This window comes from Astyanax mexicanus, chromosome 5 (genome assembly GCF_023375975.1).
Source record: "Astyanax mexicanus isolate ESR-SI-001 chromosome 5, AstMex3_surface, whole genome shotgun sequence".
Taxonomy (NCBI): Eukaryota; Metazoa; Chordata; class Actinopteri; order Characiformes; family Acestrorhamphidae; genus Astyanax; species Astyanax mexicanus.
The window spans coordinates 16,014,918-16,487,182 of NC_064412.1; the positions used below are offsets into that span (position 1 = coordinate 16,014,918).

A 472,265-nucleotide genomic window follows, 5' to 3' on the forward strand; every position below is an offset into this window, starting at 1 on the left:
TGAAATATACCACTTTAAATAATACTTTTTTCCTGATTACTTTCATTTACACACCATTTTACTTGACTTACTATCTTTATCTTTGACAGTGTTGTGTAAACTAAGATTTTTCAAATTGATGTTTCATTTCATGATGACTCTTAATATTAAACTCCTTAATCACGGCAACTTTTAGACTCTTTGGCCCGTTTTTCTGCGCTAGAAATGCGCACCCTCTCCGCTTTTAAACTCTTTGGCTTGTTTTTCTGCGCTAGAAATGCGCACTCTCTCCGCTTTTAGACTCTTTTGCCTCGTTTTTCTGCGCTAGAAATGCGCACCCTCTCCGCTTTTAGATTTTTTCCCCGTTTTTCTGCGCTAGAAATGCGCACCCTCTCCGCTTTTAAACTCTTTGGCTTGTTTTTCTGCGCTAGAAATGCACACTCTCTCCGCTTTTAGACTCTTTTGCCTCGTTTTTCTACGCTAGAAATGCGCACCCTCTCCGCTTTTAGATTTTTTCCCCGTTTTTCTGCGCTAGAAATGCGCCCCCTCTCCGCTTTTAGACTCTTTGCCCCGTTTTTCTGAGCTAGAAATGCGCACCCTCTCCGCTTTTAAACTCTTTGGCTCGATTTTCTGCGCTAGAAATGCACACCTTTTCCGCTTTTAGACTCTTTGGCCCATTTTGCTGCGCTGGAAATGCGCATCCTCTCAGCTTTTAGATTATTTGGCCCGTTTCTGACACCTAGCGTTCAAACTTTGAATCTCACATGATAAAAACCTGCTTAACAGCGGGCCAACTTTCTTTCTATTTCTAAAATAACTCGCAGGCCACTCCAAAAAAGGAAACGGGCCGCAAATGGCCTGCGGGCCGTAGTTTGGACACCCCTGCTCTAGTCCTTTATTAGAGGTCCCAGGATGCTGCCCATATGAAGCTGTTGGCTGGATGTTTTTGATTGGTGGTCTTTTCTCTGTACAGCAGTGACCCTGAGGTGTTTAAAAACTCCAGCAGCACGGCTGTGTCAAATCCACTCATGCCAGGACCTCGTCACTGTGTCACATGTCACTGCAGTGCTGAGAATCACCCACCACCCAAATAAAACCTGCTCTGTGGTGGTCCTATGGGGTCTTAACCATCGAAAAACAACTGATACACGTATGTTAAATGTATGTTTGACATTTAGGGGCTACATCTCTCAGTGTGGAATTAAACTAGAGAGAATTCTGCACCTTGCTCTCTGTGAAATGATTTGATTTGCTTAAATAACCTAATTAGGTTTTTAATATTCTCCTATTTTACAAATGACGGTTTAAATTGTTGCCTGGAATTTAGGGTTATGAGCTTAGTTTCATTAAAGGAAGGTTATTAAAACAGGCTATTAAAACAGTTCAACAATTAATTAAAGCAGAAAAACATTATTTTCTGTTAGATTAATGTTCTTTTGGACATTGTGTACTCAAAACAATATGACATTCATGTCCTGGGTAAAAAATTGAGCAATTAACACTGAATGATCTGTACCTTAGTCAGGTTTTGCTGAATTGAAGTACAAACTTTTACTAATTTACATTTTCATGGCATACCATAGTTAACACTGCTGCACTACATGTGCCAGACTGGGGTATAATTATTTGGATGAGTAAGCGCAGCACTTTATTATGTTCTGGGTCTAATTTTGTTTGTTGTTCAGTGTAGAACATCAACAAAAAACTTTTTTTTTTAAAGCTACTATATAGAACCTTCTGCAACACATTTTCCACTGCTGTGAAGAGCATGTTACCCAAACAGTGAACAAATAAAGCATCCAAAGACTTGTTAAATTCATTTAAGAATCCCTTTTAGTACAATAGTACAACTTTGAAATATGAATATCTTCATAAAGGGTTTATGAGTGGTTTATAAATGGTTATTAATTTGGCTATAAATAACTTGACTCTTCCTCTTCAAGTTTTGACTGCTTATTCTTGTTTTTAAGCTGTGATAAACCAATTCATAACATAAATAAACTCCTTTATAAGCCATGTATAAACCTATTGGGGTAGTCTTATTTTAAAGTGGTACCAGTATAAAAATACTAAATAGTTCTTGGACAAGACTCCTAATGTTACAGTTTCCAAAAATTATATCATAACCAACTCTGGGGAAAATGTGCCAATTACCATAAACCTTAATCAAGGAGCTTACCAAGAATTTACAAACAAGGTGCCAACAAAAGATTTAATAAGAGTCAGAGAGTCAGAGTCAGTTAGATCTAAAGAAAAAAAAACTTCATGAGTTTATCTGTTAAAATTGAAGCATGTTTCCTGTCAGCAGTGTTGAAGGATTGGTGATAGAACATATTCATAATTAACTTGCTGCACATATTAAATTCTTACTGTTTTCTAGTGTAAAATACAATACATATCCATCTCGCTGGATCCATAGACATCTTTTTTTTCACTTGAGTGTAATGCAGAATATCAGTACCTGTGCAGTGATCTGAGCACAGAAGTGTTCATTAGTGTTGTGGATAGAATTTTTATTGGAAATGCTGTGTTTGGAATGCAACAAGTCTTAAACACACTTTTGTGTTTTTACATTTTGGTATCCATGAAATAGAAATTAGATTGGGAAATGTTACAAAAGTCTTCTTTTTTTACATAGAAGAGACACTTTTGGCTCACTAAAGAACCAGGTTTGTAAAAGATCTTGAGGACTTTAACCTTAACCTTATGTAGAGATCCTACACAAGGTGTATATCCTAATTACAAAGATGGTTCAGAATAAACTAAATTAAAAAGGGTTATTTTCTCAAAGCACTTAGAACAATTTGTATCACCTTTGTTTGTATTGATTTATTTTTCCTTTGTTACATCTCTCTCTTTCTCTCTCTCTCTCTTTCTCTCACTCTGTCTCTCATAGTCATACACACACACACACACACGCACTCTCTCTCTCTAACACACACAGTGCCTGGCTCCTATGTAGATGCGTCTTTGTAGTGAATTCTCAGTCAGTGTCTGAGCTGTTGGATGGGTGAGGAGCCGTCACTCCTTCTTTGAGAGATATACAGACTGATGATCAATCGTCTTCATCAATGTGTATGGTCATATTTGCTCCGGTAAGAAAGAATTTGCATTACTTTTTTTTTTTTTTAATTTACCATGCTTTTATTTTTTTATTTTACAGGTAATTCAGTCATTTTTTATCAGTGAATATTGCAGAGGATATACTATTTTTAAAGCATGAAATCTCTATATAGATGTAGAACTGTGGGGCTGGATATTCATGTCTGAGAGAAGGTTCAATTATTTCATCAGGTTCAGTCACTGTGAGGGGTCCCAGCACCAGTCTCCTGTTTGTAGTCTCTCCTTTCTGAATAATTCATCTGCTCTTACTGACATGTGCAAGATCGATGCTAATCCGTAATCAGCTCTGTACACTGATCTTTGCACACGTTTATACACAACTGTAACTAATGTGTGTTTGTTCGTGCATGGATATGGATTTACTGTACACGCTTCTTTTCATTATTCAGTACATTTTATTTCTCATTTTGCTTTAATTGAATAATTGTCACACCTCACCACATCACAATATTATTATTAAAAGACAATTTATAAGAATTTTATTTTATTAATTTTTTATTTTGTTCAGGGGTTTGGTTGTTGTGGTTCATCACTACTTTAACAGATGAGTTTGAGTTAGATGTTATAAATGTTTTATGTGTATTCTATGAAGTGTGGAAAGGGGGAAAAGTTGTATGAAGAGGGGTAGATACAAAAAGGTGATGAGAGGAGATACATAAGAAATGATGGATAGATAAAGAGAAAGAGAGAGAGAGAGAGAGAAAGGGAAATACCTGTTTTCACCTGTTTCCAAAATAATCATCCAAATGCAGATTCTATATATAAAGATATCCTCAGTAAATGGTGTCTCTTCATTTCTTCTGTTTTGTTAAAATCAAATAAAACAAATTTGCAACCAGAGAATCATCTATCATCTATCTAATTTGGTACATCCACCCACTTCTCCCAGAACAACCTTGTCTCAGACTGCCTTCACTGAGTTTAAAACTCAGTCTAAAGAACCACAAGCAAAAACTAATTTTTCAATGCATACACAGTTTGTCTTGTAACTTCAATGTTCCAACAGTAAAAGTGCAGATCATGTTGTTTTAAGTGTGAACATATCTCAGCAACTCCATGTAATTAACAGAAAGTGTGCAATCCATTTCCTGCAGACAGTCTCTTACAAGCAACACTGTCAATCACTAGTTTAACCCCACTTTTTGTGATATAGCAGAATAACATTTTAAACATATAAACACTGGAGATGGAAAGACAGTTTAGTAAAAAATAAGATGGAAAATGGTTTCTTCTGTCATTAAAACAGATGGGGATAATAATCAGTGCTATACATCAACCAGCAGGGGTGCTAAACCTGTGGTTCCTTCACTTTTGTTGGAAAGATGTCCACAGCCATTGTTCTCAGAGTTAGAATTATGAACATTTTGAAAAGAAAAACACATAAGAAAACATTGTACAAAGACATTAAATACTATATTGCTGATGTTCTCCTCAGTCTCTCTCATGTTCTCTTATTTACTTTCTTCCATGACACCAGAGTGAAGTGAGCAAAGAGGGAATGGAAATTATATTTTAGGGTTCATTTTGTTAGAACAGAACAAGAGGGTAATAATGGAGAACCAGTCTGTTTATTATATTATTATATAAAATTAAATTTTGTCCACAATTTAGAGCACTATTATGGTGGCTGCTTCTGCATCTATCTGCTAGCTACTTCTCCAGATGCTAATAGTACAACATGTACTCAGAGTTCTGTGAGATTTGTTTGACAAAATTCCTTTTTCAGTCATTTCATAAGATCACTGACAGACTATGTTAATGAAAATGAAAATAAATAAAAAAGTGAAAAACGTTTTTTTCTGGCTCTACATAAAGGCTAATTAAAAAGCAGATAATTTTTTATGAAAATCTCATTTGGGTTAATTTGGGTCAGAGGGAGTCAGAGGTAATGGTCTCTGCTTTCTAATTAAAGCGGTTTTAGGGGAAAATTGTCAGGAGTACTATAAATAGGTCCTCTATGACTTAAAATGAAAACACATGTTAGTAATTGCATTAATGTGTTCTAGTACAGTGTCCTAGAGATTTGTAGTGCTATTAGAATTTGTAAAGAAGTGATGTCTCAGTGCTAAAGCTTTGTATATGATGTCTAGTTAAGAGTTTCTTTTAACATTGATATTCTGTGTTGGATAAGAAAGACAAAGTTTACATTGCATTTTTTTTTTAAACCACACGACTTAGGAAAGGACTAAAGTCACATATTGTAGTCTATGCATTCAGTAAATGGACAGAAGCTTTATATCTGTTGCTGAAAAGTTGATATTGATTATTCACTAGTCCTTCATCAGTGCTCACGGGACGCTGCCTACAAGACGCTGCTGATGGGCCATTTTCAGTCCAGCAGTGACATTGAGGTGTTTAAAAACTCTAGCAGCACTGCTGTGTCTGATCCACTCATACCAGTGCCAGACACCACCCAAATAATAGCTGTGCTGTGGGGGTCCTGTGGGGTCCTGACCCCTGAAGAACAGAGTATGTAGAGAAACAGAAGGACTACAGTCTTTAATTATAGAACTACAAAGTGTTCCTTTATGTTCAGTTCCAGCTAACAAAGAAAGCTGTAAGTTTAGAAGTTTATGTTCCAAAAAGGTTTTCCTGTAATGTTTAAGAAATAATGATCCAGGAATGTTCTGAAAATGTAAAACAATCTTTATTAAACATTTCTCACATAACATTTTCAGCTACATGAAGACAATCATTATGGAGATCTTAAAAATAACATTCACAAAAATAAAAATGAAAACTTTGACACAAGTCACATTGCAGCAATATTACCAGAGCATTTAGAAACGTTGAATAAAAATATTGTAAGAATGTATAGACAAATTAACAGATTAACATTAACATATTCTTCTTAACAAAAAATTTTGACAGGGGTTGAACTGAAAGATTGTGTATGTAGAAGACTTCTCATGAGTGTTTTTTTTTTTTTTTTTTTTGCTTTACTTTCGCAGCTTTTTGCTGTTTTTGCATTTGCATTATGTGGCGGATATTCTGGGCAGATAACGGTTAAAGTGGAATGTCTGGATAAAACCCAAAGCAACATCAGTATCAGATTCGCCTATCCGTTCAGGTGAGTGCGATCATTACTCTTTATGATATTGGATATCAGAGCTGAATAAATAAGGTTTCTGATAAATGAATCAGAAATTATTACACAACACTTCATTCTTACCGGATTAAGGCCTTGAGGGGACCGCTCTTGGCAAAGCAGAGGTTTGCAGTCAGTGGGGTCTTAGACAGATGTGGTGACAGATCTGTCATGCCTCAGAGGAAGTGTGCAAAGACTTCATCCACCCACTCTCACAGCCCTATATTGTAATATAAAGTGACAGTTGCAAGGGCTGATGACTAAATTTAGCACTAATGTCTAAATGGGGTGAAAGGAAACTACAGAAACAGTGTATTTGCATGTAATACGTATTTTCAATAGTGTAGTTAACTGTAAGCAAAGTAATGAGTTATTTAATATCTATTCCACAAGACATTATTCCATAACAATCATCCTATTATAGAGAGTGTTAAAAAAGAAGAAAGACAGCTTGTACTATACCACATGTAATTACCGCTGTATTGCCTCTGGCAAGACAGGCCTAGATTTGATTTGTGCAGACTTGTCTGTCTGTTAAAGGCGTGGAAGTGGATAAAACTCTACAGTGATCTGTGCACCTCAATCGATAAAATGATTCAGGTGTCAATAGAAAAGGTTTTTTTAATGTAATTCTCTACAAAGCAAATTAGGACACATTAGAGGAAGATCTATTATTGGAAGTTGATTATTTATTTAATCACATTTACCTACACCTTGAACTGTTGCTGAATAGTATTCCTGTATTGTGAATAAGAATAAGATCCTGGATGCAGTAGTCTATAAGATTTTTATTTTGCAATAGAACTGCACAGCAGTACATCACAGATATAAGTAAACCAAAAAAATTGGATGGCCATCCACTGCACACAAACACCTGCAGCTTGGAATTTTTCCATAGAAACATATTGCCAGTAGAATGGGATGCTTTGTATTAATCGCACAGGAGCATAAATTCATCATTTTCTAATTACAAGTGTTGGCTACAGAGATATAAAGCAATCCAGTATGTGATCCAGCACTAATCATCATCATTATCAAGTACATCAGTATCTGACATCACTGCCCAAATGTCCCAATATTTAGTGTATAACAGTGTTTATAATATAATAATTTGATGTATAAATAGTGTTTTAACAAGTCATTTTGTTTATATAGTTTGGACAAAGTATAGATGCCCTGTAAAAGCTAAAAATGTAATATAGATTCTGCTAATCTGATGCTGTGAGAAGCACTATTTGTAGAATATGATTTGTGAACATTTATCTAAAATTGTTCTACATTGTTTAGATGAAGTTTTTCACAGATTGGTAAACCTCTGCGTCTCTAAAATGCTCTTTTTTATTCCAATTCATGTGATTGAGGTTGTTCATGTGATTGTTATTTTTCCTTAGTTTTCCTTAGTCTGGCTGAAATCACTTTTTTTAAATGAGTTAATGTTTTCCATGTAATATTACAATGTCTCAATTTCTACATATGTTTTTAATTTACATTTTTATCACTTTTTACACAGAATCCCAACTTTTGTGAAATGGATTTAATAGAATGTAATACAATGTGCTGATGGTTCTCCTGTGCTGCTCCTCCAGACTCCAGCAGGTTCACTTTAATGCTCTTCTCTGTGAGAGGAAGAGGCATGAGACTGTTTTTCTCGAGGGAGATTACTCGTCTTCTGCGCAGTTCTTCGTTACTGTCTCTGTTCTCGCTTTTCTGTACTCCCTCCTGGCTACAGTAGTCTACATCTTCTACCAGAACAAGTACAGAGAAAAGAACAGAGGCCCTGTAGTGGTGAGTAAACGGAATCTTCAGTCATTACATTCAAATTCACCACAATTCAAACAAAGTAGCTAATAATAAATACATTCCAAGTGAAGTTGATTGCTTTTGGTATCACTTGAATAATAATAACAATAATTAATAAATATTAGTATTAATAAATAACCTCCACATTTTACATCTGGTGTGTTTTTTTACAGGATTGTTTGGTAACAGTGGTTTTCTCGGGTCTGTGGTTTGTGAGTTCAGTAGCCTGGGCTAAAACTCTCTCTGGATTGAAGAAAGCCACAGATGTTGGTCAAATGCAGCTTTTATTGTCTGCCTGCAGAGATCCAGAGAACCTGTGTGAGACCCTACAAGAACCTGCTTGGACCAATCTTAACATGTCGGTGGTAAGTTTCACTATGAGACTGAAAATGAATAGCCTACAAAGTTCCCAGAGTGTTGATTCTGGAAGAAAGCCTTTTAGTCAGAATTTTTTACAAAACCCCATCTGCTCTTACCGAAAAATATCTGGTATGCAAAAAGATGGTAGACCAGTAAAACCAGTAGAAAAGAATTTGCCAATGAAAACAGATTAAACTCTTATAAGTTAATTCTTAGTTAATTTAACTCAAAGATCCCATTGGAATGTATTAAATCACTACAAATGTAAAATAATTTTGGGTTTACAGTGTTCTGTTTTTTGTAGAACCAATCATTCAAGCCAAGTATCATTAGTGTTTACTAGAACTGATTGTCCTGACTGAACCATCCTTCCTTGCTTCCAGGCCTTTGGCTTCTTGAACTTCTCCCTGTGGGCTGGTAACATTTGGTTTGCCTACAAAGAGACAGGCTTACACAACTCCGGTCAGCGCCACCTCTCCAGAAGCCTCTCAGAGAAACGCAGCAGTAGTTTCAGGCAGTACAGTCAGTCCAGCTTCGATCAGTCTGGAACAGGCTTTGGACAGAGGCTCTACAGCCAGGCCAGTTTTGACCTGTCAAGTGGAAACTTGAGCCTGCCGCAGACCACTCTGGGACAGCCGATGCTGTACAGACAGATGGGGAGCCCCACCTCCAGAGGACCTCTGATATTTATCAATGAGAGTCAGTGAAAGAAGAGGACTCAGAGTTACAGCGTATAGAGCAAGATAAAGAAAGACAAGAGCCGAGGGGAAGACAAGGGAAATGACAAGGGGAAGAGATAGAAAGAGTGAGAAGATAAAGAGAAAGTAAATTAGGTTCTGAGAAATGTGGGTCCTGTGGGACACAAAAAGACAGAAGCTGCATAAACCGAGACCAGTGGCAGGATCTGAGGCCACATGAGTATTTTCGAGTAATCGTTCGTTATTGGCTGAAGTGGTTATTTTTTGGATGTTTAAGTAAGTTTGGATAACGCTTTCTGTAGCTCAGTCGTGTACTTTTTTTTATGAGTTTAATATGGTGATGAATTATGCTTCAGTGTACCAACTTTCAAATGAAAATCAAAAATATTTAGCCTATAAAAATGCAGTATGTGTTACAAAATGATTGTGGACACTTTAGTTTGCATCCATTGCTTACAAAAATGTGAAAGTGCACAAACACAGCTTATCTAGTCTTTGTAGAGAAGTATTAACAAAAGAATAGGACTCTCTAGGTCAGAAAATCAACCTATTTGCAGCATACCTAATGCCAGAAATGTGCTAAGGGGGGGGGGGGTATAATGCACTTCAGCACCCAGTTTTGGAGCAGTGAAAGTGTGTTCTCTGGAATAATAGTACTTTTGGGATGAGTTTAAAAGTTGGTGATGAGGAAGTGATCAACATCACGATCTCAATTCTTACAGCAGTGGAATCGAAGTAGAGACAGTAGAGACAGTTACTCCAACAAGAACTGTTGAAACTAATTTTTTAAATACCCTTGATTACAGAGGTAACAATAAATGAGCAGGACCCAACATTTCTGCCTGTATAGTTTATGATTATTTAAATATTTATATTGGTTATGTAACATGGCAGTACTTTATTTGCTTTACACAATGTGTTTGAAGTGTATGAGCCTAAAAAGGCCAGTGAATTTGACTTTATTATTGTAACACTTGCATCATGTGCATATTCATTGTGTGCATACCCTGTGTAAGACGTTAAAAGTGATTTTAAATGATGGACTTCCACAACTAAATGAGAAACATGAGAAACTGCACATAGACTACACTTCCTGTTTGATATAATAATTACAGTGCACATTTCTGAAAGCTGCAGTGATTAGATAGTAATTCTTGAGTGATTGGTGTAGTTTAGAGGGTAATAACACTACTTTTCTTATGGCAGACTAGACTTTGATTCCCTGGACAGACTTGTACAACACACTACACCAATAGGGCTACGTTCTCACAGCACGGAAAAGTGGCCCAAAATGTTTGTTTAGGCTGTCCACATTATATTATTAATGTGATCTACATCATACCTTTGTCTAAAAAAAGTGTGTGCTCCCAAACTGACAAGTTTGCGCAAAAGCGCAATGCTTCACGTGAAGTTTCAGTTTCATCTTTACCCGCATCACAGGAATTCCATTGGCTGACAGCAACAGGCACTTCTCTGGTTTGCATCCTTGGTTTCTTTAAAATATTTTCTTTACTTGCCACATCCTTCCATGGCCATGTTTAGTTTGAAAATGTTGTTTTCTTTGGAAATGTTGAAAACGTTTTCAAACACAGAGCAGTTTCAATATGTGTGGAGGTGCTATTCCACCGCTGAAAACCTCCCTCATTGCTGTTGTCCATTTCCCTTTTTCCTGCATTTTCAGTGAATATATTGTCATACATTTCACATGAATTCTGATCTGGCTCAGAATGGTTCACCTTAAGACCCCCTGCAGTGTATCAGATTTGAAAGCGATCCAAATCAAACTGAACTATAGGGTTTTGCTGTTCACACCACCACACAGATCTGCAACTCCTCTGTTTAAAATATAATTAAATAGATTAGATTTGAGCCACTTTAATCTGCTGTTTGAACATAACCAAAACCTACATTCTCCAAAATGTGTAACATGATTCAAAGGTCATATTATGTTTCTCTAGACAAGAATGTACAGCCTAATGTCATTCATAAAGTTTATATTAAATATTAAAATATTGTTTCACCAAAACCACAGAAGTTTAGAAGGTATCTGGAGATGTGAAATGTCTGATCAGAGGTCTGTGTTGTTTAGTCACAGTTTCCAGTGCAGTGCATGAAGTGTAGTGATGTAAAAAAAAAAAAGGCAGAGTAAACACAAGTGATGCAATGATGTTGTAACTAGTAGAGTTCGATACTCAACACTGTAAGCTGGCCTTGTTGTTTGAAAAGGGAATAAAACATTACGAATTCTGTCAATTCAGTGTCATTACTGTCAAGAACAAGACTCTGCATTAACGATTAATTTGAGTTTATAGCCTTTTTTTTTTTTACCTTAGGTCTTATTGAATGCTGGAATATTCACACAAATCTTGGACTAGAGTTAATGGTTAATTTATAATCTAGTCTAAAACATGCAGTTAGCTGAAAGCATGCATCTATCTGAGGCTGTACACATCATTAAACTACCCAAATAAAGATTTGAAAGGCACATTAGGAATATTCCCCTTATGCTTTTAACCCTTTAAATTCTGTTATAAATCAGCTGTTTGTAAGAGTACATTTGAGCCACCATATCCGAGGCATGTTAGGATAAAGAATCCACTAGAGATCACTGTGTGTCAGTAGTATTAGTTTTCAGCAGCTTATAGTTTCAGATGTTTTTTATTGATCGTATTGAGTGTAATGATTTTACTATGTTTTATCTCATACATAACATTTGATAGAGGTGTACATTTCAAAAACTTCAAAAAGAAAAAGAAACGCTAATTGTTGTATTATTGCCATAAATACATAAAAAAAACATAACCTTTTTTGATTTACCTTGATGAGGACTGTAAAGGGTTAAGAATGCCAACATGCTGCTAGGAGTAGTGTTCTTTAGCTGATAGAATTGACCCTAATCCTTGCAAAACCTGCGCTTCCTTTCTTAATATTACACTAAAATTCTATTTAAACTACTCTTAAGTTCTGAGCGAGGCATCAATTCATGATGGATGTTCTAACATGAACAATGTTCCAAAAACAGTGATGTTGCAAGACCTCCTAAATATTATATCCTAATTATAGGCCACATTCTTTTTTTTTCTATTTTCTGATGTTCCTCAACAGCAGTATTGCATTTGAGCATCTTAGGTTCTTCATTCCAGCTTCCCTTGTGAATAAGCCAGCCTCTTCACAGGCTCAAAACAAAGGGATGGAGAAGACACTCGTTTTCCTCATTAAGCCTCGTTAATGAAGGGGTATTAGGGTGCAATTAGGATCTTGAAGTCTGTCAGAGTTCTGGCTTGTCCTCACGCTTACAGGCTCTACTCTCCGCTCGCCGACCCACTGCAGTGAAGCTAACTGCCTGCAGGTGCCCAGCCTTCCAAATTGCAGCTTTAGGTGGCTCTGGGTCTGTAGCTCTTGCCTTTTAGCTTATAACAGGAAATGAAAGGTTACCACTTAAGAATTGACTACAGCTGTTAGTACAGCTCAATTACATATCATGAAGAGAGCAATGAGTGTGTGCATATATTTGTGTGTGAGAGAGAAAAAAACTGAGAGAGAGAGAGAGAGAGAGAGAAAGAAAGAGAGAAAGAAAAGAGGGCGAGAGAGGCGGTAGGTGGTGCCTGCAGGGCAATAATTGCAGTGTTCTTATATAATGAGTACTGTTCCACAGAGCTCATGTTGATTCAAGCAGCATTCTATTGATAGGCATTAGCCATATGGCTAAACAATAATACTAATCAAAGAATTGGATTAAAGTTTATGAAATGTTTTTTTTTTTCTTTATTTTCAGGTCGATTAACTGAGAAGAAAAAAAAAATCATTAAACACATGTTACACCCACTCTGTAAGAGAGAGACAGACTGCATTACTAATTCTGGCAGTCAACCCAAGCAAGGAAAATGTGCAGGCTCAAAAAAAAAATGATTTTGTTGCAGTTTTCAGGCTGCTTTTCAATTCAGCTGTATGGAGAATTGAGCATTACAGCTAATCCCAGACTCAGCTGAGCGGATGATAAGGCTCCATGGTGTTAGTTATTAGCTGCTACAAGTGTACGTGATGGGGGAGGGGGCTACTTTGACCCTCCCCTCGCCTCACTGTCAGTCCTTTTTCTTCTTCCTGTTCATCCATCTGTCCCTTCTGGCCATCTGACAGGCTCCTGGTTGGACCCTCATGAATCAAAACGCTATAAGCATTCAGTTTTACTACAGTTCGCATCCTATTCAGAGATTATCACTGCTGGCCATGGAATTTAGAACAGGCAATCACTGTGTACAATATTGTATTCTCGAAAAAACAACTGCATAATAAATACTTTTTATCATACTAAAAATTTTGTAAAAATTTGTAAAAAATTTTACAAAAATCCAAACAATCCTGGCCCTATGTGAAGTAATTGCCCGCCCCCATACACACACCCCCACCTATCTACATTTATTTGAAAAGCTTTGGAAAAATTCAATGTCTATAAATAAATCAATAAATCACTTAAAAGTACCTGTCTAACAACATGGAGTAGGATAAACAAAAAAAACACACCATGCCTCAATCTGAAGAAATTCAAGAACACATGAGAAAACAAAGCTATTGCTGTCCATCAGTCTATCAGTAAAAGGTTACAAAGTAATTTATAAGGCTTTGGCACAGCAAACCACAGCAAACCACAGTGAGAACTATTATTCGCAAATTAAGAAAACATGGAGAAGAAGTGAACCGTCCCAGGAGTGACAGGCCTACCAAAATTACCCCAAAAGGGTATGGACAACTCATCCATTAAATCAAATAAAAAGTATTATGCAGAAACTGTACAATGTTCATCCATACAACCTAATAAAAATTACTTACAAGCAAATAAGTTGGGTTTATTCAACTTACATTAATAGATTCAATGTATGTATTGCAATGAAGTGTATTTAAGATGAATCGAGGAAGCACTTTTTATAGTTTTATAGCTTGATATATGAAATATTCTCATCAGAATGTCAAACAGAAAAAAATCTTTACATCAATGCCAGTGCATTTACTGAGATTTTATAGTAGATGCAATGATATACAACTGGTAAGAGGTTACATGTTATAGAACATTACAAAACCAGGTAATATAATAAATATAACTCATTGCTTTTTAGAAAAAAAGTAATCAAGTAAAGTTACACAGTTACACAGTAGATTATATTTGTTCTAAAACAGTGTCCATTTCATTGGCTGATACAGACAAAAATCCCAAAGAAAAGACATGCTCCTTATCCTCCAGATTGTTACCGCATGAAGTATAATTCTAAATTGAAGTGATAAACAATTCGTATAGTATAAGAAACATTTATCTCTTTTATCAGTGTATTAATTCATTCTTATTGCATTCCCCAATATGCGCACAGGCACTGGCAAGTATTTCCATTCACAATTATGAGAATGAAGATCAAAGCATGTGATCTCACTCCAGTGCCCACTGTTCTGATAGAGAAAAAATCCCAAAATAGGACATGCTCCTCATCCTCCAACAAATCCTCTTAGCAGCCATTTCCTGTTTCTATACCAATACATGTTCGGATGTTGGCTTTATATTATAGTACAAAGAGGTGTAAAACTGCACAGTTTTTATTTTTTTTCTGTGGTCTTTAGTCTGCTAGAAATAAGTGATTAGTTTACAGTGTCTATATGCTGCCCTCTGTAGTCTGAAACTGTTCTGATGTTCAACCTTCACAGAAATGTTGGAAAAGACTTGCTGACTTCAGAATGAAGAGTTCTCTTGTCTAGCCATGCAGAGACATGCACAAATACCATGCCCCTGCCTCAGCTTTACAAAATGAATGCTCAAGATCACTGCAACCACTCAGGAATAACATATTGCTCTAAACATTCTTTAAAATGGAAAAAGACATGCACTGACAAGTGACTCTTTTTCAGCTCTTCACAAAACAAAGACCAGTCTATCCAGGTTTCTGCCATCTAATAAAAAAACACTGAATTTGCACGTACACTGATCAAGCATAACATTAATCCTTGCTTTATTTTATATTCCATCCCATAGTCTTTTTTAGCTCCTCTGAACATATAGGAGTACTTTGTAACTATATCATTACTACCTGTAGTCCTGTATATGTTCCTCTGCTTACTTTATTATTATCCTCCTTTCATTTCATTCTTCAATAGACAGGACCCCACAGGACAGACCACCAGCGAGCAGCTATTAATTGGGTGGTGGATCATTATTCTCAGCACTGCAGTGACATTGATTGGAATAGTGGTGGTGTGTAAGGTGTTATTTTGTGTTTTGCTGGTAAGAGTGGATCAGATACAGCAGTGCTGCTGGAGTTTTTAAACACTGTGTTCTTCACTCACTGTCCTCCACTTTATTAGACACTCATACCTACAGCTGCTCCACCCTGTAGGTAAATTCAGGTCTGAGATAAACCAGAAGCTCTGAAACTGTTGATGCACAAGTTGTGTTGGTCATCCTCTAGTCCTTCATGAGAGCTCACAGGACACCTACAGGGCAATGCCCACAGGACACTGCTGGCTGGATATTTCTGGTTGGTGGTCTATTCAGTCTCAGTCTAGCAGTAACACAGAGGTGTTTAAAAACGTGCTGAGAATGATCCACCACCCAAACAGTACCTTAAAGGACAAGATGGAAGGAGGTCAATAAAGTATGTAGAGAAACAGAAGTAAACAGTCTGTAATTAAAGGACTAAAATCTGTCCTATATCTTTAGTGGAGATTAAAAAAAATGGATAATTGGTAAAGAAACTAGGCGTAGGGTTATGCTTGATTGGTATAAATAAAACTTTTATTTGTCTACTCACATTGTTTTTTGTTTGTTTGCTTGTTTATATATTAAATATATACAACAAAAAGTAGCACCCTCAACAAAGCATGCTGTAGAAACAAACAACGTTTCACTTTATAGAAGAAATTAAGTTGCTTGGACAATCTCTAATTGAGCCCTTCTAACGAATAACTATCATATCATATGTATATCGACCATTTCTCCCTTTTGTATATATATCACAGTTACCACAGTTAGTACTGTCCCTGCAAGGTGTTTGGCTGAAAGGCGTTCTACAAGTGCCGGTAATGCACTGTAACCAAAGCTCTTTATGTAATACTCTGCCACATACAGGTAACCTAGCAATGATGCAGCGCTTACAAACCAAACAGAAACAGCGCAGCTACAAACAGAGCAGCAATGGGACTATTTTTATAGTTTTTAGTGTTTATAACAAAACAGATCATATTTTCTCATCCTCTTTAAATCAAAATCTTTTAATAAATGGCCATAATGAAGCTGTGGTATAATCGCTATAATACACTCAAGGTTTGGTAATTATTAATTATTGCTTAGTTGTCTTATATATCTTCATTGATAAAGATACTAAAATATTATTCGTATAGTACTATACTGTACTACTGTACAATAACAATAGCAAAGAGAAGAAAAGAAAGGTTGATATATGGTTATATCTTGCAATGGTTAAGAATTAGAACGGAATTTATTAAGCACATATATAATCAAGATATTTATTTGCTTGTGAATTGCCTGAGCATACAGTCACATTACAGACCTGAAATAGAGAAGATCCAGAGAAGGACATGAACCCAATATGCATGTCTACTGCCAAGAGAAGATGTCAGAGACAGAGAAGGGGAAGAGATAATGAGCTGCTTCCATGCTGGAGACACAGAAGATGCTTCTGTTTGGTTTATGATCACTGAGGTGAACTCATCACCAATAGGATTATTACCACAGAAAAGAATGACCATCATGCAGCTACGCAACTGACAACAAACAAAATGAAACCAAGAAATGGTCATTTTTAGATCTGTTAAAAATATGCTTGTTGTCAAAAAGAGCAATATCAAAGCAATATCATGGAAGAGAGTTTTTTGCATATAACAGATAATTTAAAGAACTTTTTCATAATGAAAACATATTATGTTACTTATGATGTTTTCCCCTAGAAGAATACATCTGCACCATGCAATTTAATAATTTTAACATTTAACTGTAAGTACACATTGATTTCTGGTAACTTATTTGTTTATTGAGTAACACATAGAGGATCAGGATGAAAAAAGCTGAGTTCTATGAGAAAATACAGGATTGGTCATGAACTAAGCAGTGAAATTGTGCTGTAATAAGAGGTGTTTCTCAATATCAATAACATGAGGAGTATACAGTATAAATATCATTATTGAACAGCATTTTTTGAAAAATATATTGTTTATAGTGTGTGTTACACTTTCTGAAATAAATACCAGTGCTTTCAAAGAAAAATACATTAAAAAAAAGCTTACACACTGTAAATAAATTTTAAACAGACTGGACAGAAACATAAATGTTTACCATTTTATTACTGGTGTGTTATTACCATGTCTTGCTATTACTTTATAACGTTATTACAATGTTATGACTACTGTGTTATTACCACAATGTTATTGTTATGTCATTACAAAATTATTACTGTTTTGAAATTACCACATTATTTCAATTGTGTTATTACCACATTATTACATAAGTATTAAATTGTGTTATGAACTTACTATTATGTTATAATCCCATTACAATGTTAGATTGTAAGTGTTGATCCTGGAAAAATAAGAACATGTAGTTCTGTCAGTAGGTCACAATAGGTCACAACTTGCAAGCAATGTAATTATTAATCATCAATATGTTCATTATTTTTTATACTTTACATTTACATTACAACTTATTTATGTAAATGCAGTCTTGTGTATCTGATTGTAAAGTCTTAAACACTTTTCAAATACAAGTTAAATGATGATCTTCCACACAGCAGTGGCACATCAGATGAATATAATCATTTTTATTAAGCTTAGAGGGCATAAAACTCAGCATAGAAAGCCTTTCAGACCATCTGAGAATAATACATCCAATTACATAGACTTATTTAATAATCTTATTTGGGCAAAGGATTGTAACCTAAAGATATGACGAAACACATTTGTTCGTCACTGTATGGCTTCTGGAAATATTCACATATAATTGTTATCAGTTTTTTTCATCATATAAGATGAAACTTCTCACGAAAAACTGATGTTTTTCACCACCATGGGGAACTTTTTAGAGGTTGATCATAGTTAATAATAAATACATAAATCTGTATAGAGCTCCAGTTTAAAAACGTTATGAGTTATGTAAGAGAAAATATTTCTTATGGTAATTTGTTTATTGCAGCAATTAGTCTTAACCAATGTGTTATTGGCAAAAACAGGCTCCCTGGAGAGCGTAATGGATGATTTAATTATCCAATTGGTTTTAACTTTATTGTGAGAGAATTAAATGCTTAGACTCCTCAGTTAAAACACTGCCAAAGCAGACCATCAGAAACGCCAGTGATGTTGTTTAAAGCTTCTTAACTGAAGTATGAAGACGATTAATCCAACAATTCTATATGGGTTAATGTTTTCCAAGAAATGGTAAAATAGTAAAAATTTAGCATCTGTTATCTGTTTTATGTTCTATTGTGAAACATTTAAATTGTGGGTCTATGAGAATTTTAAATTATTGCATTCTGCTTTTATTTGCATTCATTTACATGGTACATAGTGTCCCAGATAATAATTAAAAACAATTATCAATAATAAAGAGCTGTAGTTATGTTGTTTCTTGTAAAGCATCAACAAATAGTGTTTAAAGAAATGAAAAACAGAAGTGCCAGGTTTCTCTTGATAAATGTAATGCAGTATATTACCATTTTTTTAGTGGTTAATGTTTTTTTTTTTCTATTAGTTAACAGCTTCAGTGGAATATCTTACAATCTAATGGTTATATTGCAAAACAGCCAACATAACATTTTTAAACCACTTGAAGAGTTATATAGAGAGGATTTTCTGTAGCAAGCAGATTGAGTGTATAATAAGTGGCATGATAAGGTATGAACACTCTCAACACTTGCTTTTCCCTCCAAACCTTTGAAAAAGCTTTGGCTTCTTATTTGGCCTAAATAGAGACATGATTGTTTTGTCATAACTGTTGAAACTGTTGAACTGATGTTCCACCATAAGCCCCGCCCACCCCCTGCCTGTACATACACACACATATACAGTATTTCCACAGTATTTATGTTCTAATCTGTAGATGGATACATTTATTACCTATAATTTTAACATTCTAACGTATTTATTTCTGTAATGTTAAGTTAATTTTAACCTATCTATATTTTTAAAAGACAAGTAATGTTGTTATGCAAATACATCATTGTTAACATACAGTTTATAATAATAAAATAATAGGCAAGGTATAAATGTAAAAAAAAATGCAATTATCTATTGTCTCCACTTCTGATACAAACTTACAGTTTTATATACATTTTCTCTCCATCAAAAAAAAAAGTCCTGTAATATTTTGTAATTTTAAAGTTTTTTTTCCAATGAAGTTCTCCCATGATGTCCCTGAGTGCTTCAATGGACATGTTTAACTACAACTCCCATAATCCTCCACATCTGAAGCACTGTCACCACTCTGCCAATGTCAGTGCAGTAATCTGTCTCAGCTGGGACTCATTACTAATTATCTGTTTCTTCTGTGCCTAATCTGTTAATGCATATCACTAAGTATGATCCACCCTGTTAGTGTGTTGTAAGCAGTTCTTCTGTTTGTTTTTGTTTCTGATTATTGATCTCTGTTTGTCTTGGTTTAAGATTGATCTCTGTTTCAGCTTCTCTCCTGTCTGTCCCTGTTGTTTTTTTTTTGTTTTTTTTTAGGAAAAATAATTTACATGAAACCATTGGCATTACAACAACATTAAACAAACAAAAACGTCTGAAACATTTAAAGAAGGCATAGCATATCTTATTTGTGGCAGTTTATCCAATAACAAGGTTCCAATAACCAGGATAGGTAGCAAGGATGTTTTCAAAGAATTGTAGTGCATTTACAGCCGTCAATCTTTTTCCATTCTTGGAAATATTAGTCTTAGTTTGATAGAAGTGTTGAAACAGTCTGAAAACCTTTCATAATTTGTGAGTAATTACAAGATTATAGGAGCTGGCAATTATAGGATTTGTCCAGTAGATGGAACTGTTACTCTATAGCTGAGAATGTAAAGCACTATTATGTTTACTATGAGTAATGTATGCAAATATTTTAAATGAATAACTAATAATACTCCCACAGAAACATTAAACAATTTTATTCATGTAAAGTAACCATAAAGGCACCAATCTGGACCAAAGTGACAGTAGTTATGTGAGGCATATTATGCCCAAACTGGGAACTTCATCTATTACAAATGAGCCCATATATATATATGTGACAATCTCTTCTCTCAGAAATATCATCAGTGTAAAACATACTAATATATAACAAATGTAGACATGCAGCAATGAAACACACAATTCATGCAAGAACATACAATACAATCATACAGCATTTAAAACGGACTGCATTTGCACAGACCCTGATGAAGATTAAACATTGTAATATACCGAAAAATATATCCATATGGATCACTTATAAATATAAGTATTGGTATGAATATACCAGATATCAGCACTGGTATTATCTGTAATGATATGCAACATCTTAACTTCTCTGTTCACACAACTGATATATACCATATAATATACCATATTTCTGTAGCAGAGAATAGCTAATAAACATTGTAAGTAAACAGAACGTAAAGATGGTAAATTAAAGTAAGACTGTATAGCTGTAGATGAAGTAGACATGTGGCAATGAAGATAAGAATGACGACAAAGATGAAGATGATGATGAGAACGATGATCTTGTTTTTGTAAGGGGCTGCCGTGTAAGAGTGAGAATGCTGAAGAGAGAGAGTGTGTGTGTATGGGGGAATATTTATGTTGAACGGAGTGGCTCATACATCTACTGGAGTCTGTCTGTCCACAGTGCGTAAGGTCTGAAGATCCGTGAAAGTCTCAAATGTGTGAGAGGACAGTTCCTTTTTTGGAGATTTTGGACAAGGCAAGTCCTCAGCCGGGGAACACAGGGTTCTCATTCTCTGTTTCAGAAAAAATAAAAACAATTTACAGTTTAGTCAGTAAAGTGATCTTCATTACCACAGAGAAAAAAAAAATCTGGCACCATAGAACAAATACACACAGTTTTCACTTCACCACAAAAATGAAGCCATTCAGTGGAGGCATGTTTGGGGTCTCGTGTTTGTTTCTTTAATTAATGCTAGAGCTATTAGGCTACAATGTCAGAAACCACAAAAACGAGTTTATTTGAGCTTGTGTAAAATAACTCCATGGTTTCAGGCAAGTATGTGCTGATTTTGGCAGGCAATTTGTACTGTGCTAATTGATGGCTGTAAATCTCTACTGTATTTTAGTTATGTTAGCCTCGTAGCTCCAATGCTGACTAAAAAGGAAACTTCAGATAGAAAACGTTTAGACTAATAGACAGTATTTAGTAGAAAGTCTGAGCTCTCTTATCAGTGCTAAATCTCAAAACCTAATTACAGCATATATATTTTCTATACACTATATGCTATATAGACAAAGCATTAGGACACATCAAGTACTGTATCCTTTTGTTGGAGTAACTGGGCCCTATCTTACACCCTGCGCAAGGCGCATCGTGATGCACATTGCTATCTGACAACCTGCAAACAGTCTATTTTTATCAACACAGGTGCACCACTGACTAAATACAACCTAAACAGACTTCAACAGTCAGATGTTCATTGCTATCTAGGCAGTGAACTGTCACAGACGCGTCCTCAAAACGTGTATACCCCGATTAATATGCACACATAGACACTCAGCAGTGCACAAACCAATAGCATGTGCCTGTTGGCAGCTATGCAAACTTTTATATCATATAATCAATCAATAAACAGAATGAATAAGCATAAACAAGCAGATCAGTTTTCATTGGACACATCCAGGTTGCTGCGCCCCTGAAGTAGCAATCAGCCAAAATCAGAGTGCACCAGGCACTTAAAGGGAATGCCTCTTGAAGGGAAATGCTGATGGTTTTATGCATGTTATGCCCAAAACACACCCATGATTAATAAAGAGAATTAGTACATGCCTTTTGCACATTCAAGTTTCGCAAGCTGTACTTTTCTCGTTACTATAGCAAAGACACACTGATATTCCCTCAAATCAAGCTGCATGGTTTGCCATTAAAGGCTCGCCTTGAGATTACTACAATAGGGCCCACTGTCTCTACTGTCAAAAGAAGTATTTCAACTACATTTTGAGAATTGCTGTAAGAATTTTATCCAGCGACAAGATTGTTGGGGAGGTCAGGGTGTAGGATAATCACCACCCCACCTCATCCTCAACTCCCCAACAATATATATACCCCTCTAGCCTGGTTAACCTTAGCTAAATGTATTCTTTGAAGGGGTGTCCACAGTATAGTGCATGTGCCAATCAGCAAGCTGTAATTATTAATAAACACTACAAACACATAAACACACATAGTACTCAGTAATATCGTTATACATTTTGAAACACTGAAATAAAATGCATAGCTTGTTTAGCTATTTTCTGTATATTTCTATACATATAATATTTTGGTATAATTGTAAATCAATACCATACGTAACACTGCCAGCACTGTATTACTACTTCTGTTCTGTCCACTGTCAACGTTGGCTTTGGTTTCAGGTTCATTAGGCTAATTTACCTGCCGCATAGACCCGGGGGTTTTGCAGACTGCATACATCATCCACAAAGGAACCAGCAGGGTAGAAGAGAGGGTGAAGAAGCCTCCAATGGCATAGCCCCACCAAGGGTACTCATACGTGTTATTGAACTTCAGAGGAGTGTACTTAACCAAGGAGAAGACAAATGTCCCCTGAGATGCAGAAAAATAAAAATATAAATAGGATAGGATGATTAGAAAGATTTACATACAGTTTAGATAGACACGTTTTTCTGAAATAAACTATTGCAGAAGATCCCACCTGTCTTTTACAGAAGGTCACATGCTGCTGACAGGTGTCACCAACAGACTTAAGACTAACCGAGACGCTGAACATACTGAAAGCTTGGTTCTACATTCTCAAATATCATTCACTAAACAAAACGTGTACTTATAAATAACTTGTGCAACATTTACAGAACTTTTTATCATTTTTAGAAATATGGTTTCATACCAGATGAAGATTTTTCTAGATCTCTTACCTCTGAGAAATACCAATCTTTATATTAAAACTTTTTCTTAACGACACAAAAGCTATGCACTATGCAACTTCAAGTTTATTATGACAGTTCCGACACAAAGATTGCTAAGAAAAGCTATTTAAAGCAAATACTTGAAACGTTGCCACTGTGAAAGCATGTGGAAGATGCACGGTCTCCCATAAAATATAAACTGTACATAAAAAAAACTGTCTATAAATAGAAAACACTTGAAACTGAGAGTATTATCAGTAAATTCTGTCATCTTCTACTAGAGAAGTGTTTTGCCTGCATAAACTCACTGTGCAAATAATAGGGGTCACAAATTTCCAGCAGTACTTCATATGAGGCCAGGGCCGATAGCCAATCATGTCTTCAATGTTGTTATACAGACGGTCTGCACCTGAAATTACAAATACCAGTTAAAAGCATGAATGTGAATCGTGTTGGAGATTTTTGGTTTAGTAATGCTAAATCTACGTAATCTTGTAAACGCTATGGAACTAAACATATTTATCTAAACATATTTATATATGTATATATTTAAGCCAACATATCAAATACAATATAACAAATGTCTCTACCATAAACCCATCCAACGCAAATGGATTGAAGAATGGCAAAAGCCAGGAGAGTCATTCCACTGCAAGCATAATAGTCAAACAACTGGAAGACATACAGGCCACCCTTTAGAAAGAGAGAGAGAGAGAGAGAGAGAGAGAGAGAGAGAGAGAGAGAGAGAGAGAGAGAGAGAGAGAGAGAGAGTCTTTAAAAAACAAATTTCTTAATTTTAAACCATTATACTATTATTTTTATTTGGAACCATTTTAGACATCAAGACTCTAGATAGTAACTAAGTATTAGCACCAAGTACTGGCACCACTGAGCTGAATGTATTAAATGAAGGTTAGTCTGAATTTTCAAAATACATCTGATCTGGAGAACCTCTCACCTCTGTTACCATCAGCAAACCAGCAAGGAAGCTGACCAGGCAGATGATAAGAAGCAGGATTTTACGCCGGTATCCCATTTTAAAAAAGGAGGGATACATGTCGGAGATAGCTGTTACCAAAGCTTCATGATAGACAAACTGCAAAAAAAACAAAAAAAAAACTTAATATTTTTAAAACTCTTTAGTGCAAGGCTCTGAATTTCTTTTCAGCATGAGTATACCTTTAGTTTAGATAACATCTAGAATATGTGCTCCAGTTATATAACTAGCTCAAAGCTGAAAACAAGAATGGAGTGCCATCCTACCTCACTGTCCAATCCAAGGAAAATGATCATAATGAAGAAGAAAATTGCCCATAACTGAGGCACAGGCATTAAGGCCACTGCACGTGGGTAAGCAATGAATGCCAGTCCAGGACCTATGGTAACAAAGTAACTAATGAGTGTGAAGTTCTCTGTGGAAATTCTTGTAAAAAATAGAATTAGTCATAAAGACAGGTAAATGTATAACAATGCAAAATTCTTAATATGTTTTATTCAATGTGTGTTGCAACAGTGCAGACAAGTCTATTCAAGGTGCTATATTTTTGCAATTAAAAAAAACAGAATTATTAGATGAACATCTTTCACTAGCAAAAAGATATGCTCTGCTGATAAACTGTGTAAAGGTGGGTAGGAAAGTCTAAACTCTTACTCTTACAGACTTTAAAAACTCAATTAAAATCAATCAAATAGTAACTAAATTACTCCACAGCACATTGACCAGTGTTAAAGTGTTCTGTACTACTGCAGTGTTAAATGCAGTAGTAAAGAAGTGGACGGAATATTCTAATAAATGGTATCATATTCCTTTTGTAATCATACCTATACAACCAAATATATACATTTTTTAAAAACGCAGTACCTGGTACCTGGTAGGTTTTCCTAGGAGTTTTCTGGCCATACCACGACTTTCCTACAGCTTTTGCTGGTTATCTATGTAACATCAGCACTGCTAATGGTGCTGATACAAGAGCTACTGCGAACATGGAGAATGGCAACAGAATTGCAAACTTAGGGCCCTATTTTTGCAATCTACAGGTGTTAATTGTGCACTGCGCATTTAGGGCTCAAAGTTCAAGCTCAAAACAGTGCAGCGCTGTGTATATATTTTTTTATTATATAAGTAGAAGTTATTATTTTTCAAAGTAATTTAAAAAGAATTTAAAATATTTAAAAGAATGTCACAAATAAAAGAGAGCCATTTGCCCCTCTCTGTCTGATGCTTTACTGTCAGTACACTAATCATACCTGACTCTGCCACCATTGAAATGTCCATTCCCTGTTCATCTGCCATGAAGCCCAGCACAGAGAAGATGGCAAAGCCAGCCACAAAGCTGGTCATACTGTTTAACAGGCACAAGTACACGCAGTCTCTGTAAAACATTCAAGGATAATATGTAAACATGAGAAATATCACTAATCAAAAAATTGACAGGATAAGCAGATAATCAGATTTAAGCACCTGTAACAGTTGTTTTCATACTTATTGTAGCTTCCCAAAGCCGTCAAAACTCCCGTACAAACTCCATAAGAGTAAAATATTTGACTACCCGCATCCATCCACACCTGAAATGGAATGAATGAAATAAATAATGAAGAATTATGTAACACATAATGTTAATCACATTCACATTCATAGTAATGCTGATGAACAGATCTGAATTTCTTCTTTCAACAAATATTTTAGAAAGTCTTCTTTTTTCTCTGTACCTGAGGGTCACTAAGGCGTGAAGGATCCGGGTACAGATAGAATTTGATACCATTAATGGCTCCAGGCAGTGTGAGACCACGCACCAGCAGAACTGCCAGCATCAAATATGGGAAGGTAGCAGTGAAGTAGACCACCTACGATAAAAACAGGAAATGCCATGCATTTGAATAAAACATTAGCGCCCAAGTGGTTATAAGCAATATATAAAGCAATTAAAAACCCTTAATTTTAAACAAGGTATAGAGGTTAAATAACACAAGCTTTCACAAAGTGCTCACCCACCAGCCTTTAAAACATTATATTACTGCATTTTTTTCACACTATAAGGCATACCCTAAATTTTCCCAAAAATCTTAAGTGTGCCTTATAATCAGGTGCACCTTATGTATTATAAGGAGCAGTAAAGCCACTCCGCTGAAGTACAGCGTTATACAGGAGTTTCAGTTTATTTCTCCAGCACAGAGCCTGGAGCAGTATTAGCATTAGCCGCTAACCATGCTAAGCACTAGCTCTTTTGCCATTCAAAGGTGAGTATATTGGCCTGTAGCCTGCTGCTAACCCCTGCTAATGCTGGAGCAGCATTAGCTACTAAATGCAGCACTAGCTCTTTCACTGTTTAGAGGTGAGTATTATCATATTGTATTCTGCATGTTCAACGTGTTAAAACAAGCTATGTGGGACAAACCACTAACTAATACACTGTAAGCCCGGATCAGATGAATTTACTTAAAAAATTGGAGGAAACCGGTTCCCTTAAAAAGTTAAGTAATGGGTAATTAAAACTTAAGTTAGCATAATTTAGAACATCAAGTTTTTACAACTAAAGGAGAAGTTGAGTTTACTTTTTTAAGGCAGCCGGTTTGCTCAGATTTTTTGAGTAAAGTGGAATGAAAACTTGAGTTAGCATAAATTAAAACATCAGTATTACAACTAAAGTGGAAGTTGATTTCTTTCTAAGGTAGACCAGGGGGAATCACTACACACTGATTGTAATTGTGTCAGAAACTGTTGGACACGTCCAGTATGCCAATGGAAAATAATCTTCCAATGGCAACAGACTAAACTCAGTTATTATAAATAGGTTTAGCTCAAAGATCTCAGTTTGAATGAATATGAATATGAAGTTAAACTAACTCAAAATAGTTGAGCATTGTTTAGAAATATCCACTTTTATGTAAAACAGACTTAAATAATTTGAGTTCAAACAACGTATGGGTTTACAGTGTAACGCCCTGGCTTACCGGAATACTCCAGGTTCCTCAGTGTAGCACTGTTGGGCAGCTTATCTGCTAACTGTGGCTAGCCTTAGTGGAAGTCTGCAAATCTAAGCTCACTGTTTATAAACTCAGCCAGCGGTGAGACCTGCTGAATTACAAGGAAAACATGGCAACACCCCTGTTCCTTACTAGTGTCGCACAATGCGCCTTATAATCCAGTGCGCCTTATGTAAGAAAGATAGGCCAGAAAATAGATGTTTATTGCTTAAAATTGATGCTTATAATATGGTGTGCCTCATAGAGTGAAAAATACAGTAATCTTGATTTCAAATAATCCCTATTTTTTCAGAATGTGGTTCTATTAAATGTTTAAAAAGACATTGCTGGAAATCCACAGATAAGGTTAAAAATGCTGAAGCCCCTAAACATCTCAGATTTTATCAGTCAAACAGTGAACACAGCCTGCTGAGCATCATGATCTAATGCATTCACTTCTACCATACATTCTTACCTTGCCGGTAGACTTCACACCGTTCCACACACAGAAGTAGCAGATGATCCAGGCCAGCAGGAGACACAGAGCCAGATCCCACCTCACATTACCAATCTCTTCAATTCCTCCAGACAAACCCAAAATCCTTCTCCTGATAGCACAAAGAATATCTATTTCAACCTTTAATCAAGCTTAAATGAACTCAAACTCTATATAATTGTAAAATATTTTTATCCCACAAGAAACTCACCTTAAAATGACAAGAATCTAATTCCTAATTCCCTTATTTTACGAAGTATAGTACATGAATTATCTGTTTTTAGCTGGTAATTAGGAATATTTTCTGTAACTTAACATTTTTTTTTAGTCTAAAAAAACAGAGATGTAACTTTTTATATTTTGTTATTTTATAATAGTTTGACAGGCTGTTCCCATGATGCTTTGTTTGTTTGGGACTTGTATTTGAAAAGAAAAGTAGTTTTAAGTATCACTGCCATAATGAAACCTAAACTGAGACGAATTAACTAGATTTTAGGGGTGTGCCAGTGTGAGTAAACTTCTTTTATACAAGCTGTGTATAGAACAGCCTGTTCTTTCTGTTAAAGAGCTGAGTGTTCTTTATGTCTGTGCTATTATAACCTGCTGAGCTTTTTTTACTCAGTGTGAGTAAACTTCTTTTATACAAGCTATCTATAGAACAGCCTGTTCTTTCTGTTAAAAAGAACAAAGTGTTGTTTATGTCTGTGCTATTATAACCTGCTGAGCTTTTTTTTTATACTGAGAGCTACAGTAGCACGTGTACAAATAAGTTACTGCAGTTTATAGTTTGTAAGTAAACAGTGGAATGATATAACTGTACATTGATGTAAAAATAGTAATACGTTTTAAATTTAAATATGTTATTGATGTATTTGGAACACCTCTGACCTTTAATTTACACTTGGTCTTTTTAATCTAAAGAGATTTAGTATAAATAGTACAAATAATGTTCTTGTAACTTGTTGGGAATCTAGCTAAATTTATAGGTAATAAAGTGTGTTTCTTTTGTTTCTGTATACTCACTCCCAAAACTCCATAACTGGGGATGTCACCTTCTCTGGAATGTTTTCAGTAACATTGTTTTGACTAAACTCCACGCAGAACTCTATAACACAGAAAATAAAAAAACAACCTAATATGAAATCTCACAGTCTTTAATTTTTAAGATTGGAGCAATTAAAGAAAATCAGCCTTCAAACAATGAGAGAACTTACAGGTTTTGTGCACGCTAGCATCACTGAGCCACAAACAAATATGGTGCCAAGCCTATCATTCAAGCTTATTCAGCTGAACTTAACTCTATTTAAATGACAGAATGTGGTGTAACTCTAGACTGCTGTCAGTATCGTCACCTGTGTTCCAGCTATTCTTGCAGCTAGCCCATGGGAGTTCTGAGGTGAAGGAGGAGAACAGGTAGAGAAACGCCCAGGCCAGGATGATGATGTAATAGACTCCAGTGTACAGGACCACAACCTGACTACCATAACCCAGCCCTGAGAAAAGATATAAGAGCAGTGTTTTTATCCATTGATTCCTAATGTTCATAAAATGTAATTTGTTTAAGAATAAGTATGATATGTTTGCTTAACAGCCTAAATTATATTTTTAGCTCACAGATTATTTGAAGTAGGAACATTGAAGTAGAAAAACTATTTGAAGTAACTCATGAATTCATGAATTTAGATGCTCAATGAATAACATGTTTTGACATGTATTGCCATAGAGCAATTGAGCCATAAGTATACACATGGGATTTTATTTTTTTCAGGTAAAACAATTGGTGTGCACCAGATACTACATGATTAACCCTAGCTACTAAGTGAAGAGCACCAGATACTATGTGGTCCAGTGAACAGTGCCTGGTGCTATCCAAGTAGTAGCCGGTGCTCTCCACTTCAAATATGGCTAGAGTTCTTCACGTAGTATGGAGAAAAAATTGTAAAACATTAAATCTGGTGCTCACTACATAAAATCTGGTGCTCACTACATAGAATCTGGTGTTCGCTACATAGAATCTGGTGCTCACAACATAGAATCTGTTGCTTACTACTTACCAAATAGTATCTGGTGCATACCACCTAGTATCTAGTCCTCGCCACATAGAATCTTGTGGTCCCTACATAGTATCTAGTGCTCACCACAAAGTATCTGGTGCTCACTGCATAGAATCTGGTGCTCACCGCATAGAATCTGGTGCTCACCAGATAGAATCTGGTGCTCACCACATAGTATCTGGTGCTTACTGCAAAGAATCTGGTGCTCACTACTTAGTATCTAGTGCTCACCACATAGCATCTGGTGCTCACCACATAGCATCTGGTGCTCACCACATAGAATGTGGTGCTTACAACATAGAATCTGGTGCTCACCACATATAATCTGATGCTTGCTACATAGAATCTGGTGCTCACAACATAGAATCTGGTGCTCTCTACTTAGTATATAGTGCTCATCACATAGAATCTGGTGCTCACTGCTTAGAATATAGTGCTCATCACATAGAATCATGGTGCTCATAACCTACCGCACTTAATATCTAGTGCTTACTACTTAGTATCAGGTGCTCACCACTTAGTCTCTTCAGGGGCTCAGTACAGTTGTGTATTAGTTGACATATCACATGTTTAAATAAAAAAAGCATATTGTTTTTTTTTATTGTGGTGGTGCTATTGTTCCTCTTTACCTTCGAAAAGGGGGCATATCTTCCTCCAGCATGTGATCCCACCCTGGCTGGTATACTGGCCCAGGGATGTCTCCAAGAAGAAGAGCGGTATCCCACAGGAAAAGAGGAAGAGCACGTACGGCACAAAGAAAGCTCCTTTAAAGCAGAAAATTGCAATCAGTATGCAATGCCTCAAAGTGATTGAGAAATACCCTTGTGTGTGTCAACTAGCAGTGTTCAATCAGTAAAGGTTAATGCAATCTATGTGTTTATCCGCTATCCTTGTTATGTGCATGCATACACAGTTTACTAACCCCAAATGCAGTCAAATGTAGTCAATAATATTTAGGACATTCTTGGTGTCTGGAGTTTGTTTCTTTAGTTTTCTACTGGAGCTACAATCGACTGATGTAGCAAACAAGCAGCAGAATCTTGTACTTCACCATCCAGCCTTGAGCAAACTACATGTCTAAATCACCACATGCTTGCTTAAACCACATATAGTGGTTGAACAATCTAAGATAGGAATGTTTATGTGGTATTTTTTAATGGCCAAAATAGTGAGGCCAGAACTTTCTCTGTGTTTTGTATAGACAGACTGTTTAAGAAATAACATACTATCTATATTATCAGGGTAAATGACTAACTTATTAAAACAGCTGTGTTTTTACTGTGTTTTTGAGAATCGATACATTATTGCAAAACATAATATGGAGATCATTCGATATATTGATATTTCCTATACTGATTAACTAGGCAAAGAAATGTTTACCATGTCAATGGTTCTTTAAGTTATCATGTTTTTTAGATAATCACTACTTTTACTAAAAATCCTTAAAGAACCACATTTTAAATATATATGTATAGATGTATATTAACCTCAAAGCTTAAAAAAAGCATAGCCATACATCAGTCGTGACTGATTGACTACATCTGGGGTATCTAATACAGTACATTTGATTTTTCAGTGAATTCTTCCTCTAAGAATCATGCACCTCAGATAATTTGAGAAAGAGAGAAGCTTATGTAAACTTTAATACAGTCCTGCTCATGTGTTAAAGTCACTGAGGGCACTTGCATGTCTTACCACAAAACCAAGTATGCAGTTATACAACTTCACCCACCGCCTCATGCGGCCCCTGTCCTAGAGAAACAGTACCACATACAGTAGGCATGTTTAAGCTTTTCTCCAGGCATCAAGCTTTCCCTAATGCTGATCTGAGGCCTGAACTACAACTGAAAGAAGTCTGTGCCATTAATAAGTGCTAACCAATTCTATTCATGTTGATAGAAACATAAAAGAGAAGGCACAGGATGGATTTAGGCATGATAACTGACATTCTAAATATAATCTGCCACCTAACTGACTTTTAAAATGACTTTTACAGAACATAATAGAAATCAATTAACCTATAGGCATATTAATCACGTGTTAAGAGAGCATGCAAAACAGAAAACAAGGCGTAAGTGTTAACCCCTTATATTCTAAGGGCCTTTACGGGTCATTTTTAGAATACTGTGCCTTTTGGCCCTCAAAAAAGAAAATAATTTAAGACATTTTTATTACAGCTCAAGAAAACCTCTGAAATGAGAGAAATCAACAGGAAGATACATGGTCACAAGCCATCAAACAAAGCTAAACTGCTTAAATTGTTGCACCAGGTGTAACGTAAGGTCACCCAAAAGCAGTGTGAAAGACTGATGGAGGACATGCCAAGACTGAAACCTATATGGGTCATTCCACCAAATATTGATTTCCTGAGTATTACACACATGAGTATTGTTGTTTCTAAATTAATCTGAACTTGTTTTCTTTGCATTATTTAAGGTCTAAAAGCACTGCTTTTTTTTTTTTTTTTTTTGACTATTTAACTTTATTTTTGACCTAAAACTTAACCCGGCAGCACTGTGGACACAGTAAAAATAAAATAAAATAAATTCAAAATGTATAACATCTACAAAAAGGAATTGTAAGTGAAGTTTTACATTCCTGTATGTTTGCAATAAAGTGTTCATTCAGAGTAAATCCTGAGGAATGTATTGTTATACAGTGTAACTGTGCTGTGGACACAAAAGGCATTTTATTCTGATACTGACCCGTGTGTGAGGCCACACTTCATTTCTTCACTCGCATAACTGGATAAAAATATGATTATATTAATTTCATAGTAGTTGTCAAAATATGCATAGTAATTAATCTGTGTAATCTAATGTTCCAATAAGCAAATAGTTAAATAATCTGTGTTGATTTTTCTAGAAACAAAGTGAGGTAGTCCCTCACTTACCTCCTCCATTTTTGTAGCACAGATAGGGAAACCTCCACACATTTCCTAGGCCAATAATGTGTCCAGCAACAGCTAGGAAAAACTCCAGTTTACTGGCCCACTGCTCTCTCTGCTGCGGTTTGGGCTGGGGCTGTGCCACAGGGCCTGCACCATTCATCAGCTTTAACTGCACTCCTGGCTCGAAGCCACGCTCCATAATGCTGCTCCAAAGATAAAGAAAAAAAAGCACATTTGTAAACAGGCTACAACAAGTTCTCTTTACAGGAATGCCATTGTATATGAATGTACCCATGGGGGATCATGATTGTTCAGCCCACTATAAAACTAAAAAAATCTTAATGCAGCTCATGAGCTCCAGTATGCAGTTATTGCACATGTTATTACATATATTACACACATTTACACACAGTAAATAACAAAATGCATATGGTTCTGATAATTGAATATAATCAATCGACCAAGCATAACATTATGACCACTTTCTTGTTTATACACCTATTATTCATTTTTTTCAGCTCCTCTGAGCATAGAGGAACACTTTGTAGATGTATAATTAGAGACGGCAGTCCTGTAACTGTTTCTCTGCATACTTTACTATCCAAATTCTTCATTAATCAAAGCCAATGGGACCACATGAAAAAATAAGGTATTATTTGGGTGCTAATGTTTTGCTTGATCAGTATATAATATCATAAAATATAATATAATATAACATAATATCATTTAATCACACGGTAGTCACATGTTTTTATGTCGATGTGTTATGTAATCGTTGGCATGTGATGTAAAGTGAGGCCCATGAGTAAATCTGGTGTCCATGATAACAGTAAAATTAGGCTTGGAGTTGGACCCAAGCCAAGTGTAACGTTTAATTTTTTTTGTATATGTTATTTTCAACACACAAAGAACCTGTAATAAATGACTCATGTTCAGCTAAATTTCTCTAAATTAAGATGGACCTTCTATCTGACTATGGAAAATATATTTAAAGCAATTCTATATGATCAGGTTTATGAACTGCTCCTGTCAATAACAGAGTCTAAACTGACCCTGTGAGGCCCAGGAGGCCTGAGGCTTTTCTGCCAAAAAAATCAAGGCTTTGCAGCTTTAGGTTTGTGAAGTTCTGAAAGTGCACTTGTTTTTTCCATCAGCGCTTTGCACCGTTTTAGTGTAAAAAAAATAAAATAATTCAGAATAAAAATAGAATCTTGTTTTGCAGACTCAGACTGCATTCTGCAGTTTAGCTCAATATATTCTGGAGTTTAACTCAGAGCTACTGTTTCAAGAGGATACACCCACTAGAGTCCAGCCCACGTTTTGCGAGTGGAAAAGTACTGCCATATCAGCAGCAGCACCCTCTACCCCTTATCACAGCTGTTTTGAGCTGCTTTAGGAAGAGATGGACTGGGGTGACAGATGTAAACACTGTGTCAACACATGTGTGACATAAACTGAATTTCCATTACAGAATTGTTTTTTCAAAATGTTAAGATGTCACAAGACTAATGTCACAGATAAATATATACATGTAGTCATTAAACTAATTATGTATCAAACATGACAGACCTCCATTATGTGTTCAAGTCAAAACAATAGAAGTACATTAGAGATAATAAAGTAAATATGGCAGGTTGAACTGGAGGTAAGATAATAAAATAGCTAATAAAACTGATCTATATTCTCAGAGCATCCTGATCTCAGTCCCACACCTTTCTGCAGGCGGCCCCTTCATCTCAGCCTTCCGCTGCCTTCATCTCTTCCTCTGCCTCCGCCTTTGATAGTTAAATTATATCTTTCCTGACCAGAACCACCTGTTTTGTGTTTAACAAATTAACGGTTCCACAAAGAGAGGAAGCACCTGTGGTTCCCTCCTGCTCTGTTAGTGGCTTATTAAAAAATAATAATAATAATAAACTTAATCAAAAGTTTCCTCAGGCAGCCGAAGCAGGTCTGTTATAGTGGCACCACACCAAAGAACTTTTGCTCTTAAGAGTAATTATATAATCACTCTAAATAAACTACCTGCAGCGGAATCCACAGGTGCAGTATTTAAAAAAAAACATTAATCCTGCTGTCAAATCACCAGTGACACACTGTAAATGTCACTCATACTCATCTTCACAACAAAGTAATGGACTAAACTGCTGCTGATTGTCGATTTGATCTATTTCAGCTGCACTGAACAATGCAGAAAAGGTTGCAAAAAGTTCACAGAAGTTCTAAAGGCAAACTAGATAGATGAGGTCCAAACCACAGCACTGCTTCCTGTTATGACTGCTGCTTCTGCTGCGGTCCAGTACAAACAGAAATCGGAAAGGAAGAAAAAAAGAGAAAGAAGAAAGCAAAACCTTACCTGAGAGTGCAGATATCTGTCTTTTGTCTTTCCTGTATGGTGGCCCGTTTCTACATATGGCTGTGTCCATTAGAAGCAGCAGCTCAGAATGATAGGTTGACAAAACAGGAATGAGAAGAATTGAGGAGGAGTTTAGAGCCCTGGAGACAGAGAGAGAGAGCTGCATGCGAGCCACTGACTCTGACACTGAAACTGGGCTTGCTTTGTCTCCCACCATGCTGAAGATACTGAAAGATGAAAAGTCTACTGATCCTAGATCAGCACTTTGAGGTGCCTCCTAGAAGCAAACCTACACTGGGCTTGTGAGGGCAAGGTGCACACCCTTTCTGTCTCTGTCTATCTGGGTTTTTTTTTAGAGAGAGAGAGATATGCAGACGCGTCTTATCAGTGGTCCCACTGGCAACCAGCATGAGCTTCTGTTTCTGTTTCTCTCCCTCTCTTTCTCTTTCCCTGTCTTTCTCACTCTCAGCTTCTCTCTGCTTCACCAACAAACACCTAACTGCTCTCTTTTTCTCCTGCCCGCTAGAAACAGATCATTTGCCAACTTCCACATCAAACTCTGAGTCAGTTGTGAAAGACTGAAAGCAAGAAAATTACCTATCACAATCAACCATTTAACCCTGTAACATTCAAAGACCTGCTGGACGGTCTGACCAATCATTTCTCACTTCTGTGTAGTAATAACTAAGTCATTTAGATATGTTTGAATGTGGTAGCACCTTGAATAATAACTGTTCAGATATGGATGTCTGTGTATAATAAAGGGTTTAATCTTTCTTTTTCAGTGAATTTTTCACAACTAGCTTAATCTATTCAGTTTGTAGAAATCTGATATCACATGCACTGCCCAGGCCCCTCAGTTAAACCAGCAAAACCTGAAATGGAAGTGTTCTATTTACACGTCAGTCCACAGCGCAGTGGGTTCTGTGGCTATAGTGGCTTCAGCATGTGTTTAAAGATTTAAGTTTTAAGTGACCTGAAAGGAACTGAAGGATTAACAGAAAGAAAGAGAGAGAGCTATGTTCAATGAGCTGGAGTTCACAGTAATTTAAACCTCCTGACAGTGATAGCACTGTAGCACAAAAAAGTAAGTTGCGTCAAACTTTTTACCAAAGGTTTTAAACACCTCAGTGTTACTGCTGGACTTAATAGAGAATAGTTCACCAACAGGGTCCTGTGGGGAGTGTTCTGTGACCATAATCCCTTTTTAAGTACACTGGGTCTTCTGGTTCCTGCAGTTCCTGTCCTGCTTTGCCTTTTTATATGCAAAATAAGCCAAATGGTCTGCCCAACTTTGAGGAGTGGCACCCTGGTTTGGACCTTTTAATTATAATAATAATATTGTCATTAAGTGCAGCATAAGCCAGTTGTCTTTCGGTCTGTACTCTTATTCTTACAGTACTGAGGCTCCTAAAATACACCATGGTCAAATATGTCCCAACAGCAATACACTCTGACCTCTGACTCTTAGTCTTACTTCTTAACATGTGGACAATATTCAGTGTGTGTAGTTTTTCTTTATTTAAAGAAAAATATACTCTCAACAAGAAGTAAATATAAGTTTGGAGACCTAATTACTGTTTATTAGATAAACACTGAACACTTAGTAATCTTGCGGTATAAATCATTCAAGCTGAATTTTAAAACTTCCATAAATATATTTATAAAATGTATGTATCCAACCTTACCACAATTGCCACATTATTAACAATTAATTATCACATTATACTGCATTATTTAGTAAAGTCTATTGTTTTATATAAAACACTAACAACTAAATTCACATTATTTGTTTTGTCTGGTTTAGTTCTTCATGTAAAAAAACACTTATGTAAATAAATCAATATTAATCCTTTTATTAGTTATATTTCTATATATCACCAAAAACTTCCCTTACTGTCACAGGCCAGGACAAAAGCATACAGAACCTATTTTGCTAAATTAACGAGCTATTCAGTAAAATATGTTTTTGTTAATGATTTAGCAGCTTTTAACTGTTAAAAATTAATATCATATGTTAATGAAAGTAAAGTTTTACTGAAAGTAATGTTGACTTCTTTTATTTATATTACAATGTATGCATTGTTCTTCCAGTCTTTCAAGTTTACTGTTTCTGAGTTATCTCCCTCCTGGGATTCTGTTTTGGAATTTTACAGCTCCACCCAAAACTCCTCCCCTTCATTACTATTCACCTGTATTTTACAAGCCGTTTTGTGAACCTGATGCACTCTGCTCTAGTTCATCACTGGTGTAACCATTTCTCCTGTCCTATTTTAATCATAATAATCATTTTATATTGATCCTTTCATTTTTATACATATTTCTGTCTCTAATTCTATGGTATTTGTGATGTGCTAATTATTTTCTCCCTTTTTATTTATGTAAAGAACTTTGAATACTGTGTCATTTGGTGTCTTATAACTTTAAAAAAAACTTTTTTTTTTCATTTCACTATTTATCATAATTTTAAGACTTCAGACAAAACAGAAATCATATTTCATAGCGTAATTACTTTTTCTTCAGTCCTCTAAAAATTAAACATAATGAAGGTTGTGATGTCACTGATATTAAAGGTTGGTTATCCCAAGATCACATGGGGTACATAATTAAAATAAATAATTGAAATGTATTAATTATTGTTAAAAACTTTTTTTAATTACATGCTCTGTGATTAATTAATCGAAATCATCCCGTTTTGCTAAGAAAGTATTTAATCACAAAGAACCCAAAGATAACTACGTTTGACTTACATGCAGCTCTGAAGTCAGCTTTACATCACATGGATTAACCAGAAGACTGTTGGAATGATGTTCTGTTGAACATTTACTTTGTAAGGAAAATCATTATGTTTGGTGAAACCCAAACACTGCATTCCAACATAAGAGCTTCGTCCCCACTGTTGAGCTTGCGGTGCAATGCTGTGGTTTGGTCTCGTCTTTCTGGACTGGGTCTACAATGTCTTGCCAATACTGATGGATCTGTAAGTTTGGATTGTACCAGCAAATTCTACAAGAGAACGTCATGGTATTTTTGAACTTCATCTTAAATGTAGGTTGGTTCATTTGCAAGAAGACAATTTTAGCAAGTACACTGTAAAGTATAATTAGTTCACTTTAATTAAAAGCAGGCAAACATCTAGTTTACTTACACATACATTTAATTAACTTAAAAGTCTGTATCTAATAAATTACTTTAGATACACTTGTATCTACACATTTGTCTAGTCTACTCAAAATTATTACTTTAAGCAACCTATTAATTTAATATATATTTAATTGTGTGGGCATGTATGTAATAAGAGAGGTCAGGAAGGGTCAGACTTGTTCAAGTTGACAGAGAGGCAGTACAGTAAACTAGATAACCATTCTGGTTTATTATGGTGAGCAGAAAAGCATATCAGAATGCTTTCAAAGCAGAAGAGCAGTAGACCCCATCAGGTTTCATTTCTGTCAGCCAAGAACAGAAAGCTGATGCTGCAGTGGGTACAGGCCCCTCAAAACTGGACAGGTGAAATCTGGTAAAATGTAATCTAGTCTGATGATTTTTTGCAGAGGTTCACAGGCGATTAAAAAACCTATCGCCATTACACATACTCTAATGGATACTTGCAGCAGGATAATGAACCCGGTTACAAAACAAAGGTCTCCTGCTGGTTTCATAAACATGACAATGAATTCAGTCTTCTACAGTGACCTTCCCACTCACTGGATCTGATTCCAGAAAACATTTTTAGAATGTGGTAGAACAAGAGTTTTGCAGAATGAAACACATCTGAAAAAATCTGCACGAATTGTGTGACACAATCACGTCCACATGGACCAGAATATCAAATAAATGTTTCTGTTCCTGTGAAGGAACTACAGCAAAGAGAGAACACCCACCCAGTATCAGTATAGAGCTGTGCATAAGTGTATTTAACTTATAAAACTGATTGAGAAAATTTGCTCTGGATCCAACACAAGGCGATTCAGCTTATAAAACACATTTCGTACATTAATATAATGTGCCTGTTTTGTCCGTAGCGTAGTTGTTTGAATTAAATAAAAATAAAATGTATCAAGATTTACTCCAAATTAACATATTTTTACAAATATAGAAAAATATTCATCTTCACAGTAAAGTAACTTTTGTATATTTTACACAGATTTTTTGATGTTTGTGTGGGTTTAATGCTGCCTGGTTAAGGTGAACAAACATAACTGAAGTCCAAAGTAATGTACAGACATCACACACATATCATATCAAACAGCAGAACTTACTCAATACAAACAGCACAGTAACATCATTCTGATATCAAAAATCAACTCATTCATCTTGGATTATGTTAAGATGTAGAGGGACATCCAGTATTTATTTTATTTGGACTATTTTGATCTACTTTTGATCATAATTTTAATACTTACATCTCATTTTAAGCATTTTAAGCAGGGCTTTAATATTTTTTTACTACAGAGCACAAATTTCATGCTTTTAATGAAGGGTACTCTTTAAGACATATTTGAGTTGTATCTCAATTACCCCATTCAGTTGAGATTGACATAATGTTTCTGCAAAAGATATTTAATATTGATAATTTAGCTTGGCAAATTGGTTTAATTGAGGTCTTTCAGTTGCAGAGAAGTTCACACTGATTACAAATCTTTGCAGATATACAACAAATGTGTCCACAAACTTTCTAGAGTCAGCCTAGCTCTAGTTTTTATAGCCAACACAGGAATCTTGTGTTTTTTTTATGTCTTTGCACGTCTAAATAGAACTCTATTTCTATGTTGTAGATTTTCTTGATTTTAGTTTCTAGATATTTTTTATTTACATCCATTTTATATTGTAATGTTTAAGTAATGTTAATGTAAAATGCTAGCATGTTTACATCTAATATCTAAAAATGTATTTAAATTAATTAAGTTTTTATTGCAAGAAATCTTAAGGTTAATCTTAATCTTAAGGTTCTTAAGCACAGGGTTATGGCATACCTAACATTAATAACGTTTTGGGAAAACAAGACCTGTTCTGTTATATACTGGTGCTTTAGCTAGTGTTCCATTTGTAGGTTAATGTGAAAATGGGCAAGCATAGCAAAATAGGAAGATTGGCTTTTTTGGTTATTCGTTTATCTTTGTTACATGTTTACTTGTTTGTTTCCTTGTTTCTTTGTTATTTATTTAATAAATTATTTATTTAGTTCTCCCTTACCTGCACTTGTGTCCGCTCTCCTCGTCTCCCTGCCTGGGTCTCCGTGACAACAGGAGAGTACATTGCTAAGTACAGTGTTGTGTATTGTCATCGGATGATATCCTTTCATGCTAATATTTATTAGGAATACAATCATTTACAATTTAGATTATGAAATGTCGTCTTGCCCCTTTACACCAGTTAATAGTTATCCAAGAGGCATGGAACCAAGAACTGCACAGTTAATATTGTGAGCAGTTAGGTCAACGTACATCAGGTCAGGATGACATTAAATTAGTAAGGTAACAGATTTTACAGCACTGATCCTCAGGAGTGAGCGGCGCTGAACACCGGCCAGTATGCTTATGGCAAGGAGATGTGAGTTCAAGTGAGGCCTGACAGTGGATGCTAGATGTATAGGACATTCCATGTCTGAGTCTGAAGTTGTCATTTAACATTCTTTAATCTTCAGTGCTGCAAATGTTCAGGGAACATACTCAAGTGGTAACAAGCAATTTAAATCAATTTCAAATTACCAGTGGAGATCCTTATCCACCCTCCAACCCAGGGGTGTCCAATCTTTTTTTTGTTGGGGGCCAGAAGGAGAAATATATTTGAAGTCACGGGCCACAGACTCTATAATAAAACAAATAATGAAATATACCACTTTAAATAATACATTTTCCTGATTACATTCATTTACACACCATTTTACTTGACTTACTATGTTTATCTATCTTTGACAGTGTTGTGTAAACTAAGATTTTTTAAATTGATGTTCATTTCATGATCATTTCATGATATTTCATGAATATTATACTCCTTAATTATGGCAACTTTGATACTCTTTGGCCCGTTTTTCTGCGCTACAACTGCGCAGCCTCTCCGCTTTTAGACTCTTTGGCCCGTTTTTCTGCGCTAAAACTGCGCAGCCTCTCCACTTAGACTCTTTGGCCCGTTTTTCTGTGCTACAACTGCGCAGCCTCTCCGCTTTTAGACTCTTTGGCCCGTTTTTTTCTGTGCTACAACTGCGCAGCCTCTCAGCTTTTAGACTCTTTGGCCCGTTTTTTCTGTGCTAAAACTGCGCACCCTCTCTATTTCTAAAATACCTCCAAACTACGGCCATAGTTTGGACACCCCTGCTCCAACCCAACACCAAGAGGGTACATAAACAAAGGTGAAACAAAAGAGTGACCACAGACTATAATGGAAGATCCTTCGTGAACTTGCAAAGTCATCTTGTTAAATTTTTTAAGAGTTACACTGTGTTTTCTCATGATTCATAGACCCCTCAGGCTAAGATGAGGGAACAGGTTCACTCAAAGACTTACCATGGCGACTTCTCAATGTGGGATTAGACCTGCTTGCCAACATTCAAACAAAGAACAGAACTTTTTAATGTATGTTAAGTCTTTTTCCATTGAGGTCTACTCTCTAACTGTGACATATGGGTTTATGTAACAAAAAACAGGTGGGATTCATTTTCTCCAGATCCTGGCAATTAGCCATCAGAGAGAAAAAGCACACCCATGCAAGTCAACCCATGGCAGAGTGCTCAGTGGCTGTGCAGAACAGATGGTAGATGTTCTCACAGATATTTTCAACACTTCTTTAAGTGGTGACAATGGGATTCCACCATTGTTCCTATGTCACAGAAGTCCCCAGTGTCCTGCCTCTATGTCCATCACCCCATTGCAGTTACTCCCATCATCATGAACTGCTTTGAGAGGCTGTTCATGAGGCACAACTAAAACCAGCTAACCTCCTCAATAGTCCCACTGCAGTTTGCATATAATCCTAACTGATCAACCGAGGATGTCTCAAAGGATCTTCGCCACACCCCACCTGCCTCAGATTATAAAACTCATCTCATGTCAGAAGACCCTACAGCAGATTGTGAGGACAGCTGAGAAGAACGTCAGGGTCTCTAAGACCTTCATTACAGACATCTACACCACACACTGCATCCGCAAAGCCGCCCTCATTGTAGATGACCCCACCCTTGTCTGGCAAAAAACTGTAGCATCTATGTTTGCAACAGCTTCTTCCCCCAGGCAATCAGACTTCTAAATACACAGAGGCAGAACTGAACACACCCATCACAACACACATTAGTTAACTGCCCACCTCCCATTCCTCACACACATGCACATTCAACACAAGACTGAAACTGTCTCTATCTCTTCTAACATAAATATTTGCTATTAAACTCTGTACTTGTATGAAGGAATGACAATAAAACCCTATTAACTTTACTTACCTTGAAATTTGAACATTTAAGAATGTTTGGCACTAATTGTTGTTTTAGTTTATTTAATTTTATATTGTTATATACAGTAATATAAACCTTACAGTTGTGTGAAGTATTCAACCTACACACTAACTAAACGTAACTAAATGTGATCAACAGTCAACAATTAACAGTCAACAGACAGTATCATTTAATGAGTAGCTAATGTGTCTGGGAAATGTCTGGTGTGATTTAGAACAAGACTCACGCAAAACATTATTTATTAATAGTGATAGCCAACTGTATTATGTAATTTGTGTTATAAATAAAAAAGACAGAACCCCCTACATGCATAAACCTTTGATTCAAAACAGGAGCACAGCACCAACCAAAAATCAAAATGACCTGCTGCAGGGCAGCAATAGAACCAGCAGTAAAGATGTCTATGAGATGTTGTACATACATCCAGCATGGAGATTAGTAAGTATTACTGCTTATAAATTACTGCTATTACTGCTGTTACAATAATATTTTGATGGTGTGCAATTCATATTACTGTTTTGTTTTTCTGGACAAACCTGACTTTCCCCATTGCAAATGATTGAAATCCAAAATAATTTAAATATAATGCTGTGATTAATCTATAATCAACTTTTTGGATTATTTTGTCGATAAAAATACTTATATGAAACATAGGGCCCTATTGTAGAGATCTATAGGTGAGTCGTCAACCGTGCACTGCACAGCCGGATTTAGGACAGTGTCACTGTGTCTTCGGTATCATATTTACATTAAAAGTATACTTTGCGTCATGCACAAAAGACTAATGTACTAATTTTCTTAATTAATCATGGGTTTGTTTTGGGCACAAGGTGAAATTAACCAAATCAATGTGTCACTTGTTATTCGCTTTAAGAGCAAGGTGCGCTCTGACTTTGGTGGAATAGTATTTTAATGATGCGATGCTCCTGCGCGAGACAATTAACCTGCTCGTTCATGCTGTAATGGTGTGCGAGCAGCTTATTTACAGCAACAGCAGTGTTCTTTTTAGGGGTGGGAATCGATTACTATCTCACGATTCGATTCGATTCCGATTTTGGGGGCCACGATTCGATTCAAAATCGATTTTTGATTCAAAACGATTTGAATTATAAAAATTTCTGCTTCTGGCTTATGAATCTTATTGAAAAAAAAACCCTCCATAATATACACTGGTCCTGGAGCAAGTAATGTGTTACAAAAACAATAAAATGTGCAGGAATGTGGGTCCTCAGTGACAGAGGAATCACTGGGATATCACAATGACGTTAATGAACAATAAATAAATAATAAATAACACTGCTTTATTACCAGGCTACTAGCGGTGGTGTGTAGGTGACGCTGCTGGGCTGATGTGATGATAGCAGTGGAGCGCTAAAGTTCAGGAGCAGCTGCTGATTAACTAGTTAATTTAAGGTCGTTGTATTTCTTCAGAAAGGGGGCAGGAGGTGGAGAAATTAATTCATATTGTCCATTCCTTAATTCCTCTGTGATGAGGAGCTGAAATGAGCTCTGATTAGCTTATTGTTATTTTTCCGTTCCGCCTTAAATGCTGCAGCCCGCAGCCACCTGTAGCGTTATTTAAGGTGGAACTGGAAAGTTAGCTTGTTAGCTAGCTAACAGTTACTGAAACTAACTACTAGCGATCTTTTTTATGCTTGTTATGAAGCATTCTGCCATAAAACATTAAAACTACACGTTAATCTAAGGTAATATAGTGCTTGTTCTGCCATCTTACCGGTGATTCTCAAACACCTACTACGCTCTGTGTGGGTCTGGAAGACCTCGGTTTGAAGGGACAAGCGGGTTGCCAGGTCCAACAAAAATACCCAGCCCAAAATCAGTCCAAAACCCGCCCCTCAGAATCGATTTTGGGACATTTTAAATCGATTCTGAATCGTAGTAAATGAGAATCAAGATTCTTATGTGAATCGATTTTTTGGCACACCTCTAGTTCTTTTATTTTATGTCCTTATATTGTTTATAGAAATTTTGGGTCTGTGCACTGTGCATGTATGTTTGTACACTGAGTGCATGCCTCTGTGGCCAACATAGCAATGAATGTCTGACTTATAACTGTTGCCAGGGTTCAAATGGGTCAGTGGTGCACCTTTGTTTTCCATTGCCAAGATAGAAACACAACAGAAATTGACCTAAACACAGCTCATTTCCAGACACACATCGACGTAGATATATTCATAAGCTTTACCGTCATTTAAATGACGCAGTTGAAAGGTGTGAAAATAGACACCAAAATAGTTGATGGGGTGTAAAGTAGCATTGATTGTCCTCTCACACAGGGTGTAAAATTGGGCCCACATTGTGCTATTTATCACAATCATTTGTGTCAATAAATATTTATTTTGAAATCATTTTACTTAGTTTTAGTTGAGGCACAAAATATCATATTTTGTGTTGCTAGTTAAAACTGACCACTATGATATTTTTTTGTAAATCATGGATATAGAACCTAAATTACACTTGAAAACTTCAACATATTACATAATGAATTCTAAACTATTTAAGGATCCGCTCTAACAACTAGAATTTCCTTTTCACAAAAATATCTTTCAACCAAATGGTTGCCAAAGTTTGTCAGGTTGTTGCTAAGGTTTCAGGTGGCTGTAATATGTGTCAGGTTGTTTCTAAAGTAAGTTTTTTGTAGCCCATTTATTTTGGAGGGGAAAGAATTTGCAATGTCACCCATTCAATTCTAATTACTTTAATTCTTTACCATGAACCCCAAGTCTGTAGAAAGTTTAAATTAAAATGTTAAAATTTAAATAAAAAGCTCACAGCTTTACTAAAATGATTAAAGTTTATTTTGTGTGTTCTGATGTCCTGTGTGCACAAAGTCATGGAATTAACAAAATTTTATGTACAATTTTATATAGAATTTCTGCTATTTTTTTTTTTTTGTTATTTAGATAATAGATAACAGCCCTAATGGTTACTTTACTTTTGCCTATAGTGATAAAACAGTAGTCCTTGGTTGTTCGTGTTCTTGGTTCCTATAGAGTATTACAGTAGTAACTCAACTAGCTTTGACGTCAAAAGTGAACAGAGGAACAAAACGAGCCTTCAGAGCTGGGCGATCCCTAATTTACATAGTGATTTGCATTCTGTGATGTGGTGGAATATTTGTGGAGGGAGATGAACAATGGAACAGCTTGAGAAGGGGCTCGAACAAACGTTTATAAATGCAGTATTCTTCGTTGGAGTGTGAAATGAAAGTCTGTCTGAGTTAATCTCACCACAGAAAGGGTCAGGATAGAGAGAGAGAGAGAGAGAGAGAGAGAGAGAGAGAGAGAGAGAGAGAGAGAGAGAGAGAGAGAGAGAGAGAGAGAGAGAGAGAGAGAGAGAGAGAGAGAGAGAGATGCTGAATCAACTAGGGAAGATACATTATAACAGCCGATAAGAAATAAAATGTCTCTGTTTTTCAAAAGTGGAACAGTAGATGGCAGCAAGCCATCATTTACACTGCTCTGCTAATACACCCTGAGTGGCGCTGTTCATAAAAAAGTCAGGACATAGCCACAGTGAAATAAGTAAAACTGTGTATACAAGATGCTTTCTTGCTGTTTTGGGATGCTTGCTGCTTTTGGAAATAAAATTATTTCAGATTGTATGCTTCCTTATAAAATCCTATATAATTTATAGTCGTCTAATAACTTCTACCTGCTCCTGTAAAAAAGTGAAAATTATATATATTTTTAAATATTGCAATCTTTATTCTTAATGATAATGCATGCTTGTGGTAGCCTAATGTTCATTGTTGATTTATCAAGACATTGTCAGAACTAAAGTGCGAACACTATAACTCTAAAATATAGTTACTACAATATCTAACAAAAACATAACACAGTCTTCAACTGATAGAAAGGCCAGTTCAGTTTTATTGAAGATATTCCCACTTACAAAATCACATTTAAAGTATTCACAGGTTACACTTTAGGTAATTCCTTAACATCCCTACATGACTTTAATCCACTCTGCAGACCTGCAGATGTCATCATTCTTTTCTATACAATATTAACACATGGACTCAGGAAGCTAGCTGAGAAAAGTGGCCCCAGAAGGCCCCACTTCATGTCTGTGGAGGCCGCAGGATCATGTAAGGACACTGCTCACATTCTCTAACACATTGATTTAATTTCATTCTGTCATCCGTTTTTACTTCGAACAACTTTTATAAACACTTTTTTTGTTTTCTACAGTCACTTCCTCAGTAATGTGGTAACAGACTCACTTGTCAAACTGACGGTGACTTAACAAAATATTATCTTCGGGCCAGAATGCTAAATTTGCTGCTTTGAACATCTAGTTATATTACTATTATTTATTAGTTTCACACACACTATGTATCAGTTTGCAGATATGCGCAAATCTAAACAGCTCTTCCCATGTCTGGTACAATTCTGGGATCCATTATATATATATTTCTTATTTTAATCAATGTAATAAGGCTTCTTATCTGACAAATATTTTGTTTGAGATATCAACACCAGGCTAGTTTACATCTTTTTATTTAGCTGCACAGTTTCTGTATGTAGATGCATTTCACAGCAACTACATAACAATACAAAAGCAACCATCCAGCAACCACAAAAAATATGTAATAAAGGTAAATAATTATATAAAAAAATTGCCTCTAAAGATATAGACCCCTGAAAAAAAATCCAGCTGGTCAACCAGAAAAAACTCTATGTAGGTTAGCTAGCTAACTATTGGTTAAATAGCTTTTTTAACCAGCATACAGTATGTTTTCTCTGGATGATCAGCTGGATTTGTTTAGCAGGGATGATATTTTTTTGCATCATTGTATTTGTTTCATAATTTCTATCCCTCTCCTCAAGGAAGTCCAGTGTTATTTGTATATAATCTGTGTTATAATCTAACTTGAATCAAAACTCAAAGTGCAAAATAGTTTATGAAAGTAGCATATTGATAAGGCATAATGGGATATCACCTGATGTTACCCTCTTAACAGCAATGTGTTAAAAAAAATATTACTTACTTATTTCTGCTTATGAACAAACAAATGTCCCCTTCCTAAATAACGTGTCTGCAATATTCAGAAATCCTGTCAGATGTTTGCAGATAAAATTAATGAGGAGATTTTAATGACAATAATGTCATCCAAAAACATGGTGAAAAAACAAGCCAAAGTAAAAACAAAGTAATAGAGTCAACAATTCATAGAGGGGTCGCCAAAAACAACAGCAAGTGAAGATATCAAAACACTCAATCCAAAATAGCAAAGATCCAAAACTAAAGCTGAACAAATAAATAGAGTAAAAACAGTCAGGGAAGAAGTACCTGTTATGTTCTAAGAAAACAAGAGCAATACTTAGTAACACAGGCAAACAGTCCAGCATTAAAAAAGTCTCTGGTCAACAAGCAGACCTGGTCTCTAGGTTCATGTGTCCGACCACAAGGCAGTCAGCCAAAATTTTATATATATAAACATATATGTTTACATACATATATATACGTGTGTGTATGTGTGTGTGTGTCTGTGTCTATGTCATTTGCTTAGCAAAGCTAAAACCTGAAAGCTGAGACCTTGCTGCTGAAAAAGAGTAAAGTATCAAGAGCTCCTTCCTAAATGATGTGCAGTGGGTGATTTAAAACCTATCAAGAGCTGCAGTATCTACAGAGCAGAGATGGTAAAGAAGAACATCATGCTTATAGCATCATATGATGCCCTGAGGTCAAATAAGAGGTGATTAAAGCACTGCCATCTGCCACCCCTAAAATGCAGACTCAGTATTATGCTGTGTAGAAATCAGGGCCTGTTCTCTATTGTCCCTGTTTGTAGTCCTGTCACTAGTTTAATGTTTTCTCTCATGTCTGCCTGGGTTTTCTCATACACAGAGAGTGAATTGGCAATGCTCCGCAGTGAACTGGCACCAAATCCCCAGTAATTTTGGGTAGGCACATAATGACTCAGGAACAGGAAGACATATATTTATAAAGATTAATAAATGAATAATATGCAGAACGCAGTATGCAGAATATGTAAAATATGACAGCAAGTGCCTTAGGGAGCAATTGTTTGGCCTTGCCCTTTGGCCTTGACATCACTCATAATGTATCGTCGGTCAGCACAGGCTTCTATTAGCTTATGTATCATAGCTGGGTTGCAGTACTGTCCTCTGCTGTGCTGGCTAACGGATAATGCTACATCAGCAGCAGTTGAAAAGAGGCACGTGCTATCTTAATCCCCCAGTGTTTGGAGCATTACTAGTGATGGGGAAGGCCTAATGAGTGGGATGGGTAATTGGCCTTCCAAACTGGGGAGAAAGAAATGTGGCACTGCGAGCAAAGATTAGAGAGTTTAGTTAAAATTAGCTTACAGCTAAAAACTTGTGATTTAAGCTAGAAATGTAGGTTAATTTTAGGACTTTTCCTTTACAAATGGGCCAAATAACTAGTGAGTGTAAGCAAGTGTGTTGACGCTCCTGAAAAAAAAGCATTTAAGCTTAGTCCTGAACCCAATTATCATGCTGAAATATGCTCAGTGTAAAGTAGCAAGGCCACATTTCAGATTCAGATGCCAGAGGACTAGAAAGTAAAAATTCTAAAAGAGAACAGGAAACTTGAGGATCAAGCTCTACAGCTCATTTTAGCAACATTTGGCAGAATGTCAAAAAGTACATTCATTTTATTTGGCTACGAAAGCAACATTGATAGACTAAGCCTAAAACAATCCCAACACCTTTCACAAAACATTACTAACATGCCTTACTAAGAAAGACCCAACATGCCTTTCTAACAAAAACCCCTTGTGGTTTCAAGTCAAGGAATTCAGTTCCTGGTCTGAAGTTCATATTCTTCTGCATAACTTCCGAGTTTAGAGGTCTCACAAAGATTAGTGCATTTAGAAAGACACACATGAAGCCCCAGCTATACCTTAACAAGCATTCTCTCAGTGCAGCAGGTAGGCAGAAAGCAAAGGGGCCAAATAACAGTGTTTAGTCAGCCCCCATATCAGGCCAGTTAATCAGCATATCCCGTCACCCACTAACAGCAGCACCTGAAAAAACATACACAAGAGAAGAGGAGAGAAAGAAAAACACATAAAAAGGAAAAAAAAAACACACCAAACACTGCTATAGAGACAGCAGTTATTTCAAACTTTCAGTTAAGCTGTGCTCAAGAGTTACTGACTTGAATGTCTTGCCTCTAAATGTGTTTGAGAGCATCAGTTGTAAAGTTGTGAAAAGGTAGAATTGGTATACAGTGAATAGCCCTTTTCGAGTAATGTTCATATTCATGGAATGGCAAGAACTAATCAATTAAGTAAAGAAAAAAATACTTTAGGAAATCAAGTTCAGTCCATCTGAAACATCTCAAGAACTTTGAAAGTATCCTCAAGTGCAGTCGCAAAGACCTTTAAAATCTGTATTGGTGAAACTGGCTCTCATCAGAACCACACAGGATATGTTAACTAGTCTCAGAAACTGCAAGTTAACTGCACATCAGATAAGATTCCACCTAAATGCTTTGTATTAAACATTTAAGTTTAATACATGATACCTTCCTCCACTCTGGAAGCCTTCAGTATTAATTTACAATGTAGGACAATATATTTTTATTTAAAAAATAATGAAAATGTGTGTCTAAACACATATATTACACAAAACCACTGACCCAGCAGAGCAGAAAGGTACTTTTACATTAGTTTAATTTGTTTTACCTCAGCACATTTAGAAGCAAGTACTTTTGTTGTTGCTGTGTTTGTTGTTATAGTACAGTCCCAGAATACAGAAGTTGTTTATTATGCTCAGTACAGCTGCTGTGTGATAGTGGGCAGTAGTACAGATTATAAACTTATTAGTAGTGAGCAGTTTATACGTGTAAACTTAAGTCACGAGTTATGCAAGCTATCTAGCACGCCATGTACACAGCAGACGCGATATGACAAACGACTTCTTTGAACTGGGCCATCATGACAGACGATAGTTACCCCAATTCCCTACCCCACCCACCCCTTCCTCCCTCCTTCCCGTCAAGTTTCAGTATAAATAGGTATACACAGGGGGGTTTATGTAAGAGATTCACAGAAGACTTCTCCAGGTTGTTATCTGGTTTCAATAACAGATATAAGTCGAGATTTTCCTGAATGATTAAGTCATGAAGGCATGGAGCCATATGGAACAGTGCAGAAAGCAGCATCCAATCAAAGAGCCGAATGCAAATGAGTATGTAAATATAGGCACTCTAGTCCTGATGCCACATTCATTGGTGCCGTCGTTTCTAAAGACAGAGCGCATGTAGGCCACGCCCACACAGTGGCACTTGCCGTTGACTTGCATTGAGGACTTCTCACAGCTGTTTTTAAAGTGGCATTACCAATATATGAAAAGGCTGTTTCGTGGTGGGACGAAACAACAAGATTCATTTCCCTGATTTAAAGTTGTACTTGATTTTCAAAATGCAAAACGGAGGTAAAATGATTTTCATAGTTTGCTGAAAGCTGTTAACAGGCAAAAGGGCTTACAGCTGACATTTTAGGTCTGTCTGAGAATTTGTTGTTAAAAATACTCAACAAAGATTGTTATTGTAAGCATTGGATCTTACATGACAATAAGGGAAATTCACAAAAAAATAATTGAGAATGATAAAACATCAGAGATAATGGTGGTACTGATAATATGTATTAGTACTACTACACTTGAGCTTTTTTGTTCTAACGTCTAAGTTTGACATATGAAATCATAGTGTTAATAAGATGAAGCCAAATAAGCTGGCTTAGGTAGCAAAGAACATTGAATAAACATTGAATTATTTAAATGGGAAATCTCTATTCAAAATGCTGTTCAGTTTAGTCCCATCCACACTCCAGCAAGAAAATAGCAGATGCATGTAGCCTAGTATGAAGATGCAAATAAACATACATACATTAAAAGGTAACAAGGAATTTCTTATTTTTAACTAAGTATGTTATATCTTGTGAGACAAGCTGAAGAACAAAGTGTAGTTCCAGATTTATCTCCTGAATGCCCTCAGCCAGCATGTGCATGTGTTCAGTTCCGTCAGCAGCTCACCTGATTTACCAAATTTACCAATTTACCAAACCAGGTGTTGATATGATGAGAACCAGAAATAATTCTATTAAACTCAGATGAGTAGAGATATTTTGTAAAATAACTGTTTGTATTTATTGTAATACTAGTGTTTTATTAAACACTTACTGAAATTCCCACTGGTGCCTAAAACATTTGCAAAATACTGTATATATATATACATATACATATACATATACATATATATTTATATATATATACACTAACTTATGTAGGGCAGTATGTACCTATCACAAATTTTATGTTCACAACCCCCTTACCCTTAATACCAGCCCTTGCTGAGGGAGCGGAGGCGGGTCAGAGGAGGGCCCAGCTGCTCCCGTTAGGCTCCGCCTTCCAGTGTCTCTCAGACCCACCCACTCCCGCGCGCGCGCTCACACATTTACACCCTCATATAGCCACATATGTGCTGCTTTAAATGTGTTTACGGACTTGCCGGCAGCCCACAAGGAACAGAAAGAGGGCCGGTCCATGATCTTATAAAGACAGGAAGGAGCCAAACACCTCAGTTTGAATTCCCGCGGCAAACTCGCTCCAGAGCGGCTCTATAAACTTCTGCCTCCAGCAGGTATCCTCTTCACCCTACTGCTATTCTCTCTTTCTCTCTGCACTAGCAGAGTTTCCGCTGTATTAGGTCTAAAGGGAGTGAGGAGGGGGACGCTGTGGAAAGTATCCCGGCTAGCGTGTGTGTCTGTGGGGGTTTAGCTAGCTGTAGGAGAACATGTTTGGCTCTTGCCGGCTTTTGAGGAATACACGCGAGCCACTGTTTTGTAGTCGAGCTGTGTGTGCGCGTCTGAATGTAGGCCAAAGGGCACGGGGAAGGCGCAGTTGCTGCGTCTCTTCCTGTAGTTCCTGTAGTGTATCGCGACTCTCCCGGGCAGGTTTTTTGCTTATAACAGTTTTTAGCTAGCGATCAGGCTGATCCGCCACGTTCTCTTGCTCCGTTTGGCTGCGGAAACCTTCTCCTCCTCTTTATTAGACTTGAGTAGACTCGCGAGGCTGCACTTGATGTGCTGGACTGGTGATGCTCTGATCCCGGATAGCGCGAGCAGTGCACTGTGTCACAGTGATGAGACAGAAGGTCATGGTGTTCCTGTGTAGCTTTGGTTTGTTTGAACTTCTCCTTAAACCTCGCCATGCAACATGAGGAACGTTTGCAGAACTATGGTGAACTATAGTGTGGTGTGGGATTGGTGGAGTGCTTTTTGATTTAATCAGATCAGATGGCCTTCTTTAGAAGAGACAATTAAACTAAAACAATAGTTGATGATAGTAGACTTAAACTTATTTTATACAAAAGTTTACCTTACACAATTTTGCAGGTTATCTGTAGGTATGGGGGCAATGAAACCTAGGGCTTTTAATACCAATCACAGTAACAAAATGGCAAAAAAAACACAAAGAAATCATTCTCCCAGTCAGCATGGGGTATTTTTGTCAGGTTGACCAGTTGGTCTTGAGCTGTGTCCTACAGTTTTGTCCTAAATTCAGTCTGCTGTTAAATCAGTAAGTTATCTACTTTGGAATTTTGAAAACATTTGGAGGATGGCTTAAAGACATGCGAAGACAAATTAGGGCCTTGTTTTGCTAAACGTTTATTTTAAACATTTAAAATCATGGACATCATGGTCTTCTGCATGTCAGCTACACAGCAGATTTTCCAGTGTTTATTCAACACTGTTAGTGTAATATGACTCACAGCACACACACAGTGTTAACACTAGAAGGTTCACTATGTGTGTGAACAATATATATTTAGTTGATTAAATGAGTATTGTGTATATTTTGTTGTTAAGTAAATTGTTTACTCTTTAATCCCATATGTAGGTTAGAATGTCCTGCATCACATGAAGCTCTGTCACTTGACAAGTGGAGAGCTAGACAGTTACACCACTCTAGAGCTATGAAACATCTATATTTCAGTCTTCAAGAAAAGAACAGAAAGTTGCATATACTCAGAACTATTTTTATGTAGTTTAATTTCTCCACTAGAATGATCTTATGTTGTTTGACTGTTAGGTGGTCATAAGTGCAAATCCCAGCAAGAGCTCAGTGCTTCATTGTTAAAAGGCACGCAGTTTGGGGAAAGCCTTAAAAAATAAAGAGAATAAATTCAGACAGAAGGTTATGGAATAAATATCTTGCCCATTGTCTGAGCAGTTTTACCTGCTCCACGTTTGCGAGGGCTTTTTTAAGATGGATCAGTTCAATATGTATTGTTGACCAAACTGAGATGCAAAACTAAGAACTAGTGTGCATACTTGTAACTGGAGCATTCTTAAGTAATTCCAATTTATCACCAACTTGTTGGAGTCTCCATGATAAAAGTGTCCATGTTAGACGTATCACAGATAATGTTTGCAGTGACACAGTGATGATACTAAAGGTCATGGTGTTACCGTGTAGCTTTGTTTTGTTTAAAATTAACTCTTTAGTTCTACTTTCATTCAGAGCACCAAGATAAACTTCAGCAATTTGAGGGTGCTTATAAATCAGTTAAGCTGTAGTGTGGGAATACTAAAGAAATGACAAAAGCTTGTAGTCAAATAATGGGCTTCTATACGTGAGATTTTCAATGCATTCTGAAGCAGGTTTTGCATGTATAGAAGAATGTATAGACTGTAAAAAAATGTCAGACCAGTTTATGATAATAAAGTGACTGGTTACAGATAATCCGTAGACTTTGTAAGCTCAACTAATTTTTTAGTTGTGTGTCTCAATTTGATGAACAGTACATATTTATTATACTCTTATAGTTGGAGCATATGCAAGTGATTCCACATTCCTACTGTTAATGTCTCCCTGATACTTGTTTAGTATGAGACTTGACTGTTGCAGCATCAATAGTTGATGTATCACTACTTATCTCGGTCAGTTTGACCTAAGGGAGAAAATATTCCGTGGTAGTGATTGCTGGAAAAAATCAGACAAGCCTGGGCCAGGAATGTGGAATTTCACCAGGACAAACACTACTTATCATATGTTGTCATTTGCTTTCTATGGGGTAGATTTTAATGTAAAAACAATAACCCATTCTTTGCTGTAAGGGTTTTAAAGTAATATACATACACAGTAAAATTAGCAGTTCTGGATCAACTTTAACGTTAACACTACTTCGGAGCATATATGGTCCCACTCTACAAAGTGTAAAAATTACACTGATAGCAGTGTTAAATGTTTAATGATAATATGACACTGTGCAGTGTACCATTTACTCATGCTAGTGTTGTTCATTAGTGTTATAGCAACACCTAAAGAGTTCATTGTACACTGTTTGGAGTATATATGGTCCCACACTACAAAAAGTAAATATCACAGTATTAAAGTGTTAATTTAGTATTAATGACATTGAAAACATACCCTTTTTATTGTTCAGGTTCTTGGTATTTTTATTTAAAATGCATCACATTTAAACACATTCATAGATATGAATCAAGTTGCAGTAGGTTACAACAGGAGTAATTTCGAACGCAGCGCAAAACTTACCTATTGCGTAGTGTAAGGTGGACCAGAAAAAAACTTAAATGGTAGCTACAGAAGTTATCTAGCTAGCCTACATGCTGGGACTTCAGACGCCAGAATTTAATGACTGTGCCACTTAGCTAAATAGCTAGCGTTCACCTCAGCTAGCTAGCTATTTAACTTTAGGTTGTTTTTTGCGATAAGTTGCCTGTTTCATGTAAGCTAAGGCTAGCTAGCTAAGTTAGCTAACCTACCTTTTTCTGGCAAGAGGTTCCCCATTTAACCCAAGTCAAAGCTAGATAACGCTACGTTAGCTGTAGCTTGAGCGCACTTTTTCGCACTTTTTGTTTAACTTGTGGAAGTCTTCCACCTCATTGCTAGCTAACCAGCTAGTTTAGCTGTTTCTTTTAAGAAGTCCCTATTTCAGCTAGCTGAGCAAGTTTAGGTGTTTAAGAGAATGTTCGTTAACTCTTCTCCTTAGCTAGCTTCGCTAGCCAATTTATTGTGAGAAATTTCCTGTTTCACCTCAGCTTGTGTTAGGTAGGTTAGCTAGCTAGCTTACTAACTAACTAACTAACTAAAGGGCATTTTGAGACTTCGTTTTACTACATTAATAAATAATATTTAGAATTAAAAACACATTTTATACAAGGTAAAACAATACAAAATATATTTAATGTCACTACTTATCAAATTGGAGAGTTTAAAGGAAAAAGACACACCTGCTGCTATCGCTGAAAGAAGAATTTGTTTAAATTTGTTAATTCTGGCAAATAATTCCAACTTGACGTGAATTGTAACACTGAGAGTTGTTAGGATAACACCCAGGGAGTCAAAAAATGTTTACACTGTGATTTTAACACTATCGATTTTACTGTGTGCTGTAAAATATTATTAAACACAAGCATTGTGCTTTCCCGCTTTTGCTAGACAGTAATCAATAGTACACTACTCCCCTGTTATATTGGTTATTTATGGCCCCTGTGTTAATTTAGCTTATATCTGGATCAGAGGTTAAATTCAGCAGCACAGTGTGGAGTTTGGACATTCTGGATGTGGTTGCCAAGTAGTGTGTGCCACTGAGTGGATTTAAAAGAGTGATTACGGGAAATGTTCCGGTCTAGTGTCCATCATGTTTTCTTTAGAAACACAGTGTAAGTCAATAGGCTCGGGAATGTGTTAGTCTTGTATTTATGTACAAAGGTTCTTGGCTAGAATTCAATCTGCTCCCTTTGTCTGAACAGGTGCTCAAACAAACAGATATGCACTCACCTACCAGCCTACATTTACATACATGGAGTTAATGTAAATGTAACCTAGTTTACCACTGAAAAGTTAAACTTTCACTTTTAGCAACTATTTTGTTAAAAGTTAAGTCAGCAACTTAAATGCACTTTACATACTGTATATAACAAGAGTCCAGAGCTCAATCTTTCTCAGACTGGGACAATCAAAAGGCTTTTAATTTACTCTGTATTAGACCTTGTGTAGCTGTAGATATGCAGAAGCCTAAATCTATTTTACCTTCTTGCAGTGACATGGCGGTGCCTTATGATCCAGAGGTGCAGTTTAAACTGGCTTATATGGAGTCAGGAAAAGTGATTACTGAGCAGAAAACTCAGGAGAGGGGACAGTGGTCAAGTAAAGTGGAATTTATCTTGGCTGTGGCTGGACAGATTATTGGACTGGGAAATGTGTGGAGGTTTCCCTACCTGTGCTACAAGAATGGAGGAGGTAGGCTGACTGATAAAAAAAAAAAAAAATATATATATATATATATATATATATATATATATATATATATAATCACATGATTTTTAAGTGAATATTAAAGTTTTAACATTTCTGTGGGGATATTTGGAAACTATGCACATGTAAAACTGCATTGTTGATACAGCCCTTGATCTCTGTCAATTATGTGAATTAAGCTTGTACTGTTGCCAAATCTTAATCAAAACATTTTTGAGTTTATTTAACAACTGAAGCACTGTTCTGCTGTGTGCCACATGCCTAAATCACTGGAGCCGTAAATAAGACTAAAATGTTGACTTTGTCCTACAGGAGTGTTTTTCATTCCATATGTGGTCTTCTTGGTTGCCTGTGGCATTCCACTGTTCCTCTTGGAGATCTCACTCGGTCAGTACACCGCTCAGGGGAGCATCACCTGTTGGAGAAAAATTTGCCCATTGTTTGAAGGTGAGAATATAGCCTTTTAATAAGATGATTAAAAAAGGATTTTTAGCTTTGTAGCTTAAAAAGCAAGTACAAAATATGTTAATCTGCAATATTAGTATCTAAATTCTTCTAAGCACATTTGAGCATATTTGAACAATGTCAAACTTTGGGCCACTCATTTTAGTCAATTCATTCAAACAAATAATTCCATTCAGAAGTCCATCACTTGTCATAAGAAGCTCCTTAGATCAGTTTTTAAGTTGCTTTTAGAAAAATAAATAATTTGAACACAAATTATTTTCACTTAGTTTTAAACATTCTATTTCTGCTCTTCATTGCACATTAATGTTTTATTCTGTTCATTTTAGTACTTAAGTAATGTCTATACCACAGTGAATAAAATGATTCATGTTCAGTCTTGTATACAATAAAATTTGACTAAGAGAGTGGACCCAAGTTTGACATGACATCTGACATCAAAAGTTCAGAAACAGCACTGGTTATCTTCAAAGTGTTGCATTACCATTGTCTAAGCCTCATTTTATCTTATTTCTTTTTTAAATGTATTTATTTATTTATTTATTTATGTATTTTACAGGGTTGGGCTATGGGAGTCAGGTGGTCGTATTGTATTCCAGCATCTACTACATCATCATCCTGGCTTGGGCATTCTTTTATCTATTTTCCTCCTTTAGCTCTCAGTTGCCATGGGCTAGCTGCAGAAACACATGGAACACAGGTAATTTAAAGTGTTACAGGAGTGCTAACATTCTGTGGTCCTGTTTTCTCTACTTTACTATATTTTTAGGTGTGTTTTTGTTGTTTTTCTTAAATAAAAATACTTTTAAAAAAATCTCTTTTTACAGAAAACTGTTTTGAGTTTGACAGCATGGGCGGTTTTAACCTGAGCAAACCACAGAATGCAACGTCTCCTGTTACAGAGTTCTGGGAGTGAGTTATTTTTGTGATGTATGTACAGTAACATGATTGTATGATTAATGAATGAATGAATGAATGAATGCTGTGTTAATGTTTTTCAGGAGGAGGGTGCTAAATATCACAGATAGTTTGCATGAGCTGGGCAGTTTGAGGTGGGAGCTGGCTCTATGTTTGCTGCTGGCCTGGATCATTTGCTACTTCTGTGTATGGAAGGGAGTAAAGTCTACTGGCAAGGTTGGAATTTGTACAGTTTTGCTTAACCTTATATGTAATTATGATATTTAGCACTGGAACTGTTGTAGGATAGTTATTTATATTGAAGCTCAAAAGCGTGTACTGTTTACAGCCTTGGAGCTGTGTAAAAAGCGAATGTAAAAAAGCAGACTAATAATGGCTGATTTAAATATATTATTTTCTACAAATGTATTAAATGTATTTATTTAGCATAATAACCTTTTGCAAGCACATTTTGTTCATATGAAGCAATTTTACCGGATTTGACAAATAGAAATCACTGCTTTCTGTTTATGTCTATCAGGTTGTCTATTTTACTGCTACCTTTCCTTATGTGATGCTGGTGGTGCTGCTTGTGCGTGGAATCACGCTGCCTGGAGCCATTGATGGCATTGTATTCTACCTCTATCCAGATCCTTCACGCCTCTTAGACCCACAGGTACAAATCTTTCAGACTTCAAACTAAACTACAATAGAAATATAGAATATATTTGATTAATCTCAGGTTTTCTTTAACAGACAAGTAGAAATAGTTAAATAAATAGATCTCTACATTCAATGCATATTGTTTGAATATTTTAGATTTTATGAAAATATAAAGCTTCACATCATTTAAATGTTTTTTTTTTTTTTAATAACGTGCCTGTTTCAGTTATAGGTGGACCATAAAGTAGCTAATTAAAACAAGCGTCCCGTGTCTTTTATACATATAGTAGTTAATATTCTTATGTTTGTGTGTTTTGACATTTCAGCGGTAAGATCTGAATTTGGCACAGCAGCTTTTATAATTTTGCAACAGAACACAAAAACTATATAGCATTTTTGTTTTTTTGTTTTGTTTTTTTTTTAATGGAGATTTACTGTTGAAAGAAAAATATAGTATATGTGTGCTTAATCCCTATCTGGGGAAACTGACCCTTAAAGCTTTTACTTAATGTGACCACCCTGGTTAAAAATAGGTGAACACATAAATAAATGTGAAATTTTGGAGCATAAAATGATTCAGTTCACTGACACTGGTTCATGCCTTGGTGTAATAGAACCCAACATTGCAAAAGGAGAAATTAAATGTCTTGTCATTGCCTGCTATAAGCATGAATTCAGTTGTTGTTGTCACTGTTGCTGTGTGGAAACCTTTGTACAGATTTGAACGTGTTCCAGATTTGGGTTAACAATCACTTGCTATGGTTTCATTGGTTACCAATACAGAGTTACACAGAGTTTTCTGTAGTATTTCTCTGTCAGCCTGTCAGTGAGTTGTGAGAGCTCATTCATTCTCTCTTGCCATGTAGGTGTGGATGGATGCTGGAACACAGATCTTTTACTCCTACGCTATCTGCATTGGGTGCCTCACTGCTCTGGGAAGTTACAACAAGTACAACAACAACTGCTACAAGTGAGCAGAAAAAAGCAAAAACAGCACATAGTTTTCTGTGGTTTTTTTTTGTTTTCTTGAATGTTTTAATACCCTTAATACCTTCTTATTAAGTGGACTTGAGACCTTTTTCTAACAATGGAACGCATTGCAATTTCCTGCTTTTGGAATGTGTGTATGTGCCTTTGATGAATAATGCTTAGTCTGTTGGGTCTTAACTTTGCAGAGACTGTGTGTATCTGTGCCTGTTGAACAGCGGGACCAGCTTTGTGGCTGGCTTTGCCATTTTCTCTGTGCTGGGCTTTATGGCCTATGAACAGGGGACAGACATCTCATTGGTGGCAGAGTCAGGTGACTGGATATTTTGTTTTTTTTTCTTTAAGTAATCACCAACCCTCTTTCTGAATATGTATCATCCTACAGAGCATAATTCCAACCTGCACATACAGGTGCATTTAAAAAAAAAAGAATATCATTGAAAAGTTACTTTCATTAATTCAGTTCAAAATGTGAAAGGCATATATTATATAGATGTATTTTAAGCTTTTATTTCTTTTATTGTTGATATTTATGGCTTATAGCTAATAAAGTCAGTATCTCAGACAATTAGAATATTAGACCAATTAGTACTTGTGGCAGTGTGCTAAGGCCTGCTGGAAATTGAAATGCGCATCTCCATAAAAGTTGTCAGCAGAGAGAAGCATGAGGTGCTGTAACATTTTCCAGGAAAACACTGACCTGTTTTTGGACTTGATATAACACAGTGGAACAACACCAGCAGATGAAATGTCTCTCCAAACCATCACTGACCATCAGTAAGTTTTGCATTTCATTTGGAAATCAAGGGCCAAAGTTTGGAGAAAGGGTGTAGAGGCACATAGTCCAAGCTGCTTGATGTCTATTGTGAAGTTTTCACAATCAGTGATGGTTTGGAATTTCACATTTTGAACAGAATTACTGAAATAAGGTAACTTTTCAATGATATTCTAATTTTTTGAGATGCATCTGTATATCCAACATAGGGTTTTCTGGTATAATGGTAATATTGATGTTTTTTGTAAATTATGATGTGTTTAATGTACCGAATTCCTGTTCTGGGTCTATTTAGTACATGACTATTTCTTCATGTGCATTTAAGAAAGTCACTGGAAAACAGGTGGAAAAATGTACAGTCCCACCATAGTTATGAGCCTGGAAATGTGCTCAGTTCAAATGTTCAAAAAGTCACAAAAAATTGATGAACCAGTCTGCAAGATGTTCCATAAAAACAGTTAAACACTTGACTGTGTGCTATCAGATTTGAACTCTAGTTTATAAATTTGTGTGCTTCAGTTTAGTGTTGGCTCTTAGCCTGATAGCTAATGCTAGTTAGTTGACCTCCACACACAAACACACAAAAAACATTTACGTTATGCCTTTCAGTCACTACAGCACCAGTCGCTGGACCTCACTCTCTCAGTAATGTGTTTTTATTGTTAGTTATCATGTCGGTTAGTCGGTTAGCTGTCTGATAGCTAAACAAAGCTAACTTGGCGAGTGAGCTAGCTACAGAACAAACATACCACATAATAAAGCTTTCATTTCAGTTTTCTACAGTTAAATTCCATCCAGCAGCAGTCAATCAATTGTTTCTATCGAAAGTGAGCTTTTAGTCAGACAGACTTTCAGTGCATTCTGTGGTAAAAATATCATTTTAGCTTTTCTGTGTTAAACCTTTTTAATCATTAGACTGACTGTTTAATGTTTATTGTACGTTTCAATAAAACGTGCGAACAGTGTTCGCTTAATTTGTAAGTGTTCTTGCAAATTGAAACTGAATCGTTTTTTAGATGGAATGACTTTTGTAGCGTATAGAGATCCCCTCCCCATTACTCCCATAGACTATAGTAATGTTATGAGCTGGTATGACTGTATGAAAAATAGTAGATACATCCCAGCATATACTTAAACTAACAGGCCGTGACCCTTCCCTAATGTGGATGCATTTGATTTGGCCAATAAGTGACTTCTGATTAAGTTATGTTAAACAGAGTTGCAGGTTGTAGTTGGAACTCTACAGGCCCAGTGTTTGTTTTTGCTACTCAAAATCAATCATCACACACAGTCACTGAGCGTTTTAACAATACCCCTGCCATCTGTCTTTTCTGTATGTTTTTTCAGGTCCTGGGTTGGCCTTTATTGCATACCCTAGAGCTGTTGCAATGATGCCTGTACCCCAATTATGGGCTATTTGTTTCTTCGTTATGATTATTCTGCTGGGCTTGGACAGTGAGGTCAGTAAAAAAACATCTTGTAAAATGCATTCTTATTTAGGAATGTTTACTGATATTTTTTGCTCTAGGGCTCCCTCTACAGTTAATGCTTTGAGTCACCCGAGAAAGCATAAATATGACGCAGCCTTAACACAGTGCATTGAATTATTACAGTCAGTGTGGCATTAAATTGGTTTTAAATCTTTTCATTTTTTTTCCAGGTAAAAATGTTTTTTGAAAGAAAATCCAAGTAGTGCATTGAAAAAACATTTCCTTTTCTTTTCTAGTTTGTGGGTTTGGAGGCCCTGATGACAGCCATAACTGATCTGTACCCATCCTTCTTTCTCTCGGGTCATCGACGCAAGTTCTTCCTTCTCCTGATCTGCACTATAAGCTTTTTTATAGGCCTGATCATGGTGACTGAGGTGTTTATGCTTATTCTCTCTGCATTACATACTGTGGATTGAGATGTCATCTGGCACTTTTAATGCACCACAACAGTGGTTAGCAGTGTATAGAACACACAAAACATCATCTGCCAGTGTGCAGTGAGACATATTGTACTATCTACACAATATGGACAAGTATTGGGACACCTGCTCACTCACTGTTTTTTAAGATTTTTTTTTTGAGTTACTGTCTCTACTGTCCCAGAAAGACTTGATTAGGTTTTAGAGTATTGGTTTAGAGTACTGCATTAATTAGATTGCTTTTCCAACATAAGGACATAGTGTATGTGCTGTAATAATAAAAACATTTTCTAATTAAAAATACTAGTAGTGTAATACGGGGTTAGAATTAAAATAAAGGTCAGTGTTTCTGTAAAGTGTGTCACATACTCTGTAAACTCTAGACTAGATAGCTATTACACTGGCCGATTTATAAGTAACAGTAGGCAGTCCATGAATTAGCTTGTGTGTTTTTCTTTCACAAAAATTTCCTTTGACTGCTGGTTTTGTTCTGCAGGGTGGCCTGTACATTTTCCAGTTGTTTGATTACTATGCCTGCAGTGGAATGACTCTGCTACTGTTTGCCGTTTTACAGTCCATGTGTGTAGGGTGGGTATATGGTGAGTACACATTTTGATTAGTGTGCATGCTTGTACGTGTTTTGGGTGTATAGAAAGTACTGTAGATTAAGTTTGTAATGGGTGGGTTTATAGGGAGCATTATGTATTCAGTGAGTATACAATGGCTATATAATCAGTACTGTATGCATATCTACATTGCACAATGATTGCTGTCAATTTTCCATTTCTTATAGGTGCTGATCGTCTGTATGATAATATTGCAGACATGATTGGCTATAGGCCATTGTCCTTAGCAAAGTACTGTTGGAAGTACGTCACTCCTGTAGTGTGCACAGTAAGTATACCTGTATGAGAATACCTTTGACTTGGCCAGGACACTGGTTATATGACCAAAACTCTATATGTATTTCATGTATATATTTTGTTTTTTCAGGCTACATTTGTGTTCTCTCTGGTCAAATTCACTCCTCTGAAGTTTAACAACACAATTGAGTATCCATGGTGGGGCTATGCTATTGGTTGTTGGTTCACTCTCTCTTCGACCCTCCTGGTTCCTCTTTGGATGATCTATGCTCTCCTCAGATCTAAAGGCTCACTGAAACAGGTATGTCCTGTTCTTCACTGCATTCCAATACCTTTACTCAACCATTAAGCTGCCAGTATGACCCTGTGACTCTTTCCTCTGCCAGAAAATCTTTGATCTGTACATCATTTAAATGACGACGTCATAATCTTTTAGTTGTGTCATAACCTGTAACCTTTTATCTTCCTCAGAGATTACGAGTTCTGTGCACTCCAGCAAGCGACCTTCCTTCAACCTTGAAACAAGGGGAGACGCTGTGAAACTAACAGCTGTAGTGGCCTTATTGCTCTGTACATCAGCAAGGACATCTTTGAAGCACAAAGGACTATAGTTATGTCAATCACAGATACCCCTTAAAGCACATTTACACAGGCCTTTTGGCTTCCTCTCCACCGTCAATGCTGCGATGTTACACACTCTAGCACAGTCACCATATGTAACGGTTATAAGAGTGGTGCTCATCTAAGTGTTAAAAGACTCAAAATATTACCATAGAAGACCTCATTGTGAAATGACTGTTGCAAGCTGCTGGTTGCTGTATTTAAAGCAGCAAAGGATACTATACACTTTGAATGGTACGGTCCTATCCATACCTGTACTGTTTTACCAGGTGTACACTGTACACCGTCATGTTTGTTGCCAATCATAACTCTGTCAATAGGTTCAGGGAGCAAAGGGCGAGATCATTATAATGTGGAGCGAAGGCAAGGACTAATCCATGTCCACACAGCTGTCGTGGATGGTGAAGAGTGAACAAGGAGAACGTTTGTGTTGTCTTTTCTTGAAGAATGAGAAGAATGTGAGCTGTTGATTTATTGAGCGTTTTTAATTGCATTACTACAACACAGCCTGAGGCCAACATGAACTGTAACATTTTAACAATGTTATACTATCTTTAAATTCACTCAATCTGTAGAGTGTTCTTGCATTTAAGAGTTTATTTAAGAACAATACATTCTACTGAAACACACTGAGACCTTTTATCTGAAGGAAAGCCAAGGTCGTGCTGTTAGGGGGACATTGCGCTACTTCAGCAGCTCTCTGAGATTCTCAGCTGTTGAAATCAAGATATGTTATTGTAAGATCCTACAGTAAATAAATAACTAAACCTAAGAATAAACTAAGCAGTGGACCAGCGCTAATTTTGGATGGACCAGTTAACACTAGAACATGAACGATTATAAAACAGAAGCCAGTCCAACTACTGGTGGCAGGGAAGCAACTTGGACTTTCAGCTGACCTACTTGGCTTCCACTAGGCAGCTATTTGGTGACAGAAAAGCAGGTCATGTGCTGGCGACTGAAAGTTCCTTTTCCATGGTGTGTGGTTTGGTGAGTTCAACTCAACTGCACATGATCAGACTTCCCAAAAATTTTTGTTTTTTAACAATACAGCAGTTGTCCCAAATTAATATATTATAAAGTGATTCTCAGTTTAAATATAGCATTTGTGTAATTCCATCTAAAAGTAATGATATTTATATATATATCCTCATCCTAATCTCACTTAAGGTCCATCTAGGCCTGATTGCAGTGAACAACCCAGATGAGGCCCAGGTTTAACCCACCCTGCTTCCATTACTGACATTCACATGTGGAGTCAACATAGAACTCGTAAACAAAACCTTCTGGTTCCCAATTGGCCATACAGCCCCTACAGGTCCCACATGTTACAGGTCCCATGCATCTGGGATGCTAGGACGCAGATACTGTGCCATCTTTATGACCTGCACTCCATACATTACTGTATTTAAACAGAACGTAGCACTTACTTCTAGTGTCTTTATTCCTGCTTTTGTAGGCAATTATCTGAAAAATGTTAGCATGTGTAATTCAAAAGGAATATCTACTATGTATGTTAGAATTTAGCATTAATATGAACCATCTAATCTTATGTACTGATAGCACAATGTGTTAGGAATGTACTTGTACATTTTTAAAGAATGTTTCAGATCATTTGTCTCCTAAGAATTAATCTAGAAGAAAATTTTTGCTTTAACATTGGAGGCCTGACATTTTTAAGAAGATGTCTCAATGTGTCTTTTAATAAACTTGGCTTACAGTGTAAGCAGTGTGGACAATTTCTTAAAAGCTCATTTCTCTTCTCTTATTTTTTTTCCTTGAAAATAGTTTCAGTTCATTTTATCTAATTCTTCTGGTTCCATGACTTTGTTCAGATGCCCTGTGAAGAACCTATTTTCATCATTGTCATGAATGTTTGGGCACTTTGTTCAATTCTGTAACTTTTTTGTGTTCCTGTTAAAAAAGACTAGTCCTTAGAAATAGTAAGGTGACTCTATAATAAATGTATTAAATATTATTTTTAAAACAATTAAATATAATCTAATACATGTATTATACTTAAGAGAAACATGATCCTATGTCACATGGACATGTATGTAAGCACAGCACGTTTGTGGTGTGTATGGAGGTGAATCCAGGCTAGAAATAGGCTCGAAGTTCTTCAGAAGGAGATGTTCTGTTCTGTTAGAAGAATATCTTATTTTGTAGTTTTCGAATGGCAGTGTTCCATCTGCATATTGTTCAGACTGATTGTGAGATTCAGGACTATTACAGATAGATTTTTTATTAGAAGAATAAATGTGGTGCAAAATGTTTTTATCTGCAGACGATAAAAACAAACCAAACACTCAGGGTACCACAGCAATAACACTGTAAATGTTTATGTATTTTTACATAAAAAAAAAGCTTGGTACCTCATTTGCCCAAATGTTTACTTTCTGACTCCACTTAAAATATATTGATGCTCAGACCTTTGTAAAGGCTTTTCGCTCAGTTATCTTGGTTGCATGTTTTACAGTGTGTTTAGCAACACCTGAGCAACTAAGCTGAAAACATCATAGCAACTTTCTTTTGGGGAATGCGCTATTTTAGTTGTGGCTGTTGTTCATCAATGTGTGTGAAAACATTTTTGTAACATAGATCAGTTTTTCAAATGTCATTTTGAGCCTTTATAATGTAATAATATAAAACCAGTCAATTTTGACTGACAATACATAATATGTTATGTTGTGCTGTTACTTACAGTGAGGCCAATCCATTTATTTCTGCTGTAGATTGAAAACATCTGGGTTTGACATGAATGTAATAGATGAATACGAGACAAATAATTAACATTTCAGGTTTTTATTTCCAGTTCTTTATATCTAAATATTATACAGTTTTAAAGATAGCACCTTTTGTCTGAAACCCCATTTTTCCTGCGAGCAAAAGTATTGAAACAGACAAACTTAAAATAGAGTAAAGTGAATAAGACTTATATTTAGTTGCAAATTCTTGCAACAGCTGCATCAAGCCTGTGACCAACTGACATCACTAAACTTTTGCAGTAATCATTTGTGATGCTTTTCCAGACTTTTACTACAGCCTCTTTCAGTGGCTACTCCCTCCAGTCTTCCCATTAGAAGGTAAATTGCCAGCTCTATATGGTTTACGGAAGGTCTAAAGCCTTCCATCTCTGCTGAGTCCTATCTCTCATGTGGCACTATAAAAGGCATCACAGATGAGGTGGCATCACAGGCATCACAGATGACTCTTTCTATTTCTTTTTTTTTTTTTTTTTAAGTGATCTATTTTTGGTGCATTAAACAACCTAAACCCCCCTGTCATTGCATGTAAAAATAAAATAAAAAATAAAAATGTATTAAATACATTAACTATTATTTATATATAAATAAAAATATTAAATATAATAAAAAATATATAAAAGCAACTTAAGTATGTTACTGACTAATGCTCTCCAAATTTACTACATACTATGAGTTCTACTGGGAACATGCTCTTAGGAGCTTCTTTTGTATTTTTACAGTTAAATATACACTAGGGTAGCACAGTTTGACCGTGTAGCACAATTCGACAGAGCACCGTTTTCCTTCTTTAATGAATGTTTAATATTACAACATAAATCTATTGCCTACATATCAGTCAAACTTAGAATCAAATAGGCAGCAAGCTCGCTAACCAGATATATTAATGTTCAAGTTACACTTATAGCATAGCATACTCCAGAGTCGTGGCTATTAAAAAAGTATTAAGAGTTCGTTTAATTGACTATTCTCGTTTATTTTAGCCGAGTTTTCGTACACTGAGCAGTCAGCTCTATTAACTTTTATTTTGAAACATGTGATGAACGTGACGTCGTTTCCGGGACTCAGGGGTGAGATAGGTGAGGCAGGAGAGGTGGACTGACAAATGAGATCTGCGGCCTGAGGCTGTTGGGCATTTTTTTTTTGCCCATCTCCCATCCCCCATTTTTCTTTAAATTTACATTGTTCATTGTGCTGCCGCACATGTATCACATCATTAATGAAGATTAATAAGCCCGTCCTTAAAGAAGCCATGCACGCCCAAGCCCTGACCCTACCTCCACTTTGTTTCACAGTGATCTGATATGTTTGAGATCATGAGCAGATCCTTTGTTTCTCCAAACTTCAGCTTTTCAATCACACTGGTAAAGGTTCATATTTGTGTCATCAGTCCATAACATTTTCTGAGGCTTTGCTCTCAGCCTGGAATTCTTATTCTTCTTGCTAATAGTGTTTTTTATCTTCTGGTAAAGTCTCTGAACTTTTGTTCATGAAGTCTTCTGGGAACAGTAGATTATGATACCTTCATTGCTGCCCTCTGGTGGTTGTTGCTGATCTCACTAACAGTGGATTTAGGATCTTTCTTTATCCTCCTAGGACATAGCGTCCACATGTGTGGACATCACATCACATTTTGGGTCACCTAGACCACAACACTAAATTTTGCTCTACAAGGGCCTGGTGTCCTCTTATGAGGCCCTTATACTGTCACCTAGTGGTGGCAGAAGAGTTTAACGCATTACTGTTTTTTTTCCAGTAATTTAAATGAACAGTAAATACAGTAACTTTTTTTTTATGTTTTTTTATTTAGTTGAGCCATATTGCTCAAAGGTGCAATTTTGTTTCGTGCAAAAAAAAATGCTGCTGTGTTCAGGGACAAAATAAATATGTTGCACATCATTACTAAATGCGACTTCATTGTGTTCTATAGAAATATAAACCTAAAGTCCTCATATGTGGACATAATGTTTCTCAGAAACTACATAATGTAAGAAGGTAATAATTCGTTTTTTTTACACTAATCAGGTGCCAAATATCAAATAGAAATAAAAAATGCATGCCATGCAAGAATTCGGGTCTTAGGAGGTTAAAGCATTTACAATTTCTGTCATCAGCTGCTGTTATTAACTTTCTTCTTCAGGACATTCCAAACAGTTGTATTGTTGTGCTATGGCCAATATTTGTGCAATAACTGATTGATTTTTCATCTTCTCTCAGCTTCACAATTTTGTTCACCCACAGTGATAGTGAATGTTTTTTTATGTTGGTTATTTGGTTACTTCTTTAACTATAAAGATACAGTCTGCACAGACAAAACCAAAATCTGAAACTGAACATAGACATTCAGCAGATTTATTTTTTACTCATCTGGGCAACAAAACACACCTGACAGTCCCATGTTCCAGTACTTTTACTTGCAAGAAAAAATGGTGGGTTCAGATGAAAGGTGCTATCTTCTGAACTGTGTATCAGATCCAGATGTAAAAACCTAGGAAGAAAAGCTTAATAGATTTATAATCATCTTTTAGTGTTAAAACCCTCCCCCCCCCCCCTATAGCCAAAAACCCTCACAATTACTTTTAAGGGAATGTACATATATCATTGTTAAGTTTTTATATACAATTATTTGTGATTTATAGTGCAATATGTATAATCAAATGATTTATTATAAATAGTTATAAAATATTTATTATAATCAAAATAATATTAAAATATATGCTCTTATACTCAAAGAAAGAGTTGTATAAGCTGAGATCATTAAATTATACAGGAGATAAATAGCAAATAGAAATGCAAAATGTGTCATGTTCACAAGAACTGAAGATCTATACCAATATTAAGTGATAGTATATGAATTATTATAAATTTATGATCAGCTATAATGAAGTCCTTATTGACCAAGAACACAAAACAAGTTGAAATGAGCAGTTGATTTAAACATTTAAATGTGTGTATAATTTTTAAATAATAATGGTGATAAATTTGATTCAAGTTACTGATACCATTTCTCCTTGTCTCCTGCTGAAGGGCAGGACTGCAGGGCTGCAGAGATTAGTGTTTATTCTCCTCAGTCTAAATTTAACACACTAAAGCTTTAATAATCAGCTGATAATAGATTAAGGTGTTTTATGAGCTACAATGCTGAACTCTGCAGAGCTCTGGTGTTTGGCACTGTAATACCTCTGATGTATTGAAGCATTTTCTAATACATTCCACAGATTTACCTTAAAACTTTTTACACTTGTGGCTCTAGGAATACAGAAAAAGTTCACGACAGATCAGTACCAAAAAATCTTGGTAACTTTTCTTCAGGTTTATTCCTTATTTATTCCTGTGGAATATGGATGTGCTGCCCCCTGCTGACCAAATATCATATTTCCCTTTACATTAACAAACATATCAGCATCTTGAGGAATTTACCACGAGAATCTGATGGTGAATGCCCTTGTTGTGCGTAAATGGTTAAGATATGAGATGTGCAATCCATGTAAACATGCTTGGAAATGTACATGTATGCACTTATCACAAGACAAACGAAGAGGCTATTCAATTGTCTTATTTTTATGTAGTTTTATAATATATAGGCCTGCCTTTTAATGCATTATATTTGTAAACACACAGAGATTTGATAACAAACCAATGCAAAATAATGTCCGTCATTTTGATAATCTCAACTGTCTGAAATGGGAAGAGACTTGGGTATAAAGCACAATGCAAGTTTTTGGAAAGCAACTCAAGTTTGTTTCCTAAAATCTTCACACTGTAACAATCATTTGTTATATAGTAAACTGCAGTGTTCAAAGTGTTCTTTGGTGCAAAGATTTCAGGAAACGATCTGGGATGTTAGGATCTATTATAAACTAGCTCTCAAACTAGTACATTTTCAAATACGTGGTCAAATGACCTCCAGCACAAATGCTTCAAACAGTTCAGATAACAAAAAATATACATATATATATAAAATAAGTAACAGACACTGGATTGGAGTCAAGAACATATCCTGTTTAACAGGTTTAAAGTTAGATTGTTGTTCCTTTAAAATATGTTCCCAAGTCTAGGACACACCCAGTATCCCCTACAGAAGCATGCAAGAGTCTCTTTTTAAATAAATGAGTGTAGGCTTGTGTTTGTAAATGTGCGTATCGTTTTTCATGGACCTGGGTCTGCTTCAAGCTGCACCTCACGCAGGAGATTCCCAAGATGAAGATTTTGAGTACAGCCCAGCCCTTCTGACACTTTCTCCACCCATCGAGGAGTGCTCAAGCCAAAGCTGCAGCATGTCAGCTGTCGGCCATAGTTGCCAGTCTGTGTTCCCATAGGGAAGTTTGCACTTTGTGTTCAACAGTTTTTCAGACAAAAGGGGCAGTACAGTATTTCAGAGTCCAGCTACTCACTGTGGTCACTCGTCTAAGCATCATAACACGTTAAAACTCCCTAAGCCCCCTACACACACCATGCCACTGCAAACATACAAAAGAAACTCTCCCCACCACGTCTGTTGCAACACTAATATTGAAACCCTTCTGCGTCACTAGAGCGTATGTCCTACCACATTATTATTGTATACATACAATACAGTACTAGATTTAATTCTATTTCTGTGACATCATTGAAGTATGTTTGGTAAGTAATACTGTACATCAGATGAATGCCTTATGGGATTGAGGTGATGTGTGATGTGATGTAGGTTGGGAGTTGGATGCCAGTGGTCATGTGGATTGTGTGCATTTGGTTTTTATGTAGGAATGCCGTTTAGGCTTATAGCCTCTTCAGTGTCCATCGCTCTTATTCAGAATCGTTTTCCAATCGTCTCCTTTAGGTCCCGAGCACTCACGTTATGAGGTTAGCAGTGAAGGTGTGAGGGGTATGTGCTTCTCCACACCGCCCTTCACACAGGGTGCACTAGCTTCACCCGATTACAGGCACTGCCTGGTGGGCTGTGGGCCGTGAGCCTTTAGGGGCCATCCTGACTCCGCCGGGGCTTCTTCACAGCCTTATTGTTCTGATCTACTACTCCACTGTCTTTCTTCCTTTTCAATCGGCCAGCCTGCAGGTACATAACCAAAACAAAAAAATAATTTCAAAACCCTGCATACTCTGTTTTAGGTTATTACCTAAAAAGATTGCATAGAATAAAACACATTTTTTATTAGTTTATTTTTCTAATAATGTAAAAATGATTCATATAGCACTAACGTATCACGTGTTTACAATCCCGTCCCAACACATATTTTCACTTCTAAACATGTTCCTAGTCTATATTTATACTCTCCTTTAAAATAGTGTTAGTACAAAAATGTGTGATCACTATTTTAACATATTTTGCATAGCTATAGCATGGAATAGGGGGATATTTATTGATAAATATTATACTATTTGTAATGGGTTGGGGAGCAGTAGCTCTCCAGCCCAGAAGGTTGTAGGACCCAAGTGCAGAGCAGCAGGTCTCAAAGCAGGTAAACCCAAGAAGAAAAAAAATAGAAAAATTGTAATAATAAATAATAAGTATTATATATAAATATATATATATATATATATATATATATATATATATATATATATATATATATATATATATATTTATATTTATTATATATATATATATATTAACAGGATATATAATAATACTATATATATCTATATGTATATATCTATCTAACTATTTATATATATATATATAATTTTTATAATTCAACCCACCCTACGTGGGGATCGAACCCGGGCTGTCGCGGTCACGGCCCAATGCTCTAACCGCTGCACCAGCGAGCGGATTGGGACGCGGCCGCTTTAATCACCTTTAGAAGAGCCGCCGAAGGGGGCGGAGCAACAAAAACGGGCGGAGAATAAAAACGAGAGTAAAACAAAACAAACCCGAAAACGGGCGGACAAACACAAAATGGCGCCCAGCGCGAGTGAGGGGGAAACCGAGGATCGCCTGGGAAGCGAGGCTGCCCCTTATTTTCGGGGAGATAAAAGGAACAACTTCCCAACTAAAACAAAGGTAGGACAATTGGTGCTTGTGGGGGAACTGCGGTTCCACCGGGGGGGGGGAAGAAGGGGGAACCGCGAGGAGTCAAACAAAGAGGGCAGCCACGTCAGCGCGCTGCAGCTGCTACACACACACACACACACAGACTCGAGAGGAGAACGGTGGAGCTCACTGCTCTACACAACCCCACCAAACTCGAAAGAAAAAAGGGACAGAAGAAAATACTTTTGCGGGAGAGGCACGCCAGAGATGCTGATCAATGCTCTCTCCAAAGGGAAAGGCAGTAAACCGGCTGTTGCCGTAGATAGAGCAGGGAGGAAAAGAAAGAGCCGAGGCTCACTTGAGAAACCGGCATAGATTCGCTCTGATAGCATCAAAGATCCAGCGCCGAGTGGCTGGTTGGCGTTGCTTTTAAGGTGTTGATAGCAGGTGTTGGTAATTAGCCTAATTAACCCTCGGCGCTGGTCTGGCGCGCCCTCCGATGCCCTGGATGCCTCGGTTGGCCACCAGCCCTTACAGGACCCCCTCCCCGAGGGGCGGCACCTGACGGCCCCAAACCCGCCGCACGGTCCCGCCGAAAAGCCCTGATCAGTTCTGGGTCCAGGATGTGCCTAGCGGGCACCCAGGACCGCTCCTCCGGCCCGTACCCCTCCCAGTCTACCAGATACTGGAGACCCCCGCGTACCCTTCGGGAGTCCAGTAGCCGGCGGACGGTGTAGGCGGGGGCACCATCAATGGTACGGGGACCCGGAGGAGCAGCAGGACCCACAGAACAGAGGTAGGGCCTAAGGCGGGAGACGTGAAAGGTCGGGTGGATCCTTTTAAGGGCAGGTGGCAGGGCGAGTCGGTATGACACCGGGTTGATTCGGCGAAGGAACTTGAAAGGCCCCAGGTACCTAGGGGCCAGCTTGCACGGGGTACCCCGCAATGGAATATCCTTCGCCGACAGCCAGACCCGTTGGCCGATCCGATAAGAGGGGGCGGGTTGCTGTCTCCTGTCAGCATGCCGTTTTTGGGTCGCCCTGGCAGACAGGAGGGCAGCCCGGGCCCTCCTCCAGGCTCTGCGGCAACGGCGGACCATCTGGTCGGCTGAGGTGACTCCGGTGACCGTCTCCCGTCCGGGGAAAGCAGGCGGAGCATACCCAAACTGGCACTCAAAGGGTGACATCCCTAGAGATGAGTGCCAGAGGGTATTATGGGCATACTCCGCCCACTTTAGCTGTTCGGACCAGGTGGACGGAGCCGAAGAGGCCAGACAGCGGAGGGTACGTTCTAGGTCCTGGTTAACCCTCTCTGTCTGGCCGTTGGACTAGGGGTGGAACCCTGAGGACAAACTGGCTTCTGCCCCCAGCAACCGACAGAAAGCACCCCAGAACCGACTGGTGAAGTGTGCCCCACGGTCCGACACGTGTCAGAAGGCAGTCCGTGGACACGTACCACCTGGTCGAGCACCACTTCGGCTGTCCCCTGCGCGCTCGGGAGCTTGGGCAAGGCTACAAAGCTCCCAGCCTTGGAGAACCTGTCCACTATGACTAGTATCACGGTGTTGCCCCGAGACGGGGGTAGCCCCGTGATAAAATCTAGGGACAGGTGGGACCAGGGACGCAAGGGGACTGCCAGAGGGTGCAGCAGGCCCAAGGGTTTGGTTCTGGGGTCTTTGTTTTTTGCGCATATCGCGCAGGCGGTCACATGTTTGCGCACGTCCTGTTCCATGCGGGGCCACCAGAACTGACGCCGCAGGAGCTCGAAGGTCCGTGTGACCCCTGGATGCGCAGCTTGGGGTGACGAATGCCCCCAGGTAAGTACCCGTCCCCTGAGGGGAGCGGGTACGAAGAATCGCCTGGAAGAGGGAGGGGCTCCCACTGTCGAGAGAGGGCATCCGGTTTGACATTTTTTGACCCGGGACGATATGACAAGGTAAAGTCAAACCGGGTGAAGAACAGTCCCCATCTGGCCTGGCGTGGGTTCAGGCGCTTGGCCTGCTGAATGTACGCCAGATTTTTATGGTCTGTCCAGACCAGAAAGGGATGTTCTGCCCCCTCCAGCCAGTGCCTCCACTCCTCCAGGGCGAGCTTCACTGCCAGGAGCTCTCGGTCTCCCACATCATACCTCTGCTCCGCAGGGGTTAGCCGGTGGGAGAAGTAGGCGCATGGGTGCAGTTGGCCATCCGGTCCCGCCCCCTGGGACAAGACCGCACCCACGCCTACTTCCGATGCGTCCACCTCCACGACAAACGGGAGTCCGGGGTCAGGCAGCCGTAGAACCGGAGCCCTGGTCAGTAGATGCTTGATAGCATCGAACGCTTCCTGGGCTTCTGTGGACCAGCTGAACCGCCCTGACGTCTTCCTCGTCAGAGCGGTTAGCGGGGCGGACACAGTGCTGAAATTCCTGACGAACCTTCGGAAGAAGTTAGCGAAGCCCAGAAAGCGTTGGACTAGGCGCACAGATGTGGGCCGGGGCCAGTTCTCGACTGCCTTGACCTTGGTGGGGTCCATGCGCAGGGTGTTATGGGACACCACAAAGCCCAAAAACGAGATGGACTGCGCATGGAACTCGGACTTCTCCAGTTTGACGTAGAGGTGGTTCTCCAGGAGTAGTTGGAGAACCCGTCGGACATGGGTAACGTGTTCATCTGCCGAGCGACTGTATATAAGAATGTCGTCTAGGTAGATGAACACGTACCGGTCCAACGCCTCCCGGAGCACCTCGTTGATATACCCCTGGAAGACTGAGGGGGCGTTCATCAACCCAACCGGCATAACCAGGTATTCATAGTGCCCGGACGGGGTGATGAACGCTGTCTTCCATTCGTCACCCGCCTTTATCCTAACCAGGTTGTAGGCACTGCGCAGGTCCAGTTTGGTAAAAATGGTAGCCTGCTGCAGTGCCTCAAAGGCGGATGACATCAGGGGTAGGGGGTAATGGTTCTTTACCGTTATTTTGTTGAGACCCCGATAGTCTATGCAGGGCCTCAACCCGCCATCCTTCTTGCCCACAAAAAAGAACCCGGCACCAGCTGGGGAGGAAGAAGGTCGGATGAATCCCAGGGCGAGGGCCTCCTGAATGTACTCCTCCATTGCCCGGCGCTCAGGGCCAGAGAGAGAAAACAACCTTCCCCTGGGAGGACTAGTCCCAGGGAGAAGGTCAATGGCCATGTCACAGGGGCGGTGGGGGGGCAGGATTTGGGCCTTTTGCTTACTAAAGACCTCTCGGAGGTCCAGGTAGTCAGAGGGTACCCGGGAAAGGTCAGGACCCCCGGGATCAGGATCCACACCCTGAAAAGCCCTGGGAGGTTTGAGGCAGGACGATCGACAAGCGGGCCCCCATGTTACCACCGACCGAGACAGCCAGTCAACATGGGGGTTATGTCTCTGGAGCCAAGGGAATCCCAAAATCAGCTGCAAGTCAGGAGCACAGATGACGTACAGCGTGATCTGCTCAGAATGTAACCCGACTCGCAGCGTGACAGGGCGTGTTTGGTGGGTCACCTCCCCTGGCTCCAGGGAGCGCCCGTCGATTGCTGCTATTGGTAAAGGTGCCCTTAGGGGAACCAGCGGCAAGCCTCCTGGCCAAGGCTGCGTCTAGGAAGTTGCCTGCCGCTCCTGAGTCCAGAAAAGCTGGTATGCGAACCTCAGACTGCCCACACCCCAGTGTGGCATTCAGGAACACTCCCGTAGTGTGAGGGGACCCTGGCCGGTCCGTTAAGGGACCCTCCTCCCCTAACGGACGTTGGCGTTTAATGCCAGCTCGGGACAGGAGGCACGCTGGTGCCCTGGAACCCCGCAGTAGAGGCACCTCCCTTCACGCATGCGTGCCTCGCGCTCTTGACGGGGAAGGCGAGTGTGCCCCAACTGCATGGGCTGGACCCCGTGGTCAGTTGGGCCTTCAGTGGCCCCTGATGGCCCACTACCTGAGAAGTGGCCACGGGGCCCCTGGGGGATGGTACCTGAGCCCCGCACCCTGCGCCTCTCCCTCAAGCGGTTGTCCAGCCTCTGGGTGAGCTCAATGAGGTCATCAAGCGATGCTGGAGTGTCACGATGAGCAAGCTCATCCTTGAGTTCCTCATTGAGCCCATGGTGGAACGCGCTTGCCAGAGCGCTGGGGTTCCACCCGCTTTCAGCCGAGAGCGTGCGAAATTCTATGGGGTACTCTGACACCGACCTCCTACCCTGTCGTAGGTTCAGGAGGCGGGTCCCTGCCTCCTCTCCTCGGACTGGAAGGTCGAATGTCCGCGTGAGGGCTGCCGCAAACAGTTCAGCGGTAGCGCAGACGTCCGGTTGGTGTTGCCATACAGGGGTGGCCCATGCCAACGCCCTTCCAGAGAGGAGGGAGACAATGTACGCCACTTTGGCACGCTCTGACTGGAAGCGGGACGGCTGCAGCTCGAACGCGAGGGAGCACTGCAAAAGAAACCCCCTGCAGCCTCCTGGCTCCCCCTCATACCGCACTGGGGCTGGTAGTGGGGGCTCCACTCGAGGCCCCACAGAGGGTGCAGCAGCCAGGTGTTCCACCTCAGGCCCAGGCTGGGCTTGCTGTACAGGTAGGGGGGGATTAGGAGCGAGTACAGCAGTCAGGCCCTGCAGCTGGGCCAAGATCTGCTGCAGGACCTGCTCATGTCGCCCTATGACAGCCCCCTGGTTGCCCAGGGCAAGCTTTACCTGCTCGAGATCCGACTGCTCTGCTGGATCCATGTTTGGGCTGGATCTTTCTGTAACGGGTTGGGGAGCAGTAGCTCTCCAGCCCAGAAGGTTGTAGGACCCAAGTGCAGAGCAGCAGATCTCAAAGCAGGTAAACCCAAGAAGAAAAAAAATAGAAAAATTGTAATAATAAATAATAAGTATTATATATAAATATATATATATATATTTATATTTATTATATATATATATATTAACAGGATATATAATAATACTATATATATCTATATGTATATATCTATCTAACTATTTATATATATATATATAATTTTTATAATTCAACCCACCCTACGTGGGGATCGAACCCGGGCTGTCGCGGTCACGGCCCAATGCTCTAACCGCTGCACCAGCGAGCGGATTGGGACGCGGCCGCTTTAATCACCTTTAGAAGAGCCGCCGAAGGGGGCGGAGCAACAAAAACGGGCGGAGAATAAAAACGAGAGTAAAACAAAACAAACCCGAAAACGGGCGGACAAACACAAAATGGCGCCCAGCGCGAGTGAGGGGGAAACCGAGGATCGCCTGGGAAGCGAGGCTGCCCCTTATTTTCGGGGAGATAAAAGGAACAACTTCCCAACTAAAACAAAGGTAGGACAATTGGTGCTTGTGGGGGAACTGCGGTTCCACCGGGGGGGGGGGGGGGGAAGAAGGGGGAACCGCGAGGAGTCAAACAAAGAGGGCAGCCACGTCAGCGCGCTGCAGCTGCTACACACACACACACACAGACTCGAGAGGAGAACGGTGGAGCTCACTGCTCTACACAGCCCCACCAAACTCGAAAGAAAAAAGGGACAGAAGAAAATACTTTTGCGGGAGAGGCACGCCAGAGATGCTGATCAATGCTCTCTCCAAAGGGAAAGGCAGGAAACCGGCTGTTGCCGTAGATAGAGCAGGGAGGAAAAGAAAGAGCCGAGGCTCACTTGAGAAACCGGCATAGATTCGCTCTGATAGCATCAAAGATCCAGCGCCGAGTGGCTGGTTGGCTTTGCTTTTAAGGTGTTGATAGCAGGTGTTGGTAATTAGCCTAATTAACCCTCGGCGCTGGTCTGGCGCGCCCTCCGATGCCCTGGAGGATGCCTCGGTTGGCCACCAGCCCTTACACTATTATTATGATCTACTTGTATGTCAACACTTTTTCACCCCCATTCCTACTTTAAAACAGCTAAAGTTGTACAGGATTAATATATTTTAATACTTCCATACATTTATTAATTGAATTATGATGAAGACATATTAAGGCATGTTCTGTGGGAACGCAGGGGTTCTCAAACTAGTCCTCAAGTGTTTTTGCTTTATTCACCACAATCCTGTGCCTAATGTTCAGTATTCTAACAGTGTGGGCCAGGTGTACTGGGAACTGTGGTTAGAATAAAGCTGAGGTCTGTCAATGAAACCCTAAGAGGCACTTGTGGTAATGTAATACACAGATTGATAGAAGTACCTTGGCATCGTGTTCGGCGAACCTCTGGAACATGTTAGCATAAATTTTCTTATCCTGCTCGTGGTGTTCGCGTATTTTGCGCTGGCAGATGACAATTTGACTCCGGGCAGCACGGTTGGAAGGGTTGACCTGCAGAACCTGCCGAAAGTCCACCAGGGCCAGGCTGAACTCATTCCGCAGTAGCCGAGCCTCCCCCCGTCTGTACAGAGCCTTCTCGTTCTTGGAGTCCAGCTCCATCACCTAACATGAAGAATTAGACTATTAGAACATTATAGTTCAGTCTTCACTGTTCAGTTACACTGTTTGCCCTTTAAAAGATTCTACTTGAGTTCAGGCTTTATGTTTAATTTATACATTGCTTCACCTTAAGCGAGCAGAATAAAAACCTCCTTAGGAAAATCTTTATTTATTAGTAAATTGTGTTCCGAACCACAAACATAATCATTAATGCTTATGTTTTGACAACAAAATTGTCAAATGTCATGTGGCAATGTTTAATTTCTGAATTTTGCCTTTTAAAATTAGATATAGAATGTGAACACTGTTAAAGTCTCAACAAACTGCTATTGATTAAGGAATAATAGAAGCAAGACAGTAAAAACAGAGTCAGTTATATATGAAAGTCTTAGTAACAACCACAGCCATTTATTTAAAAAAGAAAAAAGGACATTTTCATGCAAATATGAAATGCAGAAATCATATAACTCAATAAAACCCAGAGAAAAAAAAGTAACGAAGTAGAATAAAAAAATATCTTTAGAATCTCCAGGATGCAGATCTTTTAATTTACATACCTGTTTAGGGATTTTGTGCAAGCAAGCAATAAAAATGCAATTAGTTAAATAGTTCTGATATTGACATGGACCAGAACCAAGCAGGTTTAACAAAAGGGCATTCTACTGACACGCCTCTGTTTTCTGTGACAGAAGCTTTAAAAACTGCCAGTGCTGCAAGACGGTCCTCAGTACTCATTCTGCTGGACCTCTCAGCTGCCTTTGACACAGTCAATCATGACTTTCTACTTTTAAACATGGGTATCTCCGACAATGCGCTATCATGGAAGACAGAGCTCTTCGATAAGCGCTTACTCTCCTACCACCTCTAACAAACTAACTAATTTTAACCTCATTTCCTGCTCCCCCTTTTTTCATCCTCTATCCCACTATTACCCTTTGGCCTCCTTTATGCCCTGTCAAAAAAAAGGTTTTTGCCTTGGACTTCTTTGTCCTCTATTGCTAAATGTATCATTAATCATTATTTATTTACATTTACATTTACATTTATGGTATTTAGCAGACGCCCTTATCCAGAGCGACTTACAACAGTGCTTCAAAGTTACTTAAGATATCCAAAGCTAGTTTGTAGACTAGGATCAAGAGATACATAGAGCTTAATCATGTTAAGAACCCTAGGAACCTTTTTTTTTTTTTTTTTTTTTTTTTTTTTTTTATTATTATTAGTTTAGGAACTCTTTGAAAAGATGTGTCTTCAGTCGACGTTTGAAGACCGTGAGTGACTCTGCTGTTCTGACATCCAATGGAAGTTCATTCCACCACCTTGGTGCCAGCACAGAGAAGAGTCTTATAAGTCACTTTGGATAAAAGCGTTTGCTTAATGCAATGTTATGTAATGCAATGTAATGTATTGTAATGTATTGATGTGTACATTTGCTGTTTATGGCCACTAGAGGGCGATGTGCACTTTTATTTCTGCCAGACTTATAACAACATTATCCAGTGTGATGTTTAAATGAGTAAGCTAGCTAGTTAGCAAGCATTAGCCATTATGGTGTTAAAAATGAAATGTTTAAAATGCGAATAACCTGAGAAAATAAAATTACAACTAGAAAAGACTTGGAACTGGAACTAGGTGAGAAACTGGAATGTAACGCATGTCACCAGAATACACCTTTTACCTACACCTTTAACCCTAAATTTCAGTAGCTAATTTATAATTACAATACTTAAAAAGGATTTAACTGATGTTTAACAGTAGAGTGTGATAGTAAGTGTGTAGAGTACTGTACCTTGTTGCAGTTCTCTACAGTTTGTGCGTATTCCTGTAAGCGCAGATAGCACAGAGCCAGGTTAAGATAGGCCACCAGCAGGAGGGCGTGGATGGCCTGTTGTTGCTCCTTTCCCAAACCACACTCCATCTCCAGCCAGGTTACGATCCGCTGGTACTGGATGACTGCATGGTAGTACCGTCCAGCCTGAGGAGATACACAGCACACACACAGCAGGTGAGCACACTCTACAGAAAGCCCTTATACACAATAACTAGCCCCCTGTCACAATAACTAGTTTTATTTGGACGGTATATTGTCTAAAAAATAATTGCAATAAACTATATAATAATAATAATAATAATAATAATAATAATATAAAATTGCACTATTTTAAAGAACACTTAACTTTTTAATTATAAAGAATTTACAGAAACTGGAATTTAAATATAAATATTTTTTAAATAAGTTGGCATACCGGCTCATTTACTGTGATGGAATCTACCTGATAAAAAACATAATGGGATAATGGGAATATTGAGATCGGTTAAAATAAATAAAGTCATGTCCACATATTGTATGATAAGATAAAGTGCCATTATCGAGACAGTACTATACCCAAGTATGAGATAGTAAATAGTTATTTTCTAAACTAAGTTACTCAGATTTTCTACCGTAATTCATACAATATTTACCTAATTAACCTATTTATTAAGAAAAGTAAAAAATAAAAAGTAGGGAGCAATAATTTATAGGAAAATAGGAAACAATATTTGCCTTAGATTTGAAAACTAACAATCACATCTTAAAGATGATTATTGTAAATATATAATTTTAGTATATTTTTGTATTTGAATTGCCTTTCAGTCAGTGATGATTAATTACAGATTTGTTTGTTTAATTTTATTATGATATCTTGTTGAAAGAGAAACTCTGTAACTGGCCACACCTGTGTAATGTTTTTAAATAGAATGGCAAAACCCCAATGTGAATAAATGTGAACAATTGCATTTGTTATTTTAGAGGTTGGATTTTTTTTAATGAAAATAAAAACTGAGAAATTACCACTTAGAGTGTTTTTTAGTTCCTCATAGATGCTAAACGTTAAAAAATTGATCCTGCTGTAACAATACTATCTTTTGACCTGAATCATTATTTTACAGATTTAAGCTACTATACAAAAGTCCCAGCTCTACTATAAAACATTTTATTATGAACCATTTTCAGCAAGCAAAAGAGGGAATTATTTGATCTCTGACCTTGAAATACTGGGTTCCTTTCTGTTTGACTTGAACCCCTTTCTCCAGTTTTTCAGTCAAGTCCATTTCCCAGAATTCTTTGGCCTGTGGAAAAAGTGTAAGTTATGTGTCTATTATTTGGTTAACTGTAAACACTAGAGGGAGTGTTTTATTTATTTCTGTTACAAATTCTATTATTTTACACACTGTTACAGCCTAGTGCTGTTGCTTTCTTTAAGCCCTAAAGTGTATTCTACATTTAAAGTAATCCAAAAAAAATCATAATGGTAATATAATAGAATTCTTAAAATTCTTAAAAAAAAAAAACTCGTATTACACACATATATATATATATAATGAGGAAATATTTCAATACATATTTCAATACACATACTTACAAAGAATATATTGCAAACTGGTGCTGTTATTTAAAAAAAAAAACCTTAAGACAAACAATGTATATTTAACGTAATCCAAAAATTAGATATTTGTCATAGATTATTATATCACTCTTAATTAAACTAAACCAAATATAAACCTAGACAATTGAGTTAAATATATAATTAAGTTTAAATAATTAAAGTTAATAATAATAATAATAATAATAATAATAATAATAATAATAATAATAATAATTACCTTATCAAAATCTTTGAGTGTCACTTCATACAGCAGTTCTGCATTTGGTCCAATGCCATATTCTGCCTTGCCTTCTTTTCCAAAGCCATATCTGTAAACAAGAGTATAAGAGTAACACAGTGACACATCAACCTGGTAAGCTTGCAAAGATTTTACTGTATGTTCTTATACAGTATAACCAGTTTTTTTTTTTAAGTTTATTTTAAATAAGTAAATGAATGAAAGAATACAGTACATGAATAAATTTATTAATAACAAATAAATCTTGTATTTACCTGGGTTTTAGATATAAGAGACAGCATTCCCCTTTCTGCATCTTCTCCATGGCACGATCCACCCCTAGTGGAATTCCCTTGTCTTCAGATTCACCCACAACAAAGGTTATGTCCCTCGACTGAAACAAGCGATCACCGCACCGTCCTTCCAAATGAACTTTAGTGTACAGGGAGGGGTAAAGGTAAGAGTGGTAAGAGTACAGTAATAATGTGTTTATTTTAGAAAATATAAAATTAGCTGCATTCAGTATTGCTACCTATTATAGAAATAGTAAACTATAATGTAGGAATGTAATGGAATGATGCTTATATCCACTATATATGCTATTGTGTATATGCTGATGTTTATAGACATGTATAAAATGTCAATCACCTCAATTACAGAAAACTAAAGGGCATCTAAGGAAACTATAGGGACATACCATGAACAGTGGCCCCTTCATTGGGATTGTTGTAGCCTTCACCTTTGACCTTTATTCTCCTCAAGATACCCCCATCCTCTGTGAGCTCTTCCCCTCTAAAGCTCAGCAGCTCTACCTGAGGTGGGAAAATGCCATATATTAACTGACCGCTATAAACATTGCATGATCCATGACCAACTAGCGTCAGAAGAACATTTACTTTTGGTTTATTGTACCTCAAACAGTAGAGTAGAGTTGGGAGGGACCTTTGGGGGGCTTCCAGCAGAGCCGTAAGCATAGTCAGGCTTACAAAGCAGCAGACACACCTCTCCTTTCTGCATAGAGCACACTCCAATATCCCACGCCCTGATCACCTGCCCTGTGGCAAACAGAAGGAACATCATGATCATCTAGTGCTACCTGGCATGTACCAGTTATGGTAATGACATCATAAAAGAGTAATAAATACATGCCTGGCTGCTGCTGTAAACTGTGAGTTTAAATCTTAGAAGTCTAAAGTTAGTATTGTCATATTGATTTAAAAAAATGAAAAGATAATATATAATTACATTTATTGATTGAATTTATAATGTTTATTACCAGGATGCACTTCTGGCTTTTTTTTGTGAAACATAATAAAACATATGAATAAACACAACACAAAAATAAGACCATGTAGAACAATAACCCATCCAGTCTAAATTATATTAAAACATTATATACAGAACAAATATATTATATATTACATTATTATTATATTTCAATTATAGATATATTAAAATATACACTATCAACAACCTTTGTTTAATGAGCCATTAATTATATTTAATTAACAAAAATAAATAATATATAAAATAAATATTTGATACACTTATATAGAAATCATTAGTGAAGTGGGAAAATTCTATGTTGAACTGTACTATAAACAGACAAGACAGACAAATAAATATTTTGTAGGACACTACAAATCCATGTGAAAGTTATTTAGTTATTATATATTATATTATACAAATAATAGTGTAATTGTAATTTGTTGGAATAGAACACCCACTCCCAGCCTTCCATATTATTTACAGATGTTCAAATTATGAACACATGTAGCAGAACACAGTTGATTATCTGTTTCAATTTTACATAATTACAAAAAAAAAACAAATATTTTTACTTTTTCTCATGTATACTTGTAATAAATGAAAAATGCTATTTCTCAAATTTGGTCATTTACATTGAAATATAATAAAAAAAAGTTTATTTAATTACTCTTCTGCTTGCTTACACCTCTCACCTATAAGCAATAGCTTTATGTTTCAGAGCAAATAAAGCATAATAAAAAATGGAATATATATAATAACTTAATAACAGAAAATATATATGAATACATGTGCCTCGATGGACCTAGGTGATTTAAGATTTATTGTTGTAAAAAAAAAAAACTAAGAATTTGAAGACATTGGAAAACAAACAAAAAAAATAATAATTTAAATGTAATTAACTTGTTAGTCATTTTATACCCATTCATCATGAGATGTGCTCACAATAAAGAGCTGACAAAAACAAATTAGGAAGGGATAAAAAGAAAAAGCCTCAGGATATGTATAGGTAATATAAGCTTGCTCTTAAACACAAATGGCCGTAATTCAGGGAGGAGCTGGCGGAACAGGTAGAGCATGGCATGTGCCAGCATCTTTAATACAAAATGTTCTGCCTACATAAACAAACAGCAGAAGAGGTCATTTATGTCAAAACAGTATTGTGTTACTATGTGACATACAATGACTAATTACGCTGATATAACAGGCATGAGGTAACGTGAGTTTATAACCCAGCCCTGTTGCTCAAGTGGTTCTTTGAGGACATTACATAATTGACTAAATGAATAAAAGAAAAAAGAGAAAAGGACGTCTCATTCTCTTTATAATCTATTATCTTTGCTGAATGAGTTCTTTATCTGCCACAAAAGAACAACCACTTCCTTTTTGGGCAGTTATTTATCAGAAAAAGAGTAGGCTGTGTTATTTAATGGAACACTGTGCTAACTATTTTTTTCTCATTAATAAACTATTTGAATGTAGATTAATATTTACTTTTTTGAGTTTCAGACTCAGTTCCTCATTCTTCAGCCTACACAACAAAATCCCCAGTGTTGCAGTAACACATTTCAGTCTACCTGTAGACCACTGAACTCTGAACTGGGAACTTTCTTTTGTATCTGTATGAGTCAGATGGAAAAAAAATCTCTAGTGTAATTCTTTTATAAAACTCTTTATTACGTAATGTCTTTATGCAGAAGTGGGTAGAACCTTGTTTTTATTTTTATTTATATTTACCCAGGTACTTGTGTACTTATAGCAGTTTAGGGTAGGAGGGAAATTACACTAGATTGTATTGTTATTGCAAGCGGAAAGTTTAGTTTAGTTTTACATTTCCATAAATAAATAAATAATACTAAATTGAAGTTGTATTAGCATATTGTAACATTTTGAATTGTCAAATTAAAAATCATTGTTAGGATTAATTAAGTTAAAATGTTGATTTTATTCAGCATTAATAATGTGTTGATTTATTCAATTACTTATCGCTATTTGGTATAGAAAAATAAAAATTGTTAGTGAAGTAAAACTTGTTTAAATATGTCTGACTGTAATTTAATATATGGAGGACAAAGAAATATTATTGTCATAAAAAATAATTATCATGTCCATCTGATACATTTAAATATTCTATAAGTAATTTAAGTAAGAACACCCACTATATATCCTTCTATATTATATGCAGATGTTCAGATTGAGAACACATGTAGTGAAACAAAGCTGTTTATGAAAAGTCTGTTTAAAACGTACAAAATTACATAACGGTACCAGGGAATTTTTTACTTCTTAGGTACATTTGTAGGGATAGTATCTGCTTTTGTGTGGGTGTGTGTGTGTGTGTGTGTGCAAAGTACTTTGTCTGAATACCCTTCTGTTCTTGCGTGCACATCTCATTTTAAACCAATAACCTTATATTTCAGACCAAAAGATCCCCAACATTTAAAAAAAGAGCATAATAAATGATGATTATTTATGTTTAAATTTTTCATTACAAAACAATTGTTCAAAATCTATGTGAAAAAAATAAACTTTGAGATTACTAAATGTTAAATAGGCAGGTAAGTTGGACTTAAAAATAAAAGACAAAAAAGTCCTAATACCTTTGCCCACATTGAAGACAAACGGCTCTTTTCGGTCGTAGCTGGAGTCAAACTTTTTTCCATTAAGCAGTTTACCAGTGTAATGGACGTACACCCTGTCCCCGATCATAGGCCTCTCCCCTTCTGTACCATGTCGTTTCACAATCTGTGGAGACGCAGTGAGAGCAAGGCCTCATCATCATTATCATACTGTCCACTTTAGTTATATTCCTATACAGATCATACAAATTAACAGAGAAATTTGAGCTCCTCTGGCCAAAGCTTGGAAAGATTTATATGAAGAGAATTTCCATCACTCGATCCACACTGTTTCTTTTAACAAAGCTTTTGTTTAGGGTGACGAAAACATTTTAAGACACAAATGTTTACAAATTTATTAGACTAACCCACATTTTACATGAAAATATTGTTGCTGTCATGCTTAAAATTGGTTATGTTAATTTATGTCAGATTTCACCTTATGATATAATGTGAATCTCTACATTTAATTACAATTTTATGATGATTTGGTCAATAGAAAATGGAGTAATGTATTTTTACATTAAATTATATTAAAAACAGAGTTTTTACTTCTCATTAAATTTTGGATAGCAATCATAAGCAAAATGTAGCACAGAGTCCTGCAAGACCAAACCACCAAATAGGTCTCAACACATGTTTCCATGTTTTATAACAGTAAGCTGACATGCTCAGTAAAAAAGAAAGATTCTTCTGTATTATGTAAATGTGACAAATGTGTGAATTCTAAAAGAAAGAATTTTCATCCCTTTTTTCCACACTTTTTTAAAACTTTTGTCTAACACCTAATATCTGGTATGTCCATTTTTGTCAGATTCTTTTATATAATGTGAATCAGGCAGTTGTTTCTCTAGATTGTATTACATTTTATGATGAATGGACAAATTGAAAAACTCGAAAAAATTACTTGAATGGAATTAAATCCTTTTTTTTCCCGCTGAATTCTATTCTATGTTCTGTATGACAGCAATCATAAGCAAAATGTTTCACAGTGTTCTGCAAGGCCAAATCACGTTTTATTTAAATCTGTTAACAGGTTACATTGCAGTAACAAAATAAAAGTGTCACAGAAAATATGAATTAAACCAATATCAGTACTTGATATAGCAATCAGATAAATGAGTAAACCACAAAGGTTATCAACAATAGTGCTGCTGATAATTCAGACTACACAGGGCCATGCTGTACAAAATCAATCAAATCATTCATGACATTGTAAAATGAGTCATCACTGATTCACAATGAAATATGATATAAATGAAGGACGTATGACAGATGTAGAAACAGAATGAGAACAGAATGTTACTGACCTTACACACTCCCCGGTCCTTGCCTGGAGTGATGTCTATACCCTGTGAGTTAAATAGAGCAGTAGGAGACTGGCTAGCTGACGGCTCCTCCTCAAGTGCAGCCATCTCAGCAGCTACACATGCCCTTGTTCCTCTAAAACAGAAACACACACACACACTTATTTTAGAAATGTGAGATGCAGCATTGCTACACAAATATTATATAAAATATTATGTGAGACAACATTTAATTAAAAATGTCTTTGTAATGTAGTGAAAAATGTGTTTAGTCCATTTATCTTAACAGTTCAGCCCAGCGGACGAGTTCAAGTCCTAATAAAACCAGCAAAAGTGTCTATTGGATTTCTACACAAATATCAAACTGCATATTTTTAACATGCCTTTCTACAACCGTAATGAAAAGTAAACAGCATAGAGATGTTTGTGTTTACATTATATGTTGTATATGCATGGCTTAGTGTTTCAGGACACACTGAATCTAAATATACACAAAAAAATCCTTTTCAAAATAGCATGAAAATGCAAAGAAGAATGATTAGATTTTATTAAGGATAATCAAAGAAATCTCTGCTGATGAAATTTAAAGCACTCATATACTGAACACACACACTGCATTTTTAGTGTTACACACACTCTGTATCTTAGTATTCAAAATCTTACTTGTACAGGTTAAATCTTAGTATAGGTTTCAGTGATTAAACTATATTTTCTTTTTAGTGATTAAACTAACTTTTGGAAATTGTACAAACTGGATATAGATTTTTCTTTTCTACACTGGATATTTTAGTGCTCGGACCTGTGTGAGCTGGGCTTTTTTGAGTTCCCTTTGTTGTGTTCGGAGATTTTTGTGCACAATTTACTGCTTTTAACTAAACATTTTAGTGTTTTTTTATGCTGTACATTTAGTGTACTGCTCTAAATTAAACAATTTAGTGTTCTACAAGGTCCGTTTTTATTTTCTAGGATGTGTATGTTATATATTGAAAGAAAAAAACTCTATTACAAAAATACATATAGTCTCTAAATGAGCGTAATCCCTGACTAGCCCCTCAATTTTTTAGTGTTTTATGCAGTACAATTTAGTGTTCTAGATTATACAAATTAGTGTCCTAGTCTGTACAATTTAATGTTTTATGCAGTACAATTTAGTGTTCTAGATTATACAAATTAGTGTTCAAGTCTGTACAATATAGTGTTCTAAATTATGCAATTTAGTGTTCTAGTCTGTACAATTTAGCGTTCTAGATTTTACAATTAAGAGTTCTTGAGTGTACAAATTAGTGTTCTAGTCTGTACAATTTAGTGTTTTATGCAGTACAATTTAGTGTTCTAGATTATACAAATTAGTGTTCAAGCCTGTACAATGTAGTGTTCTAGATTATACAATTTAGAGTTCTTGACTCTACAAATTAGTGTTCTAGTCTGTACAATTTAGTGTTCTAGATTATACAAATTAGTGTCCTAGTCTGTACAATTTAGTGTTTTATGCAGTACAATTTAGTGTTCTAGATTATACAAATTAGTGTTCAAGCCTGACTCTACAAATTAGTGTTCTAGTCTGTACAATTTAGTGTTCTAGATTATACAAATTAGTGTCCTAGTCTGTACAATTTAATGTTTTATACAGTACAATATAGTGTTCTAGATTATACAAATTAGTGTTCAAGCCTGACTCTACAAATTAGTGTTCTAGTCTGTACAATTTAGTGTTCTAGATTATACAAATTAGTGTCCTAGTCTGTACAATTTAATGTTTTATACAGTACAATATAGTGTTCTAGATTATACAAATTAGTGTTCAAGTCTGTACAATTTTGTGTTCTAGATTATACAATTTAGAGTTCTTGACTGTACAAATTAGTGTTCTAGTCTGTACAATTTAGAGTTCCTGATTATACAAATTAGGGTTATTAACTGTACAAATTAGTGTCCTAAGCAGTACAGTGTTCTAAGCTGTACAATTTAGTGTTCTAAGCGGTACAATTAGTGTTCTAGACTAAATAAATTGTGTTTTAAGCAGTACACTTAGTGTTCTAAGTGGTATAATTCAGTTTTCTAAGCTGTACAGTGTAAAACTGATTTCTACACTAAAATATCTTGAGCAGCGCAGAGGAACTCTAGTACAGACTCTAGTAGCAACACTGGCTTATATAATTATAACATGTTCTGGTGTAATGGTGAGCATTTGGTTAAAGGTAGCTTATTTTATTGCATGGCAAATTTTCTTGGGTTTCATGTCCTTGGTCATCTATAAATCACATCTATAAACAGATGCAGGAGAGAACGTAGTACACAGCGCTATCTTTAGCAGTTCAGCATGAGGTAATGTTTATTGTATTGTTCCTTCTTTGCATTTGCTAACACTACTATCCCGTTATTGATTTTTTTAAACTTTCAAAATTGTCTCTCTATCAGTACAGTACGTTAGGGACAGGTGCCACAGCATCCCATACTGGGAGTGGGGCATCCCCTCAATTTATGAGAGATTTTACAGCTTCCTGTTCGGCTTTGTGTTTATAACATCCTTAAAATAGAAGTAATGAACGCAACTGTGTAGACATCAGTACCTTCTGTACCTGCCACTCAGCAGCACACAACACAAAAAAAGCTACTAGCATCTTCTAGCTGTGATGTTCAAACAACCAAGCAGTGTTTAATCACTTAAGTTCTGGTTTCACAGTTCTTAAAATATCCACATGTGTACACACACACACACACACACACAAACACAAACACACAGGAGCGCACACACACGCATGCACACACAACAGAAGCCCAGCCACAACATCTTCACAATCTAATTTTCAACAACATTTCTCAGAATTCCCCAGACATACAATTATTTGTCTGTGTGTGTGTGTTTGAGAAAAGGAGACAGAGGGAGAGAGATTAAGAGTGAATGAGTGAGTGTCCCAGTGTGTTCGTCTGTGTTGTTTATCAACTGTTTATTACGGAGCAAGGCTCCTGGATGTGCGCTTATCCATAGGCACCTTGCAATCTGTCTGTGTGTGTGCGTATGTGTAACAGAGAAAGCGCGTGTGTGTTTTTCTGTCTCTGCAAGGGGAGGAGGCATGTGTGTGTGTGAGTGTACACTAAAGCTCATGAGTGTGTGCTGGGGAACACTATGTTCCCTCCATTCACAGTTCCTGGCACAATCTGATGGCGTATACCAAATTTCAGCTTCACACTGGAGCTCCAAGACCACTCTCTGTCATTTCACTTCCGACTGTTAAACCAAACAAGCTCATCAATCAGACCCATTTAAATCATCCTTTAAAAAAACGCACAAAATTATATGTGGAAACTTCACAGTTCACACCACCTTGCACCCTGGTCACTGGTCATCTTCTAGAAGATCATTACAATAGGTAGTTTCATTAAAAAGCGTTCTTAAAATAGCTCAGCATCAATTAGCAAAAATGTTCTCCACAGTGCCAAAAAAGGTTCTACAGCTTTAATGATAGCAGAATCAATCAGATGATACATAGAAGCATTTCTCATCAAAGACAATAATCATTTAAGTATTTGGATCAGATCTTTGAGCACATTTCACTGCCTTCCTAAACAACTCTAAAAAAACACTTATTTTATTTAAATCTCAACATAAAATGATTTTATCAGAGATTTCATCAATACATCTGTATAACCTTATCTCTTCATGCTCCGGTAAAACAAGATCTTATCTTCAGGCTGTGAGTTTTCTGAGTGGTAAAGCAACACAGAAACATTTCAACCTAGTAGGTTCGATCAGAAGAGAGAGGTTAACCTATTACACCACCAAACCATGAGACATCTCTGATCTCAGATTTCTATTTCCCAAGACTATCTTGTCGCTGTCCACTGAAAAACAATCTCTATCTCTAAAACAGCAACTTTACAGTTTATTAAATTTCAATGGAAGTCAATGCAAAAAGAGTTAATTTCATGCAACTTTGGATCATTAATATTGGTCTATTCATCAAGAAATTTTGACGCAGTGAAAAGATTAGTGTGTTTAAATGATGTAGTAAACTAAAAATCAACTAAATTAGAGATATTTGTTTTTTATTGGACAGTGATGATCACTGGTCACTGCCCTAAAATGATCTATCAACTCAAACAAAAGCCAGCAGCGTAATTGGTGCTGTAATTATGTCCATCCACGATGCTGTTTGGGGGCTAATTAGGTTGAACGGTTTAAATCCGCAGATTGAGTGAAGATGAGTGTCTCGTGAGTATTACGTCTAGGGACTGACCAGAGAGATGTAGGAACAAAAACACATCAGAGAAGAGAACATTCAGTCCAGTCCTGCAAGATACACACTATGACTCAAGGCTCTTGCTCAAAAGAACTTAATGTTTATCCGCACACACAGACGCACACGCATGCACACACACATAGAGGAAATAAAGCAAAAACATGTACCATGATATATGTGGAAACACCCCATTCATACATATGTTTAACTGATAACAATGACAGCAAAATACAATTCAAACCACATGGAAATGAAGATACACACTCATATGAAAGTACTGAGCTTTAACTCAGACGTGGCCACTGTGCTCTCTGGACGTGACGCATGATGATTTTGAATACAGCATTATATGTTAGCTTCTCAATTATGTACCTAAAATTTAAGCTGATAAATCTTCAATTAACACTCATCAATTAAAAAATCACATGGTCTTGCATAACCAGTGAGCATTGGTTTTTTTTTTTTTTTTTTTTTTTTTAAATAGCTTTTAGTGTGTGTGGTGGTGATTGATTAGCGAATATGCAAAGAAAAAATATCAGTCTTAGCATTGACTTCTGTCTTTTTATGTAGTATATAAATTTAAATATTTGCTCTGTGAATGGATTAGCAGTATTAACATTTAAGGAGCTGAATTCAGGTCTACAGTATCTGGTCCTGGGAAAAAATGATTAAATATTTGCAATATATTCTAATTAAATATATATAAATTAAGTAATATATGTATTATATAACAGAGTATATCATTAGAGGTTACATTTTCTCATATACATATACCTAATGGCTATTTTTTCAATATATATTCCTCACACCTAATAGCTTCTCTCACTGCTGTAAGCACAATTACCAATTACTTTCTGGAAATCTGTGTTAACCTACATGAGCAAGTCTTATACAGGTCATTGCATCTTTACATGATTCTTCATTAGATAATTGAATTAGACCTCAGCTCTCACTCGTGTGGTTCACTCTCAGCATACGCTCCTCGAACAAAGATGAAGACACATGGCTGTTGACTCATTTCGTCCTCAAACACATCATCTACACCAAGACACAACAGCTTAACAGCAAAACAGCTTAACCTCATACACACCGATACACACAAAATGACACATATGTTCTTCACACATGTGGATCTCTTCTCTCCATTCCACTCCATTTTCATACACATCACTCTTCTTTATATGCCTTCAAACAAAAGGCTCAATTTGTTACGTGTCAAACACAGCATTCCACTGATGTCACTTTACTCTCCGCTTTGTACAAAATGTTCCAAATGAACAGGTATGTCCTGCATGCAAAAAGTGGGGAAATTATCATACGCACACACTTGCATAAGTCTAAGAAAGAAATCCTTGAATGTTGGCCTTCATTGGGAAGACAGATAAGCCAAGGCTAAACAGTAACATTTCAGTCTTTGTTCATAGTAAAGTATCTGGCCTCTCGTATTTACAGAATCCTTCTAACATTACAGCTTATAATTAAATGCTTGGTCCAGACAGTAGGCAACACTTTAGTTTTAATGATGGGGACACTGGGTGAGAGAGTGTGTCTCCACATAAGCCTCTGTACAGAGAGAGAGAGACGGGTTTACTGAGTTGTTTTGAACTCTCTTTCTCTCTCTCCCTCTCATCAGTGTTTAAGAAGATGCCTCAGTCTCCCTCAGTCTCTCAAACTGTACATGTATGTGCAGCTTAAAGCAGGACATGTATGAGCTTCGTGCATGTTTTTAAATTATGTCATACATAAAAAATTATGTGCATAAGTTGGGTTTAAATTGTTCTTTGTTTTGAAAAGTTAGCAGATGACATAAATGACAATGCATTTTCAATAATATACATAACATGTTGGAATTTCTTGCAGTAAGTAGATAGATAAAAGATCATTTTAACTAAAAGACTGATATTTAGTACTGTGTATATATATATATATATATATATATATATATATATATATATATATATATATATATATATATATATATATATATATACATTTTGGCCTTAATATGTTTACATCTACAGATGGATATAGGTTATGTTTAAATAAAGAGAACAGTTAAGTGTACCAACTAGTAATATTTTGTTTTACTTTTTATTTTATAATGATGATATGATTTTTATTTAATGGTTCTAACGTTTTATCCATTACAGTTCAGTCCAGCTTGTGTGTTTACATGATCAGCTGATGGGATGGTGTGGTGGAAGCAGCTAAAGGATGATGAAATTAAGGAAAATACTCACAGTATTTCTCTTTTGTACCCGGGTCCTTTCATGTGTCTCTCCGTGTGTATCCGCATGTAACTTTGGCTGAGTCTTACCGGCGACGAGTGCAACATGTAGCGCGAGCGCTTTAACGGCGATGCGCGTGCTGCTGCTCTGACGCCGCCCTCCCGGCGCGAGAGTACTCAATGTTCCACCGGCACGTTTCGCCGTGGGTCTTTTTTTTTTTCACCTTAACCTCACCCGTATTCCGAGAAGCCACGCCCCCCGGCGCCTGGATTGGTCAGTATTTCACACGCTCGAGCGGTCCACTAACGGGCCAAATTACTGGCCGGTGTTTTTTTCACATTATTATTATTCCAGTCCACGTTCTTTTTTATGTATCTTTTTATTCTTTGCAACCATTGCATTCCTTTTTACTAAGTAAATTAAGTGCGATACTCCCTTTGTGCCCCATTCCAGACTCCTGCTCATGCTTTAATGGAACACAGTGTAATAAAGAAGACGGACTGCACACGCTGATCCCCTTTTTTGGCAGGATTAAGCTTTAAAATACATAAATAATCACGCATTTCTTCTAGAAGCTGTGTCTCAGTGTGTGTGTGCCTCTATTAGCATGGACTACTGACCAATCCCAGCAAATGTGGGCGTGGCCTGTCGGAATATGGGTGGGGTGTAAAACACAACAGCGCTCAGGAGAGCCACATGGAGTAGACTGGGGAAGGGGAGGGGCGACGAGACATGTGGGCGTGGCCGAAAATCCGAGAGGCAGGTCCTGTAAACTCTCCACCACCACAAAAGTAACACAGTGTTCCGGCTGTACTGTAGCTCGCTGTGATGAGAACACAGTGTCCTAGCTCAGACACCCTGACCCGTAACCCGTTACGCGCCGACTCCCGCAGGGAACAGCGTGTTCACGCAGCCTGCTGTGCGCTACGGACACACCGCGAGCATTGTGCTTAGTCCAGATAGCCAGATAAAGTTTAATTTCTAGCAGTAATAGTATTAGTAAAAGGCTTTTTTTATGTCTTTCAAAAACATATTTTTTATTATTTATTTATTGATAATTTTGTTTATTTGTTGTTGTTTTTCTTTCTTTAAACCTTACACCTTTCTCAGTCTGGCCTCTTTTTCGCTTTGTTAAATTAAATATATATGAGTGGCTGGGCAACATAAGAAGACTGTAAAAAGACTCACACCTGTGTTCCTCAGCGTAGTGCTCGTGTTCGCCTCAAAGAAAGGAAAAGCAGCAGAGTGTATAGTGCCAACAGGAATGGCCTGCAAGAAAATAATCAGATTTCTGTGAATAGGCCTATTGTGAAATTTTCACTGTAGATCAAAATAGGTTGGTACATGCCAACTAGACTAAACAAAAATACCATCTGCAAATCTCCACTAATTCTGTTGAGCAAGTACATTTATTTATTTTTCAGAGCTCAATAAGTAAACATATTTCATGTTATCAAAGCATAAAACTACTCTTCCTCCGCTATATAGCTATTGATTTGACTATAATAACTTAAATAACACACAGTTATACCTGTATTTGCAACATGTTTGTTCTCTCATAGTGCAGCAGGAGACATGACGTTTCCCCCTCCAGCTGATAACCCTCAAATCCAAAGCCTGTCTGCCTTAAGATCTTCTTAGTCATACTGTCCTGCAAGAGATCAAGACTCACTGTTATATTAATTGTGGTGAAAAAAAGTCTAAGCAATAATTACTAAGTTCGTGACAGTGATAAAAAATGAACCCAAATCCAATATATAATGAATGGTCTGGAATCAGCTTGTTTTTCTTCATACACTGAAAATAAAAAGGTATATTGTATGCCAATGTATCACTTTGACAGAGCCTCATGTTTTCGAGTGTCAGGTTGCCAGAAACTGTACACTTTGCTTCTGCAGGCACCGTATCATCACTGAGGATAACAGCATCAAATGCAGACTAGTCTTGATGCCTAAGCACGCAGTTGGCAGTTTAACAAGGCTTAGTGTGCAAAATGCTCATTAAGGATGACACAAGAACTAAACAAAGAACACTCAGAGCCATTCAAGGACACAGGTTCAGAACAGCACATTACCCTGCCAGGACTGTGCAAGTGAGGCCAAAGATCAGCATTTGCCCGACTCCTGCTGTGTGTGTTTTAAAAACAAATTAACCTGGTAACATTCAGAATGATTTTCTTCTCAATTGTCAATTTTATTAAACATGCTAATCAGATCCATGTTTGTTGCCAAGATTTTAACTGATTGATTGTTTACCATGAAAAACAGTGCTGTGTAAGAGAACATGGTGGTTATTGAGCAAGACTTACAGCCAGTTTCATAAAAGGAGTCAAACATTGTAATGAGGAACAGTGAGGTGTCTTCACTGTCAGGCAAAGTACACCACACCCAGTGTAAAACATGGCCTACACAGGTGCTATTCTTTGACTTGAACTTTTAAGTAAAGGTCACTGTCTTACATCATCTTTATTTACACAAAATGATCCTCTATAATTAATGTTTATTTTCTTTAATTTAATTATAATATGATTCTTTCTACAACAAATTGGAGAGGAACTGATTGTGGAAAGCTACTATTCTGTTATTATGTTAAATCATAGTGTAATATTATTTTTATGTTTATTTTTCTCTGACTTTGAAGTATTTAAAGGAATCTATGACAGCAGTTTAGTTTTCAGGATGTGACTCAATATTTAAAATTGACAGCAGGCTATACAGCAACTGCACCACCTACAAATACGACCATCTGTTTGGATGATGACATACTGTACATTTCAGTTGACTGCTGAGAATTCCAGTAGCACTAACTTATGAGACACCTAATTATAATGAGACACCTGACTGCATTCCAAACACATTTTCTAGGATCTAAAAGCCCATTTAACTCTTCACCTTTTCGTAGACAGTGTCTGAGAGTGTCCTAATAAAATAAAAATTGTATTTCTGCCCTTAATTACTGACACTTTGTAGTTCTACATGTAGTACATCATGCTACAAAAATAAGTAACAATATGTCATTACTTCATGATGTTAAAACAAATGTGAACAAAATAATACTTAACACATAAAAATACTTAAAACATAAATACTTTATATAAACAAATATAAAAAATAAGCATAAGCTTCCTGTAAAAGCATTGCTCTATTTTTTGTTATTAATCTCAGTACCTGCATGCATGTGGTTTACATGCATATCCATCTGTCTACAATACAGTGACTTCAGTTTTGCTGTGTATACAGACAGATAAGGATCATCTTTCATATATATATATATATATATATATATATATATATATATATATATATATATATATATATATATATATATATATATATATGTGTGTGTGTGTGTGTGTGTGTGTGTGTGTATTCCCTGTTTGCAAGTCTGGATGCTACCTGTATTTTCTTGTCATGAACTTGTACTAAGCAATTAAAGCCTAGTTAAATTTTTCTATAAAGCGTTTCACTTTTAAACTAATTTAATCACTTTACGTTGGGGTCAGAAGTACAGTAGATGAAAAATCCAAACTGAAATAAAAGGTTTTAAAGGTTGTAAAAGACAGAAAAAACAGCCTTGTGGCTTGTGTTTTTAAACATAAACGTGAATCAACTTTCCCAGAATAGCAATGATAAAAACGTAAAAAGCGGGGGAGGAACATGTGGTACATGTTGTACTCATGGTAGTTAATTTCCTCTATGCAAGAACACGACCTCAGAATCCCTCATGATACGTTTAAGAAATAAATAAAGTAAATGTCTGTGGGTTCTGTCGCTGTCACTGCTTTTCCACTGTTTTCTGTCACTTGAAATAATTTATTGCCAGAACCATTTCATAATAGCCCACAAACACACTTACACACACACCGAACAGAAAAAGGGGTCAGTTCACAAAAACAAAACTATATATATATATATATATATATATATATATATATATATATATATATATATATATATATATATATATATTTTTTTTTTTTTTTTTTTTTTTTTTTTTTTTTTAATAAAATATAAATATTAATATTAAATGTAATATTCATACTATATTTTAGATGATGAAAGCCTTGCTGAGCTACTGTCAGGTGTGCTCGGGAAGGGAATGGTTAAACCTGTATAGAACACGGGGTCCCCAAATCTGGAGCTGAGGATATGTGATTTTTTTTGTTCTGTTATCAGAGAGAAAAACAACCCAAACGGAACAGTTTCTATCTATCAGAACAGAACAGTCTAGCGGTGAAATGTTAAAATTAGTCCTGTTTTCGGGAGCAGGGTAAAATTGTGCAACGCTTGAATATGGGCTAGTCTGTACCCCCTGAATCCCCCTGAGTGTGAAAAGGATTCCATCACCAGCGCTAAACACCACAAGCTAGCTAAATCTGCCGGAGCGACAGTCCACCCGGGAACAAAATGTCCTTGTTACTCATAACGTGGAAGTAAGTCGGCTGGTCCATGGCGGAGCCGTCAGCCGGAGCGAGTAAGGCTTTAGAGCTTCGGAACAAAAGACATTTTTATTGCGGAGTTCAGGGTAGCCTGCCTCGCTTATCTGTTGTGTGGCTTAGCCTCCTGTTTACTCATCCAGCCATTGTGTTAGCCAATAGCCGCTCAGTGTAGCCGCCAGTAGGACCCAATGTCCTAGAATGTGTACATCCCACCAAAATACCCCACAGCAAGCCCACCAGTACTAAAACACAGAGGAGGCGGCGGGCTGGATCACATCACCCTGTGCGTTAAACAACACCCTTTTAAATTAGGTATGGTAATGCAATTGGAATAACGGCGAGTTTTATTTATTTTTTATCTGACGCCATTGTGTTGTAGCCCTGTATTTATTTCTTTTATTGTGTGTGTTTTTTAAATGCGTTAAACATTCATCGGTAGCTGACTGGTGACTATCAGTAGTACTCAACAGTAGTAGGTTATACATTACTCTTAGTGTGTGTGTGTGTGTGTGTTTTGTAGGTACATTTGTGTTTAATGGGCAGTGGGGTGAGTTCACACAAGGCTACCCAGTCATCAGGAAGTGAAACAGAACAGAATGTGCAGTACTAATCTGTTTGAAAAACACTCTCCGCGCCGCATGTGGTCACACACACATCCACATTACACAGCGGATAAAGAGAGATATGTTTTATTTCAGCGGCCAGGATGGCTGTCCGTGCCCTGCCGAAATATCCATTTAGAAAAGGGATCAGAGACGAGTGATATCTTGATTTTATCTAAGACTCAGAGGGAAAAAAGCAAGAGGCGGGGAAAAACTCATTCACCCTGATGATGGGATGCTCTCAGGGGACGTAATCTGATATAATAAAAGTAAATAATATTATTAATAATAATAATAATAATAATAATAATAATAATAATACATTATTATAGTAGGAGAGCTGAACATTCCACCATTCATTTGTACAGCGACTTTGTACAACGAGCAAACAAAATCAGAATGGCTGACAAACACATAAAAACATTCTATTAGTTACTCTATTATAGATCTTTCCATGAATGTTCTGTGATTTGCTGTTGAAAGCTTGTAAAATGTGATTTTAAAACTTTATTTTAAAGCAAATGGACAAAGTAAAAAACAGTCTAAATAACAATAACAATAGCAAAAGTAGGAGAGCTAAACATCACAGCCCTCCTAGAGACTACAGACAACAAATATACAGTGATTTTGTACAAAAACAAATGTAAATTGGATTGGTTCAAGGAACATAAAAATGTGATATTAGTTTCTCTATTTATATAGTCTTTTCATGATTTATCTATGATTTGGTGTTTGTAGTTCGTAAAATGTGACCTCTAAGAAAGTTTGACATTTTGATTAAATGTAAAATTGGACAAAATTCTGTGCACTGCTATGAAAGCTTTGGCCACAATATATACATATATTTTTAAATACATACTGTAGGAATACTGTTACATACAAAAGCTGAATACCGCCATATCATTAAAACCACCTGCCTAAGTTTTTGTAGATGCCCCTAATGCCACGAAAAAGCTGCAAAAGAGTCCACTGCCATTACGGAATATTGTGAATTTAAAAGATGTTAACAAAGATGGAATGTGTCAAAGAAACATTCACAAAAATGCCAGGACCCAGCAAAAACTTTTAGCAGAGCATCACATTGCTTCCACCACCTTACCTTCTACACCTTTCGTTTCTTGGTAAGTGTTGTACACACACACACTGCCAAGGATTTTACACATGGTGTGAAACAAAGCATGATTCAGTAGATCAGATCACTGTCTTCCTATTTAATGGTCCAATTCTCATGCACATGCCCATTGTAGGTGACTTTAAAGATGGACCAGGGTCATATGCACCAATTTGTGATGTCACCTTTCTACTTGTGACATGGTCAGATGTGGAATCAGACCAGGGGATAGCCTTCGCTCCTGGCACACATCAATAAACCTTGGTTCACCACTTGTCCTTTTATTTATTTATTTATTTACCAATTTTGTAAGGTTCCAACCACTGCATTTTGTGTCCAACCCACTAGATATCTAGCAATAATTTATTTGTTTATTACAGAACATTAACTGTAATAAACGATTGTTTAGTTGCTGATTAATGTATGTAGCCAATGAGATGATTAATGCTTTCCACTTCACCTATCAATATTGTGGCTGAATAGTATAGCATCATAGTGAAGAGGGGAGGCCTGGATCTCTCTCGCTCACTCACTAGCTACCATATGCCCAGTGGGACAAAAATAAAGCCCGACAACATAATGCTCTTTGTGAGAGTAGGTTACGAGGTATCTGCATTACATAGCTAGGTTAACATACTCAGCGCCGTTAAGTTATTTGCTTAATCCTGAACATTTGCCAACCTCTCCATCTCCCGCCCTCCTCTGGAAAGACTAACTAAACCTTATGTATGTATTAGATATGTATTAATTATTCCATTATAATTATAATATAAATTAACTAACATAACACACAAGTATATCAACCGGGATATATGAAATATGAATTTAAATTAAATAATGTTTTAGGCTTTTATCGCGCAATTTATAGAGACTTTTATTTTGACGTGTTTGTTCCTATCAGCTGACCCAACTATATGCAAATTAAGTGAGCTAGCTAGCATTCTAGCCAGCCTGTTCTAGAGGTGCGTGTTTAGCTGCGGTTTGCTGCACAACAGACCTGCGTCTAGAGGGAAAACCGAGTAGGTAACTATAACTTATAGATAGATATTAATCCATATATTTAGCTAACGCTAGCTAGTTGAACTAAGAAGTGCTGTGTGTAATTTTTAATGCACACAAATTAAAAAAATGTGAGGCATCGTTTTATCATGTTCGCCTAATTTAGCTAAGCTACCTCGTCATGCCTCCTTGTTGTTGCAAGCTAACTGTAGCTAACATTATATGAAGCTAGGCTATATAATATTCGATGGATTTAACCTAACTTGCATGTCTGGCTTTAACTTATAGATTTAAACAGTTTAAACTAAATGTCGTTAGCTTTCTACATTGAAGTGTTGATATAGAAGCTAGCTCGGTAAGCTTTTTAACGAATTACTACGCAGCCAGTCTAACCTAGGTTAGCTAGCGTTAGCTTGCTAGCTCGCGCAGCTAATTAGCGTAGCTAGTTTTCTGTATTTCTGAGAACCGTTAGTTCAGCTAACACCTCGGCCTTTACAAAAATATATCGTGTATTTACAACAAGGCTGATTTTTTTTATATGTATGTTTAGTTTTGTTTTGATGACTTACAGGTCCATCGAATGTTTTAGATTAGCCAGTTGTTCATCTTAGAACAGTTTTATTAGCGTTAGCTTGTAAGGTAGCGTTAGCTAACGCTTGCTAGCTAGTTTATCCGGTTAATGTGGTTCACTAATCTTAGTAGCTAGTTAGTTACTTAATATAGCTAAGCTAACTAACTAGTGTAGGATAGCTCTTTTTTTCGTCAGCGAACACTAAAACACTGTAATAATGGAACGCATCTAAATATCAATTAATTTGCTTTTTGGCTAATTTATCCATTGTTTTTCACCATATTACGTTTTTTTTAAACCGTGTCCCAGTTTAGCCTGGTTACGAAGTCGACTAGCATCTATAGCTTGATAATTAGCTAACCTAAAGCTAATTTCTTACGCCTGTGTGCCTTTTCTTTCTTTTTTTTCTTTCAGAATTGTATTTCTGTGAAGCTGAGATTCCTTAAGGCTACACATCGGAAATGGGAGGTTAGTATCATTGTTTGTATGTTTTTCTTACACAATAATGCTACCTAGCTTTTCAAAATTGCATTTCTAAAGTGGACTGTGTTTGAGAACGTTAATTTGAACTCAATGCCGTTTATTTTTCATTTTCTATGGCCTTAAACTGTTTAGGTTGAAACCACCAATGTATCAGAAACGTTAGCTACATCAGTGTGCCATAAACACTTATTTTTGTCTTCCTAGATCCTTCCCTAAGTCGAGACTGCCCAATAGACTGTAAGGTTTATGTGGGTAATCTAGGCAACAGTGGGGATAAGACTGAGCTGGAGAGGGCTTTTGGCTATTATGGCCCTTTGCGAAGTGTGTGGGTGGCTAGGAACCCTCCTGGTTTTGCGTTTGTGGAGTTCGAGGACCACAGAGATGCTGCAGATGCTGTCCGGGAGTTGGATGGAAGGTAAGATAGGCTGAGTGTTGTAAAAGGGGTGTGGGTTACAATGCACACAGTTGTAATCTTAGATTAAATTAACTGCATAATCTATTGAAATACGTATATAAAAAATGTTTTACAGCTGTTTTATACTAGTGATATTTAGAGTTTCTACAAGGCATCTCTTTTGTCCTCAGGACCCTTTGTGGATGTCGTGTGCGAGTTGAGATGTCTAGTGGAGAGAAACGGTCAAGGAATCGTGGACCGCCACCCTCTTGGGGTCGACGCCCGAGAGATGACTACAGGCGCCGGGGCCCACCCCCTAGACGCAGGTAGAACTGCTTTGGCTGGTGAAGCGAAACAAAAAAAAACAATCCATTGTGTTAGTATACTGAGCAATAGCTGTGTTAAGAGGTGAACTGATTGGAGCAGGCCTTGTAATCATGGTGATACATGTTGTGAATAGAATGATGGATGAGTGATCAGAAGCATTCAGCTTTTTAAACACATTGTTCAATCGTCTAACCCAGTTAAATTTTTCCTATACTGATTGTTAATTTTAGTTGATTGAATAGTGTTGTTAATCTAACCAATGCTTTATTCCCCTTACAACCAGTCATATTCTCGTTTGAAAATGAGTGTATGCAGTTCCTAACATGCATTAGACTTGATGTACATTTCCGTTCATAGCATTTTATTTTCTCATTGTTTGGGCTTTGTACCATATTTGTCTCTATTAATGAAGCTGACCCCCCTTTCAGAGACGTCATGCCTCTCCTCATCACTGAACTAGTCGAATTTCAACACCATGTGACCAGCGTACACCAATCAGCTCACATGACTCAAGCATGGCCACCGGCCCATTGTCTCCTGAGCATGCCTGTTTAAGGCTCCTCCAGTTCCTTCAGCGTTAACCTGATCAGCAAAACTACCCAAGCCACTTGTGCAACCAATCAACGTCTCTTATCCTTCCCTAATGTCTTCAAAACTACCTACCCTCAGCCATCCTCAGCTAACATCTTCAGCCATCTATAGCAGTCAGCAATGTTAACGTCTAGAAACCATCTCCCCGCAAATTCTGGCCTCCTGACCAACACTCAGCCTCTTTCCATCATATCTAGCTTGTTGAAAACCAAACAATAGTAAGTTAAATAATTTTTGCTCCCTGTATAACTATTTTCAGTTGGAATACAGTCCTCTCTTTTCAGATGTCAAATACTTAATTTTATAGTCTAGGGCTAAGAAAGGCAGTGACTGTTTGTCCCAAAGGTGTAGGAAATAGAAGGGAAAAGAGGAGCATGTCCTAATATAATTTAGGGATTTGTTTACCCTCAAAATTGGTAGACTGTAAAATTGGCCAGTGAAGTTGTTTTTATTTATTTATTTTAATTATAGAAATAATTAGTTTGACTTGTCTCCTGAAGCCCAATTAGCTCCTACACCCTTGGTTCATGCAGTAAATTTGCTCTAATACCCACCTGCAAAAATGCCTCAAAGGTCTTCTCACTCTTATTTATTTTCGACACCTTTACCCCCATTAGATCACCCAGGAGGAGGAGTTTTAGCCGCAGTCGCAGCAGGTGAGTGTCTGGGTATAAGTTTATTAGTTTAATCATTTTTCCTTTTTTTGTTACCACTGATTAAGCTTTCTGTCTCTTTATATAGGTCTTTTTCCAGAGAAAGGAGAAGGGACAGGTCTCTGTCTCGAGATAGAAATCACAAACCTTCAAGATCTTTCTCAAGATCACAAAGGTGAGTTTGAATTTATGTAGTATTTATGTAAATGTGTATAGTTGTAGGTTTGTGTACAATAAGCTGTTTGCTAATCCTTTTTATTTGTTTTTTGTTTTGTTCTCCCCTTGCAGTCGTTCCCGTTCTAACGACCGGAGGTAAGATGCCTCTGAAGTCTGACTTTTGGAAAAGTTGGTTGTGTCCTTCAGACAAAGGCCACTGATTATGGATGTCTGTTCTTTTTCTTCTTAAACAAGATTGGGCCTTTTTAGTATGTTATTTTTGGTTTTCCATCACATCGTACCCTTTTTTTTTTTTTTTTTTTTTTTTCCCCTTGTTGACTGATGGCAAATTTCAATGTCGTTTTTTTTCTTTCTTTCATCTTTTAAACAAAGTAAAGTTCTGTAGATGGCCATAACTCCTAAATTAGGTGTAAAACCTGGCTGAACTTTAGTCTCTTCTGTTTTTCCCTTCTTTTTAATAAAATGATGAAAATGTTTTGTGTGTAGTGTCTTTACCTTGAATGCTGATTGGAAGTTGTAATAGTGTTGTTACTTTTAATTTAATTGATTTATGATGTTTCAGACTCATGAAAATATCTAGTTATCCCTTAACATCCTCTTTGAGCAAGTGATCATTTAGCCACATACCGCCCACTATGTGCAAACTGAAATTAAGAAGTGGTTGAACAGCCAGCCAGTCATTGTGGTAGATGACTGATTTATGCATAAATTTTCTGTTCCGAGCTGTGTGCTGGGAAGGGTCTTTTTAGCCAACATACCCTTTTTGGTGCGATGTCTTCACAGTATGACGTATACCCCTCTAAAATGGGAAGTGTTCATCTTAACATGAAGGTGAACCATTAACAGTGTGAAAATTTTAGTAGCTTAATGTGAGCAGTAAATATAACCTTGTTTCAAATTATTTGAAATTGTATTTCGCATCTTAAAGCATCTGTTGACAAAAGGAAACTGGCCTGTGTTTCTCATGCATATGTGAGAAGGTGTGAAGTGCATAACGCAGCGTGTCAACTGCACAGGAAGTTGAACATGTGGGTAGAAGTAAAGGAGGAAGCTACAGAATTGCTACAGATGCAACACCAAAGGACCAAAGTTAGCCATCAGCAACTACGTTGTACACATTTCCAGGGGATATCCAGAGGTTTCTTGAGTAAAGTCATTGGGTAGGTTCCAGTGTTCTTATTTTAACTTGAGGTAAATGTTAAGTGTTTTATGTTAAATTTATTAGCACTCAGTATGTGCTGTATTTGGGTTTGTACGTTACTTTCTTTGACAAAATATTTCCTCAAATTTACTACTCTGTGTACATCAACACCAAGATGTGGAGTCTAAATCATTCCAAGTCACAGACTTCTTAATGCTTAAATGTGTTGACAGATGCATTTGACGTGTAATACAGACAGCTTTCGGTGATGTGTGGTTAGAACAGTCGAGAAGAAAATATAAAGCTTTTAAGGATTTGACTCAGTTGTTTATTCTTATATTGAAACACTAATAATTTAAACGTCTTTTTAAATAAAGTGCATTTACTGTAATTAGTTTACAGCAGCTTTACTTGCAACATTATCTGAAACTATGATACCACAGTATGTCTTATGTTTTGGGACGGGTAATTGTACAATGATTGTACTATATGTCATACTAAGGATGATGCATCTTTTAACAGTTATTAAAGAAGAAACATGGTAACTTTTCTTGAGAGAGAAATTAATTCATGTATGGGTCAATATCAGTATAATGCGCCGTTTGTGTCTGTTCTTCACATTTTATATAAACACTAAATACATTTTCCACTATTAACTCTTTATGAACACATAAGAAGTATACAATTTTTAAGGTTTAAAGATTGTTTTTATTAATTTAGACATTTCATTTATTAGTTTAGTTGTTTATTTATAAAACAAATTAAATACAAAAGCTATTTAATTGTGTTTAGGAATTCCATGTCAGCCAGAGATAACCCTGCCCCTTTAAAAACGTACCTAAAAAGTCAGTGACTTCACAACTGAATACACTTACTGCATGTCCAGCAATTAATAATGTTAATTTCACCTAATATTTCTCATGTTCTCAACATATCTGAGGAACATATTAATCTGTCCACCTTGTCGTTGTAAAATATCAATTAAATTTGAATGAAATCAAACTATCACCATGAACAATTCATAATGATTGCAATTATGCTATGTTATCATTGAATGCCACTTTTTACCAAAATTGCCATGCGGTTGTTTTCTAAATTGATTTAAAAAGTAAATCTGGAAATTATAATGTCTGTGTAGTTTGAAGTCTTGTAAACATGATAATTAAAAAATAATAAAAATCATAAGTCATTAAGACTGGGCCAAAAGGCACAGTATTCTGACAATGACCCACAAAACATGTGCAGTGGTTTGCACAAGTAACACAGTTTTATTGATTGTGTTTAAGAAATCTTTATAATTAAAATGGAGCCAAAAACAGAATGTTGCAGGGTTTAAGGCAGGGTACTCAATAATAAGTCATATTTTCATAACAACCAATGTTTTCTTCAAATCCCAGGCACACCTACAGTATGTTATAGAACAAAGTGTAAATAGCCATGTCAGGCAGAAAATCAAGGAAGAGCCAGAAGCTTGGTTCTTCTCGGCGAAATGTTAACAGAAGCAACAATAGAGATACTGAAGAGAAAGAAAGTGATGATGGCAATCCACAAACTGGCCATGAAGAACATAAAAGTGAGCAGCAAATAGACTCAAATACCATTACTGAAAACCCATCAGATGATGCTTCTTTACAGCATCAGCCTGATCAGGCAAAAACAAGTGGCATCAGCCAGCAGGCCTCCCCCTCAGAACTCCATATTCAGTCACAGGAAAGCAAGGATTTACTGACACAAGCTGAAGCAGTGAGTAAGAAAAGAAAGATGGGATCAACCCGCAAAAGCAGAGGATTTAAAGGTGGTGAAATACCTGAGGAGGAACCAGAGCAGAACTTAGGGGTATGTGAAGAGATTAAGGAAGAGCATGAAGAGACTAAAAAGCAGTCAGTTGAAGTGAGAAAAAGCAAAGAAGATAATGATCAACATGTTCTATCTGACTATTCATCCTGTCAGCCCACCAAACCTGAGAGTTTATCGCTACAGAGTGCGCTCACAGGCATCTCTTCTCATGAACATGAGCTACTTGAGGGGGCAACTTTTTGTGCAGAGTCAACAAGTCACTCCACTCACTTGAGTGTTGGTAAACCCACTGAAAGTACAGTTCCATCTCATGAAAATCATCTCACGTTATCACAAGTGCACCAGCAGGTGGAGACCTTACCCGACTTCACGGGCCTAAAGGGAAGAAAACAGGGCTCAGATGACAGTCCTCTGTGTGAAAACTCGGAAAAAACAGAGGGTCTATCAGAAAGTATTTCGAAAGTACTTCATCAGCATTGGACTGTGGATCCTGAGGAACAGGGAATACCTTTAATTTCTTCAAATGCTTATGATTTTTTAAAGGATAGTCAAGAGTCACAATATGCTCAGATTCACAGTGTTATTAACCAGTCAAGTATAAACATCATGCATCAAGAAATTCAAGAAGGAGAGCCCATGTTCTCATCTCTGAGCAGTACTGCTGAAACTAAAGAAGAGGTTCCATCAAAATCTTTTGGGAAAGAACATGAGCAAGAATATTCTAATTCTTCAGAGAAAACAGTTTATTCCACTAGAGATGGAAGTGAAGAAAAGTGGCAAAATGCTACCCAAACAAAAACAGAAAATGACATTTCTGACAACTGGCTAGAGAATAAAAAAGAGACTTTACCTGAAGATTTGGAGTGTATTAACGATGAGTTGCAAAGCTCAGAATACATGAAGGGAAATGAAGATCACAAGGATGAGCATTTGGTTGAAGACAGAAATGAATGTGCAGAAAAGGTTGAGGTCAAACACCCTGTACAACCAGCTGAACCAAATGAAAACAGTACATTGTCCACCATAGAAGAAAATCTAGAGGACCGACCATTTGACAAATCATTAGTAGTTGTGTGTGACTCCTCTAGCAGTGAAATGCAGCATGATTGTAGTGTAGATGCTGTAGATGAAAACACTGAGAAAACAGAAGAGAGTTTAAAGGGACATGACAGTGAGGAGGACAACAAGACTTCTAACATATGTCCTAAAGCTGAATTGTTAGATTTTGTCACCGAGGAGAAAATAACTTCTTCAGAAACAATGTGTGAGGAAGTGGCTGAGGAAATAAACATGATAAAGCAAGAATATAATTTAACACAAAACAGTTCTGAAGAAATATCACTTGAGCTGGAAATGCAAAGAAAGGAAGAAAGTGAGAGCAAGCAGGAGTCAAGGTTCTATGATGAGAAGTCTATTCTGTTATGTGACAAGGAGAGAGGTTGTGACCTTGCTGAAAACGAGAACCAACATTATTTTGAGGAAATAAGGCTATCAAAGAACAGAGATAATGTAGAAAATGTAGTGGAAAGTGATGAGACATTAAAGTTAACAATGACAAATGCAAATGTCCCAGAGAGCACAGATATACAGAGAACAGAGAAAATAACACTTTCAGCGTATGACAGACAAGAAGGTGTAAGTGAAGAGAGAGTGCATGCTGCAGAAGCACTAACCACAGATCATATAACTGGGCCAGCTGAAATCATATCGCTATCTTTATCTGAACAGCCACAAACAGAGGCTGCATGCAATGAGGAAGACATCAGATACAAATATAAAGAAGAAGAAGAGGGTGTGGTGCAGCTTGTTAGCACTTTGGCAAAAGAAGATGGTGCAGTTAAGGATTATTCAGGACAAACTGGTCAAAAAAAGTACAGAACTGTCTCTCCGACATACAGTGGAGAATGTGAAGAATACAACATCCCGCATCTGTCCGAGGAACAGTTTAAAGCAGTGGAGGTAACAACTGAACCTGTGACAAATTCTACCATTGACTTGACTGAGGATGAATGCAAGACATCCAGTTGTTTTACTCAGGAGAAATGGTTGGGCTCTTGCGATACTCTCACAGAAAGAAGAGAGCAAGGGTTGGAGGATGGAATCGAGAATGATGTGGCAATCAAGTGCAAAAATATTTCACAAGAAGATGATGAAACTCTAACCACTGTTTTCGTGTGTGCAGAAAATGAAGGTAAAGTACAGGATTGCAGTGCAAAACCAGAATGTGATGTTTTTGACAGCGAGGTTATGACCAATACACCTGTCATGATTTCAAATGTTCTTGTACATCAGACTGAATGTGTCATCCATAACGAAGAAACAAAAGCAAAAGTGCTGGTGGAAAAAGAAAAGCACAAAAAAACACCACTGGATGATGAGAAAAGCAATGATTCCACAGCCTCAAATGACCAGAAAATACCACAAATTCAGAATGATGCTGGCACATTTATTGATTCTTCTCAAGAAATGTCTATAGTAGTTGAGGAATATGATAAGGAAAATGCCAGCCAAGTTCACACTTCTCTAACAAGTGGCACAATGAAGGATATTCCTGAAACACAGGATAATGTAGACATTCCAGGGAATGCAGAAAACATTCAAGAAATGGCACATGACCAAACAGCCCAGTTGCCTTGGCATTATAATAGATCTGAAGACCATCTAGAAAAGTCAGAAAGCCAAAGCAGACAGGAGGATAATGTGATCTCTGAGACTCCAGAACTGAGCACATCTGGGAAAAGGAGAAAGATAGGCTCAACTCGATTTAGTCATAGAGGGCAGCTCCATGGAGGAGACAAGAAAAAGATAAATGAAAAAGAAGAAAATCAAGATGACAAACACCTAACTGAAGAGGGTATTCAACCAAAAGAAGAAACAAATACCTGTCCTAAAGAAGATTCCTCCACTGAAGATCTTACAGCAGTGTGTTCAGAACATGTACTTTCTGAGGTATCCTCTCTAACAGCTAAACTGAGTTTACATACTAACATACTACCATCACCAGTAACTGAACCTGGAGACTCAAAGACAGATGATGGAAATGATCATGAAAATGTAGAAATAAAAATCACAGAACTACATCCACAGAGTCAGAGTAAGAAAAAGAAGAGATTTGGATCAACCCGAAAACCTCAAGGAGGACACAGACCAGATCATGAAGAAGAGGAAAGACAATTGAAACATACAGAAACTGCAGAAGAAATTGAACATGATGTGGAGGAGAGATGTTCTCTAGAATCCTCTCATCATGAAGTTCCTACAGACCTGCTCACTGAATCAACAGATGAAACAGGAGAATATGGAAAAACTGATATGTCGAATGCCACATTAACAGATACTGATATTCAGCCTGTTGTCAATGAAGCAAGTAAAACAGAAGGACTAGTGAAAATAATAGAAGTACATGAAAAATCAGTACTGGAGGAAGAAATGGTTGATGACTTTGAATCAACTGATGAGCAGAAAATGCCCCATATCACAACAGACATGAAGAATAATACTTACACACCCCATGATGTTTCTCAGGAAATATCTGAGGTTGTTGAACAACTTCATGAGGAAAACAGTGAAAGTGGAAGCCCCGACCAAGTTCATGCTCCTCTAGCAAGTGGCCCAATGGAGGTTTTTCCTAAAACAATAGATAATGAAGGAGAGGGAAGACAAATGAAAGATACAGAAGCTGCAGAAGAAATTAAACATGATGTGGAGGTGAGATGTTCTCCAGAAATCTCTCATCGTGAAGTTTCTACAGACCTGCTCACTGAATCAACAGATGAAACAGGAGAATATGGAAAAACTGATATGTCACATGCCACATTTACAGATACTGATGTTCAGCCCTTTGTCAATGACGCAAGTAAAACAGAAGGACTAGTGGAAATGATAGAAGTACATGGAAAATCAGTACTAGAGGATGAGACGGTTGATGACTTTGAATCAACTGATGAGAAGAAAATGCCCCATATCACCACAGACATGCAGAATAATACTCACACACACCATGATGTTTCTCAGGAAATGTCTGAGGTAGTTGAAGAACTTGATGAGGACAATAATGAAAATGGAAGCCCCAGACAAGTTCATGCTCCTCTAACAAGTGACCCAAGGGAGATTATTCCCAAAACAATAGATAATGAAAGAGAGGAAAGAAAAAGGAGAGATACAGAAGATGCAGAAGAAATCGAACATGATGTGGAGGAGAAATGTTCCGACAAAACCCCTCTTCATAAAGTTACTACAGAACTGCTTACTGAATCACAGAGTGATGTGAGTGAGCTACCACTTAGTATGCTTGGTCCAGCTCTTGAAAAAGAAATTACTAAATCAACAGATGAAACAGGAGAGATTGAAGGGATAGATAGATCCTCTGATGCGTCAACAGATATTGATGTTCATGCTGTCGACCATGAAGTAAACAAAGCAGAAGGACTAGTGGAAGTGATAGGAGTACATGGAAAATTAGTAGAGGAGAATATGGAACCAAAAGAAGATCAAACCATCCGTTCTGCAGAAGATTCCACCACTGAACAACATTTAATTTCTGAATTATCTTCTAAAACAGCTGAACTGAGTTTACCTACTTACATACAGCCATCACCAGTAACTGAACTCTCAGACTCAAAGACAGATGATGGGAATGATCATGAAAATGTAGAAATGAAAATCACAGAACTCCATCCACAGAGTCAGAGTAAGAAAAAGAAGAGATTTGGATCAACCCGAAAACCTCAAGGAGGACACAGACCAGATAATGAAGGAGAGGAAAGACAATTGAAAGACACAGAAGCTGCAGAAGAAATTGAACACGATGTGGAGGAGAGATGTTCTGAAGAAACCACTCGTCAAGAAGTTACTACAGACCTGCTCACTGAATCACAGAGTGATGTGAGTGAGCTACCACTTAGTATGCTTGGTCCAGCCCTTGAAATAGAAATTGCTAAATCAACAGATGAAACAGGAGAGATTGAAGGGATAGATAGATCCTCTGATGCGTCAACAGATATTGATGTTCATGCTGTCGACCATGAAGTAAACAAAGCAGAAGGACTAGTGGAAGTGATAGGAGTACATGGAAAATTAGTAGAGGAGAATATGGAACCAAAAGAAGATCAAACCATCTGTTCTGCAGAAGATCCCACCACTGAACATGTACTTTCTGAATTATCTTCTGAAACAGCTGAACTGAGTTTAACTTCTAACACACAGCTGTCAATATTAACTGAACTCTCAGAGTCCAAGTCAGATGATGGGAATGATCTTGAAAATGTAGAAATGAAAATCACAGAACTCCATCCACAGAGTCAGAGTAAGAAAAAGAAGAGATTTGGATCAACCCGAAAACCTCAAGGAGGACACAGACCAGATAATGAAGGAGAGGAAAGACAATTGAAAGACACAGAAGCTGCAGAAGAAATTGAACACGATGTGGAGGAGATATGTTCTGCAGAAACCTCTCATCATGAAGTTCCTACAGACCTGCTCACTGAATCAACAGATGAAACAGAAGAATATAGAAGTAGTAATATGTTGAATGCCACAGTAACAGATACTGATGTTCAGCCTATTGTCTGTGAAGCAAGTAAAACAGAAGGACTAGTGGAAATGATAAATGTTCATGAAAAACCAGTACTGGAGGATGAGACGGTCGATGACTCAGATGAGCAGAAAATGCCCCATATCACCACAGACATGCAAAATGAAACTTCCACACTCCATGATGTTTCTCAGGAAATATCTGAGGTAGTTGAAGAACATAATGAGGACAACAATGAAAGTGGAAGCCCCAACCAAGTTCATTTTCCTCTGAAAAGTGGCCCAGTGGAGATTATTCATAAAACAATAGATAATAAAAGAGAGGAAAGAAAAAGGAGAGATACAGAAGCTGCAGATGAAATTGAACATGATGTGGAGGAGAGATGTTCTGAAGAAACCACTCGTCATGAAGTTCCTACAGACCTGCTCACTGAATCACAGAGTGATGTGAGTGGACTACCACTTAGTATGCTTGGTCCAGCTCTTGAAAAAGAAATTACTAAATCAACAGATGAAACAGGAGAGATTGAAGGGATAGATAGATCCTCTGATGCGTCAACAGATATTGATGTGCATGCTGTCGACCATGAAGTAAACAAAGCAGAAGGACTAGTGGAAGTGATAGGAGTACATGGAAAATTAGTAGAGGAGAGTATGGAACCAAAAGAAGATCAAACCATCCGTTCTGCAGAAGATCCCACCACTGAACAACATGTACTTTCTGAATTATCTTCTGAAACAGCTGAACTGAGTTTAACTTCTAACACACAGCTGTCAATATTAACTGAACTCTCAGAGTCCAAGTCAGATGATGGGAATGATCTTGAAAATGTAGAAATGAAAATCACAGAACTCCATCCACAGAGCCAGAGTAAGAAAAAGAAGAGATTTGGATCAACCCGAAAACCTCAAGGAGGACACAGACCAGATAATGAAGAAGAGGAAAGACAATTGAAACATACAGAAACTGCAGAAGAAATTGAACATGATGTGGAAGAGAGGTATTCTGAAGAAAACACTCATCATGAATTGATTACAGACCTGCCTGATATGTCGAATGCCACATTAACAGATACTGATGTTCAGCCTATTGTCTGTGAAGCAAGTAAAACAGAAGGACTAGTGGAAATAATAAATGTACATGAAAAAACAGTACTGGAGGGGGGTGAGACGGTTGATGGCTCAGATGAGCAGAAAATGCCCCATATAAATATAGACATGCAGAATGAAACTTCCACACCCCGTGATGTTTCTCAGGAAATATCTGAGGTAGTTGAAGAACTTGATGAGGACAACAATGAAAGTGGAAGCCCCAACCAAGTTCATTCTCCTCTAACAAGTGTCACAGTGGAGGTTATTCCTAAAACAATAGATAATGAAGAAGAGGAAAGAAAAAGGAGAGATACAGAAGCTGCAGAAGAAATTGAACATGATGTGGAGGAGAGATGTTCTGAAGAAACCACTCATCATGAAGTTACTACAGACCTGCTCACTGAATCACAGAGTGATGTGAGTGGACTACCACTTAGTATGCTTGGTCCAGCTCTTGAAATAGAAATTGCTAAATCAACAGATAATACAGGAGAGTGTGAAGGGATAGATAGATCCTCTGATGCGTCAACAGATATTGATGTTCATGCTGTCGGCCATGGAGTAAACAAAGCAGAAGGACTAGTGGAAGTGATAGGAGTACATGGAAAATTAGTAGAGGAGAGTATGGAACCAAAAGAAGATCAAACCATCTGTTCTGCAGAAGATTTCACCACTGAAGATCTTACAGCAGTGTGTTCAGAACAACATTTACTTTCTGAATTATCTTCTCAAACAGCTGAACTGAGTTTAACTACTAACACACAGCTGTCAACAGTAACCAAACTCTCAGAGTCCAAGCCAGATGATGGGAATGATCATGAAAATGTAGAAATAAAAATCACAGAACTTCATCCACAGAGCCAGAGTAAGAAAAAGAAGAGATTTGGATCAACCCGAAAACCTCAAGGAGGACACAGACCAGATCATGAAGAAGAGGAAAGAAAGTTGAAAGATGCAGAAGAAATTGAACATGATGTGGAGGAGATATGTTCTCCAGAATCCTCTCATCATGAAGTTCCTACAGACCTGCTCACTGAATCAACAGATGAAACAGGAGAAACTAATATGTCACATGCCACATTAACAGATACTGATGTTCAATCTGTTGTCTGTGAAGCAAGTAAAACAGAAGGACTAGTGGAAATTATAGAAGTACCTGAAAAAACAGTACTGGAGGAAGAAATTGTTGATGACTCTGAATCCACTGATGAGCAGAAAATGGCATTAATCACCACAAACATGCAGAATAATACTTACACACTCCATGATGTTTCTCAGGAAATATCTTTGGTGGTTGAAGAACTTGATGAGGAAAACAATGAAAATAGAAGCCCCAGCCAAGTTCATGCTCCTCTAACAAGTGTCACAATAGAGGTTAGAGATACAGAAGCTGCAGAAGAAATTGAACATGATGTGGAGGAGAGATGTTCTGAAGAAACCACTCATCGTGAAGTTACTACAGACCTTTTTACTGAATCACAAAGTGATGTGAGTGAGCTACCACTTAGTAAGCTTGGCCCAGCTCTTAAAAAACATGTACATGGAAAATTAGTAGAGGAGAGTATGGAACAAAAAGAAGATCAAACCATCTTTCCTGCAGAAGATCACACCACTGAACAACATGTACTTTCTGAATTATCTTCTCAAACAGCTGAACTGAGTTTAACTACTAACACACAGCTGTCAACAGTAACCGAACCCTCACAGTCCAAGCCAGATGATGGGAATGATCATGAAAATGTAGAAATAAAAATCACAGAACTTCATCCACAGAGCCAGAATAAGAAAAAGAAGAGATTTGGATCGACTCGGAAACCTCAAGGAGGACACAGACCAGATAACGAAGGAGAGGAAAAACAATTGAAAGATGCAGAAGCTGCAGAAGAAATTGAACATGATTTGGAGGAGATATGTTCTCCAGAAACCTTTCATCATGAAGTTCCTACAGACCTGCTCACTGAATCAACAGATGAAACAGGAGAACATGGAAAAACTGATATGTCACATGCTACATTAACAGATACTGATGTTCAGCCTATTGTCAATGAAGCAAGTAAAACAGAAGGACTAGTGGAAATTATAGAAGTACCTGAAAAAACAGTACTGGAGGAAGAAATTGTTGATGACTCTGAATCCACTGATGAGCAGAAAATGACATTAATCACCACAGACATGCAGAATAATACTTACACACACCATGATGTTTCTCAGGAAATATCTGAGGTGGTTGAAGAACTTGATGAGGAAAACAATAAAAATGGAAGCCCCAACCAAGTTCATGCTCCTCTAACAAGTGGCACAGTGGAGATTATTGCTGAAAAATGTGATACTATAGACATTCCAGTGAATACAGAAAATAGACGTGAAGCTATATCTGACCTAACAGGCCAGATCCCACAAGATCACAGTATATCTGAAGACAATCTAGAGAAGACAACACACAAAGAGTCAGAAAACACAACCACACTCATTCACATACAAGAATCGGTCCCCATTCAGGATAATGTGATCACAGAGACTCCAGAACTGAGCACATCTGGGAAAAGGAGAACACGAAGAAGTCATAGAGAGCAGCTTTATGGAGGTGACAAGGAAAAGATGAATGAAAAAGAAGAAAATCGAACTGACACACATAATGAAACATCCAAAACTGATGACAAACTCACTGAAGAGGAGACTATAGAACCAAAAGATCCACATGTTTGTCCTACAGAAGAACCCACCACTGAAAATGTTTCAGCAGTGTGTTCAGAACCTCATATACTTTCTGAGGTATCCTCTCTAACAGCTGATCTGAGTTTAACTACTAACATACAACCATCACCAGTAACCAAACCCTCAGACTCAAAGACAGATGATGGGAATGATTATGAAAATGTAGAAATGAAAATCACAGAACTCCATCCACAGAGTCAGAGTAAGAAAAAGAAGAGATTTGGATCAACCCGAAAACCTCAAGGAGGACACAGACCAGATAATGAAGAAGAGGAAAGAAAATTGAAACATACAGAAACTGCAGAAGAAATTGGACATGATGTGGAAGAGAGGTATTCTGAAGAAACCACTCATCATGAATTGATTACAGACCTGCCTGATATGTCGAATGCCACATTAACAGATACTGATGTTCAGCCTATTGTCTGTGAAGCAAGTAAAACAGAAGGACTAGTGGAAATGATAGAAGTACCTGAAAAAACAGTACTGGAGGAAGAAATTGTTGATGACTCTGAATCCACTGATGAGCAGAAAATGACATTAATCACCACAGACATGCAGAATAATACTTACACACTCCATGATGTTTCTCAGGACATATCTGTGGTGGTTGAAGGACTTGATGAGGACAACAATGAAAATGGCAGCCCCAACCAGTTTCATGATCTTCTAACAAGTGGCACAATGGAGTTTATTGCTGAAACACATGATAGCATAGACATTCCAGTGAATACAGAAAATAGACGTGAAGGTATATCTGACCTAACAGGCCAGATCCCACAGGATCACAGTATATCTGAAGACAATCTAGAGAAGACAACACACAAAGAGTCAGAAAACACAACCACACTCATTCACATACAGGTATCGGTCCCCATTCAGGATAATGTGATCACAGAGACTCCAGAACTGAGTACATCTGGGAAAAGGAGAAAGATAGGCTCAACACGAAGAAGTCATAGAGGGCAGCTCCATGGAGGAAACAAGAAAAAGATAACTGAAAAAGAAGAAAATGAAGCTGACACACATGATGAAATATCCAAAACTAGTGACAAACTCACTGAAGAGGAGACTATAGAACCAAAAGAGGATCAAAATGTTTGTCCTACAGATGAGCCCACCACTGAAAATGTTACAGCAGTGTGTTCAGAACAACATATACTTTCTGAGGTATCCTCTCTAACAGCTGATCTGAGTTTAACTACTAACAAACAACCATCACCAGTAACTGAACACTCAGACTCAAAGACAGATGATGGGAATGATCATGGAAATGTAGAAATGAAAATCACAGAACTCCATCCACAGAGTCAGAGTAAGAAAAAGAAGAGATTTGGATCAACCCGAAAACCTCAAGGAGGACAAAGACCAAATAATGAAGGAGAGGAAAGACAATTGAAACATACAGAAACTGCAGAAGAAATTAGACATGATGTGGAAGAGAGGTATTCTGAAGAAACCACTCATCATGAATTGATTACAGACCTGCCTGATATGTCGAATGCCACATTAACAGATACTGATGTTCAGCCTATTGTCTGTGAAGCAAGTAAAACAGAAGGACTAGTGGAAATAATACATGTACATGAAAAACCAGTACTGGAGGATGAGACGGTTGATGGCTCAGATGAGCAGAAAATTCCCCATATAAATATAGACATGCAGAATGAAACTTCCACACACCATGATGTTTCTCAGGAAATATCTGTGGTGGTTAAAGAACGTAATGAGGAAAACAATGAAAGTGGAAGTCCCAACCAAGTTCATGCCCCTCTAACAAGTGGCACAGTGGAGTTTATTCATAAAACAATAGATAATGAAGAAGAGGAAAGAAAAAGGAGAGATACAGAAGCTGCAGAAGAAATTGAACATGATGTGGAGGAGAGATGTTCTGAGGAAACGACTCATCATGAAATTACTACAGACCTGCTCACTGAATCACAGAGTGATATGAGTGAGCTACCACTTAGTATGCTTGGTCCAGCTCTTGAAAAAGAAATTGCTAAATCAACAGATGAAACAGGAGAGATTGAAGGGATAGATAGATCCTCTGATGCGTCAACAGATATTAATGTTCATGCTGTCGACCATGGAGTAAACAAAGCAGAAGGACTAGTGGAAGTGATAGGAGTACATGGAAAATTAGTAGAGGAGAGTATGGAACAAAAAGAAGATCAAACCATCCGTCCTTCAAAAGATTTCACCACTGAACAACATTTACTTTCTGAATTATCTTCTCAAACAGCTAAACTGAGTTTAACTACTAACACACAGCTGTCAACAGTAACCGAACCCTCACAGTCCAAGACAGATGATGGGAATGATTATGAAAATGTAGAAATAAAAATCACAGAACTCCATCCACAGAGTCAGAGTAAGAAAAAGAAGAGATTTGGATCAACCCGAAAACCTCAAGGAGGACACAGACCAGATCATGAAGAAGAGGAAAGAAAGTTGAAAGATGCAGAAGCTGCAGAAGAAATTGAACATGATTTGGAGGAGAGGTATTCTGAAGAAACCACTCATCATGAATTGATTACAGACCTGCCTACTGAGTTGACAGATGAAACAGGAGAAACTGATATGTCACATGCCACATTAACAGATACTGATGTTCAATCTGTTGTCTGCGAAGCAAGTAAAACAGAAGGACTAGTGGAAATTATAGAAGTACCTGAAAAAACAGTACTGGAGGAAGAAATTGTTGATGACTCTGAACCCACCGATGAGCAGAAAATGACATTAATCACCACAGACATGAAGAATAATACTTACACACTCCATGATGTTTCTCAGGAAATATCTGGGGTAGTTGAAGAACTTGATGAGGACAACAATGAAAGTGGAAGCCCCAGCCAAGTTCATGCTCCTCTAACAAGTGGCACAGTGGAGGTTATTCCTAAAACAATAGATAATGAAGGAGAGGAAAGACAATTGAGAGATACAGAAGCTGCAGAAGAAATTGAACATGATGTGGAGGAGAGATGTTCTGAAGAAACCACTCATCGTGAAGTTACTACAGACCTGCTTACTGAATCACAGAGTGATGTGAGTGAGCTACCACTTAGTGTGCTTGGTCCAGCTCTTGAAAAACATGTACATGGAAAATTAGTAGAGGAGAGTATGGAAAAAAAAGAAGATCAAACCATCTTTCCTGCAGAAGATCCCACCACTGAACAACATGTACTTTCTGAATTATCTTCTCAAACAGCTGATCTGAGTTTAACTACTAACATACAACCATCACCAGTAACCAAACCCTCAGACTCAAAGACAGATGATGGGAATGATCATGAAAATGTAGAAATGAAAATCACAGAACTCCATCCACAGAGTCAGAGTAAGAAAAAGAAGAGATTTGGATCAACCCGAAAACCTCAAGAAAGACACAGACCAGATAATGAAGGAGAGGAAAGACAAATGAAAGATAAAGAAGCTGCAGAAGAACTTGAACATGATGTGGAGGGGAGATGTTCTGATGAAACCCCTCTTCATGAAGTTACTACAGACCTGCTTACTGAATCCTGTAGTGATGGGAGTGGACTACCACTTAGTATGCTTAGTCCAGCTCTTGAAATAGAAATTGCTAAATCAACAGATAATACAGGACAGTGTGAAGGGATAGATAGATCCTCTGATGCGTCAACAGATATTGATGTTCATGCTGTCGGCCATGGAGTAAACAAAGCAGAAGGACTAGTGGAAGTGATAGGAGTACATGGAAAATTAGTAGAGGAGAGTATGGAACCAAAAGAAGATCAAACCATCTGTTCTGCAGAAGATTCCACCACTGAACAACATTTAATTTCTGAATTATCTTCTGAAACAGCTGAACTGAGTTTACCTACTAACATACAACCATCACCAGTAACTGAACTCTCAGACTCAAAGACAGATGATGGGGATAATCATGAAAATGTAGAAATGAAAACCACAGAACTACATCCACAGAGCCAAAATAAGAAAAAGAAGAGATTTGGATCAACCCGAAAACCTCAAGGAGGACACAGACCAGATCATGAAGGAGAGGAAAGAAAAAAGAAAGATACTGAAGCTGTAGAAGAAATTGAAAATGATGTGGAGGAGAGATTTTCTCCAGAAACCACACATCATGAAGTTCCTACAGACCTGCTCACTGAATCAACAGATGAAACAGGTGAACATGGTACAACTGATATGTCACATGCAACATTAACAGATACTGATGTTCAGCCCTTTGTCTGTGAAGCAAGTAAAACAGAAGGACTTGTGGAAATTATAGAAGTACCTGAAAAAACAGTACTGGAGGAAGAAAGTGTTGATGACTCTGAATCCACCGATGAGCAGAAAATGCCATTAATCACCACAGACATGCAGAATAATACTTACACACACCATGATGTTTCTCAGGAAATAGATGTGGTGGTTGAAGAACTTGATGAGGAAAACAATGAAAATAGAAGCCCCAGCCAAGTTCATGCTCCTCTAACAAGTGGCACAGTGGAGTTTATTGCTGAAAAAGATGATACTATAGACATTCCAGTGAATACAGAAAATAGACGTGAAGCTATATCTGACCTAACAGGCCAGATCCCACAAGATCACAGTATATCTGAAGACAATCTAGAGAAGACAACACACAAAGAGTCAGAAAACACAACCACACTCATTCACACACAGGAATCAGTCACCATTCAGGATAATGTGATCACAGAGACTCCAGAACTGAGCACATCTGGGAAAAGGAGAAAGATAGGCTCAACACGAAGAAGTCATAGAGGGCAGCTCCATGGAGGAAACAAGAAAAAGATAAATGAAAAAGAAGAAAATCAAGCTGACATACATGATGAAATATCCAAAACTGATGACAAACTCACTGAAGAGGAGACTATAGAACCAAAAGAGGATCAAAATGTTTGTCCTACAGGTGATCTCACCACTGAAGATGTTTCAGCAGTGTGTTCAGAACAACATATACTTTCTGAGGTATCCTCTCTAACAGCTGATCTGAGTTTAACTACTAACAAACAACCATCACCAGTAACCAAACCCTCAGACTCAAAGACAGATGATGGGAATGATCATGAAAATGTAGAAATGAAAATCACAGAACTCCATCCACAGAGCCAGAATAAGAAAAAGAAGAGATTTGGATCGACTCGAAAACCTCAAGGAGGACACAGACCAGATAATGAAGAAGAGGAAAGACAATTGAAACATACAGAAACTGCAGAAGAAATTGGACATGATGTGGAAGAGAGGTATTCTGAAGAAACCACTCATCATGAATTGATTACAGACCTGCCTGATATGTCGAATGCCACATTAACAGATACTGATATTCAGCCTATTGTCTGTGAAGCAAGTAAAACAGAAGGACTAGTGGAAATAATAAATGTACATGAAAAACCAGTACTGGAGTATGAGAAGGTTGATGGCTCAGACGAGCAGAAAATGCCCCATATAAATATAGACATGCAGAATGAAACTTCCACACTCCATGATGTTTCTCAGGAAATATCTGAGGTAGTTGAAGAACTTGATGAGTACAACAATGAAAGTGGAAGCCCCAACCAAGTTCATTCTCCTCTAACAAGTGGCCCAGTGGAGGTTATTCCCAAAACAATAGATAAAGAAGAAGAGGAAAGAAAAAGGAGAGATACAGAAGCTGCAGAAGAAATTGAACATGATGTGGAGGAGAGATGTTCTGATGAAACCACTCATCATGAAGTTACTACAGACCTGCTCACTGAATCACAGAGTGATGTGAGTGAGCTGCCACTTAGTATGCTTGGTCCAGCCCTTGAAAAAGAAATGGCTAAATCAACAGATGAAATAGGAGTACATGGAGAATTAGTAGAGGAGAGTATGGTACCAAAAGAAGATAAAACCATCTGTTCTGCAGAAGATCCCACCACTGAACAACATGTACTTTCTGAATTATCTTCTCAAACAGCTGAACTGAGTTTAACTACTAACACACAGCTGTCAACAGTAACCAAACCCTCAGAGTCCAAGCCAGATGATGGGAATGATCATGAAAATGTAGACATGAAAATCACAGAACTCCATCCACAGAGCCAGAGTAAGAAAAAGAAGAGATTTGGATCAACCCGAAAACCTCAAGGAGGACACAGACCAGATAATGAAGGAGAGGAAAGACAATTGAAAGATACAGAAGCTGTAGAAGAAATTGAACATGATGTGGAGGAGATATGTTCTTCAGAAACCTTTCATCATGAAGTTCCTACTGACCTGCTTATTGAATCAACAGATGAAACAGGAGAACATGGGACAACTGATATGTCACATGCTACATTAACAGATACTGATGTTCAGCCTATTGTCTGTGAAGCAAGTAAAACAGAAGGACTAGTGGAAATAATAAATGTACATGAAAAACCAGTACTGGAGTATGAGAAGGTTGATGGCTCAGACGAGCAGAAAATGCCCCATATAAATATAGACATGCAGAATGAAACTTCCACACTCCATGATGTTTCTCAGGAAATATCTGAGGTAGTTGAAGAACTTGATGAGTACAACAATGAAAGTGGAAGCCCCAACCAAGTTCATTCTCCTCTAACAAGTGGCCCAGTGGAGGTTATTCCCAAAACAATAGATAAAGAAGAAGAGGAAAGAAAAAGGAGAGATACAGAAGCTGCAGAAGAAATTGAACATGATGTGGAGGAGAGATGTTCTGATGAAACCACTCATCATGAAGTTACTACAGACCTGCTCACTGAATCACAGAGTGATGTGAGTGAGCTGCCACTTAGTATGCTTGGTCCAGCCCTTGAAAAAGAAATGGCTAAATCAACAGATGAAATAGGAGTACATGGAGAATTAGTAGAGGAGAGTATGGTACCAAAAGAAGATAAAACCATCTGTTCTGCAGAAGATCCCACCACTGAACAACATGTACTTTCTGAATTATCTTCTCAAACAGCTGAACTGAGTTTAACTACTAACACACAGCTGTCAACAGTAACCAAACCCTCAGAGTCCAAGCCAGATGATGGGAATGATCATGAAAATGTAGACATGAAAATCACAGAACTCCATCCACAGAGCCAGAGTAAGAAAAAGAAGAGATTTGGATCAACCCGAAAACCTCAAGGAGGACACAGACCAGATAATGAAGGAGAGGAAAGACAATTGAAAGATACAGAAGCTGTAGAAGAAATTGAACATGATGTGGAGGAGATATGTTCTTCAGAAACCTTTCATCATGAAGTTCCTACTGACCTGCTTATTGAATCAACAGATGAAACAGGAGAACATGGGACAACTGATATGTCACATGCTACATTAACAGATACTGATGTTCAGCCTATTGTCTGTGAAGCAAGTAAAACAGAAGGACTAGTGGAAATGATAGAAGTACACGAAAAATCAGTACTAGAGGATGAGACGGTTAATGACTTTGAATCCACTGATGAGCAGAAAATGCCCCATATCACCACAGACATGCAGAATAATACTTCCACACACCATGATGTTTCTCAGGACATATCTGAGGTAGTTGAAGAACTTTATGAGGACAACAATGAAAGTGGAAGTCCCAACCAAGTTCATGTTCCTCTAACAAGTGGCACAGTGGATGTTATTCCTAAAACAATAGATAATGAAAGAGAGGAAAGAAAAGGGAGAGATACAGAAGCTGCAGAAGAAATTGAACATGATGTGGAGGAGAGATGTTCTGATGAAACCACTCGTCATGAAGTTCCTACAGACCTACTCAATGAAACACAGAGTGATGTGAGTGGGCTACCACTTAGTATGCTTGGTCCAGCTCTTGAAAAAGAAATAGCTAAATCAACAGATAATACAGGACAGTGTGAAGGGATAGATAGATCCTCTGATGCGTCAACAGATATTGATGTTCATGCTGTCGACCATGGAGTAAACAAAGCAGAAGGACTAGTGGAAGTGATAGGAGTACATGGAAAATTAATAGAGGAGAGTATGGAACCAAAAGAAGATCAAACCATCTGTTCTGCAGAAGATTTCACCACTGAACAACATGTACTTTCTGAATTATCTTCTACAACAGCTGAACTGAGTTTAACTACTAACATACAACCATCACCAGTAACTGAACTCTCAGACTCAAAGACAGATGATGGGAATGATCATGAAAATGTAGAAATGAAAATCACAGAACTACATCCACAGAGTCAGAGTAAGAAAAAGAAGAGATTTGGATCAACCCGAAAACCTCAAGGAGGACACAGACCAGATCATGAAGAAGAGGAAAGACAATTGAAAGATGCAGAAGCTGCAGAAGAAATTGAACATGATGTGGAGAAGAGATGTTCTCCAGAAACCTCTCATCATGAAGTTCCTACAAACCTGCTCACTGAATCAACAGATGAAACAGGAGAACATGGGACAACTGATAAGTCGAATGCCACATTAACAGATACTGATGTTCAGCCTGTTGTCAATGAAGCAAGTAAAACAGAAGGACTAGTGGAAATGATAAGAATACATGAAAAATCATTACTGGAGGATGAGAAGTTTGATAACTTTGAATCCACTGATAAGCAAAAAATGCCCCATATCAGCACAGACATGCAGAATAATACTCACACACACCATGATGTTTCTCAGGAAATATCTGAGGTAGTTGATGAGGACAATCGTGAAAATGGAAGCCCCAACCAAGTTCATGCTCCTCTAACCAGTGGCACAGAGGAGTTTATTACTGAAACACATGATAGTGTAGACATTCCAGTGAATACAGAAAATAGACGTGAAGCTATATCTGACCTAACAGGCCAGATCCCACAGGATCACAGTACATCTGAAGACAATCTAGAGAAGACAACACACAAAGAGTCAGAAAACACAACCACACTCATTCACACACAGGAATCGGTCCCCATTCAGGATAATGTGATCACAGAGACTCCAGAACTGAGTACATCTGGGAAAAGGAGAACACGAAGAAGTCATAGAGAGCAGCTTTATGGAGGTGACAAGGAAAAGATAAATATAAGTGAAATCAATAAAGAAAAGAGGTATATAGAGAAAAATGATTTGTATCTTATAGAAAGATCTTGCATTTCAGGCACAAACGCAGCTGAGAAACTTACTGAAGAGGAGACTATGGAACCAGAAGAAGAAATCAGCAATTGTCCTACAGAAGATCCCACTACTAAAGATTTTACAGCATTGGGTTCAGAACAACATTTACTTTCTGAATTATCCTTTCAAACAGCTGATCTGAGTTTAACTACTAACATACAGCCATCACCAGTAACCGAAACTTCAGACTCCAAGACAGATGGGAATGATCATGAAAATGTAGAAATAAAAATCACAGAACTCCATCCACAGAGCCAGAATAAGAAAAAGAAGAGATTTGGATCAACCCGGAGACCTCAAGGAGGACACAGACCAGATAATGAAGGAGAGAAAAGAAAATGGAAAGATACAGAAGCTGCAGGAGAAATTGAACATGATGTGGAGGAGAGATGTTCTCCAGAAATCTCTCATCATGAAAGTACTGCAGACCTGCTGACTAAATCACAGAGTGATTTGAGTGGATCACTGAGTGTGATTAACCCTTCTCCGGAAAAAGAAATTGCTGATTCAACAAACAAAACAGGAGAATGTGAAAGGTTTCATATGCCATTTGTTGCATTGACAGATACTGTTGTTCACACTGTTGATCATGACGTAAGCAAAGAAGATAGACTGTTGGAAAATTCTGAAGGACATGGAAAACCAGTACTAGAGATTAAGAAGGTTGATGAGACTGAATCCTCAGAGGTTAATACTGAAACTCATGATAGAGTAGGTATTCCAGTGAATGCCGAAAATATTCATGCAATTACACCTGACCAAATAAAACAGTTTTTGCATCATGATATATCTGAAGTCCATCCAGAGGAGCCAACAGACAGAGAGCCAGAAAGCACCAGCTTAGGCATTCACATACAGGAAATAAAAACAACTGAGGGTAGTGCGATTGCTCACAATCCAGAACTGAGCACATCTGGGAAAAGAAGAAAGATTGGCTCAACTCGAAGGAGTCACAGAGAGCAGCTCCACGGAGGTGGCAGAAAAACAATTAACGAAAAAGAAGAAAATATTTGTGAAAAAGACAAAAATAGGAATTTCGAAGACACAAAAAATGTTAATGAAGAGCAGAGTATGGAAGCAAAAGAAGAAGAAAGCACCATTCATACAGAAGATCCCACCACTGATGATTTTCCAGCAGTGTGTTCAGAACATGTACTTTCTGAATCATCCTCTCAAACAGCTGAACTGAGTTTGTCTACTAACATACAACCATCCCCACTCACTGAACACCCAGATGATGGGAATGATCATGAAAATGTAGAATTGAAAATTACAGAACTCCATCCACAGAGCCAGAGTAAGAAAAAGAAGAGATTTGGATCAACCCGAAAACCTCAAGGAGGACACAGACCAGATAATGAAGAAGAGGAAAGAAAATGGAAAGATACAGAAGCTGCAGAAGAAACTGAAAATGATGTTGAGGAGAGATGTTCTAAAGAAACCACTCATTATGAGATTTCCACAGACCTGCTGATTGAATCACAGAGTGATATGAGTGAACCATCACTGAGTATGCTTGACCCACCTTTGGAAAAGGTAACTGCTGAATCATCAGATGAAACAGGAGAGTGTGGAGGGGTAGATCTGCCAGCAGAAAAACCTGTGCAAATTACAGACGTACATCACAAATTGGTACTAGAGGTTGAGAAGGTTGATGACTCAAAATCCTCAGAGATTAATGTTCAAATTCAAGATAGCATAGAACTAGAGAAGCCAACAAACATAATCCAAAGTCATACAAGCACAGACTCACTCATTCACACACAGGAATCAAACACCATTCAGGATAATGTGATCCCTGAGAGTTCAGAACTGAGCACATCTGGGAAAAAGAGAAAAATAGGATCAACTCGAAGAAGTCATAGAGAGCAGCTCCATGGACGAGACAAGAAAAAGATAAATGAAGAAGAAGAAAATCAAGGTGCAAAAGATGAAGAGGAGAGGTATGGTGAAGAGAGTGCTTTTAACCTTGCAGATAGATCTATCAAATCAGGCACACAAATAGTTATTGAAGAGGAAAGTATGCCAGCAAAAGAAGAAATTGGTGCCAGTCAAACAGAAGATCCCACCACTGAAAATGTGTGTTCAGAACAACATGTACTTTCTGAATTATCTTCTCAAACAGCTGAACTGATTTTAACTACTAACATACAACCATCACCAGTAAGTGAGTCCAAGACAGATGAAGATGGGAATGATCATGAAAATGTAAAAATGAAAATCACAGAACTCCATCCACAGAGCCAGAGTAAGAAAAAGAAAAGATTTGGATCAACCCGAAAACCTCAAGGAGGACACAGACCAGATAATGAAGAAGAGGAAAGACAATTGAAAGATACTGAAGCTGCAGAAGAAACTGAACATGGTGTGGAGGAGAGATGTTCTCAAGAAACCACTCATTATGACATTTCTACAGACCTAATGATTGAATCACAGAGTGATTTGAGTGGATTTTCACTGTGTATGATTGACCCATCTCTGGAAAAAGAAACACAACTACAAAATGCAGCTACTGATCTTCACTTACAAGATTTCAAAAACCTTCAATGTATTGTGATATCGGAGAAGGGCTCAAATCCTAAAGAGCAACACCTTAGAGATGACCAGAAGGAGGCCACTGAAGAGCTGAAAGAAGAAGGCACCACTAAGGAACTAGAGCTTGAAGAAAGTACAGCAGTTACTCAGGAAGCTAGTTTAGAGGCTGAGACACTGAGGAACTTAAATTGTACATCTAACGCAGAAACAGCTCATCCATCCATAGCTACAGAGCTCTCTGTACCTGCAGATTCAGTAAACCTTGTGATACCTGAAGCTGAAAAAATGGACAAGAAAAGAAGAAAGATGGGTTCAACTCGCAGGAGTTACAAGGGAGCAGATAGAAAGGAGGTTCTGGGAGAAACAGGGGGTAAGGACCCAAGAGCTGATGAAGATATGGAGGACACGCTGCTTCATGACACAGCTTCTGGATGGGGGATTACAGCAAACACAACAGGGCAAGATACTGAACCACAAATTCACCATATGTTTGATAAATCAGAAGGCTCACTTCTCAACGAGATTGAGTTTGAACTAAACATGAGTTGTCAACTGAGTCACACAGCTCCTGCTATCTTAGAGAGCTCAGTAAACAATACCCTGTCTCCATATAATTCATCAGAAAATTCACAACCAGCAGCTGAGCAGTGTAGGAGTAGTTCCGAACTTCAGCACTCTCAAAACTCTCAAATTCAAGCTGAAATCAGCTCCCCAGCGAGGAGAAGAAAAATGGGGTCGACTCGCAAGACACCCAGGAACAAGCAAACAGAAGACATGAAGGATGACAGCCTAGAGACTGAACATCAAGCAGAAAATCTGGACAAGATTGAACTGGAGAGAGAAAAGGCCAAGGACATGCTTACAGTAAAAATGACAGAAGATAAGAAAGAATCTGTTGAGCTCACTCCTAAAGTCCATGACAGCTCAGCATCTACAGAGCTACCTCCTCCAGGGAGTAAGAGGAAGTTTGGGTCCAGACGCACTGCGAAGGGCAGCAGAAATCTGGGTGGTTTACCACCTGATGAATTTGAGCCCAACCAGGAAAAAACAGAAGATGCCCAAGTCCTCTCTGATGAGTTGACAGTATGTACTTGACATTAACTTTCAGTTTTTAGTTTTATGTGTTCACATTTTCATCATAAATAACGCTGCTTACATTTTTACAGCTTGAGACATGATTTTGTTCTGTTGTACAGGTTTGTGATCCATACTTCACATCAGGACCACAGAGCACACCTGTCTGTCAACCAGTCGAAGACGATAACATGGAAGCCAGGTATAAATAAAATGTCTCTCTAATCATAATCTGAGAAACATAATTCATTATTTTGTCCATAGTCCAAAGAATGACTCTTGTACAGTGAAGGTATTGTAAAATAATCTAATGTGTATGGATTTCTACAATGTTACACATATCTTTTAAGTGTTTCTGAATTGATTTTTGAGCTTGACAGAATTGACATACATATAATAATTCAGACTGCCAGTTAGTAATAATAATGATACACTGTCATTCTTTCCTTCAGCAGCCTAGGAAAGGAACATGTTAACAACTCTGCTGTGAATGAAGCGGATGTATCTGCTGGCCTGGTCTCATTGGATGACCTCAGAAAGTCTGCACTCTATAATGGAAGCACTGGAAAAAGAGAAAAGATAGACTTTGAGAGATGGAGTGAGCAAAGTAAGAGAGAAATGGCCGTTTTTGGAGGGGGACAGCTGGGGCAGATGGGGATTCTTGAAAAGTATATTGGCAGTTTCCAACTGTCCAACTGCTGCTAGCTAGAACATGTTTGGTGTTCAATGTTTTCTTTTTTTTATATTTAAACAAAAAGAAAACATTGTTATGTTGGCGAGTTAATGCCACGCCATCTGTTTTGAGTATTTTTGAGAGTAATGTTAACTTAATTTGCTGATGTGAATTCTAAAAGTTTCTGACATTATAATCTGTATGCAATTTATTAGGGTGACCATATATATATATTCTTTTAAAAAGAGGACACTGGAAAAAAACATAGGCTTCTCTTGTGGTTAGGATGTTGTGGCTGAGGGCTTGTAAAACTGTGGCGGTGTGTGTGTGTGTCTGTGTGTGTCTGTGTGCTGTGTCAGATAACTAAGGAGTGTATATATTTCAGAAAATGTAAAAAAAAAATCAGTTGCTTGATTCCTTGATCTACATCACCTACATAGCTCCAGTACAAAGCTAAAGAAAGAAACCTAGGATATTAAACATTCTTTGTTCTAGTTGATCAGTTATGTTTAGTGAAAAATGAAAATGTGCAGAATTTGATTTCTTGCTGCACTGTTGCTTTAAGAGAACTACAGTGCACAAACCTGTAGTGAACTTAACACACTTGTGTAGTTCCAGATTTTGGAGTAGCTGTGTATAATGTGGTGATGGTAGGAAACAGCAGTGTGGGGAAGACATCGTTCATGAATCGCCTCCAGAGTGGACACTTCAGCCCTGATTACTGTTCAACTATTGGTAAGTCAGGTGTAGGCTTCTGAGTGGCACAACTGTCTAACTGTTGATCTTGTCATTGAGAAATTGCCAATCTTATCCCTGGCAATGACACAGCCATCTGTGATTCAGGTTTAATGATAGCCTAATTGGTCTTGCTCGTTTTTCGTGGGATGGGTTGGCCCTCCACCACATGTGTTTCTTGTATCTTCAAAGCTCTTACAATCGCCTACAAGGTGATGACAGAACAGCTCCTTCCTACCTGCACTGATCACTCCTGAAGGCTTACGCTACCTCCCGGCCGCTGCGCTCCTCCAATGAACGTCGCCTTGCTTTGCCAAACATTCACACAAAGCAATCCAGACTGTTCTCATACAGAGTTCCCCAATGGTGGAACAAACTACCTTCCACTACCAGATCAGGAGAATCTCTTGCTATCTTTAAGAAACTCCTGAAGACAGAGCTCTTCAAAGGGCACTTACTCTCTTAACACCTCAAACTACTTCTAACCTCATTTCCTTCCTCCCCTCCTTCACTCCTCTATCCCATTATTTCCCTTCGACCTCCTTTAAGCCCTGTATAAAAATGTTTAACCTTTAACTTCTATTACTTTTGTACTTGACTATTGGACAAAAGCGTCTACCATGTATCTGATGTTACAATTGTAAAAGCAGTTAGTTTTCTTCTGAGTTTTGTCCTGCACAGTGCGCTGTTAGTGGCAACTAAACAAATATATATGATTGGGTTGATTTAATGTATCAAGTGCTAGCAATCACTCTCTCAGTATTGGTTGTATTGTGCAACATGAGAAAAAGCTAAGTGTGTGAGAGAACTGGAAATAAAATAAGTATTTCAATAATTTATAAACTGTTGTCTAATTCTAAGAGCAATTATGTGTGTGTGCATGCCTGGATGTATCTAGGTGTTGATACCTGTGTTCAGAACATCACACTCGGAGGCAGGACTGTTAAACTGCATGTTTGGGACACAGCAGGCCAGGAGAGGTAACACATCAGCTGATAAACTCTTAAGTAAAAGATGCTTAGAGGGTTTTTTGAGCGGTGCTAAAATCATCATTATCTTCTTATTTTTCGTCTTTAGATATCACAGCATCACCAGACAGGTGTTCCACAAGGCCCAGGGGCTTCTGTTGATGTATGACATCACATCCTCTGAGAGTTTCTGTGCAGTACGCAACTGGGTCACCCAGATTAAGGTTGGTGTTATGAACTTCTCAATCAAGTCTTTTTATTATTGATATATTGTTTGTCTACATGGCACAATCATTTAAAGGAGAACTCTGGTGTAAAATGGTCTTTTTTGTAGTAAAACATGATAAAAAAGTACTTACCTTTGATAAATATAGCACGCCTCCATTCTCCCACAGCGCTCCGAGATCCAGAAATTTTAACAGTTTGTCCAAACATCCTTCAGACTGTGTGACATGGGGCAGAATTTGCATCAATAAATCTCTTTTTCACCCGTTATCCAGCTTAAAGTAGCTCCACACCTCCTTGCTAGAATCCGGAAAACCCTGATACGTAAAATGAGGCATTAATAACTTAAAAAGTGCACAAGAAGCTTATTAAAAAACATTGTTTATATCCTATAAGGAGAGCTTCAGCTCCAAGCGCCACCATTTCTGAACTGAAAATAACATAGACATATACATACATAGACTCTGCAAAGCGTAGCAGCCGGGCGCCAGGAGGCAGGCAATGCAGAGTCTATGTATATATATATATATATATATTTATGTTATTTTCAGTTGAGTAATGGCGGCGCTCAGAGCTGAAGCTCCCGTTATAGGATGTAAACAGTGGTTTTTAATAAGCTTCTTAACAACTTAATAACGAGGCATTAATAACTTTAGTAAGTTATTTTTTAAGTAATTAATGCCTTGTTTTAAATGTCAGGGCTCGCCAGATTCTAGCAAGGAGGTGTGGAGCTGTTTTGAGCTGGATAACAATGGAAAAAGCAATTTATGGGGGCAAATTATGCCCCGTGTCACCCAGTCTGAAGTATGTTTGGACAAACTGTTAAAAATTTCTGGATCTCGGAACACTGTGGGAGAACAGAGGTGTGCAATTCATTAAAGGTGAGTTGTTTTACAACACCAACATTCCATTTTAAATAATTTACCATGATGACCGCTATGTGCAACACCACTACTTATTTATTATTTATTTACTGTCAAATACCGCAACACATATGTACTGGGTATCAGTGAGCAGCTCAGTTTGTTTTTTATTGCTGGCACATGACTTTAAATATTTTAAGGTTAAAATAATGTAACAAACAACAATTTCATAACTATTATTAACATTTTGTTCTAGACATCGCCTCAGAACTAGTTATATGGACCAAAAAACATCCATTTACGTGTTTTAATGGTTAAATGGTTGGAACACAAGCCAAAAATACACTTTTAAAACAAGCTAGTTTTGTTGTATCTCCAGAACTAACCCAGCACTTCTACATTCTGGAAATAAGGTCAGATTAACAAACACAGACTAACACACTGTCCTGTAACGATGCTCCCCGGATGTTGAGTATATGTCAGTTAGGGACTTCATTAGTTAAAGTGAAGGATAAAGGAGAGCTGTAAGGAACTTTACATAGCTTTTGAAGGGTCTGTGACACATATGTCACAATGGGATCTTCTGGGTTAATTTTTCAGAGTCACATTTTCTAGTATCTCACCTTATCTGTGCTTTAAATCCATAATTTGTCTCTTAATTTTGTGTCAATTGAAGTTTATTGCTCAGTTTATCGTTCAACATTTAAACACTCCAGGTCATTTCCTTCCTGTTAGATCCATTAATCCAATGTAATCCTGCACAGGAATGCGCTCCTGATGATGTCATCATGATTTTACTTGGCAACAAGAATGACTGTGCAGAGAGAAAAGTCCAGCTTCAGGAAGGGGAGGATCTGTCGAGGGTACGGTGACATCGATACTCCCTGTCTCATGATTAACAGTGTGCAAACATGACGAGTGTTGATAAGCCTGGTTTCATAAACAACATTCAGTTTATCAGGCCTACACTAGATTACTGCTTAACTAGCTGGAACAATTAGGAAACTAATAATAAGCAGTCAGATTGTGAATTTTCCCTTGTGGGATTATCTTATCTAATGTATATGCCATCGTGTTATTTTCTCTACTGCAGGAGTATAAAATTCATTTTCTGGAGTGCAGTGCTGCAACTGGTGAGAATGTAGAAGAATCTATGAAGACTTTAGCCTGGTAAGTAATACTGTGCTTTCAAAAACGTATTATTTATAATCTTTTGAACATTTATATTTTTTTATGAGATTTCATTTAATCAGCTTAATGTGCCTTATTTTATTTTCCTGTCAGTTATGCATGAGTTGCATGACAGGGTCCACAATTTCAGAGCAAATTGGCATTTGATGAAACATTGTTGACCTAGAGTTGCAATTTTGATTTTCCAAAATTAATGACATACCTTGAAATTTTACCAGGGTAGGGTGAACAGCTTAAGCTTCACCTTTCCCTAGCTAAGTATGGAAATATTATGTAAAATTATTATTATTCATTGCTGGAAATGCAGCAAGTGTCTTGAAAGATCTTTGGATTTTTAAGTGGAATTTATCCACTTAAAATCATTTTTAAAAGCAGCACTGCAGAAATGGCAAAACAAACCAACTCCTCACACAAACTGTATAAAATGCAAACATGCAACACAGGTACTTTAAAGTGAAAGTTATGTCCCTCTATATTTGTAATAAGGTGTTCATTGAGATGTAATTTATGGTTATAAAATGTTTGTATGAAATAAAAAAAAATGCTGCAGACATCAACAACTTGTTCACTATGTGTTTATGTGTCTGTCTGTCTCTCTCTCATATTTAACAATTCTCTCATTGCCTCTAGCTTACTGGTGAAACAGAATGTGAGGAGAGAAGAAGATCAAACAATATTACAGCCAAAACCACCAAAGCAGAAGTCAGGTTGCTGTTAAAAAGCACACAAACAAGAAACTTTGTTCACACATTTATGAAACTTACAGTATATGCACAAAAACAAACAGTATATAAATAAAGCAAGCACAGTAGACTACTACTTCATTCTACAATGATTACAGTATATATTACTGTCTTTTTCAGCTTCTGTGTGTATTTAATTAATTTATCTCCACATGCTTTTTACATGCTTACACTTGATTTTAAATTAATAAACATTTTAATTAAAGTGATTCTGTTCAATACATTCTGTGCTGTAGCGCTTTTTTGTTCCTAAATTCAGTGCATTCACTAACAGTATAATAATATAGAATATTTCAAAACAGACAATAGATTAGATTACTAACTTACAAAGATGTAAATACTATTTTGTCAGCTATTTTATAAACAGTATTATTAATAATAGTGTTCTATATGCTCTTGTGACCCAATCATTCAGATCTGGATCTTTATTAAACTACATTCACATTTTGCAATGGAATTCATTCACCTCAGAAGCTTAATTCAGCCTTTAAACTCAATGTGAGGGTCAAAACCCAAGCCTGTTGTGACCTAGCTGAACTGTTGATGAATTAATAAAAAATAGGATTGATCCCAACATGTTTGTGATGTGCTAAAAAAGTACAGTACTGAACAGGCATGAAAACCAATTTCCAAAATCTTATGAGTTGTCTGTGTTTATTTTTTAACCTTTTCTTGTTTTGTTTTTTACTTTTTTACTCTTTGTTCTTTGTTCATTTGTATTTATTGTAATTTTGCTGTTTTTTTTTTCAATGAAATGTTTTTTTTTTAACAAATAAATGCTTACCTCGTTGTTGAATAGCTAAATGTCTCATTTTCTTCAATAACTAATAACATAAGACTTTCATACCGTACTTTACATCAGTGCACATCATCACACAATATGAGTCTGTGAGTTTGGACTCCAGACACAGAGGGCGATCAGAATAATGAGGCTGAGAAACAGACCAAAGACTATGAAGAAGACCTCAGCTGCCCACTGTTTGTTCTCTACCCCTGTTACCGCCAGAGGGCGTTCAGCAGGAATCAGATTGGTTAAATTCAGCATGTAGCCCAGAGTCCAGCCAATGTCAGTGTCAGACACCTGCAGAAGGAATGTTAACAGTCAGGCTGCATGAAGTGTAAAAGTATGAAATAGAAATAGTTGCTTTTTTTACAGTGTACAACTTAACTCACCCAGAGGTGGACAATAACTGGACACTTACTTTTACTCAGTTACATGTATTCATGTATTTTGTTTGAGTTTAAATATTTTAAATGACTATTTATTTCACTTAAGTATGCTAGTAAGGTGAGGCATATATGTTTTTGTTTTACTCAACTGCATTTTATCCAGTAACCTTCGTCACACCTCTGACATAAACTATCATGTTTTTGTCTCAGTTCGACTTTCAAAATTACTTTATGTAGTTAAAAGCAACTAAACTAAACACATACTTTATTTTAAGCATTTTTAAAGTAAAGTTGCAACATACATGTGTTCGCTACCACATTAAGCACATTTTATGGTACTGTAATTTTCAATCTATGCTTTGTATTCGATGAACACAACATCAGAAAATGAATAGGTTCTAATAAATATTCTGTGCTGACAGATACTGAGTGTGTTAGGATGCTTCTGGAGCTCTATAGACATTGAGAACTCGACCTGCTATTTTAGTGCACTCAAGGTTAAAGGACTGAAATTACGTGTTTTGCGCAAAAGTGTAACCTGTTTCATCAGGCAAGAAAACTCTTCAAATTGTTCCTTTAATTTGTTCCAATTCAAGTATTATAAGAAAGGTAATTTTTCCTGAAGCAACAATATTATTGTATATATATTAATACAATATTAAATTGTATTTTAAGGAGCGTCATCATGTTAGTATGTACACATGTCACAATGTACAAACACATACACATTATACAGATACAAGCACCTACAATGGGTCAAGCTGTGTGTGTGTGTGTGTGTGTGTTGTTTGTCCCTTACCTGTTTCACAAAGTAGATTTGATCCCATGTTGCATTGAATTTGTATCCTTGAACAAGGATTGTCATGATGTATTGGGCTGAAGCGCAGTAATCCCGGAGATACTTTTCCTTTACATTTGGGTATGTTGACAGAAGCTGAAAATAGATTTAAGAGATTCAGGACATTTAATATATATACAGTACCAGGCAAAAGTTTAAACACACCATAAATTATTATTATTTTTCATCATTTTAAAATGTTCTGCATTGTAGATTAATACTAAAGTCATCCAAACTATAAAGAAAAACATATTAAATGATTAAGTAAACAAAAAAAGTGTTAAACAAACCAGAACATGTTTTATATTTTACATTCCTCAAAGCAGCACCTCTTGTTAAGATGACAGATTTGCACATCTTAGCATTTTCTTAATCAAATTCTATGAGGTAGAGTCATCTGGAATGGCTTTCAGTTAACAGCTGTGCTGAACTTGTCAAAAATGAATTACTTGAATTTCGAGAGCATTAGTTGTAAACTTGTGAAGAGGTAGAGTTGGTATACAGTGAACAGCCCTATTTGAATAATGCTCTAATCCATATTATGGCAAGAACTACTCAACTAAGAAAAAAAACAATAATAATTCAGGAATTTTAAAGTATCCTCAAGTGCAGTTGCAAAGAAAATCAAAAACGGCATGATGAAACTGGCTCTCATCAGGACTACCCCAAAAAATAGATAGAAGAGTTACCAACCTCAGAAACCTCAAGTTAGCGGTGCCTAAATGACTTCAGTTTTAATTTACAATGTAGAAAATAAAACTTCTTGACTTACAGTGGTCCAATTTGTGTTGCAAAAATTGTCGATTGTGGAAAGAACCTGAGGCAGCGGAGTCCTCGGAGCAAGACCAAGGAAGTCAAAGGTGTAGAAGTATGCTGAGAAAGCCTGGCATGAACATGAAATCAACATTTTAATTTACAGCAGCAGATCCTGTAAGTCTTGTAAGATGTAAGTTTATGGAAAATCCATAAATCACATCACTGATCTTTAGGAGCCTAAGATCCAGTCACTGGTTCACTAGTTGTTTTTTGGTAGGTGATGTCAGCTGCATATCAGGAACACCCCATAAGAAATGCCTGATATTTTGGGGAGACACTGACCACAGTAGTCCAGCCCTCACAATCTGGTTCTTGTCAAAGTGTCTTTAATTCATATATTTTTACATTTTTCCTGATTAATAAACTGACTCTTCACTTGCTGCCTAATATATTCAACTCATTGACAAATGGTGCATTATATGAAGATAATCAGTGTTTTTCACTTCATCTGCTAGTGGTACTAATATAATGGCTGATCAATTCATATCAGCTATACAGTAAGTCTAGTGCAGTACTACTGCATATATTTATATGTTCTTTAATATAATATTAAAATCTTTAAAGCACTCACATAGAAGTCTCCATTGACAGGAGGCTGGTAGACCCCATTAAATCCACAGTCTGGGGAAAGTGCACAGTCACTCAGGTTCACCACATTCCTGAATGATGACAAACACAATGCAGAATCACCAGTTCCAACAAAAGTAACCTTTGCTGATGGATTAAACGGTACTGGCTTCTCCACACATGGAGAGTCATACAGGTTACCCAGAGTTATCGTCAGATTGTAACCGGTGTGATAACAGGGATGGTTGACAGTAGACAGGTTAGCCGTCTGAAAGAAACAAAAGTAACAAAAGGTTTTGCCAGACAACGACATTAACTGCTGCCTTTTAATTATTTTGGTTAGTCTTCACTTTGACTTTTCTAAAAAAAAAAAAAAACAACTCACTAATCAATTTTCCAAAGAGTATCAAGGACAGGTCGGTATAAACAGGACAGTACAGATACTGATAAACTTTATTAATTGTCACAACAGCTGTTGTTAAGAGGAGGCACGTTTTTATGATCAGATGAAAGTACATCAAAGTTTATGGAACAAAGTTTACATCAGGGCAAAGACGTCACAAGTGCAGGTCATCATATAATTACAGTCTGGCAGTCTAATTACAGTCTACAGTAGGTACTTACCTTCTGCAGATACGCCTGGAGCTTCCTCAGAGCCTGATCTTTGCCAAAGCACAGGTAACTGTGTGTGTACAGCTGGTACTTTTGGCCATAGAGCTGGAGATTAAAAGCTGATGTTGGGTCTTTAACTGCATCCTTAGGTGTGAAGGAAATCTGTGTGGACGAACCACCCAAATCCATAGCTCCCAGAATCCTCCCAGCTTTAGGGTGACTCCATTTGCCATCAAATGTGTACTGTTTGGGGAAAAGAAAAATAAATTTATTTGTTTTCACTAAAATATAATATAAATAATAGGTCTGATTTTATCTGCAGAAAATATCAGATATCTGTTTTTTGCTCATATAATGAACAACAATGTTACAGCACATATATTATTTTTAAAAAATCTGACCTTAATGAAGTCTTCCAAAAGATAGTTGATGGTGATCCAGCCATAAGCCCCTTCCTCTGTACCACTAATTATGGTGGCTCCACGAAAATCAAAGGGGTAACTCTGGATAAATTTGGACACTTCAGCAATTATTATGTTTGCCTGAGTTTGATTTTGTAAACTGTAGAAGAAAGTAGATTTACATGGTTAGAATGTGTAACTTTTGCTTTGGAGGAGTGTTGTGCTGGCTCGAGGGGATCAGATACAGCAGTGCTTTTGAGTTTTTAAACACCTCGATGTCACCGATGGACTGAGAACAGTGCACCAAGTGTATTCTCCAAGCAGTGTCCAAATTAATCTCCTGTGACAAAAAAACTTTGGACCCAGTACACCCCACTACACAGATCTTTGACTTCCAATTAAGAAGCTGCTCAGCACTCACGCCCACAGAGTACAGTGTTAAATAACACCCTCAGGGTGGGTTTGGACCAAAATTAAGCCTAGTTATAGAATTTATCTCCTTTTTATGGGAAATTACATATTTAAAATTTCCTTTCAGGGAAAGTGGAGCTATGTATTATAGCTTAGTTTTGGGAAGTTGCCCCGAATTCCACCCCAAATACTCTGAGTTCGCTCCCCCTCTTTTCTTCTTCTCTGCCCAGTCAAGGGCGTGGGTCAATACTAGCAAACTGACCCTAAAAGTAGTAATTTAACACTGGCAAATTTATTTAGTTGTCTGCTATTATCCACCTTCTGTTAGCAATTCAAAGCACAAGACGGCACCAGTCTTGAGTCTTAAGCCATGTGTCTGTTAGGGTTCTCTTACTTAAGCGGCAAATGGAATTCAAGTCACAAACACAGATTTACATTTATGGCATTTAGCTGACGCTTTGAGAGCAATACTGTAAATAAGGATGAATAAAAAAGCACTAAATCCAATTCACATTAGAGAAATACTTAAATTAAACATTAATTAGTTCCATTCCTATTAACATACAAACAAAACAAGTGATTTAAACTATGTGTATCAAATGAGTGAATTTCCTAAAGTTCAGTTACTTGCATTTGATGAAGGCTATCCTGGCCGGTTTTGCTCTTTAGCATGGTAAATCAGTACGCATATCCAGTGTCTACAGAATGAGTACAGTTTCAGATGTATCTGTCTTATTGCGATGAAACCTTTTTTTTTATGTCATGATTAATGGTCATATTAAATATACATAACAGTACATGATGACATAGCCTGCAGCTGACTCCTGGTGCTGACATGTGCTTTACCGCACTGGTTAAACAAGAAAGATCACAAGGGCTCAAACGCTTGCTCATTAAAAATGATCTTGTGTTAATTAAAGTTTAGTAGTGATGGGATTTTAGGACAAAAAAATTAGAACTAAATCAATTTTAAATAAAAGTACTTTTGTGACATCACACATCATGCTGGCCATATACTGTCCCACTAATAACCAGGTTCCAGGCCCTACAGAAGGTACGGGGATCAGAAAGCCACTGACCTCAGGAGCCGCATGCCTGCTGTGGCTCCCAGGTAAACAGGTGTTGTTTTCTGCTTCTTCTTTGGAACTGCAGCCAAAGCAACATCTAAACATTCTCTTAGGCTCTCCCCAGCACCAGCAGGATTTGTGACATAACTGGATATACCATCACCTAAAAATAAGAAAAATAAATGAATGAATACAGGATTCTTTCTATAAAACAACAATATGGGTTCCACTATCATTGTGAGTCAAAGAAAGAAAGTTTTTTAAGTGATATTTAGATTCCTTTTTGCTTAAATGATAGCTATCATTATACATGGGTTGCACAAAAACCCCGTATCTCCAAATTGGCATTTTTTAAAAAAGAAAAAAATAAACTTCACTTTGTGACATGAATAGAAATTGCCGAGCGAAATTATGTAAAAAAAAAACTGCAAGAATATATAGGAAAAAAGGCCTTTGTACATCCATTTTCCAATTTAAATATTTTTTTACATGTTATATACTGGGATTTATTTGTCCATACCACCTCAGGTAATCAGAACACTATTTTGCCAATATTTAACAATACACAAATAACAGTATATAATGTATACACCAATATACACAAAATACCCATTATGTAAAAACAGCATCCCAAAAAAACAGTTTCTGGTACTAGGCCCCACCTTTCACATCGCACATCAGGTTCTGAGAAACGACTCCAGTGTTGTTTTCCTTGTTCCCGGGCCACTGGTAGAGGAAGAGGGCGGTGTGTGTGGAACCGGCATCAAACACTATGCCATACTGAGGAAGTCAAACAAAGATAAGAAATCCACCAATTTTAAAAACAATGGCATTGTGGAAAGAATAATAAATTCATTCTGGACCTGAAGTTTTAGCCCAGGTTTAGAGCTTCACGTGCTGATCCATAAACAGATCTTGTAGAATACTTTAGGCATGTGTTTATAATAAAATAACCAAATATATCAAATTTACACAAAGCAATGTTGTTGTTAAAAACAATACAATAGGTCACTTCCAGTATATCCTGGTGTTTACTGAGCTTTTTCCTTTGCAGTTACAGTAACTTACAGTAATTTTAGGATTACAGTAAACCAAGAAATCTACATCAGCTCTCTAATTTACACATTCTTTCACTAATATAACTGTTCATTGGTATAATAAAAAGTGATTAGATGTGATTAGTATTCTTGCTTAATAAAACTGCAATAATATAAGTGAGCATAAAGGGGTGAGAAAAGAATAAGGTTTATGAGATTAAAGCACCTGTGTTGAGTACGGCACCTCCACTCTCTGATAATTAGCCAGAGAGAGAATCAGTGCGACGATGCTCATACATGCTACAGCTAGCAGCGCAACGCCCAGCAGCATGGGCTTCATTTGTAGCTTGGCCATTCCTATAATATCAAAACACAGAAGAATAAAGACAGAATTTATAGTAGGTATGAAAAACTACTAAAACTATAAAAAAGGCACTAATAGTTTTATTGTATGTTTTTTTTTTATTTTGTTCTATTTAAAATAGGCTAATATTTTGTATATTAATATCTTTTTTCTACTTTAAGGAAACAGTTGCAATTTTATTGCCCTTCTCTGCCCTTTTTACTGTTTTTATGCGGAACTGCTATACTGTATACAATAGAAATGAACACACAGCCCTCTGAGCATAAATATAAGTGTAGAAGACTAACTAAATATGTCTGGCATGAATTACAATATAATAAATATCTATGTATATTGTTTGCTGTCTTATTAAGATTTCAATTTGTAAGTTTAAAAGTGAAAAATCAAAGATACCAGAGAATACTATAAAACATTCAGCAATGTTTTTAAAAGAAAAATTAGCCTTTTTTCAGAACAATGGTTAGATTCATAATCTGAACATTTTTCATTCAGACAGATAGATGGTTATCAGACTGATACATACTTACTGATATCACACAGAAACTGATACATTATATTTATATTTAATGAATATCACATGAAGTGCTTTCAAAACTAAGAGTTAAAAATTAAAAAGCAATTTATGGGATCAGAAATAAACAATTGTTTTAGAATTTGCTGATTTACACCTGTATAAACCATTAAAACTATAAACTAGAAAAGACCAGATTTAAGTTAAGCGTTAGAAACTATAAATAAAAACATTCTAGCAATGTCCCAAAATTTTACAGATTGAACAAACCAAGAAGAAGTTCAGAAAATGTTCCACAAATCAAAACGTGTTAACTATAATGTCTGTACGCATAGAAATGTCAATTCTTTAACCCACTTTCACAGATGCTGACCTAGTTGAACAACCAATACTTTTTCTAGCTTTATATTTATTATAAGAAGCATCTCTTTACTGGGTGGATTAAATATTAACTTTAACATTTCCACAAATGTGGACTGCACTGTCAGTCAAACATTAACTCCCAGTTCCCACAGTCCTTTGCTTGTTTGTGCTGATAAGGAGTCAGAATGGCAGGACATGGATGGATCTGGGTACAAAACAAAGCCAGGCTTACCCTATGCGATCCTATGAGTGCCTGAGTGAGCTCCGTCCACTAACACACAGAGACACACACACGCTGAAGCCAAGCCACACAACACGCTTCACACACCTGCACCCTCCACACGTCCCCTGATAACTAAACTTCCACTCACTTTTTCCCTGACTGTCATTAGCCAATGTCTCTCTCTGTTATCACACCCCCTCCACACCCCTTCCCTCCCCACCCCAACACACACACACACACACACACACACTCACAGCCTGCTGGTTTTATATGAGTATAAATACTATCTGTAGTTTGTGTAGTACTCTGTAGCTTATTCATATCATTCTAACAAAACATGCAGAAAGTTTTGAACAATTAAATAAAAAAGTTGTGCTAAAAATGTGCTATTTTGAAGATTACAAGATACTGGTCACAAAATCATTAAACACAAGACGTGATTGTAAAAGGTCCATTGGGCCATTGGATAGTATGCACATGAAATTTGCCTTAAAGTTGAGAAAGTGGAGAGCTGTATCTCAGACATGGGAAAAATGTAAATTTTGGGACACACCATCAGTAACAAACCTATCCTACTTGTGTGTAGAGAGTACATCAGCTCTATCAATTAATGCTTTTCTCTTTATTGCTCCCTATTGTAACTATTACTTTTACGCTGATAAACATAAATATCTGTCAGTTCTGAAAGTTGAGCCCCTTGTTTTGTTTTTTTTTATAAAAGTTCAAATTACTTTCAGTAAGTCATTAATGAATGCCTGAAGGTCATCAAGACAATTTCCCACGTGAACCTTTGAAAAACAACAGAAACACAGCTCTTCACAGCTTCATTTTAAAACTTATGAATTCAATTTATTTTGATAACATTTAATTCAATTAAACAATTATATAGCACTTTTTACAACAAATATTGTCACAAAGCACCTTTACAGAGATATGGGTCCAAGCCATGGACCTGTATCAGTGACAAAGCTGAAGTTGCACTAAAGCATTCATGCAAAGGAACAAGTACAACGTTCTAGAATGATCATCTCAGTCCCCAGACCTAAATATTATTGAAAATCTGTGGTGTGATTTAAAGTAGGCTGTTCGTGCTCAGAAACCGTCAAACCTGACTGAAATAGAGATGTTGTACTGTAGCAATAAGAGGGCATCTTGGTACATGCGAAAGAGACAGAGAGAGAAAAGAGAAAGGAAGGAAAGAAAAAAATAATCTTTTTTTCAATAGTCACTTGTATTTTAGAAGAAAACAGCAGCCACTTCTATATTTAACTGTAACATTTAAGTTAAAAAAAAGATTGAATAATACATGTAAATTAACATTTATCTTGTCGGTTAATCAACAACAGTACATAAGTGCAGTTTATCAGAATAACACAATATTTTCTGTCAAGCTATGGGAATATCCAGCAACATCCCTTTACTTTAATTTAATTTCTAATTGTTTCCTAGGGTTAAAAAGTATATCATACATGTTTTGCCATTACGTGAAATAACTGGGGTTACATAATAAGCAGTAAAATATACTTGAGGAGAGCCATTAAATGTAACTGAACATTATGCAGCTTATGTACTTATAAAATAATTAAAGTAAAATCTACCACAAAAATAATCGACTTAATTGCCGTACATGTCCAATTTGCTATTTTGTATTATTATTAATCTAAATTGAGCAGCTGAAACACTGAAAAAGGCAACATTTACCTACTGTACTGTACCGTACAGTTACCTTTTCTACAGTGTGTTCAGTTTAGGTATTATTTACATAAAATATGGGGTGAGCTCTATCAAAGCCTTGAGTCAACTGTTTACTAGAATTCCTGTCAAGCTGGTGAATTAAAATGGCAGCTTCCATAATCTACTCAAACAATCTGCCCTTACTTTGTTTGAATAGAGTTTACCCCACATTTTGAGTACTGAAACTGAACACACTGAAATTATATAAAAAAAGTTCACTGTTATTTTTTATAATAACTTTCTGGTAGCAGGGGTTTCACACAGATTTTCTGATCAAGGTGGGAAATCTGTCCTCAGACCCAACAAACCACTGCATCTCAAGGACATAGTGGACAACTTCATGTAAAAAAAAATGAAACCACTTTGAAGGAAAATTACAAAACATAAAACATAATTTTTAACCTTTTTAAAATATTTTTGGGTTTTTATGATTGGACAGTAACAAAAAGAAAACTAGAGAAAACTTCACATGGCAGCCAAATTAAATTATTTTAGACATTTTAGAGGAAGTTTATCTATATATCATGAATTAATAATTCACTCACTCACAGACAAGAGGAACATTTTTTATTCTTTTACTGAACAGAGCTTGAGGACATGTTAGCAATATTTCTATAGTGATAGCTTTGGTTTAGAACACCTGTGCACGCCAATCTCATATGTCCATTCACCTCAGCATCCTGTTAAGATTCCACAAAAGCTTTCCTCCAGCCTGTGCACCTCCCACACAAAGAAAACTGTAATCTCTCCCCGTCATGCTCCATTATAAATTAACCTGAAAAAGAGGGGATAGTGCAAAACGTATCATAACTCAGATTAAATTTCCTTTATGAGTACCCATTAAACCCATCTAATTAGTGCTCTACCTCACGCAATTATGCCTCACACTGCAAAGCATCCAGACACAACACAAATTCTCAGAAGCCTAATCCTAACACCCTACCTATAAAAAACTAACACACAAACACGCTCACACTTATAAAACTAAGAAAGTATTTCATATTTTAAAACATTTAACTAAATGCAAAATGCAAAATTGAAAGCAAAAAAATAGTAACTTTTTATTTAGTACCAACATTTGTCTCAATTAATCCGGGAGCCAAGAATAAAAGTTGTCTATAAAGGGTGTCTATATTTGAATTTAACTCAAGTATAAAAATGTTCAATGGATAAAAAATATACATGTTCCTGAGTGTTGTGTATCTGGGTATGCCTTAAATACTATTAAAATATGATGTTTAAATCAAAATAACTGTTTTGTTTTTAAACAACATATCATAAAATACCTTCATACTGTGTGTTTGTTAAAAGACAGGTTCAGGGTGTGTTTTATGGTAATATACTGACACATCACTAACACACATTTCAGGAAACTGTTTCTCAAAGGAAATGAGAGAGTGAGAATAGGCACTTTGAAACAACTAGTTTAACACAAATTAATCTTATTATGAAATTTGCAGTTGACCTAATTAAAGGTTTTAGAAACTCCCATATCAGAACCCTTTAACTTTACTTCATCTTCTCTATATTTTACATAGCTACGTTTACTAATTTGACTATTACTACTACCACTAATAATAATAATAATAATAATAATAATAATAATAATAATAATAATAATAATAATAATAATAATAATAATATAATTATGTGAAAGTGATTAGTCTTCAAACAATAAACAACTCGGTTTCACTATTTTGTTCACTGTTTATTATTGCTGCATGTAATTTAGTGAAGACAGCAAGAGGGAGTAGATAGTAGTTGTAGATAGGACGTGTATTGTAAGATATTATACTTTTTAAAATGTAACTGTTTTTTTATTATTCAAAATCTATTTTTCCTGGTAGAAACTCTCATTTTAGACATTTTTAGCTTCCTCTCAACCTTTGAGCCCCCTTTCAACTTTATCTCCTATTTATCTCCTATTCTTCAGCTTCTTCACCTTCCTTACCTTTATCTCTAATGTACTATTGATTCGTTAGAATGTGCCTTTCTGACATTCGAATGTCCGGTTTTAGATCTTTATAATAGGATTTTATATACTGTATCTACAGTTAAAATTGATATTGTAGATTTCTTGAATGAATTTTTTTTTACTAGTAAAATTGTAATCATAATCATAATCAATAATAAAATAAATAAGAGAACATGTATGAAAAGCTGTTTTAACCTAAAATGACACATCAAAGTTAAAACAAGTTTAAAACAAGTTACCAGTCAGGAAGTAAAAACTCATATTTAAGATCTCAGTAATGCAGTTTTTAGTAATAGAAACTCTCAGAATTTTATATGAAACCTTTACTAATAATAATATCAGATATAGATTAATAAATCCATCATGTCGAATTACCACAACACATCCTTCATTTAAATCTGACTAAAACACACATTCTGCATTGTACTAATACAAGATGCATTTTATTCCATATTGAGATAAACTCACTGCTCTCTTTAACCACTCTGAAAAAAGATAAATGAAAGGTCAATGGAGAAAAGACTAATTATAGAAATATAAAGGGGAAAGGAGCAAAGACTGAAGAGTGCTGTAACATTTGAGAGTCTAATACAATCAGCTGAAGATAGTATTTATCCCGCAGTCCAGCTGTTTCTGGACTTTCTGCTGATTACTTTCACAGCAAATAGAGAAAAAAGAACTTGAAGAGAGTCACAGATTCCTTTTGGAACAGACAGGTGTATAGGTAGGCATGATAACCCCACACCTGACTATCAGTGTGTCTGTTGCTCTATCAGTGCAAAACTCTATCAGAGCAAAATTGGCCCTTAACAGCAGTGCCAACGTGATAAATGGCAGCATTGAGTGTATAGTATGGAGTTAAATCAGTGTCACCAGACCCTGAACCAAAAAATATAATTTTTGAAAATAAAGGGTGTGTAATCTGGTGTTCTTGAAAAAATTACCTTCAAATATTTAGATATTTAAAATTCAATTGAAATTTCAGTTTAGAACAGTTTACCAATCAAGCTAATGAAGTATAATCAACTGCATTACAATAATCCAAATACTAATCAATTAATGAAGTATAATCAAATGCATTATAAATAAAGGTGTGATACTATAGTATGACTTAACATAAAGCTTGCCCCACTTACCTAGAGGTGTTGACATTTTACGAGCAGAGTAGAGGAAGGCAGCTGAGACAGTAGCAACAAACTACTTCTCTGTTTTAACTGTTTTTAACTTGCAAAATCTGTCCGTTAGCGCCTGGCCGCTAAGACCAGCTGGTGGTTAGCCAAACTGTATGTGTAAGAGAAATGAATTGAGAGACAACTTATGATCAAGACCAGCCGGAACCAGTTTTTTGGGGAACTGTCCAGGGTACCTTCCCCTGTGACCTTAGGATGGGGTTTCTCTATAAATGATTGTGTCTGTGAAATAATCTTTGAATGTTTTCCCTGGAACTCCTTGTGAGTGAAGTCGTTCCCAGAGCTCTGTTTTAATAAATTGTTATTTTGCTGAAGATTAAGTATCCTGTCTCTCTATAACTTTAATCTCTTCTTCAGGCTTCAATCAAAAGAATCCAGGGGAATGCACTGAGGTGGCGCAGAGGGTAGTGCGATTTTCCCAACAATATATTTATATATCTAAATACCTGGATAGTCTGTTAGGTATCTGATATATGTTAGGTTTCCAAATAGCTGAGTAGTCTGGCTGGTATATCATGTAATTAAAATGAGTTTGTTACGACTATGTAAAGTTTAAATGTTTCAGGTAATTTGTCCATCTGAAAAAATGAAGTGTTTTTTTTTTTTTATCCTATGGGAAAATCACAGACCACAGTATCCAAACGCTTGAAAAAAAGGAAAAAATTACAAAAAGAAATATGAATATATTGTATTATATCTCTTGTAATTATGTACTTACCTTTTTTGTCCTAGGAGTGTAATTGTCAGGGCCAGACAGGAATGAGACTGGTGCAGATACAATAAAATAACTTTTATTAAAGTTATAGAGAAGACAGGGGTAGTCAACAGAAACAGGGTCAGTACCAAAAATGCACAGTGTAGAGAAACCATACCATAACCGGAGGACAGTCCAGAGTTCATACACGGGTAGGCAGTATCACAGGGTAGGCAAAAATCCAGAGTACAATAAACAGTCCAGGTCATACACGGTAATCCAACACAAGGGAGCAGGCAAAAATCAAAGTCGGTAGAAAACAAAAACAAGATCATACACGGAAAATAGCAAGGGCAAGAGAAACGCTTTGTATTGTAGGATTTACCAAACAGATACTCGGCGAGGTGTGAGCGTGAGCATGGTCCTTAAATACACTGAGTAATCAGTACTCGGGACTTCCTGGTGGCGTCATGTGACGTGTCATGTGATCGGGAGTGTGTGTTGTGTCATGGAGTGGTGCGTTCTGGGTATTGTAGTTGTTACTGTGAGAATCGCAGATAGAGCTGGATGTGGGAGACACAGACGTGCTTTCAGCACCAGACATGACAGTACCCTCCCCCTGAGGAACCGGAGCGGAGGCAGAACGGGGCCGACCCCGGCGACGACCACCCGGCGGACAGGGAGTACCGGCGGGAGGTGCAGGTGTCGGAGCGGAGGTGCCAGACAGACGGGGCTCACCAGAGCGAGAAACCCGACGAGTTGGAGCAGAGGAGGTCGGAGGACGCTTGGGACGTCCACGGGGCCTAGGAGCAGGCTTACCAGGAAAACGAGCATGAAACTCCACGAGCAAGGCAGGGTCCAGCACGTCTTTGGCAGCCACCCAACAACGCTCCTCCGGACCATACCCCTCCCAATCGATAAGGTATTGGAGCACACCCCCACGTCTGCGTGAATCCAGCACCTCCCGGACAGCATACGTGGACGACCCCTCCCCCTCCACAGCCGCGGGTGGAACATCAGCCGGTGCAGCGTCAGCGAGCGGACCCGGGACCATAGGCTTGAGGAGAGATACATGAAAAGAATTATTAATACGATACTGAGGGGGTAACTCCACCTTGTAAGTAACTTCATTAATACGTGACAAAATCTTAAGAGGACCAATAAACTTAGGCAGGAGTTTTCTACAACTACCCTCAAACCTAAAGTCCCGGGTAGAAAGCCACACCCGATCTCCTGGTTGGTAGTCTGGGCTGTCACCACGGTGCTTGTCAGCACGCTCCTTGTACACACGCAGTACCTCAGAGACTTTACGATGCGTGTCTTCCCACACCTGCTCACTGCGCTTCATCCATTCATCCACAGCCGGCACATCAGTGGACACCGCTGTCCAGGGAGCTAGAGGAGGCTGAAAACCCAGAACACACTGAAAGGGGGTGAGGCCAGAGGTAGTATTAACTAGGGAGTTTTGTGCAATTTCAGCCCAAACGAGGTATTGTGACCAATCAGTGGGATGTTTGAAGCAGTATGTGCGGAGGAATTTCCCGAGTTCCTGATTAACCCTCTCACATTGACCATTACATGTAGGGTGGAAACCAGAAGTGAGACTGACATGTACACCGAGATGTTCAAAAAATGCCTTCCACACACGAGAGGTAAATTGAGGACCACGGTCAGACAAAATATCTTCGGGGATACCAAAGTGTCTAAATACATGCATATAAATAGCTTGAGCAGTTTGGAAGGCAGTAGGCAGAGCTGGGAATGGAATAAATTTAACCCCTCTAGAGAAACGATCAACAACAGTGAGAACTGTAGTATAACCCTCAGATACAGGCAGATCAGTGACAAAATCAACAGCAATATGCGACCAAGGTCTCTCAGGTACAGGGAGAGGTAGTAGCTTACCGGCTGGAAGGGTTTTAGGCGTTTTACATTGCGCACAAACAGAGCAGGAGGTAACGAATGAGTGAACATCAGCACGCATAGAATTCCACCAGTAACGGGCAGAGAGTAATTGTAACGTGCGTGTGACACCAGGATGACCAGAGGTTAAAGCGGAATGAGCCCAGGTGATGAGCCTGTCTCGAAACTGGACGGGTACGAACGTTTTACCCTGAGGACAGTCCTCAGAATCGGGCTGATTAGCGTTACTTTGGCGAATCTGATCGTCTAACTCCCATTGAATGGCTGCGATCTGAACAGAGGGAGGAAGAATGCGTTCAGCCTCCTGGGGCTGGGATGCGCTGTCCACAGTGCTGTAAACCCTGGACAGCGCATCAGCTTTAGTGTTACGGTTTCCCGGACGGAACGAGATCGAGAAGTTAAATCGAGAGAAGAAAAGAGACCAACGTGCTTGTCTCGGATTAAGTCGTTTAGCCGTGCGGAGGTATTCCAAATTCTTGTGATCAGTATACACAGTAAACGGATGAACGGACCCCTCCAGCCAGTGACGCCATTCTTCTAGAGCTAATTTCACAGCAAGTAGTTCCCTATCCCCTATCCCATAGTTACGCTCCGCAGGGGAAAGCTTGCGTGAGAAGAAGGCTACAGGAAACAATTTGGGTGGCGACCCACTACGCTGAGAGAGAACCGCGCCAACACCCGATTCGGAAGCGTCCACTTCCACTACGAAGGGCAACTCGGGATTAGGGTGCCTAAGTACAGGGGCTGAAATGAACGCAGCTTTCAGCTCACAGAAAGCGCGATCCGCTTCGGTTGACCATTTCAGGATTTTAGCAGCCCCCTTAGTGAGGGCAGTAAGGGGCGCAGCAATGGAGCTAAAGTTACGGATGAACCGCCTATAAAAATTAGCGAAGCCAAGGAATCGCTGGAGTTCTTTAATGGTCTGGGGCACAGGCCAACTAGTAACGGCAGTTACTTTGTCATCGTCCATAAGGACACCGGAGGAACTGATAACGTAGCCGAGAAATGTGACCCTTTGAGTATGGAACTCACATTTCTCGGCTTTGGCAAACAGACTATGTTCTCTCAGGCGTTGGAGAACTTGACGGACATGCTGAATGTGTGTGGGGAGATCTGGTGAATAGATAAGGATATCGTCTATAAAAAGGACAACAGAGTGATTAATTAGGTCACGAAATATGTCGTTCATAAAGGACTGGAATATGGCTGGGGCGTTAGCAAGACCGTAACTCATGACCAGGTATTCATAGTGGCCGTTGGTGGTGGAAAACGCTGTTTTCCATTCGTCACCCTCCCTGATGCGAATGAGGTTATAAGCACTACGGAGATCGAGTTTGGTGAAGTACACGGCATTACGTAACTGTTCTAATGCTGCTGGGATTAACGGGAGCGGGTAAGCGAACTTTTTGGTAATGTCGTTTAAGCCTCTGTAATCTATGCAGGGTCTCAAACCCCCATCCTTCTTCTTCACGAAGAAGAAACCGGAACCAACAGGGGATTTGGATGGGCGGATGAAACCTTGCGCCAGAGCTTCACTAACATACTCTTCCATAGCCTTCTCCTCATCACGAGACAATGGGTACACACGAGCTTTGGGCAGTACAGAACCCTCTATTAAATCAATAGAGCAATCATAGGGGCGATGCGGAGGTAACTCGGTAGCTTTGGATTTACTAAACACATCAGAAAAATCATAGTACTCGGAGGGAATAGCAGGGGTATCTACAGAATTAGGGCTTTCAACAGAGGTAGATTGCAAAGAGAGTGAATTTAAAGATAAACAGTTCTCACGACAGAAAGGAGACCAGGCAGTGATGTCTCCCAGGCTCCATGAAATGACGGGGTCGTGTGTCTTTAGCCATGGCGCTCCCAAAACCAGTGGATGTTCCGTGCGTGGGAGCACATAGAGAGAGAGCTGTTCCACATGTAGAAAGCTGGCCTGAAGGGTGAGAGGAAGAGTCTGCTGGGTCACAGGTTTGGAGCGTACAGTCTTTCCATCAATGGCATGGATGGGGATAGGCCTAGGGAGATCCTTCGTGGGTATGGCGTACTCCTCCACCAGATCCAGGCTGATAAAGTTCCCCTCCGACCCAGAATCTACAAGCGCTGAGACACAAAACACATCCGTTGGAGTGGTGATAATAACAGGCAACACGAAACATTTTTCTTTAAGTTCAGAAACAGGGGTACATACCACGTTAGCGCGTGGAGTACACTCCACGCGCTGTCCCAGAGCAGACGCTTGAGCAGAATTGGGCCGGAGTTCACAGTTAGCCCTCAGATGACCTGGACCACCACAATAGAGGCACAGGTGAAGGCGAATGCGACGCTGCCTCTCAGTGACGGATAGTCTGGATCGTGTGATCTCCCTAGGTTCAGAGATGGATGCAGGTGCAAATTCCGGAACTGGATTCCCGGACTGGAGTAGTGCAGGGTGAACCACAGGCGTGTGGCTAACAGCTTTGGGTTTACGGGAAAGGAGCTGATCCAGACGGATAGACAGAGTGATCAGCTGATCCAGGGTGAGTGAATCGTCCTTGCATGCAAGTTCTCTTTGAATCTCGGGGTTAAGTCCGTGTCGAAACATGGAGATGAGAGCAGGATCGTTCCAACCGCTGCTAGCGGCTAACGTACGGAACTCCAGAGCAAAGGCTGCCACAGATAGTTTACCTTGCTTCAAGGTAATCAGAAGCTCTCCACTAGATTGCCCATAGCGTGTATGATCAAAAACGCTGCGAAAAATAGACAAAAAAGTGTCGTAGCTGGATTCAGAAATGTTCTCCCAAATAGCTGTAGCCCAGTCCAAAGCCTTGCCAGACAACCGAGAAATTATAAACCCGATTTTAGCTTTATCAGAAGCAGGAGGTGAGTTGCTAAAAAACACGGAGCACTGGAGCAGAAACCCATTACACTTCTCAGTGTTACCGTCATAGACTTCGGGTTTACACACAGCGAAAAAGGGAGTAGTGGTTTCGTTAGGGCTGGCTACAGGACTAACCACTGGGTTAGGGTTCTGGGTGGATAAACCCCGGAGATGACTTATAATCTCGGCTAGCTGCTGCTGTTGGTTAACCTGGTGGCGTGCTAGCTCGTCAACAGCTTGGGTCACACCAGCGAGCGTTTGCTGGTGCTGACCTAAAAGCCGACCCTGGTTAGCCAAACCAGACTTAATAGACTCTGTATCCGCAGTCTCTGTCATTATGGCCGAGTATCTTGTCAGGGCCAGACAGGAATGAGACTGGTGCAGATACAATAAAATAACTTTTATTAAAGTTATAGAGAAGACAGGGGTAGTCAACAGAAACAGGGTCAGTACCAAAAATGCACAGTGTAGAGAAACCATACCATAACCGGAGGACAGTCCAGAGTTCATACACGGGTAGGCAGTATCACAGGGTAGGCAAAAATCCAGAGTACAATAAACAGTCCAGGTCATACACGGTAATCCAACACAAGGGAGCAGGCAAAAATCAAAGTCGGTAGAAAACAAAAACAAGATCATACACGGAAAATAGCAAGGGCAAGAGAAACGCTTTGTATTGTAGGATTTACCAAACAGATACTCGGCGAGGTGTGAGCGTGAGCATGGTCCTTAAATACACTGAGTAATCAGTACTCGGGACTTCCTGGTGGCGTCATGTGACGTGTCATGTGATCGGGAGTGTGTGTTGTGTCATGGAGTGGTGCGTTCTGGGTATTGTAGTTGTTACTGTGAGAATCGCAGATAGAGCTGGATGTGGGAGACACAGACGTGCTTTCAGCACCAGACATGACAGTAATTTCTAATTAACCGGTTATGTAAATAGTTGATAGCATTATATGTTGTATTTTGTTCTGGTCAAGTTTACCCAGGGGTTTATTTATTCTGGAGAGAATAAAGGGGTATATAAGCGGGTAAATGGGACATATGGGGAGGCTCAGAGACTTGAGGCTGGATGAGGTTATGCTCTAATCTGTTGGCTGAGCTGATGAGGTTGAGGGACTTTGCTATGGACTGCATATGCCTTACTGTACAGTCTTAGCTAGTGGTAGCTTTAGCCACTTATTCCAGCCAACTCTGAGCAAAAGTGTAAATAAGTAAGTGTATTGTTTGCAGTGTTGTGCGTGAACGAGTTAAAAAGAACGCGTTCATTGAACACGCTCATTTTTTCATGAACCTTGAACTGACCCCAACACATTTTTTAATAAAGAACTTGAACATGAGTTAGTTCACATTATGTGTCATGAACGGCAGACATCCCTGTAAATGAACGTTGGCTAGAGAGCGCGGCGCGAGGGCGAAGAGAGAGAGTGAGAGAGAGAGAGAGAGAGAGAGAGAGAGAGAGAGAGAGAGAGCACGGAGCGCGAGAGAGAGAGCGAGAGAGAGAGAGAGAGAGAGAGAGAGAGAGAGAGCGGAGCACGAGGGCGAGAGAGAGAGTGAGAGAGAGAGAGCACGGAGCGCGAGAGAGAGAGAGAGAGAGAGACAGAGAGACAGAGAGAGAGACAGAGAGAGACCAATGACGGGAGTGAGAGAAAGCGCTGCAATTAAAAAAAATGGCTAGTGGAAGTGATGGCACAGAGACAGACACCGATTCTCCTTATGAACATTTTCCTCACCTGGTAAGAAACCCACAATTGCAGTGTCATGAGCAAATGTCTACAAGCAGTTTCAAAGAACATATAGTGATTTCTAGCTTGTAGTGTGAAAAAAAGTATTTATTTGAATATCTCACGAAAAAAGTAAAATGAACTGAACTGTGAACTAGTTCAGAATTAAAATTGTGAACTTTGAACGTGAACTGTTCACTTTGAGCATGAATGAACTGAACTTGAACTAGTTCAGAAAAGCTGTGAACTGGCACAACACTGATTGTTTGTTATTTTTGTATGGAAAAATAAAACAAAATCAGCTGAGATCTTACATCTGCTCTGGAACTCCCATCATTTCGCTCTACTGCCTGCTATTTAACAATGTTCCTCCAAACCACAAGACCCACACTGACACATTATTTTTTACTTTTGTTTCTCCATCATTTAAATGGGAATGCTACATAATCACTTTCACATTATCTAAGAAGTATAGTAATGATTTAACCTTGCATGCTTTGCAGAGCTTTTATGAGGAGTGCAGTGTATCCAGGTGGAACATGTGGAACTGTGCCACATCCTCTACAGAAAGACATTACATCATGTGTCGCTTTTGTTTGCAAGGTAAGCACTCATTATGTACATGTAATGGATCCAAAATATTACTGTGAATTTGTTCCCTGGGGTAGTTGATTTAAAAAATGTAAGATACATGAGAACGTATAGATATAAAACACAATTATATTTTTTGTTTAATTTATAGGAACAAGACACAATTGTTTTTTTTTTACTGTTGGACAGTGATCCAGTGAACGTGATCCAGTGATTTTTATGAATAAAACACCTTTTTATTTTTCATCACACGTATAAGCATATAGTAACTGTAAATACATAAACTTTCAGAGTTAAATTCACTATGTTCCTATACCAATATTAAACAATAGGTTCTTCAAATGTGGATTTTTGTTTCAGTTTTCAGAAGGCATGCTGAAAGGCGAGCATTTCCCTTTTTCAAACACAGAAGATGCAGTCAGAAAACTCAAAGGAAATTGCAGTGAAACTCCTGCAGGAATCCGGTAACTGTGAAGAAGTCACATGCTGTATATTTTAAACAGTTTATGTTTCTGTGCCACTATTTATAATATGGTTTAGGATTCAAATTTATTTGCCTCAATTATCAGAATATGTTATTATAAGCAATTAATGTGGAATCACAGCATATTTTAAGTATGTTATTTACATGTCACGTCTTTGCCCTGTTTCCCCTTTTGTGCTTCTGTTTCTCTGTGTTTATTTACCCTCTGCACGTGCCCTGTGTGTATCCTGTCTCCTCCTCTTTTGCTTACCTGTTCATTTGTAGCCCCCTAGTCTGTTTAGGTTGCGTCTGTGTCTCCCATGTTCTCTGTGTTTCCTGTTTTCTATTTTGGCTCCAGTTATGTTTCAGTTCTTTGTTTGTTTATTTTTGTAAATAAATATATTCGCATTTGCGTCCGCTCTTCTCATCTTCTCGTTGCTCCCTGCCTGAACCTGACAATTCATGCATCTTGTGCAAACGTTTAGGCACAATTGTGTTGCCAGTGATGCTCAAATGTTTGCGTTAAACAGTTCTTATTATTTGTGTTATTTATGATTTTATTGCTAACTTTCGCATAAAGATTTCAGGAGAATAGTTTTTGTGTTCTTAGTCTAAACATGTTAGGGCTGTACCCGGCTCAGGATTATGTCAGTTAAATTGGATTCGTCCATCGAGACCAACGACCATCGACTATTTGTCCCCAATACTACTTGATCATTCAGATTGCCAGCCACAGATGTGACAAGTGGTCCCATCATTCCTGTGTAGGAAACCCACCTGAAGAAGAGTTCCTTTGCCTATTATGTAAACATTAAATTGCATAAATATTGACCTCCTATAAAGTGACTGAGCTAATTCAGGTCCAGGTAGTTGGTCCCAGTAATAGACCACATTATTATTTTTATCTTTGTCGTTATCAATCACAGCACATACTGCCTTAACTTTAGAGAATGTAAGAATCACAGCAACCATTAAGAGTAAAAAAGAATGAGTATATTTAGGTCAATAAATATTTGTTTCCTTTTTGTATTTTAATTACTTTGTTTTAGAATGTAATACATTTTGCAAGCAATTAGTCTTTGGCTACTTGAGAGTTTTGATATGCTCTTAAATATGCTTTTTCTACTTGCTAATAAAGGTAAAACCTGTTGTCATGCAGTCGATCTTGATATTTGTGTTAAATCCCTTACAGCTGTGACATACAGGGGTAAAACTAGGTTTTCTTGACTCAAGATAACTATATTCTAAATGGAAAGAATTACTAGGAAATATTCATATGAACATGTGAAAGTATACAACCTGTAACACAAAAACATGCTTAATCTATATAGTGTAGGAGGTTTCTAGAAGTTAGTTCTAGAAGACAAAATCAGAAAAAAAAATCAGAAAATCACATTGTCTGATTTTTAAAGAATTTATTTGCAAATAATGGTGAAAAATAAGTATTTTGTCAATAACAAAAGTTCATCTCAATATTTTTATATACTTTGTTGGCAATGACAGAGGGCAAACGTTTTCTGTAAGTCTTTACCAGGTTGGCACACACCGTTGCTGGTATGTTGGCCCATTCCTTCATGTAGATCTCCTCTAGAGCAGTGATGTTTTGGGGCTGTCAGCGGGCAACACAGACTTTCAACTCCCTCCAAAGGTTTTCTATGGGGTTAAGATCTGGAGACTGGCTAGGCCATGTGGCAGTGTGCTTGGGATCATTGTCATGCTGAAAGACCCAGCCACGTTTCATCTTCAATGCCCTTGCTGATGGAAGGAGGTTTGCACTCAAAATCTCACAATACATGGTCCCATTCATTCTTTCATGTCCCTTTGCAGAGAAACAGCCCCAAAGCATGATGTTGCCACCCCCATGCTTCACAGTTGGTATGGTGTTCTTTGGATGCAACTCAGCATTCACTCTCCTCCAAACACGACTTGTGATTGTACCAAACAGTTCTACTTTGGTTTCATCTGACCATATGACATTCTCCCAATACTCTTCCGGAACATCCAATGCTCTCTAGCAAACTTCAGACGCAGCCGGATAAGTACTGGCTTAAGCAGGTGGACACGTCTGGCACTGCAAGATCTAAATCCTTGGCGGCATAGTGTGTTACTGACGGTGGCCTTTGTAACGTTGGTCCCAGCTTCCTGCAGTTCATTCACTAGGTCCCCCTGTGTGTTTTTTTTTCTCATTTTGTCTCTCATAGGTGAGGTCTACCTATGATGTCAGGGCGTCATACCAGCACTATTTGGTCCGGTTAAAACGAACTCTGGTCCGTTTGTAACTTTAGTGCGGTTCGATTGAGCAGGTGTGAAATCGGGTGCGGATCAAAAGAACCAGACCGAGACCAGCTAGAGGAGCTCTGGAGCGGTTCACTTGTGGTGAGAACGTGATCCGGTCTTGATCGGATCCAGCTATTAAATATAAGCCATTTATTTGAGCTAAACTGCTGATAAAGCAAGCACAGTTTAAACTGATATATTAGCCAGATGACGCTAATTACCACAGCTGTGAACAAACACTGTGTTCATGCACACGCCGTCTGCGCTGCATTCACTGCTCACAGCCGCGTGACTCTGTTTATTATGTATAAATCTGCGCTGCACATAGAAACACTGTGTTTGAAAGTGCAGCGTTTCAGCGTTCAGTGTTAAAGCACAGATATTTGCGCTGGAATACAAAATCTTCTTGCTGTATTTACTTTTCGTATATTTATATTTAACGTACTCCCGTGTCAGACAGCTCTGACCAATCAGAGGACACAGGCTGCTCGCGTGGTTTATTGATGCGCATTTTGGTGCGTTTACATTTATGCCTATGTGAAACCAGACCGAACAGAGCGAGAAAACGCTCCAAGTAAACAAACTCATTAACTGATTCGGACCAGAGAAACGAACTACAGGTGTGAAAACGCCCTCAATTACAGGGCTCTCTCATCTTTTTAAGTGGGAGAACTTGCACAATTGGTTACTGACTAAATACTTTTTTCCCCACTGTACATCGAGACTCCGCATCAACTGACGCCGTCTATTGGCGCTGGCTTGTCAGCGTGGCCGCCATATTGGAGGAGGCAACCCTGCGCCCCAGTGCTTTAATTACACTGAGGAAAGTGAATAATACACCTTTAAAATCACAAATCTATCAGTTTTAACCCGGTTTCACACAGTTTGGTTTGTTACAAACAGCAGAGATGTAGTAATGGTCAGGACGCTGTCTCACATTACAAATAATCAATTGAACTACACAGAGCAGACAAAAATAGTGGAGTTAACAACAGACAAAACAAAAGACTAAACTTCTGATATTTAACATTTTGATACATTATGTTTCTCTGTAACCCCACATACATAAATTACAAGTCGATTGTTCTCCTCTAATTATAAGGGGCCGGTCTAAACCAAAAATGCCACGGCCGATTTTTTGTCCCAGTCCAGCCCTGCATAAAACGACAAACACTGGTTGCCCTATTAGAGGAAAAACAGATTCAGTTTAATCTTAAGGGAAAACTACAATTAAGTATGGGTAACATCTGTTTTAAATATTCGATCAGCTTTTTGAAAAATACAAGATTAATTAACAGGATTTCAAATTATTATTATTATTATTATTATTATTATTATTATTATTATTATTATTATTATTATTATTATTATGAATCATCTTACTTATTTTTTGGGAGGAGGAGGGGGTGTTTTTTTTTGTAAACGCCTGACCCACACTCCAGTCCAGATGATGGCGGTAATGCTCCATACAAATTGGGTTCTAACTGCACAGACAAAGAAGAAAAAGAAAAAGAAGAAGAAGGAGAGAGCTCTCCCCTCCAATAGAGGGCAATAATGAACCTTACAGGATCTGAACTGAACAGCAGAAGAGGCTCCACGTTGTGTTAGTGGTGTAACGTTAGCTCTGGCCCTGGGAGCAGTCCGTTGTTTTTATAATATTAATAAATGCTCCTGCTGCTCTGTAGCAGTGTTTTCCCTGCCTAAATGTGTTGTATTATAAGAACAGTATAATCAGTTGAAAAAGGTAATCTAATGGCGACAAAAGCTGCACGACTCCTCAGTAAACTGGATGGTCTGTTTGCTGTTTACAAACCTCCTGGAGTTCACTGGAAACTGGTCCGAGACCAGGTCGAGACTAACCTGCTGACAGGTAAGTTAGCTATGATCAGTGTGTGCTCGGGTTATATTCTTCACCTAACCTTAACCGAGCATTTCAGCATTTTTTGTACTTAAGGTAAGAGTGGAAATACAGTCTGTGTTGGATGGTTAGTTGGTTAGTTCACAATCGAAACTCGAGATCATCCCAATGTATTAAAGGAGAATTTATTATCATTTCACATCACATGTGGTACATGAGGTGGAATGAAATTGTAATCTCACGGTCCAGTTTACACATAAAGAACAGTTTTAAAATAGATAAATAAAAAGATGTTGTGTAAGTAATGTGTCAGTGTTGTATTGAACATGTAACGTTAACTTAGTTGTTCTTGAAAGAGTAAATGCAGTGTGTTACTAGGTGGAGTTTTGTTTTGCACATGATGCATACCAAAAGGGTTTAGTATGGAGCTCCAGCACATCAGGAAACGCAGTTCCACAGTCAGACTTCTCCATAGTGCATTGTTGGGGGCTTTGTAACAGCCCTTCTGTCTTATATATCCCTGCTTTCACACTACAAGGCAACGAGTCGCTGGTATAGCCCCAGCGAGTCAAAGCTCAACGCTCGCGTGTATCTTGGTCCAGCTTCCGACAGTTCCTCTCACGTATCGCAGCGACAAATTGTGCCCTGCTTAGAAAAAGAATGGTCACCTGTCACGTTGTCGCTTTCCACATAGTTAGGCTTTGTGCAAGATGGTCTAAAGATTATCCAACCTTCATAAACACACAGTATCCAATAGTGTCTCCCATCTTCAGAAAGTTATTTGCCATGAGTTGCCAGTATGAGAGAATTGTCCTCAAGTACCCGAAACACCAAATTTAATAGCTCGATCCCCATTCACACCTGGAACCTTTTAAGGCACATGACACAATTTCGCACAATCTGGATATGTTCACTGCAAAGATGTCTAAAGTATTCAAGCTCATTACTCAGAAGTGTTTACAGTATCAAGTATCAAGCTTTTTACTTAAGTAAAAGTGTAAAAATACTGCTTTCAAAAGTGTAAAAGTAATATATATATATATATATATATATATATATATATATATATATATATATATATATATATATATATAAAAACCCATTTAGGACAAAAGTTTAGGCCGTGCCACAGGGTCCTATAGTGTAGCGGCCTCTAAGTAGAATTTACAGTTTTGGGTGTAGAACATGGATGATGCATTGTCCCAATCCCATTGTCCCCTCATTTAGACCATTTTTGACGCATTGTAATGATAGTTTAATACCATAATAATGCAATTGTTCCTTTTTAAAGAGTAATTACTTTTTAGTCATTTACAATAATCAAACATTGGAACTGGGATGTAAATAGTTGTGTTTAATCCTAAATATAAACCATTCAAAAATGTAATTATCCTAACATGCCTATCTGGACAATATGCATCAGCTTCACTGTTAATAATTTACCTCTGTGCCTGTTTGTCTATTTCTTTCTCCATACTTCTCCCTCTGTGTGAAGCTGTAAATGCGTTTCCACCTCCTGCACCGCAGTATCAGGTTCAGTTTCAGCTTTTGTCTAGTGGAGAGACCAGCACCTCCAGTGACCTCACATTGACTGCAACAAAGCTCCCGGTTCTGGCGGACCATCCTTTGGGTAAGAAGAAATAATTTCTGTAATATCTGTAATATAAATGAGTTATGGACATTTGTCTTCCTTATCCAGTGACAGGACCACAGTATCATAAGATCCGTGTTGGAGTTGGTCATCGTTTGGATGCATTTTCCTCTGGAGTCCTGGGTACTGTAGTTTCTTTACTGAAAAAATCCTGTTTGAAGAAAGTCATTCTTAATTCAAGACTAAGTTTTGCAATTGTGACATCTTTTTTTCTTCTTAGTTCTGGGTCTTGGGAAAGGAAACAATGCTCTGGATAGTCTGTACCGATCACATGTCACAAGAGTAAGGATTGAAATAAAGCAATCAGAGATATTCAATTATTTAGTAAAGTGTGTAAAGCAATCAGACATTTTCCTAAATAATTAATATCACTACATGTTTTTTTTTTCCCCCTCCCCCAGGACTATACACTTGAAGGGGAATTTGGAATGGCCACAAATGATTTCACTCACACTGGACGAGTTATTGAGAAAAGCACATACGGTATATTTCTTTGATGAAAGAGAGCTGTCAAGAACACAACTACTGTTAGTGTAATAATGCAGTGTTTTTGCTTGTAATTAAACATATATTTCCTGTTGTTTCCTGTTTTATAGGCCATGTTACACAGGAGAAGCTTGAGAGAGTGTTAGCCATGGTCCAGGGAGCCAATCAGAAAGCTTTAATCATGTGAGTCACTGCAGTCTTTACAGAGCCAAATGAAGGTGGGCTGCTGTTTGTGTAGTTCTTTACACTGAGTCTCAGGCTTTGCTTTGGCATGGTGTAGGTCAGTCCAGGTGTTTTTTCTCAAATATTTGTATTTACTCAGGTACTCCAGGGTGGACCTGCACTCTCAGGAGGCGTATGAGCTGGCAGTGAAGGGGATGCTGCGTCCACAAGATAAAAGCCCTCCTATTATAACTGGATTACGATGTCTTAGTTTTAAACCTCCTTACTTTAAACTGGGTAAGAGCACCACAAGCCATGCACAATTCTGAAAACTGGTGATGTCTGCTGGTTAACCCAGTGTGCATCCTCTCTGACCACAGCCTCTTCTTTGTTCTTCAGAGGTGCAGTGTGTGAATGAGACTCAGTGGTATCTGCGGAAAATGCTGCATGAGTTGGGTTTGGAACTGCGCACCACTGCAGTCTGCACCAAGGTGCGTCGCACAAGAGATGGTCCATTTAATATGGAGGACGCGCTACTCCACAACCGCTGGACTGCTGATGACATCATACCAGCTGTCAAATACTTTCGTCGCACTACTCGGAAAATCAGGAAGAATGACAGTTACAAACAAGCTGTCACCCAGCTAGATTCCACCACAGAGGCTCAGGACCAAAGCAGGACTAACTCATGTCATTTAGAGGCTCAAGAGAAGGATGGATCAAACAATATTTCTGCTGAAATGTCTGCTGACAGTAAGCAGTGGAGTTAAAGGATTAAAATGCAAGGCAAAAAAATATATAGATAAATATTTAGAATTTATCAAACAACTATTTATTGCTTTACCAATCTACAAGTGAACCTGAAATAATTTGTCACCATTTAGAATGTTGTAAAATTGAATATTATGCATATGTACCATGGACTGGATCATGGAATTTTAACAAATACTGTTGAGGTTACTGTAAGATGTTCTTTTGTGTGCATACTTTTTTTCTTCTTTTTTTCTTTTGTCATTTATGTCTTTATTGTGTGAAATGTAATACAATATATGATAACAGCTTTGCAACTGCGTTCAAGTGAAGTGATTGTTGTTGGTGAAAAACCTGCTGCTAACGGTCCTTGCGGTTAAAACCCTTTGTGGTGAGATTGACTTGAGGATAGATGGTACGGGGCAACTTTCCATTTTAGGTGACATGTTACTTTAACTCTACTACACTTTAAAGTCAAATATCTTACTATTTTCCACAACATTATCAAAGTCAATGTTGTTACTTTTGATTTATGTGTGCTTTTAAAACAGCACAAATCAAGAGCAAAATGTCCCAACTAAGGTTCTTTAGTATATTTGCATTATACTAAAAAGCATAAAATTTTTAATAGGCTAATAAGTATGATGCTGAAAGAGACAGCGTCTCAAATTGTTCAACTTTAACATTTTAATGTTAAATTATAGTGTTTTTGGGAAGGGGAGATAATGCACTATAGGACCATGTGACACGGCTTAAGACTTTGTACTTTTAAGTAGTTTTGAAACCAGTAAGTTGATACTTCAACTTCTACAGAGGTATTTTTAAACTAGTATTTATACATCTACCTGAGGAAAGAATGTAAATACTTTTGACACGTTTGTTGTGCAGTCTGTCCAAACCTTTTGTGCTTTTCCTCTTATGATGTCTTCACATAGCAGACTAGATATATTTATCACCATCACAATCCAAATCATACAATTATCATTCAGTAAAGCCAGAGAACTCCCTCTTTTCAGGTCAGTTGAGTACATTTTAAGTTAAATATTATACACTCTTTGCTAGTGGGGATTTAGAGAGGGTGTAATTTAACTGCCCTAATTTTACCACGGTTAGACCACCTTTAGCTTTAATTGCAGCAGAAATTCACTGCGGCATTGTTTCAGTAAGCTTCTGCAATATCACAAGATTCACCAAGATCTTGCAGCATTGATGTTGGTAGAGTCTGATCGCTGCACAAAACCTTTTCCAGCACATCTGGACTCTGTGGGGAACAATCCATGTGTAAAAATGATGATCTCATGCTCCCTGAACCACTCTTTCACAATTCCAGCCCCACGAATCCTGGTATTGTCATCTCGGAATATGCTCATGCCATCAGGGAAGAAAAAATCCATTGGTGGAATAACCTGTTCATTCAGTATATTCAGGTAGTCAACTGACCTCATTCTTTGAGCACATACTGTTGCTGAACCTAGACCTGACCAGCTGCAGCAACCCCAGATCTATGGAGTATGTATGTTTACATTTATTTATTTATATATGTCTGCATTTTTTATTTAGTTATTTATTTATTTCAACATTTCTGCATTTATTTGTTTATCTATTTATTTATTTATTTATTTATGTATATCTGCATTTGTGTGTTAAGTACGCAGAGAGTTCTATTGCCCGCGACACTCCTGGACCGCCAGGGACACAGAAATGTTGAAATAAACAAATGAACAAACAAACAAACAAAAATTAAATACGTAAATGAATGAATTTATGCAGAATCCAGGTGGCGACTTTTGGTTTTGTCCAGACAGGGTATTTATCAGTCTCCTCAGTTGAAAGGGTCTATAGATGCTGTGTTTTATGTTATCTCCACAGAGGGGCAGCATTTCAACACTCTGCTGGGGGCGGGGCTTAGCTCTGCTTTCTCCCTTGGACACATTCAGGTAGGACCCGGATACTCGAGGCTCCTGCACTGAGTATGTTTAATTTCATTTAACTGCTGGTAGTGTCAGCTACTCCCTTAATAGCCTACTTCCCCGCTGCTTCATGGGAAAGCATGTGTGTCTCTATCAGGGTCTGTGGTTCCGTGGTATTTCAGGGGTTAGCTAGGTTAGCTCGCTAGCAGCTAATGGTGCTGAGCTGTTTTTAGAGAGCTAGGCTAGGGGCAGCTGCTGTAGTCAAGGGGCAGCTTCACTATGCTTCTTGGTAGAGGTGGGTTACCCAGGTCCAGAAGATAAAAATCCATCCCAGGGTTTTGTACCAACTGCTTGGGCGGCTGTACTGCAACCCTGCAACCCTGGGATGGATTTTTACCTTCTGGACCTGGGTTACCCACCTCTACAAGTACTTGGTCACAAACCCTTTCATACAATGTAGCTGTGTCCAAATTCCAGTCCTGGAGTTTGTACTCCCTCTTTAGGGTCAAAGGTTTTATTTAGCTCTGTAGATTTGACCTCAAACAAAAGCAGGCTAGTGCAGAATCGACTAAACCATTATTTTTAGACATAAGTGTCACATAAGAATATAATTGAAAAATTACTTTATTTCAGCAAGGTATTTTAGTTCAAAACTTTTCTTTTCTTTTATTGTTGATGATTATGGCTTACAGCCTATAAAAAACTCAAAATCAGTCTCAGAAAATTAGAATATTATATAAAAACAAATTGGTGCTTCTGGCAGTGTGGGCAGTGTGCCAAGTCCTGCTGGAAAATGAAATCCGCATCTCCATAAAAGTTGTCAGCAGAGAAAAGCATAAAGTCTTTAAAATCTCATGGTAGACGCTGCTGTTGTTCCACTGTTATATCAAGTCAGTGCAGTGTTAAAAGAAATAAACGCTTAAAATAGATCACTCTGTATGTAATAAATCAATATAATATGAGATTTGCATTTTTAACTGAACTACTGTAAATAAATAAAGTATTTTTTAAATGATATATAAATGTTTTATTTTTTTATTTATGCACTAGTATATATAATTACAAAACAGTCAAATATGCTTTTGAATTATATTAAAAAAATGTTTTTAAAATTAAATGTTTTTTTATTACTAAGAATATTCAAATATTGAGAGAAATGTAAATAAATCAATTAAACATACATAAAACCAAACTACTGTTTAAAAATTAGACGTATAACATTATCAACACCTTCCTAAAATAATCGCCTTTTTTTTATCAAACAGTTGAACCACACAGAAACAATCTTAATGAAAATTCTGAATCTGCTGCTTCTTATGCATCTGCATGTTGAAATACTAAGATAAATATGTTCTATTTAGATATTAGATAATATATTTTAAACAATGACATGTTTGCTACAAGAGTGGACTGAAGTGTTTGGTGAGATTAAAGATGTAATGACATGTACAGTAAGCAACCAAACTCTTGTTTTGCAGGACCATGCGTGGGCCAGTGCGCTGGGTTTTATGGGATGTGAAGGATACTCTTCTGAAGGTCCGACGCTCTGTTGGGGAGCAGTACTGTACGGAAGCTGAGCGCGCTGGACTAAAGTTAAAATCCAAGCAGGTGGAGGCTGCATTCAGGGAAGCTTACCGTCAGTCGTCACTCCTCTATCCCAACTATGGTATTGCTCAGGGCATGAATGGTCAGGTATGGTGGACAGGAGTGGTGAAGAGCACCTTTGCACAGTGTGGTGTGCAGGACCCTGTCTTACTCGACACACTGGCCAAAAACCTTTATCAGAACTTCTGTGGGCCAGACAACTGGGAGGTAAGTGGCTTTTAGGAAATTTGCACAGGCAGTACTTTTAGATCACTTTCAGAAAACGAAACAGGGTAAAATCTCACAATATTGATCATTATTGCCCTGTAAAGACATGACAGTTAACATGATTTACATATGTATATATGTTTCAGTTTTCATTATTGATAAAATATAAATAAAGTCTTTATGTTGCTTAAATTGCACGTTCTGCAGTTAATATGAACTTGTTGGTTAATGCTCTGATAAAGTTTAATGCTTTTTGTGCTGTGTATAAGTTGCTCTCATTTATCAGTGAGGATTAAATCTTATATAAGCTTATAAAACTTATATAATAATATAAAGTATTGTCCGCCTTATTGTTTATAAACTCTGTTATGGTATGATTTTTCCAAATTATTATAATACAAACTTTAATTGCAGAAGGTGTAAAAAAAATACAGTTAATGAACCAGCACTACCAACATCAAAGAAGCTTATTTGAGTTTATGTTCCCAGGTCTTCCCAGACTCAAATTCCACCCTGAAATCCTGCACAGCACTGGGAATGAAGCTGGGTGTGGTGTCCAACTTTGACAGCCGCCTAGAGGGGGTCCTTCGTGGATGTGGCCTCCTCACTCACTTCTCCTTTCTCCTGACCTCAGAAGGTGCAGGCGTGTCCAAGCCAGATGTAAAGATTTTTACCCAAGCCCTGAAAAAGTGTGGAGTGCCAGCCAATAATGTAGCCCACGTTGGAGACCACTATGTAAACGACTACCTCACCTCTCGATCGCTTGGTATCCGTGGTTTTCTGCTTGACAGGCACGAACAGCATGAACATCAGAATGTTCCTGCAGAGCACAGACTAAAGAGCTTAGAGGAGCTACCAGCTCGTCTGCAACAGGAAGTGGATTAAAATTGACATCTCACGGGTGCAGAGTGGTCCAGCAGTCTAAAGTGCTGCTACTATGATCTGGAGATTGCTAGTTCAAATCCCGGTCATGTAGCTTGCCGTTTGCGGCCAAAGCCCGAAGAGAGCACAGTTGGCCTTGCTCTCTCTGGGTGGGTAGGTGGCGCTCTTTCCCCTCATCAAGGGTGATGTCCATCAGCACAAGGCGTCTGTATTGGAACCGAGTTGCTGCGTTTTCCTCCGAGCGCGCTGTGATGATACTCGGCAATAATGCATCAGATAATTGGCTTTAAACGTGTTGGAGGAGGCGTGTGCTATTCTTTACCCTCCTTGTTTTGAGGCATCACTAGTGATGTGGGATATACAGCTGGCTAGCAGGTGAATGGGTGGGACAATTGGCCACATAAATTGGGGAGAAAAATGGAAAACATTATAAAAAAGCATTGACTACTCACCTCTCTTGTATCACTGCTGAGATTCTTTCCTTACATTTTAGCAAAATATTTATTTTTCTTTAAACATCTTGGCATTTTTAAAGTGAAAGTTTACTTAATTAATTTCCACTAAGCAATTAAAATAATGAAAAAAAAAAACAATTAAAATGTTTTTAAGTAGTTTTATTCTTGCACAGAATTCAGCTTGTTTTGAACAGAGACTAAATTAATAACCTGACAAAAAAGGAAAAGGAATGACAACAAAAATCCTGGTACTGTGAATCATCATGGAAGATGGGCACTGGAAAGTTTCAATAAACCATTACATTAAATTAAATAAATCATTTGAATTTGATTGTCTTGTGCACCTTCACACTTTTCAAATGTGTTTAAAATCTAGCATAAATGGTTCCTTTGGTTTTAGAATTGATGATCAAATTTCAAGGTAAATCACTTGACCTAAATCGATAATATACTAAATAGAAAGTTGTATTGTGTTTATATTGCATTTTGTCTTTGTAGATTTTTTTGTAGTTCCCAATATATTTGATTTAACGTTAATTTATCCACCCAAATCTAGTGTATCAGTCAAGTTGTTTTTAAAATATTCACTAAATAAACAGCAACAAAAGTTATTAATATGACAAGCTGATGCTTAAATTTAGACTAGTAGCAGACTACACTAAAGGTGTTGTAGGTGGTTTTATGGGCACTACAATATAATAACAATTGCTGCATGATGCCATGTTTAGGATTAAGCATTAGCTAAAATTAACATTTAGTTTAACCAACCATTGAAGATAATCAATAAATGCAACAGAAACAGCACTGAACAGAACTTTTGACTTTAGGAATACCCACATCTGAAGCGTATATTGGGAAATCGGAGCTCATCACAGCATGAAGTCAGAGCAAGCTGGGCCTGTAGTGAGCTGATATGTGTATTTCAGTGCCACTAGGCTGCTGTGGTGTGAAGGCAGCAGGGCAGCCATACAGTGCGAGAAGAGAGGGATCATTAACCCTAATACCCCAATACGCTCATTCTTCCCCATCTGCTCCAGCGCTGATACCAGCAATGCCTGCTCTCGCTTCCGACAAATAGCTTATTGTTGTTCTGAGCCAAAGCAGAGGAAAACATCTGAACATCAATCCCATGAACCTTAAATCAACCTAGAGTTAACATAAAAGTCTAAGCTACATGATAGTTCAGCAAAAGGTCTGTCTCTTCTATGTAAGCTACAGCACTATTCCAGCCTGGGTGGAGTCCTGTGTGATGTTAATGGACTCTTCCCTCTTTGTGTCTGTATCCTCCTTCTCTAAGCCTGTTGTGCATCTTTAGGGAGCACTTGCAACAGAGCGCCTTAAATCAAAGCTGGCTTTAGAGGCTCAGCCAGCCGGCTCTGACAGGCTCCGCACCAATCCAATTGCAGACATAATGGGATTGGCAAACACATATCTGGACATGGGGGTAGCAGAATGAGGAAATGAGGAGGCGAGGACAGGGTACAAAAAGCAGAGTAGATGAATGGTGTATGGAAGAAAGTGTGATGAAGCAAATAAAACATAGCCTTAAATCAACACAGAACGTTAGAGAGATATATAAAGAGAGATATTTGTGGGTCAGTATCAATATAACATGCCTTTTGTGTCTGCTGCATATTTATTTCAATTTTATTCAAACACTAGCAATTTTTATAACCATTACAAACATTTAATGTTTAAAGAATTATTGTTTTAAGTTTTGAAGATGTTTTAATACATTAAAAAATGTATTTAGCTATTTTCATGTCAGGCTATTTTAAATAATTTTAAAAAGTTAGCAAAAAGGCAAGTATTTTAATAATGAATCATAAAGAAAAAAAAACTTAAATCAAGCACAGAAACAACCAAATATTACAGAGAAGAACCAAGAAGGCACGAGGTGCCCAGAAGTTGAGATATTCATCTAAAACAAAACAATTTTTTTTACCAAAGAATTAAAGCAAGAGACTGTGGAGGGACAATTGAAAACAATTTAACTGTTAAAAGCAAATATGTGTTTCGTAATCATGAGCTCTTCTTCAGTAAGTGGGTTCCATCCAGCATTTGGCCTTCATCTTTTATCAGTCTATTGAGCTGCTGATCGAGTCCAGACTATATTTTTTTATTGCTGGCAGAATTATCCTCTTTAGTCTTATTGCATTTGGAAAATTCTGTTCTGCAAAGCAAAAAGCTTTGAAACTAGATCCATCTTGGCTAGCCTTACTATCTAGTTTGCTAGAATCGTGAGATTGTTTGTAAATTGGTTTGGAAGTTGGTCCTAATTAGAAAAATAAATGTAGCTGATTTAATAAGATCCTTAAATATCTGATTTTTTGGGGTCCATGTTTAAGTTTATACTGGACCAGAAAAAAGAAATCTCAGGAACGTTTAACTTTTAATAAACATCAGTGTAAAGAGATTTAATTTTAAAGAATTTTGAAGCAATATAGTAATAACGTTGCTAAAACCAGTCCATCCAGGCCAAGAACCATTTATCTACCTTTATTTTAATAGTAAAAACCACCAAAGCAGAAGAAAAGCACCAGTAATAGAAAAACACACTCATTCAGATGCTGCCCTGCACGCACACTGTATTGTTTGAGGTCACTCAAGCCCTTGCTCTCTATTGCTTTAACCTCCAGGGACTGTTCCCTGCCCACAAAGGAGACAAGCAAACAAACCAACACATAAATAGGCATGTGCGTAAGTAACAGGACTTGAGCGTTACCCTCAGCAAAAAGAGCACTCTAGGTGCACGCTATTTGTTCAACAGTGCCTGAGGTTTCCCTCCTTTTTAGTTTTCACGTGGCCAGAGGGCCTGCTCTTGAAATATTCAGTAGATGATGGAAATAAATGGAATTTATAAAGAAAATGCAACTTGGGAAAAGATGTTGAGAAAATGCTGAAGAATATTTTCAGTTTTAGGAGGGCTGAAAGAACTGTGGGCTTGAACAAGGATGAATGGAGACATGCAAAACACAGAAACAACACAGAGATATTCAGCATTTTTATACTTTTTGAAAAAACAAAAACATTTATATACACACACATACATATTTAAAGTGGTCAGGAAGTCAGATGCATGATGCAGCTATCACTGAATAAGTATTTAAAGAGTGAATTTGCAAAGACAAAGGAATGTTTAAAAGTATAGGACCCATCTGTTTCTGCAAATTAACTCATGGATTCAACTGGATTTTCTACCTCTGATCACATAACCAGTGAAGATTACAACACAGTTTATCCAGTCACACTCAGAGAGATGCTGCTTCTTGTCTCTGGTATAGATTAAGACAGGTGTAATCATGGAATACTCATAAATTGCTTGGTACATACCATTAACTGTACACAAACATGCTTCATAATGACCAAATAGTGGACTGCACAACATAATGTGTTTCAGACGTTACATCAGAGCAGGTGGAGAAAGATCACCATCAATACATTAAACATTGAGACCATGAGTGTAACATTGTGGGTCACATTATGATCAGAACAACCTTCATTTAAGGAATGTGATGAGTTTTTTTGCACTAAAGATGTTCAAATAAGATGCATATTCTGATGCTTAAAATAAATGTGCATCCTGCACAAATATACTTTATAGAATATCACAGAAAATCATACACCTTACAAAACATGCATGCAAGAGGTAATGTAACACATAGCATAGTCAATATATATTTTGCTGTTTTGTTTTTTTTTGAAGTGTAACCCCTTTGCATTTGATAATTGGAGTAAGTATACGTTTATTTTGAAGCTGGGCACTGTCAGAATTATTTAAATAAATAAAGTAAATCTTGTTCATCACAATCTTTTGCTTAATTTCATCATGCACAATCACAAATCACATTCAAAGCAAATCCTGATTTAATATATATATATTAGCCAGAATATGTTTTATACTTCAGATTCTTCAAAGTAGCACCTTTTGCTTTGATGCCAACTTTGCCCTCTCTCGGCTGACTCTCTAATTCACCTTCATTAGGCAGAACCTGGAATGGTTCTCCAGCGGTCTTAAAGAAGTTCTACAGATCCTGAGCTCTTATTAACTGCTTCACTCTGCGCTTCAACTCACCCCAAACCACCCGGGTTGGGTTTTTATGTGAGGTGTTATGAAAGCCAAACAACCACGCCATGTCTTTAATATTAATCTATAATTTACATACATTAATCTATAGCAGTTCATTAAACAAATGTAAAACATTATTGAGAATTTTTGTCCAAACTTTTGACTGGTATTTTATATTTCTTTGAATTTGTTTTTATTTTATATATTTTTTTAGAGTGGAGTCTACTGTCTTAAGTACTTATTCCCAGCACACATTCACTCTCTTTTACATTATATGACAACATATTCAATCAATTTCCATCAAGCTTCTTGCAACGATTAAACATAATTTTTATATATAAAACACCAGCAGTACCTCAAAAGCCTCTGGATTCAGTAAACAGTGCAGATTAAATGGGACCCAATGTGCTTTTTCACCAGGCCTACTTTCTCCCTATCAACAGTGCTAATACAAGCTCAGACATTTAACATACCTTTACAAGAGAACAATGGCAAAGGCCTGAAGATAAATATAAGACAATGAACAATGTTAAACAAGGTTAAAAATTGTCTCTTAAATATAAAAAGCTTTTAAAGTTTTTAAAGTGTTTAAGAGATTTGAGATAAATAAATGGGCTGGGAACAGTATGGCATTCTATGTGTGTATTGTATATGTACAGGTGAATGTGAACCAGTGAATTCTTTTAAGACAGTGACAAATTTGCTATAAAATCTGCACTCTTAGATTTGAATTAATAGGTCCAATTCTCACAATAGTAGTAGTAAATGGAAGATCTAATCCTTTTTGAATCAATTGTGTGGCCTAATGCCCTCAGGTTAAGAGTGCAGTTTTGCAGCAGTGCCCAGTAAAATGTGTAAAAGTGCACATTGAGACCATACAAGTGGCGCACCCAACCATTTAAATGTTAACATGCAACCTGTACTGTGTGTACTGGGAGGGAATACTGTGGCTCAAATGTAACTGTGGGTTCTATATGTATAGTTGTTGACAAAAAAAAACCTTGTAACAATGCTCTCTATATGAAACTAAAAGCAAAGGTGATTTATTTGAAGTGTGTTTACCTTTGTGTAGACTTATGCCATAAAATGGAATGGAAAATATTAAGTGCAAAAAACCCTCTAGACATTTAGCATAAAATACAAACAGATATCAAGACTTGACTACATCTTCCGTCAAATGCCTGCCATTGACACTCAAATGTTAAATGGAACATATTACTTTACAACATATTAGAAGCATATCAGGTAAAAATAATTGGCAAAGAGTTATAGAGACATGTTGTAGTTTTTATATTATATAAATATGTGTATGTTGTATTTCTATGTTGGTTTAAATATTTTTTTACAATCTTTTGTCCTACATCTAGTCTGAGATTGCTGTCTAATTCTTAAACAGTGGTACCATGTGCCATGCTCCGAAATAAAACCCAGTTTAAAACTACAGATTTCCTGGTGAATGTGTCACACCCATAAACACTGTGTTGAAGTTTTTTTTTTTTTTTCAAGCTCTTATCCATGATTTAAAAGACAAAACTCAGCTATCAAAATGAACACCATTCTCAGGATCTTGGGAGAATGATCGAACATTAAATTATTGACAATTGTACAGGAATATTTTCATGAAAGCTTGGCTTGTAATCTCAATCTTACGTTTCACATCCATCTTAGTCTCCTTTGGGTGCTGGTTTATTTCTCAATTCCTTCTCCACCAGGGCCTTTTTCCCTCCACAAGAGCCTAACTCTGGGATTGTTTTCTCCACCTCCATCTGGACCATAAGATCAGTACAAAGCTGAGTTCAAGGTATCACGTTCTGTGTTCCAAATTTCATGAATCTTCCGTCATCCATCTTTTCAGTTTTACAATCCATTAAAAAGACGGCTGGAATGGTTCAGTCCCTTAGAGTATGAGTGTTTTGAATTTCACATCTGCTGGTTTGGTTTCCCATATGGATCTGTCTCCATTCCATGGCTGTGTGCTTCTGCAACTTCGAGATTTTAGCTGAAGTTTGAATCCAAGGGGGTTCTGGAACCTCAGGTAACAAAATGGAAAAAATGGCCACAACCACAGCACAACTGGGGGACCCATATCAAACCACTGCAGGAAAAAAACAGTAAAAATTCATCAGAAATCATGCAGTATTGCATTATATTGTCATAAATAAACACAGTGTGGGCGCTAGTACATCAGGGGCTTGAAAAAAAAAAAGATTCGGACCTCGCTAAAATCACTACGTAAATTGATTAACAAAATGGTACCTTGCACATACGGACCATTTTCTGATGAGATGACAGAGGTTGAGTGTAAAAACAAAAGAAAATAAAAGGAATTTATGTAAAAAGTGTCAAAAATAGAGAAACTGTTTTCCCCACATTCATCCCAATCAGAACAATCATTTGATTTTTAAAACATGTAAAACCCAAAGCAGACATATAAGAACATTACTATGGCAGCACATCAACAGTCCCTGCTCAACAGTCCTGTGACAAAGCTGAGAAAACATGTACAACCCTCCTGTTGACAAATCTGATTAAAAGTTTGTCATCGCCCATAAACAAGACGCACTGTGACTAGACTAGTGACGGTAACTGGCTGTTCTGTCTGACCAAAATTCCAACAATTCCATTTCTAATTACATAATTACAGCTGGAGTTCTTCATTTCCTCCACAGACAACACAACAGTCTACTAAACAATAAGACACACCAGCTCCAACTGACAACCTGCCCATAACATTTGACACATAAATAGAAGGTCATAGAAGGTTTTCATACTTAAGTGAACCCAAACATTAATCCCCTTTATCCATAAGACAGTTTTCAACAACTGAAACATTTAAGCAATTATCTGTAGGTTTTAATGTGCATACACCTAATGCATCCTGGGAGCTTTTAGTTAATATGTCAATATACTACAGCTCAGTTTTCAGTTTCACATCCAATATATACTCTATTTAAAAGGACATAAGCCATGCAAAAAGATAGTCCTGTCTGATTACTATTTTTATTGGATGATATACTAGTCACAAATGACTGTTATTTAATGCCATTTTATATAGAGTACTGCACTTTTAAGAATTTCTATTTCTATTATATTTCGCTATCTTTAAGAAACTCCTGAAGACAGAGCTCTTCAAAGAGCACTTACTCTCTTAACACCTCTAACACACTAACTACTTCTAACCTCATTTCCTTCTTCCCCTCTTTCACTCCTCTAGCCCATTATTTCCCTTCGACCTCCTTTAAGCCCTAACTAAAAATGTTTTATCTTAACTTCTATTACTTTTGTACTTGACTATTGTAAGTCGCTTTGGACAAAAGCGTCTGCCAAATGTAATGTAATGTAATGTAATGTAATGTAATGTAATGAGAATTAAAGACATTTAAACCCTAACATTAGAATATCATTTTTAAAAATGATCTTAAACCAAAAACAAAAAACCCTAAAAATATAACACAGCCTGTGTCCTAAAAATGATACAGAAATCAGGGAACATGTGGTTATAATTAGTTGTGTAAACTGGGTCACACTGTTAACACACAAACAAACAGTCAGATCTGCAATAGATACAGTATAATGAAACTGATCTGCAGTACCTGTCTCTGAGTGGCAGCAGGATGATCCTCCCTTTATGATGGTACTTGGTTTTTCCGACCAACAGGAAAGACCTTGTCTACACCCTCCTCTCCTCCACCAACAACTGCAGATAAATCATATTAATAGTCAGTCTGTTTAATACAACCAGTGTTCAGCCTCCAGGTCTAGACATTATTCATTTAGAAAATGCCTCTAAATTTAGAATACATCTATACACAAAAGGCATGTCAAATTCATAAGCACTTACTTCGCCTCACATGTGTACACAAACTGGTCACTTCACATGATTTACATGATGATTTTAATATGTAAATTTAATTATTTATTTTTTTTGTAAATATGTAAATTATGTAAAATAATTAAATTTGGCTGATAAAAGTGACTTTTAATAAGACTTTTTACCCTCATCATTTTAGATACAGATACCCTAAATATAATCTTTAATTAGTCCATGCATTAAGTACATTTCTAAGAAACAATAAATATTAAGCTAAAAGGGTATGGGGAATTTACAGAACTACAGATGCAGAAAATAACAAAAACTGGTAATTAATCCTTTTCCAAAATGTTCCCACTATTATGGCACGCTAATCGTAGATAACTGTCATGCATAAAAACCAGCATGAAAAATGCATTTGAAAGAGTAAGCTGTATCTAAGGTAGGCTATATTTCTCATCCGCGGCATCATAGAACACTTTTCTATGAAGCGAGAGAAAATATGTGCAGCAGACGTTCATAAACTAAATGAAAGTAAAAACTATAAGAACTATAAGAACTAAAAGAAAGTAAAAACTATAAAGTATAAACTATAATGTTAGCATACTGTCTTCTGTTAAGCATATTGTCTTTATAACTTACTTTAATAGTGTGCAAAGCAGCATGAGCAGGACACTGCCCACTACACACAGAACTAGCATGGTAGCCACTGTCTGTTGCCTGTGGTTGGTCGCCACCACCGCCAACAGGTCTGCATGTTCACATCGCATCCCCATAAATCCTGGGTGACACCTACACACGCAAAACCAAACATATATTTATTTATTATATTCATTAATTATATTAATTTATTTGTAATCTGGAGAATTTGCATGTGTAATTCTGACTCATGATGACTTATCTCTTTTAAATGTAGCGGTAAGATAGGACACACACACTTGCATAAACTATTCACATGATAGTGATACTGACAGAGCTTGGTTTAGATAGTACAATTGTGTTATACTTAGTCAACAGTAAGTTATTTAGTAAAAAAACAATACACACTTGTCTAAAGCTAGACAGGCTAAGTCAGGAATCTTTAGACTGGAATTTCTCCAAATGACCCAGCCATAGTCTGGCTGCGGCGTGGCAGGCCTATAGATTGGGTCACGCATAGGAATAGTATGTATGATTCACAGACTGGCTCAGAGGGGTTATTTGGTGTCAGACTGGAAGAACTGAAAGGTTGCATATTACCATAAATTTAATTTTTCATACCAGCAGGTCATACAGTGGAGGGATATGATTTCTATTAAAACAATTTAATCCAGAACACAAAAACTATGTGTATGGTAGTTCTCATTGGTTTGTTTATTTTTTTTTTGTTTCATCGCAAAATCTTATACACTACTAAAAAATTAATAACCTATAACTTTTCCATCTGTGTGCAATATAATATAGAGAAATAGGTAGAAATTGTTTGGTTTCAAATAGGATGACACTAAACACAGTAGTAAAGTAAATTATTTATCTTCAAAGCATTTAAAGTGGTTTTATATTTAAAAAATCTGTGCATGTATGTAAACATTAATGAAGCTAGCAGAATGTAGATTACAGTGAGCATTAGTACAATTATTGCTACATCAGTTGTCTAATGATTTTAAAGGATAACAGCAATGTTCACATTTTATAATCATGTATATACACCATATAATCTGAAGTCTAAAAGTAAGAGACCACAATAAAAATCTGATTTCTTCCCTATTTAAATAAACAACATTTTATTATTTTGGGGGGGGGGGGGGGGAATCTACATTATTTCTAGTGTAAGCTTCAAAACAAAGTTATGGAGCCTGTGCAAACTTCATACTGTCAATCATCCAAATACTAAAATCTGAAATGTATGTTAAACCTTCACAGATTCTGCCTTTCACATTGCATTCTCTGCTAGTTTACACATAATTATCTGTAGCCAAAACAAACTACCTTTATTATAATATATATATATTTTTTTACTAATGACCTCCCATTGTATATTCACTATAAAAGAATGTTTATTGTGCACTCACACACACGCAGGCGTCTCCTCCAGGATGAGGAAGCGGCATGTGCCGTGGAAGCAGAATTGGCTGTGGGAGTCAGGGCAGTCTGCAAAGTGCGAGTGGACTGCTGCTGCTATAAACTCTACAGAGGAGCACAGAAGAGTCACTCTGAAATCCATGTTCAAAACAACAACTCTAAAGATATTAGTTAATAAATAAAATGTTAACAGATAAAGCCATTGTTGCAATGTATTGTAGGCATATAGTTGCTGCAAAGAAATAGCAAAATCACCATGTCCAAATTTCATATTGACCTGAATTTACTGAAGCTTGAACTCTAAATATTTTTCTATCCCAGCAATTTAGTCATTCTTTCTTAAAGTCAGTGTTTGCGCCATAAATGCACATTTATTCTCTTCCGACGGTCTCATTCTCTTTCTTAAGCAGTCGAGGCAAGACAGGATAAAGTCGGACATTGTGGACTTAGCCAGGATTCTCCTTCTGAGGACAGAAGATTTTTTTGCCTTTTATTAAAGTTTCTGGATTGTGAGCTTTATCCTTTAAATGAAAAACTGCTTCATTCACATCAAGCCATATGCCTAGAGCGTGTTTACTGGAGTCTGTTTACGGGGGCTTTTGAATAGTTACACCAAATCAGGACACTCCAGGGGCTGAGCATAGTCTATACACTAATGTTCAGGTCTACATTGTCCTGAACTCAAAGCAGTGCAGACAATCAAAGCCTTATCACTACTTGAAGGTAGACAGCACACAGAAAACAATACAGAGATAAAGGAGATAAACTTCTACTCACTTCTGACAGCTTTAGTAGTACTTGCCACAGTGGTGGTGCTGATGGTGGTTGCTGTGGTGGTGCTGCTTGTTGGAGTTGGAGTTGTTGGAGTTGAGGTTGTTGAGGTTGAATTTTCCTGCACCTGCCCATATGTAAACAAGGAGCCTACAAAACAAAACATGCATTTCACGCATTTACCAGATCTACCAGAATGACAGAAACTGTGAAATTTTCCATCCATATATATTCTATTCTATAAAAAACTAAAATGTTAAAGCCACTTACCTACAGAGCCAACCGAATGAAAAACAATAAAACTACTAATAACCAATAAACCAACAACAAGAACACAACACAACAGCATCACAAGCCATAGACAACAGGTCCTAAACGGCATATGGCAAAGAATACTGAGTACTGCTCATGTGAACCAGGCCTAGAGAGGCTCAGTTACTTAATCCCAGTTCATAATCAGATTGTGGTAATTACACTGCCACAGAATAAGAACGGAAACCTGTGAACCTGGACTTTTCTTTAATCGGAGAGTTAAATCAGGGATGTCACAGGTAAAAATAGACTTACTGCCCACACTTACTAAAACTGAGATTTAGGGTTCCAATCTCTACTAGTTTTTCCAATCCCTTTAAAAAAATAGTGTCTATAACAGTGCTAACAGTGCATTTTAAGACAACAATGCTCAACAATACTCAGATACAATTCATGGATCATAAAAGTATAAATGCTAAAAAAAATCCAAAGACATGTCCTATCAGACTTTGGTTACCAGTTAAATGTGAAATGCCCTCTGCTGCTACTAGACACCATCATTATACCTACCCTGTACTGACTATTGACTAATGAACATCTAAATGTCAGACCAGAATTAATTGGGGCTACACACCCTCTCAAAAAATTGAGAGAATTGAAACTGAAGTTGACAATTTTTTTTAACCATCGCACTGTTGTTGAAGCTAACCTCATTCTAAATCTTTAGCTTTATATTGGATTACATATTCTGATATTCATTGGAATCTATCTTTAAATCTTCCCATACAGCACCACTCAAAGCAACAAAATGCCAAAGCATTCACCAAACTTACTTCTGGTGATTGTGGTCAAAATTGTGCTTTTGCACTATACATTCCTATCAATTCTATTAGTGTCCATCTTTGTAATTGTCTTCGGAACTGAATAAGAGATATCATTAGCATTGCATGTTCCCATCAAAACACCCAATGTTGTTGTTCCTCCACCATTGACTCTGTTACTCTATTGAAAACCAGACAACTGGAGCTTTAATCCCAGTTGTGGCTAAATTACTCTGTATGGGCACTGAAAAAGTTGCTTTCAGCAAACAGTTTATAAAAGCAAGAGGCAATTATTTTTCCACAATAACAATATGACAATACTTTGAGTTGTCTACTGTGTATTGTAATTTGTATCAAAGAATTAACTTTTATCCAACAGACAATACAAGACACTTGGGTCTGCTTTTTTTATCAGTTTAATCAGTTGTCAGTTTTTCTTTCTTTTTAAAAGACATGGTATCCTAGATCAAGCAGACTTCATTGTCTCCTTATCTCGCAATAGAACAAAATATCACCACAGGTCCTTGTATTCAATTTACATTATAACAGCTTAGTATTTTTATATACTATTTTTTTATATATACTAATTTAAGTGCTCAGTGGTTATGGTGCTGGATTATCAAAAACAAGATTGTGGGTTCCATACCCAGGACTACTAAGCTACCACTGTTGGGCTGCTGCAGCTTTGGGTGGCTCAGCAAGGTTGAGGATTCCATACCCGTGTGTGGGAAGGTAGCACTGGGCCCCTGAGCGAGGCTCTTAACCCTCAGAGCTGCCCAAACAGTGAGCTGGAGATATGTAATGTTCTGTGGACAGATGAATAAAAGGTGCAAAAAAGGTGGAACATAGGTCCTGTTGCATCGGTCATAAAACTATAACTGTATTCCACCATAAAACCTATAAGAACATACAAAGAGTCAAACATGGTTGTAGTGCGATGGTCTGGTGTTGCTTGGCTTCTGCAGAACCATGACAAATTGTCAAATTTGATGGAACCATGAATTCTGCTTTATGTAAAAATATTCTGAAAAATATCTTCTGACTGGTAGTTGACCTAAAGCTCAAGCATATTTGGGTTATGCAGCAGGACAATAATTGAAAGCACATGTGCAGTGCCACCTCTGAATGGCTTAAAAATAACAAAATTCCTGTTTTCGAATGGCCAAAAAGTAAAAAAAAACTGACTCGAATCCCTATGAGAGGGGCAAAACCAGTTAATAGGTTTTATTAGAGTTATTATTATTATTATTAGGGGCGATTACAATTGTCACTTTGATGATGTAGGTTGTCTTAAACAGACATTTCTACCATGTCCTAATTTGTTGTTTTTGTTATTATATTTCAATTAGTTTATGGACCTGAAACATTTAAATACTATAAATATGCAACAATAAAGAAAAGTGAAAAGCAGTAAATACTTTCACAAAGCTGTATTTATTTCACAGCTGCAGCCTTGTTTTATTAATGGCATTTAGATTTTTTTTCCAATCTGGGTTTAAAGCTGGGTTTATAACCCAGAATCTGCTTTGGTAATCGTGTTTTATTACTCACTGTTGACAGGGTAAATGTGCTGTCCTGATCTTGTTAGACCACAGTGCTGTCTTTGACTATTGATCACAGCATTCTTATTCATCACTTTGCGCACAAGGTCAGACTGTAGGGGGTAGTTTGATACTGGGTCATACCAGCTGAATCATAGTTCAGTTAACAAAGATACTAATGTTAATAAAACCAGGTAATGTTGAATAAGATCATTATAAATCAATTAATGCTGTCAACTGTTGAACATTTGTTGCTACAATTAGATATGGAGTTCCCCACTGTTCTGTACTGAGGTCTATCCACAGCATAGTGTATGTGCTTCTCTTGGGTAACATTATGAGTGTAAAATTATGTTTCATTGTTGCATGACAGTACCCAACTTTTCTTCCCTGAATCCCAACAACATGTGTGCATTGAAATGCTTCAGCAAGTGTCTGGAAGATATTACAAATTGGACAGCCAACAATTTTCTACAACTAAATGAAAAACACTTGTTCTTTCGAGATCCACATTTATCTTATTAAATCACCTTAGAACACTTTCACAATATTTAAAGCCCCACTTCTTGGTGTTCTTTTTGGTCCTGACCAGCAAATCAATTTGCTTTAAAACTCTTTGTAAATCAAACCATTTCTTTTCTTCAAAGATCTGGGAAAAATAATTCATGCTACTCAGGCTTCAGGACTACTGCAATTCACAGCATGTGGGACTTAATACATCACCACTAGATCATCTTCAATAAGTTCAGAATGCAGCTGCTAGACTGGTTAAGGGCACTGTAAACAAGTGACAATGCATGTATTAAGGTTAATTTTAATGTATTTTGGGTAACATTAAAACATTTAAAATATTATTCACAGAAAATACATGTTACACGTCATTCCGTGCATCATCCAATGGACATCACATTAAGTCCATTTTAATTAATAAAAAAATTAGAGGTGATAATACAATGCCAGCATAATTTCCTATCTTGATATAAAAAATTTTAAGGACTGTTGGTGGGTATAAATATATGGACCTCTGAAGCGATCTGTCCCTATTGCTTTCCTTTACCTGCACAGAAAACACTGGCAGAACATTTGAGTATGGATTGCACTGTGGGCAACCCCAATGAACCCCAGATTTCTTCTGATTGAACGCATTGCATTGACTGGGTTCAATTGCATAAATTAAACATCATGGCTCAACTTTACACTGTATTCCCTGTACTTGAAATGCTGGATCCATCATGCACTTTGCGGCCACATCTGATGAATCCATAGCATTCAGCTAAAAAACAATGTGGTACACTGATCTGCATAAATGACCTGAGCAGTGTAAATAAAGTGTTCACGTAAATTCAATAATTTCTCAAGCATATGTGCCAGCCACAAAACCTAAGCTGAAACGTGTTGGATTTTACATTGTATATTTATATTGCATTGGGTAGGGACCAATGACTGTAGTCTTGTTTATTCACCCACCCTTCGCTCTATCTTTTTTAAGCATAGAAAGTGACTCATACATTTGTTTTAATTATTTATCCTTCACTGTTCTTAACTTGAATTTGAAAGGATTTTTAATTTTTCACTTAAGTTAACATCTAATTTCAACTGACAAAATCAGGGAAATTTGGACAAAACCCATTGTATGTGTAAACGTTAAAATTTACACTTTACTGTTAATTAACATGCTGCCTTATGGGAGCTACAAGGGATTAAATAGAACAAACTAATTTACGCCTAAACGGTCTGTTCAAATGAAATAAAAAAAAATCCGGATTAGTATTATAATTTTTTGTGTTTTGTTTTGTATAATGTTGTATCATATGGTCCAAATCGTAAGGATCTTAACAATATATTTTTTATTAGTATTTTGCCCTTCCTTTCATTGAAAGGGTTGCGTCATCTCTATACTCTGAGACTTTGAACCTCTACAGACCTTCTCACCCTTGGCTGACAGTAGAATCAAAGTTCATAGCCTATATTTTACATTTTATATATAAAGATCAATTTTGTCTTATTGTTTAGATCTATTTTATTGGTTATCTTTTTTACTTTTTGATATGCTATACTGTTCAAAATGAGTCATTCTTACATATGTACAGCACTTCAGCAGAGGTTCTTTGTAAATGTGCTTTGTAAAAGTTAAAAATACTTAAGCATCTTTTTGGGGGCAAAGGTCATTTAAAAATTGCAATTCCACATTTTGATTTCTCTGATCACAGAACGATTTAACATTGTCTTAATCCATATAAAATAAGCTTTGGCCCAGAGATGATCACGTACAGGTTGTTTCTGGATGGTGACAACATATGATTTGCATGATGCACTTTTCTCATGCACTCTCACTTCAGTGTACTTTGTGCACAGACAATGATTTCTCCAAGTGTCCCTGAGCCCATGCAGTGATCCCATACACATGGATTTCTCCAGATTCTCTGAATTATGATTATGATATTATGAACTGTAGATGTTTTTATGTTTAGTTAAATTGGTCCACAGGTTTTAGACACAGACTGGTAAATATTTGCCCATCCTGACTTCTGAGAGTCTCTGCTTCTCCAAAATTCTCCTTTTTTAACATAGCCATGTGAGTTAGTTGCAAACTGCTCCAAACACAGCTGTTTTTTTATTAGTATCCCTTACTTCTTTTTTTGTTTTTTTCCTTTGTTGCCCCTCCTGACTTTTTGAGATGTGTTCCTGCCATTAAGTTCTAATTGAGTTAATGTTTTTTCATGAAATGGAAAAACATCTGTGTCCCATTTTCTGTAGTGAATAAAGTATGGGTCTTTGCATATGCATTTTTTTTTTAGATATTTCCATTTTACACCTCATATCAATTGTTTTATGTAAATATTTAATAAATATTGCCTTAGTAATGGTTGTGGTTGGTCTTTAAGCATCAAATATATAACTTTATCATGACACCATACTATATTGCCCGCCTTAACTTTTCAGGACACATTCATAAATAATTCTAGGGTTTAACACAACCATGCATCAGGTTTGACATAGTCATGCTGTTCTTGCATGTGAGAATGAAAACAGGTCAAGTTTCTCAGCCATCTGAAGGGAGGATAGTAGCGTATCCGACCCTGGATTATGACCCCATGACCACATTAGGTCATGATTCTGGCTGATACATACTTGGAATTCATGCATCATAGCATGTAACAATCTGACACACAAGTTATAAGAATGAGAATGCATTATCAGGAGAAGTCAATTTTACCTCACCCACAGAGCACGATCAGAAAAAGATCAGAATGTGGAGAAGCATACATTTAAATAAATTAAATTAAATGTTATAGAGACCAATGTTAAAAAAGAGCCAGTGGAGGCTTGGCATGTGAATGTCAGGAATAAGTTCTCTTTTCTGTATCTTTGATGTGGTGCTGGGGCAAGAAAACAGGGATAAATGGAGCCGTATGGGTTTAAAATCGAATACAATATAAAAGCAGTCAGTAAATGTTAAGAGCTTCTTGCTAGGTCTCCAGTGGTGTGCTCTTTTATGACCAACTGTTCATTTTCCTTGTTAGTGGTAAAAATGCTCTCAAGGCAAAATCTGAGGTCTTTTAGACAAATGTAGAATTGCTGCACTGCAGCTATGCTTGTTTAAAAAATATCATAATCACTAGATATAATTAGGTCTTGTCAGAAATATCAACAAGAGGTGTTTTGGGCAGGTTACCATCTGTGTGCAATTTATTTTCTAATCAGAACAAATATGGGTATTTTGTATGAAAACACTGAAGGGATGACAGTATTATAAACATCACAAATTAAGCTAATGGCTATAACACCCTGTCAAACAATATAATCCAGTGCAGTTTACTGAGTCAGTATGATACCATGAAGAATGCAACCGTCTTATGCTTTGAAATGTTCTGCATGGTAGATTATTACTAAAGTCATCCAAACTATGAAGAAAAACATGGAATTATTTAGTAAACAAAAACAAACCAGAAAGTAACTTATATTTTAGATTCTTTAAAGCAGGCACCACTTGCTTAGCATTATAATCACTAGGAATGCCTTTCAGAATTATTTTCAGTTTTTGGGAAAGGCACAGTTAACAGTTGTGCCTGGTTAATGAAATTTAATAACTTGAATTTCTTGCCCTCTTAACGTGTTTGAGACCATCAGTTGTGTTGTGAAGAGTTGGTATACAGTAAATAGCCCTATTTCAGTAATTGTCTAATCCATATTATGGAAAGAACTACTAAACTAATTAAAGAAAAAAATTAAGGTCAGTCAGCAAAAAAAAAAAAAAATCAAGAAAGTATCCTCGCGTGATGTCGCAAAGACCATCAGAAACGTTATGATGAAACTGGCACTCATCAGGACCACCCCAGGATAGGAAGACCATGTTTTCATCATATCATCAGCAATCATCCTCCTGCATTTCGACATTTCTCTTTAGTATATTGAGATCAGTTTACGATGATCACAATGGTGTATATACTGTAGGATTCTATGTCTGATGACTGCCAGTGTAAAACATTATGATATTGGCTAAATTACCATATTGTGATTATTTTACCTTTATACACAGACATGCCTCATGTCATGCCTTCGCTGAAACAGAATATCTGCATTTTGCCTGGCCTACACTACAGGATTTTATAACATTTTAAAAACATAAGAGACCCACAAAAAAAAAAGTCACCATTTTTTCTTTCTTTAATTGCTGGTAACCATCAACCCCTATACAACACAATGCGCCCTGAATAAAAAAAAAAGTAAATAGTCGGGATTAAGTTAACACAGTTTAAATCAAAACCAAATAGTTATACATCTCAGTTCTCATTGGCTGATATTCTTTGGTCATGAGGTGAAAGTTGTGTTTCCCACTAGAGAGTCAGCATCCATGCCACACAACAGTATACTGAGTGTTATATGTTTCTTATTTACGATTCACGATTGGGGCAATGCTAACTGCTCTGGGCGAAGATCAATGGAAACATGATTGGATTATAGACTCCATACATTACAGTATCTTTTGGGAAAATTGTACAAACCAGCCTAAAATCAGAAGACTTTTTGAGGCTCAAAAACGACCCGATTATCCTGTAGTGTGAGCCAGGCTTTACACAAAGTAGCTGATTTGTAGAAGAGCTGTCAACACTCTAGTCACATGTATTTTCTGGCCAGGACTGAGTCCAAACAACGTTTAAAATACCATTTGTTCTTTTTTTAATCGTTACTGGTGCATACTTACTAACCAGCAGCACCTCAGTAATTATATTGATTCAACAGTTCATTGAAGCGGCAAACAAATGTAAATGCAGATGGTTTCATAATAAAATCAAACATTTGGGTCACACTGGGATCTCAGTGATGGCATTCTACTAGATACAGGGAAAGAGGGGGATGAACCTACAAATTAGAAAAGTAGAAGGGTCTGCCTTTTTCTCTGATCTCTACTGTGCAGACTCTGGCTGCAAATTCAACAACATGGTGTATATTTCTGCCTTCATTTCTAAGTTTATACAATCACTGTATCACACAGACTATTCTAGCCAGACACCACCATCACAATCATTACCACTCTACAATGTATTTTTGGAAAACTGTGTCACTGGGGATCTAGGAATGTTAAATGCCTGCACAACCTATGCAGCCTGTTCCTAAATCATCTCCTGAGGTAACACTTCATTACCAAATGTTACTAAGTTTAATATTGCTGACCAAACAATAGATCATGCATCCCTTCATCTCCAAGGCTCCTTTAGTAAAGACATTTTTGTCCAACAGCATAACAATTCACATAGCCATTTAACAATTAAGCTTGCGCCTGATAACATGGTTCCTCTCTATGATGGAAATCATCAGGTGTGAATAAGAATCATTTTAAAAATGGTTCCAGTGGTCCACAAAAGGATTACACCATGATTACACCATGATCATGAAGTCAACATATTAAAAAGGTTTAAGTAACCTGTGTAGTTTAACCAGGCAAAAATTACACAATAGCATCCAGTCATAATACGTAATTTCCCCTTTATCTTTTGATGAGCCTTCTGATGACAAAAAATTTTCAACACTGCTGAAACAAGGGATAAGGGACAGCAGCAGAAGAATGGCTCTATATTTAAACTAAGCTCCTTTAACCTTATTAATGACAAAGAAGCAAGACTGTGCACCTGTGAAGTTTCCTAAAAAAAAAAAAAAAAAAAAAAAAAAAGCTAACAGCTCGTCCACTCTTACCAACACAGTAAGAAAAGGGTTTTCATCTGTACATCAACATTTAAGCTTGCTGCTAATATGCAAAAACAACTGAATTTTGAACTGATGTCGACAGAAAATGCCTGTTGAGAAGCTGTTATTTCAGGTTCAGAGAACCACATTTCACATACATTTAAACATACACATACATACATACAATCAGTTTCTGAATCAGTGTTTTCTGATTTTGCTATTTATAGTTATAGGTTTAAGTAAAATGAACATTGTTGTTTTATTCTGTAAACTACAGACAATATTTCTCCCAAATTCCAAATAAAAATATCATCATTTAGAGCATTTATTTGCAGAAAATTAGAAATGGCTGAAATAGCAAAAAAAAAAGATGCAAAGCTTTCAGACCTCAAATAATGCAAAGAAAACAAGTTCATATTCCTAAATTAATATTTGGTGGAATAACCCTGGTTTTTAATCACAGTTGTATGGATATTGGCATGTTCTCCTCCACCAGTCTTACACACTGCTTTTGGATAACTTTATGCCACTTCTGGTGCAAAAATTCAAGCATTTCAACTTGGTTTGATGGCTTGTGATCATAGATCTTCCTCTTGATAAATATTCCAGAAGTTTTCAATTTGGTAAAAATCAAAGAAACTAATCATTTTTAAGTGATCTTTTATTTTTTTCCAAAGCTGTGTATGTGTGTGTGTGTGAAAGAGAGTCAGAGTTAGAGAGAGACTTCTTATATAAACAGGAATTCAAAAAGAAATCACCGCAAATATTTTACATTGACAATCTCAAACCTGCCAAAATGCACTGAAAAAGCATGCACACAAAACACATCTATTTATTTTATCTATTTAACATTTGCCTAGAAGGTGTCGTGGAACTAAATTGTGGAATTTAGTTAGTATGAGATATTCACAGTATGATAACTTTTTTTAACAATATCACAGATTTACAAACTCTTTTTTATAAAAAAAAAACTGTTTATTGGCATTTATATCTAAAACTGGTATTATGCAAATGTATACTATTAAAAAAACACATTTTTATCACGGTTTACATGAAAAGAAATCGGTATACCGCTGCAATCCTAGGGGAAATGTTCAATAAACACGTTTTTTACTCAGTTTACTGATGCTACTGCTTAGCACAGTGGCTTGTGACGCTTTTTATAATTATGGTTTTAATAAAAAATATATATTTATTAAATTAAATTAAAAGCTGCACGCAGTTTGGACCAAAAAACACGGTTTGGACCAGCTGGTAGTTTTTAACTCACCAATCAGGAGGAATATCGTGTCCCAAAACGCTCGATACATCTTCACAAGGAGGCTTCAGTGGTGGCGTATCCGGTAAAAAAAAAAAAAGTGTAAATCCACTTTAATCAGTGTTTCTCCGTCTGCATGGGGGAAGAAAGCACGCGCGCTTTATGTTAGAAGTAAACAGAAGAAAAAGCTGAGATTGCGCTGCTGTTCACCACACAGCTTCCCATAACAGTGCAGCGGTCTAAAGCGTGCTTCTGGCCTGTTCACAAACAGCCATGCGTCCATTCAGGTCTATTAAAATTGACGTCAAGTTAAGAGTGAGTGTGCGCTCTCTCCTCGATCATTCACCGCGAGTCTAACACACTACACCCTACACACTACACACACACACTGCGTACGAGCTGAGCTCAGCAGCTAAATCACACAGATACTAGAGAGCTGTTACTGGAGCTCCACTCACAACTGTTACCCAATTACACTGAACTCCTTCACTGAGTGTGTATGTATGAGAGAGAGAGGATGAGAGAGATCTCTGCTCACTGGCCTGTCTCCAAATTCTCCAAAATAGACTGTTTTAAGTGCAATTAGCCCATCACAAGAATCTCATTAAGGTAATCTAATATTCCTCCAATTTTCAGTTTTCATACTTTTCATATTTCAACTTAAACCATGCATATGGCCCTTCATCAGAGAGTCCTCAACCCCTTAAATCCCTTTACACATGCAGGTTCACTCCTCACTCCTCAAAGGGGGAGAAACAATCTGAAATTAATGTATGTGCCGTGGTAAGTTGTATTATCCTGTACTAGTGATGTGTAAAAGTCAAACTAAGGATATGATACCAATATTAGCAGTTTAATTAACCACCAAATTTGATTCACAATACTGGTTTTACATTTCAACATTTTCATGATAATAGGAATATAATTTTACTAAACAAAACTGATTAATGTATCCAGCTGATAAATTTACTTATGAGAGTAAGTGGTATTTCACAAAGGACATTTCTTAGTTAGTCAGATAGCCTAGGCCCAAAGTTGAGGACAGTACACTAGACTATAGACAAAAGTTATCTGGCTAAGCTAAAAAATCCTGCTTTGTAAAGCTCCCTTACACTGTGCAGGAATGGGAGGTTTGTTGCATATCACATGACTGTACTGGAGTGGGTCTGATTGGCACTTGTTGTAGGCAAAGTAATGGACTGAACTATGGAGTTCATAATATCCTTAGAAATAGAATCCACAACCCATGTTTTCAGATCTTTGCTTTGTGATACTACGGTTTTTGGTTCATTGTTACATCCGTAATCTGTACCAAAACTTATAGAAATATTTAAAGTTCTTTGGTGTTTTTAAAATTCTGTGTGATTTTTACAGTGAAACAAATGGATATTAAATTATATTGAATATGTTAATTTACATAAACAGACTGATTAGTACAGAAAAAATAGCTCCATGTGATCTGTCTGCTGTGTCATGTGGCTGTATGTGTGAGTGAGAGTGACAAAACAGAATGTTGGAAGTAAAAGTTGTTTCTGTCCTACATGGATATTTGGATGCATATTAACTTGACTTTTCAACATCAAAAACACATTCAGTTTTATCTCATACACACCCTAATCCCCTATGCTGAGTGCTGAGCGACTCTGTGGTAAAATGTCTGTGGTTGTCTGTAATGTTTGTAAGACCTTTACGTCTAACAATCAGACATGTAAAATTGACAAAAATAGCTATTTTTACTGATGATTAAACATTTACCAGCCTTTCTATTTCAGAAAATATGCTACATAATTGATTACATGTACATGTTGTGTAAGTGACTGTTATTAAAACGGTTCTGCATTTGGTGACTCTTCCTGTCTGGAAGGCTCCAGGTAGCTTTAACTGAACTTGGCAGCTCCACTTCTGCGCTATTCGTGGTCTTGGCATTGTCTGTGTGTTACATGTAGCAAGCGGTTTACAACCCACCTCTGCAGGTTAGGACTGTCACTAAATCCACTCTCTCTATTTGTATTTGTATCTGATTAGTGCTAAAAATAACTTTATCTGTGTCTGTTGCATATTTTCCTAGTTTTTATTTATATTTATTTAGTTGGAATGTATGAAATGCTTATGTAACATTTAAATAATGAACCAGAGCACAAACACAGTAGTAATCACATGGGAAAAGTGAGGGCGTAGTCAGGGATAGGAGAAACCCTAGCTGCTTTTTAAAGTGTAGGGTTTATCGTAGGTGGGCTGCATTTCCCTTTTGCAGCCTAGACTATGGAAACAGCTACTCTGTAGACAGTGGACAAAGTCAGCAATATTTCACAAATGGTCAGACAAACTACAAGGGTATCAATACAATCAAATGTAATTAGAAACAGGTGAATATGATCAGTACTCAGGAAGAGGAAAACAGTGACTGATTTGACTGTGACACAAGGGGCATGTGGATTATGGGAAGATAGAACCTGCATCCGAAAAACAAGAAGTGCTGACCTTCTGCCCACACTGTCTCACTTAGTAGGCAGTGTGCTAATGAAGGTCCCTTTATTTAAATCAAAAGGAAAAACTAAGGTATAGTCAGCTCACGGCTAGATAACCATGTAGCTGTGTTGTCATTTTCTGAGATTATTTCCCATCATGCTTCTGGTGGAGGCTTCATAAAATACATATTACATATTAAGTTACAAGGCATGTGTCTATCACTACTGTGATTTATCAGAGACTCCAAACTTTTGTCCTCAACAACAGTTTATTTTTCTGCCATTGTTAGTTCTTGATATTTATTTAATAAAATACATTTTGTGTTCAACTCTACCTATAATCTTGTTTTCCCTAATTTTTTGCTACAACCAATTTACAGTTTCACTGCTATATATTTGCCTTATTTTTAGATAGAATTAATGCAATAAAGAACATAAATATTGCAAAATGTGTATTTATTAAACTTGTCTGTATCAAAAATAACACTGCGCAATGAGACAAAGTAGTGCAACATTAGTGCATTAAATAACTCTATAAATGACATTAAAGTGCTAGCTGTGTTTAAATACTGTACATATTAAAGTAAGAACCATATAAATACTATTAACTGCAAAACGTGTTCTTTTTCAAATCATCTGTAAACAGTCACCTAAATGATTCTTGCCTTGCGGCTTTCCGTAGCTCTCCTATTGGTTGTTGACATGTTCTGCGACAGTAAAATCGCTTGAAATTCGTTGGGTGTAAGGTCGACATTAGCATTTCTGAATCCACATACCAATTGGAATGATTGCCCATTCATGTTCATGTTTTAGCATTCCCCTAACAACGTCACACCAACTACCTTGGATGCCAAACCAACGCCTGAAGGTACTTTTAGTTTCAGTACTTAAAAATATTTGTAAGCAAATATTTATGTACTTTTACTCAAATAGAGTTTTTAAAGGGAGCACTTTTACTTTGTCTTTAAACCTGGTCAAATATCAGCCCTGAATAAACATACAGGATACAGAAGAGAATAAATATGATTTGATAATTGTGTATATATGTACAAGTTTAGATCTAACACAGTAAGTCACTTCTGCCATCTACTGGGTAAACAAAGAAGCTGCAGTTTGCAGGGAAAACTCTATCCTTTCTGTTTTTAACTTGGGTCAAAGACATTCGCTTTATTATTTATGCTGCATTTAAGGTGGAGCTGTGCTTCTCTGGTCCAGGAGCTGACAACTTTGAGGAATTTGTTAGAGAGATTTGGAGCCATGTAAGGCTGAGGCAAAAAAAATACAGCCTGTCAGTTTGCATTTGTATTTATTTACCAATATTAAATATTATGTATAGCTAACAAGGAGCCTGTAAACAGGGCTCAACAGTTCAGTACAAAAACTCTTCTTCTGCAAAGCCATACTTTTGTCATGGATACAGTATGTGGTTTAGCATCGTCTTGCTAAAATATGAAAGGGCTTTCTTGGAAGAGATTGTGTATGTAAAGGAGCATATGTTGTCCTTAAACCTCTATAAACTGTAGAGTAATTTACCACAGCATGACTTAGATACAGTAAAAATTGTATGTGAGAAATCCCAGCTCTTATAAATGACATAAAATACCTAAAAAATAATCTAAAAAATATAAAAAAGTCAAGTTTAGAATTTTAAATGTGTTAAAGTATTAAATGAAATTAAATAAATGAAGAGCTAACATTAGAAAAGAATAAAAGGGGTCTACACAATCAACGGGTCTACACAAAGTATCAACATATTCAGGAGAGAGAGAGGGAGAGAGAGAAAGAAAGAAAGCAACACAGACTTTATCCAAGAAATTATGCCTTTATACAAATGACATGTAAATCAATATTGTCCGATTCAATTGGATAGAACCTATCATTATCACTGCGTCAGCAGTATGAAGTTATCAGCTTGTTAGATGACATGATCAGCTCCAGCTTGTCTGGGCAACAGGGTCTTATCATAGTTTAGCTCTGTGTCCTTCATAAACACAGCAACCAGTCCCTGTGCACAAACAATGCTTAATTGCTTATTTACATTTTACACAGTGTCACAATTTGTTTGGAATTGAAGTTGTACATCTATTATATAATACTATTCTATTACTGTCTAAAGTGCCGAAAACTGGAGAAAATCCTCACCGCTTGCTGATCTGATGGGTTGATAAGTTACAGGCTGTAGCAAAGTAGGATTGTGTGAGTGCAGGTGCTGCCAGAGGTCAATGTTACTGTCTGTCCTTCTGAAGCTAAAAAACAAGAAAATAATAAAAATCATATGTGTGAAATGGAAATATATACAGACAAATTAAAATATATAGAGAGGTCGTAAGATTTTCCTGAATGTGTCCTTTTTTGGGATGTAAAAAATGTGTTCTAAAGTCACACGTCACTCTACTTCACACAGGTACTATGCATCTTACATACAGAAAAAAATAATTTGTTAGAAGAAAAGCTAACATGCTGGGCACAATGTGCCTTTCTGAACTGGAATTCTTTGTCAGTTTTCTCACTGTTAAATCAAGTATACATATATTTTGGTTCCGATATGAGCTATATATATAAGGACAGTTTTTTATCATTCAAATTTTTTTTAATTAATTAATATTTTACTTTGTGAAAATAAGAATGTAGTGTTTAATACTTTTTATTGTTTCATTTGATTGTGATGTTCTAAATTTGCTGGTGGTCACGTAAGGGCTTTATTTTAGATGAAAACTGACTCCAAAAAGAGAAGAATATGCTCCTGTGCAGATGGTTGCTAGGTAAGAAGTTCCATGGCAGTTCTGTGTGCTACTCAGTACTCCGGAATTTTGTTTTCAAGATGTTTTTTTTTCCACTACTGTTATGGTTGTTTTTGGAAGCTACTTATTTACTTACCCATTTTTGTTACACATAACAATGCAATTAATAAAAAATCATATAAACTAAAATAATTCTGGGTAAAAAATGTTGTTAAATGATAAATCTTATTCTGTAAAACTTATTCTAAGTTTTCTATTCTGAGATTTGATTACTACTTTTAAAACACAAGACATTGTGGATATTAAGTAACTGAACTTTTGATGTCTTACAGTTTTCTTAGTTTCTTTAGAACCTGTAGTCCACCAGGAGTCCACCAGGAGTTCACCTCTGCATGGGGCTCTGCAAGAACAAATCACAAGGCTGGGCCTGGAGACAGCCTCTGACGTCAGTAAAGTAGGTCTATTAGTGTCAAAACTAAGCTGGACTTCTAGGAACTATTGAAGGCCAGTGTGAAGACTACTTATAAATGTCATTTCTACCACTTGGAGATGGAGTTTATGATCAACAGCAAGGCTACTCATTACACTGTATCACAAACCTAACCCTGCATGCTCTCTCGCTCTCTCTCCACATCCCTCGCTCTCTCTTTTACCCACTCTCACTCTCACACACACACACATACACACACAGCCTTTCACAGAGTCAGGTTGCAGTCCTGGATCTGCCCTCAGCTTGTTCTTGTTCTTGGTTCTTTTTCTTGTTCCAGAAAGTCCTGGTCAGTTCAGCATGATCTCACAGGGGCAGGAAAGTGTCAGGAAAGAGAAGGTGAGTATTGTCAAATGTTGGATCTTTTCATTTAAAGTTTGATTAAATTGTAAGTGGAAAAAATATATATACACTAATATATGATATGCTTATATATATTAGTAAAAAAAAACATAATATATTATTTGCTACACTCACTTTGATCTTTTTTAGGTTTTAGCCTTTCTGAAAACAAGCCAGCTGCTTAATCTTAGGTGGCCTAACTCAAACATGTTTGGGGATTATTACATTGCAAAAGGTTTTAATACCCATCAATCTGTTAATAAGGCCATAGAAGGAGAGCTTTTCACGTGTTCTTACTTTGCAGGCCACACTGTAGGGCTATGGGCTGCACACAGACTTTACAGTGTGAACTAGCCACAGTGCATTTAAATGGAAAATTGTTTTATAATAATGAAGCCATTCCGACAGTAAGGATCAAACTATAAAATTAACAAATCACACTTGCTTTTTAATAGTACACTATATACCATTGAAACTGTTGCTGTAATGCTAAAATGCTAAAATCTCTTAAATTGCAACTTTACAGAAGAACAAAAAATTTTAAAGTATTTTTGTAACATTTTATTGGTATAGTCATGACATTTTGACAGTATAAAGAACAGTTAAGATTAAAACAATATAGAACATATGTAGAACAAGATTATGGTCTTTTTGTGATACTTTGTTTAACAGATAATATCACTCGTAATTGTGTGTGTGTGTGTGTGTGTGTGTGTGTGTGTGTGTGTGTATGCAGGGCCTTACTCTTACTCTGGCTTTAATGGTAGCCTCTGCTGCCGTTGGGGGGACAGTGCAATATGGCTATAACCTTGCCATTATGAATGCACCTACTGTTGTAAGTAAGAGACAGAAGGACCCATCTTTACAGTTATAATGCTGTGTTCATGTACTTTATAGGGACTAGAACGGTTGTGTTTGTTTGTATGTGTATGCACACTCATATAAGATTATATTTATATATATGTATATATTATAAGTGTATATTTATATGTATTATATGACTTTAATTTTATTTATTTTTTTCTGCAGTACATTCAGAACTTTATAAATGAGACGTTTCAGGAGCGTTGGGCAATACAGTTAGAGGTGTATGAGATCACACTTATATGGACCTTTATAGTCTCTATCTTCTCGCTGGGTGGCCTTACAGGGGCCTTGTTGGCTGGGCCCATGTCCATCCACTTTGGCAGGTAAAGCTTCTACCTGTGTTTCATTACAGTGTATTGCAGTGTATATTATGGCTTCACAATATAGACAAAATACCAGTATTGCAACTGCAGTTTGTATTGTTATATATGTAAAACATGGTGGTGGTGGATCAATATCAATAATGGTCTAACATGCATTATTGTGACAATAATGGTAAACAAACTATGTATTGCGCAGTCCTAATACACATTTTTGTATTTGTCAGTGTAGAGCATGCCTGTATTAATTTTGTTTTATTTGTCTCATTTAAATTGAAATCAACAAGTCAGTATTTAACTGTATATCTTATAATAACTTAAACATACTTATATTTCTAATAAATGCTTGTTGTTTCCTTTCTCTAAGGAAGAAGACTATGTTGCTTAATAACATATTTCTAATATCAAGTGCACTGCTGGCAGTGACAAGTCGAGAAGCTCGCTCTTTTGAGATGATTATTATTTCGAGATTCCTCGTTGGCATCAATGCAGGTACACAATACCTCAAAAGAAAACTGATTCTATAGTCCACCTGTAGTCATTTATCTCTTTTCCCCTGTTCATCTCAGGCAGGCAACTGTTGTTTGATTGCAGGTGTCAGTATGAATGTGCAGCCAATGTATTTTGGTGAAAGTGCACCAAAGCACCTACGAGGCGCTGTGTCGCTGTCCTCTGCTGTCTTTACCTCTTTTGGATTGGTTGTGGGACAAGTTGTTGGTCTCAGGTGGGTCCAATATACAGTATAAACAATTATAATATCATATAAGTGCCATACTGTGTTAAAGGAAATGGTTGAGCACGGAAATAAAGACGTATTGAAGTACTTTAATGCAGCATTCTTTAATATTTTTTCTTTTAAATTGAAAGCAGTAGTATTCTTGGGTGGGGAGGGAGCTTTATATTACAATAAATGGCATCAATGTGCTTCTGCTAACATTCTTGCAAAGCCATATACTGTATATTCATTCTAAAAGCAGGATATCTGGTTGGTCCCTATACCTTCTTCTGTTTATAATAGCCTTTGCTGTTACCTGAGCAACCATGGTGCTGCTAATGGTGCTAATACATAAGCTACTGCATACATGAAGATTTCAGGACAGCAGAACAGTTTTTATCTCTTCATTCGTTCATCATAAGCCAAAGAAACATAGAATTGTTAATAAAACAAATTGAACAATTGTGGAGCCATATTGTGCATGAAGAGAGAGAACTGATTCCTCCCACCAGATTTAATCATATGCTTGGTGAATTTACACATTCCCACAAAAACGTATGGACTATCACTTTAAATAAATACATAGTTATATAAATATGTTAGCAAGTGATGAATATTCAACACTGTGCTTTTAATGTTAATTAATTTGAATTAATCCTCAAAAGGCACAACGCAGAGACTTTCACAGAACTTAGCAATCAGTAATCAGAGACGGGGCTATGATGAATAATATTAGCAACTCAGGTTGCTAATATTATTTCTAAAGAAAATACTTATATTTAAATGACTGTTTTTGTTCACCTTTCTGTAGGGAACTGTTGGGTTGTGAGTCATGCTGGCCGTACCTGTTAGCCAGTAATGCTGTGCCTGGCTTTATCCAGCTTCTCACACTGCCATGGTTTCCAGAGAGCCCCCGGTACCTTCTCATCGACCGTGGAGACAAGAATGCCTGCCTAAAGGGTAAAAGGACTTTTAATCTTTTGATCAGTCATTCTAAGGTTCATTCTAAGGTCATGTCAAGCAGTGTAGAATTAAGGTCTGATACACCAAACATCTGAACAATGAAACTCTTTTCATACAACATGTAGATATTCCATATTTTATGAAGTATACACTCTTCAGACTTCTGAGGCTTGGGATGGGGTCCATATTGTGTACTACTTACTAATGCTAAATAGTTTTTGAGAATAAAGTCACAACACATACTCAGAGTCAGTCAGTTAGTATGTTAATATTTTGTGTGCTATTCTGACAAACCTGCACAATTAAGATTAGTATATAGAACAGTATATGCCACATAGTATTAGTGTGTAGTATGCAATTTGAATTCAGCCATTAAAAATGTTTAACCTATACTGTGTCTGTGCTGTGTGTTGGGCAGCCCTAAAGCAGCTGCGGGGCTGTGAGGTTGAGAGAGCTGAGCTGGATGAGATGCTGCAGGAGAAGGCGGAGGCTGAAGGCCTGAGAGCTCGGCAGCCCTGGGAGCTCTTCACCGACCGCAGCATTCGCTGGCAACTCATCTCCGTCGCAGTGCTGAGCAGTGCCATGCAGCTGTGTGGTAACGACTCGGTGTGTGAGCCCAGTTCTTGACTCTTATGGCAATTATGTTTTCATTTAGGATGCAGTTATGGCTGAAAACTAACTGTAACAGCTGAGGTTTGGTAAGATGACCACATATGAAACGCCTCTGTCTTTTACAAAAGCCAAAAGTATTCATACATACTTTCTTTAATTAGTGAATTTAGCTGTTTTAAGTTGCACAGTTTACTTGGATATACAGGGCAAGCTGTAAAGCTTGTAAAATCCCCATGAAAAGTTTTAGTAGAGAGCAGCTGAATGTACAGTAAGCCTTAACTTACTTTTTGTTTGGTAATCTCTTCGTATAGTGTAAATGTATTTGGCAAAATAACTCAGACTTTTGTCTGTCCTTGAATAACATGATATGTTGAAGGAGTAGTTTGAACTCATAGACTTGGGAAAAGGCTAAAGATCAAGCTTCACAGAATAACAGTTTTTTTCACAGTGTAAATGTTTCTCTGTTAGTTAAAAAAACTGAAACTGCAGGGAACATTTTATTGCACAAGAGAACTTCGCCCTTTACTCTGATGAGTAAAAAAGAAATTGTACTTTATTTTTTAGAAGACCAATGCACATTTTTCTACAGTTTGAGAAATAAATGTATAAGATAATTTTAAATATTAATAGGTTTATTTGTTTTCGTGTAATCTTCAGCAGCCCTGCTGGAGGCTGTGAAATTTGAGATCTGGCATTAAATTTTTAATAGGATACAAAAAGTTATCTAATACTTAACGCACTAGATTTGGATACATCTCAACAATCTCCAAAGTATGGTTTATGACTATAAAGAAACTGACCCAAACAAAGTGTTTTCATTGTGAAACTTAAACAATATATGGTACCTCTTTGCCAAATGTCTCTCCTGACCTGTTGTCCTGTTATCAAAGCAGGGATACTTAATTATCGATTTTAATGAACACAGCATTAGCAGTATGTGAGTAAGAGGTGTAATGAAAGAATAAATTGTAAAATCTCCTTTTTTAAGTGGTCTTTATCTTTTTCTGTCTTTACAGATTTACTTCTATGCATTCTATATATTTCAACAAGCTGGTTTATCTGCTGAGCACATCCAGTATGTGACTATTGGCACTGGCACATGTGAATTCACTGCCTGCATTCTGAGTGTAAGTGTTAAACAGGAGTTAATCAGCAGACATGTTATGTAACTGTCCTTTTAAAAGAAAGACAGGCGACTCCCGAAGAGCCCAGGATTTCTGGCATCTGTGATTTCATTAAACGTAAATGCTAGACTAGTTCATCAATGCTAGACAACTCTTGCAGTTTTCAAAGCCCTGATTACATTTTATGGGAGTTCTGGGTTACCACAGTTAAGAAGCAGTGATTTCGAGGAATATGATTATTTAGTACTAATTTCAGGTTGGAGTTTAGTAACAGGTTACAGATTTCATATGTGTGTGTGTGTGTGTGTGTGTGTGTTTTCAGAACCTACTTATAGAACGTCAAGGCAGAAAAGTGCTTTTGATGGGAGGCTACGCACTTATGACAGGCTGGGCTGTAGTCTTTACTGTGGCACTTTCATTTCAGGTAAACTTTATTTAACTATAAACAGGATCTAAATTTAGGATCTAAACACTGTATTTGCTGGTTTGCTGCTGGGACTTTATGAACACAGTATGTAATTTAGTGAACCTTGTTCATCTACAGCTTTACAATTAATCTCTTAAACTCAACTAAACCACCAGCAGTTTTAGAATATCTCTGCAGAATGTCTCAGTCAACTCATTGTTTCCATATAATGGTTAAATAATAACACATGTAACAAGTGTAACAAGTGTAATACTTCAAAAAATTGTTTAACAGAAAACAAAGTCCAGTCTACACCTAACCCCAGCCATTACCATTACCAACCTTACCATTATTCAACCCTAAAATCTAACCCTACACCCAACCCTAGCCTTAACCCTTAATCAATCCTAAAATCTAACCCTACAACTAACCCTAACCTTACCGATTAATCAACCCTAAAATCGAACCCTACACTTAACCCTAACCCTAACCATTAATCAACCCTAAAATCTAACCCTTACCCTAACCATTAATCAATCCTAAAATCTAACCCTAACCCTAAACATTAATCAACCCTAAAATCTAACCCTGCACCTAACCCTAACCTTAACCATTAATCAACCCTAAAATCTAACCCTAACCATTAATCAACCCTAAAATCTAACCCTACAACTAACCCTAACCTTGACCATTAATCAACCCTAAAATCTAACCCTACAACTAACCCTAACCTTGACCATTAATCAACCCTAAAATCTAACCCTACAACTAACCCTAACCTTGACCATTAATCAACCCTAAAATCTAACCCTAACCATTAATCAACCCTAAAATCTAACCCTACAACTAACCCTAACCTTGACCATTAATCAACCCTAAAATCTAACCCTATACCTAACCCTAACCTTACTGATTAATCAACTCTAAAATCTAACCCTAACCTTAAACCTAAATCACCCCTGAAATGTAACCTTACACCTAAACCTAACCATTAATCAACCCTAAAATCTAACCTTACACCTAACCCTAACCTTAAAGGTACATTCTGTAGAAGCGTGTGAAATAGTTACAGCAGTCAAATTTCAAAACACCACAGAGAGTAGTCTGCCCTGCCCACCTCTCCCCAGTACAAGCGAGAGAAGAGAGAAATACAGCAATTCTAAACTCTTCTAAAATTCGTATCTAGCATTATATTGACTGTATGTTACACGAGAGAGAGCTAAAGCTCTGCGATGTGCCCGAACGCAGGAGCTCCGCAATGTGCCCGACAGCGGGAGCTCCGCCATGTGCCGGACCGTGCGAGCAATGTGTACAACTGTATAAAAGTTTGCACACTCCAAGCATTTAAGCACTTACATAACATTAACCAATGTCTCTGACTGTATCTGCTGTAGATTTTTATAGGTATGGCTAGAAAGGTCAGGTAATACAAATTTAAAAGCTTTTTTAAAACTCTGCCTCCTTAAGCCTACCCCAGCAATCGGCTTTTTTGAACTCCTCTAAGTAGCTGTCTAGCTGGTCAAGTTAAGTGCTGGAAGACCATGCATTCCTAGAATTCTGCATTAAAAGCCCAGTTTTACTGCAAACGTCCTTCAGGAAGATTTAGTAGATTTGTTATATTACAGTGGTGGTTCACTGTTCTACTGTAATAAGATTCCCCAAAACAAAATATAAAGAGCCTAAGCTGGCTGTAAAAAATCTTACAAAAAGTTGACAGACTTAGATACTTGCCAAAATGGGGGGTTACTATGTCCTGACAATGCAGGGTGCTATTTTATACCTTTTGGAAATAAGGTCACTTTAAAATCACTTAGCAATCAAAGTTACAGAAATTTGCCCAAACACTCACGTACTGTAAATATACGCATATAAAATGTAACAAGTTGTATTCATTTAACCACTTCTGATCTGTGACTTTATAACTCCCTGAGGATTTTCAGTAACTAATGTAAAGCAATGCAAACTCTGAAATATAAAGTTATAAATGATGGATACAGGATAAATGATAGAATCCTAATTAATATCTGTGCTCCTTTTAAAGTTTGTTGAGTGTTTTTTTTAAATAGCTATGTGGTATATGTGAGAAAACTCATGTTAAATTTTATTTTAGAATTTAGTGCACTGGATGCCTTTCATGAGCATGGGCTGTGTGTTCACCTATATCCTCAGCTTTGGGATGGGGCCAGGTGAGTCAAACTGTGTTACTCCTGTACAACATTGCATTTTCTGTTATTGTATATTTTTCATGTAGTTTACTTTTAACATTTTTTGTGAGGTGTGACAGAGTTGTTTGACACAACTCAAATGTACTATTACTTTTTATTATTTTACTATTTTTATTAAATATCAGATTTTATGCATAGTATTTGGGAATGTGTAAGGGTAAAAAAAATATTGTGTTAGAAGTCTATATGTTTATGAATATGTATATGAATATGTTTCTTTTTATATATTTTTATTAATGTATTTAATTACAGGGAATTACTTTAAGAAAAAAAACTTTTGCACAACCATTTTCCAACCTGATAACGATAATGCATCTTTAAAACAATTGACTGCCCTTTATTTATAACACTCTTTGTAACCTGATTGTGAAAGTGTGGGGCTAAACCGCTGTATATGTTTGGTTTTGTGATACAACAAATATGGTGTGAAGCAAACTGCATTATTCACAAATTGACTAATAAATCAAAGTTGATATTTTTCCTATAAATACAATAAAATGACTTATAATTAATATATGTTAACATCAGGAAAGTAGTCTATGTTAAACACATTGATAAAAGCTATTCATTAATCAAGCCATCTGTACTGCAACTATGCTAGCTAATAGAGAGCCCATCATTCAGAAGTGACATGTTATGATACTGGGTTTAATTTTCTTCACAGCTGGAGTGACTGGAGTTCTCCCTACAGAGATTTTTAACCAGACAACCCGGCCTGCTGCCTACATGATTGCTGGTTCCTTAATGTGGCTCAATCTCTTCATTATTGGAATGATATTCCCTTTCCTTGTGGTGAGGACATATTCTATATTATAACTGATATCCTATATCATACAAATCCAAAAACAAAAATACAAATACTAATGCCAAATACAAAATGCCCACTGTCAAAGTGTATTAAAATGCCATTTTAAAGGTAATATTAATGTTCTTTGTTGAGAAATAGCTATTTCTGTCAGCTCTAATCTATTATCTTCTGTGTGTCACTAACAGAGTGGACTGGGCCAGTTCTGCTTTCTGCCGTTTGGCACTGTCTGCCTCATCACTACATTGTTTATTGGATTTGTTCTACCAGAGACTAAAGGAAAGACGCTGTCCATGATCTCAAATGAGTTCAACAAGCTTAATTTCCGTCAAAAGGAGACAACAGAAAACAAAAGAAAACAGGCTCACTACCAGCTGGGTGAAGTCTGTCATTCTACAGCCTTATAGATGTTCCACATATACATCTAAGAATTCTTGAATATTTATCAAAATGTTTGCACTTTTCTGCTGGAGAATGAGAGAGCATCAAACATGGTCACATACAGAGCTCAAAGGTAATCCTGGGAAAACTCTCATTATTTTAAATTTGATACTCTTGTGGAAGCTGTGCTCTACTGAACAATATTATACTGTATTATAAGTTAGCAGTCAATACTGTTAAGTCCAGCTAAACAACAGTAAACTTGAGAACTAACTTCTAAATTAAAAATAGCTTATAGAGAGTTAATCTGTTTTGGCAAATTAACTATACAGACACACACAGCCACACACATGCAGTGACACTAAACTTGGTGGTGGCATGTCAATGTGTGTTGTGCTGTGTAAGAATAATTGCACTTGTTTAAACAATGTATTGCAGTAGTGGCAAAAGCAGGACATACACAAAAACATTGCCTATTCTGAAAAAATGAAAAAAAAAAAAACAGCAGGTCTGGCTGACAGTCAGTTGAGCAACTTACACCATGCCTTAAAGGACTTCAAGCTGTAAAGCTGTTGTTCTTAAAAAAGAACAGAACTGAACACAAGCATACACGATATTAAATACTAACCTGAATAAAGACACTTTTTAATAAATAGTTTTAACTGTTTAAGTTATAAACCTGCTTGTTACGCTGATTATTCTAAATTTAACAGACACAACTAAATAAGTAATAGTTTTAGTGTGTGCAATAATAAACTAAACATTTACAGAGTGTACCTAGACTACTTTTAAAAACAGTAAACCTTCAATGTTGGCAACAGTAAGTGTTGGGTTTTGAGGGAATCTCTAAAGATGAGGTGTAAAATTATTTAAGATATACAAATGAATGTTTTTGCATCTGTTTGAAGGGAACACAAATGCTTAAAAGTGTTCTTAATGTGTGGTGTTCTGTTTTGAGGTATCTTGTTTTGTTTTTGGGTATGCTTTTCTACAAGCATTTATTTTCTATTACATTTTACAAGTGTTTATTTTCTACAGACATTTTTTTTTCCAAAGGATTTTGTTTCTAATACAATTCTAGTCTACTATTATGGAGTATTGTTTGACATGTTGCTTGTAACACTTTTGCATTAAAATGATGCAAACTGTAACTCCTGGCCTGGTGATCAAAATATATGAAGATTTATTTAAGTTCTCTAAAGTCTGCTTGTAGAAATGTTCAACGGGCTGTGAATAAATGTCATGGGGAAGGAAAAAGAACTAAATAGTAATATATAAATATTATTAATAGTAAATATAATAAAACAAACAACCAACTATGGCACTTACAGGATCCATGCAGTTAGTAGTCCGGTTGCAACAAGTGTGTGATGAGTGAAAACAATACTCCAAAATGATTCTAAATTTTTTTTTTTTTTTTCTCAAATACAATTTTATTTTATACTCATCTCTGTAGCAAATAAACAGAGACACAAAACAGTGTACAAAAACAAACATCAATAGAAAAGTATGCCTATATCCAAATGTCCAAAAATCAATGAAACTCTAGACATAAATTGCAAAGAAACTATTTCTTTGTCAGAGAACAAAGATAGAATCCCAAACATACATACAAATGTACATTTTGTTCTATGTGCATGTCTTTATACAAAAGTGTCACTTTCTCTGTGTACACTGTTCTTAAGACGGTCCTTATAATGACAGATTTTCGCAGTTCACAATCAGTACTGGGAAGGCACTTTGCAACATACGAATATACAAAAATGTAAGCAGAATTTGCGTGCACGCACAAAACGCATAAAAAAAACAGACATACACAGTGACTGAGGAAAGAAAAACACTTCCAGTGACACAATGTCCCACCCAAAATATGAGGCAACAAATAATTATAATAAACCATTAAGCATTGAATTGTCCCCAAGGCCCACTTTCATTCAGCAAATAAAATGAGGAAAGCACTCAATTCAGCCTGCTAGAACTGGAGTCAAGAGACGGTGACTGAACATGAATTAATGATGATCTCTACACTGTCAGATTAATTTTATTAATTTCAGAAACAATCTGCTCGAAAAAAAAGTCAAGCAGAATAGTCAAAGCAACTTAGAAAAATGCTGTCATGAAAAAAGTCTCTTCTCTGTACCTTATATAAAGGTATACTAACCAGAAGGTAAATGCAAAGCAAATTTGACTGTATACCTTCTCAGATTACATATCAACTGTCCAAACCTATGTAGAAACTAAAACCCATACAATGTAATATCTGAAATGAGACATTATTAATGTAATTCATTTTATTAATTACTTATCATTATTTCTTAAAACACCTGGTAGCAGACTGTGCTGCCAGGTATCATATGCCCACAGTAGCAGCATACTGTAGCAGTATACTATACTATACAGCAGGGGTCGGCAATTAAGTTTGGCCGGTGGCGGGAGGGCGCTCTTAAAATGACAAGCAGACATTCAAGGGGGCTGATGTGGGTGAAATCTGTGGACTGACCATTGGGGGCGCTATTAATGATATACCTGTTTGTTAAATAAAAAATAAAAAAAACGGATAAAAAAAAAAAATAACAGAATAAAGAAGCTAGCAGTTATCTAACAGCCCGTGGCTCTATCAAAAAATCTTTAATAAATTTTTCTGTTTTGGAAAATTAAGTTTCTAAATAAAGAGCATTTTTGAGACGGACAGTCCGATTTTTTTTTTCATTATAGTTCAACCTCACGGGCCAGATGTTTCTTGCTTGCGGGCCGCATCTGGCCCGCGGGCTGCCTATTGCCAACCTATGCTATACAGTATACTCCAGTACCTGGAGGATATATTAAATGTGTTGCCATCTGATCTGAAACTAAGGAATACTGACACAATTACTGAAACTCACACACAAAAACAGTTTTTTGATTATGATAACACACCCCAGCACCTGCACAAATAAAAAAAGAAAAAACAAATGTAGGGATTTACCGGTACCAACTTAATATAACTTAGGCTCTTTGCTCAAAGTCGAACACCCATTCCTCCAAGAAGGCCAAGGAAAGCTTATATACAAGGACCCCATTCACATAGATTAAACAAACGAACAATATTGGCCATAGATATATATATACACATTTTTTACGTGTGTGAACATTATACACATGTCATGATAGGAACTCTTAAGTTAAGCAGGAATGTATAGAAACATCATAGAAAAAAATCTGATATATTAAAAAAAAGCCCTCTGATTATATTACATTCTGAAGATAAAGAGACCAGGTGCACACACAAACACACAAAACAATCAAGCTGTCTCTCTCTCACTCACAAACACACCTCACATACACAAAAAAAAAAAAAAAAAAAAAAAAAAACACACATACATACAGAAGCTCTTTTGCGGGCCTCTTGTCAGACATACAGCTCAAAGAAATACCAGCACAGCACAAATCTAAATCTGAACAACTTTATATAAACCATTTCATAAAGAAGACTGGGACACTAATATCAATAAGTTAATAAAATATACTCTTCATTTCTTGCAATATCTTAGTCATACCTGAAATTGGTCCCTGCTGAATATTCAAAACTCACATGCACTGTCATGTAACCCAAAACAATCCTTCTGGCAAGTATCCATGATGCAAAATAAAATTAAAATAAAAGTAGCAATAGCAGGTGTGGATTAAATTTAAGTGATTAATGATGATTAAACTTAATGACTTTAGACAGGCAGGGTTATTGAGATTTTTTTAACCCAATAATCGTCTTAAGTCTAATGATCAGCCTCAGCAGCTGAAAGGTTGTCAAGCAAAAAAATCAAGAATTCAATTGTGTTAACATTAGTCTAACAGCCCAAACCACCAGTGGCTCGACTTAATCTCTGGAACAAACTATGACACAGGAAATGGAGAAGGTAGTTAGCTGAAATCGCGCCAACGAGAAAACAGAATGGAATACATATTGGCAAACATGTACGTTCAAACTGACAAAAACAAGTCGACGGTATGAAACACAAAAGACAAAGTAGTCTACGATGACACTGATGAAAAGTAGAAAAGCAGTAACTCAAACTTGTGGCAGTCCAGAAAGTACAAACATATCTCTTTCACAAGAGAGTCACTTGTCTCCTAAACCCATAACACTGCTCCCAACCTCAGAGTCCACTAGTGAAGAGGCGAAAGCTGATTGGACGATCTGAAACCCAAACGACTCCAGTAGCGACATGTTCTGTTGGGGCGAAAAGGGCGAGCCCAGATCCCCAAGGCTGGACCCCGTCCCACTGTGTTTCTTATGCACCCGCTGGTGGTGCTTGTTGAGGTAAGACTTTGTGCGGAAGGTCTGGCCACATTCGCCACAGGCAAACTTCTTTTCTGGGTCCGTTTTTTGCTTGGAGCTGCAGGGTGTCGCCGCTGGGCCATCAGCCTCCCCATTGAAGATCAGAGAAGTCACCTCTAGTTCCTCACCTTCTGCTTTATGCTCGTGCTTCAGCTCTGTCCCGTTCGAGAGTTCCCCAAACGCAGCGTCTGAACCATCAGAATCCTGATGGTGGCATTTCCCAGCATTCTCCTGCCCGTCTGAGGTAAACACAGAGTGGGGAGGGGAAGGGCGGGGCAGGATAAATGAGAGACAGAAGAATACAGGGAGAGACAAGAAGAACCTCACATTAGGCCAGATATACACATATTTCTTACAGAATAAATTAAACTTGTTTTTTTAAACCGTACAGTTACTGAAACAATGAGAATTGATGAAAGGCAGTGAGACAAGGAATGAGGCCCATTTGTAATTCAGCCAAGGAAGTAACAACAGAACTTTAAAAGAGAGATTTTAATGTATGTAACTAATATAAATATTGACCGAATATAAACCAAAGCAAATTGACTGCATTTCTACTGATCAATTTTTGAATATCAAGAACATGAAGAGATTAAGGAAGAAAAAAAATTGACTCCAACGACCACAGGCCTTTTAACTTGCCTTTGCTTAGAATTGACCATATGTCCTCTAGAAATACTGATGAGGATACTGCCCAGTCCTTTTGAATTTGTATGTATCATTCATTTACCATTATAGCATTTATCAGGAGGCTCTAAACAAGAAAAAAATAAAAGAAAAGGCTAGAGAGTAAAAATATCTTTACACTAAGAGCCTAAATGCAAGTCATGATTTTCTTATCAAATATTAATAAACTCAGGACAAAGAGTCTCAGTTTTTTTTTTTTACTTCTCTGTCTCGAGCAAACAATCTGTAAATAAATATCTACTGCCTACACAGTCTATAATATATTACCATATCTGTAGAAAATTAACAGTATAAACCAAAGGCCACTGAATACAATATGAACACAATGTTAGAGACAACAGTAAACTGAAGGATGTACAGCATGGACTTCCACAGATGCGAACTTTCGGTTTAAGGATTAACCTTGTGTTCTTTAACTCACTGGCATTTCAGAATGTACACAATGGGCTCTTAACAGGAAATCTTTCATGCCTTTATTACTTCAAAGCAATTATCATTTTAATACTACACCACTGACTGTAGAAAACATGTCCACCTGTGTGCCAAAGTCTAGGCAGCCGACCCTGGTATGCCAGCCTCCTTCAACCAGAACAAGCATTTCAGATGCAATGTAATGCTTTTACAGTTTTACAAGTTTTCGTACAGAATCAGAGTACTGGAGCTCAGTTGTTTGCTGCTGGGACTAACCATGGATATTACAGTTCAACTGAACCCTCAAGCTGCTGTAAAAGACCAAGTACGCACCAGTGACTTCTGGAAAAAAATAAACAAATAAATAAATAACTATTGTTAAAATGTTTTTAGGATCTGGTGCAGACCAGAAATTAATGAGAGCACTGGACATAACAGAGTTCACGTACTACAGAGTCCATCACATCTAACTACACTATTGGTCATTTTACACTTAAATCAGACGCACCGTATTCTGTACAGTTGTGTCTGTTAATGCAACTGCAGCAAAGCAGAACATGATCAATAACAAATCAGCTACTACATGTAATGCAGACGGTCTGTTTCAGCCTAGGTGGTCAATTATTTCTAAAGGTAACTTCTCCTTCGTACTGTATAGCAGAATAACATTTTAAAAACGTTCTGGGGAAAAAAAACTGTTGGAATGAGACAGCTATACATCAAGCTGCAACCAGTCAGCAGGGGTGCTAGACCGTGCTTTCCACAGTCTTTGTGCTACACAATACAGGACGAGATGCAAATACAAAAGATAACACTTCTGTATTTTAAACAAAATACTTGCTAAAAGAAACAAGGCAATGTGTGTGTATTTAATCGTCTTAAAGGTTTGCATCAAGCTATTAGAAACATGTTGGTATGTGTTTAACCTCCTTTGGCCTTTAGAACAGAATGAATTATAATAGGTGTGAATTTGAGGAGGGGCTAGAATCCTTTTGCATTGTTAGTGTACTAAGCGTAGGCATTATGTCACAAATATCGTCAAGGCAAGTGTATCATATGTTGTGCATCACTACTTTATAAAATGAGAAAGAACAAAGGTAATTCAAATTAAAAATCTGACATGAGAAAAAAATTTACAAAAACTTTAAAGATATAAAACATTTAGCAAAAGTAAAAAAATAAGTCAATTAAACTGCCAAAAGGGAAGCTTTTCAAGATTGGATTAAAACTGTGTTGGGCTCTTCTAACTGTAACTGGTAGTCTCTAATGGTCTGAGAAATACATTTAGCTTCTAACACTGCAGCGTATTAGATGAATACGCTAGTCTCACGCCACACGATTAAGCTAAACAACAAGTAAATTAGTGAAAAATAAAGACATAAAACTGTTTCTCGCTGTCTGGTTAGACATCGACAAGTCTTCAGCCTTGTTTATGTAAAGTTACGAAATTTTAGTACTTGCTTTAACATGACTGCTAATGCTACGATCACAGCACAGCTGTGATGAGGTATCCTATGATCTTGTGGTATCTCACTAGGGATGGATGGATACCATTTTTTTTCAACAGAGTACAATTATGTGTTTTTTTTTGTACTTGCCAATACAGATACCAATACCTACTTAGAATTAAGCAATCAGGAGCATTACATAATAGTGTAGTTGTTAGTATAATGAAGGGAAGGGATGAACTTGGTCAGGAACAATTTTTAGATACTCAATATCATTTAAATGTTGTTTGGTTGGTTCTCCAGTTTGTGCCAAGAAATCCTTCCCCATACCAGCCCACTGTCCTCACCAGTCTGTGCAGATAATATCATGCATTGCTAGGTTTTCAGCATCTTACCACAATAGAGTCTAATACAATAGGAATAAGAATTACTTGGATTCCCGTTCAACAATGCTTTACTAGTCTGTGCTGACTTTTTCTTGACTACTACATTATATATATATATATATATATATATATATATATAAAGAAAATTGCAATAAATAATAACACAATTGTAGTATATTGTAGACTCTAATGTTAGGATTGTTTTCAGCAGCGATGGCATCCTTCAGTTGGATACCTTCTGCAGTTGTTGGAAGGGATAACATAAAAAATCTGCCTGAATATCTTTAACACCTGTTTAAAGACCTCCAAATACATGAAATAAGACCACGCATTTTGCCCACTGCCACCTGTGCCATTGATTTCATTAAATTTGGAATGTTACCCAATAAATAGGCCACTTGTAATAGTTGTTTTAATGATCAGGAACACTGATACATCAGCTGGAGCAGCCTACATCCTCTCTTGTGTAAGCAGCAATTGTCTCGTCCCATGCCCACCCTCCAGCCGGCCCATACTGACCTGCCAGAGGCCCATGGAGCGGGAAGCCTGGTGCTCCAGCAGAGCGGCACTCCCAGAAATAGGGAGTCGTCCCTGGCTTGCCTAGGAGCAACTCAGGCTGCAAACCAAGGGCAGGCGGGCCTGGCTGGGGGAGAACCGGAGGCCCAGAAAGCCCCCGAAACGACCCTTCTGTCTCAGGAAAGGTAACCAGGAGCCGACGACTGGCGCAAAGGTCTACACCATCACCCCAAGAATGGAGAGAGGAGGCGAGGTGCAGAGACAGAAGGAGAGACAGAGATGCCAGGGGGGAGGATTCACAGTCAGTTTAGTCGGAATGATGATTAACTTCACATCATCTCGTGCTCATCAAAGCTTGAATTTCGGACCCATCAAGTACAATGCACACTCAGCCTGAGTAAGATCATCACAGGTGAATGAATCTTTTTCCTTCATTACTTGCCAAGCCTGCAGACATATTGTTGGAGTCCATCTTAAGATAATTGATGACTGTTTTACTGATGTAGAATACCATTTCTATCTTCAAATAAATCCCCTAAACTAGTCAAGATAATAATAAATATAACCACACCAACACATACTTCCCACATCAGAACTTTTACTTGTATTGTAAAATGAACTTGTTTAATTTTGGTGAAGGTGTGGGGTTTACGTACTAAACTGGCAACTCAAACTAAAATGTTCTAACAGTCTACTGAAGGACTACCTTTTCTTTTTCTTCTTACTATTATTGCTTATTTTAGTAGTCTTATCAGCACTAATGTTTAAACATACCAAACATCACAGTACAAAGAAAATTCTTCTGTCCCTAAAAAATGATCCCAACAACAACAACAATGTAAACACTTGGCCACATGGATCTCATAAACAACCATTTCAGTCCAAATTCTTCCTCTCCAAAATCCTCTCAGCATACCCCAACAACAGGCTGCTGGTTTCAATGGCAATAATTGTTCGAAAAAAGGTCCATTTAATCTCAAATAATGACAAAAGATGCAGAGCTACATTGGCACATGCATTAATGAAAGTTGCTAAGGAAACATTTGTTTAGCCAGCATGAGATGGAAATGACAGAAAGCAATAGACTAATGCCATGCTAACATGAACAGCAATATAAAAGGTCCGGCTTCCATTCTACACAAAACTGGTAGGGCTGCAACTATGATTAATTTTTTACACTATGGAAACAGCAACCAATGATATTTATTTCTGAATGGATGATACTGAAAGGTCAGACACAGGTATCTGAGTTATTGGACTAAGTTAGAGTTGAAATTGATAAGGCAGGAAGACTAAATGGGCTTCCAAACAGAACATTGCAGCCTTACTCGAATGTGCACTTTGACTTACACAGCACAAGCCAACTGCAGTGGTACATGTGGATACATGCAGTGTGGGCAGACAGGTCAGCCAGCTTTTATTTGTTATTCCAATATATTCCTCAAAATTCAAGTCTATAATGCAAGCTATTGCTTTTGTCCGATCAAAACCGACTTTATATGAATTTTGTGTGGAATCTTTCACTGAAATACAAAACAATGTGCACTAAATCAAAGCCAAACAGATCACTTTCCATATGCTAAAATGAGAACGAATATGAAGGGGGACAATCATTGGAATTTGTTAGCCTTAATTCTAACCACAAACTCTTCATATCTGATTCAATGATGTGATGTTATCTTAATCACAGCAATAGATATGACTCCTATTTTTATATCAATGTTTCAATAAAGCTACAAAAATAAAAGCTTAGCTTTAGCTGTATAGGCAAAATTTGCTGAACATGTGACCATTTTTTTACATAATAAAAAAAGAATAATGGAAATAAGCTGCAGTGACAACTTAACGCAAAAGTCTGAACCGTGCATGTATGAGTGTTTGTAAGTGTATACACAAGCAGATGCAGTATTTAGCAGCAGGGTGAAAGAGCAAGTGAGCGACAAGGACGCTGTGGGGAGAGGCTTGCTTGCCTTCCACTGCGCACTGGCGTCCAGAGCTGTAGGGAGTGCCGTTGTGTGTCTGCGGCCCATTGGCCCGCGGCTCTAGGAACTGATGAGCTGTGGAAGGAGGGAGCATGGAGGAGCCATGGTGCGTTTTTACATGTACCTTTAGGTAGGACGCAGTAGAAAAACCTGAGACCATTGTAGGAGCAAGAAGCAAAACAAAAGAAAGAAGAAAAAAATAGAACAAGCAGAGATTTGTTTTACATCCATATGTTTTACGTACGGTAATCCAAACATTAGTCTGAAAAAAGTCAGAACAGTGTGATTGCCTTCTGCTGGATAAATTAACTGTCAACCAATCTCACATCACATCGTCTTCTATATATAAACACATCTACTATGCATGTGAAATTATTAAAGATTAAGTTCACCTTTTTTCTGAAGAGAAAAAGGGAAACCTTGGGAAACGATGAATTGTTGTGGCTATAAGGATTTACCTTTATTGCATATGTTGCAGTAGTTGTGAGGTCCATCGCTGTGTTTCTTCAGGTGGTCTGTCATGTAGGCAGCCCGTAAGAACTTTCCACATACTTGGCATGGTATTTTATCCTCATGGCATGCCAGGTGTGATCGAAGACGATCCCTTGTTGCAAATGATGCATTGCAAATCTTTAAAATAGAATGAGAAAATGCATGATGTGAACCTTTTAAAAAACACATTTCTTTTTCAAACTCTTTAAGCATTGTTATATAATTCTTACCTGGCATTTATGAGGTCTTTCTGTTGTGTGTACCTGTTTTATATGTCCATTTAGGTGATCTGGCCTGCAGAGAACACAGTTTTTATTAATTTGTCATTATTTGCAACAAACACATATTAAACTGGATCTAGACCAATTGCCTGTTCCTACAAACATCTAACATTTTATCAGTCAGTGACATATGCTGCAAATAATGTATACTGATGTATGTATATAATGTATATAAAAGGTATTGAATGGTATAGTAAGGTGCATTAAATACAAAATTCGGTTGGCTGCCTAAAGGCAACACTACAGCATGGAGGGTTTTTTTTTTTTTTTTTATACAAAATAATTCCACGTATTCCTGTGTACTTTTAATGTCTTTAATATTAAATGTTCCATAGCCAAAATGAAACACACTGAATGAGAAGAGGTGTGTCCAAACTATGACTGGTACGTTAAACTGATATTGAATTGTTGGCCATGTCTTTTTTATAGTGTTATATTGTGTGTAGTTTTTCTTGTTCAACTATATTTCCCATAAATACCAAAAGGTTGGACTCTAAGTCTAAATGTGCTCATATGCAGTGTGTGTGTGTTTTAATACAACTTAATAAAACAAACCTTCTCCCCCTGCATGGGAACAACAGGTAGGTAACCTAGCAGTTTAACCTAAAATGTTTCACCTGACAGGACTAGACTCACCTGGAGAAGCCCTTCCCGCAGCTCTGACACACGTAGGGTTTTCCCACGGAGCCGTCGTGAGAGCGGACGTGGTAAGACATCCTGTCCTTACGCTTGAAGCGCAGGCCGCACACGGGGCAAGCGTACGGCTTCTCCCCGGAATGTGACAGCTTGTGCCGGTTGAGGTGGTACACGTCTCTGAAGACTTTCCCGCAGAGATCGCAGCCCACATGCCTGCGCGTCCGCTCCCGCTTGCGGTGGCCGTCGGCGGCGCTGTGTGGTGGTGGTGGTGGTGGTGGCGGCGGGGGCAGCCCGTTTTCGTGCGGCCCTGCTTGTGTGTGGATCACCTGCGGGGCGACCGCTGGGGCCAGGTCCGCGGGGGGGACCAGCAGCTCTCTTCCTGCTCCTCCTCCACCACCACCACCACTGATACCTCCGCCACCGAAAGCTCCGTGCTCCGCCTCGTGGCTCCGCAGTTGAGCCGCGTCTGTAAACATCTTCCCGCAGATGGAGCATGCTAACAGCCCTTCGCTTTCGTTAGCATCGCCGTGGTGAGTGTTATTATTGTTGCCATAGTCGGAGGAAGCAGCAGTCGGTTCTTTCTTCGGCCTCCCCCTGCCTCGTTTAGAGCCCGGAGAAGCCTCGCCGTTGACGGGGTTTCTTCCCGAGACGAGGTGTAACGGAGACACGGGTACGGGTGGCCTGCTAGCCGGCAGCATAGCCGCGAGGGAGCCGTCGCTAGCAGCTCCCGCATCTCCGACAACGTCGTCCCGGTCAACAACAACGCACCGCGGGGGCCCGGGATCAGCGAACACGGCGCCGTTAGCCACGTCCAATAAATGCGGCGGGTTTGACAGGTCGTGGTTGGCGGCGCGGGGAAAGCTGTGCTCCCCTCCGCCTCCTCCTCCTCCCCGCGAAGGAGGGACGAGAATCTGCACGTTGGACTGCTTGATCACCTCCTGGCATATCTCGATGACGGAGCGCATGAGCAGGAACTTGGCAGCCGTCATGAGCTCCGGAAAGCACTCGAGGCGCACCACGATCCGCGAGGTGTACGCGAAGTCCAGGATGTCGCGGAAAACTTTGGGGTTTATGGTGTGCATCTCCAGCTCCTTGCCCTCGCCGTCGTCGCCCTCCGCCGGACAGCTGAACACCGACTCGAAGTACTCGCTGCATGCCGCCAGCACGGCCTTGTGCGCGGGGAAGCTCTCCTCGCCGACGCGCAGGATCACGTCGCAGAACCTGCCTCCATCTTTTCTCTGGCTGTTAAGGTTGTGGAGCATCTCGGCGCTGTGCTTGCTCACCTGGTACGTGTAGGAGGAATTCCACGGCTGCTCGGTCCTCTCCATACCGCCCGCGTTCAGACAGCGAACACCTAATGCATAGGACAAAGCGCTGCGAGAAACCAGCCGGCGCCCAGGCTGAAGACAAACCCGACAAAAACAGCGTTTTTTCCTTTCTAACGGCGAGCACCCCTCTCCGCTTTAGCATCTAACATGTTAGCAAGGCGAAAAAATGGCAGCCCCCCAGCTTCCTGTGAACTTTACCCTTTATTTGGAGGGGGGGGGGGTGTCCGTCCTTGTTTTGTTTTCTCGCCCGCAGGGAAAAATGAATGAATTCGCTTCGTGTCAGTGCCGCGCACACCCGGCGCGCTTTGCCCGCGTTAGCGGCTCCTTCGCTCAATCGGAATAAAGCTTTATACTCTACGTTTTTTACACATTGTTCATCTTCCTGGTTTCTAAACCCCCCCCGCCCGCCGGGCCGTTATGAATTCACATCCTTGTTTTCCAGTGAGCCCCCTCCCCCTTTCACACCCCTCCCCCCTAAAGAAGAAGAAAAAAAAAAAATAGATGAGTACACCACCATTATCCGCTACAGTCACCGCGCGGCGTGGCAGCACTTTGTGCGCACTTTAAACCACGTCAGGTAGAGTTAGCGTTAGTTAAGCTGTTTGTGTTACGGTACAGACACTGTCTGGGAAAGGTGTGGGACAGATATGTGGCGTTCAGTTCAGCGAAGCTCTCAGGCTCTAAGCCCCAGACTCCGCCCCCCCCCCCCCCCCCCGTGATCTCGATGAGGGAGAAAAACAAACCGACCCCCCCTCCCTCCTCAGTGCTCCGGCTCTCAGACACCCAGCTAAAGCAGAACAAATCCTCTACACACCGTTCCACTTTCTACATGTGCTATAAATTGTCTGGTACGTCCAAGTTACACCAAACAGCTCGTCTGACCTGTTGGAGCAACAAAATAAACTGCATTCATCTTCATTTTATATATATATATATAAATATATATATATAAATATAAAACCTACACATCTATACTTGTTAATTAGTTCACAAACCGTAACGCTCACACAAAAGTGATCTTAAAATTAATCTGACAGTGGGCCTAATAAGTGTGGCTTCTGTACACACACTTGAAGTGCTGAAACTAGGGCTAAAGTCTATTTTTTTATATATATATTTGAGATGTATACAAAACAAAAATCCATCCTGTTTATGCTGGGAGGTTAATCGAATTACTGTTTAAAAAAAAAAAAAAAAAAAACACATACACTACAGTTAAGAGCAGTACTTTCCAAACAATGTATCAGATGAACTAACTGGAAAGGGCAAAAAACAAAATTCACATATTTTTGAGTGTGTAACTTATTAGTCAAGCCAGGATTTACCAGCAGTTCCAGCAATCAGATTTTCTGCAATTTTTTTTCTAAGAAAATAAACTCACTGTCTAGTTTTACAGGCATTTGTCTCAAGTGCACCTAGAAACATTTATTGGTATGCTTTTTCTATTACTATTAAAAAAAAAAAAAAAAACCCACTAGTTCCTGTCCAGCAGTCTTCATTTTAGGTTTTGACTGTGAATCCACATTGTTTACATGATGGTAAAAGGTCATAATGACCTAATATTCCATGCAAGTTTTTTAATTCTGATGAGTTGTCCTTCTTATAGCTTTAAGCTCAATGTCCATAACATACCACAGTAATGCAATTACACCCTTTCAGAGATCCATAAAATTAAATCAAGATTAGTTTTTTTGCCAGCCATAACCCAGGTTATTATAACTACATCTCAGAACAAAAAGCAAGACAAAAAACAAATTGTGAATATTATTTTTATTTTTTTTCCTTCTATTTGTGCTTCTTTAAATTAATAGCACATCTCAAATCGAACCCCTGCCACCCTAAAACAAACGTGACTCAGAGCAGTGCTTTTCTTTCAGTGACTATGAAGGAAGGGATGGAAGTAGGAAGGAGGGGGAAAGGGGAGGAAAAAAAAAAAAAAAAAAAAAAAAAAAAAAAAAAAAGGCACATACACTCTGCAGCACCACCCCCTTGGGCTCAGCTCTGGTGGTTTCAGCCACTCCTGTCCAACTTTTCAGGCTGGGCTAATGAATCAAGTGCGCAACGTTCAACTGCAGGCATCACAGTCCAACAAACCAATAATCGGCAGTGCAGCCTATTCCCACCCACTCCAAACTCGAGGATGGGAAATGCAGAACCCCACTTCAGTCAAAACCAGGGTCAGTCAAAAAAAAGGGGGAGTAACAAGAAGAAAGTGGAAAAAAAAAGAAAAGAAAAGATTCAGTGCCCCATTCTCTGCTTTTCAAGACTTCCCCGCAGCAAGACAAACGGAAAAAAAAAATTAAAGCTATGTACAGGGCAAGACGAAACAAAAAAAAAATCTATTCCCATAGTCTGTACAATTATGGCCTATACATTATTTACTTTTTACTGCAAATAAACTGAAAAGATTACAAAAAAAACAAATTATTTACTCTACATTACTTGAAAGGACAAGAGTGACAGGGAAAACGTCCAGAACTGGTATTATCCCTTTCTTCTAACTTGTAGGCCTTCTCACAACTTCCATTAACTGCAAGGCTTTACACAAGGCTCTGTCATCTGTACATTATAGTAGAAATTAAAGTTCACATTTTCCCAAACTAAACAGGACAGTGGGGAGGGGGAAGTCTTTCCTCTTGATGACTGGCTGCAGGATGAGGTCACTGGCGGAATTCCAGTTCGTCAACACTGATCACTTTAGCTGAAGGCATGGAAGGGAGAGGCTGCTGCAGTACATCAGATCCAAACCACTTAGCCAGGCCTAGAGGTGGGCTCCCTCCTCTCCGCTGGGAATGATTTGTCCGATGTGTACCGTGACTTTGCGTTTGGGGGGCACCAGGCGGCCCTGTGTGCAGACCTGCAGAGACAAACGCAAATTTTAATTACACTTATCTGTGCAATTCCTATCCACTCCAAGCGACATGCATGTGTGTAAAGTCTAGGAAAAAATAAACTGTTGCAAATTCCAAAATTTAAGCATTTACTTGGTCTCTGTTGTTGCATGACTAACTGCATGTGTGTCCCAGGAGCTCTTGGGGGGATAAGGGGATGCCCTGTAGTGCCCAATGGATACAGAGGTTGGCCTAATAGAGCTGGGGGCAGACCTTGTAACTGGGACAGGTCAACAGTCTGAGGGAACACTCCTGTCAAAGGAGAAATACATTATTTACTGTTAAATCACATTCACCACTATAAATGACCTTTTATGAACATTGTGTCCTAAAGATTGTGCATTTCTAAAAAAGCCTACACAAATCCATTTATATCCATTGTGACAATTACAAATAGAGGTAAAAAAATAAAATACCTGTTTGTAACAATGCCGGTCCCAATTGCTGAGGCTGTATGCCCTGAGCAAGCATCCTCTGTACCACACTGGGATGAAGTGGTGGTGGTGGGGGCCTCACTAGTGGAACATGAGACAAAAGGGGTACTGGGTAAATTGGTCTAGGAAAAGTGGAAGTGGCACCTGGGGACAGCATGGCAGGAGTGTGCTGCCCGGTAGTTGAGCTGGGCCTGGTTCGCTCTGCGTCCTTAGAGTGGCGATTCTGTGCAGACACTGGAGTAGAACAAGCCTTTACTCCACCTGTCTGATGTCCACTAGAGTCCACGCCTTCAAGGAAAGAGCTAGGGGAAGGAGTTTCTGCTTGAACACAAAAAAAAGTGCAAAAACAATTGTAACTACTTGTTAATTTAAAGAGGGAGGGACACAAACCTTTCAATTTAGCCAAATGTAGTTCTTACCCTCTTGTGAGTTAGCAGTGTCCTCTTTGCTCCCTGGTCTGCTTGTTGGCTCATCTTTACTCTTCTCCTTAGATTCATACATTTTTCTTATTACTGAGGTGGGAGTAAACGACGGGGACAGCTGCAGAAAGGACAACATAGCTCAGAACATCTCATCTTAAACTTGCATATATGAGCAGTTACTGCTCAAAAGCTAAGAATCTACTCCAGTGGACTCCACTACTATAGTTTTTCATGCAAGTATGGCTGATTTAAGTAATATACAAGTCTAGATTGTTGGTACTGTATACACTGGGCTTATTAACACAAACATTAAAATTTGTGGTGTCAACAGCTAAATTAATCATTAAAATAACATTGTGATAATCATAATTAAGCACTTTGCTTAAACTTATCCTTTTTAAGATTTACTGACATTGGGGAGAAAAAAAAAGGATAACTTTAGATTTAAATCAGTGGCGTCAAATGGATGCACATTAGTTATTAAAAAATGAATTGGATTAACAACAATATTCTATGATTAAGGGTGTTCACACCTGAAAATTCAGACCAGAGTTTGCACCAGGATTCATGCCTTATTACATTGTATATACACTGCTAAAAAAAAAAAAAAAAAAAAAAAAAAAAAAAAAAGATAAAACAAAAATGACCAATGTTAAGATACCATAGAGGTCTGGATTTGGAATCATACTCAATCAAATGACAGGCTGATCCAACATCAGTGGAAATTCCTCAAGAAATGTTAAAATGAGGCTCAGTAGTGTGTGTGGCTTCAACGTGCCTGTATTAATGCCCTACTACTTAGGCATCCCTACTACTACTACTTAGGCATCCCTACTACTACTACTACTACTACTTAGGCATCCCTACTACTACTACTACTACTACTACTACTACGACATCCCTACTACTACTACTACTACACAGTATGGTGCAGTATGGCATTGGTGGATGGAGCGAGACATGATGTCCCAGATGTGTGGATTGTATTAAGGTATGGGGAATGGGCACGCCAGTCCATAGCATTCATGCCTTCATCTTGCAGGAACTGCTGACACTTCAGCCATATGAGGTCTAGCATTGTCTTGCATCAGAAGGCACCAGCATATGGTCTGAGGATCTCATCCAGGTATTTAACAGCAGTCAGGGTACCTCTGGCGAGCACATGGAGATCTGTCCAGCCCTTCAAAGAAATGCCTCCCCACACCATTACTGACCCACTGCCAAACCGGTCATGCTGGAGGATGTTACAGGCAGCAGAACATTCTTCACGGCATCTCCAGACTCCATCACATCTGTCACACATGCTCAGTGTGAACCTGCTCTCATCCGTGAAGAGTACAGGATGGCAATGGCGAATCAGCCAATCTTAGTGTTCTATTAAATGCCAATCGTCCTGCACGGTGCTGGGCTGTAAGCACAAGCCCCACTTGTGGACGGCGGGCCCTTATACCACCCTTATGGAGTCTGTTTGACAGTTTGAGCAGAAACATTGATATTAGTGGCCTGCAGAAAGTCATTTTGCAAGGCTCTTGCACTGCTCCTCCTGTTCCTCCTTGCACAAAGGAGGGTGTAGTGATCCTGCTGCTTGGTTGTTGCCCTCCTACGGCCCCCCTCCAGGTTTCCTGGTGTACTGGCCCATCTCCTGTATCTGCTCCATGCTCTGGACACTGTGCTGACAGACACAGCAAACCTTCTTGCCCCAGCTCGCATTAAAGCAAGGTCAAATTTTTTGGGTCACCGCAACAAATGAGTGAGTATGTTAAAAAAAATAAAAAATTAAAAAAAAAAATAAATTATGAGGTATAGAAATGTAATTAAAATGTCTTAAAGTGCACAAATATTTTGGGCTAAACTGTGATTATAGTAAACTCACCATACTAGTGACTGCAGCAACAGGGGAATTCCTGCCTGGTGGGTTGGGGCCAGGGGATCGGTTTAGCCTTGGCTGTCTACAATTACAAAAACGTCACCCATAAACCAATCAAAAAGTTAGTCTTTGCGGCAAATGTCACATTAAGTTCTTTAGAAACCTTGAAAACACTGTACCTGTTCCGAAAGACTTTATCATGACTGTGTTTATTGTAGCCTTGTTGGTACTGATGGCGAGCATGTACTGCCAGATCTTGCTGGAACATTAAGCTGTCCAGTTCCGCCTGGTCCACTCCCAGAGACAGTGCTCTTAACTACAAAGACAGTTGCAGACTGTGAAAAAATGTTACAGAAAACAAAACAAAAAAAATGTATTTAAAAACACACTGCTAAAGAAAAAAGCTTTGCCTGGTGTGGAGTGGGTCCAGGACTTATGGATCGGTGCATTTCAGGAATGTGATCCGCAAGTATCTGCTGCGGACCAACATGGAATCCTGGGTGGAATATTTGCACATTAAAACACAGCTTGCGTCTTAAAAGCAACTGCCAATGTTGTATGCTGGTTAACAACAAAATGGTGAATTTATCTGCATTTATCAAACTATTTCATACACCACAAGCCAAGCTCTCAAACCTGTTCCCGGCTGCATGCAACCTGTGTAGAAGTCTTGAATGGGTGGTCTCTGTGAGAATATAGAGGGGGACGAGCCACGGTGGTGCATTAAACCAGGGGCAGGAATAGGTGGGGCATCAGTACTCGCCAACAGACCACTCAGTAGTGGAGAACCTGCCCGTGGAGCACCCTGAACACCCAACAACTCCTACAACACAAATACAAGTTGCCAGATCAGCAACATGTTGGCCAACGACAATGTTCATGATTTGAGCATTACAGACTTTAATTGGTGTCTTCATATGAAGGACTTTCAGAAAATTAAGTATTTTAGCTGGTGGAATCTTTTTAAACAATTCTTTCATATTTGTAACCCTATAAAAAGTTATTTCTGGTGGTTAAAAGTGCAGGGCAGTCTACTAAGAGGTGTTTAATAGTTTGAGGAGTATCACAAATACAAGAAAAACACAACAATGTTGTATCAATTCCAATACCATACTGCAACATTCCACTATCAAACATCAAACACATCAAAACTGCTCATAAAACTGGATAAACATATTCACCTGGAAAATGTTTTTCTGTTGCGGGACAGGTACCTGAGCCTCGGATAAGGAGCTCAGGATCACAGGATCAGATGCCTGCTGCAACTACACACAAGAGAGGAACCAAGGTAAACGCTTAATTAAGCATAAACACAGTGAAGCACCCGAAATTATCCAACTCCATCAATGTGACCTGAAAAGCCTGTAGACTTGTGCATAAAAAAAAGAGGAGGAGGGAGAAGAGGGGAGAAAAAAAACAAAAACAAAACACAAATGCACCACATCAACAAACTCAAACCATCCGTGCAGAGTGGAGAGAGCAATTTCATAATATTTACAAAATCAATATTACCCCCGAACCAGGATACAAAACACTGACAAGTTGCTGCAAAGGAGTTTTGGTTGAATGGACTAGCCTGTTTAATAATTTTTCACTTTTCAGGGCTTCTGTAAATAAAACCCTGTAGTAGAGACGCACTGATGTGGAATTTCTGGGCTGAAGCAGATACAAGATATTATGTATAGAGAGAATCTTATGAATGAGACTGAACCCTGGCCAGCATGCAGTAGTTAACATTGAGTTTAATTTGCAGAAGTTGTTTAATATACTGCCCAATCTGTTCAAGTAGCACAACATCTTTAAGAAATGGTGTCCGTAAACTGGCCTACATTTCTTGAGCCATTGAGAATTACATTTTTGGATATTAATGTGCATTTGCATCGCACCAAGTGTTTGACCATGACCCATAAGAAAACATGAAAGCATAAGTGGAACTGTATACCATTAAGTAGAACTATATGTACAAGTTTAGTTTTAAGACCCATTCTCTACTGCGCATGTTGGTGGAGGGGCTGGTCAGCACTAAATGGCCATTGCTGTAATGGGCTCTGAGTAAAGGGTGCAGGATGGTTTGGATTGGTGCAAATGCCTGCCACAGAGCACTTTTAATGGAAAAAATGCAGTCAAAATCATGGCAAGTAAAACTAAAATAGCTTTGTTTACACTTTAGTCTTTAGCCCAGACAGAGGTGGTGATGCCCACATTACATTATCAAACAAATAGGTTTTTCTCTTTAACAACTCTCCAGAACAAAGCACAAGCATTAGGCAAACACACAGCCCTTCAGCATAAAACATAACTCAGTCCATCTGAATGTAACTGCTACCAGTCAGATAAGCTAAACCCACACACAGTGAAATACAAATTTATGCCCATCATTAATCCAATACAAAACGCTAATTGCACAACACTCTTCCAACCTCTATCTATTCAGCCACAAAGGAAGCAACATTCTCACTGTCAAAACACACTTACCTGCCTCTCACACACACATCAGACAGCTTTACCTGACAAAGCAGCATGCTGACATGCATATGACGACGCAAGCCGGCACAAACGATAACATAAGCCTCCACACTTACGCTGCTGCTGCTGCTGCTGTTGGCCTTAGGATGGGTGGGCAGCGTTCCACTTGCCTTCATACTGCTGACCAGCTTATTAAAAGCAGACATATCAGGATCCCGAGGACGGGGTTTGACCCCAGAAACTCCCGTAAGAGCCTGTTCCAGATGCTCAGCCATGAACGGGGTGCTTCCCCCTTGACTCTGTGGCTGTCGGCTAGATCGCTGAGGGTGCTCAGAACGAACAGTAAGCCCTTTTAAACCAACCTCCACCTCCTCCAGAGATAACACCACTCCAGAATTAGCTACAACAGAACAATAAAATACATTAGAGTTTGGTTAATCAGTCCAGAAACAATAACATTTAAAATTGTTGGACAGGAAGAAACTTACTGCTCTCTTTCAGACGGGCCTTGTTGGCATTTAAGCTGGACAGGAGGGGTTTAAGGTCAACCTTGGCTTTATGGAGCAACTCCAAAATGTCCACTTTTTCTTTTCGCTCAGCTGAAGAGATAGGGGTAAAATAGGGTGTAGGACCTTGACTAGGAGAGCTGCTGCGTGGGTCTACACCTAATACACATACGGAAAAAAAAAATAAAGAAAGTAACATTTACAAAAAGAAACAATTTTCAAGTAGTAAGCATGCAGCACTGATGTGTGTCTGGAAGAGTGTTCAAATCACCAGCTAGTCTTTCCAGCTCTTCGTGTGGGGTGGAGCGCAAGCTGCTAGAACGGCTACCAGAAGGACTTTGATTACTGGAGAACCAACGGCTAAAACGACTGGCGGTCACTGGCCCCTCACCCAGAACATCTTCGATCATCTAAAAGAAAAAAAAATAGCAAGAAAAACATGGTTTAGCACTTTAGCATAAAGAAATAGTCAAGAAAGGGTGGGGGAGGTGGGGTGAAGAGGACACTTACATGATGATGCTTGCAGGCTGTTTAGAGCAATGAGGGTAAATGGAGAGTGGGCATTTGGCAAAAGGTAACTCAAAACAATCCAAAAAAATTAATAAATAATAATAATAAAAAACCAACTTCAACTTTTTATTGCAGTCCTCAGACAGCACAGATAAAGCCCCCCTACAGCTTAGTAGGCAGGGTGAATGTAAAGCCTGAACTCAAACTAAACATAACCTGGATCAGTTGATGGGCATAAATTTGTTTCACAACTTCACTCTCTACCAAACATTTTCAACTTTCAATGTAGTCACAAACAGTTCTGAACACAAATCACACCACACAATGTCAACATCAACAAAAGGCGAAAAACTGAATACATGCAATAGAACACAGAGCACCCCCCAGTGTCAAGTGGTCTGTGAATGAGAAAACCCCAAATGAGAGACCTTAGATGTGCTCAGCTTTGATTCAGTTAAAATCTGCCCAACACCCTTATGCATGCAGTGCACCCCATATCTTACCGAAGCCAGGCCAGGCATAGTCTTCTCAAGATTGAAGAACTCATTGAAGTCAAACTCTCCAGCAGTTTGTTCAGGCAGAACTCCAGAATGAGGAACTTCCTGATCAGCTCCCGTCTCTTGAACCAACTGTGGCTCCTCAGGAAGACCCCCATTACACTCAACTGCAAGACAGAGCAAGAGAAACAATAAAAAAAATGTATGCAAATTAAAGATACACTAAAGCCAGAAAATAAGTGGGATAACCAAATACTCTACATGCCTTCTTTTACAGACTCAGTCCTCTTTCTGGAGCGCTTAGGCCTCCGCTTGTCATCCTCTAGAATCTTATCATCAAACCCAATGAGTTCAATGGTTTCTGACTGGCTGGTTGGTCCACCAGAAAACCATTCAGGCTCCTCCTCAACATAAGAGTCATTTCTTCTCCTCTCACTAAACACTCTTTTGTCACCAAAGTCTCTCTAAAATAGAAAGAAATAGTTAAATCAAGTGATTAAATACATAATAAAAAGGTAGGGCAGTCACAAAAATAATTACTAAATTAATTTTTAGAATAAAATAGTAGAACAATGTACAGTGTATCCAGAAATATTCACAGCGCTTCACTTTTTCCACATTTTGTTACGTTACAGCCTTATTCCAATTTGTATTAAATTCATCTCTTTCCTCAAAATTCTACACAAAATACCCCATTATGATTACATGAAAAAAGTTTTGAGAGTTTTGTTTTTTTAATTTTAATAAGTTTTCACAGCCTTTGCTTAATACTTTGTAGATCCACCCTTTGCAGCAACTACTGCCTCAAGTCTTTTTGAATATGATGCCACAAGCTTGGCACAGCAGTTTTGCCCATTCTTCTTTGCAGTACCTCTGAAGCTCCATCAGGTTGGATGGGAGACGTCTGTGCATAGGCGTTGTCAGATCTCTTCAGAGATGTTCAATTGGATTCAAGTCTGGGCTCTGGCTGGGCCACTCCAGGACATTCAACAAGTGGTCCTGAAGCCACTCCATTGAGATCTTGGCTGTGTGCTTTGGATCGTTGTTCTGCTGAAAAATGAACCGTCCCCCAGTCTGAGGTCAAGAGCGCTCTGGAGCAGGTTTTCATCCAGGATGTCCCTGTACATTGCTGCATTCATCTTTCCCCCTATCCTGACTAGTCTGCCAGTTCCTGCTGCTGAAAAACATCCTTATAGCATGATGCTGCCACTACCATTCTTGACTGTAGGGATGGTATTGGCCTCGTGATGAGCAGTGCCTGAACATGATGCCTGACATTCACACCAAAGAGTTGAATCTTGGACTCTCAGACCATGAGAAACAATTCTCTGGTCTGATGAGACATTCAGGTGCCTTTTGGCAAATTCCAGACGGGCTGCCTTGTGCCTTTTACTAAGGAGCAGTGTTGGGCACGTTACTTTGAAAAAGTAATTAGTTATAGTTACTCGTTACTTTTCCAAAAAAGTAACTGAGTTACTAACGCAGTTACTCCACTATAAAAGTAATTAGTTACCAGTAAAAGTAACTATCGCGTTACTTTTTATTATTCGCCCGTCAAAAAAAGGAAATCAATTATGCATTTAATATTATTATTAGAAAAATAACAAACGAAAATAAACCCAAAATGTTGACAAAAATATAATCTAACGAATTTCAAAAAACAAAACGAAATTCTCCACAGAACCAAAGAAAATGAACTTGTAATACTGAAAAAAAAACGGAAAAAAATTAAAAACGCGTCTGGGGATGAAATTAAACAAACCAAGCCACACTCAAAGGAAATATGTATATATAAACAAAACAAAATATTGGACAAAAACAACAATTTAATGCCCGTTAAAATGGTATAACAGTTTCACCAAAAGGGAATAGAGCTTAGATCGGGCGCAAAAAATCCGACCCGACCCAGCCGGAGCCCGTGCACGTTCTGCCCAAGCCTGAACCATGAACTGTCATTATGAGCCGGACCCGATCCGCCCCATAAACTGTCTGTTTTTGGGCTGATTGAATGAGCGAAATATAATCAGAATTATGTTAATTAACACTAACATAAAAGCATAGAACTATTATTTAATTTAAATGTTTTTTAAGAACAGCTACACACAATGCTGAAAGTCAAACGCGGAGGCGTTCACGTGCGCCCAGAGCTACGTGATTACATTTTTCATTATTATTATAGTTTAATTTTATTTTGTTTTTATTTTTTCTGTTCAGTAAGTTTTTAGGGTGGGCTTGCTAGCGAGAGCGCTTTACACAAGAACTAAAGGACCACGAGGTGCCGCGCGCTCGGCACAACACCGCCCGCTGTACAACTCCGCTGTACAACAGCGCTTATAAATAAATTAAACACGAAAATGAGGGTATTCTATCTGTAATTTCAGTTCGTTTTAGTTAGTTTTATAAACACAAAATACAGTTCGAGATAGTTATGTTTTTTCCTTTTAATTACCTTTTTATTAGATTCAGTTAACACAAATGTTTTTTTCACTTTCAGTTTTCGCCATTTCGTTCGCTGTAGTGAACAATAATAATTGGTTACTTAGCAACATTGTGATTATCACATCAGAGCTTTATATAAAATAAAAAATAGGAGCCAATAGGAGCTTTCTCTAAAAGAGAAAGCAGCAGCACCACAAAAACCGGAGCAGCTAAAAAGAGTTTAACGTCCTTAATTCGGAACTTGGGCTGTCCAAGGCAATCACTGAATTAATTAGAGCACGCAAATTGTCACAATTGTGCCTCACTTCACCACGCCAAACCACAGGCACAGCGGCCAGAAGCTCAAGTTCACCGGACAGAGGAGGGGTTAACCAGGGCAAAGCGAAGTAAAAAAAAAGTGTGGCTAAAGTAACGTGCAGTAACGGGGTGTCGGAAATGGTAACGGCGTTATAGTTACAGTCAGAGTAATTAGTTAGATTACTCGTTACTGAAAAAAAGTAACGGCGTTAGTTTTAGCGCCGTTACTCCCAACACTGCTAAGGAGTGGCTTTCGCCTGGCCACTCTGCCATACAGGCCTGATTGGTAGATTGCTGCAGAGATGGTTGTCCTTCTGCAAGGTTCCCCTCTCTCCACAGAGGAATGCTGGAGCTCTGACAGAGTGACCATCGGGTTCTTGGTCACATCCCTGACCAAGGCCCTTCTCCCCCGATCACTCAATTTAGACGGCCGGCCAGCTCTAGGAAGGAGTCCTGGTGGTTCCAAACTTCTTCCATTTACGAATGATGGAGACCACTTTGCTCATTGGGACCTTCAAAGCAGCAGAAATGTTTCTGTATCCTTCCCCAGATTTGTGCCTCGAGACAATTTTGTCGCAGAGGTCTACAGACAATTCCTTTGACTTCATGCTTGGTGTTTGCGCTCTGACATGCAGTCAACTGTGTGACCTTATATAGACAGGTGTGTGCCTTTCCAAATCATGTCCAATCAACTGGATTTACCACAGGTGGACTCCATTTAAGCTGTAGAAACATCTCAAGGATGATCAGTGGAAACAATGCACCTGAGCTCAATTTTGAGCTTCATGGCGAAGGCTGTGAATACTTACGTAAATGTGATAAATTTTTCATAAATCTCAAGAAAACTTTTTTACATGGCCATAATGGGGTATTTTTGTAGATTTTTGAATTAAGAGATTAATATAAAACAATTTGGAATAAGGCTGCAACATAACAAAATGTGAAAAAAGTGAAGCGCTGTGAATACTTTCCAGATGCACTGTATAAGCAGCCACCCACAATCTTTGCACTAAAATTAGCCACTTGTTACTTTAAAACGCCTAGTCACTGAAAAAGCCTTAGTACTTGAAACTAAATTTAATACCCTAAATCTCTTGTCCTTAAAGTCTCGTTCCCTCTCTCGTTCCTTGTCCACCCGCGAGTCCCTCTCAAACCCACGTGTCGCCATAATGCGGCCACTTCCAATACGTCGTGTACCACCCAAACGGAGTGACTCGTTCTCCTTGTTCTCCAGAGGGCTGACAGGACGCCGGACCAAAGAGGTAGGTGCCACTTGGCAGCCACCTCCAAAACTACGGCGCTGTGGACTAAGAACCACCTCCAAATCATCCTCTTTTAAACGCTCCCTTGGGTCTAGAAGGAAAGATTCATATAAAACATAAGTTTAACATTAAAGTTTATCCTTAAAGAAATGTCATTAATATTCAGATTAGTAAGAGTGCAGCAGTCCCATAGTGGAAAAATTACCTGCAATTCTGCGTTTCAAAGACACCCTATCTTCAGCAAAGTCTCTCTTGTATCCATCTACTGGGGAGTTTCGCTCTGACGGGTACAGTGAAGCATGCCACTTTTCAGGATCCCACACACCATCGCTATAGAATTAAACAACAAATTAGTACTTTAGATTAGCCACTCATTTCAGAATAATCTGGAAACTAAGCATTGTATACACAGGAATCAAAGAAACACTAAATAAGTTGATTAATAGATTTTAATGTGTGAAAATATAACTAAATTCCTCACTGTACCAAGATCACATAAAAGATTACCTGTCATATTTCTCCGATAGACACTCTGGTCTTTCGTTAGAGATTGGTAACTCTTTGATTTCCAACAGCTCTTCCTGTTAAAAAAAATGATAAAATAAATCTTATTTAGGAATTAATAATAGTTTTATAATAATATTTAATAATAGTTTTAGTAATAGTAATAATTTTTCAAAAATAAATGTTACAATATTATTTATTATACAACATGTATTGCAATAATGTTCCAATAGCTGACCCCTAGTTACATAATAAATACCAGCATTTTAGACTATTAGACTCTTAAACTTGCATTACTTATGTAACAGAATACATGTTGCATGTATAACTGGACAAAACTAGGGCTGCACAATAAAAAAACTTGTGCATCTCTTTTTCAATAACAGCTCTATTTCTATCAGAGAGCATCATTTATTATGGTGAAAATTCCTAAATTCCTGGAAGACACATATTGCAACAGAAAAAAAAGTTATATTTTTCCCCCCACCAAATATTGTGCAGCCCTAGACACAACTGGAGATTAAGCAGCATACTATAATCCTGACCTTGGTGTATCGGTAGGCAGAGGTTACTACAGAATCCTTCACTGTGTGCCCAGTGATATTGCCATTTTCCTGATCCTCTATACAGGCATCTTTCTCCATGACTGAAGCAAGAAGCCAAACCAGAGTATAGCTTCTTTAGACAGTCCAAACACCTACTAAAAAACAATGGGCATTAGTCAGTTATGACAAAGAGGAGAGAAAGAAAATCTTAAACAAGATATAATTTAGAAACGGCAGCTACCACCAAATCTGATCACCATACGGGTACAGTTAGTATCTTCATTAAACAAAAGAGAACTGGAACAGTGACGTGTGAACAGCGGGTCTACGCGAAACTGAGGTAGCCAATAATGTTCCTAATAATGCGAATGTGGTTTTCTGAGTTTAAAGTATTGAGTACCAGTGTTAAATACTTTATTAGGGTCACAGATAAAAATGTTTCAGAATTACAATTAAGTTACTTTCCTGTGAAGGCCAGGCCAGAATAATGTAGTTAGCTAACTATAACACTTAATTAGCTGGCGTTAGCTAATCAATAGCTTGTGCGTAACTGTCAAATACTTATACAATATAACGTTATTGCGACTAAAATCTCTTCTGTATATGTATTCACGTTAAAAGGTTGCTACATAAAATATATAGCGTTAAATAAATCGACACAAGCACCTGTGTTTCACCGTCCAGAAATCAGCTAGTAGCTAGCCATCAACAATTAGCTAACATATATTAAAACGAGCAAATGTACCAGGTTAGTTAGCTTGGATTTGACACCAAACAGAAACAAAGAATATTTCACTAGTTTATTGACTTTTACTCGAGTTATTCAACTTACCTGTACTTAGAAAAATATACCCAGGCTTCTCCCTTCCTCCTCGGATGCTACAGTTAGCTAGCTAGCTAGCGTTAGCTAGCTAACTAGCTAGCTAACTAAGCTATCTATCTAACTTTTAAACGGGCTGTCGAGCTAGCTGGATTGTTTTAGGCAATTAGACGGGTTGTATCTTCAGTTAGCTGGTTAATATAAACGATAAGAGAAACATAAAATGTTTCTTTTACGATACCGGGCTATCTAGGTTTAGCGTTAGAAAACAGCGTTTAGCAGCCTAGCGCTGCGTTAGTAGCTACAGGAGCTCCCAGCCAAGTTGGCTAAACGCTCAACAAATGGACACCGTCAGTTAGCTAGCGTTCCAAGTATCCAAGTATCGACACAGTATTAAAGTATTAACCTGTCCTTCTAGCACATAACTGCCTGCATAGCTAACATTAGTTGAAACAGCTACAACCTAACTAGGCTAGCTAAGTTATCTTTCTCAATAGCTTTCCCGGTTTGGTATCTTTGCTCGGAAGCTTTCGAAAAAAAACAGCACAAAGCTAGTGGGCTAATCCAGCTAATATGCTAGCTAACTTCGCTAAATGATTTTCCACTCACTGCTCAACAAAAAACGACTTAAAGCGCTTAAAAAAACACAGACAGTCCGCGGCGGTTTCTCTCAGAATAATGAGTTAAAAGCCGCGGAACAGACTAACCGCGACTCCGATAAGCTCTGTGTAGTTTATAGCTGATAAACTCTCACACGCATACATACACACTCTGTGTGTGTCGGGGCTCCCGACGTTCAGCGGCGAATTTCTCCAGATCACTACAGGCTCTGATTGAAGCCCCAATCAAGGATTATATAGTGACCACTGCCGCCTTCGTTACAATAGAAAATACACACACATCTTGTTTTTGAATATTTTTTTATTAATTGAAGTCAATTAAACACTTTTATATATTAGATATAACTTTACCTCGCAATAATTGGTAAGTGCAGCCCCAGAGTGGGACATCTAATATTTGTCAGGCAATAGACTGGCCTCCTATTTTTAATCAGCGCTCCTCTTTTTGTAGAGTTCTTTATTTTTATTTCTGACAACAACAACAGTAATAATAATAATAATAATAATAATAATAATAATAATAATAATAATAATAATAATAATAATAATAATAACAACAATAACATTATTATGTTGCTATATTAATATTATTGTTTGTAGTAGTAGTATTATTATTAACATAATAATTAAAACAAAAAAAACTATGACGTCCATAAGTGACATATACTGAACATCCTGAGAGCATCACTACAGGACAGCGTGTGTTAATGTGTGATCATGTGACTTTATTTACAGACTGTAGAAGTGTTGGGTTAGTTCTGGAGATAAAACTCACTCCCTGTAAAAGTGTTAGTGTTTTTAGCTTCAGCAGCGTTGTTCCAACAATTTAACCTTTTAAAATATTGAATAAAATGTTTTATATTCCATATAATTATTTATGGCACGACATATACGACAAAATATTAAAATACAGGTAATTAAATTTTAGTTGTGCCATTTAGGTCACATATGGGTTTCAACCTTAAAATATTTATAGTCAAATGATCTCTTTTTATCATAGTAAAAAAAAAACCGAGTGGGCTGCTTAATTTACTTATCATTGTTTTATATTATATTTATAAAAAATAGAACTAAGGTTAATTTTATTGGAGTAATATAGATTTATAACGTATTGAAATAAGCTCAGCAGCGCTTTTACTTTGAAATCCACCAGCGGAAGTTGTTTCTACGCGGCAGTTACAGTTTGTTGTTGATGAGTAACTCAGAGGTGAGAATGGGTGTCTGTTAGTTCTGTATACAAAATAGTTATCAAATATATAAGTAAACTACACACAGTTATTTACATCCGATTTACGCTGTAATTTAAATGCGAAATCTTCACAAATCGCTCAGCTGCAGTTGTACAGTGGTTGTAGGACAAGGTAGGTTAGTTAACCTAGTTAAGGTAACAGTTAACTAGCTAGCTAACTAGTCAACTGCTGTAACCTATAGAACATGACTGTATATAACAAAGTTTATGATTTCTTGTTGTTAAAGCTGAAAGAATGTAATTCATGTCAAATGAGTGAATAAGGACACTTTAGGAGCGTTGAGTTTTGATATATTACTTAAATATGGTTATATTGTAATTAATATTGTTTAGGATCTTTGTGTTTTTCTTTTTAAAACCAGGGATTATGCACACAACAGGACAACAATCTGGGAAACCAGGTTCTTTTGGGAAGAAGCAGAGGCAGCACACTTCCATCAGAAAGATCACATACCGGGTGGGATACACATGGAATAGAGGTGGACGACTTAAAGAGCTCAGGATACGGTTAGACACCACTCATAAACCCCTACATGCAACCAAACTTGTGTTTTACAAGTACTAAATGCAAGTAAAAAACAGAAAAAAATATATGTTCACATTTATGTTATTGTAACACTATTCCATTTTCTTTTAATATACATTTTATAAAACACATGCATAATTATTTTGTAAACAAAAGTGTTAATAAAAAACAGAATAGTTTTTATACTTAAGATTTTTTAAGTACCACGTTCAGATTTGATTGCAGATTTGCACACTATAAGCATATAGTATGTATATTCTCAGTGTCTTCGTGAGGGAGAGTCACCTGGAATAGTTTTCTCAGTGTTTTGAAGAAGTTCTTGGAGGTGCTAAACAATAGTTGCTGCTTTTCCTTCACGCTGTGAAGCTCCAGCTCATCCAAAATCACCATCTCAGTTGATGAGGTTTTGATCATGGGATTGTGGAGGACAAACTCTATTATTTACTACTTAATTCTATTTGTGTTCCTTAATAGTGTCCATGTCTTTAATATTGATCTAAAACATTGAATGAGAATGTGTGCTTACATACCGATATAATTATTTGTATTTTTATAGATGAGTGATCGGCTATGGTAAACTAATAATTCTTTATGCTTTTTATTTAGACACCTTGCACGAAAGTTTCTTCGCCTCTGGATCCAGAAGACATTTGGAAGAGTCACTACATCACAAGCCAGGTTCAGTACTTTATGCTGCACTATTGTGAAAGCTGCACAACTGATTATATAATTATATTGTGACTAGGGCTGGCCCGAATAGCGTTTTTTGAGCTCCGGATATTCGGCACTGATTCAAAGCGAATATTCGAATATTCGTTTTTAAAAAAGAGGTAAAAAAAATAAAATAAAAAAAAAGCAAATCACGGCCCCTTTAATCCACTGAAAAATGTTCAATTTGCTCTGACCGACGAGACATATTCACCCCGGATTTTTGGTGTTTTTATCCCGGATTTTTGTGTTTTCACCCCATATTTTTTCTGTGTTTTTAGCCCAGATTTCTTTGTGTTTTCATCCCGGAATTTCTGCTGCCCCACACCGCGGCTTATCCGCTGCGTAAGCAGGCTAGGAGGCTGCTGCTGCACGGTTTCTCCGCTGCGCAAGCCAGCCCAGTAAATTGCTGTTTGTGTTTTCACACTTAGGCTATTTGCTTAAAAAAACAAACAAAAAAAACGTTTGTTCAGGAAGTATTTTATATTCTTAAACATTGTTAATTATATTAGAGGACAGTCATTGTAAACTGTACTTGGTCTATTTCGGTTAAAGGATTGTGCAGGGCATATTACTGATTTTGTATTTTTGCACTTGGGCTATAAGCTCAATATTAAATATTTCGTTTGTTTAGAAATTATTTTATATTTTTAAACCATGTTAAATTATATTAGAGTAGAGGAAAGTCATTGTTAATGACGTTATTGTACTTGGTCTATTTCGGTTTAAGGATTGTGCAGGGCATAGCCGTATTACTGATTTTGTATTTTTGCACTTTGGCTATAAGCTCAATATTAAATATTTCGTTTGCTTAGAAATTATTTTATATTTTTAAACCATTTTAAATTATATTAGATAAGAGGAAATTCGTTCAGACATCATTTTTGTAGGCCAGGCTTTTGTAACCGATTTAGCCTCTACTGTTGCCACATTACCCCTTACGTTTTATTATATAAATCAGTTTTGAAGAGCCTGCATTTTTTTTTATCATGTATAATAGAGGTCTGCGCGAGACTGATTTTTAAACCCACTCTTCCACGCTCCCGCGTTTCTGTCTCGTTACCGCTCCGCAAAAAAATAGCTTCTTTTAATCCCGCGCCCGCCCGCCACATACACATTTCTGCCGCTCCCGCCCCACGTTCCTAATATAAATTAAATAAACTACATTTAATGCTTCAAATTTACTTATATATTTATTAAAACAGCAGCGCTGAATAGTGCGGTCCCGTTCCTTACCCCAGTCCAAACACCATCGGTGTGTGCGTGTGTGTGTCGGTCCATCCTGCGCGTTGAGAGTTTTCTTTAGGTTTATTTTTTTTTTACTATTATTACAGTTTTCTTAACTATTTATTCATTTGCTCCCGCATCGTCTGGATTAAACTCCCGCTCCAGCCAATAACAGTTCAGTTCTGTCCCGCGCGCAAGATATTCTGACGGGACCCGCGAGAACAGAAGTGGTTAGAGTGAGGTGGAACTCTGGAAAGGAGAAAAAAAACGAATATCCGAATACCAAAATTAAAAACCGAATACCTACTCGACGAACGAATATCCGAATACCCGAATATTCGGGTCCAGCCCTAATTGTGACAGTATAATGTAACTCATTTTGCAAATAGTTTTAAAGTGACCTTTTCTCTTACAGATCTTACTATAGGAAGGTGATCTTGAAGAAGGTTCTCAGTGCTTGGAAAGATGAGTGGTGGTATGCCAGAAAAGAATGGACCTTAACTATTAGAGCAGACTGCCACTATAAGTGAGTATTACATAGAGGAATCCATTATCTACATGTGCATTTTAGCACTATTTGCTCATTAATTCATGTCTAAAATCCATGTTCTTATTTTCTGAGCATGCCTGTGCATAAGTCTTAAGGCATTTTTTTAAATTGCTAGAATCAAGTGTCTATTAAGTGAGGTTTGATTTGATTTGTTTAATCAGTTTGACGATGTAGTCACATAAATAAAAGTTGTAAATGAAAGTTATGTCAAATTACATGTGGGACTTTAGTAAGATAATCATGAATTAAAACTGACATCAGTATGTCTGCTAAATTTATTCTAATTTCACACAATTAAAAAAAAAAAAATCTATTTTTTTTTGCAGTTACGTCCAGTACAGTAAAGTATATCAAGCCTGGCGTGAATATGTATCAGACCAGAGTGAAGAGAAGAGGCGTCTCCAGATCGCCACCATCTTTAGTATGGAAAATATGTGCACATTTTATTAACTTGTTTTCAGCCTGCTAAACCATGACAAAGTTTATCATTATGCATTTTACTTTCATTTAAAAATGAAGTCAAAACTGAGTAACATTTAAGTAAAATGACTCTCTGAATATCTAACATGTACAGGGCAAAATTAAGAAAGTGTCCAGTTTATTTTGTAACATAGTTTTGTGCTGTGTTGCAGTGGAGCGGCGTAGGTTGCGTGCTGTGTGGGACGGGTGGGAGCTGTATGTAGAGATGCGTCGATTAAAGCGCAGGATGCATGAGACCGCCATAAAGCACCAAAGACTTGCTACAGTTAGGTGAGATTTACATCTGTATATATGCTTTATTTCTCAGTTCAACTCTTCCTTGTGTTCAGTTCTTCTGCCCTGGCTGTTCACATTGCCAATGACTGGTATTTGCATTCTAGTGTGGACTGACCTCTAATTTGAAAGGACACCCACATGCACATTTTCACATTAGAAGAATTACACAATATATGTCCAAATGTTTCTGGGCACCCTTTGTAATTAATGCATTCAGGTTGTTAAAGCAACCAGCACTGACACAGATGTGCAAATGCACACACACAGCTTTGCAAGTCCATGTAGGATTCAAGGAGATTTTATTGTCATTCGCATCTTATGTGGTACATGAGGTAGAGCCAATAGAATAGGACCCTTTAGAGCAGATTAACATGAACCTGTTTGCTGCTTGTCTAATGCCAGGCATAGACTGGAGGGATATAAAGCCTCTGAAATGATAGTACTCCTTCCAATATTTTTGGAATGAATTAGAGAGTTGGAGATTACGTGGGTTGGGGTGGCAATCATCCAACAACCTGAGCTTAGTAATGCTTGGTGCTGAATGCAATCAAATCCTCACTGCAGTGCCCCAAAATCAAGCAGAAAGCCTTCCCTGGACGGTAGATTCAGTTCAACCTTTTGAATGCTCTTGCTTTTGGAAGAAATAATAAATAACTGAGTGACCTCATGCTTTTGTCCTTATGATGTACATTGGCCTAAGTAACCCAAAACTCTTTATTTGTTTGTTTTGGGCTAGGCGGGTGTGGACGGTGTGGCAGGTTGCTGTACAGCAACGCTATGCACAATATCATCAAGAGGATCTAGCCATGCAGCACTGGGCTACCAATTTACAGAGCAGGGTAAGCATGTGTATGTAAGTGCACGTGTGTGAGAGAAAAAGAGTAACATTTTATACAAGTTATCTTGTCCTCTTAAAAATGGTACTAGGGATGCTTTCCTAAAAGCTTCTTAGCACAAAGATTATTTTTTAGTTTGTTCTGTGTCAAGATGTTCTTAATGTTAAGATGCTTTTGGAAAACTGGACCATGAACAGTATTAAAAGTGCTGTTTTTGCTTGTAACTATAGAACAAATGTTTTAAAATGCGCTCTAGAAGCATCTACAAAAGGTCTTTCACAAATGCAATTTACTTAAGAAATTACAGATGCATCCATTTTTTGTTGTTGTGATTTCACATGGAACCATTTCCATCTGAATAAGACCAATCCACGTAAGACCACAAGTGTAAAGACACACAATTACAATCACTCAAACCACTTTGGAAGGTTATGTGCACATTACATCTTTCCACAACACATTCAACAGCTGAAACTCCTCCAGTACAACTGAAACACCAGTAATACTTGATTTTCAAAAAGAAAATGTCATATTCCATCAAGCATCAATTTAATTTCAGTCTGACAAACCAGAGAGGCATTTGGCTAAGTGTAAATGCTCGGTGCTCAATTCTTATGAGAATACAATCTGAATACAATGTGACCATGTATCAATCAGGTCGGAGATACACAATTTATATAAAAATAGAAATGTAGCTTATGTGCAATATTTTTTCCAGAAATCAAAGAATTTCATGCATGTGTGTTTTGTTACAGTCATGGCAGCGGTGGAAGAGAAGATGCAGTGAGGCCTGTAGGCTAAGAGAAGAAGAGTCTAGAGCTCATCTTCATTACTCTCACAGACTCCAGAAATGTGTTTTACACAGCTGGATCACACACACTGAGCACAGACAAGCCAAAAATCAGACAAAAGGTAGCAGATATTTTCCCACATTCTCTTCGAATTATGAATGTACCATTTCCCCGTAGCTTCTCAAGTTCAACACATTTAGTGACAAATGTGTGATATGACAAATTGTCAACTTCATGGGTGGGTGGGGACCATGTGAATTCACAGTAAGGTCCACAATTGGCAGAAGTTTTTGCTATCACATATTGTTTCCATTTTCTCTCTTGCAGCTATATCTGGAAATTTGTGGTGTCGCTCTGTGATCAGGAGGCACTGGGTTGTGTGGCGCAGGGCTTTGATGTGCAGACAGGCTGAGCGAGACAGAGGACAGATTGCAGACAGTCTGGCACAGCGTATCACTCAGCGCTGGGCTTTTTCTTGCTGGAGAGACTGTATCCTTCAATATATTTTATATATTATATAGGGAGAAGCTGCTAACAACACAAGGATCCACTTCTGGCAGCCTTGAACAGAAATCTGAGGCTGCAGTGCGCTCAGACTTACAATGCTGAACTAAATTAAAGACTAGAAAGAAAGAAAAAAAAAAACATAGCCTGGTCTGATGAATCTTGAGTTGCAAGAGGCAACAGGCACACATATGTTAGGGTAAGAATTTAGCACCAAAAACATGAATCTATGGACTTTGCCTTGTGTAGACGGTCCAGGACCAGTGAGTTATTTGGCTTTCTCGGTCACGTGACATCGCATTCAGTAGCTGCTCCATTTCCATTCACTGTTGTGTTTACGTGGATCTCTGGGGAAACGCTTGCTCAAAGTGTAATTATGGTGTGTAGCAGTGGACAAATAGCTATTTTATAAAATGCGAGGAGACGAAACTCAGTCAGGACTGGAATAATATTACCGGTGAACCACGGAGTTTAGCAAAAAACAGTAGCTAATCCAACTTGACATTTTCTCAAATGACATCTGAGAAAAACACGTACATGGTTTTTCCGGACGGGAATAAAATCACAGAGGACCGCCATAAAAGCGAAAATTAACCCAGGGCCAACTGAGAAACTAATTACGTTCGGATAGGGCTTTTATGTCCACAGTTTACCCATCTTCTTAGGAATGATTCCAACATTTCTGGAATCTTTGCCAGAATTTTGATAGCAAAGGGAAAAGAAGAGGATGTACCCAGTATAACAGTAGTGCTCAGTGTGTGTAATGAAACTTATATAATCGTATTTAATAATGATTTTTTTTATGTGCTGTATATATTTTCAAACATCCTCAGTATGTTACACTTTCCTGATGAGCTTTATAGATATCCAGTTGTGCTCAGAGAAGGCTGACAAAAAACAGACTGCCCTACAACACCAGCAACTTCGACTGCAGGTACGTAATTAGATCTTTTGAGACCTGCAACATCTTGAAAGCATTTTTGTAGCTCAGAGGTCAGCTAAGGGCAGGTATGACTGAATATTTTCATTCTAGTCAACATGGACAGCTGATGCTACAGTTGGTCTCAGGTCGAAAATGTGTCTTTAGTTATATGTGGTGATCTTCAGCTGGAATTAAATAAAAATCTGCTTTTTGTGCCAGAAAGATTGGTGATTCAGCAATAAATTCTCAATTCAAACTTAAAATGGCCTTTTTCTTGTTTTCCAGCATGTGGGATTAAAAGGCTTGGCCTTGAATGTCACTCAGTGTAAAACTCATCGAATCAACAAGAACATTAGTGCCCAGCATCACCAGCACACAGTAAGATTTGTAGACATGTATGCATCACACATTAAAGCTACAGTAAAATATACAGTAAATGCTGTTATAACTGTACCCGTTTCTGGTATTTTCTGATATTTTTGTGTCCTTTGTAGATGATGAGGAAATATTGGAAGTTTTGGCAGGAGAGGTTGGAGATGATTGAAGAGAGGAGTTTTCAGCCACAGATGACCCAAGCACTGAACTATCACAGGTACATTAATAATTATAAATCTTATACATTAATTTCTCAAAATAACTTCTTCTAGATGGAATTATTGATAACATCCCAGGTGTTGGTGACGGTAATGTCTCAGAGAGTTTTAGACATTAAGTTAGGATTCTAACAGTACTGTTACCCTGGCGGAATCATCAACTGCAGGTTTCTAGGACAGGACTACACATTATTTTACATGAAAATATTCAATTTAATGTCAATTATAGTCCATGATTAGACTTACTCCAGGCTCTAAAATGTTTTTTTGATCACATAATGTATACTACTCTATATTGTCTTATCTCTATAATTTATTCATCTCTAGTCTAAATCATGCCAGGGGTGCCTAGTTATGGTTATGGCAATCCCTCACCCTGTAAACTAAATTATACTAAATCATCTGTATATAAGGAACAGTAAGAGTTGAATATTGGATCTTAAATATCAAGGATAGAAAGATATCCAGGACCAGGATTTAGCACTGCTGCGCTGTGGGAATGTTAAGACATTGCTGTTTATCTCTAGATTTTCAGTGTTGAAGATTTATCTTCAGAGATGGAGGCAACGCTGCAAAGAGCACAAACGCATGAAGGTACCTCATCTAATTGACATCTTCTGATTCCTGCTTTATCACAAGTGCACACACAAACACACGTCCTTAACTTTACTATCATTATTAATATCAGTATTTCATATGTCCAGATAATTTTATACATGATAAAATCCTAAAATGCTTCTTCTTTAGAGGTTACATTTTAAATGGCTAATTAATTTGACTTAATTTTTAGTAGCATTCAGTAGTATGGTTGCCATCTTCAAAAATGGTTCATTATTGCAGGTTTCATTGTGATAAGTTAATAAGTGTGTGTGTACATGTGCGTTTGTGTACAGGAGCTGCAGCTGCGAGCTGACTCTTGCTTTGCCAAGCGTGTTCTACCTCAGTCTATGGCCTCCTGGATTGAGTTTACAGAACAAAGAACAGATCACAGGAAGAGGTAAGAGAGAGCTGAACTGTTTCACCAGTGAGTCTCAACTATTACACTGCTGTATAATTTCTAGATCAGTGTATATACTGTGGATCAGCTCTACAAAAGAGCATGTCTGTGTTGAGACCACTACTCTATGCTGCCGTATTTTAATTTACATGCAATAGTTCAAAATAATCTGCTCATTAGCCACGTTGTTAACAAGTTTATGTGTATGTGTTTCTGTGTGTTGTATACACATTGTACTCTGATCTAGTTGTGTATGGTGTTGTTTTTTGTGTAGACATCAGGTGTACAGCTGGGCTTTTTATACCTGGTGGGGATGTTGTGTAGATCAGAGAGATCAGAGACTGGCAGAGAGGACGGTAATCAACACATGATCAATACACATAGAAACACCAATACATTATTTTCTCTCTCTGTCTCTCTCTATTCCTTTTAATCTTTCTCACTCTTTTTATAGTTTTTCATCTCTTTCGTCTTTCTCGCACTATTTCTCGCACATTTCTCTTTCACATTAACTCTCTCTTTCTATACCCTTTTTCTCACTCTTTACCCAGTTTTTTCTGTCTTTCTGTCTCTCCCTCTTTTTAAAGCCTATTTTTTTCCATCTCTCCTTTCTCTTTTGTCTATTTTTCTCTGTCACTCTTTTTCTTACTTTCAATCTGTTTGTCTTTCTCTTTCTTTCCCTCATTCTTTGTCTTTATCTTTCATCACACACATGCACATGTGTGCGCACACACACACATTAGATTAAAGGTCTATAATTCTCATCTAATATGTTTTCTCTCAGCTAGAATGTGATGTAATTCATACTAAAAAGAAATGACTAGACACATTGGGTTTTGTTGAACATACATCTGTTATCTTTATACATACATACAAAAACAAACACACACTCTCATACTGTCTCTCATTTTTCAGCTTTGTTTATGTGTTTCTCTCAGGCTGTGCTGCATGCTGAGCAAGTGTGTGTGTCCCATGCCTGGTCCAAGTGGCTGTGTAGGGTTTTACAGCAGAGAGAGGACAGGCTGAAACAAGCACAGGCTCAGACACTTCACACACACACTGTTTTGCGCAAGACTCTGCATCAGTGGAGACAAAATGTCAAAGCTATACAGAACAGGTACTGAAATCATGGTCATCACTATGGTTACTGTTGTAAGTCACAGGTGTGAATGGCTGAAATTGAGTGTGTGTGTGTGTGTGTGTGTTTGCTCTCAGTCAGAGGCAGTTTGTGCAGGCCAAGGTTTATCATGACCAGAGGTGTAAGCGAGGAGCTCTGAATTGCTGGCGTGAGGTAAGATTGAATTTAACTTGAACCGTCTAGAGGACCAGGGCTTGTAAGGTCATGAAAAACCTGGAAAAGTCATGGAGTTTGAAAATAGTTTCAAGGCCTGAATACATTTTGGAAAAATAAAAATACCCAGAAAGTTTTAGAAAAGTCATGGAAATATTAAAAATTTGTTTCTGTTTATTCTGTCACATCTCATCGCATTAGCTAGCTGTCTATGTGGGTCCTATTCAGACTGGAGTTTCAGCTTTAACTATAACCATAAATTCACACAGTGAGGGAAAAATGCTGATTCAATGCTGTCTGGCATCATTCAGACACATATATAATGCAAAAATGTTATTCAGCTAGTAAAACATGATATTTCAAAGTCTTTTCAATTAATTTTAGATGAGAGATAGGCCTACTATCACCAGTCTTGACATGTTTTTTTTGCCATGTATGTACTGATGTTTTAAAAAATCATATGGTCATTAAAATTTGCCACAAAAGCATGGAAAAGTCATGAACAAGTCATGAAAATTTATAAGTTGAAAAGTGTATGAACCCTGTAGGACTGTCTGTGCTTTATATAGTGCAGAGAACTGAGAATCTCACCTGCTTATACACATCTCCTTTCCAACCTCTGTCACCCTCTAGCTTCATCAATAAGCTCAATACTCACAGAGAGAAGCTAAATTTTACCCCCGTGTGTCTAAAAAAGCAATTTGGGGTTACTGTGAAAGAAGGAAAAACTAGCTAGGAAAAACAGTTAACACCGCACCTAGTGCTAAAGCCTACCAAGGCCGGCTGTTAGCATTGTGGCTTTAACCCAGCGTAGCCCGGCTGTTAGCATAACCCTTTACCTGCTATTGGAAGCTTTATTATGCACACTCAGAACAACCTACAGAAACAATACGCATATTATTACCCAGAGCAAGACTTGCTCATGAATCTAGCCCTTAGACTGTCAACAGCTATCAGTGAAAATCCAGCTCAGAAAAACAACTAAAATGCACTTGTTTTCAAATATTATTTCCTATAGCAGTTATTCAGTGAGTGTGTACTAGTCTGTGATCTATCATATTTATATTTAATTTCAAAATATTTTGATATCATGATATGTATACTGTTGCAACCATAGTCTCCACAGTGCATATTATCATATTTTTATCATATTATCAATTTTCCAATTGTTTACACTCCTATTTCTCACAGTTACTGAGAATCCTGCAGCTGATTACAGACAAACAGAATGTCTTGTATGAATGTAATGAATGTAATGTGATTTCAGTATGTAGCACACAGAAGACAGAGGACACAGCGATTGGCTCTGATTGATGAGCACTATGAAAGAAGATTGCTCAGAAACACCCTGCAGTCATGGAAGGTGAAATATTCATACACCTAGAATTAACAGAGAACCTCTAGTGCAGGTCACACATTTATTCTGCCTTTATGTTAGAAAATCGACTCTTAAGTATATTATAATATGTGTTTGTGTTTTTATGGTTGTATGCAAACAGCAACATTATGTACAGACCCAGCAGATCAACCAGTGTGTGAATATCCGCTACCAGCAACATCAGCAGGATCTGGCAAGGTATTCAGCTCAGACAGCACTAGGCCGGTCTTTTTTTTTTTTTTCTTGGAGGAATATTGTCCCAGAATTAATTATGATTTATTACAATAATATTAAAATTTTAAGATCATTTTATGCCACTGTTATAATAATAATATTATAATAGCATATCATATACAATGCGATTTATACTTTTTTAAAGGTCAGCAAACATTTGGTGGTTGAAAACAATTTCAGACATTGTTAGTGAAATATAATTTTTTAATAATACATTCTAAATGTATTAAAGAAAACCACCATTTAAAAAAAACAATGCAACATAACGGCTCACCAGTGTTAATGGGTTCTCCTTCCTAATAAAAACATAATGAGCAATATAAAGATCAGCACAAATAATTGTGGTCATGTCCATACATTTTTGGATAGATCAATAAAGTAATTATTGTGACAAGCCCAGAGAACCCATATTATTGACCTCATGTCTCAATGTCTATATATCTGTGCACTGTAGAAGGGTGCTATCTATATGGAGGAGAAATGTGCATCTGGCAGTAGATGAGAGAGAGAAAGAGAGGAGAGCGAACTGTCACTATCAACACTGCTTACTGTCAAAGGTATTCTTGTGTGTGTGTCCTTGGCATTGGATGTTTAAAGCAACGTATTCATCACTAAGTGTCACATGTTTGTTTTGCTAAATAAAACTGAACTGTTGGTTCATATTTAAAATGATAATTTAGTTTTCTACACAGGTGCTGTCAGCGTGGCATCAAAGGACAACACATATAATAGCTCATCATCACCAGCAGGAGGAAGCACTGAGAGAAGCTCAGCTTCACATGGACAAGGGTAATGTGATGCTCATGTTGCTGTGATGAGAGTTTACTTAATAGCAGAGAGAGACATTGCATTGCTCTTGTATTATTGACCAATTTAATCTTTTTACACAAATAACAATGCATAAAAAGCAAACTGAACAAGTATAATAAGTACAAATTCAAAACATCAATCAAATTTCAACATGATCTATGAAACTAGAATTTTTTTTTTTTAAGTATGTTCAAATTCGAGTCATTAAATCCATAAAAACATCTCACCTACGTATGAACACAGAGGTGAATCAATCAGAATGTAGAAATTACATTTCAACAAAATGTGTCTACTTGTTTCGTCTACTGGATGAGATATAACTGAATTTTAATTCACAAACTAATGTGAAATAGCTGGATTCTCTGGTAAAAATAATTATATGATATTTTAAGAAAGTTTTACGATACACAATAGTTATCACAATCTTTTAGCACACAGACAAAAGTGTCAACAAAGGCAGATTTTTAAAAGATGCTTTTCAAGTTGTCTTTTATGGATAGTATCCAGCGTTTGCTGCACATCTTGCAGTTAAACAGTAGTTTTTACACTCTCTGTAATAAAATGGTAAGTGTTTTTTAAGCACTGATGATATTCTTGATAAGCTTAAAACAAAATAAATAAAATATATTCTTGATATGTTAAGAAAATGTATCACAATACAGTCAAATATTGTTGTGTTGCCCAGCTCTAATGTAAAATGTCATATTGACCATCCTTTTTATTCTAACAATACCTACTGCTGCTAAAATTGAATGTACTTGGTTCTTTCTGGCTTAGTTTTGAAACTAGTGAAACCCCAAGTGTAAGAACTGTTGGTATGTGTTTTGTGTGGCAGTGCGCATGCTGGCAGTTCTGAGGAGGTGGAAACAGCGACAGGTTGTGGTGAGCGAAGAAAGGCTGTCCCTAGAGAAGGCCTGTAGACATCACAGTTCTGTCCTGCTGAGACAATGCCTCACAGCCTGGATCATCAGTAATTTCAAGCATAAGAGCTATCAGGTACCTATTACTGTTAACGGAATTCTAGTTCTAAGTAGATTCTTTCTGTGTTTGTTTGTTTCTTAATACATACACATGTATATCCATTAGGTTATGAAGAACAGGAGCAGAGAGCTGCACAGACTAAAAGTGTGCCGACATTTTTTTATCTGCTGGAAAGCACAGGTGATTTGGAGATTAGCACTGAACATTCCTATTTTATTTGCTTTGCTTGAACTGCAGTCAAGTCTAGCTCTTGTTTTGTGTGTGTGTGTGTTTTATATCTCACAGCTACAGAGCAGGAGAAGAGAAGCAGAGTTAACAGTGATGGCCCTTTGGCACTGGTCTCTGAACCTTCAGGCCAAGGTATTGTCTAAAGTGCAAGAAAACATACAGCATCTGTATAAAATCCAGTATATTTATTAGACTTACAGATGTAGTAGTGTTGGCTGTCATACTGTAAGCATACTGAAGAAGGCTGAAACATTTGAGTTTTATCTGTGTGTCTGGTAAATATATTGGATATTATACTGGTGCTGTAAAATGTATTGCCCTTTTGATTTGTTCTTTGCACTTTAGCATGTAAAAAGATTTTAGAAGGGGCAACCTGCTCTGTTACACTTTCTCACATGCCCATATCATGAAATATCTTGGAATTGTTTTATGAACTACAAAGTGTTTTGTGTAGATAATTATCAAGTTTAAAAAAAAAAAAACATAAGTTCATAAAGTCCATGATAAATTAAAAATAAGTTGTAAAACCACCCAATTCACAGTTTTTGTGATGGTATAGTCTTACCCACTCAGGTTGATGTTCTGAGTGTTCACAGGGCATCACATAGGGCAGTTATTAAGGTTTACACATATCTATCTTAAAGGCACAGTAAGCAAAAGGGCCTGATTAATTCAAAATGATAGACAGTGGCTGAAAAATTATCATGTAAAAATTATTTATGAATGTTTTTAAATTAAACCACACATCACAGTCCTAAGATATTAAAGGAAGAAACAATCAAATACAAAACACTGTTTAAACATGGGCCTTTCAATGTCCATATGATACATGTTACTTACAAAGAAGGTCCTGGGAGAGATATACAGTACTGTGGAAATGTGTTAGGCACCTAAGCACATAATTTAAAACCATTTTAATTACAGTGTACAGAAAGGTGTAAATTCTGCCTGGCATCTCTGCCTGCCGCACCTCCTCCAGTGCACTTGCGGTCAGCTGCAGGGTCGTCAGCTGGTGCCACCGTTCATAGATGTTTCGCCCCCAGACCAGTACACCTCGCGGTGGGGGGGCAGTGGCTCTTATGGGGACGTCTCCCTGCCACCCCCTGCAGCTGACCTCATTGGGGTGTTGAACCCCAATTTGAATCCTTTCTCCGTAGCCAGAGCCAATAGCTTGCTTTTTCCGCCTCTTCTGCCAACTCCTTGACTGCTTTTTTCAGCCTTGTCCCGGTCATCCCAGTGTCACGAAGCAGCTGCATTGTTGATTTCCCCACAAAGCCCCTAAACTAAAGACAGTGTACATTTGCTTGATTACATTATAATTTAGTCTAAATTATGAATTATAATATTAATTTCTTATTTTAAAGGAGGTAGTTTAGATACTGTGAGCTAGTTTAAAGCTTTGCAGATGTTTTAATAATAGTATTTGTATTTATTTAATATTATTGTTCTACTGAGCAAATAAAAACCTCCTTACTTGTAGCTTTGAATTATTGAAATAATTGTTGACAATTAAAACAAACAATAAAAAAGCTTAGACATAATGATAGAATAATTGACAACATTAACAGCATTTACTACCACTAACTAGTGCTGGACGATATGGCCAAAATTTATATCACGATATATTCCATAATTTCGGTCGATACGATATAATTTCGATATCGACATCTTTAAAGCCTCCTTTCACAAAAACTATATAATACTTTAGAAATAAAAAATGGTCAAAATAAACCAATGATCACTTTTAATCACTTATAGCAAAATAAAAACATGACATCTCTGTCAAACACAAGCCTATGACCTATATACAGTACAAGCCAAAGGTTTGGACACACCTTATTCAATGAGTCATGAAATGAAAGAGTCATTAAAATAAAGAAAACGCATTGAATAAGAAGGTATGTTCAAACGTTTGGCCTGTACTGTACATATTACCAATATAAATAACTTTACATTTACAACAAAGCTTCTTATTCTTCCGTAAACAAATTTAACAGATCAAAACAAAAGTGCTTCAACCAGGATAAGGAAAAAAAGCCTTTATATACATAAAAGGAACATGATATCACAGTCAAATAAGCAAACCTATAGGCTTTTATAACTATAAATAACTTAGATATAACATAAACTACAAAAGTGTTTCAGCCAGAATAAAGAAATTTAGGAAATTCTAAAAGGAGATTTTAGATGCTGACCGGAGCGCGGCCGAGTCTCAGCGCGAGAGATTTCAGCACGAGAGATTTTAAACGCGAGTTTCAGCGCGAGAGATTTTAGATGCTGACCGGAGCGCGGCCGAGTTTCAGCGCGAGAGATTTTAGATGCTGACCGGACCGCGGTCGAGCTTCAGCGCGAGAGATTTTCAGCGCGAGAGATTTTAGATGCTGACCGGAGCGCGGCCGAGCTTCAGCGCGAGAGATTTCAGCGCGAGTTTCAGCGCGAGAGCTTTTAGATGCTGACCGGAGCGCGGCCGAGTTTCAGCGCGAGAGATTTTCAGCGCAAGAGATTTTAGATGCTGACCGGAGCGCGGCCGAGTTTCAGCGCGAGAGATTTTCAGCGCGAGAGCTTTTAGATGCTGACCGGAGCGCGGCCGAGTTTCAGCGCGAGAGATTTTCAGCGCGAGAGATTTTAGATGCTGACCGGAGCGCGGCCGAGTTTCAGCGCGAGAGATTTTCAGCGCGAGAGCTTTTAGATGCTGACCGGAGCGCGGCCGAGTTTCAGCGCGAGAGATTTTCAGCGCAAGAGATTTTAGATGCTGACCGGAGCGCGGCCGAGTTTCAGCGCGAGAGATTTTCAGCGCGAGAGCTTTTAGATGCTGACCGGAGCGCGGCCGAGTTTCAGCGCGAGAGATTTTCAGCGCGAGAGATTTTAGATGCTGACCGGAGCGCGGCCGAGTTTCAGCGCGAGAGATTTTCAGCGCGAGAGATTTTAGGGGCCGAACGGAGCGCAGCTGAGCCGTGTTTCTGTAAATAATACATATCGATATGACACAAAAATGATATCACCGTTATTGAAACATTTCTTATCGCGATAAATACCGTTATCGAATTATTGTCCAGGCCTACCACTAACCAATGTATTAACATATTGTGTGTGTTTGTGTGTGAATGTAAACCCAGGTGCTGTGTGTGTGGAGACACTGGGTTGCAGAGCGCCAGAGGAAACAGAGACGTCTAGCTGTAGCAGCTCAGGTCTACAGAGATGAACTGATGCGAGAGGGTGTCACCCACATCCTCACATATACAGCACACATGAACGCTTTCTCCTCAAACATGGCCCTGCACAGTCATGAGCAGGTAGGCATATGTATTTTGTGTGTTGTGGCAGCCAACACTATAAAGCCTTTTTAAAATGGAATAAAGAATTTTTTGTTTTTATCCATAGAATTCTCGAAAGGTACAGGCAGTGGTGAGGAGGTGTGCCTTCCGCTGGAAGCAGCGAGCTTTATGTAAACCATCTGCCAGAGAGATGGCAAATAAAGAAGATAAACCTCTCAAAAAGAGTGTTTCCTTCTGCCTGCCTGAAGAACATTCTCAGGAAAACACCTGTGATCTCACATCCCCCCAAGACCACCGCCCAGTCCACTACCAAAGAGCTGAGCAGAGGGCTGGAGAGAGCATAATGAACAAATTGTGAGTTAGGAATAAGTGATTTCAGTTCTGTATTTATTATTTAGTATTTATTAAACTAGTCCATTCACTTAATTTGAGTTCATGACTGCATTTTACTGATTTTAAAGATTTTTTAATGAAATTTATTTACATTTTAAAATTGATTCAAATTTTTTTTACAGTAAATAAACACAATATTGCAGTTGTGTCTTAAAAAATAAAAAAATAGGTCATATTTTGCTGTGATGTGTATGGAGGTTAATGTTTTTTGCAGTGGTGATATGTATAGGATCCTATATGTAGTTTAGGACCTGTGACTTTCTAATTAAACCTACAGGCTGCAGGTTCGAGCTTCTAGGTTGCAACCACGAAGGGCTGATGATCTGTTACACTCTCCAGTTAAAGAAGTGATGCCGCTCCGCCGGCCTAGAAGGTACAGTCACCTAGCCAGTAAATCAGTAAATGGCTTTGCAAACTGGAGTTACTTTCATGTATATCATACTTCTATTAACAGTTTTATATTAAACATATATTAAAAATATTAGCCAGGTTTACAGTCAGGCTGTTGTAAATATGGGAAGTGTGGATCAAGTTGGCAGAATTTTTTTATGTAGACCAGTCATTGCTGGTCACGCAAAACCCTATATATCCAAAACTCAACTTTACATCTAAAGAATCAAACTTCTAATGGAATGAAGAAAATTGTGTTTTTTTCCAATAAAATTAGTGTCAAATTTTAAAGCATTTCTGTTGGCCCATTAATCAGTTTTGACACGTGTGCAGAACAACCGCAAGATTATATTTTTGCATGACAGTTACTATATGCTACTTTGTGAAAGCAAAGAGACTGAAGGCATTAGCAAAAATAGTGGTAATCATTAATACTTTTATTGTTCACTAATAAGACTAAATTATTTATTCTGCTAATGTGTTTCCATTGTAATCTCATTTAATTCAGAAAAATAAATAAATTAAGATTCAAGATTCAAAGATTCAAAGAGTTTATTGTCATGTGCACAGTAAGAAACAAGTTTCCTCGTACAATGAAATTCTTTCTTTGCCCCTCACCAAGTATGCCGCATCAAGATAAAAATAGAAAATATAAATATTAAATTGGTGTTAAATTTACATCCAGGATGGAAATATATACATGAAAACAGTACTGTGTTATGGATATTATTTCCAAGTAAGTACATGTTATCTACAGCAGTGGAATATGAAAAAGGTTCATTAGTGCAATTATAAAATTTTGCAGTAAAGTGAGCATGTGTCTGAGAAATGTCCTTGACATGTAAACATGTAGAGAGTAAGGTGCATGGTTATTTCTGAGGTAGGTTCAAGAGTCTGGTAGCAATGGGGAAGAAGGAGTTCTTTAGCCTGGTGGTTTTGCATTTCACACTTCTGTAACTAATAATAATAATAACCTTGTAATAATCATTTTTTGGTTATTTTATTTAAAAAATAATTTTCATTGAGCCTCATATAGCCATTTAGATTTGAATAACATTCCATGTAGAGTTCTTCACTGTTTTTTATTTTGTTTTTGTATTTTTCCTTGTTCCTTTTTTTAATTGAATCCAGCATTCCTTCAGCACCCTCTACCCAGCTACAGCCTCCTGTTTCACTTCCTTACATCCCACCTCAGCTTCCTGTCCTGACTGTTAAACCTCCAGTCCCAGACCTCAGGCCTCGTTCTGCAGGAAACACTACTATGCTGTCCAGCAATGAAAGACAGGGGGAACTGCTCCCTCCTTCTACATTTACTGCATCCAAAACACAGATCAGGGAGAACCCTGCACAGAATAAGGTTAACAATGTATATTACGTTTCAATATTAGGAGTGGAATTAGTGTGCTCATGTAAATAACAAATAATTTCACAGAGAAACTGTTATTTTCCATTGTTTGTCTTAGGTCTCTGTGTCACTCTATCTTTTGTAATTTCTTTTCCCATCTCAGATGGAGTCGACAAGTCCAAGGCACAAAGATCCCACACTCCTTACTCCACTCGATTTCATTCCCCATAAGTTACCTGGTCAAAGTAAAAAGAACACAAACACACACAGACATGCACACAAAGCAAACTTAAAGACTTAATGTGTAGTACATAAGGCTGGACTATAATGTAAAAATGTACATCACAATATTTTTTTACATTTCGGTTGATAATTAATTCCGATATCTTTATGAATGCTAATAAAAAATGGCAATACATACAACAGATGTCTAAGTCTGCAATGAATTTGCCAATTCATGCAATGCAACCTGTAGTGTCAATGACAAAAGCTGTAAGTAATGTGTATTAAAATACTTAAAATGTATTTAAAATTACTTACTGCTGCGATATATATACATATATATATATATATATATATATATATATATATATATATATACATACATATATATATATATATATATATATATATATATATATATATATATACTGTTGCAATACATAGATAATGGATTACTGTCCAGGTCTAGTAGTACCATGATTAATTTTGGACTAAATTTGGAAGTGTTTTCACTCACAATGTTTCTTGTTTCCGAATCATTCTGTAGGTATGTGTGAGAGACTTCTTGTGCATGATGATAAAGAGGATGATGAAGATGAAATGAGCGTGATTATTCAGAAAACCAGTGACCCAGCTGAAGCTCTGACCAAAGAACTACTTGATATCAGGCTGGACCTGCAGAGATACCAGCAAGACAGAAATCAGCTGCAGTAAGTGTGTCTGTCCAGCTAGTACATCTGGAAAACTCACTTTGTTCTAAATCCAACAGTTGGTGCCAAAACACTCGCAAATCAAAGATTAAAGTAAAAGAGTGTGTCTGTCTCTGTGCACAGGACATGGCGTAAGCTTCAAAAGGTCATGAGGAATTGGCTGCAGACAACAGGCAGTGAAGAAGAAACTGAGGAAAGGGAGAGCATCATAGAAGAATTAAATGAGGTATCTTAATGTATTTCTGTTTCTCACTCTTAAACCGTACTACAGAATCTCACTAGATACAAATATTCCAAGGAATTTATTTGCCATTTAATTTTTTTAACATTTAGAAGAATGTTTTGAAAAAAAATATTATTGTTACCAAACAAAGTGCTGTAGAGCATGCTGGCACTTTACAAATAGCATAATAATGAAAAAAAAAACATTGAAAATGAAACTAATAAATACCAACAAAGCAATAGAAGGCTATCTGTTTGTAATGCAATTAAGAAAAGGCAGTTAACAACATTTATGGATGTCAGGTTGAGGTACAACATTTAAAAAAATCTGAGAAAATTGCTCCTCAAGTTACCGTAAAGGAAATTTGCAACTCCCACTTAAATATATATTGTATAGAAATGTGTTCTGGAAATCAGGTCATCCTTTACCCACTGAATTGTACTCATCTCTCCCTTTCACCTCATAACTAAAAGTAATTATAAGACCGAGTTTAAAACACATTTCCATTATGGTAACTGTTAGTAGGGAGTTTTTTAATGTTTTCCTAAAAGAAATGTTTCTGTAAGTTCAGCACTTACACAAGCAAAATGAGTATAAATAAGACCCTTCTGGTTTAGGTTTAACACACATTCTTTTGAAAGCATAAATCTGTTCCTGTGAAAAAGCAACTGTCTGCCATATTCACCTACAACAGTGAAATACCAGAGTGCCCACCCTTTCACAACAGCTTCATTTTGCCTTTGCATCAGCTGTCAGCATTATACCTCTGATCAGTTCAAGTAATTGAGTTTGTTTCACCCTTCATGATTTTTTTTGTTTTTCTTTTTTTTATTTCTTTACAGCTGGAGAGCCGTATTTCTGCTCTGTCTGTGAAACTGACTGAACAAAAGCCCACCATGATTTGCCACGCTGCAAGGGTCAACAGCATAGAAAGCCAGTTGCTGGAATGAAACAGTAAAGCATAGAAATGATGCATGTTTGCTATGCAAATTTAGAAACAATCTTGAACCTGTATTTGACCTCATGATTATTAAAGCTGTATACCTTCTGATCTGCATTATGTTAAGAATATTCTAGGGGTTGTGTGTATATAGCCATTGAATCTCTCAGGAATATAAGTGGTGTTTTGTAGAATTCTATATTTTGTGTCCATTTTCCACTTTTTTGTTGTTGGTTCTTTATTTGTAATAAAAAAAGGATTGTTATAAATGATTTTAAAATATCCTTCTTTTCCTAACTACTAATTGCTGCTTGAGCTTGGCACCAAAAGATTCCATATTTTTATATTTGATTAAATGTTAGACATTAAATACAAATTCAGATCACTAATGCGTTGGCTTGTGGAACAACTGAAAAAGCTTGCACACAGTGTGAGATGTCTGGAAACGTCAGTGTGACAGAGTTCTGCTGTAATTCTTTCCATATGTGCTCAGGCCCAAAAACTTTCACTATGAAAACACACACTTATTGCCCAATAGTTCAGTGAGTGAGTCCAGACCAAGCACAAACAGCCAGGCTGATCTCGTTTTCATGAGTTAGCTTGCTGCAGACTCTTTTCCATCAGATCATGCCATGATGAAGGGAATAAGTGGACTTATTTTCATTCTCTACATCTCTGCTGTCAGTTGGGGTAAGTACACAGTAGTTACAGCAATGGAAACTGCAGGATTGTACTTTTTCTTTTTCTTCTTTTATTCTGTTAATTATTGTGAATACATACTAGTCTTGTTTGTTTTTTGGGGGCTCTGTAAAAGGGGAAATTGCAAATTTTTTTCTTTGAAAAATAATGCAGTGAACCTTGCTTATTTAATTTTGAAGTTTTTCCTTTAAAAAAAAAGGTGTTACATTAGTGTTTAGATTAGGTTAGAATCATAGACATGGATTATGTGTACCGGTAGTCTTGGATTAAACCTCACCTTCAATGCTATTATTTATTAAAGATGCTTAAATTGCTTTAATCTGGTTTTTGGAAAATCACATTTTCAAACCACGTAAGTTATTATTTAGTGGTGCCCAGACAGATTGTATAAGTATTCCTTTACCAGTAATATGAGATCCTGAGTATGTAATATATCTAATTCTGAAGCAGCTACAACTGAGTCTGAAGTATCTGTGCAATTATTAAGGGTCAGTTTTTTACTGACTATTACTTTGGGATGAGTTTGAGGGGTGTTTGTCCTTCAGAACATCATCAGTACATCTGACCTCATAGTGCTAATGTGTCTGAATCCAGCCAGTCTTTCTATAGAAGGCTGTTACTGAAGCAAAAAGAGGGCAACCTGCCTATTGATACACCTTGATTTGATTGCAGATTTTAGTTGAATGAGCAGGTGGCTAAAACTTTTAGACATATCAGGTAGATCAGATCTGGTAATGGTTGTTTCAACCATCCTAGACTAAACATAAAGCATGGACGTGTGAGGACCTAATGAAGGTGTTAAAGACATCAATTTAATTTGAACTCCTAATTCTCCAAAGTTTTTTGTCCAAAAGCATTTAAATAAAAAATATATATATACTTTTTGCAGTTTTACATTCATTTGGCTATTTTCTTACAATTTCTTATAAGTACATTAAATAGCCTATATGTATTTCTGTATCTTTGCAAAAATACTAACACTAAACCTAACCCTTACCAACAAAGCACAATACATTTACCTCAGTTGTGCTAATTTAATCATGAAATTTACTAGAATAGCACTTCAGCAGTGCTATTCTAGTAAATGGAAATGTAGCTTGTTACCCTTGATTTCAAAATGCAGCACCAAAAAAACAAATGCTAAAGCTAAGTAAACTCAGCTAATATTATTAACTAGCTCTGTACAGCTCACATCCTATAGGGTAGTAAACTGTTTCATAGCATGATAATGATGTTTAACACTTTATTTCATTTAATTTGTGTGAGTAGATTGTACAAATGAATGTAAACCTTCCGCTTGACAGCTCTAAGCTTTGGGTGCTGCCAGAGGAGGAGGATGAGGTGGAGTGTGGGCTTGCTTAGAACATCCTCCATTTCTCTGTTAGAAGAAACCGTAAAATAGGTACACAGAGACTGTACTTATCGGTCAAGTATTTTTGGTTGCCAAAATGCATCTCTCCTGCTATAGCACTGCTTAAATAATCCTGTGTAGCACCTTAGTTAGTGAGTGAGGTTTGTTAATCCAGTAAACAGTGTAATCTTTGCTACTATTTATTTGTTGCATATATGTGTGATTGTGTAACACAGGTAAGAAGATGCGCTGGTGTACAGTCTCAGAGCCAGAGCAGAGGAAGTGTGCAGACCTGGCTAAAGCACTAGTAGCTGCTTTACCTCCTATTGCAGTGACAGCTTTCGCACGGTTGTCCTGTGTGAAGGCCTACAGCACAGCCGACTGTATCAATAAAATACGGGTGGGTTATTAATTTTGTACAGCAGGATGCTATTCTATAATCATATTTTGTGGCAGAACGCCTCTGCTTATCTTTATAGTGTTTTGAGTATCTTTGAAACTTGTCCTGAGGTGGTCATGATGGTCTTAGTGATGTCTCAAGATTTTTCTCAAGATTGGACATTCTTGTCTTCTTGTTCTATCAGGCTAATAAAGCTGACCTGGTAACTCTGGATGCAGGAGAGGTTTACTCTGCAGTAAAGCAGTTTGGTCTCATGGCAGTGGCCAAAGAGATCTATATTGATGGTAAAGATATACATTCCTCATCTTGCGTGTCTGTCTTCTAAATGTGTACATACCCATACCAAACCTTTACTGATTTACACACAGATTTTTATTTTTTTTTACATTTGGTGGATGTGATCGCTGCTATACGGAAAAGTACAGGTTAAAAAATTAAGAGGTTACTTACATTTTCTAGCCTGCAATGTGGATGTTTTCTGAATGTGCTCAAAAAATAATGATCAGACCATAGTAATCAATGCGGAAATATAGGTTATTTCTATAGTTCACTTGTATATCCTGTATGATATACAAGAAGTTGTTAAGAAGTAGTATATATACGTTTTTTTTCCCTTGGGAAAAGTACCTTTTTTTAGCTACAGCTGTAGTTTAGGAAACTTATACACTGTGTTATATCTGTTTTATTGCTCTTTTATAATTGCATTGTTCATTATACTTTCATGTTGTTTTTTTTAGCTAGACAATTTCAAGATTTGTCCAGGGACAACGGATGAAAAATAGACTTTAGGCTAATTCTGGTGCATTACAGTAATGTTAAATAATGTACACTGTCCCTGTTAAATAAACTATTAAATAATAAAAAATAAAGTTATTGTAGTACCATATGCTTTGAGCTGCTTGATACTTTAATATTCACCTGATCTTTTACAGGTGGCTGTATCCTGGCCGTGGCGGTAGTGAGGAACTCTAGCTTATTAGATATCCGCTCTCTGAAAGGCATACGGAGCTGTCACAGTGGAGCTCGATGGACTGCAGGCTGGAGTCTGCCATTAGGTCATCTCCTCTCCCGCAACTACTTACCCTGGGCTGAGGAACAGCCTCTCAGTCAGGGTAATTATATGAGACTGTTATGTAGTAAAGATGGAAAGAAACATTTAAGGTCTTACATTATTCAGTTTTATATTCCAACAGAGCCCTTCCAATGAAAAACATACATCAAAAATGTCTCCCTTTTTTAAATTTCCTATTTTTTTCCTAAAAGGGAAAAGTTTGATATATTGGGCTTAAATGTTCATTGCAATTTATTTTTAAATAACAATTTTCCACCATTTTTATCCTATTTGAGTTCCTGAAGAATGTAGAAAAAGAATGCCGCCAATCTTTTTGAATGTCTGGATCTTTTGGAAAGCTGTAATCATATACTTTGCTTCCAGACAGCCAATACTAATGACCATTTAATCATTTTCCTTCTGCTCCATTAACTGCTACTCTATAATGGGTGGCCAAGTGGCTCTAGGCTGAAAGTTTAGCTTGTTTTTTAGCTTCTGAATATGTTTAATGAATATCTATTTGTATTTTTGGGTTTATATACTATGTGTAACTGTTTAACTGTATAAATGTTTGTGTCTTTTGCTAGCGGTTAGTGCCTTCTTCAATGCCAGCTGTGTGCCCGGAGCAGCTGCCATGGCACTCAGCCTGTGTTCCCAGTGCCAGGGTCAAAAATCATATAACCCCCAGAAAAACTTCCACTGTGAGACTTCTCATAGTGAACCGTTCTACAACAACCAAGGAGCATTTAGGTAAGGATGAAACATTATGTGATTATGTGATGTTGAGTAACTAAATCTTTCAGATCAGTGTAATCTGATCCTGCTTGTAGTTGTGTTAGCTCTATGTTTGTTTATTTTTCTTTCCTATATTGTAAAAGTTTTTTTTTTCTGGATATTAGCCTTTTCTGTATTTCGGCCCTGTTATAATGACAACTATTCATTTCACACAAAAAACCTTTCCATTTTGATTTTGAAACTGGTAACTGGTGTGCCAGTTTAAGTATCTTTTAAATGATTAATTCCCATTCGCTCATGTTCCCTCTGTTTTTTTTTTAGGTGCCTAAAAGCTGGAGTCGGAGATGTGGCTTTTGTGGATCACACCGTTCTGGACAGTATAGATGGTTAACAGAAACATGCTTATTTTTTTATTTATTTGTACCTGGTCTTTATGCTGCTTCATTCACCTAGTAGCTAATCATTGTTGTCACATTTCACTTACTATTTCTAAAGCAATTATTACTAATATAGCCTAACTAACATTAAACTTCTTAGTCATAGTTCACTGTTCACTGTTCACCTGCCTGACAGTACTAGTGTCCTTTTTGACTAACATGTCCTTTTGAATAGCCATTCTTCAATTGTTTTGCAATCTAACAGGAGATGATGGGTTCTATTTTTAAATGTTGGTCCATGCAGGTTAAAAAAATTCAAATGCACAGCTGTGAAGTATGTGGAGATGCTAATATTTGTTGTTAAATATTTGAATAACTGATCATTTCTTTAATAGACTTAATTAAATATTCCCAATTTTAACAGTTTCAGTGTTCTTCTGCTCATCCTTCCTTTCTGTCCAATTTCTCTTCCTATTTGTTCTAAAATCTTGGGGCCTTACAGACAGTGAGAAGGATGAGTACCGGTTATTGTGCACAGATGGGACTCGTGCTCCACTTAGCAATTTCAGGAAGTGCAATCTTGGGCGTGGCCCTGGTAGAGGCGTGGTGACGAGGCTGAATAACCGTAAGATCGCCCGCAAGTTCCTAACAGCTTCTCAGGTATCAGTGTGCATTATTTTATATTGCCTTTTATTCTTCTGATCTTTTTAATGCTTTCTAACATTAATTCTGTTATGTTTATTCTGTTTATTAGATGGCATTTGGTTGGAGGGGAAGAGAGCGTCAGCGTTTTCAGCTTTTTAATTCATCAGTTTATGGCACAAATGACCTGCTCTTCAGTGATGTGACTGACAAGCTGACTGTCCTGCAGGAAGACATGGACATCAGTCAAGTTCTGGGACTGGACTATGTGGCTTTGCTTAAGGGCCTTGGACATGAAGGTACTTCCTTTCTCAACCTGCTGAATCTCTGAATCTCATTTTTGTATGCTTTTTGTGGCCATGATATTTTTGCAACTTCCATCTAATTATCATCATAGAACTGTGTGTGTGCATTTGTGTGCTTAGGCAGTTCACTGGAGGACAGCGTGGTGAGGTGGTGCTGTATTAGTCATGCTGAACAGAAGAAGTGTGAGCAGTGGGCTCTCAGTATTAAATCAGATCCTCTGGTGTGTGTAAGGGCCTCATCTATGAGTGACTGCATTGAGAAGATCAAGGTCCAGTAAGGCAAAGCTAATTGTTGGCAATTGTAGCAAAACATTTAAACATTTCCTCAGCATTTCAGATAATTAAAGCAACAGAATAAAAGAAAGAGTGTATTAGTGTGAATAATATTGCCGGATATTTGCATAATACTGAAGGAATTGTCAATATTTGATAAATAAGAGTAAATTATTATCTCCTGTTGCAGCTCTCTTTATTATTGCTCTCTGTTCTGTCCTTTACAGAAATGCTCTGAGTAACATATTGAGACAAGTGTTTAATATTGTTATTAGTATGGGAGAAAGCACACAATCAGTTGACATGCTTCCTAATATAATTTCTCTTTTCTTACAGAGGGATGAAGTGGATGCTGTGTCCCTGGATGCTACACACACCTTTATCGCTGGAAAGTGTGGTCTTGTACCTGTAGTGACTGAGTATTATGGTAAATATAATCCCATGTACAGTGTGGATTGTTTGTTAATTTTGCAAAAAAATTTAAATATATAATATATTCTGTATATATTGTGTTAATTTTTGACCATTCCTGTTCAAAAGGGGAGAAATGTGAATTCACTCAAGGAGAAGAAGGTCATTTTGAGACTAAAGGTAAATGGAGACTAAAGGACCTATAAAGTTATTTATTGATGCCATACTTTTATTCTCTTCCATTTTGTAGAAATGAAGCCAAAATGTTGGCTATGGAGCCAGAATCACATCCTCATTGTCCGTGCAACATTCTGTCAAATTCTACCAATTCCTCTCAGAAAACAATTTTTACAACATTATTCTGTTCTATAGTAAGGGGGGGGGGGATTTAGGAGTTAAAAGATTTAGAGTCTTGGCTTGAAGAGACCCTCTGCAGTAACTACGCTTTTACTGTTGAAACATAAAATTTTTGGACAAACTACGTTTTTGTGGAAAAATATTTTTTCCTAGACTGAGACACACGTGGTCTTTAAGAAAGTGGAAAGCCTACCAAATGAGTAGGCAAGCCTGGTTCTGCCTCTGGTTTCTACTCTTTCTATTGTGACTGGTTGCAAATGTGATGTGTCAGACAGAATATTGGATGGAGACCCATCATTCCAGAGAATACTATTCCACTGCTCCCTCAGCTAAATGCAGGAGGCCTTTATAGCACCCTAGCTCACACCTGGCAATAGGCATGTTGTCAATATGTTAATGTTTGTCTGCTTAAGAAAGCCTTATTGTATGTGCAATACTTCTCTACTAGGACAAGACAAACTGTTTGTGTGCATCTGCACATGAATGTCAGCAATTAATGCATTCATTAGAAGGGGCATATAGTATATTTTAATCATATAAAGTGATGGTGACTTCTAAATAGAATGTGTTTTTTTTTTCACTCTGACTATAGATTTGCCATCAGTGTATGGTGTGGCGGTGGTCCGACGCTCTAGCAGAAGCGTGTATTTTGGTAATATGGGTGGCCGACGTTCCTGCCATGGACACATGTACAGTCCTGCTGGCTGGGTACTGCCCGCAAAATACACACTAAGCACAGAACATAACAACAGCGCCTCCTGTGAACCAGATAAAGGTATTACAGTTTCTTCTTAAAAGAAATGCATGCTGATCACCTGCTCAAGATTTAAAACACTTCAAATAATTAATTATCACTAAATGTAAGTAAACTGTTTATTTCATAAATTTCATATAAATATATCTATGGTGGTGAATCTGTGTTATTTAGTGTACTCTGAGGTGTTTTGGAAGGGCTGTTTGCCAGGAGGTCAAGGCAATCTGTGTAAAGTGTGCTTAGGTGGCACAGAAGAAGCAGCCACCAAACGCTGCTCTGACAACCACAATGAACGCTATTATGGAAACATTGGAGCACTGAGGTAAGAGAAACTGTTTGTGTTTATCAGACTTTTATGTGACTTTTCTGCAAATGTTACTTACATTACCATGCATATCTGATTGAGCGTACTTTTAGAATGCATTTCTTCACTCTGTTTAAGGTGCCTGGTTGGAGATCGAAGTGGGAAAAGCTATGGAGATGTTGCATTTATAGAACACCACAACTTGGAGAGTAACATCAAAAGTAAGTTGCACTTTATTGTTATTTATTACTAATTGACATTGTGTAAGTTTTTGGTAAAATGTGTAATTTCAACAAGCATGTTAAAAAGTACTTAACAGTTAATAGCTTTGTATGTCCTGTGGAGAATGCATTTTTATTATGAAAGGATACATGAGAGACAAAATAGTCACGTGACTTGCATTTTCATAATGTTTGACTGTCAGATCTGAACAGCAGTGGCTGGGCAGAGGGCTGGCTTTCCTGGGATTTTGAGCTGTTGTGTGGGGACGGAGGGCGTGCTGCACTGACAGAGTGGAAGAGCTGTAATCTGGGAGCCATCCCACCCAACACTGTGATGACAAGACCTGTACTGATTGCTCGCATCTACGACTTCCTCATGAAGTCACAGGTCTCAAACCTATGTCCTTATTACATCAAGAGTTTGATAGAACATGTATTATGCAGTTTATTTTGTAATCTGAACATTGATGGTTTCTTTGGATATTAAACACTATTAAAAGAGCACAATTTTATGAACTTTGTTTAGTCTTAAAATCATTACATTTATCTATTTTTGTTTCTACCGTTTTTGAAAAACTTAGTGACAAGTACATTAACCATTGACTTCTGTCCCACAGGAGGCCACTGCAGCACGTCCAGATTCTGAGTTCCATATGTTTAAGTCTCAGCAGTACGGTGAAAGTGATCTGATTTTTAAAGATGCTACACAATGTCTGGTCCACACCAGCCACAAGGACTACCGCACTATATTGGGAGAGGAGTTCTATTCACAGGCAGAAAGCATCTTTAACTGCACACATTCAGGTAAGGCGACAACCATACACTCACACTTTTCTAGATGGTAGCCATTGCTTGATGTCATAACTGAATAGTAATATCTGTTTACATATTGTATATAATTACATTGATTTATTGAACACTTTTTTGTTTTGTTTGTTTGAACTAATATCAGTATTATTTTTTTATTTAACAGACATTCTGAAGTTTTGCAACCAAGATGTATGCAGCATATTCTGAACAACCTGAAGACAGAATGTGGCAATATATTTTCATGTGTCTGCTGCATAATAAATTACTAATACACTTGTGGTATTATGTCTGAATGATCTAATGAGCCTTAAGCATGTTTTAATATCACAGCAATGAGCAATAGCTTGAGAAATGGATAGAAATGACAAATAAGCCAAAAACAATCGTTTTTAGCACTGATTTGTAGGATCGTCACCTCCCTGTACGCAGTAGGCGTCCACGACGGGTAAACCGCTTCAGAACTACATTTCCCAGAATGCACGAACAGTTTGTGAGGCGGAAATGACTTCAATGACGCGCAACAACAGTCCCAAACAATGTAGGCAGTGTAGTGAAGTGTGTGGACAATGTTTTCTGTATCGGTAAGTTTATATCTTCATTTCTCTGCTGTTACACTCATAAATATAACTTTAACACACCTAAACGACTTCAGTGGCAATACTCCTGCTGCACTTTACAAATGACATCTTTGAAATGTCAGGCTATGGAGGTTATTTAGTTATATGTCAAGCAGACAGGGCATCGTGAGTTATGAAAACAGTAACGTTAGGTTAACTAGGTTTGCTATCTTATCAGAATCAGTGTGCAGTGCTGTGTTCTTATTAAAGGTCATTTATCGAATCCCTTTCCCACCACCTAAAATAATAAAAAACAATTATGAAGTAAATTGCTATCTCATTTATTTGGAAATACTTAGCCATTATTGTAAGATGCTAAGTCATATTTTGAGGCTTTATCTGATTGTTTTAAAATATTATCTTATTATGTTGAGATTTTAAGTCATTATTTTAGGACGTTCTCATTATTTTGAGAGAGTAAGTAGTTAGTTTGAGATTCTATCTTATTATTTTGAGAGTCCAAGTCATTTTTAATGCTATCCCATTATTTTAAGATACTAAGTTTTTGAGATGCTGTTTCATTTTTTTTAAAATACTTAGTATCTCAAAATAATATATATTTCAGCCAGAGCTTTTCTTCCATGTGGAGGACTTTCTACATTTAAATTCCTATTTAGAGCCTTAAATGGTAAGGGCCAATGATTGTAGTACTATCTCTATGACTGCAACACCAGAACAAGAACGGGGAATACATACAGAAAGCCAAATTTAGCCATACTATTTGAATAACTGATGCAAGTCTACAGACTTTCTTTAGACTTTACTCTTATGTATTACCAAGTCTGTGTTGCTTTAGTCAGACAGTTGACTGGTTAACCCTGAAGTGCAGCTAACTACAATAGCCCTAAAATGTAACTCTAAAGGAGAACACTTCAAAAACCTCTCTTTTTCATATGACTACAACTGAGATAAGGGGAACACTATATAAAGGATCCCTTTAAAGTCTAATTTCCTGTGTCCTTCCAGGTGCTTCTGTCATGGCGAACTCTGCCTCCTTGTGTTACAATGAGCAGATCAGCCTCCTCAGCTCCTCGTTTTGTTCCAGCCAGCAGCTCAGTTAACAAAAGCACATTGGAGCAGCTCCAGACATTTGTATCGCAGGCCTCTCGCCTCTTTGTGATGACTGGAGCAGGACTGTCCACAGAGTCTGGAATCCCTGACTATCGGTCAGAGGGTGTGGGACTGTATGCAAGGACAGACCGCCGGCCCTTGCAGCACTCTGAGTTTGTGCACAGTGCCAAAGCCCGGCAGCGTTACTGGGCCCGGAACTATGTGGGGTGGCCACAGTTCTCGTCCCACCTGCCCAATTCAGCTCACTATGCTTTAAGGGACTGGGAGAGGAAGGGCAAAGTTCACTGGCTTGTCACTCAGAATGTTGATGCCTTGCATTCTAAGGCAGGACACCAGGGGCTGACTGAGCTGCACGGCTGTTCCCACAGGTAAGACGGAAAATATGACCATATAGAGATTTATGCTGTTCTTAATTTTGCCTTTTATTTGTTAATACACAAGCGTCCTTGTCTTGAAAGCAACTGAGGTATGCAAGCCTGAGTAATTTCGTCTTGACTTGTCTTATATCAGGGATTCCCTGTTCCAACCCTGACCATAAACCAATTTGTTCCACAACACACAGATACTAAAATATTGGATTGAGGAATATTCATGGTCAGGATTGAGCACACCTGCTTTACAAAGCACCTGTCAGTAGACCTGTTTTCTCTCATTTTAAATTTTTCTTGATTTTTGTGTACGTTTCAGGGTGGTGTGTCTGGGATGTGGTCAGCTAACGGCTCGTGAGGAGCTGCAGAATCGTTTTGCTGCTCTAAACCCAGGCTGGGAAGCGAGTGCAGGGGCAGTGGCACCAGATGGAGACGTGCTGCTGGAGGATGAGCAGGTGCTGCACTTCCGGGTGCCTGCATGCCAGGCCTGTGGAGGCATCCTCAAACCTCAAGTAACATTTTTTGGTGATACAGTGGCTCGTGCAACAGTGGAGTTTGTGCACAACAAGTTGGCTGAGTGTGACGCTCTGCTTGTGGCTGGATCCTCACTGCAGGTGAGCACTAAGAACAGTTACATATCAAGGGTTCAGTCTCTGGCCACAGAATAAGTAAGCTGTATTATGAATCTTTAGCAAATGGTTAAGTACATTATGATTATTCTTAATAATTTAATTTAACAGTATGAACAGTTTTACTTGTTTGACCAACATTACAACAAGCCACAACAAGCCAGAATGAATGACAAAAAGGTACATCATGGTGAAAATTCTAATTATTGATAATACAGTTTACCCCAGATTCATACAAGGAATCGAACATTGTTTATGCAAGACTTCTCTGCTGTTTTTTTTTAGGTGTATTCTGGGTATCGCTTCCTTTTAGCTGCCAAAGAGAGACAAATCCCAGTGGCCATCTTGAACATTGGCCCTACTAGGGCTGACCACCTTGCTCAGCTTAAAGTGAGTGCCCGCTGTGGAGAAGTGCTATCATCTCTTAATGCCAGCTAAGAAGAGGAGAGAGGGGATTTCTGCTCAGGCACCTGACTCTGGAATCTTGTTTCAATCACCCAGTACACTGTAAAAAATAATAAATAAAGGGGGTTGGAGGGTGTTTCAAGGCTCCTTTCATAAGGGCAGTGGTTCTATCTAGAATCATGACACCTCAAATAACAATTTAGAGGCTTAAACCTTTTAAAATGGTTATTTTTATCACCAAAAAGAGTGCAACAAATTGTTACATGATATATAGCTCCTTTTACTGTTTTGTCATTGCTGCTCCTGTACAAGAGTTGGATTCTACCTCAGAATGGAACAAACAGAAGACACGTAAAGCTGTTTAGGACTGTTTTCTGAATTTGGCTGATCTGTTAATGGTGAATGTGTCATTCTTTTATTTAATTAAAATTATTGAGTTATTATTAGTGAGCTAAATATGGAAATTTAAGTTTGCGGGTTGTGCAAATGTATGTTAGGGAATTACAGCTTAAAAGTCCTCATAGGATGTAAGAGTGTGACATTCAGCAAATTTACTTCCAGACTACATAACTTTTAAAGAGTAATGAGTGGAACTGTTTGTACTGTATTACCTGTCATTGATATTTTGCTGGAAATAAAACTTTAAATTCATATGCTGCATTATTAATGCTGATATGTATTGTACAGCAGAGGTCAGATGTTTTTATTTGTCCTGCTCATAAAATAAACATTTTAAATAATGAGAATTGTGTGACTATGTTGATTTTTCAAGTACATTTCTGCTGATAATGCTTATATTGTCTAGCTTCCATGGGCATTATCCCAAAATGCCCATCCCATTGTCACCAAAAACAATCTTCTCATCAGTAGAGTTCAATAAATGAAAGCCACGTTTTTTTTAGAACACCTAATAGGCCCATTTCCTGTATTTAACTTTTATTGCATTTTAATATTAACTTTTACCACCCGTTTTTTTTCTTCACATAGACTGGACACAAACTGTCCGTTTGTTACTGCACCTTTGTGACTGGTAAAAAAAATGTAAATAAAGTGGTTCTTTTAACATCAGAGAAAAAGTCATTTAAAACAAACTGTTTTTGCAGCTTGGTTTACATAAAATGTTTGCCAAGTCCTTTATTTTATACCAGCTTTCAGTTTTATATCACATGGCTCTGTAACAAGGCACTTAGAGAGCTACAGAGGGCAAAACAACAGTTTCCTGAGAAAAACTGAGCTCAGTCAGAACCTTCTGCTTACTAAATCTGTCACTTAAAAGCTCAGTCCATTGTTGTATATAAGCGTGAACTTCTGACCACAATATCTCAGGAACACTGAATGAGTAAAGACAACTGCAGTGCTTTTTATCACCAGCTTCCCAGCAAACCCAAACCTTGTAGACCACCAGGGGGGTCATTTTCAGACAGTTCTCAAAATTCTGGCTCTGATCAAACCAATAAGTAGCAGGATAGCCTAAAATGATCCCAAAAAGTGTGCACAAGTTCCACTGATCATACATCTGCTCTGGTAACATGCAGACGGAAGAATCTTTGTCAGCTTTATTCAGAAATAACTCTGAAATGGCTTTAATCATCTCCACAGATCTGCTCTCCATGTCACATATGGCAGGCTGCTCTTTCCAGGGACACACATCCACAGTGATTATTCTCCTTTCTGAGATCAGTTCAGCCAGGTGTGACTTCATCAGCTCAGAGTTCACAACCAGATTATTTCCATCAATAGAGACCACCTGCAGGATTGTGGTCAGCAGTCCAGCGTCCTGTAGTGAGTTCAGATACTGCAGGAGTTGCTCTGCAGAGGCAGCATTGCAGTCATATAGAAAAGCTGGTTTGAGACCCAGGTCCACTGCTAAAATCTGGACAGCCACATCAAGGCATGACAGTGAAGAAAGACGTTTCTTCTTATTCCCACAGCACAGAAACCTCTGGGCAGTAGAAATAAAAATGTCAGCAGAGTTTACCATCTTCACTCACTGTCCAGATCCAGTTATTGCACAAATGGCCTTCAGTTGAAGCTCAGTCATGGGTATCTGCTCCTGCCAGGAACTCGTTTAGCGGGAGATGAGGCTCCTGTAGAGAAACATTGGGCATATATATACTGTAAATTAGTATTTTATTAAAGATAGCGAAACAAACAGACTTATACACGGGAGAAGAACGAGCTGAATAAGTATTATTCTATAATCAATTTAATCCAAATGTTACGAAAATGACTAGCATCGTGGCTTCTTAACACTAAAACTCGCACGTTTCCTGTTTAAATGTTTAGGCACGTCACTGTAATAAAATGTCAAAATAAAAGTAACCAGGTAAGTCTGTTTCAGATATTCCCAGATTTAGTGCTTATTTACATTAAATAAACGATTTTTATTGATTGATAATGGATCCTTTATTTAACATAACCTAATAGGGTTTCGTTTCATGTTGAATTTTTAATTGCATTTAAAGCTTTTAAAAGATTGGGCTGAGCTTTTCTACACTTACAGTGCTTTTAGGTAGAAGATGCTTCCCACAAATAATAATATTTATATTAATAATTATTATTTGAATATCTCTTTCTACACTGCAACACCACAGTGCAGGCTCTAAGAAAAGAATACAACATTAAACATAAATATAAACCATACACGTAAAACCATATTGTTGAGCCAATGCTGAATCAACGTTGTTTCAGTGCATTGGGATGAAAAAAAGGTCTCTTGAAAGAAATGCGTTTTTTCCTGAACATTATAAAACTACATGTTATGCACAGTTGTCTGTAAATTATGTTTTACACATTGAGCCTGTGCATACGTCTTTGCATACGAAATGTGTACAGTACAAGATATGTCATGTTCATTTTAACTTCATTGGAAAAATGTAGATAATTATGATGCCATTTATTTTTTCAGAGACGTTAAACAGATAAAGATAATGTGTAAAATAATAAATTTATAATATATATATATGTGCTTTAAATATGTTATACACATGATTTTCAGTGTTGGGCTGTGTACTCTTATTATGAAATGATAAATCTGTCAGTCTTGGTGATCAGGAAGTGTTGTGAGTGAGTCGCTGCTGAGATAGCAGGGCATGTATTGATGTTGTATGATGCCAGATAATCAGAGTTATGTGTAATCTGTGAGCGGGATACTGACGGCGGGGGTCTCGCTGGTTTGACTGGTGGTTATCTGAGCAGTGTAAAGTTTACCATGGGCTCCGAGGAGGTTCTCAAGAGTGCTTCAGCTCTAGCCTCTTACAGCGTCCTGCTGCAGGTGAGTTACAGTCCTGAGGTATTGGAACATACCTGTAGATGATCTGGGAAAGGTGGTACTGGTGTTTTATCATTAATGTCTGTTTCAGGTGATGTTCCGCCTGCTGACCTTCTTCTTGAATGCTTTCACTCTACGCTTCGTGTCTAAGGAGTTGATCGGAGTGGTAAATGTCAGGTGTGTGAGGAGTGCATGAGTTCATGCTCTTTTTTTGGTTGTTTTTGATTGTTAGACTTACTGGTGTGTATTTTATAGGTTGATGCTGCTCTATACCACCCTGGTGTTTCTGTCCAGAGAAGCGTTCAGGAGGGCGTGTCTAAGCGGAGAAGGGGCGGGGCGAGACTGGAGACAAGTCATCAACCTGTTGTGGCTGACGTAGGTCTTTAGTGTACATAGCAGAATATCTAATAATATTCTAATATTGCATTAAAAAAATAATACTAAACACATAAAAATACTATAAAAAGTAAATCTGAAAATTACCACACTACTGGTCACTTGAAATAAGTCATAATATTTAAAATCTTAGTTTCACTTAGAACAAGATAAACTTAAGTTTACTTGTATATTATTTATTTTTTTATAAATAATTAAATGAAAATGTTTGTGTCATATTTTTGTATTTATGTTATAGGTGTGTAAGAAAATGTCAAAATGTCAATGTATCAATAATTTTTTACTGTATAAATTCTCAAAACACAGTACTGTTTTTTAGTCAATTAGTTTACATGTAAAAATTGGTGTCAGACAGTGTTTTTTTGTGTTGTGTTTAAGCCCTGATTGCTAGATAATATTGTTGTATTCTGTCATCAGAACCCATTGTTCTGATTGCATATACAGTAAAGTTTTTTTTTTTGATGAATTTTATGAATATGAATTTGACTGTGGCTGTGACTAAAATGGCTCCATTGTTTATTCCAACATGGCCTTAAAATAAAATGTTTTATCTTGAATATATACAGATCAATAATTATATAAACAAAAATATATATATTATTATGCAATCAGAAATATAGAGAAAGACATTACTTAAAGCTACAAAATAACACAGTCACTGCTCATGTTAGTTTCCATCAGGAGGGCTAGCTATGTCTTTGCCCGGTCAAGTATCTACAACATTAAATTTAGTACAAGGTTTACCTAAACCTTTGGGCAGGAATTTCTTAGCATTAGGTAGTTTTGCCCAAAGTTAGTCTCCCCTAGTTTAGATAGCTCAGAGCTTTTACTAACTTTAATTCAGATTATAGATATAGATTATATATAGATTTAATTCAGCCATTCAGTGTTTGTGTATCTAACGGTGCGGAATCACTCACTTAGTAAATTACTTAGTAAACTAAATAGTCTTTCCCTATAAATCATAATACTAATGAGGGAGTAGGGAGCCATTTCGGTCACAGCCATTGTATTATTATTTTTTTAATTCGAGTTTTCTTAAAATTTTATTTAAACAATTGCAAAATCTTGCCTTGCTTACAGTATCACAATATATTTTAATATATTGAATCATACCCTAGGTATTGAGATTTATTGATTATTTTTTTTGTATTTATGTGTTTAGGACCACAACAGGAAATTAGTATTGTAGCATTGTTTCATTTTTAAATGTTTGTATGAGCTTTGTAAATGTTTGATTTTTTTATGTTTTTGGCTCACAGGTTGCCCCTAGGCTGCCTATGGGGTGTGTTACTGGTGTGTGTGTGGTGGTGGCTCCTCCAGGCTCCAGATCCTCAGACTATTCCACATTATGTCCCTGCAGTGGGGATCTTCTGCCTGGCTGCTCTCACAGAGTTGCTGGCCGAGCCGCTCTGGGTCCTTGCACACGCACACATGCTCGTCCGCTTAAAGGCAAGTGTTTGATTTAAGTTGTATTAATTGTGTTAAAAGCTATACAGCCTGCATCTGTATAATAAAAGTAAAAATATATATATATTTCTTATCTTTTAAACAGGTGGTTGCTGAAAGTTTAGCCATGATTGCAAAGTGTGTTGTTACTGTGGTGATGGTGGTGTCTGCCCCACAGTGGGGTCTCTATATATTCTCTGCTGCCCAGGTAAGATTGACTATGTATGTAGTTTTATGTAGTGTGGTGTTTATGTGGTGTTTTTATTTCCATTATATTGCTGTATCTAAATCTTTGTAACCCTGTGTGTGTGTATATGTGAATAGTGTGTGTATGCAGGGTTTCTGCTTCTCTGTTATGTTGTTTACTTCCTACATTTCCTTGGCTCAGAAGAGGCAGAGAAGAAGGCCTTTCCCCTGCATAACATTTCACAGCTCCTACCTACCAAAGTTAATGGACAGGTGACCGTAGATTTAATTTGCTGTTTGTTATTCATAAGTTTCATATAGCCAAGCCAGGTTTTAGTACTGCAAAGAAAGCATTTTTCGCAGCAGAAGTTCTGCCTATGATGCAAATAAAGGACTACTGAAAGATAACTGAGTAAATTATAAAACAAAGTTGCCATATCTTTTATTTTAAAGCACAACCACACCCAAACCAGGCTAAAAACCACTGAACTGTACATGTCATTTTGTATTTCCTAATAATATACAATGAATTTTACTTCATAAGAAAAATGCTGCCAGCTGATGCATGATTGTGTGTTTTTGTGTTTGTAGCCTTTGATAAATTGGAAGCTTGCTACACTGACATGGAGTTTCTTCAAACAATCCTTCCTCAAACAGATACTAACAGAGGGTACTGTACATAACGTTGCATTATAATACCTATATATTTTGTGCATTCCCCAGATTTCTAAAGGTGCGTTGTTTAAATGTATCTATTCTACAGGTGAACGCTATGTAATGACCTTTCTGAATGTGCTCAACTTTGGAGACCAGGGTGAGTGCATTATCCTCATAATTAACATAGTAAAAAGCTTAATATGCTTAATATGACAAATTCCTGTAGATTCAACTGACTTTCTCCATGTCCCTTTTATCTCTTTAGGCGTGTATGATATAGTGAATAATCTTGGCTCGATGGTGGCTCGTTTTCTGTTTCTGCCCATTGAGGAGAGTTTCTATGTTTTCTTCGCTAAAGTGTTAGAGCGAGGGCAAAATGCACAACAGCAAAAACAGGTCAGTACAACCCGTCTCACTCATGCAGCAATACAATTATTAGGAGGCAAAAATGAGCATCTGTTTGGTCTACAGGAGGAGATTTCCATTGCTGCAGATGTGTTGGAATGTCTGCTAAAGCTGGTTCTCCTGGTTGGTCTGATTATCACTGCGTTTGGTTACTCCTATTCTCACCTGGCCCTCGATATGTATGGAGGAGAGCTTCTGAGCAGTGGGACAGGTAAGGTGTACGGTGTTGTGGAAAATATATGTGTCCCATCTGAATTCCTGAATTTGTGTAAACACTGAATAATATTGCATCTTAAACTATGCACTTTTGTTACCACTTTTAATTAGGGCTTCTTTATAAAGCGTTTATATATATTTTTATAAGGAAGTTTATTAATGTTATTAATTAGTTTGTAAACCATTAGTAAGCAGTTACAACGCATTAATAGGAAGTCCAACAGTTACCTGTCATGTACAAAATAGAGATTCCACATCTATTTATACTGTTAAACCTCAGATGTTACCAGATGCTTATCTTATTTTGTCTTTTCCATCAGTCATCATTAACATTTTTGTTAATAACTTTATTAATTTAGCTACAATAACACATTAAACAACTAAACTGACTTTCAATATTATTTTATTAGATGTTATTGTTACTTTTGTTCTTTATATTTATGTTGTAAGTACTCATTTATGTGTTTAAAGTATTTATAACTTAATCTATATAATAAACTCCTTTATAAACTATTTATACACCCTTTTATGAAGGAGGCTTATTTTAAAGTAGTACCGTACTTTTTAATGCATAAATGAGGTCCTGAGGGAGCACAGTCCACTTGTGTGAAAAAGTCATTCGCAGAGACTCTCAGAAGCAAAGAAGGGCAGAGAAAATCTTATCTTGAGAAAACTGAGAAAATGTGCCTTAATATAAAATTGTTAAGATTTTGGATATACCACTATTTTTTGCCCATCTTTATACCCAGTCATGTGCGTTAGTTGCAAATTGCTCCTAGTGCAACCCTTTAATATGATTAATATTACCTCTAGTAAACACCTCTACATGCTGCTGATGCACATTTTCTTTTCCTAAATACATAATATCAAATCTTAGTTTTAAATGTTATGTAAATGCCTGTGCTATGTCGCCTTATCGTATCATACCCTATATCCTAAATTCTTTCAAACATATTGAGATGTGAGTATTTGGTCATATTACCCAGTCCTATTGTGCATTATATAATGATAAGACGTGACATTAAGTTTTGTGTGTGTTTGTTTGTGTGTGTGTTTTTGTTTGTTTCAGGGCCTTCTCTTTTACGGTGCTACAGTTTTTACGTATTGCTTTTAGCCGTCAACGGTGTGACGGAGTGTTTTGTCTTTGCTGCCATGAGCAAAGAAGAAGTGGACAGGTATATGTGTATAAATTAATTCTGGTGTTGTCCTTGTAGGCATTTTCTGCACATATCTGCATCATTTTTGTATGTTTGCAGGTATAACCTGGTGATGCTGGCCCTCTCTGCATCCTTCCTGCTGCTTTCCTATTGGCTGACTTGGCTTTTTGGGGGCGTGGGCTTCATCCTGGCCAACTGCTGTAACATGGGTCTGCGAATCATGCATAGTATAATTTACATACACAGATTCTTCCAGCACAGTGACCACACCCCTTTGGCTGGACTCCGCCCACATCCTGCTCTGCTAATTACTCTTGTGATAAGCTCCGTCCTCACAGCCTTCTCAGAGGTAAATATTTGAATAGTAATTAGTTATGTGTGTGTGTGTGAGAATGTTCTGTGAGATCAGTGATTCTGATTTGGTTTTGTCCTGTGTGTCTTTCAGCGAATGTTCTGCTGTGATCACGGCTGGTTCCTGAGACTGGCTCACATCACCACTGGAGCGGTTTGTTTACTAGCTGTGGTCACTGTAGTGTTTCTTACAGAAACAAGACTTGTTCAGTTCATCAGAACTCAGCTACTTCCCAAGTACAGTAAAAAACACACGTGATGGTTCAAGGTTCAAGCATTGAGACTAAATTGAACTGTATGAGTTTGGTGTTCAGTATTGGACCAAATACAGCCTTAAAAATTAAGGTATATGTGAGTATGTGAATACTGTACTAGTAATCTATATATATTTTGAATGTTTGGATAAATTCCTTTTAAGTTTTTTTTTTTTATATTGCAATACCTCAAAATATATTGTACAATGCTTTACACTTAATGATTCTGGGTGAGCACCCACCACCACCCTGACCAGAAGAGTGGATGAGTAGGTGGATTTGTGGACAATTCAAAAGTTTATTGGCTTCTTTCAAAATTAACAAAAAGTCTCATTAAAGCTAATCAAATTATAAACACAAATAATGAAAAGTGTACTGTTACTGACTTTTTAGGGCATTTTTCAGTTTATGAAATGCAAATCTGTTTTCAAAAGTTTTTTTTCTTTTTTTCTTTTTTTAACAGTAAACAACAATTAAAATTCTAAAGGCGGGGAACTGGTCTTTTCCATTAGTTGCTGTTTTTAAACAATTGGATATTAACATTTTTATTATATATATTTTTTTAATATTTTTAAATTACACAAATTGTCACTCACAGTGTAATACACACAAAAGTTGTTGGAGTAACTGTCTCTACTGTCCAGGGAGAACTTTCTACTAGATTTTAGAGCATTGCTGTGAGGAGTGTTCATGAGTTCAGGATGTTCAATAGTTACCATCCCAGCTCATCCCATATGTATCGGACGGAACACCATCAATCCAGAGAACACAGTTCCACTGCTCTAGCCCACACCTGATGTTAGGAATGCCACTGTTTCAGAAACTTTTATTCTGTTACCAGTACTTCTCTAAAAGGAATAGACAATCTGTGTGTGCATTTGTGCATCTTCTGTGTCTCCCTGAGGCCTACAAATTATATTCAAATTTCTGGAATTCACTTTTTATAGCGATAGCGTGAGAGAGTGCACAAGAGAGACCCACATACAGTGCAGCACAAACAGAAAATATAAAACACATTTCACTCCAAACTATACTGCAGTCTATCCCTGCTGGATTGGGGGGAAAAGTGACTTTGCTGCTCGCTACGCTGGTAACAATAGTGACGTCTTTTATTACTCATGGTGGGTTAAATTACTGAAGAAAGCATGTTGAGGTGAGTTTAAACAAGGTTCACTTGTTCATTAATATTGTTAACTATCTGGCTAGGTGTTAAATCTACTGTCCTTTTATCCACTTTATTAAAATCCTGTCATATATTAGGTACAGATTTTTAATAAAAATATTTATTTTGTAAAGTGATGGACAGAGTGCTGTAGGGAACTTTCCACATCTTTTAAAGTGTCTGTCAATGTCACATTTCTCATTGGGTTACTTTGGGTTAAATTTCCCACTGAAATGAGCAATTCTTCAATGGCATCTTGATTTGTATGTGTGTACAGTTCACCATTTCCGTAGCATGAGACAATCAGCGAGTACAGGCTGCACACTGTCCTAAAAACAAGACAAATTAAAAACATGTGGGGCATTAAAAAACGCACACACACACACTCCTCTCTCTCTCTCTCTCTCTCTCTCTCTCTCTCTTTCACACACACACACACCCACCCACACACACAACTTCAGAAAGCAGTCCAGAAGCACTACCTCACATGCTCACATCAGATCACTCGAGTTTGTCATTGTTGGACTAAAGGAACCAGCTGGAACAAGGAGACTTCACCCTGTCATTATCACATCCATCACCGTGAGAATAGAGGGAAAAGAGAGAGGAAAGGAGGAGGAGTAAAAGAGTGACTCATGCCCTGGCAAACTAAATGATGGTCCCCTAAGGTTTGTGTATGTGTGGACCAGCCTTAGAAAGGAAGGGTGTGTGTGCATAAACAGCTCTACCAGAGGAAAAGAGAACTCCAACTACCAGCTGCAGTGAAAGTTTTGGAATAATCTGACACCCAGAGTATCGTGAACAGAGAGCATGTCAAAGGTATGTGAGAGCAACTCATAAATACCAAGAATCCTTCATCTGTGCAGGAGTGTAATCCTTTATTTTCTCCAGCCACAGGAGGAGGATGAGGAGGGGAGGATGAAGAGGCCAGAGGTGAAAGATGAAGACCTGATCCAGGCGAGGGATAAACTGGCTTTTGGGACAGAAGTGAAGAGTAAGACGATGGAGGTGATGGAGGAATGTGGTGAGTTCAGTGATGGTCTTGTGCTCTGCAGTATAGGTTTCATAAAAAGAGAGAGAGAGTGTGTGTGTGTGCATGGTCAGTGCTGGTAAGCCACTGGGGGCTCTTCTGTATTGTGTAAATTTAGAGCAGGACTGCTCGTCTGAAGGGATTTGAAATGTGTGTGCCTGTGGGAGCAGTTGGCCTTGCTGGTGTTTCCACTCCAAATAAAGTAGCACAGGCTCTCAGGTCTGGGACACACAGAAAAACACACTCTAGGAAGAGACAAATGTGTTTATGTAATGGCCACTAGACTAACAACTCACCTTCCTCAAGTAGACCAATTATTGTTGTGTAACTGCCTGTGCCAAAAAGTCAAGTGTGACATTACAGAAAGCTTTCATTTCAATCCCAGTTCCAAAAAAGTTGGGACAATGTATGCAATAGAATACAATGATTTACAGTTCTCATAGACTCTTTATTTATTCACAGTAGAAGGTAGAACACAGATCACATGACATTTTCCATTTAATGAAAAGCATGAACTCATTTAGAACTTGGTATTCTAGTAGATGCAGGGCCAGATCTACTGTTCCATAGTTAAAAGTCTGTAAACATTTGGTAAGTGAGGAGAGCAGTTGTTGGAGTTTCAGGAGAGGAAGTTTTCCCTGTTTGATGTACACTCTCAGAAAAGCATGAATCACACCATACCTAGAATGGTACAATCACTCGTCACTGTGCTTCTACCATTCCAGGGTACAGATGTGTACTTTTTCTTATTGGGACAAATGTGTACACTTACTCTAATTTAAGGATTATTTTTTACTTTTTCTACACAGGAGTCTCAGGTACAAATATATTTTTCAAAAACTTCGTTGTTTGGTTAATGGGTGTGTGCAGCAAGCCCACATTCACCATCAGTGTGTCCCAGAGCTACCGTCCCTAAGGTGTTTAGATAATATTTTAAATAGTAACATTATTTAAGTAGGCAAATTCTTGTCTGTGTTATATTTGTATTTGTCACTCAGTATGACTAACTGTGTAGATAATATTTTTCTACTAAGGTAAATGTACACAATTTAGCATACTGTATATTTTATAAGCATCTGTTTGTTAACTTGCGACTCTTCGAAAAGAAAAATGGCCTATAAATCATTAATGCGAGTAATTAACATAAAAGCAGTATTTATACGTACATTCATGTACTTTTTAAAGCTTTGGGGTACAGTTCTGTTCTTTATAGTACATCATTTCTATCCTCATGTACCTTTATTTCTGAAAGTGTAGCATTTTAGCTGCTCAACAGTCCTGGCTCTACTTTATTGGATATTTTATGATGTGGCAAAAAATAATTAATAGTTCATAAAATCTGAGTCTATGACATTTGCAAATCACTGTATTCTGTTTTTATTTATATTTTACACTGTGTCCCAACATTTAATTAATTATATTTAGTTTAGACTTTTTTTATTTACGATTATTTTTATTTTCGATTTTTGATGTATGTGCTTCTTTGGTCATGTGACCATGACCAGGCCTCCACACAGAAAGCACCTCTCCTTCCTCTTTGTTTGTTTTTTAATAAATCATTGTTTGTGTTGGACATCACATTTACTGCAGGGTATTAATTAACATAACACTGTAAATAATGAATACAAATGTGTGTATACTTTATAGCCAACAACTAGGGCTGAACTAGACCTATACTTCTTATATTAAACTGAAACAAAGAAAACAATAACACCACTTACAAGCATTGTTATAATAATTGATATAATGGTTAATTTTATATTATTACTTCCAGCCTGGGTGTAAATCTTATATAAAGTTTTATATATTTTTAGACCCCTTTATCATGTGTTTCATAAAGCAATTCCTGCTGGAAAAACACAGCATGACATCTTCAGACTGGTCAGGCTTAATAAGCATGTTGGTCAGCGTAGCTCTTGATAAGCATTGAGGGTATTGATACATTTGTTATTTGAGTTTGATAGTTTAGCTTGTTTACCACCATGATCAACCTGACCAAGCTGGTCAACCAGTATAACCTCACTGTAGGCCAACATGACCAGGAAGTTCCCACCAGTCGACCAGTATGACCCAGTGTACCAAATAAAATTTTAAAAGAAAAAAATCAGTGTAATGCTAAGTTGATCAATGTTCTGAATCTCTCTCTGATTGTCTGTTTTCTTCCATCAGAGCGAGCTGGAAAAGTTGCTCCATCTGTGTTCAGTAATGTTCGTTCTGGAGCAGAGACTGCCTTCAACAAACCCTGCAAGAAAAAGTAGAAGAAAAAAAACAGAACCTACAGGATTCACTTGCTGTATTCCGTGTGCTAAAATGGATTGAGAAAATGTTCAATAAACATGTATGAAAGTCAAGAACGAGTCACACAGGAAAGAGCCTAATGTTGATTATCATGATTGTCATTATCAGGCTTAAGCTAAAAAAATGTGGTTGTCGTAGAGTGACAATGATGTTTTATTGTCCATGTCTTGGCTTAAAGATACATGTTTAAAAATAATAATAATTTTCTTAATATTTAACCACAACAGGATGGACAGCTTAAGCTTTACCTTTATATTAAGACAATATTAGAAATATTAAATTAGTATTATTAGGTTTTTTGGTCCCTTGAAAATAAAACGGTACTAAGATTGTGGTGTCTCTGACATCAAAGGTTAATTTCTTAAAGGCATAGGGTTATCCACAGATGTCAGGCTGGGAATTCTAGGAGTTTAAATCAAGTTTATATAATATGATATTTTTGTGGTATCAGTAATTAAAATGTCTAAATTATTTTAAAAAATGTTTTTCAACTTAAGAAACTTATAATTACTGAACCCCTTAAAAGAATCACTTATCTTACCCCCACATAAAAATAACATTAGCAAATGTTCAAAAAGTACTTTAAAGTAAAGGTTACGATATTTCCTCTATATTAGTGATATTGACCTTACACACCATCGGGTTTTGTTAATTTTGTATTTATTAATTTATTCTAAGGGTGTGGATGTTATTTATATATTTGTATTTTGTATTAAACATGCCTTGATTGACCTCTATTTTTATACAAGAAAAATTAAAGTTCAAATCTTTTACAGATCTTGCCATGCATCTAACAAAATAAACCTCAATAATCACAACCACTATCAAGTGGCACAAATTATGTCATGTCTCCACTAATAGGATTTAATAAGAGATACTTTGTTTTCATCATTGACTGGTTTCCATAAAAGATGGTAAACCAAATCATTTCTGGTAAAAGTTTTAGTTTTTATCAAATCAGCTACTAATTTATACTAATTGTATAATTAGTAATACATTGTATGCTTCAACTTTCAATGACAGGGATATATGTTAAGAATAGGCTGAAGTTTACAGATGAAACACTTATAATTAGATAGAGGTAATACGTTTATTTAAATTCCATACACATTTTAAAATAAACAAAAATAAAGGGTATGTAAAAAATCTTTAGCAAAAAAGCCAAAAAAGAAACAATGGAAAAAGGAACAAACAGGTTTGTCAAAGAAAAACCCAGAGGGATTCAACAGTATTTTTCTAAGTACAGACCTATTAGCATATGCTCTGCACTGTGGCTTGAATGGCCCATTCAATTCTGAAAAGAAATTTAGGCCCAGTAGGACAAAAAATGGGAGAGTTATTTCATGAACTTGGTGTGCTGGTCCTGTAGTATCTTTGCCGAGGACTTGGCGTCATAGAAGAGCTCATTTATTTCCTCCACCTGCTCTCTCTCTACTCCTTCCTTCCCCTGAACTCTTGCCAGTAGATTGGCCGGAGTCAAGAGCTGAACTGCATACCTGTGAACACAAAAAGACACACACATATATCCAAATAATCAGTGATTTATGTGTGCTATGATCAGCTTTGAGTAGACACAGAATATACTAAACAATATAACCTACTTATAATGCTGTGTTCCATTAACCTCAGATGAAAGAGCTGAACCATATTCCAGTTAAGAATTCAAATCATTTAAAATATTCCAAAACATTTTCACTCAACAGTTTTCTAAAGACTTTGAAGTTTACAACAACTGGTTTAAAAGATATTTAGCAATGTTTTTGGCGAACCAAGTTAAAATATTTTTTGTGAAACCAGTTATTAACAATTCATTACCAGGAATTTTGTACATCCAAACACCATGAAAACATGTCCAATAAATAGAAGTGATGATAAACTGTTGGTGTGCAGTATAGCCATTTTGGACTGTGAACTTAAGGTTAGTGAGGCTCTCCCATCTTTATAACCTATAAGTGTGTTCCAGCTGAAATTTCAACAATGAGTTCAAATAAAATTAAAATGAAATGCAGACCCAACCTGCAATAGGGCTTTTTTATAGGATGACTATTATTTATTATACTGTATAGGATAAAAATGACATATGTGATTTTATGTAACTACCTGAGGGTTGTCTTGGTACCGATCTCTCCTAGGTGACTTAAAGCATCTTCACTAATGTTAATGCCTTCAGTCTGAGCTCTGATTTTAATGATCTGCAAAGAGAGACAGAATTTAGTATACACACAACAAAGTAAATATGTATCTTGTTTTCTTTTTCTGGTACACAATAACCAGTACCTGTTTCATTTCTTGTGGCGTATACAGCATGGTTCTGATAATCATGACTCGATCCAGCAAGTCCAGTGGGATTCCATGAGGAGAACTGATATCCTCTGTTCCCCTGAGAAAACGGCAACAATAAAAAGATAAAGAAGCCAATCGGAATACAACTCATGGTAAATTATCCATCTGAGTCAGCATTTGTTAAAGCAAATTAAAATAAACTCAAATTCTTAATGTAAAATGGGCTTGAACTTTAACTACTCAATCTAATAAATGCAGTGCAACTTAGTTTTATAGTAGTCACTTAACAATACTTAATTTGTTGATAACTGAATAATAAACATATATTTTAAAGGGAATTACGACTACATGCAGAACATTTTACTGATCCATATAGATATTAGACATTTTAGACATATCTTACCTAATAAGACAGTTTCCTCGGTTAGAAGCAAACACTACAATGGGTGCGATGGAACTTTCCAGAGCTCTGTGCAGGTAAGTGAAACACTCAATGTCAAGCATGTGGACCTCATCCACAAACAGAACACCAGGAACCAGCTCCGCCACACCTTGATCAATGTATCTGTTCACTACCTTATTGATCTCCCCTCGCAGCTTATCTAAATACACAAAAAGAGTTAATATTCAAACAGATTTAACATGCATGGAAGCAACTTAAAAGAAAACAATAAATAAAGTATGTCTTAATGACCAGTTCCTACCTGTGATCTCAGTCTTCTTGGGTTTCATTAGCTGACCCATCATAGAAAGGATGTCCTGGCCTCCCTGTTACAAACAGAAATGTGAGACACATGATATTTGCACTTTTAAATATGTAGTACAGTCAGAAAGTATATATAGCTCCAGATAAAATTATCAGTTTCTTTGATTTTGATATGTATAGGTACATGTTTGACTAAAATAAACGTTGTTTTTTTCTATATAATACTAACAACATTTCTTCCAAATAAAACATTGCCATTTGGAGCATTTATTTGCACAAATTTTAAATGGTCAAAATAACCAAAACAAAACAAAAAATATGCAGTACTTTCAGACCTCAAATAATGCAATAAAACTAGTTCATATTCATTCAGAAAGAACAATACTAATGTTTAAAGGGTTCAGAAATCAATATTCGGTGTAATGTGTGTACCTGAGGTCGGGCATTAGCGACATCCAGGTCATGAAGTGTAACATCTTGTATAATCTCTTTCTTCTTGTGCACATCTCCCTTGGGCAATGGCACGTATTCTTCTGCCTCCAAATCAAATTCTGTTGCAAATGTGTCACAACGGCCCTGCCTCTGTGGACCAAAAAAAAAAACACAATGACCACAGCTGTAATCATTCAGTAAGTATTATACATACAAATATACTTAACATTATGACTAGCATTAGCACCTGGCAATTTATGGTATATCAGTATTAATGAGTATCAGGTATATTGTCAAACAATGCTTAATGAACATCAGGAGACAAAAATTCAATCTGTATAGAATGAATATACATTAATTACATGCCTTTGTTTTTGACCACTTGCGTTTGTGAAACTGTTAATAGTTTTTCTTTCATGAATACCTTAATTTTGTATCAGTTATGAAAAAAATATGGTTTAATACAGTTATTTAGTTTTAATGAGACAGGTATTGGACATTTATAAACCAGCTTCTCACCTGAGTGTTATGCATTTTTTCATTTTGGGTAGTACAGTGCTTTTGGCAGCTTGAGAATAAGTCTCCTTTTATATGCTCATCTAAAACGAAGAGTACTTTAAAACAACTAAAATACTGGATATTGAAAAATATAAGAAAGCATCATATAATTTATTCAATCTTAAAATCTATAAAACAGAGATAGTAAAACAGATCAAAATAATAAATCTTTCCACAAATTCTGAGAAAACTTCTGAATGACTTCAGAACTCAGTACTAACCTTGTTTTGGTTAAAGCATTGCTGTTGAAAGCAAGTCCTACAAATATGATGCTAGAAACCTGAATGGAATGGCACCACAAGGTGGCTGTGCTTGTGTGTATAGGGACCTTGAAAGGTCTGTCAGCACTACGAAATACAGTCTTGTCTTTAATCCTTTGCCAGACTGCCTGCCCACCTGCACCGACTAAAAGATACATCAACACACCAAGAGTGTGCTGTGAGTGTGCAAAAAACACAACTAATAGCTTGTGTGTGTCCTTACCTTGACTGCACCACTGTTGGCTTCAATATAGATGACATCACCAACCTCCACCCTCTCCTTCTGTAGACTCTCATAGATACTAGGATCAAGCTATGGCACAGAGAAATAGAGCACATGGTATATACACAAATATTATCTCTCACATTACCACAAAGATGTGTTTTAGATTTAATTTTTACCTTCAGCTGTTTAGTTCCTTTTCCTGTTTTCAGGCCGATGATGACATGACTGATAGTCTTCCCATAGCCACCCATTGGATTTTCTGTCTCACATGGCGTTAATTCAGTCACCTCACCTTCATACACTTCTTTAGTCTCCTTAATTCGCAGACCTGCACAGACCACACACACAATGTAACAATGTAAAATATTGGTGTGGCAGTTGGATGTTCTGGAGCAAAGTGTGTTGGTAACACAGTAACCAATTTTTTTTTCTGCATATTGCCTACTGGTGTTCAGTAACTCTCTCTCAATATGAGTGAGCCAAAAGCAAAGGGCAAATGTCAAGGGCATGTTGACAGCAGTATAATGGACTCTCTATGGCCTCGTACAGCATGCCTCTCTCCCCCTTTAAGATTATTTACGCCATTTCCTCTCTTATGACAGGTTATATCAACAGACAGATATTGTTGTATCTGTAAGTGTTAGGAGCATTTTTTACACAAATAATATTACCATAACAATTTCCAAATCTCTTATTTGAATTTGCAGGTTGTATCAATATTCTTGAAAACTTAAATCCATTCAGTGACTGGGGTGGACAGAAATGTCAGGTATGAAAACTGTAGCCTACAAAATAAAAGCCCAATGGCTTTACATAAAACAACATTTATCACTCACTTTAGACTGCATTTTTAATGAGTTTAATCATATTTAGTGTTATTCACTTATTACCTATGTAGTACATTGTATTAAACAATTTACAAATAATACTGTATTCTCATATTTCCTATTAGTTCTACATCAAGTTTTCACTCAGAGCATTTCTTCTCCAGCATTCTGCATAACTTGTGAAAGTAGATGTATTATTATGGGGACTCACCAATAGCCCTTCTGAAGTTCTCCATCAATACTTCCGTCTTTTTGATTTCAGATGAATACACTTCACTGCCCACCATCGGACAGAATGGCACCTTATTTCCCAACTCCTGGGCCATGGCCAGGGCAAGAGCAGTCTGACGGGCATAAACAGGTGATTATACACACTACCACTAAACTACTACTCGTCAACCTTAGTTGCATCAACATTGGTCTTTATGCAAAGCCACTGGTTTGTATTGCCTACCTTTCCAGTTCCAGGTGGCCCTGCAAGTAAGACAGCTCGGCCAGCCATCTTTTTGGAACGAATCAGCTCCACAATGATGCCGCATGCCTGGAAAAAATAGGACCATTGGGAACATTTAGCTGCAGTTATTTAGTAAGCCTCTCAGAAGAAGAGGTTGTCAGCAGATATACTGCAATCTGCAGATATTTAAATATAAACTAGCAATTCACAAGTATTAACATAGCTAACTATAATCTGTCTCTCGTAGATATATAATAGGAAAGGTAATACCCTGATGTGCCATATTACCCACCCCTAATTACCACAATATTTCAGGGTATAATATTGTTTACAATATTAAAAAACGATATGACACTCCCCTAATTTTAGCTATTTAATTATTTAGTACATAAGGTATGTTAGCTAGGTTATCTAGGCTACAGTGAGCAAAACGCTGGGACAGTAGACCTGACTAAAGTTTTGTTTTGAGTACAATAGGAGCATATAAATACCAGTTTTGTCTTTAATTAAATTTCTGAAAACACCTAAAAAAATACCGACATTACTAAAAAAAATCATTCTGACTAAACGAATAAAATACCGATAAAGTTCCGATATTATCGTGCACCTTTAGTTACACTAGCTACAGACGCAGGTGTCACACACATTAGTTAGCACGCTAGCCTAATTCTCACACACACACACACACACACACACACACACACACACACACACACACACACACACACACACACTGTGCTCTAGTTCATTGCAAGTCGTCGGTTTTCCTAATCAAATGATATTTTAGTTAGTAAGCTACTTAGGTAGCTAGAAAGTAAGTCAGCTCACATATTCCCCATTAGTTGGTTAGGTTAGCTAGCTTAGCTCTCCTAGCCATGTTAATTAGTTACCTCTCTGGCGGCCTCCTGTCCAACCAGGCCGGACGCGGTCTGCTTAGCATTGCCGGCGTCGTCCAAGCCAAGGCCTTTCACGTGGCTGTGCGAGGCGATGCGCTGGGTCTTCGTCGTGCTCTTCACCTCCTCGATCTTCATGGCTCTTTTCTGTGATTATCAAAGCTCGAGTAGAAGCTCTCTCCGTGCCCAGCAGCGCTCTTCTGCTTCGCCGTTGAAATCGGCGCGACTGCAAACACGGGGGACCGCGTTTCCATGCGGGTAACCAAGGAGATTCGGGAAGTCACCGCCCCTGCTAACATGTCTAGCTTCTTTCTTTATCGCTATTGGTTAAGAGTCTTCCGATCTGCTCGCTCATTGGTCAACACCGATGTTCATCAGAAGCGTTGAAGAACTAACGTTGAAGAACGTTAGCTGGCCCTTTCCGTTGGTGGGCGAGTTTAAAGATCCGTCTAGAAACAGAAGCTAAGCTAACTATAACTGTGCGCTGCGTGCTTTAGCTAGCTAACGTAAGATGTTTCACTGCAGGTTAACTTAAGTTATATATAAATTTTGTTTAATTTTTTTATTATTATTTTATAAATGTTGGGGATTCTGCATTGTTTTTTGTCTTACAGCATATTTTAGTTTTAGCATCGTTTGAATTTATCTAAGTCCTCAGTCAAGATGTTTTTGCATAAAAGTGCAGTCTTGTGGATTTATACGTAGCTAAACAGAGCTATCTTGTTTTTGGTACTATTTTATTTTATTTACTTACTTGTATTATATTATAACTTTACTTGCAGTAGGTCAGCAGCAGCTCATATAGCTTAGCTAGTCAGCTAGCTAACACTATCCACTACCTACGTTTGGGTCCCATTCCCTGAGACATGTTCCGTAGGTGGAGGTAGTGTTTTTTAGGCGACGCAGGAAGTGTAGTTAGCGTATCTGTCAAACGATATGATATGGCGCACTGTCTGTATAGGAGGGAGTTGATTCGAGTTGGTTCAGTTTGAAATTACTCGTTTTTGACATCTGAGAGGTGCTTGAGTTAAACTGCATCCAGCTAACTTACAAGATCTGTGTTTTTCAGCAGCACAACTTTTTTTTGGTGTGAATTAAGCTGAAAGTGCACAGTCATCTTAGATCAAAGTCCACTGCTTCCCTATTGTGTCTCGTTCGGATCCTGTCTTTAATTCTTCCACACATGGCAGATCCGAGCGCTAACGCTGGGGACGGCCTCCTCCCCCAGATTCTGAACTTTAATGTGGGTGTCCTGGGCCATGTGGACAGCGGGAAGACGTCTCTAGCCAGGGCTCTGAGCAGCACCGCCTCCACCGCTGCCTTCGACAAGAACCCGCAGTCCAAAGAGAGAGGCATCACCCTGGATCTGGGCTTTAGCGCCTTCACCGTCCCTTTACCGTACCACCTTAGAGAGGCCTGCGGGGAGAGAGCGTACCACAGCCTGCAGTTCACACTGGTGGACTGTCCGGGGCATGCCTCACTCATACGGACCATAATTGGAGGTGAGATATAAACAGTAGGTTAGGAATTAGGTATTTATTAAAGACAGAAAAAGTTTGCATCAGTGGTTATATTTGACTGATATTCAAACCTATATTTTGACTCATTAAGGGGACACTAAACAGTTGTCATACAATATCTAGATTTTTTATTTAAACTGCATTTGTACCTTTTTGCAAGTAATCCTTATTTTTCTGAATTGCGATAGATGGCAAGCTATATACACCCACATGCTCGCTGATTCTACAACTGCAAACTTGAACTACAGATCATATCACAGAAAACAGGAAAGAAAGTTTCATTCAACTGTTCGTCCAGAGCCCACTCAAGTTCATGTAACCATGCAGTTCCAGGTAATATCAGGAGGTGGCAGAGTTACTTTTGATATATTGTAATTATAACATGATATATTAGTAGTTTGAGATTTTTATTTTATAGATCTGTATTCAAGTTTAGAGGGGTTGTCAGATAAGCTGGTTTCCCTGTATCCATATTCAACCTGTTTCAGGGGCCCTGTGGTTACAGAGGAGAAGGGAGGGGTGTTCAGGGGGAAGTAGAATATTCTGAGGTCTTGCTTACCTAAATGCATTTAGAGAAAGGTGGAATAGAGGGAGGTGGAAGTGAGAGGAGAAGGTTGAGACAATTTACGAGGATGTAGTGTGTTTCGGGGGGCACATGTGGTTGATTAAGGCGGAAGGCTGGTGTTTAAGGTTCCAGCTAAACTTCCTCACTCCCCCTGCGGGAAGACTCAGTAAAGAATGTGTGTCAGGAAGAAAAAGGAAAGACACACTCACTCTCTCTCTCGCGCTCTCTCTCGCTCTCTCTCTCTCTCTCTCTCGCTCTCTCTCTGCATATAAAGTACTTGATCTTGTCTTAAATATGTGCTTGTGTGTGTTTGTGTGTTTTTAGGTGCTCAGATTATTGATCTGATGCTGTTAGTGGTTGATGTGGTAAAGGGCATGCAGACACAGACTGCAGAGTGTCTCCTGATTGGTCAGCTCACCTGCTCCAGGATGATTGTCATTCTTAATAAAATTGACCTGTTGCCTAGTGACAAGAAACAGAGTGCCATCGATAAGATGACAAAGAGGATGCACAAAACTTTGGAGAACACAAGGTGAGCTACAGCAGACACACAGTCTCCCATATTGTCAGTTCAAACTTAGGGAAAACAATGTGTATAGTATCATAATGTCTTTTTATATTGTATCTTGTAATGGGAAACTCGAATGCCCTTCATAATATACACTTGAGTAAGCACACCTTACAAATAAAGGACACGGGAAAAGACTTTACATTCCATATTATTCCATATCATGCAGCAAATATGGTTAAGAGATACTGTGACAAAGAAAGAAGGAGCTTAGTTGATTACCTCAGAAAGATATACTAATATTTTAAGATGGTTAAATAAAAAACATTTAACAAAATTAACTAATTAACATAGCATGAGGTAAATTCAACAGTAGAGCAGCAGTGGTTACATTTTAGTAGTGATTATACTTTTTATTAATGCTACAAATGTATATGAAAAAAAGTTTGTATTTTGTTATTGAGCTCAGCCTTACATGCATTTTACCAAAGCTATGCCATGTGTCAGTAAACATATGCATAATGCTTCAGAAAACATTTGCCTTATTAAATCTGCATGCTTCTCAGATTTTTGAATAATGGCTTTTTTTTGTGTGTGGTTAGGTTTAAAGGTTGCCCTGTCATTGCTGTGGCAGCAAAGCCAGGGGGTCCGGATGCTCCAGACACGGAGGAAGGACAGGGAATTACTGAGCTTATAGAGGTTAGATTATTACATTTGGTTTGGTTTTGTTGATTTGCATTTTTGTTATACTTTTGAATTCAGTATGATTATGCAACCTATTATTTTAAATGCCTTGACTAACTTAAGTCTGGTGTATTGGGACCTGGGCTGATGTGAACCCCTTATTAATGGACTGTGTCACATTTTATACATTATGAGGTTTGTGTGTTTGTGTTTAGTTGCTAAAGACTCAGGCTTTCCTGCCTAAGAGAGATCCATCTGGTTCCCTGCTTATGGCTGTGGATCACTGTTTCTCCATCCGTGGACAGGGAACAGTCATTACAGGCACCATTCTACAGGGGGCGCTGCGCGTCAATGACACACTGGAGATACCTGCACTTAAGGTACACAAGCACATGCTGCACATTTATGTTATGAGGACACATGCATCAATGTTTATTATTTAGCCTGCAGGAAAGTCTCTCGAAAACGCTGTATGGGGGCTTATTTTTAATAAATTATTAATACAATACCCCTTCTGATAAATCTCTGCCAAATTGTATGATTTTTCTTATATCTTGTATGAAATGATTTTGAATACAGTGCTATTGACTAAGAAATATACCACATTATTCTACAATTGAGTTCAGCTGTCCAGACACACATTTTGAATTTTAAATGTACAATGTGTTTTGTTTTGTTATTGTTATTGCCTTATCTACTGTTCTTCATAGGTCACCCGGAAGGTGAAGTCAGTACAGATGTTTCGTAAGCCAGTTCCTAGTGCGATACAAGGAGACCGGGTTGGTGTGTGTGTGACACAGTTTGACCCAAAACTGCTGGAACGTGGTGTGGTGTGCACACCTGGCTCCCTGCGAACTCTTTATGCTGCCATAATTTCTGTGCATAAGATTGAATACTACCGTGGTGCACTTAGCAGCCGTTCAAAGTTCCACATCACCGTTGGACATGGAACAGTCATGGCACGTGTGTCATTCTTCAGTAGGGTGTCTCGCAGCATCCCGTCTGGAGCCTCAGATGGAAGTCCCTCAGAGCAGGGCATGGACTCTTTCTCCTTTGAGTGGGAGTTTCATCACCAGGAGGAGTTTTTGAGCAGTCCGGGAGAAACTGAGGGGAAGGAACCACAGCAGTGGGCGTTACTGGAGTTTGAGCAGCCAGTAACATGTCCACCACTTTCTTTGGTGATTGGCTCACGGCTGGACTCTGACATACACGCTAACACATGTAGGCTTGCATTTCATGGAAAGCTTTTGGAGGGCTTTGAGGACAAGAACTACACAGAGACTACATTACCGAAACTCAAAATAAGCAAAGACAAGCATAAAGAGGGAGCAGTGGAACGGGTAACAATCTTTTACCCAACACAGACACATACAAATGCTATGTAAAATCACATCTGAGTCGGTTAAACCAATAGTGGTCCTGAAGATTTACACACACATAATACTAGTAATTATGATTAATGGTATGGTATATAACTGTTTGTAAGCAGGTCAATTCCTACCTATAGTTCACATATAGTTCTCTTTAAGGATCATAAACTTTAGTTTATGTTTCTGTGATCAGGTGATGGACGACTACACTGTGATTGGCAGAAACCTGTTTAAAAAGGAGACCAACCTTCAGCTATTTGTGGGATTAAAGGTCACACTTTCATCAGGAGAAACGGGGATCATCGAAGGCAGCTTTGGTCAGAGTGGGAAAATCAAAATTAGAGTGCCAGGTATGCAATACACACAACAAATATCATAAACACAGACTGCAGATGTATCAATGTATCACACCTCTGTAGACAAATTGGAACATGAGAGATTGTTGCTTTTAAAATCATTGCTATCTTTTTAAAATTAAGGGTGTTATTTCCTGCAGTAATAACACTACTCTTCAATTAAGGCTTTACACTAGATGTTTTAAACTGCTGAAATTCTATGACCGTTTGATGTAATTTTATCTAAAAAAAACAAAAAACAAAAAAAAAAAACACAGCTCCACTGTTCCATAGTCGAGTGGGGAGGCTTTGGGTATGGTTGTTATATTCACATGTGTGGATGCTCCAGAGTGTGCCAATTTGTTGACTATATCTTTCAATTATTAGAAGGAGTGTGTGGATATCTTTGGATATGTAGGGACACTTTTCTGGACCGAGGTTAAGCATAGCCCTGGAATATACAGCATTTTGTAACTAGCTATTGTACCAGTTGTACTTTAATTTTTTAAAGATTGTTAATTTCCCATTATGCATATCTTGTAGGATGTTGGTTTTCACATGACCCCAAATAGCTTATGGTGCTTAGTTTCAAAGTCTGTTGACTGAGTAGTCTCTTTTTGCTTATCGTTAAAGAAATGCAGTTTTTGGGACTTTTGCTAATTAATATGTATCTTCCTGTTTTTCCCCCTCTCTCCACTTCTCCCACTAGAGGGATTAAAAGAAGAAACAAAGCAGCTACTTTCCTCTTCCTCCAAGAAAAAAGGAAAGGGTGGGACTAAAAATGAACCAGCAAAAGAGGAAGAAGCCAAGATCGACTCTCAGCCAATCGCCATCCATCTGAACTTTAAAAGATATGTCTATGACCCCCATAAAAAGATGGTGCAGTCCTGACTTACAGGACTAACTGTTACAGAATAAGAGAAGGAAGCTGATGTTTAAGTAAAGTCTTGTTGGTTGTCTGAGGTATTGAGTGCATGGATGTCAAAGGGTTGTAAGAAGCTCTCTGGGGGTTTGGTTGCTTGGTTTGTATTCTATTTTTTGGCACAATTTTCTCGTGATAAAATGCTCAACCCTGGAAATAAAGACATCTGCATGTGAATCAGTCCTTAAACATGTCTTTTTCCATTCTAGTCCAGTCCTGAATTTACTCATGCATTGGAAAGGAAAAAGAACACTTTTACACAGCCTAAGCTGTATATAAACATAATAAATATATTGTGGTAACCAATTAATGGCAACAACATAATATGTTAACACCACACTGCAATGGTCACTCAGGCAGTATCATGGTACAGAGTTATCAGTACACTTTTATGACAGAAGCATTACTGCAGAAACATGCATTAAGGTCCCACAGCAGCAATGCCCTTAAATTAACAAATAAACAAGACACTCCAAAACCACACCCTCATACATCAAAGGAAAGGCCTGCTTCAGTCCTAAACTTTCTGTGATAAAGACTGATTGTGGATTTTGAAATAAATGAAATTGCTACAATGACCATCACATTGTGTTGCACACATTAAGAGGAGTTTGCAGGAATGACACGCCAGAATAGCCTCTGAAACACTTTTATATGTTTTAAAAAGAAATTTCAACATTACAAAAAGGTAAATTCTTTTCCTTCCCAACTTTGTTTGGAATGTGTTGCAGGCAAGAAATGCAGAAACAGGTGAACCAAAACGTAAAGGGCCCTCAAAGTCTTTTTATCTTTTTCATTGAATTTTCTATACTGTACTACTTTGTTTTAGGGTTATAAAAGATTTTGCTGCTTAATAAGTACTGTTCTGGGCTGATAGAGGCCTTGTCTAGGGAAACAATTATGACTGGTGGTCAGTCAGACAGGGTATTGTATTTAGACTTACAAACAAAAAATCCTTGTTGGTTGGTGACTGCTCTTACCACTTTTTTTAGCTACATTACTTCTAACTCAAGTGCAAAGAAGATAGTTTTGCCTAATTACATTTCAGGTAACATTTTTCCAGCAAAACTTGCTTTACAGTCTTACTATACTGTACAAATTACAGCAGATTTAAAGAGATTAAATGTCTTTTTTTTTCTATTTCACTACTCAAAGTTGTGTCTGTGTGTTTGTTCGTACCATCAAAAGCATTCCGGTGTCATGGCAACTTGTTTGCTAGTGTTTAACTCTATTATGGAAAGAGTTTACATAAATCGCCTCTAGGATGAATCTCATGACCACTATGACATTTTCACGCTCACACTCTTTTCATTGTTCTTCATGCTGCCTGAATAGTTTGCATAGCTATTCTTGCTTTTGTATTCCAACTTGGACAACCTTCAGGCAAATTACTTTAAAAACACAGACATGTGCCTGTGGCAACTGTCTTCGAACTTCCCTGTTTGTCTATTACAGATTTGGGTAGAAACAAAGCACTTATTGACAAAGTGAGAACTGCCTACGGGGTATGTATAGGTGTATATATATGCAAACTTAAGAAACTCCCGCTGTGGCCCATAGCTTTGACTATCAAACTACATGTCAACTACATGTGAACAGTTCAGCTTTCGGCTGTTTCTATTACTGGATACATTCTGGAACATCAGAAACTGAAAAACACTTATTTTAAAAATTAGTCCCATGGCCAAGCCTATTTATCCAATGCCCTTCAGGAATGGTAACTGATCCTAATATTGGAACGGTGCATCCCTAATTTCCCCCACCTGCTCAAAATGTACTACTACTACTACTAATAAAAATAATAATAACAACAAAATATACAAATAGCACCTGTCCTAAGCTCAGTACATTCTCATGCTAATAACCAATGGTTTCTAAAGGATACGTTTCGTACATTTTGGAAGAGCAAAATATTTGTGCATGAGTGACTGGCTGTTTGAGTCTCATCTTGATCTTGTTTGAAAACAAAGTAGACATAATAAAATTAAGAAAAGGAAAGGCAAGTTTATTTGTATAGCACTTTTCATACATATATGCATTTCAAAGTGCTTTACATACAGACTGTACTACAATAACTGTGAATACCATACAGCTCCCACTGGACTCATATCTCTCTCTCTCTCTCTTTCTCTCTCTCTCACTCTGTGCCCATCAGATAGGGATCTCAGTCAGATTCTGTTCAGATGTTCTTTAGTGGTGCGTGTGTAAGTGTGTGTGTGTGCATCAGCTTTTGATACAACAGCTTGAGTCTGTTAACCTTTTTAATCGGGGTCCTTCATCAAAGGGGCTCTGCACAGAGTGCCTGTTTAAAATTCAGGAAGAGAGTAGAACAAACTTAGTTTGTGGCGATTTGGGGAAATTTTGCTGTGAGGGAATGAAAACAGAACATATCCCCTGAGAAGGAGGCTGCTGATTGGCTCCTTCCTTACCACTGACCCCTTGCTGACCCTTATTTAAGACTTGAGTTACTTGAGTAAAATAGGGTTCCAGTTTCTGTTTGGGTCATCTTTAACATTAGCACTATCAGCTTCATCAGAACTGTGTGTCAGGCTTCCCCATCACCCACCACAGATCAGCTGCCTATCTTCTAGTTTTTGCAACATGCCTTGGACTAGTTGCTTTCTCTCCACTATTGATTGCATCAAATTTTACATGAGCTCCAACTGCTTTCATTACTCGTGTTGCTATGCACATGGATATATTATACCTATGTAAATGCATAATGACTTAATACCCCACGGATCGTAGAAACGCCGGGAATGTAATCTGATGAAAACGTAGCTCATTTGGTAATAAAATACACAAACTGCATCCCGTAAATCCCCTTTTTGTATCTGGACATTTGAGTTTGAGTTTTGAGTATGACAGTATACTTGCTCTGCTATTGCTGTTGTATCAGCCATACAGTTTTTCTAATGATATTGCATAAGAAAGTCATCATACCATTTCTACAGCAAGTGTATTTGTTAGCTGAAGATTAGCTGAGGAGCTGAATCAGTTTTTACTCTGCAAGGGAAGATTTCAAAGCTCTCGAAAATGAAAAGCCTAGTTATTTTCTAGTTTTTGTTCATAGGCACATCCACAGCCTGATCACGTCAAAGATATTTACATTTGATCATTTTGCTGTGCGTAAGAGCTGTTTTCTGCAGGAGAGGGGCTGCATTGTCTGAAAGGTAGCTCCTTCTCACACACGTAAGTGGTTTTGAGGGAAGGTATAATCCCAGTTCAAAGGAAAAGATTCAGAAGATTATCTTAATTTATGGAGAAATATGATCTCTTCTTTGCCTGAGATTTCTTTAGATCTGTTGATTGCGTCTGGATCCTGTCTGTTTCTGTTGGCAGTTTCTGCACGTTCACACTTTTTGCTCACATTTCTGCTCCTAAATTTGTTTAAAACCACTGCAACTATATCTAGATATAATATTTAAATTCATATAAATGTCACATTTACAAATACTGTGCATAAAGGACAGCTTTATAAACCTACTTTTTAGGACATGAGATTGACCTTGAAAATAAATGTACATTACAGTCTGAAAATAGCTACATAAAATCTTTCACTGGAAAAACAAACAAACTGTTAATTACAGTTGTGGTGTGTGTAGCTGTGTATGTTTATGGAAGTTATTTGCCTATGTTACATGGGATGACCAATATGGAACAATGTGGGCAAAGAACTGCTTTCTGTCTGTTTTGGTTTAGGTTGCAGTATGAAAATGATACATACACAGAGACATTTTACAAAACCTAACCAATAGGAAATTTGAATAGTTCATCATGAAATTCCCGTCTCCCAATGCTGGGAAAAAGTCATCCATTTGCTCGTTTCAGACTGACAACTTGTCACTTTCAATAAATGAATCAGTTTCTTAATTACACAACAATGTCAATGAATCAATCTATGGATCAGCTTGCCAATTCTGTATGTCTCTGCCCCAGTCATTATTAAACACTCTGTAAACTGCTTGGGTTGCCGTGCACCTGACTTCTGTGTGGATGTCCTAAAAATGTGCCACCAAATGTTTGGGCACACCTAGTTTTTAAACAGTTTTTGCAGTCAATACAATTCCCAGATTAATAATTATAAGAGGAAAAACAATGTCACATGTACATATTGTGATGGTGCTAGCTTAGGAATATAGCCAAAGCCCACCTTTTTTTAGACTGATACAGGCAATATTTACTGAGCTACATGTATAACATATCATGCCACTCTCAGCATGAAGATTATTTATTGTTCTTGGGAACCTTTATCTTCCATCTGAATAGCACTTTAATCCAACACTTTCTGGCTCCATTTTTTATGATGAGTGTACAGCATATAACAGAGGTAAATGAATGTAGTGTTTGGAGTCTTATCCAAAATTTGCTTTGGTATAACAAAGTGTGAACTTGAGTGTAGTGATCTGAATTATTTATAGTAGCATTAATAATTATTACATTCATGCATTTTTTGTTAAAATACAATATTTTATTGCATTTTAAATTCTGTTTGTAAATTCTGAAATCTACAACACAACCGTAAAGGTTAAATAAAAAAATAAAACACAAATACAAAATGTGCAACATTTACTATGTTGACACATAACAAGTTAAAATGTTTATATAGCTTAAATCTGTTCGATGTAATTTATTAGTCAGTCCCACTAGCTTTATGTATTATATGTAATTGTAGTACAATACTGTGGAATATTTATTTTTCAACAGACTTCAGCTTTAAAAATACATAAGAATTAGTGTCAATTCATTCTTATAATAAGAATACAGAGTGTACTGTATTTACTCCATATAAAAGATAATTCTTTCTCTCTTGCCTAATGGTTTCTTTATGTTCCAAATAAACAGGCCGAAGTACAGCAATTTCAAAAAGAAATATCTCAGTCAGCTCTATATTTAAAGTACAACAAACTTTGTTCTTTACTGTTTTTTTTTTTTTTTTTGATTGGTGCAGCACATGGAGTCTGACTCTGAGATATATGTTTCTCATTGCACACACGTTTGCATGCATACACACATGCACACACATATCTCATCTACTGTTTCCTTCCTGTAAGCACAGGTTTTGTTGTCTTGGTAGATTTAATGGGCAATAAACACTCTTATTTCATAAAGCTTTAGCTTCACAAAACCACAGTCATATAACGCTTATTCACCAGAGAGTTCAGAGAGTCTTTGTTCCGGTCTATTCTCTCTATCCTCCTCCCTTTCTGACACATTCTCTCCATGTCATACTTTGTTCATTCACACCTAGTCTTTACATTTCCTTTGTCATGGTCTTTACATTCACTCAGCCATTTTTTCTTTGTTTTCTTTCCAGGTCAGTTAGTGTTCCCTAAAATGCTGCACACAATATACAGAGGTGTGGCAATCTGTGTAGGTCTATGTGTGTGTGTGTGTATATATGCATTATTGGAGTTCAGTTCACTGTTTGAAGACTGACAGCTGACAGGTCTCAAATGTGGAAAAAATGGTTATTGGATGCCTTGGGTTGCACTTCCAAGAATTTCTCACAGATATTGTCCTGTGGAGGACCTGTGTGGTGGTTCTGGTCCAGAGCAATTCTGGACATTGGTAAATATAGACTGTATTTTGTACAGTAAAGTAATAAATTGCATTTGAAAATGTAAGTGGCCTCTCTGATCAAAAAACAGGGGTGATCTTGAGTACATCTTGATAAATTTTATTCTAAAGTGATTTAAAGCCATTTATAAATGGAGAGGTATATGTAGAGAAGAGATCATTAATAGGTGGCTCACTGTTCAGATCTAGAATGCTGTTCCGTTCTTATTTTAAACAGGCATAATTGTTCTGGACTTATACAGGAAGAAATTAGAAAACAGCAGTTGGACAGCGAGTCAGAGGAAAGCTAATTCACATTGCCTGTTTTAAAAGAGCTTTAATCAAGAACCAAGAATTTAATGAAGAATGAAAAGCATCATACAGTATTAATCCAGTATGTCCCATAAAATTTGAGAATGTGGCAGTTAATAAAATCAGTAAGTTATTACAAACTGTATTTTAAGATACTAAACAATTCTGCTTATTTTTTCTTTATTTATCATTTATATTTCACTATTTATATTTTTAAACACCACTTGAGATAAAAAAAAATAAATGAGAAAATAACATTTATTTAGAGTATATGTTATTTAGAATTCATCCAATTCTATAGAACTGAATCCTTATGCAAGTTGGACACTATGATCTTCTTGACCCTCAAACTGGACACAATTTCTCAATCTAACAATATTTCACCATCATCATCATCATCATCATCATCACTATAAACAATCCTAATTTGGACAGTATAGAAATTGCTCTTTACTTTAGAAACTGTCTACATTATATTTTTATTATAAAAAGTGTATAGTGTATACTAAAGTTTCTCTTTAGAGTGCACCACTTGAGTGGCTTTATCTACATGTCAATTACTGAATCATGCAGCAATTTTCAAGAACAAATAATTTTTTTCTTTACATTAGGCACTTAACATGTTTATTAATCTTACTGTTCAACTCTGTACTGTAGCGCTATTATACTGTGGTGCAGAACAGCAGGGTCAGAGTGTAACACACACACACACACACACACATTCTTAACCTCGTCAATCTAATAACGTAGTGAGCTAAAAGCCTGCTGTATCCGTTAGTAATGAGACTAACAGCATTAGAGGGCTTTCTCTCTTATCTCTAAATGATAAACAGAGTGATCTATTCAATTATAGCTATTCAATTAGAGCCCATCTCTAAACAAACAATTATCAGACTGTGAGAGCCTGACACTTATAGATAGATAGAGCGGGAGAGAGAGGGAGAGAGGGAGAGAGAGAGAGAGAGAGAGAGAGAGAGAGAGAGAGAGAGAGAGAGAGAGAGAGAGGGAGAGAAAAAGATTTTGTCAATTTTGTCTATAGAAAATTATGTTTTAGTAATAGTGACCTAAAAAAAGACTATATTTTTAAATTGTTGTATGAATGTTAAAAGATTAATGTGATGTAAAGTCACATTGGGCAATTTCTGTTGTTCATACAGTTTAAAAAGCAGCTGATGTTTACAAAAGCTTTAAAAAACTAAAGAGTTTGATGTGATAGTGATTACATGTCTTTTATCAACTATTCACAATAATTTGGTTTAATGGCTGTGATTATTCATCTTCCTCCTGATTATATTCCAAAGGTTTTCCATTTGGTAAAATCAAGGAAACACATCATCATTAAGTGGTTTCTTATTTTTTTTTTCCAGAGCTGCATATGTATACACATACTGTCTCAGACTCTGGCTGCTGATGGTCGGCATCATAATCAAGAATTCAAACCAGAACTGCTGGAGTGCCCAGTGATTTCTGCAGAAGAACTGAAAGTGAAACTCCTGAAACAATGGAAGTTGTAATAAAGACACAGGGTTGACACTCTAAACACTAAAAGGTTGTTGAGGCCTCTTAATAATTTTTCTGCTAAGTGTTTTCTGCAGAGCCCAGAAGTGAACAAGTGTAATGTATGTGGAATCTGCTTTAAAAAGTGTGTATGTGCATAATGACCTGTATTAGTTAGATAACATCAGCACATTATTGTAATGGAGTAGAAAGTGAGAAATCAGATACACCCATAAGCAACTTCCCTTCTGCTCTCTCTCTCTCTTTTTCTTTTGCTTAGTCTCTCGCTTATTCTCTCTAATGCTGCCATGAGAGTCATTAACACACTTATACACACACACACACACCCTCAACTCACTGTTAGTTATACAATGCTACTCTTAAAATCTTATAATAAACTAACTAGGCCATATTTCACTCAAGTGATTATCATAGCATTAGTTTTCACCAAAGGGATACACACTCACACACACACACATGCGCGCACACACACACACAGTGGAATATAGTGGCTGTAGAGAGTTAATATAGGGAAAATGGTGCTTGCACTATTAACTCTACACAGGTCTTGCTCTAAAGCTGGGGCTCACTTGTTCAACCAGTGACAAAAAGTCACTATTCTTAATAATACTAAACCACATTTACAACAAACCAAAAAGACATCTGTTACATAATTCTCCTATAATGAATGTTATTTATTACATGTTAATAACTTATTATCTATAAAAAAAAACATCACATACACAGCTTGTCTAGTCCTGGTAGAAAAATACACCCAACAGAACAGAACTTTTTCGCATAAACATAAAACTCATGGCACCATGCTCAGTGCAAGGTATGGTCTAAATGGATATAAAGTCCAAAGGCATTTAACAATATTTTTGGGATCTCATTGTAATTTCTGGATGAGGTGGGGTGGTGATCATCCTGACCTCACTAATGCTCCTGCACTGAATGCAATCAAATCCTCACAGCAATGCTCCAAATTCCAAATTACACAGTTCAAACAGGATAATGCCTGACCGCTTAATATTGCCATATCAAGAGCTTGCCTTAAAGACACAGATCTGCATTGCTAGACGTGTCCTTGATTGAAAATGCGTAGGATGGTATTGGACAGTCTTTTAACGCTCCATCCATACTACACAATCCACAGGAACTTTTTGAGAATATACAAGCTTTATACACTATTTCTGCCTGTTTAGCTCAAACACTGCCCATAAATGTTGCCTAGTTATTGCTGAGTAAAATAACAACTGTAAGTAATTAACAGTTGTATACCGGTGTGTGCTCATATACCTCCCTGTTTTTTTCTGACCTTGTCTGATTTCCTCCCCCTCCTCACATTTTGCAAATATTTGTCTGTCAGCCAGCTTATCTTAAATCAGGGACTTGCCCCCTCCCCTGCTCCATTTTTCTTTCTTTCTGTGTTTCTGTGTCTGTGTTCTGTGTTAAATAAGTTCTACATTCATGTACTACAACCCAGAGTCAGAAAAAGGTGGGACAGCATGGAAAATGCAAATATAAAAATAATCCTGTATCTCTGTGTAGTGTTTTTAAGACGCACTGCAACTTTTTTTTTTTTTGTAGTTTCCTTGTTTTTTTCTGATTTGTGAGTAACATATTATGAGGTCAGGAAATAATACATTTCTGTTCGTATCCTGATTTTTTTATTTATCTGAATTTAATTTCTTGATTCTGGCAGTTTAATATAGATAATATTTAGTTCATCTAAATGAATATATTTTAGTCCCAAAACGAAGCAGTTTTTATATATATATAATTTTCATGTTTAAATATTACTTAATGAATGCATCTAAATGAGTAAAACTAAATCATGAATTAATGCAGTTTTTTATTATTTTATATAATGTGAATCTCACAACTGCTCTTTGCCTTTAAAATATCGTGATTAATGGACCAATAATAATGCCTTAGATTACTAATTTAATATGGTCTTTTCATTTTATCAGCTGAACAAAACATATCTGGACTGTAGGTGTGGATCTGGACTTACTGTAGGTGTGGGTCCTTATTTAATTTAATTTTACTTAAAGTTTTTTGAAGTTTAAAAGACAGTTTAGTTAATTACAGAGCAAATTCCATTATTTATATTGTGTCAGAAATGCAGGAAATGTGTAATTGTGTTTGAGTTAATGACAATAAATATAATCATTTTGTCCATCCCTAACCCCCAGCCAACCCCATATTCTACAGTATAGAACTGCTTTGACTTGGCAGTATTGTATAGAATTGTTTAGACCTTTAATAATCCATTAAAGATGACCAGTGTAAAATTTGAACAGAAATCAAATATGCACTTAACAGGTCTGCTAGTAAATATGTGTAAATGGTGACCTCCCTCCTGCCTCCGGCCTACTTTCCTCCCTCTACAATTTCCCTTAGGACAAAACCAGCTGAACAAGGGGAAGAAAAGAGTGGAGAAGGAGGAGAAGGAGGGTGGCAGAGAGAGATAGCATATCTGTCACCCTGTTCCAAAAAGACTTGCAACAGAATACACACATGAACACACACATTCTCTCTTTCTCCCACACACCACAAACACACACACACACAGACCTTCACCTCCTCACACCACACAAGCACTCCCTGGGGACGGGAACTGAGCGCTTACAGTTGCTGTTTGCTGGTTGAAAGAGGTGATTGTTTGGACACAGAGGTACGAATTAATTTACCAGCTGAACAGGAAGATAAAGGAAAGAAGAGAGAAAGCGAAAGAAAGGGAGAAGAAAGCAAGTGAATGTTCTCCGAGATGGGAGGGCTTGTGTGTCCCAGTTTTCAGTCAGGGCATGAGTAAACATACACCTGTCAGGCCAGACCTTACAAACACTGTACATTCCAACAATGCTGAACTCTTAAAAATAAAGTGCCTTCAAATTGTTCCTTGAGTAACCCTGCAGAAGACCCACCTTGGGTTTTGTAAATAATGTTTCTATAATGGAGATGTTTGAATGAGAAGAGCCTTTTTAAGGTCTCCATATTCTCACATTAGGTGTGATAGCTATATTTTTACCTAGTTGTAGAGGGCCATGCACAAATATGAATAAAAGTTCTCTATAGAGCTAGGATTCAAAAACAAATTTCAATATGCATCCATAAAAATATACTGAGTTTGGACCAGAGCAAAAATACTACTCTTAATTCATTTATGTAAAGGTGATTCAAAATGTGCCATTGTGTTACAGACAACTTAGGCCTTCATCAGGACACAAAATGGCATCTAAAAACAAGCCACATTCGACCCACATATGCACACTTAAACACATGTCTCCTATTGAACAGGAAGACAAGAAAGAGGAGAAAAAGAGATAAAAAGAAGGATTATAATCAGTATTCCTAATTAAACTTCAAGAGTATAAATCCAAATATCTCCCTCTAAAGTAATTGCCTATATATATTGACTCATCTAAAAGTATTTGGAATGGCATTAATGGTCATTGCTTGTAAAGAACAGAACAAAAATATTTTTGGGGTCCCTGAGGACTGGTTTAGGAACCAGTTCCCTAGAGATCTTTACTTTGAGCAACATTAGCAAAGAACAAGAATATAAGCTATATCCTTGTTTTTAGGCCAAAATCACACATCTCTGTTCTTCTTGTTTATTATGTTTTTATTTAATCTAAAAACTGTCAAAAAAACAACTGCCCTGTATGTGTGTTGTGTATAACGGGAGACTATCTATCTAAAGGATATACCCCTCTAGCCCACACCTGGCTCCAGAGATCTGTCTATACAGTGTAGCTACTGTTGTCATTCATGAGATGCTTTGAGTTCTGTTTTGCCAAAAACGTTATACTTGCCCCAACATCTTATTTACACATTCCTATACATTATACTTTAATTTCTGTATTTTCCATATAAGTGTTTTGAGTTGAACATGTCAGTGTAGGATGAATAGATTGTATTTGTTACACTTATGGGTCTTCTTGATGCTTGCAGGAACTACAATTCCCATTATGTACCTTTCCGAGTCACCTGAATACTACTTATTTTGTTCATCTATGTTTCCCAATTAGCCTCTGTATGAGTACCATTTGTTTCACTGCCTCATTGCAATATATTGACAACAGTTAATTGTTTACCTGTTTGTTTGGTTTTTCTATGTATGATTTCTGTTTTTTGTTTCTGTTTGTCTTACTCACTGATTCTGGCTGCCCTATTGATTGTCTACTGGTTAAAGATCTTGTTTCTGTCTTTTGGTTACTGCCTTAGTCTAGTCCATGTCTGCTTTGATTACTATCTGGTTGCTCCTGTGTTAGCTAAGCCCAGCTTTGTTGACCTGCAAGTCAAATCACAGTATTTTACATCGAGATATATATGAAAATCATAAATGTGAACAAAAATCAAATGTTTTGTCACTTCTGAATCTATATTTGAAATTAATATTATAAATAAACCCTTTGCAACCCTGAAAGTGCAGTAGAGAACAACTGAATAACATGTTAAGTGACAGTTAAAGTCGTGTCATTCATGTTAGTTTTAGAGGGATGAGGGATCTTTATAGCCTGTCAGACATTACACATTTCAGTAAAATTGCCTCATCAAAACTGGTAGAAGAAGAAGACTGTAAATAAATAAGCGATACAGAGAGGACTTTAGTCATTCTGACCCTGCAGCAGCACCTGTGACCCTCTCACTTAGCACCTGCTCTGCTGCACACCTGAGCAGAGAACTCACTCTCTCTTTCAGCTTTATCTTATCTCTCTATTTTCACTCATCTCTCAGGAGCCTGCTGCTCTATTCATTCCTCTAATCCACTCATCACACTGACAGCATCTCGGGCTCTGAGGCGTGTGCACAGTTCACAGCAACACGTGCTCTCTGTGTCAGACTGTGTGTGTGTGTATGTGTTTGTTTTTATAGCTCTAAAAAGGGTTACTCAATCACATAGCACAAGTCAAAGACCTGTTTTTGCTTACAGTACAATACATTATAATTTATTTTAACAGAATTACAAAATTGATGTTAGTAAGGACAGGTACAGAGGTTGAACATGAAACTGAAACATCTGGTTTTAGACCACAATAATTTATTGTCCCGACGGACAGTTCTGGTGGAAACAGGAGAGTTGAGGTGCACATTGAATTCTGCCGTGTTTTGAGCAGCTGTGGTTTTATGTTTTTTTGATACAATCCGGGATAGCACCCAAACATCCCTTTCAAACAGCTTCCTCTTGCGTCCACAGTTAATCCTGTTGGATGTGGTTCGTCCTTCTTGGTGGTATGCTGACATTACCCTGGATACTTTGGCTCTTGATACAACACAAAGACTTGCTGTCTTGGTCACAGATGCGCCAGCAAGACGTGCACCAACATTTTGTCCTCTTTTGAACTCTGGTATGTCACCCATAATGTGCATTTCAATTGAACCTTCACATTCTACTCTTACTAGTGCAATGTGCAATTAATGAAGATTGCCCATCAGGCTGCTCCAATTTAGCCATGAAACCTCCCACACTAAAATAACAGGTGTTTCAGTTTCATTGTCCAACCCCTGTAGTTGACCAGCCAGATCCTTAGTAACCTGGAATTCTTGTTAATCTGTCTGAGTCTACAGTCATAAGAGTGGAAGTTACTAATGGCAGAATTTTATCTGAGTGGAAAAGAAAATACAGCAACAGGGCAACTGTTTAGACACACAGCATTGATATTGGAGAGCCAGCAAAGCACATAAAATGAAATGTATGGTATAAATAAAACAATGTCCTAAATAAATAAGCTAATATTTAATACAGAATTATTAGACTGACTCCTGAGTCATTCCAAAACTTTTTCAATGTCCAAATGACCAGAATAGGTTTTGGCAGATAATAATAATAATAATAATAATAATAATAATAATAATAATAATAATAATAATAATAATAATAATAATAATAATAATAATGTACACAATAAAAACATAAATACACCTCCCTTTTAAACTGCACAGTAAATATTGTATTTGCATAGGTGGTCCTAAATAAAGCCAAATACCCAATAAATGAATGCATACCAAACCCTTGAATCCAATCAATTGTATTGCTGGAGTTTTCAGGATAAAGTGCAATTTATTTTACAGTCAGGCAATGATTATAAAAAAATTAAAGACTGCAAACATTTAGTTAACATTTAGTTAAATAGCTTCAATGTGTAGTTTCACAAAACATTCCAGTCCATAAGTCAAAAGAGCTTGGAATATGTGGATCTTCCTTAAATGGTTTATGTGTAAATGCATGTGTTCATTTGCACCAGTGTAGAACGTAGGTTCTAAGTATCAGCCCATGGCAGTAACTAAGCTAGTGTGGTGGGTGTGGCCAAAGGCTGAATGTAAATCTATGGATGGAGTCATGGTGAAGTGATGTGACATGTTGGTAATCTGGTTAAAGGTCAGTGGTTTGTCCTGAATGATGTTGGTGAGATGCTGAGAGTTCTCTACTCTCCTTCGTTTCGATTTGCTGGACATTTTCCTGTTTCTTGTCTGAATTCCTTCCTTCTTCATTGTAAGGGGACGGTTCATCTGAAAAATAATCACAAATCATCAGAATTGTATGCCAGTGTGTATTTGTTTGTATTTACTTAGGATTGACAATCAGTTCCAGTTCAACTACTGTGATGAGGCTTAGAACAACTCCGTTATCAGACAGTCATTTGAGGTTGAAAGTGACACCTACGTTGTGCAGTTTGTAGTAAAGGCCACAGGCATTGCAAACAGGCTCTCCATTGGCATTTCGTCTCCACAGTGTTGTGGTGCCTGTATGGCAGTTAGCACAGCAAGTACCTGCTCGTCTGGCAGCAGACTGTAAACAAACACACAGAGTCATATAAAATGTGTAAAATTTAACAGTTATGACTAATGGTTCATGAATCAAGAACTTTTTTTTAACACATTCCCTGTATGTTTTAGTGAAGTTATTAATTAGTGAACACTGTATGAAAGAGCTAAAAAATAAACAACATTTTACACTATATTTATTTGGCTCAACATGTTATATACAGTACTGTGGCAATAAGGTTATGATTGTAAATGCACTATTTAACAATAAAAAATCAAACATGAAATGGCAGTACAAATTTATATTTTTATCATTCAAGCAAGTAACATTCTTCATTTTCTACAGCTCAAAATATCAACAAAAAAAGAGTATTTTAACAATTTCTTTAGATTCTTGTTTATAGTATTTTTTTAATTTGTTTCTTCCATTTATTATATCTATGAGATCTTGTGCATGCTGTTTTAATGGTGTTTAAGTTGTGAGACTGTGAACCTTTTGCCTTTTGAGAATATTCCATTGTGGAGTTTGAGATGTTTAGGCTATCCTGTTGTATCCTTTGCTCATTGCAACTAAATAATTCTATTTTCAGTAACTTACTCCATATAAGGCAACAAAAGAAAAACACTTCTATTAATGAGTAAATAAAAACATTAAAACAAAATGAACATAAAAAAATGTATGGACAGTATGATAACCAAACAAAAAAGTGTTTAGTTGCCTCAGGGCAACACCTTTCCATAGAGGGTTAAGGTCTTTTGCAAGAGGGTTTTTAATTTACCTTTCTAGCAATCCTATAAACAGTTCTCTTCGGGAGTTTTCTTGGTCAAATTGATCTCCTCTGTTCCTGTTAACTGGCATTTCTTAGTTATTTTATGAAGTAAGGAAATAGCTTTCTGATCAGGTTTTGTTACGTTCTTATAGCCTTCTCCTGCTTTGTAGGATTTTTTTTTTCTCAGAGCGGTAGGTCGAAGGCCGGGGATGTCCACACCTGCTAATAAAACTATGAAATTTGCATCACCTACAATTTATACAAATCCCACATAGTAAATTTGCATGTTAATGTTTACACTGTTACTGTTAAATTAACTGTAATAATGTTACCATATAATACTCACTGTGTTGATTTAACACTAAACATGTTAATTTAGCACTGTCAAATTTTTCTGTGTAGATTAATAAGAGTTTGTAAAGGAACTTCTTGAGTTTCTCTGAGTGATAAATTGCCTGAGTGAACCCTTCTGTCTACCCCTTTCCTCCAAACTCTTACATTTCCCTTCTAAGCTGTTTTAGTCTAATTCCTCTAAAGAACAGCCATACTACTCTCTCCCACTGATATTTACCCCACTCCTTTTCCGACAGGCCCCGCCCCTGCGCTCCCTGGGATTGGCTAATGAGATCCGCCACCTGCTTTAGGATTGGCTGGTTGTTCAGGATCACCTGCACTCTCTCCATCTGAATATGAGCTATCAGCCAATCCTAGCAAAGGGAGTCTGATTACTGGTGGAGGAAAAAACTCGTGAATCCTGCTTCGCTATCGGTACCGAGCAGACATCCGGGCTCAGGAAACAAGTGGGCCGGCCCGCGTGCGCCTGCGGGAGAACCGCAAATAAACGAGCTCGAGAGAATGAGAGAGAGAGAGGGAGAGAGAGAGAGCACAGCCCTGCAGGATGAACACTAAGAGTCGAAAACACCTGAGAAGTAAGAATAAGTGGAGCGGGATTGAAAAGGTCTGCTTCCTGTGATTTCATATATGTTGTTATGGAGAGGATTTAGTTTTTGTTTTTAATCTAAGCTAGAGCCTACTCAAAAATACAGTGTTGGTTTTTCTTATATTTAATGTTTTTAGTGAGAAATGTCATAGGTACACTGTAAAATCTAACTGCCATTGAAATAATTAAGTAAACATAACTTCAATCCTACAGAAATATTATAAAAAAAACTTCTTTGCATAATTAAAGGGGAATTTATTCAATTCACTTATAGTGACTGAACTGAACTGAAGTGAGTGAACTTCCCACTGGCTCCTAGTACCTTCTGTTTGAATACTACGTGTGTTTTTTACTTGTCATCAGTGTGTAGCCATTTTCCCCAGACTTGTTATATATTGTGTAGATATGTATGGTTACAGCATTGAAGGCAGTAAGAGCACATTAACATTTTCTCAGCTGCTAAAAATGGCTAAATGCTTCACTGGCCACTATTGCTATATTCCAATATCAATTCCTTTTACTTGACAGATTTCAGTCTCATGTCAGTAAACTTTGCTATACTCTAATTACATTTCTGGCCACGACTATGGACAAGTTTTAATACCTGGACCTTAAATCCTGTGAATTCTGTCCTTGCTGGAAGATAAGGGAACATTTAATTAATTGATTGGTCACTTTTTATCACACCAATTAAGAATTACAAAGTACAGGACTGAATGGTCCAGATATAAAGGCTGCTTTTTGAGTAATGCCTACTTGAATAAGAATACATGCAGTTCATTTGATTTACTTAACAAGTGCACTGTAACACTTAGTTCAGGTTATTTAAGCACCAATTACCAAAGTTCAATAGATTTTGGAGAATTTCTGCGAGAATTTTATTGAATTCAACGGGTTAGTGAGGTCATGTTGTCAGATGATCACCATTGCACTTCATCCCCAACTCCCTGATCCATCCTCAATTAAGTGCTGCACATGATATATTTTGCCTTGAGTTATGCAGTAATTTCTAATATACCAAATGACCAAAGCCTGCATATTCTTATATTTTCAATCCCACAGTCTTATAAGATCATCAACCTCTCCTAATAAATTTTAGCAGGTACAGAGTATATGTCTAAGATTAATACATGAGTAAAAAGCTTAGAGTTTAAAGCAGGCAAACGACAGAATACTGTGATTACTGTGATTACATACCATAAATTGTATTCACAAAAGCTTTTTGATGATTTACTTATTTTGGTAACACACTAATCTGATGTGGTGATTGCACTGGAACAAGCAATAGGTGGGCAACAGCTATGTAGCTTTAGCAGCTGAATGTGTACTGTTGTTTCATGGTGTGCATGATACACCGCTAAATGAAACTTTTTTTTAGTTCTACTTTATTATGATGCTGTCTATTTGATCACTTTTGTTCCTGCTTATAGTATTTAATTGCAAGTGCAGTAGTCGCCAACAAGCAGAAACTCCAATAATTAGGGTATCTGTCTCATTAATGTGGATTTTATGCGAATGCTGACTAAAGTGGGGAATCATTAATGTCATTATATCTGATTTTAGTTTTAAATCTTGTTTAAATGAAACTGTTCAAATAATACTACAAATGTACTCGCCAATCGGATAGGCCTCTTAGGGAAGCTGCTAGTATCTGGTGTCTGATCAGGTTTACACTTATGGATTCTAATTAATTCTAATTCATTACTTGCTATTTAAGCCTGTTGACATGGTCATGGAAACTCAATGGTCCATGAATAGTGATCCTATCTCCTTTTTACTGTCTCTCTCTTCCTATTTCTCTCTCAGTCTTTATCATCCTCTGTCTCTTTAACCTGCTTTCTATCTGTGGGAGTAATTCAAGTAAATGTTCATTCAAAAAACACAATGGCAGTGTAAAGTGCAACTTCAGAATGAAGTATCATGGTTCCTGACCTTAATCACCCTTTTTACTTTTTTCTAAAGTTAAGCACTAAACACAGATGAAGGGGAGACATTAAAATATTTATATTAAACAAATATTGAATTAATGTTTATAGAACATTAATATTTTTCTATTCATTTCTGTGTGTCTATAGTGTGGGACTTACCAGCCGGCGTTTGGGTCTGATGAGAGGTCTGTTCTGGCCATTCATCTTGTGATAGAGTCCACAAGCATTACACAAGTAATGACCGGTGCCGTCCCGCCGCCACAAAGGAGTGGAAGTAGCCCCACAATTAACACACTCTCGTCCCTCTGACATAAGCACGCACACACACAAACACACACACACAAACACAAGAGATAAGTCAGGACAGGAAATTGGAAGCAGTCAACTTTTCACCTTTTGCATCTAGAACATAGTTGAACCTGTGTATTTAGATCTGTGTTAGTTATGAAGTTACAAATAGACATGTTTAAGTTAGGACACAAGTTTTTACTGTGCATCACACATCAACACTGATGTTTAAACACTTCACCTACAGGTAAGTGTGGTTCTTTGGTTCTTTTACAGCGTCACTCCAATTAACACTTTTCCCAACATAACTTTCCAATAAATAGATGTGCCCAAGTTTATCTAAACTTTTTTAGCTTTTTGGAAAGGGCTTTTACCACATTGCAACTATTGCAAACACATACAATGGTAGGAATGTGTTTGTTAAACTCTGCTTTCTTGGTGATCATGTTTAAGATCTGGTAAAGGAAACTACTAGGAAACTAAATAAGTACTATGAAATGTCCTAAATGTCCAGATTTAATAGATAACATTATACCCTTTGACCCTGCTCTATTCAGACAATTTCAGTCAGTTATAGCCTAAATGTTTACACTAAAACTAAAAGGTTTCCACATATGTTTGATATAGATGATTAAAAATAAATATATGTCAAAAAATTCTGAGAGATGCAATAGAACCACTTTTGGTTCCATACAGGAACATATTTGTAATAGAGATGTGAGAACATGAAACAGAACAGAAATAAAAAGTAAAAGTATAGTACAGTGAAATATCTCAATGTGTGAAACAGCAAATCAGATACTGACCAATAGAACAAAAAAAATTAAAATAAAACAAAATGAATTATCCTAAATAAATGAAGAACCTAAATCAGTTTTGCTTGATGTTTCCTTTTAGAAGTAAATTAAATTATTGTTTAAAATACGCCCAAATGCACAACTCCATCTAATTTATACACAGTAATGTCTATGTTAGTAACTAAAAAAAACTACTTACCAGAGTTTGCTCGCTGTTTATTCCTGGCTGTTCCTGTCAGTTTCTCCGGGCTGTAATAGGCGCACGCGCGCTCGCTCGGGCCGCAGCTCTCCGCATCCAGGCCGTCCAGCAGAGTGGTTGAGGTGTCGGTGGGCGGTGCGGTGGGCAGGCGGCAAGACTGCGGATATGAGCCCGGGAACACCGGACACGACTTAGAGACAGAAGCCGGGGTCCAGGGAGCCGCGTGCTGGGGCGCTGGAGGAGCCGGTCTCGAGCTCTCCATCCAGGAAAACGGTGGGGTGTGGATGACAGGGGGTCTGTACAGTGACCCACCAGTCAAACGAGCTGGAAAAAAGATATGTATCTTAGTTAAGGGTTCATAAATGTAGCAACAGATATCTCCAGTCCTATACAATTATTTTTAAATAATTGAAGATTCATGTGAAAGTTACGTGAAGGTTAAGTGGGTAGAATATAAATATGTAAACCATATATTTAAAACTGGTCTAGATACATTATATATTGTGTATAAATAAGCAGTCATGGAAACTGTGTTGCCTTTTAAAACCTTTTAAATTATATATTTAATATAACAAAAGTCAAGAGGCTTTTACATGTCATTCCCTCTGAGTGCAAGTACACAGTGCAATTAAGTTACGTTGCTCCAGGACCGTGGTGCAACAGGGAACAAACAGTACAATAGTGCAAACGTGCAACAATTTAACAGACAGGACAGTGCAGTGCAGTACCGACACAAGATAAGTGTTTGTGGGGAATATAACATGCTATGGCATATGTAATACTTTTACTATTTCATAAGTAACAAATGTGGCACAATAGCATATAAAATGTAACTTACATCTAAAATATATGCAAAATATATAAAGTTTTTTAAAGTAAGCCCGAAGAAGGTCAAGCTAAACGTGGATAAACTGTATTTGTTCTGTATTTAAATAGGACATAAGCTTATGTGAAGTCTTGGGCACGCCTCGTCAAACCACACATTGTGTTGATGTTCTGAGCGAAAATAGCTGGAAATGTATTTATATAAAACAAAGTTAAGAGTTTCTTGCACAGTTTAAAGGGCATTTTCAATTTATTTTCTCTAAAATGTACCACATTAAAAAAAAACAAATGTCAAGGTATTTAATGTGCCAATACATGTGCACATATATTTTTTAAATGTTTGTTCTGTAATATCTTATATTAAATTTATAAACAGTTAATGGTATTTAGAATGTGCAGAAGTGTGATTTTGTGTATTATTCAGTGTTTCCATTAATGGCTGAAAAAAGTGGACAAATTACAATTCAAAAGTCGTGCATGTGAACACAAGAAAAGTTTTGAAGACTAGTATTATTGTGATTTTTCTCATTAACTCGTGTCTGTTTTTTTTTTTTTTGTCAGCATGCATGCTCAGCCGCCTACCTGATGCGGGATTGTAGGCCGCGCGCACTCGGTAGTTAGTTTGAGGCGCGTGCGCGTGGTAGTACGCGTTTCCCTGATGCTCCACGGGGCTGAGGAACATGTCCAGCTCATCCGGGGGCAGTAAGGATCCGTGCTGCTCCGGGTACGCAAGGCCATGGTTTACCTGGTGGGCGTGGCGCGTGGAGGCGTCCGGGCAGTCCAGCGCGCCCTGAGGATGAGGGGAGTGCGCGTGCATCATCCAGCGGGGCTCCATCCGCAGCCTCAGCGCTGTGACGGTCGGGAACACACGCGAGGAAACCGGTCGGATGACACTGGGATCATCCGCTTAGAACACGAGCACCTGTCTCGCGCGCGAAGCCCGCGCACTACACACTTCTTCTGCTCACCTGAATAGAATAGCTCCTGGAAGAAAGTGCTGCACACTGTTCTGTTGTTTCTAAGAGAGAGGGGAGTTGCACGGTGTCCGCGTGCCGGGCGCGTGCCGTGCGTATTTCTCCTTGCGGGGAGACCTTGCTTTCTGGATGGAGACAGAAGCGCGCAGGTGGGACTTCACTCCTCATTGGTTAAAGAAGCGGAATTCCACATGTTCATATGTCCTTTTACGCGCGCGCACCCGCCCTCGTGTCCACTGAACTGTGTATGTCTGTGTTTAACCGGGCTCTGGGTTTAAGAGAGCAGGAGGGCGGGCTGCGGTCCCCAACACCAAACACCTCCAGCCAATCACACTCTCGCGCCCTGAGCCGCGTCTGACACGTGAACAGCAGGTGCGTACGCTGAGGAGCAGCGCACTACACACTGAGCTTATGGAGGTGGTGATGGGTGGTCCTCATATTACAGACTGCATGGGGGCGAGAGGGGTAAAGGGGCATCTAGGGCGCAACAGTATCATTTAAGACTGGCAGTATTTGCCTAATTAATTAGGCCTAATTGATTGTGTCTCTGTTTTAACTTGAAGCCTTTTCCTACTATTGCCACATAAACATTTATACTCTAATTACAATATGTATGTGGGAATTTGATGATGTTTAGCCAGAAGAGCATTATTAGATAGGAGATGTATTGAAGTAGATTAACAAAGATTATTTGTGGATCCTATGGTATTGGCTGGAGCTCAATTCACTTGGGAATGTCGTTTTTATATTTATCTAGCTGATGTTTGGCTGTTTTTTTGGTTACCAGTGGTTTGGTCATAAACAACTTTTTTTCCCATTGAGTATTTTTGATTTTTGCTTGTTTTGTTTCCAACAGAGAGCAAATACATTTCCAATACTGCAAACAAAAAATGAAGTAAGAGCATTAGATGAGCGATGATATTGTCCAAAAAGAAGTACCAAGAGGATTATCTGTTTTTTGTGTGGATGAGAGTAGACTGTTCATTTGCAAAAATAGATATATCCTTTAATAATACCTTTATCTGTTTTTGCTAATTAAACTGTTTAAATACAATGCAGTTTTAAATTAACATTTTTGTAAATTAGAGAACTATATAAAAATAAGTGTTAGAACTGAAATTGATCCGTTACTTTAATATTCAGTAATTATTTTGAAAATATTTGAACATGATGTAGTTGAGATTGTAAGCACAATGTGGATCCAAATAAAACCCAGATATACAGGCCTGTACAGGGTTCAAAGGTTTAAGCAGGCTATCTTACTTAGATGACCATTATAACATAGAATTTCTGAGAAATCAATTCGTAAGGCATTATATATAAAGTGTGTAACTCCTGAACAGAGAGAACTCAGAGAAAGGAAAAAAATATTAATTGAATAATTTGACACAAAAACAAGGCCTCACTTCTATTGTTCTTTTAAACTCAGCTTCTTAAAAGGTTTTATCTGCTTGACCTTGTTTCATAAAATGTATGAATATATATATACATATATATATATATATATATATATATATATATATATATATATATATATATATTTGTGTTCTACAGATGCTTTAGTGTCTGCTGAAAAAAGGCAGGTGAGTTTTAGTGGGAATAGTATGGAATAATATGCAGAAATGTGTTAATGTCCGTGTCATGTGTTTTCCTGTACAAGAAATGGTACAGGGCAAATCTCTACACGTCTGGGAGATAACAGTAATGTATTTAAATACACCACTAAAATTACCAATATACTGTTTAATATGTATTTACATTTTGTGCTGTTAATCTCATACACTGCATATATTAAATGTATCACAATAAAATTGTCATATTTAATCATAGATCTTTCAGAACAGCACAAGTATTGATAAGATGATATTTGGAGAAAATCAATAACACTGTTGTTTTGCGGTGTTTATAGTTTGTTTTTTCAAGGTTCAAAGCTACAGGTTCCAATATCTCTGAATACTATATATTTTATATATTAACCTCAAAATGTAAATAAACATTGATTTAGGATTTGGCTAAGAATTATATAGACACAGTAATCATTGGTAACATTTTACAATAAAGATGGCAAAGAACAGTACTACTGAGAGTAATAAATATTGTTAAATGGTGAGCTTAGGACTTCACTGCAAATGATAAAACACTATATCCTTCTCTAGATTAATTTGTAATGTATTCTGTTCTGTAAGGTATTTGGCTTTTTGTGTGATCTTATTTTTTTCCTGTTTGTACCTCCCTCTTTTGGCCTCTCTTACATCACTTCCTCAGGTTCCGAATGGATTCCTTTCTCCACTGGAGCAGTGGTGGCTCAGTGGTTAGAGCACCGGGCTGCTGATGACAGGAATGTGGGTTTGATACCCAGGCTCTGCAAGCTGCCACGTCCCCTGTCCCGTGTTCACTGCACAGTTGGCGGAGGCCACATTCCACAAGTATGGAGAATTTGGTTGTCTTATCATTTACTGTAAAGGCATATAATTCCTTAATAGTTTTTTACTGAAGGAATTGCATTGGTTCTAGGGTTCTGAGACTTTATATATATTTAGAGTACTAAGCACAGCAGAACCCCCTGCTATACTTAGTGCTTTGGAGTTAAAAGTTAATTTCCTGCAGAGAAAGAAACAGGAAGGCAGTATTTATTGCATGGTACAGTGACAGCCTGCCAATCATGCTATCCTTCTCCCGGAAAAATTATCAAATCCTAAGTCTGTTCAAAAGTAATTACCCATTAATTATGTTCTGGCAAAAAGTGTTTTAAAGAGTCTACACCATTCAAAGCGTGATGACTGCAATTTAATTGTGCTACATCTTGTCCAGTGTTTTTGAGAGCAAATTTCTCTAAATGGTCTGGGCTCATTAGTAGTTTATTTGATGCTGAATGCTATTGGATGGGTTTACTCAATTCCTCTGCATCTAATCTACACTTCATTACAGAACCAGTGTCAGCTGGAATCAAGCCATGCATTACGTTAGAAAGTACTCACCTGATCTGGTTTAGGTCCCATCACTTGGATGCCATATGCCGTCCATAGTCATGAAGAATTAATTTGTGTTCTTCTCAAGATGTCAGGAGCCCTGTATGTTGAAGAGTTTGTAGACACTTGCTCATCCAACATTTCTTCAGAAATCAAGAGTATAAATTGAGGTCTTTTTTATTTGCATCTACTCTTTAACAATAGATGTTGGACCACTGCTGTGATTAGATTGCATTCACCCAAGAGCGTTAGTGAGTTTGGGTTCTTGGTTGGTTCTTAGAGCAGTGAGGTCAGGTAATTCATTGGTTTTAGAGCATTATTGAGCTTTGGATCACAAATGACAATCCCAAAGTTTTGGATAGATGCAGCTTTACTGCTCTGCAGCTCGGTGATGGTGGTCTTTATGTCTTCTTACTGTGTGTGTGAGTGTGCACAACTGAACACAAGTCTAGTAGGCTAGCTAAGTTAATTAATTAGAAGGGTGTCTCTATACATTTGGACATAAAGGCTACATACTGTGTGAGAATTTCTACTAAATGTAGGCCTTTAGTTGTGCAGTAATATAAATAAGCCCACATATGGACTATTCATTCTGTGTGTGTGTTTGTATGTGTGTGCACACAAATGCATATGTGTGTGTGTGAATAAATCAGTGCACATTTGATTGTGTTTTTGTGTCCACATGTATGCCTGTGGACCGGCATGTGTGTGTGTGTTTGTGGGTGTCTTTTTCAGATTTAGCAATGTGGCATAAATAACCCTTACCCCCTCCTTTACCCACAGTGCATTGCAGGCCTGGTTTTCACCACATCAGGATACACTGCTGCTTGCTGAATTCCGGTGTGAAACGGAGCGCTGGTGCACCGCAACGTGTGTGTTATACACACACATTCCTTTCCACACTGAAGGACAGGTGCCTCCAACGGACACTCACACACCCACACATACACACACACATACACACACATGCACACACACACACAGTCACCACTCACATGTAAAGATGCTTTGTTGCAGCAACTCAAGTTAATTCTGGTCTCTGGTTTTTACACCTATACACACACTTACACATTTACCTAAATGTGTCGAATAGATATAAAGATATAGATATAGAGATATATCTGATATATTGATAACTATACTCACCCTCTTTAAGCCTTTAACACACTCAAATATATTATATATAGGCTACATGTCCAAGCTTACACATTACTTTTATGCCTAAATCTAATACCATGAAACAGATACACATAGGTACATACATAATACCCACATAATTCTGATTAAGAAGGTGAATGCCAGAGTTGTGAGTCCAGTAGGAAACAGTGTGTGATTGAATGAGAGATGGGATTGAGTTGGGCCTGGAACAGATGTTGCCTCTCTCTCTCTCATTTCTAACCAAAAGCTGCCATCTTCTGGCCACAGTGAGGAAAGCACAACATTTATACATTATTTAAGCCCACAAAGGGTCCCTGACTCATGACCACTTTCATCATCCTGTGCGTCTCTTCAGTCAGGCCCTCATGGAAACTCCGGTTGGTTGTGATGTGTAGTTAAATAATAACAGTATCTGTGGACAGCAATATGACTTCACATGGTGTATAACATTTCTTTTTAAAATAATGCATTTTGGTTAAGGGTCATAAATCGCATGATCCCTTAGCTGTTATGCAATGCTGTGTTTGTTTGTGTCTGTCCTCAGATGTGACTGTGAATGTGTGTGTGTCTATGTGTGTGTGTGTCTATGTGTGTGTGTGTGTATGTGTGTGTCTGCCATCTTTAAGGGGATGTGCTGGGTAACTGTTGCCCGCTCTGGGTTTCCGGACTGGGTGCCTGCAAACTGCCGGTTTCTCTCCACCTCTCCTTCTATCTCTCTCTCCATCACTCCATCTATCTCTCTATCACAGCAGCCAGGCACTCAGCCAGGATACTGTGGCGACACTACAGCAGGCTTCCGCTGCACAGCACCCAGCAATACACTGAGGAGGACAGTGAAGTGATGAGGATAAAACACCTCCCCCTGTTTATCATCTCAGGCCACACAACAGGTCAAAAGGTCACTTGAATGGTCAGCCATAAACTCAGGCCACACCTCTGTATAGTGAAGACCCTCAAATTACTGTATTATTATTCTGCAGCTGAAATGAATGGTTCTATAGCTTACATTAATGTAATACTGGTGTAATACTGGTGTATCGGGAGTGGGTTAACATAGCCAGGCCATAGTCCCATTGAACAAACTGTATTTTGAACAGTAGACCTTGTGAAAGGCTGCCAAAGGAGCAGCAGATCTCTCTCACGAAAAAGTGGATTGCCGGTGAAGACCCTTATTCACCCTCCAGCTCAACACCAAGGGGGAACTACCCCATGTAAACTAAAGGCACACACATACACACACATAACATGTCCCTCAAAAAACATTAAACTAAATAACTCAAAATATAGAGGATAGCCAGCCGCTGATTATGCTGTGAGCTCCAATTTAGGAAGTGGGACATCGTAGGTCATGAAATTAAATACAGTTAAAGAAAAACTACATAGAAGATGGTAAAATATAGTAGAACAGAAAAAAAGATTTACAATTTGCATATAATCTGTGTGTTGGTAGTAAATTTGTTGCTTGGGATGGATGAGTGGAGGAGTTTAGACTAGAAAATAATACAAATATATAAATTATACATTATATTAGTAATTAAACAAAAACACAGATTTAAACATTGATCCAATAAAGCTAATGCTGACAGTTAAATATTGATTTAATAAATTGCTCTCTGGGATTGGCACAAGTAACAGAGAGAAATAGCCAAATAAGGGCCAACACTTTAGTTTGTATTTTTTCAGCCTGCCCACAGGACGTAAAATACCAGATTATTTCCCACCTTCAATTGCGATTGTACAAATTTATCCCCTTTAATCTTAATCTTCCTCAAAGTAATATATCGGCCATTTCTTGTAAAGTTGTCCTCAAACTAGTATTGTAGTAGAAGACAACTACTTTTTTAAAGTTGAGTTGATAAGTAATCTTAACAGTACAGACAACATGCAGGCCTTAGGCTAGCAGCTGCTACTGTTTTAGTTAAACAATGTACAGTTTTATACTTGATAGTGTCAAAAAAGTACTACATAAACAGGAGATTACTTATCAAGTAATTATCAAGTCAACTGGTGCTAAATGGTGTGTATAAATGGTGTTATATCTACAGTAAAAAAAAGGAAAGGGCAAACATCTGATTGGCTGATTACCAAATTTGGTGTAAAAGAAATGTTTTATTTTAGCAAAAAACACTGGCCTAATAAAACATTTTTTGAAGTTAGTGTGTGTACTGAAGTGTGTTGGCTTTGCCTGTGCATGTCTGTGTGCATGTGTATGTTGGTAAGTGTATGTGAAATATCATATGTGGTTGGTAGTCAGCAGATCAGAGGGAACTGATATTAATAGATGCTCAGAGCTTGTTGAACAGACTGGCAGCTCATCGTGAATGCCGCCAAAATGGCTGAACTTTTTTCAACTTTTTCTCTGTCACTTACACACTCCTTGGCACACACATGAACATGAACACACACACACAGAGGCAGTCAGAAGTTTACATACTTCTTTATGTAAATTTTGGATTAAAAGACCACCCCTACTGATGATACATATATAAAATATTTGTTTCAGTTTGTGTGTATTACCATAAAAATGATTTCATCTCAACCTGTTTTTGAGTTGTGATGCAAGTGCAGAAAAATGCAAAAACCGTGACCACTGCGGTTAAAACTGCTGGTCTTCTCTCAACTGTGAAAGAAACGACCACACTCATCCACAGTTTACTGCCATCTTTTCCTTCAAAGTGGAGGTAAAGAGTTATGGGGAGGCCTGTGTCACTGGTAAGATGTGCTGTCTCTACTGAACGTCTTCCAGCTTCATTTTGGCATGACCGTCAATCATCTGGAGTCAGATCAGAGCTGGTCAGTGGTTAGAAGTGATTTCAGTGTTGGATGCAGTATTGCACTTCTGATCACCTGCTTTATTTTTGCAGCTTTACTGTAAATCTAACTCATGGTAGGAAGAATAAAGAGTGAGTAATCTGTGGTTTCTGATGCTGAACAACATAATTGGACCATGAAATAACAATAAAAGCTTCTACAGTTTATGCTTGACTTAACTAACAAAGTTCCGTTTCCAAGATAAATACTTTTGTTTTGATTAGTTATACACTATACCAACCAACATATTCATATAGACCCCATGATGGCCTTTATAATTGTGAATATGGGCTTTATAATTAGCCCCATAATTAAACTAGGTATACATTCTTTAGTTTGGGCACAAAGCTTTAAATAACAGGTAATTTGAGTTTATCTTAACAGTACTGACAAAATGCAGGCCTTAGGCTAGCAGCTGCTACTGATTTTAGTTAAGCAATGTACATTTGTATACTTGATAGTGTCCAAAAACTACTACAAAAGCAGGAGGGTACTTATCAAGCAATTATCAAGTTATTGTGGTTCATAATGATAAATAAGAATAAATACATAGTGGGAGCATAATAGGTAATGTATTCAGTTTTATGGGGGCTTTATATGGCATTCACAGTATATGGGTGTACATTTTTTAATGTGTAAAATGGGCACAGGCAGTGTCTTTTATTGGCTAACTTGTCTAAAGATATTTAGATACTATATATTGACCCATTTTGTCCTCCGTTTCCATGTGCAGCGCTTGAACACAGCCAATACAGGTAAATTATGGGTGTCAAATGGGTACAGTGTGGGATAATAACATGTAGTGTATTGTTGGGGTACCTCTGTCTATTTTCATAGATAAAAGTGTACCATACATTGGCCTAATCCATGTGCAGTCTATGTCAGGATACTTAGCTTAATTTAAGGCTCAATTTGAGGCTCTATGTCAGAGTAAAAGCTTTTCTGTAAATCTGCAAATCTCATAGATCCATAATTGATTTATTATAGAACACATACTGTATTAGATGTTGAAAGTTCGACATGTTTCCATTTCATGAAAAAAACATTTATTCATTTAATCAGAACTAGATTGTCATGTATTCCATTGTGTAGCATCTCCTCTTCTTTTAACAACAGTACACATGCTATCCTTTTCTGTTGTAGGATTCTATCTGCTCAAGTTCAAACGTCTTAGTTCCATTTTATGATTTACCAGTGTTTTCTGTTGGTATAAAGTCTGCACTGCAAGCAGAGCACCTGGAATCTTCTCTGTGCAACCATGGTGTTGTGATGGATGCAATATGTGGTTTAGCATTGTCTTGCTGAAATTAGCAAAGCCTTTTCTGAAAGAAACATTATCTGGATGGAAGCACACATTCTTCTAAGACCTCTATAAATAAATAATTGGGAATAATTATGTGTTTTTTGATAATTGAGCCATATTTTATGTCATCATGTAAGTCTAAATTCTACTTGCTGTAAATTAACACGTTTTACTGATATTAAATAATTTACAGCACTGTTTTTTAGCACACACTCATAGATGTCTGCAGCTTTTTTTTTTTTTTAATCTTAAGTGTGAAAATAAAATATGAGCTAAACCTCTGTGGCTGCTACATTAAATCAATGTCCAATAAGAATTGTTTAAGTTGTTCTTTGGATTTATCAAAGTCTTATCGAATGAGATGTCTTAGCACATCAACTTCTAAACATATAATTTATTCTGTTAAAAGGAATTCTCTTTTTTGTTTAAATGAAGGTATATATTTGTCTCAAAAAATCATAAATGTATTTTTGTAAAATATAAGAATTGTGAAAAATAACCACATTCAAAGGACTGTAGTCAAATCAATGAAATATCCACAATATTTATTGATTGTAACAAGCATAGCATTAACCCAAATAAAAAAATAAATATGAGAAAGAGAGACAGAGGACACTGCAATTATACTGCAGCTTGTAGACTTTTACATCAGAACTACAGAGTAAAAAAAGCATTAGGGTATATAACACATGAGTATGTCTCTGTGATTGTATCTGTGTGAGGGGAAGAATGATATTTCAGGGCTTTTTGGGTCGTGTTTTCATCTCCACACTCTTAAATGAGTATCTCTCTCCAGTGCGAGAGTCAGTCAGAATGTACCAGGTGCCCCAATAGATGCCATCTGTGATGCCACTGTAGCGGCCACGGTAGTACCGGCCATTCAGGTTGGCAGCCAGACAGGAATCGAACCACCAGCCTGCGCTGTAGTACTGAGCACAGTTTCCAGATGTGTAGCGATCATGATCCCTGTCATAGGTGCTGAAGGCTCTGCCATCGTGGTTGTAGCGTTTACTGTAACTCAGGGCATTACCAGCATCTCCGTGATAAGCTTGCGCAGTCAGACGAAATCTACAATAAAAAAAAATAGAGAGAGCAGTTGATGTTCAGAGTTTTATAGTAATACATGAGTTTAAAAGGTTTTGCTTCTATAATTTTTAACAAAATCTGCCAAACAAAGTGCCAAAGCATGTTAATACTAAAACAACAGTAGTCTGTGGAGGGCATGAATTGTCTGTTTTTTAAACATGTTTATGAATGTAAAGAAAGCTAACTGTGAAATAAAAAGTTTTTTTTTTCCTGTAATTTTACAAGACAATGTTGTTTTATGTGAATATATCACTGTTTATAACAGCAAAAAATATATCACTGTTATATATCACAGAAGCTAAATGTAAAAAATTGTGATTGTCACCCCTGCTGCCAGAAAGTTACTTTTACCTTTTGAACCATGACAAAGGTTTATTTAGTAATTTAATAAGTATTGTGACAATAAAATGTTTCTATGATGGAGATTGTTTGTAATTTGTATTTAGTTCAGAAATATTTGTTAAGCATTTTGCATTTTGTGTTTTTTAATCCTCTAAGGAATGTTTTAGTGAGGTCTCTACTACAGTAGAGTGTTGGTACAACCTACTTCAATGTGTGTGATATGCAGTGTATAGTTTAGAAATTACCAGTAAAATAATACAAACAAACTGTTCTTATTTTAACAGAATGTCAGAGATGTCATTTTGTAACTTGCAGAAAATGCCAGATTCCAATGGTATAAATATATAGAGAAAGAATGACTTAGTACCTCTGGTTCTCTGCTGCCACTTTGAATTTGTTATAGGTAGCATGTCGTGTCTGGTGGTGCCAGTCTTGAAGTGTGATGCGGAGTGTGTGCTGTCCTTTGGCTGTTAGAGCATGGAGAACTGCATTCCCTAACCAGTGCTCCTTCTGGGCAGAGCCAAAGCCATCTCTGTACTCTCTCCAGGTCCGGTTAAAGTCCACCTCTCCATCAAATCGGCGCTGAAACACTGTCCACCCCCCACCTGCAGATTCCATGTCGCACACAGCCTGTAGCAGGAAATAGGAGATTATAAAACGTGTGTTTATTTATGTAAACCATCACACAGTGTATATTACACAATAGCATAGGAACACATATATTAAACATGCTTTATGACATTAGACATACACTGCTCATAAATTGTGTTGGATGATCATCACTACGCCTCACCACCCTATTCATCAACTTGTACAAAAAATACTGAAAGGAGTATCATCGTTCCAGTGAACACAGTAGCACCACTGCTCCACAGCTCAATGCTGGGGGCTTTATACCCATCTTGTCCATGTTTTGCATTAGGCATGGTGCCAATACTGTCTTGTTCTACTGGCAATACTTTTCTACAGGGACTAGACAAGCTGTCTGTGTGCAACTGCACATCTGTGTCAGCAATAGGTGTAACTTAAAGTAGCTGAAAGCATTCATTAGAAAGGGTTACCATGAACTTATGGTTATATAGTGTATTTTAAAGTGACTTTGAAACTTTGCATTGCATTTACAGATGTATTCTCAGGCACATGTGTATTGGGGTTGTACCTCCAGTGCTGGTTGTTGAGGATCTGGCTGTATGGTGTAAATTCCATTCTCTTTGATTCCAAGCTGAAAGATCTCATAGCAATCCTGAGGATAAAGACCTGCAGAGGGAGCCACTGCCAGAAACATATAAAAAACACATACTGTAGCACCCAATAACAGAGACTGCACAATCACTAAAGTGGCATTGTACACACCAGCATCACATACTTTAGTATCATCCTTTGTATACACTCAGTCATACACTAAGTCTAGTTTGCAGAGTACCCGCAGTTTCATATTATTCACTGCATACATTCCATCTTGTCATTAATTCCATTCTGAGTATACACTGCTGTACTAAACATTCAAGCAGAGCAGTTTTTTTATTTTAAGAATTAAAAAAATATAGAATTCTTTGAAGCATGGTATTTTATGTCGGAATCATAAAAGTTTTTTTCCCTTCTTTTCTCACTTTGCAAAAGAGACAATCTCTAATTTTGTGTATATTTCCTAATGTTTTCTGAAGACAATTTTGTTTAAACTATTAACTAAAAATATAATACACAGAAAGCAGTTAATACGTTGTTTTGTAAATATTACAATTCTTGGGGTAAATTTAACACCAATTTAATACTTATGGTTTAGTTAGTTTATTATTTCTTGATTTATTATATTATTTTCTCTTTATGTGGCATAGTTGGCAAGGAGCAAAGAAAGAATTTTATTGCACATGGAAACTTGTTTCCTTGTTGTGCACATGACAGTAAACTCTTTTAATCTTGAATCTTTCTGCAAAGCTGGGTCTGACCCAGATAACACTGATTTTGATTTTGTGAGAAACACTCTGCCTGTGCGTACCTGACAGGGTTAATAAGAACTAAATAATAACCAGGTGTTTAAGTGGTTGAGAGTGGTGAGTTTAGTGTGTGAGTACCTGTAGGAGTCTGTGGTGTGGGTGTAGGTGCAGCCTGCGTGATGCTCTTCAGCAGGAGCAGCAGATCTTTTTCTCCATTTCTCCCCACAGCTGCACTCTCTGAGACACAGACAGAAAAAGGGGGGGGGGGGGTTGCAGATGTTCTGAGGCTGTTTGATTTAAAGGTTGGTTTGCGAGGATGTGACAAGGTTATATAAAGATTGCACAAAGGTTGCTCATTGGTAGAACAAGGGCTGTTTAAGGGTCAGTTCTTGCTCCAGACTCACATTCCTTAGAGCACTGCAGCTGCCTGCCTCTGTTTACTGTGTGTGTGTGTGTTGTGGGGGTAGGTTAGGTTAGGTTTGAATTAATTGAGTGTGGTGGTAGAAAAGTCAGCAACTGCAGGAGTTGTGGCTACAACATGTGTATAGTCTGTGAGTCACAGGTCAGTCAACAATGAAAATAATTGATAATCAAGAAATCTAAATAATAAAAAAAAACATAATTGAATAGCCAGGACATATATGGTGTCTGGGATATGCCTGGTGATTTTATAATGAAAAACACTAGTTTAGTACATAATCTTTTTAGTCCATCACACGCTTAAGTTTTTTTTCATGTTTAAAATGGTTATAATTTTAAGAAAAGATGTGCATTTACAAATGTGAAATTCAACTAATGTAATATTCAACGTTTAATGATTTATTTAGAAATGTAAAAATTAAAACATTTAAAGAGGAAACATTTTAAATGTGTAATATTGGATATTTGCAAAACCATTTCTTTAAAACCACAGAAGCTTATGAAAGTGAATAAAGTGAGTTAGTCTGTGACGTGTTTTACACTAACCTAGCTTGCTGGCCATATCTCTGAGCCTCTGACTGTGGCAGTGCAGGTCACACTCGGTCAGCACTGCTGTCATTAGAGCCAGAATAGAGGCCAGTGAGTCTGATCCATCTCCTCGATTCTCGACAGCTGGCTTGTGCTGCTTCTTCATACACTGCTGCAGCTGCACCAGGCGCTGTGATATAGGAGACGCCTAGACGACACATATGGATATCTTCATATTAAGTTGATATTACTGAGATAAATATATTGCAAATGTGTGGGATGCTCTCCACCCTCTTTTGGATGTTGATATTATTTACTGGCATCAAACCTTCTATGAACACCTATACTGCAAAATCTGCAGGAACATTCATGTAAAATGCATGTGATGAACCATCGCAGGACAACATTAGGAACCTCTATAAATCCATTTTGAGATGTCTGGCGCTACACAAGCATTTCACACTACTTTTGTAGATCCATTTGTAGACCCATAAATATTGATTGTTCATGGTAACCTTTGGCAATCTACAATTTACATTTAACATTAGTAAAAAAAAAAAGTGAAAATATATTTTATTTAGATATAAATTATATACACTTTTATTCTGGATGTTTGTACTTGTATGATTTATGAATTAACATTATTCTCTATGAACATTTCTATAACATTGTCACTCTCTTATTATAACCATGCATCTCAATATTTTTTTCCAAATAACGTTATGTGCAGTGGTGTGCTTTTTTATAAAGGATCTATACTTAACAAATTGGTACAACTATTTTGCATAGGATCATAAAGCAGGTATTTTTATTATGGCAATAGTAATCATACATGTTTTGCTCCACAGCACTTGAAAAAACACTGGAACTATATATAACAGTTTGTTATTTTAATTCATTTAAACTCACACATTCTTGGCCACTGATTCTGGTACTGACAGTTAAATTAAATAGTTTAACTAACAATTTTTTATTTAAAAAAAAATCTCTATTCACACACTTACCTGTGCGGTTCTCTGGCGGTTCTCTTGGGATTTCCGGTACAGAGTGTCCTGGCTGTGGATGAGGTGTGTTTTTGGGGGAGATGCGGTCACGCTGCATCCCCCCTCACACCTTCTGCTGGGGGGTCCGGCCACCAAACTGTCCTTCTGACACAGCACACACTGAGACATCATACACACACTCAGCAAAAGCCAGTGCAGAACACACACACGCACAATGCTCAGGCCACTCATGGGAATGTTCGAATATTGCCTCTGGACTAAATTAATGATAGACACTCCCTTTCACCAAACTTTCACACAAGCAGTTCTTTCTTTTTTCCTTTGTCTCGTCCTTAGTTCTTCAGGGTCCTCATCAATCAATCTTTGATCTTTACTTTCCTTTTTTTGGTTCAAATCTGGAGGTTTTTAGTCTCCATTAGATGTTTTGTATCCTCTTTTCTTCCTCTGAACCTCTAAACCTGTCTCTTCAAACTTTCTTACTCTCACTCTTCAGTGTCTTTCACATTGTCTCTTTCTGTCTGCATCTCACTGTCTCTTCTGCTTTCTTTCTCTTTATTTGATCTCTGCCTTCCCTCTATTTTCCCTCCCTCTCTGTCTCCCTCACACTCCCTCCCTCCTTCCCACCATCCTCTCTCTCTCTCTCTCTCTCTCTCTCTCTTAGTGAAGCTCTTTTGGCTCAGATTCCTAGATAACCTTGTTTCTTTGCTCTCTGACATGCACCAGTAGTTTCTGCCCCACACACACATACGTGCTGCCTGACCGATCACAAAAATGTATTTAAACCCTGTACCTACATTAGACATGCTTTTTCATTCACAAATTAAATGTGTGCATGCACACACGTACACACTTCCATACTGTCAAGCTGTGTGTGTTCTCTCATGATGAGGATTCTGTTTGCTGAACTTGTTAAAGACCATAAAGGCTGAAAGAACAGAATTCCTCTCTATTATATTACACTTCTATTAGCACCCTCTCTAACACACACACACACACATCTTGTGAATGGAGTGACCGCCCATACACTTTGGCCTCTGGCCTTTCTCTGTCTAGAAGAGGAAGGTGCAGACCTGTCCTTGTGTGGTTTAGAGAGGTGTGTTTGCTTTGTGTGTGTGTGTGTGTTTGTGTGTGTGTGTGTGTGTGTGTGTGTGTGTGTGTGTGTGTGTGTGTGTGTGTGTGTGTGTGTGTGTGTGTGACTGTGACGGGGGTACAGAAAAGTTAGGGGACAATGATTAGCTCTAGGAGTATTAAATGTAGGGCTGGGGAAATTACTTGTTCTGTCAGTAGAATGATATAGGAGATGATAAGGCTTTTTGTGAAACAAATAATACACCTAATCTAAAATTTCTAAATATAGCAGTTTACCCAGCAGTTTACCCAATCAGTGATTTTAAAATACTTTTATGTTAAAAGTGGTTGTGTCTGCTCTTGTTTAATAGTGAGAAATTGGTATGTGGAAGTGACTTATGGTAAACCTGGCAATGGGAGAGTGGGGTTCAAATCCTGGTCACACTACATTGGCCCACCTCTTTAATAGGTATAACTTGTAAGTTGCTCTGGATAAGAGCTTCAGCTAAATGCCGTAAAATGTAATGTAATGGAAACACAGCTGACCTCATTCTTTAAGCACATACTGTTGCTGAACCTAGACCTGACCAACTGCAATAACCCTGATCATTTGCGTAGTTAAATCCATGTGGCGATTTTTTTTTTTTTTTGAGGCCAGGCAGTGTAAATCTATGAATAGTTTTTTTTATTGTTATTCAGATTTTTTCTAGCTATGTGTTTTTCTAATAAAGCAGATTACAGGATAGATGATCTGGTGATCCTCTACAGAAAATATTATCTACACAAACTAAAATTTGGTAAAGGTCATCCTTTTTCAAATGCATTTCTTGTTGAATTGAATTAATTTATGGAGTCTCTAAAAAAAGCTGTCCACTATAAAGTATATGCTTGTGTTAAATTTGTTAGTTGAATGTTGTTTTAATTTATATTGGATGTCCTTGCCTGTATTATATTATATTTTTGGAAATTAATTAAAACACACACAAAAATTACTTGTCCCCATTATTATCCTTTACCTATCCTTAAGGCGACACCTTGTGTTACAGATCAGTATTGCACACAGTAGAGGGCTAAAGAGAGAGATGTCTAGAAAGGACAGACAGGGAAGAGAATGGGGTATAAATAACTAAATATAACCTGTTTATTATTAAAAGCCCCAGTCTCTTTTTTCTGACTGCTGGCTTTATTATAAAACAAAAGGCTTGGTGATTTCCGCTTTATGTTATGAACTTTACTCTGCGCTCAGGTAGCACCAATGGGGTGATAGTAGCGCTGTAAGTAGGACCAATAAGCTAGTTTGTGGGCGGGGCTAAAGAGGCATCGCCCCTCCCCAAAGCATGCGCAACAACAGCAGCTGGAGGAAGTGAGAGGAGGAAGGAAACACATAAGCAGGAGCGTATGAAAGCTTTACTGTTCGCCAGGTTTGATTTTAGCGGTGTGAAAACGAAAGACAGGGGCATAGAGTGGATTAGACGTGTATTTCTATGAGCTTAGTATTTTAATATTCATAATTCAGCTTTGCTCCTTTTGAAGAGAAGACAGAAGACCAGAGGAAGTAACAGGTTCGCTCACAGCAATAACAAGCCTGATGTAAACAGCTCTGCTTTCCCGATGATTTAATATGTGTAGGCTTAGTTTGTGGAATGAGTCATGTGAAGCAAAACAGGTTTTAGTGTTTATATATATCTGTGTGTGTGTGTGTGTGTTTGTGAGTGTGAGGGACAGAGAGAAACTGACTGGGTGGGTATTGTCATATGCTGACACAAGGCGTCTTATCTTCTCAGTGAGCCTTTGAGCAGATATAAGATTTGTACTGTAGCACCACTGTCAGATGAGTGAGCCAACATTGCTGAAATGTGATATTTTAACCTATGTGTTCTTGCTGTCTCCCCCAGGCACCATGGCATCGAGAAAGAAAGTTCTTCTGAAAGTCATCATACTTGGGGATTCAGGGTAAGTGTGTATTTGGGTGTGGGAGAAGGAGAAAGTACTTATTTTTCCATTCTGGATTATTTTAACTCGTGTGCTGTCCTCAAGAAAGCTGTATATGAATCCATTGAATTTCTTATATTAGTTCTTCACGGCAGTTCTGGTGCAAGATTCGTTTACACCAATTATGTTGAAAATTCCAGTTTCCTCTTTTCAGTTCTCTCTCTCTCACTCTCACAATATTTCACTGTCTCTTTTTCTGTCTCTGTAGAGTTGGAAAGACATCTTTAATGAACCAGTATGTCAACAAGAAGTTCAGCAATCAGTACAAAGCTACCATAGGAGCTGACTTTCTAACGAAGGAGGTGATGGTTGAGGATAGACTTGTTACTATGCAGGTAACCACTTTCTGTCAGCATTACACTGTTTTACCCAAACACATCACAAATACATTTTCTACATGTAAAAGGAAAATAATGTTTTTATTAAAACCATTTCCATAGTAATACATAATCGTAGGTTTAATGGAACCAAAGTTTACTGGAAATCCATAAAGTCTTTTTATGCTGTTCTCACACTGAAAGTGCGAGCCATTTTATTTCCAGAGCCTTATGTCTGACCATGTGATCAGCAACCAGCCAGTTAAATGGACATGTTAAGAAAAAGTACAAATTATATACTGCACTGTTACTTTAAAGCCCCAGATAGAAAGGTTGCTTTTTTTTCAAACAATTACAGAAACATTTATTACAAGAATGGCTCTGGCACAATTAAGACAGTGTTTTGTGTTCACCAGATTGTCTGTGTCTTTGTCAGATTTGGGATACAGCCGGACAGGAGAGGTTCCAGTCTCTGGGGGTGGCGTTTTATCGTGGAGCGGACTGCTGTGTGCTGGTGTATGATGTTACTGCTCCCACCACCTTCAAGACTCTGGATTCATGGAGAGATGAGTTTCTGATACAGGCTAGCCCTCGTGACCCAGACAACTTCCCTTTTGTGGTGCTTGGCAACAAGATTGACCTGGAAAACAGGCAGGTCGGTGTCATGTAAATTCAGTGAAATTGCACAGAAAAGAGTGTTTTAGTAATGACATTGCATCAGCATAATATGCACCTGTGCATATGTTTATCAGGACCTTTTTTGTCAGTTTTGATTATTGAGAAAAATCTATTAAACTGTGTTCTTTATGTATCAAAACATGCTACAGGATTTTCTTTTAGACAAAATAGTCAAACATTTACTAGTGCATTATTATTGTCTTATTTTGGCATTAGCTTTTTGAGTGAGTCATAAAAAATAAAACAACAGTGCAATAAATGTACTGGACTAAGACTGAATTAAGATCAACAGTGAGTAACCAGTTAGCTGGAATGACCAAAATACCAGAAAGATCACTTCTAAATATAAGTAGTCATTAAATTAATCAGTTGACCATACAGCTGTTCCACCTTTTTCCTCTCACTTTGTCTCCATTACAGTGCTAAAGCTAACTTGCTTTTGTTGTATAACAGTTGGAGCACTAAAGCTATGTCTCTGTCATAAAGCTCAAACATTCTTGAACAAGGTCTTTGGGGCCTCCAAAATGACTCATCCAATATAAACTACAAGCACATAGACAAAGTATTGACAATTTAACATTTTATAGATCAGTTAGAACATTACTCCTTACAAGCTGTAGCTGGTTAACTTATTTGTAAAGACATACACACTAATTGGGCAGTATTCATTTTCCTGCCTGAATCTGCAATGTCAGTCCTTTTTATAGGCTATATGCATTATTAAATAACCCAGTGGCCCTTACCTACTTTAACACAAACTGTACAATCATCCAGAGACTGCATTAACCCTGTGTAAATTGCCATGTTAGTAGATATTTCATCACATCTTGTGTTAACGGATTCTCCAAGGTTATTCCTATATGTGGAGACACTCAAAGGGGCACTTGCCTAAGCTACCTAAGTAGCTATAATGCAGCAGTCTAAACATAATGTTAATGAGACACTGCATTCACTTAAGCCAGTTAAGATGATGGTTCATGTAAATCAGTACTCAAACATTACAAAAGTAATATTACATTACTCTGCCTTACCAATGTAAACAAATTGTGGTTGAATTGGGTAATTGACTGGAAACTTTATTATGTGGTTTGTTGCGGTTAGTTGTTGTAAATGAATAATTATGTTGGTACCAGAGTAGTAAAATATTCTGTGAATCAGTGTTAAAGGAATACTTTATACTTTTAGTATAAATATTTCATTAAATATTTGCGCTATATCAAATCATGAATGTCATTCATAATATTTGTAAAATCAAATATCCAGTTTAAAAGTGTTTTGCATAATTACTTGCTAGACAGGGTAATATCCTGTCCTGCTATGGATTCACTCTAATTAAACATCTGAGGGATTAATATATATATATACTTACTTATATACTTATATGCTGACATAACCTTACATTAGAAGGGGAAAATCCTTAACTTTTAAAGGAGTCAATATAAAATTATTTTATTTCCCATTTTGGTTAATTTATCATTATGTCTTATTTTGACACAAAGCACAAACAACTGCCACATAAGCTTAACATGCATCCTGCATGTTGTTTTTGTCCATTAGGTGACGACGAAGCGAGCACAGGCGTGGTGTCAGAGTAAAAACAACATGCCGTACTTTGAGACCAGCGCAAAAGAGGCCATAAACGTTGAACAGGCATTTCAAACCATTGCACGCAATGCTCTGAAACAGGTTAGTAGCACACCTGATATCCCACAACATATTGACCTATTTGTCCATATAGATTCACAATATGAATTCAATCATGTTCACCAAATAAATAATCTTGCTGTCTCTCTGTTCTTCTAGGAGACAGAAGTAGAGCTGTATAATGAGTTTCCAGACCCAATTAAACTGGACAGGAATGACCGATCCAGCCCTTCGGCAGAAAGCTGCAGCTGCTGAGACATGTTTACATAGACACTAACATGCACTGTTTCATGAAAACAGATTTGCACACTATTAATTTTACTCTTCAACATACACACACATGTCCATATACACCTTTTACAACATGATTATATTATAAACTCTGGAACTAGAGAGTGGTAATTTGGGAGTACATAATTTTTATTCCATCCAGATTTACTTTTGTTTCTCTGTGTATTTTTAGTTTACTTTAATCTGCTGAAATAGCGGCATCCTAATCATAAAAGGTAAAGCACTAAAATATATGGTGATATAGAGGCATAACTGCTATATATGTGAAACTAATTTTATTTTCTTTCTGTAACTAGAAGTTTGTTGTTTAATTTGTTCATTTAAATCTACATTATTAATACCGTTTTCTGATTAAGTGGTACAGCTAGGTCACGCAGGAGAGAAACATGTTATCTTGTATATTCTGTTGCTGCCAGGTGACATAAACTTGTAAAGTAACCATACATTTTTCACACAAATATAAGAGACTAGAGAATAATATATAGAGTTTGTCTTTTGATTTAGGCTGCTGCCAGTGTGGTGAAGGGACATTTTTATCTTATTTTGCCTAGCAGAATCTTATGTAGGGTCAAGGCATTCCTTGAGATGAAAATAAAAATAAAATTGTATTTTATTTTATGCACACACATTGTCAGAATCTGTAGTTTTGTTATAGATTTTCACCCATTCATCCCAGTGGATAAATCTGAATGTACCTCTCAGTAGTTTGCTGTCATTTTTACCTTTTTTCTGATATGTGGCTTAAGTTCCTCGAACAGTGAGCTTACACTTTATAGTTTAATTCAGTTGCAACACATAGGTTTTAACTTGAGTCCCCAATTCTAGTTCTGGGGACCTTGCACAATGCATATTCTTGTGTTTTACAAAAGCATGAAAAGCATTAACAAAAATCATGTCTTGCTATTAAACAGGGATGTCTAGTTGTTTACACATAAAAATGGAAATTTAAAGTTTAAATTTTAAAGTATTGCCATTAGTGTTTAGTAAAATGCAATGTAAACCAACTTTGTAATGTAAAGTAACTCCAAATAATTTTCACTTTCTTATTTGCAGAGGAAAAAAGTAGGTCCTATCCATCACATGTATTTACTACATTATTACTACTAATCTTTTTCTCTCCACTATATCGCCAAAGAACCATTTTGTACCACCTGACGTATGCCTACTGAATTATGTATGATTATGTATGAACAGTTTACTGCATAGAAAACACTGTAAAATGTTCAGTGTACAAAAGTATCATTAACACCAGTAGTAGTGGTAACATAGACTGACAGTCGGTCAGTGTCACAGCATTCTTAATGATGCTGGTGTTAGGAATTCACGACAAGGAGTAGCTAGCCTACACAGTGAATTTACACATAGCCTTAAAAAATGATTGCAGTTTCTAACTGACCAGGAGACTGAACTGAAGTAAAATAGCGTGGTATGAAAACGTGGTCAGCCACAAAACTGGGCTTGTTTGTGTATTTTCTTTTTTTATGATTAATACTTTTCATTTTGAGAATAGTGCAGAATAAATAATACAAAGAAAACAAAATAAAAAATCTTCATATAAGCACAGGTATGTATAAATAAAATAATAGAACTTTTCAAATGCCCCATTTCCTCCATACTCATTCAGTCTTCCAAACTACAGGTGCATCTAAAAAAAAAATAGAATATGATTAAAAGTTACTTCATTTCAGTAATTCAGTTCAAAATGTGAAACTCATATTTGATATAGATGTATTACATACAGATCTGTATTTTAACTGATTATTTCCTTTATTGGTGATGTTTATGGATTACAGCCAATGAAACCCCAAAATTCAATATCTCAGAAAATTAAAATATTATATTAGACCGAAAACCCAAAATTCAATATCTCAGAAAATTAAAATATTATATAAGACCAACTAGTACTTTTGGCAGTGTGGGCATGGGCCAAGCCCTGCTGGAAAATTGAATTTGCATCTCTATAAAAGTTGTCAGCAGAGGGAAGCATGAAGTGCTGTTAAATCTCCTGGTAGACACTGTACTGATTTTGGACTTGATACAACATAGTGAACCAACACCAGCAGATGATATGACTCTGCAAACCATCACTGACCATCAGTACATTTTGCATTTCATTTGGAAATCAAGGGACCAGAGTCTGGGGGAAGAGCGGAGAGACACACAGTCCAAGCTGCTTGAGGTCTAGTGTGAAGTTTCCACAATCAGTGATGGTTTGGGGAGCCATGTCATCTGCTGGTGTTGATCCACTGTGTTATATCAAGTCCAAAGTCAGTGCAGTGTTTTCCAGAAAATTTTAATATTCTATTTTTTTATTAAATAGATCACTAGTATGTGTGTAATACATCTATATAATATATGAAAATAAGTTCTTCCTCCAGAACTGTTCCTCCAGGTGTTTTTTTTAGATGCACCTGTATTTATAAGACATACAGTATTTTCAAAGCCAGCCACCCTCATCTTCCCAGTCACTGACCGATTGTGTACTTTCAAGCATATGTGAGAGGCAGCGCAGCGATACATTGAAACATCAGGAAGGAAAGAGGAGCAGAGCGGAGTGATATATAAAAGTTTGCCAGCGCGCAGCCACGCGAGGGCGTTTAATGTGCTTCTTTACAGAAATTAAACAAATCATTTTTCGGACACTCTTTAGAAAAGTGTAAAGAATAACATCGTTTTGAACTGTTTACACCCTCAATTATCACCACATGTTTAAAAAGCAGCGCGTCAGTGTGCAGTTTTACTACATTTTAGGTTTAAAATGAGTCCCCCCACCCATTACAGCCCTTCATCAGAGAGGTAGGAACTTTTCTTTATCCTCGGGTGAGGGAATTTTCCGCGCATCTCGCTATTTTCGCACACTGATCTGCACAGCTTCGTTTGCTCCTCCGTCACAGATCATATTAGACACTATATGGCTCTCGGTTTGCGAGAAAAGCCGTCTCAAAGTGGCGGTGAAAAACACAACTCAACAAATGGCTTCTGCAGCTCGTGTTGTTGTTGTTCTCAATCACGTCCGCTTATAGGCATTAAATCAGGCTCGCGCGGGCGTGCGGTTAAACTGAAGCGTATTGCGACAGCAGACTGAATAGACAGCACAGACTGCGCTGTAATAAGGCTTTTATAAGACCATGTCTGCTCAGGTCGAGGAGACAGTCCCTGCCCCGGCTCCTGCCTCTGCTCCGACCCCCAAGAAGAAGGCAGGCGCCCCTAAAGTCAAAGCAGCGGCGAAACCCGCCTCTCCGGAGGGCAAAAAGAAGAAAAAGAAGAAGAGCAAGGGTCCCGGAAAGTACAGCAAGCTGGTAATCGATGCCATCCGGACCCTGGGGGAGAAAAACGGCTCGTCCCTCTTCAAGATCTACAAGGAGGCGAAGAAGGTGAGCTGGTTTGACCAGCAGAATGGCCGGATGTACCTCAAGTACTCGATCCGCGCGCTGCTGCTGAACGACACGCTGGTGCAGGTGAAGGGTCTGGGCGCCAACGGGTCCTTCAAACTCAACAAGAAGAAATTCGAGACCAAGAAAACCAAGAAGAGCACCACCGCCAAGCCCGCCAAAGCGCCGAAACCAGCCAAGAAGCCTGCCAAAAAAGCCACGGAGAAAAAGGAGAAGAAAAAGAAAAGCGTGAAGAGCGCGAAGAAGGCGACCACCGCCCCCAAGAAGAAAACCTCCAAGCCCAAGAAAGCCCCCAAAAAGCCAGCAGCCCCTGCCAAGAAGATGACCACCAAGGCGAAGGCGCCGAAACCGAAAAAATAGACTCTTAACCTCTTTTTTTCCTTCTAACTGCTTCAGGCTTTGGTTAAAGGCTTGTCTTACTCCCACCTGTTTCCCTTCATGCTAAGCATGTCAGCTGTATGTAAATATTGCTTATATGTATATGTAGAGTTTAGAGAGAAAGACATGACTGTTTTTTTTTTTACTTAACTGTAAGTCTTGTTTCTATTCTTTTGTCTTGATTGTTTTTTTTTTCTTTTGTGGAGCCAATTTTACATAGCTGTTGCACAGCCACGCCCACTTTTGGATTTGCTCTTCTGTGTGTATTTCAGTTCATGCTCTTTTATTATTTTTGTTACGTGTGTAAAATCAATTAAATGTCTTTTTTATTAAATGTTTCTTATAAAATCTTAAAAGAAGATACACACGTGTGCTTTTTGTCTTTACTACTTCTGTCTTTTTTATATATTAGTGTTAAAGGTCGGGTTGTCATCTTCTTTTAGGTTGCAGCTGGTATTAGGGCCATAATTATAAACGGTCGTGCTCCATAAAGTTTAGTCTGCACATCTAGTAGGTAATTCATGTAGAGCTTGCTTATTAATAAAGTCGTCAGTTAGCTATGTGGCTCCTGTGAGCTACTGCACAGACATTAACCAGCCAATCACAGCAAAACCCCTCAAATTATTCAAAAGCTTACCATACATGGGCAATCAGTAGTGTGTCCAGAAATGTGCCCTATTCACTATATAGTGTACTGCTTAGGGACAAGGAATAGGGCAGTTTAGGACACAGATAGTGTTTAATTTTAGACTAAAGACCAATTATAGACCAGTCAAGGACACATATTATTTATATATAAAAAAACAACTTAAAATTGATTAATATAAGAATGCTATTCCACCTTTAATTATTGCTACTGAACAGAAGTGTCAAGTAAAGAAGTACAAATACTAATTTTCATTGTTCAAAAAAATAGCCAGATAAATTGCAGCCTGATAAAGTTCAGCCTAGTATGAAGAACTTGAGCAAAATATAAAATGTCCCAACAAAGCTTTTTTTAATATGGTTGGATTGTATTAAATAAATTCATATTCAAATGGCATATAGGTAGCTAAAACAGGCAGTCAAGTGCATCCTAAATTTCCCAACATTAACATTTTAGTATTACATTATAGTCATTGTGGCTTTTACATTACTTTTACTTTTATATTTTAAGACATTTGAAATAAGTATTTTACACTTTTACTTGAGTAAAAAGGTTTAGCTTGTACACACTAAAACAGAGGTAAGATATTAGTACTTTCTCGTACTCAAAGGTACATTTTGAAGAAGTACAGATTTGTAAAATTTAACCACCCAAAAGGTACATTTGGTATTCTATATCACAGTACTAATAAACAATATGTGTTTTTATTATACATTTTTCATTTGAAAGACAACCAATTTTGGATAAACAAGTTCTTGACACATATTCAGTTGTTAATAATGTTTATAATCTTAATACTCGTTACTGGTACAAAGGTTTTTCTGAAAAGTACTGTGTTGTACCTCAGTATAAGGTACATCCCCAGCGACAAGCTGTACCTATTTTTTTAGTGTGTACAGAAGTGTTTTTAAACCCTAATATCTATACTTCTACCTGAGTAATGAATGTGAATAGTTGAATACCTTTTCTTACTGAGATCATAGGCTTCTGGGTAATCGGACGCGGCCATTCGTGCGTATACACTCCCCTTCGTGCACTACTTCAGCGCTGTGATTTGGGACGCGGCCCGGTTGATGGTGTGTCACCCAAAGAACGCCGAGCCTCGCGGAAGCAGCTTGATGTTTCCGCCTTGTACCGCGACGCCGCTTACATCGAAATGGTGAGAGAGTCGGGTTTACTACAGCTCTATTTAATGAGCTTATTTGTAGTTTTCATGCACGAGATCAGCATAGTGTGGTGAGGAGGATGCTTGGTGTTTTCTAAGCTGTGTGAAGGACTGAGCCACTGCTTATATTGAGTCGTTAGGAGCTAAGCTAGCTGGGTTAGGTTAGCTGGCTAGCGGAGATCTCCGCCCTGCTGTTCTCTGGATGGAGTTCATTGTAACTGGCCTGCAGTTACCTAGTTTTTCCTATCTAACGTTAATTAGGTTAGGAAGCTGTTTAACTTGCCCGCATTTAGCTGTATTTAGGGTCATAATTTCTTTGAAGCTGGATCTTCAATGTCCAAGATAGCTAACTAGGTTAACAGTGTTGTCCTGTAGGAAGCTAACCTAGCTTTAGTTAGGCGGCTAGCTTATGTTACTTCTTTTAAAATGGTGGTTAAATGTATTAAAATCTGTTAAATGCATTTACTACATTAGCTAACTAGGTTAGTATCTTCAGCAGCTTCAGTATTTCACGAGAACATACAAAAGAACCCACCGATGTGTAAAGACAAGACATAAAAAAAACAATATATATATATATATATATATATATATATATATATATATATATATATATATATATACATTATATATATATAGCTGTAATATAGCTGTATTTTATCCAGTCATGCAATACCAGACAAATGCTGCAAAACCTGTGATTGCAGTAGGTGAATTAAAAAATATATACGTTTACCAAAATGACAAATAACAATAATAGTTCTTATCGCAATTATTTCTGGGACGATATATCTACAAAAAAATGTTATGTTGTCATGACAGGCCTAGGTTACATAAATACATATGTGCAGTATGTACAGACATGGGTGACTGTTGTAACTCTACAGTAGTTACATCTATAGTTAGTTAGATAGTATGTGGAATTAAATACAATACAGCGTTGTGTGGAAAAAAAAGCATGACTTATAAATGTAAAAGTAATGCATTAGTATAGTCAAAAATTAACTATATTTAAGTATCCAGTGCAGATGATTGTGCATGAATGGTATCTGTATTGTATAGATTTAATGGTATAGGCTTCTTGAGCATATCTTCTTGTTCCCTATTGTCGAATTTGAGAAGTTTACAATCATACACAAAGAGGGAAGTATAACAGAACCAAGTTTGGTCATTTTAATGTAGATGCATGAACTTTTGGACTTCCTCTTTCATTCTAGAACATCTAGGAAATGACTGACAGATGCGTATTGGTTGCACAAATTTGGTATTGTTGCACATAAACACTTAAGTGTGCTGTAAAGTAGGTAGCTTATGGCTGTGGAAGAGAACAGTATTTCAAGAATTTCTCTACAGGTTCAGACACGTGGAAGGGTGTGCAAGAGGGTGTAAGCACACAGCTGACTGAATCAAGACTTTGTGTATATGATATGTATGCTAGTATTATTGATAACTGCATGCAGTTGAGCACAGGGGCTTCATAGCCTTTTCCTCTTCCTCTTGTTCTCTTATTTGTAGACGGCGACTTTGCGTCCCTACCTAAATGCAGTGCGTGCTACGCTACAGGCAGCTCTCTGTCTGGAGAACTTCTCTTCGCAAGTGGTTGAGCGCCACAACAAACCTGAGGTTGAAGTAAGGTAAGTGTAGGTGTTTGTGCACTAGCTGTACAATGTGGTTTCTATTCCATAGATATTCGGATAGATTTATCCAGGTTCTTTTTGTCCATTTTTGTGAAATACTTTTTTAGATATTATGTGACTGCCATCAAAATAACTAACTGTGCTTCAACTTGTGAAAACATAAATTGCCATAATAAATCACACTTACAGAGCAGTTAAAGCAGATTTGTTTTATTTTAACCCAATTTTGTCAAGGCATGATTTGCATTGGGTTTGCACTGCTCTAATAGTGCTGTTCCCAGTTATCACCATGCAAAATGTAAAACACCACACCCCTTCTCTAAACCTTATCTCTCCTAGGCCTGCTAGAGCAGAGAAAGACTTGTGATTTAAGTTGTGAATCTTTGCAGTGAATTTGACCTGTGCTGTTTATAGTGCTGTATATTTGGCTGCTATCATTTGAATTCACACAAACTACTGACTTTGTATTTGTTGTTTTATTAAACAGGAGCAGTAAGGAATTATTGCTTCAGCCTGTTGTGATTAGCAGGAATGACAAAGAGAAGGTCCTTATTGAGGGTTCCATCAACTCTGTGCGTGTCAGCATTGCAGTGAAGCAGGTACTCTCCCACATTATACAGCTTCTCTGCTTTACGTTGTCTGTGGATAATGCTCAAATGTTGACTTTTAAATTTGAGAACTTAATATATGGACACTCTAACACATATTCTATTAACTGGTCTTTGTCTAGTGGTTAATTAGAGGGTCTTGATGTTACTGCAAAGTGGTTTATTAAAAAAATGTCCCCTCTAGGCTGATGAGATTGAGAAGATTCTGTGCCATAAGTTCATGCGCTTCATGATGATGAGAGCAGAGAACTTTTTCATTCTGCGGAGGAAACCTGTAGAGGTGAGAAAAGCTGCATCTAAAAAAAAAAAAAAAAAAAAAATATATATATATATATATATATATATATATATATATATATATATATATATATATATATATTATTGATTAATCTAAGGATTATTGGTTTATTTAATAAATTAACATGTATTAAATTAGGGTAAGGTAATCACTTGATTGCTATATTTTACTTACTGTATTAATAAACACACTTTTAATGACGGTGCACCACTTTTAACACACTATTTAGTGTGGTAACATGCTACTTGAGGCACAGCACCTGTTTCAGTGGATGCAGCCATCACTGTTTTTCTTTAATTGTTGATCAAAAAGTTGTTTCAGCTCTGGTGGTGAAATGATTACAGGGCAAGTTCTGCTTTTCAAATGCTTTGCACTGAACAGGATCAGTTTGATTGGGTCCATAGCTGGGATTTTGATTTGTTAAGTGAGGTTGTATACAAGCTTTAGGCAATTGTGGCAGAGTGATGACAGCTTCACTGCACTATATTTGTGTGATAGTCTTAAGTGTATTTTCAAACCTAAGAATAGAAAATGTCATTTACAGGTTTTCTCTTTTGTTTAATCATTCATTTAGTCCTATGTTTTGTCTCTTTCACTCTAGGGCTATGATATCAGTTTTCTCATCACTAACTTCCACACAGAGCAGATGTATAAGCACAAGTTGGTGGATTTTGTCATTCATTTCATGGAAGAGATTGACAAAGAAATTAGCGAGATGAAACTCTCAGTTAATGCAAGGGCACGAATAGTCGCTGAAGAGTTCCTCAAGAACGTAAGTCTCTCTCTTTTTCACACATACACTTTCTTTTTAATATCTCAGATATTATTTTTTCTTTTATCTAGTCTATAAACCAGTTGACAGTGAGCATGACTATTTTTAAAATGCAAAAATTTACACAGATTAATACATTTTGTAGCCATATACCCTGTGTATTAGCTGTGAAAGTTGCTCTTACTATTTAAAAAAATATATTTCCTGTTTGGTCACAGTTTGATTCAATATGTAACATTGCAGAATATCCACACATACTATTTAGACCCCAGTGTATACAGTCTATATATGAAACTTAAGCTAATGCATGTTTTAGTTTGACCTGATTTTTGAGTATTTTAAAAGTTCACCAATCAGAACAGAGCTCATTTACCTTGCATGTCATCTTTAGTACATATTCATATAACTTAAGCATTATAAATGAATGAATGAAAATAAATAAATAAATAATAATAAATAATTAATTACGTTAAAATTGTTACTGCACTTTGTGTTCAGTAAATATTATGTTCTGTTCATTTTTGCAAATGAGCTTAATTTTCATTCAACCAGAAACCTAAATTAACAGTATTTTAAATGTTGTTTTTTTTTTTTTTAAACCAGTTTTAAGGAAGTGGCCCTGGATCCTCAGCAAAGTGCAAGACTCACTCCACCACAATCAACAGAAATGTGGCTGAAGGTTTTGGGCCCAGAGAGAGAAGTGAGCGAGAGAGCCAATCAGCATGGAGCACCACAAAAGGGGACCAACTGAATGGAGGGGGTGTGCCCTTTGCCACAGGACTGAATTCAGAGTATTGCAGTGAAACAAAGAGCACGGATGGAATTTAATGACAGCACTCTGATCTCTCTCTGTACTGCACAACTCTGACTCTGCTTTTCATCTGCAGTTTTTTTTTCTTTCATGGGCATTATGTGCATTCATATTGCTAATTTTTACTCTTATTTTGATTTGTTCTCTACAGCATTCCTGCGCCCACTGCTACTTCTTTTCATTATTCTGTTGCTGTAGCAAAGTGCTCATAGTGTTGCAATATTTTGAATTCACCTCACCTTTCCTCCATGCTCATGAATATTAAATATTATACACAAAGCTGATATGCATAAACACGTTTTACCTCTAGCCTTGGAATATTCCGTAACTTGCAGGCAGGTTTTTTTGAAAAAAAAAAAAAAAAGTCAGCATTCATGAGCATAAAGGAAAGTATGCTGATATTCCAATAATGTAAACAGTTTCTTCTTTTTAAAAAATAAATATAAATATGTAAACTGTGTGCATAATGCCATTTGTTATGTTTAAGTTTAGATATAGAGCTTCACACTGGTGCACAAAAACCACACAGACCTTATTACCGCTGGACACGATTGTCAAATATGATTAAATAAATCTTTTCATTGATTGTATCTGTAACTTCTTTGTGTGTTACTGTGATGTTCTTTTTTTAAGCTGTTCTCTTGTGTCTCTGTGACCCTTCTGCATCTTGCGCAGCTTTTTGTGATTTTTTTTGAGGAGCCTTTTTTTTTTTTTTTTTTTTTTTTTTTTTTTTTTTTAAATAATAGAAGTATTTTTTATTTGAACTAATGGTGCTGCACACGGTCAGCGAGCACTATACAACTCGCAGCAGCCACGCAATATATAGAAAAGAAATAATGGAAATTAAGTAAAATCTCTTTATACCCACTTTGAATTGGTTTCAAAACCCTTACAGCGGGATGTCGAGTGTATCCTGTAGTTATTGTTTAGAGTTCTGATTCAGCTGTGGAGTTGTGCATTGGCTAGAAGTTGAAGATCTATTTATTAAATCTGAAATTAAAAAGTATATTTTATGCAATCAGAACAGTGGAATCTAATGATATTACTATCTAGAGGGTGAAGTTTATACACAATGCAAAACTGACACCAATCATTAAAATTTAGTTTTTGAGAATCGATACAGTATTGCAAAACTAAATATTGCAATGCCTTGATATGTCTGTATTTTTATACACCCCTATTATTCCAACACACCAGCTGATAGTAGTACAGTACATTAGTTGTCCTTCGTCTAAAGCCACATCATGCTGTTGGTCTAAAAAAGCTGTTGTCTGTCCAGATCTGTAGATGGATGTATCTCACTGAGGCAGAGCCACAAAATTCCATAACACAATTCCCACTACGAGGATTCTGTGACAGCAGCAGGCAGCCCCAGTGTCAATAGACATCAGCAGGTGTTAACCAGTCAGATATCTTTCTCAACACTTAATCTGATCTCAGCACTTGCCAGTGTAAATTAAGTGCTGATATACTGCAGGCAGGGCTTTAAGCACTTGTTTGCTTAAGAACAGAATTAGTAGATCCCTTTTTTAGCAGCACCTTATTTGGAGTTATCATTTGTCTGTAAAAGTGAGCAAAGCTTTATTAGAATAATTAGAATATAGAGTAATATAATATTCATTATTTAGAAATGCATAAATAAAGTAGAATCCTTCTTCAAAAACAAATGATGCACCAGTGAAACCATTACAATTTCAAAAATGTGTCACCCACAGTACAACATCAGCTGTCAATATCATATAGTGTTAGCTGTCTGGATCAGATACCATGATCTCACTAGTGCCAAACGCTAATTGGTCCTCTAGCCTTTCGTTCATTCTAATATTAGAGTTTTTATGTATTCCTCTAAGTGGCTCTGTATTAGCAGTAAGGATGAGGTGATGATAGAAATGCTAAACACCTTGTTTTGATTGTTTTATTTTAGAAATAATAGAGTTAATTGTCCCACTGTACACACAGGAAGATATGGCTAACAATGACTTAGATTATCTCCATCAAAATCTATTTTAAAATCATGATTCTAAAAGCCATGAAGTAAAATTTTTTTTTTTACATAGATCATATTTATTTCAAAATAACAACCATGAAAAAAATATTTGGGTACCCTGTATGTAGACCTGAGCAATCGGTTGTAAATATCAATATATGCAAATTCATTTTTGCAAGATATAAATAATGATCATATTTGCAGTTAAATTAATTGTGTGCAGTTTAATTTGTGGAAGTAATGTGCATGAGCTGTGTGGAAATGGTTTGGTTTCTGAATTGATGTCACACAACAGTATAATCTCTTGTGAATATTGCAGTTTCACACCATCTCCTCCAGCGCAGTGTGCTGAAACAGTGAAAAAAAAATCACCAATTGAGGATGCAAGAAGGATGTTCTTAGGTCTTCCAAAGATCTTCTGCAAGTTTTAAGCTTTCTTGGTCTTCCAGAACTAAATTTTCAGAAAGACAAATTTTGTTTTCAAATGCACAGATATGGAGAAAAAATTATTTTATCTGTGTATTTCCAGCAGTTTTGTTTAAATGGGTAATGTTTTGTTAATTAATATAGGTAGGATCATCTAATGGGGTATATTTAGTTTAGTTTATCCTGCAGAATTAAGTATTCAAGATGTAATTATTGCTGCATGTTTAATTAGGTGTGTGTGCCTGTTTTTCACAACTCTCTTAATTTAGCATATAGCATTTCTATTATAAATAATTAAAATGAAACAATTATTGATTCAATATAATCAAATATGTTATTTAATATATCAAATATATCAAATTAGTTATTTGTTGTAACTATAAAGACAGTTAAGTTTTCCCAAAATTATAGATGCTGCTAAGAGGTCCTTAAAACTCCGGAAACAAAATCCTGCTTCATGAATCTCAATTCCAGACCCATTAGTCCCATCAGTCCTCCACTTTTTATCATATGAAAAATTATGTCAGTTGATATCCACTGACTAGAGGAAAATTTTAAACCAAAATCAATGACAATAATAAGAAAGTGAATCTTTTGGAAGCACACAAGTTATACTCACTGTACTGCGATACCTGCAGCGAGCGACGCTGCACACTTGCAGGCGCTTGACAGACACTGGGTTTGTTTTTGAAATGCAATGCAGAGAGACTTCAAAGTTCCATTAACACAATAAGCCTCCCAAGCATGCTGACATTTGGCAGAGTGCTCTGCACAGAGGGCTATATTTGTGTTTTGCCCAAATACGAATATACTCTTATGGGTGTGCTATCGAATGTCACATTTTTATTCAATGCACAAGCCCATTATATCTCCAGAGTAACTGCTTCAGAATTTCTTAGGCTTTCCCATCATTGCCAGAATGGGATCACGTTTCCTTTGGAAGGACTGAGCAACTGGCTGACAAAGCCTGCTTTTAAGTCACCCAGCCTGAGTGAACTATCACTCTCCAAGCTAAACACTCCAATCTGCAGCCTCCTCAAACAGCATCCTTTTAGTGTAGCATTAGATCTGCTTCAGTTCACCTCACAGCTGTTCCAGTTCCTTAATATCCAAGAAAAACGTGCCAGACATTTACACACCAGTTCCTGATCCTGATCTTATTCTGTGATGTTCTTGCTTGTGTCCAGAATGTAACTGGTGGATGAAAATAGACACGTGGAAAGGCAGTAAACACGCATTTTGCCACTCACTCTCTAATGCTGTTGAGAGATATGGCTATAAGCACACAATGACTCAAGTGGGCCTGTTGACATCTTGAACTCTGTCGCAGTTCAAGCCCCCAGGAGAGGCAGGAGGAACTCCAGCTGTCTTTACTTTGGTACAGCATAATCCTTCGGCATCCACTGCCATTTCTTGTGCCATATCCTCAAGTGGGTAGAGTGAAAGTATACCAAATGTATTTCTGTATAACTCTTTAAACTTGCACAGACTTCACAACCCTAATCCACTGATATAAGGTGCATCATTGTCAATGATGGAACAAAGCCTTGTAGTGCCAGAGAACAATTAAAACTGTCTAGAAGTTATCCAGCCTTATTTTTAGTCTGTATCTCTGGCCACAACACAAAAAAACAAACAAAAGCTTTTGTAATCTCCAGTTATAATGAGCTCATTTCATTATAGCTAATAGAATGTATTTCATTATAGCTAATAGAATGTATTTAACCACATGTTAAACTATTATGTCAAAAACTGTACTGTTAAACTCTAATGTTAAACTAATGTTAAAGTTTGAATGACTTGCTTTGCTAAAACATTTATCTCTAGGCTGTAATGAGTTGCAAGATTTTAGACACAATAACAGGTTTTTAACTCTTATCACTGGAGGTGCTGGTCACTGATGATACTCTATGCAAAGACAACAGCTCGGGGTTCATTACAAGGCTTGACTTTATCATGGGATAAAAATAATACGCTGTGTGGTCATTAGAAGCTGCTTACAGGGGCAAACATTAGTGGGCAAACGAGGTAAAAATGCAAGACCAAATACAGAGGCTCTGACGTGCTGACGACACACTTGAAGCCCTATATAAGTGAAGCTAGTCTGAAACTCCTCCCAAGACCCACACGCACCCAGCTTAGGTAAGTGACTTCAGGCTCTGTGTGTGGTCATAATGGACATTTGCTTTTTCAGATCTGTTTATACTTTTCCATTTTACATTACATATACTATTGTATAAATTTCTTGACAGAGAGTTTGTTTTCTTTAACAGTACTACTAGGCAGCCACTACATACATCAGAGGTTTCTGGAGAGGCGCCATACAAAGGTAAATCCAGAATTCTGCAATTCGATTATCTGTAATTGTAGAAAACTACAGAAATCTTGTTCCAAGATCTTCTGCATTGGCAAAATAACAGCTAGTTAAGTAAAAGGAGGTTTGAGCTAGACTTTCTTAGACTGGTCAATTAATAAAATTAACAATTAGAATTAGATGAACCATATTAAGAAATCCAACAGGTTCTGCAAAGTTCTAGTAACTTTCAAATTGTAAGGACATTTCAATTAACTAAAAAATTAGTTTTTTTTCTTATGTTTAGTCAAACTGTCTTGCTCTATATAGAACTCTTTTTTTATTCCAAGTTATTTTCCAAGCATTTCTATTGACTAGTCAATTATGAGCTTTGGACACAATATAAAAAACATTGTTTAATAACTGTTAAAATTCTATTATACTGTTATACTGTAATTTGTTGTGCTGTCTGGTGTCAAACAGAGGAGAAAATTTCCTCTTTTCAGTCTGTTGCCTCTGTTTTCTCAGAAGATGCTTGGACTTGGATCTTTGTAAAACAAAATTCGCTGTTAAAAAGCCCTACACAAATAAATTTGAGTTAAACTAAACTGCTAGATTTACATTTTGTCAAAAAGCGAAAATGGCAAAAATGGAGATACAATACTATTTTTTTTTCTTCGAATCACTTGTTGTTACCACTTTCAATTATGCTGTTTGTTAAAATTGATGTATATGTGTAATATATACTAACATCAATTGTAATTATATATATATGTTTCCAGTAAGGTGTCACCATGAGTGGGGATGCGGAAATGGAGTGCTTCGGCCCGGCGGCCGTATTCCTCCGGAAGCCGGAGCGAGAGAGGATTGAGGCACAAAACACACCTTTTGATGCCAAGACCGCTTTCTTTGTGTCTGAGCCAAAAGACATGTACCTCAAAGGGGTCCTCCAGAGCAAAGAGGGTGGCAAAGTGACCGTAAAAACACTGTGTAACAAAGTGAGTAAAAAAGCTTACACAGTGTGTGACTGTAACAGTTTTGTCTAGTGATCTGTTAATGAAGTTAAACATCCTTTTTTCCTGTACCAAACCTTTTATTTGTGACGTCATTTACAGGTTTTAACAGTGAAGGAGGATGACATCTTTCCCATGAATCCGCCGAAGTTTGATAAGATTGAGGACATGGCCATGATGACCCACCTCAACGAGCCTGCTGTGCTGTATAACCTCAAAGAGCGTTACGCAGCATGGATGATCTATGTGAGTTTGTAGGCTCACCTCTACAGAGGTTACCACACATACATATTCAAAGGACAAGAATACATTATGTACTGTAATTGTAACCTGTATGTTTTCTGCATTTACAGACCTACTCTGGGTTGTTCTGCGTTACTGTGAACCCCTATAAGTGGCTCCCAGTGTACGATGCTGTGGTTGTTGCGGGCTACAGGGGCAAAAAGAGAATCGAGGCCCCACCCCACATCTTCTCCATCTCTGATAATGCCTATCAGTCCATGTTAACTGGTATGGAGCGTTAAAGAGCGTAGCAAATATTTAGAGTTTCTGATTTCTGAGTGTTTAGTGTATGTATGTAATATTTCTATTTCTTGTGTATTTTTCCTTAGACCGTGAGAACCAGTCAATCCTGATCACGTAAGTCTTAAAAGGCTGGGTCCAGTTAAAGTTTTACATTGTTCTGTCACATATGTGCATGTGCATGTTTAAAAAAATACTGTTATACACCACTTAATCTCTGTCTGAGAAACTATCCCCATGTGTTTTTTGCACATTGCACTAAACCAAGACTAGACTAACTCTACACTTTTGATATTAATAATACATAAAGTTCAGTGTTTTAGGTGTTCTGTTGGTAATCATAATACACTTATATTGTGATATAGAGTTATGTATCTTGCTAAAAATACATTGTGTCAAACTGTCCAGCTTATAATGAACTGTAAGATTCATGAAGTAAATGAGTAATTATGGGTCTAAATAACTTTTTTAACAATATTAAACTTTACACATTTATTTGTGTATGTGTGCTAGGTGAGCCATATAAAAAAATCCAGCAGGTTCTGCAAAATTGTGGTACAAAAATTATGAAAGCATTTTAAGAGAAAATGATCAACTCTGTTTTACTCTTCAGTGGAGAATCTGGTGCAGGAAAGACTGTAAACACCAAGCGTGTCATCCAGTACTTTGCGACAATCGCAGTGTCTGGACAGAAGAAGGCTGAGGTTTCTAAAGCCAAAATGCAGGTCAGTAAAACAAGCTGCCTTGCTGACTCTGTAGGATGAACATCTAACTGCTTAGTGGGAATAACTTTTAAATTGCACAATTGAATCTGCAGGGGTCGCTGGAAGATCAAATCATTGCAGCCAACCCTCTGCTAGAGGCTTATGGTAATGCCAAGACTGTGAGGAATGACAACTCCTCTCGCTTTGTAAGTTACTGTCCGTACATATTTACTCATTGATATTTTACACACTGACATAACAAAGCTTTTTCAATATGGTGACTAATAAATAACATCATTCTTCTCATCATGATTCCTATGTTTAGGGTAAATTCATCAGAATCCATTTTGGGTCTACTGGAAAACTGGCCTCAGCTGATATTGAAACTTGTGAGTAAAAATCTTAACAACTTATACACATACTTAAAAATGTACCATCAATTTATGCATACAATCTGAGTAAGAAAAAAGTTAACTTTTATACAGTGAGAACATTTAAAGACAGAGGACCACACTGCTATCTAGCAGTAAGGGTTTAAACACAAGACAAAATGAACTTTCCATCTTTCTGTGTAAACTATAAAAAATCGATAGTTGGTATTTTGAGAATCAGTACTGTGATACTTTGATATATCGATATTTTCTTACACAAGAAAGCCAGACCAGCTTATGCCTGCAACATTCTTCCACAGCATAAAACATGTGCACAACTCTGGTCAAGAGGGCCAGTCTATAACAGATATTTTACTAACTGCCCTACTTAAACACACAAAGTTAAATTCTTCAATTATATAACAGACAAATTAGATGTGTTTGACACAAGCTACTACTGTATCTACTACTTGAAGGTTCCGTAAATAACCTTAAAGGGGTTCAAATTAAATAACAAAGTGTACTAAACTACGCAGGAGTTATGCACCCCTGGCATTAAAAAGCGTCAAGGCATGCACATATGAACTTATCTTCATCTATAATATCCCTCTGTATGTAGTTGTTAATGAAATGTTCTTGTTGACACAGTCAGCAACCCATGTCCCAACAATGAACCCTTCATCACAGTCAATTATATCTTATGTTTATAACATTTTGGCCTGAAACCAAAGTCAGTTGTGCCAGCTCAGGCTATTTATACTTGTCACAGTGTAAGGTAAGATGCTGGTTGGATTACTAATGTTTATCCTTTATCCATTTGTTAATCCCTTTTACAGATCTGCTGGAAAAGTCAAGAGTAACTTTCCAGCTGTCAGCTGAGAGAAGCTACCACATTTTCTATCAGCTCGCAACCGGCCACAAGCCTGAACTGCTGGGTAAACACACACACACACACACACACACACACACACACACACAAAGCAAAAAACATTCTAGCTTCTGGTCCTCTTACCTTCTTTTTATCTGCACATAAGATACAGTGCATCTGTATTTTCTGTAAATGTTTGCAAATTTAACACATTGTATGTGTAAAGAGAAAACATTATCTACAAAAACAATAAAATGTATGATGATGATGGTGATGATGTTTTTCTTTTTGCAGAGGCCCTCCTGATTACCACCAACCCATATGATTACCCTATGATCAGTCAGGGTGAGATCACTGTCAAGAGCATCAATGATGTGGAGGAGTTCATTGCTACAGATGTAAGAGAATATTTGGATTTTAGTAAACATACTCTGTCTTCAGTTAATGCTGTTTATTCTATTTTTATGAGAATGCATTTCACATGACCCTTTTTGGTTATTCAGACAGCCATTGACATCTTGGGCTTCAGCGCTGAGGAGAAGATGGGCATCTACAAGCTGACAGGAGCTGTGATGCATCACGGTAACATGAAGTTCAAACAGAAGCAGAGGGAGGAGCAGGCTGAGCCTGATGGCACTGAGGGTAAGTGAGACTTCCTGAGGTAGAGCAATGTTTTTCCACTGATTAATATATTACACTAATTTGGTGTGAGCCTTAAAGCATGAATGAACTTATTAGTTTATAACAGTAGCAGAAATGAAAGATTTCTTTCTGTTAAAACAATTAAATGTTTGTGTTACTCACGCAGTGGCCGATAAAATCGCCTACCTCATGGGTCTGAACTCAGCTGACATGCTGAAAGCTTTGTGCTATCCCAGAGTCAAGGTCGGGAACGAGTTTGTGACCAAAGGTCAGACTGTTCCACAGGTAATAGAAACATCTCCTATTGAGAACAAGAAAACTCTCTGAAAGACACTGGAGTCTTCCAATTATAGATTTTTATTTTTAATTCATTTTTTTCCTTTTTCAAAAGGTCAACAATTCAGTCAGTGCTTTGTCCAAATCAGTCTATGAGAAAATGTTCTTGTGGATGGTTGTCCGTATCAATGAGATGTTGGATACCAAGCAGCCAAGGCAGTTCTTTATCGGTGTGCTGGATATTGCTGGGTTTGAAATCTTTGATGTAAGTAAATTAGATAAAAGATACAAACTAATGTGTAATGAGTCTCATAGTAGAAAAAACTCTGAAATCTGTTTTTTACACTGTAGTTCAACAGCCTGGAACAACTGTGCATCAACTTCACTAATGAGAAACTGCAACAGTTTTTCAACCACCACATGTTTGTGCTGGAGCAAGAGGAATACAAGAAAGAAGGAATTGAGTGGGAGTTCATCGACTTCGGTATGGACTTGGCTGCTTGCATTGAGCTTATTGAGAAGGTAGGTTAAACATATCAAGTACATATTTTATTCTAGGTTCAACAGATAAACAATAAACAATGGATATATGTATTCTACTATTCTTCAGACAAAATGTAGAAATAAATTTCCTCTCTTGCTCACAGCCAATGGGTATTTTCTCCATCCTTGAAGAAGAGTGCATGTTCCCCAAGGCCTCAGACACTACCTTCAAGAACAAGCTGTATGACCAGCATTTGGGTAAAACTGCATCCTTCCAGAAGCCAAAGCCTGCTAAAGGCAAGGCAGAGGCCCATTTCTCCCTGGTGCACTACGCAGGCACTGTCGACTACAACATCAATGGCTGGTTGGACAAGAACAAGGACCCATTGAATGACTCTGTTGTCCAACTCTACCAGAAGTCTTCAGTCAAACTGTTGTCCAGTCTTTATGCTTCTCATGCCTCTTCTGAAGGTATGTAATATTTTCTATGAAGTATACAGTTTTACAAGCAGATTTTATATTAGATTTACATTATCGAACTTTCAACCTTTTAGTATTAAAAAGATTCATTTGGTTACCTTCCCATCTTCTCCCAGCTGAATCATGCATATTCTCAAAATTTTAATTCTAGACTCCCAGCTATTGGTACACATACAAACTAAACGAGGTCCTGTCTTTGTTATTGCAATAATTCGTCTTTGAAGCACATAATTCAATTCATTTCAATTCAATTTTATTTATGTAGCGCTTTTTACAACAAAGGTTGTCACAAAGCAGCTTTACAGAGAAAAACAGGTCCATGCCTCTTATGAGCAGCACCACAGAGATGCCAATTTTTATGGAGACACAGTGGCAAGGAAAAACTCCCTATAATCAAGTGTCATTACTGTTCAGGATTAAAGTATTGCTAAATAAAAATCATGTTCCCATCATTGTGAATCAACAGCTGAGGGAGGTGCCAAAAAAGGTGGAAAGAAGAAGGGTGGCTCTTTCCAGACTGTGTCTGCTCTGTTCCGGGTAAAAATATTGTCATGTCTACTCTGCACTGTGTATATGTGTAGTTAACAAGAATGACTATCAGGTGTTTAAAATGCATGCTGATTATTTTTTTATTTATTTGATTTTTCTGAAATCCAATAGGAGAACCTGGGAAAGCTTATGACCAATCTGAGAAGCACTCATCCCCACTTTGTGCGCTGTCTGATTCCAAATGAATCAAAGACACCAGGTCAGTCTTATTTCCTCTTCCTGTTTTTTGTACAAGAATGTGTTCCTTTGCTGTTCAGAAGGAAATAGAATAAACACAAAAAGCTTCTTGGAAATTATTTACTGGATTATTCATAGCTCACAGAGAGATACTCCAAATACTGCAACTGACACATTCATCTTATTTTTAGGGCTGATGGAAAACCATTTGGTCATCCACCAATTGCGCTGTAACGGTGTACTGGAGGGCATTAGAATCTGCAGAAAGGGTTTCCCCAGCAGAATCCTCTATGGTGACTTTAAGCAGAGGTATTTTTGTATAATTTATAACAATAAGAATATGAGATGATGCCGTACACAGACTATATATGTACATCTGGGCATCCACAGCATGTCATAATGTACATCAAATTTCCTATGTTTTAGATACAAAGTATTGAATGCCAGTGTTATCCCTGAGGGACAGTTCATTGATAACAAAAAAGCTTCAGAGAAGCTTCTTGGTTCTATCGATGTGGATCATAACCAGTACAAATTTGGACATACCAAGGTAAGAAATTGCATCAAATAACATTTTTACTTCAGCAGTATGTCTTAATACTAATACTTTTTTAGTTTTTTTCCCTGAATAATTATTCTGTATAATTATTATTAATATAATTACAGGTGTTCTTTAAAGCTGGCCTTTTGGGTCTTCTTGAGGAGATGCGTGATGAAAAGCTTGCCATCCTTGTGACCATGACTCAGGCTCTGTGTAGAGGCTTCCTTATGAGAAGAGAGTTTGTCAAGATGATGGAGAGAAGGTAATGGCTGCATGTCTCACAGTTTTATATTTAAAAATTAAAAAAATATATATGAAATGTGTCTAACTATTTTTTTTATTTTTGTAACAGAGAATCGATCTACAGCATTCAATATAACATCCGCTCATTCATGAATGTGAAACACTGGCCATGGATGAAGCTGTATTTTAAAATCAAGCCTCTTCTGAAGAGTGCTGAGACAGAGAAGGAAATGGCTGCTATGAAAGAGAACTTTGAGAAGATGAAAGAGGATCTAACAAAAGCTCTGGCCAAGAAAAAAGATCTTGAGGAAAAGATGGTGACTCTGCTACAGGAAAAGAATGACTTGCAGTTACAAGTAGCTGCAGTAAGTTTAATCCTCATTTTAAACTAGAAGTATAGTTTATAGAGTCTTTGAACTTTTATTAAGCTTTAATAATATTTCCAATTACAGGAAATTGAAGGTCTCTCAGATGCTGAGGAGAGATGTGAAGGACTAATCAAAAGCAAGATCCAAATGGAGGCTAAACTCAAAGAGGCGACTGAGAGACTGGAGGATGAAGAGGAAATCAACGCTGAGCTGACAGCCAAGAAAAGGAAACTGGAGGATGAATGCGCTGAGCTGAAGAAGGATATAGATGATTTGGAGCTAACCTTAGCTAAAGTGGAAAAGGAGAAGCATGCTACTGAGAACAAGGTTACTGTTTAATAGTATAATAGGCTTTTTTGTTAGCAACACTATATCAAGAACCAGTAATGTTTATACGAGTATACTTCTCAGGCCAAAAACCTCACTGAAGAGATGGCATCACAAGATGAGGTCATCGTCAAGCTGACTAAGGAAAAGAAAGCTCTTCAAGAGGCACATCAGCAAATTCTTGATGATCTCCAAGCAGAGGAAGACAAAGTCAACACTCTGACTAAAGCTAAAGCTAAGCTTGAGCAGCAAGTGGATGATGTAAGTAGCCGGGAAATAGGCTAATAACATTAATGTATATTTTTAAAAATCTACCACTGTTTAATAAGTTCATTTAAAATGCTCTTTCCTCTTTGACATTCTGTGTCCACAATAGCTTGAGGGATCTCTTGAACAAGAGAAAAAGCTTCGAATGGATCTAGAAAGAGCAAAGAGAAAGCTTGAGGGAGACCTCAAACTGGCCCAGGAGTCCATAATGGACCTGGAGAATGACAAGCAGCAATCAGATGAAAAGATCAAGAAGTGAGATTTTAACAACCAATTCTGAAAAAAAAAGATTAAACTTTTATTCCACCTTCAGTCTGTAATTACTGTTATTCCCAACAGGAAGGACTTTGAGACAAGCCAACTTCTTAGCAGGATTGAGGATGAGCAGTCTCTTGGTATAGGGCTGCAAAAGAAGATTAAAGAACTCCAGGTTATTAGGAGTTTTTGTTGTTTGAAAACTATAACTTTCTGTAAACTACATAGTGCAGCTCATCACCAAATCAAATTCATTACAGGCTCGTATTGAGGAGCTTGAGGAGGAGCTTGAGGCTGAGCGTGCTGCTCGGGCCAAGGTTGAGAAGCAGAGGTCTGATCTCTCCAGGGAACTTGAAGAGATCACTGAGAGACTTGAGGAAGCTGGTGGTGCCACATCTGCCCAAATTGAGATGAACAAGAAGCGTGAGTCTGAGTTCCAGAAGCTGCGCCGTGATCTTGAAGAGTCCACCCTGCAGCATGAAGCCACCGCTGCAGCTCTCCGTAAGAAGCAGGCAGACACCGTGGCAGAGCTAGGAGAGCAGATCGACAATCTCCAGCGGGTCAAACAGAAGCTGGAGAAGGAAAAGAGTGAATTCAAGATGGAGATTGATGACCTGTCTAGCAACATGGAGGCTGTGGCGAAATCAAAGGTAAAAGTACAACACTGCAATCTAGTGGTTGGTTTCTAAACACCATACAAAATGATCTGATATGATACAATATTATCGCGATACAATATTATTGCAATACAATATTATATCAATATTTTTAACCCCTTTTAGGCTCACCTTGAAAAGTTGTGCCGTACGCTGGAGGATCAGATGAGTGAGCTGAAGACAAAGAGTGAGGAACAGTTTCGTCATCTGAACGACATCAGTGCTCAAAAGGCACGACTCCAAACTGAAAACGGTATTATTATTTATCCAGCTAGAAAAAGATTTTAAAATGTTTTAAAGAATAAACATATATGCATAAAAATTTGTCATGCTGTCAATGCAGTAAATTCTATTTTTTACCATTCTGGATGCAATAGGTGAAATTGCACGTCAGCTGGAGGAGAAAGAATCACTTGTCACTCAATTGACTCGAGGCAAGCAAGCTTTTACTCAGCAGATTGAGGAGCTGAAAAGACAAATTGAGGAAGAGGTCAAGGTAAGCTGTTGTATTTAAAAAAAAAAGGACACATAGATAAACATTTTCACATCCAATGGCACAATGACACTTTCCACATCATTAATGGCACACTTGTTGTTGATTTATAGGCAAAGAATGCCCTGGCCCATGCTGTGCAGTCATCTCGTCATGACTGTGACCTTCTCAGAGAGCAGTTTGAAGAAGAGCAGGAAGCCAAAGCAGAGCTCCAGCGTGGAATGTCTAAGGCAAATAGTGAGGTTGCAACATGGAGATCTAAATACGAGACTGATGCTATCCAGCGCACTGAGGAACTTGAAGAAGCAAAGTAAATCAACCATTTCATGTCTTTTTATGATTAAATAAGTTCATTAAAGACCATCATCATTAACATCTGGTTGCTTTTCTAAGGAAAAAGCTTGCCCAGCGCTTGCAGGATGCTGAAGAGTCCATTGAAGCTGTGAATGCCAAGTGTGCCTCCTTGGAAAAAACCAAACAGAGGCTGCAGAATGAAGTGGAGGACCTCATGATTGATGTAGAGAGAGCTAATGCTCTTGCTGCTACCCTTGACAAAAAGCAAAGAAACTTTGACAAGGTAAACTCACAATCAAAAAAATATTAAATTTTTATATCTGACAATATATCAAGTGTAAAGCATCTTTTTCAATCTTGGTTTCTCTTCACATCACACAAAAGTGACCATGACCATAAATTAAGATTTATGCCAATCTTTTATATAAAATATCCAAAACAGAACCTGAAATATTTTTATTTTTATTAATTTTCTTTATTTAAAGGTCTTGGCAGAATGGAAGCAGAAGTTCGAGGAGAGCCAAGCTGAGCTTGAAGGAGCCCAGAAAGAAGCTCGCTCTCTCAGCACTGAGCTTTTCAAGATGAAGAACTCCTATGAAGAAACCCTAGACCACCTAGAGACTCTGAAAAGAGAGAACAAAAACCTTCAGCGTAAGTCATGCAAAAACATGCACCTCCCAGTGAAGTAATGATGTGACAAGAAAAATATTTATAATGGATAAATGAGCATTTTTAGAATAATAGATGGCATATTTTTGTATTTGTACAGAGGAGATCTCAGATTTAACTGAGCAACTTAGTGAGACTGGAAAAACTATTCATGAGCTGGAGAAAGGAAAGAAAACTGTGGAAATCGAAAAAACTGAAGTACAGACTGCTCTTGAGGAGGCAGAGGTGTGTTAAATAAAAAATGATGCAGCAAACACAAAATGATGCACAGTGTTATGCTAAATAATAAATCTTGTGAATACTATTCTTTAAATTCATCAACTCTGTCACAGGCCACACTGGAACATGAGGAGTCCAAGATTGTCCGTATTCAGCTGGAACTCACCCAAGTGAAGAGCGAGATTGACAGGAGACTGGCTGAGAAGGATGAGGAGATTGAACAAATCAAGCGCAACAGCCAAAGGGTGATTGACTCAATGCAGAGCACTCTGGATGCTGAAATCAGAAGCAGAAATGATGCTATGCGCATCAAGAAGAAGATGGAGGGTGATCTCAATGAGATGGAGATTCAGCTGAGCCATGCTAACCGCCAGGCTTCTGAAGCGCAGAAACAGCTGAGGAATGTCCAAGGACAGCTTAAGGTTTGTTCATGACTAATGAAAAAAAATACACCAAAACTAAAAGAAAAGAAACAAAACACCTAAATGACACAAATGAATTTTCTAGGATGCCCAATTGCACCTTGATGAGGCTATAAGAGGACAAGAGGACATGAGGGAACAGGTGGCCATGGTGGAGCGCAGGAACAATCTGATGCTGGCTGAGATTGAGGAGCTCAGAGCTGCTTTAGAGCAAACCGACAGAGGCCGCAAAGTGGCCGAGCAGGAACTGGTGGATGCCAGTGAGCGTGTGACTCTGCTTCATTCTCAGGTAAATGAAGTGGTTCATTATGAAGGTTTAGATACTGGCATGTGGTAAACTAAGCCTTCCTTAATCATTTCTAATCATTCTAATTTAGAATACCAGCCTTATCAACACCAAGAAGAAGCTGGAGGCTGACTTTGTACAGATTCAGGGTGAGATGGAAGACACCATTCAGGAAGCACGCAACGCTGAGGAAAAGGCCAAGAAAGCTATAACTGATGTGAGTAAAAATGTGGCATAACAATAAACACAGTAGCTAATGAGAACAAAAAATTGCTATTAACTATTAACTAAACCACTGTAACCTATCATGTAATAATCATGCGATAAAAAAAATTGACTGCAGGCTGCCATGATGGCAGAGGAGCTAAAGAAAGAGCAGGACACCAGTTCTCATCTGGAAAGGATGAAGAAGAACCTTGAGATTACAGTCAAGGACCTGCAGCACCGCTTGGATGAGGCAGAGAATCTGGCCATGAAGGGAGGAAAGAAACAACTCCAGAAACTGGAGACTAGAGTACGTCTCAACATTCACTATAGAACCGGTCATACATATCAGACTTACATTTCAGATTTGATTTACTATGTACTGTAGCTACAACAGAACTTACACACTCTTTTTTCAGGTGCGTGAGCTGGAGGGTGAAGTTGAATCTGAGCAGAGACGTGCAGCCGAGGCTATTAAAGGTGTCCGCAAATATGAGAGGAGAGTGAAGGAGCTCACCTACCAGGTACTGAATGTATCACCACACATTCTCTTTTCTACTGTGTGGACAATTTGTACCTCATCCAATACAACTATTAGAAATGATAAAGGCAATGATCTGCACAAACACATTCCAGCATTCCATTTTAGAATCCACACCATAATGTGCCAAATGCAAAGTAGATTGTTTATTAGGATGCACTTTATGCAGACTAGTGACTTTTAAGGTGGGGTTTAGGGCTTTTGTGCCTTTAAGGCCTTTTTTTTGGATATAGGTGATACGAGGTCCAACATTCATACTCCGAAACAAATTATAATGTTACAAACACGCCATTTAGGGCTTTGTGAAGTTGTAATGTTTACGTATATTTCGTTGATTTTCAAAGACTGATGAAGATAAGAAGAATGTGACCCGGCTGCAGGACCTGGTGGACAAACTGCAGCTGAAAGTGAAATCCTACAAGAGACAAGCTGAAGAATCTGTGAGTAATGCTTAACTTTTTTGACACATGCACCTTCTCACAATCTTTCATCTAGTATTCAAGGATGCAGATTTTATCAGTAGAATGGTTTTTAACATGATTTTTCCACATTATAATGCATTCAAATGATTGAAATATGTAATAGGCAGCGAATATTAACAATAAGAAAGTAGTATTAAAAACTGCTCCAGGTAATCTACGTGCTAGCCCCTGGGGCATGACACTGGCTAGAAAAACAATAACACAATGTAACAAATAAAAAGAAAGTACCTAAATGATATTCAATAGTGAACAATAATTACTTGAAAATAATCAAATAAGTATGGTTTTATGTGGATGGATTAGAGCAAATAGAAGAACAAAACAGAGAAGAAGACAACTAAAGCCAGACCTTGAAACAAAGATCACAACAAGACAAAAATATCATAAATTTCACAAGTGAAATAACACACCAAGTGAAATAACAAACAATTTGCATTATTAACAAATAATATTTAATAATTTCCTCTAAAGAAAACATTTAATTCCTTCTGATTAGCAATACATATTTGTCTGGCTCTAAGTTATTAAAAGTAAACAATGGGCCACATATATTTAAGATTTCAATCTTTACTTTGTATCCTTCCATTTACAGGAGGAGCAGGCCAACACTCACCTGTCCAGGTACAGAAAGGTGCAACATGAGATGGAGGAAGCTCAGGAGAGAGCTGACATTGCCGAGTCCCAGGTCAACAAGCTCAGAGCCAAGAGTCGTGAATTGGGAAGGGTATGTCACTTTTATACTTAAAACGTCCAAAATATTCATACTGTGTATACAAATGTGCATTAAATACATTTCATTGTGTTTATAGGGCAAAGAGGCTGAGTAACAAGTACATGAAAGAAGACCGGGCAGAGTAACATGATCTCATATAATATGAGTGCAATACATAATGTATGGAAGGTGCTACTCTGAAGTAAACCTGTCACCAATAAAAACAGCTTGTGATCTGATTTCTCTCATTGTTCTGATTATTTGCACTTCTGAAAAAATACTTCAAACAACCTCAAGTCAGATATTAATTTACAGCAGATCCTGTGACTGCCCATCTTGAAATTAAGTCACAATGAATCAAACACACACAGGGTATCACTCTCATCAACAAGTTACAGAAAGGTGTTCAAAACTAAAGAGAACATAAAAAAAAAACGTAAAAGTGTATATTCAATGACAACAGAGTTAAAAATTATGAAATTATTAATTTCTTTGATTTTACCAAATTGAAAACCTTTGGAATATAATCAAGAGGAGGATGGATGATCACAAGCCATCAAACCAAGCCGAACTGCTTTAACTATTGCACCAGGAGTGGCATAAAATTATCCGAAAGCAGTGTGTAAGACTGGTGAAAAAAACAGAGTTATTCCACCAAATATTGATTTCTGAACTCTTAAAACTTAATGAATATGAACTTGTTTTCTTTGCATTATTTGAGGTCTGAAAGCTCTGCATCTTTTTTGTTATTTCAGCCAATGAATTTCCCCATTGGGGATTAATAAAGTATCTATCTATCTATCTATCTATCTATCTATCTATCTATCTATCTATCTATCTATCTATCTATCTATCTATCTATCTATCTATCTATCATTTCTCATTTTGCTGAAAATAAATGCTCTATTCACAATATTTGTATTTGGACTTTGGGAGAAATGCTGTCTGTAGCTTATAGAATAAAACAACAATGTTCATTTTATTCAAACATATACCTATAAATAGTTAAATCAGAGAAACTGATAGGTACTATATATAATTACAAAAAACAAGAGTGTGTCGAAAGCGAATTATATTATTAAACAAAATACTAAATAAAGATGTCTTAGTATGTCCATTAATTTAGCAGATTATCAATAATACAGAATTCGTTATTGCCAGAGATCAGTGCAGACCAGTGCAGCAGCAGGGTGGTGGTGGTGCTCCTCGTCGCCGGCAGGGGGCGCAGAGCGCGGGTGGGTCAGCCCGCTGTCAGGGGGAGCGCGGTGCCGCAGTTGTCAGGGCAATGGCGTCTTATCTCCTGCGAAGAGCTCTCTGCTGCTGCTCCGCTGCGGCACGGAGAGATATAGCGCTAGAGCAGCTTCTGCGGGGAAGATCCAGGAGCTGAAGGGCTGAGGAGAAAATTCTGAACGTGTTTTACAGCGAGGAGGAATCTGAGTGATGCTGGGGAAGGAGGCGGCTGGCTGGATTATGGGATATTCCTACCACTAGTGTTTACTTGGATTATGTCGCAGCGTTACGTTAAACGAGAATGTAAATATTGACTCCCGTGAGTAACGCATATTCCCCAGGGCTAGCAAGATAACCTAGCTAACAGTTAGGTTAATTTAGCTAAATTCGTCCTAAAGACAACTTAGTGTGTGGTTGCTGCAAGTTAACTATGTGTATCATTTAGAAGAACGTGACTACTTGCTAACTACCTATTTTATGTACTAGTTGGCTAGTTAACTAGCTAGCTAACAAGCTGTTTGGTTCATCTGAGCTCCAAAAGCTATCTTAGCTGGCTAAGCTAACTAACTAGCGGAGAAGCTATATCACTGTTGGCTGTGTGACGTAGTTACATAGCTCGCTGGCTATGTATGTTTTCATGCGTAAACTTTAAGCAGCTGCAGCTGCAGCCACCAGCTGTGTTTCTCTGTGTGCTGCTGATGCACAGCAGCTCTGATCTGTCAGTCAGCTCTGTGCTCTGTATAAGGTCTGTCCAGGGTCTGAGTAACGTTAGTTGAATTAAACGCCTTAACAGGCCAGGATTTTTGTGCTTGACCTTACTCCACTAAATCTTGAGTTTTTTTAATCAAGCATTACATAAAAAGCTCTCATGTTTGATAAGGAAAATTACTGAAAAGCATAATTGTAATTGAAATAGAAAATATAATAAAACAAATAATATAAATGATAAAATCATAAAATTGTCTCTTTCCTAAACTTCATTTTAAAGTCAATATTGTCCTGAATACAAATCAAACAGTTCTTGTCCTCTAAACCTTTAGTTTTGTTAGGTTTGTCTAGTTTAAAACATCTATAAATCTATTTTTAAACATGCAGAATTTGGGTTGATTCCTGTTGCTGATCTGGAATTATTAAGTGGAGTAGAGAGTGGACAAGCAGCGTCCAGCCCAAGTGTACTATAGGATTTTTAGAATGTAAATACGTTATTTTACTGCAGAAAAAGGTTTTGTATCACCTATATCTATAGCCTGTATACGGGTCAAGGCATGTTTAGGGGTTAAACCCCCACTAGATAAATGCAACTTCTGTAACATCCAGAAAAATGATGGAACCTCAGGAAAACACCAATGATGAGGACACGCCACCCCCAGTCCCGCCGCCCCCGCTGCCCCGACAGCGGATCCCGGTGCAGAAGAGCAGCGTGTGTTCACGGTCCTACTTCATGGTGGTCATGGTCTTCTTCCACGTGTACGTCCTCAATGTTATTGCACTGCTGCTGTACGTGCACTACAACAGTGGATCAGATGAGGGCAGGTCCAGCAGGGATTTCAGCAGCAGGAGCAGCAGCGGCCACAAAGTAGCTGAACCGCCGGACTCGCAGCCTCCGGACCCGGGCTTCACAAGAACAATGCACCTTCCACGACTGGAAGGAATACGGGTTAGAAAATTATGCACAAAAAAGTTGGAGCATACAGTGATATGAAAATGTTTGGATACCCCTGATAAATTTCATGATTTTCTTGTTCGGATCAGCAATTTCAGTTAAAAATATCATATGTCAAATGAACACAGTGATATTTGAGAATGAAATGAAGTTTATAGGATTTACAGAATATGTGCAATAACTCTTTAAACAAAATTAGGCAGGTGCATACATTTGGGCACCCCAACAAAACAATTAAATCAATATTTTGTGGATCTTCCGTTCCTATAGAGTCTGGCTTCTTGTTAAAGGTTTTTGGATTATTCTATCTCCATTTCAGTCAGGGTTGACGTTTTTCGTGCATGTACGGCCCGCTTTAAATGACACCACAAGTTTTCAAATTATATTCAGGTCTGGGTACTGAGTTGGCCATTCCAGACTGAACGCTGTACTTGTTCCTCTGCATGAATGCTTTAGTAGATTTTGAGCAGTGTTTAGGGTGGTTGTCTTGTTAAAGCATCCAGCCCCTTGCAACTTAAACTTTCTCACTGATTCTTGAACATTGTTCTCAAGAATCTGCTGATATTGACTAAAAGCAAGGCGACTCTCAACTTTAACAAGATTCCCAGTACCTGCACTGACCACACAGCCCCACAACATGATGGAACCATCACCCAATTTTACTGTGGGGAGCACGTATTTCTCATGGAATGCTGTGTTCTTTTTCTGCTATGCATACCACACTCCAAATTACTAAATTTTAGTTTCATCAGTCCACAGCACCTTATTCCAAAATAAAGCTGGTTTGTTCAAATGTGATTTAGCTTACTTCAAGTTACAAGGCTTCTTCTGTTTTACTCTCCTATACAGCCTCTCCTTGTGCAAAGTGTGCTAAATAGTTAAACTATGCATCTGCAGCAATATGATGCTGTAGGTCTTTGAAGCTTGGACGATGACTGTTCTCACCATCCTTCTCCTCTGCTTGGCCTGCGTCTTCGGACCTTAACTAGAACTGTGCCTATGGTCTTCCTTACAGTAGAAACCTTATGCAACTGCTTAATTTTGTTTAAAGAACTATTGCACACTTTCTGTAAATTCTATACATTTCACTTATCAAATATCTCTGTGTTCATCTGCTCATCAAAGTTGCTGGTTTATAGAAATTATTGTTTATCAAGAATCTCAGAGTAAAGATGCTGATATAAAGCAACACCAGAGGCTTAACATTATTCATCACTGGTTTACTAAACCATATGTTGGTTGGTAAATAATACCAGAACAGGCTCCATAGAAATCTCTTTAGAGGTTTCATTCTTTGATATCACTGATAGTGCTGCTCCTCTGAGCCTTCCAAGTTTACAGGTGTCATCTAAATCTGACTTACCTGTCTGGAGTGAACAGTGAAATCATCATTGAAATCTGTGTTCTGACCCACAAATCAGTAAGTTTAATAATGAATGAAATACTTAATTCACATTTTACCCTCTTTTTATTTGTTTGAATTAATCCTAATGTAAAAATATTGTATTATAGGCAAATTCTATCTTAGCAATGAGTTTTAAAGATGAAAAAATATAACTTCCTAGGTCTTAGCACAATATGGTGAAATGCTAACACATATATATATATATATATACATTGCCACAAATATTACCAAACTATTAACTAATACCATAACTGATGTGCAATATTTCGGTGAACTATATCACAGGCAGACAGTATACTATCTCACCCAGCCCTGTTTCACAATAGCATTCATAGAGTTCATCCTTTTTCAGGTTGGCCATGTCCAGAAAGTGTCTTTAGTGCCAGGAAAAGTGCATGAGATGAAGACTCTCAGCCTAAAGCCGCTGCTTTTTGGTAATTACCCATGTAATTTTATGTCTGTCTGTTGAGTCTTGGTGCACATTCTGTATGTGTATGGCTGATCTCAACGTTATGTGTCTGTGTGTGATCTTGAATGTGCTGCTGCAGAAATCCCTCATTTCCTCTCAGACGAGGAGTGTGCTGTGGTTCTGCGCTTAGCTCAGCTGAAGGGTCTGATGGAGAGTCAGGTAATGGTGCCTGAGGGACAGGAAGAGCTCAACCAGCAACTCAACCTTAGCCCTGAAGAAATTTTCCATTTGCTTGACCTCAACCAGGATGGCCAGCTGCAGCCGCATGAGGTCTGTGTTTGTGTGTACGTGTGGGGTGTGTTTGTCACTGTGTCAGCACTGTGTTTCTCTGTGTGTGTGTGTGTGTGTGTGTGTTGCATAACTTTTCTTTATACATTTAATCTTTTACACATATACAGAAATGGTAAGCAAAACTGTATGTCTGTGGATTCTTCTCCCTGTACTGCAGATTCTGACACATTCTCGAGTGAGAGATGGAATCTGGCTGACTCCTGAGAATCTTAGGGAGATCTATGCTGGCCTCAAAGCTGACCATGATGGAAACGGTAAAGACCAAAGTCTTTATACTTTAGCCCTATCTGGAGGGATTCGTTTTTTAGGAGGTCCTGGGGTAATTTTCTCTTTTCTATGATTTTATTTGTGATTGGATTTACCATGTCTGTGTTTTTCTCAGACATCATGTGGGAAATTACAAGATGAATTACCTACTGTTTTTTGCTGAACTACATGGTCCTACTGAATTTGAAGTCCCGTCCGGATGCACATCTCTGAGTTTCATCACCTCACATTTAATAAAATATCTATTTGTCCACTGCCACACACAGTAATTACACTTTGGGTGCGCATTTCCACGGAGTTCCACGCAAACACACCAAAGAGTGGAAATGGGGGGCTACTAACATTAATGTCACGTGATCAAGAAAGCCTAAAAACTTTATTTTTCACAGACATCCCCCTGAAAAACTAATCCCGTCCTTATAGAGCTTAAAAGTATAAAATTAACACAAACAATGAAAATTCCTCATTCATCATAAAGTGTGTTTTTGTGCTTGTGTGTTTTCTTTAGGCCTGTTGAGTTTAGAGGAGTTTGGACAGCTAAGCAGTGATGCGTTTCAGCGTTTCCTTTATCAGCGTGGGGTGAAGAGGAGTCAGTTGGTGAGGAACAGCAGACACACGTGGCTTTATCAGGGACAGGGAGCACACCAGGTCCTCAGAGAGCTCCGTAACAGGTATCCCTGTGTCAGCCTGTCTATTCATCAACTGCTTCTCTTTCTCACTCTCACTCTCTCTATTTCCTTTAACACATACAATTGTCCACATAACAGATGTTGCTAATTATCCAAGTCATGTTTACTGTCAGAAGTACATTAGGGCTGTTACTAGAAAATTTGACCAGTGACTATTTTTTGCAGAGGTATTACAATATATTATCTTGGCCCACATTCATTTAAAAGGTCCCACATGTTAGTATAACAGAGCTGTGATGTTGTCAATAGGCCTGACACATCACCAGCACTTCTGTATACATCATGTTGATTATTGTTTGTAACCTGTAAATACTCACCTCATATCTTTCCTCAGTGGTCTTCCAGCTCTCTCAGGGGTGATCGAAGGGCCCTCGATTCACTTGTGGGGAGGGGGGGTTTGGACTACGGCTCCGTAAAACCTGTGGGGGAAGAAAAGGGGAAATGTGATTAATAAACTGTTGTAGAGATACTTACCGGTAATATTATTTTGGTTATGTAGTGACGTCTGTAAATAACTGGATCCAGTAATGTATAGATTATTGTTGGTTTGTGTATGTTTGTATATTTTAGACACCCCTATTAATGGTGGCAGCCAATTGCTCGGTGGGAGGGGCTATGGCCTTAAAAGGGGAGGCGTGTCTAAACAAGGAAGGTTTTGGTTGTTTTTTTTTTGGTTTGGGTTCCTCGTGGCAGAGGGAAATGGCGCTGATAGAGGGAGATCGGGTTTTTATGCAGCAAGCCAGCTGTAGCCCTTTACTGGCTGATGTTTAGTCAGATAGCCCTCATCATTTTTTTTTAAACTTATTACATTTCTTTCTTTTTGTACAGTTTTTCTTTGGTTGTTTTGCTGCGTGCTGAAAACGAAAAATAAAAATCACTGGGACTTATCACTTACCTTGGATGTGTACGTCTCTCTCTGGTTGGAGAAGCCCGCCTTTCAGTCCTTACACTCATCCCCACGTAAACCCAACACCAGCTTCACTCACAAGAGCTTTAATCAAAACCTGCATGCAATATAATAACCATATAATTAACTGTCAAGTGGGAAAGCTTCTAATATTACTTACCGATGCACTGAGACATATGCATAATCATTTCCGACCTTTCTGCCACTGCATGACATACTGCTGTTTTGTCTGTTTTTTTGTCATTGATTTATTTGATTTATTTGAATTAATTGTTTATTTCTGTTTGTTTAGAGTCATGCGTTTAACAAGGCTCCCTCCTTCTCTGGTGGAGTTGAGCGAGCCTCTTCAGGTTGTGCGGTACGAGCAAGGCGGTCACTACCATGCCCATCATGACAGCGGACCAGTGTACCCTGAGACAACCTGCACACACACACTACTTGCTGCCAACACCACCTCACCCTTCCAAACGTCTTGCAGGTGAGCCAGCAGCATCAAGGGACGGCTATCTCTAGTAATTCTTTATTTAATTCATTACTATTTAAATAATTATTTTTTTTCTGTTGTTGGTGTATCTGCAGGTAAGGGGAAGTAAAACGTATGGCTTTTTAATGCTTCTAAATACAGAAAAAATAATGGCCATATTCACGCCAACAAAATGGCACCAGTATTAAGTTTACAGACAAAAAATAGTGGCTCTAGAAGATACTACTGGTTAAATCAATAAGCTATCTTGCACGTGGAATCTGGACATGTAACAAATGCAATATGTGCAAAAAAACAAAAATGGTATTTGCAGATACACTGTGTTACTCAACCATTTTAAACCTAAACTATGTACATACTTTTTTTGTTTTATATGGGTTATATGTTGCATTTGCAGGTACATTACTGTACTGTTCTACCTGAACAATGTAGAGGAAGGAGGAGAGACCACTTTTCCTGTGGCAGACAACAGAACCTATGAGGAAGTGGTGAGTGCTACTGGTTATATATTTTTGATTGTGTGTGTATGTGAGGATTATAATGTTGGATTCATGTAACTGGATGTTTTGTGTTCTACAGTCACTTATACAAAACGATGTAGACCTGTTGGACACGAGAAAGCACTGTGATAAAGGCAACCTGAGAGTAAAGCCCAGCAGGGGGACAGCGGTATTCTGGTACAACTATCTCTCTGATGGCAGAGGTACTGATAAAGATGTGACAATTTTATTTCTGTAGTCTGAAATGTAGTTCACATGTTCAAGTAGTTTAGCTGCTGGATCCAGGTAAATATTATCCTTCTTAGTAGAGATGAACTGGGCCAGACAGAACTGCACAGTCATTCGCTACTTTGCTAGCTCTGATGTTGTTAGTAGTGTTAAAAGTCATTACTCTGAGAACTTGGGCAGCTCTACACAGTGCAGTAGCAGCATTCCAGGGCTTTTATGACTATGATGCAGACACAGTTCTGCCTAGTGCAAGTCAAGGTAGATTTGTAAAGTTATTTTAAGTTAGAATTACTATATAATGTTACTTTAGGCTTGGTCTGTGTACAAATATTAACATTAACCCAAAATTTCCTGTGTGGCCTGGGCTTTATTTTTGAGTTTTGTCTGATCCTCTGCAGGCTGGGTGGGGGAGCAGGATGAGTACTCTCTACATGGAGGCTGTAAGGTCACTAAAGGGATAAAATGGGTGGCTAACAACTGGATCAACGTAGATCCTGACTACCATCGACAAGCCCGCTACCAGCAGCTCGTCTCCCAACAGGAAGAGTCTCAGGAGCAGCAGACAGACACGAACTCAGAGCAGTACAAACACACACACCAAGACCTGTAAACACAAATATGAACACACATAGGGGTGTAACGGTATACAAAAGTCAGGGTTTTATTCACAATGGGGTTTTGGAGCTTATAGTTCTGTCAAGAACTTGTGAAATTTGGTTCTGTATTATGAACATCGGTCTTTATTCACAGAGTGGACGGGTCATCCATAGCTTAACTTGTATCCTTCTTGTGACAGGGCTCCTCTAATTGTGACAGTTTGAAGTATGAATACACCATTACACCCCTATTTACACAAGGATTTATCATCACTATATGAAGCAGTTAATACAGACACATGTAAACCAAGTGAACACATATACATGAATTTGCACATATGCACTCAGGCACATGCAACACACACAGACACTTTTTTTTTTAGCACATGGAACATATTAAGCACTCAGTATCACACACCACAGGGGTATTCGGTAATTCAGCACAGTAATGATTTCCCTGCTCAGGCACACCTTGGTCAACCCACATTTAATTAGTGTATTAATGCAGTAAAATTAGTTTTATCTCCCACTCTTATGTTTTAAGTTTATGTCCCATTCCCACAGCTCTAGAATGTTGTCCAGTCTTTTGCACTTAACTAGGTTGTCTCCCTTCCTCACACTGTCTTAGAATGTTCTCACCAATTCACACTTTACTACAGATTTCTCTCCCATTACCAATGTTCTTCTATGTAATGACACATTCCTACTTCTCTAATGCCCAGCTCAAACTACACAAGATTTTTGTCTCTCACGATGTTTCCTATGTCAGATTAAGCAGTCATCTTTATTTCGTGTCTCACTCGTTAACTGGCAACACTACACGTTAGTCTTTTATTGGACGGTTGCACGGCATTGCTCAAGTCAAATTACTGCTTTTTGACTATGTAATATTACACAGACCTTTGGCTCAAAATCGGGCTAAATTTGTGTAGTCTGATCCAGGGATAAAATGTTCTTTCTTTCATACTGTACTAGATAGAATGTTATATCCTTTCTTCACACTGAATGTTCTCCCCATTCAAAGCCCAAATACACATAAAATCTGTTTTTTTCTAACCGGATAGAAACCACATGTGAAGGTGGTTTAAAATGTGATAACAAATGTTTAATCTCTAATTGATTCTACAGCTGTGCAGCTGTTTAGAAAATGTGTTTAGAACCCAAAGCAGCACCACAAATGTATATAGCCTTAATGTATGTCCATACCTAATGTTAGATTTACAACCAAAATAATACTGAACAACACTAAACACAAATGCACCCCTTTAACAAATATATACACTCATTGTAGACATACATCTACATAGACACTGACCCTTATATGGATACCCACATACACCCGTAGCTACACATAGTGAACACAGTCACCCTTTGACCTGCACGATATACAGTATTATACAGCCTATGGTCCCATATATAGCCTGCACATTTAAAACTGAGTAAAGCTTTACCTTATCCTTCCCTAGACTAGACATGTTGTGTGTAAGGTTGGATTCAGGGAGATGGAACTTGAGATTTATGCAATTGTGAAAGACAATGTTTGTATTTCTGTTGCACTCTGTAGAGCAGCGGTTGCCAATTCTGCTTATGGAGATCGACCTTTCTGCAGGGTTCATCTCTAACCTTGATATGTCTCTCTGCTGCCACAGCTTAAACATTCTAATCAAACCAATCAGTAGACATTCCAAGGATATTAAGGATATTTGCATACAATTAGGTTTCAATGTTAAAATTCCATCACATTTTTACATAGTGATCCTCGTTTCAGGGCATCATAATATTACAGGCATAGCAATCATACAGTAGGTACATTAAAGCAGTCATATGTAGTACACTGACACATCTGCATGCAGTGACTTTTCAACAAATTAGAAACAGCCTTCAGATGTAAGTCTTGGCGATTTGGTAAAATATTATATCAAGACATTTTAAAGACAATTTCACATTACACAAAAAGGCATTTACTGATAAGGAGAAATGAGGGGAACTGTGTAAAAAATATTTTCAATTTCCAAACATGGTGAAATCAAAATGCATTCACATAGCATAAAATATCAATTTGGAATGTGTACTCATTATGAATCTTGCCATATTATGTCATATGAACATGACATTTTCAGTTGTGGGGCAAGATAAAAGTATTTCTTTGTCCCAAACATTATGGAGGGTTATGTATCTCTAACAGATGTGCTGACCACTGCTCTAGGGTACTAGGCACCATTATTTATTCATGGGAATGCAGCCATATTTTATAACCTTTGTTTACATATTTATGCACTACAATACCTCCTAAGGAGTGTGAAAGAATGTTCACTTGAGATTTGATAAAATACATATATATGTAAATGTATATGTTACAGTATGTCTGAGGGAAACAGATGTCGTCAGCATCAGCTGGTTAAAGTTCAGTTTTTAGGAAATCTGTTTAGCGTTATTGATGTGTTAAAAAATTGATCAAGCACCACTTTCCACTGATGTGATGTGTCTCTTACAGTCAATTCCTCAGTGAAAAAGCATGTCTAATCTGATCCTTGCACAAAGTCATACCCTCTCCTGGGATTGTGATTATATTTGACCTATTTATGTTTATTATATTTATTTATTTAGTAAATTGTCCTTTTTATCACCTGCATCCAAAGACGTCTGACAGCTGGTTGGACAGATTAGTTTTATTTATAAAGTTATTTATTGTAGCAATGTTCAGTGTTCTCCGAATGCAAAGTCACAAATAAAAAATGCTTTTATCTTTAAATATGTTTCAATATTGTTTCTTTTTTATTTGATAAAATGTGGAAAATACTATACATAGTTCACAGTACTTATTAGGAAATAGTTATGAATGATGTACACTATAATAATGTAAATAACACAAACACTCTTTTATTTTCATATCATTAAAAACTCCACATATTGTCATAAATGTAATTCACAAATATCAGGGACCTTGCTTGCATCACTATTTAAATAATTACAAACACGCGAGCTGTAAACTCACATGTATATGGTACTCATGCAGATAATATACAGCTGAAATGTTATAGGTGGTTATGGACAGGTATGTGGGACTGGAACAAAATCCTGGTGTCTTAACTGGGATGTGGTTCTTTACAGTTTGGTGCTATGGTCCATAGGTTGATGGATCGCATCCTGCAAGGACAAATTGCAGACATTAAACACATGAAAACACACAGCAAATGTCATCATTAAATTAAACTATGACCTACTGTCATTTACAGAACATTTTTATGACCGCATAACAAACCATTCAGCATAATACCAATAGGAATTGTCCATAAATACTTGCTGTAAAATTGTACGACCCTTTGAATGTACATATACTTTTTTAAATATAATAGTGCAATTTATTATTTTTTTTTTTTTTTGTGAATAGAGAAAGAATTGCTAATTACAATTTATGTTTACTAACAAAGTGTCATATGCCATATTCGCTGGTATGAGTGAATCAGATACAGCAGTGCTGCTAGAGCTTTTAAACACTTCAGTGTCTCATGTTTATAATAATCTTTAAATCTCACCACTGTTGTTTCATAGCATGACGAAGTTCCAGCTCCGCGGTGGTTAAGGCAATAAAGTACTGCATCGTGAACTGTAGTGAAAAGACGTTCTTTGGAAATGTCAGTAAAGAACCCGCCTTGCTCCAGCTGTTCCACCACTGGGGCTGGAGTGAAATCAACACAGAATGAACAGATTCACAAGTGGACTCACTTCAGTGTACAGTACAGTTTTTCTATACACTCCACTGAAAAAAAACTGAATATTCTCTAACATGCTAAATATCATAGAGCATGTCCCATGGAAGCTAACAAATTCTGCACTGACCTATGGGATATGCGTGTGAGCCTCCTGCATTAAATGTTGATGTGATTTCTGCCAGTTGTTTGTTCACAGACAATTCTAGCTAGATACTACTGGTTATCATCACCACCCACTGTGGGTGGTAGTGGCTTCTATGATTCATGCATTTCTAGTACACAATGATAAATGCTTGCACAACCTCGGAAATGCAATGCCCTGTCCATCTGGCCCCCAAAATTAGAACACCTTGCCATGAGATCACTGACCAGTATTCAGCCTCACTCACAAGATAATACCTCACAGCCTATAAAGGTGTACACTTTCTTAAGCTGTCCTTTGAGGCAACACTTCATTATCAATTTACATACTGTATATTTGTGAGTATATAGTACATCATTGTACTCTATTTTAAGTGATCAAAGATTTTACACTGTAATTTTAGCTCATCCAGCACACCAATCAAGATGGATGAAATTCTAATGCTTTCACACAGATTATCTGCATTTCATTACTTGAACTTACTTTGACAACCAGCTATGTAGATATCCACGTCAATTTCTCCAAAATCATGGAAGATCTTTCAACAGAGACAAAACAATTTGCTGTGCTATAAAATGTTTCCCATATGATGATGTGTCTATGGTTACAAGTACATACACAACTACATGTGTTTTTCAAACTGTAACTCACATTTCTCAGGGTCTTTATGGCCACTGTATCAATGAAGTTGGCTGGAGAAATGTCCAGGATAATAGAATGGATGTCCCAGGTCCATTTACCCAGTGACCCCAGGGAAACCCTCTCCAGATCCCGGCTGAGGGTGTCCTCACTGCTGGAACCCAGCGTAGTGATGTCCCCGTCCTGTAAATCTGACATTGACCCTAATGTAGAGGTCTCTGGGTCTATGCCCTTTAGGTACACCCAGCTGTTGTGTGGTGTCTCAGGCATAACAAACACTGTGCTGTTTTCACGCTCCTTCCAACTTAGCTCCTCCTCATGTAAACTATCTGCACCACTTTCTCTCATTTGCCCCGCCCCTTCTTCAACTGAGAACACAGTCCTTCTGGATCGCTGAGAGGCCATTCTGAGAGCTTGTTTCTGCAAACAGAAAGAATTAGAAAATTATGGGATCACTGAAAAGAACTGCGGACATTTGTAGCTGTTAGACAGAAATATTGCATGCACAAACCTTGACATGAAATACAATAATTGTAATTATTTAATAATATAATATGTTTTTCTTTTTCCTATAAAATAATCAGATGTAAATGAATACATTAATGTATGCATTTAATTGTTATTAGGTTGTATTTGACATTCATTAAAGTAAAGTTTTAAATAATGAGTTAGTAAAGACTATTTACCATGACATAAATCATCATATGTAAGTATGATTAAAATTCCACACAGTAAAACCAATTATAGATAAAAACCTGTCTTTTAGCTTCTCTCCTTGCTCTTCTTGCTGCTCTCCTCTCTCTTTTTCTCTGCTTGGCCTCCTGCCTGCGTTTATAAGTGATCATCTTTGTGATGTCCAAGCCGCTCTGAAATACCAGTCATTATCATGAATACAAGAGTGAAAAACATCATCCATACCACATGCTGGCTGGAATGAGATATGAGATTATCTTAGTATAAGATCAAATGTGCACCTTTTGTTTAAGAGCTTCCAGGTAGAGTTCAGCATTAGCAAAGTATATCGTGGCTGAAGATCGGAATATAGTGATACCTGGTACCTCCCTGACCTGTTTGATGGATAAATTCATTATTGCCTTTTCGTAACAACATATTATTACAATATACAATATTTTTTATTGTATATTAATAGTGCTTTCTATTATTTAAATCCAAGACAAATGTTTGCTCATAGTTCACTAGCTCTCCTCTATAGTCTGTTTTCACTCTGGAAAAAAGTGCAGTGGTTTACTAAGCCCTGACTCTGGCGATGGGAAACAAAGTGGCTCGAACCAAGAAATACAATACTATTCAAACCAATCAGCACCAGTGGGTGCTTAACACTGGCTAAAATTATTGGATGATATATGATGGTACAACATTTGCAAAGAGTTTTATGGCCAGAAAAGAGCTTCTTAAAGAGCAGTGATAGAGTGGTTTGTTGGCTTACTCTTGAGTTCAATTACCTATAGTGGTTCTTCACATTCATATTCAGCACCTTTAAGTTATCTGACATTTTCTGAAATGCTCTGTTTTAACCTGTTACAGTAAAAACAGCATTCAAAGTAATAATATCTGTTCAATAAAAAATAAGTCAAGTAAGCCCATAAAACTGATTAATATCATATGAAAATAATAATTTCTAAAACAAAACCTGTGTGTGTGTCTCCATGTCCAAATAAAGCTCAGTACCAGGTAGATGTCCCAAAACAGAGTATCTGGGTCTTTAAGAAGAACAAGGTATTAATGTCAAAAATACATAAACAAGAAATACCACATAGATCTGGTATGAAATAACCTAACTAAGGGAGAGAGATCCATTAAATTATTATTTTTTTTTTTTCAAATGAAGAAACTTATTACTATTATTAAAAGTACTACTACTTACTATTAAACCAAGGGATAACAAGGAAAAGACAATAATTACAGAAAACCTCTGTAGTCTAACCTCTGTGTTCTGAAGATGACGGTAAGCAGTGCAAAGCCAATAGAGGCTCCCAGACCCATGTCCAAATTAAAGAGCACTGTGGACACCCAGGTCACCAACCATACCAACTAAACAGATAAAATACAACAGATTTAAAACAATCTCATGCACATTAAATAAAGAACAAATATGCAACATACTACATACATTCAGAAGACACTAGAGAAGACAAGGCTGGGTAATAGGAAATGGATATTATGGCATCATACCAGATCAATTTTGCTGGTTCTCCACAGTGTTAAAATGTCACTGTACTGCTTAAACATTCCCTTCAGATTCACAAAAACTACAGCAGCAAGCACTGCCTACAAACACACACACACAGCAAACAGTTAATTTAAAAATTAAATACAATACATAAAAAAAGATAACAGTGTACCGAGTTACAGTATTATTCAGTCCTACCTTGGGCAGGTCCTGAAACAGTGGGCCCAACTTTAACACAGTCACCAGAACTATTACAGCTGAGGCCACACCTGCCATCTACAGCAATGAAACAGGATGCAATATAAGTGTTTATTAGGGAAATAACTGTTTATTTTTTGCAAAGCATATTTAAATGATACAGAAATTGGTTCTAGACTGAAAAGTATTTTTATAATGGGAATGTTTATTTTCTGGTAGAAAGTTAAAAGTATAATAAAATTTATTTAATGCAGGCCTGTCTGCTAATTTTGCCTGATTTATCTTTCTGTCTTTTGAGTCTTTTAGTTACAACTGTGCAGGAGTCCACTAAATCAATCTTTTGCTCCTTGCTCAGACATTTTATCTTGACTTGATTTTATTGTCAATTTTTGCTTTTGTTCTTTTTGCTGGTGTTTTTCTGTTCACAAGTAAACTGACATCATCTGTCTCTGTTTTCCCACTGGCCCTCCTCAGGTTGAGAAAATGTGCACGCCGATATGCCAGAATAGTGATAAATCTACTGTCATTCTTTTCACAGTCCTTGTTCTAGACACTAGGTTTAAGGTTTGGTAACAAAAACTTCTTACTTTAAATTTTTGTTTTGATTGTGTTGATAATTCAGCTAGATTTTAAAATACAGTTCTGACTAATATGTAGAGATATTAAAATGTTCTAACTGTGAATGAGTAATAGTTTATTTAAAAAAATAAATAAATTCAAGAATGACAGTACATTTTGAAATAATGCTCTATAACTTGCCTGTGTTTTACCTCCAGTGGTCTCCTGTACCAGACTGCGAGACATTGAGGCACAGACAGAGTAACATTGGAAAAATCCTCCAACTGCATTGCTGAGCCCCAGAGCCACCAGCTCCTACAATACAGAGAAATAATTATTAAGTGATTGTTTTTTTTACTAAACACTTACAACTGTTTAAAGACTAAAAAACTAATAAAATACTTCAAATCTAGTTAAATTACTGCACAGTAGGTTTTGATGGCTTACATGGTTAATATTTCAGATATCCATAATGGTGCTGTAACAACCTTGCTTTCTTTTTTTGAACTATGATTTATAATCCTCATCCACAGAACATTCTAGTCTCACCTGATTACTGTCCACTTTGTAGCCATGTTTAAGAGCAAATGTTTTGCCCAGAGAAATAGAGATGGCATAGCCTACAATAGCTAAGGCGAAGGCGTCAACCACCACTTCAGAGAAGACACTGGTTTGTGGCACAGTGGGGGGCTGAAGCCTGGGTGATCAAAAAGAGGTTGATTACAACCATAGCACAAACCTTCTGTATTAATGCAAAATAGTATATGACTGAATTACATTACAAATAATTATGAAACACATACATTTTTAATTATGATACAACTAGAATAAGAATGTAACCAGTGACACAGTTTTCATAATCTTAGTACACCAATGTATTTAAAATGGAGCAATCAAAATGTGAATTAAAATACATATGGTTAAACAAAATTCAATGGCTGGTACTACAATCTCTGGATAGTAATATACTGGTAAAAGGACATGATTACACAAAACAAAATTACAGTATACTGTATATACATCATTTATTATTATTAAACAAAAAAAGCTCACCCACTGGGGATCTCTCCCACAACTGAAATCTCATAGTTTTTGTTGAGATGAGTGTAGTATGATATCAATGTTCCAACCACAATCTAAGGTAAAACACACACACACACACACACACACTGAGTCGCATGAGCTTCATAAAAAAAGTTTCTTGTATATTAATAATTAAAAGAAGTGTCTGGACATTGTGTCTGCCTCTAGAAATTATCTAAAATTAGTAATTTTGCTTAAGAAACAGTAACATACCACAATAAGCTCCACAGGTATGGGCACTGGCAGTTTTTTCCTGAATCTGTTGTTCAGTTCTTTGGCAACGATAAGGACTGTGATGGACACTGAACTGATTAGCAGAGTGGGCAGATGAGTACTGGGCAGTAGCATACACACATCCACCAGTGTCTATGTACGGAATAAAACGCATTATATTGCATTATTAAAACACTAAATACGTTTGTTTTGTGTTTTGCTAATAAACCACCAAATGTCACTTTACTTACATACACGAGTGAGAGCGGTCCGCTGAAGCGGGTGGGAGACACCCCAAAAATATACTTTAACTGTGCAACTACAGCATGCGCAGCAGCTGATGAAGTGTACCCTCTCACAAGTGGCTCTGAGAGATATGTACCCACAAAGCCAAACTGTACCAAACCCAGAATCACCTGATGGTCAGAGAAAATGCATTTACATTTTGATATCCTTATATTTTGAGTGAATTTTATATTATTGGGAAAAAATATAATGTAGTATTTTACAGCGTTATTGAGAAAGCTTTATGTCCAGATCAGTCTAACGTTTATTTATTATTTTATATGAGTTTATTCATTTGTTAACTGAAACATGTTTGATTAAAAAACATTTACAGAATGTGATACAGAATACAGAATATACCGTACAGAGGAAGTGAGTGTATGTGAGTTAACAGTTTTTGTATAGGAAAAGTGTGTGTGTGTGTGTGTACATGCCTGTATTAATCCTGCCAGTACAGTAGTTGCAGCGGCGACCTGTACTCTGTACAGATCTCTTTCAGTGACGTTCACTTCCACTGTTGCATTGGTTCCATTAACTATCAGAAAGTTTGCATCCGGAGCCAGTCTCTCTACAACACTCCCCACCATAATACTCAGAACTGTAAATGTGCCTGCAGTAACATATATACAAAATAAGAGGGAGTTAACAGTTATATTCATTAATTATTTTACCCATAATGCCCCTTTGGATTGATGGTTTTAATGAAGTGGCTGGTTGGTATATGTAGTATAAATATGTATATATTTTGTTGATATAAATCTAAAATGTATGTTCCATATTTAAAAATTGACTATTTTAAAGTTGGCATGAATTTTACATAATTGTCAATATTTGATCTAATGTGGCCAATATACATGCATTTCATGTATTTGAAATCTATATATTGCCATAAATCAGATTTCTCTATCTAAATGATTCTTATTGTTCAACAGCGGTGTGCTTGCCCAGCCAGCTTACAAACAAAACTACCCCAATCATTAATTTAGCTATTAATGTATTCATTTAATCATAATAACAACACAGTTCTTTGTTTGAATAAATATATGCAAATATCTATTTGATCTTTTGTTTTGATTTTCTCAGTATTCTGGGAAGTTATTCTGACTAAATGTTTGAGGACATCCCTTCTAATAAATGCAATCAGCTCCTTTAAGTTGCTGGTACAAATGTACAAATGCAGATGCACACACAGCTTGTCTAGTCTCTGTAGAGAAGTGTGGCCAATAGAATAGGCCTCTCTGGGATAGAGGCGTATAAAGGTGGGGTGGCGATTATCCAACATTCTAACATCAGTAATGCTCTGGTCACTGAATGCAATCAAATCCTAGAAGCAATGCTTCAACATGTAGTAAAAAGCTTTCCCTGGACAGTAAAAACAGTTACTCCAACAAATTCAGGATTAACTGTTTGTAATAACATTTAACAGATTTTAATAAAAACAATGGATAAGCAGGAGTCCTAACATTTCTCGCTGTCCAATAAAAAACACTTACAGGAGAGAGAGAAAAAAACTTTCAATGAAAGTCAATGTAAAAAGAGTTAATTTCAGGTCATTTTGAAGAGTTTCTATTGGTCCATTTATCAAGAAAGTTTGTCTGTTCAAATTATGTGGTAAACTAAAAATCGACAAAAATGGAGATAAGTGTTTTTCATAGGACAGCGATGATATTTTACCTATAGAAATGTGTCTGGAGGATCCAAAGAAGAAATAAACCAGTGCAGGATAAAATGAGGTGTAGAGTCCAAAAACAGGAGGCAGAGAAGCCAGCAAAGAATAGGCCATTCCTACAAGACACACACACACACACTAATATGAGCTCTTAACATGGGTGTTAGGTTACATGATCCAGAAACAGCAACTCTGGGAGCACTAAGCTGGTAAAGCAAACCAGGATCAGCAGGCCCCAACCAGTGTGTTTATACCTTGTGGTAAATGCATGATGCCCACACTGATCCCAGAGACGAGGTCAGGCATGCCATAGTCCCATATAGAATAACGAGGCAACCAGTACAGCACAGGCAAACAACCGACCACCCTACGCTTCAGTGAGGAAACAGAACACCTGACAGAGTGAGATAGAGAGGGGGAAAAAGGTTATTACTAGATAGATAAAAGATTTGAGGAGAAATCACATGAAAGATAGCTAATAAGTGTCATTTATTAATCTATCAGATAAACTAGAGTTACACATGTTGTTCAGCCACACATATACATAATTAAATATACAAAAAAAGTGTCTTGTGCAAACGTTCAAAGGTATGCATAAAACAAACTTCCAGCTTTTTCTCTGTGGTGGAAAACAGTGTCCCTGAGCATCTGAACATCAGAATCACTTGCTATCTTTAAACGGCGGCTAAAACTCCACCTCTTTCATGAACAAACAGGTCATTAATACCTATTAAACCTTACACTGCACCTATCATGTCTTGTTCTTTGTTTTACATCTACAGTTTCTTGCAAAGTAGCAATCGCTATGCTATGACTCTAGGAATTGTATCAATGAGAGTAGAGATTGTGTGACTCATTTCTGCAACCTGCAAAACAAATTATGTACAGATCTGAAAAATATAAATAAATTTATTGCACGCACTAAACAGTGTCTAACCTGAGTGAGTTTTTCAAGCGATAGGCCAATGGAGCACGGGTCTGTGAGATGTCCAGCCTCTGAGACAGTTCCTCCAGTCTCTCTTCATCCAGGATCTCCCTCTCCACACGGTAACCTCCACCTTTCCTTCCTCTGACCATACCTGCACAAGTCTAGCTAGATCACAGTCCAACAACTTGGTGGTATTAATTTGCAATTAAACTCTTTAGTTCGGATTTCTCTTGCTTCTTCAGAGCAGTTACTCTCTATTCTGCAAGTCTGATGTTTTCTGCCCCTCAGACATTTATAGCACTAATAGAACACTCAGATACTGACAAGGACAGGGAGGTGGTTTATAATGACAGGGGATGTGCTCCTAGCTAAACATTAATTAAAGACTTTCTCAAATCGTTTTATTCACAAACCCTCATAAACCAGAATCCAAACCCAAATAATGTGATACAAACTAATTTCTCAAAAATGTCATATGTATATGTTTTTTTTTTTTTTTTTTTTTTTACATTTTATAAACTTTGCTCATGCTCTTGGTTCTATTTTTATGCTGATTCAGCTTGTTCTCTTATTAGTTTCCACCAGGTTGTCTGTCCCAGGCCAGCAGCCTTCTGGTGATGGATTCTTTCCGGGCATTGGGCGAGTCATGGAAAAATTAATAATCTCACAGGAAACAGAAAGAAGTATTTAGCCATTAGTGTTTCATTATTAATTCTCCTCCATAGTCTCCTCAAGTATGTCATAAAACACTTTATTAGATGCTTTACACTGGAAACCAAAAAAGCAAAAGGAATTATGTACACATTAACAAAGTCATTATAGATAACAAAATGTATTTACTTTATACTTTATTTTAAATTCTATCACTGAATGTGTTCTAATAACCACTTCTGATCTCCTTTGGAGAATATTCTCAAAACCTCTGTGACACTGGTGCTCATAGATCATAGATAATCAGTGAATTCTAACTAACATTTTTCAAGAACAAAGCCTGCTTTGGTTAATATTTTCATTAATAATTGGGCTGCCAGTTTAAAGGTTAGACTTTAAAGCAAGGGAACCACTTTCAGAAAACTGCTGATTCCCCATTGTACCCTTCTTTACTCATTACTCTCATGTGTAGTTGGGCCTTATAAGATATTTCATTAACTCACTGCTTCCACTCAGCTTCCGCACAACTTATGTTTCTGTTGGTTTATTCAAATTTTTTAAAAATGGCAGTACCAGCTGTTCAACTTTCTAAATTAAATTATACATTTTGCCATAAGAAACACTAAACATTGTCACTCGATTCTGGTTTAAAGACAATTTTACTGGAAACCCTGTGTATATGTTATGTACTTGAGCTATAATGAGTGAGGTCTGGAGCTGGTAAAGGATGATTGTCTGAATTGATTATGACCTACTTTTGTTGTCCATAGAATGCCACTGCAGCATTACATGCCTGCCACAGAAATTGCAGTGCCATTTTTGCATGGGGATGTACTGTGTAGAGATATATTGTAAACACCTCTATTGTGTTTTTAGGAAGTCATCTGACCTCTAATTCACCGCTAGCTTCTTTTTTGTAGTTTAATTATGCATTAAATATATCAGTTTTGTAATACTCAAATGCAGAGCCTGTAGTCACTTTAAGAACATGATGGGGTGAAATCTGATCTCAAGTACCCGGCAGCCTGAAGAGCCATTCCACACATGCGCACATGTGACACTGGAAAAAAAAAAACATTTTTGTTCACCATCTTACTCAATATTAATGGTTAATGTTAGCCTCTAGACAGCCTAGACACAACATGTCTAGAAAATTGCTTGTTATAAAGAAGCTGTTTTCTGTTTTCTCTTTCTTGTTTCACCCCCATTGGCCATTTGACACATCATGGTCTATTATTAGCGATGTTGCTTAGCACGCTGCATAGAGGGGTTGAGTAAACAGATTTCTCTAGCAGTCTCTTCTCCTGCCTGTTCTGTGAGAGGCATAGTGTGTTTGTGTGTCTGTGTGTGTGAGGCGTGGGTAATGGACAGCTTGTCGCCCGGGGGCGAAGAACACAGTAGGCCAGTGATCTGGTACGACTCATCAATGCATGCTCTAATCTAACCCAGTATAGTGCCGGCATGTCTCTCTCAGTAGTCAATACTGCAATTGAAACAGCAGTGAGTGTGATCCATATTTAACTGGTAGGCATGCTGTGAGTTGGTGCTGCTGAGTTTGGGTAATTTTACAGTATTACATTTGGTAATCTTACAGTATAGACAGACGCATGAAAAGAGTATAAAATAGTAATTTTAGTTAACTTATATAAAATGATTATATATAAAGTCAACCTGTCATGTAAACAGCATGCTCTAAAAGTGCCTCACTGTTGTCAATGAAACAACACTTGCTGAGCTTTTGTCTCTATGTTTGTGTCCTACCAGATGAACTTCACATGCCATTTTGGATATATAACCTCCTGAATGTCCTAGGGCTAATGGAAGCTTTTGTCAAGTTTCAAGATTTTTTTTAAAGAAAGAAACATTTTCACAAAGAAGCAAAATGGATTTACGAGCAAAGCATGGTCTGGCCCTGTTGGACCAGTTAAATCGAATGCGAGAAGCTAAACTGTTGACAGACGTGGTACTAGTTGCTGAAGGCATTAGTTTTCCATGTCATCGTTCTGTGCTTGCTGCATTCAGCCCTTACTTCCGTGTCATGTTCACCTGTGGACTGCGTGAAAGTACCCACAGAGAGGTAGTTTTGAGGGACATGCCAGCACAAAGCTTAGCCCTCTTGCTGGAGTACATGTACAGCTCCAAGCTCCCACTGACCCCAGGAAATGTGCAGGGCATCTCTGTTGCGGCCTTTTTACTGCAGATGGATGATGTTTTTGGTCGCTGCCAGATGTACATGACCGAAAAAATGGATTCATCCAACTGCCTGGGAATCTATTACTATGCCCGGGACTTAGGAGCTGAGGATTTGGCTGATCAGGCTCAGCGCTACCTCCGGCAGCACTTTACTGAGGTTTGTCTGAGTGAAGAAATTTTGGATCTGGAGGCCCATCAGCTTGGAGCCCTGCTGGCTTCAGACGACCTAAATGTAACCCGGGAAGAGACCATTCTGGACATGGTGATGCGATGGGTGAGAAACAGTTCAACTGGTTCGGGCTTGGAAGGCGAAAACCGAGCCCAGCATCTGCCTGAGCTCTTGAGGAAGGTACGACTGCCACTGGTTAGTGAAAGTTATCTCAAAGAGACTATGAAACGCAACACAGCACTGCTGTCTGATGCAGAATGTCTACAGATGATGGAGGATGCGGTGGAAGCAGCAGGTATGCACCCAGATGCTCCACCCCGCCGTCTGAAGCTACGCTATGGCATGGAGACCACTGACCTGCTGCTCTGCATTGGCAATGACAGCGGAGGGATACGGTCACGCTACAGTAGTTATACAGACCGCAGCTTCTGCTATGCCCCCAACACTGGCCGCACGTTTTACATCACTTCTCCTCGCTACGGTGATGCACTAGGATATGTCTGTGCTGGTGTTGTCACTGAAGGAAATGACATAATTGTGGCAGGAGAGTTAGGAGCAAGAAGGATGGCAAGAGAGAAGGAAAGAAACGTGGAAGTTTTCAAGTAAGACTTTAAAACATGAAGCTTTAAAACACTACAATATATTCCTGTTTGAACTTGTTAAAACTAAATACACAGGCATGCCAAAAGTCATGAAATAGCAGAATGCAAATTAATCAACAACCTCAGCTGACAGTTTGGAAACACCCAGACGTCTATAAATTGTGAGGTTAAATGCTGGCCACTGTGCTCATGTCAAGGCAAAGCAAATGATCAATTAGTGATTGAGGCTTTGTAGTGGCAAGATAATTGGGACATTCCATTTAAGAAGATGTGCAGCTTTTCAGCCCTCCTTGACCCACAGTGTCACTTTGTGTACTAGGAATACGTCATAGACAGCATTACTATCCACAGTGGACAGCACAGTGGTTGGTTATGATCCTGACCAGTGACGTCTGGACAAAACTGTCCCATGTGAACAGACAAGCGAATCCTGGCAGTATGGCCTTTTTCCACTGGATTGAGCAAAAGTCATGGGACACAATACTAGAACCTATCCTATTACTTTAGGCATATCAGTTTATATGCTTTCAGAATAGTATGTTCTGTCAAATTAAATTAAAACTAAGCACAATACTGCATACTTTGTAAATATATAGAGAAAACATAAACTTTCCACTGGATGAAATCATTAAAATGTGACGTGAATCAGGCCAGTATATACACTGCACTTTTCAATATTTAATGAAAATTAAATATTTAATTCTAACATCAGCTTTTCTAACTCACCAAATAAAACTATGACAAAAATACTTCCACATTTTTTTTTCATTGCATAGCTTTACAGAACATTAAATACATTAATTGTCTTTATATCTTCTATTTTTTAGGTATAATCAGGAAGCTCAGGGAAGCTGGAAGCACCTTAGTTCAGCAGAATATCGGGATTCATATGCACTGAGTTCCCTGGGTGACAACCTGTACCTAATCGGAGGTCAAATGAAGCTAAAAAATCAGTACCTCATTACCAACAGTGTTGACCGCTGGTCCTTACAGGGTGGACCTTGGCGCAGTGCTGCCCCTCTTCCTATGCCTTTGGCCTATCACAGTGTAGTCAGGATGAAAACCTGCCTCTATGTGCTTGGGGGGCGCACCCCACAGGTAAGACACAAACGGGTTTAATAACTTCATCTTGGGATACACTTTTGATGCACTTTCATCACATCTGACTGGGTGACTTAAAATAGGTCTAACTTGTGTGGTAAGCCCCATCAGATCAATTAAATCTGCAATGCAGAGTAACAGGATTGTAGGTACTATTCTGTCTTGAATAGGATGGGTTAAAGAAATCACACTGAGAGAGGGACGCAGTAACTGTGCCAGTGTGTAACCTAACTCTGTTTCTATCTCTCTCGCTCTTTTGCTCACCCTTTCTGCACCTGTTGGGACTCATCTCATGAATGACAGACATACCGCACAGATGAGGAGCCTGACCGCATGAGCAACCGCCTGCTGGAGTATGAACCAGAGACCAACAAGTGGAATGAGCTCTGTCCAATGAAATATTCCAAATATCGCTGCAGTGCAGTTGCACTGAATGGGGAAATCTACGTTATAGGTGTGAGACAATAGAAATTTTAGCATTGGAAAATACAGTGGCCTTGACATTGTATCAAAAATATGGAAAAAGTTATTTCTCTTGTTATATTAACTAAATAATTGTTCCGTGGTAGAGTGATACAGTACAACAGTTATAAACACTGACACACTACTGGCTCAGATTAGGATGACATTTTTAATGTCAGTTACACAACATGCAACTACTAATACTGTATTTATTTTAGTGTGAAGGAAAAGCGATGTACAACATCTGAGTAATTAAGTAAGACATACACTTATATTAGTTCACACTAGTTCACACAGCATTACAATTCCATTAGGCTGCCATCCTGTTATATAATTGCCTACACAGCGCTTTGTATCTGTATCTATAGGTGGCATTGGTTGTGAGGGTGTGGATCGTGGGCAGTCACGTCGCTGTCTTGATGCAGTAGAGATCTACAACCCTGATGGGGATTTCTGGAGAGATGGCCCTCCCCTACCCTGGCCTCTTCTCTCATTGCGAAGCAATGCACCAAATGCCGGTGTCGTGGATGGAAAGCTATATGTCTGTGGCTACTATAAAGGAGCAGGTACGTAATGCTCTCCAAAGCTGTTTACACTAAACAAGGTATCTCCGATATTGCTGAAATGTCTCAGAAATTTAAATCTATTCTGAACATGTTTCATTAATGCAAATTAATTATTATACAATTCTCCTCAGATCGCCATGATATTATTACCAAAAATATCCTGCAGCTGGACCCATTTGAGAATGAGTGGACTGTGGTGTTAAAACAGGCCATTATGCATGACAGTTACGACGTGTGTCTGGTGGCAAACCTTAACCCACGAGGACTCATGCCCCCTCCTGCTGACTTGGTGGATGAATAACAAAAATCATTCACATCTGACAACAGAAGCTTCCCTCAAGCATTGGAAATGGCGCACTTTTAAACAGGTTACAAAATAGAATCTTCTAGTCTGTATATAGAGGTTGTTTCTATTTTCACTTATTGTGCAGAATAGCTGATATTGGACATTCTGTTCTGATGTATGATTTTGTTTTTAAGTATATTGGCACTTTTGAGAATGTTTGCATTTTCTGTCAGCAGATACTCGTTTACTTGTTTAAGAACACAGTGTTTTAAGAGTCCATGCATTATATGAATGCAAGACAGAATAACACAAATTTGCACAGGTTTTAAAAAGATACAAGGAATGATGGGCATCCTAAATATTACCATCAAATAAATAATTTATTATTACACTGTTAACAAGAGGTTTCTAAACCTTATGAAATTTGTACATTTGGGTAAATCCCTATTGGCATATTACAATAAATATAATATACTATACTACTCTAAATCACAAACCAAACCAAGGTTGTTACTCTGCAATAATTTTACTCTGTATTGAATGTAAATACAGTATTTCTACGACTTAAGAAGTAAAGAGAAATACAAAAACTAAAACCTATGGAAAACGATGTAGGAAACCCATATTTGATTAATATAATAACAGTTTTGTAAACATGAAATTTAAATGTAACAATGTTAATAAGGTTTTCTGAACACCACACAAATTATAAATTATAAACCATTAATCTACTTCCATGAAACAAGACTGGATCTTTTTTGAATGGGACTTTAAATGTGGGTTTAACCTGAAGCATAAACATTTATAAATTACCACATAAATCAGATGTGACCTTTCAAAAGAAAATCTTTGCTCTTGTTTTTTAAAATAAGAGCACGGCATTGCCTGAATTACATTACAAATGTGCATTGGACAGTCAATCAGAGTCACTCATGAAGTCAAAGAGCTGCCAGATGCCTCTCTGTTTAACTATGGTATTAGATTTTTGCTCGGGCATCTCCTGTTCAGATTTCTTGTACTCCACCATCACATCAGAGCTTTTGCTGCTCTGGGACCATGACCATGAATTCAGGTGCTGTCCACATTCATTTCTTTTTGTCAGGCCAGCTGTGGCTTTATGCTGAGTCGCTGGTAGGTTTTTCTTTGAAACAGTTTTGAATGCTGAGAGAGGCACCCTGTTTTCTTTATCTTCATCATATTGGCTATCCTCAAATATGTTGACCGAAGTCATCATGTCATTCTGTCTCCTCTGTGGCAGAATCAAAGCTCTCTTCTTTTTTCTGTAACTTTGGCTCCTCTGTCCTCTCTTGGGCATTTTTGTCTGTGTGGGTACCTCAGTCCAGTTTCTGAACCTTTTCTCTTCCACATCAGCCAAATTATTCACAGGTTCCACATGAACAGGGGCTCTGACAACATAATTCCTTTGAAGATTGGCAGTGACTGTATTAGCAGCCACTGGGTGGGTCAAAGCAGTGGTTAGAACAGACCAGCAGGGCTTTTCAGTTGATGTACAGGTCAGCAGCTGCTTCTGCTGTACAGAACCTAGGACTGGGAAAGATCCACCTATGTTGAGCTCTTCTGAAGATTGCAGTTTAGCATGACACAAACCACAGTGTCCTCTTTCCTCTGAACGTGTAATTGATCCTCTGCACAGACTCATCCCTTCACAACAGCGCTTTTCCTCTGAAATGGCACAGCACTTTCCAATAAGACCAGGTGAAGTCTGAACAGTGTTGTCAGTCATTCTGACAGGCCTAGTACAATCTCCAGCTGAGTGAGTGGTAATTATTGTGGCAAGCATTGACTGAATCTCTCTAAATATGCTCTGCTCATTGCTCTGCTCTATTCTCAGATATTTCAAATCCTGCTGCATGCTGATCATGAGTGAGCTCAAGTCTTTTATAGCCACTGTGGTCTAAATTGTGTGAAAACAAAGAAATCTGTCACAGGATGTTGGTATAAAAATAAACAAATCATATCTGTACACTAAACATTGCTTCTTTTTTAATGTATTTCACATTTGTAAAAAAAAATTGCAAAATGATGTTTTAAATGTACATATTAGCTTCATTCAAAGGAAGATACAGACAAACAATCTAATGCTTTTTTTGCATATACAGTAATACATGTTCGGTGAATCAACAATTTAATTAAGAAATTTAATAAGAAAACTGAATCAACAATTTAATTAAGGAATTTAATAAGAAAACTAATCTGGGCTATGTTTCCTAAAGGCATCTGACTGCACAGAAGTGGTTAAAAGTTGTTTTTCTTTTTTTCAAAACAATGGTTCTGGAGAACTGGGCCCTGAAATGTTCTTTACAGAACAAAAATGAAGAGATCAATTTAAGATTTTTGGCATCATTATTTTTAAGAAACTGTGACACCAAAAACATAAAAAAATAATAATATTAAAGTTAGTATTAATATGGAGTTTTGCAAGATTTTGATTTATGCTATCTATTATATTGTTAGCTTTTGATGCTACGCCCGCGCAATAGTATTTGCAAGTATAGTAAGGTTGCCTATTAATTAAGCAACTGTAAAGTCAAATTTATACATTTTGTAAAAAGTATATAAAAGAAGACAAATTTCTTCTACTCACCTTTGCTTCACTGTCCTTCATCTCTTGGTTTGTTTGGTTCTGCAGACTCACCAGCATTTTAGCCTGACTTGCTATGATTTCCTTTATATTGGCTAGATCATCTTGAACTGTAAGACACAACAATTTAATAAACAAAAACATTCAATACAAGATTAAAAGTATAAATTAAAGAGGAAATACCTGAAAATTATATTTACTTGTTTTTCTGAGACCATTAAGTCCTTCTGCCAAAACATTTTTAGTGATATCACAGCTCCCATCGACAAAGTTTACAAACATCCTTTTGATCTGTAACAAAGTGGAAAATATTTTTTAGATGACAACATCTAATAAAATACTTTAATATTACAAACTAAACTGTTGGTCTGTCTCACATACTACTTACATTTTCTAGATTTTCATGCAGCTGTCTGAATCCATTAATCAGCATTTCACTGAATTAAACAGTGAAGATTGTTAAAAACATCATAAGTCATTTTTTCCTTGACCTCTTAAATAATCAACTTTCTAAATCTACCAAAATAACAGACTACAAGGTGAGAAATGCACTTACTTCTCTTTGGCCTTTTTCTTGTCCTCTTCAAATCTGTCTAATATGCCCAGTGTTTTACCACCAGTGATGTTTGCTGCTTTACCATCTCCAAACAACAAGGGCTTGGAGTGATAACTGCTGGACGTCTTCAGCTCATTTATCTGTTCAGATTTAGGCTTTTTTTTAAGCAAATTAACTTAAACAGAAGCACTGCAACAGTACAACACTAACATATACAACAACACTGCCTTCTACTGACAGAATGTTGAAATAAGACATAGATTTACACATCCATATGAGATTAAACAGAAGGAATCATGCAAGCTAACACTTGTAAACTAACACAGTGTTCTGAATCTTACTTCCTGTGACGGTCCACTCATCTCCTGGGAAAAGCCTTGAGAGTTCTCTGGCCACAACTGAGATCCAAACAAAAACTGTGAGTCACTCAGATTGCAGTAGTCACTAGTTGTACCACCTTTGCCTGTTTTCGCCCTATAAAAAGACATAAGTGATTATTTAATTTAATTTAATTTGTGCTACATGCAAAACAACCTTTTCTTTTAAATATACAGTACCAGTCAAAGGTTTGGAAACACCCCATTTCACTTCATGTTTTTCTTTATATTTTTTATACATTTCTACACTGTAGATATTAAAGACATCAAAATTATGAAGGAACACATATGCAATTGTGTAATGAAGTAAACAAAAAGTGTTGAACAAGCCAAAATATCTTTAGACTTTAGATGTTTTCAATGCCAACTTTGCCCACTCTTGACAATATCCTCTCATAAACAGTTTTATCAATTGTCTTAAAGGAATTACTAGAGGTTCTGAGTACATATTAACTGCTGTTCCCTTCACTATGTGCATCAACTCGTCCAAACAGCCTGGATTGGGTTGTGTGTGATTATATATATATATATATTTTTTTTTTTTGCAGGTGTTCCTTTATAGTTTTAATGTAGTAAATAATATAAATAAAGAACAAATATTAATGTGAATGTGTGTTTAAACTTTTGATTGGTAACTTACTGTATTATAATGAGTAATGAACATGTCTGGAGACTTACATAGAGGTTGATGGAATATTTAAGATTTCCTTTATGTTCCAAACGTTAGGCTTCATTTTTCAGTTTTTTCTCTGAGTGACATAAAATGACAGACATACTCTAAGTATGCAATATGATCCATTAACATTTTTTAATTTGTAATTTCACATACAGAACCAAAATAAATGTAACTAAACAAGAACAGAGGAATCATTAACTAAAGTACTTCTCTGGGAGACAGAAAGCTTTCCAAAAAGCTGAGTAACATGTTGTTAAGCTAGCTAACTAACCTAGCTAACATATTTTAGGTCATACAATTATTAGTTAACTAGCTAGCCAGCTAACGTAGTTACCTAGTCAACATCTTTAAGGTCGAACATTTATTGGCTAACTAGCTAGCTAACGTCCTTTAGGTTATATAACTATTAGCTAATGCTAACTAGCTAGCTAACCTCGCTAACATCGTTTATGTTGCACAGCTATTAGCTAACGCTAACTAGCTAGCTAACCTAGCTAACATCCGTTATGGCGTACAATTGTGTAGGCAGCATTAGCCACGTAGCTAGTGGAAATTAGCTACAACTGGTGAAGCTAGTAACATTAACTAGTCAGTCAGTCCGTTCGGTTAGCTGGTTAACTTGTTAGCTAACTAGCTAAAACTGGGTGTACTTCATTACTTTATTGTCTAATAATGTCATATTTTGCCACACGTTAGTTTGAGGTTCTTTTTAAACTTACTGCAAACAGGTATGCCTAAAACAAAAATTCTTTTAGCGGCAGAATGTGAAGTAGACCGTGTTATCTGTAGGCTGAAGTAATATTAAGGCAAACAAAACGCCCCTCACGAGCGTACCAAATTAGCACGTGACAGAGTCTACCTATCGACACCTGTGCATTTGAGGATGAATAAATTCTAATAAAAAAAACTGTCCTGACAATGCTATCAGGATTAACACATTACAAAACATCAATCTACCTAGCTATCTATCTATTACCTATATAAGAAATTTAAATAAGAAAATGCTAGCTTATGGTTTTACTGAACTCAACAATAGCGGATACAACAACACTAGATCTTGTAGCCGTTTCAACATTCCTAATTTAAATATTTAACCTCTCACAACTTTTGTTAGATAAGTTATTACTGGAATATTTCTACAGTGTAGTGTTGTTGCTCTGTTACACTGAAACTGCCCATTACCGACCAGTTTACCTGTGATTTATTATTTCTCTTCGTCTATAAAGCACTAAAGGGATCGGACTATTTTACATCTCTGATATGCTGAAGAAATACCTGCCTATTAAGACTTCTCAGATCAGTAGAAATCTGAAGATCTGTAATCAGAACCAGAACTAAACATGGGGAGGCAGCATTCAGCCATGATGCATTTAGCTGAAATTAACTCGCAGAAGCTGTAAGATGTTCTGTTCAAACTGGAACCTCTTTTTAGAACGGGCTGAAAACATATATGTTTACCCGTGCTTTTCAAACTATTTAACCTGCTTTACTTTTGCACACTTTTATAACATTATTGTTTATTTATTTAACGTAGTTAAATTATTAATATTTTTAATTTAAGTCCCAAATTACTTTTACATTTATTCTCTTTTTGTTCTTAGTTTTCACAATTATTTTATTTAACTAACTTATAATGTCTAGTAATTCTCTTTTAACATTGTTCTGTATTATGTTTTAATCTCTCTATAAAGCACTTTGAATTGCCTGTGTATTAATGCAAAAGATAACTGTAGAAAATATATATTTTTGTTTAATGGCGAACTAACAATCAGAGTAAAACGTCCCAGTGTTTACTTGAACAACAGAAACACTTTTATTTTGGCGAGCAATTTGATAAACAGGAAGTGCACTAGTAGAAACGAATTTCAGAATCTGTCAGACTCAGAAACTTGATCCATAAGGTGAGTTGGAATCATTTTAAGCGTTATACAAATGTACAAACGTAAACACCGAAATTACAGCTTTATTTTGTACAAATATTTTACGTATTAGAAAGAGCATTTTTATATCTAGAGCGTTAACAAGACAAGCTAATGCGTTACTAGCCATTAGTCTAAGCGTTAGCTAATATACTAGTTTTCAGCTTAGTCTGAATCTCAATTTAAGACTTACTATATTACTATAAGTCTTACTATTCTTTACTGTTTTTTGTGATTTACGGGTGTTTCAGTTTACTATTTGGAAATACGGCATGCTTTTTCAGTATAACCTTTTTATTGTAAACATACATGATCAAGGTAACCAACCACTCGAACAGGTGTTGTGCTGGTTTGTCCGTCAGTGTCATCATCCTTGCACCTGAGATCTGACGGAATAACATACTATAAATTCTTCTCTGAGCTGAATGCTGTCTATTTGCTGATCATTCATCAGTCCTGACTCTGTCTTAAACCCACAGGACTACTTTCATCATGATCCGAGTCTGCTGCATCATCGCAGTGGCAGTTTTTTTCTTAGAAACTGGAGTAGTCCAGGTACCTGCCTTGCTTCTTATTTAATTTTATACAAAAAAAGGTTGTTGCTTTAGGCCTTTAAACTCATGTTAATGTAAGGTAGCTTTATGTTCTTTCTTAGACTGATTACATTTATATTAAAATAATCTTAAATTATAGTCTCGGTTTTAAATTGTTTGTTTGTGTGTGTGTTTTGTAGGCTTTGCAAGAAAACACAAATAATTGTTGTGGAAGACTGCAGAAGATCAATGAAACCTGTGCAAACAGCACACATTGTGATCCTGTTATATTCCCCATTTCATATGGTAAGTCATATTTTTATTCAACAATTTATACTTAGTCTTCAGCTCTATACACACATAAATTACTAGTTTTGCTTAATATTTGAACTAAACTAATTAAAAACAACCTCTGCAAGTATACATTATAATTGCAATTGCAGTTATTAGTTTATGCATTTGAATTTTTTTAAATAGTTATTTCTGCATCTAAAGGTTTATGAACCATGTCCTTAAACAATATTTTATTTCTTGCAAATATACCCAGCAAATGTTTCAACAATGTTTTAAATTAGCTAATTTGTCTAATTTGTTAAAAAAAAATGTTAAAATGTCTGTTTGTTGGGAAATTTATATCAGCTGAATATTTTCAGTAATCTTTCTTGATTTGCCTTGATATAATATGTTTGTCTATGTTTTAAAAAAGTACATTTTAAATAGTTCAGTTAGCTTAATTAAATATATTTAATTAGCTTAAAAATGTGGAAAATTAATTAATCACTGTTTTAAAAACAGTTTTTCTCTTAATAATGACGAATGTTTTCCACCAGGGTGTCTCCATAGTCTAGAGAACAACACTGTTTTATGCCTGCCATGTGACCCTTTGACTTCAGAGCTGGAGAACATGACGCTGTGCAACTACAGTAAGTGTTATGTAAAGGGAAACAGAAAATAAATCGTCTTGACATTCTATTTTGTGCAGACCATTGTCATGAATGTTGCTCATGATATTAATGCAAAACATGTCCTGTACAGTCATATGCAGAACTATAAATTATTATTATTATTATTATTATTATTATTATTATTATTATTATTATTATTATTGAGGGTAAACCTTTTCTTTTTTCTGCTCTCTTTTTTTGTTATGTCTATTTATCAGCAAGGACCAATGATAACCCCTCAATATCTGTTAAGATAGGTAAGATCACTTTATTTACATTTTGTTGGTTTAATCTAATACAGATCTCAGTTAGTCACCTTTCGTGTAGCTCACTTATGGTTTAAGCTTTACTCCCAAACTATTTCCAAAATATTACTATTACTATTAATAGTTACTGTCACTTGCTACTTAAGCTATAGATGCATGTTGTAAGTAGGCAGTAGCTTACTCTTTCTCCCAGTAGCTCCTTTTTGCAGCTGTGCTGGCTGTGTGATGGGACAAACATTGGTGACATGCTGTCATGTTTGTTTCTTTTGCAACCACAGGTGGTCCAGGGGTAGCAGCCTCTGTGCTATTGGGGACTTTGCTGATCAGTCTTTTCCTCATTCTCTCTGTCGCCTCTTTCTTCTACCTCAAACGCTCCAACCGCTTGCCTGGTGTCTTCTACAGGCGAAATAAAGGTAATAAAAAGTGAAGAGACTGTATCTGACTGATTTATTGGCTGGATTTATTTCAATTTACTTGTAAAACATCATGTTTATAGTTTCCATTCATTGTTTTAAAGCATGTCTTTTCTCTCCAACAGCGTTCATTTTTCAACCCAGTGAAACTGTAAGTCAAATTTTGCACAGACTTGTTTGTCTGTTGTCTCATGTTTCGATAGATCATTTATTCAGCAAAACTATTATATAGTGAACTGCTGTATCTTTATTACTTTAAGGCTGTGATGATCCCTGCTGACACATCCTCAGGTAAGAAAATATAAGAAAAAAGTATATATTGTTTTATGCATTATTATTATGTGCTTGGCCACCTTGGCTACTGTTTCCCCTCTGTGACAATCAGTGTAAAATCTCAGCCTCATTTTTATTTTTAAATTAAAATAATTTTGTCAGTATTTTTGTAATTGTTAATTGATTCAATTTGCAGTGCGCAAACCAAGATATGTAAGAAGAGAGAGACCCTCTGCATCCTCAGCTGCCAGCAGTGCAACCATATCAACAGGGCCAGTAACAAAAGTGTACAATGTCACCATCCAGTAAAGGCTAGAACTTAACTGATAAAGTATTGTTTACATATCTTATGTTTGAGTATTTCTTTGCTTATTTATATGGGCCATTATGATTGTATATTTTCTAGATTCTGTATGCACAAATAGAGAAAGCAGGTTCTGTTTTCCTAAGAGACCAACTGTGTTCGGTGCACTTTGTTGATATTTTATTTTGGTGAGGTGGGTTCTCAAAATTTGTACTTACATTTTTATTATTATGTTATTTTCATGTGATGCTTTTCAGCCTTTGTCCAAAAGAAATCCTCAAAAGTGTTTGCTCATGATAGCCTTTTCCCAACACAACAGCCTTTATGGTTTAGGTTGTGTTGTTTAATGTGGTAACAAAACTCTCAAATCCTTTTGTGGCTGTAATTTTGCAGGTTAATGTTATCACTTTGCTCCTGATGCTAAATAATTGTAATGTTTTGCATATTTAATCCAGAAGTCAGTTGGAGAGCTGCAAAATGTCAAATTATTGTGAAGCTGTTGTACCTTGGCTCTTCTTGCACTTTTGCCAATGACGGCCTATTAACATATGTTTGGAGAAAAAGCGCCAAGTTGTAACCCATTATTTAGTTTAAACTTACGTACCAGTTCCCATGTTAAAGCACTACAAATTTCAACCAAATATGAAGTTTGCGAAAGGTTCTTCAGCCCTTATAAATCCCTATTTAATACTCTTCCTTTGTTCTTGCATTTGCCATGTTTATTTTATGCCACAGGATCACAGTGGAAGAATGTGAATGTGCCTGAATATGGTCTGCCAATTTGTTGCATATAGTGATTGATTGCACAGCCAACACCACTGAAGTGCCAAAAAAAGATATAAACAAAATATACACTGTGTTGTCTTTTTAGGCAGGGTCTGGAAAGGTTTGCTGTTGAATTGCTTAATTATTGTGTGCATGTTGTGTAGATAGTATGAGCAGAACAGTCTTATGAATGTTCATACAATGTCAGCATTTCGATTCTTTTTTTTGTTGTTTAAAAATATATATTTTTGTTTTTTCATGTGGTACTGTTTGATTTAAGGTTGGCTTTATCTAATTCTGAAGTATTTCTGTTTTGTTTTTTATTATGTTTTATAGTGGAATGATCAAACTCCTTTACAGTGTGAGGTGAAAAATAGCATTATTATTTTTAGCTAAATAAAAAAGCAAAAGCCAAAACATGAATTTTTGAAGAGATGTAGTATCTGTTAAGAAAATAACCACTCCGTTTTATTAGCTGTTGTGCAGCCACTGGAAATCTTGTACAAATTGTTTTTATATATTGATGTATAGATTTATGATGCTGTGTTCTTTGTATGTTGGTATTTAAATTGTAATAATCATTAGGTTTAAAAGATCTAATGTCTACTTCAGTGTTTACAGAAATAAAGACTTAATTTATCTAGAAGACATTGATTGAATTTCTTTTATGTTTTTGCTGTAATTGTGAAGGACAATGTAAATGGTACTTCAAATTCAAGTCTAAATACATTTATTTGGATGTATTTAGTTTGTTTATTTCCAACTGGTGTATTATTTTTTTTACATTTGTTAAAAATCAGGGAAATTTAAACTTAAAACCTATAATCTGCATACCAGTCAAATGAACAATTATCTGTAAACAGGTTAATGTAGTTGATGTCACAAAATATCAAATTTTCAAAGATGGCCGACATGTCAATATTTTGCACATTATTATTCTGTTTATTCACACATGTTTGAAATAATATGTAACAGTAGAGCTCTGATCATGACTAATGTTTAATATACAAACAAGAACAGCATTTCCAAGGTATAGATTAAGTGTTTCTACGTTTCTAGTCACGTCCTCATTGACCTATTTACGCAACAGAGCAGCTGCTATGTGTTTATTTATGTTATGTAGCTGTTACACACATTAATAACTTAAAAGATATCAACCTTCTTATCATATGGGTCAAATTTACCCATTTCACAGTTTAAAAATACAAGAAAAAATATTTCTTATCATTTTTGAGCATGAAATTCTAACCTTCACCCTATTTGAGTGGAATTAATGTAACATATGTACACACGTACTGCCTCAGTCAATTTGCTTCAATAATGACAATAAAGGCAAAGTGAAACATTTTTTTTTATAAATACATTGTGAATTGTCACAGGTAAACCATAATGAAGGGATGAGCATTTTGACAACACAAAATATTGATTATATCAATTAGGATTAAGATTATGTTTACAGAGAATATATTCTTTAAAATGTGGCTATTGTACTGTTAAGCTTAGTATACACAGGTCAGATTGATCAGGAAGCATTACAGGAGGGTTAACTAAAATTGTCTAAGAAATAAATAATTTTGATCTACTCATAAAATCAGTAAAATGCAGATGTAATTTAAACACAAGTTTAAATAATATGTGCAAAATTAGCTTTTAAATAAACTACATGATCATTCAAAAATAGTAGCTGTACACCTTTTAAATTGTGCATGACTTCTACTGTGCTTAATTATTGAGCTGCAGTTGAGATTGTGATTAAGACAGACCTGTAAGGTGTTTTGCTGCAAGTATTTACAGCATATTAAATTTGATGGGCGTAGTACCCTGACATCTAAATTATTTCTCACTAACTCACTATATTGCATGAGTGACGAGGAACCCATAAATGCTTTTAAACATTTATCACGACTGCTTTACTTTAGTAAACAGAGATAAAGCAAGAAAGGCTTTTGAGGACTTTGAGCTCACGTTCAGCTCAAAGCATGACCACTTCCTGAAAGGGCTTTATACGTTCATAAAGCAATACTCAGCATGTCTCGTCTTTTACAAGCAGCCTGTCTGTATCTGAAGCTCTGCAGTTATTAAAATGCAATTAATGAAACAGCAGCAAACACATGCCAACACTGTCGGTATCTGTCAGAGTAGTATAAAAAACTCACTTATAAAGGTATCATTGTAAAAATATGTTCAAGCTGTAATCCAAGTGTTAAAACCTCTTTCTTTCCATTATAAAGTGAAATGAAGATACCGTAGAATAACGTGAATAAGAGTTAGGGTGTTAAAACATGATTCACCCGGCTATAAAAACTACACCATAAAGAATAAATTTTCTTTCATATTATGAATATGCTTTTGTAGAAACAGTGACATAGTATAGCATTAAAAGTTATAAATCTATACACATGAGCTGCAGCATCATAGAATTAACAAAGTTGTACAGAGTCACAGGGCTTGTCATGCTTTAAGTGGGGAAAAAAAGTTTTATAGGTGTGTCTTAAGTTTGGTTTAAAAAAAAGTGTAAAGGAATTGCTGAGTTAATAAATTCCAGGCTTGTATGCAGCAGCACTAAAAAAATTGCAACTGTAAAAAAAAAAGAAAGAAAGAACGAAAGAAAGAAAACAGAAAACGCTTTAACTGTACATAATTTTGTAGATGATGAAGATGAAGAAGAGGGCCTGGGAATGAACTGATGTATACAAAACTCTAAAATGTAAAAGTTACAAGAAAGAGCTGTAGATTTCCTAGTGTGACCAAGCAGTAGAGCAACAGAAATTATCTGATACAGAATAAACATAATTCCTAGTACATTAAATCAGGATTCTTTAATCTTGGTCCTGGCACCCCCTGACCTGCAAATGTATGGCTTTTCCATCTTCCAACACACTTGTTTCACCTGATCAGCTCAGTAACAACCTCTTTCAACTGTACAGTGGTTGTGTTAAAGCAAGTAATCTTCTACAATGTGCTGGGCAGGGGTTGCCAAAACCAGGATTAAAAATCACTGCTGTAGATAACAAGCTATGCACATCCAGGCAGTGAAACATCTTTGGAAAGTTTCACTACCACCACCATGTTTGACTGTTTGATCATCAGTCAAGTGTTTGCACCTTTTGTTTCACAACCCTGACTATATATAACCTATATCTGCTTTAGCACTTTTTACTGAAACATGGACTGAAAGACAAATATAGCCCGTGGTGAAGAAATGTGCAGGATGTGCAAAAGAAAAAATGAGCTCAGATAATATAAGCTGTCTGCACGTGACAATGAGGACATCCATCTCCACTATGGTTCTGAAATGGAAATCTTTTTCCTCATCTGTCTTTGATTGCATTTTGATGATAGGCTTGGAGACAATGGTGCTTTTAAAGATTCTTGTCTATCTAAAGATTCTTCCTGGATTCTACGTGACTCTGGTAAAGGAAATCTTATATGAAGGAGGTTTAAATTCTGCAGAGCTAACTGCTTAATTTTGTTAAATGAACTTAATATTAAATCGTTACTTTTAATATTTAAATAGTTAAATTTAATTGCTTTGTTAAGTAATTGGTATTTTTTCTCTCAAAAAATGCTCTAAAAATCAAAAATGTTCTCCAAAAGTTTAGCATTAAGTATTTAGTGACTGTATTCTCTGTGATCTTCAGTCTGACAAATATGCAATAACAGAATATCAGGGAAAAGTTTGTCTTATTATTGTAGTGCAAAGAGATCAAAAGTTTTGACTCAGTAAGATAGATTATGTGTTTTATGATTTCATTGTTTTTTTATTTAGCATTTTAGCAATCAAAGGCACTTTAGAATTCTATTTGTGCACAATATGAAATTAATTATTATTTCTAAAGATAATAAGATGAAAAAAAGGTTTTGTTTTCTTGCATACACAGTAAAACCAAGTCACTTATTATCTTTTCTTTATAATTTAAAAATGCTTGTCATCCCTTAAAGAATTTACTTGGAATAATATGCAGATATTATTAACTTTATTACTATTTTTATCTCTAAAATACAAGTTTTGTTTAACACAGCAACAATATTTACTTTCTCATTTTAGTGTAAATACACTTGCTGCTTGTTTTTGTTTGTTTTATTATTCATGATATTTAAAAATAGGAAAACAAATAAACAAGTATAAACCTTCCTCAGATCCTTCCTTATATCTGACTGCTTATCACCCAGAGAAAACACTGGGCTTTCAGTTGAAAGGCAGCTGTTGTTCTTGTAAAGGCTTTGAATTCGGCCTTTGTTTCCTCATTTGATATGCTTTATAATACTTTCCTGATGTGCTATCAGAATTATAGCAGCAGCAGCAGCAGGAAAAGCAGTAAAGTTCTGTGAGCAACATGTAAGCAGTAGTAACAGTTAGGGCGGGGTGTGTGTGACTGTCATTTATCGCAGTATCCATAGAGCAAAATAAGCAGTAAACCTGTCAGCTGCCATGTGCAATAATAAACATATGATGTTTAATATCTAATTCCAGTAAACTGAAATCAATCAAGTTTAAATTACAGTCTCATAAATACAGTATTAAATTTATATTGTTTATTGTAACAGAGCATTTAATCCATATTTAATTTATTGTAGCACACTGTCTTTCTATTAAAAGTACTACAAGATCTTTAAACTTAGAAATGACAAAAAATTAATTATATAAATAATGTATTTAGGAACAACTAAAGGAACTATCAGTGGATGTTTTAAAAAAAAACCAGAAGAACCAGTATTGTGTAAATATGTATGAATATGCCTGAGAGTATCAGTTTAAAGGAGCTACCTCCTTTATATTCACTGTGTACAGAAAGGCAAAACAACACCTTACTTCCTTTAATCAGTAGTTTGTGATTTGCCTATGAGCTTGAAAACAATTAAACAATATATGGTTCTATGTATAATATTATGCATAGAGAAAGCACCTTATGATCTTTTTTAAAATCTTTCAGTGGGACCTGAAAGTAAAACTGGTGGGATATAAATTTTTACCTTCTTTTTGTTTATTTTCAAAGCTTCAAATATTTTAAAATATATTTTTTAGGCACCCAGTGGTTCTTCTATGTTATCGCTTAAATAACACTTTGTAGTATATTGTTTTTGTACATATGTATGATGTATATGTACATTGTGTGCAAGTTTTTTTGTGCTCTGTTTCTTCAAACAACTATTTTTTTGTAAGATTATAAAAACATAAAGGCCAGGAACTTACTCAGCTGTTTTTCAGTGGTTTTACTTAATTTACTTCAAAAATCCATGGAAAATGTTACTCACAGCAATCATACAAGTAAGTGCTTTGTCATTCTTATTCTACAGGATATAAAAACCTGTGTGTGTGTGTGTGTGTGTGCACATACACGTAAGTGTGATGCGATGTGTGTGTGTGTTTTATTGTGAGTGTTATCTATCATTTTCTGGAAAGCCTTCCTTCTTCCCTTCTCTTTGTCCCGCCTGTTTGTCTGTGCTGGCCTGGAGAGAGGGAGGTTACTGTATTACAGAAGGTGAGGAGGGAGGGAAAGAACTTTGTATGAAGAGAGAGGAAGTCTCAAACTAACAGTCATAGTTAACTTCTGTCCAGTTGTGAACAGAGTAGCTGCGCTACAGGACTAAATAGGTGGGCTGGGTACTGGCCGACAATTTTGGAGGGGAGAAGGAGCTGCATCTTTCAGGAAATATAAAAGTTTGGTCTGATGTAGAATAAAGGATTCTTTCCGTGCTGATTTATTCCACCAGATTTTACACAGAGCAAGACTTCTAACTGTGGTAAGATCTTACCCTTGTTTTTTGTGTTGTGGTAATAATAATAATAATAATAATAATAATAATAATAATAAGTACTGTAAAATACAGGTCAGTCATTTAATAAGATCTAATTTTTTTTATTTTAGTTTAAAAGGATTAATTTACTCTTTTAGCTCTGCTGAACATTTTTATCATATAAAAGTTTTGTTTAATCAAAGATTGTCTAAACAGTAAAGTCTCACTTTCTTAAAGTTTCTAAATTAAAATCATCACTACAAATAGTTTGTTAGTAAATATCTTTATTATTTTTATTGATTCCAGGCCTTAAAATCATAAAATACTTAATATTACCTTTTAAAATTTTGGCATATGAATAAAGCTCATTTAATTCATTAATTCAACATTTTATTTGCCTCTTTAGATCAAGAAGTTAGCTTATAACATACAGTTCTGTGCAAACCTGTAAAAATATTGGCAGGGTTCTTGCTCACTAATATTACAATACAATAAAATCAAAAACATTTTACACAAAAAAGTAGTGGTTTTACATCAGTTGCTTTATTTAAATATTTCCATTAAAATATGTCTATTATTATTTGAATACCATCCAACACCTTGTTTGCCAAATAAGTGCTGAATAATGTTAAATCAGAGGAGCTGGTGACAATGGTTCGGGGCCTCCAGGAAACAACCCTTATTGCCTAGTTAAATAATTAAATATGTTAACTATTAAATAATATGCTCAGGTTCCTAAGTACAGTACTGTGGGTTTGCATTACCACTGTTATATATATTATTATTACACACTCCAAATGTCTGAATAAAAATAGTCTTTATAAGTGGGACTGTAATGTAAAATAACCATGCATACTTACATAGTAATAGATACATTTTACTAGGTTTTTATTAGTCAAAATAAGCATAAACTTTTTTTGCATCTATATAATACAGTTTGCAGTAATTAATCACCTGAATTATTACAATTATTATAATATATCTGTCATGTGTTTGCCATGTATATTACACTGAAGGGAGCAGTGAGAAGACTTTTCTTTATGCTGTGCTTGCATAATGAAAATAATGAATTAATGAAATGCTTATGAAATAAATTAAACTGAATTATTGATAATTTTGATTACATTACATTTCTTACAATACATAACACTACAGTTTTAAGATTATGCCACATTTATATTAAGCCTCAGTGTTCAGTAGTAGACCTAAATTTTGTACAAATGAACTTACAGTTTAAGTGAGCTTAAGCTAATTTATTAAATGAGGAAAATTCTAATTTCATGTTACCTTTTCATCCACAGAAAAGACTCATTTTGGGTTCCTTGAAGGGGCAGAAGGATGACTGAACCAGCAGTTATATCAAGGTCTCCTTCCAACGCATCTTCACACAAACACGAGACAACACCCCCTAGTGATGCAGATGATCAAGCATGGGATGCTAGTCCTGAATGTTCCATCTGCTTCACTTCATATGATAACACCTTCAAAACTCCCAAGATCCTGGATTGTAATCACACCTTCTGCCTGGAGTGTCTGTCCCGCTTCATCACCGTATCACCAGAAAAAGAAGGCACACAGATCACCTGCCCGCTTTGCCGACAACCAACGCCTGTGCCTGAGAATGGCCCACCAGCTCTGACCACCAGCCAGGAGGTGCTGGATCAACTCCCCAGCCACCAACAGCATGAAGAAAAAATTTGGCTGGAAGGAAAGAAACTCTGCTACGCGAACCCTATGACACCCAACTGCGTCTGCATTGATATTGGAGGAAGTAAACAAGAGATTGAGAACCAACAGGAAACAAGAGAGAGCTGTGGGAGCAGGCTGCTTCGGTTTCTGGGCTTTTATGGAAACTGGAAGAGGCTGCTGATTCTCACAGTGGTGCTCCTCATAGTGTTTGCTGTGATCCTCTGGCCCATTCAGTGCAGCTTCAGTAGGGGATTGATGCGAGGCTGCTTCAGGATGCAAACACAGAGCATGAACGTCTTCTCTACAGTTTCAACCACCACTGTTGGGTGAAGATTTCTCTCTCAAACATTTTAGTCCATCTACCACACATGATCAAACTAAATGTGAAAACACCACCTATTGGGACGACTGTGTGGGCCCTGCCTGCTATCGCAATCTGCAAAAAAATGATTATTGTTTTTGATCAATGCAGAATGCCTACTGAGACATCTCAGAAACATAGAGACAGAGGAAATCAACAGTCGTGCGAGACTGAAGTGAAGTGAACTACTGTGTTCACTGTGTTATGCCAAACCCCTTAAACACTAGTTTAAATCTTCAGCTATCAATCCTAATGCGGAAACCTTTGGGAATTGTGAAGCCCCACAGAGTTTAACAGAAGGGCCTATGACTCTGCTAATAATGATCATGGACTGGTGATGCCACATTGAGATGCTTTGTGTTCCACCAGTGATACACATATCACAGTTTGAGAAACACTGGTTAATATAAATCTTCAAGTGAACCTTAATGTGCTATATGGTAGCTTGGGTTTGGACCTGGACTCTTGTTTAAGGATGTTCACAGACAGCACGCCCATTTTCGATATTACAAAACCTTCTTTTGCCAATAAGAATCTCTTCGATCTAAGCCAGACAGCAACACCTTGAGATTTTTGTGTTGTATATTGACTGGAGAAAGTCCCACATTTTATATTGTTGCTAAAATGAACTGAGCCATCTAACAAATTGGAGCACACAAGCTACACTTATAGAAAAGAATGAAATTAAATTCTTGCTTTTCTTTTAAAAGCCTTTATGACAAAAAAATCAATTTCACAGTTTTGTAAACTACAAATTGTTTCCTTTTTTGGAAGTCACCATAGTAATGTTCAGATTGTATATATTTCTATACAGATTTTTGGACTAGAACAATTGTACAGTAAATGTAGCAATGTTATAATGTACAATATATTTTTTTAAATAAAAAAAAACTTAAAATGTACATTTTGGTGATTTTAAAGAATGAAAAGTATGGAAATGTGAATATTATTAAATAACAAACAAACTTAATAAATAACAAACATAAAATTACAACAACGTGTCACTCACTTGCTTGAAAATATCACAAACATTGTCACTGTGTTTCTACTATATCAATTCATACTTTCCTAGATAAAATAATGAGGACTTTGTGTCTGTCTCTACTTTACAGTTAAGATGTTAGAATTTTGATGGGATTTAATTGCATTCAGCCTTAAAAGCATTGGTGAGGTCATGTACTGATGTGGGATTACTAGGTCTATTTCTAATTCCACAGATTCTAGACCTTTTTTTCTGCTTAAAACACTTCAACATCAACTGCCGTATCTCATTTCATGACAAACGTCATTGAAACAAGATAATTAATTTTATTCACTTAACTTATCAGTGGTTTTAATGTCATGGCTAATTAGTATCTTGGCCATTGCATTTTATTTCACCACAAACAGTAATCACCTTCACTGCTAACAGGAAATTACCTTTGGAGCCTCATGTGCAGTAGTCTTCCCAGAACCAGGATAAAGACACCCTAGTCATGTGTTTTTTTTCTTGTGCCGGAAATATAGTAAAATTAGCATGATTACACAGGAAAACCTTATTTCCTGCATGATAAAATGCTTAATAATTAACTAACAACCCCGGAAAGAATAGTTTATTCCTCTTAAATTTCCTTCATGTCACTGTTACTGTAAAAAAGAACCATTCAGTTTCTTTTGGATTATCTGTATAAAACCTTGCAACACATTTTACCCATAAGATCTCAGACCCATTTCTGAATATTGACTCCAATTTCCAAATTGAATCAGATAAATTCAGTGAGCAGCTCATTCATGTTTGTTTCTTATTGTGGGAATATGACTTATGTTAATATGTTATGGTTAAAACCTGTTGTAACACAACAACTTTCATAACTTGTATTTTAACCTTTTGTTCTGTAAATCACGTTTAAACTAGTTATACGGAACATAAAACAAAAAGTAAAAGCAAAAAGGGTGTGTTTGACTTGAAACAAAATGAGCTTTTCACTAAACAACCCACTATATATCCACTATTTAACCTTTCTGTAAGAATTCTTTTATTATTATTTTTTCCATTTATGAAGGCACTTAAAATAAGATAACTTACACTAGTAAAGAAATTAACTAAGAAATTGTTGCTTTATGGATATCCGTTGGAACATCTTTAATAAAGATCATAAAACTAAGCCAAGGCTGGCTTCTAAGAGGACAAGCCCAGATTCCAACATTTTATCTCTTGAGCTGCTGATAAAACTATGAACACAGGCAACAATGAAGTTAAGCCACTGACTGCAGCTGGAGTGCAGCTGCCACCAAGGTGGTGACATGCAGTGCGTATATGTGTTATGTAAGCACTGAAGGGCTGACGCCAGCATGACTGTCCAGTAGGTTCAGGTGTTTAGTAAGGTCCTATGTAATGGAAAATGAGCAGAATTTCCCCACATTGTGATTTTCATTTCCTTCATTTCCCAAACTTTTACAGATGATTGGAGGCTGTTTGTACTGAATTTGGAATTAAGATAAATAATGTTAATCCACATTTTTCTTATACTAGTCTGTAACTTCGCATATTTACAGACTAAAATAGATTGGCTAATATTTCAATGTAGTTTAGTCTGTAACTATGTTCGGTTGAGAAATAATAATTATAATAAAAAAAGGTTAAATAAAATATTGTAAACACAGCAGTACAATCCATGGGGCCAATTCTTAAACACTGGCCTTGATAATCAATGATTTGGGTATATACAGCTCTGGGGAAAAAAGACCAAGCTGATTTTGCTGTTTATAGGTATATGTTTAAGTATATCGAACATTGTTGTTTTATTCTATAAACTACGGGCAACATTTCTCCCACATTCAAAATAAAAATATTGTCATTTATAGCATTTATTTGCAGAAAATGAGAAATGTCTAAAATAACAAAAAAGATGAAGCAGAAAACAAGTTCATAATCATAAAGTTTTAAAGAGTTTAATATTAAATGGTTAACCCTGGTGTTTAATCACAGTTGTCATGCATTTTGGCATGTTCTCCTCCACCAGTCTTACACACTGCTTTTGGATAACTTTATGCCACTCCAGTTCAGCTTGGTTTGATGGATTGTGTTTCTTAATCTTCCTCTTGATTATATGCCAGAGTTTTTCAATTTGGTAAAATCAAAGAAACTCATAATTTTTAAGTGGTCTTTTATTTTTTTCCAGGGCCGTAGTATTCTTCCAGATGAAGTTGACATTGATGACACAATGAGACAGGTGATCTGATTATTGATTGGTTGATAGTAGGTGACCAGTGATGGTTCCATCCTGTTTATCCTGACAAGTGCTATTTAAGGCTGAGTAATGGAATGCTTCTCTTGGTACGGCAGCACACACGCGAGCCTGCATGTGACCAGACCCACGGCTATATTTATAACAGAGCAGGACAGGGCAGAGGCCCCCTACTCCCACATGCAAGGGCAGTGGGAACACTGGGGACACTGCCATGCCAACCCTGTGCCAGTGCTCAAGCAATTGGGAAGTATGACTTACAGCTAAAGGTAAGACAAACATGAAGGAAAACTGCATTCAGTAAGAGTATCTAAACCTTGTTTAAGTGATCTACTGGATGTTAAGCATTTTTTTAAAGAAATAAGCATTTGGTTTGTTCTATGCAGTGCAGTTGCACTGTGTTAGCATTATTAGTGTAGTGGATTTCATAACATCTACCGCAACTTAAAATACAGAGAGCCAAGACAAATAATGCAAATTCTCTGACTGATGTGTAAATAACTGCACGAAAACTACATCTACGCCCAAAGTTAAGCAACAGATAAACACTGTTATCATCGTTTGGCTATCATACTTAATGTAGTGCACACATTTGTTTTCTTTGTCTAAACTGACTCATATTGTAAACACTGCACCTGTTCTGAGTAGCTGTTTACTTCACTTGTCTGCACTAATGTATTAATATGGGTTGTATTAATATGTTGTAAGGGATGTTTCTGTATATATGTTTTCTTTATTTAAATCTTATAGCTTGTCCTCTAGCCCCACCTGTGGACCTTAGAGCATAACATTTAAAAACTGGCTATGCAGTGAGCAGTGTCATAAAGGAAATATTTTTATATTTTCAGATGCAGGGCAAAAGCAAACTCAAATATATATGTATGTGTGTTTTATGTGCACATGACTTTTAGAGCTGTTGTTGTTGTTTGTCTTTCTCATACTGACCCTTGCCAGACTCTTATGCATATTTTCCCCTGGTACAGCATGCCCTGGAATCAGCTTACAGTGCAAGCAAGATCCATTTCAATACAGACCAAAAACTGTGATTTATGTGTTTAGATTTTTTTATGTCAAGTTTTACCTCAGCCCTGAACACTGCAGTGTTTTCCATGATCCCTTTAGACCTGGTCCAGCTATTAATTATATCCCTCTAACTCACACCTGGCATTAGGAATGGTGCCAATAGGTTCATGTTCTATTGTTCTTTTGGCACTACTACTCAAAAGGGACTAGTCTAGGACTGTGTCTCAATAATTGGTGCAACTTTAGGCAGCTGAGTGCATTATTGCAAAGGGCCTAGGGCTTCCTAGACCTAGAATACACAATTCCTTTTTGGGAAATTAAGCAATAGTGTCTATAAATTGTCCTGCTTGGTGCACACAGGCTACTTCTCCACATTTCACTAACCACCCAGGCTTAGATTAAGACAGATTTAATTTAACACAGAATTTTACTTTTCAGATGCTGGATAACACCGTGTAAACTTGGCCCTCATGGATGATCTAGACCACAGTGTTCTTATAGCAGAGCGAGACTGGGACAGTTTTTATGAGGAGAGTGAGGAATGCTCTCTTCAGCAGGCAAGGCTTGCAGGTCTGGATGACTCAGGCCTCAGTGACACAGACGATGAATATAATTCCACACAAGAGTCTGCTCTTCCTCATCAGACAGACACTGGGAAACCCAACGAGGAACATGGTGCTGCATCATCACAAGCACTCAGTGCAGCACACGAGGACTGTGAAGTAGGAAAACCATCAGAGGAACGCTTTTGCTATGAAGCAGAGTTACAGGCAACTGCACAGATTAGTTTAAATCATAGTGCCTCCACATGTGCAAACTTCACTTCAGACAGAGGTGTTATCGACATCCCTCCTGATGGCCTGACAGACAATGCCTCAGATACAAACAACTTCAAAGAGCACAATCAAAGTCAAAGTGAGGATAAGTTCAGTCAAGTCAAGGAAGAGCCAATCACAATCAATTCTTTATTGTGTACCCAGAATTCTGAGCATGCTGGTACTGCAGAAGGAGAAACTGTCACAAAAGTGATGGAGATTTCGCCAACTCCGCAAAAAGAGAAGGAAAGGTGGTTTGTCACAGTGAATGACAGTCCAGTCCAGCAAAGTGGATCCTCCGGCACTTCTGGCCAAAAAAAAAGAAGAAAAAAAAAAACTTCAAGGAAACTGAGCCAACTAAGCATAGCTACAGGAGGGCAGCAGTGTCCTCACTCAAGTAACAAAAAAGAAGCAGAAAGGAAAAAGAATAAAAAAGGACAAAAAGTCCAGAATGACTTTAAGGAGCCTATTCACAGAAGTTCAGAATATTTAAATTTCAATACATTTCCAGATAATGTAAATGAAGACGCAGCATCCGTTTTAACTACTACTCAACGTGTCGATTTAGCAATTGCAAAAGAGCCCTTAGAGTCTTCTATTCCAAATAACATAGATGAAAAATTCTCCTTTAGCTCCAGGAGTAATGACAATAAAATAGATGTTCCTACAGAAAACCCAGAAAACAATCCCTCGACAAATCCCTCTCTAAATTCTCAACCATCATCACTTATCATAAATACTTCACAACTGCAAGCTAATATTCAACAGGTTCCACGTCCCACAACACAATTAGCTGACAACCAAAGCACATTTATGGGTCTGGCCAACAACTCCACAAGTAACACAGATATCACCACTCCAAATCAGCAACCAATGAGCAACGATTCAAATGATGTCAACGATGACCCACATAAAAACTGCTCACAAATCATTTTTAGGGTCTCTTCAACTATTAGTTCGTCAGATGAGCAACATGAGAATCAAGAGTATTCAGCACAATGTAATGAAGAAGAAAATATGTCCTCCTCCCTCCAGGATGCACAGAACGAGGAACATCAGGGGCCACCAAATCAAAGTCTGAAAGCAGCTGAAGGTCCATCTCGTCCAATATACGCCCTTTCGTCTTTCTGGGATGAAATGGAAAAGTTGACAATAAATGATATTTTACATCTTAGAGTAGCTAACAGCTGTCCAGCTCTCCATGACAATCCTGCCCGACTTCTAGACACAGCTCTCCTGGACTCTAAGGATACTGATCTACAGGACAGTATCTTGGTGGACGACAGTGCAGACTCTGACTATTTCACACATGTGGATGACTCTAAACCAGACCGTTCCAGTTGTGAATTCTCAACTCTGTCCGATTTTGACGAGGAGTTCCTCCAAATAATAAGCACAGGTGCATCCCCCAGCCCTGAACCTCAGTCTCTGAAGCAGAGTGAAAGTTTTTCAGAGTCCATCTACACATCAGAGCTCTTAACAGAGCAAGACCTTGGTCTAACCACAGTGAACCATGAAAGTCAATCAGAAGACATTATAATGCTGTGTCCTCAGGATGGGTTGCCACTTTACCTGTATCCAGCTACAGATGTCCAGAACATATATCTTGAACACAAGCCTGAGTGCTGCGAGAATCCTTTTGAACTGGAAGTCATAAGAAAAACACCTTCACTAGTTTTGTCAGTTGATGATATTCTAGATGATCAGTGCCTGATGCAGTTCTCTGATGGAGAAGTGTCCCCTACCAGGTGCAGCCCCATTCTCTCCTTTTATTCCTCAAAGTCGTTGTCTGTGCCTGAGACTTACGATGATTTTTTCTCAGATTTTGTGGTTGGGAATCTTTTCTTTCCTTCTGTACAAGATCAGACAGTTCCCATTCCCATCTTCTCTTCCTCACGCTCAGTGGTAAGAGATATGGTGTTCCCTGAGGCGGAGGAAATGATTGAGTCAGATTTTGAAGACAATAATTGCCCAATACGGGTCATGACTCGCTTTAGCAATCAGCAAGAAAGTTCTACAGATCCCTCAGGAACACCAAACCTTTTCTTTTTTGCAAGCCAGAGAAGAAACTGGAGAAGTCTATTGTCTCTGAGAAGAATCAGCTTCATAGGCAAAGGGAGTACATGGTGCCAGAAAGTTAGCTCGTGGATTTTCCCAAGCGAAGCAAAACAGGTGATATCTTATGGCTCAAGAGCTCAGCCAGTACCACATCTCCACTTGGAGACCCAGCACTTTCAACATTGTGCAGAACAGCAGAATTATATGCATCACACTGCTCTTAGTAAGTTAACACCTTCATAATTTTATTCATAGTGTTTTACTGGTCAAATGCATCTTTAATTATTTTTTTGGAGTTAGTATGATACTCAAAGGAAACAATCTGACCAATAGTGTTATATTTCTTTTTCAGAAAGAGAGGGTCTCCTCTTTTCTATTAAGCAAGCAGATATGTGCCTAGTCTGCATTGCTTTTGCTTCTTGGGTCCTTAAATCATCAAATCCACAATCTACAGACATGTGGAAAGCAGGTATCATGAACATCATCATTACATGCTTATACTGATATGCATTTTAGCCTACATAATATTTATGAATCGTAATATTTATACTTAATTATATAAATAATATTTATATTATTTCCTTTAAATCTTTCTCAGCTCTGCTGGCAAATGTAAGTGCATTGTCTGCCATCCAATACTTGCGGAAATATGAGAAAAAGGAAGGAACTGAAGATGATCCATGATATCCACTCAGACTGCTTTACAGGAATTTATCTCAAGGGGCCAATATAAAACTTTAAGGGTTAATTTGCACAAGTTCATGGCGATAACTATTTTTTTGTAGATTTACCTTATTCACACAGTGTAATAACACAATTCCAACACACACAACCCAGTCACACAAGTCTGTCAAAAGGCAGCCTCAAAAGCGACATAGAGAAATATTTTACTTTGTACTATTTATGATCAATGTTTCACAAACATTTGCTCAGTTTAAAAACAGATATTGCTTTGGATATTAGATTGGTATATGGACCAGATGAGGACACTGGTAAGTTTTGTGTCAGTGATATTCTAAACTGATGATGTGTTAAACATTGGGAAGTTGTGTACTAAACAGAACGAAAAGCGATGTGGTAGGGAAGGTTAATGGGAAACCTCAGAAAGAAATAGTAATTGTTCCATCATTTTCAATAAAATAATGACATGTTTTTCATTCAGTATTAAGAACAGGAGTTGGTTCTAGTTTTTTTTGTCTAGTAAACTATATTATGGCAACCTGACCACTTTTCATGTCACACACAATTCCTGGAATTTGTTTTTTATTTAGTCATTACAATTTTAGAAACCCTGATGATGTTTTTCTTTAACTTTCTGAGCCAGACGACAATCATAATCATTCATTCATACATTCATTCATTCCTTCCTTCCTACTCAGTCAACAATGTCACTTTCAATATGGCTTGGCAAGACAGCAATCAGCACTTAAAATTACTGAACAGAATGCAGTGAAATGTATGAAATAATGTTAATAACTGCTAATCACTTTTAGTTAAGGCACAAATGAACACGCATGCCTTTTAATAACAATAAAATTCTAATTCTGAAAATGAACAATGTATAAATATACTATAGATTAAAGAAAAGTATACATGTAAACATGCATACTGTTGAAAAAAAGCTTATTCTTTACTCATTGTTAATAGTTTTATTGTAGAAAAGTCTGTACTTTAGTAGATAAAAACTGTATAGAAACTTTCTTTAACAGAATTTGTTGAACAATCCTGTTAGTAGTTCTGACTAGTGTCCACTTGAGTACACAAATAAGAATGACACTCCACTTTGTTGTCACAGCTAGCTTTATATTGATACTTAGACATAATACTCTATCCAGGGATATATGACATTGTGTCAATGAATTAGTTATTTGCTTTTAATACAGTTTCACTTGTATTGCAATAAACAGTCCAAAACTATTCTCTCTCTCTCTTTCTTTTGTCTATGTTATATAAACAAATGTTAAAAGGGATAAGACAGTGGAATATAGGTGACGTATAAGCCAGTTAAGGAATCACTACAATTGTGTGTTATATACTGATAAAGAGTGTCCCCTCTTAAGATATACCTGAAAAGAGGAAGTTAGAGAAAGGGTATGATACAGTATGTAAAGCATGCACTTTCTGCACACGTTATTTTATCTTTTCAAGCCCAAAACTACCATTGCAACATTTTAATTTACATGTGTAATATATTATTTGATACATATACTATATACAATCTTAGAGAGTAAAGTTTCATTAAAGTTTGAAACTTCTTGCTATATTGTGAATATTCCGGATATTGGACAACACCTTGCAAATACTAAATAAATCTAGTGCTTTAGCACTGTAACAAAGTTACATTAAATTGCCTTTTTTATCAGTAAAAACTGCTATGTAATATTCATGCAAGGAAAACAAATTGAATGTGCTTGGAAAAGGCTAGGTATTTCATACAATACAACAAAGTAGAGCAAACTCTTAAGTGCAGAAAAAGAGGGAAAACTGATCCCGTACAGGGTTATCGTAAGAAAATCAATCAAAACAGAGCTAATACCCTGAATACAGAATTCACTCCGTAGTCCACAGTGTTCGTCAATCATTTCAAGACTGCTTATCTCCTTCTTTCTTCAGACGGCTGTTGAACAGACAACACATCATGCACTTGAGAACAGATTTAGGTTAGTATTAGACAAAAAATGTGTAGTTCCTCTATTAATTTAGGATTATAAGCACCACATTTCCTTTTAAACTAAAACATTATAAAACACAACTATATACATTTTGAACCTACTGTCTACATAAAACTTAAATGACTTTATAACAATGTTTATGTTTCCACTTTATGGTGAAGATCATGTTGATGCCACTGCGGCTCACCTGTAGTAGTCTTCTTGATTAGGGAGGGGAGCACTGTGCAGGTGTGCATGGCCATGCAGCCATTGCTGCTCCAGAGCCAGTCTCTGCAGCTCTGCCGACTGCACCTGCATCGCCTGCAGCTGATGTGCAGCTGACATAGGCCCTAGTGGTCCTGGTATATCCCTGGGAAATGCTGCCCCTACTCACATATTACACACAATCACACAAGTGGTGAGAAAAAATGACATAAGCAATTACTTTAAACAATCATAAAAAAAAAACATTCTTTGGCCTAAAAGGGACTGAATGTCTATTTTTTTTATCAGACTTTTCTGTCATTTAACATGAAAAAAGACATTTTAATATTTTTTTACATTTTTGCTTTTGCCACTACTATATTTGTTAGTGAAAAAAAAAAAACATTTTCTTTGTATATAGTAAACAGCTTTAAACTCACCAAAGAGAGGGTGCCGTAGCATTTCATGTTCATGGGGCAGCTCACTCAACAGTGCGTTGGGAATAGCACCTGGTGGGTATGGGAATCTTGCCAAAGGAGGACCTGCAGCCAGTGGGTCCACTAGAGGATGAGGCCCTGAACCTGAAAATGGAAAACACGAAAGGTCACAGAGGTCTCCATCAGTCAACGGATCCAAATATTGCTTTTTCAAAGTCCTTTAACCACAATTTTACTTAATGCTTAAAAGTTGCAGCTTTCACAAATGCAATATATTATTATATGTTTTAAAAACAGATCTAGAATTCTCACCCTGGTTTAGTGGGTCCTGCTGGTGCAGATGGAGGTGAGAGTGAATGTGCGAGTGCTGGTGATGATGTGGCGTTACATTAAGCATCTGCAGCCGAGCAACCGGGTCGCCAGCAACAACGGTTGCAGCCATCCTCTCAGCATGGAGACGTTCTGCGGTCAGCCGCTCGGCGTACGTTATCTCTGGCCGTGGTGGCGCTGCCATGCTTCGCTCCATAGCCGGGTGGAATGGGGCAAATGGGTGTGGCCCGGCCACATGAGGAAACGCCAGGGCTCCGTGGCGGGCGAAATGCTCCATGGGATTTGCTGATGGGTGAAGTGCAGTCTCCAGCTCTGGTGGTTTTACCTCAAAGCCAGGCTTCATCCTCTCTCGGATCTCCCTTTCTCTGAGCTCCCGCAGCTCTCGCTCACGGAGAGCAGGATCGGCAGCATACAGGCTCTGCATGTGATAGGCCAGCAGGTGATCACCTGGACCCAGGGGCATGAAGAAGGGGTGATTGCGGTTGCTGGGTGACATGACATGCGGTCGAGCATACTCGCTGAGTGTACGCAGGGCTGGGGTGTCCGGGCCCAAGTATGGGGGAACTGCAGCCACAGTGGTCGGGGGTGGTGGCTCAAATGACGCGCGGCCTGGCTGTGCATGGGCGGTGAGCGGATGATCACTCAAACGACCATCATGGGAGGAGCTGGAGGCTCGCTGTGAGTTAAAAGAAGTTAATAAAAAGTTACAATCAGGGAATTGTTTTTGGAAATCACAGTATAACTTTGCAAAATTTTATTGTCATTCTTTCCCTTGACCTTTTGTTTTGTTTTTATTAGATTTCTGTAAAGCTGCTCGACAACGTCACTTTTAAAAACCCTACATGAAACACTATATGAATAACAATTCTTTTGCTCATTTAAATAAAAATTCTGTACATGCTATAAATCAGCACATTAAAGTCCACAAACAACTTACAGAAGCTCTGTCTGAATCTCTCTCTCTCTCCCGCTCCCTCTCTCTTTCTCTTTCCCGCTCCCTCTCTCTTTCTCGACCCTGACGAGCACTTTGCTCTGCCTCTCTTCTGAGCTTCTCAGCAGCCTCCTCCCGTTTCTTGGCCAGTTTGGAAGAAGCAAGTGGAGTGAAGTAGAGGTCTGTCCGAGAGCAGGAGTTGTAGCCTCTGTTCAGATGTTTGATGAACCTGTTATTGACACAAAAATAATGATGGCAGTGAACAAACTTTATCAAAGAGAAAAGCCATTACTTTCCAAATATAAATCTAGAGTTTCCTAGGCATTTATGGAATTCACATTTACCTTGCTGACTGGCTTGCATGGCTGGCTATATTAACCACTGTGGGTTCTGGAGAGGGGCTCCTGCGAGGAGGGGGTGGGCTATCACACTCTTCTTCCTCATCTACAGGCTCCTCTTTAATGGTCAGTTGTGGGGGTACAGTGGTAACACTTAGTGTGGAGGAAGTAGAAGGCTGTGGGCCAGGAACAGGGCCAGGAACAGGACCAGGAACAGGACCAGGAACAGGAGCTGAGGCTGAGGATGAGGCTGAAGACAAAGGGAATGGAGCAGTGGATTCAGGCATAGGACGGGGGTTCAGTGAGAGGGAGGGATGAGGGCAGGTAGTAGTTGGAGGTGGACCTGCATGATGGCCTTTGACCTGATGGCTTTGAGATTGAGTCAGCACAGGAGGCTGAGAAGGATGAGGCTGGGGCATGATGTGAAGAGGAGGAGGCTGAGAGCATGGGGGGTGTTGAGACGGTAGGGATGCCAGAGGCTTTAGGGCTGGTGGAGGGGGCAGATTGGGGTGGATTTGGAGGAATGGAGGAGAAGCAGGGAGGTGAGGATGAGGAGGATGTTTGTGAGAAGAGGGGATTGGAGTGGTTGGTGGGGGTTTGATTTGAGAGGCAGATGCTGGTGGCTGAGGAATATGCACAGGCTTTGTGGGAAAGCTGTGAGTGGGATGGGGTCCGGGTGGATGGCTCTGCAGCTGGTTGGGGTGGGGAGGATAAAGAGAAGGTGGAGGGAAGGACTGTCCCTGTCCTTGGCCAGGGCCTTGGGCTGGGCCTGGAAACGATGAAGGTCCAGAGTGAGGCTGGGAGGTGGGTGGCCCCTCTGGGCCCCTCTGAGCCCTTCTTGGAGCTATTATGGATGGCTCATCTAGGTTAATGTCCACAGGTACAACGACTCTTGAGGTGGTAGTGGTGCTGGTGGCAGTGGTGATGGTGGAAACTTCAGGGGAAGGTACACTTAAGGGTGAAGGTTGAGATGGCATAGGCGGTGGTGTTTGTGAAGGGGCAGGGGTGGCAGGTGTTGGAGCAGGCTGCTGGACTTGGGTCTGCGGTCCAGGTGGAGGTGGGGGAGCAGGGGAATCAGAATCACTCTCATTTGCCTGCATAGGGCTGGCCAAGCTGGGTGAGGAGCTGCGGTTGTCCTGGTCTATGTCTTTAGTGTCGCTGCTGCCGTCATCATTAGCACTACGACTGTCTGAGCTCTCACCTTCACCCTCACCTTCTGACTGTGAGTCTGGACCCACCTGAATAAGAGAAGCAGAATCTTAAAAATCTCAAAAAATACATGTCTATTAAACATTGTGCAACAAATATTTAAAATAAAAGAAAACATCTAGGTAACAACAAAAAATATTACATGCAAATAATCTATAGCAAAACATTGTTAATATGAATCTAAATGAAAATGGCAGCATCATTATGTCCTTCTTACCTGGTCCTTAGGTGTTTTCATGGTTTTTCTTTCTGGTTCATCTGTATCTGGGGCACCAGTCTCTCTCTGCCTCTTCACTGCTTTTACTACAGATGTTTCCACTTTTATCTTCTGAAACCACCAGGAACCAAAATGAAAAGCCATTAAAAATAAATACTATATATATTCATATACATAAAACAATCACAAAATAATTGCACAATGATTTAAAAAAAATTAAAATGACTACCTTGTTGGCCTTCCCAGCCACACCAGCTTTGGTGTCAGCACTGGATGCCCTGGTGGCCATGGCAGAAGAGTTAGTTCTGGGGGTGTGGCCACCAGCTCGGACATCATCATGGGAGGGAGACAGGCCCCTATCTGGGCTTCCCGTCAGCCTGTTCCGCCCACTTCTGAGAGAGGACATCTAAAAACAGAGCAACTCTAATTATTTAAACACTGTAGGGTCCTCACATGCTAGAATTTACAGGTCAACATAAAAATAAACTAAAAGAAATGGAACTTCTATAATAAAAATATATATTACAAATATCATAAAAATAAAGCACAATATAACTAATAAAAAAATGATAAACCATTGTACTCACTGGTGCTCTGCTACGACGCGTCTTCATTCCGTGGCGGCCGCCCGGTCCCTCCTCCTCCTCTCGGACAGGTTTGAACAGGTACGGTGGGTCGGCTGGTTTGGGCACAGGAGGCAGGCGTCTGTGCTTGCTGAAGTGGGAGTGGCAGCTGGAGCACAGCAGGAAGTTGTCGCGCACTCCGTGATGCCAGTCCTTTGAGTCTAGGGGTGACATTACAGTCCATCACATACAGAAAAAGCTAAGAAAAAAGTACAGAAGCATAGACTGATGAGGACAGCATAGAAATGAGCATTCCCAAAAAAATTCAGCAAATGTCTTTAAACAGTAACTGAACACTGTCTCCTTTTCACTTTAGAACATACTCAGAGCAGTAGAGCCACCTGTTTAAATATTCATGGTTTACAAAAACACAACAAAATCTTAAGCTGTCACCCACATAAGGTTGAATGGCAAAATGGAACAACAACTGTATAAAAACAAACAAAAAAAATAATAAAATGTGTAGCTGACCTTCACTTCTTACTTCTTATTTAACTTACCGGTACTATTAATTGTCAATGTATCTACACTATAAAATAAAGTTGGATTGCATGTTTTGTTCCTAAATAATAATTCCGTAAAAAAATAGTAAAAAAAAAAAAAATAGTAATCTGACAAGAGACCTAAAATTTATTTTAGTTTTTTGGCATTCTTCGGGGGGTTTGGCTACAAAAGCATATGAGCAGTTCTCTACAAGAGTTGCCTTGGTTTACTAGATCTGTAGAACTCTCAAGCTAAAAAATATTTTTTTATCTTACAGCATACCTTGTCTTGTGGTCACCAAATACTTAAAATCATATAGACAGAGTAGTCAATTTTTGATGAGTACAAAGTTTTAAAGAATGTATAAAGCCTGGAAATTTATTTGACAACATGTCAAAAACAATTGCTTTTGTAAACTTAGCAAAAAACCAAGCTTTTTCACAGGCCACACTGATAATTTTGATATTATTTTTCTTCATTTGGAAGATTAAGTGTGCCATTAGAATTTGCTGTTTTTTTCTGTGTTTTAATTCAGCTAGAAATGCTGTTAATTATTTCAGTATAAAACAGATAAGAAATCATGTAATTTGGCCTGAAGCTGAAAATAGCAACATGGTGGAAATATACTTACTGGTGGTCAGACAGTGGCTGCATGCTTGACCTTTGCCTCCTTGCTCACTGTCCTCACTGTCCAGATCATCTTCACTGGCTGAACTGAGTTCCACTACAAAGTGAGAGTGAGAGTAAGAGATTGAGAGAGAAATAGAGAGAACACTGCATCATATAATCACACTGCTAGCACTCTCCTATGTAAAAAAAACATGGCACCAAAAAAATCAAAACACATGCATTCTGTGGTGAGGAACTCACTAGAGGATGTGCGAGAGGTAGTATTGGCAGCAGCCACAGTGTTGCGAGTTTTGACCTTGCGGGATGCAGGCTGCCTGCGGTGCTGACGCTGAGGGCGTGACCCCACAGCTTCAGGAGTTTTCTTCCAGTAGTAGTAAAATGTGATCAACTCGCCCTAAAGGTAGAAGTGGATTGTAAACGTTAGTTGACCGACAAAAACAGTCTTTTTAAGAGAAAACTAGTAACGTCCTTCTTACCGTTTTCTTACTGGGGAGCAAATCTTTTCGGATCCTAAAAAAGTTTTTGCCATACTGCCTGAGGCCTTTTATAAACCGTTTCTGAAATGATAGGAAAAAGTAAAAGAAAGAAAACTGTTAACGTTTATTTACATATTTTGACCAAATGTGCTATAAAAACTCTCCAAACTGAAATGATTTGTTTTCAAACTAGCTCTAATGTATCTGGACTATATCCAATACAAAACTTACATAATACAGTACATCTGAAAAAACAACAACATAATTTGAAATATAATTTCTCACCACTTCATCCTCTGACCAGGATTTCTCAATAAGTTTAGGAACTGGTTTCTTCACCAGACACTGCAGAGCTTTGGCTGCATCATACTGGCTTTCATGGAGCTGAAGAAAAAAACTGCATTATAAAGCTGGCCTTTGCTTGTTATTCTAGTAAGCTAGTTAACTCCAACCGCACCTTGAGCTTTATTTAACTTCATTTTAGTTAAACATAATAATAATAGTATAACACTGTTATAACACTGGTTATATCATATTTAAACCGTTTTTACTATGTTACTTAAAAGCATTTTTATTGAGTTTATATATTGGTACATTTTAGCACAATAAACAGAACATCTGACAGATTCAAATCATTACAAAATGGAAAAATGGAGATGGTCGTTTTTTTTTTTTATGAACAGCCCAACCTAATTTGGAAAAGAATGTTCAAACAACTGACCGTGTTTAAAGCATTCAAAGTGGTATCGTCACGGGATGCAGCCAGACAGCCGTCCTCTGTTGAGCCTCCATCACACATCCCTGCAAAGGCTGCCATGCTCCTAAACATATATATAACAAATACACAGAATAATAAAGGATAAGCTGACTTATAAACACTTACGGTCAACTGTATGCCCATATTTTTTTCCTAAAACCCAGTCATATGGTTTTAAAGATGTAAATATAGCATCCAGACAGTGCCTACTCACCTGGCAGCCCGCAGGTACATCAGAAGGTCACAGTCATTGACTCCAGGTGTCCAGACTAGCTCCTCCTTTTCTGTAACTGAGTCAGCACAACGGGCCGGAGGAGGCTGTAGCTCCGGTAGTTTGGCCTGTACGTCCAAAAGAAAAACTTGGTTAATTGGTTTAGCATTGAGCATGCAGAGCCATATAGGCATACAGGAAATACAACTCACCATAGGATAGCACACTGTTTAAAAGTACCTATCATTTGTTTTTTTTTTTGTTTTTTTAACACCTAACCTAATAATTTAGTAAATAATTTTACTTTACCTGATGACTTGGACCCACACGAATCTCTCCTTGTGTGCTGTTTAGTTGCCTGAAACACAGAAGAACAATTTATTATCCTAGTTTAAGTCTTCAAAAACATGAAACATAAACACTGCTGACCAGAAAACACAGCAACTACAAAGAGGTTAGCAGATCTAATGCCAGTGATACACTGTCAACATTTTATAGCAATGTAAATAAGTTGAGTAAAGTAGCGGAGAACATAAAAAAGCAACATCTGAAAGCCAAATTTAGTTTAAAATAATCTAAAATTGCAAACAAGCAACCCTGAATGAAATTCAACCTTAATTTTATTACAGAATATTTTTTATAAATATTATATATATTTTTATGAATCTTGGAATGCCCTATAAAATAGCTGCCACCTTTATATATAACAGTAATATTTGCATTGATGATGGTAAAGTCTGGTAGCTGCACAAAGTCTTCTCCAGCACATCCCAAAGAGACTCAATGAGGTTAAGGTCTGGTCTGGACTGCTGCCTGAATCACTCTTTCACAATTCCAGCCAATGAATCCTGGCATTGTCATCTTGGAATATGCCTGTGCCATCAGGGAAGAAAAAATCCATTGATGGAATAACCTGGTATATATTTAGTATATTCAGGTAGTCAACTGACCGCATTCTTTGAACACATACTGTTGCTGAACCTAGACCTGCAGACCAACTGCAGCAACACCAGCTCACCATGTGCATTCCACAATTTCTTAGTATTTATTACGATCACAGCAACACTCCTGGACTGCAATCATACAATCATACTCGCAGCTTCTGTGGCAAAAAAAAATCTCTAGTGGGTCCAGTTAGTTAGTTAACCTATTTTAATTACAGATAACTGTGGCTTCAGGATTTCTTATACTCTTAAACAAATAAATACACAGACAAATACATAGAAAACAAATTCCTGGCTCTTTAATGGAAGCAGAAACACTTTTAAAAGTTTGAGCAGTGCTATGGCGGAGACTTCGTTGACGTTTCCACCCTTTTAAATCGCCTCATTTTTTAGCGTTAATCACAACATGTCATTTGCCTATCAGCGGCATGCGGGACCAGCCCAAAGCCCGCCCACTTATCTCCAGTAGCCAATCTGCGGCCGCCGGCCCCGTTCCCTCCAAAGGTTATATAAACAGGGGCTTAAACATGGAGCTCTTTACTAATCGGTAATTTTACAGAGAGGAGTCTGGAGTGACACACAAATACAGGAGCTTTAGATATCGAAATACGGGCAGATATGTACTAATCTCAGGTGGTATTTAAATCAACGGCGTTTACACGGAAAACAACCGGTGAAAAGAGGATTTCCTCCCGTGAGAATCGATTAATTAGACTAGCTTACTGGCGTTAAGTAGAGTAACATAGCTAGTTAACTAACGTAGCTAAGCTCAGTGCTGGTCAGATAAAACACGCAAAACAAGCATAGAAAATAAATGACCGGTTTGCTAGTTTAGATATCAATCTAAACAGGCAGCAGCCGAGAGAGCGATAGGTTAGATTAGCTTGGCCGGTGTTCTATCGAGTTGTGCTACCCATCGATATGTGCTACTTAGCGGATCTGCGCATGCGCAAAACAAATTTTTACTGTTTTCATGTGTTTCTTACTAGAGGTGGGTAACCCAGGTCCAGAAAGTAAAAAATCCAACCCAGCTGCGGCAGTTGGATATTTACTTTCTGGACCTGGGTTTAGTTCTTTTTCCCCCAGGTGCATTGTGCAATCTGGACTCACAGTCATCGTTATATATCGTTAAAAGTAATACAATATATATATATATATATATATATATATATATATATATATATATATATATATATATATATATATATATATATATATATATATATATATATAACAGTTATATGTGTGTGTGTGTTCTAATCCTGATACAGTGATTTAGCCTATTCTTGATCGTTGATCAACTTGATCATTCCGACACTTCTACAGCATGCAGCATGTTCTAATAATTCTAATATTTTTTTACAGTTAAATATACACAATAGGGTAGCACGATTTGACAGAGTTGCACAACTCGACAGAACACCGCCTTCGCCTCGGCGTGAAGCCCAGCGAGGCAAGCTGTCAAGTTCATAACCCATCCAGCTACATTCACAGCAGAATGCAAAAGTACTCGCGCTGCCTGGCGGACAAACGCAAGTGCAGGTTGAGCGGAGGAAGCTCTGGAAAAGGCAAATAAACCCAACAAACCTTCGAGGACTGAATAAGTCGTCCATGGCGGAGGCTCTCTCTCGGCTGTGTTTACAGTTTGTTTGCTTCAGCGGCGGCTCAAAACTATGCTATTCCTCCTATTTCATACTCCTCAAAATGGAGGCTCCGCGGAGTATTTTTTCCGAGCTCAGCCGATGACCTCAGTCTTCACGCACAGCCTACCGAGATCCTCTTCCATAAGCATAACTGAGCATGTGCCGCCGCCGCCGCCGCTAATACAATCATCCCCGTGTCCGGTCTGTCCGTCCGCAAACCGAGCCAGAACACCGAGCCCGCCCGGAACGCAGCCCGCGAGCGAGCTTAGCCGCCGAGATGATCCAAGCAGGGGAGAGACTATCGACGGGGGCGTGTAAACTGTGAAACCGAGGGGCTGAATTACAAACCGCACGGTCACAGCGCCTCTCCGCGCCGTGTCAGTACCGTAACGCTATCCCTTAATCGTAGCGCAGTTATTTACACTTCAAAATGTCCACGACTGCTCACTTATCCGAGCGTGACTGAACGCCGCGCCGCTCCCCTCCCCCAGCGCTAAACCCACACTGTCCACTCCACACACAGCCATTCAGCTCCCATTATATAATATAACCCAGCTATAATCACACCAGCCCGCGGATAACTGATCTGGAAGCTATATATAAATATATACATCAAAATACACCAAAACTCACACTGTAGCTATAGCTGTATTTACTTGCTACTATTATTAAATGCCTATTAAATGCAAATGTGCATAATGTAAAAAAAATCTTAGTTTTAAAAATAAAAATTTAAAATAAAATTTGTGTGAAAACTACAAAGTGTAAGTTACCTCAGACTGACCTACTTAAACACAGCTATATAAAATATATACAGCATACCTTTCAAAAAGTAAACACAATTATTTAAATTAAAATATAATTATTGTAAGATTAATCAGTATTTATCAGTAACATTTCCCCTAAAAGTATAATTTGTACAACTGTATTTTCGTAAAAATAATTCTCACAGTCATTCAACTCTTATGTGTGAAAACTACAAAGTGTATCTAAGACTGACCTAGTGAAACAGCTATATAAAACATGTTTTAAATTAAAGTACAGTTTATTGTAAGGTTAATCAATATTGTTATCAATATTGTTAAGTAACATTTCCCCTAAAATGCTAAATGTGATGATAAAAAGTATCATCTGTACAACGCTATCCACATAAAAAAAGTCTCACAGTCATTAAACTCCCATTAAACAAATTCTCACAGTCATTCAACTCCGATTAAATAATGTAGCCCAGCTATAATCACACCAGCAACCCATGGATAACTGATCTGGGAGCCACATATACACTAGATCAGAAATAACCAAAACTGTAAGCTAGCTTTATTTTCTCTACATTTATTTACTACTATTAATAAATGTGCCTTCATCAAAATGTAAAAAAAATATTTAGTTATAAGATTTAAAACAAAAATACATTTGTGTGTAAACTACAAGGTGTATCTTACACTGACCTACTTAAACACAGCTATATAAAACACATAAAATTTACCTTTAAAAAAAGTTTTTTTTAATTAAAGTATAGTTATTGTAAGGTTAATCAGTATTGATCGGTAGCATTTCCTCTAAAACGTTAAAAACGATGACAAAAAAGTATCACCTGTGCAACCCTATTCACCTAAAAAAAAAAAAAAATCTTACAGCGATTAATCTACAGTGTCCAGTCCACAGCCATTCAACTCCCATTATATAATGTAACCTAGCCTTAGTCGCACCAGCCACACGTGAATAACTGATCTAGGGGAAAGATATACAGAATTTGATCAGAAATAACCAAAACTGAGACTATAGCTAGCTGTATTCAGTCATATTATTAAATGTGCCTTTAGCATAATGTAAAAAATATGTATATTTTTATTTGAATAAGATTTTAAACATTTAAGCTAATAAAAAATTATTTGTAATAACATGTAATACCAGTAACATTTTCCCTAAAATTCTAGCTAAATGTCAAGCTTAAGAACAACAAAAATGTCCCCAGTGCTTACCAACCTCATGCAAAAAAATGCAAACAGAAAGATAACATCTGTATAACTCTTGGTTTCTCAAGTATTTTTTTATTTTTTCCTGTCCATTTCAGCAACCACAGGATTATCTAACATATGTCATTAGCTCTCTATGAATACAATCATCAGTAAACAAGCAGTCCACTGACCGCATGACCACAAGATTAAATACTGCTTATTATTTCTTTCTATATAACACTATACATATACTTTACTTGGTTCAGTTCAAACATAGAATACAGCTTTCTACAGTACATTCTCTAGTCACTGTCTGCAAGCACACACATTTCTGCGTACTGCCTTAATAGTGGTTTAAAGTGTTTCTAGTAGTTCAGTCTTAGTTCAGTGGGTTTCTGAAACTTTTTCCTGCAAAGCGAGCCTTTTCTCCCAGTTCCTCCTCAATTCTGTGCACAGAAAACAAGAACAAAATAATGTAGATTAAATTCATATTATTTTCTCAGTCTAGTGTCATGGTGTCAAGTGGAATATAGGTGTGGCCTAATATAATACATAATATTAGACAATATAAAGAAACAACTGACTACAGATTTTAATCTATCTATCTATCTATCTATCTATATATATATATATATATATATATGTATATATATATATATATATATATATATATATATATATATATATATATATATATATATATATATATATACATATATATATATGCATAAAGTTCTGTTACTAATATGATAAGAATCTGATATATGATTTAATCACCTGAGGATCTGGTTGTATTTGGCCAGACGCTCAGAACGGCAAGGAGCTCCTGTTTTGATCTGAAGAATACAAACAGAAAAAATATTACAAATCTGTTTGTGTCTAAAATTATACAAATGATCTTGTAATCTTGCAAAATATCTGTACATGACATTTTTAAATAATTTACAGTCATAAATTACATTCTTTTTAAAAGTTATGCATCTGCATACCTGTCCAGTGCATAGGCCCACCACCAGGTCAGCGATGAAGGTGTCTTCTGTCTCTCCTGAGCGATGGCTCACCATCACACCCCAGCCACTGGACTGGGCCATCTTACAGCTGCAAGCAAATATAGTGTAAACCCTTTACTGTACAGTAAAATGCATGCCATTTAGTAATACTTTACCCTATCATGCCTGAAAACTATTTGATAAATATATATATATATATATATATATATATATATATATATATATATATATATATATATATATATATATATATATACTGTCTAATTGTATGCATAGAACATATAAACTAAATATAAAACAATGTAAATTTATTCCTAACCTGTGTCTGGGAAACTCGTCATTATTGTTGAATTGATCACATTATACTGTTACATACTATATTATACTTATCAAATCAAATAATCAGGGAGCATTTTAAATGAAATGGTCCAAAGTAATTTTGTAATCTTTTGTAATATTGGTCTTCTCCCTGGACTACAATGTTTATCAAGTATTTAAAACATGTGAAAACCCATGCTTTAATAATAATAAGGGCAAAACATCCCATCATATTGTAACTGATTTATAAAGGTTCAATATCACAGTATGGCATTCTGTTGCCATCATTTAATTAGCATATTTGCATATATAGCCCCTGATGTTTATATGCAAATAAATAATTAAATAACATAAATAAATACATTCCTAATCATTTCGGAACATTTTTATTGCCACAGTCCTCATACAACGTTCACAGAAAGCACTGGCTGTGTTCAAACACTACTTTCTTTGGCCAGTGATATCTTGGTATAAGCACTTACTTTTTGCAATCTATTTATATTTTCAACTGCTAAACCTATAAATGTGATGTGGAGATCTGGACTTACGCTTGCAAAGACTCTGTTACAGAGCCAATTTGATTCACTTTGAGCAGAAGACAGTTGCAAGCCTTCTCTTCCACTGCTTTGGAAATGCGTTTGGGGTTGGTCACAGTCAGATCATCCCCCACTACCTGGATGTCTGTAGTGGCAGTAAAATTAGTCCAGGCCTGCCAGTCATCTTGGTCAAAAGGGTCTTCAATGGACACAACTTGAGGAAAGAAAACATGAGGAACAAATATTAAAAACATTGACAAAAAGAGATATAAGTTTATAAACTGTACAAATTTATAAATGCAATTGCATTTTACAGTCTAAACCAATCTGGCGTACTAAAACTCCCATGTTTGTCAGCGATCAGAAGGTGCACAAAGCCAACTAGACAACAGACCATGTTTGGCCAAGCTCATCCAGAGTGAAAACTTTAGGAATGGTTATTGAAGACACAGATTTATAATGTATATGTTTAGGTTAATTTCTACCAAAATCTGGATAGTTGATCATTGATTTTTAATTTCATAATTTTAGTAAGATGCTATTGTTTCTCACTACAAAAAAAAAACAAGAGATTTATTTTTTCTCCAGTTTGGACAGGATTTTGTTGAACTACAGCCAGATTGTGTCAGGCAGAGTGTTCTCAGGTTACATTAAGGCCAACATTTCACACCTCATTAAAGCTGCATTACCTGGGTATTCATCAACAAAGCTTTTGTAAAGATCACCGAGCTCGTCAGAGCTAATATAACGGCTAGGGTCGTCAGGTGACTTGAAGTCCAAATCATATTTTTCATCACGGTAGAACTCAGATGCAGCCACATCCATGCCAACCACAACCTCGTCTGTGTATCCAGCTTTGCTGATGGCGTTCTTCAGCAGCTCCAGGGCTTTGGCAGAGTTAGAGTTTAGAGTTAGAGCATTACTTCAAAAGCACCTTATACCATGCTACAGTAACACCTTCCTCCTACCTTCTTTATTCTCCAGGATGTTTGGTGCAAATCCACCCTCATCTCCTACATTGGTGGCATCCTTTCCATACTTTTCCTTAATGACATTTTTCAGGTTATGATAAACTTCAGCACCAATGCGCATGGCTTCCTTAAAGCTACTGGCTCCCACTGGCAGAATCATGAACTCCTGCATGGCCAGCTTGTTACCCGCATGGGAACCTCCGTTTATCACATTAAAAGCCTTGAGGAAAATGGAAAGAAAATGAACAGTAAGCATACTGCATACTGCTATTCAAAGGCACAGAATTACCTGCTAAATTTTGTTCTGTTATAGTAAACAAATCCATAGTCTACTGTATATAGATTAAAATATTATATAATAGACTTGGGGAAAACATTGGCATATGAATACAATGCTAAAAAATATGTCAGTACAGAATACGCAATTTAAGAAATTTAAATAATTTAAATAAATGAACATACAAGTTTCCTACATCTACTTTGGCCTTTATTTTATTGCAGACATTATGAATCCAAGATATTAAATGTTTTGTCTGGTCAACCTCATTTCGAGATACATACATTCCTGCACTTAAAGCCTGCCACAAAAATGTGACAGTAAAGCATTTACCACTTTGTAATGCTGCCATTCCGTTACAAAACAAAATATATTTTGGCACTGATACTAAGAAACACAGTGTTTCAGCCAATATTTTGTTTCATTCGTCTTTCAAGCACATATTACAGGGTTTATATTAAAAGGTAAACCTGTTGCTCTTAATGTTTTATATAGTAATCATTAACTATATAACAATACATGTTAAAGTTTTATTACATTAGTTATAAAAACATTTAATGCAACAGAAATGTCTAAATAAATAAGAGATGAAGAAGTGTATTTTTTCATTTAGATTCAGCAGTGTCTTAGGCATATTGTCTTCTCACCGGCACTGGCAGGATGACCTCTGGATTTCCTGCAAGGTCAGCAATATGGCGGTACAGGGGGACACCTTTCTCTGCTGCTCCTGCCTTACACACAGCCAGGGACACGCCCAGGATGGCATTAGCACCAAACTTAGCTGAGATGTGAAAGGGAAAGACAAATGAAGGGATTAGAGTTATATTTTACACCTGCATTATTAACATACTCAGCAATTCTTGATAAGACTAGTTTTCAGTGCTGAAACAGAACTATTGCAGTTTGATAGATCCTTTGTTTTAAATAGTTCAAATTTGTTCAGTTGAAATATTAAGAGAATACAGACAATATCCTTAACAAGTGATTAATTCAACAAACTTCATTACATGACCTAAATACAAAAATGGCTCATAAGTGTTTGAGTGACCTGATGCACAGCTCACAGCTTACATTTATTTTCTGTTCCATCCAAATCCAGCATGAACTGATCAATTGCCTCTTGCTCAACAACAGATAATCCCTTGAAGAGGTTACACAGAGGTTAGAGAAACTTTGTAATCCCTGCCCGAATACTGAACATTCATCACAATTTTTTTAAGTAAAGATTTTATGTTCTGACATAAACTAAAAGTGTTTCCAAATGGTTGATGGTTTCTTACCTGGTCAATCAGTGCTGGAGCAATAGTTTGATTGACATGCTCAACAGCTTTGGAGACACCTGCATTGATGAATAAACAAACCATTACTGTGGAAACAGTGGTGAACACTGAGACAGAAAATTTCTTTATAAGTTTACTTGCAGTTATAGTAAAAACAAAAAACAAGACAAGAAGTATAAAGTAAGGTCTAGGTGTCAACTAGACAATGCGTGCAGTCAGAAGAACACCCCAGCATCAGCCTCCCTCTCACACATGCACTTACTTTGATTAGTGATCACACAGAGAGGAAACAGAGACAGTGAATTTCTTAAATGGATACCTAAATTATTCATGAAGGAACCAACATATCCCACTTCATTCTTTCCAATGTAATTATGTGAATACTACACCAAAGTCCCAGTATAAAAGGATATTAACAATGCCATGTGAGTGGATGTCAAACAAGGTTTACTAGACATGCACTGAACTCTTTGAACTTATCTTGTAAATGGATTCACCCTCACAAAGAACACAGATTTAGTTTTCATTCAGTTTCATCATGCTGAAACTCGCATTAAAGTTACCTGGTTTTACCAAGCTGGGCCCAAAAAATAACCTAAAGAGCCTCTATTTCCAATCTAATAGACAAAAAAAGAAAAGCTGCATTGGGGAATAGAACAATGACAAAATGTTTTGTGTACATACAGAACAAAACAAGTAGGGCAATGTGAGTTAGGAGAAAAAAAACAAGTATAACAGTATCATAACTAACATTATACACAGAGATTTTTTTAAACATAAATGGAAGCCTCACAGACCACAAATATATTGTTGTGTAACTTTGTAGAAGACGTAAAAAAGCTTTGAGTGGCAGCTGTGTTTTGCTCATCAATGATTTTTTTTACTGCTTATTTTTCCAATAGCGATTAAAAGCCCACAGCGAACTTTTTACATTGTTAATAGCTGTGTTGATACCATGTCACACAGATATCATTATCAGTGATATTCATAATATTTCAGAGTATCAAAGTATTTTATTCTTATTTAATTGCTGCCAATTTGACAGTGGGTCGTCTTTACGCACCTTTGCCCAGGTAGCGAGACTTATCATTGTCTCTCAGCTCCAAAGCTTCATAGATGCCAGTGGATGCTCCACTAGGAACCGCTGCTCGAAACAGACCTGTACAAAAGTAGCAGAGGGCAAGTGAACACACTCTTCAAATCAGAATTTTAAAGCAAAACTAAATTCAACAGATTTATGTCTACTACAGCAATAGACAACTCTGTAGTGAAAACAGTGCAAAGAGCAAATCACCTTTATCAGTGTAAAGGTCCACTTCTACAGTTGGGTTCCCTCTGGAGTCAAAAATCTCCCGGGCGTGGATCTTTAAGATGGACATGTTGCTGAAAAAGAATGCAATGACAGCAGGAGAAGGAATTTTGAATTTTAAATACAGGTGTTGTTTAACAAAATCTGTTATTTTATTAGCATAAAATCACATTTAATTACTAAAAGAATCAAGATGAGTCATTTCATACATATTTTTACAGACCACAATGATCGTTTACTTGTCTACAATGCCTTCCTATTCACAGATTACAACACTGACTTATCTATCTAGAGGACTGCTTAAATCTTTGATTGACAAATTATAATGCTCTTAACAGTAAATTGTAATCATTACTAGATAATGCCAACTTCCATATGACTTGTGAAAAAGAACAAATAATCCTAATCTTAAATTCAAAATGGAATAGCTAACTCAGCTTGTTCATATAGCTGTCAAATACACACAGTTATTTTCTACAGTTGACAAGAGCCAAAATCCTATCATTCCTTCTCTGCTCATCCCAAATCACCCATCTCAGTTGGGTTTAGGTCAGGGAATTGTGAAGAACAAACTTTTTTTAGTTTACTACTTAGTTCCATTTGTGTCTCTTAAATGCTTTTATGGCTTTATTATACAATGTAGAAAAAACACTGAATGAGAAGGTGTGTCCTTTAGATTTTTGACTGGTACTGTTTGTTATTTGTCCCAAAACATATTTCCTAACCTAATATCCACACAGAACTATTAATATCACAAATTGATCATGTTGAATTACTGACTTTTGGTCATTTGTGGTTAAAATTCCAGTTTTAATATATATATTGTAATTTTTTCCTCAATATTGTGCAGCCCTGGATACCTGGCTGTTCTCTATTTTTTTTCTCTCTCCTACCAACAGGCCTAACCCTAATTAGATTAAGCGCTGTCACTCATCGGTTTAGAAAGCCTGCCTCTCTCTCTCTCTCTTTTTCCTGTGGAGGGATTGTGCGGGGTTTTGTGTCATGTTGGTCCAAGGTGATACTGTAACTGTTAACTACATCTAATTACTCAGTAAACAACTGGACACTGTATATAAGTTTACTGGTAATAAACTATTTAATGAACATGTCCTTTGGTCTAAACGTGCTGACCTTATCAGGACAGAATGGAGGCCTTAATGGAGTTTTCGGCGTATTATTAACAAAATCGATCAACAATGAAGGACAGAAGGAGAGAAATTTGATCCTCACAGTGGAAATACAGAGATTTGATGCGTAGATTTGAACCACTAAACCGTTTAAAAACACTAAAGAGCCATAATGGTCCTTAACAGTAGCCACTGTTTATTTACTAGTGAATGCTAACGCTAGTTAATTAACCAGCAAGTTAGCTTAGCTAACTAATGCTGAATGCAGTAACGTTATATCAGATAAGCAGGGGACAGGGATGCAGTAACTAGGACTTTATTACGTATTAAACTTTAACAACACATTATTTGCAAGCTATTTAACAATCTAAACAACTAGACGTTTATTTTAATAGATGATAAAATCTGTAAACGTAGCTTAAACGTTTCTTACCTGCGCGCAGTAAAACCCGTTAGTAAGCACTGAAGGACACCAGAGCTGATTCTGAGCTGATTCCTCAGAGGTGTGTCCTACCAGAGCCAGTTTATGGGTTTATGGCGAGACTACCCACTTCCGAAAATGACTGCTCACCGCTAAAGGGAGCCCGCGAGTGAGTCCTCAATGAAGAGGGGTGAATGGAGCTAAACGGCTAAACACTCTCATTTAAAATGGTAACTTACTACGTAAGTAATATATTCCTTCACTTTTAAAACTTAGATTGAATTATCCCACAGTAAAAAAAGTAAAAATCGTAACTGTACCTTACCATTTTTCGATTCGATAACAGATTCGATAGCATTTCTGCTACTGTGTGCTGCTGGTGGATGCTGGTTAAGCTGATGCTAGAGATATAGCCAAAAAGCTAGTTTAAATGACTTATAACTGAAGTATAAAAGATGTTGACGTCTGTGCTGAGGAAATCAATATAGTTTTCATTGTAAAAAATATTAAACTATTATTAAAATCATATTATGCTCAATTGCTTCATAAGAACCCATTCATTTTGGGCTTACTCCGGAGCGCCCTCTAGTGGCTGGACAAAAACGCAAGATATTTATGTGAGCATTCTCCTCTCTATAAGTTCTCTAGTTGTACACCAATGGATTTTCATCGGGAGCTCCGACACACAGCACTGCGCCACCTGCGGTTCTATTCGAGCACTGCCTGCATTTAGAGTTTTCTGCTGGCCTTAGCATTAGCCATACAAATTCTACTAACAACGTGCTTTACAAATTGTTTAAACCAAACTAGCTGAAACTTCCAAAGAGCACCCTTAAATAATTTCAAAGCAAAATGTGCTAACCATACACCCAATTACAGTAGCAGTCAAAATTAGACACACCTTAAATTCATAGTTTTATCATTATTCTCACATTTTCTGCATTTTCTATTTGATACTAAAGTAAAGTAAAACAAACCAGAATATGTTTTATACTTTAGATTCTTCAAAGCAGGCATCTCTTGCTTATATTAAACCGCTTTGCACATTGGCTGTTTTTTCCTCAGTCAGCTTTATGAGGTAGATTCTTTCGGTTAACAGCTGTGCTGAACTCGTCAGGAGTTAATTACCTAAATTCTTTGCCTCTTAATGTGTTTGAGAGCATCAGTTGTGAAGAGGTAGAGTTGGTATACAGTGAATAGCCCTATTTGAGTAATGTTCCAATCAATATTATGGGTTGGATAAGAATATTAATAGTAATAGTAAAAAATACTTTAAGAAATAAGGGTCAGTTAAATCTAAAAAACATCAAGAACTTTGAAAGAATCATCAAGTGCAGTCGCAAAGACCATCAAAGACAGTATGATGAAACTGGCTCTTACCATGACCGCCACAGGAAAGGAAGACAAAGAGTTACCTCTGTTGTACAGGATAAGTTGGTCAGAGTTACCAGCCTCAGAAACCACAAGTTTCAAGCACCTAAATGCTTTACAGACTATTATGGTATGTTATGGTTTATACTTTTAAGTTACTACATTAATCTTTATGTGTTCCTTCATAGTTTGGATGACTTCAGTGTGAATTTACAATGTATGGAAAAAATAAAACATTGAATGAGAAGGTGTGTCCCATCATTTGTCTGGTACTGTATACACAATAGACAAGGTGTGGCCTCCACATATCATACATGTCATCTCTTTTCCCAGTGATTCTTCTGCTTTTGCAGTCTACAAGCAAGCATGGCAGAATGTTGGATTATAGTTTCTTGTCAGTGATGTATATCCACAGAGACAGGAGAAAACAACAGGAGTGCAGTGGAGTAAACTAAAGTGTCTACATAGCACCCCCTTGAACAGTAGTTCAATTACTAAGCTATTAGTTGTAATGCAGAAACTATTGTGTATTATATGGTAACTCATTAGTTTAGCATATCTTCTGCGGCTAATCCACTAATTTTAACCAAATATATACCTGGGCAAGTTATGCTTGCGGTTTAAAGTTTGCCCTTTAGGTATGCACTTGATTGATAAAGCTAATATTAATATAAGCCATAGAACCCCAGTGATTAGTTTTGGGCCGACTACATGCATACCATTTTCTGTGTATATAAAAAAATAAAATAATTGTAAAGGAAATAATTAATAGTATTAAGCAAAAGTTTGGGGACCCTTGGTCACACTACACCTATTGTTCATTTAGCTTGAAGGTAAAAACAAAAACAAAAGCATACCTCTGTATAATCTATACTCACTTAATTTAACATATCGATAGCTATATAAAAGCAACATTACGTGTGTTGTGTACATTACATACAGCTCTGGAAAAAACAAGAGACCACTTAAAAATGGTGAGTTAAAAAAGATGAGTTTCTTTAATTTTGTCCAAATTGAAAACCTCTGGAATATAAACAAGAGAAGGATGGATGATCACAAGCCATCAAACCAAGCTGAACTGCTTGAATTTTTGCATCAGGAGTGAGTAGCATAAAGTTATTCAAAAGCAGTGTGTAAGATTGGTGGAGGAGAGCATGACAAGATAAATTAAAATTGTGATTAAAAACCAGGGTAATTCCACCAAATATTGATTTCTGAAATCTTAAAACTTTGTGAATATCAACTTCATTTCTTTGCATTATTTGAGATCTGAAAGCTCTGCATCATCTTCCTTTTTTGTTATTTCAGCCATTTCTCGTTTTCTGCAAATAAATGTTCTAAATGACAATATTTTTATTTGGAATCTGCGAGAAATGTTGTCTGTAGTTTATAGAATAAAATAACAATGTTCATTTTACTCAAACATATACCTATAAATATCATATACCTACAAAATCAGAGAAACTGATTCAGAAACTAAAGTGGCATCTTAATTTTTTCCAGAGATGTATATTATGTTTTATTTTTCCAATATGGTAAATTCATAGAAAAAATTAATTTGTAAAGGTTACAACACAGGGCACCCAATAAAAACATATTATTTACATGTATTAGTCTAAAAGGCACAGTAAGAAGACAGGTTTAATAGATAATTGGCTAGAGAAGTGGTAACCCATTAATTTGAGCTGTTTTCTGGTGCATAAATAAGACTTAATCCAAGAAACATATCTGTTTAATTTTAACTTAAGACGATGCAGAGAAGCTGGATTTTGCTTTTACTTTAACTACACTAGGCTTCTGTAGTTGCCTTTTTTATGCTTTTCCAAATAAAGTGAATTTAACCACAGTAAACTGAATTAGATTTGTGAAGATCATTTTTAGTGACATGGCAAAACCAATGAACAAATTTTGCAGCTTAGATTTCAAATATGAGCTTTATTGGATCGGAAAATAACGGTATTTTAAGATTTACTTGTACTTTATTAAACTATATATGTGTTATTACATGGTATTAGGCCTTTAAGAAGCAATAGTGCAACAGTTTCACATACACATTTACATCTTGTTCTCAATTTTCCCACAAATCTCACATTTTTCCATACTTCAGTCTAGTGGAGAAAGTGATGAAACATGCTAAGGGACAATGGAGTGTTTGTGAGCGAGCTAACCCTGACAACTCCACTGGATCAGTAATCCCTCAGGTCACATCTCCCCACGGACGAACACACTCACACTCACACATGTACTCTCTCTCTCTCTGCACGAGCGGGTCGAGTGGTGATAGGGGTGGTAGCAGTAGCTTGTTTTGTTCTTGCTGTATTGCATGAGCTCTCTGGAGGCTGCTTTGATAGCCAGCTGATCCCAGTGTCCCACCTCTCTCCTGCCACAGAAAACAACATCAGGGAGCTCATTAGCAGACTGCAGGAGCAGAGCAAGGGGAAAGCAGCCAACTGTCACCTGGGTTACAGTTCTGAATTGTGTCCCAGGGTAAAGTCAGGCATTCCATCCACTTTATTAAACATATATCTGGAAAATATCTCTGAATTAAACACATAAACAGAACCAGTGGTTATACATCAACAGATAATGAAATAACATCCAATCAGCTCAAAATTACTATGCACCAAATAGATGGTGTGAGATAACTGGTTAATGTTCACATATTGCTTTACAATTCAATTAAATCTGATCATTATACGCAAAAAAAATCAAAAATTACCTTTATAAAAAAACAACCATCTTCATGTCCAGTTAATCTAATAAACAATACAGGAGCCCTTCCAACATTTAACCATTTATTCACTACTTCTGTCTTTTGGGTGAAATATTTATTTAATTTTAAGTGCCTTCATTAACGAAGACATCTAAGTGTAAATAAAGCACGTTTATATGGCTATTGGTTGGAAGAGCTCAATTACAATGTGCTGCGGTTTGTCCTCTAAGAAGGATTTGTTTACCATAATTATTTTCAATTAAAATAAAAATGACATTTGACCAGGGGTGCTCAAATATTTTCACACCTTGCTTACTTACATGCCCCTCCTAAACATTTCCAAACATATGATGAGGGTGCCATTCCCAAACATATACCTCTGTCAAGCTGAAATACAATATTGATATATTTTTAAATGGAGGTTTCACTAATTTTCCAAACGTTTGACAATACTGTTATTGAGAGTGTTTTTATTGGGAACAGTGTATTATAGAGAATCCATATTTTCTTTACAATGATGATTATATGAACCTGAAGTAGCAAAGGCTACAAAAATACTTATAAATAATACTTATATGTTATATAAGTCATATTTGCATACTAATTGAACCATTTTTTCCCTCTAAAAATCTCTTTAATTAAAATATACTATGTACCACAACCTAATCCCCCAACTAGTATAAAACAATTGATCAGGATATACAATGGTGTTTACTACTTTTCTGTAAACATTTAATTAATGAAATTTTAGATTCATTAAATGTCTCAGAAATCTGGTTCTTGCCACTACTACTATAGGCAAATTTAATAAAGATACTATAATTATTTATATAAGAATACAAAAAAAGACAAAATTCATGAAGCAAGTAAATGTTCAGATTAACTGTGCACATTCATCATATAAAACCATCAGAGTAAAACATATGCCTGTATTTTCTGTTTCATTATCTGATCGGTATAATATGTTTTATGAATCAATAAAATATATTTGGTCAATCTGATGGTCTAGAAATTTCACATAGGAGTAATTTTAATCTAGACTCATTGTTCTGAATCATAATTCTTTATTTTTGTCACATATACAACTGAATATTGTTTTGGTAAATTTGCACTGTTGTACATGTAATTAATGAATAATAAACAGGATGTGGATATATTTAATGGTAATATTTTGGGGCCTACAGAGGACTAAGATTCTTAACAATGCGTTTACTGAAGTCAAATGAAATAAACTGTGCTTCAGAGTACATATTCTTTTTTCCATTTGTTTCTTTTACTTTTATTTCATTTAGTAAATCATTTTACAAACATCTGCCACAAAAAAATGGTTTTCATACAGAAGCTCTGATTCTTCTCATTCTTCCCATGAGAACATTCTGAAATGCAGATGAAACTAGGCTTGTGCTCTGAGACTCACTCTGCCCTGAGCTTGAGAGCACTGGTGGGAGGCGTGGTTTCTAAAAAGCTTACCTCATAAACCTTAGACTTCTCTGCTCACCTGGCCAATCACAGGGCCTGAGACACACCTGTGTGTGCATGGAGCCTGAGGATTGGCCACAGCGCAAAAATGATACCTGGGCAGGGCTCCAAGGCGTACCTGAAAACCCAGATCTTTTTGTAGAGGCAGTTTCTTCGCTTCAGGAGCTTAAGGAGATTGTGTTTCTAGTAGTGCTTGAGATTCCACCTCTATTGTTCTACTCTTTTCTTTCCCCACACAACTTCAGCGGCTCTACTCAAACTGGTTTGTGAACTTTCGGCCAACATGGAAGGAGCAGTCGGTACTTCAGCAAATGGAAGGAGCAGGAAGTGAACGTCTTTGGCTGAAGCAGCACAGCAAGTCGACACAATGGCATCTCTTGTTCGCAGCTACATACTGAATGACTACGATGAGAATCAACCCGGTAACTTCATTACAACTCATTTCCTGAATTTCTTCTTCATTTTGAGTAATGTCACTAAAATAACTCTTTAAATGTTTTAGTATTTTTTGTTTAAGTAAGCAGGGGATGTAAAAGTTAAGACATGGCCTAATTTTTAAATTGCAATGTAAATTAGGGCACAAGATTTGGATAAACAGGGAAAAACAGATTTTGTTTAGTCTTACAAGGCCCTGTAATATAGACGTTTATGAGATTAGCCATAACGTCTATGACTTGACAAACCTGTTGAGCCAGTTCAAGTCAAACACAAAAAATGAGACCTTTTTTGTTTAGATACTAAACATGGAATATGCAATGCACAGGTGAGGCTGAGTTTGAATGTTTGTATATACAGGTTTGATGCACAAGATTTGAATAACAAGATTTTTTTTTTTAATTAGAGTCATGCTGTTTTAGTTTTTTGTCTTTAACACCTTTAGTTATCAAGTGTTTCATTATCCAATGATTCGTAGTCTTTTCTCCCCTTAAATGACTTCAAAAACACTGCGCAGGCCTGTTCTATCATGTTTTATTGTTATAATTAGTGAGGGGTCTAAGTAAGCACCTGTCACCATCCCTTTGATGCAGACGAGATACAGAGAGCGAGAGAGAGAAAGAGAGAGAGAATGAAAGAGTGCGAGAGTATTATGTATGTTTTTAATTACCTAGAAGATATAATGGTAAAAAAAATATGTCAGGTATAAAAACAAGCATTGTAGCTTTTTAGCATTGTACTTTACTTAGACAGGTGTAAGATGCTCCTTGAGTATGGTTTTAGTAGTAACTTATCTGATATGTATGCAATACAGGTGAGGGGTCAGTCAGGTGCGGGCTCAGGTGCAGGTGACAAAGGTGCCATTTTGATAAGCATGACTAAGCACTTTCATTGCCACTTCAGCAAACTGCTTCAAACGCAATGTTGCGTACCGCAGACAGAGTTTTGTTTTGATGAAGATGCGACCAAGTAAGTTAGCTCTCCTGAGCTTAGAAGTTCCTGGAGATCTCCCTGGGGTGCCTGTTGCCCCAGAGACACTTCAGCACTAATTAGTCTCAGGTAACTTTGCAATGGGTTGGTAGGTGTGACATCACAAATAAATACATTGTTATAATAAATAAGGTGCAGATAATTGGATGTTCTAAATCAGGTGACAAAGGCGCAGACAATAAGCCAAGGAAACATAGCACTACAAAACTGATATAAAGGTGAAGATTAAAGTTTTATTGTTTAACAGATCCTAGAAATATTACAATAAAAAACAGATATTAAACTAGAGAATTTAGAGGCAGAGTAAAATACTTAAAATATTTTTAAGGCCTTTTAGCCTTATAAATACTTATGGTTCACAGCAGCTTTTCATAATTTTTTATATTATTATTAATATTATTATTTTTTTAAAGACATATCCAGTACAAAGCATTCACATTATGTAACTAATATTAGATTAATAGGTAAGGTATGCAGTTTTGAAAGTAAGGGGACCTGGGAACTGAAGCGTGGGTCCATGTACAAATTCATAGGTATACAGGTGTTAAGAGATGCTCCAAAGCAGAACATGACTAATAATAATCATCCAAACTTAATATGATCACATTACAATACATTATATATATATATATATATATATATATATATATATATATATATATATATATATATATATTTTTTTTTTTTATGAACAGGGATGGATAATCATCGAACAACTAATCTTTTAAGAATTATGCTACAATATGGGGTACATCTTTTTGCACCTTCAGAGTGAAAAGTGAAATGATCTATGTAGATTGATATGTATAGCAGATTCCACTGTTTTAGGGCCTTATGTCTAATATACCAACAGAAAAAAGGACTATATGGATGGCCATCTCCATCTTACAAGGCAGTTTTGGATGTCATAGTATTCTCTAATACTGCCTGGTAATGATGCAGATGGTCCTCTACAGACATCATTACTATCAGTGAATATATACTATAAATGTTAGTACAAATATACACTATGCTACAGTAGTACTGAGAAAATGCAGCCACTCTGTATGACTTACGTATCATCTGGCCTCAGCAAAGCACTATAGGATGTTAAGTGGTATTAAATGATAGAGCTGTGATGTGATCTCTATGCTCTCAGGGCACATCTTACCCGGCAGTGCTGGGCTGATCACTGGTGTTCTAACACTGTCTGGTAATGATGCACCCTGGGAGGTCTGTGAACAACAACAAGACAAGCAAGGTTCAGTATGTGAGGAGATTTGTGTCATGCATTCAGGACCTGCATTCTGAGACTAAAAGTGATCACTATTTGAAAAAAAGGTCTCCCTTAGCATTGTCTGGAAAGGTCATGGTGAATAAACCAATCGCATTGGACGCAAATGACTTCAATACATTGACTTACATTAATGGTTCAAAGGTTTTCTTCCTGGAATTATACAAGGATTTGTTCAAACACCAATATAAATAAATCATTTGTGTAATCAAGCACCATCTCCTAATAAATGCAGCTCGCTGTTTCAAACTGACAGTGCGATCACACAAAGATAACTGACACATTAAAAGGAGACAGCAGCACTAGGTATACTGTTGAGACCCCACCCCACCCTCCTTCATCCTGCTATTTTCAAAGGCTTCAAACTAACCCATTCATTTTTCCACCCCACCCAGTTACGTTTAAATGCTCACAGAACGGCTGTCACACCGGCTAGTGTCAGTGTGCCCCCCTCCCTAACACTCACACATGTACACACCCCTAATAGTGTGCTTTGTCACACTCTGATTGGTCCACCCAGGCCTACCTGCGTGGCTTTATTGTGCTGGTGACATCTGAGACCTGTGTGAGAGAAAAAAAGTCCCATTTTTACGCTCTGTGATGAAGGAAGAGGAAGTCGCCGCTGTCACTGTAAAGATGAATTATGCTGTGAACAGATCAGGCTTAAAGGTACTGGAGTGGAAAGAATTTTGCGTTCTCAGTAGAGTTCTCTAGGCCTACTTAGGAAGAGTGACAACTGACAGACCTCTTCATAGTTCTACCTACTCTTATAGTCTTAAAAACTCTTAATTTTAACAACATCTTTTAAATCAAAATAATTCATGCGTATCCAATCCTAATGGGCTGGGTGTTACACAAACCAACATTTAACGACCATGTTGTGTTCAAGGTAATGTTTGCCAAGGGCCTGCTCTTAAACTCTAGTGTAACCAAACCTTTCTTTACTTTACCCCAACCCCCTCCAGCAGGAGTCCACTGTTAAAGTTCACGAGATTCATGTTTATAAACCTTTTCTTTCACTCATAGTCACTGCTTTAAAAAAGAAATCAACCTTTTCTTTTTATCTAATTCTGTTCTTCTCTGTCACTTTCTGTCTTTGTGCAGTTTCACCACAAAGTGTGATTCCTCTCAGCGATCTTCACTGCCCTGTCTGTCTCTATAAAATCCTCTGATTTGCGTCTTACCAGGCATGTTTAGATGTTGCTATTGTCTCTAATACTGCCTGGTAATGCCGCCAATCACAAGGAAGTTGATCATCATTCTCACCTCCTTGCTACAATGTTGGAATGTTGGTTTTAAACTCCTGCCTTGCTCATTCTTACTTACAGACTTATGCCATTTTTTTTGTTTACACGCAAAAACAATACTCGTTTTTTGGCATTGTTAATGATGATGATGATAAATGATGTGCATCTGAATGTAATGACAAATTTTACTGTCAGTGTTTACAATAAAATCGTATTTTTCTGTCCAAATTTCTGATTTTGTATTATTCATCTTATTGTTTCCATTTCATTCATGCATCCTACTTGCTCTATAATATATTGTGAATTAAGTACTCATGACTTATGCTTGAAGCTGTGACTTGTTTACTTTTCCTTAAATGTAAAACATTTAATTACCATAAAAAAACACAAAAAAAGAAATCTTAGCAAGTGAAATTATCTCATTTCAAGGCAATCTATTTTCTTTCCCTAATAAGATTTTTGGCCTTACTAAGCATTTAAGTGTAAGATTATTTTGCTTATTTTGAAAAAAAGTTTATTTGCTTAATATAAGCATATACAGGCCCGTGGCCAGCATTGTGATGGGGGGGGGGGGGATCTTTTTCCCCCAAAAGTGGACTTCATTTGGCTCTCTACTCCAATGACCCCTAAATACACGAGCACACTTCAAACCTTTTAATTTAGACATATTTTATTTATTATAAGTTTGTTGTGAAGCTGTCCTTATTTGTTCGTCTGTTGCTCCCCACTGTTAACATAAATTTGATATAAATGTAAGTGTTACTCAAACTTCCTACATCTGTGATGTGACTTCATTGTCTGTCTCTGTTGCTCACCTCAGTTGTCTGTTGCTTTGTTCCATTGTCTCTGTTGCTGCCCTCCATTGTCTGTCTCTGATGTTGCTGTCCTTTATTGTCTATCTCTCTACTATTGACATAAATAGATAAGAATTACTTCATTAGGAACACTATCGGTATGGTCATTAAAACTTAAACATGAATTAATAATAATATAAATTGAAGTGTTCTGTCTTATTAAAATCTTCCTATAACTGTGCTGGGACTTCGTTGCCGCCACCTACTGGATTGGTGTAAAACAGTCTGAACAAAATGTGTAAAGAGAAACATTAACAATTTTTCTTACTCGTCACTACTCTGGGGGCAGGCGGGGGGGGGGGGGGGGGGGCGGGGGGGATTGGGGTGGCTGAGGGGGGGTTGTGGGGGATGGGGGGGATCGAACGAACCCTTCGATCCCCCCTGGCTACGGGCCTGATATATGTGCTAAGTAATTATTATTATAGGTAACAGAATGTGACAAGATAGTGAATAATCGCACATCTTCGTTAAGAGTTTGAGCAGAATGTGACACATAAACAATCAGAACATTCGTTTTATACAGAGAACCTGCATGTGAATCCTCAATTAAAGCAACGCAATGGATTCTGGGTATTTTATGTCCAACAGTGTTTTTACACTCTATATTAAGGTGTATTCCAGTATTGTTACCCTAGAGCAGTACACTATATAGTGAATAGGCCACAGTTTCTTACACAGCTAAGGTTTCTAAAGAGCTATATGTAGATAACATAAACTTTTCCCTATAATTAACATGGGGACAGTCCATTCCCCCAAATTAATAAACATATAATAGCATTTTATAGAGCTATTTAAAAATTCTAAAGGAATACAGCATTACTAAAAACAAAAAACGTCTTATTAAACAAAGTTAACTCATTCTAGTTGGATCTCATTGCTAACAAAATGTAATTGTAGTGTCAAGGTCACTATGTATGTATGATAACTTAAGTAATATTTGTGGGCAGTCTACTCTAAGAGTGTCTATTAATAGAGTAACTAAAACTACACGTCAAATGTCTATACCTAAATGTATTTCTGTATAACAGGTAGATATTAGCCACATCCAGTGTTGTAAGCATATCTACTAATTAAAATAGACTGAACGGCTCATTTTAAATGTCTAGGATTTTTATGTCACGATAATGAATTTTATATTACCCTAATGCCTTCGATATTAGGGTTGTTTTTGCCTCGAGCTTCTTTACAAACAGAGTGAATGTTTATTAAAGCGAGATTTTGACTTTGGCTCCAGAAACCCTAAAAGTTGCACCTTTTTCCTACCAATCCCCCTCCTCTCCTCCGTGACCCGGAAACTGATTTTCTGACACTATCTTGCCACCTGTCTGAATACCGGACGAAAGAACGAAAGAACGAAAGGACGAAAGAAGCCGCTTAAAATATTCCTCCACACGGCTTCCAACGGATGATACACCACAGTTTCCTACCCAGGAAATGTTTTAAAGATTTTGGAGTGACATCCCTGTGGCCACGCCCACAAAGCACCTGAGCACAATATTTTTTAGAAATAATACAACTTTTTAAAAACATTTACGTGACTGTAGAACATATATCATTACTAATTATGAACAAATAAAAAGAGATAAATAAAACGAAATAAAAATTAAGAAATATAAAAAATAAGTCTTTCACTTTTATTTGATTAGTAATTATTTCACATAATTTATAAAAATGTAGTATTTTCTCTGCAACAGGAGAGAAATCTGGATGACCATATACAGCTCTGGGAAAAAAATAAGATACCTCTTAAAAATTATACATTTCTTTGATTTTACCAAATTGAAAACCTCTGGGATATAATCAAGAGGAAGATGGATAATGACAAGCCATCAAACCAAACTGAACTGCTTGAATTTTTTGCACCAGGAGTGGCATAAAGTTATCCAAAAGCAGTGTGGTGGAGAACATGCCAGTATGTATGAAAGCTGTGATTTAAAACCAGGGTTATTCCACCAAATATTGATTTAGGTTATTTAGCGTCCAAGTTTGATTCTGGTTCTTTTCCTTTTGGATATGCCGTTTACACTTTTATTTTACATAAATCTTCTTAATCATTTAGCATAATTAGAACAGAACATTATGCTGAATTATGCTGAATGATTATATCGTACATGAAAAAAGCTTCCAAATTCCTTTAAACCATTCACTGATGCACCACATGCCAGACAGGTACTTCGCACTTTTGATTGGTTAATGCATGAAATGATTGACAGTATCCCCGTCCATTCGCCACGCCCACTGGTTCTCCGCGCTGCACTCCTCCACTCCGCCAGCGGGCAGCACACGCTGTGTTTTTCTCCTCACAGCTGCAGAGAAGAAGCTTCGCACACCAGTCGCTTCCTACTCACGTTTTTGTTGCATAATTAAAGATTATTTCGCGTATTTAACTTCGTATTTAACTCCAGCTCTACGGTTTTTTACAGCCCGCGATGTCAGGAATACCCCCGGACTCCTGGCAGCCGCCGACGGTTTCGCTTGAGACCACGTAAGTCTGAACAGCGCGTTTATATCAGTGAATGAATGAACTGCAGCAGGGCGCTAAAACTCCCCCGCTGACTAATCTAAACACTTTAAATCAAGGCTTTGATTACTGTTGGGTTTACTTTGTCTCACAAAATTACATTATATAATATGAAGGAATCAGACTTTATTAGCAAAAAAAAAAAAAAACAGCTGAAAAATGTCAACAATAGACCTTAAAGAGATAGGCCAACAACTTTAACACGGCTTCCTTTACAAAACTAAATATTTTAAATAGTTCCATAAACACTATAATAAAACTAAAATACTCAGTGTTTACTTATTCAAAAGAGATATTTCTCACAAACTCTATTGCACAAGTAAGACAATGTTTAATATCAATTCATGATATGATCTTATAAAAGCCATTAAAGGCATTACAGTTATAAAATCAGCCACAGTTCCATTTTCTCAGGTTAACAAATACATGCAGTTCAGTGTGCATTAAAATAATCTTTCATGCTACAGTATTTAATATATTTAAAAGGGCCATAGTAACTGCTCTTAAAGCTGTTTTACACTGTGTATCCAGAGTTTTAGGGAGTTTTATCACTTGTGTTAAATAAATTATTCTGTACCCAGGACATTCTGGCCTAGAAGAAAATCGATTTTATTTACATATATAAATGATTCTCAATTACAATTTTTAGTTCTTACATAACAACTTATTTTTATATATATATATAAACAAACAGTTTAAAGCGATACTCAAGCTATGGTTTCCATTACATTTAATTTACATTTTTTGCATGTAGTAAGCAGCCCCCTTCAACTGCCTTATATTAAACAAGATACAAAGATAACATGCTTGTATGCAAATGTCTATCTACTAAGATTCCCTCAGGAAACTTCTGTGTGTAAGGATGTACAATCTTAATTATCCCATTTTTAAAATCACATTAAAACAGTTATTCAATTGATCAAATTAATTAGATTAGCTCCCCATCCCTAATAACCAGTTTGACCATGTTTGGTAAAAGCTTGATCAGCATTGTTAAGCATGACCAAAATCATATGCAACATTTATTAATCTAATCAAGAGCTGCTAAACCAGCAAGCATACCAGCATAAATTTTGTTTTCATCTTGATTACCAGCTTTTAAACTGAATATTGATATCCTATCATTTTATAATATTGTGTTTTTTATTTTTCAAAAACAGTATTGATTTTAATCAGTTAATTTTGTGTTTTGCTTTAACACTAGAAAGCAGTGTTGTACTCTATTGTTAAATCCCACTAATCTGATTGGGGGAAAAAATCTGATTTTATTATAGTAGTTTTCCCAAAACATATACCTTGTGTCTCCTTTGTTTACATATTCAAATAAGAATCTAGAGGAATCTAGTTGCTAACTTTAATATATGTGTACCAATAAGCAGTAAAATTGAGGCGAAATTTCTGTATTCTTGTTTTTCTTTATAAATTTTGTATATTTACAATGCTGAGAGGATGTGATTTAAATAATTAATTTGTATCGTTAATCAATGTCATTTTTGTTTAATGGCCTTCAGGATGGGCACAATCGTGGTGGAACTGTATTGGAGGCATGCACCTAAAACCTGCAAGAACTTTGCAGAACTAGGCAGAAGAGGATATTACAACAATACCAAGTTTCATCGCATCATAAAGGACTTCATGGTGCAGGGCGGTGACCCAACAGGAACAGGTACGCTTATTTAGTTTGTACATTTAATACAAATTTGAATTCTACTTTTAACTGCAAACATGCCAGATGCTAGTATTAAAACCTTTACTTGGACTGTAGTATTAAAGGCAGTAACCTGTACTGTCAACAGGTAGTTTTGTCCAGAAACAGATACTGATATTCAGCAAAGTGTAAATGGAATTCTGTTTTAGATTTCAGATTACAAGCTTTCTGTTTCTGCATACCGTTACATATTGCCTCCAAAATATTAGACAGGCGATGCTACAGCTTTCATGGTCAGACAGCATAATTAGCCTCACTTTTACTGGGTGTCCTTCTGTCACCCCAACACTCTGTTCAATGCTGCTAATCAGTAAAGGCATCTCTTAGGAGAAGTAACGTAGCTAGCAGTTAAGAGCTAGTTTTCTCCTCCAAGCATGTTCTGCTGTCCAATAATGTTGCATTGTTGGAAGTTATGGGTTTTAAAAGGAGCACATTTTAGCCTTCAAATTTCTGGCACTGGCAGCATTACATGATTTGGAGAGTTTTAGCTACCGGATGGGAGTTGGAAGTTACTTCAAAATGGTATGAATATTTAGCATAAAAAAAATAAATTTATTAAGGAATCTGTAGTAAAAATGGTGCTTTTTAGAACCATGGCAACCAAGAGAACCATTAAGTGAAAACCTTTTTAAATATAAGAAAGTTAATTCAAATGTTTAATCTCTACTTTGTGACATCTCAGGTCGTGGTGGTGCATCTATTTATGGAAAACAGTTTGAAGATGAACTTCACCCAGAGCTGAAATTCACAGGTGGGAAATAATGATACTAACAACAACAACAACAAAATAATTATAGTAATTTATAATAAAGTTTGAAGTAATGCGGTGAGCATTAAGATGCAAAAATCTTTTAAAATTAAACCAGGAACACTATGTACTGTATGTATATATGTGGCTATAAAAGAACATGCACCAGTTTTGTCCTCTGTTCAGAATAAATCCTGATAAGTAGCCTAAAACTATTTAAAATCCATAATTGTTCAACTTTTTTAAAAATACTATTAAAATTGCTGGTAATCGTTTCTTTTTATTGTGATACTCTTGTCTAGGTGCTGGAATCCTTGCGATGGCTAACGCAGGCCCAGACACTAACGGCAGTCAGTTCTTTCTGACCTTGGGTCCCACACAGTGGCTTGATGGCAAGCACAGCATATTTGGGCGAGTTTACCAGGGCATTGGTGTACTCAATCGAATTGGCATGGTAGAGACCAACAGTCAAGATCGGCCTGCTGATGATATAAAGATACTCAGAGTGAATCTACCCAACTGAAATGTTTTTTCCTCAAGTTTTCTTATTTTGTACAGTCTTTTCTAACAATAAACACACAGTTTTTAAATTGTCATTGCATTTTTTTAAATCCATATTTAATAAGAAAATATAACCTTGCTAGTATAAAAACTGAACTGAAAAAATACTAAAATAAATTATTCAGATAATAGAATGATCTTGATATGACTGGCCATTAAAAGGATATTGCAATAGTGATCTAAACATCAATGTAAAGATAAACATACAAGTGCACATTTTATTAGTTGCCCTATTTTATTAACTTATGTAATATTTTGTATAGTTGAATATTATATTGTGTTGGTTTCAATTAGATACATTTTCTTTATTTTTTATTTTTTATTTATTTTTTAATATAATCTCCCTAAATGTATGAATTGTTATCCTAATATGGATTCTCATTCTAGAATGTTTTAGTTTGTTTCCTAAATGCCCTGGTGTAAGGGCAGGCTGTGGCCACATGGCGGTGCCATCTTATAGCACTCAAACATTTTGCATACCTGAGGTCTTCATTGGTGAATCTGTGGACTTCACCTTACAACATTTTGGAGCTACTAGTAAAAATACTTCCTTTTTCCCAGCCTGTCCAGAACTAAATATAAATAAGAAAACAGTATGTATTCTACAAGCTTAACTATCAGGAACACTGCACAGGTACACAAAATGAATTACACAATCAAACAAAATCCAGAAACTTTATTTTTGTTTTAGGTAAACCTATGTTCACCTACGATTAAAGAAGTACTACTGAGTATAAACTACTCTACTAAAAAAATAAGGGAACACCTAAATCAGATCCAGATTAACAAATGGTTAATAATTTTTACTGATATAAATTGTGCAAATAGTTGAGAACAAAATGACAGGACAACAGTCAGTGGAAACTAAAATCATCAACTCATGAAGGGCAAAATCTTTTATGCTTCTTGTCCTTATTGATATCACTGTGATTATTAATTGTTCCTTTTTTTGTGCTTTTTTTCTTTTTGAGCCCTGCATAAACGTTGAGCTTTACACATCAGCCATGTCTAGGCCAATATACTGTATTGAGTGTAAGGTTTCCTCCTTTAAGCACTGCCAAATGATTTAAGAGTTGTAATGTGAACTCTACTACATATGGAGTACACATGGTACTACATAAGGTCACTGTATGGATGAATGTTTGCTGATTAAGCCTTAAAGTCTTAAAGCTCTTTTTCTGCCAGCAGTGATCATAAAGGAGTCAACATTACATGACAAGTTAATTATCAGGTGTTGCCTATAAAATAGGAAAATAAAAAAAAGAGTAAAATAATAAAAAAGAAAAAGCATATTTAGTTTTACCATCTATCGTTTAATACAAATAAAAATATGAGTATATAAACAAATACATAAGATAAAAAGTCAAATGTAGATTTGATATTTATATACACTTGTATTCAGGTATTTTAAGGTGTGGTGAAAAGCAGTGTGACAGTGGTTGCATGAAGCTGCAGGTAGGCCAGCGCTCAAATCTGCTTTAGGTGACACAGAGCTAACATGAGCTTTTAATTGCCTGTTAGCCATATCAGCCTCATATCTGTCGTGTAAACTATTGAAAAACACTTGACTTCAGATTTCAAACTGATTTTGGCTAAACCTGTCAATTTTAAATCAGTTTAAAAGACACATGTAATCAGAGGAAATCCATGCTAAATTGATTGAGTAAAAAACATTTTTTTCAGCTGAAGTATTTTCAAGGCACAGTTTCCGATATTTAATTAAGAAATAGTGGTCCTGCCACTTTATTTTCTGTGGACTCCATAATGGTAATCGTAACAGTTCTTACAAGAACTGTAAGCAGAATCTTTTTTAAGCACTTCATAAAAAAAACACTTTTATTTATCTCAATGGCTGGTGCTTGAGTTACATGATGTATTCCTTTTAATATAATATAATATCAAGTGTAATTTTTTATATTATATCACAGCACACATGATTGCTAACAGATTTATATTGTTTTTACGATATTCTTACATATGTTACTATACATTAACTGGTAGAAGTAATATGATAAATAGAAGGAGTGATAAATAAATGAATAATCAAGGGGTTTGTTATAATAATATTTAGGGTAATGGTTTCCAGTCCTGGAGTAACCCCTTTCCTGTATACTGTTTCCTGTATAACACTACGCTACACAGCTTCTTTAAGGTTAGAGGCAGGGGTTTAAAAAAAAACATTTGAATGCTTACATTATAGTACTACATTAAACTATTTATCATCTATAACTCTTTTTGTTTAGTGTGTATCACAGCTTACTTTAACTCAGGATGGGTTTGTTAATGATCTGATTAGTTGAATCAGGTTTGTCTGACTAGAAAAACACCAAAATGTGCAGGGTAGGGTCATTCCAGGACCTGGTAATCTCTATTCTCATAAATTCTAAACACTAATACTGCTTTCAAGGCACATAGTAAGAGCTGGCCAGGGACTACAGATGAAAATTAGCCTTTACGGCTAACTCCGGCTTATTTACAGTTGTTTTCTGTTGATTAATGACCATTGTCCCTGTCAACTAAAAAAAACAAAACATCAGTAAACCAAGATATTATGGCAGATAAAATGAATATTGACAAGAATGCATTACAAATATACGTCAAGTTCTGTGACATCCACTATGTTAAACACTACCTGAACACTGATGGATGGAAGCAGGAGAAATGGACAGGCATGAAGACATGAGATAATTTGATAAAAGTCAAACTCCTGGGTCAGAGATTCTCCAAAACAGCAAGGCTTCTGATCAAGTGATGAGAATCTCCTGATAGTGGTCTGAGGAGTGGTATTGGACTTACATGATTAATCATTTTTTCAGGGCATATTCCTTTGAAATTCATTAGGAAATATTTAATGACATGTATGGGATGAATGTGTCAGAATATGCATCACACTTTGCCCACTCAGTCCCCTGGCCAAGGCAACTACAATTAATAAGTAAGGACAGAACTGGATCTTGCATAAATCAAATGCCATTCCATCTGGACCAGTAAGTCCTGTTTTCCCTCATGTCCTGTGAAAAAATGCTGGATTGTGTGAATCTTTTGTGCGTGGAATGTGCTGTAACAAGCCAAATCTGCAGTGACTCCATTATTAACTTACAGGGATTAAACTTATTCTTGTAGAATAGGTTTTTCTAGCAGTATATGGAGAATCAAGAACATATTATATATAAAGTTTTAGTTTATAGATCCACAGATCCACAAAATGTATTTGTCTAGACTGGCATGGTAAAAGACTACATATGGTGGATTATCACACCATGTGACTATTATGGCCAATATAAGTAATTAGGCATCAGCATACGAGAAAAACGGTTGCAAATGTTGCTGTACATTCTATGCAACAGTAAAGGCTAGAGTTCAAAACTGAATTACATGAATTTAGGTATTTAAAGTTCTTGTTGTCTTTTTGATGTTTTTTTATCTACTTTTACTATGGAATCCTATGGAACTATAGAACTTCTATTTAGAAGGGACTGTATGAAGAGGGATTAAATTTTAGGGGATGTTGGATGTCTTTTCTTCATCTCTGGGTTGTGGAAGAGGGCGATGTCTTGCTGGATGTCTCTGTGGCTGAGGCAAATCATCTGCAGGGTTACAAGCGGCCTGAAGACGCTGGGACAAAAACACACAAAGTAAATGCACACAATTTATTATTAAAAAAAAAATTACTCAATATTTACAACACATTATTTAATGCTATTAAACTTTTATAAACTCATGATTTAATAATTAAGACAATATTATCTTAACAATCTCCCTTACCTCCCAAATTGTGCCTTTGCCCCGGTAAACCTTGTAGATCATGGTTATGGGAATGAGAGAGAGGGAGGATGAAGCTAGGAACCAGCCAAGCCCATAGGCCCACCATGGATAAACATATGTGTTGTTGAACTTCAGAGGAGTGTATCTGATCAGGTAGAAGAAGAACGTTCCCTGTTGAAGCCAACATTAAGAAATGTGTTTAGTCACAGGACAGTTTTGTGATCCATACATGAGAATTAAAGCTGAACTGAAACCACTTGAAAGGTGTTCTGATGGTAGATGAAAGAGAATTCATATTTACCATGCACATGGAAGGAGTGACATAGAGCCAGCAATATTTGACCACAGGCCAAGGACGATAACCAATCATATCCTCCAAGTTCTCATAGAAACGTTCAGCACCTAGGCAAGAAACAGATCTCTTATAAGCATTTATATTACCTCTAGCAAACACTACATATGGAAAAAAGGACTGGTACACACTTTACTCAGATAACATGCCCATGTTGGGCCTGCATAGGCAGCCCAACTGGAAACCGAAGAGTTTTATACACGGGTTCCATTAGGGGCCCCACATTTAATGACCATGATGGGACACATTAGTCATTATGTTGGGACCAAGAGGGGTTAAGCAGGCACCCTACCTGTGTTCTACACTGCACAAGTCATAAATAAATCTTATTTGGCACTAAAGGCAGCTTTATACTTTCGTGTCGAACCTACGCCATAGCTACATAAACACACCCGTCTGTGTAGGGTGCTCTCTTACACATTGACTCCATGCATAATAAACTGATATATAATCACAAAAAATATTAAAAATAAAATAAATATTATATTTAATATTGCTTTCTAATGTAAAAGCATTGCAGCATTAATTGGATCATTAGAAGTTAAAATGATATAATAAGAAGACAAAAAATATTTTAGGATGTCAAGGAATATCCAAAAGTATACAAAAGTCCTAAAGTATACATTCATGCAACATTCTGCTAACAAAAAGTTAAAACAAATTATGTAAATATGTAAAATAAATCTGCTTAAAGTGCTGCTTACCATAAACCCATCCAATAGCCACAGACTGGCAGATTGCAAGGAACAGCAGAGTAGCACCACTACAAACATAGTGATCGAACAGCTGGATGATGTACAGACCACCCTGCAACCATTAGACAGATCATTTTAATTAAATGCAACTTATTTTCTGCCCCCAAACTGTTTAAATTGCTTTGTCAGATATGTTTTATCTTGTCTTTAATATTATTTTATGTTTAAATACTATTAGGAACTGGACATATTAAAACGTAAACTATAAAATATACGCTACATAGTGCATATGCTAAAACAGTTTATAACATTATTATGTAGACATGTTTTAAAGATTACATGTCTTAAAAAAAGAATTCTTCAAATGTGAATAATATCTGAACCAAACTGAACCTGACAGATTCTCACCTCAGCGATCATAAACAGGCCCATAAGGTAGCAGAAGAGGCAAAGTGCTAACAGCAGCAGCTCTCTGCGGTAGCCACGTCTCAGAACACTGGGAAACACATCCGTCACTGAGGTCATGATACTCTCTACACCCACAAACTGAAGGACACAAGAAACAGGGCAGTCGACATGGAAACAGGGAAGGGGAAGAAAAGCAGAGTGGTGTTAGACTGTTCATTCTAACCTGGCTGTCCAAACCGAGGAGGATGATCATGGTGAAGAAGCAAACAGCCCAGAACTGAGACCACGGCAGCAGTGTAACCGCCTGTGGGTACACTATAAACACCAGCCCTGGACCTACAGCAGGCAACGGAGGAGGCACATTCAAAATCCACACCTGTACCTGTGACTAGAAAATATGCTTCTATAATAACTCTCCCAGAGTCTGTATTAACATAGATACAGTATACACTGTTGCATTGTTAAATATTTTATTGAGGGGCTGGAAAAAGATCATATTTACAATTATACTTAGCTGTAAGCATCTTAAATAATATGATTATTGAACGCATTGCACAGAATGAGCTAATCCTCTGTTGACAATAAATAAAATCCAGATTATCTTATGTTCAAGATAACTCACAACCAAGAAGTTTGCCATTGGCTTATGCTGCATTCCATTTACCTTGGAAGTCTGGGCTGGAAATAGCGTCACAGATACTAGTTCAGAACATTCCAGTTAAGCATTCTGATAATTGCACACTATTTACAAAACGTTATAAAAAACAGTAAGATAAAGATTTTTGAGTTTACCATAACTGGTTTTAGTACCATTTTCCAGTGTTTAATGTAAAATCTAATCAAAATATGTCTAATCATGTTTAGCATTGCCCCAGGTTAGCAGGTACCAGTTGATAATGCATTATACAGTATTTTACACCATGTATGACTGATTGAGACACAAACAGTTAAAAGTTTGATACTGTGTAATGCTACTGCTTTTACTTCTGCTGCTATGGAGCCATCCTGGTGAGGCTCCTCCCAATTTTCTGAGTAGGAAATCTGTGGGGATGTTTCAGATTACATTTTTTACTCTGAACCTGGAAATTCCAACATTCAAATAATAATGACTTTACACATATTTACACAAAGAGACTTTACACATATTTAACTGTAGTGCATATTTACGATGTAAAATTCACCTGTGTTCTCAACACTAACGAAGAGGGGGGAAAGTTGGAATGAGGCACCAAAACCACATGTTGAGTGCTGTAAAACACTGCCTAATGTTAGGGAATGACTGTCTTACCAGACTCTGCCACCAGAGAGATATCCACCCCCTGCTCTTTTGCCATGTGACCTAGCACAGAGAAGATGGCAAACCCTGACACAAAACTAGTCCCACTGTTCAGGAGGCACAGGTAGAAGGAATCTCTGCAAAAATGAATTTACAACCATGTTTTAGCAAATTTAGCAAATTTGTAATCCAATACAAATATGTTTTATATCATGATAACTGGTAAATTTAAATAAAATGTAAATAAGTCTAAATTAAAAAAAAGACCTATACATGTATGCAACTAAATGCAAAATTTCTAAGAAAATTATACTTTTTTTAATTGACTTATGTTTTATGTTGTTTTATTTGTTTTCAACTAATATTGTCACTTTTGGGCATCTGAAATATACCTTAAATCAGCTGAACAACTCTGACAAAACATTTACTGCAAATGATAAAAACAGCAATTGATACAACTAAAAATTGTATCTTTTTCAAACAAAACATGGTGCTTAATTCAAGACAACTGAAAATAATAACACTGTTTACAGCACTGCATATTATTTCACGATACTCTTCACAGGAAAAATGTTTATTTACTTTAATTAATTTAAACAAATTATAGTTGGTAAAACCCAGTGTATACAGCTGTATATAATCTTTACAGATTCAATCAACTGGTCTGAAATTTTAGTTGTGTTTTATGAACTTACCTGTAGCAGTTATTGTTATAACTGTTGTAGCTGCCAAGAGAGGAGAGATAGCCCAGACATATGGCATATGAATAGAAAATCTGAGTACCAGCATCCATCCAAACCTTGTGACACAGAATAAATAAACTGTTTCAGAAACAGTATTAAAGGAGCAACATGACAGTACTTTCTTCTATCTACTTAATTTTACACTGATAATATATGTTTGCCACAGTGACTGTAGAAAATAACAGTGACAATCAGCCACCACAGTTCTAGTGCCTCTGCTGGCTGGTCGTGGTCATCCCAATCCTCAGTTCGATAAAAAAGTCTCTGTGATAATACTGGCACAATTTTATTTTCACTCAGAATTCTTTTTTCTGTTTCAGAAATATTATTTTTCTATTTAGTAATGGGGTGGGATTTTACTGGCAGAATGAAGTGATTGACGGCTTTAGCTGGAACAGACCAATTCCAGGACCATTTATTACATTGAGAAGCTGAACTTACACTAACTGCATATTTACTGCTTAACACATTATACTGTGTATACAGCTCTGGAAAAAATAAGAGACCACATAAGTTCACAGTTTGTGAATCAGTTTCTCTGATTTTGCTATTTATAGGTATATGTTTGAGTAAAATAAACATTGTTGTTTTATTCTGTAAAGTACAAAAAGACTTTCTTCCAAATTCCAAAAAAAATATTGTCATTTAGAGCATTTATTTGCAGAAAATAAGAAATGGCTGAAATAACAAAAAAGATGCAGAGCTTTCAGACCTTGATTAATGCAAAGAAAACAAGTTCATATTAATAAAGTTTTAAGAGTTCAGAAATCAATATTTGGTGGAATAGCCGTGTTTTTAATCACACTTTTCATGCATCTTGGCATGTTCTCCTCCACCAATCATACACACTGCTTTTGGATAACTTTATGCCACTCCTGGTGCAAATATGTAAGCAGTTCAGCTTGGTTTGATGGCTTGTGATCATCCATCTTCCTCCTGATTATATTCCAGAGGTTTCCAATTTGGTAAAATAAAAAAAACTCATACTTTTTAAGTGGTCTCTTATTTTTTCCCAGAGCTGTATATACAATATAAGGAAATTAAACTATGTTTTTTAGAGTCACTGGGTGCTTTAAATGCACAGTGTCAATGTGCTTAATCTACAGGTCAAACAGCAAAAAAAGTTTTGATGCTGAATTCTTCTACTGAGTTTTCAAATAAGAAAAGTTTATTTTCCAAAGACACACTGTTGCCGTTACCTGCGGATCAGCAAGTCGGGAAACATTGGGGTACATGTAGTAGTGAATGCCATCTGCTGCACCAGGCAAAGTCACTCCTCTTACCAGCAAGACCACAAGCATCAAATAAGGGAATGTGGCTGTGAAGTAGGCGGCCTGCATTTATGAAAAACATGGATTACTATGGATTACTGCAGGATTTAATCCCTGTACCACTATGGACAATATGACATTTTATCATGACATCATACAATACATATTTTAAGCTTGTTTATTTTAAATATTTGTATAGCAAAAATGTCTGTATATTTTCTATCTATACCTATACCTTGCCGGTGGACTTTACTCCTTTCCATATGCAGAAGTAGATAATGATCCAGACCAAAAGGAGAATTAGGGCCAAATCCCACCTTACTGAACCCAGGCTCTCCACGCCAGAGGATAAGTGCAGTACTCTACGTCTATACATACAGAAAAGAAAGGCAAATACATGGAATATGTTTGTTTATGTGTGAAGTGAAAGTCATAGTAATAAATGTATACACTGTCCCAGAGTATGAAATCAACAGTAGTTGTATCTCACCGCCAGAATTCCATTACAGGTGAGGTGGCATTGAGGGGAGATGTCCAGTTCAAACTGGAATTCTTCCCGTGTAAGACCGTGCAGGCATCTAAAATACAGATACGTAAGCAAAAAGACACACACAAAGCATGCATTATCAGCAAACTGGCACTACTAATAATGACACTTGGACACTTGAACTCAAAATGACGCAACTAACTTAATCAAAATGATGCAATTAAGATGAGCCTTAAAGGTTGACTGTATGTTCAACCATATTCAAACAAGTCTTCACTCTAAAAAACAGAGGTACGATATGAATACTTTTTTGTACTCAAAGGTACACTCTTCATAATTGTACCCTCAAAGGTACAATATTGGTCTTTACAGGGTCAGATTTGTTCCCTCTGAAGTACAAAGTCATTTCTAACAGCAATAGGTACAAATTTGTACCATTTAACCAGCCAAAGGGTACATTCAGTATTCTGTATCACTGTACTAATAAACAATATATATTTTAATTGCACATTTTTTATTTGAAAGCCAGACAATTTTGGATCATCATGTTTTTGAGCCATATTTAGTTGATGATAATCTTTACTGGCACAAAAACCATTGGTACAAAAAAGGACTTTCACTGAAAGGTACTTTTTTGTACCTCAGTATAAGGTACAGCCCCGGCGACAAGCTTTGTACTCTTTTAAGTACAAATCTGTACTTACTTTTTTTAGAGTGTTCTAATGGCAAATTTCATCTAATTGAAGGTGGCATGTTTTGATCTGAAACCAGGATAGTATCAGAGGTTAAGGGGAGTAGAGCACACAACAAACCCAGCCCTGATAAAATATTCAATAAAAGTTTGAGTTTGTTATCACGTTTTACTACACCCCAAATCCATTTCACACTGGATTTCTCCTAACGTTGACAAAGCTAATGATTGAAACTAAATGAGACTTTTGAACCCAAATTTTCCATTATTTAAAAAAAAAACATGGACAATTTGTTGCACCTGTATTCCAGGCATTTTCACAGGAGGCCCAGGGTAGCTCCAAACTCAAGGCTGACAGAAGGTATAGAAAAGCCCAGACCATGATCACAATGTAGGTGATGCTACCATATACAATGATCACCTGACTGGCATATCCCAGACCTGTAAAAACAAACACAGACAGTATTACAGGATGAGTAGATTTTAAAACTATATAACCACAATGTTTAACATGTGTGAAGGCAGTTTTTTGTATGTGTGTTGTACACTGTAAATACATCGTAAAAATATTTAATTAAAAAAAAATATAGAATACAGCAAGGGCGTAGGAGCGGGTTTGATATTGGGGGGGGACACATCTGCTAAATGTACTTTAAAACCTAAACATGTTACTCCACATTACATTTACTGTATTAAGGATTGCATGCAGTTGTATACCTTCAAAAAGAGGACAGATCTTTGTCCAGCAGGTGATTCCTCCTTGGCTTGTGTACTGACCAAGTGACATCTCCAGTATAAACAGAGGTATCCCACATGTCACCAGGTACAGCACATACGGAATGAAGAATGCCCCTGAGGATTACAGTGCAGGAGGGAGCGTTAACATTTTACATTACATTCTTATAGGTTGAGGGAAACAACATATGAGCACTACACACTACACACTCTGTTACATCACAAAGGATTCAGAAAAGTTTTGACCTTTTAAAAGTGATTTTACATTACCCCAAACTAAGTTTTTCTATTGTTACAAGTCAAAGTACAAGACGAGTTGAGATTTTACCAATATTAATATATATATATATATATATATATATATATATATATATATATATATATATATATATATATATATATATATATATTTACATTTGAAATATATGATTGAAAATATTTTATTTAAATAAAACTCACAAAACACAAAACTGCGGGTCATTTTTAAAATATTTTGTAAGTCATCATCTTGTAATTGATGTCAATCAAGTTTTACTCTGATTATGAATTACGTATGATTTATCCCATGCAGTAAAACATTGTTAATAAGCAGCAGAATCCACGTATATGGACATAAAAAATACTAACATACTATAAAATATACTACATTAAAGCTATATCTATATACAGTAAAGCTCATTTATTATAACAGTAGATTTACAAGGTTAGATTTATATGGCAATATTTAACATTTTATATGTGTTTTTATACATATGTTTCAAAATTTATTTTATAAGTTTAAGATATTGTAAAAAAAAAAAAGTTAGTTATACATTAGTGTCCACTAATGCATAATGTATAAAAAAATGACTGTCAATTCTCTGCCACTGTATGTAAATATTGCAGTTGTAAAATAGTCTTCTCAAAATGTTTTATCAAATCTCCCATGGGTACGAATAAGTACAAACATCCAACCAGCATCACTCACCTCCTCCATTTTTATAGCAGAGATATGGAAACCTCCAGACATTTCCCAGTCCTACAATAGCCCCTGCTACTGTCAGAATGAACTCCAGCTTGCTGGCCCAGGCCCCTCGCTCCTGGATCCCTATCTGCCGACTGGAAGAACCTGCCATGCTCACCAAGTCAGAGCTTGTTGGTGCACTGGAGGAGGGATAGAAGTGAGCAACATGATTGCCTGCAACAGCTTTTATCAGGGGGCAGGGGGGTGCGGTCCAGCTGCCAAGCTTTGAGCTGAAGAGGGAAGCAGAGGGAAGTTGGTAATAGGATAGTGTTGATCTGTCAGTGGAGTTTTGCAGCTCCTGTTCACCGTAGTTAGCACATATATGGTTAAAGCCAGTTTTTTATGTTTCAGAGGATACTTGGCTGGTCATCTAATGAGAGGTCACTACCATGTCTATTGTCAGAAGTAGCAGAACAATCAAGTCAGGGTTTGTGAATAAGAAGGGAGTGGGTTGGAGATGTAGTACAGTATATGCTGTTGTGTGTATATGCTATTGATATAGTGCTGTTGGGGTTGTAAGTGAATCCCATGAAGTGAGCGTGGTCAGACTGTAACTGAATATGAGAAACATTCAGGGCTTCTCCTCTTTCCTGCCCTGGAACAACATGCTGCTCAGGCCAACCTGGCACCACACCATTTTGTGTTCTGTTTGTTATTTTAGTTTTTCTTTTTTCTTTGGGTAAAGTAGGGGGTTGAGTGCAATTTAGTTTGAATACCTTTTCTCCTGTTTGGTGACAGGGAGATAGGGTAGTTTTGTATAGTTAGTTTTCTTTATGTTAAGGTTTAGTTAGGGGTTTGTTTGTTTGTTAGTTGGTTTGGTTCATTTTTTTTGGCCTTTTTTGCCCCCTAAAGCCATATTCCCTTTGTTTGTCAGTAAAAAACATCTTGGTTCATTTTATTTTCAGTGTACCGTGTTCGGTCTGGCAGAGGGTCTGGGGACTGAGCCCACTCTCATATTCTGTTACAGCCTGACCCCAGACTAGTTTGGGATGCCAGACGTCACTGATGGGACTTATGGAGGTGTCTGAGCCTTTTATAAAGTCATCAACAAGTGTCTGGAAGATTGATGCACTGATTTGGATTGATATTTGACCACTACTCTTGGCAGAATTTGTACAGTTCAATTAAATTTGCAGCTTCCAGACACAGACCCGGATTTTAAACCACGGTCCACATATTTCCAAAAGGGTTAAGATCAGGAGTTTGAGAAAACTACTCCAATGTAGAAAGCTCAATGTTAGTCTGCTTTATCTAATTCACAACCACCTTTGATATGTCTTTTGTGTCCTTTTGAAATACCCAATGTATTAATGTATAAAGATGGTTTAATGTTATTTTGAAGAATTGTAAAGTAGTCTTAATCTTTCTATTCACTAATTATTAATAGTGTGTTTCTGAAGTTGAATGCCATATGTTTACATCTCCATATACATCAACATATTTTAGTCAGTGTGGCCAAATATGGAGCACAATCTGTGTATTATCTAATCAATAAAAGATTGGATTAATCCTATTTATTCTTAATTCCTTTTAATGTTTCTTTCTTTTACCGGGAAATGGTTTTTCCTTGCCATTAGTTGATGCCTTTTAACAAATATAAACTGATAATAACATGAATGTACTCCAATATTAGTGCTTTCATTCAATGTAAATAGTGAAAATATGTTACAGTTCTATCAAAAGCTTCAAAAGCTTATGCTAGATCTTCATTGTTTTAGTATTTGTCTAAATCACTTTTACATCAAGTGCATTAAGTGAAACTCACTTTCATCTGAAAAAATGAATGTTTGGGTCAGGTATAATATCTGCACAAACTGTATGCGTGTTTCTCATTTTGTAATGAGTGGTTGGTTGTTATTAAATGATGAGAGATGGTTCTGATATAACAGTGATGATATGAAGCCTAATATCTCTCATAAGCAGCAGTGATAATATTTGTGAGGATAGCTTAGAAAAACTGAGTGCTGCTGAGCACAGCGCAGGCTTTTGTGTGAGAGAGGAATGAAGGGTGTTTGGTTGGCGCTTGTATTAGTTCAGTCTACTGAGCTTCACAGAGCTTTACTTCACTGAACTATTATTATAACGCTGAGGTAGAGATCAGCTGGTCAGGGTACATTGGGTTCATAAGAAAAAGGTCTTGACATAGTTAATATTGGTTAATACTGGTTTTGTAAGTAATTAATAAATATTAAATACTCGGCTTTAAACATGTTTCGTGGAATATGTTTCAGTGGAATATGTATTTAATACAAATAGAATACAACTTGATTATGCAGACATAAAAACCTGTGCTGTTTTAATTTACTGAATGATCTATTGTAAACAGAATAAGGGTCTATGATATTTATAAATCATTGCATTCTGCTTTATTCACACTAACATTTTTATTTTACACAACATTGTATGTTGAGGACAAACCAATAGGAGATATACTATATCGTCACTGTCCTGTGAAAAACAATTATCTCCATTTTTGTAGATTTTTAGTTTACTACATGCGTTGAACAGACAAACTGTCCCTTACACTGTGCCAAAATGTATTGATAAACAGACCAATAGAAAATCTTCAAAATGACCTGAAATAAACTCTTTTTACATTGACTTCCATTGAATGTTTACAAGGTTTTTTCTCTCTCCTGTAAAGTTGCTGTTTTGGAGTGTTTTTCATTGGATAGCAACGAGAAAGCAAAAAGAAGAGCAGACTTTAGAGATCGGTGTACATCCAGCATTTAAAATATAAAAAGGTTATTCATAATCTTATTTCACAATGTGAAGGTCGTGACTTGGCCTTTACTGTGAAGCACATGCTGTCTCCGACTGGTGAGATTAAGCTGAAGGAAATTGCCCTTGACTTGCGTAAAACTGTTGTGTCGGTTTGTGAGCTATAATCAAAAACAGTGATGTCTGCAGGGCATGCAGTATGGAGAGCTCAGCTATTTTAAAAATAATAAAAAAAATGGACATCAACTATACTGGAAAATGTGGTAGGCCAACACTTTATTTTTTATGTTTTCTTAATCAATATTTAATCAATAACATCACAAGCTGATGACAGAGCAGGCTACTTCCTACATGAACTCACTCCTAAACGGTCGCCTCGCTCCTCCAGTGAATGTCGCCTCGCTTTGCCAAACAATCCAGACTGTTCTCATCCAGAGTTCCCCAATCGTAGAAAAAAACTTCCTTCCACTACCAGATCAGGAGCCCCATCCCTCACTATCTTTAAGAAACTCCTGAAGACTGAGCTCTTTAAAGAGCACTTACTCTCCTAACACCTCTAACAAACAAACTACTTCTAACCTCATTTACTTTTTCCCCTCCTTTAACTCTTTGGCCTCCATTAGGCCCGGGCAAAAATGTTTTTTTATCTTGAACTTCTATGTCCATATTATGGTAAGTCGCTTTGGACAAAAACGTCTGCCATATGCAATGTAATGTAACGTAAATTAATGTGATAAACCAGTACAATTAATGCCGCCTGTTGCATCACATTCAAAGATGATTTTCCACAATGTTTGCAATTTACTTAACCTGTAATTCCTTTGTGCTACTGGTTTTAATGGTGCTGATTGCTGCTGCACAAATGATTGTTCGAATCATCACAAGAAATGTCCACAGATTTTAATAAGTTTAGGCTTTTTTCAAAAGTGATTATAGAGTGAGATCAACATGATTTGCCACAGTTATTAGATGTGGAAGACCTCAAGCATGTTTATGTATAAACTGACTTGACATTTTACTTATTCAAAAAGAAAAAGTGCTGGGATGAGGAGTTTCTTGATTTTTTTTAAGCCTGTCTAGATAATTACCTACGGTCTCCTACAAAGTACATTCTAAATAAGCTATATCTGCTGCCTCGAGGTTTTGAGAGTATTCTTAAGTTGATTAAAAGAGGAAACACCCGCCACAGAAACACTACCAAGAACAACATGTTTAATAATCTTAAGATGAAGTGAATCTATTTTCAGCATGTATTATGAAACATAATAAACAAGCAGTACGTGAACTGTCAAAGAGATTCCCATGAGGATTTTTTCTGTTTTATAACTATTACAAAATCCACATTACCAGATCTTATCCAACATTTTCACACCTAATTAGACACCTGATATGCCAACACAATGACAGTGTAATTACAGCCTGTGCCATGCGCTGCTGAAATAGCAAAATCTTCTCATCATATTCTTACAATCTATGCTTATATTATTATATGCTTACATTATGATCAGAGCACTAACATTCACGCCCATTATGATTATGCAAAGCATAGAAAAAAACATGGAAAAAAACTAAAATAAATTACAAATAAGTATGAAATGGTACTGTTAAAAAATAAAATGCATATAACTGACTCCGCAATACAAAATGTAAAAATAAATGTGGAAAAATGTTTAACAACGTTTAGAATATATAGAATAATATAACAAAAATTTTACTTGTTTGGTTGGTTGGTTTTTAATTTAGCTAATTTTCCTCATTTTTAAGTGGTTTGATCATTTTGATTGCAAATAAATTGTACTAAACTAAATTATTAAACTAATTAAACCAAAAAAATCCAAATCCACTAAGCAGTCATTCAAAGGAACATGTGAAGACATTTGATTTACAATCGCCTTTGGGGCAACCATTAAAAAGTGACAGGTTTCACACCTCTACAAAAATGTGGTGTAATTTCTTAGATCTGACTCATCCTGTCTGAAGCACTGTGAGGTGTGAAGGGAATACAAAGGTCAAATGAGTCTGGAACCTTCTGCATATTATATGTTTGTCCACTGAATTACTGACTCAGTTTTCTTCAAAATCTGCATTTTTTATGAATTAGTTTACAGCATATGATCTCAGATATTTTTATGATTCAAGTTGGTTAATTCAGCGATAACAGCTAAGACAAGACAACCGTTTTCTGGTATTTATTCATCAATGCAGTAAACACACACACACACACACACACACCATGACAGGCAGTGAGCACATGTGCCCATAGCAGTGGGCAGCCATCGCTGTGGTGCCCAGAGAGCAGTGAGAGTTAAGGGCCTAGCAGTTTCAGCTTGCCACACCCAGGTATCGACCCAGTCATCGATAACCACCCAACAGTCCCAAGCACAGAATAAGATAGACTTCAAAAGAAGTTCAGAGCAGGTTAGGTTTTGTTTTGTGTAATAAACATCTAAATTCTAAACATCTAAATACACATGGTGTATTTATACAGTGATTCATCTGCTTTACGGTCATTTTAATACAGACTATAAGACAAAATCTATGTCCAAAAAAGAAGATACACTGAGTGCTTGTGATTTATTTAAGATTACTGGATTACAGGCTCTAGACTCCTTAGTCTGCATTATTTTTTTTCTGCTGTAAAGATGCCACTAAACAAACATGACCAGATCCAGTCAGGAAAACAAAGAGAACATCACCACAAACAGAAAACACAGAGCCACACGGCATTGTGTTTTCCCAAGCATTTCTGCTTATTCAGTCTTAGAGCTCTGCAGGCAGTTTTGTATCCACATAAATCCTCCCCTGGATTAGGAATTTGCTATGGGATTGCAAATTCAGTTGGTGGAGCAGCTGATTTAAATTGGATGTTGATTTTCACTATCTATCACTATTTTTAGTGTCTTTCCCTGGACCTTACTCCCATTTAAAGTGGAGCCTGACCAATATTTTAGTTAACTAACAATACTGACTAAACTGACTACTGACTAAAATACAGCATATTATCTGCACGTTTACTAACTATGGTGTCAATTAAGACTTATTATTTGTACAAAAAGTACAAAAATAATCAAAAAATATTGTATCATCACTGGGGGCAAAACAATCTGCTGCTGCAACTTTATTGGAAGCATGCCAAATTCAACAGTCCTGTTTGTCCACAAGATGGGCTGGAACAGATTTCACATTTTAATTCATCTGGCCAGAGAACAGTTTACTCATTTTAAATAAGCTCTGGGCCAGAGAAGACAATAGCATTTCTGGATGGCGTTGAAATATGATTTATTGATTTGATTTTAAATTTGGCATGCCTTAACTTGCCTTTGTGGATTGCATGATGAACTATGTTCACAGACAATGATTTCTGATCCAGTTCCAGAGCACTTTCAGTAATTTCCAGTGCAATGTAATGCCTGTTTTTAATGCAGTGCTGCCTGAGGACCTGAAGGTCACCAGCATCCGATATTAACCCTCAACCTTATGCTTTGTAAACAAGGATTTATCCTGATTTTTAAATCTTTTGATGATATTTTGTACTGAAGATGGTGGGATATCTTCAGTCTTTAAAGTGTTATGCCGAGTGACATTTTTTTTTGCACACGTTTTTGCAGATGCACTGTGAACCCATATGTTGTTTGAACTCAAATGATTTAAGTTTGTTTTACATAAAATTGGACATTTCTAAACAAGACTTAACTATTTGAGTTAGTTGAACATTTGTGGACACGTCTACATTCAAACAGAGATCTTTGAGTTGAACCAACTTATAATAACTGAGTTTAGTCTGTTGCCATTGGCAGCTTCTTTTCCATTGGCTTATGTTACAATCTATTTGCATACTGGGTGTGTCCCTCAGTTTCTGACACTCACCATCAGTGTGTAGTGATTCCCTCTGGGCTACCTTAGAAATAAATCAATGTCCCCTTTAGTTGTAATAACTTGATGTTTTAATTAGTTTTAGTTTTCATTCATCATTACTTAAAAATGTTGAGCTAACCGGCTGCCTTAAAAAAGTTAAGTAAACTCAACTTATCCGATCTTACAGTATAACAAAAATAAAAAAGTTAAATCAGGTTCCCCTTTAGTTGTAATAACTTGATGTTCTAGTTTTCTTTAACCCAGTCTTAATTTTTCCTTCATTCTTTGTACCACTTTTGCTGCCTTTTGATTAATCTGCCCAAAAACTTTCAGATGTGTATACATTTATTTATTTATTTATTTATTTTTTTGGAACTAGGGTTGTATGTTAAAAATGCTTGCACAATGTTATGTATTAAAACCAGTCAAGCCATTATTTAGTTGTGGCGCCATATGAATCAGCATTAAGTTGAGCAGTAATGAAGCACCAGTGCCCCTTAGCCAGGCTGTCAGAGTTTCTCTCAAGCAGACATATTTTACTGTCAGGTCAAAGAGTCCAGGTAATCAACACCTTCTCTGAAGGCATACTTAAAGTGATGCTTGAGTGCTCCTAACCTTAGGTGTCACACACCCTTTAAACAAGTTGTTCAACAGCGACTACATAAGACATGTCGTAGTGAGAATCTTACATGTGCATGCATGTGAGCTGCATGACTGCAAAGAAATCCCTGGGCAGTTTTTCATACTCTTGCTGTTATAAAATTCAGAAACAGTGTGACAGAGAATATTCTTCTCAGTCTCTCTGAATTATATTCTAATGAGTTTGGAGAAAAAGATTCAAAAGAAACCACAAGAGAGTTAATACACAACATATTTTAATATTTATACTATTTTACTCCACATGTGCAATTGCTTTTCAGATATAGACATAGAACCAATAAGCCATAAATCAATTTTGATTGTAAAAACTCAATTTTTCCTAGTATAAACTCTTATTTCAGATATCAGCTTTGAAATTTCTATTACTAATAGTATCAGATCGTATGTATATATCTACATTATCACTAGTCATATTGTTAGAAAAAAAATATTTTGACTTATTTTACTATTGAGATACTACGGAATCTCATTCACTTTCATTTCTAAGGACATTTTCATTAAAAAAGAGTCCAGTTTATCATATGCACATGTTTTTTACCAATTCTAATTGCAATTCCAATATTACGTTGCCTGTAGTTTAATTTTACTATTGTAGTTATTTAAGCTTTTGTAATTATACCTTTAAAACATCTGTGTAAAATGTTCTGCCCTGACTGACTCCACCTGTTTTAATGAAACAGATTAACTGTGACAAAGTATATGCATTCTAAATAAGTATGTGTAAGGCTATTTCAGTTTTTGCATTTTAAACAATTATGCATTGTTCTCAGTGACTTTACAAAGACAAAGAATAAAAAAATATAGACTGTTTGGAACAGGTAATTCCATGCATTGGAACATTTTGAAACACTTGTATTATTGTAAAATCTTTTCCTTTGGTTACATTAAACAAGGTTACTTCAACTTCTATTATACAAGCCCTTTTAATTATAGTTCTGCATAATCATTAAAATAGCATTTTAAAGGCACTCAAAGGTATACAGACTACTTAAAATCTAAGACAATTTTGTTTTTAACAATAGGAATAACACAAACTGTTTCAAACTCCTGTGAAGATTCTGCACCATCTGTGGGCAATTTAGCTTTATTTCTCCAAACTAAACTCTCTCAACATACTGGAGAAAACTAAATATAGCTTATATAAATATACCCTTTGGAAATCTAAATAAAATAAAGTCTGGATTATATCGCATTTAAGTCAATGAATGCAAAGTTAATAGTAAATGTCTTTCTGCTCAAAACTCTGGAGCTCTGGTTTTATTTACTGAAGATGTTAATCAGACTTACTTGGATTTAGTGCTGATTTAATTTTCATTACTTCTTCATACAGTTAAATCATAAGAATGTAAATGGCTGAATATCTTCCCAAAAACAACACTAGAGGCAAATGCAGTTTGATCTGACTGAGGCGTATCAATCTTTTTTTTTAGCCTGACATCCTCCTCTGTAACTTGGGTGTCCAAAAGACTTCGCCAGTACACAGATTTGTAACTCACAGATTCAGTATCCAATATAATTTTACAAATATTTTATTATTTTAATGGGACATTACAATAGAAATTAAACTTAGATATAACTATAAGTCAGTGTACAGCTTGTATAGCAGCATTGATTTGCTGTCCTCTAAAATGAACTCAGCACACAGTCATAAATGTAATTTCTATATTGTTGTCCTATGAAAATAATAATGTTTGCGTGGGTGAGGGGTGCACTTACTTTTGTTTTAAATAATGTAATATTGGATTTACAAAATCATAATTTAATCAAATTTTTTATTGGTTTACACAAATCTAATTTTAGGAATTTGTGTAAAAACCTGATGGAGCTTTAACTACTACTTACTCTTATTAATATTAAGTCCTACTCACTCCTACTGATTAGAATTACTCTTTCTTACTCGAACTGACCTCTGCTACCTCCTGCTGAAACCTACTGATTCCATCTCATTCTTACTGACTCTTACTGATCTCTACTAACTCATACTGAACCCTGTGGACCTATACTAAGTCCTTCTTACCGCTACTGACTCTAATTGACTTCTACTAACTGATACTAAACCTTGGGAGCGAACTAACTCCTTCTTACCTCTACTGACTCCTACTTACACCTACTGAATTTATCAACTTCTACTAACTGATACTGAACCCTGTGGACCTATACTAAGTCCTAAACCTAAACTGACCACTACTGACTTTTACGTACTCCAAACAATCCCTACTGTCTCCAAAACCCTCTTCTGACTCCTACTGACCCTAACAATTCCTGTTAACTCTAATAACCCCCTTACTGACAAATACAAATCCCTACTGACCCAGACAACCTCCTACTGACTTAAACTGACCCTACCAATCCCTACTGATTGCGACAAACCCCACTGACCCCTACCGATCCCTACTGACTCTAACATCCCTCTACGGACTCCAGCCAATTCTTAATTACTCTGACAACTCCCTACTGACCTTTTCCCTACCCTCCTTATTTCTACTGACTACTACTGATGAATACTGACCCCCCCCCCCCTAATCTTTACAGACTCCCACTGACCTCCATTGATTCCTACTGATTCTCCAGACCCCTTCTTAACCCTACTGACTACTACTGACCACTACCGATGGCTACTGACTCCTACATATACCTTCTGACCTTTGTTGACCCTTACTTACCCCTACGAGCAAATGGAGATCTTTGGTCTCTAGCTAATGCCTAATGACTCTTACTGGCATTTACAAATGCATACTGCCCCTAACTGATCTATACATACCACTACTGATACTCAAGCCTACTTCCTTTTTTTTTTTTTTTTTTTTTAGTGCCTACTTCCATGCCTACTTCCCTTTACCGTCCTGTACAGAAACAATTAGGGTGAATGTTCACCCTAACCTTTTTTTAGTGCCTAATCCATGCCTACTTCCCTCTAACGTCCTGTACAGAAAAGATCTGTACTTAAGAGATAACAATTAGGGTGAATGTTCACTGAACACCACTCACTGTTGATTCTCACTGACTCCTACCAACCCCGAATAATTTCTGCTGAACTATACTGACACTTACTCACACTTGAGTGAGTAGGAGTCCTTCTGACCCCTACTCACTCTTTTAAACCCCTTATTATTGCCTCCAGTGCTTGCTTACCCTATTAACTCTTACTAACAACTACCAACCCCAGCTGAACCCTACTGAACTATTCTGACTGACCCCTCCAGACTCCTACTTATCGCTAAGTCAAATTATGGCTTAAATATTAAAAAAATAAATCACAAAGAGTTTACAAACTTTCAATGGAATTTGTTGTGGTGGTCCTTGATGGTACCCAGTGGCAAGAATTGGCTATAACAACTTGTGGGCTCTGTTTTCCAAAATTATTTTGATTCCAAAATGATAAAGTAAAAATCATACTAAACATGTTTTTCAGTTTCAGATTATCTTGACATTAAGATGCTTTCAGGAAATAGTGCTGCAAATATGCAAATCAGCAGATTTCTCTGCAGCTAGTTTTGGACTTTTTTTTTTCCTAACGAGAACTATTAAAGATTCTGATTTCGATATTTCTGCTGTGTAAGTTTGTGAGAGGTGTTATTTACAGAGAGACTACATTTTTTTTATCTAGTGAACAACTGGAGTTTTATTGCTGACATAAACAGGCTAAATGCTGGAACTTCACCTGCCAATATTGTACCTTGCAAAACCTGCACACATTATTAATCACAAACACACACATTTAGCAGTTAAGCACCATTATACATTATTATAGTCAACTAATGTTTGTTACTGTTAACAGGCTGACCAATACCACAAAGTAAGAAAGCACTGCCCTCTTGTGGTATTAAACACAGAAGACTGATGGAATGAACACTGCTAAAAAACTTGGTTATTCAGATCTTTTAGGCCCCTTTTGGGCCTGTGTGAACAAAGGCCATGTTTTTCAAATAATTTCTGTTGTATTTGTCCTCAGAGGTATTTAAAAGTTAGAACAGACCTGCATATCTGAACATTTTAAAATGCGTATCTAATGGTGATAAATGTTTTGTTGGAGGGCCCCACTGTGATTTTTTTGCCTAAGGGCTCCAACAGACTTTAGAATCACCACTGTGCATGGCCTGCTGTGGTAAAGACATAGCCAAACATCAACTTCTTACAGATAGGGGTTACAGTAAACAAAATACCAATACTGGGTATGGACCCACCTAGCAACTTTTATCATCAAGCTGCAAGCTAGTAGCTACTAGCTATCATCATCAAGCTACTAGGGAGTATACAGCTACCAGCTGTGTAGCTATACTAGCTTTGCAGTAGACACTACTCAGACACTAGTATATACTAGAGCTGTTCCTGTCTTACCAATTAAATACACGTACAGGGTTCTTTACAGTTCCAGTTTTAATATTGACATTACATTTAGTCACATTCATTTTTATTGTACAAGCCTTCCTCATCAAAGGTTTATATGACTGAAAATAACATTCAATATGGGGCATGCCTGTTTTGCATTGTAAGGAGGAGGGAAGGGTTAGAACTGCAACTACAACAGACTACTGAAGTTTTCATCTCTTTGCACAGAGACGACGATGCATTGTCCATATAATGAAATGAATCTTGATGCACTGACTGTTCTTCCTACGATTCAACGGCTGTGGCGAAAGTAGTGTGTTACGTAAACGAACACAAGAGAAGCGGACTGCCACCGCATACTCATATACATGTTATGTACACACACAGAAATACATACTTACAAGAAAATGTAAATACTGTATACAAAGAAAGCAACTGGAAAAAATTCTGAAATTCCAAGACAAAACGGTAACACTTTTTTTTCATCAGCAAGGATAGAAACATCAAGTGTAAATCGCCTGAAGCGGCGCTTTACGAGTCCATCTCTGTGTGTTACATTCATACAGAGAGTAAGACTGTTCAAAGAGCTTCAGGAACAGCAGGCTCTGACCAAGAGTCCGTGCGTGAGCCGCTCTCGATCTCTCTCTTACCCGGACACGTTTGGCACACGTTCACATTAATGTACAGTACATCACAGTCATTGAGCTCTGCCTAAGCCTTATTAAGACAATATATGAAGCCCAACTGCCAATAAGTCACTCAGCTGTCAGTTAGGTTTCCTTCCAGACCCTCTTCGGTTGAAAATTCATCTCAGGTTTGGATGAAAATAGAACTTGATGAATGCAAATCCCAAGTATGACATTGCATCAAGGGAGAGGTACATAGTTGTTTTGATGAAAACAACAAACCAGTCATCAAGAAAAGTCGAAACAAAGATTGCGGTTAAATCACTAAATACTTATAAATGCTAAGTGAATGCTGAACAATTCTTTGTAAATTCTGAAGACTTGTACTTTTACAGTGGGATTTACAATAATTTAGGATCATTGCTGTCCTAATTACATTTTCAGTGCAACTAGTCTGGGTCTAAAGTGTAACCAGCCCAGGACGAATGAGATTCACAGCAAAAAGCTACTTAGGATTTACCCTGATAATGGAATGAAACTCATGATTACCATGAAAAAAACTTTGAAGAAAAAAAAGATCCCCAAAGAGGCCTCACACAATGAACACAAACACAGGAATCTAAGATGTGTGCTACTGTACCTTAATTTCCCCACAAGTTAATAACAATACACCTCTTTTCAAAGATTGTTTGGCAAAAAGAATCACCTATGGCACAATCAGGTTATCTATGATCCCATATATCTCACAGTTAAAACAAGTACAATCTCCCTTATACCCCCCACCCCACCACCCCCAAGCCTGATTTATTAACCCACAGCACACATATACCAAGACAAGGCCTGAGAAACACAGCAAACTCAGTGCTGATCAAGACCTCTTTGAAA

At 37.2% G+C, this 472,265-nt stretch overlaps 39 protein-coding genes and 4 long non-coding RNA genes across 67 annotated transcripts; 27 read left to right on the forward strand and 16 right to left on the reverse strand.

The window, feature by feature from the left end:
• The first annotated feature begins 2,886 nt into the window (after nucleotides 1–2,886).
• On the forward strand, nucleotides 2,887–11,301 carry synprb (synaptoporin b). The gene is made up of 5 exons (XM_007254349.4): nucleotides 2,887–3,074; nucleotides 6,054–6,172; nucleotides 7,777–7,975; nucleotides 8,164–8,355; nucleotides 8,734–11,301. The coding sequence occupies exons 1-5, from the start codon at nucleotides 3,051–3,053 to the stop codon at nucleotides 9,055–9,057; spliced, it is 858 nt and encodes a 285-aa protein (XP_007254411.1). The 5' UTR covers nucleotides 2,887–3,050; the 3' UTR covers nucleotides 9,058–11,301.
• An 8,870-nt stretch (nucleotides 11,302–20,171) lies between these two features.
• Nucleotides 20,172–35,229, reverse strand: slc6a22.2 (solute carrier family 6 member 22, tandem duplicate 2). Its single transcript, XM_007254348.4, has 15 exons — nucleotides 34,908–35,229; nucleotides 32,555–32,754; nucleotides 30,291–30,425; nucleotides 28,960–29,100; nucleotides 28,631–28,712; nucleotides 27,587–27,719; nucleotides 25,858–25,992; nucleotides 25,610–25,713; nucleotides 25,396–25,520; nucleotides 24,412–24,524; nucleotides 24,107–24,244; nucleotides 23,739–23,841; nucleotides 23,457–23,557; nucleotides 22,658–22,828; nucleotides 20,172–21,017 (listed from the first exon to the last, which is right to left on the reverse strand). Exons 2-15 carry the CDS (start codon nucleotides 32,748–32,750, stop codon nucleotides 20,874–20,876), a joined length of 1,821 nt encoding a protein of 606 aa, XP_007254410.3. The 5' UTR covers nucleotides 32,751–32,754; nucleotides 34,908–35,229; the 3' UTR covers nucleotides 20,172–20,873.
• Nucleotides 35,230–42,670: 7,441 nt separating this feature from the next.
• LOC103021651 (sodium- and chloride-dependent GABA transporter 2) lies at nucleotides 42,671–65,557 on the forward strand. Of its 2 annotated transcripts, none has more exons than XM_007254347.4 (15): nucleotides 42,671–42,789; nucleotides 56,437–56,636; nucleotides 56,964–57,098; nucleotides 57,676–57,816; nucleotides 57,944–58,028; nucleotides 58,118–58,250; nucleotides 58,555–58,689; nucleotides 59,543–59,646; nucleotides 59,852–59,976; nucleotides 61,786–61,898; nucleotides 62,165–62,302; nucleotides 62,844–62,946; nucleotides 63,141–63,241; nucleotides 63,341–63,511; nucleotides 63,682–65,557. In XM_007254347.4, the coding sequence occupies exons 1-15, from the start codon at nucleotides 42,710–42,712 to the stop codon at nucleotides 63,748–63,750; spliced, it is 1,833 nt and encodes a 610-aa protein (XP_007254409.2). In that variant the 5' UTR covers nucleotides 42,671–42,709; the 3' UTR covers nucleotides 63,751–65,557. The 2 variants fall into 2 exon arrangements, with proteins under 2 accessions (XP_007254409.2, XP_022531442.1); XM_022675721.2 differs by lacking the exon at nucleotides 42,671–42,789 and adding an exon at nucleotides 51,844–52,008.
• A 4,331-nt stretch (nucleotides 65,558–69,888) lies between these two features.
• On the reverse strand, nucleotides 69,889–94,466 carry fkbp5 (FKBP prolyl isomerase 5). The gene is made up of 11 exons (XM_049479644.1): nucleotides 94,278–94,466; nucleotides 87,800–87,932; nucleotides 86,472–86,616; nucleotides 83,518–83,660; nucleotides 83,303–83,417; nucleotides 82,881–83,037; nucleotides 82,606–82,696; nucleotides 81,988–82,071; nucleotides 80,750–80,935; nucleotides 78,724–78,963; nucleotides 69,889–71,643 (listed from the first exon to the last, which is right to left on the reverse strand). Exons 1-11 carry the CDS (start codon nucleotides 94,370–94,372, stop codon nucleotides 71,551–71,553), a joined length of 1,482 nt encoding a protein of 493 aa, XP_049335601.1. The 5' UTR covers nucleotides 94,373–94,466; the 3' UTR covers nucleotides 69,889–71,550.
• A 4,433-nt stretch (nucleotides 94,467–98,899) lies between these two features.
• On the forward strand, nucleotides 98,900–105,085 carry srsf3a (serine and arginine rich splicing factor 3a). Of its 4 annotated transcripts, none has more exons than XM_007254338.3 (7): nucleotides 98,900–99,015; nucleotides 102,401–102,454; nucleotides 102,674–102,884; nucleotides 103,055–103,189; nucleotides 104,399–104,437; nucleotides 104,523–104,609; nucleotides 104,723–105,085. In XM_007254338.3, the coding sequence occupies exons 2-7, from the start codon at nucleotides 102,448–102,450 to the stop codon at nucleotides 104,748–104,750; spliced, it is 507 nt and encodes a 168-aa protein (XP_007254400.2). In that variant the 5' UTR covers nucleotides 98,900–99,015; nucleotides 102,401–102,447; the 3' UTR covers nucleotides 104,751–105,085. The 4 variants fall into 4 exon arrangements, 3 of the variants coding, with proteins under 3 accessions (XP_007254400.2, XP_007254398.2, XP_007254399.2); XM_007254336.4 differs by lacking the exon at nucleotides 98,900–99,015 and adding an exon at nucleotides 101,309–101,435; XR_007439275.1 differs by lacking the exons at nucleotides 98,900–99,015; nucleotides 104,723–105,085 and adding exons at nucleotides 101,323–101,435; nucleotides 103,619–103,999.
• Nucleotides 105,086–105,177: 92 nt separating this feature from the next.
• LOC125802246 (uncharacterized) lies at nucleotides 105,178–110,800 on the forward strand. Its single transcript, XM_049479629.1, has 3 exons — nucleotides 105,178–105,771; nucleotides 107,150–110,741; nucleotides 110,774–110,800. Exons 2-3 carry the CDS (start codon nucleotides 107,190–107,192, stop codon nucleotides 110,798–110,800), a joined length of 3,579 nt encoding a protein of 1,192 aa, XP_049335586.1. The 5' UTR covers nucleotides 105,178–105,771; nucleotides 107,150–107,189.
• Nucleotides 110,801–110,820: 20 nt separating this feature from the next.
• Nucleotides 110,821–135,763, forward strand: rab44 (RAB44, member RAS oncogene family). Of its 8 annotated transcripts, none has more exons than XM_049479638.1 (11): nucleotides 110,821–114,434; nucleotides 122,478–123,386; nucleotides 124,389–129,578; nucleotides 129,692–129,771; nucleotides 130,022–130,176; nucleotides 130,855–130,977; nucleotides 131,876–131,957; nucleotides 132,055–132,169; nucleotides 133,798–133,896; nucleotides 134,127–134,203; nucleotides 134,855–135,763. In XM_049479638.1, the coding sequence occupies exons 1-11, from the start codon at nucleotides 110,862–110,864 to the stop codon at nucleotides 134,940–134,942; spliced, it is 10,491 nt and encodes a 3,496-aa protein (XP_049335595.1). In that variant the 5' UTR covers nucleotides 110,821–110,861; the 3' UTR covers nucleotides 134,943–135,763. The 8 variants fall into 8 exon arrangements, with proteins under 8 accessions (XP_049335595.1, XP_049335592.1, XP_049335593.1 ...); XM_049479641.1 differs by lacking the exons at nucleotides 110,821–114,434; nucleotides 122,478–123,386 and adding exons at nucleotides 115,674–117,752; nucleotides 121,548–122,393; XM_049479635.1 differs by having other exon boundaries at nucleotides 122,478–129,578.
• On the reverse strand, nucleotides 135,682–143,494 carry entpd8 (ectonucleoside triphosphate diphosphohydrolase 8). The gene is made up of 10 exons (XM_007254345.4): nucleotides 143,357–143,494; nucleotides 142,113–142,243; nucleotides 141,512–141,629; nucleotides 140,862–141,012; nucleotides 139,372–139,531; nucleotides 138,983–139,213; nucleotides 138,363–138,626; nucleotides 137,748–137,858; nucleotides 136,937–137,071; nucleotides 135,682–136,048 (listed from the first exon to the last, which is right to left on the reverse strand). Exons 2-10 carry the CDS (start codon nucleotides 142,239–142,241, stop codon nucleotides 135,839–135,841), a joined length of 1,509 nt encoding a protein of 502 aa, XP_007254407.1. The 5' UTR covers nucleotides 142,242–142,243; nucleotides 143,357–143,494; the 3' UTR covers nucleotides 135,682–135,838.
• A 16,839-nt stretch (nucleotides 143,495–160,333) lies between these two features.
• trub2 (TruB pseudouridine (psi) synthase family member 2) lies at nucleotides 160,334–164,005 on the forward strand. Its single transcript, XM_022675725.2, has 8 exons — nucleotides 160,334–160,651; nucleotides 162,135–162,269; nucleotides 162,339–162,413; nucleotides 162,511–162,572; nucleotides 162,692–162,773; nucleotides 162,887–162,959; nucleotides 163,099–163,235; nucleotides 163,338–164,005. Exons 1-8 carry the CDS (start codon nucleotides 160,534–160,536, stop codon nucleotides 163,706–163,708), a joined length of 1,053 nt encoding a protein of 350 aa, XP_022531446.2. The 5' UTR covers nucleotides 160,334–160,533; the 3' UTR covers nucleotides 163,709–164,005.
• Nucleotides 164,006–165,542: 1,537 nt separating this feature from the next.
• hdhd3 (haloacid dehalogenase-like hydrolase domain containing 3) lies at nucleotides 165,543–169,064 on the forward strand. Of its 2 annotated transcripts, none has more exons than XM_007254333.4 (3): nucleotides 165,543–165,625; nucleotides 167,077–167,410; nucleotides 167,900–169,064. In XM_007254333.4, exons 1-3 carry the CDS (start codon nucleotides 165,543–165,545, stop codon nucleotides 168,293–168,295), a joined length of 813 nt encoding a protein of 270 aa, XP_007254395.3. In that variant the 3' UTR covers nucleotides 168,296–169,064. The 2 variants fall into 2 exon arrangements, with proteins under 2 accessions (XP_007254395.3, XP_015462601.3); XM_015607115.3 differs by having other exon boundaries at nucleotides 165,583–165,658.
• A 2,674-nt stretch (nucleotides 169,065–171,738) lies between these two features.
• Nucleotides 171,739–189,965, reverse strand: tgfa (transforming growth factor, alpha). Of its 3 annotated transcripts, none has more exons than XM_049479604.1 (7): nucleotides 189,530–189,965; nucleotides 179,466–179,609; nucleotides 178,679–178,793; nucleotides 177,270–177,419; nucleotides 176,410–176,513; nucleotides 175,073–175,093; nucleotides 171,739–174,911 (listed from the first exon to the last, which is right to left on the reverse strand). In XM_049479604.1, the coding sequence occupies exons 1-7, from the start codon at nucleotides 189,567–189,569 to the stop codon at nucleotides 174,904–174,906; spliced, it is 582 nt and encodes a 193-aa protein (XP_049335561.1). In that variant the 5' UTR covers nucleotides 189,570–189,965; the 3' UTR covers nucleotides 171,739–174,903. The 3 variants fall into 3 exon arrangements, with proteins under 3 accessions (XP_049335561.1, XP_049335559.1, XP_049335560.1); XM_049479602.1 differs by lacking the exon at nucleotides 189,530–189,965 and adding an exon at nucleotides 179,730–179,855; XM_049479603.1 differs by lacking the exons at nucleotides 175,073–175,093; nucleotides 189,530–189,965 and adding an exon at nucleotides 179,730–179,854.
• A 2,716-nt stretch (nucleotides 189,966–192,681) lies between these two features.
• slc2a11a (solute carrier family 2 member 11a) lies at nucleotides 192,682–205,121 on the forward strand. The gene is made up of 14 exons (XM_015607117.3): nucleotides 192,682–192,853; nucleotides 195,059–195,180; nucleotides 195,494–195,552; nucleotides 196,292–196,390; nucleotides 196,585–196,745; nucleotides 197,110–197,234; nucleotides 197,337–197,466; nucleotides 198,269–198,417; nucleotides 198,839–199,026; nucleotides 200,049–200,159; nucleotides 200,479–200,580; nucleotides 202,673–202,748; nucleotides 203,452–203,579; nucleotides 203,781–205,121. The coding sequence occupies exons 3-14, from the start codon at nucleotides 195,514–195,516 to the stop codon at nucleotides 203,997–203,999; spliced, it is 1,527 nt and encodes a 508-aa protein (XP_015462603.3). The 5' UTR covers nucleotides 192,682–192,853; nucleotides 195,059–195,180; nucleotides 195,494–195,513; the 3' UTR covers nucleotides 204,000–205,121.
• Nucleotides 205,122–205,391: 270 nt separating this feature from the next.
• On the reverse strand, nucleotides 205,392–216,881 carry patz1 (POZ/BTB and AT hook containing zinc finger 1). Of its 2 annotated transcripts, none has more exons than XM_007254331.4 (5): nucleotides 215,128–216,876; nucleotides 214,441–214,504; nucleotides 214,177–214,348; nucleotides 206,758–208,527; nucleotides 205,392–206,360 (listed from the first exon to the last, which is right to left on the reverse strand). In XM_007254331.4, the coding sequence occupies exons 1-4, from the start codon at nucleotides 216,453–216,455 to the stop codon at nucleotides 208,070–208,072; spliced, it is 2,022 nt and encodes a 673-aa protein (XP_007254393.3). In that variant the 5' UTR covers nucleotides 216,456–216,876; the 3' UTR covers nucleotides 205,392–206,360; nucleotides 206,758–208,069. The 2 variants fall into 2 exon arrangements, with proteins under 2 accessions (XP_007254393.3, XP_049335652.1); XM_049479695.1 differs by lacking the exons at nucleotides 205,392–206,360; nucleotides 206,758–208,527 and adding exons at nucleotides 211,951–213,190; nucleotides 213,227–213,868 and having other exon boundaries at nucleotides 215,128–216,881.
• A 1,329-nt stretch (nucleotides 216,882–218,210) lies between these two features.
• On the reverse strand, nucleotides 218,211–231,228 carry eif4enif1 (eukaryotic translation initiation factor 4E nuclear import factor 1). 3 transcript variants are annotated; one of them, XM_022675730.2, is made up of 18 exons: nucleotides 231,096–231,228; nucleotides 230,554–230,627; nucleotides 230,252–230,376; nucleotides 229,869–230,137; nucleotides 226,314–226,512; nucleotides 226,055–226,215; nucleotides 225,313–225,451; nucleotides 225,024–225,200; nucleotides 224,655–224,935; nucleotides 223,251–223,334; nucleotides 222,706–222,892; nucleotides 222,480–222,565; nucleotides 222,249–222,385; nucleotides 222,076–222,151; nucleotides 220,200–220,320; nucleotides 219,763–220,101; nucleotides 219,440–219,598; nucleotides 218,211–219,312 (listed from the first exon to the last, which is right to left on the reverse strand). In XM_022675730.2, the coding sequence occupies exons 1-18, from the start codon at nucleotides 231,192–231,194 to the stop codon at nucleotides 219,116–219,118; spliced, it is 2,910 nt and encodes a 969-aa protein (XP_022531451.2). In that variant the 5' UTR covers nucleotides 231,195–231,228; the 3' UTR covers nucleotides 218,211–219,115. The 3 variants fall into 3 exon arrangements, with proteins under 3 accessions (XP_022531451.2, XP_049335654.1, XP_049335653.1); XM_049479697.1 differs by having other exon boundaries at nucleotides 219,763–220,098; nucleotides 224,652–224,935; XM_049479696.1 differs by having other exon boundaries at nucleotides 224,652–224,935.
• A 17-nt stretch (nucleotides 231,229–231,245) lies between these two features.
• sfi1 (SFI1 centrin binding protein) lies at nucleotides 231,246–254,639 on the forward strand. The gene is given in 32 exon segments (XM_022675728.2): nucleotides 231,246–231,435; nucleotides 234,147–234,291; nucleotides 234,917–234,988; nucleotides 236,661–236,771; nucleotides 237,122–237,216; nucleotides 237,428–237,545; nucleotides 238,288–238,390; nucleotides 239,143–239,299; nucleotides 239,506–239,667; nucleotides 240,546–240,616; nucleotides 240,890–240,982; nucleotides 241,099–241,196; nucleotides 241,725–241,791; nucleotides 242,091–242,221; nucleotides 242,469–242,550; nucleotides 243,133–243,311; nucleotides 243,410–243,485; nucleotides 244,753–244,848; nucleotides 244,985–245,061; nucleotides 245,552–245,654; nucleotides 245,790–245,886; nucleotides 246,743–246,903; nucleotides 246,994–247,068; nucleotides 247,174–247,248; nucleotides 250,233–250,409; nucleotides 250,498–250,745; nucleotides 251,062–251,157; nucleotides 252,306–252,531; nucleotides 252,683–252,764; nucleotides 253,289–253,451; nucleotides 253,575–253,677; nucleotides 254,517–254,639. Coding segments are annotated over 31 exon segments (3,657 nt in total). The 5' UTR covers nucleotides 231,246–231,435; nucleotides 234,147–234,151.
• Nucleotides 254,640–255,064: 425 nt separating this feature from the next.
• On the forward strand, nucleotides 255,065–263,578 carry sxph (saxiphilin). The gene is made up of 17 exons (XM_007254318.4): nucleotides 255,065–255,304; nucleotides 256,901–257,064; nucleotides 257,249–257,348; nucleotides 257,997–258,176; nucleotides 258,703–258,865; nucleotides 259,172–259,236; nucleotides 259,730–259,887; nucleotides 259,982–260,168; nucleotides 260,295–260,443; nucleotides 260,784–260,874; nucleotides 260,988–261,038; nucleotides 261,808–261,990; nucleotides 262,144–262,291; nucleotides 262,412–262,494; nucleotides 262,698–262,882; nucleotides 263,112–263,298; nucleotides 263,468–263,578. Exons 1-17 carry the CDS (start codon nucleotides 255,247–255,249, stop codon nucleotides 263,509–263,511), a joined length of 2,196 nt encoding a protein of 731 aa, XP_007254380.3. The 5' UTR covers nucleotides 255,065–255,246; the 3' UTR covers nucleotides 263,512–263,578.
• A 34-nt stretch (nucleotides 263,579–263,612) lies between these two features.
• sirt4 (sirtuin 4) lies at nucleotides 263,613–267,140 on the forward strand. The gene is made up of 4 exons (XM_007254320.4): nucleotides 263,613–263,885; nucleotides 264,888–265,360; nucleotides 265,680–265,974; nucleotides 266,275–267,140. Exons 1-4 carry the CDS (start codon nucleotides 263,871–263,873, stop codon nucleotides 266,425–266,427), a joined length of 936 nt encoding a protein of 311 aa, XP_007254382.3. The 5' UTR covers nucleotides 263,613–263,870; the 3' UTR covers nucleotides 266,428–267,140.
• Nucleotides 267,141–267,486: 346 nt separating this feature from the next.
• c5h1orf74 (chromosome 5 C1orf74 homolog) lies at nucleotides 267,487–269,783 on the reverse strand. Its single transcript, XM_015607116.3, has 2 exons — nucleotides 269,701–269,783; nucleotides 267,487–268,481 (listed from the first exon to the last, which is right to left on the reverse strand). Exon 2 carries the CDS (start codon nucleotides 268,373–268,375, stop codon nucleotides 267,581–267,583), a length of 795 nt encoding a protein of 264 aa, XP_015462602.2. The 5' UTR covers nucleotides 268,376–268,481; nucleotides 269,701–269,783; the 3' UTR covers nucleotides 267,487–267,580.
• Nucleotides 269,443–275,231, forward strand: rft1 (RFT1 homolog). The gene is made up of 13 exons (XM_007254322.4): nucleotides 269,443–269,668; nucleotides 269,757–269,842; nucleotides 269,921–270,040; nucleotides 271,324–271,513; nucleotides 271,617–271,718; nucleotides 271,835–271,969; nucleotides 272,288–272,366; nucleotides 272,460–272,510; nucleotides 272,619–272,749; nucleotides 272,825–272,969; nucleotides 274,044–274,149; nucleotides 274,231–274,480; nucleotides 274,577–275,231. Exons 1-13 carry the CDS (start codon nucleotides 269,606–269,608, stop codon nucleotides 274,739–274,741), a joined length of 1,623 nt encoding a protein of 540 aa, XP_007254384.2. The 5' UTR covers nucleotides 269,443–269,605; the 3' UTR covers nucleotides 274,742–275,231.
• Nucleotides 275,232–276,322: 1,091 nt separating this feature from the next.
• mustn1a (musculoskeletal, embryonic nuclear protein 1a) lies at nucleotides 276,323–279,298 on the forward strand. 2 transcript variants are annotated; one of them, XM_049479701.1, is made up of 3 exons: nucleotides 276,323–276,717; nucleotides 276,796–276,922; nucleotides 279,098–279,298. In XM_049479701.1, exons 1-3 carry the CDS (start codon nucleotides 276,709–276,711, stop codon nucleotides 279,184–279,186), a joined length of 225 nt encoding a protein of 74 aa, XP_049335658.1. In that variant the 5' UTR covers nucleotides 276,323–276,708; the 3' UTR covers nucleotides 279,187–279,298. The 2 variants fall into 2 exon arrangements, with proteins under 2 accessions (XP_049335658.1, XP_049335657.1); XM_049479700.1 differs by having other exon boundaries at nucleotides 276,346–276,717; nucleotides 276,790–276,922.
• A 999-nt stretch (nucleotides 279,299–280,297) lies between these two features.
• ruvbl1 (RuvB-like AAA ATPase 1) lies at nucleotides 280,298–286,148 on the reverse strand. The gene is made up of 11 exons (XM_007254316.4): nucleotides 285,863–286,148; nucleotides 284,973–285,059; nucleotides 284,730–284,862; nucleotides 283,868–284,019; nucleotides 283,689–283,778; nucleotides 282,648–282,797; nucleotides 282,214–282,277; nucleotides 281,913–282,111; nucleotides 281,504–281,606; nucleotides 281,327–281,418; nucleotides 280,298–280,722 (listed from the first exon to the last, which is right to left on the reverse strand). Exons 1-11 carry the CDS (start codon nucleotides 286,001–286,003, stop codon nucleotides 280,563–280,565), a joined length of 1,371 nt encoding a protein of 456 aa, XP_007254378.1. The 5' UTR covers nucleotides 286,004–286,148; the 3' UTR covers nucleotides 280,298–280,562.
• Nucleotides 286,149–286,232: 84 nt separating this feature from the next.
• On the forward strand, nucleotides 286,233–291,946 carry eefsec (eukaryotic elongation factor, selenocysteine-tRNA-specific). 2 transcript variants are annotated; one of them, XM_007254315.4, is made up of 7 exons: nucleotides 286,233–287,367; nucleotides 288,275–288,482; nucleotides 289,061–289,157; nucleotides 289,358–289,522; nucleotides 289,853–290,482; nucleotides 290,706–290,862; nucleotides 291,557–291,946. In XM_007254315.4, exons 1-7 carry the CDS (start codon nucleotides 287,049–287,051, stop codon nucleotides 291,736–291,738), a joined length of 1,758 nt encoding a protein of 585 aa, XP_007254377.3. In that variant the 5' UTR covers nucleotides 286,233–287,048; the 3' UTR covers nucleotides 291,739–291,946. The 2 variants fall into 2 exon arrangements, with proteins under 2 accessions (XP_007254377.3, XP_049335656.1); XM_049479699.1 differs by lacking the exon at nucleotides 286,233–287,367 and adding an exon at nucleotides 287,579–287,718.
• A 12,042-nt stretch (nucleotides 291,947–303,988) lies between these two features.
• gata2b (GATA binding protein 2b) lies at nucleotides 303,989–312,875 on the reverse strand. The gene is made up of 5 exons (XM_022675735.2): nucleotides 312,241–312,875; nucleotides 310,834–311,157; nucleotides 309,709–309,854; nucleotides 305,811–305,936; nucleotides 303,989–305,656 (listed from the first exon to the last, which is right to left on the reverse strand). The coding sequence occupies exons 1-5, from the start codon at nucleotides 312,491–312,493 to the stop codon at nucleotides 305,414–305,416; spliced, it is 1,092 nt and encodes a 363-aa protein (XP_022531456.2). The 5' UTR covers nucleotides 312,494–312,875; the 3' UTR covers nucleotides 303,989–305,413.
• LOC125802272 (uncharacterized) lies at nucleotides 306,741–310,493 on the forward strand. Its single transcript, XR_007439303.1, has 2 exons — nucleotides 306,741–307,639; nucleotides 309,697–310,493. It is a non-coding gene; the product is annotated as an uncharacterized LOC125802272 (long non-coding RNA).
• A 1,336-nt stretch (nucleotides 312,876–314,211) lies between the features above and the next one.
• LOC125802279 (uncharacterized) lies at nucleotides 314,212–318,915 on the forward strand. The gene is made up of 2 exons (XR_007439312.1): nucleotides 314,212–315,058; nucleotides 316,385–318,915. It is a non-coding gene; the product is annotated as an uncharacterized LOC125802279 (long non-coding RNA).
• A 2,477-nt stretch (nucleotides 318,916–321,392) lies between these two features.
• Nucleotides 321,393–326,751, reverse strand: si:ch211-157b11.8 (fibroleukin). The gene is made up of 6 exons (XM_007254382.4): nucleotides 326,188–326,751; nucleotides 325,202–325,391; nucleotides 324,374–324,472; nucleotides 323,461–323,573; nucleotides 322,669–322,931; nucleotides 321,393–321,941 (listed from the first exon to the last, which is right to left on the reverse strand). Exons 1-6 carry the CDS (start codon nucleotides 326,416–326,418, stop codon nucleotides 321,611–321,613), a joined length of 1,227 nt encoding a protein of 408 aa, XP_007254444.3. The 5' UTR covers nucleotides 326,419–326,751; the 3' UTR covers nucleotides 321,393–321,610.
• Nucleotides 326,752–328,583: 1,832 nt separating this feature from the next.
• Nucleotides 328,584–332,881, forward strand: LOC103037857 (ras-related protein rab7). 2 transcript variants are annotated; one of them, XM_007254310.4, is made up of 6 exons: nucleotides 328,584–328,845; nucleotides 329,151–329,208; nucleotides 329,456–329,582; nucleotides 330,001–330,219; nucleotides 331,800–331,928; nucleotides 332,046–332,881. In XM_007254310.4, exons 2-6 carry the CDS (start codon nucleotides 329,156–329,158, stop codon nucleotides 332,139–332,141), a joined length of 624 nt encoding a protein of 207 aa, XP_007254372.1. In that variant the 5' UTR covers nucleotides 328,584–328,845; nucleotides 329,151–329,155; the 3' UTR covers nucleotides 332,142–332,881. The 2 variants fall into 2 exon arrangements, with proteins under 2 accessions (XP_007254372.1, XP_007254371.1); XM_007254309.4 differs by having other exon boundaries at nucleotides 328,585–328,817.
• Nucleotides 332,882–335,207: 2,326 nt separating this feature from the next.
• Nucleotides 335,208–336,310, forward strand: LOC103038587 (histone H1.10). Its single transcript, XM_007254311.4, has one exon. It carries the CDS (start codon nucleotides 335,306–335,308, stop codon nucleotides 335,927–335,929), a length of 624 nt encoding a protein of 207 aa, XP_007254373.2. The 5' UTR covers nucleotides 335,208–335,305; the 3' UTR covers nucleotides 335,930–336,310.
• A 1,241-nt stretch (nucleotides 336,311–337,551) lies between these two features.
• arpc4 (actin related protein 2/3 complex, subunit 4) lies at nucleotides 337,552–342,474 on the forward strand. Its single transcript, XM_007254312.4, has 6 exons — nucleotides 337,552–337,752; nucleotides 339,274–339,392; nucleotides 339,883–339,994; nucleotides 340,188–340,283; nucleotides 340,903–341,073; nucleotides 341,677–342,474. The coding sequence occupies exons 1-6, from the start codon at nucleotides 337,750–337,752 to the stop codon at nucleotides 341,680–341,682; spliced, it is 507 nt and encodes a 168-aa protein (XP_007254374.1). The 5' UTR covers nucleotides 337,552–337,749; the 3' UTR covers nucleotides 341,683–342,474.
• Nucleotides 342,475–346,372: 3,898 nt separating this feature from the next.
• Nucleotides 346,373–359,893, forward strand: myhb (myosin, heavy chain b). Its single transcript, XM_007254307.4, has 41 exons — nucleotides 346,373–346,439; nucleotides 346,571–346,626; nucleotides 347,373–347,588; nucleotides 347,706–347,849; nucleotides 347,957–348,113; nucleotides 348,215–348,242; nucleotides 348,739–348,850; nucleotides 348,943–349,035; nucleotides 349,155–349,218; nucleotides 350,037–350,135; nucleotides 350,363–350,466; nucleotides 350,572–350,710; nucleotides 350,877–350,995; nucleotides 351,102–351,251; nucleotides 351,338–351,508; nucleotides 351,634–351,940; nucleotides 352,416–352,486; nucleotides 352,610–352,697; nucleotides 352,867–352,984; nucleotides 353,102–353,225; nucleotides 353,342–353,478; nucleotides 353,569–353,824; nucleotides 353,912–354,154; nucleotides 354,239–354,415; nucleotides 354,531–354,676; nucleotides 354,761–354,851; nucleotides 354,937–355,326; nucleotides 355,459–355,585; nucleotides 355,710–355,828; nucleotides 355,939–356,135; nucleotides 356,219–356,402; nucleotides 356,605–356,770; nucleotides 356,889–357,013; nucleotides 357,121–357,429; nucleotides 357,515–357,718; nucleotides 357,807–357,932; nucleotides 358,059–358,229; nucleotides 358,339–358,443; nucleotides 358,805–358,900; nucleotides 359,535–359,666; nucleotides 359,752–359,893. Exons 3-41 carry the CDS (start codon nucleotides 347,385–347,387, stop codon nucleotides 359,767–359,769), a joined length of 5,811 nt encoding a protein of 1,936 aa, XP_007254369.2. The 5' UTR covers nucleotides 346,373–346,439; nucleotides 346,571–346,626; nucleotides 347,373–347,384; the 3' UTR covers nucleotides 359,770–359,893.
• Nucleotides 359,894–360,906: 1,013 nt separating this feature from the next.
• p4htmb (prolyl 4-hydroxylase, transmembrane b) lies at nucleotides 360,907–371,135 on the forward strand. The gene is made up of 9 exons (XM_007254300.4): nucleotides 360,907–362,541; nucleotides 364,305–364,386; nucleotides 364,501–364,691; nucleotides 364,870–364,966; nucleotides 365,488–365,650; nucleotides 366,868–367,053; nucleotides 367,457–367,547; nucleotides 367,639–367,762; nucleotides 368,186–371,135. Exons 1-9 carry the CDS (start codon nucleotides 362,206–362,208, stop codon nucleotides 368,395–368,397), a joined length of 1,482 nt encoding a protein of 493 aa, XP_007254362.1. The 5' UTR covers nucleotides 360,907–362,205; the 3' UTR covers nucleotides 368,398–371,135.
• A 155-nt stretch (nucleotides 371,136–371,290) lies between these two features.
• slc26a6l (solute carrier family 26 member 6, like) lies at nucleotides 371,291–380,326 on the reverse strand. Its single transcript, XM_007254301.4, has 19 exons — nucleotides 380,012–380,326; nucleotides 379,329–379,468; nucleotides 379,080–379,190; nucleotides 377,840–378,015; nucleotides 377,372–377,536; nucleotides 377,121–377,273; nucleotides 376,878–376,960; nucleotides 376,374–376,521; nucleotides 376,026–376,139; nucleotides 375,267–375,344; nucleotides 375,071–375,166; nucleotides 374,823–374,929; nucleotides 374,529–374,598; nucleotides 373,852–373,944; nucleotides 373,633–373,743; nucleotides 372,890–373,297; nucleotides 372,722–372,776; nucleotides 371,920–372,062; nucleotides 371,291–371,530 (listed from the first exon to the last, which is right to left on the reverse strand). The coding sequence occupies exons 1-19, from the start codon at nucleotides 380,149–380,151 to the stop codon at nucleotides 371,489–371,491; spliced, it is 2,433 nt and encodes an 810-aa protein (XP_007254363.2). The 5' UTR covers nucleotides 380,152–380,326; the 3' UTR covers nucleotides 371,291–371,488.
• A 1,650-nt stretch (nucleotides 380,327–381,976) lies between these two features.
• On the forward strand, nucleotides 381,977–388,023 carry kbtbd12 (kelch repeat and BTB (POZ) domain containing 12). Its single transcript, XM_007254302.4, has 6 exons — nucleotides 381,977–382,066; nucleotides 382,418–383,617; nucleotides 384,445–384,715; nucleotides 385,022–385,172; nucleotides 385,549–385,746; nucleotides 385,878–388,023. Exons 2-6 carry the CDS (start codon nucleotides 382,536–382,538, stop codon nucleotides 386,045–386,047), a joined length of 1,872 nt encoding a protein of 623 aa, XP_007254364.3. The 5' UTR covers nucleotides 381,977–382,066; nucleotides 382,418–382,535; the 3' UTR covers nucleotides 386,048–388,023.
• iho1 (interactor of HORMAD1 1) lies at nucleotides 386,949–392,631 on the reverse strand. Of its 3 annotated transcripts, none has more exons than XM_049479244.1 (8): nucleotides 392,472–392,631; nucleotides 390,246–390,316; nucleotides 389,532–389,664; nucleotides 389,191–389,345; nucleotides 389,023–389,071; nucleotides 388,835–388,925; nucleotides 388,638–388,744; nucleotides 386,949–387,947 (listed from the first exon to the last, which is right to left on the reverse strand). In XM_049479244.1, exons 2-8 carry the CDS (start codon nucleotides 390,299–390,301, stop codon nucleotides 386,949–386,951), a joined length of 1,590 nt encoding a protein of 529 aa, XP_049335201.1. In that variant the 5' UTR covers nucleotides 390,302–390,316; nucleotides 392,472–392,631. The 3 variants fall into 3 exon arrangements, with proteins under 3 accessions (XP_049335201.1, XP_007254365.4, XP_022531468.2); XM_007254303.4 differs by lacking the exon at nucleotides 392,472–392,631 and adding an exon at nucleotides 390,963–391,086 and having other exon boundaries at nucleotides 389,191–389,330; XM_022675747.2 differs by lacking the exon at nucleotides 392,472–392,631 and adding an exon at nucleotides 390,963–391,086.
• c5h1orf159 (chromosome 5 C1orf159 homolog) lies at nucleotides 391,945–396,308 on the forward strand. 2 transcript variants are annotated; one of them, XM_007254305.4, is made up of 9 exons: nucleotides 391,956–392,144; nucleotides 392,642–392,717; nucleotides 392,896–393,001; nucleotides 393,526–393,618; nucleotides 393,858–393,896; nucleotides 394,184–394,318; nucleotides 394,444–394,469; nucleotides 394,579–394,609; nucleotides 394,788–396,308. In XM_007254305.4, the coding sequence occupies exons 2-9, from the start codon at nucleotides 392,655–392,657 to the stop codon at nucleotides 394,898–394,900; spliced, it is 606 nt and encodes a 201-aa protein (XP_007254367.1). In that variant the 5' UTR covers nucleotides 391,956–392,144; nucleotides 392,642–392,654; the 3' UTR covers nucleotides 394,901–396,308. The 2 variants fall into 2 exon arrangements, with proteins under 2 accessions (XP_049335204.1, XP_007254367.1); XM_049479247.1 differs by lacking the exon at nucleotides 393,858–393,896 and having other exon boundaries at nucleotides 391,945–392,144.
• Nucleotides 396,309–400,705: 4,397 nt separating this feature from the next.
• On the forward strand, nucleotides 400,706–404,376 carry LOC103035259 (RING finger protein 223). Its single transcript, XM_007254299.4, has 2 exons — nucleotides 400,706–401,405; nucleotides 402,701–404,376. The coding sequence occupies exon 2, from the start codon at nucleotides 402,738–402,740 to the stop codon at nucleotides 403,416–403,418; it is 681 nt and encodes a 226-aa protein (XP_007254361.1). The 5' UTR covers nucleotides 400,706–401,405; nucleotides 402,701–402,737; the 3' UTR covers nucleotides 403,419–404,376.
• A 2,388-nt stretch (nucleotides 404,377–406,764) lies between these two features.
• LOC103033861 (PPARGC1 and ESRR induced regulator, muscle 1) lies at nucleotides 406,765–412,037 on the forward strand. The gene is made up of 4 exons (XM_007254294.4): nucleotides 406,765–406,945; nucleotides 408,138–410,795; nucleotides 410,925–411,041; nucleotides 411,171–412,037. The coding sequence occupies exons 2-4, from the start codon at nucleotides 408,170–408,172 to the stop codon at nucleotides 411,254–411,256; spliced, it is 2,829 nt and encodes a 942-aa protein (XP_007254356.3). The 5' UTR covers nucleotides 406,765–406,945; nucleotides 408,138–408,169; the 3' UTR covers nucleotides 411,257–412,037.
• Nucleotides 412,038–412,354: 317 nt separating this feature from the next.
• On the reverse strand, nucleotides 412,355–423,136 carry rereb (arginine-glutamic acid dipeptide (RE) repeats b). 2 transcript variants are annotated; one of them, XM_049479238.1, is made up of 17 exons: nucleotides 422,601–423,136; nucleotides 420,379–420,427; nucleotides 420,073–420,197; nucleotides 419,823–419,922; nucleotides 419,387–419,485; nucleotides 419,102–419,182; nucleotides 418,866–419,019; nucleotides 418,627–418,719; nucleotides 417,477–417,673; nucleotides 417,119–417,295; nucleotides 416,890–417,000; nucleotides 415,470–416,701; nucleotides 415,132–415,354; nucleotides 414,177–414,870; nucleotides 413,868–414,008; nucleotides 413,432–413,609; nucleotides 412,355–413,189 (listed from the first exon to the last, which is right to left on the reverse strand). In XM_049479238.1, exons 1-17 carry the CDS (start codon nucleotides 422,624–422,626, stop codon nucleotides 413,156–413,158), a joined length of 3,714 nt encoding a protein of 1,237 aa, XP_049335195.1. In that variant the 5' UTR covers nucleotides 422,627–423,136; the 3' UTR covers nucleotides 412,355–413,155. The 2 variants fall into 2 exon arrangements, with proteins under 2 accessions (XP_049335195.1, XP_049335194.1); XM_049479237.1 differs by having other exon boundaries at nucleotides 413,432–413,612.
• Nucleotides 423,137–424,687: 1,551 nt separating this feature from the next.
• eno1b (enolase 1b, (alpha)) lies at nucleotides 424,688–432,010 on the reverse strand. The gene is made up of 12 exons (XM_007254298.3): nucleotides 431,876–432,010; nucleotides 430,301–430,389; nucleotides 430,070–430,165; nucleotides 429,007–429,065; nucleotides 428,798–428,867; nucleotides 428,374–428,507; nucleotides 427,447–427,669; nucleotides 427,168–427,365; nucleotides 426,491–426,692; nucleotides 425,604–425,712; nucleotides 425,392–425,450; nucleotides 424,688–425,060 (listed from the first exon to the last, which is right to left on the reverse strand). The coding sequence occupies exons 2-12, from the start codon at nucleotides 430,383–430,385 to the stop codon at nucleotides 424,994–424,996; spliced, it is 1,302 nt and encodes a 433-aa protein (XP_007254360.2). The 5' UTR covers nucleotides 430,386–430,389; nucleotides 431,876–432,010; the 3' UTR covers nucleotides 424,688–424,993.
• Nucleotides 432,011–435,172: 3,162 nt separating this feature from the next.
• On the reverse strand, nucleotides 435,173–440,687 carry LOC111193771 (uncharacterized). Its single transcript, XR_002650715.2, has 3 exons — nucleotides 440,651–440,687; nucleotides 440,002–440,065; nucleotides 435,173–435,614 (listed from the first exon to the last, which is right to left on the reverse strand). It is a non-coding gene; the product is annotated as an uncharacterized LOC111193771 (long non-coding RNA).
• LOC111193772 (uncharacterized) lies at nucleotides 437,489–441,599 on the forward strand. The gene is made up of 2 exons (XR_002650716.2): nucleotides 437,489–437,848; nucleotides 441,229–441,599. It is a non-coding gene; the product is annotated as an uncharacterized LOC111193772 (long non-coding RNA).
• Nucleotides 441,600–444,504: 2,905 nt separating this feature from the next.
• Nucleotides 444,505–447,792, forward strand: ppil1 (peptidylprolyl isomerase (cyclophilin)-like 1). The gene is made up of 4 exons (XM_007254293.4): nucleotides 444,505–444,710; nucleotides 446,258–446,412; nucleotides 447,137–447,205; nucleotides 447,505–447,792. The coding sequence occupies exons 1-4, from the start codon at nucleotides 444,655–444,657 to the stop codon at nucleotides 447,723–447,725; spliced, it is 501 nt and encodes a 166-aa protein (XP_007254355.1). The 5' UTR covers nucleotides 444,505–444,654; the 3' UTR covers nucleotides 447,726–447,792.
• Nucleotides 447,793–449,055: 1,263 nt separating this feature from the next.
• On the reverse strand, nucleotides 449,056–459,355 carry slc6a11a (solute carrier family 6 member 11a). The gene is made up of 14 exons (XM_022675745.2): nucleotides 459,154–459,355; nucleotides 458,169–458,303; nucleotides 457,752–457,892; nucleotides 456,764–456,851; nucleotides 456,509–456,641; nucleotides 456,202–456,336; nucleotides 454,955–455,058; nucleotides 454,272–454,396; nucleotides 453,207–453,319; nucleotides 452,984–453,121; nucleotides 452,585–452,687; nucleotides 451,830–451,930; nucleotides 451,529–451,699; nucleotides 449,056–451,378 (listed from the first exon to the last, which is right to left on the reverse strand). The coding sequence occupies exons 1-14, from the start codon at nucleotides 459,299–459,301 to the stop codon at nucleotides 451,262–451,264; spliced, it is 1,752 nt and encodes a 583-aa protein (XP_022531466.1). The 5' UTR covers nucleotides 459,302–459,355; the 3' UTR covers nucleotides 449,056–451,261.
• Between the last annotated feature and the right edge of the window lie 12,910 nt (nucleotides 459,356–472,265).

What these genes read in the sequence shown, in the direction of transcription:
- slc26a6l (XM_007254301.4), bottom strand. Translation starts at nt 380,151, where the DNA reads ATGGTCAGAGGAAGGAAAGGTGGAGGTTACCGTGTGGAGAGGGAGATC. An exon ending in TACCTGTGGAGCTTATTGTG is followed by an intron (nt 376,961 to 377,120) that starts GTATGTTACTGT and finishes GTTTTACCTTAG; the next exon opens with ATTGTGGTTGGAACATTGAT. An exon ending in CTACATAGCTGGTTGTCAAA is followed by an intron (nt 372,063 to 372,721) that starts GTAAGTTCAAGT and finishes ATTTCACTCCAG; the next exon opens with CCCCAGTGGTGGAACAGCTG.
- srsf3a (XM_007254338.3), top strand. An exon ending in GGCCCACCCCCTAGACGCAG is followed by an intron (nt 103,190 to 104,398) that starts GTAGAACTGCTT and finishes TACCCCCATTAG; the next exon opens with ATCACCCAGGAGGAGGAGTT. An exon ending in TTTAGCCGCAGTCGCAGCAG is followed by an intron (nt 104,438 to 104,522) that starts GTGAGTGTCTGG and finishes CTCTTTATATAG; the next exon opens with GTCTTTTTCCAGAGAAAGGA.
- gata2b (XM_022675735.2), bottom strand. Translation starts at nt 312,493, where the DNA reads ATGGAGCCCCGCTGGATGATGCACGCGCACTCCCCTCATCCTCAGGGC. An exon ending in GGCCTACAATCCCGCATCAG is followed by an intron (nt 311,158 to 312,240) that starts GTAGGCGGCTGA and finishes TCTTTTTTCCAG; the next exon opens with CTCGTTTGACTGGTGGGTCA. An exon ending in TAAACAGCGAGCAAACTCTG is followed by an intron (nt 309,855 to 310,833) that starts GTAAGTAGTTTT and finishes TGCTTATGTCAG; the next exon opens with AGGGACGAGAGTGTGTTAAT.
- LOC103035259 (XM_007254299.4), top strand. Translation starts at nt 402,738, where the DNA reads ATGACTGAACCAGCAGTTATATCAAGGTCTCCTTCCAACGCATCTTCA.
- synprb (XM_007254349.4), top strand. Translation starts at nt 3,051, where the DNA reads ATGTGTATGGTCATATTTGCTCCG. An exon ending in GTATGGTCATATTTGCTCCG is followed by an intron (nt 3,075 to 6,053) that starts GTAAGAAAGAAT and finishes TTACTTTCGCAG; the next exon opens with CTTTTTGCTGTTTTTGCATT. An exon ending in CCAATCTTAACATGTCGGTG is followed by an intron (nt 8,356 to 8,733) that starts GTAAGTTTCACT and finishes CCTTGCTTCCAG; the next exon opens with GCCTTTGGCTTCTTGAACTT.
- fkbp5 (XM_049479644.1), bottom strand. Translation starts at nt 94,372, where the DNA reads ATGTTGCACTCGTCGCCGGTAAGACTCAGCCAAAGTTACATGCGGATA. An exon ending in CACTCAAAGATTTTGATAAG is followed by an intron (nt 82,072 to 82,605) that starts GTAATTATTATT and finishes CTTTTTCCACAG; the next exon opens with GCCAAAGAATTCTGGGAAAT. An exon ending in CTGTAGAGAACTGCAACAAG is followed by an intron (nt 78,964 to 80,749) that starts GTACAGTACTCT and finishes TCTTCATGTTAG; the next exon opens with GTGATGGAGCTGGACTCCAA.
- sirt4 (XM_007254320.4), top strand. An exon ending in CTGCACGGCTGTTCCCACAG is followed by an intron (nt 265,361 to 265,679) that starts GTAAGACGGAAA and finishes TGTACGTTTCAG; the next exon opens with GGTGGTGTGTCTGGGATGTG. An exon ending in TGGCTGGATCCTCACTGCAG is followed by an intron (nt 265,975 to 266,274) that starts GTGAGCACTAAG and finishes GTTTTTTTTTAG; the next exon opens with GTGTATTCTGGGTATCGCTT.
- slc2a11a (XM_015607117.3), top strand. Translation starts at nt 195,514, where the DNA reads ATGATCTCACAGGGGCAGGAAAGTGTCAGGAAAGAGAAG. An exon ending in GGACAAGTTGTTGGTCTCAG is followed by an intron (nt 197,467 to 198,268) that starts GTGGGTCCAATA and finishes ACCTTTCTGTAG; the next exon opens with GGAACTGTTGGGTTGTGAGT. An exon ending in TGATATTCCCTTTCCTTGTG is followed by an intron (nt 203,580 to 203,780) that starts GTGAGGACATAT and finishes TGTCACTAACAG; the next exon opens with AGTGGACTGGGCCAGTTCTG.
- ppil1 (XM_007254293.4), top strand. Translation starts at nt 444,655, where the DNA reads ATGTCAGGAATACCCCCGGACTCCTGGCAGCCGCCGACGGTTTCGCTT. An exon ending in ACGGTTTCGCTTGAGACCAC is followed by an intron (nt 444,711 to 446,257) that starts GTAAGTCTGAAC and finishes AATGGCCTTCAG; the next exon opens with GATGGGCACAATCGTGGTGG. An exon ending in CGGTGACCCAACAGGAACAG is followed by an intron (nt 446,413 to 447,136) that starts GTACGCTTATTT and finishes GTGACATCTCAG; the next exon opens with GTCGTGGTGGTGCATCTATT.
- rft1 (XM_007254322.4), top strand. Translation starts at nt 269,606, where the DNA reads ATGGGCTCCGAGGAGGTTCTCAAGAGTGCTTCAGCTCTAGCCTCTTAC. An exon ending in ATATATTCTCTGCTGCCCAG is followed by an intron (nt 271,719 to 271,834) that starts GTAAGATTGACT and finishes ATATGTGAATAG; the next exon opens with TGTGTGTATGCAGGGTTTCT. An exon ending in AGCAAAGAAGAAGTGGACAG is followed by an intron (nt 274,150 to 274,230) that starts GTATATGTGTAT and finishes GTATGTTTGCAG; the next exon opens with GTATAACCTGGTGATGCTGG.
- hdhd3 (XM_007254333.4), top strand. Translation starts at nt 165,543, where the DNA reads ATGTTATCTCCACAGAGGGGCAGCATTTCAACACTCTGCTGGGGGCGG. An exon ending in TCTCCCTTGGACACATTCAG is followed by an intron (nt 165,626 to 167,076) that starts GTAGGACCCGGA and finishes CTTGTTTTGCAG; the next exon opens with GACCATGCGTGGGCCAGTGC. An exon ending in GTGGGCCAGACAACTGGGAG is followed by an intron (nt 167,411 to 167,899) that starts GTAAGTGGCTTT and finishes TTATGTTCCCAG; the next exon opens with GTCTTCCCAGACTCAAATTC.
- trub2 (XM_022675725.2), top strand. Translation starts at nt 160,534, where the DNA reads ATGGCGACAAAAGCTGCACGACTCCTCAGTAAACTGGATGGTCTGTTT. An exon ending in CGAGACTAACCTGCTGACAG is followed by an intron (nt 160,652 to 162,134) that starts GTAAGTTAGCTA and finishes CTCTGTGTGAAG; the next exon opens with CTGTAAATGCGTTTCCACCT. An exon ending in ACCGATCACATGTCACAAGA is followed by an intron (nt 162,573 to 162,691) that starts GTAAGGATTGAA and finishes CCCCTCCCCCAG; the next exon opens with GACTATACACTTGAAGGGGA.
- LOC103037857 (XM_007254310.4), top strand. Translation starts at nt 329,156, where the DNA reads ATGGCATCGAGAAAGAAAGTTCTTCTGAAAGTCATCATACTTGGGGAT. An exon ending in ATAGACTTGTTACTATGCAG is followed by an intron (nt 329,583 to 330,000) that starts GTAACCACTTTC and finishes TGTCTTTGTCAG; the next exon opens with ATTTGGGATACAGCCGGACA. An exon ending in CACGCAATGCTCTGAAACAG is followed by an intron (nt 331,929 to 332,045) that starts GTTAGTAGCACA and finishes CTGTTCTTCTAG; the next exon opens with GAGACAGAAGTAGAGCTGTA.
- c5h1orf159 (XM_007254305.4), top strand. Translation starts at nt 392,655, where the DNA reads ATGATCCGAGTCTGCTGCATCATCGCAGTGGCAGTTTTTTTCTTAGAA. An exon ending in TATATTCCCCATTTCATATG is followed by an intron (nt 393,002 to 393,525) that starts GTAAGTCATATT and finishes GTTTTCCACCAG; the next exon opens with GGTGTCTCCATAGTCTAGAG. An exon ending in TTTTTCAACCCAGTGAAACT is followed by an intron (nt 394,470 to 394,578) that starts GTAAGTCAAATT and finishes TATTACTTTAAG; the next exon opens with GCTGTGATGATCCCTGCTGA.
- LOC125802246 (XM_049479629.1), top strand. Translation starts at nt 107,190, where the DNA reads ATGTCAGGCAGAAAATCAAGGAAGAGCCAGAAGCTTGGTTCTTCTCGG. An exon ending in AATTGAAACATACAGAAACT is followed by an intron (nt 110,742 to 110,773) that starts GCAGAAGAAATT and finishes TGTGGAGGAGAG; the next exon opens with ATGTTCTCTAGAATCCTCTC.
- rereb (XM_049479237.1), bottom strand. Translation starts at nt 422,626, where the DNA reads ATGGACGACTTATTCAGTCCTCGAAG. An exon ending in TGCTCCCCAGTAAGAAAACG is followed by an intron (nt 419,020 to 419,101) that starts GTAAGAAGGACG and finishes TTCTACCTTTAG; the next exon opens with GGCGAGTTGATCACATTTTA. An exon ending in CGCGTCGTAGCAGAGCACCA is followed by an intron (nt 417,296 to 417,476) that starts GTGAGTACAATG and finishes CTCTGTTTTTAG; the next exon opens with ATGTCCTCTCTCAGAAGTGG.
- p4htmb (XM_007254300.4), top strand. Translation starts at nt 362,206, where the DNA reads ATGATGGAACCTCAGGAAAACACCAATGATGAGGACACGCCACCCCCA. An exon ending in CACGACTGGAAGGAATACGG is followed by an intron (nt 362,542 to 364,304) that starts GTTAGAAAATTA and finishes ATCCTTTTTCAG; the next exon opens with GTTGGCCATGTCCAGAAAGT. An exon ending in CTCAGAGAGCTCCGTAACAG is followed by an intron (nt 365,651 to 366,867) that starts GTATCCCTGTGT and finishes CTGTTTGTTTAG; the next exon opens with AGTCATGCGTTTAACAAGGC.
- kbtbd12 (XM_007254302.4), top strand. Translation starts at nt 382,536, where the DNA reads ATGGATTTACGAGCAAAGCATGGTCTGGCCCTGTTGGACCAGTTAAAT. An exon ending in TTGGGGGGCGCACCCCACAG is followed by an intron (nt 384,716 to 385,021) that starts GTAAGACACAAA and finishes CATGAATGACAG; the next exon opens with ACATACCGCACAGATGAGGA. An exon ending in TGGCTACTATAAAGGAGCAG is followed by an intron (nt 385,747 to 385,877) that starts GTACGTAATGCT and finishes AATTCTCCTCAG; the next exon opens with ATCGCCATGATATTATTACC.
- sxph (XM_007254318.4), top strand. Translation starts at nt 255,247, where the DNA reads ATGATGAAGGGAATAAGTGGACTTATTTTCATTCTCTACATCTCTGCT. An exon ending in ACTGTATCAATAAAATACGG is followed by an intron (nt 257,065 to 257,248) that starts GTGGGTTATTAA and finishes TTGTTCTATCAG; the next exon opens with GCTAATAAAGCTGACCTGGT. An exon ending in AGGTCATTTTGAGACTAAAG is followed by an intron (nt 261,039 to 261,807) that starts GTAAATGGAGAC and finishes CTCTGACTATAG; the next exon opens with ATTTGCCATCAGTGTATGGT.
- slc6a22.2 (XM_007254348.4), bottom strand. Translation starts at nt 32,750, where the DNA reads ATGGAGCGTGGCTTCGAGCCAGGAGTGCAGTTAAAGCTGATGAATGGT. An exon ending in TGACCCCTATTATTTGCACA is followed by an intron (nt 22,829 to 23,456) that starts GTGAGTTTATGC and finishes TCTGCATCTCAG; the next exon opens with GGGACATTTGTCTTCTCCTT. An exon ending in CCCCCGGGTCTATGCGGCAG is followed by an intron (nt 21,018 to 22,657) that starts GTAAATTAGCCT and finishes TTTCTGAAACAG; the next exon opens with AGAATGAGAACCCTGTGTTC.
- si:ch211-157b11.8 (XM_007254382.4), bottom strand. Translation starts at nt 326,418, where the DNA reads ATGAGTGGCCTGAGCATTGTGCGTGTGTGTGTTCTGCACTGGCTTTTG. An exon ending in ACCGCCAGAGAACCGCACAG is followed by an intron (nt 325,392 to 326,187) that starts GTAAGTGTGTGA and finishes TGTGTCGTCTAG; the next exon opens with GCGTCTCCTATATCACAGCG. An exon ending in AGATATGGCCAGCAAGCTAG is followed by an intron (nt 324,473 to 325,201) that starts GTTAGTGTAAAA and finishes TCTGTGTCTCAG; the next exon opens with AGAGTGCAGCTGTGGGGAGA.
- ruvbl1 (XM_007254316.4), bottom strand. Translation starts at nt 286,003, where the DNA reads ATGAAGATCGAGGAGGTGAAGAGCACGACGAAGACCCAGCGCATCGCC. An exon ending in GGCCACCTGGAACTGGAAAG is followed by an intron (nt 284,863 to 284,972) that starts GTAGGCAATACA and finishes TATGCCCGTCAG; the next exon opens with ACTGCTCTTGCCCTGGCCAT. An exon ending in TCGCTAATGCCCGACCTCAG is followed by an intron (nt 282,278 to 282,647) that starts GTACACACATTA and finishes TGTTTGTAACAG; the next exon opens with GGAGGCCAGGACATCCTTTC.
- tgfa (XM_049479602.1), bottom strand. Translation starts at nt 179,841, where the DNA reads ATGCCGTTTAGGACCTGTTGTCTATGGCTTGTGATGCTGTTGTGTTGT. An exon ending in TACTACTAAAGCTGTCAGAA is followed by an intron (nt 178,794 to 179,465) that starts GTGAGTAGAAGT and finishes GCTCCTCTGTAG; the next exon opens with AGTTTATAGCAGCAGCAGTC. An exon ending in CTGCTGCCACTCAGAGACAG is followed by an intron (nt 175,094 to 176,409) that starts GTACTGCAGATC and finishes TCATCTCATCAG; the next exon opens with AAAATGGTCCGTATGTGCAA.
- rab44 (XM_049479635.1), top strand. Translation starts at nt 110,862, where the DNA reads ATGTCGAATGCCACATTAACAGATACTGATATTCAGCCTGTTGTCAAT. An exon ending in TAACAAGTGTCACAGTGGAG is followed by an intron (nt 114,435 to 122,477) that starts GTTATTCCTAAA and finishes GGCCCAGTGGAG; the next exon opens with GTTATTCCCAAAACAATAGA. An exon ending in ACTGGGTCACCCAGATTAAG is followed by an intron (nt 132,170 to 133,797) that starts GTTGGTGTTATG and finishes AATCCTGCACAG; the next exon opens with GAATGCGCTCCTGATGATGT.
- c5h1orf74 (XM_015607116.3), bottom strand. Translation starts at nt 268,375, where the DNA reads ATGGTAAACTCTGCTGACATTTTTATTTCTACTGCCCAGAGGTTTCTG.
- eefsec (XM_007254315.4), top strand. Translation starts at nt 287,049, where the DNA reads ATGGCAGATCCGAGCGCTAACGCTGGGGACGGCCTCCTCCCCCAGATT. An exon ending in CATACGGACCATAATTGGAG is followed by an intron (nt 287,368 to 288,274) that starts GTGAGATATAAA and finishes GTGTGTTTTTAG; the next exon opens with GTGCTCAGATTATTGATCTG. An exon ending in GAATTACTGAGCTTATAGAG is followed by an intron (nt 289,158 to 289,357) that starts GTTAGATTATTA and finishes GTTTGTGTTTAG; the next exon opens with TTGCTAAAGACTCAGGCTTT.
- iho1 (XM_049479244.1), bottom strand. Translation starts at nt 390,301, where the DNA reads ATGAAGCCTAACGTTTGGAACATAAAGGAAATCTTAAATATTCCATCA. An exon ending in TGCATGAAAATCTAGAAAAT is followed by an intron (nt 388,926 to 389,022) that starts GTAAGTAGTATG and finishes ACTTTGTTACAG; the next exon opens with ATCAAAAGGATGTTTGTAAA. An exon ending in TGAAGGACAGTGAAGCAAAG is followed by an intron (nt 387,948 to 388,637) that starts GTGAGTAGAAGA and finishes CACACAATTTAG; the next exon opens with ACCACAGTGGCTATAAAAGA.
- slc6a11a (XM_022675745.2), bottom strand. Translation starts at nt 459,301, where the DNA reads ATGGCAGGTTCTTCCAGTCGGCAGATAGGGATCCAGGAGCGAGGGGCC. An exon ending in CTCTCTGGTGGCAGAGTCTG is followed by an intron (nt 453,320 to 454,271) that starts GTAAGACAGTCA and finishes TGCCTGCTGTAG; the next exon opens with GTCCAGGGCTGGTGTTTATA. An exon ending in GCCTGTTTATGATCGCTGAG is followed by an intron (nt 452,688 to 452,983) that starts GTGAGAATCTGT and finishes TAATGGTTGCAG; the next exon opens with GGTGGTCTGTACATCATCCA.
- mustn1a (XM_049479700.1), top strand. An exon ending in GGAGGTGATGGAGGAATGTG is followed by an intron (nt 276,923 to 279,097) that starts GTGAGTTCAGTG and finishes TTCTTCCATCAG; the next exon opens with AGCGAGCTGGAAAAGTTGCT.
- LOC103033861 (XM_007254294.4), top strand. Translation starts at nt 408,170, where the DNA reads ATGGATGATCTAGACCACAGTGTTCTTATAGCAGAGCGAGACTGGGAC. An exon ending in TATGCATCACACTGCTCTTA is followed by an intron (nt 410,796 to 410,924) that starts GTAAGTTAACAC and finishes TTTCTTTTTCAG; the next exon opens with AAAGAGAGGGTCTCCTCTTT. An exon ending in TACAGACATGTGGAAAGCAG is followed by an intron (nt 411,042 to 411,170) that starts GTATCATGAACA and finishes AATCTTTCTCAG; the next exon opens with CTCTGCTGGCAAATGTAAGT.
- myhb (XM_007254307.4), top strand. Translation starts at nt 347,385, where the DNA reads ATGAGTGGGGATGCGGAAATGGAGTGCTTCGGCCCGGCGGCCGTATTC. An exon ending in ACGCAGCATGGATGATCTAT is followed by an intron (nt 347,850 to 347,956) that starts GTGAGTTTGTAG and finishes CTGCATTTACAG; the next exon opens with ACCTACTCTGGGTTGTTCTG. An exon ending in TGCAGTTACAAGTAGCTGCA is followed by an intron (nt 353,825 to 353,911) that starts GTAAGTTTAATC and finishes TTCCAATTACAG; the next exon opens with GAAATTGAAGGTCTCTCAGA.
- eno1b (XM_007254298.3), bottom strand. Translation starts at nt 430,385, where the DNA reads ATGTCCATCTTAAAGATCCACGCCCGGGAGATTTTTGACTCCAGAGGG. An exon ending in GTCTCGCTACCTGGGCAAAG is followed by an intron (nt 429,066 to 430,069) that starts GTGCGTAAAGAC and finishes TCATCAATGCAG; the next exon opens with GTGTCTCCAAAGCTGTTGAG. An exon ending in GGATGGAACAGAAAATAAAT is followed by an intron (nt 428,508 to 428,797) that starts GTAAGCTGTGAG and finishes TTCACATCTCAG; the next exon opens with CTAAGTTTGGTGCTAATGCC.
- patz1 (XM_007254331.4), bottom strand. Translation starts at nt 216,455, where the DNA reads ATGGAGAGGACCGAGCAGCCGTGGAATTCCTCCTACACGTACCAGGTG. An exon ending in TGCGGGAAGGGCTTCTCCAG is followed by an intron (nt 214,505 to 215,127) that starts GTGAGTCTAGTC and finishes TGTTCTCTGCAG; the next exon opens with GCCAGATCACCTAAATGGAC. An exon ending in AAAGACCTCATAAATGCCAG is followed by an intron (nt 214,349 to 214,440) that starts GTAAGAATTATA and finishes TCTATTTTAAAG; the next exon opens with ATTTGCAATGCATCATTTGC.
- LOC103038587 (XM_007254311.4), top strand. Translation starts at nt 335,306, where the DNA reads ATGTCTGCTCAGGTCGAGGAGACAGTCCCTGCCCCGGCTCCTGCCTCT.
- LOC103021651 (XM_007254347.4), top strand. Translation starts at nt 42,710, where the DNA reads ATGACCTGCTGCAGGGCAGCAATAGAACCAGCAGTAAAGATGTCTATG. An exon ending in GAGTAAAGTCTACTGGCAAG is followed by an intron (nt 58,251 to 58,554) that starts GTTGGAATTTGT and finishes TATGTCTATCAG; the next exon opens with GTTGTCTATTTTACTGCTAC. An exon ending in TCACTCCTGTAGTGTGCACA is followed by an intron (nt 63,242 to 63,340) that starts GTAAGTATACCT and finishes TTGTTTTTTCAG; the next exon opens with GCTACATTTGTGTTCTCTCT.
- arpc4 (XM_007254312.4), top strand. An exon ending in AAACCTGAGGTTGAAGTAAG is followed by an intron (nt 339,393 to 339,882) that starts GTAAGTGTAGGT and finishes TTTATTAAACAG; the next exon opens with GAGCAGTAAGGAATTATTGC. An exon ending in TCAGCATTGCAGTGAAGCAG is followed by an intron (nt 339,995 to 340,187) that starts GTACTCTCCCAC and finishes TGTCCCCTCTAG; the next exon opens with GCTGATGAGATTGAGAAGAT.
- eif4enif1 (XM_049479696.1), bottom strand. Translation starts at nt 231,194, where the DNA reads ATGGAGAAAGATGCCTGTATAGAGGATCAGGAAAATGGCAATATCACT. An exon ending in AACAGAAAAACATTTTCCAG is followed by an intron (nt 222,893 to 223,250) that starts GTGAATATGTTT and finishes TTTGTGTTGTAG; the next exon opens with GAGTTGTTGGGTGTTCAGGG. An exon ending in TTGCATGCAGCCGGGAACAG is followed by an intron (nt 222,566 to 222,705) that starts GTTTGAGAGCTT and finishes TATTCCACCCAG; the next exon opens with GATTCCATGTTGGTCCGCAG.
- entpd8 (XM_007254345.4), bottom strand. Translation starts at nt 142,241, where the DNA reads ATGGCCAAGCTACAAATGAAGCCCATGCTGCTGGGCGTTGCGCTGCTA. An exon ending in CCTGATGTGCGATGTGAAAG is followed by an intron (nt 141,013 to 141,511) that starts GTGGGGCCTAGT and finishes TCTTATTTTTAG; the next exon opens with GTGATGGTATATCCAGTTAT. An exon ending in GCAGGCATGCGGCTCCTGAG is followed by an intron (nt 139,532 to 140,861) that starts GTCAGTGGCTTT and finishes TTTCTTCTACAG; the next exon opens with TTTACAAAATCAAACTCAGG.